This window comes from Capricornis sumatraensis, chromosome 3 (assembly GCF_032405125.1).
Source record: "Capricornis sumatraensis isolate serow.1 chromosome 3, serow.2, whole genome shotgun sequence".
Taxonomy (NCBI): domain Eukaryota; kingdom Metazoa; phylum Chordata; class Mammalia; order Artiodactyla; family Bovidae; genus Capricornis; species Capricornis sumatraensis.
The window spans coordinates 109,256,291-109,833,006 of record NC_091071.1 but is presented as its reverse complement, the minus strand read 5'-3'; the positions used below and the strand labels follow the sequence as shown (position 1 = coordinate 109,833,006).

The window sequence follows — 576,716 nt, the reverse complement described above, 5'->3', positions numbered from 1 at the left end:
AGGGTTAGGAGTGAAAGAGCATAACTTCCCCCAGGGGTTCTGAGTCCTTGAGACTGTGTGGGGAAGGGGAAGCTCCCCCCTCCCAACCCCAGGCCTTCCAGCTTAAAGCCTTTGAATTGCCTTTGGTCAGGCCTGAAATGTCACAAACAGGTTTTGAATCAGGAGAGGGACTCCTTACTAACATTGTAGACAATAAATAGAATAAGCAAGTAAAATATATGCTGTATTAGATAGTGATAAGTGCTGACAAAAAAAATTAAATAATAAAGCAGGGAGGATGACTCAGGACTCTCTCTCTCTGAGCCTGCCCATGTGTCCACAGGTACTATACTCTTTTTTCCTTCTAATAAATACTTGTTTCACTAAAAAAAAAAAATTTTTTTTTTAATAAAGCAGGGAGGTAGAGAGGGAGTCAGTGAGAATTTGCAGGTAAGTGTATGACAGCAATTTTATTTATTTTTTTAAATTAATTTTAAATTTTTTTATTTACTTATTTTTTTTTGCTGCACTGTGCACAAGTTTAGTTGTCCCATGGCATATGGGATCTTCCCAGACCAGTAATCAAACCCGTGTCCCCTGCATTGGCAGGCAAGTTCTTAACCACTGGACCACTAGGGAAGTCACTTAAAATAATTTTTATGAGAGTAGAGTTGATTTACAGTGTTGTGTGAGTTACTGCTATACAGCAAAGTGAATCAGTTATATATATGCAGTCTTTTTAATGTTTATTTATTTTAAAAATTATACATGTTTATTTATTTGGCTGGGTCAATTGTCAGTTGTGACATGTAGGATCTTTCCTTGAAGCATTCCAGCTTCTCTAGGTGTGGCACTGGAGGGCTCTAAATTGCCCAGGCTCAGTAACTGAGGTGCAGGGCTTAGTTGCCCCGAGGCACGTGGGCTCTTAGTTCCCTGACCAGGGATCAAACCCACATCCCCTGCATTGGCAGACAGATTCTTAATCACTGGAACACCAGGAAAGTGCCAATCCACTCTTTTTTAGATACTGTTCCCACATAGGTCATTAGAGTGTTGAATAGAGTTTCCTGTGCTATACAGTAAGTTCTTACTAGTTATTTATTTTATATATAGTAGTGTGTATATGTTTGGTTGCTAAGTTGTGTCTGACTCTAAGTTGTGACCCTATGAACTGTAGTCCACCAGACTCCTCTGTCTATGGGACTTCCCAAGCAAGAATACTGGAATGGGTTGCCAATCCTTCTCCAGGGGATTTTCCCAACCCAGGGATCGAACCCATGTCTCCTGCATTGGCAGCAGATTTTTACCACTGACCCACCAGGGAGGCCCATACTTCCCAGTCTTCCAGTTTATCCCTTCCCTACCAAAACAATATCAGACAAAGGAAGATAAAGGAGGCCTCCCTGAAAAGGTGATGTTGGTGAAAGACTTTATCAGTTGAGCCTTGAAGATACCTGGAAGAAGAGTGGGTCTTGCAGAGGGATCAGGAAGTACAAGTTGCCTGAGGTGGCAGTGGAGGTGTTGGAGGATACCCGTTTCTCTGGAGGGAGAGGAACAGGAGATAGGGTCACGTAACCTGAACTAATGCAGAGTCCTAGTAGCCTCCATAAGGATTTGATTTTTTGTCTGAGTGGAACAAGAAGCCACTAGGGATTGTGAACAGAGGAATGACATGATTTGACTCTCTTGAGGATAAATTTAAGAGGAGAGGAGGGGACATTAAGGGCAAAACTAGTGAAACCTGTTAGGTGGCTACTATAATAATTTAGGGAAGAGATGATGAACTGGAAAGAGAGAGAAGTGGTTGGATTTTGTATTTAACCCAGAGCTCCCATTTTATCAACTCTAAACACACCAGTTCTTCTTCACATTTTAATATATCTGAAATCAGAATGCATCTGATCCTGGGGTGGCATATTATGATTGCTACTAGCCAGCTGGCAGTTACAATATCATTGTCAGTTAGCCAAAAACTCTCCAGTGACACTGTCTGATAATTGTCAGCATCAGTTCACAGATACAAGTATGTTGTGACAAATTCTGACTTTAGGTAAGGAAGTTTTGAAGTTTAAGGTCTTTGCTCAGAAGCATATCATAAATGTGGCTGCTCTACTTAACAATACCTTATTTGTGGTCCTCATCCTTTTGTACCTGGACATTAACTGGGTCCAAGCTTCTCCAAGCTTTGAGGGTGTCGCCTCCCATGAGCACAGCAGGCTGGTGTCCATTATCTTCCCTAAAATTGAAACTGACCATTTCATTCAGTGCATGTAAGTTTCTGATGCTATGGTGGTTACAGAATCCATTCCACACTCTTCAGCTTCACGCAAGACCCTAATAATCTGCCTCCCATCTAAGTTTCCCAGCTTTATTTCTCACAGTCCCTAGTTAGTACTTCCTCCCCAAGCTATATTTCACTCTCAGTTTTCTGTGTGATCAGAACCTTGTGCCAGCTGCACACCTCTACTCATGTTTCCTCTGCCTTTTATCCAACAGATGTTTATTCTACAAGCTCATGTCACCTCCTTTCCAAAACTTTTACAATTTACAGTACTGTAAACTTACAGTAGTATAAATTTACAGTAGTATATTGCATTTTATCACATTGACTTTGCCTCACAAGAGTCTATTCATGTCCAGTCTGCTCTCGGTCATGAGAAGTGCAATATCCAATTACTTATTCAGTGTCTTTTAAAATATGGAAATAGCAAATTTATAAAATTGGTTAAGTCACTAGAACAGACATCACTCAGACTCTGTTAATTCTGACACTCCAGCAAACTTAATTATTCATCTTTCACAAAGCATGCTGCATTAAAATGCAGGCTATCTGTTTACTCATTTGTCTTTTCTGGAAGGCTATGAGTTGGGCGTATTATTCATTTTTGTTGTTGTTGTTGTTCAGTCACTAAGTCATGTCTGACTCTTCATGACCCCATGGACTGCAGCATGCCTGGCTTACCTGTCCTTCACTGTCTCCTGACTGGCTCAAACTCTTGTCAATGGAGTCGGTGATGCCATCCAACCATCTCATAATCTGTCCCCTCCATCTTCTCCTGCCCTCAATCTTTCCCAGCATCAGGGTCTTTTCCAGTGAGTCAGCTTTTCGCATCAGGTGGCGAAAGTATTAGAGCTTCAGCTTCAGCATCAGTCCTTCCAATGAATATTCAGGGTTACTTTCCTTTCAATTCAGTTCAGTTCACTCACTCAGTAGTGTCCAACTCTTTGAAACCCCATGGACTGCAGCACGCCAGGCCTCCCTGTCCATCACAAACTCCCGGAGTTTACTCAAACTCGTGTCCGTTGAATCGGTGATGCCATCCAAATCTCATCCTCTGCCATCCCCTTCTCCCACCTTCTAGCTTTCCCAGCATCAGGATCTTTTCAGATGAGTCAGTTCTTTGCATCAGGTGGCCAAAGTATTGGAGTTTCAGCTTCAACACCAGTCCTTCCAATGAATATTCAGGACTGATTTCCTTTAGGATGGACTGGTTGATCTCCTTGCAGTCCAAGGGTCTCTCAAGAGTCTTCTCCAACACCACAGTTCAAAAGCATCGATTCTTCAGCACTCAGCTTTCTTTACAGTCCAACTCTCACATCCATACATGACTACTGGAAAAACCATAGCTTTGACTAGACAAACCTTTGTTGGCAAAGGAATGTCTCTGCTTTTCAATATGCTGTCTAGGTTGGTCATAACTTTCCTTCCAAGGAGTAAGCGTCTTTTAATTTCAAGGCTTCAATCACCATCTGCAGTAATTTTGGAGCCCCCAAAAATAGTCTGCCACTGTTTCCACTGTTTCCCCATCTATTTGCCATGAAGTGATGGGACTGGATGCCATGATCTTAGTTTTCTGAATGTTGAGCTTTAAGCCAACTTTTTCACTCACCTCTTTAACTTTCATCAAGAAGCTCTTTAGTTCTTCTTCACTTTCTGCCATAAGGGTGGTGTCATCTTTATGTCTAAGATTATTGATATTTCTCCAGGCAATCTTGATTCCATCTAGAGCTTCACCCAGCCCAGTGTTTCTCATGATGTACTCTGCATGTAAGTTAAGTAAGCAGGGTGACAATATACAGCCTTGATGTACTCCTTTTCTTATTTGCAACCAGTCTGTTGTTCCATGTCCAGTTCTAACTGTCGTTTCCTGACCTGCATACAGGTTTCTCAAGAGGCAGGTCAGGCAGTCTTGTTTTCCCATCTAAGAATTTTCCAGTTTGTTGTGATCCACACAGTCAAAGGCTTTGGCATAGTTAATAAAGCTGAAGTAGATGTTTTTCTGGAACTCTCTTGCTTTTTCCATGATCCAGCTGATGTTGGCAATTTGATCTCTGTTTCCTCTGCCTTTTCTAAAACCAGCTTGAACATCTGGAAGTTTACAATTCATGTATTGCTGAAGCCTGGCTTGGAGAATTTTGAGCATTACTTTACTAGCATGTGAGATGAGCGCAATTGTATGGTAGTTTGAGCATTCTTTTGCATTGCCTTTCTTCGAGATTGGAACGAAACTTACCTTTTCCAGTCCTGTGGCCATTGCTGAGTTTTCTAAATTTGCTGGCATATTGAATGCAGCACTTTCACAGCATCATCTTTTAGAACTTGAAACAGCTCAACTGGAATTCTATCACCTCCACTAGCTTTGTTCATAGTGATGCTTCCTAAGGCCCATTGACTGCACATTCCAAAATGTCTGTCTCTAGGTGAGTGATCACACCACTGTGATGATCTGGATCGTGAAGATCGTTTTTGTACAATTCTTCTATGTATTCTTGCCACCTGTTCTTAATATCTTCTTCTTCTGTTAGGTCCATATCATTTCTGTCCTTTATTGTGCCCATCTTTGCATGAAATGTTCCCTTGGTATTTCTAATTTTCTTGAAGAGATCTCTAGTCATTCCTATTCTATTTTTTCATCTATTTCTTTGCATTGATCACTGAGAAAAGCTTGCTTATCTCTCCTTGCTATTCTTTGGAACTCTGCATGCAAATGGGTATATCTTTCCTTTTCTCCTTTGCTTTTCACTTCTCTTCTTTTCACAGCTATTTGTAAGGCCTCCTCAGACAGCCATTTTGCTTTTTTGCATTTCTTTCTTGGGGATGGTCTTGCTCCCCATCTCCCTGTGAATGTAAAGAGAGGTACAATGCATATAAGTTAAAGTACAGGGAGGTACAATGTCATGAACCTCTGTCCATAGTTCATTAGGCACTCTATCAGATCTAGTCCCTTAAATCTTTTTTTTTCTTTTTTTTTCCTTCAAAACCAACTTTTTATTGTGTTAAATAAACACAAAATTTTCCATCAACCATTTTAAAGTGTATGATGTAGTTATTGTTAATTACATGCACATTGTTGTATAACAGAGCTAGGATTTTTTTTTCTTCTTGTAAAACTGAAACTCTTTTTCTTAAAACTTTTAAATTTGTTTATTCATTTTTGGCTGTACTGGGTCTTTCTTCTGTGAGGGCTTTCTCTAGTTGTGGTGAGTAGGGGCTATTCTTCCTTGCAGTGTGGACGCTTCTAATTGCAGTGGCTTCTCTTGTTTTGGAGGGCAGGCTCTAGGTACGCAGGCTTCTATAGTTTTGTGTCATGGGCTCTGTAGTTGTGATGCATGGGCTTGGTTGCTCCACGGCATACATGTGGGATCTTCTTGGACCTGGACCAGGGATCAAACTCATGCCCCCTACATTGGCAGGTGGATTTTTTTTTTTAATTGGAGGCTAATTACTTTACAATATCGTAGTGGTTTTTGCCATAAATTCACATGAAACAGCCATGGATATACATGTGTTCTTCAACCTGAACCCCGCTCCCTCCTCCCTCCCCATCCCATCCCTCAGGGTCATCCCAGTGCACCAGCCCTGAGCACCTTGTCTCATGCATCAAACCTGGACTGGTGATCTGTTTCACATATGATAATATACATGTTTCAATGCCATTTTCTCAAATCATCCCACCCCTGCCTTCTCCCACAGAGTCCATAAGACTGTTCTATACATTTGTGTCTGTTTTGCTGTCTCTCATATAGGGTCATTGTTACCATCTTTTTAAATTCAATATATATGTGTTAATATACTCTATTGGTGTTTTTCTTTCTGACTTACCATACTCTGTATAACAGGCTCCAGTTTCATCCACCTCATTAGAACCAATCCAAGCATATTCTTTTTATTGGCTGAGTAATATTCCATTGTGTATATTTACCACAGCTCTCTTATCCATTCATCTGCCATTGGACATCTAGGTTGCTTCCATCTCCTGGCTATTATAAACAGTGCTGCGATGAACATTGGGTTACACATATCTCGTTCAATTCTGGTTTCCTTGGTGTGTATCCAAAGCAGTGGGATTGCTGGGTCGTATGGCAGTTCTATTTCCAGTTTTTTAAGGACTCTCCACACTGTTCTCCATAGTGGCTGTACTAGTTTGCATTCCCACCAACAGTATAAGAGGGTTCCCTATTCTTCTGACCCTGTCCACCATTTATTGTTTGTAGACTTTTGGATAGCAGCCATTGTGACCGGTGTGAGATGGTACCTCGCTGTGGTTTTGATTTGCATTTATCTGATAATGAGTGATGTTGAGCATCTTTTTGTGTGTTTGTTAGCCATCTATATGTCTTCTTTGGAGAAATGTCTTTTTAGTTCTTTGGCCCATTTTTTGATTGGGTCATTTATTTTTCTGGAATTGAGCTGCAGGAGCTGCTTGTATATTTTTGAGATTAATTCTTTGTCAGTTGCTTATTTGTTATTATTTTCTCCCATTTGTTATTATTTTCTCCTGTTTGTTATTATTTTCTCCCATTCTGAAGGCTATATTTTCACCTTGCCTATAGTTGCCTTCGTTGTGCAAAAGCTTTTAAGTTTAATTAGGTCCCATTTGTTTATTTTTGCTTTTATTCCCATTACTCTGGGAGGTGGGTCATAGAGGATCCTGCTGTGATTTATGTCAGAGAGTGTTTTGCCTATGTTTACCTCCAGGAGTTTTATAGTTTCTGGTCTTATGTTTAGATTTTTAATCCATTTTGAGTTTATTTTTGTTATGGTGTTAGAAAGTGTTCTAGTTTCATTCTTTTACAAGTGGTTGACCAGTTTCCCCAGCACCACTTGTGAAAGAGATTGGTTTTTCTCCATTGTATATTCTTGCCTCCTTTGTCAAATATAAGGTGTCCATATATGCATGGATTTATCTTTGAACTTTCTATTTTGTTCCATTGATCTATATGTCTGTCTTTGTGCCAGTACCATACTGTCTTGATGACTGTAGCTTTGTAGTATAGCCTGCAGGCAGGTTGATTCCTCCAGTTCCATTCTTCTTTCTCAAGACTGCTTTGACTAGTCAACGTTTTTTATATTTCCATACAAATTGTGAAATTATTTGTTCTAGTTCTCTGAAAAATACTATTGGTAGCTTGATAGGGATTGCATTGAATCTGTAGATTGCTTTGGGTAGTATGCTCATTTTCGCTATATTGATTCTTCCAATCCATGAACATGGTATATTTCTGCACCTATTTGTGTCCTCTTTGATTTCTTTCATCAGTGTTTTATAGTTACATATATATAGGTCTTTTGTTTCTTTAGGTAGATTTATTCCTACATATTTTATTCTTTTCATTGCAGTGGTGAATGGAATTGTTTCCTTAATTTCTCTTTCTGTTTTCTCATTGTTACTGTATAGAAATGCAAGGAATTTCTCTATGTTAATTTTATATCCTGCAACTTTACTATATTCATTGATTAGCTCTAGTAATTTTCTGGTGGAGTCTTTAGGGTTTTCTATGTAGAGGATCATGTCATCTGCAAACAGTGAGAGTTTTACTTCTTCTTTTCCAATTTGGATTCCTTTTATTTCTTTTTCTGCTCTGATTGCTGTGGCCAGAACTTCCAAAACTATGTCAAATAGTAGTGATGCGAGTGGGCACCCTTGTCTTGTTCCTGACTTTAGGGGAAATGCTTTCAATTTTTCACCATTGAGGATAATGTTTGCTGTGTGTTTGTCATATATAGCTTTTATTATGTTGAGGTATGTTCCTTCTATTCCTGCTTTCTGGAGGGTTTTTATCATAAATGGATGTTGAATTTTGTCAAAGGTTTTCTTTGCATCTATTGAGATAATCATATGGTTTTTATCATTCAGTTTGTTAATGTGGTGTGTTACATTGATTGATTTGTAAACATTAAAGAATACTTTCATCCCTGGGATAAAAGACACTTGGTCACGATGTATGATCTTTTTAATATGTTGTTGGATTCTGTTTGCTAAGATTTTGTTAAGGATTTTTGCTTCTATGTTCATCAGTGATATTGGCTGGTAATTTTCTTTTTTTGTGGCATCTTTGTCTAGTTTTGGTATGAGGGTGATGGTGGCCTCATAGAATGAGTTTGGAAGTTTACCTTTCTCTGCAATTTTCTGGAAGAGTTTGAGTAGGATAGGTGTTAGCTCTTTGCAAAATTTTTGGTAGAATTCAGCTGTGAAGCCGTCTGGTCCTGGGCTTTTGTTTGCTGGAAGATTTCTGATTACAGTTTTGATTTCTGTGCTTGTTATGGGTCTGTTAAGATTTTCTATTTCTTCCTGGTTCAATTTTGGAAATTACACTTTTCAAAGAATTTTTCCATTTCTTCCAACTTGCCCATTTTATTGGCATATAGTTGCTGATAGTAGTCTCTTATGATCCTTTGTATTTCTGTGTTATCTGTTGTGATTTCTCCATTTTCATTTCTAATTTTTCTCCATTTTCATTTCTAATTTTGATCATTTGATTCTTCTCCTTTTGTTTCTTGATGAGTCTGGCTAATGATTTGTCTATTTTATTTATCTTTTTAAAGAATCAGCTTTTAGCTTTGTTGATTTTTGCTATGGTCTCCTTTGTTTCTTTTTCATTTATTTCTGCCTTAATTTTTATGATTTATTTCCTTCTACTGACCATGGGGTTCTTCATTTCTTCCTTTTCTAGTTGCTTTAGGTATAGAGTTAGGTTATTTATTTGACTTCTCTCTTGTTTCTTGACGTAAGCTTGTATTGCTGTGAACCTTCCCCTTAGCACTGCTTTTACAATGTCCCATAGGTTTTGGGTGGTTGTGTTTTCATTTTCATTCATTTCTATGCATATTTTTATTTCTTTTTTGATTTCTTCTGTGATTTGTTGGTTATTCAGAAGCTTGTTGTTTAACCTCTATATGTTGGAACTTTTAATAGTTTTTTTTTTTTTTTTTTCCTGTAGTTGACATCTAATCTTACAGCATTGTGATCAGAAAAGATGCTTGGAATGATTTCAACTTTTTTTAATTTACCAAAGCTAGATTTATGGCCCAGGATGTGATCTATCCTGGAGAAGGTTCTGTGTGCACTTGAGAAAAAGGTGAAATTCATTGTTTTGGGGTGAAATGTCTTATAGATATCAATTAGGTCTAACTGGTCCATTGCATCATTTAAAGTTTGTGTTTCCTTGCTGATTTTAGGTGTGAGTGATGTATCAAAGTCTCCCACTATTGTTATGTTATTGTTAATTTCTCCTTTCATCAGTTCAGTTCAGTTCAGTCGCTCAGTCATGTCCGACTCTTTGCGACCCCATGAACCGCTGAACGCCAGGCCTCCCTGTCCATCACCATCTCCCAGAGTTCACTCAAACTCATGTCCATCGAGTCCATGATGCCATCCAGCCATCTCATCCTCGGTCGTCCCCTTCTCCTCCTGCCCCCAATCCCTCCCAGCATCACAGTCTTTTCCAATGAGTCAACTCTTCGCATGAGGTGGCCAAAGTACTGGAGCTTCAGCTTTAGCATCATTCCTTCCAAAGAAATCCCAGGGCTGATCTCCTTCAGAAAGGACTGGTTGGATCTCTTGGCAGTCCAAGGGACTCTCCAGAGTCTTCTCCAACACCACAGTTCAAAAGCATCAATTCTTTGGCGCTCAGCCTTCTTCACAGTCCAACTCTCACATCCATACATGACCACAGGAAAAACATAGCCTTGACTAGATGGACCTTAGTCAGCAAAGTAATGTCTCTGCTTTTGAATATACTATCTAGGTTGGTCATAACTTTTCTTCCAAGGAGTAAGCGTCTTTTAATTTCATGGCTGAAGTCACCATCTGCAGTGATTTTGGAGCCCCCAAAAATAAAGTCTGACACTGTTTCCCCATCTATTTGCCATGAAGTGATGGGACCAGATACCATGATCTTCGTTTTCTGAATGTGGAGCTTTAAGCCAACTTTTTCACTCTCCTCTTTCACTTTCATCAAGAGGCTTTTTAGTTCCTCTTCACTTTCTGCCATAAGGGTGGTGTCATCTGCATATCTGAGGTTATTGATATTTCTCCCTGCAAGCTTGATTCCACCTTGTGTTTCTTCCAGTCCAGCGGTTCTCATGATGTGTTTCCTTGTACTCTGCATAGAAGTTAAATAAGCAGGGTGACAATATACAGCGTTGACGTCCTCCTTTTCCTATTTGGAACCAGTCTGTCGTTCCATGTCCTGTTCTAACTGTTGCTTCCTGACCTGCATACAGATTTCTCAAGAGGCAGGTTAGGTGGTCTGGTATTCCCATCTCTTTCAGAATTTTCCAGAGTCTATTGTGATCCACACAGTCAAAGGCTTTGGCATAGTCAATAAAGCAGAAATAGATGTCTTCCTGGAACTCTCTTGCTTTTTCAATGATCCAGAGGATGTTGGCAATTTGATCTCTGTTTCCTCGGCCTTTTCTAAAACCAGCTTGAACATCAGGGAGTTCACGGTTCATGTATTGCTGAAGCCTGCCTTGGAGAATTTTGAGCGTTACTTTACTAGCATGTGAGATGAGTGCAATTGTGTGGTAGTTTGAGCATTCTTTGGCATTGCCTTTCTTTGGGATTGGAATGAAAACTGACCTTTTCCAGTCCTGTGGCCCTTGCTGAGTTTTCCAAAAATGCTGGCATATTGAGTGTAGCACTTTCACAGCATCATCTTTCAGGATTTGAAACAGCTCAACTGGAATTCCATCACCTCCACTCGCTTTGTTCATAGTGATGCTTTCTAAGGCCCACTTGACTTCACATTCCAAGATGTCTGGCTCTAGATTAGTGATCACATCTTCATGATTATCTGGGTCATGAAGATCTGTTTTGTACAGTTCTTCCATTTAGTCCTCCCACCTCTTCTTAATATCTTCTGCTTCTGTTAGGTCCATACCATTTCTGTCCTTTATCGAGCCCATCTTTGCATGAAACGTTCCCTTGGTATCTCTAATTTTCATGAAGAGATCTCTAGTCTTTCCCATTCTGTTGTTTTCCTCTATTTCTTTGCAGTGATTGCTGAAGAAGGCTTTCTTATCTCTTGTTGCTATTCTTTGGAACTCTGCATTAAGATGCTTATATCTTTCCTTTTCTCCTTTGCTTTTCACCTATCTTCTTTTTTTAGCATTTGCCTTGTAAGGCAGTGCTCCTACGTTGAGTGCCTATATATTTATAATTGTTGTATCTTCTTCTTGGATTGATCCTTTGATCATTGTGTACTGTCCTTCTTTGTCTCTTTTCATAGCCTTTATTTCAAAGTCTATTTTATCTGATATGAGTATTGCTACTCCTGCTTTCTTTTGGTCTCCATTTGTATGAAATATCTTTTTCCAGCCCTTCATTTTCAGTCTGTATGTGTCCCTTGTTTTGAGGCGGGTCTCTTGTAAACAGCATATATAGGGGTCTTGTTTTTGTATCCATTCAGCCTGTCTTTGTCTTTTGGTTGGGGCATTCCATCCATTTACATTTAAGGTAATTATTGTTAAGTATGATCCTGTTGCCATTTACTTTGTTGTTTTGGATTCGAGATTATACACCTTTTCTATGTTTCCTGTCTAGAGGAGATCCTTTAGCATTTGTTGAAGAGCTGGTTTGGTGGTGCTGAATTCTCTCAGCTTTTGCTTGTCTGTAAAGCTTTTGATTTCTCCTTCATATTTGAATGAGATCCTTGCTGGGTACAGTAATCTGGGTTGTAGGTTTTTCTCTTCCACCACTTTAAGTATGTCCTGCCATTCCATTCTGGCCTCAAGAGTTTCTATTGAAAGATCAGCTGTTATCCTTTTGGGAATCCCATTGCTGTTTTCCCTGTGCTGCTTTTAATATTTGTTCTTTGTGTTTGATCTTTATTAATTTCATTAATGTGTGTCATGGGATGTTTTGCCTTGGGTTCATCCTGTTTGGGACTCTCTGGGTTTCTTGGACTTGGGTGATTATTTCCTTCCCCATTTTAGGGAAGTTTTCAACTATCATCTCCTCAAGTATTTTCTCATGGCCTTTCTTTTTGTCTTCTTCCAGGACTCCTATGATTTGAATGTTGGAGTGTGTGACATTGTCCCAGAGGTCTCTGAGGTTGTCCTCATTTCTTTTAATTCTTTTTTCTTTTTTCCTCTCTGCTTCATTTATTTCCACCATTCTATCTTCTACCTCATTTGTCCTACTTCTGCCTCAGTTATTCTATTTGTTCCCTCCAGAGTGTTTTTTATCTCATTTATTGCATTATTCATTATTGATTGACTCTTTTTTATTTCTTCTAGGTCCTTGTTAAACATTTCTTGCATCTTCTCAATCCTTGTCTCCAGACTATTTATCTGTAACTCCATTTTGTTTTCAAGATTTTGGATCATTTTTACTATCATTATTGTAAATTCTTTTTCAGGCAGACTCCCTATCTCCTCCTTTTTTGTTTGGTTTAGTGGGCATTTATCATGTTCCTTTACCTGCTGAATATTTTCTGCCTTTTCATCTTGTTTAGATTGCTGTGTTTGGGGTGGCCTTTCTGTATTCTGGCAGTTTGTGGTTCCTCTTTATTGTGGAGGTTCCTCCCTGTAGGTGGGGTTGGAAGAGTGGCTTGTCAAGGTATCCTAGTTAGGGAAGCTTGCGTTGGTGTTCTGGTGTGTGGAGCTGGATCTCTTCTCTCCGGAGTGCAATGAAGTGTCCAGTAGTAACTTTTGAGATGTCTTTGGGTTTGGTGTGACTTTGGGCACCCTGTATATTAAAGTTCAGGGCTATGTTCCTGCATTGCTGGAAAATTTGCATGCTATGTCTTGCTCTGTAACTTCTGTTGGCTCTTGGATGCAGGTTGGTTTTAGTGTAAGTATGGAGGCTTTTGGATGAACTCTTGTCAAATAATGTTCCCTGAAGTCAGGAGTTTTCTGGTTTTCTCAAGTTTTGGACTTAAGCCTCCTGCCTCTGGTTTTCAGTCTTATTTTTACAGTAGCCTCAAGACTTCTCCATCCATACAGCACCGATGATAAAACATCTCAGTTAATAAAGAATAGATTCTCCACAATGAGGGATACCCAGAAAGATTTGCAGAGTTATATGGAGAAGAGAAGAGGAAGGAGGGAGATAGAAGTGACCAGGAGGAGAAGAGGGGGAGTCAAAAGGAAAGAGACAGATCTAGCCAGTAATCCATTCCCTAAGTGTTCTCCACAGCCCAGAATACCCAAAGAGATTCCCAGAGTTGTATAGAGAATATAAGGGTGAGGAAGGAGATAGAGTTGACCTACGGGAGAAAAAGTAGAGTCAAAAGGGGGAGATGGCAATCAAGCCAGTAATTACACTCCTAAGTAAAAATGGGTATCGAAGACTGGATTCTGCAAGGTACAAAATTGATAACAAATACCAAAAAGCAAAGATTAAAAATCTAGAGTAGAGGTGAGACTCAAAAATACAGTATTAAAACAACAAAACAAAATCACAAAAATTATAAAAAATGTATATGCAGTTTGCTTTAAAAATAGGGTCTTTTTTTTACAAGTTAATAGTAGGTTATAAAAATGAAAATTAAAGGAGTAATAGCAGACCTTAAAATTAAAAAAATTTTTTTAAATTAAAAAAATGGTAATAGTGAAAATATATCTAGGAGTTTCTCTGGAGTTGTTGTGGGCAGTGTGGGATCAGTTCAGTTTCAGATAGTTCCTTGTTCCAGCTTATAATTTTCAAGATCTATAGGCCCCTTTTAATGTAGTCGGTACTAACTACAGGGTTTTAATCTGTTGCACCTGTCATTTCCAAAGCGGTTCCCTCTATTTTGGCTTCTTCTGTTTGCAAGTCTCTTCAGTGTCTAATTTATGCCCTGACACAAGGTGTTGAAAGTGGCCACTTATTTAGGCTCACTTGTTCAGTCGTGCTGTGGGGAGGGAGGAAAACAGCAAACAAATATCACTGGCATGTGTTGGGAGTGCTTGCAGTGTCTTGGCCACACTGGATCTGCCCCTGCTCATGGCATGTGTGCTTTCCCAGTCTACACTGCTCAAGCTCCAGGTTGCTCTGCAGGGGAACTATCTATAGTAGGCCCTGGGTTGTGGGGTTCAGGTTCTTGGATACTCCACAAAGGCACAGACTCAGTGGGTCCTGTGTTTTGTGCCCTTCCTAGGTCCAAGCAGCTCACGTGACCAGGTGCTTAACAAGCACACACTCCCCAGGTGTGGTGCACCTTATTGCCTCCCGCTTCCCAGCCACTTAATTTCCTGGGTGTGCAGCAGGAGCGCCATCTCAGGTATGCAGTGTGTCTCTCTGGGGAGCTGATCTCTGGCTGCAACCCTCCTAGTGGATGTCAACTGTCCAGGACCCAGTAAGACTTGGTTAACAACTGGGAGCCTGCTTGCAATTTGGTAGAGGATGCTGTCTCTGAGACCGAGATTGCCCCTTTCTGGCTCTGGCTGTTGCCTGCCTGCCTCCCTGCCTCCCTGCCTCCCTGCCTCCGGCAAGGGATGGGCCAGTCTGCAGCCGGCTATCTCTCCTCTGGTATTTGCTCAGTCCTTTGTTCTATGAGCAGGCCTGGCAGTGCCTTGCTGCTGCTGCTAAGTCACTTCAGTCGTGTCCGACTCTGTGCGACCCCATAGATGGCAGCCCGCCAGGCTCCCCCGTCCCTGGGACTCTCCAGACAAGAACACTGGAGTGGGTTGCCATTTCCTTCTCCAATGCAGGAAAGTGAAAAGTCAAAGTGAAGTCACTCAGTCATGTTCAACACTAAGCGACCCCATGGACTGCAGCCCACCAGGCTCCTCCATCCATGGGATTTGCCAGGCAAGAATACTGGAGTGGGGTGCCATTGCCTGCCTTAGGTTAGGGCTTTTCACAGGAAAGTTCTCTCTCTCTCTCTCTCTTTTTTTTTTTTTCTCTCTCTCTCTGGTTATCCCACAGTTTGGGTTGCTATCTCACCTTAGCTCCCTCAGATTGCCCTCAGGGCATTCAGGCCCCGTCCTTACCCTTAGCAATGCAGCCCGTGCCTCCCTGTTTAGCCCCTGCTTACTGGTGGTGGACCTAGCATCTGGGCTACTTCTCTGCTGGGAGTTGCCATTAGGCACGTGGGTTTTGTTTATTTATTTATTTATTTATCCTCCCAGTTATGTTGAGGTTCCAACACTGAGGTTCCACTCTGAGATTCCAACACTCCCCACAGATCCACTGGTGAGAGGGTTTCCTTGTGTTTGGAAACTTCTTCTCTTTTACGACTCCCTCGTGGGATGGGTCTCCATTCCTAACTCTTTTGTCTCTCTTTTTACCTTTTATATTTTGTCCTACCTCCTTTTGAAGACAATGGGCTGCCTTTCTGGGTGCCTGGTGTCCTCTGCCAGCGTTCAGAATTTGTTTTGTGGAATTTGCTCAGCGTTCAAGTGTTCTTTAGATGAATCTGTGGGGGAGAAAGTGGTCTCCCCATCCTATTCCTCTGCCATCTTAGGACTGCCCCTAGTCCTTTAAATCTATTTCTCACTTCCTGTGTATAATTGTAAGGGATTTGATTTAGTTCATACCTGAATGGTCTAGTGGTTTTCCCTACTTTCTTCCATTTAAGTCTTAATTTGGCAATAAGGAATTCATGATCTGAGCCACAGTCAGCTCCTGGTCTTGTTTTTGCTGAAAGAATAGCGTTTCTTCATCTTCAGCTACAAAGAATATAAACAATCTGATTTCAGTATTGACCATCTGGTGATGTCCATGTGTAGAATCTTCTTGTATGTTATTGGAAGAGGTTGTTTGCTATGACCATTGCGTTCTCTTGGCAAAACTCTGTTAGCCTTTGCCCTGCTTCATTCTGTACTCCAAGGCTAAATTTGCCTGTTACTCCAGGTGTTTCTTGACTTCCTACTTTTGCATTCCAGTTCCCTATAATGAAAAGAACATCTTTTATGGGTGTTAGTTCTAGAAGGTCTTGTAGGTCTTCATAGAACCATTCAACTTCAGCTTCTTCAGCATTACTGGTCGAGGCATAGACTTGGATTACTGTGATATTGAATGGTTTGCCTTGGAAATGAACAGAGATCATTCTGTCATTTTTGAGATTGCATCCAAATACTGCATTTTGGACTCTTTGTTTGCCTGTGATGGCTATTCCATTTTCTCTAAGGGATTCTTGCCCACAGTAGTAGATATAATGGTCATCTGAGTTAAATTCACCCATTCCAGTCCATTTTAGTTCGCTGACTCCTAAAATGTCAACATCCACTCTGGCCATCTCCTGTTTGACCACTTCCAATTTGCCTTGATTCATGGACCTAACATTCCAAATTCCTATGCAATATTGCTCTTTACAGCATTGGACATTGCTTCCATCACCAGTTACATCCACAACTGGGTGTTGTTTTTGCTTTGACTCCGTTTCTTCATTCTTTCTGGAGTTATTTCTCTTCTGATCTCCAGTAGCATATTGGGTACCTACTGACCTGGGGAGTTCATCTTTCAGTATCCTATCATTTTGCCTTTTCATACTGTTCATGGGGTTCTCAAGGCAAGAATACTGAAGTGGTTTGCCATTCCCTTTTCCAGTGGACCACGTTTTGTCAGAACTCTCCACCATGACCCGTCTGTCTTGGGTGGCCTTACACTCCATGGATCATAATTTCATTGAGTTTAACAAGGCTGTGGTCCATGTGATTAGATTGGTTAGTTTTCTGTGCTTGTGGTTTTCAGTCTGTCTGCCCTGTAATGGAGAAGGATAAGAAGCTTATGGAAGCTTCCTGATGGGAGAGTCTGACTGAGGGGAAAACTGGGTCTTGTTCTGATGGGCCTATCATGCTCAGTAAATTTTGAATCCAATTTTCTGTTGATGAGTGGAGCTGTGTTCCCTCCCTGTTATTTAAGTGGCACCAAACTATGGTGGAGGTGATGAAGATAATGGTGACCTCCTTCAAGCATGTACTGCTACACTCAGGGCCCCCAACCCTGCAGCAGACCACCACTGACCCACTCCTCAGCTGGAGACTCCCTGGACACTTACAGGCAAGTCTGAGTCAGTCTCTTCTGGTGTTACTGCTCCTTTCTCCTGGGTCCTGGTGCACAAGGTTCTGTTTGTGTCCTCCAAGAGTTTATTTCCCAGTTCTGTGTAAGTTCTGGCAGCTCTGTGTTGGGGTTAATGGTAACCTCCCCCTCCTAATTTCCTTTACGATTGACTTGTTTGATCTGCTTGCAGTTCAAGGGACTCTCAAGAGTTTTCTCCAGCACCACAGTTCGAAAGAATCAATTCTTCGGCACTGGGCCTTCTTTTTTTACTGTACAAAATCTCCTGAATGCAGTAATATACTTGACATGGAAGAGATATACAATATTTGTAACAGTGTATCTTAGTACACTGGATTAGATGAACCAAGTTTCTGTCTTTTGCAAAGTGTAGGTAGTAATAGAAGCTACCTCATAAAGGTGTTTTAGGAGTTTTGAAGTTTATGTAAGATAATACATATACCAGGTACAAAGAACAGTGCTTGGTACCTAAGTCCTCAATGAATGGTTGCTCTTTAAAAATTTGTATTACAATGTAATGTTACTATTACATGTTAAATTGTCATAATGTATTTTTAATTTCATGTGAAAATTGTAACATCTGTTTTTAAGATTTAGAATGGGATCTGTCCCATCACAAATTTTTCAGTGTGTTCAACAAGAAAGAAAACCAACGAAAAGGTGATGTAACCCCATTCTATGTCTCCCTTGTTGACAAAGTGCTGAGATCTATGATTATTTGAAGATTCTAAATATAGGGCATTGATGACCCAAAAGTTCTTCTCAGATTTCATTTTTTCTAATAGCTTCTGAAAAAATACTCCCAGGAGTGTCAACTCTTAGTGTCAAGTTAGCTAATTTTGCATTTACAGTAGTGTATTGCATTTTATCACATTGACTTTATCTCACGAGTCTATTCATGTCCAGTCTGCCTTGGTCATAAGAAAGGTGTTATCCAATTACTTATTCAGTCTCTTTGCTAATATGGAAATAAGCAATTTACTTCATTGGCTAAGTCACTGAAACAGACATCATTGTGTGTGCATGCATCGCTTTAGTCATGTCCAACTCTGTGTGACTCCATGGACTGTATCTTGCCAGGCTCCTCTGTCCATGGGATTCTTCAGCAAGAATGCTGGAGTGGGTTGCTGTGCTCTCCTTCCAGGGACCCAGGGATCAAACCCACATTTCTTACATCTCTTGCATTGGCAGGGAGGTTCTTTACCATTAGCACCACCTGGGAAGCCCATCACTGGGTCTCTGTTAATTCTGGCTAAGATGCAGAACTGAACAATACTTTCATGTGTACTCCCTTCTATGACTTCAGAATTTTCCTGTTGCTGAATTGACACTGATGAATTTTAATATATGATTATAAAACTCCTTTAAGGTTTTTAAATAAAATTCCTCAATAAATCCATCTTGATTTTTACACTGTTGTTCTTGGGACTGAGCCTATTCACTTTTTTCTTGTTTGAGATCTTGAGAAACTTCAAAGTTTATTGGGTAGGTGAGAGTCTATATGTGCATTAATTTTCAGATTAGCAGGATCAACATGAGATGTATAGTATACTCAGAGAACCTGTTCTAATTTCCCCCTTCCTTCTTTCCCTTCTTACTGGTGGATTTGATTCATGCTTCATGAGAAATAGAAGTAAATGGACACTTTCTCATTTTCCTTTCACTGTGTCTCTGCAGCCTCTTGAATCAGCACCCAGTGTCTTTCATCCGCTATCATAGGAGGAAACATACCTGTTCCTAGATAAAGCCAACCCTTTCCTTGTGTTCTGTACCTCATCCCCTTTCACTTTCTCAAAGACTTTACTCCCACAAATAGACGTCTCTCTCCTGAATGATCAGTTTCCCTCTTTCTAGGGGGTTGTGTCCTTCAGCCAACAAACCTGCTCTGGACCTCCCATTCCTGTCTAGTTGCTACCCCATTTTCCTGCTCTCTCACAGAAAAACTTCTCAAATGCATGCCTTTCCCCACTGCATCACCTATTTTCAGTCCATTTCATATAGGCCTTTGTCCTCCCCACTACATCTGAACCTTCTAAAAGATTCATCAGTGACCTCCATGTTACCACTCAGTGGTCACATTTGGCCTTCATCTATGTAACAACTCAGTGGCTTTTCTCCCAAGTGACCATGATCTCCTCGAAACTTTTCTTGGCTTCTGTGATACCCTGCATGCATGTGTACGTGCTAAGTCATGGTATGTTTCTTCAGTCATGTTCAACTCTTTGCCACTCTATGGACGGTAGCCCTCCAGGCTCCTCTGTCCATGGGTTTCTCTAAGCAAGAATACTGAAATGAGTTGCCATGGCCTCCTCCAGGGGATCTTCCCCACCTAGGGATCAAACCCATGTCTCTTATGACTCCTGCATTGGCAGGCAGGTTCTTTACCACTAGCACCATGTGGGAAGCCACTTTGTGATACCCTACTCCCCTGATTTTCCTATATCACTGCCTAGTGACTACTATAGACTGGTAACTTCAAAGTATATATATCCAGATCTAACTTTCCCCAGGATCCCAACTTGTATATCTAAATGCAATTCAGCATCTCCACTTAGATGTCTCATGAGCATCTCATATCCATTTATTATGATCATCTTTACATGTAAATAAATATATATTTAGAATCCTTTTGCTCTTCACTCTGCTTAGTGCTCTCTTCCCTCATCTTTTCTCTTTATTTCCTTCTCCTTCTCCTAAATCAGTCCCCAATAGTTTAGATCCCGTGGTGATTCCATAGCACCCAGTAGTTTTCCTTTGTGTTAATTAGCACACTTACAGTCAATTAGTCAAATATATGATTATCTGTTTAATGTCAATCTTGTGCCTTTAGCCTTTAAAATTTCTGAGACCACAGGTTTTCCATGTTGTCCACTATCTCTTCAGGGCTCAACTCAGTGCTTGAGCATATTAGGGCCACTATAAATATACTTATTTCTTATCTTTGTACATCTAGGTTGTTCCTATTTTTCACCACTACAAGCAGTTCTACAATGAACTTTCATGTAGCTAAATCTTTGACACATCTTTAATCATGTGTTTTTAAAAATCCCTAGAAATAGAATCATTGGTTTTATAATGAGATGCACATTTTCAAGGTTTTTGGCTAAGTGTGATAGTCTGAAAAATAGCCATCATTAACTTCTCCTCTCCCTGTACAAGCAATGCCACTCATCCGTCAATAAGTGGTGTCTCTAAAGGACAGACTTATGGTTGCCAAGGAGGAGAAAGGATGAGGGGGGAATGGAGTGGGAGGCTGGGGTTAGCAGATGCAAGCTGTTATATACAGAATGGATAATCAACAAGGTCCTACAGGATAGCATGAGGATCTGTATTCAATGCCATGTAATAAGCCATTATGGAAAAGAACATAAAAAAGACTGTATGTATGTGTGTAACTGAATCACTTTGCTGTACAGCAGAAATTAATACAACATTGTACATAAACTATACTTCAATAATAAATAAATTAAAAATTTTAAAAGTGATGTCTCAGGACTTCCCTCATCATCCAGTGGTTAAGAAACCACCTTTCAATGCAGGGGATGTGGGTTCAATCCCTGGTCATGGAACTAAGATCCCATAAGCCTCAAAGCAGTCAAACTCATGTGCTGCAACTACTGAAGCGTGCTTGCTCTGCAGCCCATGTGCCACAATGAGAGAGCCCACGCTGCAACGAAAGATCCCACATGATGCAACTAAGACATGACACAACAAAAAAAAGTGATGTCTCCCTTCCTTATCCTTGAGTGACTTACTTTGACCTTCTGAATGTGGTGAAAATAGAATTGCCAGGTAAAATGCAAAATGCTCAGTAAAATTAGAATATCAAACAAACAGAAAAATGGGACATACTTATACTAAAATATTATTTGTGACTTATCTGACATTCAGATTTAACTGGGTATTCTGTACCATTTTATTGATGTATAGCTGATTTATAAGATATGATCTTCATGTGTACAGCATAATGACTCAATATTTTTGCATATTATGCTCAATTGTAAGTTATTACAAGATAATGGCTATAATTCCCTGTGCTATACAATATATTTTTGTTGCTTATCTATTTTATACACAGTAGTTTGTACATGTTAATCCCATATTCCTAATTTGTCTCTCCCCCTCTACCTCCCCCCTTTGGTAACCACAAGTTTGTTTTCTGTATCTGTTTGTGTTTCTGTTTAGCATATACATTAATTTGTATTATTTTTTAGATTCCACATGTAAATGATATCCTATAGTATTTATCTTTCCCTGTCTGATTTATGTCACTAACATAACATATTCTCCAGGTCCATCCACATTGCTACAAATGGCAGAATTTCATTCTTCTTATGACTGAGTCAATCTTCTTAATCCATTTGTCTGTTGATGGACACCTGGGTTGCATCCATGTCCTGGCTGCTATAAATAGTGTTCAATGAACATTGGGGTGCCTGTATATTTTGAATTAATATTTTCATGTTTTAGAGATATATACTCAAGAGTAGAATTGCTGGATCATATGGTAGTCCTATTTTTGGGTTTTTGAGGATGCTCCATACTGTTTTCCACAGTAGCTGCACCAATTTACTTTCCCACCAATAGTTTACAAAGGTTCCCATTTTCCCATTTCCTTACTAATATGTCATTTGTAGACTTTTTGATGATAGCCATTCTGACAGGTGTAGAGTTATATCCCATTGTGATTTGCTTTTAAGAATCAGTGATGTTGAGCATCTTTTCATGAGGCACTTGGTATTTTTATTTGCTAAATATAGAAACACTAGTATGAAGACACTATTGCAGAAGGAACATACCTCAACATAATAAAAGCTATATATGACAAACCCACAGCAAACATTATCCTCAATGGTGAAAAATTGAAAGCATTTCCCCTAAAGTCAGGAACAAGACAAGGGTGCCCACTCTCACCACTACTATTCAACATAGTTCTGGAAGTTTTGGCCACAGCAATCAGAGCAGAAAAAGAAATAAAAGGAATCCAAATTGGAAAAGAAGAAGTAAAACTCTCACTGTTTGCAGATGACATGATCCTCTACATAGAAAACCCTAAAGACTCCGCCAGAAAATTACTAGAGCTAATCAATGAATATAGTAAAGTTGCAGGATATAAAATCAACACACAGAAATCCCTTGCATTCCTATACAATAATAATGAGAAAGTAGAAAAAGAAATTAAGGAAATAATTCCATTCACCATTGCAACGAAAAGAATAAAATACTTAGGAATATATCTACCTAAAGAAACTAAAGACCTATATATAGAAAACTATAAAACACTGATGAAAGAAATCAAAGAGGACACTAATAGATGGAGAAATATACCATGTTCATGGATCGGAAGAATCAATATAGTGAAAATGAGTATACTACCCAAAGCAATTTACAAATTCAATGCAATCCCTATCAAGCTACCAGCCATATTTTTCACAGAACTAGAACAAATAATTTCAAGATTTGTATGGAAATACAAAAAACCTCGAATAGCCAAAGCAATCTTGAGAAAGAAGAATGGAACCAACTTGCTTGACTTCAGGCTCTACTACAAAGCCACAGTCATCAAGACAGTATGGTACTGGCACAAAGACAGACATATAGATCAATGGAACAAAATAGAAAGTCCAGAGATAAATCCACACACATATGGACACCTTATCTTTGACAAAGGAGGCAAGAATATACAATGGAGTAAAGACAATCTCTTTAACAAGTGGTGCTGGGAAAACTGGTCAACCATTTGTAAAAGAATGAAACTAGATCACTTTCTAACACCTCACAGGAAAATAAACTCAAAATGGATTAAAGATCTAAATGTAAGACCAGAAACTATAAAATCCTAGAGGAGAATATAGGCAAAACACTCTCCGACATAAATCACAGCAGGATCCTCTATGATCCACCACCCAGAATTCTGGAAATAAAAGCAAAAATAAACAAATGGGATCTAATTAAAATTAAAAGCTTCTGCACAACAAAGGAAAATATAAGCAAGGTGAAAAGACAGCCTTCTGAATGGGAGAAAATAATAGCAAATGAAGCAACTGACAAACAACTAATCTCAAAAATATACAAGCAACTTATGCAGCTCAATTCCAGAAAAATAAACGACCCAATCAAAAAATGGGCCAAAGAACTAAATAGACATTTCTCCAAAGAAGACATATGGATGGCTAACAAACACATGAAAAGATGCTCAACATCACTCATTATTAGAGAAATGCAAATCAAAACCACAATGAGGTACCACTTCACACCAGTCAGAATGGCTGCGATCCAAAAATCTGCAAGCAATAAATGCTGGAGAGGGTGTGGAGAAAAGGGAACCCTCTTACACTGTTGGTGGGAATGCAAACTAGTACAGCCAGTATGGAGAACAGTGTGGAGATTCCTTAAAAGATTGCAAATAGAACTACCTTATGACCCAGCAATCCCACTGCTGGGCATACACACCGAGGAAACCAGAATTGAAAGAGACACATATACCCCAGTGTTCATCGCAGCACTGTTTATAATAGCCAGGACATGGAAACAACCTAGATGTCCATCAGCAGATGAATGGATAAGAAAGCTGTGGTACATATACACAATGGAGTATTACTCAGCCATTAAAAAGAATTCATTTGAATCAGTTCTGATGAGAGGGATGAAACTGGAGCCAATTATACAGAGTGAAGTAAGCCAGAAAGAAAAATGCCAATACAGTATACTAACACATATATATGGAATTTAGAAAGATGGCAATGACGACCCTGTATGCAAGACAGCAAAAAAGACACAGATGTGTATAACGGACTTTTGGACTCAGAGGGAGAGGGAGAGGGTGGGATGATTTGGGAGAATGGCATTCTAACATGTATACTATCATGTAAGAATCAAATCGCCAGTCTATGTCTGACGCAGGATGCAGCATGCTTGGGGCTGGTGCATGGGGGTGACCCAGAGACATGTTATGGGGATGGAGGTGGGAGGGGGGTTCATGTTTGGGAACGCATGTAAGAATTAAAGATTTTAAAATTAAAAAAAAAAGGACACTATTGCTATTCCAGGCCTAGCCTTTTTTAAAAAATTATTTTTTAATTGGAGGAAAATTGCCTTACAGTGTTGTGTTGGTTTTTGCTATACAACAATGTTAATCAGCAGACCTAGCCTTTGAGAGACATAGCAGTTTCTCCTGTCGCTCTCTAGAAACCAGCTAGCATTCTGTAAAGAACTTTGCCATAGACTCCTGAATGAATAGAGGTCAGCTAGAGAAGCCAGGGGGATGAGAAGTCACTTGACATATTTCAGCCCTAGCAGAGCTCCCAGGCCCAGAGCTGGGGGGTGGGGTATAGAGGATTTCTCATCTAATATCCAGGCAAATTTCAGAATTGCTATAAACCTGTTCTCTGTGTTGTTGAATCGGAGCATCCATGGTGACTTTCCTGTCCAGTTCTCACCACTGAACGCCTGGTAGGGGTGGAAGAGTGGAGGCAAGTTGGGAAAGTTCACGGTTCACAGCTTTCTAGACCCAGAAGAGCTGTAGTCACATCTTAGCATGATTCAGGTCATGAAATGTTGAGATTTTTAAAAATTTAATTCCAAAGTGGGTATTTATTTTATTATTTAAAACATTTTTAAATTTTTTTAATTTTATACCAGGGTATAGTTGATTATGGGGCTTTGCAGGTGATTCAGTGGTAAAGAATCTACCTGCCAAGCAGGAGACACAGGTTTGATCCTTGGGTAGGGAAGATCCCCTGGAGAAGGAAACAGAAACCCACTCCAGTATTCTTGCCTGAGAAGTCCCATGGGCAGAGGGGCCTGGCAGTCTACAGTCCATGGGGTCACAAAGTCAGATACAACTTAGGGACTAAACAACAACAATAGTTGATTAATAATGTTGTGTTAACTTTAGATGTACAGCAAAATGATTCAGATATACATATACACCTGTCTATTCTGTTTCAAATGCTTTTTTCCCATTTAGGTTGTTGGAGAATATTGAGCAGAATTCCCTGGGCTATATAGTAGGTTTTTGTTAGTTAGAAATATTGAACTTTGAGGCTGATGCTTTCTTGGAATGAGACTTTGAGGTGTCTTGGGAGGTGGTCTGTTTTGTTTTGTTTTGCATGAGAAAGAATATAAATAATTTGTGGCCAGAGAGAAGACTCTGTTGGATTAAATATGGTCACAAATTCTTTGTCATTCCTCAGATCAAGAGGTAAAATTTGTTTCTTCTCCCACAGGAACTCTCGGCTGGATTTGTGACTTGCTTGAAGAAACAGAATGTGATGGATGTGAAGCTGTGTGACTTTCAGCTTTTTGAAAAATAATTAAAAGTCCTGATTTAGAGCATTTGCCAATTTCTAAGAATCCACCTGAAATGCAGAAGACACGGGAGATGTAGGTTTGATCCGTAGGACAGGAAGATCCCCTGTAGAGAAAATGGCAACACACTCCAGTGTGCCTGCCTGAAAAATCCTGTGGACAAAGGAGCCTGGTGGGCTATGGTCCAAAGGGTTGCAAAGAGTTGGACATGACTGAATAACTGAGCACGTGGTGTAAGTGCTGCCAGCATGACTGATTTCAAGCTACCAATGTGGTATCACAGAGCATGTGGTTGGAAAGAGATAGCATATATGACCAATGGGCTCCAGCATACCACTGCTTCCAGACTTACTCCTTAAGAGATCTGTCAGCTTCCATATTTGCTTTCTTGGAAACCAGTTGACATGAAGGATCCTTGGGCTAGGCTCTTGAATGATGAGAGGCCAAATGGAGAGAAAGGCCATATGGAAAAGAAACAAAGCCTTAGGTGATCCATCCCTGGCTGGGCTCCCAGCTGAGTGCAGCTGCATGCGTGGCCTCAGCCAACATTTCATGACATGAAAGACCACACAGCCAACTCACAGAAATGTGAGACATAATACATTGTTGTAGATTTAAGCCACTACATTTTGGAATATTTTAATTAGTCAGCAATAGGTAATTGGAAACATGTATTGCCAAGCCATTGTAAAACAATTTTCACATTTTACTCCTATATTAGCAATGTGGCTCAGCTGGTAAAGAATCCATCTGCAATGTGGGAGACCTGGGATCAGTCCCTGGGTTGGGAAGATCCCCTGGAGAAGGGAAAGGCTACTCACTCCAGTATTTTGGCCTGGAGAATTCCATGGACTGTATAGTCTGTGGGGTCTCACAGAGTCAGACATGTCTAAGCAACTTTCATTTTCACTAGCAATGTACAAGCGTACATTGTTCTTTGCACATTAGCCTGCACTTTGCATTATCGTCACCAGGTTGATAAGTTAAAAAATGTACTTTGCAGTTTAGCTTGTATTCTTTGAAAATGAACTTGAACAGTTTTTCAGATGCTTATTGGCTGTAAATTGTCTGTGCTCTCTGTCCGTTTTTCCCTTGATTTGTAAGGGCTCTTTATATTTTAATAGGGCTTCTCAGGTGGCTCAATGGTAAATTATCTGCCTGCAGTGTGGAAGACACAGGTTTGATACCTGGGTCAGGAATATCCCCTGGAGAAGGAAATGGCAACCCACTATAGTATTGTTGCCTGGGAAATTGCAAGGCAGAGGAGCCTGTCAGGCTGTAGCCCATGGGATCACAAACGAATCAGACATGACTTAGCAAGTAAACAAAAACAATATAGTTGGTTAACAATTTTGTGTATAGTAAAAACAAATGGACAATATTTTGCAATGTATGTGGCTACCTAGTTTGCTTGTATGCTCTTCGCAGTAAAAAGCTTAAACTATTTGTATGAAAAAATGATGCCTATGGCAATTTTCTGCAAGTTTCTTATAACATGATCATTTTCAATTTTGGCTTATTAGTTTTTTTAATATATCTCACTATATTCTAATATTTCCCCTGGATTTCTTATTAGTGATTTTATTCAAACCCAGTACAAAATACACTCTGTCCATTCCACTCCTCATTCCAATTTGAACAACACTGGCTTAGGCCACTGCAGTAGGTTAATTCTTCAGCCATCCTTGTATTAAACACTATGGAAAACCTTTGCATAAACAGCGTGCCAATTTTAATTTCATAAATTTGAAGGTGTGATTTTAAAATGTTATCAGTTTATACAAATTTTGAATAATATGAATCTTTCAAAACTAAAAAGTATTTAAAATTGTATTGGATTCTGGAACAAAAATAGGAGCATAATGGGAAAATTAATGAAATCTGAGTAAAATCTTAAATTCAGTGAATGTTACCCATGTTAGTTTATTAGTTTTGACAAATGTACTATAGTAATTTTAGGTGTTAATGATAGGGAAAACTGGGTAAGGGATATAAGGAAAGTCAATACTATCTTTGCAAAACTTTTCTACAAATCTAAAATTATTTCCAAAGAAAAAGTTTAGTTTTGAAAAAAAAAACACTAAAAATTTACTCTAAGAAATGCTCTGTAGTATTGTAGGATTATTTATTTATTATTATTATTCTGAGAATACTATTTCTTACATTATATTATTCTTTGAGTGGGATAATCTGTATAGAATTATGCAATTTTTGAATTATGTGATCTTTTTAAGATCTTTATCCCATGGATATAATTCACTGCCATATGAACTGTATAGTTAAATCCCATTTTGAAAATTGAAATAGGAAAAATTGAAGATGTAAGCCTTCAGTTTTTAAACTAAAAGAACTTCCTTCTCCCAATTAAGAGTCAAAAACAGAACTAAAACTCTCTCTCTTCCAGTTTCTATCATTAGAATTGTGGCAGCAAAACCTTATCATTCTATGTGATCTCTGGACAAGTATGTGATTAAAGACATGATTTTAAGTGTGGAATCTGGAAGCTAGGTCATCAGGTAAGGCTTGATCTATACTCTGAGGCAGAAATGTAAGCATGGAAATCCAAACCTTACAGGCACAGTTTTTATTAAAAGTTTGGCTTTTGTCCATGCAATTGGTAGGATTTCCCACCTCCTCCCTCCCACATTTCTGTGTTCTCTTCCATCAGAGCAAGTGTCTTGGGAGTGGAGTGTTTTAGTTTGTCATCATTTCACACTCTTTTTTAGGTTTCTTTGCAGATTAAAAAAAAAAAAGTACCTTTTTATAGGTTTCACAGTTGTAAAAGAAATTCCAACAATTAAATTCTAGATGTTGCAGGATTTACATTTCCTATATAATACTCTATATTTAAAGTATATCCCTTGAAATCCTTTATACACTCCCCTGCGCCTCATTTTTTATAATACCCTCTCTCTGATACTGAATGGCCTTTGGATAAACAGTGTGTTTATATTTCACACTGATATGAATTAGCAAATTTGAAACAGTGAGCAGTGAAAAATATTATTAAGGTCTCACTTTATGCATATACATTGAAATAATTTTAATTCCCCTCACTAGAAATTGTTGATTGTGCATTAAACAGTAAGTTGGATGTAAGAAATGTATTTCATTTGCCTAGGTTTACATGCACTCAGACTATTATTTCCCTCATTACATTTATTCTTAAGGGAAAAATCTCTTTATGTCTTATGCATGTTTTGAGTTACATGAGGTTTTCAGGAGTTGTTCCCACAGTGACTCTCCAGTGACTTAGATGATCCAGCTCCTCTGCTGTGAATCTGTTTATTATTTTTGCTGATTGTTAATGATAAAAGTTGTTGATTGCTTAATCCTGTACTAGGGACTATGTTGATTATCTGTGTACTCAACAATGTGTATTACTCCATTATCTAAGAAGCAGATATCATTATATCATCTCTATTTTGTAAATGAAAATTTTCATGCTTGGAAAATTTAAGTAACTTGCCTTAAGGGAATATCTTTGGATTCCAAAAGTCTGGAATAAGATTTCTTTGTCAATGCCAAGATTTTTGCTAACCACTTTAGTATGAACTATTTGCCACACTTCCCTCTGTTATTTCCGTCCTGTAGAAAGGTAGGTAGATTTTGTTTCTGTGATCATGGTCTTTCAACTTTTTTAAAAACTAAGTAATTTATTCATTTCTAGCTGCACTGGATCTTCATTGCTGTGGGCGGGCTTTCTCTAGTTGTGGTATTCAGGCTTCTCATTGCAGTGGCTTCTCTTGTTGAGGTACATGGACTACCGGCATGCAGGCTTCAGCAGTTGTGGTACACAGGATCAGTAGTTATGCACAGGCTTAGTTGCCTCCTGGCATATGTAATCTTCCCTGACCAAGGATTGAACCAGTGTCCCCTGCATTGCCAGGATGATTCTTATCCACTGCACCACCAGGGAAGTCCATTAAAAAACGTTTTTTTAATTCAATTTTTTTTTTTTTTTTTTTTTTTGGCTACAAAAACGTGGAATTTTAGTTCCCCAAACTGGGATCGAGCCACTGCCGACTGCATCAGAAGAATGGAGTCCCAACAACTAGACCACCAGAGAGTCCCTGAAATTTTTTAAATGACTGTTTTCTAATCCCAAAAGGAGCACTGTGCTCCCAGGTTCTTGAAGATTATTATCAGTAGCAGTTATAGACATATAAAGTATCAGTTCAGTTCAGTTCAGTTGCTCAGTCGTGTCTGACTCTTTGAAACCCCATGAGCTGCAGCACACCAGGCCTCCCTGTCCATCACCAACTCCCAGAGTTCACTCAAACTCATGTCCATCGAGTCAGTGATGCCATCCAGCCATCTCATCCTCTGTTGTCCCCTTCTCCTCCTGCCCCCAGTCCCTCCCAACACCAGGGTCTTTTCCAATGAGTCAACTCTTCGTGTGAAGTGGCCAAAGTACTGGAGTTTCAGCTTTGGCATCATTCCTTCCAAAGAACATCCAGGACTGATCTCCTTCAGAATGGACTGATTGGATCTCCTTGCAGTCCAAGGGACTCTCAAGAGTCTTCTCCAACACCACAGTTCAAAAGCATCGGTTCTTCAGTGTTCAGCCTTCTTCACAGTCCAACTCTCACATCCATACATGACCACTGGAAAAACCATAGCCTTGACTAGAGGGACCTTTGTTGGCAAAATAATGTCTCTGCTTTTGAATATGCTATCTAGGTTGGTCATAACTTTCCTTCAAAGGAGTAAGTGTCTTTTAATTTCATGGCTGCAGTCACCATCTGCAGTGATCTTGGAGCCCAAAAAAATAAAGTCTGACACTGTTTCCACTGTTTCCCCATCTATTTCCCATGAAGTGATGGGACCAGATGCCATGATCTTAGTTTTCTGAATGTTGAGCTTTAAGTCAACCTTTTCACTCTCCTCTTTCACTTTAATCAAGAGGCTTTTTAGTTCCTCTTCACTTTCTGCCATAAGGGTGGTGTCATCTGCATATCTGAGGTTATTGATATAAAGTATAAGACATATAAAATGACTCATTCTGGTTTTGTGGAAAGAGGCAACCACAAATCACTGGTATTTTTCAAAATTATTTTGCAAGTTTTGTGTTTCAAAATGAAACCTACATTTATTGCCTTTAGATAAGAGTTATATTAAGGAAAGGGCTTCCCTAATGGCTCAGATGGTAAAGAATCTGCCTGCAATATGGGAGACTTGGGTTCGGTCCCTGGGTTGGGAAGATCCCCTGGACGAGGGCATGGCAACCCACTCCGGTATTGCTACCTGAAGAATCCCCATGGACAGAGGAGCCTGGCAGGCTACAGTCCATGTGGTTGCAGTCAGATATGACTGAGAGACTAAGCACAACACATATTATGAAAGACCAACTAAAATTTTGCATGGGAAGAACTACCATTCTTATGCAGAAAATGTTAGATATCTGAGTCTTTTCCTGTGGTTCAAAGTGTGGCGAAAATCTTCAAAAAGGGCAGGTATCTAAGTGGGTGTGGGTAGCACCTATATACATATATATACCACATCTTCTTTATCCATTCATCTGTTGATGGACATTTAGGTGGTTGCCATGTTTTGACTATTATGAACAGTGCTGCTATGAACATAGAAGTGCATCTATGTCTTTTAATTATAATTTTGTCTGGCTATATGCTCGGGAGTGGGATTGCAAGATCATATAGTAACTAGAAGAATTAAGGTGTCTGTTCTCATTACCATCACTATTATCTGGACCAAGTGACTACATACCTGTTGGTCAGGTCACTGTCCCCAACACAGCATTTTATGGGCTCAGGAATTATTCCTGATCTATATTACTGTTCTTCCTGATGTTGCTCCAGCCTTTCCACCACTATTCTTTCTCTTTAAAAATTTTTTTTATTGACGTATAGTTGATTTACAGTGTTGTGTTAATTTCTGCCGTACAGAAAAGTGACTCAGCTATACATATACATACTTTTTAAAAAATATTATTTTCCATTATGGTTTATCTCAAGATGTTGAATATAGTTCCCTATGCTATGCAATAGGACTGTGTTTTTTATCTATCCTATATATAATAATTTACATCTGCAATCTCAAACTTCCAATCCTTCTCTCCCCTACCCACCCTCCTTAGCAACCACAAGTCTGTTCTCTATGTCTGTGAGTCTGCTTCTGCGTCATAAATTGGTTTATTTGTGCCATATTTTAGATTCCATATATATAAGTGATATCATAAGGTGTTTGTCTTTCTCTTTCTGATTTATTTCACTTGGTATCACAATCTCTAGTTGTATCCATATTGCTGGAAATGGCATTTTCATTCTTCTTTATGGCCAAGTAGTATTCAATTACATATATATACCACATCTTCTTTATCCATTCATCTGTTGATGGACATTTAGGTGGTTTCCATGTCTTGATTATTATGAACAGTGCTGCTATGAACATAGAGGTGCATCTATGTCTTTTAATTATAATTTTGTCTGGCTATATGCTCAGGAGTGGGATTGCAAGATCATATAGTAATTCTATTTTTAGTTTTATGAGGAACCTCCATACTGTTTCCCATAGTGGCTGCACCAACCTACATTCCTGCCAACAGTGCAGGAGGGTTTTCTTTTCACTACACCCTCTCCAGCATTTGTTATCTGTAAACTTTTTAATGTTATTTGTAAACATTCTGACTCATGTGGGGTGATAACATTGCAGCTTTGATTTGTACTTCTCTAATAGTTAGAAACATTGAGCATCTTTTAATATGCCTGTTGACCATCTGTATGTCTTCTTTGGAGAAACGTCTATATAAGTCGTCTGCCCATTTTTCAGTTGTGTGTGTGGTTTTTTGTTGTTGTTGTTGTTTTTGCCCAGTACTGTCCTTTTTGTACTTACACACTAGGAACAAGAATACTGGTTTCAGAATTTGCCATTTATTAAGTAATAATAATAATATAGCAGCTAACTATCAGGTTTTCACCTATGCAAACCTCCTTATAAGCCTTATCTCATGCAGCCCTAGTAACTCATGAAGTAGGTGCAATTATTTTAATGTAATACTCACATTTTAGGAAACTGAAGTATAGACCTTGATCTTTGGTGAAATTTTTACCTTTCATTTTTTTCTTCTGTAAAATGGAGATTATATCTATTATTCATTTACTTTCCATAAGTGAAGAAATGTAGTTGCATTGGATAAATAACCTTTTGCTGTAACCTTGATACACATGATGGAACTACTTTTCAGATGGATAAAAATAGTTTCCTTTCTAGGCTTCCAAGAATTTATCTTTTCATTGCTTACTTTATTCATTATTCACCCTGATTGCTTCCAAAAGGGCTTCTCTGCAATATTTTTTTCTTCTCATTGAAAGGAAAATTGTCATCAAGGAGAGCTCAGAGGACTTCTGTAGAATGAAATTACACCTAAACACACAAGTTATTTGACTTTGAGGAAACAAAAGAAGGGCTTCCCTGTTGGCTCAGACTGTAAAGAATATGCCTGCAATGCAGGAGACCTGGGTTCAATCCCTGGGTCAGGAAGATCCCCTGGAGAAGGGAATGGCTACTCACTCCAGTATTCTTGCCTGGCGAATTCCATGGACAGAGGAGCCTGGCAAGCAGGCTATAGTCCATGGGGTCACAAAGCAGACACAGCTAGGCGACTAACAACACTGAGCAACACATATAACCAAAAGAAACCCATTGCTACCAGGATTTCTGAATCCCTAAATCCTACCGTTTCTTCCCATTGGTGTCACACAGATGACATTTATACATAAGAATGCTAGATTTTTTTTTTTAAGTGGTGGCCAGAAGAAGATAAAAATGAGAAAAGACTGGACAAGAACTTCAGTGACACTAAACCTCACTAGAAGGGGAAGCCCATAGGCCAGCTCCCCAGGGTCAGAGTGGCTCAGGTTCCTAGTCTCCAGACCCACAATGGCAGGTGTGGGTGGGAGGGACTCTATGGTTGATGCAAAGGCATGTATACTAAGGCCCCTTTAATGAAAATATGAGTGGCTGTCCATACAGGTCCCTGCCCACGTTTGAACATCAGTAGCCAGACATCCTAAATGATTCATTTTCCTGAAGTTTACCAAGAAGGAAACTCCTCTTTCCCAGGTTTGTTCTTAATAGATACTGCCGAGGAAGTTTGATTATGGGAATGTAATTGATAGATTTGGATAGTTGTCATTTTTCTCACTAATAAAGTGTTGGGAAGACAAGAGGGGAATTAACCTAGAAGTAATATTTTTAAAATATTAATAACTATACAAAAAGAAAGAAAAAAGAAAGGGAAAGGAAGTAAGGTAAAGAAAGAGGGAGGAATAAAAGAAGAGAAAAAGGAAGAACAAGAGGAAAATCCCTAGGCATTCATACAACTCTCTCAGGGTCCTTGATTGGGGACTAGATATTTTTTAGGTCTGGAACAGAGGCACAGGGAGAAAACCTTGAGTGAAGTTCAAGACCTATCTCTGGTGGTAATTCATTCCCACAAAATCTCTGTGTGTTGGAGAAGGTGAGAACCATGGTTCAATTATTTCACTGAAGAAAGGGAAGGACAAGTGCCAACACATGCCAGTAACTTTCTCAAGATCACAGGTCCAAAATTTAAAAGAAGCTAGGCTTAGGGACCTCCCTAGTCCGGTGGCTAAGATTCCACACTCCTAATGGAGGGGATCTGGGCTCCATTCCTGGTCAGGGAACTATATTCCACATGCTACAACTAAAGATCCCACTCAAGATTCTGCATGCCACAACTAAAGGATCTCTGATGAAGACTGAAGATCCCACACGCTGCATCTGGTACAGCCAAATAAATAAAGAGGAAAGATAAACAAACAAAACAAGCTAGGCTTAGAAGTGTCCAAATCTTAAATGTCAGGAAAATTTTAGGCTTTGGGTGGTTAAGTATTGTTACAAAACGAGAAAGTATAAATAGAAGGACAAAGAAGCAGGAAGAAGGAGAGTGATGCTAAAAATACAAAGTGTATGTTTGCTTTGATGAGCTTTGCTCTTGGACAGGCATAAGTCTTGCAGTGTTGGGAAACAGGGATTAGGGTGGATATAGCACATGTGGATGTTAGGCCAGAATCACTGCATGAGTACCATGGGGATTCACTAATTTAAAAAAAAAATTGTAATAATTTACACGTTTCAATGCCATTCTCCCATATTATCCTGCCCTCGCCCTCTCCCACAGAGTCCAAAAGACTGTTCTGTACATCTGTGTCTCTTTCACTGTCTCGCATACAGGGTTATCATTACCATCTTTCTAAATTCCATATATATGCATTAGTATACTGTATTGGTGTTTTTCTTTCTGGCTTACTTCACTCTGTATAATTGGCTCCAGTTTCATCCACCTCATTAGAACTGATTCAAATGCATTCTTTTTAATGGCTGAGTAATATTCCATTGTGTATATGTACCACAGCTTTCTTATCCATTCATCTGCTGATGGACATCTAGGTTGTTTCCATGTCCTGGCTATTATAAACAGTGCTGCAGTGAACATTGGGGTACATGTGTCTCTTTCAATTCTGGTTTCCTTGGTGTGTATGCCCACCAGTGGGATTGCTGGGTCATATGGCAGTTCTATTTCCAGTTTTTTAAGGACTCTCCACACTGTTCTCCAAAGTGGCTGCACTAGTTTGCATTCCCACCAACAATGTAACAAGGTTCCCTTTTCTCCACACCCTCTCCAGCATTTATTGCTTGGTTTGATGCATGATACAGGGTGCTCGGGGCTGGTGCACTGGGATGACTCACAGGGATGGGATGGGGAGGGAGGTGGGAGTGGGGGGTTCAGGATGGAGAACACCTGTACACCCATGCCAGATTCATGTCAATGTATGGCAAAACCAATACAATATTGTAAAGTAAAATAAATAAATAAATAAAACTGAGATTAAAAAATAATAAATTTTTTTAAAAAATGTTTTTAATTTAAAAATTGTAGTATAAAATACTCAGAATTTTAGTGCCCTCTGCAGTTCTTTTAAGGATCAACTTAATATGGAATGATTTCTTCTGATGTGCCTTTCCTCATCTTCATGTCCTCAATGAACAACTTTTTCCTACATTTCTTTACCATCATCAGAGACCTCATTTTGTACTCTTGGGAAAAGCCTGTTCTGCAGCAAGATTACCTCTCTCCCTTCCTTCCAATTATATATATACACACATAATACATGTATGTGTGTGTGTGGATATATATACAATTTATAACAAAAATGTGTATCCACTGAAAAATATTCCGAAAATACAGAAATAAAAACAACAATTTAAAATCACATTTAGTTCCACTGTTGCTGTTGTTTAGTTGCTAAGTCATGTCCAGCTCTTTGCAACCCTGTGGACTGCAGCACATCACACTTCACTGTCCTTCACTATCTCCTGCAGTTTGCTCAAACTCATGTCCTTTGAGTCAGTGATGCTATCCAGCCATCTCATCCTCTGTCTCCCCCTTCTCCTCCTGCCCTCAATCTTTCCCAGCATCAGGGTCTTTTCCAACGAATTGTCTCAGCTTCAGGTGGCCAAAGTATTGGAGCTTCAGCTTCAGTATCACTTCTTCCAATGAGTATTCAGGGTTGATTTCCTTTAGGACTGACTGGTTTGATCTCCTTGCTGTCCAAGGGACTCTCAAGAGTCTTCTCCAACACCACAGACTGAAAGCATCAGTTCTTTGGTGCTCAACCTCCTTTATGGCCCAATTCTCACATCTGTACATGACTACTGGAAAAACCACAGATTTTACCATCTGGACCTTTGTCAGCAAAGTGATGTCTCTGCTTTTTAATATGCTGTCTAGGTTGGTCATAGCTTTTTTTCCAAGGAGTAAGCGTCTTTTAATTTCGAAGTCACAGTGATTTTGGAATCAAAGAAAATAAAGTCTTTCACTGTTTCCATCGTTTCCCCATCTGCTTGCCATGAAGTGATGAGACCAGATGCCATGATCTTAGTTTTTTGAATACTGAGTTTTAAGTCAGTTTTTTCACTCTCCTCTTTCACCCTCATCAAGAGGCTCTTTGGTTCCTCTTTGCTTTCTTCCATAAGGGTGGTATCATCTGCATATCTGAGTTTATTAATATTTCTCCTGGCAGTCTTGATTCCAGCTTGAGCTCATCTAGCCTGGCGTTTCACATGATGTCCTCTAAATATAAGTTAAATAAGCAGAGTGACGGTATACTGCCTTGACATACTTCTTTCCCAATTTGAAACAAGTCTGTTGTTCCATGTCCAGTTCTAACTGTTGCTGACTGTAGCTTCTTGACCTGAATACAGGTTTCTCAGGAGGCAAATAAGATGGTCTGGTTTTCCCATCTCTTGAAGAATTTTCCACAGTTTGTTGTAATCCACACAGTCAAAGGCTTTAGCATAGTCAATGAAGCAGAAATAGATGTTTCTCTGGATTTCTCTTGCTTTTTCTATGACCCAGCAGATGTTGGCAATTTGATCTCTGGTTCCACTGCCTTTCCTAAATCCAGCTTGTACCTCTGGAAGTTCTCTGTTCACATAGTGTTGAAGCCTAGCTTAAAGGATTTTTGTAACCATAAATTTGTTTTCTATGTCTGGAAGTCTGTTTATGTTTTGAAATAAGTTCATATGAATCATATTTTTAGACTCCACATGTAAGTGATACCATATGATATTTTTATCTTTCTGAGTTGCTTCACTTAGTATGATAATCTCTAGGTAATTAATATTTTAGTTGTCTAAAATATTGATTGTCTAAAGTGCCACAATTTATTTAAATCATTTATTAGTATGGATTTTCTATGGCTACAGATTTTTGCCAATATAAAAAAATACCACACAATATCATTGAAACTAAATTTTTGCATACTATTTATTCAGGATAAGTGAAGTGAAGTGAAGTCACTCAGTTGTGTCCGACTCTTTGCAACCCCATGGACTGTAGCCTACAAGGCTCCTCTCTCCATGGAATTTTCCATGCAAGAGTACTGGAGTGGGTCACCATTTCCTTCTCCAGGTTTAAGCTTCACCGTATTCTGGTTACGCAAGAAGATATATGAGTACGATCCCAAGAGACAAACATCAGTTCCTTTCCTAACAATTCTCTTGCTTTCTTGGTTATGCCATTTTGTCTCCCAGTATTAAACTGCAGGAAGACAGCTTAGTCTTCTTTCAAACCTTTAAGTGTGTCAAAGAGAAGGAGCTACATAAGTTCAAAGCATGATTCTGAGTTATTTTATAGCAAATCATAGCTCCCCTGGTGGCTCAGATGGTAAAGCATCTGCCTGCAATGCAGGTGACCTGGGTTCAATCCCTGGCTTGGGAAGATCCCTGGGAGGGGGGCATGGTAACCCACTCTAGTATTCTCGCCTGGAGAATCCCACGGACAGAGGAGCCTGCCAGGCTACAGTCCATAGTGTTGCCAAGAGTCGGACACAACTAAAGCAACTTAGCACTCATGCCATAATCTAAACAGTTTAAAGAGCATGCTGTTCATTGAGTAGGTTGTTAAACACTTTTTCATTAATTGTTTCTGTGCAACAACACTCTTTTATAGAAGGTGCAAAACAGACAGTGAAATATGCATTCATACTTACTTCATTGAGAGCAAAAGAAGCCCTGATAAGAAAATTTAAATAGAATTACTTCCTAAGCATTAAACAAGAGCTAAAAACAAAAGTTGACCCCATTTGGGAAACATGGAGCTGATATTAAAATATTACTAATGGAGCAAGAGAAAAATCACTGTTTTCAGATCTCCAACTAATATGCTGGGGCAGTCATGGACCAACAAACTCAATAAATATAAATAGATAGCGATCAGAATAAAGAAAATAAAGATAAATGGAAATGAGGTGAAATAGAATACACTCAAATACTTTAATGTAGTTTAAGATAAATAAAATTGGCACTCAGTCATTTCTGACTCTGTGACCTCATGGACAGTAGCCTGCCAAGCTCTTCTGTCTATAGAACTCTGCAGGCAAGATACTGGAGTGGGTAGCCATTCCCCTTTCCAGGGAATCTTCCCAACCCAAGGATCGAATCCAGGTCCCCTGAATTTCGGGTAAGATTTCTTTGCCACCTGAGCCCCCAGGGAAGACAAATAAAGAGATTAAAAAATAAAAAACCCTACCCCAAAAAGTACATGCCAAGACTTCGAAGAAACAAAACTAAATAAAACACATTTCAGGCTTCCCTGGTGGTCCAGTGGTTAAGAATCTATCTGCCAATGGAGGGACACAAGTTCAATACCTGGTCCGGGAAGATCCCACATGCTAAGGGGCAGCTAAGCCCGTGTGCCACAGCTATCGAGCCCATGTTCTAGAGCCTATGCTCTGCAACAAGAGAAGCCACTGCAATAAGAAGCTCTGCATGGTGATGAAGAGTAGCCCCCACTCGCCACAGCTAGGGCAAGCCCACACGCAGCAAGGAAGACCCAGTGCAGCCAAGAGCAAGCAAACTAATAATTAATTAAAAACAAACAAACAAATAAACCTCTTGTCATCTTGCCCTGGTTGCCAGTCTCTGATTCTTTCCCCTTCAAACAATGTTTTATTTCTAGCTCTTCAAATCGAAGAAGCTTATGATACACATAAGTTGCTCACTTTACATATTTTGCAGAAAATACCACCTCTAGTCAAATCCTGGCTGTTGTTAATTCAGTGTTATCCTCTGATAGGCATCTGACTAAATTCTTTTGCAAAGATTGTGTTTTGGCTACTCAGCAGGATTCCTGAAGGTGCAAACTTCCACCTGGACTTATCTTGAATGTTACTTGGGATAGGATAAACTTTTAGATTAAAATGCTTATAGTCTTTCAATGATTATTAATGAGTAATCACATAGGGAACAAACATATGACTACCAAGGGAGAATGGGGAGGTGTGGGATACATTGAGAGACTAGGATTAACTTATACACACTACTATGTATAAACATATATATATATATACACACACACATACACACATATACACTAGTATGTATACTATGTCACAAAGAGTCAGACACAACTTAGCAACTGAACAACAACAAAAAATGTATGAAATAGATAGCTAATGAGAACCTACTGTATAGCACAGGGAACTCTTCTTGGTGCTCTGTGGTGACCTAAAAAGGAAGGAAACCCAAAAGAGGGGATATATGTATAAATATGTCTGATTCACTTCATTGTACAGCAGAAACTGACACAGCAGCAACTATACTCCTATTTTTTAAAAAGTAATCACACAGTGAGGTGAAATGTGTAACAAAGGCACATTAAAACTGTAAAATCCTTCAGCTTTGTGTTGAGCTTTTTGATTTCTTAAATTAGTTTTACAATTTGTGTAGGATCACATCTCATGCTTGTGATTTTGAAAGATGCCCTGAAGCTCCTTGGCTTGGCATTTGTGGTGTTCAGCCTTTCTTATCTTTTCAGTCTTTCCTTGTTCTCCTACAAACTGTAATTCTGCATCTCTCTCTTTGGTTTAATTTTCTGGACCAGAGCTGGAAGATAATACCTTCCAAACTATCTGTTATTACTCTCTTCAAGGCACACTTTGAGTCTCATATCCTCAGTCTAACCCCATGACTTCATGACGATCCTTTGCTGAATTTTCATTTCCTTCCTTCCTTCATTCAAGAAATATTTGCTGAATGCCTACCATGGGACAGACACTGTTCTCAGCCTTGGGGATACACCACGGAACAAAACAAATCCCTGTTCTCAGGGAGGCTACATCTGAGCATGGGAGTACAGATAGTAAACAACCAATTAAATATATAACCTATAGGTTGTTATGTAGGTCAATGAGGGAAAATAAAGCAGGGAAATGGAGACCAGTCATGGCATCATAGGGGGAAAGGGAGCTGTTTTTACACTGGGGGTCAGAGAAGACTTTCTTGCAAGGAGATGTTAGAGCACTATTAATGGAGTGTAGGAGACATGTAGGAATTTCGAGGTCAAGTATTCTGGGGAAAGCATGTCAAGACCTGTACTAGCTATCTATTGCTACAAAACAAGTTATCCCAAAACGTAGCTGCTTAAAATAGCAATAGATATTATCTCATAGTTTCTGTGGGCCAGATTTGAAAGTGACTTAACTGGGTGGTTCTGGCTTAGAGTCTCATAAGAGGTTTCAGTCAAGATGTTAGACAGGGATATAGTCTCTGAAGGCTTGACAGAGGCTGGAGGATCCAGTTCCAAAATGAGTTCTCTCACTTGGTGCTGATTGTTGGCAGGAGGCCTCGGTGTCTGCCAACATGGACCCCTCCATAGATTGCTTGAGTGTCTTCATGATACACTGGCTGGCTTCTCCCACAGCAAAAAGTCCAAAATGGGGCAAGAGAGAAGCCACATCTTTTTTTTTTTTTTTTTTGGCTGCTCCAGTCTTAGTTGTGACCTGCAGGATCTTTTACTGACGTCATGTGAGATCTAGTTGCCTGACCAGGGATTGAACTTTGGCCCCTTGCACTGGGAGTGCAGAGTGTTAGCCAATGGACCATCAGGGAAGTCCCAGAAGCCTTATGTCTTCTATGATCCAGCTCAGAAGATACACATCATCATCTCTGCAAAACCTGATTGTTTCACAGATAAACCCATCCAGCGTAGGTAGGGACTATGTAAGTGAAACCAAGTGAAACTGTGTAACCTAGATTGGAGCTTGAATCCACAGTCTTTTAACTGAGATCACACACTTGGCCACAGGACTTACTGAAGTTCAAGTTTTTGATATCACATCACAGAAAGAATTCAGTGAGAGAAAAAATGATAGGTAAGAAGTGAACTTATTTAGAAGTAAACACTGCACAGACATCTCAGAAGGTGAGAGGTCCTGAAATATGGGGTGGATAGTTTTTATGGACTGTATCATTTCATAGGCTAATGACCAGGGGGATTATTCCAACTATTTTGGGGAAGGGGCAGAGATATTCAGGAATTAGGCCACCACCCACTTTTTGATCATTGATGGTTGGAACTGTCCTGGAGCTGGTGGGTGTGTCACTTAGCTGTTCAAGGTCACTGGAAGTCAACTCTTCCACCATCTTGGACCTAGTTGGTTCTAACCAATTTTTGTAATGTCCTATGTCTAAGTCACTCTTTCAAAGTTTGTGCCCTGCCCCCTTTCCTCATGTTTCATAAGGACATGAAAATCATGAGATGAGGATCATTGAGGATCATCCTTGAGGCTGGCTGCCACAGAGCTCTGAGGAGGAAAGAGGTTAACAAGTTCAAGGAGCATAAAGTACAGTGTGAATACAGTGGAATTACGAGAGAGGGCAACAGAGGATAAGGGAGTGCAAAGAAAGAGCCAGGGTGCAAGAGGGAGCAGGAGGTAAATTCATGCTGGACTTTTTAGGTCACAGTAAGTTAGGGACTTCCAGTTGTTTGCTCAGTGAGAGGGAAAGCCATTGGAAAATAGCAAGATAATTTACTGAATTACTAAATTCTGTTTGTTCGTCCATGATTTTCCCTCCCCGCTCATTGTCATCAGGCTTGGCCATTCTATGCCTTAGGGCTTATGACTAGGCTGAAAGCAGAAACAGCCTAAATCCAAGGGATTCTGTTCAGTTCAGTCTCTCAGTCATGTCCAACTCTGCGACCCCATGGACTGCAGCATGCCAGGCTTCCCTGTCCATCAGCAACTCTTGGAGCTTGCTCAAACTCATGTCCATCAAGTCAGTGATGCCATTGAACCATCTCATCCTCTGTCGTCCTCACCTCTTCCGGCCTTCAATCTTTCTCAGCATCAGGGTATTGTCCAATGAGTCAATTCTTTGCATCAGGTGGCCAAAGTATTGGAGTTTCAGCTTCAGCATCAGTCCTTCCAATAAATGTTCAAAACTGATTTCCTTTAGAATTGACTGGTTTCATCTCCTTGCAGTCCAAGGGACTCTCAAGAGTCTTCTCAAACAACACAGTTCAAAAGCATCAATTTTTTGGCACTCAGCTTTCTTCGGTCCAACTCTCACATCCATGCATGACTACTGGAAAAACCATAGCCTTGACTAGATGGATTTTTGTTGGCACTAGGTTGGTCACAGCTTTTCTTCCAAGGAGCAGGCATCTTTTAATTTCATGGCTGCAATCACCATCTGCAGTGATTTTGGAGCCCAAGAAAATAAAGTCCATCACTGTTTACACTGTTTTCCCCATCTATTTACCATGAAGTGATGGGACCGGATGCCATGATCTTAGTTTTTTGAATGTTGAGTTTAATCCAGCTTTTCACTGTCCTCTTTCACTTTCATCCAGAGGCTCTTTAATTCCTCTTCACTTTCTGCCATAAGGGTGGTATCATCTGTGTATCTGAGGTTACTGATATTTCTCCCAACAATCTTGATTCCAGCTTATGCTTCATCCAGCCTGGCATTTAGCATGATGTATGCTGAATATAAGTTAAATAAGCAAGGTGACAATATATAGCCTTGACGTACTCCTTTCCCAGTTTGGAAGCAATCTGTTGTTTCATGTCCGATTCTAACTGTTGCTTCTTGACCTGCATACAGGTTTCTCAGGAGGCAGATAAGGTGGTCTGGTATTCCCATCTCTTTCAGAATTTTCCACAGTTTGTTGTGATCCACACAGTCAAAGGTGTTAGCATAGTCAAGGAAGAAGAAGTAGATATTTTTCTGGAATTCTCTTGCTTCTTCTATGATCCACCAGATATTGGCAATTTGATCTCTGGTTCCTCTGCCTTTTCTAAATCCAGCTTGAACATCTGAAAGTTCACGGTTCTAGTACTGTTGAAGCTTGGTTTGGAGAATTTTGAACATTACTTTGCTAGTGTGTGAGATGAGTGCAACTGTGTAATAGTTTGAGCATTCTTTAGCATTGCCTTTCTTTAGGATTAGAATGAAAACTGACCTTTTGCAGTCATGTGGCCACTGCTGAGTTTTCCAAATTTGCTGGCATATTGAGTGCAGCATTTTCACGGCATCATCTTTCAGGATTTGAAATAGCTCAACTAGAATTCCATCCCCTCCACTAGGTCATGTGTCTGGCTCTAGGTGAGTGATCACACCATTGTAGTTATCTGGGTCATGAAGATCTTTTTTGTACAGTTCTTCTGTGTATTCTTGCCACCTCTTCTTAATATCTTCTGCTTCTGCTATGTCCATACCATTTCTGTCCTTTATTGTGCCTGTCTTTGCATGAAATGTTCCCTTATCTCTAATTGTCTTGAAGAGATCTCTAGTTTTCCCATTCCATTGTTTTCCTCTGTTTCTTTGCATTGATCACTGAGGCAGGCTTACTTATTTCTCCTTACTATTCTTTGGAACTCTGCATTCAGACAGATATATTTTTCCTTTTCCCCTTTGCCTTTTGCTTCTCTTCTTTTCACAGCTATTTGTAAGGCCTCCTCATACAACCATTTTTGCCTTTTTGCATTTCTTTTTCTTGGGGATGGTCTTGATCACTGCCTCCTGTACAGTGTCATGAACCTCTGTCCATAGTTCTTCAGACACTCTGTCTATCAGATATAATCCATTGAATCTATTTGTCACTTATACTGTATAATCATAAGACATTTGATTTAGGTCATACCTGAATGGTCTAGTGGTTTTCCCCACTTTCTTCAAGTTAAGACTCAATTTGGCAATAAGGAGTTCATGATCTGAACCACAGTCAGCTCCTGGTCTTGTTTTTGCTGACTCCATCTTCAGCTGCAAAGAATGTAAGAGGTATAAATGGATCCTGTAGGATTGGACTTTCCTGGCTTTCAGACAGTGAATACTCTGCCTGCAATGCAGGGCAACTGGGTTTGATCCCGGTGTCGGAAAGGTATAAATGGATCCTGTAGGATTGGACTTTCCTGGCTTTCAGACAGTGAATACTCTGCCTGCAATGCACGGCAACTGGGTTTGATCCCGGTGTCGGAAAGGTCCCCTGGAGAAGGAAATGGCAACCCACTTCAGTATTCTTCCCTGGGAAATCCCATGGACAGCGGAACCTGGTGGAGTCCATGGGGTCACAAAGAGTCAGACACAACTTAGCAACTGACACTTAACACTTTCTGCTGGGTTTCTTTGGGATGCCCCAAGGCTGAGAGGAAAAGTCTCCTGAGGCACTGAAATGTATTTGCAATCTGGGCCAGTGGATACCCTGGCATTGCTCTACTGCAGGGACCCTGGGTGAGCACAGAAACAGCTTTGTGGGTACTAGGGTAGGAAGGATTGAAACAGAGGAACCACAGAACATGAGTGTGGTTTTGAGGCAAATGAAGCAACAGCAAGTTGTATTTCCCTGTGTCAGCCCCAGGACCTTTGTACAACTCTCCTTGAAAGATTGGCCCTGAAGGTCATTGAAGTTGCGTTTTTGGAGGGAGGTTCATAGTGATAAAGTTCATTTAACTGAAATATTAAGACTTCCCTGATGGTCCAGTGGTTAAGAATCTGCCTGCCAATGCAGGGCAGGTTTTTTCACTGGTCTAGGAAGATTCCACATGCTGCAGGGCAACTAAGCTCTTGCACCACAACTACTGAGTCTGCAAGCCCCAGAGCCCATGGTCTGCAACATGAGAAGCCACTACAATGTGAAGACCATCCACCAAAACTAGAGAGTAGCCTGTGCACAGCAGTGAAGACCCAGTACAGCCAAAACTAAGTAAATAAATGAAATTTTAAAACATAACAAACAACAAAAAGAAATGTTATATTTCTTAGACACATTATTTTGTGCTCCAGTATTCAAAACACACAGTCAATGTGTTTTACTTAATTCCATCACTGTTAATGTTTGCTGGTCAGGACTGAGATAAAATTCTTGACTTACCTATAAATATATGTCATTGGCACAGACATTTTGCCACTGTACCACCAAGCAAGTCCTGGTATAGAAATTTTGGAGGCAGCTAGATATCTACAAAGTAGCTTATCTGCGTGGTCATAATGAGATGGTCAGTCTGCCACCCTTAGGCTGTAGCAGCTGAGTATCTCTAGCTTGAGCTTTTGCTACATGGACATCTCCCTGAAGATGACAATTGAAATAGCCTGAAACAAAAGACAGAACTCTGCCTCACATAAAGCCGTGTGTGTGTGCTGAGTCCCTTTAGTTGTGTCCAAATCTGTGCGACACTATGGACCATAGCCTGCCAGGCTCCTCTGTCCATGTGATTCTCCAGGCAAGAATACTGGAGTGGGTTTCCATTTCCTCCTCCAGGGCATACTCCTGACCCAGGGATCGAACCCATGTCTCTTGTGTCTCTTGCATTGGCAGGTGGGTTCTTTACCACTAGTGCTACCTGGGAAGACTGTCTTTTCTAAGACATCCTGTTTGATGGCTGTACCCACTCTAGGAAAGCATCCTTCGATTTGTGGACTGGAGCATTGGTTTCTATGCCTTGCTACAGTTATATCGTCTCTGTCTCTATTTGGCCAGGGATAGTTGAGGCTCAGGTGTACCCTGGCAAAGGCAGCTGAGAAGATGGTGGCTGTTCCATGGTTGTACTGGTAGACGTTTTTGAGTCTGAGCTGGCTGCACTCACTAGTGCTGATGATTGATTTGCGTTTGGGAAGAGGAGCTTGATAGCTATTAATTTAAACCTGGTAGGAACTTTTAGAGATTTGGTTGAAGGATGACAGAAAGACAACCTGCTTATTTTATTTGGCATAAGAACCAGTATATCTACTTAACGTTATGTTCCAAGAGGAATAGACATACGTCACGAATAGTTTATCATGGGGAAGAGGGGAGTGCTGTTAATATCAATACCCCAATATCAATGGGGGAGTGAAGAGGCAGAAGGAAAAGATGAATTGCTATCCAGTCACAACAGAGGGCTCAACTGATAGCTTGTGGAGCTCTGGACCTATGAATTGTCCTGATGGAGATAAGGGTGTCTTCATTTTCATCCTCCTCCCATCCCATGTTTAGATGAGGGTTACCTCCAAGGCAGTGACCTTGGGCGAGGCAATCCTCTGGTGATTCAGCTGAGAGACATCAGCCTTCAATATGCTGGTAGCTAGAGAAGTGAAGGCTGTATTCCTGAAAAGATGATGCCAGAGGAGGGGAGAGTTAACCTTTCAACATATGACCACATCCACCACAATCTGTTTCATGTTGGAAGGAACAAATGTGTCCCAGATAAGAGATGTTTGTAATTAGTTTATAAAATTAGGCAACACAGGCAACAAAGGAGAACTCTTGGCAGTTTGCCTATGACCGCATGTATCAGTACAACCGTCATTCAGCATTCAACAATAATTGTGTTGCCCAGTGAGCTCATGGCCACCTCAGAAGCAGGCACATTGTTCCTACTCTTGCTTTCAACTCCAGAATGATTGCAATTTAGCTCTTCTCTCTGAACATGTCTTCCTCTGATCTTTTCTACTGTCTTATCTTTCCACATCTTCCAACTGCTCTTTCTTTTGCATTTGTATCTTCCAAAAAGAGGCTATATTGGGGTTCATTAGTCACCCTCTAATATAGATTGTCCCAGTTAAGTTGATTTTGAGGCAAGACCACCCCAACCTATGTAAACTGGTTGCCTTTGGTCAGTGAACCCATTTTTATTTCATTTCAGCTATCATCTTGTGATACTAAGCAAGTCAAGATATATTTAAGGAACCGCCCAGAATCCCTCTGCTCAGAAGGAACCAGCATCCTGGCATGTAGTCAGTGTCTGAATGCTTGTTACACAGTGGCTTCCAACTTTTCTGAAGTTTAATACTGACATATGACTTTTTGTGAATAGCAGCAGAAGTAGCAAAGGCTGAGATGTTTAGAATAGTATAGAGATCATCCTTCCTTTAAGAAAAACAACAGGGCTCTGCCCCTACCTCCCCACTCTTCATTCCGTGCTTATAATCTTTTGGCTATTTCTTTTATTTGTTACAGTTCATATTGCTGTTTCTTTATCAGTTTTAGACATTGTCACATTTTTATTATAGTATATGGGAATTGAGTTATCTTAGCCTTTCTTTGGATTGGAAAATTATACTAAATTCAACTGTCCTTAAAGAATTTTCAACACTAAATTACTATAAGCCATTAATATTTAATATGAAAGAACCCTTCAAGTTTTTCCCCATTTGATGGGTAGCTTAGAGCACTTTGGAGGAAGTTTAGTGTTTACACAGGAAAATAAATCCAACTGAGAGACACAGAATGAAGAAAAAGATGAAGGATGAATTCTACTCTTTTAGCTGTTGGTTTTGATGTTTGCTTCTGAACCCCTAAATAACCTGTCACTATATTCGGCATAGTGACAAGATCACAACTAGCTGTAATATGGGACAGGAAATACAATATTTTAGCTGGGCACTTGGTCACAGTGAATAAAATCTGGGTTCTATCGGAATAGAAGAAGGAGAGAGGTGACCAGTGACCACTTCCATGTCAATTAATTTAAAATATTTTTCCTAGTCTTAAAAATGATGGCATCTGATTCTCTAATGGAAAAAAGTGGTGGGGAATGCTAAAAGAATTGGAAACAAAAATTTCTTTTTGAATAAAATAGCTCTAGATTTCCTTTAAAAAAAAAAAAACATTTTTCATGTAGGTAGAATGGTACTAATTCCAGCAATTCTTGCTATTACAGAAAGCTCTAAGGTTTCAAAGTTGTTTCAGAGAACATTGTGGCCACTGATGGTCCTCATAGTCCTGCATGGTAGATGAGACAGAAATTGTCATCTTTATCATACAGATGATGAAAGCGAGGCACAGAAAGAATATGTCTTCCCCAGGGTCCCATGGCTGTAAGTTCTAAATCATTCTTTAATTTTCCCACTTCAGCATCAGGTGGGAGCGTTGCAAAAAGGAGAATCTTCCATGAAGGGCCTTGGTAGTGTTGGGAAAGGGAAGGAAGTTGGTTCATGCAAACATAGCTGTCAATGTCAAAAATATTTGTCTTTTCCTCAAGCATTTCTTCTGCAGAATCATTGCATACTTCTCAAATAAGGCTGGATGCCCCCTATCTGCTGCTTAGGACTCTCACTCATGGTAGTGAAACAATAAATTTTAGCATCAGATCTTGTACAGATACTGGATAGATTTGGGATCCTCTGTAAGGCACAATACCAACTTGGTAGTCATAGACATTTAGCTATATAGTAATATAAATGTTAGTCGCCTGGCCTCTGTATTTTTATTCATAGAGATCAATATAGAAATCTGGTTATTAAGGATTGCAGATTGTTCAAAAATAGACCTAGTAATATGAAAATAATTCAGAATTTGGGAAACAAAAAAATCCAAGGTACATTTTACGCACTCAGATTTCATGCAATTCCTGTTGTTTTCTAGCTATTCATTGAGCTGTGCTTGCATTAGAGACTTCACAAATGATAGATCTAAATAAAAGGAAAAAATGCAGTCATAGTGTTATGCCTAAAGGGAAAAAATGTGTTTAAAGCAGGTAAAATTTTAACTGAAAAATAGTTGAGTTTCCTGGAAGGATTTTACCACTATAACTATTTAAAAGTAAACTTTTAAAACCACATAATCAAGCAGTCAGTTGAGGTTTGTGCTGTACTAGGTATTGAAAGCACTTTACACACCATTAAAATTATTGACAAAATTTCAAATACAAGATATTTGTAAATTCATATCATATATACAATTGTACACCAGTAATCTAAGGAAATAAAATTTTCTCCTTCAAATTCCAAATACCTAAGTTCTTAGCCATAAAAGTAATTTACTGCGGTTTTCTCAATATTTAATATCAGTAAAGATACACCAAATGCATCATACAGAAATGTTTCTAGTGATCTTTTCTTTCTTTAGCTATTGCATAGCTTTCAGATAAAAGAAAACTTGAACTTTTAAAAATAACTTTTTTTGTGAAATTCCCTGGCAGTCCAGTGGTTAGGACTGTGTGCTTTCAATGCTGAGGACTCAGGTTCAGTATCTGGCTGGGCAAATAAGATCCCACAAAGCCACAGGGTGTGGCCAAAAAAAAAAAAAAATTAAAAACTGGAGCTTCTGTGGTGGTCCAGTGGTTAAGAATCTGCTTTGCAATGCAAGGGACACCGGTTCAATCCCTGGTCCCAGAAGGTCCCACTTGCCTTGGAACAACTAAGCCCAGGCTCCTCGCTACTGACGCCTGCATTCCTGGAGCCCATGCTCCACAACAAGAGAAGCCACTGCAATGAGAAGCCTGCACACTGCAACTAAGAGTAGCCTGGCAACTAGGGAAAGCCTTTGTGCAGCAACGAAAACCCACCACAGCCAGATAAATAAATAAATCTTAAAAAAATTTTATTTAAAAAATGCTGTTAAAAAACGTTCTTTTATGGGAAATTTCAAACATATATGAAAATAGAATAATACAGTGAACCCCACATAGCTATCATCCAGCTCCAGTAATATTCATGACATCCTGTTTCATCAACACCCTTATCCCCTCCTCACCCCAATCATTTTGAAGTAAAGCTCAGGCAGCATACTTTTCATCTGTAAACCCTTTGATATATATGTCTAAAAATAAAGCTTATTTTTTTGAAAACATAACTTCTATGGTAGATTATAGATGATCCCACATTTTTACCACTCCCTCCATTGAGAGGTGGAATCTAACTCCCTGCACCTTGCATTTAAGCCATAGTGACTAGCTTGACCAGATGAATATGGCAGAAATATCGGATTGGCATTTTCAAGGTTAGGCGTTATCTAGATCTCTTGGGGAGTGAGCTGCCAAGTAAAGTCTGACAACTTTGAAACTACCACACCAAACAGGTCACACATAGGTGCTCTGGTCAGAAGTTTCAAGAATCCAGTCTTTCTTTTTTGAAAATTAAAAAAAATTGGCCCACCACACAGCATGCAGGATCTTAGTTCCTTGACCATGCCCCCTGCAGTGGACCACCTGGGAATTACCAACTTAATTTTTAATATATCTGGAATTTGTTTATAGTTGAGGGATTAAGTGCTTTTGTTACCAGGATGAGTTACATAAAAATCATGCTTTAAATGTTTGTATTACTTAATATGGGTTTCCCAGGTGGTGCAGTGGTAAAATGGTTAAGAATTTGTCTACCAATGCAGGAGAGGCAGGAGGCACGGGTTCCATCCCTGGATCAGGAAGATCCCCTGGAGGAGGAAATGGCAACCCTCTCCAGTTTTCTTGCCTGGAGAATCCCATGGACAAAGGAGCCTGGCGGGCTAGAGTCCATTGGGTCGCAAACAGGTGGACACGACTGAGCATGCATGCAATTACATAATATGGTGATGAGATTGTTATCCCTATATTTCAGAAAAAGAAGCCAAGCTATATTTGGTGAGGACCAACTTCAGGAGAATAAGGTAGGAAGAGCACCATCATGTCTTATGTAGCTTCATCCTCTCTTCTGTCTTGAAACAGGGACCTAAGATGGGACGTCTTGCTTATTATTAATGCCAAGACCTGGAACTTACCTTTGGCTTTATCCAAACTGTTTTAGAGAGCAGGTATATTTCTCCTGTCACAAACGTATTTAATTCATACTCAGTGTAATTCAGCAAGTACTAATTGATCTCTAATATTATGCAAAAGCAACCAGCTGGGCTCTATGTGAAATTTAGAGGAAATACAGAAGAAAAATAAAATATATTCCCTGCTCATACAATCAAACTGGAGAGACAAAATAAATTGCAGGAAGATTATGTTCCAGGGTAATATGTAATTTTGTGTTCAAACAAGTGGTACCAACACTTATTATTACTATATTTCAGAGGCAAGCGAGATTAATTAACTTAGTGTGGTCTGAGATGTTCTTTGATCCAAACCCTGAAGAATGAGTGTTATTTCCACAGGCTAAGAAGGCAGGGGGTAGAGGAACAAATAAGCAATTATAAAAGTGAGAATAAAAATGACACAGAGGACATGGGAAGGCCAGCCACCTCACTATGGAGGGAAGGTGGGCGGGCATTAATACATTTGGAACACATGGGCCAGAATAAGTTATCTGGCAAGTCTGAGTGGCAGGCTGAAGAGATTAGATTCAGAAAACTGTCTGTGCCCTTCATTCCAGATGCCAAGGTCTTTGCTGTTAACTAGCATATTTATTTCTGGAAAAAATCCAGGTGTATAATTAAAATTGGAAAAGAACTATCAGAGTTTGAACTGGTAGAAGAAAGACATGCATAATAGATACTTAAGTGCATGGCAAAGAAAACGAGGTGGTAAACTCAAGGAGGAAAGTCTGTATTTATCCAACAAATATTTATTGAATACATACACATGCAAGTCATGTGCTAGGCACAGAGGACAGAGAAGAACATTAGTCATTAAGAATTTGTTTGTTGTCTGAAAAATTGAAGAAGAATCAGCGCTTTGATGTTGATGACTTGATAATTTAATCCTTAACAGTAGAATTTCAGGGTATATAATACTCCAGTAAAGAAGGTATTTTTTGTCACAGTTGCTGTTTCTATCACCTCAGTAGATGAGCATCTATCTACTCTACCACCAATGTGTAATGTCAAACTTGAAAAGTAAATGAATCTTTTCCAAATTGTTACTCTCTTTTTTCCCTCTTCTTGAACCCGTAGCCTCTATGAGCTCCAAGGATTGTAAATCAATCATACTCGAATAAACAACAACAACAACAACCAGTTCCCAGGAGAGCAAGTGAACAGTTTGCAAGAGTTCTGAGAACAGTGGTTCTAAAAACATTAACTGTAGGCTAACTACTCTGGAGCAGAGAGCTTTTTTTAGAAACTTTGTCAGAAAGCATTAGTCATGAATTAATTCCATCAGTCAATATTAATTTAGCTCCTTATATGCCTAAGGCCCTCATCTAGAGGTGGGGCATGCAGTGGTGAACAAAACAGAAAAAGTTCCTGCCCTCCTGGAATTGATATTCTGATGGAAAACAAACAAATGCATAAATATATACTGTATTTCCAGTTGGTGATAATTGCTATGAAAAAAAAGTATATAACAGAGTAGGAAAATGAAAAGTGATGATGGTGTGTGGTTGGGTGGGGGGAATAACTGTAGATTGCATGGGTTGTGGAAAATCTCTGAGGAGATGACCTGGAACACTTCAGGAGTGGTGTTGCAGGGGAAAGCAATGGCCAGTGCAAAGGCCCTATGGCAGGAAGGGCTAGGGGTGATGGAAGATCATCATAGAAGGTAATGTGGTTGGAATCTTGTGAATTAGGTGATAAATGATAGGAGAGATAGTAGGAATGCCTTTGGTTGTCAAAATGAGAGATGATAGTGGTTTGGATGAGGGTGTGAGAAGTAGCTGGACTTAAAATGTGTTTTGAAAGTGGAGCTGGTAGAACTTGACGTCCTTAGGATGAAAAAAAGAGGTGAACAAGATTAACACTGTTCCAAAGAGAATGGTAGCCCCATTTTCTGAGATGGTGAGAGGCTGGGAGAGGAGGAGGTTTGGCACTCAAATATTTGTTGAATGATCCAATAACTCAATCAATGATGTTCCAAACTTATGGTGATGAGGATGAGAAGTTGTTTACTTCTTTGCTGTCAGGAGATGTAAGAGTACATAATTGTCTGGAATCACTCTAGATTGTGTTAGAGTTTGGGGAGTTTCAGGTATTGAGGTTATAGAAATCTTTGAAGAAATACAGAGTATTTAGAAATGCCATGACAGAAAAAAATTAAACTAGTAGTCTAAAAGAATTAGCCCTGCACTGGAGTCAGAATATTTTCAGTGCTTGAGGTGAGGGTTGAAAAAAAAAAAGAAACAGGCCTCTAATTAGTTTTACCATGCATGCATGCTAAGTCACTTCAGTTGTATCCGACTCTTTGCAAGCCCATGGTGTACCCTCTCAGCCTCCTCTGTCCATGGGATTCTCCAGGCAAGAATACTGGAGTGGGTTGCCGTTTCCGCCTCCAGGGTACTTTGACCATGTTCTTCCACTAATCTACCATTTTAGAGGCTGAAGGAGGAATACAAAAACACATTTTTTTTTTCTTGAGAGTATAGGAATAAGCATTTGGACACTGCCCTTTCAGCTGGAATAGGGAACTATAGAGTCTCTCCATCCAAATTTTATAGGCTCTTGTCCAGCTGTAGATTTGGCAGATGTCACCTAATCAGAAAAGCATGACACTTCCTAATTGGCTAAATTCCATCTCACACTTGAACCTTGCTGTTTCCACTGTAGCCACATAAGTAATTCATGCTTATAGCAGATGGCAAAGGTGTAACTTTCAGGAAAGTATCTTCAATCTTCTTTGCTCTATGGCATTCAGGCAACTACCAAGCCCAAGTTAATATTTCTCACAATATTATACATATGTAGATTGTAAGTCTTTATTTTGAAAACATTTTAGGACAATTGCAAAGCAGAATACAATAAATAGTCATACACTCTTCCTCTAGAGTCTCTAATTGTTAACATTCCACCATATTTGCTTTATCATCAACTTTTTATATCTATCCGCACATACGAGTGCACATATACGTGTATTATTATTACTACTATTTGTGTTGTTGAATCTTTTAATAGTAAGCTGTAGATATCTTAACCCTTTACCCTTTCCTAACATGTCTCCTATGAACAAGAACATTCTCACACATAACCACAGGATGATGACCAAATGTGGTCAGTTTAACTTTGACACCATAATACTATCTAATGGTCAATCTGTATTCAAATTGTACCAGCTGGCCCAATAATAGTCTTTCTAGGATTTTCCCTTTCTGATCCACTGCACTGTGCTTAGTTGTCATCTTATGACATATTGGATACTCTCCTTCTGCTCCTATCTCTGTATTTGGAGCTTTTATGAGTCTTTCTTCGTCTATTTAAGTCATTAAGCACCAATTGTTTAGCACTTGTTAAATGGTTAGCATTACATTAGGCCAAAGGAGGACCAAAAGAAGATGAGATGAAATTTCATATTGTATCATCTCTTGGAAAGACAATATTTCCATTCATAAAATGATTAGACTATAGCTTCTAAGCTTTATATGTAAAGTGTGAAGTAGATTGTACCTAACTGCTCAAGGAATTTAGAGGAGAAAGAAAGAAAGAAAAAAAAGGAAAGAAAGAAAGTTTAAATATCCCTATAAGGTTTACTGAACTGTCTCCGCTACAGTTTTTCCCTGCGGGTAGGATCTGAGATAGCCCTCAACTCTGTGTTAGGTTTCACATTTCCCTACTGTATACCTAGTAGAGGTGCAAACTGGTCACCAGAAGTTTTTAAAACTCTTTGGAATTCTACAGCAGTCCTTAGGTTGAGAATCATTGTACTAGAATCGGAAAACATCACAGTGAGCTAAACCTCCTATATGTTCTTGTACCTTCTTCTGATGTTGGCTGGACTTATTTCTGTTTGCAGGTTTGAGATGTCAATATAAATCCCAAACACTTCATTCTAAGTGATGATTTCCTGCTGGGAATCCTCCACAGAGGATTTAGTTGACTGTTCAGTAAATCTGCAATGTATTTCCATTCATTAGACCAAAGCCTCTCAACCTCAGCACTATTGATGTTTGGGGCAGTGGCTATTTGGGGGCACCATTTGCATTATTATGGAGCTGTCCTGTGTATTAGAGGTGTTGAGAAGCCTTTCTTGCCTCTACCTACTAGAGGTTAGTAGTGACTTTCCTGTTGTAACAACCAAAAATTGTGTCCAGATGTTGCCAGATATTCTTTGTGGGGGGATAAAATTAGCCCTTTGAGAACAAGCACATTAGATGGAGCTCTGCAAGAATGGGGCCCATTGCTGGTTCATTTACTATTATGTGGCAAGCACCACACCTGGCACAAAGTAAGTACAGGATAAAGAGCAAGCTAATGAATCAAAGCACTAGATTCCTGCTAATTTGTTTAATTAATCCCACTGTGTTTGTACTGAATTGTCTCCACAACAGTTTGTTGTTTTTTTTTTCCAAGAACTGTGTGAGAAAGGGTTGGGTCGAATCCAAGTAATCTTTCTCTTTTCATTTTACTAATTTTTTTATTGGAGTATAGTTGCTTTACAATGTTGTGTTAGTTTTTGCTGTATGGCAAAGTGAATCAGCTATATGTGTATCCACTTTTTAAATTTCCTTCCCATTTAGGTCACCACAGAGAACTGAGTAGGGTTCCCTGTGCTATATAGTAAGTTCTCATTAGTTATCTATTTTACACATAGTAGTATATTCACTCAGTCATGTCCGACTCTTTGCGACCCCATGGACTGCAGCCCACCAGGCTCCTCTGTCCATGGGATTCTCCAGGCAAGAATACTGGAGTGGGTTGCCATCTCCTTCTCCAGGGGATCTTCCCAACCCAGGGATCGAACCCAGGTCTCCTGCATTTCAGGCAGATGCTCTAACCTCTGAGCCACCAGGGAAATCCTAATATATGTCAATCCCCATCTCCTAATTCAGTCCACCACCCCTTCTCCCCCTTGGTTTCCATACATTTATTTCTCTACATCTGTGTCTCAGTTTCTGCTTTGCAAATAAATTAATCTGTACCATTTTTCTAGATTCCATATATAAATGATGTCATACAATCTATGTTTTCCTCTTTCTGAATTACTTTACCCTGTATGATGGTACATTTTGATTAAAGTTCAAGGCATTAGTTGACCAATAAGGCACAGGCAGATACATCCAGCATGGTATGTGATTCGTTTCAAAAAATGTATTCCTTTCACTTACCTAAGGAGAAAAGATCATTGACAATGTAAGTCTGGCTGAGAAGGTGGGGGAATGAAGGCAGCTGATACATCCTACTGATAACAGGATAGTCTGTGAAATAGCATAGGAGCTGCTTTGAGTGACCAAGGGGCAGTGATCGACTTGGTCTATGAGGAAAATTGAAGGGTCATCATGATGAGATATCAGAGACTTACCTTAGCTGCAATAAATGCATGTTGTGAAAAACAAATCTTCACTTGTTTATCTTTGTCAGACAAGAAAGGCATGGAAAATTGTGTTCATGTAGAATTTAAAATACTGTTGATCTGTTTAGGGATGTTGGTAGAGGGGAGAATTTGAGTGGAAGGATTGCAGAGAAATTCTTTGTACTTTCTACTTAATCTGATTGTGAAAATAAAATTGCTCTAAAAAAGTAAAAAAAATAACCTTTGCTAAGATGTTAATGCTAAGTTTAGTGGACTCTAACCACATTTTTCAAATTTTCCTAGTTTATGTGTCTTTCTCATACCTAATGACCTCAAAAGTCTATTTCAGTGACAACAGCTGCTTCAAGGAGCCATTAATGAAGCAAATTCCTGGCAGGGGGAGAATCTGAAGTTAAGGTCATTCTAAGATGAGGATTTTCTGAGAATTTTGGCTGCCTGGTCTTCTCACCACCCACAAATTCTTGATTTTAAAAGTAACTATTTTATATCTTAGTGCTTAACTGAACTGCAATTAACACTTCTGGAAATCACAATACGGAGGACTTGGGAAGGTGAAACAGGACTGTGGGTAATTTAGATTTTGCAAGGTTTAGCTTTTAAAATCTAACCTAACAATATCCATGAAAGCAAATTGCTCAGTGCATAAAAAATTTCAACCTAGAGATTCTTTTAGGAGGCAAATTAAGGACATTTTCTATAGGATTTACATTCCCTACCTTTTGCAAGACATGTCTTGGTTGCTGTGTATGTGTGCCCTCAGTCACTCAGTTGTGTCCGACTCTTTGTGACCTGGAAATTTTCCAGGCAAGAATGCTGGAGTGGGTTGCCACTTCCTCTTCCATGGGATCTTCCTGACCCAGAGATCGAAACCGTGTCTCCTGTGTCTCTGTATTGTAGGAGGATTCTTTACCCAATGAGCCACAGGGACTTCTTATCAAATCCAAGACTGTCATCTCCCTCAGCACTCCAAAAATAATCTTTTAATTTCTCCCTTTTCCCTGTATCCACCCTCCTATTCATTCTTCATATGGCAGCCAGAGTTTTGTTTTTTGTTTTTAATTTTGTGTTGGCCATTGCTTACCAGTTAACCCATCTTATTGCCCACTTCTTGCCCACTGAGGCCTCAGCCACACCTGGTCTTACTTCTTAAACTATCTGTTATTTCCTCCATTGGTTGCTCTCCCCACAGCTATTCACATTTATGGTTCAATCTCACTCTTCTGAATACAAGTCACCTCTTTAGACTGGCCTTCCCTAACAGAGCCACTGGAAACTGTTCTCTTCTACTTACTATCACATCTTCATCTTTATTTTCTTCAGAGCACTTATCACAGTCTGTGTTTACTTGTTTTTGATTTTGTTTATTTATTGTCTACTCCCCACCTCTAGAAAATAAATTCCAGAATATAAAGGCTTTAATTATTTATGTATTTTTAAATATTTATTTATTGATGACTTGACTGATTTGGCTGTGCTGCTTTTAGTAGGGCCATGTGGGATCTACTTCTCTGACCAGGGACTGAACCTGGGCCCTTGGTATTGTAAGCACAGAGTCCTAGCCACTGTAGTACCAGGGAAGTCCCAGGGCTTTATTTATTTTATTTACTGTTATATCTCCAGTACTTTGAAGTTAAGGTCATTTTCAGATAGTCTATTGTCTTGAATAGAGGGTGGAACATAACAAGCTCTCAAGAAATATTTGTGAGTCAATGAATATATTCCCCACATTGTCTAGCAATGGTCATACGAGAGAGCATCAGTAAATAATTTTTGATCAATGGCCATATGAGGACCTATGATAAGAAACAATATCTTTTCAGACCTACAATATGTTTTAAGTTATAATTCTAGAATATTTTATTCCTCAGAATTACCAAGAATTATAGTGTTATGAACTTATGGTATAAAATATTCAGTGTAGTAAATATTATATATACATACATTTGTACATACTTGTATTGCACACTTTCTAAAGGATGTCCTGTGCATAAAAAAGGTACTTTTAAATATTTAAAAATGTTAAAAATTTAAAAATCAAACCCCTTCATGGATCACAGCCTTGTCATGGTGAAGGGGTTTGTGTAACTGAATGAAGCAATGAGCCATGTTGTGCAGGGCCACCCAAGATGGATGGATCATGGTGGAAAGTTCTGACAAAACATAGTCCACTGGAGGAGAGAATGGTAAAACCACTTAAGTATTCTTGCCACAACAACTCCATGAAGAGTTCAGTTCAGTTCAGTTCAGTTCAGTCGCTCAGTCGTGTCCGACTCTTTGCGACCCCATGAATCGCTGCACACCAGGCCTCCCTGTCCATCACCAACTCCCGGAGTTCACTCAAACTCATGTCCATTGAGTCAGTGATGCCACCCAGCCATCTCATCCTCAGTTGTCCCCTTCTCCTCCTGCCCCCAATCCCTCCCAGCATCAGAGTCTTTTCCAATGAGTCAACTCTTTGCATGAGGTGGCCAAAGTACTGGAGTTTCAGCTTTAGCATCATTCCTTCCAAAGAAATCCCAGGGTTGATCTCCTTCAGAATGGACTGGTTGGATCTCCTTGCAGTCCAAGGGACTCTCCAGAGTCTTCTCCAACACTACAGTTCAAAAGTATCAATTCTTCGGTGCTCAGCCTTCTTCACAGTCCAATTCTCACATCCATACATGACCACTGGAAAAACCATAGCCTTGACTAGACGGATCTTAGTCGGCAAAGTAATGTCTCTGCTTTTGAATATACTATCTAGGTTGGTCATAGCTTTTCTTCCAAAGAGTAAGCATCTTTTAATTTCATGGCTGCAATCACCATCTGCAGTGATTTTGGAGCCAAGAAAAAGAAAGTCTGACACTGTTTTCACTGTTTCCCTATCTATTTGCCATGAAGTGATGGGACCGGATGCCATGATCTTCGTTTTCTGAATGTTGAGCTTTAAGTCAACTTTTTCACTCTCCTCTTTCACTTTCATCAAAAGGCTTTTCAGTTCCTCTTCACTTTCTGCCATAAGGGTGGTGTCATCTGCATATCTGAGGTTATTGATATTTCTCCCGGCAAGCTTGATTCCAGCTTGTGCTTCATCCAGCCCAGCGTTTCTCATGATGTACTCTGCATATAAGTTAAATAAGCAGGGTGACAATATACAGCCTTGACGTACTCCTTTTCCTATTTGGAACCGGTCTGTTGTTCCATGTCCAGTTCTAACTGTTGCTTCCTGATTTCTCGAGAGGCAGGTCAGGTGGTCTGGTATTCCCATCTCTTTCAGAATTTTCCACAGTTTATTGTGATCCACACAGTCAAAGGCTTTGGCATAGTCAATAAAGCAGAAATAGATGTTTTTCTGGAACTCTCTTGCTTTTTCAATGATCCAGCAGATGCTGGCAATTTGATCTCTGGTTCCTCTGCCTTTTCGAAAACCAGCTTGAACATCAGGAAGTTCATGGTTCACATATTGCTGAAGGCTGGCTTGGAGAATTTTGAGCACTACTTTACTAGCATGTGAGATGAGTGCAATTGTGCAGTAGTTTGAGCATTCTTTGGCATTGCCTTTCTTTGTGATTGGAATGAAAACTGACCTTTTCCAGTCCTGTGGCTACTGCTGAGTGTTCCAAATTTGCTGGCATATTGAGTGCAGCAACTTTCACAGCATCATCTTTCAGGATTTGAAAAAGCTCAACTGGAATTCCATCACCTCCACTAGCTTTGTTCATAGTTATGCTTTCTAAGGCCCACTTGACTTCACATTCCAGGATGTCTGGCTCTAGATTAGTGATCACACACAGCTGTGGATGTGACTGGTGATAGAAACAAGGTCTGATGCTGTAAAGACCAATATTGCATAGGAACCTGGAATGTCAGGTCCATGAATCAAGGCAAATTGGAAGTGGTCCAACAAGAGATGACAAGAGTGAATGTCAACATTCTAGGAATCAGCGAACTAAAATGGACTGGAATGGGTGAATTTAACTCAGATGACCATTATATCTACTATTGTGGGCAGGAATCCCTCAGAAGAAATGGAGTAGCCATCATGGTCAACAAGAGTCTATAATGCAGTACTTGGATGCAATCTCAAAAACGACAGAATGACCTCTGTTCGTCTCCAAGGCAAACCATTCAATATCACAGTTATCCAAGTCTATGCCCCAACCAGTAACGCTGAAGAAGCTGAAGTTGAATGGTTTTATGAAGACCTACAAGACCTTTTAGAACTAACACCCAAAAAAGATGTCCTTTTCATTATAGAGGACTGGAATGCAAAAGTAGGAAGTCAAGAAATACCTGGAGCAACCAGGCAAATTTGGCCTTGGAATGTGGAATGAAGCAGGGCAAAGACTAATAGTTTTGCCAAGAAAATGCACTGGTCTTAGCAAACACCCTCTTCCAACAACACAAGAGAAGACTCTACGCATGGACATCACCAGATGGTCAACACCGAAATCAGATTGATTATATTCTTTGCAGCCAAAGATGGAGAAGCTCTATACAGTCAACAAAAACAAGACCAGGAGCTGACTGTGGCTCAGATCATGAACTCCTTATTACCAAATTCAGATTCAAATTGAAGAAAGTAGGGAAAACCGCGAGACCATTCAGGTATGACCTAAATCAAATCCCTTATGATTATACCGTAGAAGTGAGGAATAGATTTAAGGGACTAGGTCTGATAGATAGAGTGCCTGATGAACTATGGACAGAGGTTCGTGACATTGTACAGGAGACAAGGATCAAGACCATCCCCATAGGAAAGAAATGCAAAAAAGCAAAATGGCTGTCTGGGGAGGCCTTACAAATAGCTGTGAAAAGAAGAGAAGCGAAAAGCAAAGGAGAAAAGGAAAGATATAAGCATCTGAATGCAGAGTTCCAAAGAATAGCAAGAAGAGATAAGAAAGCCTTCTTCAGCGATCAATGCAAAGAAATAGAGGGAAAAAAACAGAATGGGAAACACTAGAGATCTCGTCAAGAAAATTGGAGATACCAAGGGAACATTTCATGCAAAGATGGGCTCGATAAAGGACAGAAATGGTATGGACCTAACAGAAGCAGAAGATATTAAGAAGAGGTGGCAAGAATACACAGAAGAACTGTACAAAAAGGATCTTCATGACCCAGATAATCATGATGGTGTGATCACTAATCTAGAGCCATGAACAGTATGAAGAGGCAAAAAGATATGACACCAGAAGATGAAGCCCTCAGGTCGGAAGGTGTCCAATATGCTACTGGAAAAGAGCATATTACTAATAGCAATTAGCGCCAGAGAGAATGAGGCAGCTGGGCCAAAGCAGAAACAGCCCTCAGTTGTGGATGCATCTGGTGGTGAAAGTCCGATGCTGTAAAGAACAATATTGCATATTAACCTGGAATGTTAAATACATGAATCAAGGTAAACTGTATGTGGTCAAGCAGGAGATAGCAAGAGTGTAACACTGACATTTTAGGAATCTGCGACCTAAAATGGGCGGGAATGGGCAAATTTAATTCAGATGACCATTATATCCTACTGTGAGCAAGAATCCCTTAATAAAAATGGAATAGCCCTCATAGTTAACAAAAGAGTCCTGCAATGCAGTACTTGGGTGAAATCTCAAAAACAATAGAATGATCTCAAATAACTGACTGGTTCCAAATTGGGAAGGGAGTACAGCAAGGCTGTATATTGTCATCCTGTTTCTGAAGCCTCCATGGATAAAGGACAAGGAAGGGACAGAAAAGGTCTTGGCTGTAATATGACATCTGTGACTTCTGAAAATAGTACAGTGGCGCATGCTGAAGTTTGCCTAAGTCATCCCTCAAGCACTCATTGTTCAATTATTAGGAATTTTGTGTGGTTGTTAAATCCAGTCATCATTAAAAACGAAATTTGGACTTCCCTGGTTTTTCAGTGGTTAAGAATCCACCTGCCAATGCAGGAGACATGGGTTTTATCCTTGGTTCAGGAGGATTCCACATGCCATGGTGCACTTAAGCCCACGCACCACAGCTATTGAGCCTGCACTCTAGAGACTATGAGCCACAACTACTGAAGCCGCTACAATGAGAAGCCTCTGCACAACAATTAGAGAGTAATCCCTGCTTGCTGCAACTAGAGAAAGCCTGTGTTCAGCATCGAAGACTCAGCACAGCCAACAATAAATAAAATAAAAGACTTAAAAAAAATAAATTATATATAATGTGCTTAGTCGTTCAGTCATGTCCAACTCTTTGTGACCCCATGGACTGTAGCCTGTCAGGCTCCTCTGTCCATGGGATTTTCCAGTCAAGAATTCTGGAGTGGACTGCCATTTCCTACTCCATTTATATATATATATATATATGCTTACAGTTAAATAATTTTTTACAAATCAGGGATAATATAGTTTCTAGCTACTTGATTACATTTTTCTATTATGTCTGGGGCTTCTCCAGTGGCTTAGTGATAAACAGTCTGCCTGCGATGTCGAAGATGCAAGTTCAATCCCTAGGTCAGGAAGATCCCTTGGAGGATGGCTTGGCAACCCACTCCTGTATTCTTGCCTGGACAATGCCATGGACAGAGGAGCCTAGCAGGCTACAGTTCATGTGGTCGCAAAGAGCTAGACATGACTGAGCAACTGAGCACACACTTTATCTTTGTTCTTGTCTTGAGTTTATTTCATCTACTGTATCTGCATGGTAAAAACACTTTATAATGGTGTCCTACCGTGGATCTTTCCCATATAAGTTGGCTGTGGCAGGAGGCAGGAGCCAAGCAATCACACCACGGAAGACAGAAATGCTGCAAATCTGGACTCTTCCTGGAAATCAGGTGGTAAACCTTTACTGGAACACCACTGGCATGGTATATTCCAAATGTGGATCTTGATCTCATGGAATGCTTCTGCTGGGAAATATTTTCCTGTAGTTCCCTTGGCACAGTCCTGTTTCATTTACTCGACCACTTACAATTCCCCCCACCCCTCAAGTAGTTCTCTGTTACAGACTTCATCTCTCTAGGCAGACCTAGTTGGTAGAGTCACTCTTAAGAAGCCCAGTATGCAATAAAACCTCATTTCCTGTTGTCGATAATATAAAAAAAAATAAGGTAAATAAGCAATAGGGATGTGATGTAACAAGATAAATGTAATTAACACTGCTGAATGTTATATATGAAAGTTGTTGAGAGCAAATCCTTAGTCGTCATCACAAGGAAGAAACTGTTTTTCTGTTTCTTTAATATTCTTTCTATGTGAGATAACGGATGTCCACAAAACTTATTGTGGTAATAATTTTATGATGTATGTAAGTCAAATCATTATGCTTAAACTTATACAGTGCCATATGTCAATTATATGCCAATAAAACTGAAAGAAAAAGAGAAGAAAAAGAAAGAAACCCAGTAGCCTTCCTTCCTTTGTGGTCCACTTTTGGCCCAGGAGTTCTTCTTAACTTTTGTGCCTGGAAATATAGGCCATTCCCATCAGAATTCTCTTTCCTTGTCCTGCAGACCGAGCAGCAAGGCTCGTATACACCCTAGTTACATCCTCTTGCCCCTGAACTTGGGCACCATACTCTGTGTTCCTTAAATTAAGAGAACGTGTGCCAAGACTGTGGAATACTCTCTTGAAGTGCCTGCCTCCTCCCTTGCTTGTCTTGAAATGGGGAGAAACCCACCTCCCAAATACAGGGATGTATACAGGGAATGCTGATGGGGATATTCAGATCATGTGGCAACCCTCTAGAAACAAATGCATATTTTCCCATCTTTAGATCCTTCTCTTGGAATTCATAGTCTACATTTACAGCCTGGATACAAGCGGTGTGCTGACAGTAAAAATGGGTTAGGACACCCTCTTTGCAGTCTAATACCTCACCTTAGAACATGACTGTCTTTGCTACTTATTTTTATTCTATGTTTTGGGGCCTCTGCTCAAAGCAGGAGACAATACAAAGAGTCACATCTAAAACCTATTATATATATCAGAGCCTCGGTTTGCTTTTTGTAAATTTTCTCATTTGGACATTGAGGCAACCTGGGCTATTTAGGGGCCACATGGGCTGTGAAGTGTTCCAGGTACTGTGAGGCACAGGCTGTGTTGTTTGCCTATGACCTGGCAGCAGATGGGAGTGCAGGTGTTGGTGAAATGATAAGAAAGACCCAAGGTTATACCGGGAAAGTGATATCGGATATCAAGTTATTGATATCAAATATCAGGATCAGAGCATAAGACCAAAATGGGAGAAGAACAGAGAAGCTGAGGAGGTCAGGATCATGTTGGGAAGTGGATGCGGCTGTCAACGAGCTGCTTATGCTCTAACCTGCTGGTGAGGCTTCCCTGGTGGCTCAGATGGTAAAGAATCTGCCTGCAGTGAAGGAGACTCAGGTTCAATCTCTGCTTTGGGAAGACCCCCTGGAGAAGGGAATGGCTACCTACTCCAGTATTCTTGGAATTCCATGGACCGAGGAGCCTGGTGGGCCACAGTCCATGGGGTCACAAAGAGTCAGGCATGACTGAGTGACTAACAACCACAACAACAACCTGCTGCCATGGGTGACTCAGTTGGCAGGAAGCTGATCAGCTGGCTGAAAGCACAGGGTGACCATGCACAGCGCCACATTAGATTCCTCAGCACCAATTAGATGGGGCCCTTATTTCCTTATCTAATTCCTTACCAAGTATGCCTTCAACAGTAAGATATAAAATGAAGTCATACTCAAGTGAGACCATTTTCAAAAAAGAGCATCAGTGTCAATCTGGTGTCTGGCATAGTGCAGAGTGCTAAGTCCAAACTTCCTGAATTAGTTTCTGCAGCTAGTAGAACCTTGCCATGATATCTGCAACCTTGACAGAATTTTAATTCCTGTTGCTTCTCTACATACATGCTATGTTCTGTCAAGTGTTTTAGTTTTTATTTGGCTGTGCCAGGTCTTTGTGTGTGTGTGTGTGTGTGCCAGGTCTTAATTGTGGCAAGTGAGATCCTTAGTTGCAGATGTGAACTTGCAGTTGTGGCATGTGGGATCTAGTTCCCTTCAGTTCACTTCAGTTCAGTTGCTCAGTCGTGTCCAACTCTTTGCGACCCCATGAATCGCTGCACGCCAGGCCTCCCTGTCCATCACCAACTCCCGGAGTTCACTCAGACTCACGTCCATCGAGTCAGTGATGCCATCCAGCCATCTCATCCTCTGTCATCCCCTTCTCTTCCTGTCCCCAATCCCTCCCAGCATCAGAGTCTTTTCCAATGAGTCAACTCTTCGCATGAGGTGGCCAAAGTACTGGAGTTTCAGCTTCAGCATCATTCTCTCCAAAGAAATCCCAGGGTTGATCTCCTTCAGAATGGACTGGTTGGATCTCCTTGCAGTCCAAGGGACTCTCCAGAGTCTTCTCTAATACTACAGTTCAAAAGCATCAATTCTTCGGCGCTCAGCTTTCTTCACAGTCCAATTCTCACATCCATACATGACCACTGGAAAAACCATAACCTTGACTAGATGGACCTTTACCAGGGATCAAACTGGGGCCGCCGGTGTTGTGAGTGCAGAGTCTTAGCCACTGGCCCACCAGGCAAGTTCCCTGCCAAGTGTTTTATAAGTTGCCTCTGGACATGTCTTTTTCTCTTGCTCATGTTGAGGATGAGAATATGTCACTTTGGCATAAGGACTATTTTAAGTTGGAGGCAAATGAAAATCAATAGATGAGGACTAAGTTCCTGACTAAAAGCAGAAACTTCTGAAAAGGACTGCCATACATACATTCCCTTTCCTTGGTAAGTTTTTTTAAAAAAATTATTATTTTTTTTGCTGTGGTGGGTTTTCATTGCTGCTCAAGAGGGCTTTCCCTAGCTGCAGCGAGTGGGGGCTACTTTCTAGTTGTGGTACACGGGTTTCTCATTGTGGTGGTTTCTCTTGTTGTGGACATAGGCTCCAGGCGTGCGGGCTTCAGTAGTTGTGGCTCATGGGCTCTAGAGTGCAACCTCAGCAGTTATGGCACATGGGCTTAGTTGCTCCACAGGACATGGGATCTTCCCATACCAGGGATTGAATGGGGGAAGCCCTCCTTAGGAAGTTTTACAGCCAGGAAGATGACAGAAAGCCAAGACGGAGCTGCACAAACAAACCTTATTCTATTAGCAGCCCCACATATTAATATTTACCTTCCCATGGTTTGCCACTCCTGAAAGTCTGAAACTCTTTTCCTTTATCACATGTCTATGAATTATTCTTGTTTTGTTAAAGATGCTACATTAGCCCACCTTCTAACCACCAATTTGAGTTACTCTTCATTTAGTTTCCTCCCCAATGATATGCTCTATATGTGTTAATAAACTGCTTGTTTTTCCCATGTTCAAGAGGCTTTTGTCAGTCTAATTTTATAGGACCCCAGCTGGAAAACCAGGAGGGTAAAAGGAAAAAAGAACTTTTCCTCCCCTATGCTCATATTCTGTTATTTTTAGAAAAAAAAAATAATTCCTCTAGTCCATCCCTGTCAATTCTAACCATTATTAAAATGAAGTTCAGATCCACCTGTTTTATACAGCTTTCTTTATATTTACCTGAAGAGATCATGCCTGCAGAACTCTGTCCATACCCTCAAGAGCATGGCAATCAGTGGCCATTAGTCAAGCATTGTCTTAAGATGCCTATTTTCTGGGTGTTTAGAACTTTTATTCAATTCTCTGTTGATATTTTGCTCCTCCAAACTGCCTGTAAACCCTTTAAAATGTAGGACTTGACTGTACACAATAAACCCTTAGGACCTTAGATCTAAATCTCAGAACTTCCCAAGGTTCTGACTTACCCAGTAAAATGCAGTAATTCAAATTCAAAAGCAGTCTCCTGTGTACAGTAATGAAAACTAAATCATGAACGCCAATCCATTAGACCATGTGTTAGATAAAAATCAAATCAATTATTTATTGAGCTTTTGTGCCCAGCATTCTAGTAGAAAATATGATAAATACAAGCGACAAGAGTAGTCTGTTGGTCAGCACTTGATCAATAACTGCCAGCTTCCTAAGTTTTTGTCTTGTTTCCAAATTAGAACCAGAGAAAGGTAAATATGTATCCCTCCAACCACAAAGGATGCCTTGTTTCTGGTTAGCTTTCCTTGTTTCCCCACGCCAACCATCAGGGTATACCCGAAGCCTTTCCCTGTTTCTACTGGAAAGCTTTTACACTTCCCTGTCTTTGAATCTCTGCCAAATGCAAGGGATGTGGGCTGACTGCCTTGCTATAGCAAGCTCTGAATAAATGTCTTCTGCTTGTTCTCATTTGAGTGTTCTTTATTTCCACGCTTGGAATTCACAGAACTATTATAAGTGGTTTCAACTATTAACTAGGAGCTTCAAAGACTCATGACATAGCCATTTGTAATTTTACTAAGGCTTGGATTTGAAATGTAATCTTTGATACTGGTGTACAGGAGTGAATTACTGACTGCCCTGTACACTCACACATGATCTTACCTTCATATTCATATTGTGACACATGTAATTACTGAAGAAATTATATTCTCTATATTTCAGGTAACTTTTTTTAAAGATTTTGGACTTAATAACATGAATTTTAAGGGTCTACTACTGAGAGATTTCAAAAGGACTTAAAGAGTGATCAACTTTGAAGAGTTAAAAGGAAATTAATAAACATGAAAAATCAATCTTTTAAGACTGTGAGACTACAAAAATAGTGGTACCAACAAAAATGAAGATATGAGGAAGAAAATAGGCTTCAAAATGTCAAGAGACAGCGAGATGTTCCAGTTCATTCAAAACACTGACCACACTTCTGTGTTAGGCCCTAGTCTAGATGCTGAGGGTATAGTGGAGAATAATAAAGGCAAAAATTCTTGTTCTTGTGGAATTTATATTTGAAAATGTAAACAGTTGGGATTTTGTAGGGAGGGAAATGTAAAGTTCTTGCTTCTAAGAATTAATCACACGGAAATAAGAGTTAAAGTTATACCAGAAAGCAGCTTTCTAAGACTTCAAAGTTACTAAGGACTTGGCTTTGGACAAGACGTGGGGACACAAGAAAGAAATGCCTGAGTTCAGGATGCCACAGCACAGAAATCACACCAGTGTCTGTTGACTCAGAGTAGTCCAGTGGAATTTTCCTCAGAGTGTGCTGGGAAAACATGTTAATGGAAGATTAACCTAGGACTAGAGGCACTGTCCTTTAGCAGATGCTCTGGAAATAAGCGGTAATAATGGTAATTTATCGGAGAAGTTAATGGCAACCCACTCCAGTACCCTTGCCTGGCAAATCCCATGGGCAAGGAGCCTGGTAGGCTGCAGTCCATGGGGTCCCTAGGAGTCAGACACTGCTTCACTTTCACTTTCACTTTTCACTTTCATGCATTGGAGAAGGAAATGGCAACCCACTCCAGTGTTCTTGCCTGGAGAATCTCAGGGACAGGGGAGCTTGGTGGGCTGCTGTCTGTGGGGTCCCACAGAGTTGGACAGGACTGAAGCGACTTAGCAGCAACAAAGTATTTACATTTGCATTATTTATTTAAGAAATAGGTAACAGTATCAGCATATTTCTAATGAATTGAGGTAGAGAGAATAACAGTCCTCAAGATCACAGAATAAAGTGTGGTCAGATTAAGAAGTACAACCTAATTTTCCTAATTCTTAGATCCTGGAAGGTATTCATAATGCTACTATTTTTTTTCAGTCTACTATGGGCCTGCCACTCTAAAGAAACAAGAATAAAGCATCTACTGGAATAATTTGATCAATGTCTGCAAACAAATTTCCCCTAAGTAATTTAAATGGTTATGATTTTTCATTCTGCATGATATCTTTCTGAATATTTATTATTAGAGGAGCTTAATGCTGATGCTGCTGCTAAGTCACTTGAGCCGTGTCCAACTCTGTGCGACCCCATAGACGGCAGCCCACCAGGCTCCCTCGTCCCTGGGATTCTGCAGGCAGGAACACTGGAGTGGGTTGCCATTTCCTTCTCCAATGCATGAAAATGAAAAGTGAAAGTGATGTCGCTCAGTCGTGTCCGACTCTTAGCGACCCCATGAACTGCAGCCTACCAGGCTCCTCCATCCATGGGACATTCCAGGCAAGAGTACTGGAGTGGGGTGCCATTGCCTTCTCTGTTAATGCTGATAGTTTATTAGAAATTGACTGGGTCAACACAAAAAATGTTCAATGGTATTGCTTTACTAGTTAACGGAACAAATTTAATATATTCAATTTCAATAAAACAGGAGCAATTTAGAAGATAAGAAATGTACTACATTGTGACAGAAAAAAACTTAAATTTCTTCACACCACCTCATAAAGATGTTACAAATGTGCTGGTAGTAGACAACTCCAGTGAAGAAACTTCTGGTCTCATTTTCGTTTTCTAAATACATATCAGGACGCTGGTCAAGGCTTTTTCTTATGGGATATTCAAAAGCTAATTTAAAAAATCTGTACAATTTAATAATTATTAACATTTGTGTTCTACCTGCATGAATTATCTAAACCCTTCACATGTGTATGCTCAAGTAATCCTAGCATATATACAAATCAATAGACGAGGCAGGTACTATTATTATGCCTACTTTTCAGTAATCTGAGGGCCAGGGAGGTGAAATAGTTTGCCCTTACTGACAGAACTTCTAATTCCCGAACCTGGGATCTATTTTACATACACGAGTTTCCAGAAAGCGAAAGTTCTCCCAGGCCAGTCTGCTCTCCAGAACGCAAAAGTTCTCCCAAGCCATTCTACTCTTCCGTCCTCTTCTCGAGGAAGAACTATTGAGAGTTTCCTGACCGAATTTTGTAACAAATGCAGTTGTTAGCTGTTGTTTTGGTGCGGGGCATCTGGAGGCTCGAGCACTTCCCTGGTCCTTCGCTCCATTTCAACCACCCACGCCTTCTTCCCTCTTCTCATTCCACCGCGCCCAGCTTCCCTTCTTCCCATCTCCTCTCTTGCCGTCCCAGCGGCGTCTTCTCGCTCTGTGCCCAGCGCCAGTCAATAGACAAACTACCCTAGAGGTACACCCTCCCGCGGCCTGCAGTCGCGCAGTCGTGACGAAACCCGTGCGCCACAGTCCTTGGGCCGGGGAGAGGGGCGGGGCCGCAGGCCGGGCTGGCAGGCTGGCCGGCCGGGGGCGGGGCCGGGGCCAGGGTCCAGCTCCGGGCCTCCGCGGCCATCGCTGCCTGCGCGGTTCCTTACCTTCGCCCGCCCCTAGCCCTCCCGAACCGAGTGGAGCCGGTTGGCATCGGCAGCGTCGCCCCGAGGGCCACCGCGGCTTCTGGGGCTGGGCCTGCGCGTAGCGCAATGACAGGCGGTGAGAGAGCTCTCTGAGTCTGAGGCCGCGGCCGTGGCCCTGGGCGGCGGCGGGTCCAGGCCGGGTCCGCTCATGGTGCCGCCACGACACCATCCCGGGGCAGGAAGGCCAGGTAAGTAGGCACAGGAGGGCCGCGAAATCACTCGGAACCGAAGCCGGGGACCGAGAGCCCTGAACAGCCCCGCTCTTCAGCCTCTGGTAGCAGCCGAGGTGCTCTGACCGAAATGGCCACAGTGTCTGGGGACCTATTGAGGGGGAGGCTGACAGGGGCGCGCGAGCCCAGTTTAGACTCTGGTAGTTGAGGAAGCTGCCCGGCGCCGCCGCCTCAGGGCTTTAATCTTCTCCGGGGAGACGTCACTGCCTTAACTTTTTTTTTTTTTTTTTTTTCCTTCCTGGAAAAAAGTAAGATTCCCTTGAACAGCTGTTACCCCACCCACCTCGTGAATGACTATTTCAGATCGAAATCGTAGACACAGTGACAGGGGTGGGTGGGGGAAGCGTGGAGGATCCTTTCCCTTGACCATGTGAGGTGCTTGGAAACATGCCCTCAATACTCAAAACAAATCACTTCCTCTCAAATCTGCCAAGATCACTCAAGATCTGGGACGGAGAAGACACTTAGAAACAGGCGAGTGTCTAGACACTGTCCCGGGGTTGGGTACCTCTGGAGAGTAGCAACAGCGGCGAATCCAGTTCTCTTTATGAAACTATTATGAAGCTGTTCTTCACTAGTTAAGTATTCTTAAATATGCTGTTTGTTGAATTTTGCTTTTTTTCTTTGTACCGTGTTCTTTGAGTATAATTTGAAATGTATAGTAGATAACATAAGTGTAGAGAAAAATGTCAGTTATATTTCACATACTTTGATATTCTTTCATTTGCTTTCATTTTAAAGGTGAAGAGTGAAAAAGAGCTTATGAGTCTTATTTTGAGTGGTTGATGTTTTCACAAGCATTATTCTGTGGTGATTTTTAGGTGCGCTGAGTTCTTCACCTCCGTTTAGACTCAGATCTGCTAAGTTTTCAGGCATTGCTCTTCAAGATCTCAGAAAGGCCTTTAAAATAAGGTAAATTCAACACTTTACAAAAACTACATGACTTTGAACATTAGCTTACAAATGTCATACTTCTGTTGTACTTATATTCTCATTTTTATATGGTTATTTTTTAAAGATCCTTTCTAATGTGATCTGTGTTTTTCTAAAAACAGACTGCAAATGGTGTGTGTGTTTATCATGAACCGAATGAATTCCCAGAGCAGTGGTTTCACTCAGCGAAAGCGAATGGCTCTTGGGATTGTTATTCTCCTACTTGTTGATGTGATATGGGTTGCATCCTCAGAACTTACTTCGGTATGTAAGCCTTATCTAGGAATGTTGCTGTGTTATTGAAATATCATTATATCTCTAGCCATTACTGTCTCTCATGCCCACTTAAGCGGTATTTTGAATATTGTTAAATTTTCTTTTATAACGAACTAGTATCAATTCAAGTTGAAGCTGAAAGGATACTGTTTTTATTGTTTCATGCAGTTTTCTTAAATCCCTAAAAGGAGGTTATTTAGAAAATGAGATACATGCCTATTTTCTTAATATTTGTGGGTTTTTTGTGTTTTTTTTTTTTTCCCCTAAATTTATTTCTTTTTTTATAAATACTATTTTCTAGTGGAACAACCATCCAGGAGTTACCATTTAGTAGAAAGTGAAAATACTTTTGGACAATTGAGTGAAAGTGATCCGAGTTTTCATGTATGGTCACTATTGTACACATACATTGGTGCATGGACATTTATGTGCTTGCTGATTTAAACGTTCCTGTGAAGTACATGTATAGAGTGATTGCCTGTAATTAAATTTTATTGTGTTTTTATTGATGACCTATTGGTAGTAATGTGGTATTTTGAGTTCACAAGATAGTTTTTCTTTCAACTTGTATAGGTACTTTATTCACTTTAGTTAATCATCTCTGCAAAAATTTATTTTCGGGAATTACTGTGTTTCAAATTACATGTTGCTATCTTAAGGCAAAAGGAAGACTAGCATTTATAAAATGAACTTAAATGTCAAAGGAAGCAGTGTGATACTGCTGGTCATCCCATGTGGTAGCTAAGTAAATAGTTGACATTGACATTGTATCTGATGAATAAAGTTTTAGCCTTTTTGGAATTAGACTCTGGAATACATTAGACCATTGATTTTTCACTCTTCTACAAACTTTTGTTTTTTTTTTCAAGATTAGCATTCTGTAGTTTAACTACAAAGAAATCTGTTTAATGTTGATAAGGAAATAAATTTATCTTTAAAATTTTATTTTAGTTTTAAATAGTTTAGTTTTTTTGTGTGTGTTGGTTACTTCCTTTGACATCACAACATGAGGCCGGTAATGGCTACAAGTCTTACTTTGAATGATGCCAATTTGAGCACTGTAAGTTCCTCATCAGTCTTTAGGTAGTTGTTGAATATCCATATGATTATTGTCCAGATAGAGTATTTCACTAGAGGTTATAAAATGTTGATTTTTCTAAGGATCATTCCTTCTGCATTTATTAGTTGGAATTCTTTAAGGAGAACTTTTCTGCAACTACTATTTGGCTGTCCTGAAACATGGTTCATATAGGAAAGTTTGGATAAATCTTTATTCCTTTTCTTTATTCATTTTAAATTAATGTTACCTGGCAACTTCCAGAAATAACCATTGAGCATTTTTTGTATATGATTATGCATTTATGGATTTTTGTATGTTTGATGTGTTTTAAACAATTGTGGTTATTAATTACTATATGTAAAATTAGATAGCCAATGGAAATTGGCTGTATTTGCTCTATGACACAGGGAGCTCAAATTCACTGCTCTGTGGCAACTTAATGGATTGGATGGGGTGAGAGGTGGGGAGGCTCAAGGGGGCAGGGACATACATATATACCTATGGCTGATTCATGTTGATATATGGCAGAAACCATTACAATATTGTAAAGCAATTATCCTCCAAATAAAAGTAAATAAATTTAAATTAAAAAAAAGAAATAGGATTGTGTTTATTATCCCTTTGATGCTTAAACTGCCCTATCTTTGGCCAGTGAGAACACCTTTAAATTGTCTCTAGTGTCCTTTTTCAGTAGGACCCCATCCTGTTTGCCTTCTGACACAAAATGTCCTAGACTTATGTCATATATTCCTGCCTTGGATTTGACCCTTTCTTCAAGGATCAGTGGTTTTTTTGCTTTCAAAATGGTACAGATTATCATCTGGATTCTTGTGGTGCTCATTTCTTATGGGTTATTTTTTTCTAGGGCTTTCAATGCACATAACTAGGATTTTTTTTTTTAATAAAAATTATGAGTTCTTTCTGATATTTTCAATTTAAATGATGATTACAAGGATATCCTATGTAGCACAGAGAACTGTATTCAATACCATGTAATAACTTATAATGGAAAAGAATCTGAAAAAGAATATGTATTTTATATATATATATACACATAAACCTGAATCATCTTGCTGTACACCTAAAACTAACACAGCATTGTAAATCAACTATACTTTTAAAAAAATCAAACAAAGATGATAATTTCAGGGTGTTTTTTTTAATAACTTCCTAATAACTGTAAACTTCATGCAGTTTTCTTATTAGCCCATACTTTTCCATTGGCTTTCTTTGTGCTATTTCCTCTGTTTGGACTATTATTTAGCCTTTCAGATATGGATCAAGAATAGCTTCTTTTGAAAACTTCTATAACCTTCAAAATGATCTTTCTTTGGTATTCCCATGGTACCCTGTACCCCACTGTCATGGTATTAGCATATTACACTGTGTATTCTTTGTATCTATATCTATCTGTATATATAAAATCTGTATCTTGATATCTCCTCTCAGGAAAGCCTGTCTTATTTTGCCTTAGTCCCTAATATAGATGCTGTTGCATAGTAGGTTTTCACTGCAAACTGAAAACTTTTTTTTGCAAGTTGTTTAGAAATATTATGCTTTGCATGTAAGAAAAAGACAATATTCAGAAATGAATTAAAAATAATTTTGTAATCTCTTTTGATCTTTCCAAATGAGCATTTAGAGTTAAAAATCATGTAATAATCTTATTTTATTGGAAATGAGTAACTAGGTTTGTCTCATAGTTTGTGTAACTGTTTTCCTCCACAGTATGTTTTTACTCAGTACAACAAACCATTCTTCAGCACCTTTGCAAAAACATCTATGTTTGTTCTATACCTTTTGGGCTTTATAGTTTGGAAGCCTTGGAGACAACAGTGTACAAAAGAATTTCGAGGAAAGCATGCTACTTTTGTAAGTTTTAAATTTCAAGTGTTTGTTGAAGAGGGGGTTTTCAGCTTTTCAAAGTACTAGTTTCTTGAAAGATGTCAGATTTTAAGTTGTTAATGAATGAAAATAGCATGATATAAGAAAAACTTACTTTTGTCGATACTTTAAATTTTTTCTAATCAGCTTGGCATCAGAATATTTTGTGAAAGATCAAAGGTACATAATCAGTAACAACTCATGATATCCTCTGAGTTGTTAAATATTATTTCAGTTTAGTTCAGTTCAGAACATGTGGAGAAAATGATGGAAGAGAAGGGATAAGAAGAGTATCTAGAGTTTTGGTCATTTGCTGACCAGATGAATATCATCTAATTAGTTGATTATAGAAGAAAAATAATTGAAAGTTTGTATGTTAAAATGAAAATAACATATTTCAGGGCATTTTTCAGATGTTTGGCTAATCAAATTATATTCTTTCATTAATGTGACATACATGCTTGTTTTTAAGTGTTGGAAAATATGACAGTTTATATAGTGATACATCTTCCTTGTAGTGGAAACTCAATTTTTGATAATGAAGAATATAAAACTATCTCTTACATTAATTCTTTTCTTTTTCTTTTTTTTTAGATTCTCTATCCCTCTCTTTCTTTTTAAAATTTTGGTAACATATACATAACATCAAATTTACCATTTTAATCATTTTGTTCTTTTATCCTATTTTTATTGTAATCAAATATATATAAAACATAAAATTTACTATTTTAACCATTTTAAAATGTGTAGTTCAGTGGAATTAAGTACACTTATTTTGCTGTGTAACCATTACCACTATCCATCTCCAGAACTTTTTTGTCATCCCAAGCAGAAACTCTGCTTGAATGCCCACTCTTTCCTTCCCCCAGCTTCTGGTAACCTGTGTTTTATTTTCTATTTCCATAAATCCTTTTCTTTTATGTGTACTACTTTTTGTGAATTAAAATAATATTATTTCTTGTCTTAGCTAATGAATGCATGCTTGAGAAATGAACTTTTTAGGTTTTTATCAGGCTTTTCAGTAATTTTTGAGGTAAAGACTAGAAATTATACTCCTGCGCACAAAAACTTACCAAAATTATGAATGTGTGTAGTTTTTACTTTGTAAAAGTTAAGATGTATACATTATAGAAATGCACGTTCATTGTAGTATTACATATAGGAATATGTTACATGTGTATTAATACATGTACATTGTTGAAAATTTTAAAGATATAGAGGAACAAAACAAAATAATGAATTCTACCATTCAAAGAATAATCACTGACAGTATTTTGGCATATATACTGTCACTCTTTTACATGTGTGTACTTTTGTTTCACTTTTTATAAAAATGAAATTGTACTGTTACATCCTGTTTTATTACTTGCTTTTTGTGCTTGATCGTATATCATGAACAACTTTTTTATGAAACTGAACATTGCTGAAACATTTTCCAGTGTTAAGTATTTTATAATTGCAGTAGTAATAAAGTTCATTGTTGGAGACAAATTATGTTAACAGGAAGAATAAGAATAATCTATTTGTACTCTTGCCATTCTAAGACCACAATAAATATTTGATACTATCCATAGATACCTATTTATATATATATATATATATATATTTAAAAAGATTTGTAGCAGAAATAGGTTTGGTGTATATATATTGCTTTCTAACCTGACTTGATTTTTCATTTACTATATCATGAATACTTTTCCAGACAAATAAACATTTGTTATCATTGTTTCCTATTTTATTTAACTAACAATTTTTAGAGTGTTTTCACTTTCTCTTTTGTTATAAATAAATAGGAATGCCTTTGTATTCATATGTAGTTATTTACTTAGGCTGAATTCCTAAAAGCATAATTGCTGGGTAAAACACCTAGTGATTTTATAGCTTTTGATTCCTTTCACTAAATTAGTATCTATAGTAGTTTCATCTGATTCATGTCTCTTAGCAGTATATAAGATTGAACTGTTAGCAAAACCCTAATGATTTGCCAGTAGGATAGGTAGGCAGTGATATCTTGTTTAATTTGCATGTTTTTGGTTATTTTTTTCATGATTTGTTGCATAGTAGAATTCTTCTGTGAGTTGTCCATATCTTGTCCATTTTTCTATATTGACTCTTCCTTACTGATTTGAGCTGTGACTCACATCAGTTCTACTTTGTAACATGAGTTTAATCAAATTTTATGTCTCATAATTTGTAGTTTGCAGATGCTGAAGGGTACTTTGCTGCTTGCACAACAGATACAACTATGAATAGTTCTTTGGTAAGTGTGTCTTTTCTCGTCAGGGAGAGACTGGGTGGAGTTGACCATAGCGGGAAAGACTGAAATAACTTTGATAGCACCACGGCTATGTTAAGATAGTTATATCTCCATGTTAGGTGCTCTCCACAAGAGTTGTAATTTGGTACTTTCTCTTTTTTGGTACGTTCTTTCCTTAGAGATACCTGGGGCCTAGAAGCAAGCAATTCAGCCACCTCTAAGGGGAGAAGGGAAGAAGAAATTAGTTAAGGAGTGAAAAGAGAAAAGGAAGTCCTTTGTTTCTTACTTTGTCACATCATGTTTGTTATATTTTATCACTTAGAAGCAAATGCATTTACTTGAAACAGACTCTGTAAGCAGATTGTGTATTCATTTCACAAATTTTTAAGAGCACTTAATATATTAAACAGTTCTTCTAGATTCTTGAAGTATAGCTTATGCTCCAGTGTGTGTTTGAGGAAGGGAGAGAGACAGATAATAAACAAGCTTACAAAGGAATTAACATAGTAACTCTATTTAAGCTTTTGTAATTTTGTTGGAGACAGTATGTAAAAATACTTTTTTTAGATCATTACTAAGTTATCTATTTAAAATGTATCATTCCAAGTATGTTATTCTATTTGAGAAAGATTTTAAAGTTACTCTAAAATTTAGTACCAATTTATGAAGTACTAGCTTGGTGACCTTATTGACAGTACTATCTTTTAGTTCATCTGGCTCTTAGAACTATGGTTGCTTGCAAGATAGGTTATTTGGTGCAGTGTAGGGTTTGTTAACAGAGAAGGCAATGGCACCCCACTCTAGTACTCTTGCCTGGAAAATCCCATGGATGGAGGAGCCTGGAAGGCTGCAGTCCATGGGGTTGCTGAGGGTCAGACACGACTGAGCGACTTCTCTTTCACTTTTCACTTTCATGTATTGGAGAAGGAAATGGCAACCCACTCCAGTGTTCTTGCCTAGAGAATCCCAGGGACGGGGGAGCCTGGTGGGCTGCTGTCTATGGGGTCGCACAGAGTCGGACATGACTGAAGTGACTTAGCAGTAGCAGGGTTTGTTAAACTTAGAGAAAGTGTCATTCCTTTTCTCTCTCCGATCTTTAGTGTCAACAAGACTAATAATTGGGAATTCCCTGATGGTCGAATGGTTAGGATCCTGTGCTTTTACTACTGAACATATGTGTTTGATCCATGATCAGGGAACTAAGATATTACAAAGCTGCGCAGCGCAGCAAAAAAACAAAACAAAACAAAAACAAAACCCACAATAACAACAGCAAAAAGAAAACTAGGGGTAGAAAACACAAGACTAATATCAGTTGTCTCTGTCAGTGTAGAAGACAAGAGTTGAAATGGCAACCTACTCTTCTACTGCTGCTGTGCTGTGCTCAGTCATGTCTGACTCTTGGGACCCCATGAACTATACGACCTCATGAACTGTAGAGCCCTCCAGGCTCCTCTGTCCGTGGGATTTTCCAGGCAAGAACACTGGAGTGGATTGGTCTTCCTGACCCAGGGATCAAACCCTATCTCTTGCGTCTTTTGCATTGCAATATTGCAGATGTTTCTTCACCACTGTGCCACCTGGGAAGGCCTACTATTTTGCTAAGTTTTGCCATTATCTGTAAGATGGACATGTCAAATTGTTTTAGGTCAAATGCTGTAATGCAATAAAGAGACTCTATTTCCAAATCCTGTTATCTCTTCATTTACTGAATATTTTCAATTGACAGAGTCTGTATCAGGAGTTAAATAAAAATAAAAAATATTTTTTGTTGATTTAAGAAACAGTGTCTTTGGAGAATTGTACCTTGAATACAGAGCATCTGAGAAACATTTGCAAGAACAGTTGAGGCATTTAGAACCACTTAAAAATGTAGAAAGAAAGCTGAGTGCTGAAGAATTGATGCTTTTGAACTGTGGTGTTGGAGAGGACTCTTGAGAGTCCCTTGTACTGCAAGGAGACCCAACAACTCCATCCTAAAGGAGATCAGTCCTGGGTGTTCATTGGAAGGATTGATATTGAAGCTGAGACTCCAATCCTTTGGCCACCTCATGCGAAGAGCTGACTCATTTGAAAAGACCCTGATGCTGGGAAAGATTGAGTCCAGGAGGAGAAGGGGACGACAGAGGATGAGATGGTTGGATGGCATCACCAACTCAATGGACATGAGTTTGGGTGAACTCTGGGAGTTGGTGATAGACAGGGAGGCCTGGTGTGCTGTGATTCATGGGGTCGCAAAGAGTCGGACACGACTGAGCGACTGAACTGAACTGAACTGAAAAATGTAGATCTTTAGAGCATGGTTAGACAAACCTGATTTTAATTCTGTTGTCTGCCACTCAATTATTTTATATCTCAACTTCTAGAAAAGTTCCTTTAAAATTCCATTTTATAAAGTTGTGAGGACTAATGAGAAATGTAAGTTTACCTGCTCTGGACATGAGAAGTAAGAACTGATAAGAGGAAGCTATTTTTCTATCTATTAATCTAGTTAAGATTTTTAGGAATTTTTGGTTTTAGGTGACTCAAGTAGTAAGGGGAAGCAATTTGGCAAATTTGTATATATATTATACATGTGATTATCTGTTCATTTTCTGCCTTCCCCATTAGACTGACTGATCATTGAGAACAGATTTTGTTTCTATTCACTGTTTTATCCCCAGGACCTAGAACAGTACCTGACACAGTAGGAGCTCAATATATATATCTTAAAAGAATGAATGAACAGGAATGGGAGATAATCTATTAGCTGAGAGAGGTCTGCTTTTATGATATTTAAATGTTGAATATCATAATGTGCCAGTGCTGTCCGATTACATTTCTAAGCTTTAAACTTATTCTTTCTGTCTTTGTACCTGAGTGGATCATTTGAGTTTCCTTTTTAAGTCTTGAAAATGCATTTTGGGAAAATTATGCTGTATAAGCATGGTGGTGAAAGGCTCTGTTTTGGGTGGTATCTGTGTCTATAAACCATTCACTTAAATTTAGCCAGTGTATCAGATATTATACTTGCTGTTTATATTTGTTTCTGTTTTTGCTGCATTCCAGAGTGAGCCTCTATATGTTCCTGTGAAATTTCATGATCTTCCGAGTGAAAAACCTGAGAACACAAGCATTGATACTGAAAAAAGTAAGCAAAACTTCAAATTGTATAACTTAGAAATGGATGAAAATTTTAGCTTTTCATTCAAGCCATTCTAAAACTTAGTGGTTCTGTGGGTTGCCTGAGATCACCTGGCAGGTCTTCTGTTCCATGTGATATTGGTTCAACCTATAGTTGTCTGGTAGTTTGACTGGAAGTTTTCATTAATTCAGTGGAAATAGCTTCCAAATACCAGAAATCTCTATGGTGTTATTATAAACAGAGATTTATTTTTTAATGAACAATATTTTCTCTAACCAGGCCATCAAAGATGTCGATAGTGAATTACAGGAGTTTTCCTAGTTGTGAATGTGATAAGGAAAGCCAGCTTCTGTGTAAGGTGCAGAACTTATCCATGATATTCTCTTGCAAGTAATGAAACTGTAGAAGAATGTTCTGCATGCTTGACTAGGAAAATAATTCTGATAAATTGAATATCTATGAGGAAAAATCCAAATAAGCTTTTACTATAAATGCCGGGCTGGATGAGTTATAAGCTGAAATCAAGATTGCCAGGAGAAATAACAACCTCAGATATGCAGATGATACCACTCCAATGGCAGAAAGTGAAGAGGAACTACAGAACCTCTTGGTGAGGGTGAAATAGGAGAGTGGAAAAGCTGGTTTAAAACTCAGTATTAAAAAAGTTAAGATCATGGCATCTTGTCCCATCACTTCATGGCAAATACAAGGGGAAAAGATGGAAGCAGTGACAGATTTCCTTTTTTTGAGCTCTAAAATCATTACTTTACTGACAAAGTTCCTAGCCAAAGCTATGTTTTTTCCAGTAGTCATGTATGGATGTGAGAGTTGGACCAAAAAGAAGGCTGAGTGTGAAAGAATTGAAGCTTTTGAACTGTGGTGTTGGAGAAGACTCTTGAGAATCCTTTGGACTGCAAGGAGATCAAACCAGTTAATCCTAAAGGGAATCAGTCTTGAGTATTCATTGGAAGGACTGGTGCTGAAGCTGAAACTCCAATACTTTGGCCACCTGATGCGAAGAACCAGCTCATTGGAAAAGACCTTGATGCTGGGCAAGGTTGAAGGCAGAAGGAGGGGAGGGCCACAGAGGACAAGATGGTTGGATGGCATCACCGATTCACTGGACATGAACTTGAGCAAACTCTGGGAGATGGTGAGGGACAGGGAGGCCTGGCATGCTGCAGTCCATGGGGTTGCAAAGAGTTGGACATGACTTTGTGACTGAACAACATAGATGCTAAAATAATATTCATACAATATCCTGAATCAGTCAGTTGTGTGTGTATACAGTTGAAGAAACTTTATTTGAATATTGGTCTCATTTTAAAATCTTCAAAATGTTTTATAAATGGAAACATTTTTCCTGCAAACTCTTTTGAATAAGCAGAGCTGTCCCATATAATAATGTAACTTTTTTTTTTACTGTTCAAATGTGATCATAGATTTATTAAATTATATGCATTTATCATTATATTAAAACTTGTAACTTTTGTTGGGTGTGAGGGGAAATGTTTAATGATTTTGTACTATATTTTTCCTTTTAAGTTCCCAAAAAGTCTCGTGTAAGATTTAGTAATATTATGGAGATTCGACAACTTCCATCAAGCCATGCATTGGAAGCTAAGTTGTCGCGCATGTCATATCCTACTGTGAAAGAACAAGAATCCTTACTTAAAACTGTGGGGAAACTTACGGCAACTCAAGTAGCAAAAATTAGCTTTTTTTTTTGCTTTGTGGTAAGTCTTCTCTGTATTATATATTTGGAATTTGAATTTTAAGACAGTATACATACCAACAATATACTATGGAAGTGTAAGACAATTTAGGTTGCTTACTCATGACTCTAAACTCTGCTATCTGTCATCAGAGGGAAATTAGAGTATTAAAGTTAATAATTACTAGTCATATGTGAAAGAATGTAATAAATACTGTGCACTACAACTACTCATATATATTTAGAATTTGAATAATAAATAGTTATTTTATACTATGATATATATTAATACAAATGCTAGTAAATATCCAGGTAAGAGTTTGCATTGACTGCATTGATTTCTTCAAATAATTGCTTTTTTAGTTTTACTTTAAATTCGTATGTGTGCTGTCGCTTCAGTTGTGTCTGATTCTTTGAGAACTTATGGACTATAGCCCACCAGGCTCCTCTGTCCATGGGATTCTCCAGGCAAGAATACTGGAGTGGGTTGCCATTTCCTCCTCCAGAGGATCTTCCCAACCCAGGATTGAGCCCCAGTCTTTCATGTCTACCGCAGTGACAGGCAGGTTCTTTACCACTAGTGCCACCTGGGAAGCCATATAAATGTGGTCAAAATTTTACAAGTATTCATAGTAAACATTTTTTCAGAATATTTTATTGTATTATAGCTTCTCAATTATTTTGATATAGAAACCAAAAAATATGCTTAATGTTTCACATAAAAAATTCATTTAGCAAATAAAATATTATTTTAGGCTAATCTTGGATTAGACAACTTGTCTGAGTTAGTAAAAACTCTGATTTACAGTTTAAAAATGAATTTTAGTACTCAGCCTATTCCAAGGTTGTTTTGTATGAACCTTTAGGATTTAAATATATACTGAGCATTTTAAAAAAACTAGGTAATGATGCAGTGCTAATGTCAATATTATTAGCCTGATTATTAGATTTTTTTTTTTTACATTACAGTTTTACTTCATATATACTGCATAGCCAATTTTTCACCATCCTCTGCCTGAACAACCTCTGTTTTAGTGATACCTTGATTAATATTTTCAGGAATGAAAATCAAAGAATCTTTGGGAGTTGTAATATGGTAACTACATATGTAATAAGGTTAACTTAAAGGCTTATGTATTTAGATTATACTATTATGATTTCCATTTCTTTGTTTTAAATGTAAGCCAAGACTAAAATTAATTAATTTTATCTCTTAACTTTTAAAGGAGACATGAGGTGAAACACAAAGAATCTATATAGTAAAAGTTTAAAAGGAGGAGGGAGATAAGAACCAGATTAAACAGAGAATGTCTGTATAGGGGGCAAACTGATGGTGGAATGGGTTGATTATGTCAGGAACTTCCACTAAAAGAAAGCACACAATTTATCTCTAGGCAGTTTGACAGGAAGGAAAGAAGGAAACCTTTCTGATTTACATAGTTTGTTGTCTATTAAAAAGAAGTACTTCTCTTTATTGATAAAGTTAACTTTTTCCCAACTCAAAACTGAGAGAATAAATTTCATAGGCAGCAAGACATTGTTCTGTATAGCAGATTTACAGGTAGATATGCGCAGATAATAACCTTTTAGAAAGATTGAAGTAAAATATATATATCACAAGGCTTACTATTTTAATTATTTTTAAGTGTACATCTCAGTGGCATTAAATACATTCACACTGTTCTGCAAACATCTCCAGTGCCTGTCAGGAGAACTTTTTCATCTTGCAAAACTGAAACTCTATACCCATTAAATGATAATTTCCCTTTCCCACCTCCCTTAGCTGCTGACAGCTACCATTTTATTTTTTGTCTCTATAAGCTTAACTGCTCTGAGTACCTCATTTAAATAGAATTATACAACATTTTTCCTCTTGTGACTGGCTTATTTCACTTCATAGTTTAATAAATTATTCTTATTCTTCAAGGTTTATATTTGTAACATGTGTCAGAATATTTTTCTTATTAAGGCTGTATAACAGTCCATTCTGTGTATATACCACATTTTATTTGTTCATCCATTGATATACAGTTGGATTGCTTCCACTTTTAATAGTCTTTTTTGAAAAATCAACCTTAAGTAAATTAATATAAGAGCAGGGAGCTATGTTAATCTTTAGTAAAGGCATTTCTGTAGAAAGTCAGAGTAGTACAGTCCAGGAATTCAACTTTTTAGAAACCTGACTCAATAGAGTGATAAGCTTAGTTGAGGTCTAGAGCAGTGCTATTCAGTAGAAATATAATGTGAGCCTCAAATATAGGTCATATATGTATTTTTAAATTTTCTAGTAGCCACATTAAAAAAAGAGAAAGTTATTTTTTTTCTTATATCCTTATTTGAGAATTATTTGAAAATTTAGATGTTTTAGAATTTTGCCAACCATAAATGAGTTTTTGTATTCCATCAACTGCAGGGCTCATAATGAGGCTTTGTACTTAGTATACTGTCTTTCATCTTTGGCCTTTGTAACGCGTTATGGGCCTTAATTAATTCTTTGTTTTTCTTTTATTGGCGTATAATTACTTTACAACGTTGTGTTAGTTTCTGCTGTGCAAAGTGAATCAGCTATATGTATACATATATCCCTTCTCTCTTGAGCCTCCCTCCCACCCACTCCATCCCACTCCTTTAGGTCATCACAGAGCACTGAGCTGACATCCCTGTGCTGTATAGCAACTTTCCACTAGCTATGTTTTGCACATGGTAGTGTATGTATGTCAATCCTCACCTCCCAGTTCGTCCCACTCTCCCCTCCCCAGCTGTGTCCACAGGTCCTCTCTCTAAGTCTGCATCTCAGTTTCTACCCTGCAGATAGCCTCATTGGTACCATTTTTCTAGATTCCATATATATTTATTAATATATACTTGTTTTTCTCTTTGTGAGTTACTTCACTCTGTGTGACAGACTCTAGGTCCATCCATACCACATAAGTAAAGTTAATTTTAATACTATATTTTTATTTAATCCGCTGTATGTATATAAAACACTTGAACATACTATTGATATAAAGATGGATAAGATGGTTTGCATTCTTTTTTTTGTACTAAAATCTTCTAAACATTTCAATTTTAAAATATTTCTTTCTGTTTCATTTCAATTTCTGTTTTTATTTCAATTTCTAAACATTTCAATTCAAGCTAGCCATATTTCATTTGCTTAATAGTGACATGTGGCTAGTGGCTACTGTATTGGACATTGCAGTTCAAAAGTAGTTAATTACTGTATTTGCCAGCCCTCCTTTAATTATTTTGTCTCATTAGGGCTTATGGTGTTATAGTTTTTTTTCTGTAAAAGACAATTTAGGTCTCACAAGCTTTTATGCTAATTTTAAAATTAATTACCACTCATGAAATAATGAAGTATTATATAAATTATTTGTGATAGCTCAATTATTAGTAAGTGGTTGTCCTCAACTCTGAAATAATGAAGAGAAACATTGTAAAAATAATTTTTACTGGAGGGTAATTGAGATGGTCTTCCTTTGTGATGAGGCTGTCTTGAGTTTGAGAGCCAGAGAATGGAGTTTGGGGAGAACTAGAGAATGGGAAGATTTTTCTGGAAAGAGTTCATAGCTAATGATGAGTAGTTAGAATCTTTGCATTCCTACCATCTAAATGTTTTTATTTTATTTCTTTATCTTGCATTAGCAGAGAGCAGTGAGATTGTTTGGAAAGTGAGCACAGTATTTAAGTATTAAAATGGTAAGGAAAGTAGGTCAAGAAAGCTAATTATCATCTGATAAGCATTACCTATTCTTGCAGAAAATCTCCAAAAGATAATTAAAGGGCAGAATCTTGTGCTTCTTGTTTAGTGCATCAACTGCAAGCAACTGTGGCTCCTATTGCCATATATATTTGATATTACGCATCTTACCAGTTGCTAACCTCATTTTTTATTTAGATAGTCAAGTGAAATTAGGATGTCAGAGTCTCTGCTGTGCTTTCAGTCTGGCTTTAGCTTAGAGTACAGTGTAGACTGAATGGAGACTTCTAGGCTCTCAACCATCTGCTGCCTCCTAGCAGTGTGCTAAGATCATGTGTCTATACTGCTTCTTTGAAATATAAATGCTGATAATAATACCACTCACTTAACTAAAAGTTCTGAAAGAGATCAGGAGATGTCCCTCCCTTAACAGAGACAAATCATTCTCCAGCAGAACATGATTATCCAGTCCATCTGTTTAAGCAACAGAAAACAGGTAGACAAGCAGTTAATTTACTTAGACCACCAATCTGCTTCTTAATGTATGTTACATTAGGGACACTCATGCACATGTGTCCCAGGAGGCATATGCTAGAATGTTCTTTGTAGCATTTTTTGGAATAGTCAAAAAATGTCCACCAACAGAAAATGGATAAGTTGTAAATTGCATTAGAATATCTGATGGCAGTGAAAATAACTTTGTATGCACATACACACAAACATCAGGCTTCATCAAAAGAGGCCTTATTTCTTATTCTCTAAATCAAAGTGGGCCCAGGGTTGGGAATATAAGGATACCCTAGCCTAGATGAGCAAAAGGGAAGAAAGAAGGGGGAAAAAAATTCCCATAACTTGAAAACCTCCAGCTATGAGAACTTTTGGTATTACGTCTCAAAACTGAGAATCAGAGAACAATCACAGTTAGCCAGTAAATTCACAGTATTCTTGGACATTCTAAAATTTCCAAAGTGAATACAGCCTTTTGTCTGTATCAGTCTGGCCAGTTCTACCTCCTTAAGCATCACCTGTTCAATTGATTTCTCTTAAATTTGACTTAGATAAATTTAATACTATCAGTGCTTAGAAAAATCAGATTTCAATGTTGATTTGATATTAAATTTATCCTAATTTTAAAAGAAGCCTGAAGAGTGCTAATTTTTAACCAATTTGTTCATTTCTTAAGGAAAATTGGATAGCAAAGATTTTTGGTCTGATATAAATGTGTGTCTTCTTTTTAGGCCTGTGATTTTTCAATGCAAAACAAAATTTAAAACTTCTTATAATAGTATTTAGCGGGAGAAAAGAAGGAGGGGACTATAAATTATAATGACAAATACAAATAAGTCATTTATTAGGTTTCATTATTTTCTGTTTCTTCAGTGGTTTTTGGCAAATTTATCATATCAAGAAGCACTTTCAGACACACAAGTTGCTATAGTTAATATTTTGTCCTCAACCTCTGGTAAGAAATTTGTCTTATATGTATTATAACTCGAGGCCTATTTCTGATATATATGTGTACATATAAATATTTTTATCTTGTTATAAATTATTTCATTCTTTTTAACATATATTAATGTATTATAACTACTACTTAATCTTTAAGTTTATACCATAGCCTTGTACTGTTTATATTCCTTCTAATACTTTACAGTATTTTCTATGCAATAAAAATACATTGTATATAAAGTTTTATAGGCTGACCCTTTGTATTGTAGCTGACTTTCCTTTCACATATTCTTTCTAAGGATATTTTTTTCAACCCTTTGGCTAAATGTGGTTGCTTATTTCAGATCTATAATTTGCCCTATGAAAGGTGTTTTATTTTTAAAATTAAATCAACTTCCAGGTCTAGAAGATAAAAAAAGTATTTTTGAGCTGTAAAAATAACTTCAGCACACATACTTGATTATGATGAGGTCAGAATATTACTGTGAATGCTGAGTTTAACTCTCTTAGTAGTTTTAAAATAAATAGGACTGTACTTGATCTGTATTGGTGAGATAAACATAGTTTAATATGGAGGCTGTTTCCATGTATGGTCTTTGAACATTTCAGCCTAGGTCATAGTCGTATTCTTAGTCATTTAAAAATGACAAGATTTAAAAGTTAGGTAATAAGTAATTTACTTATTTAAACAATCAAGTTGGCAATAAATAATTTTGACAGTATTTATTTAAGCAAATGTATCTTTTTAAAAATCTTTTTCTTTCCACAGGACTTTTTACCTTAATCCTTGCTGCAATGTTTCCAAGTAACAGTGGAGATAGATTCACTCTTTCTAAACTTTTAGCTGTAATCTTAAGGTAAGAATATAGTATAATAGCTAGTTTGTTCTTAAAAATGCAGTGTTTAAAGCATTTCTGGTAGTGATAGAGGAGGGAAGTTTATATTATAATATAATATATAGGCAGAGAAAATGAAGATAAAAGAAGGTTTTAAATGAACATCAGCTCTGCATCACATCCTTGGCTAGTTTTAGTTTTCAAAACCTTCCTAGGGAGCATAACTGAGGGGAGGATCTTTGGTTCCCATTCATGAGACTGAACTTAACTAAGTATTGTACTGACATTTATGCTTAACTGCATGTTATTACCCTCATAACCTCCCAAGTTTCTGTTTCCTTTTCTTGAAGCAAACTTCTCTTTTTGTTTAGCTTTTAGTTTTTACTTCTCCCATTTATAGAAATCTAACATGCAGTCTTCTCTGATTGTCTCAGCCTTAATCTTTTAGTTATTTTCTGTGTAAGCCATCTGGCAATTTTGTATTACTATTTGCAATACAATACATAAGTACCATTAGTAACTAATTTAAATCTTTTATTTTTATTTAGCTTTGTATTTATTTGTCTTGTCTTCCCTAGGAGATTTTAAACCATTGAAGGCTAAATCCTTGTTTTCTGCTTCTTTGTGTTATCAAAGGCCTAGCATAGGGCTTTGCTTACAGTCAGTACTCAAATAGATATATTGATTTGATGAAACTCTTGTTTTTGTAAGAGAAAATCAGAAATCAGAGAAAGTACCAGAATAATTTACCAGAAAGATTAGTGTTTTTGAGCTATCAGAGCTGGCTTTGAATCAGAGCTCTGTTTGCCCCTGGCCACTTCCCCTTAACTCTCTGAGAGGATTTCCCTGATGACAAAATGATGATAGTATCATCTAATTTATAGTTTTGTTTTGAAGTTTGGAAGGATGTATATAAAAAGTGATTATAATAGAGACTGGTTCTTGGCAGTCACATAAGTGGTATTTCTCTCTTTTAGATACAAGGGTAAATTGACAGTGGTAGTTTTCATGGGCAGTCTGGTTGAGCCAACTGATTTACCATTTAGACTTCATGGATGCTAGAAATTTATTCTTTTACATGACTGGCCCATGATTTAGCCAGACAAATTTTTACACTAGGAAAATACAGTATATTTATATTAGGGAAGTAATGAGGTTTATCCAGCTTTGTTCACAATTCATGCCTATTTCTAACTTTTCTTTGCATTGTTTTAATAAAAGTAGAAAGATGCACAGAAATAGAAAGACAATATAAGGCTCCGTGAGGACGGGAATCACATCTCTCTTGTTCCTTGCTTAACCCAAACTATTGCTCAGTAAGCAACAGTTGAATGAAGAAATAACATCTGATTTCTCTGCCTCCTTTATTTGTTCTTATTTTATCCATTAAAATGATGGAATTGTTTATTTAAATATTTAAGAATAATTTTACTGTTAATTTTGATTTTACCTGGTGGCTTAGTGATAAAGACCCCACCTGCCAATGCAGGAGATGCAGGTTTGATCCCTGGGTCAGGAAGATCCCCTAGAGTAAAAAATGGCAACCCATTCCAATATTCTTGCCTGGGAAATACCATGGACAGAGGAGCCTGGTAGGCTGCAATCCATGGGGCTGTACAGTCAGACAACTTAGTGACTAAACAAGCATAACAATAGCAAGAGTTATTACTATTACTAGGTTTATATGGGTTTAATACATGTACATTCAAAAAAAAAAGATTGAAGGAGAGATGACAAATTGACTTTTTCCTAATTGAAAGGCAGAAGATAAGCATAGCAAGTTAAGAACACTAGACTACGGAAGTAGACTGCCTGCGTTTCAATTCCAGCTATGTGATTTTGGTCAAGTTACTTCATTTTTTTGTACGTTAGTTTTCTCAAGTGTAAAATGGGAATGGTAATGATAATAATACCTTTCTTATAAGGTAATGCCAGTCATTTTATGTGGATTAAATGAATTAATACAAGAACAGCACTTATAGTATACGGATATTATTCAGTATTAATTAAATCATCAATTCTTTGATGGTTTGACCTAAAGTTAAGATTAGTCTTTATTACTTGTAAATAACTTTGATCTTTATGATTAGTCTTTTAAAGGAATTTATTATGTTACTCATCAGTAATGACGGTTATTTCTCATAGCATTGGAGGTGTTGTGCTGGTAAATCTGTCAGGATCTGAAAAATCTCCTGGAAGAAACACAATAGGTAAGTATCTGACTCTGAATTCTTCCTGTTAGAGTATACAAGAAAGACCTGTGCATATCATTGTGCGTGTGCACATACACACACGTGCATGCATATGCACACGTGTGCACACACATACATACACACAGAGGGTGGGCACTAATAAGGCTTTTATTTTAAAAGCTTTTCCTTTGGAAATAATGTAAGAAAATTAAAAAATAGAACACAAAACTCTCATATAACCTTCACCCAGATTCTCTTAACTGTTTATAACATACAGTTATAGTACACAGAGAAGGCAATGGCACCCCACTCCAGTACTCTTGCCTGGAAAATCCCGTGGATGGAGGAGCCTGGTAGGCTGCAGTCCATGGGGTCGCCAAGAGTCGGACACGATTGAGTGACTTCACTTTCACTTTTCACTTTCATGCATTGGAGAAGGAAATGGCAACCCACTCCAGTGTTCTTGCCTGGAGAATCCCAGGGACGGGGGAGCCTGGTGGGCTGCCGTCTATGGGGTCGCACAGAGTCGGACACGACTGAAGTGACTTAGCAGCAGCAGCTATAGTACAGGTTTAAAAATCAGGAATTAACAGCGATTACAGTCATTTTTATTTAGTCTGTAGGTTCTTTTCAAATTTCACCATTTTTTCCCACTAATGTTCTTCTTCTGGTCCAAGATCATTCGTTGCGTTTAGATATCATGTCTCCTTGGTTTCCTTTAATCTGTGACCATCCCACTGCCATTTTTTGTCTTTATAACTTTAATATTTTTGGAGAATACTGTCCACTTTTTTTGTAGAATGTCCTTCAATTTATTTTTCTGGTATTTCTTTATGGTTAAATGTGTATTGTTCAGTTTTGGCAAGAATACCAGGGTAGTGATACTGTGTCCTGACAAATCCATCATATCAAGAAGGCTCATGATATTTATTTGTTCTGTTACTAATGACATTAATTTTAAAGTGATGTCTGTCAGGTTGCTCTGATGTAGCTCCTAGTTTTTCCCTTTGTAAGTAATAAGCATCTTGTTAGAGATATGGAGACAATACATATATCCTGCCCATCATGCTTGCAGCCACTAATTTTGTCATTCTCTTCTGATTCTTACCTGAAACACTACTATGGTAAGCACTTAGTTTTTGATCCATTGTTTAGATTTAACAGAAGAATCCAGCTTCCTTGGTTTCCTGTATACTTTCTTTAGATATTTAAAGTCCATTGAATAGAATAATGTTTTCTAAACTTCCTGGATAGTGCCCAGGGAGCTGTGTCTCTTGAACTGTCTTAGCTCTTTCTCATCTAGAGCAGCTCTGTATGTTTAAAACAATACTTGTGTTTTGTGTATGAGATTTTGTTGACAGGCTGTTCTTTAATAGCAATAAAAAATAAATGAAATGTTGAACTTTAGGATAATTGATTTAAAACACTGAATGTGGTCACTTGGCAAATAACACCTTATTATAGCTGTTTTTAAAGGCTTACTTAAATGTTTTTGAGAGTGAGTTAATATATTAAAGAGAATCAATATTCATTACATAGGAAGGAACTGCTAGTGCTACATTATGTTAGATATTTTAGAACATTAAAAATATAAATTATGTGTTTGTAGTTGTCAAGAAGTTTTTTCTTTTAATCAATATGTATGATTGACAAAATGAAACCCCTAGAGAATAAAATCATACTAGATTCAACTGTAGTAAGTATTAAATTATCTAAAATAGAAGAAAAGTAGGATGGAAGTTTAGTGGAGTAGAAAGAGGATGCTTGGTGACAGTGTGGGACTTTAAAAGAGTCTTGAAGAAGGTGGTAGAATGTGTATTAAAATGATACATGGCAGTGGGGAGAACAATATAAATAGCCTAGAGTGGGAAGAAAACATTGTTAAGTTGGCTGTGTCAGGTTTCAAAATTGTTTATGTACAGGAAGATAGGAAGTATGCACTTAAAAATTAAATACCAAAGTGTTGGTATTACATGTATAACTGATTGGTTAAATCATCAAGGTGAATGATTTTGTATTTGTTGGTTTATACTTTTAAAGTCCTTCCTGTGTTCCTGGAGGACATGGATAAGGTAGGTTATACTTTATCTTTTCATATTTGAATAGTACTCATTTCTTGAAATAGGACCTGACTGTGTCAGATTTTAATTAAGTATGTGTTGAATGAGTTCGTGAACAAATACTTTATTATATTGACTTTTACAGGTTCCATTTGGTCTCTTGTTGGAGCCATGCTCTATGCTGTTTATATTGTTATGATTAAGAGAAAAGTAGACAGAGAAGATAAGTTGGATATTCCAATGTTCTTTGGTAAGAATATGTTTAACTTGTTGAGACTATGTACTCTGAATAATTAACTTAGAGTTTTGTTTTTGTTTTTTGGAGGGAATAGGGAAGGTTCCCTTCCCACTCCCCCATGTAATTCTTTAAAACCATTAGACTTTAAAGGTTATGAAGTCCACTCTCAGTGTTTTTCTCTTATCTTGTTCTGCATAATTGTGGACCTGGAGGAAATGTTCACTCTCCCAATGTGAGGTAAAAGAAATTCTAACGTACCTTTTTCAAGTTAATATCTTTAACCTGTAAATCAGATATTTTCCTCATTGATATCACAGGTTATGCTGTTATAAGCATGTGAGGGTTCACCTGTTGTATTGTACATTTTGCCATTTTTGAATTGTTAGAAGCATAGGATTGGGGAAACTGCCCCAAAATGATGTCTAATACTATTTCTGTCTATGAGCTAATTTTTACTAAAAATTGTTCATCATTTGCACTTTAAGACTCAGACTCTTTTATGACATAGATTTTTTAATTACTCAATTACAGTTTCAGGCATCAATTCTTAATTTTGGTAAATGCCTAATAAAATTTATAAATTCTTACTTGCCTGAAATGAGCTCAGTAAAGAAGTCTGATATCTAGAATTACAAAAGAAGAGTACATTGACATGTCCCAAACAATATCTGAATATCAATAGATAATGGAGCCTAGGGTTGAGAATTCCAAGTACAGCTTATAGGAAACCAGGAGACTTGAACTCTAGCTGTTGTAACTTCTTTTATCTCATACTCATCTGAAAATGAGGAGATTAGACTAGGTTAGTAGCTGATTTATGAAGGATCCTGGGAAGATTGGAAGGAAGTGGAGTTGCATGTGTGAGTCTGGTTTCCAGACTGCTCTGCTGCTTCTACTGAAGTGACTCTGCTTTGTTGTTTTTTTTTAGCATTATAAATTAATTTGTAGAAATGATTTTTCTACTAAAAGTACTTTGAATATCTGTACCTAATGATTAACAAAAATAAAATATTTGAAAACCCACCAGACTGGGTGATCACTCAAGTTGCTTTCAAGTAGAGAATTCCTAAGTATACCTTAAATATGAAGATAATTTTAATGACATCTTATTTTGAAGTCATAGAAAAGTCCATCTGGAATGGATTGAAATGTTAATATTTTGCAATTTTTTTTTTTAAGATTGGCAGCTTTGAAGAAAAATTGCTTGTTTACTCTTATTGGAGAGTATGTGTAGACATATGCCATGATATGTAAAGCAAAATGAATTTGAACTGGGCTTTAGAATAAACAGAATTAGAGAAGAAGTAGTTAGAATTGGGATGTGGAAAGTTCTTTGGGCATCACAGTGTGAGCAGAGCATAGCAGGAAATAGTGAGTAGATCCAGTGTGCTGGAACATTCAATTGAGGAAAGAGGAGAAGCATATGAGGCGTATGAGAATCTGCAGAACCCGTGAAGTGATTTGGACCTTTCATCTCTAGATCCAAAGGTTGTCACTTCATGCGGAAATTCACAGGGTTCAAGTTCAGGGAACAAAAAGAGATCTGCTTCTTGATAACGCCAAAGTGAAAATGAAGTCGCTCAGTCGTGTCCAACTCTTTGCGACCCCGTGGACTGTAGCCTACAAGGCTCCTCCATCCATGGGATTCTCCAGGCAAGAATACTGGAGTGGGTTGCCATTTCCTTCTCCAGGGGACCTTCCCAACCCAGGGATCAAACTCAAGTCTCCCGCATTGCAGGCAGATGCTTTACCCCAAAGTTTGGTGTTTAACTACAATGATTTTTTAATGTTATACAAGCCTTGGGTGTGTGTGTTGTTTATGTTTATTTTTATCACTAGGTATCTTAAGTTGGTTTTCCTAGAAGCAGGATATGAGACAGTAATTTGATGTGGGAGATTCATTAAAGGGGTGCTCTACAGGAAACACTGACAAGGGAGTGAGATAAGCAGAATAGAGAAGGGGCAAGAACCATGTGATCTCTGGTGCAGCTGAGGCTTGGCCACCTTGTTATAGGTCCCTGGGCAGGGAGCATAGGGGGAGCAGAGGCAGTCCTCAGAACTGTCCTAGCCTAGAGCCGTTAGGATTTGGCTGCAGAGGGTGTGGAGTGGGGAGAGGGTGGGATCTTTTTGGGAAAGACAGACTTGGTCGCTCGCTCTCCAAGACAGTTCTTCAGGGAAGGCAGGTACTGTAAGTTTTAGTGGCATATAGAGAGTGGGCATTCCCTCCCTATTACAATTTAACTAGGCATCCTAAATACAAGTTTATTATTTAGCAGCAAATATAAAATATATATCTACTGTAATTTAATTTTCTTTTAGGAAAGCTCTATAATTACCTTTGGATCTCACAGTGAAATTGTGATGTTAAACTGTGTAAAATGTCCAATAAAAACTACTATAAAATTATAACATTTGTGTCTTTACATTTTCATGTGTGTAGTCATATATAAGCTCATCTTTCTATATTTAAAATAATAGCATTTGTTAACTGTTTACTCATGCCATGTACTGTGTTGTATTTTTGTTTAATCTTCCTAGTAACCTAATTAAATATTATTTTATACTTACAGATTGGAAAACCGAGGTTTGCAAGAGGTTAGCATGTTGCCTAAAGATTACAGTAGTAGTGAATGGTAGAGTGGGATTGGATCCCAGGGCAGTCACGCAGAGCATGCACTTAACCACTAAATGTTATACCCTTCCTTTACATATAGTCCATGCTTAGTTCATACTTATATAGCTATTTGTGTATGTATGTAATCTCACAGACTAGCTTATGAGCTCTAGGAAGGCAGGAAACAAGAATTTTATCTTTTTTTGGAACCTTCCTCCATTATCCCTAGCATAGCATGGGTGCTTTAAACATAAATACAGATTGAATCAGAGAGTAAACAGTGTATGTAGTTCCTCGTAATAATTTACGCTGAACGCATGCACACACAGATATGCACAAGTTATTCCTTTTAAGTTCCAGGACACTATATTATCATAATCTACGGTTGACAGCCAGTCTTTCTGAATCGTTGTAAATGTTTTTTCTTCAGTAGTTGCTCCATGCAGTAAGAGATAGTTGAACCTTGAAGACTCCGTGATCCCTAGTCGCTTGATAAAGTTTTCGCTTGTGTTCATCTCTCCATAGGACTTACTTAAAAACAAAAGTAATAGAACTTTCAGTTAAGGAAACCTAATGAAGCTCATTATGGGAAACCTAATGTTTTCTGATTGTAGAGTTGCAGTTTTGAAAGATTGAAATAAATCAGAGTTACTAACTTTTTGTCTCTTTTGTATGTGTTTAGGTTTTGTAGGTCTCTTTAATCTGCTGCTCTTATGGCCAGGTTTCTTTTTACTTCATTATACTGGATTTGAGGACTTTGAGTTCCCCAATAAAGTAGTGTTAATGTGCATTGTCATTAATGGCCTTATTGGAACAGTGCTCTCAGAGTTCCTGTGGTTGTGGTATGTACTGTTTATTACCCTGTGATTTATTAGTTATGAATTTATTGACTTTTGGCTAGTTTAAGCATTTCTATTTTTTCTGTCTTCTGGTGGCCCTTCCTATGTACTTTTTTCACCTTATACACTTACAACTTAATACAGTAACTCCATTAGAGCAGGAACTGTTTATTTTTTTTTTAATTTCTGTGTTCCCATTGCATAGTGTAGTGGCTTGCATATAGAAGCTCATAAATCTTTGTTGAATGATTAGATGAATATGAATGACCTATATTTATACAACTGTTTTATAAAGTAGAGTGTTATGCAGATTAAAGGCATCATTTTCTAATGGACACTCACCCTTAGGAGATGTGTATCCCAGGTATGCATATGTGAGTTCTAAGTGAGAATCTGGGAACTTTGCTTATTCAGGAGTATTTGAAATGTCTGTTTGATTGTTCAGATTTTTGTTTTGTTTATTCTCAGGACTTTTCAGATGAGTGAGGCAGATATATAAACCCTAAGCTTTAGGGTTTGATTAATTTGAGGTTTTAACATACTTTGATGTAATATCGACTGTGTTGATATGTGATAATAATCTTAAAGTAGTTTGAAGACAATATCATATATAGTGTTTAAGAATACCTTCAAATATAGAGCTTAACACTTAGTTCTATTTCCATCTAATAGAAACTTAGAAACACAAATTGTACTTAAGCTCCTGAATGAATTTTATTGCATGCCATTTAAACTACTGATTAGTTTTCCCTTGCAAAAAACTGCAACAGAAATAGCATTTTCCATGAAGTCTTGCTTAATGCTCTGCCTGCAACTTGTCTCCCCTCTCCAATTAAGGAAGTATCTCTTTCCTTGATGTCCTCCACTCTCACTCCCTTTTATGTAGTACTTAAAGGTTTAGTTTATATTGTAGTAATTCATGTAGTTGAGTTTTCCTGGTAGCTCAGACAATAAAGAATCTGTCTGCAGTGCAGGAGACCCGAGTTCAATTCCAGGGTCAGGAAGATCCCCTGGAGAAGGGAGTGGATACCCAGTCCATTAGTCTTGCCTGGAGAATTCCAGAGACAAAGGAGCCTGGCAGGATGCAGTCCGTGGGGTTGCCAAGACTGAGCATGAGGTCGTTAGACTGAGTAATACACACGCACACAATGTATGTAATTATCTTAAATTCCTTTGTTGATCTAGAACCCTTTGGTATCAAAATCTATTTCCTCATTTTGTATAAATTATTTTAGGTGCTCATTTTTTTTTTAACCAAAAGGACTTACTTTTTTAATGTATTAATATGTATCATATGTCTTGATCTTTTAGCCTATCACTTCTTTTGTTATATCATTTCTCTTGCTTCCTTCCACTCTTGGTTCTAGGCTGATGAAACTACTTACTGGTGATGTTTTGAGTGTACTCGGTTGAACCATAAAGAATTGTTGATCTTCAACCATTTTTGATGGCTGTTTGAGAGGGTTCAACTCAGTGAACCCTATGCTTTAAATGATTATTCATTCACTGTATTTTAATAGAAGTTTATATTCTGTACTATTCTAAGTTTAGTTTAAATTAGAAAATTTCAAAGCAGAGTTCTTACATATTTGAAAGAAATAATTTAAAAAATTTTGGATATTAGACTAGAGAAAGGTTTAGTATGGTTCATATTACATTAAGACTTATAGTAAACATGGACAGTGCCACTTTCAAAAGTTAAAATACTCATTCCTTATTGAGAGTTTTATTTTTAATAAATATATTGACTAGAGTTTCATTATGCCAGCAGATTTTAATGTAGGCTTTGAGGATGAATAAATACAAGTTGTGACATATGTAAGCTCTCTTATATGAGCATTCTAAGTTTGCACCCTTGGAAAATTTTACTCTTAAATAACAAAATAACATGTTTTGAAGTATTCTTTTTTATATTTAACTTTTTTAAAATTTAAGAGAGTAATAAATTTTTTAAAATGTACAAAGTAGATTATAATGAAAAGATAATCTTTCTCTTCTACCCCAAGTTTTCATTTCTTTTTCTCAAAGGCAACCACTGTTAATTTCTTAGCCTTCTACAATGCAAAATTATCTGTACATACAGAAGTGTGTATCAATCTCTTGATCCTCCCCCCTCCAATTTGTTTTATTTTTAACATGCAAACTATGGATATCATTCTATACTTTTCTTTGTTCCCATAAATTGTTGTCTTGTAAATCCTTACATATCAGCCACTAGATTCATTTTTTTAAAGCTTGTGTAGTATTCTAATCTGCTATGGTCCAATCCATTATGTAACAGTGCATAGAACATAATGTGTTTTACCAGTTCCTTCTTGAGAGATGTTTTTGTTTATAGTCTCTTGCTTTGAAAGTAATATGGTATTAAGCATCCTTATATATGTTTTTGCATGTATACATAATTATTCTATAGGATAAATATTGAAAAAACTGAATCAAACACATGGACTTGATTCTGATAGAGAGTTACAAAATATTCTCCACAGAAGGAACACAGTTTATATTCCCAACTGTGTATTTGAATCTTTGTTGTTGAAAAAACTAGACACTCAAAGTCATATATTATGATCAAAGCTACCTGGGATGGATTTTTCAGGAGTTCAAAAAAGTTATATTTTTCAGATATACTTCTATACTCAAGCACTTAAGAGTACTTTTAGTACCAAGTCAATAGCAATAAGTTAATCTGTAATGGAACAAATTTCATGTCCCTTAAATTCTAGGTGTTATTGTAACTCAAAACAATTATAAGAAGCATATCTATATGTTTTATATCATTTTATATCTTAAAAAATAATTAAATCAGAAGTCATAATCTACATTTATGATGATTTCTTTCTTTTTAGGAAGGCAAGATTATCACGTTAACTATAAATAGACAACTAACTTTAGCATATATAATCATGTACTGAGTAGCATACTAAAGATTTAAAAGTACAGTTGTAAATTTTATTGGAAATTAGAGATGTGTACTTGTCACTCATTGTTTATTTAAAAAATGTTTTTCAAATGCACCATTAACTCCATATACTGTACTGCTAGTGTAGATATGAGGTTATCCACCTAGTCCTCCGTCTCAGCATTTCCTGAAGTGTACTGAATGGATAATAGATCAAATGAATTCAGCCATCGGCTAAATTGGGAAACCTGCTATAAGTCAAATAGGTTTTTTAATACTTCATCTCAGACTCGGTCTGATGTTACTTTGCATTATGAATCTAAGAACAAATGTATTTTAAAAACCCAGGATTTCCCTGGTGGTCCAACGGTTAAGAATCTACCTTCCAATGCAGGCAGTGACCAGGTAGGATCCCTGCTTAGGGAACTAAGATCCCAAATGTTGTGGGGCAACTAACCCGACATGCCACATCTAAAGAGCAGCCCACGTGCCACAACGAAGAGGCTTCGAGCCACAAAGAAATATCCCACATGCCCACAGCTAAGACCTGACACAACCAAATAAATAATTTAAAAAAAAAAAAAAAAGGCTCAGGGAATTCTCTGGTGATACAGTGGCTAGAACTCAGTGCTTTCACTGCCAGTCCCAGGCCTTGGTTCTGGTCAGGGAACTAAGATGCTCTAAGTTGTGCAGCCAGAAAAGAAAAGACCAATAATAATTTTTTAAACCCAATATTTGATCCCCAAATACTCTTTTCACAGAGAAGCTTATGAATTGTGGGCTATCCCTTGAATTCTCTTTATCACATCAATAAGAACTAATTGTGCAACCTCTGTTGAACACTTAAAGTGACACACTTTATCAAGAGTTAGCCTCTTTTATTTCAGGACAGTATTGTTAACCCTAACAGCTAGAATTTACTTACCTATAATTTCCATAGTTCTGTAGTCCTAACTATATATATTATAGCTTTATAATTAATTTTTATACACTCAATATCTATTCAATACAATGCTTTTCTTTATTTTTTTATTCAGTTATATAAAATTATATGCAGTTGGTATGTCAGAATTTGATACTAACATTGATAATTCAAAGTGAAAATAAAATGAAGAGCTTATGTTTTGGTTACATCAGTTACTAGAAAAATGAAAAACAGTAAGGAAATATCCTGAAAAAATACTCAGTTTTTTTTTTTAGATACTAAGCCAAACCAAAAGAGCAACAAACATCTAAAGGCCACTTAATTTTTAATGAGGGCAAGATATTTTTGCTTTAATGACAGACTCACCTGTTGGTTATCACTTTCTTACTGTGTTATAAGTTATTGTCCTGAACTTTTACTATAGCTATTTCCTTTGTTATCTAAGTGTCATTATCACAAAACTAAGAATTCTTCTGACAGTTTTATAAAAAATGTTAACAAAATATAAGTTATACATCCAAAGTTGAATATCATCTGTAAGCAGATTAGAAAATAGTATAAAATCTGTTGAAATTTGTATATTTATATATTAGATTTTTAATATTTGAAGACGAATTTTGAGAATTATCTTAGTAACTTTACTTTTTATTATGTTAGTCCATCCTAAGCTTCTATTGTGATCTCTCTTGCCTATATGGTAGGATAATTTTTATTTTTTAAGATATTTTGGATGCGAACTATTTTTGAAATCTTTATTGAATTTGTTACAATATTGCTTGTTTTATGTTTTGGATTTTTGGTCACAAGGCATGTGGGATTTTAGCTCCCCAACCAGAAATCAAACCTGCACCGCTTGCATTGGAAGGTGAAGTCTTAACCACTGGACCATCAGGGAAGTCCCCCTAGGATAGATAATTTTTGGTCATTGTTTTTTGTTGGTTCTTTTGTTGTTTTGGTATGGTAACGTATATTTTCTTTCTTTCTTTTGTTTTTTTAGGGGCTGCTTTCTTACCTCATCATTGATAGGCACACTTGCACTAAGCCTTACAATACCTCTTTCCATAATAGCTGACATGTGTATGCAAAAGGTAAGGCAAACTATTTACTAGATATTTTAAGTATATTATTAAATCAGAGCTAATAGTGAAAGTTAAGGTATGTGACTAAATTATAAAGATGACCATGAATAATACTTGGTGCCTTCTCTTCCAAGCTGTTTTACTACATAGAGATATAAAAAGTACCAAAGAAATAGTCATCTTTGTAATTTAGTCACATTTAGTTTTTTATTTAAAAAACAATTCTTTGTTATTTAATTTTGTTTTCTGATTCAGTATATTATTTATTTGCTGTGGTTAAGAATGGAAATCTCTGTAATTGAGAATTAATTATTCTACATATATCATGATTTTAAAAGAATGTGAATATTGTAAAATATATATAACACTAAAATCATACATCATATAATATCCAGGCCTTTCCACATCTTCAGGTCATAATCTTGAATATCAACCAAAATCAGTCAAACTAGGGAAATGATACTTATCAAAGGATTTTGGTAGCTGCTGTGTAAATGAACTTTACCATACTGATATTTTGAAAAATCAGCTTTTTTGCAGATTTGAAAAATAAAAATTGAAGGTTAATTTTATTTTTGAATTTTTAAGAAGACCTGTAATAGCGAATTTAATTTTAGTAAACGATACTGTAATTTGTTCAAATATTTTAAGATGGAGGCAAAACAGAAGGGAAAATATATGTATATATATTTGATTAGAAAAACACACCGACAGTCATTTCTTGATTGCACATCAGGCATTTAGTTAAATGAGTAGGCTGGGCCTTTGGTGGGAATTGAAGGCAGAAGATACATTCTGGAAAAAGTAGCAGGGTGTGTCCCAGAGCTGCAATAGGAACAAGGTGGGAGTAGCTTACTTTCTTAGTTTTTTTTTTATTCTAATAGTCAAGCGTATTTATATATATCAATAGTTTCTGCAATTTTTGCATTCATTAACTTTATTTATTGTGCTTAAGATACATCTTTTTTTAACTTAATTGATATTTGGTATAATAGGAAGCATTCCTGATTGCATCCAGACTTATATTCAGATATATTCAGAAATTAGACTTTTTTTGTTTACTTGGGCAGTTTTCATTGTTAATAAATGTCTTCATTTTTAAAAAAAAAATTTGTCCTCATAGCATGCTGGAAATCAAATTAGAAGTGTTTTATTATTTGGCAACATAAAAAGAATTGCATTATTAAAAGTGAACTTTGCCTGTAAAAGTCATCTAGAGTTTTACCTACCTTTATGAAGTTTGTTTTTTTCAGTAGCATTTTTTTAGTTGAATAGTCATGATATCATTCTGTCAACTATATTTGTGTTTTTAATTCTCATTACTACTACTACTACTACTAAGTCGCTTCAGTCGTGTCCGACTCTGTGCGACCCCATAGATGGCAGCCCACCAGGCTCCGCTGTCCCTGGGATTCTCCAGGCAAGAATACTGGAGTGGGTTGCCATTTCCTTCTCCAGTGCATGAAAGTGAAAAGTCAAAGTGAAGTCGCTCAGTCGTCTCCGACTCTTAGCGACCCATGGACTGTAGCCCACCAGGCTCCTCCGTCTGGGATTTTCCAGGCAAGAGTACAGGAGTGGGGTGCCATTGCCTTCTCCATAACTCTTATTGGTAATAAGTTTTTTTATGCTGTTTTTTTTCTATTCTTGGGTCATTTAAATTCATCATGTTTTTTCTAGATTATTAAATATCTTGCAAATATTCCAAGAATGTTATACCAATAGTTTGATAACAGTGTGAAGACTTTTTAGTACTGACCGCTGGGTGTTCTTAGGCTGACTCAGCCTGTGTATATGTACCGTATGAGAAGAATGTGCATGCTGAAATTTATCAATGGTTTTCCTTGTGTTGTGCATTATGAAAGTGAAAGTGAAAGTGAAGTCGCTCAGTTGTGTCCAACTCTTTGCGACCCCATGGACTGTAGCCTACCAGGCTCCTCCATCCATGGGATTCTCCAGGCAAGAATACTGGAGTGGGTTGCCATTTCCTTCTCCAGGGGATCTTCTCAATCCAGGGATCGAACCCTAGTCTCCCACATTGCAGGCAAACGCTTTAACCTCTCAGTCACCAGGGAAGCCCCTATGCATTATGAGTCCTTCATAAATAAATAATTATTTTCACAAAACTCCTTTACTCTGACTAAAGCTAATATGAAATGGAATAGTATATGTTTCCCACAAGAGGGAGTCTTGCCTTTGATTCTAAACCTCATTTCTTTAATACTTAGAAAGGGTAAGCAGTTTTTCTTCCCTATTTTAAAGTTAGGAGTTACTGTTTTCATCATTATTTTGAAAGCAAACTACCAGTGTGTTGCAGCTGAGTCTCAATAGTTAACCAGTGTGGATTTTTTGGCAATTGTTTTTGATCCTAAGTTGAATCTAGGTGGTAAAGGAAATAATTTTTTTTTTTTTTGGTAACTTTATGGGATCTCATTATTTCTAATTTTCTTGATGACCCAGGTAAAATGATGGTTTGGAGGGTCAGGATTAGCAATCAGAGCTCCTCACCACTGAGGCTTTGCCTGTCTCCTGTGGCTCACATTTCCTAGTAAAAATATTTCTCTTTATAGTCTTTATTTTACTTAGTCATGATTTCCTTTGGAATCTTTTTCTTTTCAAGTTATATTTCATTAGTAAATTGTTTGCCAAAGTTTAACTTAAAAGAGTTTCATCTGTTTTCAGTACTGTCATAAGAAAAGACCCATAACATAACACAACATCACAGCTATAGCATAACTTAGTTTTTTATAAATGGGAATTTTTAAAAAAAAGACTTCAGAAACTAGAGGGGAAGAATCAACTTGAGAATAGTCAGTAATCAGTAAAGAACAAATGGGCAGTGTGATGTGTAAGACAGGTGCTTAAAAATTCACAATTCTATTTCTGATGTATTCTGCCTAATAACTGAAAAGCACGGTTTCCTGCCTTTCCTTTAGGATATTTTCTAAGTAAGAAGTATTTTTGTTGGTAATTGAAGCAAGTGATTAGTATAAGTAAATCCTTGTATTTAATAATAACATTCTCAATATATTGTCAGTGCTTAGTATTATTTTCTTGGTGTTTTATTTGTCCAAGTTATCACAAATATAAAAGTTGTGTTTAAGGGAAAATTGTCTTAATGATAATTGTGGGTATTTTTTTTTTCTTTTGTCCTATCTCTTATTTTTAGGTGCAGTTTTCTTGGTTATTTTTTGCAGGCGCTATCCCTGTATTTTTTTCATTTTTTATTGCAACTCTCCTGTGCCATTACAATAATTGGGATCCTGTGATGGTGGGAATCAGAAGAATTTTTGCCTTTATATGCAGAAAACATCGAATTCAGAAGTAGGTTCAGTTCCAGTATAAATTTTTCAAATTTTTGCTAAGTATGGAAATCATACCATGCTGACCTAGCTTTTAGAGAGTCTGTGAAGAATTTTTAAAAGATTATAATATATGTACAATGCCAGATAAAAGAATTTGTTCAGATCTATGGGTGATAGGATAGTTTCTTCAAAACTGCTGTTTTTTAAAAAATGTTTTAATTCACAGGTGAAATCAAAGTGCTTACAGTTTTTCTGTAACAAATTTAAATGTAGAAAAAATTTATTGATGTGAACAAAATTCATAATAAAATATGGTAACATTGCCTCATTTTCTTTTTCATTTTTTTTTAAGAGAGAAAGCATTTTATATTCTCTAAAACATTACATTACAGAATGTAAAGAACTTCTTACATTCTATAAAGAACTTGGGACAGTTTGTTGAGCAGTCTTGCTCTAGTCTTAGGTCTGACCTCAGGCATTGGCCAGTGGAACAGATCATTTGTAAAAGTTCCTTTCAGGTCTAAAGCTTTCCTAACTATTGTCTTTTTTTTTAAGGGCTCCAGAAGACAGTGAACAGTGTGAGAGTCTCATTCCTATGCATGGTGTTTCTCAGGAGGATGGAGCTAGTTAGCTATAGTCCAGGTTTGTATGTTAGTGGACATTAGTATTGAATAAGCTCCTTATTCTTTTAAAAATTTTATTTATTTTTATTTTTGGCTGTGCTGGGTCTTCGTTGCTGTGCGGGCTTTTCTTTAGTTGTGAGTGGGGGCTACTTGGTTGCAGTACACAGGATTCTCATCACAGTGGTTTCTCTTGGTGCACGACACAGGCTCTAGAGCACATAGGCTTCAGTAGTTGCAGCATCTGGGCTTATTAGTTTCACCACCTGAGCTCTAGAGCACAGTCTCAATAGTTGTGGCACACAGGCTTAGTTGCTCACAGCATGTGGGATCTTCCCAGATAAGGAACCGAACTTGTGTCCCCTGCATTGACAGGCAGATTCTTTACCACTGAACCACTAGGGAAGCCCAGGTTCTTATTCTTGTATTGCTCAAATACAGAATCAATTTCCTATAATTAATTTTTTTGAGAGTTGATACAGCTTAGAGGCTGAGAAAGTCCGACTCTAGAGTCAAACTTTCTGGGATCCAATTCCAGCTTCTGTGTGTACTAGCTGTGTGACCTTATGCAAGGTTCGTGACCTCATTGTGCCTTAGTTTTCTTCTCTGTGAAGTGGTGTTGCAGAAGAACCTCTCTCACAAAGTTGTTAGAAGTATTAAATACTTGGTAAGTTTAAAACAGGAAATATGGTACCTGACCCAAATAAGTGATTCCCAAGTATATCCAGTCCTTTCTCTATGCATGTGTGTGTTTACTATAACTGGCACGATACATCCAACATATCCTGATTCTCTGACTATGCTTTTCACTTAACAGTATTTCGAGAACATTTTTTTTTTAATTTTAAGAAATAGTATCTTTTATATTTCTTACATGACAGAAAGAGTTTTGTTGTGTTTTGGCTGCTGGGTCTTCATTGTTATGTGTGGGCTTTCTCTAGTAGCCTCAAGTCGGGGCTACTCTCTAGTTGCGATGCATGGGCTTCTTGTTGTGGTGGCTTCTCTTGTTATGGAGCACAGAACTCTCGGGCCTGTGGGTTTAGTAGTTGTGACACATGGGCTTAGTTGTTCTATGGTGTGTGGGATCTTTTGAGACCAGGGATCAAACCTGTGTCCCTTGCATTGGCAGGCGGATTCCTAACCACTGGACCACCAGGGAACCCCTGATTGGTCCCTTTTTCTTCTAGTTTTTACTCTTAGGATGGCTATGCATGCAATAGTGTGAAAAGTTAGAGTTCTACAAGACTTCTTGTTCAGTGTAGCTGTCTCCTGCCCTGCTTATACTGCTCTCAATTTTTTTTCCCACCCTGAGGAGTCCCTTTAAACTGCTCATTGATTCTTTCTGTATTTTCCTCTCCATCTAAGTACATGCTTATACTTCTATTTCTTGATTTTTCAGTTTCAGGCATCTTCAGTTGATTTTCCCACCATGGCAGTATAAGATAGGTTACTTTCAGCTTCCCCCTCCTCTGCTCCCACTCCACTTGCCTGCCTTCCAACCCTATATCCTTCCTTCCTCCTCATCATCCAGGATAGTTACCGTGTGGTTTGGATAGATGTGTTATCAGTGTTTACCAAGTTATGACCATATAAATGTTATTTTTCCTGAACTATGTAGGATTGTGCCTGGCATTTAACCAGTCCAAGACCCTTTCTTCCTACCGTTTTTGGAGAATTAACCTCAGATCTTCTCCTGGGATAGAGAAGAGGCACTTGACTAGCTGTGAAAAGTGAGGGGAGGGCATCTGAGTATCTAATTGCCTTTTTCTATAAACTTTGTACCAATTTTAGTACGTTTTTAGTTGTACATTTTTTTAGTTTTTTAGTTGTACATTTTTAGTCTGCCTATTTTTGGTTGTTTCTTTACCTCTCCCTACAGAGATACCTGATTGTATTTCTTCATTCTAACTAAGAATTAGCTGCTATATTCTTGTCTCTGTTCTTTGTCCATGTGGTTTAAACCTTAAAAAAAAATCCCTTTATTGTCTTTCTCCTGAGGTTTTGGAGACAGTAGAACTAAATATGTATTTTGCCATATTTAAATTTTTTAAAAACTGCAAATAGTTATTTAAAGCTTGTTTAGAAAATATTTTATTTATTTATTTCACTATGTTGGGTCTTAGTTGCTACACATGGAATCTATCACTGAGACATGTGTGCTTCTCTCTAGATATGGTGCATGGGCTCTAGAGTGCACAGGCTGTCTAGTTGCAGGGCACAGGCTTAGTTGCCCCACAGCATGTGGGATCTTAGTTCCTTGACCACGAATTGAACCTGCATCCCCTACATTGGAAGGTGGATTCTTAACCACTGAACCATCAGGGAAGTCCCTCTTTAAATCTTTTTAATGCTTTTTTTTATGCATTTTCCCTCCCTGGTATGCTATGCATCATTTTCATATTCACATTCTTACCGACTCTCAGCCAGAAATTTTTGGAACTGAGAGTGGGATAAAGGGAAGATAGTGAAGACTAAAGAAGATAGACTACAATAGAGTAGAATAAGGTAGGCTGGGTTAGGCAGGAGTCTTTATCTCCACAGGGATAACGGTAGGATGTATTATGAATAAAACTATTATTTTATGATCTTAAAATAGCCATTAGATGTCAGTCAACATGTAGAACTCACTTACATCAGTTCTTAGTACTCATCTGAAGTTCTAGTATCCAGTTATTAAGTATATAAACTGTGTTTGATATATATTTCAATGTTAACATAATTTGCTTTTTAAAACATAAATTAGAAAATTAAAGCTGACAGTTGTAATCTAATGATGATTATGTGTTTGTTTTTATTTTTAGCTTGATGATGGAGTAGTATACAGCGAAGAGACAATCTCTGGCAAGTTTTTGTAGAAAAATGTTTCAGTGCCTAGTCTGAAAAATAACAGTTTCAGTTCTTTGGAACTCTAAAACATATTTTCCTCATATCTTTTGTCTTCATTTTCATAATGAAGTACTTTGCTATGTAGCTGTGTACATACCACTACAGTTATAGGAAGTTTCGGTCTACAGTCCATCTAAAGGACCAACCTGCCTTATACATCTCAAGGAATTCAACTGATGAAATAATTTGAACTAATCAAAGGATAAAATTTTAATGTTCTGCAAACTTTATTTTCACTTATTATTTGTTAAATGCTGGACTATATTAGGAAAATGTTTTCAGAAATCAAGTATATAGATCAGTGTTTCCTACAGGTAAAATGCTAAAATAAGCTGCCTATAATAGGTACGAATTATATTTTTGAGTTTTGTAGAATATTACAAATTAACAAAACAAAAAATGTTTAATTTATGCAACAAATATGTTCAAACAAATATGGTAGGACTTTAAAAAGAATCAATGTTTGACAGAAGATCTGTTTCATTTACACTGCATATACTGTATTATCCTTTCATAGCATTAGGTGCCTTGTACTTTAAATCTGTGACAAACCATGGTGAATTTTTAAAGGGGAAGTATTACTGTAAAATGAAGAATTATGTATTTCTAAAGGCTGTAATGCTGTAAATTTAATTGATAAAGCTCTGCTTATTTAGAGTTTTGAAGAAATATCCTCTCTTCAATTAAACATTTTCATAATGGAATGATATAAATTGAAGTGATAAAGTATTATTAAAATAAAATGTTTATATATATGTGTGTGTGTGTGTATTAGAGATCTACCAATTGGTTTCTGATTTTTTCATATATAAATACATGAAATTGTTCTAGAACTGGATGCCTCTTTTAAAAATAATTTTAGTTTTCCTAAATTTTTATGGTTAAAAAGCAAAGAAGGGAGGCAAGAAGAAATTCTACTTTAAAAATTACAGTTGAACTTTTCCTCTACCAAGATTAAATTAAATATAAAATACTTCTGATTTAACTCTTAGACTTACATCCTTATTGGGCAGCTGCTCCTGGACTTTACTCACTGTAGACCTCAGAGGATGAATGTATGTCCCAGGATCCATTCAGTCTTTTGATTAATCAGAACCCATTTCCTTCTCAAGTTTTGTGAGACTAGTTCATTTCTCTTTAAAACTTCTTAAGAATTGAATTATGATTCAATTCAAAGAATTATCATTTTTAAGAATTCCCTTTGTAATGGTTAGCTTCAGTTTTTCTTATTCACAATCTTAAAATTGCTTTGGTGTCACTATAAGTCTAAAGTGAAGTTTAGCTTGTCCTGAGAACTTTTAGATTACATTAATTTAAAAGATTGTTTCTTGCTAACATTAAATTTTTAAAAGAAAGTCTATTTTTTTATTGGTGCCACCAATAAATCTTATGCTGAAAATCATAATTGATTTTGTTAGCTTGACACAGGTTAAAGGCATGTAAAAAATGTGGACCTCTAAGAAATTTTATCCTGGAAAGAACTACTGAAATAACATTTCAGTTACTCAAAGACTAAGTTTTGTTGAAATTTATTGTCGGTATACCTCTCTACTTTCTATTTTTGCTGCTTTGACAGTTTGCCAGTGCCTCTTGGCAATTATAGGATGAAATAGTTGAAACAGTGATGGTGAAATTAAAACTTTAAATTATCCTCTAATTATGGTAGGAAAAGAAGTTGAAGTCAAAAGTTTTTAGTTGTCCATGTGCTCTGTGTTCATATGCCATACAGATCATGTGTTGTCACTCAGGATTCCAGAAATAGTAAGCCTTGTTAACATATTGGAAAAATCTTGAGGAAGTCTTCTTCCACTTGGCTATTATGCTTTTTACCAATGAACAGCCTCTTTAGAAGGAAGCAGTATTATTGTTTACCTGAAAGTATGAATTACTACTGCTTTGCAGTATTATCTTCTCTCCTGGTTATATCTATCTTAATGATTTTTATATTTGAATACTGTAACCATGGCAGATGAGCAGTTGAAGACTTCCTGCATCTCTGTAGTTGAGGGTTCATCTTCTCAAGAAATAGTTATGGTAGATTACTTCCATGCTGTGATTACCTAGAAATCTAGGTATCAGGGCTCTGTCACAGTGTGACAGCAGTCACATTGTGGACCTTTGGAAATATTGGGAGAGGCTACATTGAAATATTTGCTAATGTCCTTCATCTCTGTTGGAACAGTGTTGGCCTGTGATTATATTTTTCTGAATCCAAAGACACAAATAGAGATTTCTAATACCTTGTTTCAGTCTTCTACTTTTCGTCCCATACATAATTTAAATCCCATTATTGTATAATGTTTCAAATTATGACCTTGATGAAAGGGAGTCTGCTGTTTTGTCAGACTTTCTGTTAAATGAACATCAGAATCTCTACTAAAAACCGAAAAATGAGGCAGCCTTAAAAGCTTAGGTGAACACTTTTGAAACTTAAAAAAGCCATTAAGGGGTACATAGTTCAGTTCATTTCAGTTGCTCAGTTGTGTCCAACTCTTTGCGACCCCATGAATCACAGCACACCAGGCCTCCCTATCCATCACACTCCCAGAGTTCACTCAGACTCAAATCCATCGAGTCAGTGATGCCATCCAGCCATCTCATCCTCTGTCGTCCCCTTCTCCTCCTGCCCCCAATCCCTCTCAGCATCAGAGTCTTTTCCAATGAGTCAACTCTTCACATGAGGTGGCCAAAGTACTGGAGTTTCAGCCTCAGCATCATACCTTCCAAAGAAATCCCAGGGCTGATCTCCTTCAGAATGGACTGGTTGGACCTCCTTGCGGTCCAAGGGACTCTCAAGAGTCTTCTCCAACACCACAGTTCAAAAGCATCAATTCTTCAGTGCTCAGCCTTCTTCACAGTCCCAACTCTCACATCCATACATGACTACTGGAAAAACCATAGCCTTGACTAGATGGACCTTAGTCAGCAAAGTAATGTCTCTGCTTTTGAATATGCTCTCTAGGTTGGTCATAACTTTTCTTCCAAAGAGTAAGCGTCTTTTAATTTCATGGCTGCAGTCACCATCTGCATTGATTTTAGAGCCCCGCAAAATAAAGTCTGACACTGTTTCCACTGTTTCCCCATCTATTTCCCATGAAGTGATGGGACCAGATGCCATGATCTTCGTTTTCTGAATGTGGAGCTTTAAGCCAACTTTTTCACTCTCCTCTTTCACTTTCATCAAGAGGCTTTTTAGTTCCTCTTCACTTTCTGCCATAAGGGTGGTGTCATCTGCATTTCTGAGATTATTCATTCCAGTCCCAAAGAAAGGCAATGCCAAAGAATGCTCAAACTACCGCACAATTGCACTCATCTCACATGCTAGTAAAGTAATGCTCAAAATTCTCCAAGCCAGGCTTCAGCAATACGAGAACCATGAACTTCCTGATGTTCAAGCTGGTTTTAGAAAAGGCAGAGGAACCAGAGATCAAATTGCCAACATCTGCTGGATCATGGAAAAAGCAAGAGAGTTCCAGAAAAACATCTATTTCTGCTTTATTGACTATGCCAAAGCCTTTGACTGTTTGGATCACAATAAACTGTGGAAAATTTTGAAAGAGATGGGAATACCAGACCACCTGACCTGCCTCTGGAGAATCCTGTATGCAGGTCAGGAAGCAACAGTTAGAACTGGACATGGAACCACAGACTGGTTCCAAATAGGAAAAGGAGTATGTCAAGGCTGTATATTGTCACCCTGCTTATTTAACTTCTATGCAGAGTACATCATGAGAAACGCTGGACTGGAAGAAACACAAGGGGTGCATAAGACACCTATAATTATTCCTGTAAATAAATTTTGATTTTTTTAATAGTTTTTTTATTGACTCCTATCAGCATGATTAACCCCTTAAACTGATTTTTCCACTGGCAGGGAATGAATAAAATTCATTGCTTCTCTAGAAGTGAGCTCACAAGGTAAAATGAATGTTCTCAGAGTTATACAGTCATATTTCAAGAAGAATGGTAATGCTGCTTTATAGTCAATCGTGCAGAGCCAATTTGGGGTTGCAAGGTATGACTTCTATGGAATCCAAGGTGTTTTGTCAGGCACTTAGGTCAGATCTATAACACTAATTCTCAGTGTGCTGGTTGAAGAAGAAAAATGTCCTTACAGAAGGATAAAGTAGGAATTAATTTTAACATATATTTCCCAGAATCATATTAGCAAATAAGTGAAATGTTATTTTTATATCAAGCAATTCTAGTTGTTGTAATCCTGCATCATTTCTGCCTACTTTCTTTTTGAAATAGTTATTGCTAAATAATAATAGAAGAAGAGAAAAAAAAACCTAAGAAATCACTGTTACCTGTGACATCTGCAGATTTAACTTATATGGCTAACGTAATTGTGTGCTGACTTTTCTTCAGTAGTGACGAGGCATACATGCAGAATTTGAAGGTAGGGTTCTACTTTAGTATGTCATGTACCAAAGAATCCATTTAGATAAATTGAGGTACTTTTTTTACATAGACTCGCAATGTTTAGGCCCACGTCATTTCTTTTTTTATACTATTAGTTTCATTCATCTGTGGAAAAACTAATAAGTATTTCATAGTTCATACTCTATATGTACTCTATAGGAAATTTCCTTTTAAATATTGGGAACCTTTAAAAAACTGGAGATAGAAAAACGGTTCATTATAAAGTTGAACCAAACAATGACCACTGAGGATTTATTGTTAAAGTAACATGAAACTTTTTTCTTTTGGCCATCAGGCACTGAGATTACATGATAATTTAAATCTCTTTCAATTTTAACTCATTTTAGTGATTACCTTATTTTCATTGTGATTTCTTTGTTTTCTAAGAAAAAATTGTGCTTTATGTATCTTAGAAACTAAGCATCTTTTAATGTCATTGCATTTATAAAACAATTTTCCTATAAAATTTCCTATATGAACTATACATGTTAGAATGACAGCTAATAAAATCATTGACATATATTTAAGGGAAAATTGCATATGAAAAGAAATCAGTATTCTCTGGTTAGGCATATTTGCCAAAATGCTAAAATGAAATGGCAAAATCTCCAATGAGAACATTATGAATTTTTGTAACATAAATGATTTTATTTTTCATATGGGGGTTTGGAGTAGAGAAGTACTCAGATGATGACACGATTTCCTTCATGATACTAATATTTTAAAGGTGGAAAAGAAAACCCTCCAAATTGAAACTTTGCACAAGGTAATTCACTAAATTCCTACTTGGTTTTCCTATACCTAGTTTTAATTATGGCAAGTAATAATAAAGTCAGGCACTGGTATTTGTTAACTTCAGTGGATCTTTGTAAGACAGGCAGAGATTTTTGTTTCAAGAATCTTATTTATTTTGGATATAAGGTGAAAACAGCCTCAGAATCTTACTGCCAGTATTTGTTTATTCAGAATAGCTCTCAATTTTCTTTTTTTCTCAACAAAAATATTCAGTGTCAATCAGTTAGATCATGTAACATCCAAAGCAAAATTTTGTGGAAGGCTATCTGTGTCATGATATTCTGGTATAAAGGGTAATACACTAAGTTCTTTTGCCCTCTGCAGTAGTTTAGTGTAAAATTGTATGTATTTTAATATACGTGTTCCAAGTAGAGTTTTTGAGAGACAACGTACTAAAAGAGCAGTGGCTCTAAAACTTGAGGATTTCACCAGCATCTCTTGCAGGGCTTGCTGGTCCCCACTCCACAGTTTCTGATTGAGAAGTGTTAGAGAAGTCCTGGGAATTTGCATGCCTAACAGTTTCCAGGTAATTCTCCTGCTGCAGGTCCTAGGAATCATTTGTGAATCATTACCCAGAGGAAACAGTCTTGTTCTGATGGGTGGGGCCATGCTCAGTAAATCTTTAATACAATTTTCTGTCTCCCATGGATGGGGCTGTGTTCCTTCCCTGTTGTTTGACCTGAACCAATGAAGTAATGAAGTAATGAAGATAATGGCAACCTGCTTCAAACAGAGTATTAAAAATTTACTGAGCATGGTCTCTTCTGCCAAGAGAATGCACTGGTCATAGCAAACACCCTCTTCCAACAACATAAGAAAAGACTCTACACTTGGACATCACTAGATGGTCAATAACAAAATCAGATGGATTATATCCCTTGCAGCCAAAGATGGAGAAGCTCTATAGAGTCAGCAAAAACAGGAAGGAGCTGACTGTGGCTCAGATCATGAAATCCTTATTGCCAAATTCAGACTTAAATTGAAGAAAGTAGGGAAAACCACTAGACCATTCAGGTATGACCTCAAGCTGAAATCAAGATTGCCGGGAGAAATGTCAATAAACTCAGATATGCAGATGACACCACCCGTATGGCAGAAGGTGAAGAGGAACTAAAAAGCATCTTGATGAAAGTGAAAGAGGAGAGTGAAAAAGTTGGCTTAAAGCTCCACATTCAGAAAACGAAGATCATGGCATCTGGTCCCATCACTTCATGGGAAATAGATGGGGAAACAGTGGAAACAGTGTCAGACTTTAATTTTGGGGGCTCCAAAATCACTGCAGATGGTGACTGCAGCTATGAAATTAAAAGACACTTACTCCTTGGAAGAAAAGTTATGACCAACCTAGAGAGCATATTCAAAAGCACAGGCATTACTTTGCCAACAAAAGTCTGTTTAGTCAAGGCTATGGTTTCTCCAGTGGTCATGTATGGATGTGAGAGTTGGACTGTGAAGAAAGCTGAGCGCCGAAGAATTGATGCTTTTGAACTGTGGTGTTGAAGAAGACTCTTGAGAGTCCCTTGGACTGCAAGGAGATCCAACCAGTCCATTCTAAAGGAGATTGGTCCTGGGTGTTCTTTGGAAGGAATGATGTGCTGAAGCTGAAACTCCAATACTTTGGCCACCTCATGCGAAGAGGTGACTCATTGAAAAAGACTCTGATGCTGGGAGGGATTGGGGGCAGGAGGAGAAGGGGATGACAGAGGATGAGATGGCTGGATGGCATCACTGACTCAATGACATGAGTTTGAGTGAACTCCGGGAGTTGGTGATGGACAAGGAGGCCTGGCATGCTGCACTTCATGGGATCGCAAAGAGTAGGACATGACTGAGTGAACTGAACTGAACATTTACACAGTGGAAGTGAGAAATAGATTTAAGGGACTAGATCTGATAAACAGAGTGCCTGAAGAACTATGAGGAGAGGTTCTTGACATTGTACAGAAGACAGGGATCAAGACCATCCCCAAGAAAAAGAAACGCGAAAAGGCAAAATGGTTGTCTGAGGAGGCCTCTCAAATAGCTGTGAAAAGAAGAGAAGGCAAAAGCAAAGGAGAAAAGGAAAGATATACCCATTTGAATGCAGAGTTCCAAAGAATAGCAAGGAGAGATAAGAAAGCCTTCCTCAGTGATCAGTGCAAAGAAATAGAGGGAAACAATAGAATGGGAAAAACTAGAGATCTCTTAAAGAAATTAGATTTACCAAGGGAACATTTCATGCAAAGATGGGCTCAATAAAGGACAGAAATGGTATGGACCTACCATTTGGTCCAGAAGTCATTAAGAAGATGTGGCAAGAATACACAGAAGAGCTATCCAAAAAAGATCTTCATGACCCAGATAAGCACGTAGGTGTGATCACTCACCTAGAGCCAGACATCCTGAAATGTGAAGTCAAGTGGGCCTTAGGAGGCATCATTAGGAACAAAGCTAGTGAATGTGATGAAATTCCAGTTGAGCCATTTCAAATCCTAAAAGATGATGCTATTAAAGTGCTGCACTCAGTATTCCAGCAAATTTGGAAAATTCAGCAGTGGCCACAGGACTGGAAAAGGTCAGTTTTCATTGCAATCCCTAAGAAAGACAATGCCAAAGAATGCTTAAACTACTGTACAATTGCACTCATCTCACACACTAGCAAAGTAATGCTCAAAATTCTCCAAGCCAGGCTTCAACACTATGTGAACCGTGAACTTCCAGATGTTCAAGCTGGTTTTAGAAAAGGCAGAGGAACCAGAGATCAAATTGCCAACATCTGCTGGATCATAGAAAAAGCAAGAGAGTTCTAGAATAAAACATCTATTTCTGCTTTATTGACTATGCCAAAGCCTTTGACTGTGTGGATCACAAAAAAACTGTGGAAAATTCTGAAAGAGATGGGAATACCAGACCACCTGACCTGCCTCTTGAGAAATCTGTATGCAGGTCAGGAAGCAACAGTTAGAACTGGACATGAAACAACAGCCTGATTCTAAATAGGAAAAGGAGCACACCAAGGCTGTATATTGTCACCATGCTTATTTAACTTACATGCAGAGTACATCATGAGACATGCTGGGCTGGAAGAAGCACAAGCTGGAATCAAGATTGCTGGGAGAAATATCAATAACCTCAGATAGGCAGATAACACCACCCTTATGGCAGAAAATGAGGAAGAGCTAAAGAACCTCTTGATGAAAGTGAAAGCAGAGACTGAAAAAGTTTGCTTAAAGCTCAACATTGAGAAAACTAAGATCATGGCATCTGGTCCCATCACATCATGGGAAATAGATGGGGAGACAGTGAAAACAGTGTCAGACTTTATTTTTGTGGGCTCCAAAATCACTGCAGATGGTGACTGCAGCAATGAAATAAAAAGACACTTACTCCTTGGAAGAAAAGTTATGACCAACCTAGACAGCATATTAAAAAGAGAGACATTACTTTACCAACAAAGGTCTATTTAGTCAAGGCTGTGGTTTTTCCAGTAGTCATGTTAGATGAGAAATTTGGACTATAAAGAAAGTTGAGCACCGAAGAATTGAAGCCTTTTAACTGTGGTGTTGGAGACAACTCTTGAGAGTCCCTTGGATGGCAAGGACATCCAACCAGTCCATCCTAAAGGAAATCAGTGCTGAATGTTCATGGAAGGACTGATGTTGAAGCTGAAACTCAATACTTTGCTCACTTGATGCTAAGAACTGAGTCATTTGAAAAGACCCTGATGCTAGGAAAGATTGAAGGCAGGAGGAGAAGGGAATGACAGAGGATGAGATAGTTGGATGGCATCACCAACTCAATTGACATGAGTCTGAGTAAACTCCAGGAGTTGGTGATGGACAGGGAGGCCTGGCGTGCTGTAGTCCATGGGGTCACAAAGAGCTGGACACGAATAAGTGATTGAAGTGAACTGAACTGAGCTTTGCCAAGGACCCAGAGATCCCTCAGAGACTGAGACATAATTGTGTTTGAGTGTCTCCTATGGAGGTATGGGTCAGTGGTGGTCTGCTTCAGGGGAAGGGGGTCTGGGTGCAGTAGACCAGTGTGTAGCATAAGCCCTCTTGGAGGACGTTGTCATTAATTCCACCATAGAGCTGCCAGAATGTACACAGGACTGGGGAAACAGACTCTTGGTGGTTATAAACAAAACATTGTGTGCACCAGGACCCAGGAGAAAGGAGCAGTGACCCCACAAGAGACTGACCCTGACTTGCCCAGGAGTGTCCAGGAGTCTCTGGCAGAGTGTGGGTTGGCAGTGGCCTGGTGCAATATTAGGGGCACTGAATGCAGCAGTGCCTGTATGGTGCCTTTTAAAGAAGGTCACAATTATCTTTATTACCTCCCCCATACTTTGGCCCCAGGTAAATAACAGGGAAGGAACACAGCACCACCCATCAACAGAAAATTAGACTCAAGATTTACTGGACATGGCCCCGCCCATCAGAACAAGACCAAGTTTCCCCATCAGAAACCTTCCATAAGCTTCTTATCCTTCTCCATCAGAGGGCCGACAAACTGATAACCACAATCACAGAAAACTAACCAATCTGCTCACATGGACCACAGCCTTGTCCAATTCAATGAAACTATGAGCCATGCCATGTAGGCCCACCCAAGACAGACGGGTCATGGCGGAGAGTTCTGATAAAATATGTTCCACTGGAGAAGGGAATGGCAAATGACCAGTTTTTTCGCCTGAGAGCCCCATGAACAGTATGAAACGGCAAAAAGATAGGACACTGAAAGATGAACTCCCCAGGTCGGTAGGTACCCAATATGCTACTGGAGATCAGTGGAGAAATAACCAGAAATAATGAAGAGATGGAGCCAAAGCAAAAACAATACAAAAAAAAAAAAAAACAGTTGTGAATGTGACTGGTGATGGAAGTAAAGTCTGATGCTGTAAAGAGCAATGTAGCATAGGAATCTGGAATGTTAGGTCCATGAATCAAGGCAAATTGGAAATGGTCAAACAGGAAATGGCAAGAGTGAACATCGACATGCTAGGAATCAGCAAACTAAAATGGACTGGAATGGGTGAATTTAACTCAGATGAACATTATATCTACTACTGTGGGGAGGAATCCCTTAGAAGAAATAGAGTAGCCCTCATAGTAAACAAAAGAGTCCAAAATGCAGTACTTGGATGCAATCTCAAAAATTACAGAATGATCTTTGCTAGTTTCCAAGGCAAACCATTCAGTATCACAGTAATCCAAGTCTATGCCCTGACCAGTAATGCTGAAGAAGCTGAAGTTGAATGGTTCTATGAAGACCTACAAAGCTTTCTAGAACTAACACCCAAAAAAGATGTCCTTTTCATTATAGTGGACTGGGATGCAAAACTAGGAAGACAAGAAATACCTGGAGTAACAGGAAAATTTGGCCTTGGAGTACAGCATGAAGCAGGGCAAAGGCTAATAGAGTTTTTCCAAGAGAATTCACTGGTTATAGCAGACACCCTCTTCCAACAACGCAAGAAAAGACCCTACTACACATGGACATCACCAGATGGTCAATACCAAAATCAGATGAATTATACTCTTTGCAGCCAAAGATGGAGAAGCTCTATACAGTCAGCAAAAACAAGACCTGGAGCTGACTGTGGCTCAAATCATGAACTCCTTATTGCCAAATTCAGACTTAAATTGAAGAAAGTACAGAAAGACTTAAACTGAAGAAAGCTAGACCATTCAGGTATGACCTAAATCACAGTGGAAGTGACAAATAGATTCAGGGGATTAGATCTGATAGAGTGCCTGGAGAACTATGGGCAGAGGTTTGTGACATAGTACAGGAGGCAGCAATCAAGACCATCCCCAAGAAAAAGAAATGCAAAAAGGCAAATTGGTTGTCTGAGGAGGGCTTAGAAATAGCTGAGAAAAGAAGAGAAGTGAAAGGGAAAGGTAAAAAGGAAAGATACACCCATTTGAATGCAGAGTTCCAAAGAATATCAAGGAGAGATAAGAAAGCCTTCCTCAGTGATCATTGCAAAGAAATAGAGGAAAACAATGGAATGGGAAAGACTAGATATCTCTTCAAGAAAATTAGAGATACCAAGGGAACAGTTCTTGCAAAAATGGGCACAATTTATTGTGGGCAGAAATGGTATGGACCTAAGAGAAGCAGAAGACATTAAGAAGAGGTGACAAGAATACACAAAAGAATTATACAAAAGTTCTTCGTGTATAAAAGAACTCCAAGACCCACATAACCACAATGGTGTGATCACTCACCTAGAGCCAGATATCCTGGAATGTGAAGTCAAGTGAACCTTCGGAAGCATCACTATGAACAAAGCTAGTGGAAGTGATGAAATTCCAGTTGAGCTATTTCAAACCCTAAAAGATGATGCTGTGAAAGCACTGCACTCAGTATTCCAGCAAATTTGGAAAACTCAGCAGTGGCCACAGGACTGGAAAAGGTCAGTTTTCATTGCAATCCCTAAGAAAGGCAATGCCAAAGAATGCTTAAACTACTGTACAATTGCACTCATCTCACACACTAGCAAAGTAATGCTTAAAATTCTCCAAGCCAGGCTTCAACACTATGTGAACCATGAACTACCAGATGTTCAAGCTGGATTTAGAAAAGTCAGAGGAACCAGAGATCAAATTGCCAAAATCCACTGGATCATGGAAAAAGCAAGAGAATTCCAGAAAAACATCTACTTCTGCTTTATTGACTATGTCAAAGCCTTTGACTGTGTGGATCACAAAAAAACTGTGGAAAATTCTGAAAGAGATGGGAATACCAGACCACCTAACCTGCCTGTTGAGAAATCTGTTTGCAGGTCAGGAAGCAACAGTTAGAACTGGACATGGAACAACAGACTGGTTCCAAATAGAAAAAGTAGTACGTCAAGGCTGTATATTGTCACCCTGCTTATTTAACTTATATGCAGAGTACATCATGAGACATGCTGGGCTGGAAGAAGCACAAGCTGGAATCAAGATTGCCAGGAGAAATATCAATAACCTCAGATATGCAGATGACACCACCGTTATGGCAGAAAGTAAAGAGGAACTAAAAAGCCTCTTAATGAAAGTGAAAGAGGAGAGTGAAAAAGTTGGCTTAAAGCTCCACATTCAGAAAACGAAGATCATGGCATCCGGTCCCATCACTTCATGGGAAATAGATGGGGAAACAGTGGAAACAGTGAGAGACTTTATTTTTGTGGGCTCCAAAATCACTGCAGATGGTGAGTGCAGCCATGAAATTAAAAGACACTTACTCCTTGGAAGGAAAGTTATGACCAACCTAGATAGCATATTCAAAAACAGAGATATTACTTTGCCATCAAAGGTCTGTCTAGACAAGGCTATGGTTTTTCCAGTGGTCATGCATGGATGTAAGAGTTGGACTGTTAAGAAAGCTGAGCGCTGAAGAATTGATGCTTTTGAGCTGTGGTGTTGGAGAAGACCCTTGAGAGTCCCTACCACTCTTATGGCTGCAAAATCACTGCAGAATGTAACTACAGCCATGCAATTAAAAGACACTTGCCCCTTAGAAGAAAAGCTATGACCAATCCAGATAGCATATTAAAAAGCAGAGACACTCGCCCTATCCTGGCGGTGGCCCGAAGCACAGCACTGCTCCCCAGCCCCCCACCCCCTTGTATGTGACTGGAGCTTGAGGCACAGGGCTGGAGACATCGCGGACCAGGAACCTGAGCAGCTCAGAGGCAGTGAATAATAGCTCTTCAAGTCTGCAATAAAAAATGGCCTCCAATATAACTACACTGCAAAAAATGGGAAAGAAGCAAAATGGAAAGAGTAAAAAAGTTGAAGAGGCAGAACCTGAATAATTTGTAGTAGAAAAAGTACTGGACTGCCATGTAGTGAATGGGAAGGTGGAGTATTTCCTGAAGTGGGAGGGATTTACAGATGCAGAGAGTACTTCGGAACCTGAAGAAAATTTAGATTGTCCAGAGTTAATTGAAGCATTTCTTAATTCTCAAAAAGCTGGTAAAGAAAAAGATGGAACAGAAAGAAAATCTTTGTCTGACAGTGAATATGATGATAGCAAATCAAAGAAGAGAAGAGATGCTGCTGACAAACCGAGAGGTTTTGCCAGAGGTCTTGATCCAGAACCAACAATTGGTGCCACAGACAGCAATGGAGAATTAATGTTCCTCATGAAATGGAAAGATTCCAATGAGGCGGACTTGGTACTGGCAAAAGAGGCAAATATGAAGTGTCCTCAAATTGTAATTGCTCTTCATGAAGAGAGACTAACTTGGCATTCTTGTCTGGAAGATGAGCCTCAATAATTGTTTGCATTGCCTTATATATATATATTTATATATATATATTTATATATATATAAAATGTAGGTCTTGGTTTTTTGATTTATTAGTGTGAAGAAATAACTACATTCTAATGAAAATCAGGTTTGATATGTTTGTTTTGAAGTAGTAATGGGGAAGTTAACACTGGGTTTTTTGTTTTTGGTTTTTTTTTTCCACCTGTAGCACTGGTTACTTTGAACGAATAAAAGCTTTCTGTAGTTGCCTCCTTTAGTAGGAAAGAATTTGATACCATGGTGTATTATTTCCTAAGCATTAGAGAACAGTTTTTCTAAATGTTGGAGGAAATCTCCATAGTCATTACTCAATCAGAATTTAGAATTTGCATTTTTCAATGGCACCCCACTCCAGTACTCTTGCCTGGGAAATCCCATGGATGGAGGAGCCTGGTAGGCTGCAGTCCATGGGGTCACTAAGAGTCGGACACGACTGAGCGACTTCAATTTCACATTTCACTTTCACTTTCCACTTTCACTTTCACTTTTCACTTTTCACTTTCATGCATTGGAGAAGGAAATGGCAACCCACTCCAGTGTTCTTGCCTGGAGAATCCCAGGGACAGGGAAGCCTGGTGGGCTGCTGTCTATGGGGTCGCACAGAGTATGATACGACTGATGCGACTTAGCAGCAGCAGCATATATGCCTGAGGACCATTCTAAGTTTTTTATATGTGAATACATAAAAGACATATGTAAATGGCTTGGGAGTTAATTTTTTGTTGTGGTTTTTGTTTTTGTAAATATATTTAAACAACAGCCTTTCATAACCATGGATAAGCCCATGTTCTGGAATTATGTCATTTTGAGCAATATAAGAAGTAACTTCAACTTAGATTGAAAATTTGTCTTAACCTTTCAAATTAAATAATTTTTTAATTAATTAGACAAATTAAGGAGTTTAAATTGGGTAATTTTTTTAAAGCATCCCTATCAGAATCTGCATCCATATCTGCATGTAAATGCAGTTTTATATGCAGAAACCCTGGAAGGAAAATTTTTATCACTATCAACAACCTTCCCAACCAAATGAAAAAAGTAGAAAAATTCTGGTATGTTTTAATATAGCAAAGCAAAACTTAGTTAAATGGACACTTGATGGTTCATTTTGGTGAACCAAGTTTTACAAGAAATTGAAGTCTCTGTGCTATATTTAGGAAAGGTTGTGATACATGGGGTGTCTCAGATTTGTTCACAGAAACCTAATCAGATAGTTTTAAAATATTGGCAGTTTACAATCTACAGGAATAAATGAGTGAACAAACTTTTCTAATCTACGCTTGACCTACATGTTTTTTCAGACTTGACTCCAATCCATTCCTTACATGAAGGCTCAATTTTCTCAGTATTTTGGGTTACTAGTTCAGCAGAAGCCAAGAAAAACAATAACTTTGTAGTAATCAGAATGTTATTCAACTGTATATTGTTTGCTGCTAAGTCACTTCAGTCGTGTCCGACTCTGTGCAACCCTGCAGAGAGCAGCCCACCAGCTTCCCCATCCCTGGGATTTTCCAGGCAAGAGTACTGGAGTGGGGTGCCATCGCCCTCTCCAGTATGTTGTTTACTTTATTGTAAATACTGGTGAATGGTGCTCAATAAATAGTTTTATATTCCTTAAAAAAAAAAGGCAGGGACATTACTTTTCCAACAAAGGTCCATCTAGTCAAGGCTATGGTTTTTCCAATAGTCATGTATGGATGTGAGAGTTGGACTATAAAGAAATCTGAGCTCAAAATAATTGATGCATTTGAACTGTGGTGTTTGTGAAGACTCTTAAGAGTCCCTTGGACTGCAAGGAGATCCCACCAGTCCACCCTAAAGAAAATCGTCCTGAATATTCATCGGAAGGACTGACGCTGAAGCTGAAACTCCAATACTTGGCCCACCTGATATGAAGAACTGATTCACTGGAAAAGACCATGATGCTGGGAAAGACTGAAGGCAGGAGAAGAAGGGGACAACAGAGGATGAGATGGTTTGATGGAATCACCAACTTGATGGACTTGAGCTGTTGGTGTTGGTGATGGACAGGGAAGCCTGGTGTGCTTCAGTCCTTGGTGTTGCAAAGAGTTGGACACGGCTGAACTGAACTGAACTGACCCTGAGGAAAGAGCAGTAAATTTCAAGATAAAATCCCCTTGTTCTCCATTAGTGGATTTATTGGGGGGCATTTAATCCAGATAGGTCTACATTTCCTTAGCTGTAAAGTGGAGGTTAATAGTACTTACCTGGGACTGTAGGAAATGAGATAGCCAAGTTGGAAATGCCCTGTCCGACATGCCTGAGACTCGATAAGTGCTGATTCCTTTGGTTGATTCTTCCCTTCCTATTCTCAGGTGGAAAGTAAGGAACTAAACTTAGTATCTTCTAAGCTCCTCTCAACTCTCATATTATATGTGTCTGAAAGTTCTCTAGTTTAAGAGACAATACCAAACAGTGTTTTGGTGCCTTATAGAGTGATGTGGTGGTAACATTGCATAGACCATAGTTTTGTTTTTTGCTTTTGTTACAGCTTAGCATAGACTCTTAAAGTTTTCAGTCAGATTTAAGCATTGAATTTAAGCATTGAAAAGCAGCATTGAAGAAGTTGTATCTGAACTTGTGATGATTTCTGGATGCTGAGGGTATCAGATAAATGGGTACACTTTTCTAAGTAACTGGCCTTGTTAGAGTCTCCACTATGTTGCCTCCTCTAAGGCACTCTCAAATATATAGTTTTCATTGCCTTCTTTATTTTCAGACAATGTTAAATAAGCTACAAAACAAATTCAAGCTAAAATTGTAAGCATATAATTTTTACAGCATGAAATTGTTCAGTGTTTTAAAAATAATCACTAGTGTATTATTCACTGTTGTGAATTTATAATCTGAAAACTTGGGGATGCTCAAAGCACTGGGCTAAAATACTATTAGATGTGTTGTGCTGTTTAATTCCACCTTAATAAAGACAATAATCACAGCTAGGGTCCTTTTGCCTCCGCTCTCGCCCACCATCTAAATCTATAGAGTAAATATGGGGATAAGTACATATAACACAACAAAAAGCATATGCGGCTAATTGGTTGGAGTTTGGAGACATATGTGGAACTTGAATAAAGCATTTGCATCCACCCAGAATGGTCTCCTTAAACTGCACACTGCTGGGGGCCTGCAAGATGAACATTGGAGACTTGGGTGGGGGAATTTTCCCCTTATGTTGTAGGCTCTGACTGCATTTGAAATACTATTTTTAAAAACCTGAGCAGAAAGAGGCTAGTAAGAATGCAGGTAGGACATTGAGAATGCTAATTCCCTTGGTTAGTATAACATGAAATATCTGATAGTGGCAAAACAACAAAAAAAGTCAAATGTCAGGATGCAGTGTAAGGTAAAACTTCGTCTAGTATAATCTAAATATATAGATCTAGTATAAATAATATTCAGATTAGTGTTAAAATATTAGGAGCAGTATTTTTGTGGGACCAGGAATATGTATTTATTTTGCATTTCTTTGTAGTCATCCTGGCACATGCTTGTGAAAGTTTGTTTTGCACCCAAGATATTTTCTATGAGTTGACTCTTGAACAGTATAGGGTTCATCTGAGTATAATTTATCATTGCCTTCTGTATCCATGGTCCCACCACATCTGTATATTCACCCAACCACAGACCTTATAGTCCTGTGTTGTGCTGTGCTTAGTTGCTTCAGTCGTGTCTGACTCTGCGACCCTATGGACCGTAGCCTGCCAGACTCCTCTGTCCATGAGATTCTCCTGGAAATAATACTGGAATGGGTTGCTATTTCCCCCTCCAGAGTATCTTCCCAACCCAGGGATAGAACCCATCTCTTAAGAACCACCATCTCTTAAGTCTCTTGCATTGGTAGAAGGGTTCTTTACCACTAGCACCACTGGGAAGCCCTTATAATCCTGTAGTACTTACTGTTAAACAAAATCCATGTATTAGTGAAGCTATCCAGTTCAGACCTGAACAGTTGCTCAAGAGTCAACTGTATTAAAATCTTATAGTATATTCTTAATCCCCTTTGGCTAGGAAACTAAAGCTGAAATTATCATGTGTCAACAAACTATGATTTGTATTTTTACATTAGACAAGAATGCATCATTCTGATCAAGTTGCCACGTTTTAATTTTATCTGATAGTTCTGTATTGAGTGATTAACAGCTAAGTGCAAATACTCCCATCCCTGTAGTAGAGATTATTTTACATAAAAGTCACCTTGATTACTAGACCCAGAAGGCCAGAGGTAATGAAAAGTGCTTTAGAAAGATGAAATGTTAATGATAAATTAAAGGGAGTACTCTTAGATAGATTTTCTTAAGTGTAATTTAATGCAGATTTTTGTCTCAGATTTGTTATTAAACTTGATAATTTTATTTTTCTGTTTAATAAAATGAATATTTTCAGATTTTCAGAACTTGGCATATTTAAATTTTTAATATAATTATAAAAATTAATTCTAATTATTATGTTATAAATTCTATTCTAATACAAGGTCAGAATTATCCCAGTTTTGGAGGCAGTTTGAAAGTGCTTATTTTTAATACTATATGATTTGGGAAAGATTATTTTATAGACTGAATAACCTAATGTAAAATATGTATGATTTATTTTAATGCATTTGTGTAAAATTATTTGTATATTCTTACAGTTTGTAGTTTCTGTTTCAGTAAAAATATGTGAAAAGTTCAGAACGATATATCCTTGTGCAAACCACTATTTGATTTCTAGTTTCCTTTCATGGAAACATTTGCACTTATTCTTTCATGCCTGAATCTCTAAGATAGATCTCCTGTGATAAAGTAGATCTTCCTGTAGAACAATGTGGTTCAGCTTTAAGAGACCAAACATTAAGCACGATGAGTTGCATATTATACTTGTCAAGGTCTAAACCCTGGTGGCGCAGATGGTGAAGAATCTGCCTGCAGATTCTTGTGGGATACGTAGGTTCGATCCCTGGGTTGGGAAGATGCCCTGAAGGAGGGCTTGGCAACCCACCTCAGTATGGAGAATCCCATAGACAGAGGAGTCTGGTGGCCTACAGTCCATGGGGTTGCAAAGAGTTGAATACAACTGAAGTGACTAATGGAGAAGGCAGTGGCACCCCACTCCAGTACTCTTGCCTGGAAAATCCCATGGACGGAGGAGCCTGGACGGCTGCAGTCCATGGGGTCGCTAAGAGTTGGACTTGACTGGGCAACTTCACTTTCACTTTTCAGTTTCATGCATTGGAGAAGGAAATGGCAACCCACTCCAGTGTTCTTGCCTGGAGAATCCCAGGGACGGGGAAGCCTGGTGGGCTGCCGTCTATGTGGTCGCACAGAGTTGGACATGACTGAAGCGACTTAGCAGCAGCAGAAGTGACCAAGCACAGCACAGCACAAAGCCCACTCACAAGGTGACGTTTTTGAATAATTACTCTTGGGAAGGTTCCCTGTAGGAGAACCACATTCTATCTCACAGTAAGGCCCTTCCAGTGAGTTTTCCTCCAGACTTGGAACAACTCACTATTTTACTGAGTATTATAACAAGCATCTCCACCCAGAAAACAAAAGCTACTCAATTATTTTAAACAGGGAATTTAAAACAGGATTGATGCTCTTGTGTTAAAAGAGCTGAGAGAACCAGTAAAAGACTGAAGCAGCTTGCAAATAAGCATCAGAAGGAAGCCAATCCTCTCTCTAGATTGGTGGGACAAAGCCCACAGCCAGGTCTGCAGGAGAAAGGTGAACCTCAGCAGAGAAGAGCAGGAGCTGTTCATGTGATACAGCTAGAAACAAGACAAAGACTCTGCTTTCCCTTTTCTTTCTGCCACTGACTCCCACTGCAGGACTTGCCTGGGGGCCAGCTGCCACAAGAGCTTGGAAATTGGAGCCTTTGGATGTCAACTTGCCTGAGTTAGAGAGCAGAGGTCACGCAGGCCAGAGTTGGCACAGGCACTAAGTAGCTGGCTTGCACTTGGAGGCCCAATTGTGTGGAAAACATATATGTTTAAAAAACAGAACAACAGTATGTGAAGATGTCATGTACTGTGACAAGAGCACAAGAAACATTCCGAAACCAGGATTGGTTTTGTTCATCTCAAGTCCACTCCAAAAAGAAGAATTGGGGGAAAATGCCTGCCCTGGACATCTGTCATCACTCCCATCCCTCCTCCTCCACTTCTCACTGCCATCCTTTCCTCTCTTCCTCAAAAAAATGGCTGCTTTAAAACCAAACATAAATATAGAACATGAAAAACATTTTTTAGTGACTGAGAGTTTAAGAACTAGAGCATTCAGGATAATGTATTCATGGAATTGTTAGAAAGAGGAACTAAAACAATTTCTTAATTTCTTGAAAGACTCTTGAAAGATTGAAAATAGAATCTTAAGGAGATAGTGTTTTCAAAACTTCACTCTATTTAAAACTCTTTATCTTAATTTTTTTTGAAAAGCCATTAAGCATTTGTCAATTCTCACCATTAGAGATAAATATTTTAAACTGGTTTGCTAACCATAGGATCATTGTTTTATAGTTGGAAGTTTCTCTACAGAATATCTAGTGATAGAATTGGGATGACCATATATCCCAGTTTGTAGAGGACAGTCCTGGTTTATATCTGTTGTCCTAGTATAATCATTAAGAAGGCTCCAATGAAGAATATAATTTATATTCAAGTAATGATATGCTGGGCTTCCCTGGTGGCTCAGTGGTAAAGAATCTACCCGTCAATGCAGGAAACACAGGTTTTATCCCTGAGCTGGGAAGATCCCCTGGAGAAGGAAATGGCAACCCATTCTAGTATTCTTGCCTGGGAAATTCCATTGACAGAGAAAGCTGGTGGACTGCAGTTCATGGGGTCAAGAAAGAGTTAGACACAACTTAGCGACTAGACAACAACAACAACAATTATATGGCTGCCCTAATGTACTCTGTTTCCTGACAAGTAGTCTACTGACAGATTTCACATTCTCTGACTCCCAATCTAGTGTTTGTTACTCTAGATCTGTGTGCTTGCATGAAAGAATTGCATATTGATCAACAATCTTGGGTCTTTTGATCAGGAAGGTAACTCCTGTCTCGAAGCAGTTTTCCTCTTTGAGAAGAATGCTAGGATACTTCATGGAGGTAAGTGAAGCACCTGATTATCTGCTTGCTCTATTGGCCCAAATTGTTCTTTCTAGGGCCATAAACCAGTTATTAAACAAATTAACAAGCAAATTTTTATTTTTCAAGTTTATTGAGGTATAATTGAAAAACTAAGTTGTAGTATGTTTAAAGTATGAGGATTTGATCCGTGTATACATTGTGAAAGGATTTCTACTATAAAGTTAATTAACACATCTGTTACCTCACATAGTTATTTATTTTTTGGTGAGAAAGCTCAAGATCTACTCTCAGCAAATTTCAGTTATACCGTAAAGTGTTATCAACCAGAGTCACCATGCAATACATTAGATTCTTAGAACTTAACTCATTTTATAACTGAAAGTTCATACCCTTTACCAACTTCACCCCATCTCCCCCAACTCCCAGCCCTTGGAAACTACTGTTCTACTCTTTGTTGTTATTTTCTTTTTAGATTCTACACACGAGTGATACCATGCAGTATCTGTCTTTCTTCTGTCTGGATTATTTCAATGTCTTCCAGGTTCATCTGTGTTGCAAAGGGTAAGATTTCCTTCTTGTTGAGGTCTGAATAATATTGCATGTATATATTATACACACACATATATATACACAGACATTTGAGTTTACCTTGGCTATTGTGAATAATGCTGGAACGAACATGGGAATACAGATATTTCTTTGAGTTAGTGATTTTGTTTTCTTAGGATATATATCTAGAAGTGGAATTCTTGGGTCATATGGTAGTTCTGTTTTTTAATTTATTAGGAAACTACTTTAATATTTTCCATAGTGGCTGTTGTACCATTTTACATTTCTGCTAGCAGTGTACAAAGGTTTCCTTTTTTCTGTATATTTACCAACTTCTGTTATCGTGTCTTTTTTTATAAAAGCCATCAGGCTGTGAGGTGATACCTTATTGTGGTTTTGATTTGTATTTCTCTGATGATTAGTGATGCTGAGTTTCTTTCCATATACCAATTGAACACTTGTATGTCTTCTTTGGAGAAATGTCTATTCAGGGCCTTCGCCCATTTTAAAATTAAATCATTTGATTTCTTTTGCTATTGAGCTGTATGAGTTCCTTTTATGTTTTGGATATTTAAAAAGCCATTTTTGACAACCCCACAGCTGACTGCATGCTCAACAGTGAAAAGCTAAAGGTTTTTCTTCTAAAATAAGGATGCATATTCTTACCACTTCTTTTTAACATAATACCGGAAATCCTAGTCAAGAGCAATTAGGGAAGAAAGAGAAATGGCATCCAAATCAGAAAAGAGAGAATTAAAATTGCCTCTGTTTGCAGATGACATGGTCTCATATATTGAAAAAATCCCTAAATATTCTATAAATCTGTTAGAATTGATAAATGTTTTAGTAAACCTATTGGGTACAAAAATTTATATGTAAAAATCAATGTTACTAATTAGCATCCTTTTGTTTCAGCTTGAAGAACTCCCTTAAACATTTCTTGTAAGGCCAATCTAGTGATAATAAGCTCCTTCAGCTTTTGTCTCCGAAATCTTTTTCTCTTCTTTAATTCTAAGGGATCAGTTTGTTGGGTAGAATATTCTTGGTTGGCAGCATTTTCGATATGTCATCCCAGTCTCTCCTGGTCTACAAAGTTTCTGCTGAAAAATCCAATGATAGTTGTATGGAGGCTTTTTACCTCCTTGATACTCCTGATGTGTGTAGGCTAACTGAAAGTCTGACCTTCAGGCAGCAGCTAGAAAAATTAGGACTTTAGCTATGCAGTCTAGGCCCTATCAGGAAAAAAACCAAGAGCTGCCTGGCTTTCCTTACTCTGTGCTAAGTCAGATGGAAAAGTCACTGAAAGAGCTTGTGCACCCATATAGAACTGCCTACTTATTTTGTGTGGTCTTGGGGACCTGATGAATACTGAGCCCTGTCAGTTCCCCGAACCAGGTGACTTGGGAGCCAGTTCCTCAAGCAGTCATAACAACTGGATGCTAGATGTGTGGACAAACTCCTTCCTGGAAGAAGCTAGAGACTTGGTTTTACTGGGGAATGAGCCAGGGGAGATGGTGTGGGAGGTACCTGCTGCTCTCTCAGACTCCTGGGAGGATCCTAGTTGACTTCATGCAGGCTGAATAGAAGAAGCTGGATCCTCAGACAGCATGTGGCTGGGAAAGTATGCAGTCAAATTCATTTCAAGGAGACACTGAAAGATGAGTATTCTTGTCTGCTCCCTCCATACTGAGCCTGAAGGGGATAACTGGAAAATGCTTGCTGCGCATTCAAAAACTGCTGTTTTGTTTTGTTTTATATAGTCCTGTGAGACTCATGGATGATGAGTTCCACTGACTTTCAGAGCTAGATGATTTGAGGCGCCATCTCTCAGCAGCCGTAAAAAAAGTTGTAGCTCTAGATGTATGTACAAGCTCCTTCCAGGGAGAAGCTGGCAACATGGTTTTATTGTCTGAGCAAGTCAGAGGGAGAAGTGTGTGTGTGTGGGAAGTGTCCCCTGGCACTGATAGGCTCCTGGGAGGATGCCAGCCAGCACCCAGGTGTAGCAGCAGCTGGAATAGCATGCAGTCAGGCTCCTTCCATGGAGAGAGTGGGAGATGGGCATTTTTGCCTGACCTCTCTGTATTAAGTCTGGAGGTCTAGCCACCAGAAGTGCTCACATGCCTATATAAAACTGCTGCTTTGTTTACCATGGTCCTGTGGGACTTGTGAATGCCATGTTTGGTCAGCTTTTAGAAATAGGTGATTTAAGGACCTGTCCCAGTGTGGCAGCTGTAAAAGTCGGGGCACTAGATATGGGTCCAAACCCTTCTCTCTTTATGGAGAAGCTGGTAGTTGAGGGTCCTCTCCTGATGGTAAGGCATTGTGCCAGGGGTGGGCTTTATGGCAAGAGTGTGTTTCAACCTTTCCTGCCCATTTTGTTGTATTAGTCTCCCAGTGTGTTGCAGTCACTCACCTAGTTTCTGCATTTCTCTTGGGGGGAATTAATCCATGTGTAGCTCTATGTTTGTTGCATCCATGGGAGGAGGGAAAGTTAGCCTCTTACGTAGCCTTCTTGGGGATGTCCACAATGTGACATTCTTATGGGGCTTTTGGGCTGCTCAGACATTCCTCTTGTCTGAGCATCTCCACTTGAATCTTGCCACACACGTTTGGTTTTAAATTGGCTTTGAGGAGAAACATCTAGAATGAAATTTAACTACATAGACCCAAATCACCCCAAGAACTGAAGGAATCTAAAACATACAACAAGTACTGCTTTCATAAAGAGTAAGAGAGAGAAAGAAAAAAAGCCTTAACAAGTAAGTAACAACTCTCAAACAAAAAGCAGGTAATCATACTTTTGTTAAATGATAGACTACGACATCATCTCTAAGTGTCTTACAGTATTCCAGAATGACCTAGACCATAATCCAGGTGGTGAGTTCTTAAAGTATATATATGACTTTGGTGAGTGCATTTAAAACTTGCTTTAATAAGGGAGCCATTATCATTTTTTAGACCAGGAGACATTTCTGGTATATACCCCCAAAGAATGCAGATAGTTAAGCCTGATACAGAATGACAAACTCCATGAGCCTATGTAGGCTTAGAGTCTTACAAGTAATGTATTTCATGAACAGTGTGGAGAATGTGATCAGGTACTTTAAAAAACATCAGTTATTAAACTTCTATAAATATGACACAGAAAAAAAGAGACTGGTCTTGACCATGAGCATTAGTCTGAGCTGTACTAAACCCAATCTGAGAAAATCCCAGAAGTTTAGTCAAGAATGTATTGAAATATTTCAACAATCAAATTAAGGATACAACTATGAGACCTTTTCTTTTGGGTACATTTAATTCAGAACTATTAACCCTATTTTTCTGGATAGTGTTGAGAAACCACTCAATCTTAGATGTGCTTGTATAACCTGAATTTCCAACTCAGATCTTTTTCTTTCTTGACACTTTAGATGGATTACTTAAACATACCCGCATGCATTTCTTAGCTCAAGTCCTACTGAATACCAGTGTCCCATGAGATTAATTCAGTGAGTCTTCTGAAACAAAACAAAGCATAAAATCAAAAGCTGATTCCATGGTTGAATAAACTGGGAAACATGCCTACATGTTCCTGCCTCACTGCAGGATCATATGAAAGATTTAACATCCTATGTAAATAAAGACTTCCTGAAGGAGTTGAGGTCCAATCTGCAGTTTTCTTCAAACTTATTTGATCACTGATTTCCCCCCCCCACCCCATAAACACTTGCTCTTTTTAGCTAAACATCTACCCCTTCATGCAGAGATACTTCCTTTCTACAGAATATGGTTTAGAAATTGCTGATACTGAAGAGAGCAAATGACTGACAGCAAATGTCAGGAATCTTTATGTATTTTTGTGTTGTTTGAGTTTTCGGTAGAAGAAATGTTTTCCTCCTGCGTTAATGAAGGGACTGAATGCACAGCATGTTTTCCTAGCACAGATGCCCAATTTGAGGTGCTCCTGCAAACAACTTTGTGTCCCTAATAAGCACAAAGTATTTGTACCCTCAGCTTATAGTAAAACTTCACACAGCATGAAATTGATAAGCAGTTCAAAAATAATGTCTCCTAGCCTTTTAAAATTAGATTCATAAAAACCCGAGGAACCATTGCAATTACTGCCAAAATGTTTCAGAGGGCACTAGGTTAATAGAAGCTGGAGAGAAGTGGAAAGGAGATAGATGCTCGTCACCAAGGATAGGACTCTATTTGCTACGAGGATTTATAGGGGCAACATTTTGTTATTGGGTATTCATTTTGAAATTGGAATTGTATTTGTTGAATTTTAATCATAAGCAGGAAAATACATCTTCCTGAATGTAAGAAAACACATTAGCTAATTTGGGCCATAAATGTAAAAGTTGCCCTTAGCATGTGGCATGCAATCATAGGAACACTAACTTTATGATACATTATTTTTCTTTGGTGAGATTTTGCTTTAAAACCTCTTGGATTTAGCAAGAGACAGGAAGGGGATGAAGGTCAAGACCTGGTCATTTCGCAGATGATTACAAGACACACATATACAAATGTGCACACCGATTCATTAAACTTTAACCTTAACATTCAGCAGGAATGTTTGCTGTTAGAAATAATTTTACTTGCATCTTGATCTTGCTTCCTCAATGAGTATGTTAAGTGTTTTGAAAGTTTACCTTTAAAAACATCATAAATATATTAAACAGCAATTCTGTAGTTGAAAGCGCTCATTTAATTCAATGAATACTTGGGTGGATTCCTACTGTTGGCAAAGCTTCAGTGAACACATTATGAATATCATCTTTAATCCCAAGGAATTTATGATGATAAGAAAAGTACCAACAGCAACAAAACAGGTTACAGTAGTAGTTTATGTAGGATTGAAAGGAAGCCCATCAAGCGATAAGAAAAAGCTTTACACAGAAAGTGGCTCTTGAGATGGACATTAAAGGTTGAAGTCAGACCTTGAGAGGTATGGTTGGTAGGCAGAAAACATATGGTGCATAGAACTGGAATAATTTGTGAATGAGGAAAAACCAGTCACCAAGTTTAGCAAGCATTGCATGGAATAAGTATTGAAGAGTAATGGGAAATAGAGCCAGGAAAGCAAACTGTAAAGTATTTGTATCAGTCAGCTTGTGTGTGTGTGTGTGCTCAGTCGTGTCCGACTCTTTGCAACCTCATGGACTGTAGCCCACCCGGCTCTGTCTGTAGGATTTTCCAGGCAAGAATACTGGAGTGGGTTGCCATTTCCTACTCCAGAGGATCTTCCCAATTCAGGGATTGAACCTGTGTTTCTTGCACCTCCTGCATTGGGAGGTGGATTCTTTATCAGTCAGCTTAGCAGTTAGACTGTGGTAACAAAGGACTCCAAATCACAGCAATGAAGCAAGGTTATTTTTCATTTACATCAGTCTTCCATTGTGGGTTGCCCATAGCCCTGCTCCTTGCATCTTTGTGCTGGGTCCTAGCTGAGAAAGCAGCCCTTATATGGAGTATATTGGTTCTAGCTGAAGAAAAGAGAATACATGGCAGAACTCTGCAACCATGCTCCCAGTGTCTGCCTGAAAGAGGCGTGTGTTACTTCATATGTTCATTGGCCAAAGCACAGCATATGGCTAAGCCTGCCATCACTGGGGCAGGGACATATAATCCACTTACAGGAAGAGATAGCAGATATTTTGAACAATTTACCAAAGGCTTAAAAGTCAAGAATGGGTTTTTTAGACTTAATTCTTTAAATGTTTAGGAGGTCTGGGAAGTTTCTGGATAAGAGTGTATAGTTTCGTTTTAAAAAAATCAGGGCATTTTTTGTATTGCTCCCACATGAATGTGTGTGCGTGTGTGTGTGTGTGTACCCATAAAAATTCATTCTCTGGGTACTTGCTTGTTATAAATGTGGGTTCCAGGATTCCAGAAGGTCTGATTCAGAGGGCCAGTAATCTGCATTTCTCATTAATCTTTTATTTATTATTATTATTTTTAAATTTTTGATTGGAGAAGACTCTTGAGAGTCTCCTGGACATCAAGGAGATCAAACAAGTCAATCCTAAAGGAAAGCAACCCTGAATATTCACTGGAAGGACTGATGCTGAAGCTTTAATACTTTGGCCACCTGATGCGAAGAGCCAACTCACTGGTAAAGACCCTGATGCTGGGAAAGATTGAGGGCAGGAGGAGAAGGGGACGACAGAGGATGAGACGGTTGGATGGCATCACTGACTCAACGGACATGAGTTTGAGCAACCTCCAGGAGATAGTGCCATTCCCAGGACAAGGAAGCCTGGTGTGCTGCAGTCCATGGGGTTGCAAACTATCAGATGCAACTGAACAACAATAGTTGCTTTACAAGGTTGTGTCAGTTTCTGTTGCACAGCAAAGTGAATCAGTTATACATATACATATATCCCTGCTTTTTTGCATTTCCTTCCCATTTAGATCATCATGGAGCATTGTGTAGAGTGGAGTAGGGTTTCCTGTGCTATACAGTAAATTCTCATTGTGTGCGTGCTCAGTTGTGTCCAACTCTTTGCTACCTCAGGAACTATAGCCCACCAGCCTCCTCTGTCCATGGAGTTTTCCAGGCAAGAATACTGGAGTTGGTTGCCATTTCCTACTCCAGGGGATCTTCCTGGCCCAATGATTGAACCTTTATTTCCTGTGTCTCCTGCATTGGCAGGTGAATTCTTTACCACTGAGCCACCTGGGAAGCCCCCAGTTTCTCTTTAGTTATCTATTTTGTACATATTAGTGTATATCCCATGGATGGAGGAGCCTGGTGGGCTGCAGTCCATGGGGTCGCTAAGAGTCGGACACTACTGAGTGACTTCACTTTTAATTTTCACTTTCATGCATTGGAGAAGGGAATGGCAACCCACTCCTGTGTTCTTGCCTGGAGAATCCCAGGGATGGGGGTGCCTGATGGGCTGCTGTCTATGGGGTCGCACAGAGTCGGACACGACTGAAGCGACTTAGCAGCAGCAGTTTATACGTGTCAGTCCCACTTGCCCGATTCATCCCACCTTCCCTTTTCCCTCTTGTTATTCTTATGTTTATTCTCTACATCTGTGTCTCTATTCTGCTGTATAAATAAGATCATCTATATCAATTTTTTCAGATTCCACACAACCATCTGAGCCACCATGGAAGCAGCTACATGCATTAATATATAGTATTTGTTTTTCTCTTTCTGACTTACTTCACTCTGAAAGTCTCCAGGAATCTGTATTTTAAGCAAGTTATCTTGGAAATAGTACGTAGATGGACTATGGACCACCTTGTAAGAAACCTGGGATTGAGAAATGAGTGGGGTGAGCACAAGTGCAGACGAGGTGGGTCGGTGAGCGAGAGGATACCAGGTTGTCTGTGGTGCAAGGCCATGATCAGTTGTGGTACACACAGCAAGCGGCCAGTACAGAGGCAGACAGACTCACTAAAAGAACTAGAACTAGAACTACCCACGAGGAAATAGGAAAGAGTCATGGAAGGAACAAGTCTCCTTAGGAAGTGAGATATCAAGGGATTTCGCTCTTTGCTGAGAAAAAGTGAAGCCCGTCTGATGCAAGAAAGAGTTGCAGGCTAGAGGAAGGCAGAGGGAATAATCTGGGAGTCACAGGAAATGTGATGTTTTTAAAGAAGCTGTTGAAGACAAATGTCTACTAAAACCTTCCACATAAATTTGTTTCTTGCATTGGGCCAGCAGGGGTCACTATGGTAGCACATTTGCTGATATTAATAGTTGGGCTCAGCTTTCTAAACTCCCCCTCCCCTCCCCACCTCCTCGCAACACCAGTTCTTACTGAATAGGATTCTTTTTTAATTTCTTTTTATTTGAGCTTTTTATTTTATATTAGGGTATAGCCGATTAACAGTGTTGTGCTAGTTTCTGGTGACAGCGAAGGGATTCAGTCATACATATACATGTTTCCATTCTCCCCTTAGTTCCCCTTCCCTTGAATAAGATTCTTAGCCCGACCTATAGTGCAGTCTTTTGGGAGCTTCATTTATTACTTTTATAGCTATGAACCTTCATAGAAGGAACTTTTAAAGTTTCTCTTTAATTGTTAAGGCATCTAGGGTTTTTTTTTTTTTTTAAGCTGCCAATTCTCATAGTCAAAAAGATAATTCTGTGGAGCTTAAGGGAATTATTACCCATTTATTGACTTCACTTGAGGCATAGAGTGGAGATTAGAAGAGAGAGGAGAAAAGACAAAGGAAAGAGAAAAGCACATTTGTAGCATGACTCCTAGAAGGGGAATCTTTGGGTTACAGGATTCTTTATACTTTTTGTTAGATGGTGTCTGATTGCCTTCCAGGGACTGTGCCAATTAATTTTTTTCACTAATAGTGCAAGGATCTTATTTCTTAATATCTCTGAAAACCTGCTGTATGAATAAGCTTTTTTAATATTTGCCACTCTGACAGAGGAAATATGAAGTATGGGGGTAGTTTTAAGATATATTTTTCTTTTGTGGGAGGAGAGATTTTCCACATTTTAATCCTATTTTTACATTTTTTAAATGCACTGTATTTTCATGTCTTGTCCTCCAGTGTATTACTGTTCTTCCACTTATTGATTTGTAGAAACTCTTTTTATGAGATAAAAAGATTTAGTTGACAGTAAAATAAATAGTGCTTTTCCATAAATAATGATGAATGATTTTCAAAGCATTCCCTGCCCCTGCCTGCTCACTTGATTCACTAATCACGTAACTTGTTAACAAAACAAATTGTGTGTCGAAGACTACTGTGTTTTTGTTTGTTTGTTTGTTTTTAAATTTCTGGCTGCATCATACAGGCAGGCCCTCAGTAGTGAAAGCATGGAGTACTAACCACTGGACTGCTGGGGAGTCCTAAAACTACTGTTTTAAAGCGCCTTTGGGTAAGTCTGTAGAATTGTTTTCCTAGAGACCGGCCCATTTCTTTCATTTTATAGTTCATTTTAATATGGAGAAAAGCCAAGAGTTAAATGGTGACAAATCAGATGAAAATGCTGGTTGGCACATTTTTGCTGATTGAACATTTCGCAGTGGCTGGTGGTGCTCTCAGATTCCCAGTGCTTCAAATGGAGTGTTTTCAGGAAATGTCTTGGATGTGCTGGACCCACGGTGATGACTGTCAAGGTTCCGCAGGCCCTCCAGTAGATCATCATGAAAGCCTGGCTTTTGCTATTCTGCCATGTTAGGTAACTAGATTCCTTTGTAATTAAATTATGTTATTTTATAGCAGCTTGAGATATAATTCATATGCCACCCAATCTACTCATTTGAGGTTCACAATTCTGTAGTTTTTATTCACAGAGTTGTGCGACCATCACCATAGTCAATTTTAGAATTTTTCATCCATCCCTTTGATGTTACCCTCCCATTCCCCTCACCTCCCTACCCTAATCAATCACAAATCTACTTTCTATCTTTATATGTTTGCCTATTCAGGGCATTTCATAAAAATGGAATCATAATATGTGGTGGGACTGGCTTCTTTCACTTAAAACAATGTTTTCAAGATTCATCTCTGTCTTGATGTGTATCTGTACTTCATTTCTTTCTTTGGTCAAATGACATTCCATTGTATAGAAATGCTACAGTGGGTTTATCTGTTAAGCAATTGATGGACATTTGGGTTGTTTTCATCTTTTGGTTATTATGAATAACACTACTATGAATATTCGTGCATAAGTTTTAGTGTGGACATAGGTTTTCATTTCTCTTGGGAATATTCCTAAAAAGTAGAATTGTTGAGTCAAGTGGTAAATCTGTGTTTAATGTTTGAGGACCTGCCTGACTATTTTCTACTGTGGCTGCACCATTTTACATTTTGACCAGTAATGTGTAAGTGTTTCAATTTCTCCACATCCTCAACAACACTTATTTTCCTTCCTTCCTCCCCTCCTCCCCATTATAGCCATGTTACTAGGTTGAACTGCTATCTTATTGTGAGACGTTTTTGTTGTTTTTAGGGTTTATGCTTTAATTTTGTGTGTGTGTGTGTGGCAAAACATACATAAGATAAAATTTACCATTGCAACCATTTTCAGTGTACATTTCAGGACCATAAAGTGTATTCAGTTATTGTGCATGATTGTGAATTTGATCTGCATTTCCCTAATGACAAATGATGTTGAGCATCTTTCCTTGTGCTTGTCGGTCATTTGTATATTTTCTTCAGAGAACTACGTATATAAGTTTTTTACTCATTCTTAAATTGTGTTATTTGTTTTGTTGCTGAATTGTAACTATTCTTTATATATTTTGCATAATGGATTTTTAGCAGATATGAGTGCTAAGTTGCTTCAGTCATGTCCTACTCTGTGACCCCATGGACTGTAGTCAGCCAGGCTCCTCTGTCCATGGGATTTCCCAGGCAAGGTTATGGGAGTGGGTTGCCATTTCCTTCTCCAGAGGATCTTCCCAACCCATGGATCCAACCCACCTCTCTTACATCTCCTGCATTGGCAGGTGGGTTCTTCACCACTACCGCCACCTGGGAAGCCCCCCAAGTGGTTGGCAAATATTGTCTCTCATTCTGTGAGTCTTCTTGTAACCTGTTTGATAGTTTTCCCTGATGCAGAAGAGTTTTAAATTTTGATGAAGTTTGATTCATCTATTTTTTTTCTTTTGTGGCTTGTGTTTATAGCATCATATCTAGGAATTCACTGCCAAATCTAAGGTCATGAAGATTTACCCCATGTATTCTTCTAAGAGTTCTATAGTTTGGTTGTTATGTTCAGGTCTTTATTACATTTTGAGTTAATTTTTTTAAAAGATTTATTTCTTTATGGCTGTGCTGGTCTTCTTTGCTGAGCCCTGGCTTTCTCTAGTTGTGGTGAGCAGGGGTTACTCTTTGTTGCATGTGAAGGCTTCTTATTGTGGTGGTTTCTCTTGTTGCAGAGCACAGGCTCTAACATTTGAGTTAATTTTTTTTTTTGTACAGTGTGGTGTAAGGGCATATACTTTTTAAAAATTCCATGTTATATATTAAAGAAATAAGGCTGCTGCTGCTAAGTCCCTTTAGTCGTGTCCGACTCTGTGCGACCCCATAGACGGCAGCCCACCAGGCTCCCCCGTCCCTGGGATTCTCCAGGCAAGAACACTGGAGTGGGTTGCCATTTCCTTCTCCAATGCATGAAAGTGAAAAGTCAAAGTGAAGTTGCTCAGTCATGTCCAACTCTTCACAACCCCATGGATTGCAGCCCACCAAGCTCCTCTATCCATGGGATTTTCCAGGCAAGAGTACTAGAGTGGGCTGCCATTGTCTTCTCCAAAAGAAATAAGGCAATTCCTATGAAAAGCAATTTGGCAATGTCTATTACAAATGCATATCCTTCCCAGTTCTACTTCTAGGAATTTATCTTAGAGAAACACCTGAAGGATATATGTATAAGGTTTTTCACTGAACCTTTTTTAAAAAATGCAAAGCCTCATGACTAACCCAAATGTCCAACAACAGAGACTGTTATATAAATCATGGAACAAATAGAATATTATGAGGTCATGAAAGAGAATGAAGGAAGCTCTTTATTGACAATTTGGAAGGTTCTCTGAAAAAATAGTATTCATTGAGAAAAGGCAAGGTTTAGAACAGAATATCTTGTGTGTGTAAAAAATTGGGATAAATATCTATATGCATATTCCTAATATACATAGAAACTCTGAAAGTTTTTATAAAAATAAAAAATAGTACATTCCTGCAGTCAAGGTGGACATTGGGTCCATAGGCAAGTGAGAGAGACTTATTCCTATTACATTGGATTTACTGTTGAAAAATGGAAATGTATTGCCAAGCAATTGGATAAATATAAGTAAATATATGTTTATTTACATATAAGTGTATAGAAAGCACCTTCTGAAGAAAAAGGAGATGGGGTGAGAAAGCCACATTGTCATAAGTATTAATATAGTTTCTTGCAGTTGAAACTAAGGCATTTTATAACCTGTTTATTTTTTGTGACTACTTACATATTAAATACAGTCAAACTGTTGCTGATTAAGGTAAGAGTTGTGGTCTGTGGCCATGAAATGAGCAGCATACTGGTCCCCAAGATGCTGAACTAAAAACTCTGACCTCATTCACCCAGTAATGAGCCAACATCACAGAAAAGGTTTGCACATCGACAATTCCAAAGAGAAAAGCTGTCTGGAACCTCTGTCACTGAAAGAACACAAACCTATATGAATACACAGCATCACTGTTTTAGCAGTAAGGACCTTGATGCTAAACTACTTACATTCATGTCACCAGGCAATGGGTGGTTGGTGCCCTTGAAAAGCATAACCCTCCCTACCACATTCATGTCTGTCCTTTAGCCTGGAGAAATCAGAGATAAAAACCTCATCCCTGAAGTTCCAGCCATAAAATTAAAAGACCATTGCTCCTTGGAAAAAATGCTATGGCCAACCTAGACAGCATATTAAAAACAGAAACATTACTTTGCCAACAAAGGTCTGTCTAGTCAAGGCTATGGTTTTTCCAGTAGTCATGTATGGATGTGAGAGTTGGCCTATAGAGAAAACTGAGCGCTGAAGAGATGATGCTTTTGAACTGTGGTGTTGGAGAAGACTCTTAAGAGTCCCTTGGCCTGCAAGAAGACGAAACCAGTCAATCCTAAAGGGAATCAGTCCTGAATATTCATTGGAAGGACTGATGCTGAAGCTGAAACTCCAGTACTTTGGCCACCAGATGTGAAGAACTGACTCATGGAAAAGACCCTGATGCTGGGAAAGAATGAAGGCAGGAGAAGAAGGAGACGACAGAGGATGAGATGGTTGGATGGCATCACCGACTCAATGGACATGAGTTTGAGCAAGCTCCAGGAATTGGTGATGGACAGGGAAGCCTGGCGTGCTGCAGTCCATGGGGTCACAAAGAGTTGGACATGACTGAGAGACTGAACTGAACTGAACTGAGGTTCTACCCAGATTGATTCTAAGTGGCAATTTTGAAAGACTTGCTCTTTAAAAAAAAAAATTATTTTGTATTGGGGTATACCTGATTACCAAAGAAGGCAATGGCACCACACTCCAGTACTCTTGCCTGGAAAATCCCATGGACGGAGGAGGCTGGTAGGCTGCAGTCCATGAGGTTGCTAAGAGTCGGACACAACTGAGCAACTTCACTTTGACTTTTCACTTTCATGCACTGGAGAAGGAAAGGGCAACCCACTCCAGTGTTCTTGCCTGGAGAATCCCAGGGAAGGGGAGCCTGATAGGCTGCCATCTATGGGGTCGCACAGAGTCGGACATGACTGAAGCAACTTAGCAGCAGCAGTAGCATACCTAATTACCTGATAAACAAACAATGTTGTGACAATGTCAGGTGAACAGTGAAGGGATACAGACGTTTATACACGTGTATCCATTCTTCCCCAAACTCCCCTTCCATCCAGGCCACCACGCAACACTGAGCAGAACTCTATGTGCTGAACAATAAGTCCTTGTTGGTTATACCTTCTAAACATAGCAGTGTGTATATGTTATGTATATGTATATGTTTGTATATCCCAAACTCCCCGACTATCTCTCCCCGCCCCCCCCTCCAGCAACCATAAATTCATTGGAGAGCTTGCTCTTGTCTTTAAACATTTCTAAAATTGTCTCCTGGCAACTTTTTTTCAGCTCTTTGAAAAACAGTTGTGGTCATATTCTATTTTTGCTGAGAGTGCTCTCCTCTTCAATGTGGAATTCTCCATTGAAAATACATTTCCTCTTTGTGACTCTTGTGGATAGTACTGCAACAGGAGCAAAACTGGTCTCAGACACATGAACTTGAGGAAGGAAACCTCAGAACACACAGTGGTGCCCGTGTGCCTTTTAATGCTTTCAATGTGTAGTAGACCAGACGGCCTGTGGTCTCATGTGATTGTGAAAGATTCTGAAAACTGGATTGGCATTCTGGGAACAGATGTCATACAGGCAAAAGTTGGAGGTGCATAGTATAAGGAAGGGGTGAGCCAAATTCCTTCCATTTTTATTCTCCTTTGAGTATGAACCAAAAATATCAACTTTGTAAGTGGGAAATGATGAAAAATCATAGTCCTCAGAGAAGTGGTTGGGGAAAAGCGGGGCAGATGTGTAAAATAAAATCAAACTTAAGAAAGCAAAATAACTCCAGCAAAATGAAATAAACTGATCTAAGAGATATAATAAAAATATACTATAAATATAAAATATTATATTTATAATAAAATACCACACAGTTCTGTTCTAACTCTGGATAGAGAGACATCTTTAAAGAAACAAACTCCAGAATAAACCTGAGTCATCAGAAAAGCTCTCAACAAATGAATGGCTTCTTTCAAAAACCTAGGATGAGTGAGCTCAACTGTAACCAGCAACTGAGAAGAAAGCTGTCTAGCTAAGTGCAAAGATGCAGACCTTTTCATGCTGGAAGTTCTAGGTACTGTTCATCCCTGCTCAGGTGGCAGCGAGGTGAAAGGACTAGTGGGCGACTTTGAAGTCTTGGCTTGCTATTACTAGAAGTCCCTTTTCCTTTCCAATGTTGCAGGAACTATGAAGAGAAAGAGACTCGCTGTGAGACAGCTGGCAGTTGGGAGGTCCCATCTGAAAATCAGAAGTGAGCTTTGGATGGAAATGAGGCATGTAACCCTACTGTGTTGTTCCCATCTTATGGTTGACTTAAGACCCCACAGGCATCATTTGTACTTCAACTGGACATACAGTTGGACTTTTACTTTATTGTTTAAAAAAGGGTCATTCATTATACTTTCAGATTGGTGTCACTTACTAACTGCATTTCAACCTCTGTGTTTGAAACTTGGAGGCAGTTGAAAACATTTTGTCACCTCCTATCTCCATGTGTGTGTGCTTAGTCACTCAGTCATGTCTGACTCTGTGACCCCATGGACTGTAGCCCACCAGGGTTCTCCGTCCATGGATTTCCTAGATAAGAATACTGGAGTGGGTTGCCATTTCCTCCTCCAGGGGATCTTCCTAACCCAGGGACTGAAACTATATCTCCTGTGTCTCTTGCATTGCTGGTGTATTCTTTACCCTCTGAGCCACTGGGTAAGCCCCTATCTCCATAAGTCACTAAAATGTAGCCAGTTTTATCTTGGTGGAGTTAGACTTTTATTTTTATATTTGCAGAGGGCTTAAGAGGGAAATGGAAGGACTCTTGTTTAACCTGCTCAGTGCAGGCTTCTTCTTATCTTTCATAAGTAAACCACCAGTCTCTTTCTAAAAATCTCCAGAGATGTGAGCTCACCTCTGCCAAAGGAAGTCCAATTCATTGTTGGGTAATTCTCTGGTTCAATGCATTTTCTTGCATTTCACTGATACTTGCTTCCTTGGTGTTGCCCCACTGAGCAAGGCCAGTTCCTTCTTCTCATGATGGCCCTCAGATAGGAAAGACAGTTTTCATCTTTGGAACACCCTGTGAGCTATTTATAGCCTAGGCAAGTGGTCCTTTTCCTGAGACTGTGGCCCCATCTGCCATGCTGGTCTTCAAGTTGTCAGTCTTATCTGCAGTTAAAGTCTTGCACTTTGCTTCTGGGCTTCCCTGGCAGCTCAGCTGGTAAAGAATCCACTTACTTCTAGATTTATCCAAAAGCAGCTTTACTTTTATCAATCACTTGTTGAAAAATAAGCACAGGGTCCCTGTTCTATTAAAACCAATTTCAAGCCAAGGTTTTTTTTTTTCCCAGCCAGCCCTCATTTGTCTATAAAACCTCATGACTCTGTCTCTCAACAAGGTTATTCTGCTCTGGTGAGGCCAGCCTGAGCAGTGGTTCCCCAACTCTGCCATCTGTGCTTCTGACCTGAGGCTTCCTGTTGGTTCGTTATCCAGTAAGCTTCAAATTGGCTTCTCCCAGATAAGCAACTGAACTGAACTGAGATCATAATACTGTGTGGCCTTAAGGTTTTACCTTTTCCATAAACCCCATCCTGGACAACACTGGTTTACAACAATTGTGACATGTATTTTGAATTCTTTCTTGTAAGTGAACATCTCAGATAAGGTCCTGTGGGAAACAAACTTTGAAATGGAGATTTGTGTATAGGAAGTTTATGGGGAATATTCTCAGACTGGGAGGAAGTAAGGGAAGAAAGATCAGACAGAGGGAAAATTTGAACTGGGATGCAGTGTCAACAGAGGCTTCAGCCAAATCATGGAGCTGGTGTGGACCTGCCCCCCTTCCAAGGCATGGGCAGCCTTTTTTTTCCTGTCTGGACAAGTTAGTGAATGTAAACTGTCCCAGGAAGAATCATAAGCCAAGCAGATAGCTTCATTCTGCTGAGAACAATTTCTGGGAAGTGATTTCTGAGTCCTCAAGAAGCAACACTCCAGGAACTGGGAAATGAGTGCCCCAGCCCTGAGGCAGAATTTAGGTGACAATCCATAGCATCTCTGCAATGTACAAATAATAACATCCGAGTTTGCACTTGCCCAGATACACGTGAGTTGAGGTGATTGCAAAATACCCCCTGGTAAGAACCACTGTTTAGGTCTTTGGAGGTGGCTCTTGGGGCCTAGGATTGGGATGTTCATTATAACTTAACATAGCAGCACCTACTGAGAGAGGACTGGCGGATATGGGTCATAATATCTAAAGAGAGTTAAAAATGTCATTAATATTGTATGCAGTGTGGATGAACTTTTTGCCTTAAAAATTAGGAAATTTCTATAACTTGATTGTAAGAAAAAAAATATGTGAATAAAATAATAGATTCCAGACTTTGGAGAGTTAATTCATTTAATTTTATTGATAGTAGTACTGTGTATATTTATTGACAAGCTACATACAGAAAAATACACAGATCCTAAGGGCACAGCTTGATAAACTTGAGTGAATGCACTCCTCTCTCCACTCCAGTATTCTTGCCTGGGAAATTCCACAGACAGAGGAGCCTGGTGAATGACAGTCCGGGCGTGCATGTTAAGTCGCTTCAGTTGTGTCCGACTCTTTTCAACCCTTTAGACTGTACTGTGCCAGGCTCCTCTGTCCATAGATTCTCCAGGTAAGAATACTGGAGTGGGTTCCCAGCCCTCCTCCAGGGGATCTTCCTGACCCAGGGATCAAACCTGTGTCTCCTGTGGCTCTTGCATAGCAGGCAGAATCTTTGCCACAGAGCCACCAGGGAAGCCCAAACCACAGTCCATGGGGTCACAAAAAAGAGCTGGACGTGACTTAGCAGCTACACAATCCAGTACCGTATCAGGAAAGACACGTTCACCATCGCCCAGAAGCCCCAAGTGACCCTGCAGTCCCCATCCACTGAGAAGGAGGACCGCTATCAACCTCACCATGGTTAGTAAGCTTGCTCCTGATGCTTTTATAAATGGACTGTATAGCCTGTAATCTTCAGTGGCTGGCTTTGTTTTCTCTATGTTATGTTTGTGAGAGTCATCTGTGTAGTTGAGATCCATTCATTCTTACTATTGTCCATTCATTCTTACTATTGTATAGTACTCCATTATAAATATACCACAGTTTGTTACCAACCAGGGTTCTTGGACTCTTTAATCAATAGGAATTGATAAGAAGCCAGACAAAAAATTTAGGCCAGGCTTTACTGGAACTGGTGCTGAACCAGAGGGGAGGAAATACAAGTAACGGTTACCCTTGTTCACTCCCTGAGTTGGGGAAAGAGGTCAGCTGGTCCCTTACATGGGACGTGGGTAGGGGTGTGTTCAGGGATTGGGCTAGAGGGGTGGCTTGGGTGGTTCACTCACCCCTTTGGTGGTGGTGTATGCAGGGGGCATGTGCAGTACCCTGCTTTTGCTCCTGACTCCTTAGAAGTAGCAATTGGAGTTTTGGTCTTTCTTATAGCTTGTTCATAATTTGCCCCAGCTGGGCATGCATGCGGTTGTTTTTGTCCTTTACAGTCTCTTCATATTCTGGTATTCGAGGAGATGTTTGTAAAGGTGGCAGCACTGCAGCAATGGGTCCCAGGTCCCAGTCTGTCTCACATCCATTCTACAATACCTGGACATTTGGTTGTTTCCAGTCTGGGGTTCTTTTGAATAATGAAGCTATGCACATTCTTGTACCTATGTTTCAATGAAGAAGTACATACACTTTTGTTGGCCCTTTATCTAGGGATAGAACTGCTGAACTCTAGGTATACATATGATTGGTTCTCATAGATATTGCCAGTTGTCCAAAGTGGTTGTGTCAATTTGTAACCGACCAGCAGTGTATGTGAGTTCTAATTGCTTCACATCCTTGCCACCATGTACTTCTATCCGTTTCTTTCATTGTGGTTATTCTGATGGGTGGTCATGGTTTTAATTCAAATTTTCCTGATAACTAATGAAGCTGAAGCATTCCTTTAATGTTTATTGGGCATTGCACCCAAAAGATTGCTGAAGTCTTCTGCCCTCTTTTTTATTGGGTTGTCTGGACAAAGGATTCTTTGTGGTGTGACATCGAGAATATATACTTATTAACCTGTAAAGATGCCCATGATAGAGTAAGAGGAAAGCAAGGGTTATAATGGTTATAATGCAACTGATTTAGTAAATCATACTTTTAATTTGGGCTTCTCAGGTGGCACAGTGGTAAAGACCCACCGGCTAATACAGGAGATGCAGGAAACATGGGTTCAATCCCTGGGTTGGGAAGAGCCCCTGGAGGAGGAAATAGCAGCCTACTCCAGTACTCTTGCTGAGGAAATCCCATGGACAGAGGAGAATATTGAACTACAGTCCATGGGTTGCAAAAAGTTGGACATGACAGCATTACACACATTTTAAACATAATTATATAGACTTGAAGGACAATACACTAAATTATAAACCACAGCTCACTCTGGTTGGGAAGATTATAGACAATTTTAACTTTCTACAGCTACCCTTATTTGTTATTGTCTAAATTTGTTTCAATAACAAACATGGATTACTTGTATTATCTGGGAAAAACAACAAAGCTATTTTCATTGGGAAACAATCAAACCGAAAGAGGAAACAAAAGATTGTCAGCATGTGCTGGTTGGCTTAGCCATCAAACCTCTTTCCATCTGGGACATTTAGAAGCACTGAGGGAAAGTGTCCTTTCTGAGCATGCTTTGCAAGTTTGGGTTAGAAGAAGAGAGTGCAAAAGTGAAGGATAGTTTTCCCTGCCTAATAGCCATGTGCTCCCTGGCCCCCGCTGAGCCCAGGAGATGATCCTGCCATAAAGACTGGCTAATTACTTAAATTGCCTTTCTTAGTGGGAGTGAACCTTCCCAGCACCAGTGACTAAACGTATTTGGTCTGATTGCTGGAGTCCCTGCTGTTAGCTGGGATGAGGAAAGCACATCATTACACAGTTTAAGGGTAATGTCTTTGTTTACATTTTCCAAGGCAAACAGGGTTACTTCCAGTCTTTCCATCCAGAGTTCTACAAAAACCAGGGACGGAAACAAGTGATTCTGCCTCCCTCCCTGTCTTGTCCATTTCATTATGTTTGGCCCTACTAACCCATAAACCACAAATTTAATGTCAAACCAACCCACCCACTAGTACACAGCTTTAAAAATTTTTGAAGCAGTTTCAAATTTATGAAAAAGCTACAGGACTTCCCTGGTGGTCCAGTGGTTGAGCATCTGCCTTCCAATGCAGGGGATGTGGGTTCAGTCCCTGATGGGGGAACTATGATCCCACATCCCATGGAGCAACGAAGCCCATGTATCACAACTAGAGAAAGCCTTCATGCCACCACAAAGACCTAGCAAAGCTAACAACAACAACAAACTGCAAGTATAGTACAAAAATTTTTTTCATTTTTTCCTCTCAACAATTTGAGAATAAGTCGCCCACAAGATTCTCCATCATTCCAAATATTTTGGTGAATGCCGAGAAGGGCCTCCTCCCACATAACCATGATACACACATTAAAACTGGGAAATTGACACTGACATGTTACCACCATCCAAATTCAGGTTTTTTCAGTTGTTCCAATAATGTCCTTTATAGCCCAAAGCTGTGGTTAGAGAAGTACACGTTACATTTATCACTGGGTTTCTGAGGACTATGTTGAAAACCTGCACCTCTTTAAGAGCTGAGCAACTATTGGCCAGGTCTCTCTCCCCTTCCCCTGTCGCCCACCCCTCTCCCCTCCTCCCAGGAGGGAGGCCACAGGCTAAACACTGGGCGCTTGCTCTGGAGGGGTGAAGATACAAGAAGAGGAGCATGTTGCTGTCCCAGCAAACAAGGTCAGGCTCTGCATGGAAACTGGGGTCGAGACAGGGGTGAGGTGTCAGGGAATCCTCTTGGGGCAGGGACAACATCCAGCGAATATCAGCTTGCTGCTGCTGTTGCTGTTAAGTCGCTTCAGTCAGCTTAGCCCCACGTAAAACTCATCTCCACTGCTTTCTCTTCTCTATACACTGTGCTGCTGCTACTGCTAAGCCGCTTCAGTCGTGTCCGACTCTGCGATCCCATAGACGGCGGCCCACCAGGCTCCCCCGACCCTGGGATTCTCCAGGCAAGAACACTGGAGTGGGTTGCCATTTCCTTCTCCAATGCATGAAAGTGAAAAGTGAAAGTGAAGTCGCTCAGTCGTGTCCGACTCCTAGCGACCCCATGGACTACAGCCCACCAGGCTCCTCCGTCCGTGGGATTTTCCAGGCAAGAGCACTGGAGTGGGGTGCCAGTGCCTTCTGTACACTGTAGCTCCCCCTTATCCACAGGAGATAGTTCTAAGACCCCCACTGGCTGCTGGAAACCACGGATAGGGCTGAACCCTACACATGCTATGTTTTTTCCTATAGTAACAGGCAGGTAGCGTTTACACCCTCTGTTCGTGGGACAAAAGCTCACCTCCAGCTGGGATACCACAGGACTGTAGGAGACTTCAGTATGTTACTCAGAAGAGCGCCATACTTTAAAACCTCTGGATTGTTTGTTTCTGGAAGTTTCTATGTAATGTTGACTGCAGGTAACTGAAACTGCAGAAAGCTTAACCGCAGATGAGGATAGACTACCAGCTTCTACTGTTGTCTCTCCTTCCCCGACCCCTACTTGGTTCACCCCCTGCTTTTTATTTTTATAGACTTTCCCACCATTTTACTAAATTCCTCTGTTTCTTTGAAACTTTCTTCCCTAAGAAAACCAGGGAACTCTTAGAAGTTGTCTATGGAAAGGTGGGAAGGTGAGGAACAAAGTTTGCTCTCTATGGCTTTTTAAAATATAGTCTTTATTTTTCAAAGTTATATTAAAGTCTTGCCTGCATGCTCAGTCACTCCATCATGTCTGACTCTTTGTGACCCGTGAACTGTAGCATTCTAGGTTCCTCTGTCCATGGGATTCTCCAGGCAAGAATACTGGAGTGGGTTGCCATTTCCTTCTCCAGGAGATCTTCCTGACCCCGGGATCAAATCTGTATCTCCTGCATTGGCAGGTGGATTCTTTACCACTGAACCACCTGGGAATCCCAATTAATATAAGACAATATATAATAACAGCCAAACTAGACTAAAACCAGACACCCTACCTGTTAATAAGCCTACTTTAAGGAGTGAGTAAAAAGGGAAAAATCTATCATGTTTTCTATCTTTATTTTATAAAAATACTGCAGTGTTGATGGATTTGTTGCCTGGGTTTCTTTGAGAGTTGACCACCACTGCATCTTTCTGGGAAGAAGGCAGTGGCAACCCACTCCAATACTCTTGCCTGGAAAATCCCATGGACTTAGGAGCCTGGTAGGCTGTAGTCCATGGGGTTGTGAAGAGTTGGACATGACTGAGCGACTTCACTTTCACTTTTCACTTTCATGCATTGGAGAAGGAAATGGCAACCCACTCCAGTGTTTTTGCCTGGAAAGTCCCAGGGATGGAGGAGCCTGGTGGGCTGCTGTCTATGGGGTTGCACAGAATCAGACATTACTGAAGTGACTTAGCAGCAGCAGCAGCATCTTTCTGGCAGGTTAGTCTCATGAAGACATAGAAAAGGTTTTTCTCTCTCTTTTTTCAAACTGTGCCAGGCAGCATGTGGTATCTTAGCTCCCCGATCGGGATGGAACCCATGTCCTCTGCTTTGGAAGCACAGAGTCTTAACCACTGGACCACCAGAAAAATCCCCTATTTTTTTCTTTTAAATTCCTTCTAACTTTTCCTCTTCAGGCTCCTTGGGGATGGGTGTTCTATACAAAGGTCTGTCCTGTCCCATTGCTGTTAATTTTCTTATGATCTCTTTCAATCCCATGACTTCAACCCTGTTCATGATTTCCAAATCTATATCCTTAAAACTGACGTCTCCCTGAGCTCAGGGTTACACTTCTAATTGCCTGTCAAACTCAACCAAACTTCCTAGTGATGTTTTATACCCTGAGAACAACTCAGCCTACCAACTTCTGATATGTTATTTTTATCTTTCTACAATAATTCCCACATCACTTCTTTCTTCAGCATTTAATAAACATATATTACCTCTTCTGTTTCTATCCTAGTGCATTTAAAAAATTTTTTAATTCATTGTAAGATTTTCTTGAGGTACAGTTCACATGCAAAAAATTCAACCAGGTATACTGTTCAATTATTTTTGCAAATGGAGAGAGTCATGCAACTATCTAGTTTTAGGACATTTCCATCAACTCAGAAAGTTGCCTTGTATCCATTTGCAGTTTTTTCTCACTCTAACCTCAGACTCAGGCAAGCAGTGATCTGCTTTAGTTGTATAGATTTGCCTTTTCTAGAAATGTCATATAAATGGAACCATACAATATGTTGTCTTTTGGGTCTGGCTGTTTCCATTTAGGACAATGACTTTGAGGTTAATCCATGTTGCAGTATCAGTAGATTGTTCTTTTTTAGTGCTAACTAGCATTTCACTCAGAGAGGGCAATGGCACCCTACTCCAGTACTCTTGCCTGGAAAATCCCATGGATGGAGGAGCCTGGACGGCTGCAGTCCCTGGGGTCACTGAGGGTCGGACACGACTGAGCGACTTCACTTTGACTTTTCACTTTCATGCATTGGAGAAGAAAATGGCAACCCACTCCAGTGTTCTTGCCTGGAGAATCCTAGGGACGGGAGAGCCTGGTGGGTTGCCGTCTATGGGGTCGCACAGAGTCGGACACGACTGAAGCAACTTAGCAGCAGCAGCAGCAGCAGCATTTCACTATACAGATAGACCACACTTAGTGTATCTATTTGCCAGTTGATGGACATTTGGGTTATTTCCAGTTTTTGCTTGTTATGAATAATGCTATTTTGAATAGTCACATGTAAGTCTTCCTGTAGACATATGCCTGCCTTTGTTCCTTTTCAGTAGATATTTAGAAATACAATTGCTCTATTATTTATAAAGTGTATCTTCAACTTTTTAAAAACTTTTCCAACCATTCCCCTAAATGTACCATTTTAGAATCTTGCCAACACTTGATGTTGTCACTCTCTTGACTGTAGTTGTTGTCATAAGTGGGTAGAAGTAGTATCTTATTGTGATTTTAATTTGCATTTTCCTAATGAGTAACGATATTGAGCCATTCATATGTTTTCTTGGGTGATACGTCTACTGAAGTCACTTGCATATTTTAAAATTGCCTTCTAATTATTGAACTGTAAGAATTTTTTGCTTGATCTGGATACAGATCTTTATCAGATACATGATTTACAGGTATACTTCCCGTGGTTTATCTTTGTTTTCTTGTTGATATCTTTTGAAGAGTGAAAGCTCTAAATTTTGTTGAAGTGCAATTTGTCAGTATTTTCTTTTGTGAATCATGTTTTGGTGTCAATTCTAAGAGTTTTATGCATAACCCAAGACCACAAAAATTTTATCCTGTGCTTTCTTTTAGACATTTTATGCTTTGACCTCTACACTGAAGCCCATGATCTGTCTATTAATTCTTGTGTCCCCTGTGAGGTAAGGACTAAATGTATTATTTATAATTGCACATGCCTATGCATTATTTAGCATTGTTTGTTGAGAAAAGCTATCTCTTCTACAGCAAATTGTCTTGGCATCTTTCTTTTTTGAAACTAAATTGTAGGGTGATATTTCTGTACTCTTTATTCTGTTTCATTGATTAATATATCCATCTTTATACCAATACTATTTGATTAGTAATTTCATAATAAGTTTTGATATGAGGTAATATGAATCTTTTAATTTTGCTTTTCTTATTCAAACTTCTATTGGCATGTCTAGATCCTTGTACTTTCATATACAGTTTAGGATTGATTTACTAGTTTCTATAAAAACAGCCCTGGTCTATTTGGATAAGGATTGCATTTGAACATACAAATCAGTTTGGGCAGAACTGCCATCTTAAAAATACTGTTTTCCAACCTGTGAATATGATATGTGTCTCCATTTATTGAAATCTTTTAAAAGCATTGTTTTGAAGTTCTCAGTGTATGGGTCTTACCCTTATTTTGTTAGTCTTTTGCTTATTATTAGTATTTTTTGCTTATTTGTTAGTATTATTTCTGGCTCAAACCTACTCCTGGGTAAAGGCTTCAGTAGCTTTTTAAATAGAAGTGGTAAGAACAGACATCCTTGTCTTGTTCCTGATCTTGTTGGGGGGGGGGGGCGGTGGCAGGAAGACTTCACTCTTTCACCATTAACTAGAACACAGTAGTAGGATTTTTTAGAAGCTCTTTGTCAGGTTTAAGAAGTTCTGAAATCTGTCTACTTTGTGGAAATTTCTTTTGTTTGCTTGTATTTTAATCATGAATGGGTGTTGAATTTTGCCAAATGTTTTTCCTATAGCTGCTGAGATGATCATGTGCTTTTATTTTTTTTGTCCTTCAATTCTATTAATCTGCTATATAATATTAGTTGATTTTTAGATGTTAAACCAACCTTATTCTCCTGAGGTAATTCCCACTTGGTCATGTGTATAATTAAAATATATGTATTTATGTATTTAGTTTCCTAATACTCTTTTTATAACTTTTGTATCAATTTTCATGAGGGATTTTGGTCTTTCATTTTCTCTGCTTCTGATATCTTTGTGTTTGATATCTTGATGATAACACTGGACTCATAGAATGAGTTGTGAAGTGTTCGTTCTTCATTCATGGCTATAGGTTGAGTGTGTCCCTTCCTCAAATTCATGTGCTGAAGTACCAATCACTAATACTTCAGATTATGACCTGATTTGGAGATAGGGTCTTCACAGAGGTAATCAGTGAGATTATTAGAAAGAAGGTGTGTTAGTCCCTCAGTCTTGTCTGACTCTTTGCAACCCTGTGGACTGTAGCCCACCAGACTCCTCAGTCCATGGCATTCTCTAGGCAAGAATACTGGAGATTATTAGTGTGGACACTAATCTAATATGATTGGTGTCCTTATAAGACGGGGAAATTTGAACAGAGGGAAGACAGATGGTGACTCCTGCCATGAAATGAAAAGACACTTACTCCTTGGAAGAAAAGTTATGACCAACTAGATAGCATATTAAAAAACAGAGACATTACTTTGCCAACAAAGGTCCATCTAGTCAAAGCTATGGTTTCTCCAGTCATGTATGGACGTGAGAATTGGACTGTAAAGAAAGCTGAGCGCCAAAGAATTGATGCTTTTGAACTGTGGTGTTGGAGAAGACTCTTGAGAGTCCCTTGGACTGCAAGGAGATCCAACCAGTCCATCCTAAAGCAGATCAGTCCTGAATATTCATTGGGAGGACTGATGCTGAAGCTGAAACTCCAACACTTTGGCCACCTGATGCGAAGAGCTGACTCATTGGAAAAGACCCTGATGCTGGGAAAGATTGAGGGCAGGAGGTGAAGGGGACGACAGAGGATGAGATGGTTGGATGGCATCACTGTCTCAATAGACATGAGTTTGAATAAACTCCAGGAGTTGGTGATGGACAGGGAGTCCTGGCGTGCTGCCGTCCATGGGGTCGTGAAGAGTTGAACACGACTGAGCGACTGAACTGAACTGAAGACAGTGTGAAGACATGGGCTGTAAGCCAGCCATGTGAAAGCTAAGGAGAGAGGCTGGGAACAGACTCTTCACTCAAGCCTCAAAAGGAATGAGCCTTTGCTGGTGCCTTGATCTTAGACTTCCAGTCTCCAGACTGTGAAACAAGATATTTCTGTTGTTTAAGCCATTCAGTTTGGGATACTTTGTTATAGCAGCCCTAGCAAATTAACATATATATATTTTCTGAAAGAGTCTGTGTAGGGTTGGTATTATTTCTTCTTTGAAGATGTGATAAAATTTACCAGTAATATCACCCAATCCTGGGCTTTTCTTGTGGGAGGATTTTAAATTACTAATTCATTTTTAATTTGTCATTGATATTTTCATATTTTTAGTTTCTTATTGGGTCAATTTTGGTAATTTTGTCTTTCTAGGAGTTTATCCATTTCATTGAAATTGTGCAATTTGCTGGCATTCAGATGTTCATAATATTCTCTGATAATTCTTTTAATTTCTGTTAATCAGAAGTTATATGCCTCTTTGAGCCTTGATTTTAGTAATATGTATTTTATCTTTTTTCTTTGTCAGTCTAGTGAAAGTTTTCACTTTTATTCAGTTTTCAAAGAATCAACTTGATTTTGTTTTTCTTTTTTATTTTATTTATTTCTATTCTGATCTTATTGTTTCCTTCCATGCAATTACTTTAGGTTTGATATACTCTTCTGTTTGCACCTTAGATTATTGATTATAGATCTTCTAATTTAAGCATTCAATGCTATAAATTTTCTTCTAAACATTGCATTGGCTGCACTCATGCATTTTAGTATGTTTGGTTTTCTTTGAAATATTTCCTAATTAATCTTGTGATTTCCTCTCTGATTCATGAGTTATTTAGAAATACACTTTTCAAAGTTCTGAAGGTTTCCCAAATTTCTGTTGCTGATTTTTAAGTTAGCTGTCTCATGGTTGAAGAATGTATTTTATATGATTTTAATCCTTTTAAGTTTCTTGAGATTTTATAATTTAACATATAATTTACCCTAAAAAATGTTCTATGTGGATTGAAACCATTGTGTAATCTTCTATATTTATACTTGGGTACAGTTGGATGATAGTTATTTACATCTTCTATATCTTTACTCATTTTATTTCTAGTTTAATTGCCGAGAAAAAAGATTTGATATCTCTAACTATAATTAACAAATTATTTATTTATGTTCTGTCAATATTTGTTTCACGTATTCAGCACCCTTATTAGGTATCTATATGTTTAGAATTCTTACAGATTCCTGGTGATTTGATCCTTTTCTCATTATGTTATATACCTCTTTATCTCTAGTAGTATTTTTTGTCTTTAATTCTATTTTTTCTGATATTAATGTTGGTATTTGCAATAACTTTGCATAGTATATATGTTTTTCCCATTCTTTTTCTTTCAATCTATTTGTGTCTTTGAATCTAAAGCTCTTGAAGACAGTGTGCAGTTGGAACTTGCTTTTTTAAAGCCATGTTGATGATGATTGCCTTTTGGTTAAAAATGTTCAATTCATGCACACTTAATATAATTTTTGATACACTCAGATTTATATATCCTATTTTGCTTTCTGTTTGTCATGTATATTTTGTTCTTCTGTTCCTCTTTGGCTGCCTTCTTCTGTGTTCAGTTCAGTCGCTCAGTTGTGTCCGACTCTTTGCGACTCCATGAATCGCAGCACGCCAGGCCTCCCTGTCCATCACCAACTCTCGGAGTTCACTCAGACTCATGTCCGTTGAGTTGGTGATGCCATCCAGCCATCTCATCCTCTGTCGTACCCTTCTCCTCCTGCCCGCAATCCCTCCCAGCATCAGGGTCTTTTGAGTCAACTCTTGGCATCAGGTGGCCAAAGCATTGGAGTTTTAGCTTCAACATCAGTCCTTCCAATGAACACCCAGGACTGATTTCCTTTAGGATGGACTGCTTGGATCTCCTTGCAGTCCAAGGGACTCTCAAGAGTCTTCTCCAACACCACAGTTCAAAAGCATCAATTCTTTGGCACTCAGCTTTCTTCACAGTCAAACTCTCATATCCATATATGGCCACTGGAAAAACCATAGCCTTGACTAGACGGACCTTAGTCAGCAAAGTAATGTCTCTGCTTTTGAATATGCTATCTAGGTTGGTCATAACTTTTCATTCAAGGAGTGTCTTTTAATTTCATGGCTGCAATCACTATCTGCAGTGATTTTGGAGCCCACAAAAATAAAGTCTGACACTGTTTCCACTGTTTCCCCATCTATTTCCCATGAAGTGATGGGACCAGATGCCATGATCTTTGTTTTCCTAATGCTGAGCTTTAAGCCAACTTTTTCACTCTTCACTTTCACTTTCATCAAGAGGTTTTTTAGTTCCTCTTCACTTTCTGCCATAAGGATGGTGTCATCTCCGTATCTGAGGTGATTGATATTTCTTCTGGCAATCTTGATTCCAGCCTGTGCTTCTTCCAGCCCAGCGTTTCTCATTATGTACTCTGCATATAAGTTAAATCAGCAGGGTGACAACATACAGCCTTGATGTTCTCCTTTTCCTATTTGGAACCAATCTGTTGTTCCATGTCCAGTTCTAACTGTTGCTTCCTGACCTGCATACAGATTTCTCAAGAGATAGGTCAGGTGGTCTGGTATTCCAATCTCTTTCAGAATTTTCCACAGTCTATTGTGATCCACACAGTCAAAGGCTTTGGCATAGTCAATAAAGCAGAAGTAGATGTTTTCCTGGAACTCTCTTGCTTTTTTGATGATCCAACAGATGCTGGCAATTTGATCTCTGGTTCCTCTGCCTTTTCTAAAACCAGCTTGATCATCAGGAGGTTCACGGTTCACGTATTGCTGAAGCCTGGCTTGGAGAATTTTGAGCATTATTCTACTAGCAAGTGAGATGAGTGCAATTGTGCGGCAGTTTGAGCATTCTTTGGCATTGCCTTTCTTTGGGATTGGAATGAAAACTGACCTTTTCTAGTCCTGTGGCCACTGCTGAGTTTTCCAAATTTGCTGGCATATTGAGTGAAGCACTTTCACAGCATCATCTTTCAGGATTTGAAATAGCTCCACTGGAATTCCATCACCTCCACTAGCTTTGTTCATAGTGATGCTTTCTAAGTCCCATTTGACTTCACATTCCAGAACGTCTGGCTCTAGATGAGTGATCACACCATCATGATTATCTGGGTCGTGAAGATCTTTTTTTTACAGTTCTTCTGTGTATTCTTGCCACCTCTTCTTAATATCTTCTGCCTCTGTTAGGTCCATACCATTTCTGTCCTTTACCGAGCCCATCTTTGCAGAAAATGTTCCCTTAGTATCTCTAATTTTCTTGAAGAGATCTCTAGTCTTTCCCATTCTGTTCTTTTCCTCTATTTCTTTGCATTGATCACTGAAGAAGGCTTTCTTATCTCTTCTTGCTATTCTTTGGAACTCTGCATTCAGATGCTTATATCTTTCCTTTTCTTCTTTGCTTTTTGCTTCTTTTCTTTTCACAGCTATTTGTAAGGCCTCCCCAGACAGCCATTTTGCTTTTTTTGCATTTCTTTTTCATGGGGATGGTCTTGATCCCTGTCTCCTGTACAATGTCAGGAACATCATTCCATAGTTCATCAGGCAGTCTATCAGATATCTTCTGTATTAAACAAATATTTTTAGCATGTCATTTTAACTCCTGTGTTTTATTAACCATTTTTTAAATTAATTTTCTTAGTGGTGCTCTAGGTTACAATATGTATGTAAATGTATTACAACCTGTTTCAGTTTAATGACCATTTTGGTACGACACAACAACCTGGTTCCAATATAACTCTAGTTCGTTATCCCTCTTTTGTGCTATTATTGCCAGGTATATTATATCTATATATGATACATACATATATATATATATATAAAAACCCAGCAGTACAGAATTATAATTATTGCTTTATACAATCACTTTTTAAAGGAAATTCAGGGAGAGAAAATAATACCTTTATATAGTCTTTTATGTTTATGCAATATTTATAATTTTAAATTCTCTTCATTTCTGTGAATTCAAGTTACAATCTGACATCATTTTTTTTTTTAAGTCTGAAAATCTTCCTTTAGTATTTCTTAGGAGAAAGTTCTGATAGCTATAAATTCTCAGTTTTTGTTTATCTTTGAGTGACTTTATTTTGCCTTTAATTTTGACAGATAGTTTTGCTGGGTATATTAGTTAAGAGTCTTTCTTTCAGCATCTTGAATATGTCATGCTACTGCCTTGTGGCTTCCATTTTTTCTGATGAAAACTCAGCTGATGTAGATGTTGTTCTCCTATATGTGATAGTCATTTTTCTCTTACTGAACTCAAGATTTTCTCATTGTCTTTGGCTTTCAGCTATTTGACTATAATGTGGGAATCTCTGTGTTTATCTTACTTAGGTTTGTTGGATTCCTTGAACCTGTCAATCAATGATTTTCAGCAAGTTTGGGAAGTTTTCAAGAATTATTACTTTAAATTACTTTTTACCTCTTTTTCTCTCTTCTCTCTTTTAGGACTCCTAATTCGTATATGTTGGAGTTCTTTCTGTTGTCCTAAGGATTTTTATGCTGCTGCTGCTGCTGGTAAATCACTTCAGTCATGTTCGACTCTTAGCAACTCCATGGACTACAGCCTACCTGGCTCCTCCGTCCATGGGAGTTTCCAGGCAAGAGTACTGGTGTGGGTTGCCATTGCCTTCTTCGAGGGTTTTCATGAGTCTGTTCACTTTCCTTCAATCTTTCTTCTCTGTGTTGTTCTCAGGATAATTTCTATTAACCTGTCTTAAAATTTAGGAGTTTCTCCTTTTGTCATCTCACATCTACTCTCAAGCTCATTTTTCACTTTGTTAAACTTTTCAACTCTTAATTTTCATTTGGTTCTTTTTATAGTTTATATTTCTCTTTTAAGATTTTCTATTATCAGTTGTTATAATTATATTTCCCTTTAATTCTTTTAACATAATTCTTTTCCCTTTAATTCTTTGTGCATAGTTTTAATACCTGCTTTGATGTCTTTGCCTGGTATTTTTAATATCTGGGCACAGTCAGAATTAATTTGTATTGACTGCTTTTATTCCTGACCATGATCACACTTTTCTATTACTGTGTTTCATAATTTTTGTTGAGATCTGACATCTTAGGTAATACATTGATTTTACCCCTGAGGTTTCTGATTATAACCCACAAGATTCTCTTTTCTTTCTTTTTTTCATACTTTTCCTGTAAATGGTAGTCTGTCTCTTTGTGGAATGTGGCCACTAATGTCTTTTTTTTAATTTAATTTTTTTGGCCCGACTTCCTTGGGGTCACCACAGTGTCTGCTTAGTGATCAACCAAAGATTTAGGCAGAAGTTGTGCTCACCTATCTTGAGTCTGGAAATATTCTATCTCTGCTAATCAATCTGTTTGTGGTTTGGAGAGTACATTCAAAGTTAAGCCAGTTTTCAAGTCTGTCTTGCCTTTCACTTTACATCAAGCTCTCTCAAGTCTCACCTGCTCACGTGTAGTTCCGTAGTTAGTCAAAGATATGTGGAGCATTTACTTAGCCCTCTCAAAGCGTTCTCATTTCTAGGATCTTCTGATAAACTCTTTGGCTGGCCTGCCACTTGCCCTAAATGAAACCACAACTGCAGACTAGCAGATCTGTAAGTTTTCTCCATTCTGTCTTTCTTTTTCTTTTTCTTATTGTTTCACTACTTTAGCTAACAATACTACTAGTGAGGAGGCATCTCCAAGGACTCAGCAGGTAAAGAAGTGTGAATGGGAAAGTGAAAGTGTTAGTCCTTCAGTCCTGTCCAACTCTTTGTGATCCCATGAACTGTAGCCCGCCAGGCTCCTCTGTCCATTGAATTCTCCACACAAGAATACTGGAGTGGGTAGACATACCCTTCTTCAGGGGACCTTCCCAGCCTAGGAATCGAGCCCAGGTCTCCTACATTTGAGACAGATTTTTTACTGTATGAGCCACCAGGAAGCCCACAGGTAAAGAATCCACCTGCAGTTCAGGAGATACCATTTCCATTCCTGGATTGGGAAGATCCCCTGGAGAAGGAAATGGCAGCCTACTCCAGTATTCTTGCCTGAAAAATCCCTTGGACAGAAGAGCCTAGTGGGCTACAGTCTTTGGGGTCTCAAAGAGTTGGGACAATTGAGAACTAAGTATACACTACTAGTGAGAGTTTTTACTCTCTGCCCCAAATCAAGTCTGCCTGCCTACAGCAAAGCTGTAGACTTTCTCACCCAACATGGCCCTGGTAGTAAAACCTACTGTTACTGCCAAGTGAGCTCAGTAGAGGATCAGAGCTCCTCCAGCAAGAAGCCTCAGATTCCTGCTATTACTATCTATGTTTGAGTAGGTTTTCATGAATAAACACTTTTCAGTTTCAAACTTTCCAGGCCACATAGCTAGATGTATCATCTGTAGTATGTTTATAGTTTTTTTTTTTGTTGTTTAAATCCTTAATCCTCCTGGAATTTTAATTTTGTTTATAGCTTGAGACAGAGGTCTTAGTTCATTGTTTCCCCCCAGATGAATAGACAATTTTCCAAACAACTTTTGGTGATTAAAACCAGACCCACTCTCACTTGGTTTGTATATAATTTTTGAATGAGACTAATGTTTTTTGAGTTTGTGTATGTTGGTGTAGTTGTGGAAGAAAATGGCATGTAAGTCCTCAAAATGAGTCAACTCCATATGTAAAAGATAAAAGAATCTGTATACGATAAATGAAAGTAATCTGCAGAAAACTTCCCAGAAATTACTACTGTTTAGACTAGATTTGGAGCTGTGTCATGTCTGAATTTGGTCCATTTATGACTCTACTGATTTGGCCTTTACACGTTGTCTATGTCTTTTCCGGCATAAAACTTCCGTTTAACATTTTGACTTGAGCTTTTCTATTATCTGGGTATACTTTTGACAACAATGCAGTGTCCTTAACATGAGAATCCAGCAGCTCCTTCTCAGCTATCTAGCTATGAGTTATTGGCTCAAGAAAAGGAATGAGATGGAGTCTATTTTTTTTTTTAATTTATTGAAGAGCATGGTTGATTTGCATTGTTGTGTTAATTTGTCTTGTACAGCAAAGTGATTCAGTTATACGTATACATTTTTTTCACACAATGCGAAACAATGTGATCCATGGTTTATCACTGGATATTGACTGTAGTTCCCTGTGATATACAGTAGGAACTGTATGGTTGTTTATTCATTTTATATATAATAGTTTACATCTGCTAAACTCAAACTCCCAATCTGTCCTCCCCTATCTCCCCATCCTTCTTAGCAATCACAAGTCTGTTCTCTATGTCTGTGAGCCTGTTTCTGTTTTGTAGATAAGTGCATTTGTTCATATTTTAGGTTCCCCATATAAGGATATCACATGATACTTATCTTTTTCTTTCTGACTTACTTCACTTAGTGTGATAATCTCTAGGTCCATCTATGTTGCTACAAATGGCATCATTCTTTTTAATGGCTGAGTAGTATAGTAGTCCATTGTGTATACATATATCACATCTTTATCCATTCATCTGTCAGTGGACATATAAGTTGTTTCCATGTTTTGGATTTTGTAAATAGTGTTGCACTGAATATTGGGGTGCATGTATCTTTTAAAGCTACAATTTTTTTCTGGATATATGCCTGGGAGTGGGATTGCAGAATCATACAGTATTTCTATTTTTAGTTTTCTGAGGAACCTCCAGACTGTTTTCCATAACAGCTGTACAAGTTTACAATCCCACCAACAGGGTGGGAGGGTGATGAAACCTATTCCTCATGCTCATTAATCTTCTTTTTGGTCATCATGTTAAATGTCTCCATGTATATATTAATAGGAAATATTTCAATAGAGCCAGTACTTGGAAAAATTTTTTTCTCTTGAGGGGATAGGAAGATGGACTTACACTGGAGGCTTCAGTCTCCTTTATTTAGCCATCTTTTAGAACCAATAGTTTCTGCTTGATTCCTTGCAAATTCTTATGGTCATGAACTTGCCTTACAGAGAGATCCAGAAGAGATCAAAGGCTGAAAAAGAGTGGGTAGCTTTGGAGACACTTCCAAATAAGTTCCTGTCTCTAATACTTTGAATGAGGTTGGTCTTAGTTGCTGTTGTGAATAAAATTGAGATATTAGTGCTACTGTATAGTAAGATGGGATGTATCTCTCTTGACCTAACACAGTTTCATTCCAAAAATACCATAACAGGGGCTTTCCTGGAGGTCTAGTGGTTGGGAGTCCACTTGCCAATGCAGGGGACACAGGTTCCATCCCTGATTGGGGAGGAGCTAACATGCTGCAGAGCATCTGGTCCTGTGCACCGCAACTGCTGAAGCTCTTGGGCCCCAGAGCCTGTGCTCTGCAACAAAAGAAGCAATGGCGATGAGAAGCCTTCATACTGCAATGAAAAGTAGCCCCTGTGCAGCAACAAAGAGAAAGCCCCTTGTGCAGCAACAAAGATCTAGCACAGTTAAAAATGAATAAAATAAATTTTAAAAGAAATACCAGGACAAAATAATTGTCAAAATCAAGTCCCAGTAGAAGACTGCCTAACTGCTTAACTCTTTCCAGGAGTTACACATATTGTGATGAGATTTGCAAAAATGTTGCTGCAGATGACACAGACAAATTTCTCAAAATCTTACTAGATTATTACCTTAGACATCATAATATACATTTTTGTCATTAAATGTATTAATGACGTCTATTGTAATTATTTAGACTTAGTCAATAAGTTCCAGAAAAACATTTATTTCTGCTTTATTGACTATGCCAAAGCCCTTGACTGTGTGGATCAAAATAAACTGTGGAAAATTCTAAAAGAGATGGGAATACCAGACCACCTTACCTGCCTCTTCACAAACCTATATGCAGGTCAGGAAGCAACGGTTAGACCTGAACATGGAACAACAGACTGGTTCCAAATAGGAAAAGGAGTATGTCAAGGCTGTATATTGTTGCCCTGCTTATTTAACTTATATGCAGAGTACATCATGAGAAACGCTAGGCTGGAAGAAGCACAAGCTGGAATCAAGATTGCCAGGAGAAATATCAATAACCTCAGATATGCAGATGATACCACCCTTATGGCTGAAAGTGAAGAGGAACTAAAAAGCCTCTTGATGAAAGTGAAAGTGGAGAGTGAAAAAGCTGGCTTAAAGCTCAACATTCAGAAAACTAAGATCATGCATCTGGTCCCATCACTTCATGGGAAGTAGATGGGGAAACAGTGGAAACAGTGTCAGACTTTATTTTTGTGGGCTCCAAAATCACTGCAGATGGTGATTGCAGCCATGAAATTAAAAGACACTTACTCCTTGGAAGGAAAGTTACAACCAACCTACATAGCATAATAAAAAGCAGAGACATTCCTTTGCCAACAAAGCTCCATCTAGTCAAGGCTATGGTTTTTCCAGTAGTCATGTATGGATGTGAGAGGTGAACTGTGAAGAAAGCTGAACACCGAAGAATTGATGCTTTTGAACTGTGGTGTTGGAGAAGACTCCTGAGAGTCCCGTGGACTGCAAGGAGATCCAACCAGTCCATCCTAAAGGATATCAGTCCTGGGTGTTCTTTGAAAGGATTGATGCTGAAGCTGAAACTCCAGTACTTTGGCCACCTCATGAGAAGAGTTGACTCGCTGGAAAAGACTCTGATGCTGGGAGGGATTGGGGGCAGGAGGATGAGATGAGACAGAGGATGAGATGGCTGGATGGCATGAGTCTGAGTGAACTCCAGGAGCTGGTGATGGACAGGGAGGCCTGGCGTGCTGCGATTCATGGGGTCGCAAATAGTCGGACACGACTGAGCAACTGAACTGAACTAAGTCAATATTTCAGTACTGATTATCATATCACTGCTGGCGACGGAATGAAACACCAACACTGCAGAGTGGTTTGAATCTTTATATTTTAACACTTGCTTCTTACAGCTGCTTTATTTTATATCCCTTGCACAACAACCTACAGGGCAAGCTGCCAAGCACTATGATTCAGAGACTATACAGTGCGCAGGCGCAGGGCGAGATAACCTTTACCTTGACTTATTTACTGCAGTTAAGACTTTGTTTGGGGGAACTTCCTTATCAACTTTGAATCCGTTTTGTCCCAGGGTCTGTTCCTTTTGAGGAATCAGAGAAACATCCTTGTGTGCAAGAAATGTTCTTTTCCCACGGGAACAAACAGGATTCTTAGCTGAACATCTCGTTTGCAAGAATGTTCAGCTCAGGTTGAGAGTCTCGTTTGCAAGCACTTCTCAACCTTCCTTAAACCTAGTTCCCTACACTGGGCAGAACATCTCCTTTGCAAGAATGTTCAGCCCTGGTTGAGAGTCTCGTTTGCAAGCACTTCTCAACCTTCTTTATACCTTGTTCCCTACATATCACCAGTTCTGATTTTAGACTAAGCTTGTCAAATTCTTATAAATTTTTTAAAAGATTTATTTACTTTTGTCCGTGCTGGGTCTTCGCTGTCCATGTGGGCTTTCTCTAGTTGTGCAAGTGGGGGCTACTCTGTAGCTGTGGTGCACGGGCTCTCATTGTAGCATGTAGGCTCAGTATTTGTGGCTCACGGGTTCTAGAACATGGACTCAGTAGTTGGGCACATGGTCTTAGTCGCTCCTCGGCACGTGGGATCTTCAGGACCAGGGATCGAACCCATGTCCTCTGTATTGGCAGGCAGATTCTTAGCCAGTGGACCACCAGGGAATCTCTTTATATTAATACTTATGTAAGGAAAAATCAACTTTTGGCAATGATCTTTCATTAAAGACCCTCCCCTCCTTCTGTGACAATTCTTTGTTCATATTTATAAGGATACGCTTAAGCACCATGACTCAACATGAGAATGTGTCCTGGGGATGGAAATGGGGTTTGTTTCTTATGCAGATAATTCTATCTCCATCATAATTAGGGGCAATTGACCTTTTTTTAAATTTTTGTTTAGTCACTCAGTTGTGTTTGACTCTCTTGTGATACCAGGTGCTGTAGCAGGCCAGGCTCCTCTGTTCATGAGATTTCCCAGGCAAGAATACTGGAGTGGGTTGCCATTTCCTTCTGCAGGGTATCTTCCTGACCCAGGGATCAAAGCTGTGTCTCCTGCGTTGATAGGCAGATTTTTTACCACTGAGCCTACAGGGAAGCCTGACAGTGAGAGGAAGCATATCATATATAACATATACTCAGTAAATGATGTTATCAATATTATTGTCATAATAATTATTATCTGATTATTATTTTGTGATGTCACTAATGTGAATTTGCTTCAAGGACACAAGCCACCCGTAAATGAAATGGTAGGGTCAGGCTTTTGATTTTGTCAGCTAAGGCCCAGGTAGACCCTAATACAAGGTCACCTCATGTGGCACCACTACACTGGAGTGCTTGGCCCCTACTTGGAAGACCCAGCCAACTTGACTAGTTGCACTGTTATTGTAGTCAAGTACCTAATGCTGAGAGATGTTGTGTGGGCCTTTCAGGGGGAGATTTACATCCAGCGCCATGAGTTCCTAGCTTTGTGAACTTAGCAATTAGCTTCATCTCTCAGAGAAACAAGTCTCATCTGTAAAACAGGGATGATGATACTTTGCAGAATTTTTGTTAAAATCTGAGATAATATATAGGAAGTACTTGGTTTACTGTAAGTGCTACATACTGGCATTATTTAAACACTTTAGTTTAATGACCCCTACCTTGGCAGTTTTATGGGAGGATTTAAAGAAAAATATAATTGTAAAGTATTTGGTACATAATATACCCTTAACAGGGCTTTCTCGGTGGCTCAGCAGTAAAGAATTTTCCTGTGGTACAGAAGACACAGCAGATGTGAGTTGGTCCCCTGAGTCAGGAAGATGCCCTGGAGGAGAACATGGCAACCCACTCCAGTATTCTTGGAGAATCTCATGGACAGAGGAGACTTGAAGGCTACAGTCCATAGCGTCACAGAGTCAGACACGACTGAAGCAACTGAGCATGCACAGACCCTTAACAATAGGTAGACTCTTCTGTAAATTACAAGGAATACAATTATTTAATGGGCTCCTTTAAGTGCAACTCAGTTTGGAGTTAAGAGACTTGTTTTAGTCTTGGCACTAGGACTCATTCAGTCAGTCAGTTCAGTCTCTCAGTTGTGTCTGACTTTTTGCGACCCCATGAATCACAGCACACCAGGCCTCCCTGTCCAGCACCAACTCCCAGAGTTCACTCAAACTTATGTCCATCGAGTTGGTGATGCCATCCAACCATCTCATCCTCTGTCATCCCCTTCTCCTCCTGCCCCCTATCCCTCCCAGGTCTTTTCCAATGAGTCAGCTCTTCGCATCAGGTGGCCAAAGTATTGGAGTTTCAGCTTCAGCATCAGTCCTTCCAATGAATATTCAGGACTGATCTGCTTTAGGATGGACTGGTTGGATCTCCTCGCAGTCCAAGGGACTCTCAAGAGTCTTCTCCAACACCACAGTTCAAAAGCATCAATTCTTCGGCGCTCAGCTTTCTTCACAGTCCAACTCTCTCATCCATACATGACCACTGGAAAAACCATAGCCTTGACTAGACGGGCCTTTGTTGGCAAAGTAATATCTCTGCTTTCGAGTATGCCATCTAGGTTGGTCATAACTTTCCTTCCAAGGAGTAAGCGTCTTTTAATTTCATGGCTGCAATCACCATCTGCAGTGATTTTGGAGCCCACAAAAATAAAGTCTGACACTGTTTCCACTGTTTAGCTGTGTGCTTTTGAGCGAAACACTCTGGGCCTCAGTTTCCTCACTCAAAAATGAGATACTTGGGTAAATAAGAAACTAAAATGTCCCTTTTTATACTAAAAAGGATACTTTCTAATGCCTTATAAGGAAGGAGCTTTGGGATCCTGGGGAATGTTCCAGAAGCCCAGCTAACACTAACAGGTTAGGGTCATTAACTTTGCCAAATGAATGAATTTGTTACAAATGAAAGTGGAAGCAAAATGGTTTATGCTCAGCCAGGTTAATTCACTGAGATATATTTTATGTGCTCTTGAGTCCTGGAAAAAATTTCACTCGGCTCTTCTGAGCTCTTCCAAAAGAGATTTTTAATGGAGTATTACAAGTTTTGCTTCCTTCTCACATCAAAACATTCAGCATACTTTAAATTTAGAAGCAGCCTTTCTTCCTGGTGTTAAGAAAGCGGTGAACACATCACCTCAATCTTCTTTCTATCTATGAAAGAGCAGTCTGAACCCACCTGCTGTTTTCATTTAAAAAAAATATATTTATGGAAAACACCTTTTTGCTGGTCAGAAGATAGAGTTTACCTTGAAAGAATCTTTCCTTTTAATTAAAAAGCTGATAATGACATGCTCTTCAAAGTATTTCTTTGAATTAAATACCAGTTGAAATGAGTTGGTGGTGAATGAGAAAGGTTTTCAGTTTTGGGAATTTTGAAATAAATGCTATTAATGGATTATTCAGATGCCTTAGCTGACAGAGTCATTTTTTATGATTAACTTATTTGTTTTGGTATGCTCAGTGCCTGGCACTTAGTAGCTCTTGAAATGTTTGTTGATCAAGTAAAGGAATAAAATATCTTCTCATGATCTCCAGTGAGAATGCATAAACTGTCCTCAGTGTGTTAATGGTAGATTCTGTTTTTGATACAAATTAACTAGGCAGACCACCTGGCTTTGGGAAATTGGGTGTGGAGGTAGTTAGGTTTGGGATGACACTGGCTTGATCTCTGCATAGGCCTCTTCCTTCAGAAGGAAAACAGGATGGGATAGTGTGGAGGAGAGCTTATCAACCCATTGTTGTGGAATTTAGCATTAAGTTTTCAGTCCAACTAAGGCCTGTTGGTCACTTCTCTCAGTGGTTTGGTACTAGGTGGTTACGTTTGGTATTAGGTTTGGTTATGGGAGCTGGGATTGGCTGAAGTATTGGAAAGAAGTGGAAGTCACAAAAGGGAAAAAAATATGAGATTGAAAATGCTTCTATATGTGGGATGGAGCAAGTGAATGATCCTTGACCTCTTATTTGGAACTTGATGATGCTCTTTGTACTGGTCACTTTTCCTCTTGAAGATGCCCCTTTGTTACTGAGTCCAAGCATGTATTGCTCGCCATACAACAAGCCAATAAATCAAAAGGCGAGGTGAGATGTTGGGGCAAGGAAGAGCGACTTTATTCAGAAAGCCCACAGACTGACAAGATGGTGGGCTAGTGTCCTAAAGAACCATCTTACTCGTGTTAAAATTCAGGCTTCTTTTATACTAAAAGGGAGGGGGTGTGGCTAGGGTTTGCAAACTTCTTGGTCCCTGAATCCTTTGTTCTTACAGCTGCCCACCTAAGTCCAGTCACAATGTTTCTGTAAACCTCCAAATAAGACAGATGTTAGCCTCTGCTCTGCAACTTTTTGTCTCTATATGAGTAAAATAGAATACCTTTTATGGTCAGAGCCTCGAGTGTGGACTGCCTTGTATATTTCATGCTGCAGGCCACATTCTTTAACAAGAGGCACAGAACCAGCATGACTAAGCACAGGCAATAGAGAACAAGGGTTAGAGCCAAAGAACAGATCCAGTATGGAGTCAGGTTTGTTTTCTTGTTGGAGAAGATTCTTGAGAGTCCCTTGGACTGCAAGGAGATCCAACCAGTCCATCCTAAAGGAGATCAGTCCTGGGTGTTCATTGGAAGGACTGATACTGAAGCTGAAACTCCAATACTTTGGCCACCTGATGTGAAGAACTGACTCATTGGAAAAGACCCTGATGCTGGGAAAGATTGAGGGCAGGAGGAGAAGGGGATGACAGAGGATGAGATGGTTGGATGGTATCACTGACTCAATGGACATGAGTTTGGATAAACTCTGGGAGTTGATGATGGACAGGGAGGCCTGGCGTAATGCGGTTCATGGGGTCTCAAAGAGTTGGACACAACTGAGCAACTGAACTGACTGACTGACTTGTTTTCCTGTTATACCTTCTATTCTAGAAGATTGAGAACGTCACTTTATCCTTAGCAGTGGGTATTGCTCTTGGTAGCACGAGGGAACCAGGGTCTGGATGGTATGAAGTAGAAGGAAGAGTATTAAACTAGAAGTCATGGCTCAACTGGGAAGCTGTGTGGCTTTGGGAAAATTGTTTAACCTCTCTGGGTCTCTGTGACAACATCTGTAAGGAGAGCAGTTTGAGTAGGTTATCTTTTTTATTTATCAGCATATACTCTTCTGGGTGCCAGGCACTAGGCCAGCATGGGATCCCAAGTTGAATCAAACACATTCCTGGCTCTCATTCTTGCTGCTAAGGGCTGTAAGTAGCGTTGATAAAAAATACCAACAGGTAAAGAGAAGGAAATGACTACTTCTGTTTGCTAAGGCTAGGCAGATGACATTTTAAGAGTAGAAATTCCTAGGACATTTATTAATTCTATCATCATTGATTTATTCCAGAAATGTTGACTGGGTGCCTACTGTATACAAGAAATTGGGAAACAGCCTTTAAAAAAGCAAATAAGCTCTTAACCTCATTCAGCTTAATCTTAAACTGGGGGTAGTATGGGCGGTTGGGAAGAAGGACTAATCATAACTAACATTTAGTGAACATTTTGTATTGTCTCGTTTAACGCTTCCCAGCATACCCACAGTGTAGCTTGTATCCCTGTCATACAGTGAGAAAACTGAGGCCTACAGGAATGAAACCATTTGCCAAGCTCACACTAATAAAGACTCAAAACCCATCTCCATCTGTCTTCAGAGTTCCAGCACTTAACTGTGATACAATTTTGAGGGAGGGGAGCCTTTGCTGGCCACAAAGTGGTCACTTGTTTTGCAAGCACAGGATACTTCTTTGAGTAACAGCTGATATCTTTTTAGGAGATCTAAGCCCACCCATTGTCAGCCCATGCATTTACTGTACAGTCCATATCCCTCCCACCATGGGCTTCAGGGAGGAGGTCCTGACTCAGATGTGGGCTATCAGAGCATGTGTCCTGGGTGAAGTGATTGGCTTAGGGACTGGTTTGTAACCAACCTGCACCAACTGGAATCAGTGCCTGGGCTTTTGCTAAAAATGCTTTTTTTTTTTTTTTAAGTTCTTGCTATTTTCCTTGGGATCCTTAGACTGTGGACTGTAAGCCCAGAGCAAGAAGGCGAAGGCCCGCTTCACCACCAACGTGGGAGGGTGCCTGCCAGAGAACACAGTGGGCAGACAGGAAAGCAGGGCAGAGCAGCATTTCCAGACAATATCATTTGAACCCTTGGGTCTCGTTTTGCTTGAAATGGGAACTATTCCTGTACTTTTCAGTTCTTTGAATTAAGAAGCTCCTTTTCTCCTCAGATCATCTGGGTTACTGTTAGGTGCAACCATGACTCTTGAATAATATAGCTTCCCAGAGTATGTGGAGAACATTTCTTTCTTTCTCTTTTTCTCTACCAACCTCACCTAAACTTGTTCCTGAGGGTTAAGAGAGTGTACTGTTTCCACTGAGTCTTTTGCGGGATGCTGTGTCTCAGAAGTCTCTCCCCAGGATCATATATTCCTACACACTAAGTGATGCCAAGCTTCACACACCTGAAGATGGGCAGCTTCTCTGTTGAGCATAACCCAACATCTTTCTCTTTGTTCACCCCAGGACCTCTACTTCTCAGCTCTGGTCCTTTTTCTCATCATGCTGGGACCCTGAACACAGCTCCTCCTGACCTTGGGGTTTCATTGAGAGTCTCTATAATCTCACTGTTGGTAGCAGTGAAGATGGAGGTTGAAGATGACCAGGAGGAATAGCTTCTTCTCTAGTTGTAGTATCCAGGCTCTGAATCCCAGATCCCCACCCCCAGAGAGCCTGCCTAAAGCAGCCCTGGTCATTGGAGCCTGAAGGTCCGAGAAGGAGTCCTTCCTGCCTTCACCAGCACAGCTTGGACAGGGGTCTCAGCTGTGAAAGATACATTATTCTTACACTTGTTAAAATGGTAATATTCAAGATTATTGCAGTGGAGTTCAACTCTGTTGTAATGGAAAAGAAAGACTGAGCTCAAGTCCAAACACAACAAGGACAAGTGGGTTTTAGAGTCAACAAGCAGAGTGAAAGTGCCGGTGGATGGGCAGTTGCTAAGAGGAGACATAAAGGGTAGGGAAATTCTTACTAATCTGAACTATCAGGATTCTTGCTAAAGACCGGCCAAGAATGTAGACACAAAAGTAGTTGATGAGAAACTTCATCAAATATTAAGGATGATCAGATACCAAGGGTGCAGGGATGACTTAGCATGATTCTTTGCCAGGGCTGCCAAGGACAGGGCTCAATAACTAGACTTTGTGGAAAAGAGGGTTCAGAGGAGCCTAACTAAAATTCCGTCAAGGAGAGGGTCTTTGTCACAGCCTCGGCCTTGGATAGTTTGGTATCCTTCTTGCCATCACAAGGTCTCTCCCTCTTCCACTAGACTCAGGGTTGGAATTATAGCCAGCGCTTCATAATGGGATGCTCAGAATGGTCTGTTGGAGGCTCCTGTGTCTAGAGGTTTCTGTAACAGAGTCACCAGCTGCATCAAAGACTTTGAACTCTACCTCTGTACATCTGAATTGTGCAGCTCTGTGGTTCTCAGCACTCAGCAGATGCCTCTGGATATCTCAGGCATTCAGTCCCCATCCACAAAGCCCCATTTAACTTGAGACCATTAGCGAGCCCACACAGTGATCCTCTGATACTCTCTCCATCTTTCTGCCTTGGTCCCCACCTCCCTTGCAGTATGTGTTATGGTAGCCCAGCCAGAGGTGAAAGCCTTTCCATTTTTATGAAAGGAAACCCAGAGACGAGTCTCAGTTTTTGTCATGAAGGAGCTTCACAAAGCCTCATTGATCACTACTCCACTGTCTACCAGACGATGTGAGTCTGAGCTCTGCGGGCATCCACTGTAGCATTTGGGTTGGACCAAAACCTCCAATAAAGTCACTCTAGACGCCTGACATCCTTTTCTAGAAATGAAGCCATCCTTTACAGAAATAGTCTGTAAAGTCTAGCTTGCAGGTCAACATCCATGATGTCTGAGAGAAAGCTCTGATGGAAGCCCAGATTTAGGGAGGGTGGGTGAGTCCTGGGAAGAAGGAACATAGCATGGCAAACCCTATTCCAAGGATAGCACCCTGAGAGTCACCCTGAAACTAGCTATGGATGGAGAGCTACATGTGTCCTGAAGGTCCCATCATGTTGAACCCCACAATGTTTAGAGTGCTCTGCACCCTTCCTAAGTGATTTAGAAAAGATATGATCACTGGGGCAGGTTTTCCCTCCCAACAGGCCCAGCTGAACTCTTCCAGTGACTGGCAGCTTCCCTGTGGGGAGGGAAAGAGCTGCAGAGGATGGATTGCTCAGGGACACAGGCTCATTGTGGAAATACCAGACTCACTCATTGCATGTGTAAGATACACCTTAGGGGTTTCCAGGAATGTGTCAAGCAGGAGAGGAAAATTCTACAAGAACTGAAATTCTTGACTGTGCAACTTTTCCTTAAAGTTTAGGGAGATTCAGTGCTAGCTAATGGTAATATGATCACATCAGGGTTACCCTGGGGTGGCTGCCAAGCCTAGGTCACCCTGTGGCTTGGGAGAGGGGCACTGGGGGTGTCCTGAGATATGTATTCATTCTTGACACAGTGAGTCTAAGATGCAAATTGTTTCTCTCCATGCCCTTCTCCTTTACATGTTTTCCATGCACTAGATCACTGAATGATGGTGCCGGCATTGCAAGAGGACTGGGCTGAGCTGCGGTGCTCTTGGGAGGGGTGGAGGTAGTCACCTCCATATAACTCCATATCCGGACCCTTAAGAGGAGGTGGCCAGTGTGCAGGTATGCCTGCAGGGGGCACCACACAAAATGGTGAGGAAAGTGTTCAGAGCCACAGGTGACAAATGTCTTCTCCTGGAAATCTTTGAGAGCAGAACATGAATGGGACCAGTGAGGAAGACCCTGGTCTTGTAAATGTCAAGAGTGTCCTAATTTATCTTTCTCACTGGTCTCTCAGGAAACCCCAGAACTTCTCCACCAACGCCTAAAAGACTTCTATTAAAAGGCAAGTGAGATTTGATGAGGACTTCCCAATTAGCCCTTACCAACAATTGGCTGCCCCTTGGCTGCCCTTCCTGTCCGAGGAGGGAATTAGCACTCTGAGAAGGGGATGGAGGCAGCTAGATTTGAATGGCAGCAGATGAGAAAATGGTCTCTGCCTGGGTGAAGCTGGGCATGTGGATAAGTTAGGGAAGCCAAAAGAAAATGGCATGGGTGAATTTTTAGGGTCATAGAAGAGAGATGAAGAGAGAACTCAGACCAATTTAACCAGTTTTTGGATTCACTTGAGGTGAAACTATTTGTGTTACTTAGCACCAGCCTTTCTGGACATGGTCTGATGCAATCTGAAGTCAGTTTCCCTTCAGAAACACGGATTTTCGGGAGCCTCGGGAGTCCAAGTTACACAAAGTGTAGTGTCCACAGCCCCCCTTCCTGCCCCGCATCATCTGTCTTCTGGCCCTTTCTGATTAACAAGCTTTGTTCAGATGCATCCAAAGATGTATTCTGGCTGACCCAGCCAGTCTCCCTAACTGCATGATTGTAGCCTTGAACAGAAGGTTGTCTTTTTTTTTTTTTTAATTTATTTGACTGTACTCAGTCTCAGTTGCAGCATGCAGGATCTTTAGTTGCAGCATATAAATGCTTGGCTGAAGCATGTGGAGTCTAGTTCCTTGACCAGGGATGGAACCTGGGCCCCCTACATTGGGAGCACAGAGTCTTAGCCACTGGACTACCAGAGAAGTCCCTGAACAGAGGTCATCTGAAGACCACTCATATAGAATCTCTGGCCTGCTAGCCAACTGCAGTAGGCCCTGTATTATAGACAAACCTTACTTTATAAACAAGTAATATGTGAAGTGTTGATATTTCCACCAGCAATTATTTTCAGAATCAAACTCAAACTCAAATTACATTTTTAAATTTAGACTTCCTTTTGAGTTTTCTGAGCAACCCCCCACCCCCTAGTGTTTTTCAGGAAGGTACAAATAACACACACACACACACACACACACACACACACACACACACACACCACCTAGTGCTAAGAAGTGAAACTGCAGGGTGTATTTTTGAAAACACTACTGTGTCATGTATGGATGTGAGAGTTGGACTGTGAAGAAGGCTGAGCACCGAAGAATTGATGCTTTTGAACTGTGGTGTTGGAGAAGACTCTTGAGAGTCCCTTGGACTGCAAGGAGATCCAACCAGTCCATTGTGAAGGAGGTCAGCCCTGGGATTTCTTTGGAAGGATGATGCTGAAGCTGAAACTCCAGTACTTGGGCCACCTCATGCGAAGAGTTGACTCATTGGAAAAGACACTGATGCTGGGAGGGATTGGGGGCAGGAGGAGAAGGGGACGACAGAGGATGAGATGCCTGGATGGCATCACGGACTCGATGGACGTGAGTCTGAGTGAACTCCGGGAGATGGTGATGGACAGGGAGGCCTGGCGTGCTGCGATTCATGGGCTCGCAAAGAGTTGGACACAACTGAGCGACTGAAGTGACTGAACTGACTGTGTCAGTGGTGTTGGTTTTGTGAGTATCTGGTCTGGACAGTTATGAAAGAAAAAGTAAGGTATGTTTTGAACATTCTAAACTGAATTTTCCCCCTAGTTTCAGGACATCTAAATTGATCCTCCAATTGATTCTTAATTCTGCAAAGACAAATCAAATATTTAATGCTTAAAGTTGCGTATATGTTTTATATCAAATTTACAACAGAGTTGTTATACTCTACAGCATTTTATAGAACATTGGAGCCCTTTGGATAGTCAATATGTTGTGTTCATTTATGATAGATTTATAAGGATAGAAGCTTAATTTTGATTTTTAAATATAGACACTTATAGTTATTTCATTATATATTGCTGATTATATATAAAATTTAGTTGATATCAATTTCTTGGCAAGGATGATACCCTCCGGCTCTCTCTCCTCCATATCAGACTCTCCTCCATCTAGCTAAATTCTATTTTCTAGTGTTAGTGTTATATGAAATCAAGGACTTCTTAGATGATCAGCCCAAATTGGGATCCCTTGAAATACACGAGAAGTAGTGGATTTTGAACAACAAAAACCAAGAAACTGATATTTCTGAGACATTCTTAATATCACCAAAAATGAACAAATTCTTAAAATCCATCTCTCATGAATTCCAAGGGCTCTCAGCCTTTGGAATCCATCCTTACTGCCCAGAGTCTCAGGCCGGGAGCAAGCTGTGGCTATTTGGAGTGCCACCTTTGGGCATCTCCTGCCTTGCGGTCCCTAGGTTTCTTGCTTTTGATTTCTTTGGCTTGGCTTCCTCTATTGTTTTCCAAAGTACCTGGTGGGTGCATGCTTGCAAGAAAGAGAAAATAAGCAGGCTTGGCAAAAACCTTAAAATTGAAATGAACCCACCCATGAATGTGGGCTGTTTTGTGTGTGGTCACCTTTGAGCTTTGCTTCTGTTAATACCTCAGTGGGGATCCATGTCATAAGATGAGGGCAGTTAGAATTCTTTGTTCATCCCAGAGACAGGTAGGTCTTGAGGATCCCTGGAAACATGGATGTCATCATGTAACATGTTAGTCTTGAGGAATAAGGGCAGCTGTTGATAGATCTGAAATGGTGGAACCCTCTAGAGACTAAATTAGTGGCTGGTATTTAGCAGTGCAGAATAATACCAAAACATTCTTTTTTCCTTTGAAGATTGGTTTGAAGTGGGGGAGATTTTTATAGGGATAGAAACCACATGCTAGGCTGTAATTGAGCATAATTATTGCCCTGCATGCAGCAAAGTGCTGGACTTGAGACATCCTACAGAATCCCATTAATTTCTTGATTGAGCTCTACAAAACAGTGCCCCCAACAAGGCCAGAAAGAGCTGCATTTAATCTGCCTGATCTTTAAATGAAGAAATCACTGGCTGTCCAGTTGGTTGATGTTATTTCCACCTAACTCTGGGGCCTTGATCTGTAATCCAGGGCGGCATTGCCAACACACTTTATTAGTGTGTTTATCTGTGGTGGTATCTTCTTTGCTTTGGAATGATTCCACACAAGAAAACTGAAGTAGACAATGAAAGAATTCATAGGAATGAGTCAAACAAACACCCTAAATGCTGCCAGAATACAAAATACGTCTTTTGTAATTATCTGGTTATTTCAGGTGAGAGGTGTGGAAACAGCTTAAATTATTTGGGCAACTACTTTCCCCTTTTTATTCAACATGTATAACGGCCCAGAGTTCAGAAACTATCTGAAAGGCTCTCATGCATCCAGGACTCTGCTTTATATGGAAGAATGTGGGAATATGATCATTCACTCCTAAATATCACCCTCAAAGTTTAAGTATATTTCCCAAAGATAACTTAATCATGTCAAAGTGTTCCAAATATTAACGTTAAAAATCTTTCCAAAATATTTATGTCTGGTGTTCTGCCAACATATATATAATCCATGGGACAGAAGCTAATGTTTGCTGATTAAGTTTGTCCAAACTTCCAGGGTCATTGCCTTGATCATTATATTTCACAGTTCAGGCTATCACCGTGAATAGGAGTGGAAACTGGGATGTATGTATACTGTCTGCAAGATTTTGCTGGAAGAGGTACTTTTTAAGCAATCAAGCCTACATATTAGCTTTTGTTTTCTACTAGGTCTCTTTTGCGTAGAAGGTGATGGCACCCCACTCCAGTACTCTTGCCTGGAAAATCCCATGGATAAAAGAGCCTGGTGGGCTGCAGTCCATGGGGTTGCGAAGAGTCAGACATGACTGAGTGACTTCACTTTGACTTTTCACTTTCATGCATTGGAGAAGGAAATGGCAACCCACTCCAGTGTTCTTGCCTGGAGAATCCCAGGGATGGGGCAGCCTGGTGGGCTGCCGTCTATGGGGTCGCACAGAGTCGGACACGACTGAAGTGATTTAGCAGCAGCAGCAGCAGATCTCTTTTGGGCTTCCCTGGTGGCTCAGACAGTAAAGAATTCACCTGCAATACAGGAGACCTGGGTTCGATCACTGGGTTGGGAAGATCCCCTGGAGGAGGGCATGGTAACCCACTCCAGTATTCTTGCCTGGAGGATCCCCATGAACAGAGGAGCCTGGTGGGATACAGTCCATGTGGTCACAAAGAGTCGGACATGGCTGAGTGACTAAGCACAGCACAGATCTCTTTCTCTTCTGAATAGAAACAATGCCAAATCTCTGGTTAACTGAGGATCCCATATCAGGTACATTTCAGAGAATTTCAGTGTTACTTAATTGTAGGCAGTCCAGAAAAGTCAAATGGCTATGTAGCTCCAATGTCTCATCCTGTTACCAAACCAAACTTGGGTCTTCTGGTCCGTGTGCATCACAGAGCCAATCTACTGACACCAGGTTGTGGTGAAGGAAAGTGCAGCATTTATTGCAGGTGCCAAGCTGGGAGTACAGGAGGATAATGGTCAAAAGTCCCAAACCCCTTGTTTAGTTTTGCATGTATTAGTTTTCTATTGATGTATAATTAATTACCATCAACATAGTAGATTTAAAGAAAATAGATTTATAGATGGAAAAAACAAATGGTCACCAGTGGAGAGAGGGGAAGGGGTGGGGACACAACAGAGAAAGGAAATTAAGAGGTACAAACTGCTTATTGGGGTTGGCCAAAAAGTTCATTCAGATTCTCCCATAACATCTTACAGAAAAGTCCAAATGAACTTTTTGACCAATCCAATATATATAGAATAAACAAACTATAAGGGTACATTGCACAGCATAAGAACATAGTCAATATTTTATAATAATGGTAAATGGGCTCTAAACTTTTTTCATATTTTTTCCATTATGGTTAATTACAGGATATTGAATATAGATCCCTGTACTATACAGTAGGACCTTGTTGTTTATCCATCCCATATATAATAGTTTGTAACCCAGGTAGTTCAGTGGTAAAGAATCCACCTGCAGGAGACACAGGAGATGTGGGTTTGATCCCTGGGTCAAGAATATCCCCTGGAGTAGAAAATGGCAACCCACTCCAGTGGTCTTGCCTGGAAAATCCCATAGACAGAGGAGCCTATTGGGCTACACTCCCAGGAGTGGAAAAGAGTCAGACATGACTTTGCATGCATGCTGGTAATATAATAGTTTGGATCTGCTAATCCCAAGTTCCCAATCCATCAACTATACCTCTATAAAAAATAATAAAGAACATTAATTTATTATTCAGCTTCCCTGGATTAGACTCCAAGCAAAGCTTAGCTGGGCCCTCTGCTCAGGGTTTTATAGGATTGCAACCCTGGTTTCTAGGGTCTCATCTGAAGCTTAGCATCCTCTACTTGGCTCCCATGGCAGAGTTCATTTTCTTGCAGCTGTGGAACTCATGATGGCCTGCTTCTTCAAGGCCGACAGAATAATCTCTCGGACTTCAGGTCTCTGCCCTCTAGATTCACTTCTTGAGGTAGACCTGATTAGATCAGGCCCACCAGGCTCATTTCCATTTTGATGAACTCAGAGTCATTGATTTGTGTCCTCAATTATATCTTCAAAAATCCCTTTGCCTTTACCGCTTAATATAAACTCATCAAAGGAGTGACATACATTATATTCACAGATTCCACTCACACTCAAGGGGGGTACATTATACAGGGTTTGTATACTAGCAGCAGGAATCTTAAATGTTGTCTTAGCATTCTACTCGGAGAAGGCAATGGCATCCCATTCCAGTACTCTAGCCTGGAAAATCCCATGGACAGAGGAGCCTGGTAGGCTGCAGTCCATGGGGTCGCTGAGGGTCGGACACGACTGAGCGACTTCATTTTCACTTTTCACTTTCATGCATTGGAGAAGGAAATGGCAACCCACTCCAGTGTTCTTGCCTGGAGAATCCCAGGGAGGGGGGAGCCTGGTGGGCTGCCGTCTCTGGGGTCTCACAGAGTCAGACACGACCAAAGTGATCAAGCAGCAGCAGCAGCATTCTACTACACTGTATTTTTCTAGCTGTTGAGAGAATGCTTAGAGTTTAAATCATTTGTATATGGTAGTAAGTAGGAACAAGAATTTCTATTACAACACACAATTTTCCTGAAGACCCTCATATTCTGCAAAATCATAAACTAAAAATAAAAGGGACCATGGCGGGGGGGAAATAAAGTCAAGGGACGACCACTCAAAACCTATGCTACTTTTTTTTACCAGAGCACTAAAAAGACAATAGGAATCCTAGTAAAGCTGGCCTAGGTTAAAAGGCAGTTCAAATGCCCAATAAATGATGATATATTACAACAAATATAGAACTCTATCAAACAAAAAAAAATGAGCATCATCTAATAGAGGAGCAAGAAATGTTGGAGGTTGCTAAGTACAGCAGTAATGGAAGGTGTGCAAAGACTGGAGAACCCTCACAACAGGCATGTTACTAGATTAAGCCAAGAAGGAAATATGAACTGAACTCTGTGTACACAATTATCTTCCTTTGCACTGAGCTCTTTTAGCCTATTTTGCAGTCAGCTACTATTCTTACACTGCAAAAACTTGATCTTGCTGGGAAACATTCCCAGTAAAAATGGCTTCCACATTATAGTGACCTGATGTATGTATTTACCAATACTGTTCGACCTAATTCATTTCAGTTCAGTTCAGTCACTCAGTTGTGTCCGACTCTTTGCGACCCCTTGCACTGCAGCACACCAGGCCTCCCTGTCCATCAGCAATTCCTGGAGTTTACTCAAATTCACAACCACCAAGTTGGTGATGCTATCCAACCATCTCATCCTCTGTCGTCCCCTTCTCCTCCAGCCTTCAATCTTTCCCAGCATCAGGGGCTTTTCCAAGGAGTCAGTTCTTCACATCAGGTGGCCAAAGTATTGAAGTTTCAGCTTTAGCATCACTCCTTCCAATGAATATTCAGGACTGATTTCCTTTAGGTTGGACTGGTTGGATCTCCTTGTAGTCCAAGGGACTCTCAAGAGTGTTCTCCAACACCACAGTTCAAAAACATCAATACTTTGGTGCTCAGCTTTCTTTATAGTTCAATTCTCATATCCATACGTAACTACTGGAAAAACCATAGATTGACTAGATGGACCTTTGTTGGCAAATTAATGTCCCTGGCTTTTTAATATGCTGTCTAGGTTGGCCATAGCTTTTCTTCCAAGGAGCAAGTACCTTTTAATTTCATGGCTGCAATCACCATCTGCAGTAATTTTGGAGCCCCCAAAAATAAAGTCTCCAGCTGTTTCCATTGTTTCTCCATCTATTTGCCATGAAGTGATGGGACCGGATACCATGATCTTAGTTTTCTGAATGTTGAGCTTTCAGCCAACTTTTTCACTCTCCTCTTTCACTTTCATCAAGAGGCTCTTTAGTTCTTCACTTTCTGCCATAAGGGTGTATCATCTGCATATCTGAGGTTATTGATATTTCTCCCGGCAATCTTGATTTCAGCTTGTGCTTCTTCCAGCCCAGAATTTTGCATGATGTACTCTGCATATAAGTTAAATAAGCATGGTGACAATAAACAGCCTTGATGTAATCCTTTCCTAATTTGGAACAAGTCTGTTCTTCCATGTTCAGTTCTAACTGTTGCTTCTTGACTTGCATAGAGATTTCTCAGGACGCAGGTCAGGTGGTCTGGTATTCCCATCTCATGAAGAATTTTCCAGTTTGTTGTGATTCACAAATCAAAGGCTTTGGCATAGTCAATAAAGCAAAAATAGATGTTTTTCTGAAACTTTCTTGCTTTTTTGATGATCCAGTGGATGTTGGCAATGTGACCTCTGGTTCCTCTGCCTTTTCTAAATCCAGCTTGATCATCTGGTAGTTCACAGTTCACGTACTGTTGAAGCCTGGTTTGGAGAATTTTGAGCATTAGCTTGCTAGCTTGTGAGATGAGTGCAATTGTGTGGTAGTTTGAACATTCCTTGGCATTGCCTTTCTTTGAGTTTTCCAAATTTGCTGGCATATTGAGTGCAGCACTTTCACAGCATCATATTTGAGGATTTGAAATAGCTCAATTGGCATTCCAAAACTTGCACTAGCTTTGTTCGTGTTGATGCTTCCTAAGGTCCACTTGACTTCACATTCCAGGATGTCTGGCTCTAGGTGAGTGATCACACCACCATAGTTATCTGAGTCATGAAGATCTTTTATGTATAATTCTTCTGTGTATTGTTGCCACCTCTTCTTAACATCTTCTGCTTCTGTTAGGTCCATACCATTTCTGTCCTTTATTGTGCCCACGTTTGCATGAAATGTTCCCTTGGTGTCTCTAATTTTCTTCAGGAGATCTCTAGTCTTTCCCATTCTATTGTTTTCCTCTATTTCTTTGCATTGATCACTGAGGAAGGCTTTCTTATTTCTCCGTGCTATTCTTTGGAACTCTGCATTTAAATGGGTATATCTTTCCTTTTCTCCTTTGCCGTTCACTTCTCTTCTTTGCTCAGATATTTCTAAGGCCTCCTCAGACAACCATTTTGCCTATTTGCATTTCTTTTTCTTGGGGTTAGTCTTGATCACTGCCTCCTGTACAATGTCATGAACCTCCGTCCATCGTTCTTCAGGCACTCTGTTTATCAGATATAATCCCTTGAATCTAGTATAACTATAAGGGATTTGATTTAGGTCATACCTGAATGGTCTAGTGGTTTCCCCTACTTTCTTCAAATGAAGTCTCAGTTTGGCAATAAAGAGTTCATGATCAGAGCCACAGTAAGCTCCCAGTCTTGTTTTTGCTGTCTATATAGAGCTTCTCCATCTTCAGCTGCAAAGAATATAATCAATCTGATTTTGGTATTGACCATTGGGTGATGCCCATGTGTAGCATCTTCTCTTGTGTTGTTAGAAGAGCGTGTTTGCTGTGACCAGTGTGTTCTCTTGGAAAAAGTCTGTTAGCCTTAGCCCTGCTTCATTCTATACTCCACGGCCAAATTTGCCTGCTACTCCAGGTATCTCTTGACTTCCTACTTTTGCATTCCAGTCCCCTATAATGAAAAGGGTATCTTTTGGGGTGTTAGTTCTAAAATGTCTTGAAGTTCTTAGAACCATTCAACTTCAGCTTCTTCATCATTATTGGCCGGGGCATAGACTTGGATTACTGTAATATTGAATGGTTTGCCTTGGAAATGAACAGAGATCTCTCTGTCATTTTTGAGATTGAATCCAAGTACTGCTTTTCAGACTCTTTTGCTGACTTTGGAGATTCCTCCATTTCCTCTAAGGGATTCTTGCCCACAGTAGTAGATATAATGGTCATCTGAGTAAATTCACCCATTCCAATTCATTTTAGTTCACTGATTCCTAAAATGTTGATATTCACTCTTGCCATTTCCTGTTTGACAAACTCCAATTTACATTGATTCATGACCTAATATTCTGGTTCCTGTTCAGTATTGTTCTTAACAGCATTGGACTTTACTTCCATCCCCAGTCACATCCACAGCTGGGTGTTTTTGCTTTAGTCCATCTCTTATTGTTTCTGGAGTTATTTCTACACTGTTCTCCAGTAACATATTGGGCACCTACTGTCCTGAGGAGCTCATCTTTCAGTCTCCTATCTTTTTGCCTTTTCATACTGTTCATTTTATCTGCTACTGTGGACAAGAAGCCCTTAGAAGAAATGCAGTAGCCATCATAGTCAACAAAAGAGTCCAAAATGCAGCACTTGGATGCAATCTCAAAAATGACGGAATGATCCCTCTTCCTTTCCAAGGCAAACCATTCAATATCACAGTAATCCAAGTCTATTCCCCAACCAGTAATGCTGAAGAAGATGAAGCTGAATGGTTCTATGAGGTCTACAAGACCTTCTAGAACTAACATCCATAAAAGATATCCTTTTCATTATAGGGGACTGGAATGCAAAAGTAGGAAGTCAAGAGATATGTGGAGTAACAGGCAAATTTGACCTTGGAATACAGAATGAAGCAGGGCAAAGTCTAACAGAGTTTTTCCAAGAGAACTCACTGGTCATAGCAAACACACTTTTCCAACAACACAGGAGAAGACTCTACACATAGACATCACCAGATGGTCAATACCCAAATCAGATTGATTATATTCTTTGTAGCCAAAGATGGACAACCTCTACACAGTCAGCAAAAACAAGACTGGGAGCTGACTGTAGCTCAGATCATGAACTCCATATTGCCAAAATCAGACTTAAATGGAAGAAAGTAGGGGAAATCACTAGACCATTCAGTTCAGTTCAGTCCAGTTATTTTCAGTTGCTCAGTTGGGTATGACTCTTTGCAACGCCATGAACTGTAGCACTCCAGGCCTCCCTGTCCATTACCAACTCCCAGAGTTTACACAAATTCATGTTCATTGAATCGGTGATGCTATCCAACCATCTCATCATCATCCCCTTCTCCTCCAGCCTTCAATTTTTCCTAGCATCAGGGTCTTTTCAAATGAGTCAGCTCTTCGCATCAGGTGGCCAAAGTATTGGAGTTTCAACTTCAACATCATTCCTTCCAATGAATGTTCAGGAGTGATTTCCTTTAGGATGGACTGGTTGGATCTCCTTGTAGTCCTACGGTCTCTCAAGAGACTTCTCCAACACCACAGTTCAAAAGCATCAATTCTTTGGTGCTTAGCTTTCTTTATAGTCCAACTGTCACATCCATACATGACTACTGGGAAAACTATAGCTTTGACTAGATGGACCTTTGTTGGCAAAGTAATGTCTCTGCTTTTTAATATGCTGTCTATGTTGGTCATAATTTTACTTCCAAGGAGTAAGTGTCTTTTAATTTCATGGTTGCAGTCACCATCTGCAGTGATTTTGAAGCCCCCCAAAATAAAGTCTGACACTGTTTCCACTGTTTCCCCATCTATTTCCCATGAAGTAATGGCATCAGATGCCATGATCTTAGTTTTCTGAATGTTGAGCTTTAAGCCAGCTTTTTCACTCTCCTCTTTCACTTTCATCAAGAGGCTCTTTAGTTCTTCACTTTCCGCCATAAGGGTGAAATCATCTGCATATCTGAGGTTACTGATATTTCTCCCGGCAATCTTGATTCCAGCTTGTGCTTCACTCAGGCCAGAGTTTCTCATGATGTACTCTACACATAAGTTAAATAAGCAGGGTGACAATATACAGCCTTGACGTACTCCTTTTCCTATTTGGAGCCTGTCTGTTCTATTTCCAGTTCTAACTGTTGCTTCCTGACCTGCATACAGATTTCTCAAGAGGCAGGTCAGGTGGTCTGGTATTCCCATCTCTTTCAGAATTTTCCACAGTTTATTGTGATCCACACAGTCAAAAGTTTTGGCATAGACAATAAAGCAGATATAGAAGTTTTTCTGGAACTTTCTTGCTTTTTCAGTGATCCAGCAGATGTTGGCAATTTGGTCTCTGGTTCCTCTGCCTTTTCTAAAAGCAGCTTGTACATCTGGAAGTTCACGGTTCATGTATTGCTGAAGCCTGGTTTGGAGAATTTTGAGCATTACTTTACTAGTGTGTGAGATGAGTGCAATTTTGCAGTAGTTTGAGCATTCTTTGGCATTGCCTTTCTTAGGAACTGGAATGAAAACTGACCTTTTCCAGTCTTGTGGCCACTGCTGAGTTTTCCATATTTGCTGGCATGTTGAGTGCAGCACTTTCACACCATCATCTTTGAGGATTTGAAATAGCTCAATTGGAATTCCATCACCTCTACTAGCTTTGTTCATAGTGATGCTTCCTAAGGCCCATTTGACTTCATATTCCAGAATATCTGACTCTAAGTGAGTGATCACACCATTGTGATGATCTGGGTCGTGAGGATCTTTTTTGTACAGTTTTCCTCTTTATTCTTGCCACCTCTTCTTTATATCTTCTGCTTGTATTAGATCCATACTGTTTCTGTCCTTTATTGAGCCCATCTTTTCATGAAATGTTCCCTCAGTATCTCTAATTTTCTTGAAGAAATCTCTACTCTTTCCCATTCTATTGTTTTCCTCGATTTCTTTGCATTGATTGTTGAGGAAGGCTTTCTTATCTCTTCTTGTTATTCTTTGGAATTCTGCATTCAAATGGGTATATCTTGCTTTTTCTCATTTGCTTTTCACTTTTCTCGGTTATTTCTAAGGCCTCCCCAGACAGCCATTTTGCTTTTTTGCATTTCTTTTTCTTGGAGATGGTCTTGATCCCTGTCTCCTGTACAATGTCACGAACCTCCATCCATAGTTCATCAGGCACTCTCTCTATCAGATCTAGTCCCTTAAATCTATTTGTCACTTCCACTGTATAATCATAAGGGATTTGACTTAGGTCATACATAAATGGTCTAGTGGTTTTCCCCACTTTCTTCAATTTAAGTCTGAATTTGGCAATATGAATTCATGATCTGAGCCATGGTCATCTCCCAGTCTTGTTTTTGCTGACTGTATAGAGTTTCTCCATCTTCGGCTGCAAAGAATATGATCAGTCTGGTTTCGGTGTTGGGCATCTGGTGATCTCCATGTATAGAGTCTTCTCTTGTGTTGTTGGAAGTCAAGAAACACCTGGAGTAACAGTCAAATTTAGCCTTGGAGTACAGAATGAAGCAGGGAAAGGCTAATAGAGTTTTGCCAAGGGAATGCACTGGTCATAGCAAGCACCCACTTCCAAAAACACAAGACCATTCAGGTATGACCTAAATCAAATCCCTTATAGTTATACTAGATTCAAGGGATTATATCTGATAAACAGAGTGCCTGAAGAACGATGGACGGAGGTTCATGACATTGTACAGGAGGCAGTGATCAAGACTAACCCCAAGAAAAAGAAATGCAAATAGGCAAAATGGTTGTCTGAGGAGGCCTTAGAAATATCTGAGCAAAGAAGAGAAGTGAACGGCAAAGGAGAAAAGGAAAGATATACCCATTTAAATGCAGAGTTCCAAAGAATAGCACGGAGAAATAAGAAAGCCTTCCTCAGTGATCAATGCAAAGAAATAGAGGAAAACAATAGAATGGGAAAGACTAGAGATCTCCTGAAGAAAATTAGAGACACCAAGGGAACATTTCATGCAAACGTGGGCACAATAAAGGACAGAAATGGTATGGACCTAACAGAAGCAGAAGATGTTAAGAAGAGGTGGCAACAATACACAGAAGAATTATACATAAAAGATCTTCATGACTCAGATAACTATGGTGGTGTGATCACTCACCTAGAGCCAGACATCCTGGAATGTGAAGTCAAGTGGACCTTAGGAAGCATCAACACGAACAAAGCTAGTGCAAGTTTTGGAATGCCAATTGAGCTATTTCAAATCCTCAAATATGATGCTGTGAAAGTGCTGCACTCAATATGCCAGCAAATTTGGAAAACTCAAAGAAAGGCAATGCCAAGGAATGTTCAAACTACCACACAATTGCACTCATCTCACAAGCTAGCAAGCTAATGCTCAAAATTCTCCAAACCAGGCTTCAACAGTACGTGAACTGTGAACTACCAGATGATCAAGCTGGATTTAGAAAAGGCAGAGGAACCAGAGGTCACATTGCCAACATCCACTGGATCATCAAAAAAGCAAGAAAGTTTCAGAAAAACATCTATTTTTGCTTTATTGACTATGCCAAAGCCTTTGATTTGTGAATCACAACAAACTGGAAAATTCTTCATGAGATGGGAATACCAGACCACCTGACCTGCGTCCTGAGAAATCTCTATGCAAGTCAAGAAGCAACAGTTAGAACTGAACATGGAAGAACAGACTTGTTCCAAATCAGGAAAGGATTACATCAAGTCTGTTTATTGTCACCATGCTTATTTAACTTATATGCAGAGTACATCATGAGAATCTCTGGCCTGAATGAATCACAAGCTGAAATCAAGATTGCTGGGAGAAATATCACTAACCTCAGATACGTAGATGACACCACCTTATGGCAGAAAGTGAAGAAGAACTAAAGATCCTCTTAATAAAAGTGAAAGAGGAGAGTGAAAAAGTTGGCTTAAAACTCAACATTCAGAAACTAAGATTATGGCATCCGGTCCTGTCACTTCATGGCAAATAGTTGGGGAAACAGTGGAAACGCTGTCTGACTCTATTTTTTTGGGCTCCAAAATCACTGCAGATGGTAACTGTAGCCATGAAATTAAAAGATGCTTGCTCCTGGAAGAAAAGTTATCACCAACCTAGACAGCATATTAAAAAGCCAGGGACATTACTTTGCCAACAAAGGTCTGTCTAGTCAAAGCTATGGTTTTTCCAGTAGTCATGTATGGATGTGAGAGTTGGACTATAAAGAAAGCTGAGCTCTGAGAAATTAATGCTTTTGAACTGTGGTATTAGAGAGGACTCTTGAGAGTTCCTTGGACTGCAAGGAGATCCAAGCAGTCCATCCTAATGGAAATCAGTGCTGAATATTCTCTGGAAGGAGTGATGCTGAAGCTGAAACTCCAATACCTTGATCACCTGATGCAAAGAGCTGACTCATTTGAAAAGACCCTGATGCTGGGAAAGATTGAAGGCTGGAGGAGAAGGGGACAGCAGAGGATGAGGTGGTTGGATGGTATCACCAACTCAGTGGACATGAGTTTGAGTAAGCTCCAGGAGTTGGTGATGGACAGGGAAGCTGGCGTGCTGCCGTCCATGGGGTCACAAAGATTTGGACACGATTTAGCAACTGAACTGAACTTTTCATGGTGTTCTCAAGGCAAGAGTGCTGAAGTGATATGCCATTCCCTTCACCAGTGGACCCCATTTTGTCAGAACTCTCCAGCATGACCCATCCATGATGGGGGGCCCTGCATGGCATGGCTCATAGTTTCCTTTAGACACGGCTGTGGTCCATGCGATCAGGTTGATTAGTTTTATGTGATTGTGGTTTTAATTCTGTTGACCTCTGATTTATTCGGGTAAGAAGCTTATGGATGTTTCCTGATGGGAGAGACTGACTGAGGGGAAATTGGGTCTTGTTCTGATGGGGGAGCCATGCTCAGTAAATCTTTAATCCAATTTTCTGTTGATGAGCAGGGCTGTATTCCCTCTTTGTTGTTTGACATGAGGCCAAACTATGGTGAAGGTAATGAAGATGATGGCAACCTAATGGAGCTAATTGGTGTTATGGGAATCTTTGCTGCTGCAGCAGAGGCTGTAAATAATTTATATTTCTCCTCTATTGTTCAGTTCAGTGGCTTAGTCGTTACACTATTTATTTAATAGTCTCTCATTTCTCAAGTTATTTTTAAAAGTTTGGTGTTATTTTATCAAAATATACATGCACATCTGTCAAACAGTTTGTCTTGCTGTAAAAAATAGCGACCCTTTGTGTATCTGCCACCATTTCCTGCTACTCGAGCAAATATTTCAACTGTTGTTGATTCTTTTGGTATCTACTGATGTATCTCTAAGTAACATGCTTATATTACTTTCTTGATTTTTTTTTCCTTTCAGTTGTAGCCATTGTTGACTTCTTGTTAGATAAGATAAAGTTTTAGCTTATGATCATTTTTCTGCCTTGTCCCACTCACACAAAACACCACCATCCCTTTTTCCTCCTGATATGATTCTTTTGTGATTCATGTTTAAGCTGCATGCAGGATTTCCATTGGTACAACTATGTAATTGCTAATCATATCCAAATCATGTAGTAACTTGTGATTATTTTTCCTCTTTGCCCAACATCTTGTATTTCCTAGACCAAATAACTGACTTTAAAAAATTAGCATAATTTTATGAAAATATTAATACAACCCTAAACATTCCCCCAGGTGTGTAAATCTCTTTCCATGCGTTCAAACACATTAGACATTCTGTTAATTTAATTTTCTTTCAGAATCAGAATCTTTCCTACTTTGTTCTGGATTGGCTACTCTCTAGCTTTGGTTGCCATCTCTTAAGCTGCTCTCTTGAAGCTTCTCTTCATCATCTTTGTTCTGTATATTTGAAAATGTTTCTTTTACCCACTTAACTGAGAATTTTACCATTTGTACAGTGTTAGGTTGGAAATAGTTTTTTCTTTGAATTGTGAAAACTTTGACCCATTGTGTGCTTAGCCATTCAGTTGTGTCCAACTCTTTACAACCCTTTGGACTACAGCCCACCAGGCTTTTCTGCCCATGGAATTCTCCAGGCAAGAATATTGGAGTGGGTTGCTGTTTCCTCCTCCAGAGGATCTTCCCAACCAAGGGATTGAACCCAGGTCTCTCCTGAGTCTCCTGCATTGACAGGCAGGTTCTTTACCACCACTGAGCCATCAGGAAGCCTTTGACCCATAATCTTTTCACTTTCAACAATGCTGTTGAGAAATCCAAAGCCATTCTGAGTCTCATGTCCAAATAATTTTATGAAACTAGTTTTTGAAATTTTCTTTCTGGAAACTTGCAGGATCTCTCTTTTGTCCCTGGTGTTTCAGAATTTTATGATGCTAGTATCTTGCAGTGGTACCATTTTCAATCTTTATGCTTAGCATTTGCTAAGTCCCTTTGATATAGAAAGACATATCTTTCACTTGTTAGAAATCTTCTGGAATTAATTCTTAAATAATTTCCTTCTCTCTATTTTCTTTTTTCATTCTGGGAATTCCTGATATTCAAATGTTGGATCTGCTAGACTGGTCTTGTCTCTCTGCTCTCTTTTGGGATTTTACTTTTCACTCCAAACTTCTGTTTGTTTCTCTGTAACTGGTAATGTAGTAAATGTCTGGCTTTTCTCTTCAAAACTCCGTTCCTCTTCCGTCATTTGTGTAGTGGCACAGATCATCTCCTGTGGTGGTCATTGGTGCTGTTTCCAGGTATTTCTGGTTCTTCCTCCTTCTGGGCACATGGTGGTTGGGTAGGTAGTATGATCAGTCCTGAAGAATATGTTATGAATGGATATGGTGTGTGTTATGTCCAGGCTGGAGAATTGAGTTGCCAGCACTTGACTCTACAGAACTCTCTCTCTTACAGTGATCAGCAGTGCTCCAGAGGGTGGTTGCTTCTACACTCTGAGTCCTGCAGTGTGGGTGCTATTGAGCAGAGCCCTCTGTGGACCATAATGGACAAGAGCAAAGCATGGCTATGTTGGGACTGTCTCTTATTGAAGCAAACCCAACACATTCTGAAATCACCTGGGTTCCGGAAGAACCTGCAATTTCCATCCCTCTTGCTGGTAATTTGTTCAGGAATATGGACCTACGAAAACCACCTATTTTTCTAAATTGGCTCTTTTAGACTAAAGGAACAGAGTTTGTTTGATGGGTGGGGAAGAAGGACTCTTCTCTCTCTGTCTTTCTCCATCTGTATTCTATCTATTGAGAACACAGATTCTATAAATCATAGAATGCTATGAATTTTAAGGGGGATCACCCTTAAAATAAAAAATTCAGCCTATGTTTTAGAAGACAGAGCTAAGAATCCTTGGGATCCTTGAGGAGACTGTAGAGGACCTGGATCAGTGACCCCTGGGGTCTGCCTGGTGTTTTACCTTCTGGTTGTGAAGGGAGCCATGTCTTTATTGCTTGAGCCACTTTGAAGTTGGCCTTTTGTTACTTAAAGTCCTTCACATCCCCCTCAAAGTTGGAGAGAGCGCTCTAATTAAGACAAAATGCATATGATAAGAGTTATTTCTTTATCCTCTGCTTCATGTGTTTAAAATTAGCCTTGTCCATTAAAATCATTAAAGGGGAGGAGCTTTAGATTAAAGTTAGCAAATGACATCACCGTTTGCACATCTAGTTCCCGTAAATGGTTAGGTGTGATTTTTGCACTGTTCTTCTGTTTATTTAATTACACTCACCTTGTTCCAATAAGGATCTGAGGTAGCTTGTTATTTGGTTCTCACAGCCTTAGAGTTTGGAAGGATTTGTCTAAAGTAAAATCACAGAGAAGTCACCAGAGTAGTAACTAGAGTAAATATTAAAATTCCTAGGGTGCTGGGAACTTAACTTAAGGCTGCCTTCCATTTCCCTGCTTCCCTTTCTGTGTTGCTTTTAAATCCATTTCTGTAACAGAGAGAGGAGAAATGTTTGCTGAAGTTCACAAATTAGATGAAAATACGGTACAATGATGAAGAGCAAGGGTTGGCAAGCTCTAGCTCATAGGCCAGATACAGTTGGTCACCTGATTTGGTACTGCCAGAGAACTAAGAGTGATTTCCACATTTTTAAATAATTACAAACAAACAAAGACACAGGTTATATGTGGTCACAAAGCCAAAGGTAGGTACTCTTCAGCCATTTATATGTATACATATATATATATAAATGTCGGCCAGAAAAGACAAAAACTTTAATTTAAAAAGATACATGCACCCCTGTATTCATAGCAGTGCTATTCACAATAGCCATGGAAGCAACCTTAGTGTTCGCTGACAGATGAATATATAAAGATTTGGTGTATATACGCAATGGGATACTACTCAGCCATAAAAAAAAATGAAATAATGTCATTTGCAACAACATGGATGGACCTAAAGATTGTCATACTGAGTGAAGTTAAGTCAGATAGAGAAAGAGAAATATCCTATGATATCACTTTATGTAGAATCCAAAATATAATACAAATGAACTTATTTATAAAACAGAAACAGACTCACAGACATAGAAAACAAACTAATGGTCAGCAAAGGGGACAGTAAAGGAGAGATAAATTAGGAGTTTGGGACTGACAGATACGTACTATGGTGTATGAAGTAGATAAGCAAGAAGAACCTACTGTATAGCACAGGAAACTATATTCAATATCTTGTAGTAACCCTATAATGGAAAAGGATCTGAAAAAGAATATACATATAAAGCTGAATCACTTTCCTGTGCAACTGAAACTAATATAGCATTATAAGTCAATTACAATTTTTTTTTAAAAAAGGTGCAATGAACCCCAGTACATACAAAAAAAAATTTTTTTTATCAACTATTAGTTAAGAGCCCAAGCTCTAGAACCAGAGTTTGAATCCTAGTAAGACCCCACTTCACATCTCTGAGCCTAAATTTCCTTATCTATAAAATGAGGATAATGCTTCCAGGCATGATGAATGAAACTGGGTTGGCAGGGCCCTCCTCAAACAACTAATATAGAAGCTTACTTCTATGATTTTTTTTTTTTCTTTTTTGCTGTGCTGAGTCTTCACTGTGGTACGTGGATGCTCTGGTTGCAGCCTGTGAGCTTGTCAGCCGAGGTGCATGGACTTAGTTGCTCTGTGGCATGTGGTATGTTAGTTCCCTGACCAGGGATTGAACCTGCATCCCCTGTCTTCTAAGGCATATTCTTAACCACTGGACCACCAGGGAAATCCCACTTATTTCCATGATTTTATTTATGCAAAGGCATCTAGTACCTCCTGGAGCAGGCTTTGCCCATCCACACTGGAGCTGCACAGGGATCGTTATTTCCTGTGTGTTGATGGTCCCATGGCCTGTCTCCTCACTCTGATCTCAGCTATAATCAGGCAATCACTTTTGCCCTTGCATCTGATCAAACAATTTTGCCACTTCACATTCTCAGACACTCCGTATTTTTCAGACTATTTGTGAAACCCGTATATTTTCATTAAGAGTTGATGATAAACTCTCACAACGAAAGTTTTTTCCAAGTTCATGATTGATGACAGTGCAATAGAGAGCTGAATGGCTCTCGTTGCCAGCTCAGACAGGAATCTGCTTGGGGCAATCACGGGGCCTCTCAACAGCACCTTCCAACACCTATCTTCACCACCTGCCCAGAGCCATCTGGAGACAGCCTCCTCCTCCTCTGGGAACCACTGCAGAGGAAGCAGCCTGGGTTTGGGATGGTTCTCTCTCTACTCTAGAAGTGGAGCATCCTGGCAGAAGGCAAGTTGTGATAATTCATAGTGTCTAGGAATTCAGTCCCCTTATTTTTACCCAGTTCTGTGGTAGGAAAGGATGAAAATCATGTATAGGTTCGTTCTTCTGTTTTTTTGTTTATCTCTTCTTAAAAATTTGGCTCACATTCTGGAATCCGAATGTCTTGCACCCTTGAAGACAGGGCAGAGAGCGCCCCTCTGGGGGTCTAGTCCTGGAGCTGAGATGTGACGCAAGCTGGGAGAAGCTGGTGGGGCCAGGATCCCACCTCTGAACAAGGAAATCTTGTGGGAAGGGGCAGCTGTTACCCTGTCACAGTGACCCAGGCAACCTAGTGGAAGCAGCATATGGCCTTACCTGTGAACTCTGGCTCCACTTACTTCTGGTAAGAACGCCTTACACTGGATCCTCCATGCTCCTGGGAGTGTGCCCGGCCTCTGCCAAGGCAGGAAAGACCTGGGAACTCTTTAGGGGGCTCTTCATTCTGAAGCGGGAGACAGTCATTTTGACAGGAAGTAGGAGGCAAGAGGGAGAAGGCAATGGCAACCCAATCCAGTACTCTTGCCTGGAAAATCCCATGGATGGAGAAGCCTGGTAGGCTGCAGTCCAGGGGGTCACGAAGAGTAGGACACGACTGAGCGACTTCACTTTCACTTTTCACTTTCATGCATTGGAGAAGGAAATGGCAACCCACTCCAATGTTCTTGCCTGGAGAATCCCAGGGTCGGGGGAGCCTGGTGGGCTCCCGTCCATGGGGTCGCACAGAGTCGGACATGACTGAAGTGATTTAGCAGCAACAGCAGTAGCAGGAGGCAAGAGGGAGTGAGTGGCACCAAGAATGTCATGACCACACACATTTGATCCAGCAACAATGATGGTAAAGGTGGCAATTTCTGCCCATGTGTGCACAGTAAAGTCTCCGAGAAGCTTTGAGAGGTGGAGAGCTTGACCATCTGGAGCAGAGGAGACTAGAGTCCGTGAGTGTGTAGGCTGTCCAGATCTGATTTTGGAGGAGACAGTTTTATTGGGGGAGGAGTGCTTGTTCCCATGACACCTCATTGGTCGGGCTTGTGTCATGGAGCCCCTCCTCTCCTCCATGAAAGGGATTCCTTGATCACCTTTGCTGTTCAGTTGCTAAATCATTTCTGACTCTTTGTGACCCCATGAACTGCAGCACGCCATGCTTCCCTGTCCTTCACTATCTCCCTTAGTTTTCTCATACCCATGTCCATCAAGTTGGTGATGCCATCCAACCATTTCATCCTTTGTCTTCCCCTTCTCCTTCTGCCCTCTATCTTTCCCAGCATCAGGGTCTTCTGCAGTGAGTCAGATCTTTGAATCAGGTGGCCAAAGTATTGGAGTTTCAGCTACAGCATCAGTCCTTCCAATGAATATTCAGGGTTGCTTTCCTTTAAGATTGACTGGTTTGAACTCCTTGCTCTCCAAGGGACTCTCCAGAGTCTTCTCCAGCACCACAATTCAAATGTATCAATGAAAAGGACCCTTAAGGGGTCCACCCCGGTTAGCTCAGCTGTGGGAATGTATGTCTGGCATTGGCCTTTGCTAACTGGTTAAAGTTCGGTCTGCAGTCAGCCCAAGGGCATTTAGGTGTGGCGGAAACAGGCTGGAAGTTGGGAGTCAATCAGAGGTGTCCTCTTTTATTCTTAAACTTATGTTATTTTTCAAAGAGGCATTTCAAACGTATTGTTTTCCTGTTTACAATCAGATTGCTATTCATTTGTGTGCCAGGTTACCTGGCAATAAGTGGATTCCAACCTGCCAAACAGCCATCTACCCTTGCCGTTGTTTTCCACACGTTCGAAGAGCAGGCTGAGAATGTACCTTCTGGTCTCCATAGCACAGTGCTGGCGCTGCTCCCAGGAAGGAAGGCAGTGAACAGAATGAGAATGGGAGCTTCTTACTGTTCCATTCAGAAAGGGCATCACAGACAACAGGTATAGGGGATGGTCCTGGTAGAAGGCAGCAAAGCCCCCAAACCAGTGTTATGTCAGAGAGCGCTGCCATTTTGCTGTGGGGAATCCTGACTGGGTTTCCCTCCCTCCGAGAGTCTAAGACCCTAAGGTAGACCTCACCTTTGTTTTGCTTGCCTGTTAGGCTCCCCTGGGTTACCCTTCCAATGCCCCCTCAACTGAGGGATTGAGAACTGTTGAATAGAAGGGAAGGAGTTTAAAAAGTGAATTTCTTCAACTTCAGAATCAAACAATCCCTCCCAGTCTTCCACATTCTTTTCACAGCCCCTTGGAAGAATATCATGCTTTTTCTTGATGTACTCGCTGAGATTATTTAAATTTCTACCATCAGGGAGAAGGTATGTTTAATTTTCTCTAAAATGTAAGTGACTGATAGTCCTGCTTTTGAAGCTTTGAACAGAGAGAAAGATGTTTAGAACTGTTCTCCCAAGGTGTTGGAATTCCTGGAGCTGCTCCTGTTTTGTAGAACAGTCATATTGGAATAAACTGAGAGAATTGCTGGACTCCTTTGCTGCCAAACAGCCTTATCACTTCCTTCTGTTAAATTTAATTCTATTCAACTTTTTGATGAAGAGTTAGTATATGCTAAAACATAGAGCATCACAAATCAAAGATGCTTTCATAGAAAGAGTGGTTGTTGTTGTATAGTCACCAAGTTGTGTCTGACTCTTTGTGACCCCATGGACTGTAGCCTGCCAGGCTTCTCTGTGCATAGGATTTTCCAGGCAAGAATCCTGAATGGGTTGCCATTTCCTTCTCCAACAAGGAATGGAGTGGATTACAATTCTTACACTCTTTTCTTGTGGTTCTCAAATGCATTAAAATGGATCTCAAGTCATCCACAAGGCTAATTAAAAGAAAGATTGCTGAGGCCCAAGGATTTGCATTTCTAGCAGATTCCCAGGCCTTGCTGATGCTATGATTCACGGATCACACTTTGAGAACAAGAGCATTCAAAAGATTGTAAGTTCCTCTCAATTTCTTTTCTCAACAAAACGCATCAAGTGTTTTGTTTTCCTAAGGGCTTCTGAAAACATTCCCCAAGGGCATATCTTTTCCTTTCATTAACATAAAAATAATGTTAATATATTAAACATCATGGACTTCCCAGGTAGCGCTAGTAGTAAAGAACTCATGTGCCAATGTAGGAGGCATAAAAGATGTGAGTTTGATCCCTGGATTGGGAAGATCCCCTAAAGGAGGGTATGGCAGCTCATTCCAGTATTTCTGCCTGAAGAATCCCATGGACAGAAGAACCTGGTGAGCTACAGTACCTAGGGTCACAAAGATTTGGACACGATTGAAGCAACTTAGCACACATTAAACATCTGCATGACTGCTTGCCAAGATGTGGCTGCCCTGAGCTTGCCTGGTTTGGGGACATGGCTGACAAATAGACCTCACTAGCAGGACAACACTAGAAGCCTAAGGAAGGGATGGTGCACTTGTTCTCTTCCCAGCCATTACTGGCACATCCTGAGAATCCTGACATTTTCTGCTTGCCATGCCCAAAGCATCTTCTTTTTCTGGCTCTAGTTTTAGGGAAGGTAAGGGAAGCATGAAGGGAATGAAGATTCAGTTTCAGCCCCAAAGGTTCTGGTGTGAAATGTTTCTATCCTAACCACTTGCTTTCAGGTTTCTCTTCTACAGAGTTCAAACTATTTATTCCTAACCAAAAAGGAAAATACATCGGCTTAGGTAACTGGAAAGACCAGAGGTCTTTCAGCGAGCTCTTTTCAGATGAGATCTCTAACTATGTCTGTCCCTATTGGCACCCTCACCTGTCACCCAAGTGCCTGCTGTGAGGAAAGAACTGTGGGCGCTGGGGAAGGGATCCCATTTCCATTCCAAAGGAAACTGGAGAGAAAAAGGAAAGATAATGGCTTAACTTTTGTATGTTTATTCCCTCATTGAAACTGTTTTTCCTTCCTAATTCCTAAGAAAGCCTGTAAGTCATTCATCGCCCATATTCCATGAAGACTCTGACGCCCCAGCAAGAAGTAAGGTCCTTTTCTCCAAATGCTACCAGCACTTCACTGGGAGGCAGTGTAGTTATGTTAAACCCCTGGGCTTGGCTGGGTACAGCCTGGACCCTCTGTTTTCCTTGAGCAATTTACTTTAGCAATCTGTGCCTTAGTTTCTTCATCATAATATGAACAGAATGTGTCCACCTCCTGCAGTTGTGAAAGGAATAAAATTAAGAATATTAAAAGTGCTCAAATGGTGTATGGCCCAGAGAAAGCCCTCAGCAAATGTTTTCATTTAGTAATTTACTTTCCTTCTGTACACTGCTCATTTTCTACTCTGTTTTACTATTTTTGGCAAGAGAACCCCTGCATCGCTCTTTTTATAGGCTTGGCCCCCTTGGTTACGGAAAATGTTGTCATTGTTCAATGTGCGACTCTTTGCAACCTCATGGACTGCAGGGCTTCCCTGGTAGTTCAGCTGGTAAAGAATCCACCTCCAATGCAGAAGAGCTTGGTTTGATCCCTGAGTTGGGAAGATCCCCTGTAGAAGGGATAGGCTACCCACTCCAGTGTTCATGGGCTTCCCTGGTGGCTCAGATGGTAAAGAATCTGCCTGCAATGCAGGAGACTTGGGTTCAGTCCCTGAGTTGGGAAGATCCCCTGCAGGAAGGGATGGCAACCCACTCCAGTATTCTTGCCTGGAGAATCCCCATGGACAGAAGAGCCTGGTGAGCTACAGTCCATGGGGTTGAAAAGAGTCGGACACAACTGAGTGACTGAGCATGGCATGGACTGCAGCATGCCAGGCTTTTCTGTCCACTCTCTTGAAGTTTGCTCAAAGTCATGTCCATTGAGTCAGTGATGCTATCTAACCATCTCATCCTTTGTTGACCCCTTCTCCTTTTCCCTTCTATCTTTCCCAACATCAAGGTCTTTTCCAATGTGTTGGCTCTTTGCATCAGGTGACCAAAGTATTGGAGCTTCAGCTTCAGCAACAGTCCATCCAATGAATATTCAAGGTTGATTTCTTGGACAGAAAACAACCTGACCTACAAGCTGTAGATTTTGTTGATGTCATGGTGTCTAATGACACCAGACGCTGATGCAGGCTTGGTTAGAGAAACATTTGTTGACGGGCACTGCCAACTTGTATCCCACCTTCTCCAATCTCCTCCAACACCACAATTTCCTTCCATAACCTGCTAATGAAGAGCATCTAGACTGTTTAAAAAAGACATCTTAGGTTGGCCTTTTCAGGGTTCATTTTTCTCTACCAAGACTTCTTGATATGTCATTATATTTACTGCCAACAATTAAGATTTTAAAATCCTTGAGGAAGCCAAGCATTCTAGTTTTCTTGGTACCTTTTAAAAATGCTTCCAACTTCCTATATCCATATGCCAAAATGTGAATTTTTCTATTACATTTCACATTGGACTAAAGAAAGACAGATACCTCCTCAAGAATTCATACACAATGTGGAGAAATTGAGGCCATTGTGCACTCTTGGTAGAAATGTAAAATGGTACGGATGCTGTGAAAAACAGCATGGTGAATCCTTGAAAAATTAAACATAGTTTTACCACATGAACCTGCAATTTCACTTCTGGGTATATACCCCCAAAGAGTTGAAAGCAAGATCTCCAAAAGATATTTGTACACTCGTGTTCATGGTAGCATTATTCCCAGTAGTCAAAATGTGGAAGCAACCCGAAAATCCATCAACAAATGAATGGACGAAAAACATGAGTATATACGTACAATGAGATGTTATTCAGCCTTAAAAAGGAAAGAAATTCTAACACATGCTACAAGGTGGAAGAACCTTGAGGACATTATACTGAGTTAAATAAGACAGTCACTAAAGCACAAATACTGAGTCCACTTACGTAAGATACTGAGAGTAGTAGTTGCCAGGGGATGGAAGGAGGGGCAGTGGAGATTTGTTTAATGGGTACAGACTTTCAGTTTTGCAAAATGAAAAACTGCCACCAAGAGAAAATGCAGATTGCAGTGGGGAGAATTCCAAAGCATTTTCTGAAGAAAACGAAACCAGAGCAAGCAGTTATGATATGAAAGGGGTAGTTATGGGCTGTTAGCATTAGAGACAATTATGGGCTCAACCTGAAAGTCCTATTTTAGAACACAGAAAAAAAGGGACAGAATTGAAAACATTCTTCCATGAGCATCATTCTCTCCAAGCTTGCGTGATCCTGAATTTCCATACAGTGGATTTTAAGCCTCTCGGACATATCCATAATTTTTGTACACCTCTTGTTTTCCCATATAGACAATACTCTTGGGGACTGGATCCGCATCTGATTGAAACCAGACAAGGCTCTTCCTTTTATTCTTTTTAGGTAATACATTGTGATTTCAAAGCTATGTCAGCATTACATAGAGTCAAAGATTCTTTCCACAATGTGTGTATCAGATAGAACCTGAGGAGCAAAGACAGAAAAGATAGAAAAAGGAGATATGTGTGAAAGACTTGGCAGAAAGAAGGATGTTAGTGCTAGAGGCTTCTTTGAGGAACGGTATCTAGGAACAAGGAAGAAAGTATTTATTTGGCAAAGTGAGTTGTATAAACATGCTTTTGCAGAGGCAATCCAGAGTATTTTTCATCCAAAATTCCTTAAAAGGCTAGGCTTTCCTTAAAGTGCAGGCCACAAACAGGATTGCCAACATGGAATCTGTTATGTTCTCTCTTCTTGGTCAGTAGGATTCAGTGTTTCCCAGGTTCCTGGTATATCAGGAAACTGGGGGTCCCTAGTGTAGTCTGGCTTCTGTACCTGTTCTGAGGTGTCTTTGACACTGCTCACACCAGAGTCCTGGCGTACTTCTAATAGTAAAATCCTGTGGCCATTCTTTTTTAAAAAATATATTTATTTGGCTGCACTGGGTATTAGTTGTGACATGGAGGATCTTCGATCTTCATTTCAGCATGCAATGTCTTCAGTTGCTACATGAGAACTCTTAGTTGCAACATGTGGTATCCAGTCCAAGACCAGGGATTGAACCTGGCCCTCTGTATTGGAAGCACAGAGTCATAGCCACTAGACCACCTGAGACCACCAGGGAGGTCCCCTTATGGACATTCTTATCGCCTTAGCCCAGGGATTGGCAAACTTCTTCCATAAAGGGCCAGAGAGTAAATATTCTATCTATGCTTGTGGGTCCTATGGTTTCTGTTGCATCTCCTCAACTCTGCCGTTATACTGTGAAAGTAACCACAGTGGATATGTAACTAAATGAGCATGGCTGTGTTCCAATAAAACTTTATTTATGGACACTGCAATTTGCATTTCATATAATTTTCAGATGTTTAAAATAATCTTTTAACATTTTCAAAGCATTTAAAAATGTGAACACCTTTCTTAGTTTGTGGGCCATACAGAAACAGGTGGTGGGCTGGATTTGGCTTTGGATTTTCAGGTCACAGTTCAGTGACCCCTGTTTTAAAGCGCCCCAGCTCATTCTGTGTGCAGGCAAGGTTGAGAACCCCTAGCTTATAACTTTCAGTTTCTCGAACCACCATCCTAATTCATCATTGTATCACTATATGGTATGCAGGTGGTTGATGAAGTTTGAATGAGTTTATCTTTTCTAGGTCTTTGGTTCAAGAAACTCAAAGAATAAGCTAGAAATTCTCAACTTTGGCTGCACATAGAATGATGCCCTGCATCGCCTTGCTGATGGGTGTTTATTAAAATGGTTAGTAAATAAGACAACTAGGGAGCAGGGCAGGTTATGCTTGGTAGAGTTGAGGGACAGAGCAGCAATCTGGGATTCATGGCAGGCGGGGGTGTTGGGGGGTGTTGATGGCCGTGGAAGTGCACCATTCTCACCTCCGTTCCAGAGAAGCTTCTGTGGGGAGGGTAGATGGTAGATAGTTACCAGCTGATGTACTTTCAGATTTCATGCTAAAGCCATGTTCTCCACAGGCTACTCCTGTCAACTGAAAAATAGAGGAGCATGACCAAAAAGTCGGGAGTTATGTTTTATTTGGAGAACAAAACTGAGAACTTAAACCCAGAACAGTGCATCCCAGAGAACTCTGAGTGACTGCTCCAAAGAGGCAAGCTGGGAGCCAGGATATAGGAGTTTTTGCAGCAAAAATTCAGGTAGTTGGCACATCAAAGATTACTGTTAATCGAATAAAACCAGATATCTAAAGTTAATGAGGGACGTTCCTATAGCTCAGATGGTAAAGAATCTGCCTGCCATGCAGGAGACCTGGGTTCGATCCCTGGGTCAGGAAGATCCCTTGGAGAAGGAAATGGTAATCCACTCCAGTATCCTTTCCTGGAAAATCCCCATGGACAGAGGAGCCTGGCAGGCTATAGCCCATGGATCACACATAGAGTCGGACATGACTAAGCGACTAACACACACAAAGTTAATGAGCTTAGCACTTTTCTATGTATGGGAAGATGCAAGCATCTGGGCTCATTGGAATCATTCCTTTGACATGTGCCTCAGCTCTCTGGGGCTGGTATCCTGTGCTTTCCTCATCCTGAGTCTCCTTAGGGTGCATATCCAGGGTGGCCGCAGTGACTGACTGCTAGATGGCGGGCATCCTGTTTCCACCCTGGTTCCCTCAGGGCTTGCTGTCTGCTGGGGCAGCTGTTATGTGGCCACTTGATGGCCATAACATCCTTTGTTTACTGACATGACAGGTAATATTTTAGTTCACATTCCCAGTCAGTATTGAGCACGACAGGGGCCCCAGAGCTGGGCTATTCCTTCCCAGTACAGGACCCTTCTGGTGGGAGTGTTTTCCCCTGGGCCTCCTCATCAGCCTGGATGAGGTTTCCTGAGGACTGCACCACATTGCCCTGCTCCTTTCACCCCATCCTGTCTTCCCTCTGGCTGTTTACAGGTGTCAGACCTGCAAGAAGGTCTGGAAGCACCCCTAGCTATACCTGATCCCTCTCTTCTTTATCTTTCATAAGCTTTTCCTCCAATAAATCTCTTCACAGAGGGCCTGGACTGATGTCAGGGAGGAGACTCTGTGAGAAGTAGATATAGCTCATTTTACTCCAAGTTTGGGATTTCTTTTTTTTCTTTTCCTATCTATCCTCTCCTTATTTATCTGAGGGTAGAATCAACAGGGTTGGCAAATGGCTATGCTGATTTTAATGGAATTGATAACAGAATTGCAGTCAAGTGTGAAATTTCTTCCTGAGCTGGCAGGTATTCTTGGCTAGAGGCAGCTAATTCCTTAGGGAACTTTGATATTGAACTCATAGTTTCAAATCAAAATTAATTCTCGTTCCATTCATTTGTGCTGAAAGGCCATATGCTTGAGGGAGGTGGGAGGCCTGGGAGCTGTACTAGGTGTGGCTGTCTCAGGACTGACTCCAGCCAGGATTGGTGACCAGGAGTATGAGAAGCAGGATGGGCCAGGCAGAGAGAAATGGCCCCAGCTTTTGTCTGTTTTCCTTGTCATTCTGTAGAACCTACTGAAAAAATAGATACTAGATTTAAAATTTTTCTCTGAGGGAAACTGATGGACAGAAACCAGATGAAAGCATCAGAACTCTGCCAGGCACCTGAGGTCTGGTACTAGACTTCATTCTCAAAGGGCACTCATGGGGGACACTGGGTCAGTGGAGAAAGGTGGCCTCACACACTTGGTGAAAATGAGAGACCCCCTTCCCTTCCCCTCCCCAGGAACATTTACTTAGTTTTGGAGCAATGACCTGTTCCAGCTTCTACTCCCTAGTGAGTTGTGGGCCCCTAGAATGACTCTTACCAGTTAAGGCTCTGCGCGGGTGCAGCTTATAGGTGCCACTGTTTTCTTTTGTTTGTTGGTTTTAAGAATTATTATGTTTTTTATTGAAGTATAGTTGAGTTACAGTGTGTTCCTTTCTGCTGTACAGCAAAGTGATTCAGATATACATGTATACATTCTTTTTTAATATTCTTTTCCATTATGGTTTATAATAGGGTACTGAATATAGTACTCTGTGCTAGACTTTGTTGTTGATCCATTCCATACATATTAGATTACACCTGCTGACTCCAACCTTGCACCCTCCCTCCCTCCCTCAACTCCCTTCTCCTTGGCAACCTCAAGTCTGTTCTCCGTGTCTGAGAGTTTGTTTCTGTTTTGCACATAAGTTCACTTGTGTACAGACCCCATTGTTGCAATGAATAGGGAGGGTGATAGGAGTGGCACTTGGCCATCGGATTGGCAGAGCTGGACGGGTCAAGAGCCACCCCCAAGCTTCTGGCTTACGTGACGCGCATCCCTCGAAATGCCAGGAGATGAGTACCTCTTCTCTGACAGTTTCACTCTGAGTCCGAGGAACGGTGTTGATTGACTGGGTCTGAATCCTGTGCTCGCAGCTGTGTTAGACACCATGGGTGGAAGGGACTTTTTAGCAAGGAAGTGGGGGTAAGGTTTTCAGGATGGGATGGAGGGTGGACAAAGCTACCACTCTTCTCTTCCTGTAAAAGGCACAAGTCAAAGGCTGAGCCTTCAAATGAGATCAGAAAGCACGTAAATTTGGAAGGTGGGTATCCAAAGTTCAGGTAAATAGGAAAGAAAAAACCTGTAGGGAGAGGAGGACAGGAGAGGAGCTCATATTAGGGTCATGATGGAGAGCCCATACTGAGTGCTGTGTCTACCAGGACCCTTTCACTTAACCAAGAAATCTTAGCAAGTTTAAACAATAGAAAGGCTGAAGGTAGAAAGGCTCCAGGCTGCTTCCTGCTGGAGTCTTCCAGAACCAGGGTCTGTCTGCCTCCCAGCCTCTCACTTTGCTATCTGGGCGTTTTGCTCTGTCCAGGCACTGCCCCTGCCCCATCCCCACCGGGTCACAGGGTGACTGCAGTCGCTGTATCAATGCTGGCTTCTTGTTGGGTCCCTCCCCTTTTGAAAGTCGTGGTAAAATGCATATAATATAAAATTTACATTCTGAACCATTTTGGGGGGGAGGTAGTATTTTTTTTTAATTGAATTGTAGTTGATTTATAATGATGTGTTAGTTTCAAATGTATAGCATGGTGATTCAGCTATATATATATATGTGTATAGCTGAATATATATATCTATATATCTATCTATATATATATAATTTTTCTTTTTCAGATTCTTTCCCCCTTTTACCTTATTACAAATATTGAGTAGCATCCTCTGTTCTATAACATTAGGTTCTTGTTGGTTACCTATTTTGTACAGAATCTGCCAGCAATGCAGGGGCCACAGGAGATGCGGGTTCGACCTCTGGGTCAGGGAGATACCCTGGAGGAGGACATGACAACCCACTCCAGTATTCTTGCCTGGAGAAATCTCATGGACAGGAGAACCTGGTGGGCTATAGTCCATGGGGTCGCAAAGAGTCAGACACAACTGGAGCAACTTAGCACACACGCACACACACACACACACGTGTGTATAGGAACCATTTATAAGTGCACAGTTCAGTGGCATTAAGTGCATTTACACTGTTGTACAACCATGACTACCATCCATCTCCAGAACTGTCTTAATCTTGTAACTGTGAAACTCTGTCCCCTACTAAACGATAATGCTCCACCACCCTTCCCCCAGCCCTGGCATCCACCCCTCTACTTTCTGTCTGCTTTCACAAAAGAGTGATTTTAACTCTTCTAGGTGCTCATATTAAGTGGAATAATACAGTGTTTGTCTTTGTTTCACCTGTTTTTGTTATGACCCATGAATTAAGAATGCCTTCAACATTTGTAAATGGTTACATTTTAAATGTTCTATAAGTACCTATATAACATCATCAATTTATATTTATATAATATCCTCCTGGCTTACAAAGCCTAGAATAGCTCCTAGCTACTCTTCACAGAAAACTCTCCAATCCCTGGGGCTAGACCGTTGGTTTGCCAATGATTTTCTGGTGCAAACGCATCTCCCCAGCCTTCCTCCTAACTCCAGTGTTGCCAGAGGGTCTGCTCTGCTTTGCGTAGTGGCATCCACATCAGCTTCACTAGAGACAGTGGTCTCAGCCAGAACCTTGGAAAACCTCTGAGCTAGACATTTTATAATACCAAGTTCCTCACAGATTTAGCCTCCCAAAGTCCTCTCTTTCCAGCAAATTCAACACTGAGAATGAGAATCAAAGTTCATGTGAAGACTTTTTTTTTTGTTTTTTAGTAATTTGATGTTAAAAGAAATTGGAAGTGATATACAAAATGGAGCAAATATTAATTCTGCAAAAATAGGGAAAGAAATCTTTTTAAAGTGAAAAGGATTGGAAGATGCCACCCCCAAAATACTTCTCAAGAGAATTTTTCTGAGCTGAAGGCATTTGAGTTCCTGAAATCCCTTATCTGCCTAGAAGCAGAGCCTCCCAAAAGAACTCAGTTGTCATAAATCCCTCCCCCAGGAAGCAGCTCTAATCTTTTCTCAGTGAAAAGTGGCCACCACATCGGACAGACATTTGTCACAAAATTATCAAATCTCCCAACTGTTCTCCTAAGGACCCATTGATCTTAAAAAAAAAAAAAAGCAAAAGTAAACCATATGTGTTTCCATAAGTGTGCTTTCCCCTTACCACTTCTTAGAAGTCATTTGTTCTCCCAGAAGTACCCCTCTGTCCCTCCCCATTCTCTTTCTAGATGCCTTTGTAGAGGAGGAAAGTATCTTTTTACTCTACCCTCCTTAATTCTCAGCCAGAGCCCCTGTAATGAGAGACAGATCTGTTATGAGAAAAGCCTCCAGAGTTGTCATTTTTTAATTAATTTATTTTTATTCCTGGCTGTGCTGGGTCTTCAGTCCTGAGTGGGCTTGTCTGCAGTTGTGGTGAGTGGGGGCTACTCTCCAGCTGTGGCACGCAGGCTTCTCCATGTGGTGGCTTCTCCTGTTGCAGAGCGCAGGCTCTGGAGTGCACGGACGCTGCACCAGTTGCTGTACATGGGCTTAGTACTTGTGCCTCCCAGGCTCTAGAGCACGGGCTTAATAGTTGCAGCACACAGGCTTAGTTGCTCCCTACATGTGGGATCTTCTTGTACCAGGGATCGAACCTGTGTCTCCTGCACGGGCAGGCAGATTCTTTACCACTGAGCCACCAGGGACAACTTCCAATGTTATTTAACCCAAGGTTTACATGGCGAGGGACACCTCATAAGGAAATGGGCCAATAAAATGGTTAAACTTGAGCATTTCTGGATTTGGTAGGGACTGGAATGTTGTGGGGAAATGTGATAGACCCACAAAGGGTATGAGCTATGTGTAGTAAACTGGGGGAAATGGCAAGCCCTGTTCATTCAGGTTCCAGGGTCTTAGAGACAAGGTTGCTCCTTTACTCTGTATGGGGAGGACACCTCACACCTCACAGCTTTATGACCTACTCTAGAGGGAGGTCAGAAAGTCTTCCCACACATGCCTTTTCTCAGATTTCTTTAGCTTAAAATATTCAATATGCCAAGGTGCCATATTTTGGGGTAGCATGCCTGAACCTTACCAGTTTATAAACTCAAATCTCATCATTCATTTGGGTATTCATTTCCTTCTGGAATGTCCCTATGCATTTAAAATCAGTAAATTTATATGTGTTTGGTACCAGTTTAGGGCTTCCCTTGTATCAATTTAACTTCTTTGATGTCAGTTTAAATCACAGGCCCTCAGTGAACGAATGTAAAGAGAGTAGAGGAAAAGTTTTCTGTTCCTTACAAAAGCAAAGCATGTTCCAAAATATTCTCCTTGGATATTTTACTTTAAAAACATAGGTTGGAGGTGTTTTGAAAAACTTATGGCATAAATAACATTTTGAGGAAAATCTTGACAATCACAAAGTATTTTTGAAGAGGATTATACCGTAGAGGAAAGTTGTGTAGATCCACATGCCATGCCCCACAACCATGGCTTGGCTGGGCTGGTGGGAAGGGCTGGCAGAGTTCAGAAAAGTGGGATTAAGGTTGTCAGAGTTTTTAACTTCCTCCCTGTTAAGAGGTGGAAAAGTTTCATTTTTGAAAAGAAAATGGATTTTCAGATCCCAAGTATTTCCCCCCCCCCCTTTAAGGGTGAAACAGTCACCTGACTGAATCTCTTTCATTTTATTTATTAATTTACTTTCCTGAAATTTCTGAGTCCTTTAGTAGACTGATGAAGCCCACCACCATTCACATTCAACTAAACTGCATAACAGTCTCATTTATAATTGATGAATGCACCAAGGGAGCTGTCTTGGGCGGTCCTCTTGACTTCTGTCTGGAATGGAGCCCATTCGTGAGTTGCCTCGTAACAAAAGGGCTGAAGGGAGTCCTCTTGTTTGTAAAACCCAGGCTTTCAAACACTTGAATGGCAGCAGTTGGACTGTCTTATCTGAACAGCAGCATTATTCCAGAAGCTCCTCACAATAAACTTTTGTACCAAATTAATTAAAGTCTTGATAATTCCATTCCAGCACATTCCAATGAAACTAATTTCAGATACATAATGCACAATGGGCTTCTCCACTTAAATTCCAAATGAAACATTCAGGATATTTAGTACCATTCACATAAATCAGCAAAACCATCAGAACCTCAGGCAAAAGAGGCTGACTTTGCCAGGAAGATGGAAAGAAGATCTGTGTGCAACATGGTGGTCATTAGACTATTCAGATCAGAGACTAGAAGCTGCAGGCCCACTCACCATCCTCTGGAAAAAGGAGCACACTTTTAGAAAAGAATATGGTAGAAGTTGCTGTAAATGAAGACTTATTCACTAGACACTTTGGAAAAAACTTTTAGTCATTGTAATGAGTCAACTCTGTTGCAATAGGGGGAGAGAAATGAACCAGGGATTTGTAGCCAATGAGCAGAATCCTGAGGGCATCAGTGGATGGAAAATTACTAAATAGGCACATCAAGGGTAGGGGGCATTCTTGCTAAACTGACCTCACAGGATTCTTACTGAAGACTCGGGCACCAAGTATGGAGATGGAGAACCTGATCGGGTATCAAGTGTTGAGAGATGACTCAACAAGATTCTTGTTAAAACTGGACTCTCCAAGGAAGGACACAAAGCCAAGGTCAAGGCCTAGTGGTGAAGAGGACTCAGAAGAGCCTACAGAAGTTTGTTCAGAAAGAGTCTTTGTCATGAGACAGCATGGATGAATCTCAAAAACATTATGCTGAGTGAATGAAGTCAGAGACAAAAGACTAAATACCATAACATTCTACTTATATTACATTCTGGAAAAGGCAAAACTATTGGGATAGAAAACAAAAACAGTGGTGGACTGAGGATGGGGGTCTGGGGTGTGATTGATCCCAAAGGGGAATAAAGGAACTTTATAGGGGAAAAAGTTTTGTCATTGCTTTTCAGCTATTTTTTGTGATGTGTTCTTGGTTAATCTGAGGCTCTTGCTTCATCTCAAAAGAATTCAAAGACAAAGTGATAGATAAGAAGTGGATTTATTAGCCATCCGTATGTCTTCTTTGGAGAAATGTCTATTTAGTTCTTTGGCCCATTTTTTGATTGGGTCATTTATTTTTCTGGAATTGAGCTGCATAAGTTGCTTGTATATTTTTGAGATTAGTTGTTTGTCAGTTGCTTCATTTGCTATTATTTTATCCCTTTCTGAAGGCTGTCTTTTCACCTTGCTTATAGTTTCCTTTGTTGTGCAGAAGCTTTTAATTTTAATTAGGTCCCATTTGTTTATTTTTGCTTTTATTTCCAGTATTCTGGGAGGTGGATCATAGAGGATCCTGCTGTGATTTATGTCGGAGAGTGTTTTGCCTATATTCTCCTCTAGGAGTTTTATAGTTTATGGTCTTACATTTAGATCTTTAATTCATTTTGAGTTTATTTTTGTGTGCGGTGTTAGAAAGTGATCTAGTTTCATTCTTTTACAAGTGGTTGACCAGTTTTCCCAGCACCACTTGTTAAAGAGATTGTCTTTACTCCATTGTATATTCTTGCCTCCTTTGTCAAAGATAAGGTGTCCATATGTGTGTGGACTAATCTCTGGGCTTTCTATTTTGTCCCATTGATCTATATTTCTGTCTTTGTGCCAGTACCATACTGTCTTGATGACTGTGGCTTTGTAGTAGAGCCTGAAGTCAGGCAAGTTGATTCCTCCAGTTCCATTCTTCTTTCTCAAGATTGCTTTGGCTATTCGAGGTTTTTTGTATTTCCATACAAATCTTGAAATTATTTGTTCTAGTTCTGTGAAAAATATGGCTGGTAGCTTGCTAGGGATTGCATTGAATTTGTAAATTGCTTTGGGTAGTATACTCATTTTCACTATATTGATTCTTCTGATCCATGAACATGGTATATTTCTCTATCTAATAGTGTCCTCTTTGATTTATTTCATCAGTGTTTTATAGTTTTCTATATATAGGTCTTTAGTTTCTTTAGGTAGATATAGAACTAAATAGACATTTCTCCAAAGAAGACATACGGATGGCTAACAAACACATGAAAAGATGGTCAACATCACTCATTATTAGAGAAATATAAATCAAAACCACAATGAGGTACCACTTCACACCAGTCAGAATGTCTGTGATCCAAAAATCTGCAAGCAATAAATGCTGGAGAGGGTGTGGAGAAAAGGGAACCCTCCTACACTGTTGGTGGGAATGCAAACTAGTACAGCCACTTTGGAGAACAGTGTGGAGATTCCTTAAAAAATTGCAAATAGAACTACCTTATGACCCAGCAATCCCACTGCTGGGCATATACACCGAGGAAACCAGAATTGAAAGAGACACATGTACCCCAGTGTTCATCGCAGCACTGTTTATAATAGCCAGGACATGGAAACAACCTAGATGTCCATCAGCAGATGAATGGATAAGAAAGCTGTGGTACATATACACAATGGAGTATTACTCAGCCGTTAAAAAGAATACATTTGAATCAGTTCTGATGAGATGGATGAAACTGGAGCTGATTATACAGAGTGAAGTAAGCCAGAAAGAAAAACACCAATACAGTATACTAACACATATATATGGAATTTAGAAAGATGACAATGACGACCCTGTATGCAAGACAGCAAAAAAGACACAGCTGTGTATAACGGACTTTTGGACTCAGAGGGAGAGGGAGAGGGTGGGATGATTTGGGAGAATGGCATTCTAACATGTATACTATCATGTAAGAATCGAATCGCCAGTCTATGTCTGACGCAGGATACAGCATGCTTGGGGCTGGTGCCCGGTGATGACCCAGAGAGATGTTATGGGGAGGGAGGTGGGAGGGGGGTTCATGTTTGGGAACACATGTACACCCATGGTGGAGTCATGTCAATGTATGGCAAAACCAATACAGTATTGTAAAGTAAAATAAAGTAAAAATTAAAATTAAAAAAAATAATAAATAAAAAAAAAGAAGTGGATTTATTTAGAGAGAAACACACTCCACAGGCAGAGTGTGGCCTTTCTCAGAAAATGAGAGCTTTGAAATATGGCGTGGTTAGTTTTTATGGGCTGGGTAATTTCATAGGCTAACGAGTGGAAGGATTAATCCAGTTATCTTGGGGGAAAGGGTAGAGATTTCCAGGAATTGGGCCACCGCCCACTTTTTGGCCTTTTATGGTCAGCCTCAGAACTGTCATGGCACTGGTGAATGAGTCAGTTTGCTTGGTAATGTAATAATGTAATTAATTTTATTATTAATACAATGAGCATATAATGAGGCTCAAGTTCTATTGGAAGTCAGATCTTCTGCCATCTTGGATCTAGTTAATGCTAATCATCTTTTTGTCATGTCCTAAAGCCATTCACTCTTTAAAGGCTGTGCCCTGTTTCTCTCCCTCCTGTTTCAGTGGAGTAATGAAAAGTGGAGTCAAGAAGAAATTGGAAGGTGAAAGTCTTGAGAAGAATTTTCAGTAAAGGTCATTATGTGTGAGAAGAAAGGAACTAAGGAGACCACAGAAGCTTTACTCTTCTGGACAGTCTATTGCACTTGAGAGCCTCCTCTGCTTGTGTAGACTATTGTGGCCTTGTCTACAGATGTCTGAGCTCTCACATCCCAACAGACCTGGGCTCAGTGTTCTGGTCACATACATATGATCAGGCATTGTCTGCCAGAAGCTGTGTTACTTTGTTCACCATAGGAGTTGGCTGGCTGGGCTGCCCTAGGTTGCCATGCAAGCTGGAGGCAAATAAAAGCTCCAAGGAATGACAGGGCCTCACCCCAGGTTTTCCTAACACAAGCATCTCACAGCAGTGCCTCCCCTTGTCTGGCCCTGTCCTCTCTTCCATTTTGCAAATCTCCTCTTCCCTGTTTTCTCTGCCATTTATCCAACTACCTAGTTATTTCTTCCTGAGTCTAGCTTATTCCATTTATCTTTGTGGTCCAGTATCAGACTGCCAATACTTTTGTAAATATGTGTCTGAAGCCCCTGTAAACTCTAAAAATCTGATGTATTTCCTTTCAGAAACCCGAAGGTGCCCTCTGTCCTCTTCTTACAATTCCCTCATCAATAAGGCACAGGCAGGGCACTAAGTGATGAATCTGCCCGGCTGAAATTAGATTCTGACTTGGAGAGATGCTACAGAGGACACATAAAGTTAAGTGGAAGGCAAGTGAAGTCACCTCTTTAACCTGGCTCTGAGAACCTGGGACCCAGAGCTTTGGGGTCAGGGACTCTGCCATCAAGTGAGGCTATTGAGATGTGTTATTAATATGCTAAGGGTCAGGCTAAAAACCAACATTGGAAACAGGCCTGATTTGCTTCTCACCGATGTTCAAGTTGCCTCCAGCAAGAATAGTGGGGAACTGAGAGCAACAGATGCTCTAGCATCTCCAGAGCAGCTCTTGGCTCCCTGAATCCACCAGGGAAGACCTATGCCCAATTTTGGGAATATGTATATGTGTGTTTGTGTATGCTCAGTTGCTCAGTCGTGTCCGACTCTTTGTGACCCCATGGATTGTAGCCTGCTAGGCTCCTCTGTTCATGGAATTTTTCAGGCAAGAATACTGGTGTGGATAGCCATTCCCTTCTCCAGGGGATCTTCCTGAAGCCCGTGCACAGTTTTGGAACAATGCTTACTAGCCCTGCCCTTTTCTTCTTCCAGTAGGTCCTGCCTTTAGCTCACCTACCTACTTCTGACCCCTGACCTGGGCCTGACCTTCAGGAAGATGTGCTCCAGACCACACACATGGTTTCAAGCTTCAGGTTTCTGTTGGCTGCTGTCCTCTCCCTCCGTTTTCAGGTTCCTTTGTGCCTGTCATGTATCTCTAATATCAGAGGATGGATGAGTCTTCAGAGCTCTCTAGACCTCTGGCTTGGAATTTTCCTGGTAAAGATGAATTTCCCTTTCTGTTTAGGAATTTCATTATTCAACACTCTGGTCTTTCTCCTCACTCCCCTGTCAGCCTGAACCTTTCAGAGAACAGTGGTTCTCTGAAAGAGGGTGGTTCTTCCTGGGAGAAAGTGTGGCAGCTGCTTCAGCCTAGATCTGGGGGCAGCTCTAGCTCATTTGGCTCCTTCTGTTTCCTGCAGTTTTGACTTGATGCCACTGAAGGGGGAGCGTGGTGCTGAGGAGGCTGGAGGGGGAGCAACCTTCCGGCCTGAGCTGCTGCTTGTCAGTAAACTTTCATGACCATATCTAATCAATTGATTCTACAAAAAGCTTTGGTTCACCCCATCTTGCTTCCTTCTAATTTTCTTATTCCAGTGCTGGCAGAATGTTCCAGTCATTCATGAAATTAACTTCCAACATGGCACCTCTCATATCCTCTGGCTTGAGTACTTGGCATTTATGTTAATTCCAACTACCACGTCCTTCAGCTTCTCTGGTAAGATCAGTTTATTGTTGTTTTTTTTTTTTTCAAAGTAGTGATCACAGGGCCATCTTTTACCCTCTTTCTCTATCTTTCAACTTCTCCATCATGATTGGAATGGACATCCCTACTGGGTGCACAAATTTGCTGTGTAATAATGTTAAACTTTCCCCATCAGCAATGAATTCATGTCCATTGTTGTGAGTGTAACATAAAGATATGTGGTATTGTAATAAGGAATTGGGCCTAGATGACTACAGTGTCAACTCTTGGTGTCTTCACATAGGAGAGTGTGGTGAGATGTGCACAGGACACATTTGTGGTCACACTTCAGTCCAGAGTGAGATGCAGACTGAGAAATGGGTTGAGGCTGGGGATGCTTGGGGAAGGGGTCCTCAGAAAATACTCTCACTTATCAGCAACTTCAGAGGTGAAGAAGATGCAGAATTCAAGGCTCTTAGCTGCTAATTTCTTCCCAAACTAGGGCAAGAGTTCAAACATTGGTATCTAGGAGCATCTCTATCAACAAACACTTGTAATGGATCCTAGAGGTTAGCCTAAGTGGTATATCTGTTGCAAATTTAGAAATGCATAGATACATTTGGAAAGTCCAGTGTTTTTTGGGTTTTTTTGGCAAAGAAGATGGAAGGGCTTTATAGGAGAGAACTTATCCTAAGGAGAGAGAGGACAAGGAGTCAAACAGGGACTAAGGACAATGGGTTAAAGAAGAAGGGGAGGTATATATACATATATACATATATATATATATATGTATATATATATATATATATATTGGTAACAGCTTTCAGTTCAGTTCAGTTCAGTTGCTCAGTCGTGTCCGACTCTTTGCGACCCCATGAATTGCAGCACGCCAGGCCTCCCTGTCCATCACCAACTCCAGGAGTTCACTCAGATTCACGTCCATCAAGTCATTGATGCCATCCAGCCATCTCATCCTCTGTCGTCCCCTTCTCCTCCTGCCCCTAATCCCTCCCAGCATCAGAGTCTTTTCCAATGAGTCAACTCTTCACATGAGGTGGCCAAAGTACTGGAGTTTCAGCTTTAGCATCATTCCTTCCAAAGAAATTCCAGGACTGATCTCCTTCAGAATGGACTGGCTGGATCTCCTTGCAGTCCAAGAGACTCTCAAGAGTCTTCTCCAACACCACAGGTCAAAAGCATCAATTCTTCAGTGCTCAGCTTTCTTCACAGTCCAACTCTCACATCCATACATGACCACCGGAAAAACCATAGCCTTGACTAGACGGACCTTAGTTGGCAAAGTAATGTCTCTGCTTTTGAATATAATATCTAGGTTGGTCATAACTTTTCTTCCAAGGAGTAAGTGTCTTTTAATTTCATGGCTGCAGTCACCATCTGTCTGTGGCTGTCCTTCGAGCCACTCCTGGCATCTCCATTTCCTGCTCACCCACTGCTGGCCTCCTATGGTTCCATACTTCCCGGCTGCCTCTCTGGAGTAAACTGGCCTGACACGCTGTATAAGCAATTACTGTGTGTCTTTTGCTCACATTTCTTCCAGTGCTGGAGGTCTTCATCTACTTCTTCGTGTTTCAGTCCTTTCCAGTCAGTGACTTTCACTAGGGAAACAAGTCCATGGCTCATGACACCTGTGCCCACCACGGCTTGAGGGATTGCAACACCATGATTTTCTGTTTCCTTTTATTTGACATTCCTCTTTGTGGGTTTCAGCATGAATCTAACATAGGGGAGTCAGAGAATAATCTGAGAGGCATGTACCAGGCTCTACCCAAAATTCTTCCTCCTGGTTAATATATGACCCCAAGGTTCCTCTCCTAAGTATATACCAAGAAAAATAAAAACACATACACACAAATCTAAAAGAAATCATATAAACAAACTTACTCACCAAACAGAAAAAGATGCAGATTCCTGAATGAGTCTATGGTTGCCAGAGGAGGATGGGGAGACGGATAGTTAGGGAGTTTGGAATGGACATGTGCACACTGCTGTATTTAAAATGGATAACTAACAAGGACTTACTGTATAACACAGGTATCTCTGCTCAATGTTATGTGGCAGCCTGGATGAGAGGGGAGTTTGGGGGGGAATGGGTGCATATATGTATGGCTGAGTCCCTTTGCTGTTCACCTGAAAGTGTCACAACATTGTTTATTAGCTATACCCAAGTGCAAAATTAAAAGTTGAAAAAGAACACATGTGCACAAAAATTTGTACATGAATGTTTATAGTGGCTTATTCATAAAGCCAAAAAAGTTTAAAAAACCCTCAAAAACCAAAATGATGACCCAATCCACTGATGAATGGATGAATGAATTGTGGGATATATCACTTTCCATCTCCACACCCCATTTATGTTTTGACAGTTTGTAAATTTCTGAAACCTTGACACCTTTCTATTAATAGCTTTGGGCAGAGTCTTCAGAATGACTGAGGCAGAATTTACTACTAGTCTTGCAGGATGGTAATTAGGGATAGAATTTGTTGGCTTATAGAAAATGAGAAGATTCTCACACTTTTGAGTTTATGAACTGAGATGCCCATTGGCTACTGATTTAAAGGAGGAAATATGAGTGATGTGTTCCCAGTATTAAATAAATCTGCTGTTACCGGAGTGGAGTGTTCACAGAGGAAAAGAAAGGGATTGAGGATGTAAAAATATATAAGACATTGATAGTGAAGGGCTTTGGATGCTATGAAAGTGTTTAAACTTTATTCAGTAGTGTGGACAGTCATTTGAACCTTTGTCCTGGGCAGGACCAGACAGACAGGCTCTTCTGTCCAAGAGATGGTAACTGCCAGAGCTTCTATGTTCTCAAGAAGATTCAGGACAGTGAGATGACCTTTTTTTTTGGAATTCAAGTATTATGGCCAAAAAAGAACATGAAAAAAATTCTCAAGATCATTAGCCATCAGGGAAGGAAATACATATCAAAACCACAGTGAGTTACCATTATCCACCCACTAGGATGACTGTACTAAAAAAAGACAGAAGATAACAAATGGAGATATGGAGAAATTGGAACCATCATACACTGGAAGTGGGCTGTAACATGTTGCAGCTGCTTTGGAAAAGTTTGGTGGTTCCTCAAAAAATTAAACATAGAGTTACTCAGCAATTTCATTCCTAGAGGATCACTTAAGAGAAATGGAAACATATGGCCACCTGAAAATTATACATGAAATAGAAGCACAGTTCATAGTAGCTAAAAAGTAGAAGCAACCTGAAGGTCCATCAAGTGATGAGTTAATAAACCAAATGTGATATATGCACAAAAATGAATGGAGTATTTACTGATGCATGCTACAACATGGATGAAGCTGAAATTATTATACTAAGTGCAAGATGCCAGACACAAAAGACCACATATTGATGCCATTTATGTGAAATGTTCAGAGTTAGCAAGTTCATAGAGATAGAAAGTAGATTTGTGGGTGACAAGAGCTGAGGGGAGGGGAGAATTGGAAATGACTGCTAATGAATTCTTCCTGGGGTGATGGAATTGTTCTAGAATTAGTTGTGATAATTGCACCGCCATGTGAGTGTACTAAAAGTCATTGAATTGCACACCAATTAGAAATTTTAGGAACAATGTTATGGCTAGCAGGGACTTCCCTACCCTTATGGTTAAGATGTGTGATAGACCAATTTTCCCATTTTGTTTGGGACTGTGGAAGTTCCTGGGATGTGAGACTATCACTGCTAAAACTGAGAAAGTCCCAGTCAAACTATAACCAAAAGTTGGGTCTGTCTGCTCACTGCTCAAAAGCTAATGAAGAGGCCAGGTTGGTGGAAAGGAAAGTTTGCTTTATTTCATCTGCTGGCAACTTCGGATGAAGGTGGATGCCTGTTCAAAGGCTGACTCCCACATCCCCATCCCCCAAACTGACAAGGAGTGGGCAAGAGCTTTTATAGGTTGAGGGAAGGGGCTACTTGCAGAAACAACACAGTCAGCTCTGTCATCTTGAAATAAGTCATCAGTGGTCTGACCAGCATCATCTTGATTATTTTAGGTTTGGTGGTGGACAGCGAGGCCTGGCGAGCTGCGATTCATGGGGTCACAGAGAGTTGGACACAATTGAGCGACTGAACTGAACTGAACTGAACTGAATCTTCAGTTCCAGGACTGGTTTATTTCCATTTCCTTGAGGCCAATTTTCGGAATTATGGCTGCTTAGGTGATTGCAGCCATGAAATTAAAAGACGCTTACTCCTTGGAAGGAAAGTTATGACCAACCTAGATAGCATATTAAAAAGCAGAGACATTACTTTGTCAACAAAGGTCAGTCTAGTCAAGGCTATGGTGTTTCCAGTAGTCATGTATGGATGTGAGACTTGGACTATAAAGAAAGCTGAGTGCCAAAGAATTGGTGCTTTTGAACTGTGGTGTTGGAGAAGACTCTTGAGAGTCCCTTGGACTGCAAGGAGATCCAACCAGTCCATGATAAAGGAGATCAGTCCTGGGTGTTCATTAGAAGGACTGATGCTGAAGCTGAAACTCCAATACTTTGGCCACCTGATGTGAAGAGTTGACTTATTTGAAAAGACCCTGATGCTAGGAAAGATTGAGGGCAGGAGGAGAAGGGGATGGCAGTGGATGAGATGGCTGGATGGCATCACTGACTCAATGGACATGGGTTTGGGTGGACTCCGGGAGTTGGTGATGGACAGGGAGGCCTGGTGTGCTGCAGTTCATGGAGTGGCAAAGAGTCAGACACGACTGAGTGACTGAACTAAACTGAGGTCACGGCTACAGTCTGGTCATTACATAGTTAACTTCTTCACTCTGGTAGGGGTTTCAGTCTTATCTATAAGACAGCTTACAGAATATGGCTCAGAATACTGAGCCCTTGAGTATTCCATAGCCCTTGAGAAGGAACTAAAGGTCCTTGACTATGCTTAATGGCTATGCAAATTATTATTTGGTCTCCTTTGACAATTTTCCCTTGTTTCTGGATGTTCTGACTTCTCTGTTTAAACTTATTCTTTGGCTAAAGTTTTTTCAGAGACAGAAGGCAGGCAGAGGACCTGGAAAGAAAGGACCATAGGGTCCTGCTCTCTTTCAAAACTGGATGACCTGGTCACCCTAGTGTGTGCTGAGACAGTGCTCAGGAATGCCAGTGAAGAGAGGCCAAGTTAATATTTATGACCGCACAATTTCTTATGCACAATGTGTTTGGCGTAAACTCACACCCTATGAACTAGCCAAGGCAGGTTTTACTTATCTCCTATTTATAGACAAAGAATTGAGGCTCTTATAGGCATAGAGGTTTGCTTAAGCCTCTATGGAAAATAAGTGACTGAACTAGAAGCCAAGGCTGACCCCTAGTTTCCAAGTCCAGGCTCTTTCCTATAAGTGGGTAATAGTTTGTATGTATTGGTGGTTCTGGTAAGCAAGGGCCTCACTTGTTTGGCTGGCTTTCTGGCTTCTGACTTCAAGGGTGTCTCTTTCCTCTCTCTCATCCTCCCCACTCCTGGAGGCTACATCCTGTGGGATCTCTCCTAGACAATGATGCACTTAGCATCCTCCTCAAGTCCATCTTCCTTGGTCTTCTGAAATCTCTAGAGGCAGGTGCTGGGTCTTGGCCATCTCTATTCTTGGCTTTTACTGGCATGTCCGGTAGAAGTTAGTGCTCAATAACCCTCTTCTGAAGGAAGCCTGGCTTTTTCTGTTCCAAAGAACAAACGGGGATGAACATACCAGATCAGAAAAGCTACTGTACCCATCTCTGCTCCCCAACTACGGTCACCATCTCTTTAGGCTGAACTGTTCTCCCTCTAGGTCTTTCTTAGGCTTTGTTTTCTGATTCACTCATTGGTGGAGCTGGCACATTCTGTCTGCTGCTTTTCAGAATGTGTTCTAAGCACACTCCAAAGGTCAAGCCAAGATTTCTGTGGTGATTTTGCATGGTGTGGCTTGTCTTGCAGGTAGTTATCTGGGACAAATTGCAGTTGAGCCCAAACTGAGTGGGTAAGAAAGGGACAGCTTTCTTGGCCTTTAGTAATTCCATGGATATTAAGACAAAGGACTTCATTCATACAAGGCCTGGGGCTCCAGCAAGTTCTCACAGGAAGGTTAGTAAAGCAGGAAGCACCAGCCTTCCATCCTGGCCTGTCTTCTGGGAGGTCATATAAAGTTCGTGGGCCTCAGAGGGTTTCCTTAACCTTTCAGGTCAGATAATTACAGTTTCTTTACTTCCTTCTTAGGCTTTTATGTATTTTAGATTAGATAATGGTTAGATAGTTTCTCACCTGAATTTCATAGAGGGTTAAGATTCTATAGAGATTGCTCAGGAAGAGGGATATATTTCCCTCTGTTTATTTACTTTCCATATTGAGGTGTTGTGTGAATTATTTCTCAAAAATAGTTGCTACCCTTTCCTGGAGAAGATTCTAATTCCCTGCCATGGATATGCCAGGTTTGGTCATGAGATTACTTTTGGCCAATGAAATGAGAATAGGAAGGATGTGTATTGTTTCTGGGAGCTTTAACAGCCAAGGTATGGGTTTTTATATTCTCATCTATAGTCTCTTTTTACTCTATAGTGAGACAAGCAGTGTTCCAGATAGAGGTAGATATGTCAGCTTTGGTTCTGAAATAAAGAGGATATGAAGCAGATCCACAAAGGGCATGGAGCATGAATGAGAATAAACCTTTGTTGTAAGGCACTGGAATGTTGGTTTCATATGTTATTGTGGCATAACCAGGACTATCCTAACTGATCCAGATGCCAAGTAAGATTATTATTTGAAAATATTTTATTTTGTTGCTGAAAAAAGGTTCAAAAATCACCAGAATATATGCTGGCTGACTAAACTCCTTGATAAGAAAGACTTTGTCTTAATATCCTATGGTTCTTTGTTTTTTCCATGCCTAATCTGGTGCCTGATACAGTGTCTAGGTTTTAGCAGATATTTGGTAATTTGTTGAATGAATTAAATGAAAATGGTTTTGAAAAAATAAAAGGTATTATTGTTATCATTGTCTGTTGTACCTGTTTTTTTTCCTTTAAAAGTCTTGGAAAATGCATTGGTCAAAAATCAATATAATCTACTCTATAGTATCATTTTAATAATTATTATTTTCTTTAACAGGAAATTTTTAATTCTATATCAAACATTCCAATGTTGAACATGCAACTGATAAATAGGAGGCAAACAGATGTGACTCAGCCTATACAATGTTCTTCTTGGTTTCAGTTCCCTATGGTACTATTTTGAATCAGAACTAGTTAGTCTGGTTAATGGCACTGGGCCATAACAGCTAGGAAAGGGTGGACAGGGAACTTGAACCAATCATTAGAGTTGGTGCAAGCTAGGGAGATAGGCTAAGCTACAATGTCCAGCATAAGGCTGGGATGCACAACAATCCTGCAGACAGACAGTTATAGGCAATGAGTGATACAGCTCATGCAGAAAGGACTTGGAGCTGCACAGAAGCTGTGCCATGAGGCAGGCAGGCATCCCACAAGGCGGCAGGCAACCACTTCAGGATGCCAAGGGAGGCAATACTGGAAAGTCCAGACAAATGTTAAATATCAGGGAAATCTATCATCAGCCTTGTTAATTGAATGGATTCCAGTTTGCAAATTGGTGGGTAGGGTGAGGGGGATGCTTCCAAAAGTAAAAGAGGATTCCAGGACAGACAAAGTGCTAGAAAGAGTGCAAAATGGGGTTCAAGGTTTCACGGCAAACATAAGGGTTGAGAATTAGATTGACAACAAGGGTGACTTAATGTCAAACACTGGAGTATGGAATTACAAAACTGAGACTACAGGTGGGGCTCCAGCGGCCCAGGGATCCTAACTATGGAGGCAGGTATGTAGAAACAGTGAACCAGGAAGAGCCTGGCATAGATTATCCATAGGAAATGGAGTCATTAGTCTGTGCAAACCAATGATGTAGCTAATGCAATGCAGTGGATCTCTCTCCCTCAAAGGAATGTTGTAAGTGTTGCTTTGAGAAACGTGCTGTAAGCACACAGGGACACGTGCACACACAGAGAGAAGAATCCAGAAGATTTACATGAAGTTTGTTTCATTTGTACCCACTGAACAATAGTGAAAGTGAGTGAAGTTGCTCAGTCATGTCCGACTCTTTGCAACCCTGTGGACTAGCCTACCAGGCTCCTCCGTCCATTGGATTCTCCAGGCAAGAATACTGGAGTGCGTTGCCATTTCCTTCTCCAGGGGATCTTCCCAACCCAGGGATCAAACCCAGGTCTCCCACATTGCCGGCAGACACTTTACCCTCTTAGCCACCATGGAAGCCCACTACTGATACCAGATACCAAATGTAGGTTCCCTCAGATAGCCCTCAAGATGGCCATTTCTCCCAGGGTTTATTAAGCGGTGACTGTCTTGAGATGAGTAATTTTTTTCTCTTCTTCTTCTTTTAAAAAATGTTTTGGAAAGTTCAAAAGGCAGTAGGTTGTCAGTCAATCCCAACATGTACCCAGGAAGGGAGAAAGTTTAAGAGGCAAATCAAAGGCTCTTGCAGCCTGGACAGTCCTTCTCAATGACAGTTTTGCTGTGCTGGGCTAAATCGCTTCAGTCGTGTCTGACTCTGTGTGACCCTATGGACCATAGCCTGCCAGGCTCTTCTGTCCATGGGATTCTCCAGACAAGAATACTGGAGTGGGTTGCCGTGCCTTTCAGCAAGGAATCTTCCCAACCCAGGGATCAAACCTGCATCTCTTATGTCTCCTGCATTGGCAGGGGGGTTCTTTACCAATAGCACCACATGGGAAGCTCCCTCATGGATGGTTACCCAGGTTTTATCCTTTTTTTTTTAATAAAGATCTTGTTCACAAAGTCATTGGATGTCCTATTTCCTGCCTTTGGCATCACCCTGCAGTGGAATGTTACCTTTGACCTTGATCCTAACACGCACTCCTCGTTAGTGCCATTTTCCTCTGGTATAGTCATGACTTAACACTAATTACTTCCACCACAAAGTTCTGTTTTGCCTAATCAGATCATGTCACAGAAATGACATGTGCATTTTCCCTCCTAATTTAAAAACTATCCATGAAAACCATTTAGCTCTGGGCTGAGGACTTCCCTGGTGGCTCAGATGGTAAAACATCTGCCTGCAATTTGGGAGACCCAGGTTCGATCCCTGGGTTGGGAAGATCCTCTGGAGAAGGAAATGGCATCCCACTCCAGTACTCTTGCCTGGAAAATCTCATGGATGGATGGATGAGACTGATAGGCTACATACAGCCCATGGGGTCACAAGGAGTTGGACACGACTGAGTGACTTCACTTTCACTTATAAGACTCCTTCAGTTCAGTTCAGTTCAGTTCAGTCACTCAGTCATGTCCAACTCTTTGTGACCCCATGAATTGCAGCATGCCAGGCCTCCCTGTCCATTACCAACTCCCAGAGATCACTCAAGCTCACGTCCATCGAGTCGGTGATACCATCCAGCCATCTCATCCTCTGTCGTCCCCTTCTCCTCCTGCCCCCAATCCCTCCCAGCATCAGGGTCTTTTCAAATGAGTCAACTCTTCACATCAGGTGGCCAAAATATTGGAGTTTCAGCTTCAGCATCAGTCCTTCCAATGAACACCCAGGACTGATCTTCTTTAGGATGGACTGGTTGGATCTCCTTGCAGTCCAAGGGACTCTCAAGAGTCTTCTTCAACACCACAGTTCAAAAGCATCAATTCTTCGGTGCTCAGCTATCTTCACAGTCTAACTCTCACATCCATACATGACTACTGGAAAAACCATAGCCTTGACTAGATGGACCTTTGTTGGAAAAGTAGTATCTCTGCTTTTCAATATGCTATCTATGTTGGTCATAACTTTCCTTCCAAGGAGTAAGCGTCTTTTAATTTCATGGCTGCAGTCACCATCTGCAGTGATTTTGGAGCCCAAAAAAAATAAAGTCTGACACTGTTTCCACTGTTTCCCCATCTATTTCCCATGACGTGATGGGACCAGATGCTATGACCTTAGTTTTCTGAATGTTGAAACTCCTTAGAACCTGGGAAATCTTGGGGCTGGTGCTCCTGTTTCTTGAAGGTAAAGGCTCTCACACATTATAACTGAGTTGACAAAGACACTATAGACTGTTCCCAAGCTGCAGAACTATCGTGTTGGCAGAGCATGAAAAACTAAGAATTCTAGCTCTTTCTGAAAAAAATATTGGTCACAGTCAGCTGGACCTGAGTGCCAGCTGCCCCTTTTTGACCGATGCAAGTTTTTACAGCCTCCACCTCTCTCTAGTGCCTCTTGCCAGCCTCATCATTTGGTTCTCTCCACCTGCCTGGGCCCTGGAGGCATCTCAGCTTCTGAGTTGATGAAATAGGCATTGAGCTGAACTGCTTGATGGATGGTAGAAAAATCAGTAGATCAGTAGATTAAAAAAAAATCCCATTTGAAAAATCTAAACAAGGGTCACCATAACTCTTCTCTACCCTGCCCTTTTCAGCTCTCTTGTGCTGCTTCTGTATTTTCTGGATTCTTCTTCCTATGACTGATGAATCCCCACCTTTACACGTTGAACCCCTGCTCTTTTCTTTGGGTCCTCTCTTTGAGCTAGCCCATGTGCTCCTGTGGTCCATCAAAAGCTTGATTTTTTTTTTTTTTAAGAATTGAAGTCTAGTGGATTTACAAGGCTGTATTACATGAACTTGAGTAAACTCCAGGAGATGGTGAGGGACAGGGAAGCCTGGTGTGCTGTAGTCCATGGGGTCACGAAGAGTTGGACATGACTTTGTGACTGAACAACAGTATATATATATACACACACATACATATATGGGAAGGGTACAAGACAGGACTCAGGACACAAGGTTTCAAGATATATACATATATATATATATATATACACACACATATATTCTTTTCCAAATTATTTTCCATTATAGGTAATTACTGAATATAGTTCCCTGGACCACTTGATTCTTATCTGATGAGTCTCAAATCCCTCTGCAGCCTCTCTTCTCTCAGGTCCCATTCTATTATTAAATAGACATTTTACTGGGAGGCAGCACTGAATCAAATCCTGGGTCAGTAGGGTGACCTTGGACAAATATTGAGCATCATGGATCTGCCACACCCATGAAATTAGTACGGGGTAAGTTCTTAGGGCCATTGAGAGTACTGAAGAAAATTTGCACAAGTGCTTGGCAGCTTTGTCCTAAGCCCAGGACCATTGGGTGTCAATACCTAGTTCTCCCCATGCTGTCACACTACCTCAATCCCTTGTTTTCAAAAGTGACTTCTTACATGGAGTGTCAGCTGGGAGAGGCCCACACAGGCCTTGGGGATGGACGAGCAGGCCGCCCACCCTGAGTAATGGGACAAGGTAGGATCTGCTGACGAGACAGATTATAGCAGAGCTTTGTGGGAATCTGGGTAAGAATGGCAAACTTGCCCAGCGGCATTCTGCAATCCTGCCACATCAAATTGGAGCCATTTATTTCTATCATTAGCAGTAGAGTAAGCAAATGAATGCTCTGAAGCTTCCTTATTGACAATTATGACCAGCAGATAAACAAAGGCAGGGGAGCGGAGAGTGTCAATGGTGACCCGGGGCTTCCTCTGCCCGCTTTTACATTGCTTCCCAAAGCACAGTTTTTCTCCTAATTATAGCTGACAAACACTTTTGGGAAAGTTTTATTTTATGTTTTGATGTAGTCTTATACTTTTTTTTCTAGAAGCTTCCCCAAACTGGGAGAATGTTAGTGCAAGGAAGGAAGAGAAAGAAAAGTAAGATTTGGTATACTGACACTGGGCTTGGTGCAATGCATTCATTATTTCATGTTCCACTGTCTGGGTTTGCCTTGATAAGACCCTAGAATGGGCTTGATTGTAGAAATATCAAGTCATAAAATTCTGTACCTCAGCTGATCTAATCTTTTCATTTAAAGTGAGAGTAAAGTCCCACAGCTAGTTTGTGATAAAAACAAGTACCAGACCTCACTGCCCTCCCACCATACTCCCTAGGCTGAGATCCAGGGACATTTAGGTAGTGCCAGAAGGTCAGGGGACATTGGTGAAGATAACCATGCAAGAGAAAAACATTCTCTTTCTTGTGTAAGGAAAGAAAATTCCATCTTCTTTGTATATGAGCCACTCTGTTTCTCTGAACAGAGTGAAATATGCAGAGGTATTAGAACCTTTACTAAAATCTGGACTCTTTCTTTTTCCCCCCTTTGACTTTTATTGAGATTTAATTGACAAACAACACTATATATTTTTAAGGTGTACTGCATAATGGTTTGACTTCTGAATGTCATGAGCCAATTCCCACAGTGTTTAATGAACAGCCATCATCTCATATAGATACAAGAGACATGAAAAAAGTATTTTTTCCTTCTGATGAGAATTCTTAGGATTTACTCTCTTAACCACTTTCATATATAACACACAACAGTTGTAATTTTATTTATCATGGTGTACATTACATCCCTTATATTTATTTGTCTTATAACTGGAATTTGTACCTTTTGATCACCTTCATCCAATTATCCTTCCCCCACCCCTCTCTGTGGTAGCCACAGATCTGATCTTTTTTTCTGTGAGTCTGTTTATCTGTTTGGGCTTTTTCTTTTTGAAGTATAATTGACCTACATCACTATGTTAGTGCCTGGTGCTCAACATAGAGATTTCATATTTCTACACATTCCAAAATGATCACCACTGGAATAATTCCCTTTTTATAAAAAGGATACATGAGAGGAAACTGCATCTTTTCTTCTGCTTGCTGGATACTGTCATATCTGTGCCAGGTATCTGGAACAGAGACAGCCAGGTATGGTCATTAGGGAGGCAAAGTCAGCACTCACAGATAGCAACATAGAAAGATAAAAAAGTCCAGGTTCCAAAGATGAATGCAAGGAGAGATATTAAGTAGTCTTAGAAGTGAGATCCCTCTAGATTTATTTTTATGTGAGTTTTTCCCCTTATTTTTAAAACAATGCAGTTGTTCTAACAATGAAGGCATTCCATGGAGAGTCTTTGAATCTCTGACACACCATCTGCTCAAGGAAAATAATAATAATGGAGTGTTGGAGCCCGCTCATACCAGCCCACTGTTAGTATCTCTTCCTAACTCTGTGTGCCATGACATCATAGTGGTGGTTTCTGTAACCTGATGTTGTGATTTGAAACAAATCATACTGGGAATATTTACACCATAGAAATTGGCAAATGATATGAATGAGGGCTTTTTTATTTTTGAGAGTTGATTTACCAGCATACCACTGGTAACAACAAAAAAGGTTACAATATAAACACACGTAATTTCCTGGCACAGACCAGCATGCGATGGGTGTCGGGACTGCTTTCCAAAGTCTGGAACAAAATTAGTTCAGTTCTTTGATGGGTTAGACTTTTGTTATCCAGAACGTTCTACTTTTGACTGTGGACAAACACTGAAAAGCTATGGTGTTAGATTTAGGCTCAAGGTATGGTGAGCCAGCCAGAGCACATGCCTGAAAGAGAAGCTGGGTGTCATAATGTTATTATGTCACTGGGGTCATAAGGCTGGACAGGAGTCATGGCTCCGCTCCTCTAAGAAGACGATGGTTGTTTCCTGCAACAGGATAGGTGGGTGTTTTATTTTGGGTTTCCTAGAAAACTCACTGCAATGAAGATCTGTATGAGGAACAAGACTTGTGGGGAAAGAGGAAGCCAACTTGCGCAGGGGAGCAGCTGAACTCTGATGCAGTGACATCAGAGGCCTCATCTGGTCCCATAGAGAGCTCTGCAGCTGGAAGAGTCCTTTAGAGCTATTCCCAAATAAGACAAGGAGCAATCATTGGATGGGACCTGTCCCTGGGGAGGAGGGTTTACCACGTGTGTGGAAGCTCCCTTTGACTGAGGTGAATCCCAGAGAGGAGGCATCTGTTGTCAGTCCTTCAGCAGTCAACATTCTTGGTAGCTGAGGAAATGAATGCCTTGTTTCTGAGGGGAATCTTGGTAGTATACCACAGCATCCACTACAGTAGGATTGAGGTAAAGTTTCCCAGAATAATATGTCTTTGCTTGATCTTTTCTGTGTCTCAGACTAAGCATCACTAATCAGCTAGACCATCATCTTCATTTAGTAGACTTAAAATTTAAAAGCAGGAAACCCAGCTAAAATCCTATCTCTCTTTAATATCTTCTGTAATAAGCCAGCCAGACTGTTTGTTTTCCTTGCAACAAATATCAAAGATCTTGGTTGCAAGCAACAGAAACCAACTATGAATAATTTAGGCATATTAGGAAGAATTTATGAAGAAGGCAATGGCAGCCCACTCCAGTATTCTTGCCTGGACAATCCCATGGACAGAGGAGCCTGGTAGGCTGCAGTCCATGGGGTCAAAAAGAGTTGGACATGACTGAGTGACTTCACGTTGACTTTTCACTTTCATGCATTGGAGAAGGAAATGGCAACCCACTCCAGTGTTCTTGCCTGGAGAATCCTAGGAATGGGGGAGCCTGGTAGGCTGCCGTCTATGGGGTCGCACAGAGTCAGACAGGACTGAAGCGACTTAGCAGCAGCAGCAGCAGGAAGAATTTATGGTAAGGAAGGCTGGTAGTTCATAGAATCAACAGAAAGCTAGGAGAAAGCCAAGGGAAGAAGGTAGCAGCAGAAACAGTCCTTATGGGAAACTGTGCAGTTGTACACGTTAGTGATCTTCCACTACCCACCATAAGCCTGCTGCTCCTGAACACAGCACCCTCTGTAACCTCCCCTGTAGCACTCAGTTTATTTAACTCTCATGTTGCATATGGTGCCCACTGCACATCTAATGCAGTGGTATCTTTTAATGTGTCAGTCACTTGAGCTTCAGAAAACTTCTGTGAGCTTCCAGTTGTCTAAGCAGAGGCCCTGTGCCCACACCTTCAATGCCAGGGAGTAGGGAGAAAGGTGATTCACAATATATGGCCGGGTGTCCAAGAACTAGGAAGAAGGCTCACATGCTGAGTCAGAATAAACCTGATAAACATCCACTGCCCAGTGCCTCTGTACCAAGTGAATCCTATCCTTGCTCTATTGATGTTTTCTATAAGTGATGTTTTAAGAGGTTCCAGGTCTTTTCACTCATTCATCTCTGCAGATACTTGGTGACTGCTCAGTTTGAAATGTGCACCTATTTCTCTCAAGTAGAAGAGCACACTCCATTTCCTGACAATCAGGTCTATTACTGAACAAATGTAAAAAATTCCTTGATTCCAAGAAATAGATTCATTCAACCCAAATGAGGGAAAGAGCTTATGGGTAGGAAACACTTGGGCTGCTCCTGGACCTGAGAAATTAGGCAAAAACATGTGTGTGGGGGGGGGGAGGGGGTGGGGGATGGGGGGGGCGGGGTGCTCCAGCAATGGCATCTGCCTTCTAGGGTAGATTCATCTTTCCCTGGTGGCTCACTTGGTCACTGTTACTTGTCATTCCTACTTTTCCCTGGGTGGCTCATTTCCTGCTCCAGAGATCTGGTTCAAATTCTGAAGGAACTGATCTCATTGATTGGCTCATTATTATTCCTCTACTGGGCAGAGACCCTCATGGATCTTCAGCCAGACTAAGGGGTGAATTTGGTACCCACACAGTTTATTCAGTGACCATGCCCCGCGCCCCACCAGGCTCAAACAATAACCTAGACCTACTTTCCTGAACACCTCAATTATGAGATGTTGAGGGCAATAGATTCCCTGTCCACCATATTTTAGAGTCCTGTAAGAGAAACTCCCCTCCCAGTTCTTAAGAAGTCATTATCACTTTTTCAGGAAAAAAAAAGGAACTATGAGTTAGTATGTGCTATACTTTCATGCCTCCTATTATGTATTATATGCCTCATCTCGTTGAATCCTTATATCATTTCTGAGTTAGGTTTTATTCCGATTTTATATCTGATAAAATTTCAGATCACAATGGTTATGAACCCAAGATAAGATGGTAGAGCTTATTTCACATGCAGAGTAGTCTTGCTCCAAACCTGTTTTTTTTTTTTTTTTTCCCTACCCAGGATACCTCCACATTCATGATAAGGCCAAAACATTCCTATTCTACTTATCAATGGCTCTTTGAAGAAAGCTTCCAATTAGGGGCTTTTCTAGTAGGGGGCAGAGAAGGCAAAGGCAACCCAGTACTCTTGCTTGGAAAATCCCATGGACAGAGGAGCCCAGTAGGCTATAGTCCATGGGGTCGGGAAGAGTTGGATGCAACTGAGCAACTTCGCTTTCACTTTCATGCATTGGAGAAGGAAATGGCAACCCACTCCAGTGTTCTTGCCTGGAGAATCCCAGGGAAGGGGGAGCCTGGTCGGCTGCCGTCTATGGGGTCGCACAGAGTCAGACACAACTGAAGCGACTTAGCAGCAGCAGCAGCAGCTAGTAGGGAGTAGTTCCAAAGTAGAGTATGTTAGGTGGGACAAGATAAAGAACTGGATACAGAGGTGTCACATGCTGAGCACAGGCTGCTGTAGAAAAGCAGGCTTCTTCTCCAGCCGGCCCTTGAGATGGCCAGAAAATAGCTTCCTCATCAAGCAGTGGGTTTCCCTCCTGAGTAATGAAGAGAGACTATCTTTATGCAGCCCAAGGTGGGCACTCCCCATGAGTTCCTTGCCTTGTTTGTCCAAAACCATTTCACAGCCAATTATAGCTATTGGGAGCCTCCAAAAAAAATGTCCCAGCATCTGTAAGATAAGAAGTAATCCTTTTAAAGGCAGAAATTTAAGCACTTTGCTATAATGGCTTCGCAGAAAGTAAAATTAGACCTGCCAGGAAAATGCAGTTAATTAGTGTTGAGCTGTTCTTCATCCGTCCATGGGCTCTGGAAGGGCATAATATTGTAGAACCTAGAAGGTTGTTGGAAAGGCAACTGGGAATATGTACTTGCACTTAGCATCTCCTGTAATGTTGGTTCCTTCCCAGCTCTTTCTTCTTCAGCCTTCAATGCCCATCATAACTTGTAGTGTCTCCAAGGAATCCTCTTTGATTAAACAAGCCTGAAATGGATGATTCTTCTTCTTTTCCTTCTATATCTCCATCTTTTACAAACACTGTGCCTTGTGTGAAGATCTGACAGGAAAAGAATGGGCTGAAAGAAAAATTTAAATAAAGACAGGTGTCTTGCTGTCATACATATGTTGAAACCCGACTTTGTTATTCTAACATCCCCAGTGCTGAGACTATGTGCTTTTTCTTGGTCCAAGCAGTTTCAGGCACTTTTAAGAATATAGAACAAGGTACAGCTGGTCAGTTGGGGAATGTAGCATCTAAACCCTCGTCCTTGGGGCTTCTTCATTCAAGTTCCAGTCCTTCTATTGCATTTTCCCTAACTTTAAGCTCCCCTCCCCCATCTCTAGAATTTCACATTGCTATAGAGCTCCACATTGCTAAGGAAATATTTTTCTTTTGCTCTTGACTATTTTATCCAACAGTGAAATTTATTAAATTATATTACTCCTCTATTCTCATTTATCTTGTAGCATATTCTTGAATTTATTTTAAGTTTTACTGGAAAACTTCCTCTAATTATTATTATTATTGGCCATGCGGCATCTGGGATCCTAGTTCCCTGACCAGGGATCAAACCTGCACCCCCTGCATTGGAAGGGTGGAGTCTTAACCATAGACCACCATGGAAGTCCTCCCTAAGAGTCTTTTTAAAGAGTATAGTTTTATGTAAATCTATTGAGGCTGAAAATGTCTAAAAATATCTTTACTGTGTCTTTAATATACATGATGTTTTAACTATTAATAGACATAAAATTTTAGATCCAATTAGAAAACAGTCAAAAGACATGATGAAACATTACACCAAAGATTATATGTGGATGGCAAATAAGCACATGAAAAGATGTTCAACACCAAACCATTAGGGAAATGTAAATTAAGATCATAATAAGATACCACTACACAACTATTAGAGTGTGTGCTAAGTCACGTTAGTCATGTCTGACTCTTTGCAACCCTATGGACTGCAGCTCTCTAGGCTCCTCTATCCCTGGGATTCTCCAGGCAAGAATACTGGAGTGGGTTGCCATGCCCTCCAGGGGATCGTCCCAACCCAGGAATCAAACTTGCGTCTCTTATGTCTCCTGTATTGGCATGTGGGTTCTTTACCACTAGCGCCATAATAAGATAACACTACACACCATTAGAGTAGCTGAAATAAAACATGAGGGTAATACCAGACATTAGTGAGGATACAAAGAAACTCGATCTTTCAGATAAATATATGTCTACATAAAATCTTGTATGTGAATGTTCTTAGCAACTTTATTTGTAATAGAAAAAAACTGGGGCCAAATGAAATGTGAGTGATTAACCAAACCATCTTACATCTATGCCACGGATGACTACTCAGCAATTAAAAGGGACAAACTATTGATACACTCAGCAACTGAGATCTCAGGGGCATTATATTGCATGAAAAAAAATGTGCTAAAGATTACAAATTTGATTCCATGTATATAACATTCTCAAAATGTCAAAATTACAGAGATGAAGAAAAGATTCATGCTGCCCAGGTATTTGGAATGGTGAAGGGTAAGAGGGTGGGTATGACCATAAAGGGGTAGCATGAGAAAGATCTTTATGGTGATAAAAATAGTTCTGCATCAAGAAAACAGCAATATTCACAAGGGTCAGCATGGCCATCATCAAAACATCTACAAATATTAAATGCTCGAGAGGGTGTGGAGAAAAGGAATCCATCTGCACTGTTGATGGGAATGTAAATTGGTACAGTCACTGTGAAAAATAGTATAGAGGTTTCTCATAAGACTGAAAATAGAGCTACCATACGATGCAGCAATTCCACTCCTGGGTACATGTCTGAAAAAAATGAAAATACAAATTTGAAAAGATACATGTACCCCAGTGTTCATGGCAGCACTATTTACAGTGGCCAAAACATGGAAACAACCTGTGTCCTCAAGAGATGAATGGATAAAGACTACATTAATGAATATATTAATATATTCATATAATATATTAATATATTACTACAATGGAATATTGCTCATCCATAAAAAGAATGAAATTATGCCATTTGCAGAAACATGGATGGACCTAGAGGTTATCATACTAAATGAAGCATGTCAGATGGAGAATGGCAAATGCTATATGATATCACCTATATGTGGAATATAAAAATGATACAAATGAGCTTATTTACACAATAGAAACAGACCTCATGGACATAGAAAACAAACTTATAGTTACCACAGGGGAAAGTAGAGGAAGAAAGGATAAATTAAGAGTATGGGATTAACAGATACACACTACTACTATATATAGAATAGATAAACAACAAGGATTTATTATGTGCAACAGGAAACTACACTCAATATCTTGTAATCTATAATGGAAAGCAATCTGGAAAAAAATATATGTATGGGGGCTTACCTGATGGCTCAGTGGGTAAAGAATTTGCCTGAAATGCAGGAGACACAGGAAACGTGGGTTCAATCCCTGGGTCAAGAAGATCCCTTGGAGAAGGAAATGACAACCCACTCCTGTATTCTTGCCTAGGAAATCCCATGGACAAAAGAGCCAGGGAACTATAGTTTGTGCGGTTGCAAAGAGTCAGACACAACTGAGCAACTAAGCATGGATATATATGTATATAAAACTGAATCACTGCACTGTATAACTGACAATAACACATATTGTAAATCAACTATACTTCAATTAAAAAAAAAAAAAAGATAGCAGTGGTGTTCCATGAATTTGCATGTGATAAAGTGGAGACCAGTCCTGGGTGTTCGTTGCAAGGGCTGATGCTGAAGCTGAAACTCCAATACTTTGGCCACCTCATGCGAAGAGTTGACTCATTGGAAAAGACCCTGATGCTGCATGGGATTGGGGGCAGGAGGAGAAGGGGACAACAAAGGATGAGATGGCTGGATAGCATCACTGACTCAATGCACTTGAGTTTGGGTGAACTCCAGGAGTTGGTGATGGACAGGGAGGCCTGGCGTGCTGTGATTCATGGAGTCGCAAAGAGTTGGACATGACTGAGTTATTGAACTGAACTGAAAGTGGCACAGAACTATTTTTTAAAATGATCTGAGTAACTAAGTTACTTTCTTTCCACATTTTGAAAATACTCAGAAGACTTCTTTTCTCCAGCAGTATTGATGAGAAGTGTGATTTCAAGTGATTTTTGTAGGTAATCAGCTCCTTTTTAAATCAGGAATTTATCTCTCATTTAGGTACTGAATAATTTATTTTGTCTTTTCTTAGTTTCCTGGCATGAACTTCTTAAATTCTTGGAATTTCTTGAGTGGTAGGAAATAGTGGACTGCTATACAGGGGTCAGAATGGGAGCTGGTCACCAGAAATACCAACCATAATTTTAGAACATTTGGATTTTGGGCCCAGCCTGACCTCCAGAGAGGGAAGGAGCAGCTGGAGATTGAGTTCAACCCTGTGGTTAAAGATTTAATCAATCAGGCCCTAAGTAATGAAACCTCAATAAAAACTCTGGATTCTGGGCACAGTGGAACCTCCTTGTCAATGGATGAATCAATGAACCAGTAGGTGTGATGCACCCTGATTCTGTAGGGAGAGGGCACAGAAGCTCTGTTTTTAGGACCCTCCCAGAACTCATCCTCTGTGTCTCTTTATTTGGCTCTTCCTGACTCATACCCTTTATCATAAAACTATCATTGTAAGAATAGCGCTTCCTTGAATCCTGTGAGTCACTTCAGCAAATGATTGAACCTGATGTTGTGGAACCCTGACATTTGTAGCCAGTCAGTCAGAAATATGGGTGACCTGAGGACCTCCTGAACTTGCAGCTGGTATCCACAGTGAGGAAAATCTTGTGGAAGATGGAACTCTGAGGTCTGCACTTCATTCCAGGAGATTTGCCAGAACTGAACTGCATTCCCCTCAGTTGGTGTTACATAGCAAAGATTTTCTCTCATCTTTTGTGCTATTTACTTGTGTCTGTCATTCTAATGATTTCCTACCTATTATACTGGGATATTCTTGTTAGTTTTTCAAATATTTCCTGTCTTTTATTTTCCTGCTCCTGCTGAGACTCCTAGGCAGTGGGAGCCATGTGTGAGATTTATTTAGGAAGTGTTTTGGGGTCAATACCTGGTGGGAAATGAAGAAGGCAGAATTGGGCAAGGAGAAGTTGAGCTATGATGCAATCACACCAAAGACTCAGAGGATCTCACTGAGAGTATGGATTGTCTTTTAGAATTGTCCTCAATGAAGGGAGGGAGGTTGGGCTTGTGTGCCACCATATGTACCAATCACTGAGTCTAGGCTGCCACTAGAAGGGAGTATGACCTTGGATGAAGCAGCTCCCTTCTTCTGAGGACAGTTCATAGAAAGGGACTCAACTGAGAGCTATATTGGGGGAAGTATTGAGGAAATGTGGACTTGTTACTTAAGGGGGGATTTGGGTCAGGAGCTAGAAAGCTGTCCTTTTTAAAAAATCTGGACCATTTTTAAAGTCTTTTTGAGTTTGCTACAATATGGCTTCTGTTTTATATTTTTTACTTTGGCCATGAAGCACGTGGGATCTTAGCTCCCCAACCAGGGTTCAAACTCACACCTCCTGCTTTGGAAGGTGAAGTCTTAACAACCAGACCTCCAGGGAAGTCCCTCCACTGTCTGTTTTTGCAACCAAAGTTTATAAGGGGTTCTCCCTCTGCATCTGTCTTCACACGCTCTTCCCTCTGTCTGCATTTGCCTCTGTGTCTCTTCTCTTCTTATAAGGACACCAGTCACACTGGATTAGTATCCAGTTCCATGGAAATTGGTTATACCTGCAAAGACTGTAGCCGGATAAGGTCCCATTCACAGGTCCTGGAGATTAGGACTTCAGCATATTGGGGAGGGGGCACGATTCCACTCAGAAACAACCAGAAAATATTATCATTTACCATTTAATGAAACTTCTACAAGATAAAACCTGAAGTCCATGTTTAAGGTGCAGTGGGGAAGCTGTTCTTTCCCATTGGCAGGTGTGAGAATTGAGCAGGCAAGTGCTGACAGATGATTCTCTTGTCCATTACCTTAGTGACCAACAGCAAAGAAACAGCAAATGGGTTTCTCCCAAGTGCCTGACTGCTGAAGCCCCTCAAGTTGCTTGAGCTTATCTAATAGCCACCTTGACAGGCTTGTAAAAGTTTTGCAACATCCTTATTTAGAAAAAGAAAAAAATATCCAAAGTCAGTAAGCTGTCCATGGTAGAGATAGTTGACTTGCTGCCAGCAGTGCCCTATGTGTGTGAGAAAGTCTTATCTGTCTGTCTACCTGCTGCCTTTGAAAAATAAAATTTGCTTTTGTTATTGTTGTTCAGTCGCTCACTAAAGTGAAAGTGAAAATGCTAGTCACTCAATCACGTTCGACTCTTTGTGATCCCATGGCCAGGCTCCTCCATCCATGAAATTCTCCACTCAAAAATACTGGAGTGGGCTCCCATTTCCTTCTCCAGGGGATCTGCCCGACCTGGGTCTCCTGCATTGCAGGCAGTGTCTTTACCATTTGAGCCACAGTTCAGTTCAGTTCAGTTCAGTTGCTCAGTCGTGTCTGACTCTTTGTGACCCCATTAACCACAGCACACCAGGCCTTCCTGTCCATCACCAACTCCCGGAGTCTACCCAAACCCATTTCCATTTAGTCGGTGATGCCCTCCAACCATCTCATCCTCTGTCGTCCCCTTCTCCTCCTGCCCTCAATCTTTCCCAGCATCAGGGTCTTTTCAAATGAGTCAACTCTTCACATCAGGTGGCCAAAGTATTGGAGATTCAGCTTCAATATCAGTCCTTTCAATGAACACCCAGGACTGATCTGCTTTAGGATGGACTGGTTGGATCTCCTTGCAGTCCAAGGGACCTCAAGGGTCTTCTCTAATACCACAGTTCAAAAACATAAATTCTTCTGTGCTCAGCTTCTTCACAGTCTAACTCTCACATCCATACATGACTACTGGAAAAGCCATAGCCTTGACTAGACGGACCTTTGTGGACAAACTAACGTCTCAGATGTTTAATGTGCTGTCTAGGTTGGTCATAACTTTCCTTCCAAGGAGTAAGCATCTTTTAATTTCATGGCTGCAGGCACCATCTGCAGTGATTTTAGAGCCTCAAAAAATAAAGTCAGCCACTGTTTCCCCAACTATTTGCCATGAAGTGAAGGGACCAGATGCCATTCGTTTTCTGAATGTTGAGCTTTAAGCCAACTTTTTCACTCTCCTCTTTCACTTTCATCAAGAGACTCTTTAGTTCTTCTTCAATTTTTGCCATAAGGGTGATATCATCTGCATATCCTGGCAATCTTGATTCCAGCTTGTGCTTCCTCCAGCCCAGCATTTCTCATGATGTACTCTTCATATAAGTTAAACACACAGGGTGACAATATACAGCCTTGACGTATTCCTTTTCCTATTTGGAACCAGTCTGTTGTTCCATATCCAGTTCTAACTGTTGCTTCCTGACCTGCAGGTTTCTCAAGAGGCAGGTCAGATGGTCTGGTATTACCATCTCCTTCAGAATTTTCCACAGCTTATTGTGATCCACATAGTCAAAGGCTTTGGCATAGTCAATAAAGCAGAAGTAGATGTTTTTCTGAAACTCTTGCTTTTTTGATGATCCAGTGGATGTTGGCAATTTGATCTCTGGTTCCTCTACCTTTTCTAAAACCAGCTTGAACATCTGGATGTTCATGGTTTACATATTGCTGAAGCCTGGCTTGGAGAATTTTGAGCATTACTCTACTAGCGTGTGAGATGAGTGCAATTGTGCAATAGTTTAAGCATTCTTTGGCATTGCCTTTCTTTGGGATTGGAATGAAAACTGACCTTTTCCAGTCCCGTGGCCACCTGAGTCACAGGGAAGCCCTGAGTTCAGTTGCTAAGTCATGTCCAACTCTTTGTGACCCTGTGGACTGCAGCATGTGGTCTTCCCTGTCCTTCACTAGCTCCTGGAGTTTGCTCAAACTCATATTCATTGCTGCCATCCAACTACCTCATCCTCTGTCTCCTATACAGAGTTAATATAATTTTGGAAAGTTAGATGAATGCAGGTCTTGAATATCATTATAAGAGCTTGTCCTTTCCCACTGAGGGTGCCAGTCACATACTGGTCCCTGACAATCCTCCAGAGTTTCCATGTGTACATTGATCATTCACAGTAAGCCTGTGAGACCGACAGGCAGCAGTCATGGTGTCTTATGTATCCTTTGAAAAAGATTTTTCGAAACTATCAGGGCTTTGCATTTGATGGCTTCTCAGTCCATGAAACCCCAGCGCCTGCCCAAGAGAGCAATGATGACAAATCAGACCAGTCTGGACATGCTTCTTGTCTGTCCCTCAACTGGCATGCACCCACCTGTTCTAGCACACTTGAGCTGGTGATAAGAGGGGGCCCATATGGGACATCCTGGTGACAACAGTGAATGTCAGAATTGCCAGAGCACATATCCATGGACTCTGGGCTAACTGCCCAACAGCTCAAAGAAGAGGCCAGACCTACAGTGTTGATTCTTGCAGAAAATACAACAGCTCATGCCAACTCCATCTGCTGAGGAGTCCTGGATTCTGGCCCAGTGCAATTTTCATAGTCGTAGACACCAAGCCACTAGTTGTTTCCATGCAAAACCTTGGTCTCTCTCTGAACAGTATACATCCAGTGTGTTTGAAGGGCAAGAGATGAGGACATGCTTGGCTTTGTTTGTTCTCTCGGAGGCAGAGAGGCAGAGGACCTGCTGCTTGAGTTTTGGGTGAAAGCCATCCCTCCCTGTTTTCCATTCTTTTTTGACTTCTCTGTTTGCAACAATGGGAAACATATTTATTGTTGGAACATAGTCATCAGAAGGATTCAAGAGAGAGTTTTTTCTTCCTCATATTTGTCAAACCACAGACATTTCACAATGGAGAAAAGATGATATTAAGAATGGTGGAAAGATATTAATAATGCAAGTCTTTCTTTTTTTTACTCCCAACTTAAAATGGGTTGTGGTCAAAAGTTTGGAACCAAGAACAAACATTATCTCATAGACTAACAATGCTGGCTGAATCCACAAATGCATATTTCATCCATACTGTGAGCTGAGGGAGAAAGGTAAACATCTCCCAGCTGACAGGTTAGTCCAGCTTCAGTGCTTAAAGCTGCCTTTAGCTGGCCTTGCCTTCTACAGCTTTTTTTTTTTTTTCATTTCTGTACCTTTGAACTCAACCAGCCCATTCTGTATACACTGTAAGCTCTAAAGACAAAGGCAATGAGGGTGTGACCTCTGGGTGGTCAGAACTACATAGACTAAGTACAGTCATTGGTAGGACAGGGTCTGTCAGCATTTTTTTTGGGGGGGGGTCTCCATTTTTAAAGATAAGAAACTGGATTTGAGTGGCTGATTTTAGTTCAGGAAGTTGGTGTGTTTTCTGTGTGTTTGGTTGCTTGTTTGTTTATTAATTCACCAAAGGGTTTTTCACAAGGCAGCCTGCATTTAAACAGGGAGTGGGCCAGGGGTGCCACTTGTCCTAAAGTCTGTCAAACAGGCTGATGAACCCACCAGCACACGAGGGATGTTAATGAAACTGTGGTCACACTTGCCATCCCTCTGAGAGTAGGCATTTCTTTGAGCCTTAGAAAAAGTACCATAAGGCCACAGAATATGTCTCCATGCTGGCCGATTGCCGCTTAATAGCCACATGTCTCTAAGCCACTCAAAGCTCATATTTAGTGACGATAAAGTTAGAGGGTATAGAGTTCAGTTGTTTAGTCAGTTCTCTGTGTTGTGTGGTCTGCTTGAAAATAGTGAGTTCTGCTGAATGAAATATCTGGTTATTATGAAGATTCCCTGCATGTCATATATGCATCCCCAGTTTTCAGAGGCTAGGAATCTTGCCTTGCCTGTGAAGACAAATACCACTTTAAAGTATCTGTAGCACTTACTGCTGCCACCATTAACTTGCCAGTGACTGCCTTACAATATCTCACAATTTATGTGCCCCTGACTTGACTTCCTACAGAGGTGTGACTGTCTTACTGCTTCCCCATGGTGCTTTCCAAAAAGAATACTCTGAACCTCTTATCTGTTAATATAATTTGAGTGGAATTCAGGGAGATGTACTTAGCACTGAATCCTAGCTCACACCATAATGGTACCCAGGGTATTTAGAATGTGCGTTAGGACCTTGCAGAGCCACAGTTCCAGCAGTAAGAGCTAATGGACTGTGGACATGACATTAATGGCAGTCAACCCCAATCTAGCACTTTCCTTGTGGCTGGTATTGTTCTATGTGTTTTACTTGTACTATGCCATTTGGTTCTGCAAACCACATTTTGAGGTGGGTACTGTTATTTAAGCTGAAATTGAAAGATGAGGAACTGGGGGCCCAGAGAGAGAAGAATGGTGCCCAAGGTTGCACAACTGGAGGGCAATAGATTCCAATCCAAGCAGTTTGGCTGCAGAGTCTGTGCTTGGACCCACTGAATGATAGCATCTCTTTCACAAGAGCTAATACATATATGGATATGGATCATATGCCAGACACTTTTAATGCAAATTCACTAATAATAGTAAGAGGTGGTGGACAATAGAGTGTTTTATAAGATGCCACTGAAATTTCCATCAAGCCTAAAAAAACACCATGTTCTTGAACAGTCACTGGGGCTCGGGCTATGTGCGGTTTCTTCCTAAGTGGGTTGGGACAGCAGTGCCAGGCAAGAAAAGATAGTTTGTTCTTTCCTTGGAAAATTTTATGATCAGGAGATCAAGGCTCAGGGATACTTTTTAAAAAATAAAGTTATTTACTTTTAATTGGAGGATAATTGCTTTACAATATTATATTAGTTTCTGCCATAGATCAACATGAATCAGCCATAAGTATACATATGTCCCCTCTCTCTTGAACCTTCCTCCTACCTCCCACCCCGGGCTGGATGTGGTAGAAGCACAGAAAGTCAAGGCACTGCTGTTTTCCTCTGCTCTGAGCAAGCAATGTGCAAGCCACGCAGTGGGGGAGCAGCCCAGGTGGTAGGTATTTTTTGCCCACTGGCTTGCAGCAACTTCACAGAGACAGAGGGTGGGGAGATGCTGGGGTGAGTGTTTTTTTGTTGTCTCCCTCAGAGTGCCCTAGACTGAATGGCCACTCTACTTTCAGGGGCTGTCTGTCTCTCTTGGATAGAGAGCTTAATAGGTAGCAGAGAGACTCCCCTACAAATGAGGAGTCTGTTATTTCAGTGAGCACAAAATATCCAAGTTAAAGGAAGAAAAAAAGATGAGAGCCAAACTAAAACCATAACTCAGTGGTTTACCCAAACCAAAAAGAACCTTTTTCTTTTCTTAGTCACTTTTTCTCAATGGGGAAAGAAAGGGAACATAACACTAAGAAGTGTTAAAGGATGGAGGTCACCTCCTGTGGGCGGGTGGAGGTGTGTGACCTAGAAAGGACCCATGAGATGGAGGTGGGGTCTTCTGGGTCCTGACAATATTCTATTTCTTTACCTAGGTAGTAGTTGTTCAGTCCCTAAGTCATGTCCAACTCTTTGTGACCCCTATGGACTACATCATGCCAGGTTCCTCTCTAGTTGTTACATGACAGTAACTACATGATACTTTGCTTTGTGATTTTTAATATTCAGTTTTTTATACCTTATGGGCTATGTGCATTTGTATATCATAACACTGTAAAACAAAACATTTAAAGAGTGTGAAAACCCACTTAGCCTGTTGGATTGTGGGATGACAGTGCTGCAGCCAGATCACTCATGGCAACAACAGTGGTAACAACTCCCATTATTAATACCTGTTTCCTACAAGAAATCGGGGACCTCTTGGCGAAGCCTAAGAATGCAGCTGGCACAGCATTCCATCAGATCCATGCACCGAGTCTTCACAAAGCATGCCATTTTCCATGAGGCCTCCCCAGCCTTGTTCTTGGGACCCAGGGGGTGCTGGATCCTCAGGCAGTTTGCCAGATGGCGTTCCAGGGGTGAAGGAAAAAGGAAGGAAGTCCCCAGGGTACATGTTAATGATTCCTTGGGGTCCAACTTGTCATTGATCCTATGCTCATCTAGATAGTGAGCACTGCAAGGAATGTGGACGGGCTCCCGGGTAGACTGGCGAGGAGGCATTTGATGTGTGATTTTTAGACATGCAAATAGGAATAATCACCCTTAACTTTCAGGGCTGTTTTGAACATTGAACAAGCCTGGGCACAATAGGTATTTAATAATGGGAACTGTTATCACTGTTTTCGGAGCTTCCCAGGTGGTGCAGTGGTAAAGAATCCGCTTGCTGATTCAGGAGACACTGGTTTAATCCCTCGGTCAGGAAGATCTCATTCCAGTATTCTTGCCTGAAGAATTTCACGGATAGAGGAGCCGGGTGGGCTCTAGTCCATGGAGTAGCAAACAGTCAGACATGACTGGGCACATGTGCAACAGTCACACCACTGTTGTCACTGTGACAGTGATCTGGCGGCACGACCGTCATATCACTGGGTGAACGGCAGGACTGACTCAGCTAACCCAGGTGGCTTACGTGGGTGTTTCCCTCTTTAAAAAGTTTTGTTTTACAGTATTGTGATATATAAATGCACAAGGTCCGTAAGCCATAAATAACTGAACATTAAAAGTCATAAAGCAAAACATCAGGTAATTATTGTCATGTAACAACTACTCTGTGGATAGTGACTGCAACCATGAAATCAGATTAGAAATGACCGATTCTTAGCAGGAAAGCTATGACAAACCTTGACAGTGTGTTGAAAAGCAGAGACATTATTCTGTCAACAAAGGTCCACATAGTCAAGTCTATGGTCTTCCCAGTGGTCACGTACGGTTGTGAGAGATGGACCGTAAAGAAGGCAGAGCGCCAAAGCATTGATGCCTTCAAACTGAGTTGCTGGAGAAGGCTCCTGACAGTCACTTGGACATCAAGGAGATCAAACCAGTCAATCCTAAAGAAAATCAACCCTGAATGCTCATTGGAAGGACTGATGTTGAAGCTGAAGCTCCAGTATTCCAATGAGCTGACTCATTGGAAAAGACTCTGATGCTGGGAAAGACTGAGGGCATAAGAAGACAACATCAGAGGATGAGATGGCTGGATGGCATCACCGATGCAATGGACATGAACTTGGGCAAACTTCGGGAGATGGTGAGGGACAGGGAGGCCTGGTGTGCTGCAGTCCATGGGGTCACAAAGAGTCAGACACAACTGGGTAACTGAACAGCAACTCAGGTAAATAAATCAAATATTGTCAGCACCCAGAAGACTCCACCTCCATCCCATGGGACTCCATCCACCCACAGGAGGTGACTTCCTTCTTATCTTTATAAATAAATGAACAGTTTTATTCTATATATCCCCATATTTCATTGTTGTTCAGTTGCTAAGTCGTGTCTGCTACCCCACGGACTACAGCATGCCAGACCTCCCCGTCCTTCACTATCTCCCGGAGTTTGCTCAGATTCATGTCAGTTGAGTCCGTGATGCTATTTATCTCATCCTCTGCTGCCTTCTGTACCTCATTTTATTTCTCATTTATTTCTATATCTCATTTTATTACACTTCACTTAATTGTGCTTCACAGATGTTGCTTTTTTTTTTTCAAACTGAAGGTTTGTGGCAGGCATGCATTGAGCAAGCCTATCAGCACCATTTTCCCAACAGCATTTGGTCACTGTGTCTCTGTGTCACATTTTGGTAATTCTCACTAAATTCCAGACTTTTTCATTATTATATTTGTTACGGTGATCTGTGATCACTGATCTTTGATGTTAACTGTGCCATCAAGATTATGACTCACTGAAGCTCAGATGACTAGCAGTTTTTTAGGAATAAAGTATTTTTTAACTAAGGTATGTACATTGCTTTTTGGACATAATGCCACTGCACACATAATAGACCATGGTATAGTGTAAACATAACTTTCATATATACCGGGAAACCAAGAAATTCCTGTGACTCATTTTATTGAGCTATTTGCTTTATTACAGTAGTCTGGAATGAAACTCATAATATCTCTGAGGCTATATAAATGTATAAACATCCCCCCATATTATTGTTTTATCTGTATTTAAATGTTATATAAATTGACTCATCTATTCTTTTGAGTCTTCCTCCTTCATCCATCCTTATGGTTGTAAGATTCAATCACATTGTTTTCGTAGAGGCAGTCTTTTCAGGAATATATGGTAGTTCTTTCTACAAATATGCTATATTTTGTTATTTATCTTCCTATAGATGGATTTTTTTTTTTTAGGTTGGGGTAATTACTGATAATGTTGCCATATACATTCTTATTTATGCATTGTGTTGACATGAGCTGTAGATATATACCTAGGAGAGGAATTGCTGGGTCACAAGATATGTTATATCTAACTGTAGCTGATGCTGCCAAACTCTTTTCCAAAGTGGTGGTACCAACTTATTCTATCATCTGCAGTTTACAAGAGTCACCATTACTCCAGAGCTTTAGGGACAGACGGTATCCATTGTCCTTAAATGTTAGGCAGTCTGGCAGGTGTGTGATTGTGTTTGTGTTTGTAGTTTGTATTTCCCCAACTATTGAAGAAGTTTATTGTTTATTGTACATCTGGACTTTTCTTTTGTGATTTTTTCTTTGGTTCATATTTAAATTGGGTCATCTTCTTGCTTGATGAATGTTATCCAAATGGATACTTGACCATACAAAGTAGCATTTACTGAGAAGAGTGGTGTCTTGGAACTCATCAGAGTAGATGGTTAAAACCACAGAAGTTTTGTGAGTAGATTGTTAAAGTGGGTGTAGCTTGAAATCAGCCATGATGGGAGTTTTATACCATGGATACTGGCAAGTGCTACAAGTCAAGGCAGTCATCTACCACAGCAATGGAAAAGAACATCTCTTCTATTCTGACCCTCAGGGCCACCTCTGTCAAAAACCCTGTCCAGACAAATGTGGGTTCATTTCCATGCTATCCCTTCTGTATCTTTCTTTTATTTTTATACCTATCCTAGTGTCAAAGCCATACTGCCTTATGAAGTATGGCTTTATAATAACTCTTCATATATGGTATAGCCAAGTCCTCTCATCTCAGAGTATCTTGATTTGGGTCTCTTAAATTTTTTAATTTTAGAATTAACTTACCAAGTTTATAAAGAAAAAATTGTTTGAAATTTGAGGGGGTAGGAGAAGGCAATGGCACCCCACTCCAGTACTCTTGCCTGGAAAATCCCATGGATGGAGGAGCCTGGTAGGCTGCAGTCCATGGGGTCGCTAAGAGTCAGACACGACTGAGCGACCTCACTTTGACTTTTCACTTTCATGCATTGGAGAAGGAAATGGCAACCCACTCCAGTATTCTTGCCTAGAGAATCCCAGGGATGGAGGAGCCTGGTGGGCTGCCATCTATGGGGTCGCATAGAGTCGGACACGACTGAAGCAACTTAGTAGCAGAAGCGACTTAGCAGCAGTAGCAGCAGCACATTGATTCTGTAGATCAACTTTGGGAAAAATGCACATTTTTTTGCTTCCCTGATGGCTCAGTGGTAAAGAATCCACCTGCAGTGCAGGAGACTCAGGTTTGATCCCTGGGTTGGGAAGATCCCCTGGAGGAGGAAATGGTAACCCACTCCAATGTTCTTGCCTAGAAAATCTCATGGACAGAGCAGCCTGGCGTGCTGCAGTCTGTAGGGTCACGAAGAGTTGGACGCAACTGAGAGACAGCATGCATGTATATTTTTATATGCTTTGGGTCATTGTGGAAATTACTTATTATTGTGTAACATCAGTTGCATATATTTTCTGTAGGTTTGTTATTTGTCATTTAAATTTGGCTACAGTGTTTCTTCCCTTGTGGAGCTTTACTTTTATTAAAGTTTATCAACCTTTTTCTTCATAGCTTCTAGCATTTATGTCATAAGATTAAAAATTTAAATATTCATATTCTCTGGTGTTTTATTCTGTCCTTTAATGATTTTCTTAATGATTACAGTCCAAAGATTTTAATCTTTGATCTACTTGGAGTTTATATTACATAAAATTATATTGTGATAAAGATTTTTAAAGTCCTATTTTTAAAAATCTATTGTCCCAATACCAGTTCCTGAACAATCTATCCCTACTGATTTGAAATGTTACTGTTATCATAAATGAAATTTCTATAAGTATTTGGATTTTTTTCTTGGATTTTGTCTTTTGTTTCATTATATGCTTCTGTTTATAGTATCACAGTTCCATAGGTATCATGTGAGCCACAAATACAAGCCACATGAAATTTAAAATATTCTTGTGGTGGTGGTGGCGGTTTAGTCACTAAGTTGTATTGACTCTTGTGACCCCATGGACTGTAGCCAGCCAGGCTCCTCTGTCCTTGGGATTTCCCAGGCAAGAATACTGGAGTGGGTTGCCATTTTCTTCTTCTGGGCGTCACCCAACACATCAGTTCAATTCAGTTCAGTTGCTCAGTGGTGTCTGACTCTCTGCGACCCCACGGACTGCAGTATGACAGGCCTCCCTGTCCATCACCAACTCCTGGAGTTTACCCAAACCCATGTCCATTGAGTTGGTGATGCCATCCAGCCATCTCAACCTCTGTCATCCCCTTCTCCTCCTGCCTTCAATCTTTCCCAGCATCAGGGTCTTTCCAAATCAGTCAGTTCTTCACATCAGGTGGCCAGAGTATTGGAGTTTCAGCTTCAGCATCAGTCCTTCCAATGAATATTCAGGACTGATTTCCTTTAAGATTGACTGGTTGGATCTCCTTGCAGTCCAAGAAACTTTCAAGTCTTTTCCAACACCACAGTTCAAAAGCATCAGTTCTTTGGTGCTTGGCTTTCTTTATAGTCCAACTCTCACATTCATACATGACTACTGGAAAAACCATAGCTTTGACTAGATGGACCTTGGTCAGCAAAGTAATGTCTATGCTTTTTAATATGCTGTCTAGGTTGGCCATAGCTTTTCTTCCAAGGAGCAAGCGTCTTTTAATTTCATGGCTGCAGTCACCATCTGCAGTGATTTTGGAGCCCCCCAAAATAAAGTCCCTCACTGTTTCCATTGTTTCCCCATCTATTTGCCATGAAGTGATGGGACCAGATGCCATGATCTTCGTTTTCTGAATGTTGAGCTTTAAACCAACTTTTTTACTCTCCTCTTTCACTTTCATCAAGAGGCTCTTTAGCTCTTCTTTGCTTTCTGCCATAAGGGTAGTGTCATCTACGTATCTGAGGTTATTGATATTTCTCCTGGAAATCTTGATTCCAGTTTGTGCTTCATCCGGCCTGGCATTTCATATGATGTACTCTGCATATAAGTTAAATAAGCAGGGTGACGGTATACAGCCTTGACATATTCCTTTCCCAATTTGGAACCAGTCTGTTGTTCCAGGTCCGGTTCTAACTGTTGTTTCTTGACCTGCATACAGATTTCTCAGGAGGCAGATCAGGTGGTCTGGTATTCCCATCTCTTGAAGAATTTTCCACAGTTTGTTGTGATCCACACAGTCAAAGGTTTTGGCATAGTCAATAAAGCAGAAGTAGACGTTTTCCTGGAACTCTTGCTTTTTCAATGATCCAACAGATGTTGGCAATTTGATCTCTGGTTCCTCTGCCTTTTCTAAATCCAGCTTGAACATCTGGAAGTTCACAGTCCATGTACTGTTGAAGCCTGGCTTGGAGAATTGTGAGCATTGCTTTGCTGCCATGTGAGATAAGTACAATTGTGGGGTAGTTTGAACATTCTTTAGCTTTGACTTTCTTTGGGATTGAAATGAAAACTGACCTTTTCCAGTCCTGTGGCCACTGCTGAGTGTTCCAAATTTGCTGGCATATTGAGTGCAGCACTTTAACAGCATCATGTTTTAGGATTTGAAATAACTCCACTTGAATTCAATTACCTCCACTAGCTTTGTTCATAGTGATGCTTTGTAGGGCCCACTTGACTTCACACTCCAGGATGTCTGGCTCTAGGTGAGTAATCAAACCATCGTAGTTATCTGGGTCATGAAGATCTTTTTTGTACTGTTCTTCTGTGTATTCTTGCTACCTCTTCTTAATATCTTTTTCTTCTGTTAGGTCCATACCATTTCTGCCCTTTATTGTGCCCATATTTGCATACTAACCCATAGGTATCATGTGAACCACAAATGTAAGCCACATCAAATTTAAAATATTCTAATAGCCACATTAAAAAGTAACAAAAGAGGTGAAATTACTTACTTTTATTATTTTTAAAATTGAAGTATTGTTGATGTGTATAGTATTATATAAAATACATGTGTACAATAGTGTTTCACAATTTTTCAAGATCATATTCCATTCATAGTTATTATAAAATATTAGTTATATCCTCCATGTAGCACAGTATATCCTTGTAGCTTATTTTCTACCTAATAGTTTGTACCTTTTAATCCCCTACCCCTATATTGCCTGTCCCCTCTTCCCTCTCCCCACTGGCAACCACTCGTTTGTTTTCTATATCTGTGAGTCTGTTTCTTTTTTGTTATATTCAATAGTTGGCTGTATTTTGTAGAATCCACATATATGTGATATCATGCAGCTTTTGTCTTTCTCAGTCTGACCTATTTCACTTAGCCTGATGCCAAGTCCACCCATATTGCTCCAAATGGCAAAATTGTAGTCTTTTTAATGGCTGAGTAGGAATCCATTGTCTCTGTGTGTATGTGTGCATATGTGTGCGTGTGTGTGTGTGTGTGTGTGTGTGTGTGTATCTATCTCACATCTTCCTTCTCTGTTCATCTGTTGATGGATACTCAGGTTGCTTCTATAACTTGGCAATTGTAAATAATGCTGCTATGAACATTGGGCAATGACACCCCGCTCCAGTACTCTTGCCTGGAAAATCCCATGTGGAGGAGCCTGGTGGGCTGCAGTCCATGGGGTCACTAAGAGTCGGACTCAACTGAGTGACTTCACTTTCACTTTTCACTTTCATGCATTGGAGAAGGAAATGGCAAGCCACTCCAGTGTTCTTGCCTGGAGAATCCCAGGGACTGCAGAGCCTGGTGGGCTGCCGTCTATGGGGTCGCACAGAGTCGGACACAACTGAAGCGACTTAGCAGCAGCAGCAGCAGCATGAACATTGGGATGCATGTCTCTGCACCAATGTCTGCAACTCTTTGTATGTCCCTCAGTCCTTTCAGTGGTGTGCTCTATGAAGTCTAGCAGCCTCTGGCTCCACTGTGCTCTGCGTGGAATCCCTTCTTGCCCAATGGTTTGCAAAGTTCCTCAGGCAACAAGTTTGAGTGATCCTAGGGTTCCCCTCATTTCTCCTCTCTGAGGGTCACACCTGTGCTATGGGAGTGGGAGATGCAGGCTGCCAGACTGATACTAGCCATTCTTGATGATTAGTCCTACTTAAAAAATTGTGGGGGGATTATTTTACTATTTGGTTCTTCCACATTTCCTTTGATTTTTATTAACTCCTTATTTCCTTTAATTTTATTCTTTTGATAACCTCTTTTATTTTTATGCTTTCCTGTTTACTAGAATAACTAGCTAGGGGTATAAATTTTTCTCTGAGAGCTCCTATAGCTATTTTCTCCAGGTTATGATAGGCAAGTCTCTTTGTGGTCATTGTTCTCTCGATACTTTACAATTTTGGTTTTGGCTTTCTTTTGAGATGGTGGAATTTTCTGGTTCTGTTATGTCATTTTAGTTGTACTGCATTCTTAATAAAGCTATCTACACCGTTTATAAGTTTTGGAAATTATTGAAGTTCTCTTTATAGCTTAATGTATAGTCACTGTGATTTTACCATGAACCTTTGTAAACAAAGTGTTATTCATTTTTGGGGGTATAAGTTATTGATTGATTTTACATGAGTAAATGTTAATTTGAGTATACAAAATAAATTTAAATTTACAAAAATAAATATATATGTATATATAAGTGTATTTTTTTAAACTTTGGTTGCCAATGTAAGATTTTATATAAAAATTAGAGCTTAAAGTGTGAAAGCCATTCAACTAAGTGACCCGAAAGGTCACTTGGAAAGTGTAAAATGTGAATACAAGTTAGTGTAGACCCAGAATGACCCTGGAGTAGAGCTGATATCAAAGGGTACCTAACGTATTCTTTCCTCTCTCTTTTCATTATTTTTCTTCTATTTCCCCTCTATACAATATGCTAATAAGAAATCTAGATTACACAGAACCAGGCCAGGTGTTATACCAGTCTTTTATCAACAAATGAGAGCACATTATACAGTTTTTAATTGGTCTTAGGAAAAGCAAAGGTGAAATGGAAATTCAATTCTCCTGGACCTTTGTTCAAAATGCAATTTTCCATCTCTACTGTAAGGAACGAATTTTAATTAGCTTGATTCTAACCATTTGGCCATGCATTTGTAATCCTTGTTCACACTTTGTGAAAGAAAAAATTGATGAAAGAAATTGAACAATAATGGAAATCTTGTCTGAGCAGAACAAATTGGAATTATCAAATACATTGCAGGATGACTGGCATGCTGGAGCTGGGGAGAGGAGAAGTGCCTAGTGACTTAGAAAAAGCTCCTCTCCCCAAAATGCCACTATTCAGCTTGACACGGTTTTGTCCTGCACAGAGAGCCTTCCAGAGTAGGGAGGGCTGTGGTGCCAGGCAGACCTGGGTTGGAAGCCTGCCTCCAGTCTTTAATGGTTGGTCACTTAATTTTCCCGATCTTCAATTTCTTCATCTGTAAAATAGGGTAATAACGTCTACCTAGTAGCCTTGTGAGGATTGAAAGAAATGAATCATGGAAAGTGCCAGACACATAACAGGAGCTCAAAGAACGACCAAGAGGAACTTTTCAAAGGCAGGATCAGTAGCAGGACTGAGGAACTGTGAGGTTCCTGACTTGTTTTCTCTTGAGAAGAAAGCAGTGAGTATGTTTGTACGCTCTGCTGGTGGTACCAGTGGTTGGAGGGTGAGGTTCTTCCAGACCTTCCTCTCAGTCACTCTGGGACACCAAAAAACCAGGGCCTTTTGCAGAGGAGTCCATTCAGGATTCTAATCTGTAGTTACCGAAGCTCCAAGAGTCCATTCTTGCTCAGTGTGTGAGCTTTGTGGAACAGCTGTAAGGCCACGAAGGTCATGTTCACCAAGCACAGCTCACCAATGAGGAAATGAGATAAGAGTTTCTGGGCCAGCAAGTAGGTCAAATAGCATAAATCATAGAGGGAAAAGGGGTCAGCAAAACATACCATTTAGGGCTTTGTGGAGAGGTGTCAGAGAGGGAAAAGGTATAGTTCATGGTCTCAGAGCTTGTAATATAACAGAGAAGGGAAACAAAACAAAACTCTAGCCATATAAGGTGCTAACTGTAAAGATCCAACGTCCATACAACTTTTTTCTTTTCTCTGAGACAATGTCAAAATCAAATACTCCTTGAGGTTTTCAGCCCACCTGCCCAGGTTTGAGTTCAGAAAATAAAGTCCCTGTTTCTCTATATGTATTGTTCCCAACTCAGTTTCTGAGCACCTCTGTACTCCCAGAATTCCCTCCCTGTTAGGACTATAGGTCTGGCTCAGGGTTTGATAGATCTGGGTTCATTTTCAACTCCCTTACTTACTCTCTTATGGCCTTGGGGGGAAGCATCTATTCCTCTGGACACCTGTTTCTTCATCTTTAAAATGGTCACATCATAGGGTGGTGGTTATGATAATTTTGTTGCTCAGTCACTAAGTTGTGTCCAACTCTTTGCAACCCCATAGACTGTATCACACTAGGCTTCCATGTCCTTCACCATCTCCTGGAGTTTGCTCAAACTCATGTCCATTGAATTGGTGATGCCATCCAACCATCTTATCCTCTGTTGCCCTCCTCTCTTGCCCTCAATCTTTCCTAGCATCAGGGTCTTTTCCACTGAGTCAGCTCTTTGCATCAGGTGGCCAAAAGTATTGGAGCTTCAGCTTCAGCATCAGTCCTTCCAATGAGTATTCAGGGTTGATTTCCTTTAGGATTGACTGGTTTGATTTCCTTGTTGTCCAAGGGACTCTCAAGAGTCTTCTCCAGCACCACAGTTTGGAAGAATCATTTCTTCTGTGCTCAGCCTTCTTTATGGTCCAACTCTCACCTCCATAAATGACTACTGGAAAAAAAATAGCTTTGTCAGCAAAGTGATGTCTTTGCTTTTTAATACGCTGCCAAGGTTTGTCATAACTTTCATGGCAGCACTCACAGTCCAGACTGATTTTGGAGCCCAAGAAAATAAAATCTGTGGTAATTTAAGAATTCCCTTTTGGATAGGCCTATGCTAGGCCCTCAGGATGAACAGATAGAGAGGATCTGTTTTCTTCCTTCAAGGCAGTGGCTCTCCACCTGGGCCAGTTCTGCTTCCTCAGAGGACAGCTGGCAACATCTGGAGAAGTCCTGGCTGTCCTTGTTGGGTGATGGTTGGGTGTGCGGGTGCAGGAGACCTGGGGATGCTAAATATTCTACAGTGCATAGGACAGCCTGCCCCCAACACCAGACACCCCTACCTCCTCACCCCACCCCCGCGCGCGGCAGCGTTCCTTCGGATTTTAGAATTAGAAGAGGGAGATGGGCCCATTAGAGGTCTTCCTCTCCGAGAAGAGGGAAAACGTCATGATTCTAATTGTCATATTTACCCCTCCTGCTGCTCTAGATGTCCCGGTCGCAGCTCCCTAGGAGGAAGACTGAGGACGCGCCTCCTACCAGAAGCGCCCGGGTGGATGGCGCCATCCTTATGCATCTACACGTCCCGTTAGAGATCCCCGCCGCCGCTGCCTGGGGAGGGGCCTGGGCAGCCGAGTGAAACTGAAAGGAAGGAGCCTGGCGCTCCTTCCTCCGGTCTCGCGAAGCAGGCCCTGTGCAGACGCCGCCGAGAGGCTTTGCGGGAAAGGCAGGGCTTCTATGGCGACCTTATTAGACTTCCTGGGGCAGCAGCTCCAGCCAGGCATAGCCTGACCGTTCACTGTCAGCACACCCCAGGGCTCGACGGCTGGGCACCAAAGAGGGTGCGCTTGCTGGCTGCTCCGGGGGCCCCCGCCACCTGAAGGGCGCCTGGGTCCAGCCCCCCAAACTGGTGGTGGCGGCCCAACCTTTGAAGGGGATCCCAAGGCAGGAGGGGACAGCTGGTCTTTCCGGGCCTTAGCCGGGGACTCCAAGTCCAGGAGCGCACTCCAGCTTCCCCCCGGGCTGCGCCTTCCGCGGCCGGGATGCGCGTGCGCCCGGAAGGCAAAGCTAACTCTGTGGTGGCCGCGTGGGCGGCGGGGAAGGTGGGGCCACCCGTCACCCCGTGCTCCCGAGCCAAGATCCGGATTTGGGACAGTGCCTGGGTGCTGAGTCAAACCCCCGCTGGGCTGGATCTGCGGGGCCGGGAGCGCAGGCGGCGGTAGTTAATGATTAATCGCTTACCACCCGGCCTCCAGCCTCTCTGCACGGGAAACCGTGCTCCCGGAGGGTGGGTTGGACCAGTAAAGGCCAGGTGCCTTGGAGGGGAGCCGGAGAGAAGCCGAACAAAGCGCCAAGGACCTGCAGGGGAACGGCCTGCGAGCTGGGGGCTGTGGGCTGACTGGCTGCAGCGAGTTTGGAACCTCCTTCCTCTGAGCTCACCACGCCTCTCCCAGTCACCACCCCCTCAAACCCCACCCCTAAGCGCCTCCGGTTCGGCTAGGTTGGGCTGCCCCAGGAAGTTTCCATTAAAGCACCTGAAATCCCAAATCACCTTTTCCAGGTGAGCTCGAGAAAGCCCTGCGCCCACTCCGGTGAGTTGCAGCCGAGAACTTTGGGCTCTGCAGGGAGGAGGAAGGGAAGCTGAGAAGGTCTTTGGACCCGGTTGCCTGGCTGGCTGTCTTCCTCATGGCTTCCCCAAGCCACCCCAGCAGGGACTGCTCCCAGGTCATTGATCACAGCCACGTTCCCGAATTCGAGGTGGCCACCTGGATCAAAATCACCCTCATCCTGGTGTACCTGGTTATCTTCGCGGTGGGCATCCTGGGGAACAGTGTCACCATTCGGGTCACCCAGGTGCTCCAGAAGAAAGGCTACCTGCAGAAGGAGGTGACAGATCACATGGTCAGCCTGGCTTGCTCCGACATCCTGGTCTTCCTCATCGGCATGCCCATGGAGTTCTACAGCATCATCTGGAACCCGCTGACCACACCCAGCTACACCGTGTCCTGCAAGGTGCACACGTTCCTCTTTGAGGCTTGCAGCTATGCCACGCTGCTGCACGTGCTGACCCTCAGCTTCGAGCGCTACATCGCCATCTGCCACCCCTTCAGGTATAAGGCCATGTCGGGGCCCTGGCAGGTGAGACTGCTGATTGGCTTCGTCTGGGTCACCTCCGCCCTAGTGGCACTGCCTTTGCTTTTTGCCATGGGAGTTGAGTACCCCTTGGTGAACGTGCCCAGTCACCGGGGACTCACTTGCAACCACTCCCGCACACGCCACCAGGAGCAACCGGAGAGCTCCAACATGTCTATCTGTACCAACCTGTCCAGCCGCTGGACCGTGTTCCAGTCCAGCATCTTCGGTGCCTTTGTGGTCTACCTTGTGGTCCTGGTCTCCGTGGCCTTCATGTGTTGGAGCATGATGCAGGTGCTTAGGAGGAGTAAGCAGGGCACCCTGGCTGCCCGGGGGCAGCAGCTGCAGCTGAGGAAGTTGGAGAGCCAGGACAGCAGGAGCGCCCGCAGGCAGACCATCATCTTCCTGAGTGAGTACGGGGTGCAGGGCCTCCTGGGAGCAGACCTCACCCCCACCCCACCACTGCCCCCAAGGTCCTCTTAATCCAAGCCTTGCCTTACAAGTGTGAACCTAAGTTCATTGAGGTTGAAGAGGCAGGGACATAAGCCTCTGGATGTTTCTTCTCTCTGTTTTGGAAACTGGGGTTATGATCAGAAGAGCACTTGACCAGAGGTCAGAAAGTCTAGGTACGTTCACCAGTGGCAGCTCTGTGACTGCTGGCCAAGTCACAGCTGGCTGACAGGTTAGGTAAAATGGCGATGATAATACTGAGAAATGTGAGGGTCGAGCTAGGTAACTCAGGACAGGTGAAAGTCCTCTGAGACGGACCAAGTTCTGCAGGGCTGGAAGGGAGCATCCTTATCTAGCCTATCTTAACCCCGGGCAACCTTTCTCAGGCAGTTAGACTGTGTTCCCATTTTTGTCCTCCTTAGCAGAAACAAGGCTGTCAGGAATACACTCTCCACCCTGCAACTTTGTTCTCCCAAAGTGGTTTCCTATCCAAGTCTTAAGAAAGTGGAGCTCTCAGACACCCACTTCTCTGGGTAGTGCTTGAGTGTTCATCGCGGTGGGTCTGTTTGTTGTCAGAGCATAGAAACGTAGCAGGAGTGGGCTGGCTTGTTTGTCTGAATCAGGAAATCTGGCTTTCCTGCAACTTGATTGATACCCAATTTCCATGCAGAGAACTTGGTTTGTTTCCCAAACTTTTGTTGCGATGCAACTATTTTGAGGCAGATCCTTCTGTGTGCCAGGAAGGGAAGGGGCCCATGATCAGTAGCCCCCCAAGACCTTAGAAGAGAGTCCTGGTGGCCACCCTTTGAGAGGCTGGGCTTTCCCAGAAACACACAAAGTGTACGCAGCAAAGGGTCTTTCAAAATATTTTTTAGCAGAAAAGAGAAAAAGATATCCTTGTGAGTTTGTGAGTGTGAGTCAAGGGGGAGTTGATGGAACACGTTTCCCTTTCTCCCCAGTCCCCTCTCCAGTGAGGCATCGAGGAGGAATAAATCATGGTGCTGTTTGTTTTGGTGTGGAAGACCTGAGAAACAGGTTCCATGGTGAAAGTTAGACAAGAGAGAAAGATGCAAGGCACTTGAAGAGGGATGGCAAGAACCAGGTTTTGGCCCAGCCCTACCCCTGGCTTCCAGTGTGTCTGTACAGTGGGCCTGACCTTATTGTATCTGTGCAAAATGAGAGAAGGGAGTTTGCTGGTTGAGGATGCCTGATTCTGCATCAGGGGCTGTGCTTTTGACATTTCCATTTCATAGAAGAGGAATTTCAGGCTTAGAGAGAACCTAGTTCAAATGCACTTAAGTGCAGCTCCCAGATTTTAACCTTGTTTCTCTGGGGTGTTTCGGAGTTGCCTATCACTTACCACATGACAGGCCAATAAATTGAGAGACAAGTTGTTGGGACAAGGAATAGCAACTCTATTTGGAAAGCCAGCAGACTGAGCAGATGGTGGACTAGCGTCCCATAGAAACATCTTACCTGAGTTAGAATTCAAGCTTCTTTGTTAAAAGGGAAGGGATATGGTTGGTTGTTGCAAGCTTCTCTGTTTAATAATCCTTTGTTTTTGCAGCTGTATGTACAGGTAAGTTTGGTAAGATTATGATTTTCCTATAAACCTGCAATAAGACGAATGTTATTCTGTTCTTCAACTCTTTATATGAATGGGAAAACGTTTTGTCTTTAAACATTAGAGCCTGGAGAGTGGTCCATCCTGTATATTTCATGCTATAGGCAACATTCTTGTAGCAAAAATGATAGAATACATATGTTAAAGTGAAAGAAGCAGATCCAATAAAGAGTCAAGATTTGTTTCTCTGTTATTACAAGGGCAGGGAAATAAGTGGTTGCCTGTGGCTTTTTCATAGGCTCAAGGGGAAGGGAAAATGAAATAAAGCAGGACTTTGATAAGATGTTGCAACCTTTCTGGAAACTGGAGTAAGGTATCTGTATCAGGTGACATTGTCCAGGGACTTAGTCAGGGCACCCAACCCAACTCAATCTCTCTTACCCACTGGCTTCTGCCCAAAATATTCCAGGAAGAAACAAAACATTGGATTTGTTTGAACGTCTACTGAAAGACTAGTTCTTTCTTCCCCATATACCTTTATAGGCATGTCTTCAACTGCTAGCAGCAATTCATACTTCAGTGTGAAGAAATTCCCTTTTTTCCTTTTTTGAGTACAGGACATTACCTCCCGCTCTAATTTGGGAAGTAAGACTCCATTTGACCAAGAACAAAAATAATTGATTTCTCTTTGTTCTCTATCGTACCAATCTCTTTTTATTAATATTTAAAAAAATTTCTCTCAGTAGATGTCTGTTCTTCTCCTAGTGGGTATTGTTCCAAGTCAAAGTCAGTCTCCAAGTTCTGTCTCCATTCAGACATGAAATCAGAATGTCCCAGACTTTTCAGTTTAGTTCAGTCGCATCCAACTCTTTGCGACCCCATGAATTGCAGCACGCCAGGCCTCCAGAGACAAATAGGAACTTGGAGATCATCTCATCCAGTTACTAATTGCTGAGGATGAGTCTGTTCTCTCAGCTGCCCTCATTCTTTTCTTCTCCTTGTCTCCCCACTCTTGTAACAGCTCTGTATTAATCACCCACTGTGTTCCCTGCATAGATTGTTGAATGGCAATCAGGTGCTCAATGTGTGGTAATGTCTTGGGGGAATTTACCATTTGTATTTAGCCCATTGCCTCTGCAGTAGGTTTGCAGAGCAATTCTTGCAAATGTCCCCTTCTCCCAATGAATTTCAAAGAGCTTTTGAAAATAGGATCCTCACTAATTAACTCAAGTTAGGAAATAAATTAATGGAATGAAGAGGAAGGAATCATGGTCTACATCCATCAGATTGATACAATGCAATTTACTTTGTGGGTTTCATAAAACGTATGTTTTGGGGGCATTTTTAACCCAGAACAAATGAAAATATAAATTGCTTACAAATCGCTGAATTTAATATAGTGATTTAGCTGTCTTTTTAGCACTTCAGTTAACAGATGTATCAAATTAAAACAAATATTTGCTCATTTTAAACATCTTTTGCATTTAATGTGAAATGTAAATGACAACACAGCGCAAGATGGTTTTGGAGCTCTGGAGGCAATAAAAAAAAACCATTAAGGATTTTCTCCTCTCGTTGTTAAAAAATGCTAACTTCTGCATAACAGAAGGGAAATTCATAAATCTACTCAAGATGAGAAAGTCTATGTAGAAAATATTAATTTTTCCTTTCTGCATCCTTTGCTATTGTGCCTCAGTCTAGCTGAGGTTCTTGGCTGGTGGATAATGAAAACAAATTGGGAAATCCGAATAAGAAAGAGATGCTGAGACACTTCCTAGCTCTCAAGCAATTTGCAGGAGAGAACAATAATAATGTGAAAGGGCACATTTCTGGACACATGAGTGTCCCTTCTTGCCTCCTGTCAGCTAAGTAAGAAATCAGTACTAGACATATTTCTGTATGGTCACTGCTAATATAACTTGTCCCACGCCAAGACAGCAAGGAGCTGGTATATTTGTCTCTCTATACCTTAGATGTTGAGAATATGCAAAATGAGCCTTCCTTTCACGAGGATTTCCCAGACCTTCCATCTTGTCTTTCTGAACCCTCACTTGGGGTTCTTTGCAATGTCTGGTCCACAGACGTTCATATTTGTGTTCATTGTACATGTGCTTGCTGTCAGATGTCACTTATTTCAAAAGAAGGGTTGTAATTGGTAGCTTCCAAGAGCATAAAGTGATTGGGGCTTGGTTACAGCTGCTTTTTAAGGATCTATAAGGTTGTGATTGTTTTTCAAAGATAGTTATGAATTTTTTTAACAGATAATTATGAAATTAAAAAATTAAACATCATGGAGGCTTGTGTTGTTAGTTGCTCAGTTGTGTCTGACTCTTTGTGATACCATGGACTGTGGCCTGCCAGACTCTTTGTCCATGGAATTCTCCAGGCAAGAATACTAGAGTAGGTAGCCATTCCCTTCTCCAGGGCATCTTCCCAACCCAGGGACTGAACCTTCGTCTCCTGCATTGTAGGTGGATTCTTTACAGTCTTAGCCACCAGGACTCTATAATAAGTACAGTTTATTTATTTATTTTGTTAAATTCTGGTTTGCTCTCCCGAGTCAGAGGGAAAGGGAAGGAGCTGCAGAGAGTGATGAAAATTTGCACATCAGTTTGGGTTGATGGTGGAGGATATGTTGAATACGGACTTTGTCCATCATGTGTATTGGATAGAAAAAAATTGAGAGTTGCCGTTGTACTGAACTATTCTGAAAAATAAATTGATGCGTGTCTGAGTATTTGTGGGGTGGGTCAGAGAGAAGCAGGGAGGAGATCAGAATCATATCCTCTGAGTCTTAAGACCCAAGATATGAGGTCAAAGTCATGTGATCATAGGAGAGATGGAGGAAGCCGAGATGTTGACAACAGCTGGAGTCCAGAGGGAAGGAGGCTCGGGGCGGTGTGTGGGAGATATATATATATATTTTTTTTTTTTTAATTAAAATAAAATAATTATATATATAATTATGACTTATTTGCATTGTACAGCACAAACCAACAGAACGTTGCAAAGTGATTATCATCCAATTAAAAAAATAAATAAAATGGAGTCCAAAATTTCCCATGAAAAGAGGTTTTATTGGGACGTCATTGTGAAAAACAGCAGTGAAAATTATGAAATTAGTCATATTTTATCATATGTAGCTTCTAATCATATGTGAATTCTTATAATAACTTTTCTTTCCAGAATGAAACAAATGCTTTTTGGAGGATGTAATTTTTCTGACAGAAGAGGTCTGATAGCCATTGTGTTTGATTTTCTAAAACAGGAAGCTTATAAAGAAAGCTTTCTCCCAAGAGCTTCTCTTAATTCTTTGCTGTTTAATTCACCCTCATTGAAGCTCCTGTCCTAGCATCATCTTTGTCAATTTTCCCTCCTTTTAGGATCAACTGGTCTAATTCGGCTAGACCTTCGTTTGTCAGTGGCTTGTCATTTGATTCCTGTGTTTCTGCAGCTTTCCTTTTATTGACTTCATGAAATTCTGCACCCTATGTGCAGACCATATGCAGAAATGTAATTAATTGAAAGATCAATCTCTATAGCCTTGTGTGTATCAACTGATTACATGGAAATGAATGCCTTAAAATACTCTGAAGTGTCCAAAGAATATTTAAATAGTTGTTTCTTGACTAGTTTAAATTCTGGTCTTACAATCATGTTCGTGTTATTAATTTTCTTAGCAGACTTTTTCTCTGATGTATAAAGGGCTGTGCCAACTCAATCTCTCAGGGAAATATCACCAAAATTAAATTAGTGACATTTTTAATGTGAGAGATTATTTTGACTCAAATGTTTGGATATTTCAAGAAAAAAAGAGTTTTCCCTCAAGAATTCAGATTCCTACCTCCTCCCTTTACTGGGGTGGGTGTGGCTGTAATAAACGGTGTTTCATGTTTATTTTTCTATTTGTGATGTCTGTCATAAATTCCAAGTGTTCTGCGATCACCCTGGCAGACAGACATACTGATGCTGTTTCAGTTTTATAATCAGGCTGCCTCAATGATTAGCAAGTCTGTTCATCTGTCTTAGTTGCATACTTCTTGGGGGCAAAGTGTAATAAGACAGTGGAGGCCTTCACTGAGCAGTGCATTCAGCTTATTAATGCTAAAACCACTCAGAATCAAAGGCTTTTTGCGTGTACAGACAGCACAGAGCAAGTATATTGAATTGGGTGTCAAGGAGCCCTGTCTCGCCCCCCTAGGCAAGTTCCTCTGACCCATCGCTTGGATGACACTGTTATCTCTCTCCACCTTTTCCTTCTATCCACCTCCCCTGCTGATCTGCAACCCTGGGATGACCCAGCTGATTCTCTGCTTCTACTCCTTGGGTGCATACTGAACACTGGAGATAAGGCTGGTCACCTGCCACTGGGAGTTCTTGTAAATCGATGTGCTCAGCCTCACCTGGGCCCTTCTTGCTGCTGCCTATGCAAGGGCCCTTCGTTTGCAGGGACCTTGAAAGAGCTTGAGCTCCTGAAGTCTGTTTTCCATTTTGAGGGGCCTTGACTGGGTGTGTCACCACTGGAGGAGCGTCTGCGTCTACCCTTGGCTAGGGAGACCCTCCTGCAGCCGCTGGGTCCCACTGATGCCCCCGTTCCTAGCCACATATGTTCAGCTTCCTTAGTGGCTTCCCATGGCTCCGAGGTCACAGATCAAAATCCTTAACACAAGGACCTCATGGTCAGCTGCCCCTCCAGCTTCACGGGGTGTGTTTCTCTGGTTGTGTTAGTCAGCTGGAGTGTCATGACAAAATACCACAGGTGGCGTGGCTTAAACAGCAGACATTTATTTTCTCATAGTTCTGGAAGCTAGAAATTGGAGAGCCAGGAGATGGCAGGGATGGTTTCTGGTGAGCCTACTTCTTCGGTTTGTAAATAGCAGCCTTCTCACGGAGTCCTCACGGGCCCTTGCTCTGGTATGGTTTCCTTTTCTGATAGGGAAGCTAGTCTAACTGGATTAGAGCCCAGCACGTCTGATCTCGTTTAACCTTAATTACTTCCCTAAAGGCTCTGTCTCCAGACATTGTCACATTGTGGGGTTAGGGCTTCACCCCATGAATTTGGGGGGCACAGTTCAGTCCATAACACCACTTAATTGCTCTGCCCCATGCCCCCTCCTCCAGCTCTTCAGTGGACCATGGCCAGGCTCACTCACTGTCACCATCTGGTCTTAGCATGTGTTGTTTCCTTTGCCTGAAATGCTTTTCTGCCTTGCTCCATGCTCTGCCTCACCCTGCCAGCCCCTTCACCAAATTAGCATCTTCAGATCTCTCCTGGGAAGCATGGCCATCCTCCTTGACTTGATTAAACCTCCCTTGAAACAAGACTCAACAGTTATAATTTTACATTTAGTGGTGAAATCATTTGATTGATGCTTGCTTTCCCTCTTATTCCTCGAAGGCAGGAGTGGTTCTTTACTTTCCACTGTCCTTCATCCATCGTGTAATGCCTGGCACACAGTAGAAGAAGTGAAGTGAAGTCGCTCAGTCGTGTCCAACTCTTTGCGACCCCACGGACTGCAGCCTACCAGGCTCCTCTGTCCATGGGATTTTCCAGGCAAGAGTACTGGAGTAGGTTGCCATTTCCTTCTCCAGACACAGCAGATGTTCAATGGAAAATTGTTGACTGAATAAATATTTAAATGCCCCTGAGCTTGGGATTGGAGATGGTGTTCTGTTTACCCTTGGGCATGCATTCCTCTGGAAATTTATCATTCCTCACAATTTTGGGGATTAGTCCAAACCTAAATGTGCTCTTTTTTTTTTTTAAAGACTCATTTTTCTTTAAAAACTTTTTTAAAATTTAATTTTGACTGTGCTGGGTCTTTGTTGCTGTGTGGGTTTTCCTCTAGTTGCAGAGAGTAGCAGCTGCTCTTCATTGTGGTGTGGTGGCTTCTCATTGCAGTGGCTTCTCTTGTCACAGAGCATGGGCTTTAGGGCTTGCAGCCTTCAGTAGTTGTGGTTCTCTGGCTCTAGAGCATGGGCTCAATAGTTTTGATACATGGGCTTAGTTACTGTAAGGCACGTGGGATCTTCTCGGACCAGGAATTGAACCTGTGTCTCCTGCATTGGCAGGGTGATTCTCTTCCACTGAAACACCAGGGAATCCCAAGATGCTCTCTTGAAAGGGATCTGATTTGGCCCAGGCCTCTGAAAAGTGAAGACATTGTGGAGGACATTAAAGATTTTCTCTCTCTCTTGAGCCAAGGAACAGTCTGTGTTAATCAGCCCTTAAATGTCAGCGTTCACCGTATGTACCTGCCAAGAGTTACCTTACAGTGAAAGTGATTAGGGTGCTGTTTAACAGTCCTTGTTACACTCTGTTTAACCGGATGATAATGGAATAAGACACCTTGAAAAATTACTTCTTAGCAGGCCCTTTCACCACTTGTTGGTAAGAGGGTCCTCAGGGTAATGGAAAGAGGATGAATTGGGGGAAATATTTTAAAAGTATTCAGTCAATGTGTTTTTTTAAAACAAATATTTGTTTATTTTTTAGCTGGGTCAGATCTTAGTTGGAGCACACGGGTCGCTTTTGAATGTGGGATCTTTCATTGTGGTGTGTGGGTTTCTGTTGTTGTGGCAAGCAGGCTTAGGCTCAGCAGTCACAGTGTGGGCTTAGTTTCTCTGTGGATGTGGGATCTTAGTTCCCCGGACAGGACTCAAACTCACATCCCCTGCACTGGAAGGCGGATTCTTAACTACTGGACCACCAGGGAAGTTGCTAACCAATGTTTTTATTTTCCCCTTAAATTGTATTTGTTTGTAGCCATCTCCCACAAGTCTTAACCAGAAGGCTTGCCACCCCCAGGGAAGTCAAGAAGCAAGTGCTGCCCTGTCCAAAGGTATTGTTTTCAGTTTTGAGCCCAGAAGCTGGCCTTCTTAACCTTTTGATGAGGCAGTTGTCTTTTAAGCCTTCAGGAGGGTGCAGAAGGACTGCTAAACTCTGTAACGCTCCCTTCGCCATGTAACCAGCCCAGTCTGGTACATGAGATCTACCACCATGCAGCTTGTTCCAGATAAGACCATAGCTAAGGGGTTTGCCATGTCTCCTTGGAAGTCAGTGAAGGGCTTGAAGGGGTGAAGATGCGTAAAGATGTGCTGCCGCTCCTAGGGTGATAGCATTTGTCACACGGCAGATGAAGTTAACATACAGGCCTGGTTGTGTTCCCAGAGTAGAAAAGAGACAATCCTTCGTGGGGACACAGTCCTGGAAGAGCAGCTGATGCCAGTTAGTTCTTCTTGCCATTATCCATGTCCCTGGCTCTTGGCTTGTCCAAGTCTTGCTGTCACTGCAGCCTTCTATGGCCAGAGAATGACTCTGCTTCCATTCAGCTCCTTGTGTGTCCCCAGCATGGCAGCCCCAACTGCCCACATATCACATAGGCTCTGGTTAGGAGCTGGCTCGGTCATAGTCACTCTGACTCAGTGGTCCCCAAGCTGTTTGGCACCAAGTACCAGTTTCATAGAAGACATTTTTTCCATGGACCTATGGGGGGATGGTTTCAGGGTGATTCAAGTGCATTCCATTTATTGTGTACTTTATTTCTATTATTATTACATCAGCTTCTCCTCAGATCAGCAGGCATTGGATCCTGGAGGTTGGGAACCTGTGCTCCAACTTATCTCCATTGTGTAGTGGTCATTCTTCAGTGTAATCATTTTTCAGTGACAATTTAAAGTCCCCACTTCTTCCTTGAAGCCTTCCTACACTGACCTTCCTATGAATAATGAGCCATCTGAGGCCCCATTTCTCAGATAGCATCACAGGTGTTGTCATCCAACTATTCTTGGGGCTACCTGAGATCAGGGACTTGGCATACCCATATTTTTTCAAACTTCTCTACTGGTCTGGGTACACAGTGGCTGTGAGTGGCTTCATGTTGTTGTTTAGGGAAGCATACTGGAGTGGGTTGCCACGTCCTCCTCCAGGGGATCTTTCCTACACAGGGATCGAACCCATGTCTCCTGCATTGACAGATTCTTTACCGCTGAGCCACCTAGGAGGAGCTGCTTCGAAAGTGAAGTAATTGAAATTCACCTACGTTGGCTGCTGCCCTTGGGTAGGAGGGAGATTGCACAAACTGTGATACTCAGGAAGTCACTTTGGCTCTACCTGCCTTTTCCCCCATGCCTTGCAGGAAGCAGAAATCTGAGATGGCTCCTGGAATTCCTGACCCCCTGTGTACATACACCTGCTCCCACTTATTCAGTCAAACACTAATCAAGGCATTGCTGTGAAGGGAGTTTGCAGAAGTAATTAAGTTCCCAAATCGGTTGACCTTAAAATAGGGAGATTTTCTGCATGGGCTTAATCAAGTCACAAGACCCTTTAAATCTAGGTCTAGGAGTCAGATACAGGGCATGTCAGAGATCAGATCACAAGATGGGTGGGAGGTAAGAGAACTTTTCCACTGCTGGCTTTGCAGATGTGTGGAACCACTGGCAGGGAATGTAGGTGGTCCTGAGGAGCTGAGACCCAGCAAAGAAATGGGGATCTGAATGAACTGAGAGGTGCATTTCCCCCCAGAGCTTCCAGAAATAACTCAGCTTGGCTGACTCCATGAGACCCAGAGCAGAGGTTCCAGCTATACTGGCTCTGGAGTTGTGATCCACACAACTATGAGATAATAATTCAGACACTAATTTATATTCATTTGTTATGTGACAATAGAAAACATACATTCTCTGAACTCTGATAAGGGGGCTCCAAGATAGACACTTGTGCTGCCTTAGTTATAGCTTCCACACCTAATTTCTAGAGACTTCTCTGTGAAGAGTCCCACCTTCTAAGACCTTTACCCAAGGTCCAGCCATTCCTGAATTTACCCACCATTTATTAACATCTGCTAAGGCTCAGGGATTAGGAAATTTACCATGATCCAGGGCACCATGGAATTTTCTCTGGAGTTTTCTGGAATTTTCTCTTGTTTGAGGAGTTCAAAATTTGCAGGTTTGAGCCCCATCAGCTAGAATTTTGAACCCCTAGATCCTTTGGTTGTCAAAGAGGAGGACTGTAGTGAGTTCATCTTTTAATGATCATTTTTCAAGTAGCTCTTTTTTTCTCAGAGCCTGGCACTTAGAAGGTGCTGAATAAATGTTTGGTGAATCAGTGAATGTCTGGGCAGCTTTGCTGCTCACCAGGGCAGATTGCTTACATTCTTCATCATTTATTAATAGCTTCAAATAAAAAAAAAAAAAACAGGGGCAGACAGTGGGAACCAACCACAGTGATGAAAGCAAGTCTGAGAAAGAGATGTCTCGCTTAAGATTTCTGCCAATTGAGAAACCTGACAAAATTTCCTATTTGCACTTACTGTGTGTAAGAGCCATTCTGGCAGACAGGAACCTGCCAGACATCTCATCACGCTGCTTTACACATCTCAAGGGTGGCTGGGTGGCTGGAGAGCCGCGGTGCTACCATAGTCTGGGGATCAGGAGGCTGCAGCATCAAATTGCTATTGTACTTGTTAAATGTCTAACTGGCTATGAAACCAAAAGCATGCAGACATGGGAGTCAAGCCCAGTTGGGAGGGATGAAGTTCACTGAATTTGGAGAGAAAATCCATCCTCTTTCTCTAGTGGAGTGGAAAAATCCAGCTTACCTTAGAAATAAGACACTGCACACAGGGTGTTGGGGTAGAACCAAGGTCATTTGTTCTCTGGCTTTTATATATTATTACTTTTCGGAAGACATGATATACTCAGCAGACACAAAGCTTTCTGAGAAATTTATGGGTCAACTTTCTATGTGCTTCAATTCTGAAGGACTAAATATCATGTTGAACTGACGGCTGCATATTTTATTTATTTAGAGGACAGTGGATGTATTGTCATTGTTTTTTAAGCTCAAGTTTGTCTTGACAGGGGAGGCAAGTGAAGTGGTGATTGAAAACTGCTTTCTGGAGGGTGAAAAACTTACATAGAAGTAGCCTATTCTCCTTCTTGGATCTGGAGTTTTTCTGTATCTCCTGAAGGTCTCTTCCTCCAGGAAACCCTCGTGGACTGGCTTTACACTACTCTAAATTGTCCAGCAGGTCTTCATGTTTCATTTTAGTGCTTCATTCATCAAGTATTTACAAAAGCCTAAAATGTGCATGGTGTCATTAAGACTTTAGAGATCAGAGTGCTGGTTCTTCTCTTTGAGGAGCTCAATATTTCTTTAGTTAAGGCCTCAAAGTATAGAGATGAAGAGTTGTAGAAAGAATCCTAAAAATACCCTTGATGAAGAGTTGGGGAGTATTGGCTGCTTATGAAATAGACTGGTTCTTGGCACCAGAATTTTTAATAGGGTGATTAATTAGACATCACCCACTCCAGAGATGTCCTCTACAGTCTTGATATTCACAATGTGGCCCATGGATCAGAAGTATCAACATAACCTGGGAAACTGCAAAATACAGAGTCTTTGGCCATACTCCATACCTACTGAATTAGAACTGCATTGCAAGCAAGTCTCTGTGGTTGCCACATATTAAAAGTGTGCGAAGCACCCATGTGCAACATGTAGAGTGGATTCTTTTAACTCAAAAAGAATAAAAAAAGGATCAACTTAGAATGACTGAACTCACCATACATAGTAAGAACTAATTAGAGTTGTAATAAGAGCTCTATATAGTGATGACAAGTGGAAATTTGCTCTATGACATGTAGTCACAAGAAACTTCACATTATTTTGAAAAAGAAACTTAAATCAGGTTCCAAAACCTTCTTTTGCAAGGTGGTAAAAATTCAGTCTCAATGAAGTTTGGAGGAAAGTGAAAGAGTTAGTCACTCAGTTGTGTCCAACTCTTTGCAATCCCATGGACTGTAGCCTGCCAGGCTCCTCTGTCCATGGAATTCTCCTGGAAAGAATACTGGAGTGGGTTGCCATTCCATTCAGGGGGTCTTCCTGCCCCAGGGACTGAACCCGGGTCTCCTGCATTCCAGGCAGATTCTTTACCATCTGAGCCATCTGCTTCCTCATGTATTAAAATTCAAGGGTGCTTATGAGCTGTCCAGAAAATGGAACTTTTGGCTCTTCTTTCAAAGTAAGTGTTTTGTTCAAAGGACTTCCTATTGTTTCTTCTTCTCTAGCATTCTGCTGCCAATGCTGATCAGAGTGCCCAGATGGGTCAGCCAAGGGGCTGGCCTTTATATTTCCTCTCTATTCCTTTCAGCGTCACCATCCTGAGGGTAGAATTATCCTTGCTTTTCGGAATTGCCCAAGGTCATCACCCATGGCAATTTGAACTGTGGTCTCACTCCAGGGTCCACATTCTATGTGTCTTCTTTGGAAAAATGTCTACTCAGGTCCTCTGAGCTTTTAAAAATTAGGTTGTTTGCATTTTTGATGTTGAGTTGTAAGAATTCTTTGCATATTTTGGATATTACTCCTTATCAGATACTTCATTTCCGAGTATCTTCCCCTATTCAGTCAGTGACCTTTTTATTTTGTTGTTAGTTTCTTTCTCTGTACAATACTTTTTAGTTGGATGTAGTCTCACTTGTTTACTTTTGTTTCTCTTGCCTGAAGACAGATTCAGAAAATATTAAGGCTAATGTCAAAAAGCATACTGCCTATGTTTTCTTCTATAAGTTTTATGGCTTTTGGTATTACATTTAAGTCTTTCATCCATTTTGAGTTTATGTTTAGATGTGGTATGAGAAAGTAGTCCAGTTTAATTCTTTCACCTATAGTTGTCCAGCTTTTAAAATATCATTTATTAACAGTCTTTTTCCCATTGTATATTTGTGCCTCTTTTGTCATAGATTCAGTTCAGTTCAGTCGCTCAGTAGCGTCCGACTCTTTGCGAACCCATGAATCGCAGCACGCCAGGCCTCCCTGTCCATCACCAACTCCCGGAGTTCACCCAGACTCATGTCCATTGAGTCGCTGATGCCATCCAGGCATCTCCTCCTCTGTCGTCCCCTTCTCCTCCTGCCCCCAATCCCTCCCAGCATCAGGGTCTTTGTCATAGATTAATTACCCATAAAAGAGTGGGTTTATTTCTGGTCTCTCTATTCTCTTTCATTGATCTATGTGTCTATTTGTGTACCAGTACCATACTATTGTGATTACTGTAGCTTTGTAGTTTAGTTTGAAATCAGAGAACATGATACTTCCTTCCAGCTTTGTTCTTCTCAAGATTGTTTTTCCTATTCAGGATCTTTTGTGTTTCAATAGAAATTTTGAAATTATCTGTTTTAGTTATATGGAAAATGCCATGGTGTTTTGGTAAGGATTTCACTGAATATGTAGACTGCCTTAGATAGCATGGTCATTTTAACAATACTAATCCTTCTAATCCATGAGCCACCTGTTTCTGTCATCTTCGGTTCCTTTCATCAGTGTCTTATGTTGAGTAGAGGTCTTTTACCTTCTTAGATTCACTCCTAGGTATTGTAGATGTTTGATTCAAATGCAGATGGGATTGTCTTTTTCATTTCTAATCGTTTGTTGTTTGTATATAGAAACGCAACAGGTACTGTGTTTTAATTTTGTATCTTGTAATGTTATGAAATTTATTGATGAGTTCTACTAGTTGTTTGGTGACATCTTTAGGATTTTCTATGTTTAATACCATGTCACCTGCAAACAGTGATAGTTTTATTTCTTCCTTTCCAATTTGGATTCCACTATTTTTTTTTTTTTTTGAATGATTGCTGTGACTAGGGCTTCCAATACTATTTTGAATAAAAGTGGCAAGAGTGGGCATCTTGTCTGGTTCCTGATTTTAGAGAAAATGCTTTCAGCTTTTCACTGTTGACTATGATGTTAATTGTGGACTTGTCATATATGGTCTTTATTATGTTGAAGTATATTCCCTCTATGCCCACATTTTGGAGAGTTCTATTTTTTACTTCATAAATGAATGTTGAATTTTGTCAAAAGCTTTTTATGTATCTGTTGAGATGATCATGTGGTCCTTATTCCTTAGGTTGTTAATAGAGTGTATCACAGTGATTGATTTGTGGATATTGACCCATTTTTGTATCCCTGGGATAAACCCCATTTGGTCATTGCATGTGATTATTTTTATATAATGTTGAATTTAGTTTGCTAATATTTTCTTGACAATTTTAGCATCTATGTTCATCAGTGATATTGACCTCAAATTTGTGTGTGTGATTTTTTTTTTCCTGGTTTTGTTAATCAGGGTAAAGCTTGCCTCATAGAATGAGTTCAAAATCGTTCCTTCCTCTTCCATTTTGGCAATAATTTGAGAAGTAGTGGTTGTAACTCTACTTAAACATTTGATAGAATTAACCTGTGAAGCTATCTGGTCCTGGATTTTGTTTGTTTCCCACTCCACCCATCCCCTCTGTGCTGCCCCCTGCCTACCCTGCTACTGATTCAGTGTCTTTACTGAAACTCGTGTGTTCATGTTTGTTTTCTATTTCTTCCTGGTTCAGTCCTGGGAGATTGTACATTTCTAGGAATTTGTCCATATCTTCTAGGTTGTCCATTTTATTGGCATATAGTTATTTACAATAATCTCTTATGATTCTATGTATTTCTGTGTGTTCACTTGTACTTTCTCCTTTTTTTATTTCTGATTTTATTGATTTTGGTCTTTTTTTTTCTTTGTTGAGTCTGGCTAAAGGTTTTTAAATTTTGTTCATTTTTTTAAAAAGAATTAACTGTTAGTTTCTTTACCCTTTTTGGTTGTTATTTAGTCTCTATTTCACTTATTTATGCTCTGATTTTTTAAATTATTTCTTTCCTTCTACTCATTTTGGGTTTTGTTTGTTCTTGTTCTAGTTCCTTTAGGTATACAAGTAGGTTGTTTAATTGACATTTTTCTAGTGTCCTGAGGTAGGCTTGTATTACTATAAAATTCCTTCTTAGAACTGTTTTCTGTGTCCCATAGATTTTGAATTGTTGTGTTTTCATTTATCTTCAAGTTTTGTTTTTTTTTTTCTCTTTGATTTCTTCAATGACTCTTTGGTTGTTCAGTATCATTTTGTTTAGCCTCGATGTGTTTGTGTTTTTCCTTCTTTTCTTGTAGTTAAGTTACAGTCTCATAGCCCCACAGTCAGAAAAAATGCTTGATATGATTACAGCCTGCTGACACTTGTTTTGTGGACAGGCATGAATCTATCCTGGAGAATGTTCCATGCACAATTGAAAGAAATGTGTATTCTGCTGCTTTTGAATGGTGTGTTCTATACATATCTATTAGTGTAATGTGTCATTTAAGGCCAGGTTTTCTTATTGGTTTTCGGTCTGGATGATTGTCCATTGAGGTAAGTGGGGTGTGAAAGTCCCCTACTATTATTGTGTTGGTGTCAGTTTCTTCCTTTGTGTGTTAATCTTTCCTGTATGTATTTAGGTGCTCCTATGTTGAGTGCATATATATTTGTAATTGTTCTGTCTTCTTAGATTGGTCTGTTGATCGTTCTGTAGTATCCTTCTTTGTCTCTTGCTACCATCTTTGTTTTAGTCTATTTTGTCTGATATAAGCATTGTCACCTTGGTTCTCTTTTTGTTTCCATTTGTGTGGAATACCTTTTGCCATCTCTCATTTTTAGTCTGTGTCTCTTTAGGTCTGAAGTGAGTCTTGCAGGCAGCATATATATGAGACTCGTATTTATTTAGCCACTCTGTCTTTTGAGTGGAGAATTTTGTCTATTCACATTTAAAATACTTATTCATAGGTATGTATTATTGCCATTTTGTTAATTTGGGGGTTGTTTTTATAGTTCTTTTCTGTTTCTCCTTTTTTTTCTCTCTCTCTTCTCTTGTGCTTTGATGATTATCTTTAGGGTTTTGTTCAAATTACTTTCTCTAATTTTGTGTGTATCTACCATAGATTTTTGGTTTGTGGTTACTATGAAGTTTATATACAGTATTCTATCTACCTATCTTTGTGATTATTTTAAGTTGCTGATCTCTTTGAGTTTGAATATATTTAGCAACCCTATTTTGTATCCCTCTGTGTTTACACTTTTGACATCATATTTTACATATACAGTAACTACTTACTGTAGATATAGACAGTTTTATTATGTTTATCTTTTAACCTTCATATTAGCTTTATAAGTGATTAATTTTCTACTTTTGCTCTATATTTGCCTTTACTAATAAGATTTTTTATTTCATAATTTTCATATTTCTAATTGTGAAACTAATTAGAATTAGTTTCTACTTCTGCTTGAGAATTCCCTTTAAAACTGGTTTCATAGTGCTGAAGTATTTTAGCTTTTGCTTATCTGTAAAGCTTTTGATCTCCATCCAATCTGAATCTCACCTTTTTTGGTAGAAAATTCTTGTTTGTAGATTTCCCCCTTTCATCACTTTAAATATATTGTGCTGCTCCCTTCTGGCCTGCAAAGTTTCTGCTTAAAAGTTAGCTGATAGGCTCTAGGAATTCCTCTGTATATAGCTTGTTGTTTTTTCCTTGATTCTTTTATATTCTTTCTTTGGCATTTTAATTTCAGTGTGTCTTGGTGTGGTCCTCCTTGGGTTGACTCTGACTTGGTTGTCTGTTTCCTTTCCCAAGTTAGAGAAGTTCTTAGCTATTATGTCTTCAAATATGTTATCTGCTTCTTTCTCTCTCTCTCCTCCTTCTGAAACCCCTTATAAAGCAAATGTTAGTAAGCTTGATGTTGTCCCAGAGATCTCTTAAACTGTCCTCATTTTCTAAAATTCTTTTTAAATTTTCTGTTGAATTTGAGTGCTATCTAGTACTGTCTTTCAGTTCATTGATCCCTTCCTCTCTATTATCTAATCTGTTATTGTTACCTCCTAGTGTTATATTTTTATATGTTATTTTATTCTTCAGCTCTTTTGGTTCTTCTTTATATTTTATAAACTCCTTGTTAAATTTGTCACTGTCTTCATTCATTCTTCTCTTGAGTTCTTTGAGTATCTTTACATTTAATACCTTGGGCTCTTTATCAGGTAAATTGCATATCTCCACTCCATTTAGTTCTTCTTCTGGGGTTTTATCTTCATTTGGAAAATATTTCTTTGTTGCCCTGTTTTGCCTAGTTTGCTGGTTTTATTTCTGTGTATTTGATAGTTTGGTTACATCTACTGATCTGAGAGAAGTGGCCTTATGTAGGAGATGTCTCATGAGGTCCCATAGTGCAGTCCTTTCTGGTCACCAGAGCTATTTGCACTAGAGTGTCTGCTATGCAGGCTGCATGGGTCCTTCTGTTATTGTAGGCTGATTACTGTGGGTGGTCTGAGAGGTGGCCCTTGGTCTGGTTGGTTGCCAGGCCCTGCCTTGAGTGGAGGCTGCTGGCCTATTGGTGGGTAGGAACCCTTGGGAATCCCGGAGCTAGTGCTGGCCCACTTGTGGGTGGAGCTGGGATGAAGTGACTGGCTGCAGGGGCTGGGGGTACAGAGGTAGTTTTCGTTTGCTGGTGGGCAGGGTTATGGTAGGTAGGTGGTCATGGTCCTAGGTTGCTACTGGCCTCCTAGTAGCTAGGCCTCTTCTTGACTCTGCTTTTGCAGGGTGGTTCTGGGATGGGGTGGTTCTGGGACTTGTGTCCACCTGCTGGTGGCAAGGCTAGGGCCCAGGGGTCTTCATTCTGGTGCTTGCTCACTCATGGCTGATGCTGTGTCCTAGGGCTAGTGCCAGCCCACTGGTAGGTGGGGCCAGGACCTGACCCTCTGGCAGGTGAGGTCAGGTCATGGAATAAATGGGAGAGAATGAGGTCCTATGGCCTCCAGCCTGCTGGTGAACGGGTCTCTGTCTCCACCCAGCTCTGTCTCCACTTGACCTCGGGTATCCCAAGACTGGTGCTGACTGGCAGGTGGATGGGGCCAGGTCCCAGCACTAATAAACCAGGGGGAGGGTTCCAAAAGGAGCTTGCCAGCACCAATGTCCTCATGATAAGATGAACTTCCCCAAATGGTTGATGCTAGCATGTATAGCCCTAAAGTGATTCCCAGCTGCCTTCAAGATAAACAAGTGGGCCTGGCCCAGTCTTTCAGATTATTGCTTTAGAGCATGTGAGATTTTATGTGTATCCTTTAAGAGTAGAATCTCTGTTTCCCACAGACTGTGGTTCTCCCCAGAATAAGACTCCTGGCCTTCAAAGCCAAACATTTTGGGGGCTTGTCTTCCTATTGCAGACCCCTGGGCTGGGCAGTCCAGTGTGGAGCTTGGACCCCTTGATCCTTGGGAGAACCTCTGCACTTGTAATTTTCCTTTTTTGTGGGTCATGTACCTGGAAGTGTGGGTCTTGACTGTATTGTTTCTCTGCTCCTCCTACCTTTCCTGTCTCATTGCGGTTCCTTCTTTATGTCTTTAGGTGTAAAAGGTCTCTTCTATTAAGTCTTCAGGTCCTTTCATCAAGTTGTTCTGTAAATACTTGTACTTTTGGTGTGCCCATGGGAGGAGGAGGTGAACTCAGGGTCTCCTTACTCTGCCATCTTGGCCGTTCCTCCTCAGGACTTTCTTTCTCTTTGAGTCCTGCTTCCCCAAAACCATGATCAGAAACTTGCTCTCCCAGAATCCCTTGTGGCTAGGGTGGTGCATGTGACCTGGGCTTTAGCACTCATCTGCCCTGGCATGGGATTCTCATTTGGAAGAGAGTGATGGGAAGGAGCAGCAGCCATATAGAGTCTCCTTGGGGACAGGGCCATTGTGTGATAAGATGGCCTTGAGAGAGAGCAACAACAGGAGAACTAAGGGTTGTGTCCTTGGCCAGGTGTTTGCAGGGGCTCAGTAGGGTCTATCCCAGACCTTGAGACAGTAGGGTCTCCACTGGCACAACCTGGTGGGATAATCTTATGTGAATCTGGGTTGCATACTCAGCTCTCTAGCCCTTTCAAGTATTATGTGAAAAAAACAATAGCCTGCCTTCTGGTTTAAACTGAAATGGGCATTGTTGTTTGTATTAAGAACTCTGCGTGTCCAGAGAAGAGGTAATAGAACAGGTGGACTAAAGTTGGACCCAGAGGGAAACAGTGAATAGTGACTCTGTATTGGAAAGTTGTTGTTTAGTTGCTAAGTTGTATCTGACTCTTTTGGGAATCCATGGACTGTAGCCCACCAGGCTCCTCTGTCCATGAGATTTCCCACGCAAGCATACTGGAGTGGGTTGCCATTTCCTTCTTCAGGGTATCTTCTTGACCCAAGGACTCAACCTGCATCTTGACCTGCATTAGCAGGCAGATTCTTTACCACTGAGCCACCTGGGAAGCCCAGACTGGAAAATATATTGGGTCAAATATGGAGGAAGTTGATAGATAGTCTAAAGGATTTGGACTACATATCGATAGCGATGGGGAGCCATGGAAGGTGTTTGAGGAGTGGCAAGAAGGCAAGCATGAAGACTAGTGTGGCCCCGGTGTGTGGTGCAGGCAGTGGAGGTAATGTGGGGAGCACAAGTATGGATGGTGCTGGTACCATACGATCTGACGACGGTGAATAGACAGGTTTCACCACAAGTGGTCGTGAGGAGTAGTTGTCAGTGCTGCTACATATCAGAATCACCGATGGATCATTCAGCAATGCCCTGCTTCATTCATACCAGATCTCTGGGGTGGGGTTCGATATCAGTATTACTTAAGTTCTGCAGATAATTCCAGTGTGGGGCCCTGGCTGACACTGGGGAAGAGGGACTTGGAAAGGCAGTCTGAATCTGGCCTTGGAGACCTTGAGCTTGGTGGCTATGCCAAGGTTCTTTGACTGCAAGTCTCAAAATCTGATCCTGACTTATTAAGGAGGAAACAGGAATTTTCTGGAAAGATAAGGTATAGCCCTCAGATTCAAACAGAAAGCTAAAGAACCAGATTGTTCAGAGATCTAGGGGATGATCTTCGTGGACACCTGGCTTGGGCTCCACCATAGAGGGGTCACATCAGCTTCAGGCAATTTCCCATCTTTGTTGTCACCACGCAGGGCTGAGACTGTTCCTGGGATAATTGAGGTGGCAGTGACAAAGAGAGGTGTGGTCCCCAAAGGATTGTGTCCAGGAAAATTGTGATAGAGACAGAAACAGAGACAAGAGGCCTCCCCTTCCCTGAAGGGTCTTATCCAGCTTGATGACAAGTGCCATTGTGGCTGAGTTTCTTTTGTTTTTAGATTTATTAATTTACTTTTGACTGCGCCGAGTCTTCATTGCTGCTCACGGGCTTTTTCTCGTTGTGGCGAGTGGGGGTTACTCTTTGCTGTGGTGCCTGGGCTTCTCATTGCCATGGCTTCTCTTGTTGTGGAACATGGGCTTCAGTAGTTGCAGCAGGTGGGCTGCAACAGTTGTGGTGCACAGGCTTAGCTGCTCCATGGCGTGTGGATTGTTCCTGGGCCAGGGATCAAACCTGTGTCCCTTGCACTGGCAGGCAGATTCCTCTCCACTGTAGGCTTCCCTGGTGGCTCAGACTGTAAAGCATCTGCCTGCAATGCAGGAGATCTGGGTTCAATCTCTGGGTTGGGAAGATCCCCTGGAGAAGGAAATGGCAACCCACTCCAGTACTCTTGCCTGGAAAATTCCATGGATGGAGGAGGCTGGTAGGCTACAGTCCATGGGGTTGCAAAGAGTTGGACACAACTGAGCAACTTCACTCACTGTACCACCAGGGAAGTTCATGGCTGAGTTTCCACAAGCAGGCTTCCCCTACTCTGTTCCTGTGTGGTCTTCTTTCTGTATTCTGTTCTTTTTCTTGCCAAGGTTCCCTTGGTGATATTTCCCAGTGGTCAAGTTATCTTAGTGTGTGAGTCAGTTAGAGGGACTGTGAAGGAGGGACCAGCAGCAGAGCCACTCCCTTCTGAAATGCAGCTGTTGGGAGAGAGGCTAGTTAATGCCAAATCCACAGGACATATTTCCTACCTGGGAGTGTGACTCATTCATGCAGGTCACTGACCAGGTATTCCACTGTGGCTTTTCATCACCATGAAATCAGCTTCTGATGGCTCCTTGGCATGGAGGGCAAAAGTCTTCAGCCATGCCTGGGGTCAGATGTACCTCCCATTCCTTGGGCATTTTCCAGTTGTCTCTGTATGATATTGGCCTCAAGCCAGGCCTTCTTGTTCCAAATGTAGACACTACCTTTGATGTCAAGGATGTTTACTGTGTAAAGCAGGGAATAAATAAGGTGTGTTCACTGCCTTCTGGAAGTTCAAAAAGTTATTTAAGAAAGAAAAAACCCAGCAATTTGTGAAGGATTTTGTTTAGAAATTGGTTTGGGCAGTCCTGGGTGTTCATTGGAAGGACTGATGCTGAAGCTGAAGCTCCAATACTTTGGCCACTTGATGCGAAGAGCAGACTCATTTGAAAAGATCCTGATACTGAGAAAGATTGAGGGCAGGAGGAGAAGGGGACAACAGAGGGTGAGAAGATTAGATGGCATCACCAACTCAATGGACATGAGTTTGGATAAACTCCAGGAGTTGGTGATGGACAGGGAGGCCTGGCGTGCTGTGTTTCATGGGGTTACAAAGAGTCGGATACGACTGAGTGACTGAACTGAACTGAACTTGTTGAGACACTGATGAAGCTTTTATTTTATTTTTTGGCTGTGTTGGGTCTCAGTTGCAGCTTGTGAGATCTTTCGTTGAGGCACAGAGATTCTCTAGTTGCGGCTTGAGGACTGTAGAGCACAGGCTCATTAGTTGTGGCACGGGTTCAGTTGCTCCTTGGCATGTGGGATCTTAGTTCCCCAAGCAGGGATCAAACCCATGTCCCCTGCATTGCAAGGTGGATCCTTTTTTTTTTTTTAATTGAGGGGTAATTGCTTTACAGAATTTTGTGGTTTTCTGTTATACGTCAATAAGAATCAGCCATAGGTACACCCATGTCCCCTCCCTCCCATCTCCCTCCCCATTCCACCCTTCAGCCTGCCACAGTGTTCTTGTTTGAGTTCCCTGAGTCATACAGCAAAAGAGAGAAACGTAGAAATTTATAATACCATATGTAAAATAGGTTCAGTTCAGTTCAGTTGCTCAGTTGTGTCCAACTCTTTGCAACCCCATGAGTCGTAGCACACCAGGCCTCCCTGTCCATCACCAACTCCTGGAGTTCACTCAGTGTCGCGTCCATCGAGTCAGTGTAAAATAGGTAGCCAGTGGGAATTTGCTGTATGACTCAAGGTCAGTTCTTAACTACTGAACAGTCAGGGAAGTCCTGAAGCTTTGATTTTTAGATCAGCTGGTTCTATCACTCGGGTGGTTACAGTTCCTCCTTCCTGCAAGTTGAGAAGCACAGAGGCTGCTTTGCAAAGCAGTTAATCATAGTCACTTCTCTTGGTGGTGATTCCTTGGTGAGAGTTCCGTATGCCACTAGGCCTTACCTATGAAAGCTGATGGGAGCTGTGTGTACTGAGAGCAGGGGAGAGAGTTGGACATGTGGACTTTATAGTTAGTGAATGGGTCGGAATTAGCTAAGTACTCTGTCTTAAGTGGCGTGATGATGGTCAGAGTAGTGTGTTCATTTCCTGTGGCTGCTATGGCAGATTGCCATGACCTTGGTGGCTCTCACAGATCTGGAGGCCAGAAGTCCATGATCAGTTTCATTGGGCCAAATATCAAGGTGACCACAGGGCTGCACAACCTCAGGAGGCTCTGGGGGAGAACCTCTCCCTTGACTCTTGCAGTTCCTGGCAGCTGCTGATATTCCTTGGCTTGTGATCACATCATTTCTGTCTCTAAGGCCAGCATCTTTAAATCTCTCTCTCTGATGTAGTTTCACATCGTCTTCTCTGTCGGTATCAAATCTCCCTTGCCTCCTTCTTATATGGATACATCAGATGGAATTTAGGGCCCGTGCTGTTAATTCAGGATAATCTCTTCATTTCAAGGTTTTTGGTCTAATCATATGTGCAAGGACCCTTTTTCCATATAAGGCAGAAGATTCTAGGGATTAGGACCTAATTAGAGGGGCAGGTATTTTTGAGCGTAATATTGGCTACTTAGCCAATATAGCCTATATTTGCTATATAGCAAAGGGATGCCAGTAAACCAGTGAAGTTGCTCAGTTGTGTCCGACTCTTTGTGGCCCCATGGACTAGCCTACCAGGCTCCTTCATCCATGGAATTTTCCAGACAAGAGTACTGTAGTGGGTTGCCATTTCCTTCTCCAGGGGATCTTCCCAACCCAGGGATCAAACCCAGGTCTCCTGCATTGCAGGCAGATGCTTTACTGTCTGAGCCACCAGGGAAGCCCAAAGGGATGCCAGGAAGTATAAATGGAATGGCTGTGTGAGCATAGTCCCCTGATTTTCAAAACCATGCTGTGAAACAGTACAGAAGGCAAAGGTTCCAATCCCCCTTCCATCACTTACATGTGTGTGAGACCTCGGATAGATTCCTCAGCAGCTCAGAATGTCTGTTTCTTTCTCTCTGCGTTGGACATACTTTGGCTACAAAGGATGTTTTGAACTTCAATGGAAAGTACATGGAGGCCTTCCGGCAGTGTCTGGCATGAAGCAGGTCCTCATAAAAAGGTGACCTTGTCATATTACCTGAATGGTCTAGCAGTTTTCCCTACTTTCTTCAATTTAAATCTGAATTTGGTAATAAGGAGTTCATGATCTGAGCCACAGTCAGCTCCTGGTCTTGTTTTTGTTGGCTGTATAGAGCTTCTCCATCTTTGGCTGCAAAGAATATAATCAATCTGATTTTGGTGTTGACCATCTGGAGATGTCCATGTGTAGAGTCTTCTCTTGTGTTGTTGGAAGAGGATGTTTGCTATGACCAGTGCATTATCTTGGCAAAACTCTACTAGTCTTTGCCCTGCTTCATTTCACATTCCAAGGCCAAATTTGCCTGTGACTCCAGGTGTTTCTTGACTTCCTACTTTTGCATTCCAGTCCCCTATAATGAAAAGGACATCTTTTCTGGGTGTTAGTTCTAAAAGGTCTTGTAGGTCTTCATAAAACCATTCAACTTCAGCTTCTTCAGCGTTACTGGTTGGGGCATAGACTTGGATAACTGTGATATTGAATGGTTTGCCTTGAACAGAGATCATTCTGTCGTTTTTGAGATTGCATCCAAGTACTGCATTTTGGATTCTTTTGTTGACCGTGATGGCTACTCCATTTCTTCTGAGGGATTCCTGCCCGCAGTAGTAGATATAATGGTCATCTACTGCAGATGGTGATTGCAGCCATGAAATTAAAAGATGCTTGCTCCTTGGAAGAAAAGTTATGACCAACCTAGAGAGCATATTCAAAAGCAGAGACATTACTTTGCCAACTAAGGTCTGTCTAGTCAAGGCTATGGTTTTTCCTGTGGTCATGTATGGATGTGAGTGTTGAACTGTGAAGCAGGCAGAGTGCCAAAGAATTGATGCTTTTGAACTGTGGTGTTGGAGAAGACTCTTGAGAGTCCCTTGGACTGCAAGGAGATCCAACCAGTCCATTCTGAAGGAGATCAGCCCTGGGATTTCTTTGGAAGGAATGATGCTAAAGCTGAAACTCCAGTACTTTGGCCACCTCATGAGAAGAGTTGACTCATTGGAAAAAGACTCTGATGCTGGGAGGGATTGGGGGCAGGAGGAGAAGGGGACGACAGAGGATGAGATGGCTGGATGGCATCATGGACTCGATGAACATGAATCTGAGTGAACTCCGGGAGGTGGTGATGGACAGGGAGGCCTGGCGTGCGGCGATTCATGGGGTCGCAAATAGTCGGACATGATTGAGTGACTGAACTCAACTGTCATATTACAGAATTCTGGTTGAGGCCTCAAGAGACTTTTGTTCTCATCCTTGCTAGGCCACTGACTTGGATCATCTTGAGCCAATGAACTTCCTCTGTTACCTACACAAATGGTGTGAACTTGAGGAATTATTTCAAAGTCTTCATAGGAGTAACACAAAAAGTGGTTAAAGTCTTGAACAATCCATGAAGTAGACTGTCTGTGAATTCTCCATCTTTTTATTGTAGAGATGCATGGACATTTGTATTTCATTGCCATTGCCAGATGCAGTATAAGGATGCTTTAAGTTGCTTTTCATAGAGTCAAAGTAGGAGCCCAAGAGAGATGATCCTTAATAGTTTTGAGGAGCCCCACTTGTTTGCAGGTACTTCTGTGGTGGCTCAGCAGTAAAGAATCCACTTGCCAATACAGGAGATACAGGTTCAATCTCTAGACTGGGAAGATTCCCTGGAGAAGGAAATGGCAACCCATTCCAGTATTCTTGCTGGGATAAGCCCATGGACAGAGGAGCCTGATGGGGCTATAGTCCATGGGGTCACAAAGAGTTGGCTATGACTTAGTAATTAAACACCAGCAACTGTGTGTACTCATTCTTGATGGAGAGGTTTAGACCCAGAAGCTCTCTGAAGTCTCCATCCCTCCAAAACCGTTGGCTTTGACTATTTATTTTTAGTTTTTTTATAATGTTAAAATGTAGTAAGTCTATTTTAATTAAAATTTTAGATATTAGTACAATCTAAAAAGTTACTTTCCATTTACAGTTATCAGAAAATATTAGCTATATTTGTTGTGCTATACAATACATCTTTGAGCCTATCTTACCTGTAGTAGTTTGTACCTTTGACCTTTATTTTGTGAAAAGTTACTGGATGAGCAAGAACAGCTCCAAGCCCTGGAAGCCTACTCTGGGTAGGAGCTTTTGATAAATGAACACTTTGATGTTTTCTTTGTGTACCTGTAAGGCCAGGGCATATATGGAAATCAATATATCAAAATGAATTTTGGGAAGTGTCATCAAGCTAAGCTTTACTTCTAAAAATACAAAAAACTCTGCCACCAAGTGGGGGAAGGAAGACTTTCACCGTGAAATAAACAAAGTTGATGGCTTAGACATCACTTAAGTCGCTCGAGTGGATCTGAGATGCAGGTGCCGTGGTAACTGATCGTTCCCAGAATCCACATTCCCAGCACCCATTAAAACCTGCAGTGCTGAAATCGTGTTCTCTTCATTTTGCCCATTTTAATAATTAGAATAAAAACATTAAAATGACATTGTGAATTTATATTGTGCTTGTCTGAAATGTGCTCTAAGCACTTTACAGACAGTGTCTCATCAGTCCTCATCACCAAGCTGTGAGATGCTGGTAACAGGTAATATTTGTAATTGTATTCAGCTTAGTGAAGCGCCCCCAGGCTGGAAGGGACTTCAGTGATGTGGGAGAGTGCAGCCCTGTGGGTAGAGAAGAGGTGGAAACTCTGGGTTTTGGTTCTGCTCTCTGTTGTGTCCATCTCTTTTTGCCTCCATTTTCATCAATTAAAAGGGATAATAGCATCCATGTCCCCTCATATTGCAGCAGTGTTATGTGAATGACTGTGGGTACCAATCTTACTAGCTTTTTGGTTTCTTGAGTACTTGCTACATGCCAGGCATTTTCAGAGCCTTTTGTATATTCACTCATTGAATACCCCCCAAATCCCTGTGAGGTGAGAAAAGTTACTAATACTACAAATAAGCAAATTGAAATACAGAGAGTTTAAGGAACCTACCTACGGTAACACAGCAATTAAATGGTAGACATGGATTTGACTCCAGGCAGATGGACTCCAGAGCTTGTGGTATTACCATTTCATTTGAACTTTTTTTTTTTTTTTTAATTATTTATTTTTGGCTGTGTTGGGGCTTTGTTGCTGCTCAGGCATTTTCTCTAAGTGTGATAAGTGGGGGCTACTCTGTAGTTGTGGCATCCGGGCTTCACGTTGCCATGGCTTCTCTTACGGCAGACCATGGGCTCTAGGCGCGCAGTCTTCAGTTGTTGCCGTTCCTGGCTCTAGAGCACCACCTCACTAGCTGTGGTGCACAGGTTTAATTGCTCCATGGCATGTGAGATCTTCCTGGAGCAGGGATCAAACCTGTGTCTCCTGCATTGGCAGACGGATTTCTTTTTTTTTTTAACCACTGAGCCACCAGGGAAGCCTGAGTTGTTTGAGCTTTTATGTTACAAAAAAATACACACTCATGTGTACACAGACACTCGTAGGCACAGCAAACAAAAATTTCACTGAAAAATATTTATCCAAACTTACCTCAGAATGTGAAATGCGTTTTGGTCTCTTCATTAATAAAAATGCTGGTCATGAGCCACTAAATTGGTTTTATGGTCACGAATAAGTCTTGACCCCAGTTTGAAAAGCTCTGTGGTACTTGGATGCTCATGAGGATGAGTCTGGGAAGAGAGATGCAGGCAGTGTGTGTGATGGGCGGGCCTAAGAGTGTTGGAGGACATCGGAAAGTGTGAGGTGTGGCCCCTGGCTCTGCAACCACAGTGCCACTTCCTGGGGTGACTGTTGTGTGTCTGGGCCTGTGGATGAGGGTGAGCCATGGCTGCCTCACTCTCCCCTCCCTACCTGCAGTGTGATGCTCTTTGATATCTCTCAGCCTGGCCACCTGGGCTTCCCTTCAAGTGCAACCCAGGTACTTACTGAGCAGCCATTCAGTGCTGGGTCCAGAGTGATCAGACTTGGTCTGAGAGGACTACAGGGAAGCATAAGGCCTGGCATTTAACTTCAAGGAAATCACAAGCCCGCTAGGAAGAAAGGCAGACAGATGAAAGGAGAACTGGGGTGGTTGAGTGATATAAGGAGCTATACAGCCTTAGAATCAAGTCTTGTTTGCCTCTTCCCAGTACTGTGGTTTTGGACAACACACTTGACCCTGTTAGAGCCTTTCTTTTCTGACTGCAATTAAAGCTTAAGTGAGATAATGATGGTGGAAGTGTTTGTTGAAACATAAAGTGTAGGAGGAGGTGAGTAGCTATTGTCATAAGCAGTATTGCCATACATTGAGAGCCTGGTGTACCAGAGGTGTTGGAGGTTCAGGGAATGGATGGGTGTGCCTCAGGAGTCAGGGAAGACTTCCTGGAGGAGGCAGCATTTGAGTTTAGTCTGAAGGGGCGCTGTCAGTTCCTGACTGGAAAGATCATGGTTTCATTCAAGGGGTAGAGACACAGATACACAGGATACAATATGCCTGTTGTGTAGAATCCATGCTTATGTATAATCAAGTCAGAGTTCTGACCCAAACAGGACGATCTTGAGCCACCTTTCGTGAATTTTACGTGTCCTGTTGGTGCGAGGTCACCAGCAGACAACCACTTAATTTGCTTAGGCCAAGGCTCAGCAAACCACACACAGGCCAAGCCTGTTTCTGTATAGCACGTGGTACCTGTGGATGGAAGAGTGGTTTTTACTTTATTAAAGACTTGTAGGAAAAAAGAATAGAATATGTGACAGTGACTATGCAACCTAAAATATTTACCCTCTGGCCTGTTAAAGAAAACAGAGGCTTCCCTGGTAGTCCAGTGGTTAAGACATTGGATGTAGGGGGCATGAGTTCAATCCTTGGATGGGAACCTAAGATTTTACATGCCATGTGGCTTGGCCAAAAGATTGAAAAAAAAAAGAAAGAAAAAATGGCAGCCTCTGTGTTATGCCCTGAAGTGTGTGATCACTGGTTTGTGTTGAAGGCCTTCGTTGGTTCTGATCAACCTTGCGTCACTGTCCCTGCCTTTCTGTCCTGTCCTGAGAGCAGTCAGTGCCAACACAGTCACCCTTGAGTCACTGTCCCTGCCTTTCTGTCCTGTCCTGAGAGCAGTCAGTGCCAACACCCTTGAGGGAGGGTAAACATGCAGCGGTTGCTCATTTCCTCACTGTGTGGCTATCAGGAATTCCTTGCTTTCCCCTCATAGCACATTTCTGTGTAGCTCTGAGCAGGTACCGTGTTTTTTTGACATGAGGCCCATCAGCAATTAGAGTCAAATGCCCAAATTCTGGGCTCTAGCCTTGGTGCTGTTCATAATAACATTCATAAGTGATGTATATTTCCATTTTTCCAACATAAATAACATGGGAGACCAAATGTGATTTCTCTGTGCTCCACCCAGCCATTTGTAGTGAGCTGCAAGGTGAAATTTGATCAAAATAAGCAGTTAAACTGAGAAAATTGCAGTGTAGTTAAGGCCATCATTTCTTTTAAAAATCAAGAGAAAACCAAAGGTGAGTGGCTACATTTTAAGTAACAGTATCTTGATGACAAGCTAACATACAGCTCAAAATCAAGGTACTGTAGGTAGAAATCACCTTTTTCAGACATCGCCGAGGCAATATGCCAAGAGACTGCTGGCAAATGGCTTTGAAGAAGGACAGATTACTTTAACAGCTCTGTTGGAAATACAGCCATATCCTGTGCAGGAGACTCTGACATGGCTCTACTTGACAGTGGTGGGTCTTGAACTGCAGGGAAACTAGATGCTTTTGGACAGGTTTGAGATGGTCCTTGACCTTTTTCCCTATAGCAGAATTCTACCACTTACAAAGAGGACAGAAAGTTGAAGGAAGATCTGATGGAATGCCTTCTAGAAAAATGGTAGTTTGGTAAAAACACTCATTTGCTTCCGATGATTGCTTGCAGGCTCATTCCTGAAGTGGTTCTGTTCTGATATAGTCTTGGCTGGCTCTGAAGAGAGAAGTGGTTTTTCTTCTAAATCCTAGGGCTGTAGAACATTCATCCATTGTCCTGAGTCTTCAACCAGATCTCATGACACACAGCCTAGACACTGGAGGTAGCCAGGCTAACTTTCGTTTGCTTAGCCTGATGTTCATTTTTCAGACGTGTGAGTACCACTAGAATAACCTACTCACTTTCCAGTTTGCCGCGGGAGTCCCACCGGGCTATTTTCATACCTTTGTCTACAAAGGAAGTGGAGTTCAAGATGCATCATCAGGGCTTGTGGCCTGCTGCCAAGCATGGCGCCTGCTTATCCCCTTCATACCCCATCATTTTGTGACTGCAGAACTCAGGTGGACAGCGGGCGACATGCACCCCACACCCCCTTCCTGAAGCTCAGCCCTGCTTCTAGAGAAACCTCTGCCAGTGCTCCTGTGATGACTGTGGGTCACAGACCCCAATCTTCTCTCCAGGACTGCTGGGTGAGTGACAGACATCTGACAGTGGTTAACTGCAGTGAGTATTGTGGCAGAAAGTTCTGAGAAATCCCTCCACCCCCTGCCTGCCCACGCACCAGCCCCGTAGCATCCTGAGCTGTGGATCTTGGCTAGACTGGACCAAGTGGTGCTAAGGGCAGAGCGTGGGCTCTGGAGGTGGACTGCTGGCTGCCAATTTTTGTTTGCTCCTTCCTGGGGGTGTGTGATCATTCACCTAGAGCCTGGCATCCTGGAATGTGAAGTCAAGTGGGCCTTAGAAACCATCACTACAAACAAAGCTAGTGGAGGTGATGGAATTCCAGTTGAGCTATTTCAAATCCTGAAAGATGATGGTAGCTATTTCAAATCCTGAAAGATGATGCTGTGAAAGTGCTGCACTCAATATGCCAGCAAATTTAGAAAACTCAGCAGTGGCCACAGGACTGGAAAAGGTCAGTTTTCATTCCAATTCCAAAGAAAGGCACTGCCAAAGAATGCTCAAACTACCGCCCAATTGTACTCATCTCACACGCTAGTAAAGTAATACTCAAAATTCTCCAAGCCAGGCTTCAGCAATATGTGAACCGTGAACTTCCAGATGTTCAAGCTGGTTTTAGAAAAGGCAGAGGAACCAGAGATCAAATTGCCAACATCCACTGGATAATCAAATAAGCAAGAGAGTTCCAGAAAAACATCTATTTCTGCTTTATTGACTATGCCAAAGCCTTTGACTGTGTGGATCACAGGAAACTGGAAAATTCTGAAAGAGATGGGACTACCAGACCACCTGACATGCCTCTTGAGAAACCTATATGCAGGTCAGCAAGCAACAGTTAGAACTGGACATGGAACAACAGCCTGGTTCCAAATACGAAAAGGAGTACATCAAGGCTGTATATTGTCACCCTGTTTATTTAACTTATATGCAGAATACATCATGAGAAATGCTGGGCTGGAAGAATTATAAGCTGGAATCAAGATTGCCAGGAGAAATATCAATAACCCAGATATGCAGATGACACCACCCTTATGGCACAAAGTGAAGAGGAGCTAAAGAGCCTCTTGATGAAAGTGAAAGAGGAGAGTGAAAAGGTTGGCTTAAAGCTCAACATTCAGAAAACTAAGATCATGGCATCTGGTCCCATCACTTCATTGGAAATAGATGGGGAAACAGTGGAAACAGTGTCAGACTTTATTTTGGGGGGCTCCAAAATCATTGCAGATGGTGACTGCAGTCATGAAATTAAAAGACACTTACTCCTTGGAAGGAAAGTTATGACCAACCTAGATAGCATATTCAAAAGCAGTGACATTACTTTTCCAGCAAAGGTCTGTCTAGTCAAGGCTGTGGTTTTTCCAGTGGTCATGTATGGATGTGAGAGTTGGACTGTGAAGAAGGCTGAGTGCTGAAGAATTGATGCTTTTGAACTGTGGTGTTGGAGAAGACTCTTGAAAGTCCCTTGGACTGCAAGGAGATCCAACCAGTCCATCCTAAAGGAAATCAGTCCTGGGTGTTCATTGTAAGGACTGGTGTTGAAGCTGAAACTCCAATACTTTGGCCACCTCATGCAAAGAGATGACTCATTGGAAAAGACCCTGATGCTGGGAGGGATTGGGGGCAGAGGAGAAGGGGACGACAGAGGATGAGATGGCTGGATGGCATCACCAACTCGATGGACATGAGTTTGGATGAACTCCGGGAGTTGGTGATGGACAGGGAGGCCTGGCATGCTACAATTCATGGGTCACAAAGAGTCGGACATGACTGAGCGGCTGAACTGAACTGGGGATGTGAACTGAGAGGCCTGGATAGCTTCTTAGAGGTGGGGCATGGTGAGCTGGGGGACTAGCCGCTGGAGATGCCCTTGTCGTTTAATTCGAGTTTCAGGAATGGGCAAGTAAATACCAGCCCTGTGCTTCGATTAATGACTTGATTAATGAATGCAAGAAAAAATCTACCAGTTAACAGAGTGTAATAACTACTGACGTCAGGGTTGATGGGAAGGAAGGAATTCATGCAGCTAAAGCACTTTCAACCATATTCTGCTTTGAGACATTTTCCAGTTATTGGGATTTTAAAAAAATTAATGGTAGGATTGTCATTAAAAAAAAAGAAGCTAAAGTTGCTCAGTGGCAGCTGGTACCAGGATAGAGATGAGAGACGCAGGTGCCTGAGAAGGGCAGACTTTAAGCAACTCCAGGGGTAGGAACATTCCAGAATGATGTTCCATCTGGCTTGCCATCCTCTGTCCTCCTGAGGGACACTCTGTTCCCTGCTTTTGTCTATGTGAGTGAAGTGAAGTGAAGTGAAGTGAAGTTGCTCAGTCGTGTCCAACTCTTTGCAACCCAATGGACTGTAGCCTACCAGGCTCTTCCCTCCATGGGATTCTCCAGGCAAGAGTACTGGAGTGAGTTTGCCATTTCCTTCTCCAGGGGATCTTCCCGACCCAGGAATCGAACCCGGGTCTCCTGCGTTCCAGGCAGACGCTTTAACCTCTGAGCCACCCTAAGCAAACAGAAATGACTATTTAAATCAAAAGCCCAGACAGGCTGAACTAAAACTCATAAGAAGCTGCCATGAGTGACTTCATTCCTTGATTCTTTCTAAAAACAAGTATGGTGGTCCTTGCTAGTCTCTCTTCCTGGCCCAAAGCCAGGGGATACCCCCACCTCTGTCTTCCCTGGAAGCTGCTGGAATAGGAAATGAGACATGAATAAGTAACTGGGAGGCAAATCTCTGTGGCATATGGTGGTCGGGGCAGGTCAGAGCATTAACAACTGTGTTGCATTCCAAAAGTGAGTTTACAAACTCTTGGTTTCTAAACTGGATTCACTTTCCAGCAGTGTTTCTTTTTGTGCTCGCATGCATTTTTTTCAGATAATAAATATTTATTGAGTGCCTACCATAGAAGGAACGAAGACAACTGGGAAGAATAAACCGACTTTCCTTCAAGTTGGGGAGACATCTGTGCTTAACAAACCCATGCAATGAAATAGTGGGGTTGATGCTACATTTTGCAGGGATAATGTAGGGGTAAGGAGTGGAGTAATCAATACCCCTGAATTACTTCTTTTTCTCCCTCTTCTCCATCAGCTCCAAGCTTCCATTTCCTCTTGTGCTGCATATTAGGAGGAAAGCAACTGGTTTAAATTTACATGAGACTAGGTCTGATGGGAGTGAGGGGTTGTCAATAACTTTCTGAAAGGAGATTTTCTGTCTTAAGATTCAGATTCTCCAAGATCTGGCCCTGCAGGGAGATTCCTCAGCGGAGGAACATCTTATGATGTACTCAACTCAGGCTGAGGAATTCCACCTGTTTCTTAAGCTTCTTACGCCTCCTTCCCTAGCACACCCACTCTCGGGTTTTTCTTTTTCATGGTGGAAATATCTTTGACTCAGAGACTAGGTTCTAAAGTTAGTATAAAGGCAAAAGCCTGTATAGTCATAACTGCCCTTGAAAGTCAGAAAGACGCCACATTGAAGACCAAATGAGCCTTTCAGCAAAGTTCACCCCAACTACTCTTTCCTTCTTTGTTGGAACAGATCATGGGATTGTTCAGTTGGAAAGCAAGTAAAATAGATGGGTAGAAGAAGTAGAAAAATATGAATCTTGAAACACAAACACTGCACCGAGAGTGGTGATGAGTCAGGCTGTTTAAGGCATGGCTGGGACTTCTAGAGACAAGTGGAGAGTCCTAGGTCCCATCTCAGACTCACTTCATGCCTCTGTGGGACAGAGGTTCTGCAGTGTGGTCCTTAGGTCTGGACTTGAGGGGCTCCAGCCATGGGTCTCTGCTTTAGAAGACCTTGCAACTCACACAGAAGCTCAATAAACCTATAGACACCCTGCCACTGGGAATCTGGTTCATGACCCACCACTTGAAACATCCGCTCTCTTGTTTATATCAACACTGCTCAGGCCCAGAGAACTGTTACCCACATCCCCCATTTCCTGTGCTGTCTCCTTGAAATAAAAGGTGCTTGCCTCTGATTGCTAGGAAGGTTTATGGGTTACGCTGCTGCAAAAGGCAGAGTTAGACTCTGCTTTGAAGGGCAAGAAGATGTGAGTGGCAGAAGTGCTTAGGTAAGAGGAAAAAAACAAGTTATCTTGTCAAATTCTTCTCTCAGATGGTAGAGATGCCATAGATTCTTGTATAATGAATCCCGTTTTCCCCAGTGGTGCTGAGCACTAATTTTCTTGCTTCTCTTTTTGTTCCAATTTGTGATTCCAGAGATTCTCATGGAATCCCAACAGTTGCATATGGTGACTAAAGAACCATTTTCAGTATTAAACATTTCATGTCACTCTGAACTCTGAATAGTGTGAGGTGATAATTGACTCTTTTCATCTTTGAAAATGTTGATAGCTTTATTTTAAAGTTTATTTTGTTCATGTTTGAAAGAATAAATGCAAATATGCAGTGTATTTGGAAAAATCTAGAAAGTTACAAAAATACATAACAAGTAGAAAATCTCACAGTCAGACGCAAATGTATTTACAAGAATACAACATTCTTGATTTCTCTACCACTGAAATGCACTTAGCTTTTAACTTACATTGCAACTTTCTGCAATAAACCTAGTCTTAAATATAAGATAACTTAAAGATTTCTGATTTCACACTCAGTCCTTTATGAATCTCCTCACTCAACTCTTCCTTCTTCCAAATTATAATTTCCTTTGGGTGTGAGTGTCAGCCCTTTATTCTTACCGCCCTCCACTGAGATGTATATCGCTTGTCTAGCGTGGTCTTAGGTACCAGCTTATCTTCATTCAGGGCCAGTGTGCTTACTTGTGTAATGCCCTTGATACGGGCAATGCTAGGTAATGGTTGGGAGGTAGGATGAGTGGGGAATGGGAAGCCTGGCTGTAATCTCAGACTGACTGAACCCTCTTTACAGCTGTACAGACAAGTTGAGTTGCTGAGACTCAGTCAAGTTCAGTAGCTTCAGTCTTTGGCTGTCCCATCTGCATCTTATTACTCAGTTCCTTTTCCCTGTACTATGAAGACACCCTGGCAGACTTACCATTTCTCAGTTCTTAGTCACTTTCCTTGCTCCATTCAGTTTAGTTCAGTCGCTCAGTCATGTCTGACTCTTTGAGACCCCATGGACTGCAGCATGCTAGGCTTCCTTGTCCATCACCAGCTCCTAGAGCCTGCTCAAACTCATGTGCATCTAATCGGTGATGCCATTCACCCATCTCATTCTTTGTCATCCCTTCTCCTGCCTTCAATCTTTCCCAGCATCAGGATCTTTTCCAGCGAGTCAGTTCTTCGTATCAGGTGGCCAAGAGTTTCAGCTTCAGCATCACTCCTTCCAATGAAATCAGGACTGATTTCCTTTAGGATTGATTGGTTTGATCTCCTTGCAGTCCAGTGGACTCTCAAGAGTCTACTCTAACACCACAGTTCAAAAGCATCAATTCATTGGCGCTCAGCTTTCTTTACAGTCCAACTCTCACATCCATACATGACTACTGGAAAAACTATGGCTTTGGCTAGATGGACCTTGGTTGGCAAGGTAATGTCTCTGCTTGTTAATATGCTGTCTAGGTTGGTCATAGCTTTTCTTCAAAGGAGCTGATGTCTTTTAATTTCATGGCTGCAGTCACCATCTGCAGTGATTTTGGAGCCCCCCAAAATAAATTCTCTCACTGTTTCTATTGTTTCCCCATCTATTTGCCATGAAGTGATGGAACTGGATGCCATGATCTTAGTTTTTTCAATGCTGAATTTTAAGCCAATTCTTTTACTCTCCTCTTTCACTTTCATCAAGAGGCTCTTTAGTTTCTCTTCTCTTTCTGACATAAGGGTGGTGTCATCTGTGAACCTGAGGTTATTGATATTTCTCCTGGCAATCTTGATTCCAGATTGTGGTTCATTCAGCTCAGCATTTTGCATGATCTACTCTGCATATAAGTTAAGTAAGCAGGGTGACATATATATACAGCCTTGATGTACTCCTTTCCCAATTTGGAACCAGTCTGTTGTTCCATGTCTAACTGTTGCTTCTTGACCTGCATACAGATTTCTCAGGAGGCAGGTCAGGTGGTCTGGTATTCCCATCTCTTTCAGAATTTTCCACAGTTTGTTGTGATCCACACAGTCAAAGGCTTTGGCGTAGTCAATAAAGCAGAAGTAGATGTTTTTCTGGAACTGTCTTGCTTTTTTTGATGATCCAACTGATGTTGGCAATTTGATCTCTGGTTCCTCTGCCTTTTCTAAATCCAGCTTGAACATTTGGAAGTTCACAGTTCACGTGCTGTTGAAGCCTGGCTTGGAGACTTTTTGAGCATTACTTTGCTGCTGTGTGAGATAAGTGCAATTGTGTGGTAGTTTGAACATTCTTTGTCTTTGACTTTCTTTGGGATTGGAATGAAAACTGACCTTTTCCAGCCTGAGTTTTCCAAATTTGCTGGCATGTTGAGTGCAGCACTTTAACAGCATCATCTTATAAAATTTGAAATAGCTCAACTGGAATTCCATCACCTCTGCTAGCTTTGTTCATAGTGATGCTTCCTAAGGCCCACTTGACTTCACATTCCAGGATGTCTGGTGAGTGATCACACCATCGTGGTTATCTGGTTCATGAAGATTTTTTTGTATAGTTCTTCTGTGTATTCTTGCCACCTCTTCTTAATATCTTCTGCTTCTGTTAGATCCATACCGTTTCTGTCCTTTATGGTGCCCATCTTGGCATGAAATGTTCCCTCAGTATGTATCTCTATTTTTATTGAAGAGATCTCTAGTTTTTCCCATTCTATTGTTTTCCTGTATTTCCTTGCACTGATCACTGAGGAAGGCTTTCTTATTTCTCCTTGCTATTCTTTGCATTCAAATGGGTATATCTATCCTTTTCTCCCTTGCCTTTAGCTTCTCTTCTTTTCTCAGCTATTTGTGAGGCCTCCTCAAACAACCATTTTGCCTTTTTGGATTTCTTTTTCTTGGGGATCATCTTGATTACTGCTTCCTGTACAATGTCGTGAACCTCTGTCTATAATTCTTCAGGCACTGTATCAGATCTAATCCCTGGATTCTGTATGTAACTTCCACTATATAATCATAAGGGATTTGATTTAGGTCATACCTGAATGGTCTAGTGGTTTTCCCAACTTTCTTCAACTTAAGTCTGAATTTTGCAATAAGGAGTTCATGGTCTGGGCCACAGTCAGCTCCAGGTCTTGTTTTTTCTAACTGTATAGAGCTTCTCCCTCTTTGTCCACAAAGAATATAATCAATCTGATTTCAGCATTGACCATCTGGTGATGTCCATGTGTAGAGTCATCTCTTGTGTTGTTGGAAGAGGATGTTTGCTATGACCAGTGCATTCTCTTGGCAAAACTCTGTTAGCCTTTGCCCTGCTTCGTTTTGTGCTCCAAAGGCAAATTTGCCTGTTCATGCAGGTATCTGTTGACTTCCTACTTTTGCATTCCAGAGAAGGAGATGATCGAGGATAAGATGGCTGGATGGCATCACGGACTCGATGGACGTGAGTCTGAGTGAACTCCGGGAGATGGTGATGGACAGGGAGGCCTGGCGTGCTGTGATTCATGGGGTCGCAAAAAGTCAGACACGACTGAGCAACTGAACTATGAACTGTGATAAAAAGGACATCTTTTGGGGTGTTGGTTCTAGAAAGGTCTTGTAGATCTTCATAGAACCATTCAACTTCACTTTCTTCAGCATTACTGATTGGGGCATAGACTTGGATTACTGTGATATTGAATGGTTTGCCTCGGAAATGAACAGAGATCATTCTGTCATTTTTGAGATTGCACCTAAGTACTGCATTTCAGACTCTCTTGTTAACTATGAGGGCTACTCCATTTTTTCTAAGGGATTCTTGCCCACAGGAGTAGATATAATGGACATCTGAATTAAAGATGCTCCATTAGACACATAGAAACCTTTTATGTTTCCTACACATAACCTTGGAGGCCATGGGAGATTTAGGTAGAAGTGGTAATATGTGAAATTCCTCTCTTCCTAAACATGCTACACTGCCAGATAATTGATGCTTCACATCAGCAACTGGAAAGGCATGTGAAAGTCAGTCAGTCGTGTCCAGTAAGTCCATGGAATTCTTCAGCCCAGACTACTGGAGTAGTTAGCCGTTCCCTTCTCCAGGGGATCTTCCCAACCCAAGGATCAAATCCAGGCCTCCCACATTGCAGGCAAATTCTTTACCAGCTGAGCCATCAGGGAAGCCCTGGAATACTGGAGTGGGTAGCTTATCACTTCTCCAGCGGGTCTTCCTGACCCAGGAATTGAACCGTGGTCTCCTGCATTGCAGGTGGATTCTGTACCAACTGATCTATCTATCAGGAAAGCCCTGGAAAGGCATGATCTGCTATAATTAGGAATGTCTTATTTTAAATATTTAATTGGATTGAATTTAGATGAAAAAATATAGGTTAGAACCAGTTTTATTTAAATAACCTGTTTTAAATTGTTGGTACATTTTCAATATCATTATCATTTTTTTTTTTTGCCTTTTAATTTTAGTAGAAAATTTGAATTTTTGTCATTTAAAGTTTTGATGGGAAGTATATTCTAGTTTTATACACTGACTACAATCACATTTTAATTTTAATCATTTAGAACACTGTTGTCAGTGGAATACACATCATTTTGAAAACATGATTTTTATTGAGGTAATTAGCACTTTTGCCAAAATGAAGGGAAGCTAAATAAATTTTATGAAACAAATATATAATAATTTATGAATTATTTATGCTTTTATTGTATCACTCATTCATCATTGTTGGTGTATTAACAGAACACATAGATATGTAATGGTGAGCAAATTTGTTCATCTTTGATTTTTTGCAAATTTGGTCATATAAAAAGCATAACTTAAAACCTATTTTAATATTTTGTCATTATGAAGGTGTATTTGTAAGGATGGAGGATAGAATACATTTTATTGAATAATTTGACAGCTTGATCTGAAACTTTTAAGTTTTATATGGGCCTTCATTGGTGCTCTTAGACTGACACCAAGTCAGAATCACCCAAACTGTTTAATTGCTCTGTAGTCTTATCAGCACATAGTTGAGTTCTATTAGTCACTAGGGCATAGCGTTATGAGATTCCATCAAATTAGGCTTCAGAGCCCCCACTTGCTGGTTTCTGAATTATATCCACTTGTGGAATTCAAAGAGAGGGTATTTTGCAGCTGTTTTTGAAAACTTGTTAGGCCTGGTAATTGTTTCAAAGCTCACTATTGATGAAACGCCCAGACTTATCAGCCCATCGGGCTGTGAAGGAGGAGAGAATGGCTTAACATCCCCAGTTTCTTTTGGCTTTGCTGTAATTTAGTCCAGAATAGAAGAGGCCCATCCAGATTAGAATAAACTGAGAACATCGTGAAGGACCTAGTGAACAAATGTTGAGTCAATCCTTATTAAAGGAAAAAAACAAAAACAAAGAACAACTTTGAGTAGGTGACATCATACCCCATTTCCCTGGAACCAGGTGATACACAGCTCTCCTGTCCATCTTGAAAGTCTAGCAACCCTGCTCCCCCATCTCCCTTTTTAAAATCTTTCTAAAACATTGAAGTATAGTTGATTTACAGTGGTGTGTTAATTTCATGTGTGCCGCAAAGTGATTCAGTTATGTATATTTTTTAAGACGCTTTTCCTTTATAGGTTATTACAAAATACTGAGTGTAGTTCCTTGTGCTAAACAGTAAATTCTAGTTGGTTATCTATTTTATATATAGTAGTCTGTTTATGTTAATCCTAAACTACTGATTTATCCCCATCCCCTGGTTTTCCTCTTTGGTACCTTGTTTGTTTTCTGTATCTGTGGATCTATTTTTATTTTGTATATAAGGTTCACTTATAACAGTCTTTTTTTTCTTTTTAATTCCACATATAGGTGATATCACGTGGTCTTTGGCTTACTTCGCTAGGTCCATCCATGTTGTTGCAAATGGCATTATTTCATTCTTCCTTATGGCTGAGTAATATTCCATTGTATGTGTGTACCACATCTTTATTCATTCACCTGTCAGTGGACATTTAGGTTGCTTCCATGTCTTGGCTATTGTGAATAGTGCTGCAGTGAAGAGAGGGTGCATGTATCTTTTCAAATTATGGTTTCTCTGGATATACGCCCAGGAGTGGGCTTGCAGGATTACACAATAGTTCTATTTTTAGTTTGTTTTTTTTTTAAGAAACTTTCACACTGTTCCCCATAGTGGCTGCATAAATTTACATTCCCACTAAAAGTGTGGGAGGGTTCCATTTTCTCCACACTCTGTCCGGCATTTATTGTTTGTAGACTTTTTAATGTTGGCCATTCTGACCAGTGTGAGATAATACTTTCATTGTAGTTTTGATTTGCATTTCTCTAATGATAAGTGAGGTTGAGAAGACTCTACACATGGACATCACCAGATGGTCAACACCAAAATCAGATTGATTACATTCTTTGCAGCCAAAGATGGAGAAGCTCTATACAGTCAACAAAAACAAGACTGGGAGCTGACTGTGGCTCAGATTATGAACTCCTTATTGCCAAATTCAGACTTAAATTGAAGAAAGTAGGGAAAACCACTTGACCATTCAGGTATGACCTAAATCAAATCCCTTATGATTATACAGTGGAAGTGAGAAATAGATTTAAGGGCCTAGATCTGATAGATAGAGTGCCTGATGAACTATGGAATGAGGTTCATGATATTGTCCAGGAGACAGGGATCAAGACCATCCCCATGAAAAAGAAATGCAAAAAATCAAAATGGCTGTCTGGGGAGGCCTTACAAATAGCTGTGAAAAGAAGAGAAGTGAAAAGCAAAGGAGAAAAGGAAAGATATAAGCATCTGAATGCAGAGTTCCAAAGAATAGCAAGAAGAGATAAGAAAGCCTTCCTCAGTGATCAATGCAAAGAAATAGAGGAAAACAACAGAATGGGAAAGACTAGAGATCTCTTCAAGAAAATTAGAGACACCAAGGGAACATTTCATGCAAAGATGGGCTCGATAAAAGACAGAAATGGTATGGACCTAACAGAAGCAGAAGATATTAAGAAGAGATGGGAAGAATACACAGAAGAACTGTACAAAAAAGATCTTCATGACCCAGATAATCACGATAGTGTGATCACTGACCTAGAGCCAGACATCCTGGAATGTGAAGTCAAGTGGGCCTTAGAAAGCATCACTACAAACAAAGCTAGTGGAGGTGATGGAATTCCAGTTGAGCTATTTCAAATCCTGAAAGATGATGCTGTGAAAGTGCTGCACTCAATATGCCAGCAAATTTGGAAAACTCAGGAATGGCCACAGGACCAGAAAAGGTCAGTTTTCATTCCAATCCCAAAGAAAGGCAATGCCAAAGAATGCTCAAACTACTGCACAATTGCACTCATCTCACACGCTAGTAAAATGATGCTCAAAATTTTCCAAGCCAGGCTTCAGCAATACGTGAACCGTGAACTTCCAGATGCTCAAGCTGGTTTTAGAAAAGGCAGAGGAACCAGACATCAAATTGCCAACATCTGCTGGATCATGGAAAAAGCAAGAGAGTTCCAGAAAAACATCTATTTCTGCTTTATTGACTATGCCAAAGCCTTTGACTGTGTGGATCGCAGGAAACTGTGGAAAATTCTGAAAGAGATGGAAATACCAGACTACCTGACCTGTCTCTTGAGAAATCTGTATGCAGGTCAGGAAGCAACAGTTCGAACTGGACATGGAACAACAGACTGGTTCCAAATAGGAAAAGGAGTACGTCAAGGCTGCATATTGTCACCCTGCTTATTTAACTTCTATGCAGAGTACATCATGAGAAACGCTGAACTGGAAGAAACACAAGCTGGAATCAAGATTGCCGGGAGAAATATCAATAACCTCAGAGATGCAGATGACACCACCCTTATGGCGAAAAGTGAAAAGGAACTAAAAAGCCTTTTAATGAAAGTGAAAGAGGAGAGTGAAAAAGTTGGCTTAAAGCTCAACATTCAGAAAATGAAGATCATGGCATCTGGTCCCATCACTTCATGGGAAATAGATGGGGAAACAGTGGAAACAATGTCAGACTATTTTTGGGGGCTCCAAAATCACTGCAGATGGTGACTGCAGCCATGAAATTAAAAGACGCTTACTCCTTGGAAGAAAAGTTATGACCAACGTAGATAGCATATTGAAAAGCAGAGACATTAGTTTTCCAACAAAGGTCCATCTAGTCGATGCTATTGTTTTTCCAGTGGTCAAGTATGGATGTGAGAGTTGGACTGTGAAGAAGGCTGAGCACCAAAGAATCGATGCTTTTGAACTCTGGTTTTGGAGAAGATTCTTGAGAGTCCCTTGGACTGCAGGAAATCCAACCAGTCCATTCTGAAGGAGATCAGCCCTGGGATTTCTTTGGAAGGAATGATGCTAAAGCTGAAACTCCAGTACTTTGGCCACCTCATGTGAAGAGTTGACTCATTGGAAAAGACTGATGCTGGGAAGGATTGGGGGCAGGGGGAGAAGGGGACGACAGAGGATAAGATGACTGGATGGCATCACTGCCTCAATGGACGTGAGTCTGAGTGAACTCCGGGAGATGGTGATGGACAGGGAGGCCTGGCGTGCTGCGATTCATGGGTTCGCAAAGAGTCGGACATGACTGAGCGACTGAACTGAACTGAACTGATGTCTGTTAAGCTCTTATGCCCATTTGTTGATTGGTTTTCTTTCTTTCCTTTTTTTTTTAATATTGAGCTGCATGAGCTATTTGCATATTTTGGAGATTCATCCCTTGTTGGCTGCAACATTTGCAAGTATTTTCTCCCACCCAGGCCCATTTCCATATCAGGTATCACTCTTAAAATTTTCTAACATGATAAAATAGTCATTTAAAATGATTCATGAGTCATCGTCCTGATACACTGTTTTCAATGTGACATATAAAGTCATACACACAGTTGCATTATTGCAGTCATCATGTGTGTATTATTTTCTCCTTTTTCCTTTTCAGATTATGTCATATATATTTTTCCTCATATTCTCCAAAATTTCCATTTTTAGAATCTTCGTAATATAGTGGAATGATTTTAAGTGCTTTTTTTGTTAGGTTGAAATTTGAGAGCAACTGAAGGAACTGGTTTATACCCCTTAAAGAGCATCATGTTTTTACTAGTCCTGTGGCATCCAAATCACTCCTTAAAACTCCTGCTGATTTCAACTTAGCAAGAAAACTGATTTGGTATTCAAAAGTTTAACTAATGAATGCCCACAATGGTGTTAGTATGTTTATATTAGATCAAATTTTATAATATAATTGACTTAACCTTGGTGTATGAAGCTGTGGACTTAAAAAATGTTCACAACTCAAAAGGTGAGAATTATGTTTTATTTGGTGGGAATTTTTAGGACCTTAAGCCCAGGAGACAGAATCTCAAGTAACCCTGAGAGAACTGCTCCCAGGAGGCAAGATGGGGAGCCAGGTTATACAGAAATATTGCAACAAAGCACAGGTAGTTAGAACATAAAAAGACGACTGTTAATTAAAGAAACCCAGATATCCCAAGTTAAGGAATTTAGTGCTTTCCTATGTATGGGAAGATGCAAGAGTCTGGGCTGTCTGAAATTATTCCTTTGATATGTACCTCATCTGTCTGGGGACAGCATCCTGTATTTTCACACCCTGAGTTTCCTCAGGCTCACCATTGGAGTGGCTTCAGTTTGATGGCTGCTTGATGGCAGATACTCTTTTCCTTTCTGAGTTTCCTCAGGCTCATCAGCTCATGTTGGAGGGCTGCAATCACTGATGACTGTGACATCCTTGTTCACTGATATGGCAGGAAATATTTCTCAAAGCCTTCATACAATTGACGTGTATAGGATGCCTGGCAAATCCCATGGACGGAGGAGCCTAGTAGGCTGCAGACCATGGGGTCGCTAGGAGTTGGACACAACTGAGCGACTTCACTTTGACTTTTCACTTTCATGCATTGGAGAAGGAAATGGCAACCCACTCCAGTGTTCTTGCCTGGAGAATCCCAGGACGGGGGAGCCTGGTGGGCTGCCGTCTCTGGGGTTGCAGAGTCGGACACGACTGAAGCGACTTAGCAGCAGCAGCAGCAGCAGGATGTTTAGACCTATTTTCCAGGTCTTTTCTTTCATTGTTTTATGAGGCCTTTAATCCACATACAGAGATATATTGTTGTATCTTTGCTTCTCTGACAAATTGTTGGTCAAACCTATGGTTTACTTTTCACTACTTTGTTCTTCTAGAACAATCTTGAAATGTAACTTTCCAATATACTACTTACCCTGTGGGAAAAAGTTTTGCTGTCTGATGGTCTGCCTTCTAGAAACTTTTAGATTAAAAAGTAGCCACTGCTGGCATTTGAACTGGTCAAGGGCAGGCCCCCAGTACGGATAAAAGACAAAAGTCAGTGGTCAAGGGGAGCCTTAGAAGGGAACAGGGACTGTCTGGCGTACCCACTACCATAAACCATTCAGCAGCAGGTATCAGCACAGGAAAGCACAGGGGAGGGAGAGCCAGGCAGGGGAGGGAGGGGCTGTTTTGACGAAAGGGAAGTGCAGAGCTATGACTCATCAGAGAGGCATGAGGGCAAAGTCTCAAAATAATAGGGAAAGCACAGTTAGTGGATTAAAGCTAATTGTTAAATCACACTTTCAAAATTCTCTTCATTGGTATAGAGCAGGGGTTAAGAACCGGCTGCACAGCAGCAACAGAGAAGGAAATGGCAACCCACTCCAGTATTCTTGCCTGGAGAGTCCTGTGCACAGAGGAGCCTGGTGGGCTGCTGTCCATTGGGTCGCACAGAGTCAGACACGACTGAAGCGACTTAGCAGCAGCAGCAGCAACACAGCCAAAGGTGAGCAGCTGGTGAGTAGCTTCATCTGTATTTGTGGCTGTTACCCATCGCTCACATTAACACCTGAGCTCCACCTCCTGTCAGTTCAGCAGTGGCATTAGATTCTCATAGCGTAAACCCTACTGTGAACTGCATGCAAGGGATCTAGGCTGCACACTCCTTATGAGAATCTGATGCCTGATGATCTGATTCTACATTATAGTGAGTTGTATGATTACTTAATTATATATCACATGTAATAATAATAGAAATAAAGTGCACAATAAATGTAATGTGCTTGAATCATCCTGAAACTATCCCCCCCTTCCTCAGCCATCCATGAAAAAACTCTCTTCCATGAAACCAGCCGCTGGTGCCAAAAAGCCTGGGGACCACTGGTGTCGAGACCTCTAGACTAGAGTGGTACATCCACGTATTGGGAATCTGTAACAGTTACCCAGAACAAGGCTGACATACCATGGTCCCCCTCTCTTTTCTTCATCCACTGATGAGTGTCCTCTACATGCTGGGTGTGTGCTGGGCCTCAGGGGCACAAATCCACTAAGCAGTGGCCTTTACCTTCTGTTTTCTTCTAGTGTAATGGGATAGGCACACAGATACACAAATCAGATGCTGTAATTCAGAACAAAAGATGCTAAAACAGAGTCATGGTGAGGTGTTGTGGAAGCATTCATTCACTCAGCAGGTCTGTGGGGCTTCTGTGCTGCGCCTTGTACTGGTTGGCGGTAGGTACTCAGGATACAGGGGAGAGCAAAGTGGGTGAGCATCCTTGTATTGTGGTGCTTATAGCCCCATGGTGCTGTAATTTCCCCAGGAAGAATTCTGTTGCTTCTACCTGGGTTTTGGAAGCTTTCCTGGAGGAGATGGTGCCAAGGCCAATTTAAAGGGAAGTAAGACTGGAGAAGGAGGGAGGAAGGTGGAGTGGGAGGGCCAGATATGGAAGAGGGGAGGGATGGGGTAGAATGGAGCTAGTAATAGAGGTGGGATGGGGGCAGAGGAGGAAGAGTGGAGTAGAGAGGAGGGAGGCAGGTGAGGTGTGGGCTGGGAGGGAGGGGGATGTTGGCGGAGCAGGTGTTTTTCTAGTACAGAGCAGGTGCTGAGATATTGAAGCAACATGATTGAGCCTGAACATATGTTCCATTTGTAAGAAAAGAGATGAACTGATCCTGGTCCCAAGGGGTGTTTGATGGTGTTGGGCAGACAAGGTGAATACATGAAATGGTACTGTGCAGCCTGGTTGAAGGAGATGCTGAATTTTGCAGCTCTGGTTGTAAATTGTTTATCAGCAGAATCTGAGTAGCCAGCCTGTTGCATAACTTCAACCTGCTCTCTGGTCCTTAGTCGTCCATTAAATGTTTATGAGCACCTCTGAGGTCCTGGATAGAGTAGATTCTGCCAATACAAAGGTAAAAACTTAAGGACAAAGCCTGTTGTTCTAGGGCCTCATAGCTATTAAGAGACAAAGGTAAGCTTCTATAATACCAAGAAGTGATGAGTTTTTCCAGGAACAGGAAACAAATCTGAGTGGGGCACAAAGGAGCAGGCTGACATTTTCTGTGGGGCTTTGTTATTGCAGGTGTCATTTCGATTTTCTTAATTGTTCAACTATTTCCTTCATACTCGACTGTCATTTTTGCTGAAGCCTGCCTCCCACTTTCTTATTTATGGAAATCCTTAGCTGCTGGCATGACTGCAGTTCAGGCTCACAGTTCTCTCAAAAGGCTTGTATTAAAATAATTAACTGAATAGTGTCCTAGCTTCTCTGGTGGCTCAGGCAGTAAAGAGTCTGCTTGCAATGCAGGAGATGTGGGTTTGATCTCTGGGTCAGAAAGATCCCCTGCAGAAGGGAACGGCAACCCACTCCAGTATTCTTGCCTGGGAAATCCTATGGTCAGAGAAGCCTAGCAGGATACAGTCCATGGGGTCGCAAAGAGTCGACTACAGCTGAGCAACTAACGCTTGCACTTTCAGCCTGCAAGCTGCTTGAGAACAGGAGACATCTTTCAGAGCCTTAACTGAGCACAATGCATGTGTTCCAATATAATTTTGTACATTTGGAGTCATCAGAGAATATGTCATGAAAAAAATACCTCTAGAAGGTCAGTGAAAAGAGTATGACTTGGCTTTTTGATAAATCTATTAACCCTTTGATTCCTTTTGTTGAATGCCAGCTCTCCACATGCCACCAACACAACTCAGTCTGTTGAAAGGACAAAGCTGAGTTTCTTATTTGTGCAGCAGGAAAGAAAAATACCTTGACAGCTTGGGTGTTATCAAAGAGGGGGAATTTGCTGAGAGTTGGAAGTTTGGTCTAAGGCAGATCGAGGTCTTTCAATGTGGGGTTCTTGATTAGGTGGGGCAAGGATCCTGGTAGTACTGTTTCGGATTTGAGGAAACAGCAAGGCAAAGATCTTTGATCCAAGTGCTCCAAAGAATTCTAGGGCATAAACAGTCTGTTGATGACTGATTTGTGTAGAAGAGTTGATGGATATTTCAGAAAGTTCATTTAAAGCACAGTCAAATTATTTGCCTTAGCAAGAGTCTGCTGGAATAGTAAAGTCCTAATAACCAAGACAATGAAATAGTAAATTCATGCTAATGTAGACAGTAAGCTATATGTAGGATAGATAGCTTTGGATCTCACTTGTAAGCCAGTGCAGTGCTCAGTTGTGTCTCAGTGACTCTTTTGTGACCCCATAGGCTGTAACCCACCTGGCTCCTCTGTCCATGGGATTCTCCATTCAAAAATACTGGAGTGGGGTGCCATTCCCTTCTCCAGGGGATCTTTTTGACACAAAGATTGAACCCATGTCTCTTGCATCTCCTACATTGGCAGGTGAATTCTTTACCACTGCACCACTTGGGAAGCCCAACTTGTAAGCCAGGGAAGAGGTAACTGATGGCAGGGAAACAAAAAGACAGGGAAAGTCTTCCCTAAACATTTATCTGGGAGTCTGGATTTTTGCTTAGGCACATGCACTAGCAAAGGAAGCCTTCTGTTCATGAAAATGGGCTTCATGAGTGAGATGTGATCTGTTGACAAGTTGTTGGTTGCTAACCCAGGGGACTTGTCCCATGCCTACAGTACCCTGGCTTTCTGTCCTTGCTCATAACTGACACCAGGCTGGCTACAGTAGTGATGCAGTGAATTTCTCTCTTCACTTGTTGCTATATCACAGCTTTCTGTTGTCATTTATCCACCTAGAGGATGTTTACTAACATGGAAGAAGGAAACTCTAGCTCACCAGGCTCCTCTATCCATGAAGTTTTCCAGGCAAGAATATTGGAGTGGTTAGTCATTCCAGTCTCCTGGGGATCTTCCTGACCCAGGGGTCAAACCCACTTTTGCATTGCAGGCAGATTCTTTACCATCTGAGCCGCTAAGGAAGCCCTTACTAATGCAGAGACCCACCCAATGACAATGTTTCAGGATCTCAGGATACTTTGTTTGCTATTTCATTAGGTCAGAGAACTGCAATGCTTCCCCCATTTCATGCTCAGTATATGTGAGAATCGTTTCTTCTTTTAAGCATGTTGCAGAATCTCACCTGAAAAATCTGATTTTTCTCCTCTTCTGTCCAGACAGTGTGGTCCAAGACACTGTTTTGGTGCCCTCCATGGTGAAATGGGAGGCTAGGCCCTTGTTATATGGGGTGATGCAAATTTCAGGAACATTATGTCTCTCAGCTAGCTGTCTGCAAGCCCCTTGCAGACTGCTTGCAAGCAGCAGCTTTTCGAATACCACCGCAGGTGGTATTCAACCCTCTGCTTGTGGTCCTAGTTAAGCACTGAGTAGTAAGAGTCAGACACGACTGAGCGACTTCACTTTCACTTTTCACTTTCATGCATTGGAGAAGGAAATGGCAACTCACTCCAGTGTTCTTGCCTGGAGAATCCCAGGGACGGAGGAGCCTGTTGGGCCGCCGTCTGTGGGGTCGCACAGAGCAGGACACGACTGAAGCCACTTAGCAGCAGCAGCAGTCAATTAAGCAACTGAGTTTCTGAGTATTAGCAGGTGGGCAGTGACTGTGGCCAAAGCTGTCACTCTCACACGCAAGGTTCCTGCAAACCTCCTTCACCCTCAACAGAAGTGTGGCCCCTGCGCTCCCTTTCTTAATGGAGCTATTTGAATGTCCATTTGGTTATCTTGGGTTCAAGGACTTTTTATCAGCCCTTCTTGGTTATTTTTTCATTTCAAAAACATACCACTTCACGCCTCCTCATCTTTGTTTCTCAGTGGCACCGAAAGAAAGCAAGTGTGGTTTCAATGAAGTGCTGATGCTTCTTTTTTTTTTTTAAGTGTTTTTCAGCAGGCCTGGATAATTGGCATTCATTATCATTTTTCTGTCTGTTTTCTGCCTGGAATATAAAGGAACCTTGGAGTTCTTTTCTCTCTTCTCCCAGAGGCCCAGTGTGGTCTCACTTCTTTTCCTCTATCTCCCCCAATATCCCCTACCTCTCTTCTTTCCCTAAAACTTCTAGCATCCCCTGATATAATCCTATTGAGGCCCTCCAGAATCTTTAGGGGGAAGTGGCTGGACTGACTCAGATAGTTGGCAAAGAAAGAAGGCCCAGGCTGACAAACGCTATGGCAGAACTTGGTCTGTGAACCTGTAGCTGGTGGCCGCAGCAGCTCAGAACTGTGAGGGTTCCCATTGCCCTTCGTCTGTTTCAGTATTCTCCAGTATGGCCCAGGCCCTAGAGTGGTTAAGGAGGCCTGATGGGGCCCCTCTGGCTGAGACTGCAGGAATGTGCTGGAATCAGAGCTATCAGACCAGTATCTGGATGGCACTCTTTTTTTTTTTTTTTTTTTTTAATTTGTCTGCACTGGGTCTTGGCTGTGGCATGCCGGGTCTAGTTCCCTGATCAGGGATCAAACCTGGCCCCCTGGACTGGGAGTGCAGAGCCTTAGCCACTGGATTACTAGGAAAGTCCCCAGATGGAGCTCTTTAATCCCTAGGTTGTAACCATCCCTACTAAAACCTCCACCTCTGATCAACATTGTTTTTTTGCTCTCATTCTCTCACGGTGTGTTTCACAAAATTCCAAAGTAAATGGGGGTCATCTTGCAGGCACCCAGTTTGTAACTGGCATTTGGTCATAAAAACTCAGCAGTAAGGTTTTTATATTTTTTTAATATGTTGACCTTTACACATCTGTTTTTCTTACCTGCATGCTATAAGCACCTGTGCCTGAGTTTTGTGAAAGTTCAGCAGGAAAGCGTGTATAGAGAAGCTGGCATAGTGCCACGCACCTGGCAGCCTCTCCAAAGCTGTTTCCCCTTTCCTCCTGGCTTCCTTGGCCTACACCCTCTGGCCCCAGCCAGGCTGCAGAGTGCAAGTAGGTGTCTAGGGAATAGATGGCAAATTGAGAGTCTCACTGAAGAGACAAGAAAAAGTGCGTTGTGTTTGAACTTCTTCCCTCTCCTCTGGCAGCCACCTGAGCCAACTAAGATCAATAACAGTCAACCATTTCCTTTTAATTGGGATCTCCAATTCAGTGCCTTCAAACAGCTCCAGCAGACGGCAGGGTTTTATTTTTAGTTTGCTTATAAAATACTCTGGAACCACTTGGTGAAAGGTGTCTAGGTTTTCCTTAACAAGCTGACTCTGTTTGACAGAGGTGCCTGGTTTTCTCTGATTTTCTGCCTAGATTCCAGCCTCCAGTGCTTGAAGGTAAAGGCCAAAGGAAAAGGGCTGGTGAGACCATGAGCTGTCCTGGGAAGCTTCAACAGAGAGGCTGAGGGCTGAGACAAAGGGACCAAGAGGCTGTTTCTCAGAGTAGGGCTGTGGAAGCATTGGAGACAGGCTGAGAGCAGATTGCCACTGTGGAGTGTATGGGTATGTTCGTGTGTGTGTCTGAGTGTGTGCATGTGTGCTAAGTCGTGTCTAACTCTTTGCGAACCTATGAGCCATAGCCTGCCAGTCTCCTCTGTCTATGGAATTCTCCAGGCAAGAATACTACAGTGGGTAGTCATCCCCTCGTCCAAGGGATCTTCCCAACCCGGTGACTGAACTCCTGTCCCTTACATCTCCTGCATTGGCAGGCGGGTTCTTTACCTCTAGCACTACCTGGGAAGTCCATATGTCTGAATGGGAGGACTCAAATGTCTGGAGGTAAGACACTCCCCAGTTTATTATTTTTTAATCTAAGTCTTAATTTTATATTGGATTACAGCTGATTTACAATGTTGTATTAGTTTCAGGTGTAGAGCAAGGTGATTTACTTATAAATATATGTCCCCATCCTTTTTCAGATTCTTTTGCCATCTAGGTTATTACAGAACATTGAATAGAGTTCCCTGTGCTGTACAGTAGGTCCTTGTTGATGATCTATTTTATATATTATAGTGTATATACATTAATCCCAAACCCCTAATTTGTCCTTCCTCACCACGTTTCCCCCTTGGGTAACCACAAGTTTGTTTACAAAGTCTGTGACTCTGTTTTGTAAATAAGTTCATTTGTATCTATTTTTTTGTTTTAGATTCTACATGTAAGTGGTATCATATAATAAATTTTTCTTTCTGTCTTACTTCACTTAGTATGAAAATCTCTAGCTTCATCCACGTTACTGCAGATGACATTGTATTCTTTTTTATGGCCAAGTACTATTCCATTGTGTGTGTGTGTATGTGTATACACCACTCCTTCTTTACTCATTCATCTGTCGATGGACATTTAGGTTGTTTCCATATCTTGGTTATTGTAAACAGTGCTGCCGTGAACACTGGACACTCCCTAATTATGGAGAGAAGCCAGGCTACCTAAACTCAGGACCTGATCAGTTCTGGCATTGGCTGGGTTCTTATCTGCTTCTGGACCTTTGCCCTTGATGTTCCATCTTTGTGGCATGCTTTGCCCTTTGATATTCATAAGGCTTCCCCATCCTATCTTTCTGGCCTCTGATACCTTCTTACCACCACCCTGCCTTTATTCTCTGTCCCTACTCAGCTTTATTTTTTTCCACAGGGCCCATGGCTAGTTGGCATTATATTGCATAGCTATTTGTTTATAATGTGTCTCCTTCCATTAAATATCTGTAAGCTCCTCGAGGCCAGGAACCTTGTCCATTTTGCTCACTTCCCTATTCTCAGCCCTGGCACATATTAGGTATTTAGAATATTATGAATGCTTGTGGAATGAATAAATGAGTACTACCTGGGACAACAAGTAGCAAGGTGAGAGGTTATTATATGACATGGGTTTGACAGCAAATGAGGAGGAAAGCTATTAGATTAACTTTCACTTAGTATATTCTTTCCTGCCCTCCCCCACTCTACTTGCAGTGGTTGTATTGTCTTCCTTAGGATTTACCTTTGACTGTTAATAAATGTTTATCAACTCTTAATGTTATCCTTTTACTCCCAGCTCTAAAAGATAATGAATATGTAGCTTCTTCTTCCTTCCTCCTCTGTGAGTTATATCAGATTTACCCTGCCAGGGATTGCACTGATAGATTTACATTTACAACCTGGTTTTAAATCATAAATCCCAACTTGTTGTATTCTTATTTCTACATTTAAGTAAATTTGCTGTTCTTTCCTGGGTTTTCCAGGTGACTCAGTGGTAAAGACTCTGCCTGCCAATGCAGGAGACCCAGAAGACTTGAGTTTCATCCCTAGACCTGAAAGATCCCCTGGAAGAGAAAATGGCAACCCACTCCAGTATTCTTGTCTGGAAAAGCCCATGGACAGAGGAGCCTGATGGGCTACAGTTCATAGCGTTGCAAAGAGTCAGACACAAGTAAGCATGCATGCCATGTTCTTTCTTAGGCCTTTGTTATTGTTTTCCTTCATTTCTTGGGAGGCTGCAAAGCACCTCCTCTGATAGTTTCTTCAGGATAGGCTCATGGAAACAAAATGCCTTAAATTCTTGCATGTTCAAAAATTTTGGTTTATTACCACTACAATGAATGATAGTTTTCTGGGTATAAAACTCTTGAGTGACAATTTGTTTCCTGTGGACTAACTGCAAAGGTATCCTCCTACTGTCTTCTAATAGAAAATGATGCAGTGTTAATGTTTGAGGTCAATTTCATTTTACCTCCATCATATGTGAGAGGTACCTGGCTGCCCGAAGATTCTTTGTGTTTGAAGTCTTACAAATATACCAGATCATGTTTTTCAACTTTTTCCTGGATACTCTGTGACCTTCAATATATCTAAGTCTTCTATTTCTAGGATGATTTATTGAATGATATCTTCAAATATTCTTTCATGTCCTCTGCCAAACTTCTTCTCTGTCATTTCCTCTTAAATCCTTTTAAACTCTTCATTTATTTCCTTACTAAGTGTCTGACTTACTTTTTTCTTTTTTTCCTTCATTCTTCCTGTCATTGTCCTTTCCTTTCTATTCTTTTTTGTATTCTTAAGAATGTCTTGTTTCCCTTGTTCTGTTTTCAATTTTGTCTGTATTTCTATAATTTCTATAATGGTTTTCTTTTTTTTTTAATTTCACTTCTTTCCAGATTTCTGCTGTCTATGCTTCAGATTCTTGTTTACAACATTTCCCATGAATTCTTACGTATCTGCTTGATTGTGTGTATGTGTGTGTGTTTGCTTCACTATGTTTTTAAAAATTCATGGCCAAGTACTTAGTCATGTTTGTTTTGTATCTGCTGCCTGGCAGATTGGAGTGGGAAATGGCCACCCACCCTAGTATTCTTGCCTGAAACATTCCGTGGACACAGGAGCCTCGCAGGCTGCAGTCTGTGGGGTCACAGAAAGTCAGACACCACTGAGCACACATGCAGATGCATCCTTTGTGTCATTTTTCTTGTTCCTTTCCTTATTTCCCTTGTCATATTTTTATAGAGCCTCTACTAGTCTTTTCTTGATTACTTAGTTTTGAATTAGGTAAATATTTTTCCCCAGACCAGCTATTTATAAAATTTGTAGGAGGTTTGTATAAAGAAGAAATTGGTGTTCAAGGAGGAATTTTCCTTCATTCCAGGGTTTTGTGTTGTGAAAGCTCCACTGAGCCTTCCCTTCTGTCTAGCCAATGAAGACCAGTGAATCTGTTCACAGTGCCAAGTCTCTCTCCTCTCATCGTGTGAAATGACTGCTTTTTGCATACAATGAAATGTCTGTGTGGCTCCTTATTCCGCCTAGCCTCATCTGCTTCTAGAAACAAAACCTGATCCAGAAAGGTTCAAGCTGACAGCATTTTGCAACCTGTTTCCATTGTGTTGTTCAAAATGAGGGACTGCGATTCTGTACCTCTCAGCGTGCTCCTCATCTTAGCGGGTATCTTTTGTGCTCCCTCTGAGATGGCAGCCTAGGGGTACCATTTCTCTGCTCCAGCCCTCCATTCTTTTATGTTCATAGTTCCATGTCTCCTGGGCTCATCAAAGGTAGAATTTGTGTTTGGGTCTTGGTTCAAGGTTATTGTTGAAAAAGGAAAGAATGGATGTCAACTGTGCACCATGTTCAAAGGAGATGACCTCAGCCCTCTTTGAGCAATCGCTCTCTCTGTTAATACAAAGGGTCTGTTTTCCCACACTCTGGTTCCCCAGGAAGCTACTGTTTTCTTCTCCCTTTCTAGCCCTCTCTGCATTTGAGTGAGATCAGATTCTTTGTTTGCAGACTGTTTTACCCTGACCTGTCTCTGAATCCCCACTGTGCTGATAGTCCATAGTGGGCATATCATCTACTGCCTTGTATTGCACTATCTTTTTATATGTGTGTACACTTTGTTAACTAAATTGTCGACATCTGAGGGCATAATACGGGGCATGAATGTTCTACGCCCTTTGCAGTGCTACTAGCACAAGAGAGAAGCAACATCGTGTTTATGGGTTATTCCCTGATTGTTAGGATTTGCTATGGTATTTGAAATACTTTCATTGTGCCTCATGAATTCTGAGTTTGTGTGTTTTGTTCCTGGGCTGCCCTCTTACTGAATTAGATAGCCATGTATTTGGCGTGTGTTATATATGCTATATACATGTTCATGAAGATTTTACAGACACTGCCACTGTTAAAAAAACTATGAGTAAGTATTCTCCTTGATTTTATATGATACCCGTCAATGTTATCAGGAATAACTTTTAGTGTCTCAAGGAGTAGGTAGGCTAGTGCTCCTTTTAAAGACATGCTCCCTAGGCCTTTGTCATCATGTGATGATGTTCTTGCAGACTTCATCCTATAAACAATAGTCACATTCCAGAGGGTCAGACCTATAAGTGAAAGGGTCACCAGGCCAGTGATTCTCACAGGGGCTCTGAACTCTCCTTAAGTAGAGGCATTTCAAAATCCAGGATTACAAATTAATAGTTTGAAAATCAAACAGAAGTCCTCCATGTGCTAAAACCTCCAAGGAATATATCTCCCCATATCCACCCCTACTCTCAGATTTAGTCCAATGCCTGTGCTTTTTCTTAGGAAGCAGGCACAGGGAAGGATGGGACTTGTTCAAAGTGATATATTTCTTGGGCAGTTTCTCCCGACCTCCTTTGCTACTCTTGCCCTTCATATGATAATCCAGAAGCCACAAAAGGACACTTCCTCTGGATTTGATGTGTCTGAAGGTCAGCTCTTGCTGAAGTAAGGCATGGTGCCTGGGCTGGGCTGAGTGGAAGGACAAAACACTATTTTAGGAAAAAATATGAGCCATTGGAGCAGACTGGAAAATGTGCATTTGACACCAATCAATGAGCCTGTGCTCAGGCTGAGATGTCCAGATATGATAAAGAGCTAGAGAAGCTAAACGGCAATTTAAACTAGAGTAACCTCTTTGACCTCAACCAGTTGGAGACTCAATGGAATAAACCATTGCTTCTTCAAATGAGAAAAAAAAAGGAAGGAAAGGTTAATTTACAATTTCTTGGAAAGAATGCCTAAAACATGATGGATTTGAAAATTCTCTTTCTCTTTTTCTTCCCTTACTTTCAACGTCTCTAATGCTGAAATAATAATCTTTAAAATTTCATTTCATATCGATAAGGCAACTATTACTGTAACCCCCGGTGGGAAAGAATGCCTAACTACAGAGTAGTACAGCAGATCTGAACTGGGGCTTGGTCTGGGTTGAGATTTTGGGTAGGTAGGTGAGCAAAGCCAAAGCGGGCTGCCATGGACATCCTGGAACTCATTAGCATAGCCCGAGTCTAGCTGATGCGGAAGTCAACAGAAGCGAGGGATGGAGCATATGAAACCGTGGGCTTTGGGGATGAAAAGTGGGGTGTACAAGAAACAGAATGAGCGCTGATCCTGCCAACACAGATCCCAAACCACGTGACTCCTTTGATGACTCTTGCCTTAGAATAATGATGTAGGGCCCTTGTGGGCATTATTCTCATTGTATAGATGAAGGAAATGAGATGCTAATAAATGAAGTGGCTTGCTTGTACTTCGAAAGTACCTCTGACAGAGCTCTACATAAAGCCCTTAACTCTGGGCTCTCTCCTTACAATGCTTCCATAGCACATCACTGCATTCTCGCTTTCTCTGTGTTCTCGCCAGCAGACACTTCCTAAGTACTTGCTAAATGCCTAGCATCCTGCTGGAGGTACTGCTATAAAAAGTTGTTACATGAATTCCAGCCAAAGAGGAGCTTATTTTAACATATTATTGGGTACATTTTCAGCTTTGAAAGTGACATGTCACATTTCAGCAGATTTGGAAAATAGAAAGAATAAGAAATATTTAAAATAATCACAGCCTGTGAACCCTACTGTTATAGTCATTTGGATCTATGTCCTTCTGGTCATTTTCCTTATACATTTAGCTTTTTAAAAAATCTAATGAAAATTATATTACACCTTCAATTTTATTTCTTGCTGTTCTTACATAGCTCTTTGTTGTAATTTCCCCCATAACCACTTTTGTGGCAGTAAAATATTTGCAAAGAGCTTAATCACAAGCAATTACTAACCATAATATTAAAGTGTTTTATTGTATTAATTCAGTAAATGTCCATTAAGTGCCCTGTGCCCAAGCTCTCCATTGCCCTGGTTGTATTTACCTTGACGTGGGTCCAGGGATTGGAATGGCCAGAGCCATATTGGTGGGAGCCCTGCACATGTTAGCAGCACTCTGGGATTTTTTCCTAGCACTTCCTCTGTTAGAGGGCCACCTATAGTACAAACTACATTCAGCCTGGCTGGGGACAAGTTCCAGGCAGTAAGATCATCATAGATTCATCTCCCATTTCTTTTTCTAATTCTTCCTCATGACTCTTTTAATCATCTCCTACTCATCCCTTTGGGGAGGGACTTGCTCCCACACAAGGTTTATGAGGATGGCCAAACACACTCTGACGCTGGACAGGTGAGCTGAACAACAGTTTATGGTCCCGTGTACTCACTGCCTTGGGGAAGAGGACATTGCACTGCACTCAGGGCCACGTGGGGGCTACCCTCAGGAGCAGAGGGACTAGCCTGGGGCTGCGGAAGGCAGTCTTCATATTAGCAGAGAGTGGGGTGGCCCCTGGTTCCTACAGGAAGGTGTGTTGGATGGCTCAAAGCTGAAACCTAGACTCAGCAATGAACAGGAACTGCACTTGGTCTGTTTGATAAAGAGGACTGTTTGGTAAGAGAAAGCATCTAATACTGAGCCTTAATTTTAAATTTCACATCCCAGTGACAAAAACTGCTTCCCCTCTCTCTTGGCCCCTCTGTTTTCTCCAACATTTCCCTCTTCATGTTTTTCTGTTTGTTGTTTCAGTACTCTTGTGCTTTGGGCTCATCTTTTAAGAGGCTGATGATATGGTGGTTCACAGACTCTAAGACAGACACCCTGTGCTCAGGTTCAGGCTTGGCCATACCAGCTGAGTTGCATTAAACAGATCACTTCCCCTCTCTGTGCCTTGGTTTTCTAATTTGTGAAATGGAGATGGCTGTAATAAGACTGCTTACCTTAGAAGGTTGTCGTAAGGAGTAAAAGTTAATATATGTAGAGCTTTTAGAACAGTGCCTGATGTGTGCTGTGTTAATACTAATGATATTCTTATCTTTACTTGGATTCAGTTTATAAGTTTAGTTGTATTAAGGGAATAATAATAGTAATATTCTGTTCTTTTCAACTTTTTCTCCATACTTTGTCTCCTGGGGTATAGTTAGTTATAGTCATTTATTTGTAAATTCATCTGTTTTTCTGTTCAGTCAAGAGGCTCTGCTGTGTACTAGGCGCTGTTCCAAGTGATATAATCCATGAAAGAACAAGACAGCTTAAACCTGTCAGGAGCTGAGGCTTACCACCCATGATGAGGTAGCCGGTGGCAGAAAATGGGCAAGTAAATGAATAGAAAGGTAACTATGGCTGGTGTTGAGAGCTCTGAAGGAAGAAAGGGACATGAAGAGAAGGCCATCAGAATGACACTTGAGTTCCCTTGTGCAAGGCAGCTGGGAAAAGGCAGGGCTTTTTTTGTTTTTTTTTCTAATTTGGAGAGAATTCTATTTTATCATGGGCTTCCCAAGTGCCACAGTGCTAAAGAATTTGCCTGAAGTGAAGGAGACATGGGTTCACATGGGTTCGATCCCTGAGTCTGGAAGATCTCCTGGAGAAGGAAATGGCTACCCACTCCAGTATTCCCACCAGGAAAGTCCCATGGACAGAGGAGCCTGGTGTGCTTTAGTCCATGGGATTGCAAGAGGTGGACATGAGTTAAACACTAAACCACCGCCACCGCCTCTTTTATTATGAGGGTGGTCCAAGATCCCCAGAGGGCCATCAGTTTTCTTTTTCTTTTCTTTGGTGATAGTCACAAGATTCATGAATATTGTCTTGCAAAGAGGGTATATGTTTTCTTTGTCTTCTCTGATATCTTTCTCCACACCCTGCCAAGGAGGGGCTTGTTGTCTTAACCAAGTTTAGGCGTCAATTTTGGTCTAGAATCAGGAAAGTGGACAGAGAAAGATAGACAGAGAGATGTAAGAAGAGATGGAGAAAGATTTACTTTGTAAAGTTAAACTCAGAGGATAAAATGAGCTTTGCGTGAGTGCAGAGACTCAGAAGAAACAAAAGCCCCACTTTTACTTATCAGTTATTTGTTGATACATAACAAGCCACTTCAAAATTTACTAGCTTGAAATGGCAATGATTTCTTGTTCCTCATGATCATGTGGATTGTTAGTTGGTTATTTCCTCTGCAGGTTTTCTGAAGGCTCCCTCATCCAGCTGCATGAGGGGGAGGGTTGGAAGGTCCCAACTGGGTTCACTTACATGTCCAGAAGTGGATGCTGGCAGCATCCTGGGCACCTTTGCTCTCCTATACCAAAAGGCTGGACCAGCTTCCTATATTGGCAGCATTTAAAGGGCAGTGAAGGTAGAAACTGCTCGCCCACCAGGCTCCTCAGTCCAAGGGATTCTCTAAGCAAGAATACTGGAGTGGGTTGCTATTTCCTCCTTCAGGGTATCTTCCCAACCCAGAGACTGAACTCTCTTACATCTCCTGCTTTACCAGGTGGGTTCTTTATCACTAGCACCACTTGGAAAACCCACTGGATCCTAGGCTCTGGAACCCATACAATGTCATCTCTGCCACATTCTGTTGGCCAAAGGAATTCACACCAGCCCAGATTCTAGCTGGTGAGACGGATGTTAAATTAAAAAAAGAAAGAAAATCCCCTAGTTCTTTCACTGAAGCAGTGATAAGAAAGCTGCACAAGTGCTATTTGAGCACATCTATGAGGAGTGACAGGGCTTCCCAGGTGGCGCAGTGGTAAAGAATCCACCTACCAATGCTGGAGATGCAAGAGACATGGGTTTGATCCCTGGGTCAGGAAGATCCCCTGGAGTAGAAAATGGCAACCCACTCCAGTATCCTTGTCTGGAGAATTCCATGGACAGATTAGCCTGGTGGGCTACAGTCCATGGGGACACAAAAGAGTTGGACATGCCTGAGTGCATATTCTGCTCAGTCGTGTGACAGGAGTGACATAGAGGCACCAAATCGTCAGTTGGGTTGATTTTCCTCTTCTTGGATGGGATGACATATGTGCAGACAAGGCTTTTGGTGTTCAATTGTGCAGAAAAAGTTGAACACAGCAGACCTGCTGCTGCCATCCTTGGACAGGCCTGCTTGCAAGTGGGTCCTTGGTTAATGTCTGGGAACTTAGATTTTAGGAGGGATCCCACTGTCCCTGCCTGTTGAGGATGGTTTACTGTGTCTAAACTATTTGTGTAAACAAGGTAGCTTATGCTAAACCCCTGTTTTCCTTATGGGAGTCTAGAATTTTAGTATCTGTTAGGCAGAGGGAACCCTTGTGACTTGTCCTCAATACAAATCTTGGGCACTAGATACCTAATTAGCTTTCCCAGGCAAAAGAGGGCACATGTGTTGCTGTATTGTGTTGCTGAATGTAGACTGGGCTCTGTGTGTCCCCTCCTGGGAGGGAAAGAGCAGAAGGAAGCTTTTGCATTAATTCCTCCAGACAGTGTGTCTTTTTCCCTTCTATTTGACTGCATGTCCTTTGTACATCCCTGTAACAAATCATGTGCTCAATAGCTCACTCCTGTCCAACTCGTTGCGACCCCATGGCCTATAGTCCTCCAGGCTCCATGTCCATGTAATTTTCCAGGCAAGAATATAGGAGTGGGTTTCCATTTCCTCTGCCAGGGGATCTTCCTGACCCAGGGGTTGAACCCGTGTCTCCTGCATTGGCAGGCGGATTCCTTACCACTAAGCTACCTGGGAAGCCTGTAATAAAATCATTGCTATCAATAAAACCATATGGTGAGATCCATGAGTCTTTCTAGCAAATCTCTCCATGAAGGAATGGGCTTGAGGAGCCCACCACTCTACTCTTATTCTCTTCTAGTTTTGTCTTCAAAGAAAATGGGAGCCCATTCCCAGGTGTCACAGGGCAATACCAGAACATCACCTGGGGGACTTTTATACCTGTGCAGGGAGTAATGGCACGTTTCCTCGCAGTCAAGAAGTCCTAGTAGCAGGTTTGGTGGTTCTCGAGCAGTGCTTTGAAATGGTGGTTTTTGACTTGCTGAGGAGCAGAATTTGTTTGGATTTGTGAGTGTAATTTAGTTAATTGGTAATAAGTAGGTGGTAATTTAGAATATATGGAAATGATTGGTTCCCTCTGTACAGACACTTTCACTAAAGAAGAAGGTACTGATTGAGACAAAAGTGAAACCTGAAAGAAGCCACTTTGACCTGGTGAGAGCTGGAAAATCACCTGGAGCAAATCTGTAAGGACAGCTTATTGGGAGTGTCTCCAAAGAGGTCCTCTTTGTCCCCTGCTTCTAAGCCAGGTTCTGGGCACCACTGAACCCATCAGAGCCCAGTGGCTGCTGGGACATGTAACTCTGATGGAGGGAAAGTCAGGCCCTGCCACCCTGTACCGTCCCTAGCCCGCTGTTCTGGTGATGCTGGCAGCGAAGGTGATCGTGAGAGTGGGATCACTCTGGCCAGCAGCAGGGCTGTGTTCCACCATTGCTGTTTCCTGGGGAGTCCCTGGGTGGCAGAGAACCTGGCGACCAAGGAAAATGCATATGTATCTCCCTCAGCAGGTTTAAGGTGGAGTTCACCCAGTGTGTGAGGACTGTCACAGCTTTTGAAGGAGCATTTATTTCTTGATATTTGAGAATGGAAGGAAGAGTCTATAAAACAGCTTAAAATTTAACACAAATGCATTCATTTTCTTACCCTGCCACTTAACAGCTATGTGACCTCAGGTAGATTAATTAACCTCTCTGGCCCATAATGTCATAAACTGAGCAGTTATACAAGAAGCATGGGGTAGTGTGTATAATGCATCTAAATACCTAGTATAAGATAACTTAAATTTGAGTCCCTTTCAGATGATAAGAATCTAAAAGAAAAGTTTTTCTTTTGTTTATACATATCAGTTCAGTTCAGTCACTCAGTTGTGTCCGACTCTTTGTAACCCCATGGACTGCAGCACGCCAGGCCTCCCTGTCCATCACCAACTCGCGGAGTTTACTCAAACTCATGTCCATTGAGTCAGTGATACCATCCAACCATCTCATCTTCTGTCGTCCCCTTCTCCTCCTGCCTTCAATTTTTCCTAGCGTCAGAGTCTTTTCAAATGAGTCAGTTCCTCGCATGAGGTGGCCAAAGATTTGGAGTTTCAGCTTCAACATCAGTCCTTCCAATGAAAATTCAAGACTGATTTCCTTTAGGATTGACTGGTTGGATCTCCTTGCAGTTCAAGGGACTCTCAAGAGTCTCTTCCAATACCACAGTTCAAAAGCATCAATTCTTTGACGTTCAGCTTTATAGTCCAACTCTCACATCCATACATGACTGTTGGAAAAACCATAGTTTTGATTAGATGGACTTTTGTTGGCACAGGAATGTCTCTGCTTTTTAATATGCTGTCTAAGTTGGCCATAACTTTTCTTCCAAGGAGCAAGTATCTTTTAATTTCATGGCTGCAGTCACCATCTGTAGTGATTTTGGAGCGCCCCAAAACAGCCCCGACTGTTTCCACTGTTTCTCCATCTATTTGCCATGAAGTGATGGGACCAAATGCCATGAACCTAGTTTTCTGAATGTTGAGTTTTAAGCCAATGTTTTCACTCTCCTCTTACACTTTCATCAAGAGGCTCTTTAATTCTTCTTTGCTTTCTGCCATAAGGGTGGTGTCATTTGCATATCTGAGGTTATTGATATTTCTCCCAGCAATTTTGATCCCAGCTTGTGCTTCATCCAGCCCAGCGTTTCTCTTGATGTACTCTGCACATAAGTTAAATAAGCAGGGTGACAATATGCAGCCTTGACGTACTCCTTTCCCGATTTGGAACCAGTCTGTTGTTCCATGTCTGGTTCTAACTGTTGCTTCCTGACCTGCATACAGGATTTCTCGAGTTAATAGTGGCCAAATTTTTCTGTAATGAAGAAGCATTTTCTTTGTAATGAGAAAAAGAGAATTAGAAAAAGCTTAAGAGTTCAAAACCCATTTCTTGCCATGCCTCACATGGTTTTTTCTTGAGGTGGGTCTTTTCTGGGTCACCCATGCTCTGACTTTGGGTCTCTGCGAGCACTTACTGTTCATTTACATCAATAGGGGCTTGGAAGGATCCATTTCTTAACTGAGTGACTGAAGAACTATCTGTCACTGGCATAGGCAGAGTACCTAAATTATTTTCTCTATTTTTTCAGTAATTATAATTTGAATTTTTTTTCATCTAGAATCATTTTCTCTTGGCAGGTTCTACTACCAGGATATTAAAAAGAGAGAGAAAAAAGAATCCTATTCTCTCTGTAAGGATTGTCCTTTTTTCTCCCAACTTTATTTTCCTTGTGATTTCATTTTTGTTTCCCTTCCAGCTAGTAATGAAATGCACTTTGCAGGAGAGGTCAGGAGGGCTTCAGTAAGTTCTCTAGCACTAAGGACCATTCATGGGGCCAGGGTCAGCTGAGTTCTGTGGGGTGTGCTAAGAAAACCTCTGGGGTGCCTGCCTTCTATGCTGCTCTCTTGAAGGGCAAGTACAAAGAAGGCAGCATAACCCCCTGGCTGGTAGGTCTGAACCTTTTTAGGAAAACTCCACACATAGGCAGAGTGAGCTGAGTAAGAACTACTGTGTGTAAATTAGTTGCCAGGTCTCCTCTGGTGGTCTCTTCAAACCTGCAAAACTACATGGATGGAGAAGGACTGTGGATTTCAGAGCTGTATTTTTCCTGGAAAACTTGCAGGGAGCAGAGAATTGTCTCCGCGTTCTAACCACACCTGCCCCAGACAGTTGCCTGAGTCTGCTCCCCCTGACTTGCTCTGTTGTTATACTTATGTTTGTAGAAATTCCCCTCCCATGCTAGACTATGACCTCACTCTTCCTGCATGGCAAGGCCGCTCTCCATTGTCATGTTTCATATTTTTTAATGTGCTGAAAAATATCTGTCAAAAAATGGTGCTTGAGTATGTTCACTAATTGACAGAGATGCCCTGGGAGAGAAAGAAACGTTAAACAGCAAACATCACAAGAAATTCCTTCCAGCCCATTTTAGAGCCACATGGACCCATCATAGTATCTGTCTTTATAGGAAGCTCAAAAGTTGAGAGTAAGTCCATAGGCAGGGATTGAGCACAACTCATGCCTAGCTGAGTACTGGCCATTAGGGACCATTCAGAAGCTTCAGATATAATCTATAGGCAAGTTGATAAGCTATTATGGTACTGCTCATGGAACTCCAGTGGATACTACAGACAACATAAAATCTAGGGCTAATACTACTATATGTAAAATAGATAACTAATGAGAACCTGGGACTTCTCAGGTGGCATTGGGTAAAGACCCTGGCTGCCAATGTAGGAGACATAAGCGATGCAGGTTCACTCCCTGGGTCAGGAAGATCCCACGGAGGAGGGCATGGCAACTCACTCCAGCATTCTTGCTTGGAGAATCCCATGGACAGAGGAGCCTGGTGGGCTACAGTCCACGGCGTCACAAAGAGTCAGACACAACTGAAGTGACTGAGAACACACGCCCGCAGTGAGAACCTACTGTATAGCAGAAGGAACGCCACTGAGCATTCTGATGCCCTAACTGGGAAGGAAATCGAAAACAAGAGGGGATATATGTCTATGTACAGCTGATTCCTTTGCTGTGCAGCAGAAGCTAATACAGCATTGTAAAGCAACTATACGCCAATAAAAGCTGGAAAAAAAAAAAAGGCTCTATAGTACTGATGTCAGCTAAGGCAGGGAACCTAGTGGCCCAGAACAGTTGGAAGGGTCCCTTTCAGGAGGCTAGAATGAAACTGGGATCCAAGGGTTAGGCAATGTCCACATGGTTTTAACTTTTTATACCTCTTTAGAGTGAATCAGCTGCCACATCTCTTAAGCCTTGAAGAGTTTCCCAGGAGTGATCAGAAGATTTCTCAAGTAGCCCTGAGCTAATAAATTCTAGTGTAACTCCATCTCTTTCTCACCCTGCGCCAGGCATCCTGTAGGATGCCTCCCCTTTCTCAAAGCCTCAGCACTTTAGAAGTCCCCTCCGCAGTGATCGGTCTAATGCTTGGCATAGTGGGAGATTCTTTTCTCGGCTAAGTAAAGCTGATCCTTGTGCCAGCCCCACAAAAATACACAATCTTCAAAATTAAATTCTACCCAACCAACATTTATCAAGTGTCTCTGGTTTCTCTCTGTGTCTATAACCCAGACACAACAGTGAAGTTTCCCACCCTCAAAAGAGTTTACCCTCTAGACTAGGAGAAAATATAACTACCTTGCAACATAGAATAAGAGAGAAACTATAACAAGGAAGGATGAGATGAATCCTAGATGAACTTCATGGAAGCAGCAGGCTTGGGGTTAGTCCAAAAGGAAGACATGGCACGGAATTTACAAATATGGAATTATGGGTTGGGGCAGAAGTGGGTTGGGCATATCATGTGGAGGGCATGGTGTGAATGGACATGCAGAGGTGACAGGCGTAGGGTGCGGTCCAGGTTTGGGTTTGGCCCAGGCTAGGATGCGAATGGGGGTCATGGCAGTTAAGACTGGGATGATCAGTGGAGTTTGGAACGTGAGGCTGAGAGATGGGGCCCTATCCTTGGGGCAGGGAAGATGCTAGCAGAATTTTGAGCAGATAAAAGCTATGAACTTCAAGCTGACTTTTTCAGGCATGTGTTAGGCATGTGTTTGGAATGGAAGGGGTGGGTTGTGAACTCAGAGTGGGAGGTGACTGGCTTGGGAGGGACAGGTCAGGGTTCCTTCTGTCTGGCAGTCATCTGGGCAGGCGACAATGAAGGCTGTGAGTAGAGTAGGGCAGTGGTCCTGGAAGGGAGGGGACAGATGAGAGAGAGAAGATGGGACATTTTGCTGGTCTTTTCTCCTCCCCAGGTGAGCTCATGCTGTCACTTAGCAGTTGTTTTAGGATTGCAGCAATCTGCAATGCTTTTGCCTACAAAGAGAACACTGCTTTGGAGATGTGACATTGAGAGCTAGAGTCTGCCTGGCTGGGGAGTCGGTTTGTTGGAACCCCTTGGGCGGCATCTCTGGGACTGGGTATCTTAGTTTCTCGCGGGCGGTTCCCGTTCTCCCCGCGTTCTCCTGTAGGTGGCGCCACGCCCTCGCTACCGCCTCGTGTGTGCCGCCGGCGCCCCGCCTTCCTCCTGGCTGGCAGTCTCTGCGGAGGCCAGGGAAGAGGAGTCTCCCATTTTAATCTTGCAGCACTTTGCAGCCCCCACTGACAGATCCTATTCGAGTTGAAATGAGTGGCTGGGGGCAACTCATACATAATTTCCCTCTATTTAGTGACTTCCTCCACCATGGGGTCTGCATGATTTCTGTTCATTTAATTAAAGGTTATATTGGCAAATTGTTATCCCCGGGAGTGTGGGTGTGCAGGGAGCATTTCTGGAATGCATGGCAGGGTAATTCCCTTTGCCCTTTATTGCCTCTGCAGGCCATGCGAAATTGAATCGCAAATAGCACATTTTAGAAAAGGGCTAAGAGACTGAGGCCTGTGCTTCCTTTGGCTTTAATGAGAGACTGAGAGTGTGTCTGTAAAGAACCCCCTGGTTCTGCAGGCAGAGCTGAATAGCTAGTGGGAGTATCTCCTCCCCGCCTCCACCCCTTTCCCTAGTCCTGAGTTCAGCAGGCTTCAATCCTGCCAGGAGCTCTGAATCCACTAGCTGGTTCTGTCCTTGAAACGCCCAGAGGGCCCATTACTGTTAAAGGAGCCTCTTCCAAGCACCAGCTAGAGACAAGCCCCACTCACACTCAGACTGGATCAAAATCAGGAGGTGATAGGTCTCTGGGGTGCCTGCAACTCCCAAAGTTCTTGTGCGTGAGGGAGGTACCAACAGGCAGACCCTGTTCTAACCAGAGCAGATGACAAAAACCTGTAAAGTTCAGAGGGTACAAAGGTCCTTAAACAGCGTATTGAGAAGTGATGGGATGGGTGTGGGCTGAAGCCGCAGGAACCACAGAAGAGGGTGTGGTTTCCTAGAACACTCACCTCCACTTGGGCAAAGACAGTGATCTGGAGTAGTTATGGCTGCCTCTAGTTTGGGAAGTGACTGAGGTTAAGGGATTGGGATAATACCTTTTCCCTTGGCAATATCCTCACAGTGAGGTGAGCATTTCCACAGAGCAGGGGTGTGGGGCTGCCATCTTGTGAGCAGTGGGGAGTTGGGGATGCTGTGAAGCGAAGGGATGAGAGTGGGCGAGTGTTCCTATTAAGCTGTGTAGTGGGTAGACTCTCTGAGAATGTGACGTGGAAGCAAAGTCTGGAGGAGGTGAGGGAGTTAGTGGGGAAGATGTCCAGGGAAAGACTGTTCCAGGCAAAACATACATGGAGAGGGGAGTGTAGAGACGGCACTCCCTAGGGCAGGAGTGGGCCCAGGGGATGGCCGACTAGAAAGTGGGACTGCAGCAGAGTGGGCAGGGAGGAGAGGCCAGAGAGGAAGTGCTGTGTTGGCTGCCGTAAGGAGGTTGGCTTCTACTGTGAGCATAATTGGGAGCCTTTGGTCTGAGATGTTGTTAATGGATGGCCATCAGCAGACCAGGCATTTTATAAGCGCTTGCTCTGGATTTCTGGCAGACGTATTGCAAGCAGACTGGCAAACTCCTATCTGCAGAGTGGCTGTATCTCCGTGAGGATGAACTGATGCACCTTCAGATGTGAAAAGGGCTGAGTGACATCAACCGGCCAGCAGGCTGGTCTTTCCAAGCCATCGTGCCCTCTTGAGAACTCAGCATCTATCTGTGCTGCTGACAGATGGGGCATTCAGCGGTGGCAGGAGTCGGTGCTGGTCCGCCCATGAGAAGCTGGCTCATAATGTCCACTGACATCGTCTTGTCCAGCTTGGGTCTTGAAAACTTTCTCAGGAATGGATTCTTTTTCATGGGCATTCATAGAAAACAAAGCTTTTGAGCACATCTATCAGTCCATCTACACCTCCTTCTTAACTTCCAGGTTTGTTCCTCCCAGCTGCTGAGCTATTAGCCAAGTTGCTTACCACTTCCAGAAGGTCATGTCTAGACTATAGGCCACTTCTGCTTTCACTTAAAGTGACGGCACACTGTACGCTACCCCTTTGCCTCCAGGTGAATGGGTTGCAGTGCTGCAGCAGTCCATGTCCGTTGCCAGGATTTCCTAAAACTCACCTGTGATCCAGGCTGTTTATTCTTCCTCCATCAGTTAGTCATAGAGAATCCCCTGTGTAGCCAGTGATATGCATTGACAAAAGGTGTTGGTACTGTGTAAGTAAGTGACATGGTAGTCACTTAACCATGAATTTATCTTTTCATTCAATTTACTTCTGCTTGTTAGATCTGCTGAAGTCTGCTACCAAACATGCTACTTTAACCATACAGTGAATTGCTCCAACACCAGCCTGGCTCTGTAACTCTATGAATATACTAATATGAACACTCAGTTCTTGATGGACAGCTCAAGTCATATAGTCACTAGATGTTCCAAGTTCAGATGTCCATTTCATTGGGGACCCAGTAACTCACAAGGAGCTATTTTTCAAACAAGGTAGTTCTTGGTGCAAAGGACATAGTTTTGCTTAAGAACTCTCCAGCTCTTCACCACAGATCTCATAAGGAACTGGCCCAGCATCTTTAACCTCTATGGGTTCTTCCTGCACCATCCAACTTTCTGTACTGTGCAGTTCAAGCGATGACATTAGTTGTGGGCTCCATTCTGTGGCCTTGGGGCAGGACTCAACAAAGTTATGCTGATTTTTCCTATTCTTTAAAGGGAAGTCCAGGAATGCCCCAAACCTCTGCAAGCTCTAGGAATGTCACAGATTTGTGGGGTCCAAGTATTTGTGAGGTTTATATCTCATCCACCAGAAGGTATGTATCCTCTTATTAAAGAATGTGAAGTACTTACCACTTCCTGTTCTCTGGTACAATTAGTATGATGTCATCAAAATAAGAGACCAGTGTTTTACCTCAGAATGTCACAACATTCTGCAGAATGTCAAATTCCCTGAGCTCTAGATTATGACAGGAGAATTAACAGAGCCCTAACAGGGATCAAGACCATCCCCATGGAAAAGAAATGCAAAAAAGCAAAATGGCTGTCTGGGGAGGCCTTACAAATAACTGTGAAAAGAAGAGAGGTGAAAAGCAAAGGAGAAAAGGAAAGATATAAGCATCTGAATGCAGAGTTCCAAAGAATTGCAAGAAGAGATAAGAAAGCCTTCTTCAGCAATCATTGCAAAGAAATAGAAGAAAACAACAGAATGGGAAAGATTAGAGATCTCTTCAAGAAAATTAGAGATACCAAGGGAACATTTCATGCAAAGATGGGCTCGATAAAGGACAGAAATGGTGTGGACCTAACAGAAGCAGAAGATATTAAGAAGAGGTGGCAAGAATACATGGAAGAAGTGTACAAAAAAGATCTTCACAGCCCAGATAGTCATGATGATGTGATCACTAATCTAGAGCCAGACATCTTGGAATGTGAAGTCAACTGGGCCTTAGAAAGCATCACTACAAACAAAGCTAGTGGAGGTGATGGAATTCCAGTTAAGCTGTTTCAAATCCTGAAAGATGATGCTGTGAAAGTGCTGCACTCAATATGCCAGCAAATTTGGAAAACTCAGCAGTGGCCACAGGAATGGAAAAGGGCAGTTTTCATTCCAATCCCAAAGAAAGGCAATGCCAAAGAATGCTCAAACTACTGCACAATTGCACTCATCTCACATGCTAGTGAAGTAATGCTCAAAATTCTCCAAGCCAGGCTTCAGCAATACATGAACCATGAACTTCCTGATGTTCAAGCTGGTTTTAGAAAAGGCAGAGGAACCAGAGATCAAATTGCCAACATCCGCTGGATCATGGAAGAAGCAAGAGAGTTCCAGAAAAACATCTATTTCTGCTTTATTGACTATGCCAAAGCCTTTGACTGTGTGGATCACAATAAACTGTGGAAAATTCTGAAAGAGATGGGAATACCAGACCACCTGACCTGCCTCTTGAGAAATCTGTATGCAGGTCAGGAAGCAACAGTTAGAACTGGACATGGAACAACAGACTGGTTCCAAATAGGAAAAGGAGTACGTCAAGGCTGCATATTGTCACCCTGCTTATTTAACTTTCATGCAGAGTACATCATGAGAAATGCTGGACTGGAAGAAGCACAAGCTGGAATCAAGATTGCCGGGAGAAATATCAATAACCTCAGATATGCAGATGACACCACCCTTATGTCAGATCGTGAAGAAGAACTAAAAAGCCTCTTGATGAAAGTGAAAGAGGAAAGCGAAAAAGTTGGCTTAAAGCTCAACATTCAGAAAATGAAGATCATGGCATCCGATCCCATCACTTCATGGGAAATAGATGGGGAAACAGTGGAAACAGTGTCAGACTTTATTTTTGGGGGATCCAAAATCACTGCAGATGGTGACTGCAGCCATGAAATTAAAAGACGCTTACTCCTTGGAAGAAAAGTTATGACCAACCTAGACAGTATATTCAAAAGCAGAGACATTACTTTGCTGACTAAGGTCCGTCTAGTGAAGGCTATGGTTTTTCCAGTGGTCATGTATGGATGTGAGAGTTGGACTGTGAGGAAGGCTGAGCACCGAAGAATTGATGCTTTTGAACTGTGGTGTTGGAGAAGACTCTTGAGAGTCCCTTGGACTGCAAGGAGATCCAACCTGTCCATTCTGAAGAAGATCAGCCCTGGGATTTTTTTGGAAGGAATGATGTTAAAGCTGAAACTCCAGTACTTTGGGCACCTCATGCAAAGAGTTGACTCATTGGGAAAGACTCTGATGCTGGGAGGGATTGGGGGCAGGAGGAGAAGGGGACGACAGAGGTTGAGATGGCTGGATGGCATCACGGACTCGATGGACGTGAGTCTGAGTGAACTCTGGGAGTTGGTGATGGACAGGGAGGCCTGGCGTGCTGCGATTCATGGGGTCGCAAAGAGTTGGACACGACTCAGTGACTGAACTGAAAGCTATTCTGGTGGAGGTGTATTGTAGTCAGAGTTACTTTTGATTCCAGATATTGAAAGAAAAAAAAAAAAAGCATTCATCAACTCAGTGGTAACATACTAAGTACTGGAGTCCACGTTGACCTGCTTGAAGAGGCAAAGCTATTGCATATAGTCCATCAGTTGACGTTGAGGCTGATGCTTGGTTAATTTCACAGTAACTTATCATCGCCTAACATGGTCCATCTGGGTTCTGCAGAGGCCAGCTGGGGGCTTTGGCAGATATGATGTGGACTACTCTTTCTGCCTCTTTCAAATCTTTGGTTTGTGGCATCAGTTTCTCTGGTTCTTTCAGGCATGAAGAATGGCTTCCATTCATTATCTTGGCGGAAAGGAGATGGTTTCAGGGACTGTATTTGGATTTATTACTATAATGGCTCTTACTCCACAAGGCACAGAGCAGATGTAGGGTCTTGCTTGCTACTATGTCTGTCTATGCTGATTACACATTTAGTGACGGGAGAAGTAGTTGCACTGGGGGTCAGTGGCCTCATCAGGCCCACTGTGACTCAGGCTAAAACTGTACTTGTCACATGGCTTCAGTAAGCCCTCCCTCTGGCCAGACAAGCATGGTGACATGTTTTAGGTCCCTTGTTGTTAGTGATAGCTCAGACCCTGTATTTAATGGCTTTTGAAATTTCTGGATTTCCCCAGAAAATGGTCACAAGTATTTTTCACATAGAGTTGCACTCATATTGCAGAATCTTTCCTCAGGGAGACCTGGCCTTCAATCTGCCTCCCCCCTACCATTCATGACCTCCAGACCATTAACCCATGCTGGGACATACCACAGGGTGAACAGAGCTAAAAAGGCCCTGTTCTGGTTTTAGTAGACTGCACCAAAAGAATTCTAGGATTTTGTAAATGTATAGTTTGGGTATGGAGCTTTAGGCCTGTGAATGGACTTAAATCTGGAAAATAGAAGAAAGGATTGTATTTTTCTATCACAGTTGATGTCAGCCTTGTGCTCACCAGCTCTTGTGTGTATCACTGTATATGTTTATAACTGCCCATCCATCTTGCTCCTTGGGACACAATGATATATTATTACCCATCACCGTAGACTACTGTCAGTCAAGGTACCTACGTGCTACTCAACCTTGCTGCACAGTATAGTAACTGTATCCAACTTGCTTCTGGTTGGCAAGTGCTGCTTTCCTGCCTTGACCATCTGGGACCCCCTTTAGATTAGGGGGTCTTGGTTCCATGGCAGCAGATTCACGGCAACTCCTGCTTACAAGGGCTGCCTCCAGAAAACATCTCAGTGATTCTTGGACCCACTTCATCGTACATTTCCTATTGAAGGAAGTATTCTTTGAGTTCTCCACAATTCATAGAGAATTAAATCACGTGGGGAGGCTCAGGTTTTATGTAGCCAGTTCATTCTGACAAGTGTATGTCTCCAAACCTTCTGATCAAGGAAGTTCCACTATCTTCATGCATGCCTTTTCTGTAGGCCATCACTGTGCCTGTGTTTCTGGGACTTATCCCAGCCTTGTGTCAGGACTGGTTCTGGGTATTCTTATCAGCTCACTGAAACCTGAGTCTGAGGTGAGTGCTCCCCTGTTGACCACCATCCCCTATCTGTCTTTTTAACTCTGCCCTGTGGTCTGCTGCCTTTAAGATTCACTCTTGCACATATGTAAAGTCCTACAGTTCCTCTGGTATACAGTCTGTTATTTCCCAGAATAAGCCTTGGATATCCCTGCCTGCATGGTGGCAGGCCTTGGCACTGGTGAGTGGTACTGGGGCCATGAGTAGTAGTGGAGGACAGATCCTGAGAATGAATGCCATTTGCCATGTACCCATTTCAGATAAGCTCAGTACATGATCTCTAGACAACCTGGTAGGAGGGGGAGAGGACTAGTTCCCTCTGTCAGTCAAGAAAAACTATGTCTGCTGGCCCAGAAGGTCCATGACTCTTAGGCTTAAACTTAGCACAGATTGTCTCCACCTCAACTTTCCCAGGAGGGCTCTGACTTGGACACAGGAGACAGGTTGAAGCTGTACATTTAATCTCTGCCAGTCTAACACATGTAAAAATCATGTCCTGGGCCTGATTTTCAACACAGTCTGCTTTGCAGTTGCAGGTGACGAGAGTCTCTTTTAAAATGATACAGAGCCCTGACACTCTTGGAACATGCCTGAAGCTGGCAATTAGCTGCCCTGATTTAATTTATTTTTGGCAAGGTTTCAGATGCCTTCCAAAATCACCATTTCACCCAACCACCTTTGTAGGTATCATTGTCCCCATCCATCAGATGATGCCACCATTTGACCTTCCAATGTCCTATACTTTACGAGCACCTCATCTCAATCAACTGTAGATGAAAGCCTTACTAATTGTGATGTCAATGTCTGCCAGGGATTAGTACCATCCCAATTATCACTAGTAATGGAGTCCTTCTTGTTTCAGACAGATGCATTCAAGAACTGTGAAGAGTAAGATTATACTCTAGTTGCAAGCCAACAACTTAGCCTGCCAGTTTCCTGGATGCTGGCTGAAGACAAAGGCCTTTATCTGTGACCCAGCAGGACCACTTTGTTCTCAGGAATCCAATGGAGAACTGTCTTCCATAAGTGGGCATTCCATTTCCCAAGTCTTAAACTGAAGGTCTCTTGGCTCCCAAATTTTCTCACTTGAGGTCTCTAGAAAACAAAGCTAGAGGCAAAGTTTATGTCTATTTTTTTTCCTAAGAAATATAATTCCTCTGAAAATGTGAGGGGCAACGAAGTGAGGAAGGAATGGAAGAAAAGCAGATGATGCTTTAGCAAGTTGGCCACCGTATCACAAACCAAACCACACACAGTAAAGTCATCACTTTTTCAGTTGTGTAGGACAGGGCTTTAGAACTTAGAACCATCATTGGTGGGGAGGAAGGGGAGGCTGAATCTGCCATTTCCCTCCCACAGAGGTGTCTCTTACCTACCCTTCCCAGCTAGCCTCTTGAGCAGCCTCTGGGGAAGCAAGACTCCCCACCTACATCTGATTCTGGGTTTGGTGGGAAGAACCGCAGCCTCTGTGTTACCTTCTTTTCCTGTTCCTCTGTCTCTGATTCTTAGGACTTTAGTTTCTCATGGACCTAGTGGGAATAATAATACCTGCATCACCTATTTTGAGAGATTGTTGTGAGAGAAGAAACTTTGAAAAAGTGTAAGTGCAATAGAAAAATTAGCTATAATTTACTTGAAGATTTCTTAAACTTGAATCAGAAGAGGACAAGGTAAGCAACTTCCCTGGTGGTTTAGTGATTAAGACTCTATGCTTTCAATGCAAGGGGCACAGGTTTGATCCCTGCTCAGGGAACTAAGATCCCATGTGTTGGGAAGCATGGCCAAAGGGGAGAAAAAGAAGAGGATGAGGTAAGACTTGAATGTGATTTTGCAGCGTAGATAACAGATACATAGATGAGACATGTGAGAGGGTCCTCAGGGAGTGCTTTTAGCAGGAGCAAAGGACAGATGTGACATGGTAAGAAACAGGGGTTGGCAAACTATGGTCCACAGACCAGATCTGGCCCTCCACCTCTTTTTGTAGGAAAGTGTTACTAGAATGTAGGCCTAGCCACACTTCTATATACTATATACTTCTTTATACTAAGATAGCAGAATTGACTAGTTGCAACAAGAGACCATATAGCTTATAAAGCCTGAAACATTCACTCTCTGGCCTTTTCCACACCCCTGACATAAAATCAAATACCAGAAACAGTACAATGTAGTTATTATTTTCAATATTTTTTGTAACTTTTTTTTGGCTGCACCATGTAGTGCATGAGATCTTAGTTCCCTGACCAGGGATTGAACCCATATCCCCTGCATTGGGAGTGTGAGGTCTTAACCATGGGACCACCAGGGAAGTCCCCAATGTAGGTAATTAACAGAGGGGAATTGCCTTTCTCCTTCATCTTCCTTCTTTGACTCACAAAGAATTGACTGTATAAAGGCTACTGATTAGCTGTCTCACTCTTTAGAAAGGTATTTGATACCGTGATTTATCAAATATAGAGTTAATCCCAATGGATTTACGAATTTAAAATTATGACTGTAACCTACAAAGAATGGCAGACAGTTTGTTCTGTTCCCTTCGCACTCACTATGTTAATAATTGAGACACTGTCTCATACATAATTGGGTACAAGACCAATTGTTGAAATATGACTCTTCTAGACAGTCTGGATTAACTTAGACTCAACTTTACAGTGACTCCTAAAAAACCACAAACTGCTGAGCATGAAGACTGTATTTCCACAGACACCAGGCTCAAGTCTGAAACATTTGCTTGAAGAGAGGAATCAATTCTTCTATAACTTGGAATCCCCAGTCCCTGGCCAAATACCTGGCAAATAGAAGGGATTAAATAAAAGCCTGCTGAATAAATGAAGTGTCTATAATAGTGCCTGGCACAGGGTAGGTTTTGGTAAATGTTTGTTGAATCATCCAGCAAAATCATCCATTTATTCAAATGAATGAGAAATTTCAAGCCACAGAACAGAAACCATGACTCAGGTACACACAAATAATTGAAAGTCTACAATACTTCTACTTTATTTGTCAGAGTGTTGGATAACCATTGGTTGGCCCCTAATACTGAGTGAGCTAGCTACCCAATCAATGTTATCCAACAAGCATACCTACTTGGTGAAGATGGAGAACTCACTTTGGAGGGCTCTCATGGCTATGCTGTTTTAAGGCCAATTAACTGGTGCCTGACATCTTCCAGTAAATCTAAGTGAAGTGCGTCCTTGTGAATTCTAATTTCAAGTGAGTTTAATTGAACTTGAGAGAGAAGATACCATTGAGTGAATAAAATGAAAATGAAATAATTGAATATTTTCCCAGAATTGTATTTGAAATCTGCTCCAACAATAGGTGGCTTGGAACCCAAGCTGCTTGTGGTTAATATTTAGAGAAGGAGGAGGAGGATTTAAATGTCAGTTTGTAGCCACCAGGATGGTAAATGCAGCAGCCAACTGTTCAATTACTGGATGTCAGCTCTACTTGGTCTTCAAAATCTTTTTTTAAGTTGGAAGTTAAACAATGTGGTCAAGAGAATTAGGATGAGTCTGGATGACTGACTAAACAACAACAAAAAAAATCTCTCCTTATTCCCCTCACTCTTGCAACACACACAAAAAGAGAGCAGTTCTGTTGATTTGAGACTGTGGATATTTTGAGGGGCTAAATTAACTGGATTACACATTAAAATGTTGAGTCCTTTATTAAATGGCTATACACTGAAGGCTTGCCATTTCTAGGCACCGTGGGAGGTAGATGATTGAACAAGATTCAGTCTGTGGCCTTAAGGAACTTAATGTTCAGTAAGTGAGATGAGACCAGAGAATAAATGTGGATAGAAAAAGTAAATGTGATACACACTGCTAGAGCAACCCCAAGTGCTGAGAAATGTGAAGTTCTGATTGAAAGCAAAGATCTCCTCTTAGAGGGGATGGTATTTGGGCTTTAAATATGTACAGGGGAAAAGAAAGCAAGGAACCTGTTTGGAAGATGATGAAGTATTAACGGGGCTGATGTAGAAGATTTGTGGAATGAGATCATGTGAAATAAGGTAGATGTCATTCAGTTATAGATGCTTTGAATGGGTTTGTACTTCATTCATTAGGCAGCCTCCCTTGACCAAATAGGGAGGATGAGGATGAATATAAATGTAATGCTCAGCATCGCTAGTCATCAGAGAAAGGGAAATAAAAACCACAATGACACACCACCTTAAACCCATGTTCAGTTCAGTTCAGTCGCTCAATCATGTCCGACTCTTTAAGACGCCATGAACTGCAGCACGGCAGGCCTCCCTGTCCATCACCAACTCCCAGAGTCCACCCAAACCCATGTCCATTGAGTCGACAATGCCATCCAACGATCTCATCCTCTGTTGTCACCTCTCGTGCCCTCAGTCTTACTCAGCATCAGCATCTTTTCCAATGAGTCGGCTCTTTGAATCAAGTAGCCAAAGTATTTGAGCTTCAGTGTCAGTCCTTCTAATGAATATTCAGGGTTGATTTCCTTTAGGATTGACTGGTTTGATCTCCTTGTCATCCAAGGGACTCTCAAGACTCTCCTCCAGCATCACAGTTGGAAAGCATCAATTCTTCAGTATACCATATGATTCTACTAATCTGAGATATCTAAAGTAGTCAGATTTGTAAAAACAGGATATGGAGGCGTAGAGTGGTAGTGCGAGGGCCTGAGGGGAGGAGGAAGTGGGGAGCAGCTATTAATGAGTATAGAGTTTTCAGGTTTTCAAGAAGAAAAATTTCTGGAGGTCTGCTTCACGTTAATGTGAGTGTATTTAACACTGTGGAACTGTAGGATGGTTAATTTTATATTTTGTATTTTTTCTTACCACAATAAAAAAAATACAGATGTAGCAGGTGGTGAGAGTTGCATTGGGGAGAGGAAATAGGAAATCACTGTAGAGGTGTTTGTCCAAGGCCCCATGAAAGGGACAAGGGCAGGAAGGGGAAGAAGGGAGAGGAGCAATCAAGGAGGAATTAGCAGGATTTAGCATCTACTGGACACTGGATTGAGGGAGCAGGAGTCAGAGATTCCCAACCTGTGCTAATAAGAAAATGATGGCACCTTTCCCAGAACTAGTGACTTATACGGGTAGATAAGGCATTTGGTTTGGGATTAATTCTAACTGCAACTTGGGGTTGATTGTGCTGGAGCTGGTCTGATGAGATTGTGCTCTAAGGGCTCCTGCAAGCTCATTTTTTGTTTGTTTGCTTTCTGTTCTCTCTCACTTTTCCACGTCTTTGACCTTCAGTTCTCCATTGTCCTTGCTTGATGCTTTCTTCTGAACTCTCTGAAATAAGGATGAGTTGCAGATTGTATGTGGACCTCGGATGAATTTTTTCACCGTGTCCTTCAGTGTGAGGTTGAATGTTTTGTTGGAGTTGTTGTGAAAGTGAGGAAGCTGTGAGCCTTCTTTTACTCGAAAGTACCATTTTTCTCTCTCAAAACCTTTTTCCATCTCTCATTAGAGACTTTATTTCCAAGCTGGTTAGATGAACACAATGGCTTTACCTTTTCTTCCTGTGACATCTCACTCATCTAAGCTGGAAGCGGTCTCAGAGGTGTGAGCTTCGTTCTTTCCTGTAGGCATTGCACAGGGACCAGAGGTTTACAAATGTATTCATGTCAGTGCTTTATAGGGTCACCACCTCCAGATTCCCAGAGTGGTGGCAGTAGCCAATTTGTAATTCCAAATCTATGTGTTTGTGGTCAAGAGAATTCTGTTGAGGATAGAAAAGGAGAGTAATGAAATAGCCTGGTTCTGCCTTGACATGGATTGGTCTACAAAGATAATCACCTCTTGGAGTACTGCAAAGGGTCTTTTTAATGCTTGTGGTACCAGGAGGTAAAAAGAACCATTTGGGGATATTTTCAAAGGCCAGAATCTGGGATTATAATGAGATGTAATTTTACAGGCTTTATTGTGTCATGTATGTCAGAAAGAATTTGTATACTGATATTTGTGGGTAGATGGTCGTGAGTGCTGGAGTGAGGTTGAGCTTTGTTTACCAAGTTACATATATACATATATATATATGGCCTGATATATATATATTTCAGGCCTTAAAAGGCTCAAATTCCTATAAAATTCACCTTAGGCTTTGGAGAACAGGTTACCTTCTGAAACAAGAGTTTTAAAGACAATATTTTACTAAAAGAAATTGTAAATAACTTTTTTCAATGAAATTGCAAATGTAATACACTTTCATTATAGAAATTTTAGAAAATGTAGATGGGTAGAAATGGTGCTAGTTCCCACCACTCAGCAGTACTTCCTGTTAGCACTGTGTCATCTGTCTTTCTTGTATTGTGGGGAGTGTGGGTCTATGCTTGCAAATGTATGTGTTTTTAATGTGACCATACTATGTGTTTTAGTTTGCAGTCTGATTTTTTTTTCCCATTAATGTATTATGTACATCTTTCCGTATGGCAGAATTTTCTTTTAATCTTTTTCAAAAAATGTTACATGGTTATTTTACTGATCCTCCATGCTGGACATCTTTTTTCAATTTATTTTAATTGGAGGCTAATTACTTTACAATATTGTAGTGGTTTTTGTCATACATTGACATGAATCAGCCACGGGTGTGCGTGTGTTCCCCATCCTGAATCTCCCTTCCACATCCCTCCCCATCCCATCGCTCTGGGTCATCCCAGTGCTCCAGCCCTGAGCACCTAGTCTCATGCATCACACCTGGACTGGCGATCTGTTTCACATATGATAATATACATGTTTCAGTGCTATTCTCTCAGATCATCCCACCCTCACCTTCTCCCACAGAGTCCAAAAGACTGTTCCATACATCTGTGTCTCTTTTGCTGTCTCACATATATGGTTATCGGTACCATCTTTCTAAATTCCATGTATATGCATCAGTATACTGTATTGGTGTTTTTCTTTCTGACTTACTTCACTCTGTATAATAGGCTCCAGTTTCATCCACCTCATTCAGTTCAGTCCAGTCGCTCAGTCGTGTCCGACTCTTTGTGACCCCGTGAATCGCAGCACGCCAGGCCTCCCTGTCCATCAACAATTCCCGGAGTTCACTCAAACTCACGTCCATCAAGTCCGTGATGCCATCCAGCCATCTCATCCTCTGTCGTCCCCTTCTCCTCCTGCCCCCAATCCCTCCCAGCATCAGAGTCTTCCCCAATGAGTCAACTCTTCGCATGAGGTGGCCAAAGTACTGGAGTTTCAGCTTTAGAATCATTCCTTCCAAAGAAATCCCAGGGCTGATCTCCTTTAGAATGAACTGGTTGGATCTCCTTGCAGTCCAAGGGACTCTCAAGAGTCTTCTCCAACACCACAGTTCGGCGCTCAGCCTTCTTCACAGTCCAACTCTCACACCTCATTAGAACTGATATAAATGTGTTCTTTTTAATGGCTGAGTAATATTCCATTGTGCACATGTACCACAGCTTTCTTATCCATTTGTCTGCCGATGGACATCTGGGTTGCTTCCATGTCCTGGCTATTATAAACAGTGCTGCGATGAACATTGGGGTACATGTGTCTCTTTCTATTCTGGTTTCTTTGGTGTGTATGCCCAGCAGTGGGATTGCTGGGTCATAAGGCAGTTCTATTTGCAGTTTTTTAAGGAATCTCCACACTGTTCTCCACAGTGGCTGTACTAGTTTGCATTCCCACCAACAGTGTAAGAGGGTTCCCTTTTCTCCACACCCTCTCCAGCATTTATTGTTTGTAGACTTTTGGATAGCAACCATTCTGACTGGCGTGAGATGGTACCCTCATTGTGGTTTTGATTTGCATTTCTCTGATAATGAGTGATGTTGAGCATCTTTTCATGTGTTTGTTAGCCATCTGTATGTCTTCTTTGGAGAAATGTCTGTTTAGTTCTTTGGCCCATTTTTCGATTGGGTCATTTATTTTTCTGGACTTGAGCTGCAGGAGCTGCTTGCCTATTTTTGAGATTAATTATTTGTCCATTGCTTCATTTGCTATTATTTTCTCCCATTCTGAAGGCTTTCTTTTCACCTTGCTTATAATTTCATTCATTGTGCAAAAGCTTTAAATTTTAATTAGGCCCCATTTGTTTATTTTGCTTTTATTCCCATTATTCTGGGAGGTGGGTCATAGAGTATTCTGCTGTGATATATGTCAGAGAGTGTTTTGTCTATGTTTTCCTCTGGGAGTTTTATAGTTTCTGGTCTTATGCTTAGATCTTTACTCCATTTTGAGTTTATTTCTGTGTATGGTGTTAGAAAGTGTTCTAGTTTCATTCTTTTACAAGTGGTTGACCAGTTTTCCCAGAACCACTTGTTAAAGAGATTGTCTTTAATCCATTGTATATTTTTGCCTCCTTTGTCAAAGATAAGGTGTCCATAGGTGCATGGATTTATCTCTGGGCTTTCTATTTTGTTCCTTTGATCTATATTTCTGTCTTTGTGCCAGTACCATACTGTCTTGATGACTGTAGCTTTGTAGTATATCCTGAAGTCAGGCAGGTTGATTCCTTCAGTTACATTTCTTTCTCAAGATTGTTTTGGCTATTCGAGGTTTTTTGTATTTCCATATAAATTGTAAAATTATTTGTTCTAGTTCTGTGAAAAATACTGTTGGTAGCTTGATAGGGATTGCATTGAATCTATAGATTGCTTTGGGTAGTATACTCATTTTCACTATATTGATTTTGCCAATCCATGGTATATTTCTCCATCTATTTGTGTCCTCTTTAATTTCTTTCACCAGTGTTTTATAGTTTTCTATATATAGGTCTTTTGTTTCTTTACATAGATATATTCCTAAGTATTTTATTCTTTTCATTGCAGTGGTGAATAGAATTGTTTCCTTAATTTCTATTTCTGTTTTCTCATTGTTTGTGTATAGGCATGCAAGGGATTTCTGTGTGTTAATTGTATATCTTGCAACTTTACTATATTCACTGATTAGCTCTAGTAATTTTCTGGTGGAGTTTTAGGGTTTTCTGTGTAGAGGATCATGTCATCTGCAAACAGTGAGAGTTTTACTTCTTCTTTTCCAATTTGGATTCCTTTTATTTCTTTTTCTGCTCTGATTGCTGTGGCTAAAACTTCCAAAACTATGTTGAATAGTAGTGGTGAGAGTGGGCACCCTTGTAGTATTCCTGACTTTAGGGGAAATGCTTTCAATTTTTCACCATTGAGGATAATGTTTGCTGTGGGTTTGTTATATATAGCTTTTATTATGTTGAGGTATGTTCATTCTATTCCTGCTTTCTGGAGGGTTTTTTTTTTTATCATAAATGGATGTTGAATTTTGTCAAAGGCTTTCTCTGAATCTTTTGAGATAATCATATGATTTTTATCTTTCAATTTGTTAATGTGGTGTATTACATTGATTGATTTGCAGATATTAAAGAATCCTTGCATCCCTGGGATAAACCCCACTTGGTCATGATGTATGATCTTTTTAATATGTTGTTGGATTCTGTTTGCTAGGATTTTGTTAAGGATTTTTGCATCTATCTTCATCAGTGATATTGGCCTGTAGTTTTCTTTTTTTGTGGCATCTTTGTCAGGTTTTGGTATTAGGGTGATCATGGCCTCATAGAATGAGTTTGGAAGTTTACCTTCCTCTGCAATTTTCTGGAAGAGTTTGAGTAAGACAGATGTTAGCTCTTCTCTAAATTTTTGGTAGAATTCAGCTGTGAAGCCATCTGGTCCTGGGCTTTTGTTTGCTGGAAGATTTCTGATTACAGTTTCAATTTCCATGCTTGTGATGGGTCTGTTAAGATTTTCTATTTCTTTCTGGTTCAGTTTTGGAAAGTTGTGCTTTTCTAAGAATTTGTCCTTTTCTTTCACGTTGTCCATTTTATTGGCATATAGTTGCTGATAGGAGACTCTTATGATCCTTTGTATTTCTGTGTTGTCTATTATGATTTCTCCATTTTCATTTCTAGTTTTGTTGATTTGATTCTTCTCCCTTTGTTTCTTGATGAGTCTGGCTAATAGTTTGTCAATTTTATTTATCTTCTCAAAGAACCAGCTTTTAGCTTTGTTGATTTTTGCTATGGTCTCTTTTGTTTCTTTTTCATTTATTTCTGCCCTAATTTTTAAGATTTCTTTCCTTCTACCAACCCTGGGGTTCTTCGTTTCTTCCTTTTCTAGTTGCTTTAGGTGTAGAGTTAGGTTATTTATTTGACTTTTTTCTTATTTCTTGAGGTAAGCCTGTATTTCTATGAACCTTCCCCTTAGCACTGCTTTTACAATGTCCCATAGGTTTTGGGTTGTTTTGTTTTCATTTTCATTAGTTTCTATGCATATTTTGATTTCTTTTTTGATTTCTTCTGTGATTTGTTGGTTATTCAGCAGCATGTTGTTTAGGCTCCATATGTTGCAATTTTTAATAGTATTCTCCTGTAATTGACATCTAGTCTTATTGCATTGTGGTCTAAAAGATGCTTGGAATGATTTCAATTTTTTTTTGAATTTACCAAGGCTAGATTTATGGCCCAGGATGTGATCTATCCAGGAGAAGGTTTCATGTGCACCTGAGAAAAAGTTGAAATTCATTGTTTTGGGCTGGAATGTCCTATAAATATCCATTAGGTATAACCGGCCCATTGTATCATGTAAAGTTTGTGTTTCCTTGTTAATTTTCTGTTTAGTTGATCTATCCATAGGTGTAAGTGGGGTATTAACATCTCGCATTATTATTGTGCTATTGTTAATTTCCTCTTTCACACTTGTTAGCATTTGCCTCACGTATTGCGGTGCTCCTATGTTGGATGCATATATATTTATAATTGTATATCTTCTTCTTGGATTGATCTTTTGATCATTATGTAGTGTCCTTCTTTGTCTCTTTTCACAGCCTTTGTTTTAAAGTCTATTTTATCTGATATGAGTATTGCTACTCCTGCTTTCTTTTGGTCTCCATTTGCGTGAAGTATCTTTTTCCAGCCCTTCACTTTCAGTCTGTATGTGTCCCTAGGTTTGACGTGGGTCTCTTGTAGACAACATATATAGGGGTCTTGTTTTTGTATCTATTCAGCCTGTCTTTGTCTTTTGGTTGGGGCATTCAACCCATTTACATTTAAGGTAATTATTGATAAGTATGATCCCGTTGCCATTTATTTTGTTGTTTTGGGTTCGAGTTTATACACCCTTTCTGTATTTCCTGTCTAGAGAAGATCCTTTAGCTTTTGTTGAAGAGCTGGTTTGGTGGTGCTGAATTCTCTCAGCTTTTGCTTGTCTGTAAAGCTTTTGATTTCTCCTTCATATTTGAATGAGATCCTGGGTACAGTAATCTGGGTTGTAGTTTTTTCTCTTTCATCACTTTAAATATATCCTTCCATTCCCTTCTGGCCTGAAGAGTTTCTATTGAAAGATCAGCTGTTATCCTTATGGGAATCCCCTTGTGTATTATTTGTTGTTTTTCCCTTGCTGCTTTTAATATTTGTTCTTTGTGTTTGATCTTTGTTAATTTGATTAATATGTGTTTTGGGGTGTTTCACCTTGGGTTTGTCCTATTTGGGACTCTCTGGGTTTCTTGGACTTGGGTGACTATTTCCTTCCCCGTTTTAGGGAAGTTTTCAACTATTATCTCCCCAAGTATTTTGTCATGGTCTTTCTTTTTGTCTTCTTCTTCTGGGATGCCTATGATTCAAATGTTGGGGTGTTTAACATTGTCCCAGAGGTCCCTGAGGTTGTCCTCATTTCTTTTAATTTTTTTTCTTTTTTCCTCTCTGCTTCATTTATTTCTACCATTCTATCTTCTACTTCACTTATCTTCTATCTTCTACCGCACTTACCATTCTATCTTCTACCTCACTATCTTCTGCCTCCATTATTCTACTGTTGGTTCCCTCCAGAGTGTTTTTGATCTCATTTATTGCATTATTCATTATTCATTGACTCTTTTGTATTTCTTCTAGGTCCTTGTTAAACATTTCTTGCATCTTCTCAATCCTTGTCTCCAGGCTATTTATCTGTAACTCCATTTTGTTTTCAAGATTTTGGATCATTCTTACTATCATTATTATGAATTCTTTTTCAGGTAGACTCCCTATCTCCTCCTCTTTTTTTGGTTTGATGGACATTTATCCTGTTCCTTTACCTGCTGAGTATTTCTCTGCCTTTTCATCTTGTTTAGATTGCTGTGTTTGGGGTGGCCTTTCTGTATTCTGGCAGTTTGTGGTTATTCTTTATTGTGGAGGTTCCTCCCTGTGGGTGGGGTTGGACTAGTGGCTTGTCAAGGTTTCCTGGTTAGGGAAGCTTGCATCGGTGTTCTGGTGGGTGGAGCTGGATTTCTTCTCTCTGGAGTGCAAAGAAGTGTCCAGTAGTGAGTTTTGAGATGTCTATGGGTTTGGTGTGACTTTGAGCAGACTGTATATTGAAGCTCAGGGCCATGTTGCTGCATTGCTGGAGAATTTGCATGATATGTCTTGCTCTGAAACTTGTTGGCTCTTTGGTGGTGCTTGGTTTTAGTGTAGGTATAGAGGCTTTTGGATGAGCTCTTATCGATTAATGTTCCTTGGAGTCGGGAGTTATCTGGTGTTCTTGGGTTTGGGGCTTAAGTCTCCTGCCTCTGGTTTTCAGTCTTATTCTTACAGTAGCCTCAAGACTTCTCCATCCATACAGTGCCAATGATAAAACATCTAGGTTAATCGTGAAAAGATTCTCCACAGTGAGGGACACCCAGAGAGGTTCACAGTTACATGAAGAAAAGAAGAGGGAGGAAGGAGATAGAGGTGACCGGGAGGAGAAAAGGGTGGCTCAAATGGAGAGAGACAGATCGAAGCAGTAATCAGTTTCCTAAGTGTTCTCCTCAGCCCAGAACACACACACAGATTCACAGAGTTGGGTAGAGAAGAGAAGGAGGAGGGAGGAGATAGAGGTGACCTGGGGGAGAAAAAGGAGAGTCAAAGGGGGAGAGAGTAATCAAGCCAGTAATCACACTCCTAAGTAAAAATGGGTACTGAAGATTGGGTTCTTAAAGGTACAAAATTGATAACAAATACCAAAAAGCAAAGGTTAAAAATCTAGAGTAGAGATCAGATTCTCAAAAATACAATATTAAAAAAAAAAGTCACGAAAATTATAAAAAATATATATGAAGTTTGTTTTAAAAATGCAAGGTAATAGTAGGTTATAAAAATGAAAATTAAAGGAGTAATAGAGGACTTTAAAAAAACTTAAAAAAATTATAATAGGAAAAATATACCTAGGAATTACTCTGGAGCTGTTGTGGGCAGTGTGGGGTCAGTTCAGTTTCAGATAGTTCCTTGTTCCAGCTTATGCTTTTCAAGATCTGTAGGCCCTTTCCAGTGTAAAAGTGAAGCTGCTTAGTCGTGTCCGACTTTTTGCAACCCCATGAACTGTAGCCTACCAGGCTCCTCTGTCCATGGGATTTTCCAGGCAATAGTACTGGAGTGGATTGCCATTTCCTTCTCCAGGGGATCTTCCTGACCCAGGGATTGAACCCAGGTCTCCCGCATTGTAGACAGACGCTTTACCATCTGAGCCACCGGGGAAGTCCAGTGTAGTCAGTGCTAGCTACAAGGTTTTAATCTGTTGCACCTGTCACTTTCAAAGCGGTTCCCTCTGTTTATTTTGGCTTCTTCTATTTACAGGTCTCTGACACAATTTCCACCCTGACACAAAGGGGCAAAAGTGGTCACTTATTTAGGCTCACTTGTTCAGTCGTGGTGTGGGGAGGGAGGAACACTGCAAACAAATATCACTGGCATGTGCAGGGAGTGCTCGCAGTCTTGGTCACACTGGGTTTGCCCATACTCATGGTGTGTGTGCTTTCCCAGTCTACATCGCTCAGGTTCCAGGTTGCTCTGCATGTGAACTGTCTAAAGCGGGCCCTGGCTTGCGTGCACTTCCCAGGTCTAAGCCGCTCAGGTTCAGGTTCTCGGGTACTCCCCAAAGGCGCAGACTCGGTTGGGCCTGTGTTTTGTGCCCTTCCCAGGTCCGAGCAGCTCAAGCGACCAGGTGCTTGGCGAGCGCACTCTCCTGAGGTGGTGCGTGCATCTTATCACCTCCCTGGTCCCAGCCACTCCGTTTCCTGGGTGGCAGCGGGTGTGTCTCTTTTGGGGAGCTGATCGCTGGCTGTGGCCCTCCCGGCAGATGTCAACTGTCCAGAATCCCAGGAAGTCTTAGTTAGCGACCAGAAGCCTGCTCCCAGTTTGGTAGAGAATGCCGTCTCCTGGCCCCTTTGTGGCTCTGGTTGCTGCCTGCCTGCTTCCCTGCCTCTGGCGGGGGATGGGCCGGTCCGAAGCCGGCTAGCTCTCCTCTGGTATTGCCTCAGTCCTTTATTCTGTGAGCAGGCCCAGCAGTGCCTTTGGTTAGGGCTTTTCCAGCGATGGTTCTCTCTCTCTCTCTTTTTTCCTCTCTCTCTCTGGCTATCACACAGTTTAGGCTGCTGTCTCACGTTAGCTCCCTCAGATTCCCCTCGGGGCATTCAGGCCCGGTCCTTACCCTAAGCAATGAAGCCGGAGCCTCCCTGTTCAGCCCCCACTTGCTGGTGGCTGACAGGAATGTCTGGGCTACTTCTCTGCTGGGAGTTACCATTAGGCGTGTTATCTGTGGGTTTCATTTATTTATTTATTTATTTTCCTCTCCTGGTTATGTTGCCCTCTGAGATTCCAAAACTCCCCACAGACCCACCGGTGAGAGGGTCTCCTGGTGTTTGGAAACTTCGTTTTAAAGGCTCCCTTCCTGGGACGGGCCTCTGTCCCTACCTCTTTTGTCTCTTTTTATCTTTTATATTTTGTCCTACCTCCTTTTGAAGACAATGGGCTGCCTTTCTGGGTGCCTGATGTTGTCTGCCCTCATTCAGAAGTTGTTTTGTGGAATTTTCTCAGCATTCAAATGTTCTTTTGATGAATTTGTGGGGGAGAAAGTGGTCTCCCCTTCCTATTCCTCTGCCATCTTAGGACCGCCCCCCATGCTGGACATTTAGATTACTTGTATTTGGTACTTTGGATTTACACCTCTCATCCTCGGGCTTAATGATTAATAGCATTTATTTTTTTATCTCAAAAGTGACCAGATTTGGGCAATAAAGAATATGGTCACCTTAATCATTAAGAATAAATGTGAAAACAATCTTATAACTTAATTTTTATGCATGCCATTAATGTTTCCTTAGGATACACCTCTTTTTTAAAATTAATTAATTAATTTTAATTGAAGGATAATTACTTTACAGTATTGTGGTTTCTGCTGTACATTGGCATGAATCGGCCATGGGTGCACATGTGTCCCCCCCATCCTGAACCCCCCTCCCACTTGCCTCCCCACCTCATCCCTCTGAGTTGTCCCAGAGCACCAGCTTTGAGTACCCTGCTTCACTCACGTCAAAGTGAAATGAGTGAAATATACCTTTTAAAAATAGAATGTCTGACATATAAACCTGTGTGCCAACTTCACTCTGGTAAACAAAAATAAATTTGTGACTACCAGAATTTGGTGCTAAGAAGCTTCCATCACCTTTTTCTCCTCAAATAATTGGAGTTTCGAAAACCTTGAACACTATTATACACGCAGATATATAATATACATGGTTTTCTGTATGAATAGAAGTTTCTAGTATCTACTACTTCAGATAGGCGTTGAAGCTTGTGTATTCCTCTCTTAGAGAATAATTAATGTACTCAATATTAGTGATCCAAGAGTAATTTTTTGATTGAATTATGTTTATTAAACATATTTTGGGGGCTTCCAGCGACTCAGTGGTAAAGAATCTGCCTGCAGTGCCAGAGACACAGGAGACGTGAATTCAGTCCCTGGATTGGGAAGATCTCCTGGAGGGAGGGCATGGCAACCCACTCTAGGATTCTTGGTGGGAAAATCCCATGGACAAAGGAGCCTGGCAGTCTGCAGTCCATGGGGTCACAAAGAGTTGGACATGAGTGAAGCGACTGAGCATGCAGACATGTATTTTGGAAATTTTTAATTTTGAAAAGTGTTTAATTTTTGGAAGCAGGTTGTTTCAGCTATTAAAAATGGTATCTCATCCTCCTCCATCCTCCCCAAGATAGAATGTCTATGTCAGACAGCGTATGGTTGTAAGGTATTTGATGCATGTCGACAGATACCCTTCAGAAATGTTATAAGGAGCCTGTAAGTTTGGCTGTGACTAATCTACCCACTAAGTATGTTTCTAAATATATACTTTCTGTTGACTTTGTTCAAAGTCATTTTGATATTTCACGAGTAGGAAAATAAGCCTAGATATTGTAGAGCACGAGCTGTTAGGGAGCTGAGGGAGGAAAGGAGAAAATATAGAAAACTTTGCAGGTACATGGAGAATAGAGACGTTATAACCCTACACCTCTTTGGTGGTCAACCAACATGGCCTTGATGTCCATCACTGTTATCACAATAATGGTAGCTCCATTTACTGGGGGATGAACACTTTGAATAAAGTCTTTACTTATTCAAAGCAATTCTGCTGGAGAGAGAATTGAAGCTCAGAGATTTGATAGTAAGTACACACAGCTGGTGAGCTGCAGAGCTGGAATTTGAACCCAGGTGTGACTGCCTCTGACACCCAGTTTCCTTTCATTTGGCTGTACTTTTTCTTTTGGTTTTCTTATCTTGCTTACATTCTGGAATCCCACATTTTTTGCCATCAAACATTAAAGATGAAGGAGAGAGGTAGATAAAGGATGCTCAGGGTCCCCAACTCCCTCTGCTGGCAGCCTTCTGTCTATAGTCCTTTCTAGGCAAACTCGGGAAACCCACTTTATTCCAAGTGCTACCTGTATTTTCTTGTGGACGGCCAGCAGACAACAACTTTTTAAATTAATTTTTTAATAGTCCAACAAAGAGGCAGGATCATAGGAAGAGAATGTGTGGAGGTCATTCTTTGGCCCCCTTCATTGAACAGCTCAGTTTTTCACTTGTTAGATAAGGACAAAGTGAGATTCTCTGTTCTTTTGAGAATCGGAATATTAGAAAATAATGATAGAGCAGACAGAACAGATGTCATAGAAATAAAAAAAATCAGATATGCCCTTGACAATTGCAAGCAAGCCATTTTTAGACTCACACTTAACAACAGGTTGACGATTTGGAGCAGAGCATCAATTAGGTAGTGGAAATGGATTGATGTGAGGAGTAATATAACATTGACTTATTTCATTGCATTTTGATGGAATATCTCCCATGGAAAATTATCCTTCACTTACAGTCATTATCAAGTTAAATATTGTGTTAAAAAGGAGCTGCAGAGTTATCATGTGCAGAAAATGGGTGAAATGGGACCCTGAAATGGGGCAAAGTCGAAGGGAGGCACTACAATGAAAGTCAGGTTATCTTTGAACACAATTCCTATCCAACTTCATTCCACTGCTCAACCTGACATAAGAATACAATACTCACAGCAGTATCCCATCCTTGCTGTCCCAGGCTTTCCTCGTTACCTCATCAGGAAGTGCCTCCTCCCTGTAGGTTAAAGCTGGAGTGACAGCATCCAGGTCAAGGGAGACTGCCTGATGTAACCCCGTGAAAATGACACACAGAGCAACTCGGCCATGGCAAGGGCGAGCTGGACATCTTTCTATACTGGATACTGATTCTTCTCTCAGTATTGGTTTTCTGTAAACAATGGATCTGCACTCATCTCCAGCAGTGTCACACTTAGTGGTCAGTGCTCACTCCCTTTCCCTGCCCATCTGCCTCGCTTTGGCTGGTTAGTTGCTAGGTCATGTCTGACTTTTTGCAACCCCATGGACTGTAGCCTGCCAGGCTCCTCTGTCCATGGGATTTCCCTGGCAAGAATACTGGTGTGGGTTTCCATTTCCTCTTCCAGGGGATCTTCCTGACCCAGGGTTTGAACCTACAGGTAGTCTCTTGCATTGCAGGCTGATTCTCTACCAACTGAGCCACCAGGGAAGCCCAGCCTGGCAATTCACTAAGTCCAGGTTTTAGTATTGACTTATGTCCTTTTCTCTCTCTCAGCCTTGTGAACTCAAGGATTTTTTCTTCACTCCTCTTGTCCTACTACAAGGACAAGAGGCACTAAAAGGAAAGTCAGGTTATCTTTGAACCTGTCCTAGTAATCACAGGTTTTCACACTCAGTGTGTGTCTGATGCCCATAAATGTTTCATTAACAAGATGTTTCTGGCATGCTTTTCTCTCTGAGATCCAGAATCACAGATCAGTCCTTATTTTCAGAAGTCATTGTTTTTCTTTCATGAAAGAGAGACTGGAGCCCAGACCTAGGATAGCACAGGTACATGGTGGCGTCTGGGGACAGGCAGGGAGCTCCAGAGACAGCAAGACTTAGTTCTAGAATGGAACAGGATCTTTTATGCCAGGCATTCATTGTTAAAAATATTGATTATTATTTAGTTGGCTGCTCAGCTTCTTAGTTGTGGTGTGCAGGCCTCTCTGTAGTTGCAGTGTACAGGCTTAGTAGTCATAGCACACGGGTTTAATTGCCCCACTGCATGTGGAATCTTAGTTCTCTGACCAGGGATTGAAGTCCCGTCCCCTGCATTGGAAGCATGGGGTCTTAACCAGTGAGTCACCAGGGAAGTCCTCATTTCTACATTTTTGATATGGTGACCATTTTACGAAGTTCCTTATCCAGATCTAAACCAAGAGCACCTCAGTTTTTGTTCTCCTACCTTTATTTGAGCTGCCAGGTTTCTTCTGTTGCTTTTTACATACAATATGCCTCCAGCAGATTTGATAAGCTATACTATATATTGTCACACTAATCTATGTATTTTGGTTATCTATTACTATGTAACAGACCACCCTGAAACTCAGGGCCTTAAGACAAGCATATTTCTTATTTCTCATAGTTTCTCTGTATTATATTGCTGAAGGAGATGTTTGTCCAGGTGCATGCAAGCACTGCAGCAAAGGGTCACAGGTTTCGGGTCCCAGCCTGTCCCAGTTTTACTCCAGGACCAGGTTGCCCTTCAGTATTTGGCCCCTTGCAGCAAAAGATGTCATCAAAGGCTCCAAACTGTCACTGAGAATTCTAGCCCTGCATTCTTTCCCTGGGCATTGGACTCACAAGCCTCAGAAAGGCCTGTGGTCCCTGGAGACCTGCTGCCTGAAACAAGAATAACAACTTTCCTGGTTTACTTTGCATAGAGGTGACTGTCAAGTTCTCCCACTGAATATACTGTCTGAGGAATCCAAATATGAATAGTATATCAGCTGACATTTTGTTAGTTGAAGGGCCGGAGTGTAGGAGCTTTTCCTGACCTTGATAGAAATGTCTCCACTCAGCCTCATACACTTAACCCGGAGGAACTGAAGATGTAAGGGAGGCCCTGTATCCTGCCTGGGTTAATGGCCCATTTTCATTCCCTTAGGCAGCTCTCTAAAGCTAAAAGTGTACTTTTTAATACAGTTTCCCCTTCACCCATGATCACTGGCGTGTTGCACCAGCTATAGGCGTGTGGCCGGCTCTAGAGGCCAGTATTCCAGTGAATAAGCCTCTGGCCAATTGCAGGATGTTAACACCTCCCTGGGGCTGCATGGTAAAGAGAATTCTGTGTCTTCCTTATCCAGCTGTTTAGCCGACTAGAAACCCTGACGATAGCTTTCCTGCATAAGAGTAAAAAATACTGGCTAAACCACTTACAAATATTTCAAAAAGCATTGATGAGCTGGCAGAACATAGAAACCACAGACGAAATGAAAGTGGGTATCACAGAGGTGTTGTGACCCCTTGCAGGCATTTGTTGGACTGGGTGAACTTGCATTGGTTTGTGTAGCTATGGGAGAAAGACAGAAAAGCCCCAAATGCAAAATCCAATTAATATGTTCAAAATGGAAATCTTATTGAAGGTTCTGACTCCCCCCAACATACATTATGTTAGGATCTCATATAGCTATACCCTCAGAGTAAGGATGAAGTGGGAAAAAGCCCCAGGGAATGGCAAAGGACATTGGCTGTCTTCATTCCTAATTCTGAATGGAAAGGAAATATTCTCACATAAGAGTGCATATGCCCAAATACCCTCATAAAGCTTATGGCCTGAAATCACATTGTATGGGTGGTTTGAAAAATTCAAAAGGTGGAAAATTCAGTTTTAAGTTGAAGTCTAGGTTCGTTGTGTCCTAGGGATGTGGCAACAGGAAACAGATCTTCTCTGCAGGAACTTACCTGTAATCCAGGCTTCAAGAAATTCTCCCAGATAATATTCTGGGATGGAGAGGTGGGGAGGAATTAATTTACACTTTGGAAAAAAAAAAAAGATAAAACCACATATGGAAACAAAGCAATGAGAGAGCCTGAAAAGTGACAGATAGCTAAAGCATATCCACAGTGATTTCAGACATTGGCATATAAGACACAGATTATAAAATAATGAGCTTTAAGTAACAAACAAAGTGACACAGAAGATAAGAAAGGGACATGTGATTTTAAAGGATCAAGCAGATTTGGCAAAGAACCAAATAAAAATTTTTGAGGTGAAAGCGATTATAGTCAAAACTTCATTATTGTATTTAGCAGATTTAACAGTCAATTAGGCATAGCTGAAAAGAAGATAAGTCAGTTGAAATAAATTTAGAGAAATTATCCATAATATAGTCCTGAGAGGCAGAGAAATGGAAGCATGGGAAATTAAGAGCCATGGAGAAGAGGGTGAGAACTTTCAAGAGAGTATCAGGAAAAAGGCAATATTGAAAGAGGTAATAGCTGAGATGTTCCCCAAACTGATGAAATTAAACAGATTCAGAAAACTCATTTGGTCCAGGGATCAAACCCAAGTCTCCTGCACCACAGGCAGATTCTTTACCATCTGAGGGAAGCCCCTGTTAAATCTCAAGAAGGTCAAATAAAAAAATCCACACCTCAACACCAGTGAAAATGTAACACCAAAGACAAATACAATACAAATACTGTTTGCTTTCCATTTTAACCAGCAAGGAAACTGAATGGTCAGAAGATAAATTATTCCCCTCTTATGGATTCCTTGGTGGTGCTGGTTTTGTCACTCAGTTGTATCCAACTCTTCACGACTGTATGGACTGTAGCCTGCCAGGCTTCTCTGTCCATGGGCTTTTCCAGGCAAGAATACTGGAGTGGGTTGCTATTTCCTTCTCCAGGGGATCTTCCCAACCCAGGGACTGAACCCACGTCTCCTGCACTGCACATGGACTATTATTTAACACTGAACTACCAGGGCAGCCCTATGAATTTCCTTGACTGTGTGGTTATATTCTTAATTTCCCCAAGGACTTTTAGATGGACATTTTAGAGAGTTCTGTAGACTTCCTTTAGGATTGTTACTGTGGCATTGACTGGTTGAGGGACACAATTCAATGTGCAGATGGACAGGAAGGAGAGAGAGGGGCACTTTTATTTGATCAATAATCATAAAATAAGAGGGTTATTGGCAGGTGGATCAAATCTTTGTTCCAATTCTTGTCATCCTTTTCTTGTATATGTGTACTACAGTGCAAGCCATTTTACCATGTTCAGTTCAGTTCAGTTCAGTCGTGTCTGACTCTTTGCGACCCCATGAACCGTAGCACGCCCGGCCTCCCTGTCCATCACCAACTCCCAGAGTCTACCTAAACCCATGTCCATACCATGTTAGGAGTGCTATTTATTTTGTCAGTGTTTAATATAAATGTAAACTAAATATGTAACTGGAAGCTGGAAAGTTACTTCAGAAGGTAGAAGAAGCAGAGACATAAATCCTTCTGGACACAGGCCCAGAGCTTGGAGGCAGAGGGGTCGCTTTGCTAAGACTCCAAGGGAGTGTCTGTGGTGAGTCAGAGCTGCAAAGGCTTTCCGTTCAGCTGAGAAGAGGCAGTGGATCTCATCCTCTCAAAGAAAGGAGAGACATGCAGACAAATGGAAGGTTGGAGGAGGAGGAGGCAGCCTGTGAATGCATACATACGTTACCGAACCAAACTTGTGTCTGCTCCCCTTCTGCAGTAAAGCCAGTCTACTGACACCAGGTCGTGGTGAAGAAAGTGCAGCATTTATTACAGGGCATCAAGCAAGGAGAACAGGCAGCTCATGCTCCAAAGATCCACATTCCCAATTGGCTTTCAGGGAGGAGGATTAAAAGGCCAATGTGAGGGAGGGGGCTGCAGGGTGTGGAATCAGCTCGTGCACAATTCTCAGATTGGCTGGCATCAAGGTGAAGTTTCAAGCATCATCAACCTTCTGGTTTCAACCAGTCTAGGGTCTGTGTTCCTGTGGTCATCAGTTTTCATCTGGAAGGGATCTGCTTCCTGTAAAAACAGCTTAAGAATATGTGTCAGGCCTTTAGTTATGTGTGTCAAGGAACCGTGAATTTGGAAATACTGCTGTGTGGTAGAGTTTTAGTCTAAATTGTTACCAGCCCCCCAGCCCAGGAGCTATTCTCTGTTTCTACATCTTCACGTTTTGCAATCATTAATGATTCAGCCTTTTGGGACTCAAAGGAGGCCTGGAGACTTTCGCTCCAAATTACAGGGACATAGGGCCTTGTATACACTTTCATATAGTTTTCTTTGCTTTACCCTAGCATTGGAGGCAAACAGATGATGCACAGGAAGGAGGAAAGAGGATATTATAAGGGAAAACACACTAGCAATGAGGTATTCTTCATACTATGTGAAATACATAGTATTATTTCAGTCCAATACATAGTTTTTAGTCCAAATCCTGCTTCTCCTTGGAAATCGCTTATCATAAACTACATTTTGACTGAGGGGGTTTATTTGATATTTAACATATGTTTAATAGGTTTCTATTATACTCCAGGTACTATTACAGACAGCATTGGATATAATAGTAAAAAAGATGGACAAAAATCCCTCCCTCACAGAGGAGAACCAGAGCACAGGCCAGTGGTATATAGAGACGGTCAGTGGCTGGTAGGTGCAATGGAAAAGAATGAAGTAGGGAAAAGAGACTTGAGTGGGAAGTGAAAGGAGGGATGGGGGGCTGTTTTTAGGATGTTCAGGAAGGCCTCAGAGGCAAGGTGAAAGGAGCAAAGGACGGCAAGAGGTGGGGGAGCCCCAGTCTCAAGGAAGTAGGTGGGTTTAGTTCATGTCAGCCTACATAGCCAGTCTCTCCTTTGCCAAGAAGAAGCTGCCTGATGGTCAGCCTCCAGATGTGTTGTGCTGGGGACCCCTTAAACATCCCATCCCAGGGATAAACTGTGAGGCTGGAGGCTGGAAAGGCTCCATGGAGGGCCATGGCCAGGGAAACCAGGCCTGTGAGCCGAATTCATAATTGGGTGTCAGCTCAAGTGTAAACCACGGCTGCAAGGAACTCAAATTTGCGAACCTTGAACCAGGCTGAGCCCCAAATTAATCTTTTTTCCCCCCCGATAAGCTGAGCACTGAACCAAGGAATTTTCAAAACAGCAACACCTAGTGAGCCAGTTTGAACCAGAACCAAGCCTATTCATTTTCTAAAAGTATTGAACTGGAACAATATGGGAATATTAAAGTATCTTTCAAACAAAACCAGAATTGAGCTGATCGTTCACAAGTGCCAGCTCAAGATGGAAAAAAATATCTTCTTGGAGACAATTCTGCTTACATTGAACGTCTGGCTTGAAAGTGTGCCCGCCTCACTGCTAAATTATCCTGTCCTGTGACTTTTTTCAATGGTAATCTTGGGCTTAATTCATATGCTTAACTTTTCATCTGTACACTTTGTTACCTACTTATTCCACATTTTCTTGATATTGAGAGCCACATTTTGCATTGCCCAGAGATCTTAATACAGTTCCTGGTGTGTGATAGGTGTGTGGGTGTGGATGTATGTAGTAGAGGAGGCAAGGTGGGCTCCTTCAAACCAAGAGTTTGAAGTTTATTTTGTAAGCCAGAGGAAACTGTGGAATGATTTTAAACACAGGGTGGTGAGCTCAGATTTGAGTTTTTGGTGGCTTATGTTGTGGGACAGTGGTGTGGAGAAGGGGGCAAAAATGGAGGCAGGGGGATGGGTTAGGAAGTGACTGCAGTCATCTTGGTGAGATGTGATAAACAGCAGTGGTGGGCAGGGCTTGACAACAGTAAACAATTTTCATTAGTGGGGGTGGAGAACAAGTCATAAATAGGAGACATGTATGGATGGTAGAATCAACCTGATTGGATATAGGGAATGCTGCTGCTAAGTCACTTCAGTCGTGTCCGACTCTGTGGAACCCCTTAGACGGCAGCCCACCAGGCTCCCCCGTCCCTGGGATTCTCCAGGCAAGAACACTGGAGTGGGTTGCCATTTCCTTCTCCAATGGATATAGGGAATAGTGAGGAGTTAATGATGAGTCCCAGTACTCTTACCTGGAGAATCCCATGGACAGAGAAGTCTGGTAGGCTGCAGTCCATGGGGTTGCTAGAAGTCGGACACGACTGAGCGAATTCACTTTCACTTTTCACTTTCATGTGTTGGAGAAGGAAATGGCAACCCACTCCAGTGTTCTTGCCTGGAGAATCCCAGGGATGGGGGAACCTGGTAGGCTGCCGTCTCTGGGGTTGCACAGAGTCAGACACGACTGAAGTGACTTAGCAGCAGCAAGGATGAGTCTGAGGTTTCTAGTTTGAGCAGTTAAGTGGATGGTGGCCACATGCCTGCAGGGAATTTGGGAAAAGAAGGAGGTTGGAAAGGCAAAATTTGAACGTGATGAGTGGAGCATGCCTTTACCTCATAGGTCTAAATGTCATCAGAGCGGTACAGGATGTAACTAGACACACAGACCTGGGAGTCACTTGCGGAGATCTTGGTTGTGTCAGATTTTCTAGGGTGAGGAAGTAAAGTGAGAAGACAATATCTAAGGGCAGGTTGATATTTAAGAAGTTAATTTAAGAAGAGGAGACTACAGAACTGATAACCTAAAGAGGTGGGAGGGAAACCAGGAACAAATAGAGATCACAGAGGCTCAAGTCGGGGAGGGGTGTGTGGTGGTATTCCAAGGGCAGAATGATCGACAGTAACAGATACACCACACACTCCTAATCAAATAAAGTGTTTCTGGTGGCAATATGGTTACATTGGCCCCATGACTAGTGTGATTTCTCTTAAGGGAAAAGGATGACAGCAGGTTACAGAAGGCTGAGGAACTGCTGGGAGTTGGCGGAGTGGAGAGAGTATGGGTGGGCCACTGTTTCAAGAATCTTGATCCTGATGAGGTAGGGCAGGATGCAGGCCCTCAGGGAGTTGCTTTCTCTGATTCAGTTTTTGGTTCTCTGGGTTTGGCCAGACTAGGGGACGTTACAGAAATGGTCCAAACCTTTACCTGGCCGATGCCTCATATCTTTCTAAAGGAGATCTTCTCTAGAGCATCCTATCTCAATACCCCTCCCAGTTTTTCTGTTGAACCAAGATGGCATAAACATGTTTATTGTCTCTCTTTTCTAGTAAAACCCAAGGTCCACAAAGGCTGGCATCTTTCCTATCTGTTCTCTTCTGATTCCCCTCATTAAGTTGTGCCAGGCATTATGTTGGCATTAACTCCTATTCCTCACTCTATTCCTCCATCACACAGGTCCCCACAGTGAGGGGACCCAGAGGAGAATGTCGCTCAGGCCTGAAGTCCAGGCATGATTTTCCCGGAGCAGTGGAATTGTTTCCATCACCTAGATACTATTGTTTTGTAATTCCTTTTGGTGATGTCCCTGTCTTTGGTCACCAGAAAACCAAGTCAAATTTGCATCCCATTTGAGCAGATGATAGAACATTCAGGCATATCCTTTCGTGTGAATTCATTCAGCACATCTCTAGCTTCAGCTTCTTTTTCCTCACTTTACTTTCTATTTCCCTGATTTCCTTCTTTCCTGATACTTTCTCACCCTGAGTGCATTTTTCCATGTTGCCTCAAATACTTTTTGAAACAAAGTGAGTGTAAACATCAATAATGGAGAAGATGGGATGGTAACTAGAAGAGGCTGTGCAGGATGAATTTTTGAGAGTGAATAGTGTGATGGGGAAGAGGCTGGGAGTACAGGTAATGGGAGGGGATATGATCCACAGCTCTAATGAGTTTCCAGGAGATTTCAGCCTTGTTGGAGACAAGTCCAAAACACTAAGAAGAGAATAATAATATACCAAAGCCATGAAGAAGATGTCACCATGAATGGTTCTGGTGAGAAGGTACAGGGCTATCAGAAAGGAGCGGTCACCATCTGTGGATGGGATATTCTGGAAGACTTCATGGAAGACTTGGGACAAATTCAGCCTTGAAGAAGAAATAGAATCTATTGATAAATAGTGCAAATAAACCTCACGTTTGTTGAGAGAGTTGAGGATAGCAGGAACCGTTAAGCCAGGTGGCTGGACGTCTGAATCAACCCGTGCCAGGAAGAGGGCACCAGCTAGGTGGGGACTGCAGTGGCCTGCAGAGGTCATGACCTCTATTTGGAACCCCTCCCCCTTGGAGTGGCTGGGGGGGTCCCTGCCAAGGTCAGAACAGGACAGGACCTCTCTTGCTTGGCTGCTTGACCTGCCTCTCCTGGTCAAGCTTTTTAAATCAGCCTGTGCCTTCCTGCCCATTCCAGTCTGCTTGCTTGGCTGACCTCGGTGTCAGCAGAGAGGCCTGGCTGGATTAAAATTCTACTTAAGTTGCACAGAGCACACCATCCTTGCCGACTCGTCAGCCAGCAGTAAATGGAACGTCTTGACAAGTTTTAAATTTCCTGCCAGGAAGCAGGTGGTGAGTTCCTCTGGAGAAGCAGTCTTGGAGAAGTTTTATCAGCATCTGGCTACAGTATGCGTTTCCTCTCTCTCCTCCTCGCGGCTTGTTCTTCCCTTACCATCCTCACCTCTCCCCTTCCCTCCCGCTTTGCACCTCTTCCATCCCTACTCACTGAAAATTAATTTAGGGACCAGGCGAGCCTTTCTCTGCATAGCCTGCTGAGTTACTCATTACTGCCTTTAAGATTCAAAGAGCAAACCTCTTTTTCAAGGTTCTTTTAATGAACCATTTCAGCCTCAGACTTTCAATTTTCACCTCTGCCAGACAACAGCCATCGGGAAAGCCTGGGAAACTGGACTCGCTTGCCGAGACTCTCGGCCATTGGGCAGTGGAAGCAATGTAATTATTCCCCATTAGTGCTCTGTGAAGGCACAGATGGCGTTCTGATGCCATTTTGCCTGTCTCTTTCCCTTGCAGTGAAACATTCTGGTTTATGTCACTTCATTTCAGAAAAGAAGGGTTAAAGCCTGGCTCAGCATGCCTACCCATCTCTCCCACCGGACAGGCTCATGTCAGAGTCCAGGGTTGTAAATTTCCTGTACGGAGTCCATAATTACTTGTTATTTACCCGGGCATATGAAGATATGTGTTAGCCTCCAGCAGGACAATCTGTGTAATCAGAACTCCCTTTGCTGCTGCAGGATACAGGAAAGGAAAAAAAAAAAAAAGAGGAAAGAAAAAAATGGGTTACCATAAAACAAAGGCAGTATCCTGAAAAATAACCCTGTGGTCATTTTATTAGCGATTATCAGCAAAGCAATTAAAACAGAAGGGCAGATGTCATCTAGGGAGTAGACTTTGGATCTTTGCCAGGCTCAGTCATCCTCTCTAACAAACCTTTTTTGCCTTCTCTCCACTGGTCCCGTCTGTTTGAGATTAGAAGTATTTCTGACATGCTGTGCAAATATATGCAAATTTGATATGAGTTCTCATCAACTCCACTTTGCCAGGTGTGGCCAGGCTGCCAGCCTCCTGGAATCTCGGCAGTATGGTCTGTACTCTGGTCCCAGGAGCCATTAGGGGCCCTGATGAATCGAATTAGGGTGCCCTGACAGCTCCATGGGGGCCAGAGTCATTCCTGGGCTCCTAGGGTGTGGAATAGCACAAGGGAACATCAGAGACAGGAGGAAACGGGCTGACTTCCACTGGCTTTTAAGACATCTGTTGGTTTCTGAGTTTTACTTTCATTTTTCTGCAGGCACTGTGGAAATTTGCTGTCCTGACAGGAACAATTATTTGATGATGTACTTATTCATGTATCTCTTTCAGAGCTGGTCTTACAAGCCAGTGATCACTGCTGAGATGTTCTAGAGGAACCCATCCTGATATGTGTGGTTGGATGGAGAGAGGCCTGAGTGTATGTGTGTATACATGTATATATACACACATACCCACACATTCAAAGTGTTATCATCACAAGATCAATGTCTCATTCACATATGAATTCCAAGTAACCAGTATTTGGCTGCTAAAATGGCCATCCTCAGGCAGTTGAACATTTTCCATGGTTTTCTTGAGCTTGTCATGGGTCTCCTTCCCCTCCTTTCCTCTGAGGTCTGTCTCTTCTCTCACCACGCTCGCCTGTTCTCCGTAGGCTGAATGTGAGAGGAAGAGGGGCTGTAGTTATGTGCGAGAGGAAAAAAGGTGGGAAAACCAGGAGGAGAATGTTGAAAACTTCTGTGACTACTACCGCCTTCAAACACAACTCTTCTTTTAAAAAAAGGTTTTTAATTTTTGTTCAATGGTAAAGGTTACTTTTGCTTGATAGTTATTATAAAAATTGGCTATAACCCACCTGCTGCACAGTATATCCTTATAGTTTATGTGTAATAGTTTGTACCTGTTATTTCCTATCCTACTGTGTCCCTCCCCACTGGTAACCACTAGTTTGTCCTGTGAGTCTGCTGCTTCTCATTACATTCACTAGTTTGCTGTATTTCTTAGATCTTACATATAAGCGATATCATACCATGTTTCTCTGACTTATTTCACTGAGCATAATGCCCTCTGAGTATCCATCCATGTTGCTGCAGATGGCAAAATTTCATTCACTTTATGACTGAGCAGTGAGTAGTCATGCACACAGAGTGTTCCATATGTGTCATTTTATATATATATACATACACACACATATATATGTAAAATCCTTATATACATATATAATCATTATATATTTATAAAATCATTATATATATATATATAATCACATCTTGTTCATCCTTTCATCTGTTGACAGACACTTAGGTTGCTTCCATATCTTGCCTATTGTAAATAATGCTGCTATGATCTTTGGGGTGCATGTATCTTTGGGAATTAACGGGGTTTTTTTCCCAGATATATAGTAGTGAAATTGCTGTATCATATGGAAGCTCTATTTTTAATTTTTTGAGAAACTTCTGTCAGGGGAGTGGAATCCCCTCAGTTCCGTCTCGTCTCAACAAAAATTAGAAGTGACGGACGTTAAAGCCCTCGATGCGTCACACTCTCAGAGTGTGTTACAGCTCTCGGGTCTTGAACAGACTGTGTTATAGCTCTTGGACAGATTAGTGGTACAGCTCTGTGTTACAGCTCAGTTTTATTTAGAAAATAACGGGAAAATACATCCTCGAGATGTGAGGGCATGCCGACCCAAAGACGTGAAGAGAAGAGAGAGCCCGGCCCTTTGGCTCCTCTTTTTATGTGTTTTCCCTACCCCGGGCCTGCCCTGTGTAAACTGGGCTAGCCAGGAGTGCTGTTTGTCTCACCTGAGGTCCCCACTCCGGTCCTCAGACCTTACTTTGTTCTATGCTCGCGGGCTTTTCCCTTCCTTGCCTTTTAGCCACCGCCATTCTGGCTCCTTTTCCCTATTCTGCCTGCCCATCAGTTCCGTACTGTTTCCCACAGCGGCTGCACCAGCTTACGTCCCCACCAACAGGATACGAAGGTTCCCTTGGGTCTACACCCTCCCCAGTATTTGTTATTTGTAGACTTTTTGGTGATGGCCATTCTGACAGGTGAAACACAGCTCTTCTTAAATCGGCCCCAGTCGAGAGTAGAAAGGATCCTTTACTAGAATCTGAATCTTACCTTTCTTGCTCGTACATCATTAAGCAAACAGTAAAAAGATGGATGTTGGGCTTTTTTAGGATGTTTATGTATTTGTCATAAGTAATCAAGAGTCATAATTATTTCCCATTTGGAACAAGGCTCTAACATTCTACTGAGTATGCCACGATCTGGAGTGTATATGAATAAATTTCCCATCGCTACTCATACTGAAGCTGCTCAGGTAAGAAGCAGCTCAAACAAACTATAACCCCTGCATTTGAAGTGTCTACCCTAATGACTAATGACTAATGGTTGTTGAGAAATAGATACCTCTTAAGTGTCTGACACAGAAGGGAATGGCTTGAAGGGCTTCTTGGTATCCAGGGACTATATTAATAAAGATCCCTTTAAACCACACTCTGAGGGCTTCCCAGGTGGCTCAGTGGTAAAGAATCCACCTGCAATGCAGGAGTCATGGGGGTCTGGGATTGATCCCTGGGTTGGGAAGATCCCCTGAAGGAGAAAATGGCAACCCACTCCAGTACTCTTGCCTAGGAGATCCTTTGGGCAGAGGAGCCTGACGGGCTCCAGTCCACGGGGCTGCGAGGAGTCGGACACAACTCAGTGACTAAGCAACAATGCCACTCCCTGTTGAGATGCATAGCTGGTGCACGGATAACAGAATCCTGGGTCCTGAAATAGACTTCAGCCCGACTTTATCATCGGAGCTCCTTCTCTTAGGCTCACTCTTCAATTGTAGGTGACAATTTTTAACATCAGACTGATGTGTGATTCTTTAGCCACAGAGAGTTTAAAACCATAATTTGTTTCCTTTACTGTGGTATCTAAATGTGCACTTCATGTGCTTCCTGATTGGCAACAAAGTGTCCCTCGGTGGAACTTTGGTTTGGGGTTTTCATTACTTGTGAAAGAAAGAGCAAGTCACTCCCAGCTGTTGGGCCCTTGGCCTCTCAAACTCTGCAGGACTCTTGAAGCCCAGGGTGGCAACTGCTGGTCTTTCAGGGACTCAAATTCTCCTTGGGCTTGAAACCTCAAGAGAGATCAGTTATCTCCACTAGCTGTGAAATGCTCTTCCTGTGGGTGCTCTTAGAAGACCCCATTTCTGCCAATTGACTTGACACAGGTTCCCCTCAGTCTAACTTTGAGATTGTCTCACCCTTCTCAGTTTTGGCTCTGATAAGGCCATTTTGTGTGGCATATTTTTTGTGTGTTTCCAGGCAAAAACCACCACAATATTGTAAAGTAATTTGCCTCCAAGTAAAATAAATTAAATAATAAAAGAATTAAACCAATGACTTAAAAGAATTAATTATTTGGTGACTCCCTATGATAGTCATTAAGTTCTAGCACAATTTTAAATATATATGTTTATATATTTATATTGAATTCATGTTGAAATGTTTTTAAAAAGTTTTCTTGGTATAAAAGGTAAACAATTGCAGTGCTCCAAGGTCCCCAACCCAAACTTTTTGTACACTACCTAGCCTGTATTTGGAGTGATATCACATTAAATCACCTCTCCAAATTTGGTGAAATACTGTCCAGATGTTACCATGTGTTATACTGATAAATCAGTATGTAAATAACAAATTTTATTTATATATAGACCTGAGATGTGAACAAGTCACTAAGGAATATATTAGGCAGCAGTCAGCAAAATGTGAAAAAGTGCAGAGCAGACCAGAGCATTTTTGTATTGGGTAAGACCTTAAAAGAGATAGAAGAGGTCTTTAGCAAGAGAAAAATAAGTCCCTGTCATGCTCCCTGGCAAGGTGTAGGTCTCAGTGATGATAGACAATGTTTATTGGTGCTTCTGGGCTTCCCAAGTGGTGCAAGTGGTAAAGAATATACCTGCCAATGGAGATGCAAGATATGTGAGTTTGATCCTTGGATTGGAAAGATTCCCTGGAGTAAGAAATGCCAATCCGCTTTAGTATTCTTGCCTGGAAAACCCCATGGACAGAGGAACCTGGAGGGCTACAGTCTATGGACTGTATTGAAAAGAATAGTAGATGGCACAGCTGGAAAGCCCCAGGGTTAGGGTTTGAACCCCAACAGCCTACAGTGCAGTTCTGATACTGACTACCTGGAATTAATTAGGTCACATTGCACAGGTTAAGAGCATAGTTTCCCACACACTTGCTCTCACTTTAGATACAAGCTACAAGCTTAGAGGGTCCCCTGGCCATCTGTATCTCTGACCAACTGGCTACAAGTTTGGGCATTTTCATGACTCCCTTAGAATCCATAAATTGCAGAGCAGTTCACAAAACTCAAGAAAGCACTCAGGAAAACTTACAATCTAATATAAAGGATACAAATCAAACCAGAGTAAAGAAGAACTGCATAGGGTGAGGTCCAAGAGAGTCCCCAACACAAGGCTTTTTGTCACCTTCCAGCAGAGTTAACCAGGAGGCTCTGATTAACTCTGAGGTCCAGTGGCCTCAGCCTGCGGCAGCTTGGAGGGGGCTTTGGCTCCCAGCCAGAGATTGAGGTTGGGCCTCAGAGGCAAGAGTACTGGACCCTCGCCACTAGACCGGTGGTCGGTGACAAGCTGGTTATTCAGCTTTGCAGAAAAGAACTCCCACAAAGACAGAAAGTAGTGAAACAAATGAAGTATTTGTTAAGAAAAAGAGTACAGTATGTGTGGACAGACACTTGAGCAGACTCGGAGGGAGAGTCCCTGAGTCGCACCTTTGTAGGAGTTTGAGTTACCTTTATGCAGCATTTTCTTCTGGGTTTCCTTTGGCCAGTCATTTCGATCTCCCTGGTTCAGAGTCCATGTTTGACTTACCTCAGGATCCTTCCTTGTGTGTGCATACATCTCTTAGCCAAGATGGATTCTTCCGAAGAGGCCTGTGGGTAGCTTGGCATCATGTATCACTCCCCTTTGACCTCCAAGGAGCCTTTCTATGTCTGCATAGTCAGGGAAGTCTCTTGACCTTGAGAATGAGAAATATGTGGTCTCTTCTCTTCTATCTGGGCAGGGCCCAGCCTTCTCCTACAATTGTCCTGCTATTCTCGTCTGGAGTACCCTGGGCGTCCCATCTACCTTTTGTCTCAGCTCCATTGAGCTTTGGTGTCCAGTGTTTTTGTTGGGGTTTCATTATGTAACCATGATTAGTTGAGTCATTGTCCACATAACTTTAATTCAGTCTCTAGCACCTTCCAGACTGATACCACTCAGCTCTAAGTCTCTAATCATGTAGTTGATTTTTCTGACTTGGCCAGCTCCATCCTGAAACTACCTGGGAGCCCACCAGGAGCCGTCTTGTTAGCATAAACTCAGGTGTGGTCTGAGGGACCCACCTGCAATAATGAAGACCCTACTGTTTACTCTGGGAAATTCCAAGGCTTTTGAGGCTCTCAGGGGCAAAGGCCAGCCAAGTTCTTTATCATCCAACACAGTCTAACTCCAGAGGCTCATCATACACTGCTTAAGATTCTCAGGTCTTTTCTTTCCCTGGCCTGTAGATCCAGCCTCCAAACAGTGTCTCCTGGCTAAACACAGGCTTTGGCTTCTGAGATCTTTCCTGAGTCAGGGTCAGGTGGGTCAGTAGAAGGATTGCCCTCTGAAAATCAGAGCCTGAATGTTCAGTGTTCTAGCAAGTCACCTAACGAGAAGATGCAAATTTCCCCTGCGAAGACAGGAAGCCACCTGTTTGGACTGCAAATGTATCTACACATTTAATGGAATCCAGAAACCACAGGGGTCTTTCCCAGAAACCAAGGTCAGCATCTTGTTAAGTGTAGTAAAAATATCTATATGCCACTGAGGGTGATGAGTGTATGTGGGACTCTCACTTCCTATCAATAGCTGGAATCCAGGAGATGCCCAATTCACCATTTTATAGACATACATGTTGATGGAGGAGGATGGGGTCACAGCAGCCTGGGACAGAGAAGTGCTCACACTGTTTGCCAGTCTGTACACCTTGGGCCAGGGAACCCAGAGCTTCTAGGATGCAGGGTTTGGGGTGTATGGATTACACATTAAATTCATAAGCTCCTCACTTTTCCAGGAGAGGGAAGGTGGACATGGAGGGAGGAGCTTTCCAGAAATGTATGATCTGGCTGTGCGGGGAGGGGCCTGGAATCAGAACTGCTGGTGAGGGTCAGAGATGGGAAGCCAGAAGGAACTGCTTCCCCAGTCTTCCCAGATCACCCCATCTTCTCCCAGTGTGATTGGTGGCCCTCTTACCACCCAGCCTCCACCTGACAGCCCAGGAGGAGGCTGTTTTTGTCCTTGCTGTTTTGAAGAGTAGGTAATAAGCAATTTAATATATGTTGCTTAGATTTACCCCTCCAAAAACCCTAGACTTTCTCTTTTTGAGAATATGTATTTCCTTATTTGGCTGTGTTGGGTCTTAGCTGCAGCACCAGGATCTCTGTGCGGCATGTGGGGTCTTTCGTTGTCACGAGCAGGCTCAGTATTATGGCAAGTAAACTTCGTTGCCCTGAGTCATGTGGGATCTTAGTTCCCCAACCAGGGATCAAAAACAGGTATCCTGTATTGGAAGGTAAATTCTTAACCACTGGACAACCAGGGAATTCCCTCCCACCCCCAACTTTCTGGTTGTTAAAATAATATATGAGCATTAGGGAGAAAGTGGAAAGATGTACAGAGCAGAAAAATTCCTAAATGCTGACTCTTCTAGAACTCTAGAAGATGCCATGTAGAGCTCAGAGGAGAGAGGCCTGTATGTGGCTGGTGGGAAAGGCTCCCAGGAGACTGCTGTGAGCACAAGGCAGGGCCCCAGGAAGGACAGGAGAGAGGTATTTTCTAAGCAGTAACTTCACATATTAAAAATCTCTATGTTCCTCAACTGTAATGGAGAGGCCTCGAGGGGGCCATTGGTGTGGATCAAACTAATGGGCTCACGGTTGAGCAGGCTGGTCGTGCCATGTGTACTTACAATCGTGACAGGTTCCTTGGATTCTGACATCTTGCAGGTTAGCTGCTGTGGAGGCTTTGACTGTCCTATAGCATCAAGCTCTTTTTGTTCTTGGTTTTCTTTTCTTTACTACCACAACAGATTTGATAAAATGGATAAGGAACATTGATACTGAAATATGTGAAATGGATGAGGGGCATAAATATGACAGTGACTCTTCCTTAGGCGAGGATGGTTTTATCTGATCACATATTAAGTTCATTTGCTCACCAGGTGTACCCAGTGTATCAGGGTAGCTCCTGAACTCCAAAAAGCATTGTTAAAAAGAGAAAATAGAGTGACGATTACACCCAGTTTGACTTTTCATGGGTTATTTGTAGAAATGCTTTAAAGAAATCCCCAAATAAGCCTGCCTTATCTCATCATCAAAAAGCGAAATACAAAAAAATTATAAAAATTAGTGAGCTCATTTTTAAGGTACGTGTTGTTAAGAATTCCCTTCATCCCATCTTGAAAGCAGAGCTTATTTCAGATGTGGTATCCTGCGTCCTGTGTGTGCATGCTCAGCCATCTCTAGCTGTTTGTGGCCCCATGGACTGTCGCCCGCCAGGCTCCTCTGTCCACGCTATTACCAGGCAAGAATACTGGAGTGGGTTGCCATTTCCTCCTCCAGGGGATTCCCCCCCATCCAAGGATTGAACCCACCTCTCCAGTGTCTCCTGCATTGGCAGAAAGATTCTTTACCACTGAGCCACCTCAGACGTGGCAGCCAAACTTGATTATTATAACATTTTGGGATTTATTGTCAGCAAATCAGATTTTTCTTACATAATTAATTTAGAGTAAATTAAATGGTATGCATCACTTGGTAAATGGAAATAAGTACAAATTTGACTACATGTTATGAATATTATTAAATCCAGTTAAAGATATAATTTATAATGCACTCTTTAACACTATATTGATCTGAATGAGATATTTTAAACTTAAAATCAGTTCTGTGTGATATTCTATACAAAAATGATGAAATGGTTTTTAATATTCTGGAGACAATTGGCAAGATTCCACATTACTGTAGGCAGAATTCATGAGTCACAATAGGAAGTGCTGAAGGAGTGCTCTGATAACCTTGCTGACCAACCAGAGCAGTGTTATATGTCGGGACTGATGGTGATTAATTTTTCCTGCAGTGCTCATGCTAGGATCAGAGTCCATTTGCAAATAATTGCAAACAATTATTTAGTGCCTTCTATGTGCCAGGGATCATTAACTAATCATTTCTTAGTATCAGCTGTTTAATCCTCCCAAACACTTTATGAGGCAGGTACCATTACTAATATCATTCCCATTTTAAAGATGAGGAAATTGAGATAGAGCAGTGCAAGCAAACGTGATTCAAACCCAAGCTGTCTGCATCCAGATTCCATACACTGAAATAGTGTGCTATATGCTTACTACAAAGCACATGAACTCATGATTGACGTCTTGTGATGTGTGGCTAATCGTTTTTCCTTATCGTTAACCTTTAGCCGTCATAATTCCAACCCTCTGTCCTGGGCCAGGTGTAAGAAGCTAGTCCTGCAACCGCCTGGGCGCCATCTTTCCTCTCCTGAGGGAATTAAGCTGTAACTTGGCTCGTTGTCTGTCGAGGGCTAAGTGGGCAACTCAGGGGTAATTATATATTTGTTCATTCTTGCCTCTGTGGTTTTGCACAAGTAAGCTTTGCAGGAGCTGCTAAGCTGAAGGAAACCTAAAGCATATAGGTTAAGATAAATAGTGAACTCGTCTAGTCAAGGCTATGGTTTTTCCAGTAGCATGTATGGATGTGAGAGTTGGACTGTGAAGAAAGCTGAGCACCGAAGAATTGATGCTTTTGAACTGTGGTGTTGGAGAAGACTCTTGAGAGTCCCTTGGACTGCAAGGAGATCCAACCAGTCCATTCTGAAGGAGATCAGTCCTGGGATTTCTTTGGAAGGAATGATGCTAAAGCTGAAACTCCAGTACTTTGGCCACCTCATACGAAGAGTTGACTCATTGGAAAAAGACTCTGATGCTGGGAGGGATTGGGGGCAGGAGGAGAAGGGGACGACAGAGGATGAGTTGGTTGGATGGCATCACTGACTTGATGGACGTGAGTTTGAGTGAACTCCGGGAGTTGGTGATGGACAAGGAGGCCTGGCGTGCTGCAATTCATGGGGTCGCAAAGAGTCAGACATGACCGAGCGACTGAACTGAACTCTTTGTTGGGAAAATAGACTGAGGTTAACTGGGGCTTGCATACTCCCGCAGCCCAGCAGTGGAGAAGTTGAAGACAGTGGAAGAGATATTCCAGGGTACCCAAAAGGAGGAGGGTGGGGCATGACCCCCTTTTCCTGGCATTCTCCAATGGCCTCTCAACCCCCTCTTCCTCTGCACATGAATGTGTTCTGGCTGCCCTTGGTGGTTATGGTTTGTCTGTGGAACAACCTCAGACAGAACAGAGACTGAGGTCTCCAGCTAAGGAGTCAGGCTGGAATCTCAGCTCTGGTCTTTATCAGCTGTGTGACCTTGGGTAAGTAACCTGACCTCTAGGCTTTGTGACCGCCAGGACTAACAATAGTTTTCGCCTAACAGGGTTTCTGTAAAGATTGAGTGAAGTTATGATTATAAAGTACCAACTAGTGCCTGGCCCCAAGTAACTGCAAACCGCATCATCATACACTAATGTACACTGCACTGAAGTGCTTGCTGTCTCTCCATAACATACACACACACACACACGTATACATACATGTATGATGCATGCATATATTTCTTATTTTTTATTCCTCTGGGTGCCTAGGAAACTTAGACTTGCCAACTGACATTTTCATTATTCATTGCTATGTTACAAACCACCTCAAATCACAATGGCTTAAAACAACCAGCGTTTTGTTCTCTCTCATGATGCTCGGGGTTGACTGGGCTCAGCTGGGCAGTTCCTCTGCTCCATGTGAAGTCAGCTGGGGCTGCACTCATTAGGGGGTCCAGTGGGGCTTGTTCTGTCCAAGATGGCTCAGTGACCTGTCTGCACCTGTATGTGGCCTCCATGTGGCTTGTGGCTGGGTTCCAAGAAGCAATATCCCATGAGTGAGAGTTGCTTAAGTCCCAAGTGGAAGCTGCAAGAGTCCTCGTGACTCAGTCTCAGAAGTCAGGCAGTTCTTTTTTTTAAAATTATTTATACATTTTTGGCTGCTCTCAGTCTTTGTTGGAGTGTGTGGGCTTTCTCTGGTTGTGATGAGTGGGGGCTATTCTTCGCTGTGGTGCTCAGGGTTTTCTTGTGGCAGCTTCTGTTGCAGCTCTTGGGCCCTTGAGCCCTCAGGTTTCAGTAGTCGTGGTGCGTGGACTTACTTGCTCCCCTGCATGTGGGGTCTTCTTGGACCAGGGATTGAACCTGAGTCCCCTGCATTGGCAGGCAGATTCATAACCACCAGGGAAGTCTCAGAAGTCAGGCAGTTCTGGCTGAAAGTCACTGAAAGCCCTAGATGCAAAAGGACCAGCTCTTTGTACCTCTCTCTTTGGCGGAGGTTTTCTCACTGCATGTCTAGAGAAAGGGACAGAGTGCGTGGATGCAGACATCCCCACGTGGAGCTGAATTTGCCTATATCCCTGTTTGAGGTGTGGCTCCAGGTGTTGGATTCCCACCTGGTTTCTTCCCTCTCTCTCTGCCCTCCTCTGCCTCTCACAGGCTCCCACAGCATTTGCCTCTGTCTCATAGCACCTCTGTTCAGACCCTAGCAGACATGGTAATAGGGAATCTTCTCTGTACTGAGAAGAGACCAAGATCTCATTAATGTCACTGAAACTTAGAAAATCTTTGTTTATCGACTATAACTGGCAGTCAAGATTAATGACTCGACTAGAAAAAACAAAAATCCCATTTTGTTGACAAAAAAACCAAACAAGTTTTTCTTTCTCTTAGAATTCTTGCTGTAACAATTTTCATACTCCAGCTTTATTACCCATGGCTCTCGGTTCCCCTAACCCCACAGGGCATTACAGCTGCCTCTGGCTACCTGGAAGAGAGTTCTTTCAAGAAAATGCAGAGTGAAAAGTACAGTGCCCTGAAAACATCATCCATAAATAGTAGCTATGATTGTGGTGGTGATTATCCCACATCAAGATCATGCATTCACTTCTTGGTGGCTGGGACTAGCTGAGGTTACTCTGGATATTAACCTGGACCTTTGGCAAGCTGCCAGTGTGAGACTGTTCTGTTTGGGTCTTCACTGCATCTCCAAGGCCCCTTCCAGCCTGCTGTTTCTTCTTATTCTCTGATGTCAGCTGGCCACAGTGACTGCCTGTGAGCAGTGAATGGGCAAGAGGGAACTGCTAACCCATCCACACTTAACAGAGCTCTTCATTTACTTATTTATTAGCTGGCCATCTCTCTAACTTGAATGTAACTTCCCCAGGGCTAGGACTGTCACTGCTGAATCCCCAACAGCTAAAACGGTGCCTGAAACATAGTGTACACTCAGTAAACATTTATTGAATATTGATTGAATTTTGACTCCCTCCCTGATCGTCCCCAGGCATCTGTCTCATGTGCGCCATTGTTTCTGTTTCCTGGGGCCGGGTCAGCCCAGAGGGGCTCACTCCTGTGTCCACCTTTTGCTCACCAGGCTTTTGCAGGGAGTCAAGTTCTCAGTGTCATTGTCATTGGCCGCTCTTTAGAGGGTTTCTGAGTGAGGGTGTGCCTTGCGGATGTAGAGGTGGGGCCTCAAAGGAAGGGGGCATATTCTCTGGCTAACAAAGCATCTCGGCAGATGGCCCGTCTCAGAAATAAGGGCTCTACTCAGACTTTGTTAGCAGGAGGATGCCACCAGTGGTTCAGAATTTGGAATACTGCCTCAGGCTGCTAGAGAAGGCCTTGGGTCTCCAATAGAGAGCAGGAAACCACCTAGAAATGCTAGAAGGTATTTGAGGGGATGGGGGCACAGATGACTGACATTTCCTGTTCTGAATATTGTCCCACCAGGAGTACAGAACATAGATCGTCAGTTCTGGGGGCTCATCCAAGGCCAAGTAGACTGGAAGTTCCCCCAATTTTGTATTTGGCCACTACTCTGGAGACCTTCAGACTGAGGGTTCTCTCATTAATACCTACAATGACTTCCTAGAAAAACTGAGTGTGAATGGGGGTGATTTGCTGTTCATCTCACATGTGCTCTGTTCCCCTTTATCCATTGGCTGGTGATGGGCCAATGTGATGTGACCTTCAGCACTCCTTGGGGGACCTTAGTGCAGTATCGGGTCCAGGTACACACTCAGTGAATGTTTATCTAATGAAAGAGTGAATGAGAAAAATTCAAGGGAGGGAGGAAGGAAGGAGAATTACTTCATGGAGATGATGTCAGTGATACCTTTGAAGTCTCTAAATTTTTATAATAGCAAAAAATTAAACTCAAATGCCCATCTGTAGGGGCCTGGTTAGTTCACTACATAATGAGATACAATGGATCAACTTAAAAATGCAGATATTCTCTATATACTAATAAGAAGACATTTCCAAGATAATATAAAAAGCCAAGTCACTTTGGTGTGTGTGTGTAGCAAACTACTTTTGTGGAAACACAAAGATAGAAAAATAAGATGATTTATGTTCATGTGTCATCTAATGAAAAAAAAAAAACCTTTGAAAGAATGCATAAGACCTTCTTTAGTAAAAATAGTTAACCTTTTGGGGTAGGAGGAGGCTGGTGTGGGGAAGAGATGAGACAGGAAAGGAAATTTTTTCATGATATTTATAGGTATATTTTTGCCTTTTATAATTTTTGTACCTGGCAAATGCCTCACTCTTTCCACAAAATGTCTTTAAGTCCCAGAAGTCAGGGAGCATCCTGGGTTGAATTTCCTTTATCTAGTGCATGTGACTGGAGCACTCCCTCAATCATGACAGAACTGATTTCATAATAGAATCTGATCCTTCTCATTCTAGCCAAATCTATCTCATCTGAATTGTTGCCCTCCAGTTATAAGAAAGAGAAAATGGCTTGGCTTGAAATAAATGCTTAGATATTGATACATCTTTTTACTTCACAATTGGGGTGAATTATGTTATTGATCTCTAAATTTGTGGGCAGTTTTTACCTCAACAAACATTCAGCTTTACCAGTAAATATTTTTAACTATCAAAAAATTGGTAAGTTTCAGGTATGGATACCACTGGCCACAATTTATGCAAAGAAGGCCAGTCAGAAACCAACCTGTGTCCATGCCTTTTCTGTCTCTCTCTCCTTTATGTCTCTTTTTTTGAACATGTTCAACATCTTTTATGGGTAAACTACAGATTAAAAAAAACCTCAGAGACATATATGGATATGTGGAAACCATATTATGTCTACAGGAGATTTTTTAGGGGGTTCTGTTTGTGGAGGAACAGTAAATTATTGCACTATAAACATATTGGTGTAAGTGGCTTATAGTCTTAACTTTAATACCAATTGGTAATTGCCTAACTCATTATAACCAGACTTTAACATATTAACTCAGCAAAGAATTGATCAATGTCTTCCCTGAGAAAATATGTTACAACCTAGCACATTCCCATCTATTATAATATTCTTGGTCAATAAACATAATTTTTGTTGTAATTATGGAGAGCTGGCTTCCCTTCTCATGCCGAGCATGGTAAATGCAGAAGTATGAGATTGTGCAGGATCAAGGTGCCATCTGTAATAGCACATTCAGCTAGATTTATGTCCCTCTCCAATTAGGAAACAATCAAGCTCAAATTAATTTAGCTCACAGCTACTAATGAGCAACAGCAAAAGCAGCTCACTATAAAAATTGTTATTGAATTTTATTTCCTTCAACTTGATGTACCTTGGTGCCCTGGGAAGAAATGCTAGCTTGAGGTCTGTGGTAAGGGACCTTGAGGTTGTCTCATCCACTCTGTCCCTGGTTTTGGTGACAGCCCCATCCCCTGGCAGACCAACATCTAATGAGTTGTTAGAGCTCCATAGGGATGGACCGCCTCAGCCACCTTATCCTTCATGGCTGCCTTCTGAGTGAATTCTGTGCTCTAGGCCGGTCCGATATAATTCCAGCCACATCTGTAACTTAAAATCTTTCAAGAGCCACGTTTAAAAAAGTGAAATTAATTTTGAAGTATTTTATTTGACTCCATATATGCAAAATATTATTTCAGTGTGTAAAAGAATTGTAAAAAGATTAGTGAGGTAGTCACTTTCTTTTTTTGTGCTATTTAACAACAGATGTGTATCTCATATGTACAGCATTTCTCAATTCAGTCGAATCTCAGTTCAAATGAGCACTGGCCCTGTGTGACTTGCGGCTGCCGTGTTGGACAGAACAGGTCTGGACTGAATTCCTTCTACTGGAATAAGGTCTTAACTTCCCTCTTTGGGGTTTGCAGGCTGTGGGTAGGTGGGCATTGGCTTTGGGGGCTTAGTGGCAATAAAGAACATATAAAACCTACAAACATGAAAAGGCACTACATTTTCATTTCCCCTGTTAGTGTTGCCTGCCATTGGCATATTTACAGTCTCTGTGAATTGGCTTACAGCTCCTGCCACCATCCACCTTCCACACTAATAAAGGCAGAATGGATCTTCATAAATAACCCGTTTCCTCATTATCAGAGCTTGGCTTCACCAATTATGGCCTCATAAAAAAGGGTTTTTTCCACATTATTATTATTTGTTGCCATGAAAAGAATGCACATTTTTTGGAAACCTAACTCTAGGGCAATTGCTTTGATATCAAACAGAGCACAAAGCATATTGCCAAATATCTATTTGGGGAGTAAGGAAACCATTGGGTATTTTATCTCACTGAAGAAAGCACAGACCGAAATTTAGGAGAATATTTTAATTGTTTAATACTATAAAAGTTTAATAGGAATTCCAAGGTGTAAGGCAAGGACATCGTTTGTCACTGAGCTTGATGACTGCAAACTGGGATGTGGTGTAGTGTAAGCCTGGGGCTCTGCTGTTTCCATCGTGTAGAGACCTTACCCTCTAATGAAAGAGGGAGGGAGGAGAAGGGCCACCAATGTAGCTGCTCTGGTGGACGTTTATAGCCAGGGATTAGGCTCCCTGCCAGCATAGGAGGCCCTCTGATGCCGCTCTGACAGGCATCAATCTGGCACAATCTCATCACTGCTGTTCCCACCCTCTTTCCTCTTGAACTGAGCAGGTAGCACGTGAAGAGCTTAGGAGTTTAACTTCCACCTTGATGACAGTGGGAGCCCCTGACACATTTTTAGCAGGGCATGGATGGCCAGGCCTACTGGACCGCGGCTTTTAGCACCCACTCTCACCTCCTGTGAGTATCTGTGCCAGTATCTGATGGTGGGGGCCGGGGTGCAGAGGACAAGGCCAGAGATAGGGACTTGTATCAGCTAAGAATTACATTCCATTACAAGGAAAAGCAAGCTGAGAGAACAGTGGCTGAAACAGAATGGGGCGTTCTGTTTCTCTCATCCAGCAAGAAGCCTGGAAATGGGCCAGGGCTGGCAGAGTCCACAGTGTTATTAGCATCTGTCCTCCTCCGCTGTCCTTGGCACAATGAGCTTTGTCCTCAAGTCACAGGATGGCTTTACCTTTCAAGCAGGAATGAAGGGGAAAGGTGAAGTTCAAAGGGCACAGAAATGCTGCCAAGTCTCTTTCCTGGTCGGCCACCCAGTGACCTCTCGTGGCTCCTCATTGCCTGGGTTGTATCCCATGGGCAATACTGCATGGGCATCACCAGTTTAAAGGAGTCAGGAACACCACCCCCCCTGCAAATTGGGGTGCTGTTAATAAAGAAATGAATGGACATTGGGTGGTAACTGGCCTTAACATTCTGACTTTCCAGCATCTTCTTGAGGTCCGTTTTATCTTCCTCATAGCATTTAACTGCCTCTGGAATTACCTTCTTATGTGTTTACTCATTTGTTGGCTGTGTCCACCAGTAGAATGCATGATGTGTGAAAAAAGGGGCCTTGTGACACCACAGAGGTGGTCTCCTGTGCCTCCATGCCTCCAGATCAAGAATAAAACCCTAAGCTCAGTTCCCCAGGCAGTATTCAGAAGCATGTTCCAAGGGCCAAGGCCTTTCTGACATTTTGCACACAAGTGATGTCACCAAGCTGGGAGCCTCCATAAGGGACAGGGACCTCTGCAGAAGACGTGATAAGGCTAGCGGGTAGAAGTTTGGCCTCTGGCACCACATACCCCCAGACGAGTCCCTCTGAGCTGCCGTTACTGTGCAAGATGCACGTGCCCTTTAGGTTCCTGGAGACAGAGTGGCGGGGTGTTATCACCTGGAATTTCACAGACCAGAAATTTCTTTAAAAAGAGAAAGGGCTGACATGAGTTCTTCACTCATTTATTTTGCGAAGTAAGGTGATTTTAAAAGGGACAGAGGGAAAGAAAAAGACCAACTCTTGCCACCATCATTTGATAGGAACATTTTAACTCCCTAAAATATAAATGGACTTAGAGAAAAAGTCCATTCAGTTGAGTTCAGATGGTTCACATAAAGAAAAACTCACATTGTCCTTGCTCTGTTCAATCCAGTTTGCACCTATGCAAATTCTATCAGCTATCATTGAGGGCCAGTTTTGGGGAACAAGTAAGGTAGGAAAGGGGGCTTCCTCAGTGGCTCAGTGGTAAAGAATCCACCTGCAGTGCAGGAGACACAGGAGATGCGGTTCAATCCCTGGGTTGAGGGACCCCCTGGAGGAGGAAATGGCAACTCACTCCAGTAACCTTGCCTGAAAAATCTCTCTGACAGGGGAGCCTACTGGACTACAGTCCATGAGGTTGCAAAGAGTCCGACACAACTAAGGGCACACATGTGCATGTGTGCACACACACACACACGAAAGGAGAAGCCCAGTTCTAGCCATGCTGCCCACCACTTGTGTGACCTTAGTCGATTTATCAATATTTAGCACCTTTGATCTTTAGTTTTCCCCTTTGTGAATTGGGGGCAGCTTTCCAGAGGTTTCATGAAACTTAAATGAGCCCTGTCGAGCACCTATTACCGGGGGAGGAGTTCGGACCTTGCTCAGAGATATTAGAGCCGTGATTCTCAGAGTGATCCTGACAGGCAGCACTAGCATCCCTGGGAACTTTCGAGAGATTCAGATTGTCGTTCCCACTCTAATCTGCTGCACCAGGAACTGTGGAGGTGAAGCCCATCAGTCTGGACCTTAAACCGCCCTCCTGATCATTGTGATGCCAGCTTAATTTGGAGAACCACCGTGGTAGAGAAGGCAGCCCTCTTTGTGAGGGTAGCTGGGCTCTGGCCTTGCTCCCAGAGCACCTGGGAAGAAGGGAGGGGCCCTTGGGTTTTCTTGTCCAGCTCAAGCTGCTTTACCCTTATCCATCCATCCCTCCTGGTTCCTGATGTGTTCACCATGGGTCACCTACCTGCCTGTCCCTGTTAGATTCTCACGGGTAAGCTCAGGACACTGGTGGCCACCTTCTAGCCCAGCAGTGGGGCGTTGCTCTGCAGAGTGGGAGCCCCTCCCCAGATCTGGCTGCCTCTGACTTCCATCTGCCAAGAGCTGGGCAAGCTCCATCCTGTGCTTTGTTGTTGGCTGGCACCTCTCAGTGGGTGTGGTTCTCAATTCCTTCATTGGATGAAGCACGTGGATGGCTGCTGTGTCTGCACGCTCCCTCTGCTCCAGTCTGGTGCCGCTGCATGCTGCCCTCAGAAACTTTGTCCCAAGGTACCACTTTAACTGGGTCATGCTCAGTCAGTGGGAAGGCTCAGAATGGCCTCTTCACAAGGCACCCACAGAATAAATCTCAAGTCTTTAGCTTGGAACACAAGATCTCCAAAATCTAATGACAGTGATCGGATTTCTTTCAAAATAAATGTTAAAGCTATAGAAAGCACAGAGAATAGTGTAATGTGTACTCAAAAGCACCACGTGTTCACATGTGCTCAGTCACGTAGTCATGTCTGACTCTTTGTGGCCCCATGGAATGTAGCCTGCCAGGGTCCTCTGTCCATGGAATCTTCCAGGCAAGAATACTGGAGCAGGCTGTCATTTCCTATTCCAGGAGATCAACCCACATCTTCTGTGTCTTCTGCTTTGGCAGGCGGATTCTTTATCATTAGTGCCACCTGGGAAACACCTGTTAATATATCACATTAAAAAATTTTTTTTTTTTTGGTGAAGAAATTATTTATAGATTAAAGCCTCCTTTCCCCTTATTCCTTCAAACCACCTTTAGGAATTTGCTTCTGCATCTCACTTTTGTACAACTTACACTTGAGCTTGACTGGACCTCTAGGAATTCATAGTAGAAGCTGGGGCTCCCCTGCCCACCTGCATTTGTGTATAGGGGACCCTAGCTGGAATGCCCAGTCTTGTCAACCTCCCATCAGCTGCCCCATCTAGTTCTTGCTAAAACTCTACTTGCCTTTCAAGTACCAGTCCAATGACACCCTTTCTATGAATTCCCCATATTTTCCCTCCCTCACCTCTCTCACTTCTCCAGCCCTCCCCACTTTCACCCTTGGCTGAGGATAACTTCTAAATCCCTGTGTTTAAAGCACAGAGTTAATTCAGAGCACAGTGTTGAAGGCACAACTTGGCGATCAACTAAATCTGGCATCTTTGACAGACTCAGTCTCCTCATCTGCAAAATGGGGTTTCAGTATAAAATGTTCATTCATTGTGTGAGGGGCAACCAGATGGGGAGAGCTGCTGGGGCTTTGTGGAGGAAGAAGGGGTGTGAGGTTAATGCTGCCAAAAAGCAGACTTCTAGCATCTCACAGCTTCTGGCTTAGAAATAGTCTATTCAAAGATATGGCCAATGGTCTTGGAGGAAAACTGCGCAAATATAAACCAAATAGGTCTGTGATCCAAGATCCCAAAAGTTCTGAAAACTGGAAATTTACCATAACTTATTTGGCAGTAAAACCTGGGCCAACTTGATATGAGGCTATTTACGGTATTTATCAAACTGTGAGAAATCATGCCTTTCGCTGTAGAAATGTGTGTGTGAGAGAGAGAGAGAGATTACAGGATTCTTTCCCAGAACCTGCAGGGGGTGTTTCATGACTCAGAATAAGTGCACTGTATCACTTTTCTAAAGTCTGGGCAATTCTGAATTCCTAACCACATCTGGCCCCCAGGGTTTTAGCCAAGACTTTTAGACTCGTACAGACCCCAGCAGTTGGAGAAGGAAATGGCAACCCACTCCAGTGTTCTGGCCTGGAGAATCCCAGGGACAGGGGAGCCTGGTGGGCTGCCATCTATGGGGTCACACAGAGTCGGACACGACTGAAGTGACTTAGCAGCAGCAGCAGCAGACCCCAGCAGGGGGCATCCTCCCCCTGTACCCCCTCCTGTCTCCAGCAAGTTCCCAGTCCTATAGGCTCCCAGGAAAATAGTTTTCTTCCACGTGGGAATCTTTGATGTGTACATAGGGTCTAGCTCAACCTGCAGCCAAAGCCCAGAGTGATCCTGTACTCATTACAGAGATGTATGTTTTTGTATTAGAAACACAGCATAGACTAACAAAGGGGGCTCACACCGCCTGCGGGATATTCTGGACCTTACTGGATGGCTGTACCACCCTGTAGGGGTTAATACCCCAGGCTGCTCACCCCACTCAGCACCCAAACACTCTGGGCTTTCTCTCTTGCCTCCCCATACAGTGGTGTGTAAGGAGAATGTTCCATTTTCTCAGGGCCCTACTAGGTCCTAAAGTCCTAAATTAATGGTGCTCAGGAATTAATGGGTGGCATAGGCTCTCAGATTTATTTCTCTAAAGGCCATTTACACTTTAGCAGGGTGTCTTGTGCTTCAACCCAGAGGGGTGACTAATTGAGGGTTTTCAAATAACATTCTAGACAATTAGGGAAGGAATTTGGGGCAGAGGAGTTGTTCTGATTACTGAGTGTTGCTTAATGAACTTCCCTCAAACCAAGTAATAGCTTAAGGCAACGGTTTTATTTTGCTCACAGTTTTGTAGGTCTGGGGAGTGCTCGGTTAAGTGTTTCCTCTCTGATCTGCATGAACTTAACTGAGGTGGCTGGAACATCAACTTCCATCTTATTCTGTCCATCAAAGTGGTCACCAGGCCTGCTCAGATTCAAGTGGGGAGGAACATACAGCCTCCTTCTGATGGCATGTGGTGTGAGAGCATGGCAGGGGAGGCCCCGGACCACTCTTGGAAAAATACAGTGGGCACAGGAGGCCTCATGGCAGATCAGATGCCCACGTGGAGGAATCTGGAATTCCAGTCCCAAGAGTTATGATGGAAGAAACTCGTAGTGCAGGGAAGCCGAAAGAAGATTGTTCCTCTTTACGTGTATATCGGCAGAGGAAAAGGACGTGTTGTTAGGAAGATCAAGGAGTTCCGGGTCCCTACACCTCACCTACATCCTGTCCACACCCACCCCCCACACTTTTCCTTATACCCCCGTTTCCCACACTTCGGGCACCCCCACCCCTCACACTTCTTTCTTGTACCTCCATCCTCAAGGTAGTGAAAATTCCTCTACCATGTAGAAAATTCCTTTTCCTCTGTGAAATATGCAAGTTAGAGTTAAGTACTGAGGGCTGGGAAAGCTAATAGCAGGGGCTTTCGGGGAGTTTGTTGTGAGACTAGGAATGCAGCGTGAGCCCCAAGGCCTGGAGAACTCAGGAAGCAGAGGAGGGTGGTCAGGTCGGAGAAGGCCCGCCCTCCCCGTGTCCCAGGGGCCTGGAGGAGTCCCGCTGGCCTGACTCCTACCCGCTCCTCGTGTCTCCTCCTCCGGCCACTGTTCCCACTGGACTTGTGCAGTGGACATCTCCCACGGGGGCAGAAACCTACAAGGAGCTTTTTGATTTCGGCATGTGTTGAAACAGCTCTGTCTGGCCACCTGGGCCACGCATCCATGCAAGTGTTCAATTGAAGGCAGTCTTGCTGCCGTCGCTGGAAAGCTGCCAAACGCCAGCCGAGAGCTGCCTGTCCTAGTTGGCCTGTGACTGGGCCCCACACCCTTTCACTCTAGAGTGTAGTGTGAAATCGAAATTGGGTTGGGCTGGATTCAGGAAAAGAATTGCGGTAAACTCCAGGTCTCACTTTAACCAGCAATGCTGCCTTGCAGGCAGCCGGCTCCCAGCCCACCCTATGGTTGGTTATCTCCTTGGTGGCATCCCCGGGGTGACCACCCGGCTGTGGCTGCCCCGCCTCTCCACGTGTTCTGGACCCCTCCTTTCCCTCTGAACTGCGGTCAACTCAGGAAACACAGGCTTTTTCTTTAAGGAGCCTGACCCTGAATTGAGATAATAGACATTTTGGAAAATTAAAATTTTATCCTATATTTACAGGGCCAAAGAAATATGTTTTGGGTGTTCCATGGTTTTCTCTTATCCACACTGCTATCTTCTTTACCAAGAAGAGGTAGTTGTGTAGACTGAAAACCCACGGACGAGGGAGGGGACAGGAGTGTGGGTAACCCCCGAAGATGGCTAGGCAGGGTGATTTGGGGTGGGGTGTGGGCAGAGGGCTTGAACTTTCAATCACATGGATTGCCACAGCCATCTGTGAAGGAGGCACAGGCAGCTGGACAGGGATTTTTGTTGTTTTTGTTTTATACTCTGGGTTTTGGTGTCTTCATCACCAAAACAGATATTAGGAATGTCTTCCTTAGAGGGTGGATTGGGAGATTCAATGTGACAATATGTGCAAAGCACCAAGAACAGTGCCTGGAACAAAGGAAATCATAAATGTTCACTGTTACTGCTACAATTTTTTTGTCTTTTTAAAATTTATTTTTAATTGGAGGATAATTTACATTGTTGTGTTGGTTTATGCCATATATCAACATGAGTCAGCCATAGATATACGCATGTCCTCTCCCTCTCGAATCTCCCTCCCACCTCCCTCCCCATCCCACTCCTCTAGGTTGTCACTGTTGCTACTACTTGATAGAAGAAGAAAAGTTGGCACAGTGAATTGAACGAGAGAGGGAACGTGGTAGAAGGGAAAGTTTACTAGGCCAGCTACACAGGGGAATCTTGGATCCTAATCCCAAATCCACCAGTTAGCAATCATATGACCTTGGCAAGTTCTTTAACCAACCTGAGCATCGGTTTCCCCACCCCACCCTGCAAACCAAGAAGACGGCAGATTCTGATCAGCAGGTTTAGGGCAAGTCCTGGGATCTTGGGTTTCTCGTAAGTTCCCAGGGGATGCAGGTGAGGCTGTTCTAGAACCACACTCTGCATGACCTGGGACAGTGATGTTCTGTGATGACTAGAGTCACCCAGGATGGAGGGCTCACACAGGAGAGAGGGAATGATAGTTTTCTTGGTCAGAGTCTTGAGGATTACCGGAAGCTTTCCCTAGAGATTTCATGTTCATCGAGGCATCTGAGGATGAAGAGCCCATCAGCATCAGTAATAGGTATGGAGGATGGTTGATCAGACTCCTTATGTTTTATCCCCATCAGCATTAAAGAGACATTTGGTTAGGAGTAGGTGTGTGGAGAAAACTAGACCTTGACAGCCACAGTTCTCAAACTTGAGTGAGCAAGCATCAGAATCTCCCCAAGGGCTTGTGAAATGCAGATTGCTGGGCCCTAATTTCTAAATCATCAAGCCTGGATTGAGGCCCAAGAGTTTGCCTTTATGACAACTTCCCAGAGAATTCTGAGAACCATTGGTTTTATAGCAAGAGGCTCCCCTAGGACACACAGGCTAGGAGGAGCTAGCTATGGTGGGAGTGATAACTGGGCACATGGAGGTGGGCAGAGAAATTCAGAGAAATATGGTGTGAGGGTCTGCTGGAAGGGGTTTTGTTAAGACTGGACCTGAGACTTGAGACTTGGCCAGCTTGGTTGCAGTGGACAAGATGATGATGACTGACCGCTGAAGTGTATGTTGCTTATCAACCTTTGGATTCCTAGCACCTAGCACAATGGAGACAAAGTCATCCCACTTGAAATTGCTTTCCTTCCTTCCCTCCATTCTTTCTGAAGCATACTGCCTTCCAGGAGGCTAGCTATGAAAATGAACTGGTCAGCCCCACCAGGCCTCAGTGGACTCTCACACGTTGAGGATCTGTTGGCAGTTCACAGGGCTCTGGAACTTAGGCAGAACCTCCATCTATAGAGGCATTGAGATGGATTGGTTTCCAGGGATGCAGCCGCCCCCTGCCCCCCGCCAACTAAGAGGGAGGCATCGTGTATAAATATCAAATGAAAGGGAGGGAGGCTCTGGCTGACATTTTGGCTGACCCTGGATCCTCTGAGAAGAAAAACCACTAGGGCTTGACTTAATGTTAATTCAATGGAATATTTTCATAAAGTGGTCCTTGGAGCAGAAAGATGGCGTGTTTCATATTTTCTGCTGCCTCCGGTAAGCCACCCTGATGCAGGGTCACTGGGGTTGCAGTAGGAGGATTCCCACTAATTGCATTATAAGGGATGTTTGCCCATTAGCTCAGATGGAACTGTCTCCTAACAGAGTCCTTGGGGAGAGTGCTATTGCAAGTGGGGGATGGGAGGAAGGAAATGAAAAAGTAATTTAGATTTACAAATAGCATTTCCTTGGGCCATGGACAAAATTGAGGTCCATTTGTCCAGCAGGGGGCAGCAGTGCACAAACAGTAATTCTGATCATGCAAATCCGGACCTAGGGGTTATCTCTGAAAATAGCTTAGCAGTGAGGATGGCTGAGACTGTTTATAGATGATTTTCAGAGCTGACAAAGCTGGGCCTGTCACACCCATCCTTTTCCCCACAAGCAAACCTTTGATTTTTCTCAGTATGCTGAGAAGTCAATAAATGTTTAGGTCTGCTGGGTTTTAATTCTGGGAGTTTTCTTTTCATCTTTTGGCTGCTTTGTGTAATTTAGAATTTCTGCAGCCTGACTGAAAATTGTAAGTAAAATAGGATTAAGAAGTCAGCTTTATTAATATAATAGTTCAGTTAATAGACGTTTAAAAATTGCAATGCAACCCATCTCCTTCTCGGGGTTGAAATTTTATTAGAGCTCCAATTACTACTTGATATTTGTTTTAAAGTTGGGGAAATAAGACTGACAAATGGGAGAAAACAAATCTCAAGGAATAGGCAGTTTTTCCTGATTTAGAGATATTAGTTCATCCATTCATAAAACGAAGAATGTGGTTCTACTGTATATTTTTAATATTTTCCCTTATATTTGTCAAGTTTGAAAATAGCTTTAATGGTAGATGGCTTTGCCTGCTTTGCTGGGCTGGAAAATTCTGCATTCCAGCATACTTCTCCTTCTGGAAGCTTCTCACATCTTGCAAAATATTTCTCTCCACCACCCTCTGCTGTTACCAACCCCTCCCCCCGCCCCCCGCTACCTCCAAGGTTAATTTAATCCTGTTGTTCTTAAATGAAACACCCTAAATCATCCTCCTCCCCTTCCCTGTCTTCCTTCTCTCTGTTTAAACCCTTCAAGGATGTAATAGTCTGGGAAATATTTCAATCATCATGTCTCCTTTTCAGCGGCCAGTTCCATTCTGCATGCTCTCTGTGGCTTGTGCTGAAGTGCAGTTTTTCACAGCATTGTTTTTAGTTTAAATAACATGCAGTGCACAATTGCTAAAGGTCTCTGGAACATTCCACTTGGGGTCTTGCCATTAAATAATATTTTGATGGAACATGAACCCAACTTTCCATAAGAGAAAATGCTATTGGCTCCCAGCCCTAATTGGCTATAAATTTATCTAAAGGTCCATCTGCCTTGGGAGTTAGACCATCTTCTCTAAGCTCAGAGTAGTGCCCTGGATTAGATGTTTAATGGATAGACTTGGTGAATAAATATGTATTTGTAAGTGCATCATTTAGAAAATTGTCAAGTGAAAGGAATTTAAGTCTGCTAAGCCAGCAAATGTAAGTTTTGTTTTCCTGTGCTATCTTGCTACATGTCAGCTTTTCAATTTAGCAGCTCTGTGACCTTGCATATATTATGTAACCTTGCTGAATCTCAGTTTCCTCCATTGCAAAATAGAGACTGTGAAGACCAGATAGAGATATGCAGTATTTAGCAGAACATAGCCGGTCCCCAAGGCATAGCACTGGCTTTTTGGTTCTGTCGTTCTGGGTGTTGCTCCTACTCCTGTCATGATGCAGCTTGATTCTCATGCCTGGGTGTCTTTCAAAGTCCACACTTGCCTGTACATTCTCATTTCTCAACAAACATGACTCAGAGCAGAGTTCTCTGACCACCCCCCAACCCTGCCACCTGCTGTCAAACTCATTCAGATGCCCCTGTGAGTCACTGTTGTTGTTACAGGTATCCTTCGAAGCATTCATCCCAACTACAGTTAGACAGTGGGTTGTACATATATTTGTACGTAAAGTATTGGTGATGTGCCAGTCTTAGGTTGGGTGACAGGTATCTAGACATTCAGTAAAAGTCTTACAAGTTGCATTTATGGATATTTTTGTATGTACCAAATATATATTTTTTCTTTTAATTATTTTTACTGAAATATAGTTGCTTTACAATGTTGTGTTAGTTCAGGTGTACAGCAAGATGGGTTAGTTAAATACAGAGATATATTTTTCAGATTCTTTTTCATTGTGGTTATTGCAAAATAGTTTGACTATTGTTGCTTGAACTTTATAGCAGTACCTTGTTGTTTCTCTGTTTTATATGTAGTAGTATATATCTGTCAATCCCAAACTCCTAATTTATTCCTCCCCTCAGAAAACAGTATATTTTAAAAGATAAAAGGAAAAATACACGCAGATTTTTGTAATCCTTTTCTGTCTCTATCCTCATTTAGAACATGAGCTTAAAGACGCCAGAGGCTGATTCAGTCTCATTTCAGTTCAGTTCAGTCGCTCAGTCGTGTCCGACTCTTTGTGACCCCATGAATCGCAGCACACCAGGCCTCCCTGTCCATCACCAACTCCCGGAGTTCACTCAAACTCACGTCCATCGAGTCGGTGATGCCATCCAGCAATCTCATCCTCTGTTGTCCCCTTCAGTTGTCCCTAAAGTAGCAGTGCCTGATCCTGCCACTAAAGTGACTGCATGAATGGGTGACTGGATGAATGAATGCACTTAATCCTTTCTTCTAGTCAGCTGGGTGCTTCACTTTCCCATGAGTGTGTCATGCTCAGCCTTTTTCCTGTATCATTACTGTCAGATCAAATGCTCTTTCTAAATCACCAAATCCTATCCATCCTTCAAGTCTTTAAGAAGTTAAAAATCGCTTCTTCTCTTCTGATGTCAAGTGTATCTGCATATCCCAGGCTAGACTAGGAGCATCTTGCAGGCAGGAATCAGAGCTTTCCCTCTCAGGGGAGCCTAGACTAACAAACAAAGAAACAGACACACAGAGAGGGTTGCAATATCTATATGAAGACTGTGAGACAGTAATATTTTTTTTTTATTAAAGTATAGTTGATTTACAGGGTTGTGTTAATTTTTACTCTATAGCAAAGTAATTCAGTTACATACACAGACACATATGTATATACACCTTTTTATATTCTTCTCCATTATAGGATATTGAATATAGCTCCCTGTGCTATACAGTAAGACTTTGTTGTTTGGCCATTCTGTATATAAAAGCTTACATTTGCTAACCCCAACTTCACTCCACCCCTCCCCCAACCCTCTCCACCTTGGCAATCGCCAGTTTGGTCTCTTTGGCATGATTCTGTTTCATAGATGGGTTCATTTGTGTCAGGTTCTCGTTTCCACGTGCAGGTGATATCATGTGGGATTAGTCTCTGACTGACTTCACTTAGTATGATAATCTCTGGCCCCATCCATATCGCTGCAAATGGCATTATTTCATTCTTTTTATGACTGGGTAATATGTGAAGGTTGGACTGTGAAGTAGGCTGAGCACCGAAGAATTGATGCTTTTGAACTGTGGTGTTGGAGAAGACTCTTGCAAGTCCCTTGGACTGCAAGGAGATCCAACCAGTCCATTCTAAAGGAGATCAGTCCTGGGTGTTCTTTGGAAGGACTGATGCTAAAGCTAAAACTCCAGTACTTTGGCCACCTCATGCGAAGAGTTGACTCATTGGAAAAGACTCTGATGCTGGGAGGGATTGGGGGCAGGAGGAGAAGGGGACGACAGAGGATGAGATGGCTGGATGGCATCACCGACTCGATGGACGTGAGTCTGAGTGAACTCCGGGAGATGGTGATGGACAGGGAGGCCTGGTGTGCTGCGATTCATGGGGTCACAAAGGGTTGGACATGACTGAGCGACTGAACTGAACGGAATATTCCATTGTATATATGTACCATGTCTTCTTCATCCATTCACTTCTCTGTGGACATTTAGGTTGTTTCCATGTCTTGACCACTGTGAATAGTGTTGCTATGAACATAGAGGTGCCTGTATCTTTTGAATTATAGTTTTATCTGGATATACACCCAGGAGCGGGATTGCTGCATCATATGAAAACTCTAGTTTTTTGAGAAACCTCCGTACTGTTTTCCATAGTGGCTGTACCAATTTATATTCCCACAAGCAGTGTAGGAGGATTCCCTTTTCTTTACAAACTCTCCAGCATTTGTTGTTTGTAGACTTTTAAGGATGATCATTCTGACCAGAGTGAAATGATACCTCATTGTAGTTTTAACTTGCATCTCTCTAATAATTAGTGATGTTGAACATCTTTTCATGTGCTGTTGGCCATCTGTATGTCTTCTTTGGAAATGTGTATATTTAGGTCTTCTTCCCATTTTTTGATTGGGTTGTTTGTTGTTGAGTTGTATGAGCTGTTTGTATATTTTAGAAATTAAGCCCATGTCAGTCACATCGTTTGAAGATGTTTTCTACCAGTCTGTAGGTTGTCTTTTCATTTTGTTGATGGTTTCCTTTGCTGTACAAAAGTGTGTAACTTTGATTGTGTCCCATTTGTTTAATTTTGCTTTATTTCTATTTTTTGGGAGACTGACATAAAAAAAAATTAGTACAGTTTTTGTCAGAGAATGGTTTGCCTATGTTCTTTTCTAGGAGTTTTATGGTATCATGTCTTATAGTCAAGGCTTTAAGCCATTTTGATTTTCTTTTTGTGTATGATGTGAGGGTGTGTACTAACTTCATTGGTTTACATGCGGCTGTCCAACTTTCCCAGCATCATTTGCAGAAGAGACTGTCTTTTTTTTTTTTCCCATTGTATATTCTTGGCTTCTTTGTCAAAGATTAGTTGACTGTAGGTGTGTGAGTTTATTTCTGGGCTCTCTATTCTATTCCATTGATTCATATGTCTTTTTGTGCCAGTACCGTGCTCTTTTGATTACTGTAGCTTTGTAGTATCAGACAGTGACATCTTTGATTCGGTACAAGGTCTTCATCTTTGCTCAGAGCATGTCCCACATGGAACCTGTACAGGTTAGACTTTCAGTGGAGGTTTATTCTGTTGATTACGTCTGTGTGTCTACTAAGCTTTGCTCTTCCATACATATAGAAGGAAGTTTCCTTAAGCGTCCCAGTGTCTATGTTACTATTTAACATGACTAAAAAACTGCAAAACCAAATCCCCACCTGGAGACTTCATTTCACTCTAATGGCAGACAGTTTCCTTGATTAAGAGCTTCACAATGACTTTCTAAGGTACTTGCCCTGAGAATCTCATTAACAAATGGCCCAGAACATGACTTCATTTTAGTTAACTCACCTTGATGCCAAGAGATCAGGCTGTGTCTTTTTGTGATGCTCGCAAACAACCTGTTTAACAGTCCATTTTACATTTTTAAGGAGGAATTAGGTCAAGATGAACTGCCAGAGTTTCTGGAAATCAGCCTTCCCCTATTTCTGCAACTAGCATATTTTCTCCACTCCCATCTCCTGGCTTCTCCAGGAGCTGGTGGGGTTACTAACAGATTCTCTGAAGTTTTTCCTGCAATATTTCTCCACATGTCAAATGTAATTTTGCTGATTCAACACTCAATCTTATTGCCATAAATTGATGGCTTCCTTCTATCTCCAGTCTTCATAAGGACTTCAGTTGTTTTCTGGCGTGCTAGCTTTACACACCTAGTTTGCAGACTCGTTGGCTAGGAGGGATAACAGCCCAGCTGGAAGCTGAACACTCTGTTTTGTGTTACCTATTTCATTTTGTCACACTTCCACTCATCAGTGAGTCTGTCCCTTTGTTCTCTTTGCTCAGTATCACTTTTAAAACCTTCTTTTGTTGTCATCTTTATTGTTCATAAACCTCAATGAATTTGCGATCTTTCTCTTGATGCAACGAATCCTACACGCATTTGACATATTTTTAAAAACTCATCCTGACTTGTGTGTCTCTCCTTCTATCCTTTGATTTTACCCTTTAAACCCCTGAACTGAAAAGAGAGGCCTCTGCAGAGCATTGTTTCTCCCTTTAGAGGTTTCCCCTCTCCCGCCGTTTCTTCCTTCCTGGCTCAGGAGTGGCTGTGTGGCCAGAATTATATTTTATAAGCAGGAAATTCTAATTACCGCACAGCGGCAGCTGAAGCAACCGTCGTCCTGGTCTCCAGAAGCAGCTGCTAAGAGGGTGATGATTGTGTAGGCAAACATGATATTAATATGCTCTCCAGGTGGGCTCGTGCGGGCAACAGAACAAATGAGGATGATTCTGTTTCCCCTGAAGGAGAAATACAGAAGGTGGCGTTCAAGAGCAGAGAAGCGGAGGAGCGAGGCCATAGCAGGTGCATGCCATGCTTTCGCTCCGAGCATCCGTTCCTCCTCGTGGCCGTGGATGGCAGCGGTGTTCCCGCTGGGCTTCCCTGCCAGCCTTCTTGAGGGCTGCTTGTAGCTGCTGGCAATGGCCAATCACTCTTCCCAGGAAGTGGAGTCAGGGAGGTTATTCAGATCTCCATTTGCAAGAGTCTCACCTGTTGCCCAGTGGGACTGTCAGAAGCGTGTGGATTTGAATTTTACTACCATAGTGATGCCTTGAGGTCTCCAAACTTCATTCAGATCCTTTCTCACATACTAGAGGTATTTTCTTGTCTTCTTCATTTTTCTGTCCTAGGTTCTGTGTATTCTATTTTTAACTCCCATCAGATCAGATGCTTCTCTGGGCTTAGTTATAGCCAGAAGGAGGGTTACTCAGAGTTGTAGACCTGCCTGATCCCAAGACCTATGGCTCCCAATATAAGAATCCTCCTCCTGTTCCCCATCTCAGGCACTTTTTTTTGTCTCTGCCTTTATTCCTACCCTCGTCTTCCAGACCAAGATATCTATTTTCAGCAGAAAGGTGTTCCTTCATTTCTGTATCAAGAACCACATCTATGGATGCATATTTTTGTATTATTTCTTCTTTTTTTTTTCTTTTTTTTTTTTATTAAATTTTAAAATCTTTAATTCTTACATGAGTTCCCAAACATGAAACCCCCTCCCACCTCCCTCCCCATAACATCTCTGTGGGTGATCCCCATGCACCAGCCCCAAGCATGCTGTATCCTGCATCAGACATAGACTGGCGATTCAATTCTTACATGATAGTATACATGATAGAATGCCATTCTCCCAAATCATCCCGCCCTCTCCCTCTCTCTCTGAGTCCAAAAGTCCGTTATACACAGCTGTGTCTTTTTTCCTGTCTTGCATACAGGGTCGTCATTGCCATCTTTCTAAATTCCATATATATGTGTTAGTATACTGTATTGGTGTTTTTCTTTCTGGCTTACTTCACTCTGTATAATCGGCTCCAGTTTCATCCATCTCATCAGAACTGATTCAAATGAATTCTTTTTAACGGCTGAGTAATACTCCATTGTGTACATGTACCAAAGCTTTCTTATCCATTCATCTGCTGATGGACATCTAGGTTGTTTCCATGTCCTGGCTATTATAAACAGTGCTGCGATGAACATTGGGGTACATGTGTCTCTTTCAATTCTGGTTTCCTCGGTGTGTATACCCAGCAGTGGGATTGCTGGGTCATAAGGTAGTTCTATTTGCAATTTTTTAAGGAATCTCCACACTGTTCTCCATAGTGGCTGTACTAGTTTGCATTCCCACCAACAGTGTAGGAGGGTTCCCTTTTCTCCACACCCTCTCCAGCATTTATTGCTTGCAGATTTTTGGATCGCAGCCATTCTGACTGGTGTGAAGCGGTACCTCATTGTGGTTTTGATTTGCATTTCTCTGATAATGAGTGATGTTGAGCATCTTTTCATGTGTTTGTTAGCCATCTGTATGTCTTCTTTGGAGAAATGTCTATTTAGTTCTTTGGCCCATTTTTTGATTGGGTCGTTTATTTTTCTGGAATTGAGCTGCATAAGTTGCTTGTATATTTTTGAGATTAGTTGTTTGTCAGTTGCTTCATTTGCTATTATTTTCTCCCATTCAGAAGGCTGTCTTTTCACCTTGCGTATATTTTCCTTTGTTGTGCAGAAGCTTTTAATTTTAATTAGATCCCATTTGTTTATTTTTGCTTTTATTTCCAGAATTCTGGGAGGTGGATCATAGAGGATCCTGCTGTGATTTATGTCTGAGAGTGTTTTGCCTATATTCTCCTCTAGGAGTTTTATAGTTTCTGGTCTTACATTTAGATCTTTAATCCATTTTGAGTTTATTTTTGTGTGCGGTGTTAGAAAGTGATCTAGTTCCATTCTTTTACAAGTGGTTGACCAGTTTTCCCAGCACCACTTGTTAAAGAGATTGTCTTTACTCCATTGTATATTCTTGCCTCCTTTGTCAAAGATAAGGTGTCCATATGTGTGTGGATTTATCTCTGGGCTTTCTATTTTGTTCCATTGATCTATATGTCTGTCTTTGTGCCAGTACCATACTGTTTTGATGACTGTGGCTTTGTAGTAGAGCCTGAAGTCAGGCAAGTTGATTCCTCCAGTTCCATTCTTCTTTCTCAAGATTGCTTTGGCTATTCGAGGTTTTTTGTATTTCCATACAAATCTTGAAATTATTTGTTCTAGTTCTGTGAAAAATATGGCTGGTAGCTTGATAGGGATTGCGTTGAATTTGTAAATTGCTTTGGGTAGTATACTCATTTTCACTATATTGATTCTTCCAATCCATGAACATGGTATATTTCTCCATCTATTAGTGTCCTCTTTGATTTCTTTCATCAGTGTTTTATAGTTTTCTATATATAGGTCTTTAGTTTCTTTGGGTAGATATATTCCTAAGTATTTTATTCTTTTTGTTGCAATGGTGAATGGAATTGTTTCCTTAATTTCTTTTCCTACTTTCTCATTATTAGTGTATAGGAATGCAAGGGATTTCTGTGTGTTGATTTTATATCCTGCAACTTTACTATATTCATTGATGAGCTCTAGTAATTTTCTGGTGGAGTCTTTAGGGTTTTCCATGTAGAGGATCATGTCATCTGCAAACAGTGAGAGTTTTACTTCTTCTTTTCCAATTTGGATTCCTTTTATTTCTTTTTCTGCTCTGATTGCTGTGGCCAAAACTTCCAGAACTATGTTGAATAGTAGCGGTGAAAGTGGACACCCTTGTCTTGTTCCTGACTTTAGGGGAAATGCTTTCAATTTTTCACCATTAAGGATAATGTTTGCTGTGGGTTTGTCATATATAGCTTTTATTATGTTGAGGTATGTTCCTTCTATTCCTGCTTTCTGGAGAGTTTTTATCATAAATGGATGTTGAATTTTGTCAAAGGCCTTCTCTGCATCTATTGAGATAATCATATGGTTTTTATTTTTCAATTTGTTAATGTGGTGGATTACATTGATTGATTTGCGGATATTGAAGAATCCTTGCATCCCTGGGATAAAGCCCACTTGGTCATGGTGTATGATCTTTTTAATATGTTGTTGGATTCTGATTGCTAGAATTTTGTTGAGGATTTTTGCATCTATGTTCATCAGTGATATTGGCCTGTAGTTTTCTTTTTTTGTGACATCTTTGTCAGGTTTTGGTATTAGGGTGATGGTGGCCTCATAGAATGAGTTTGGAAGTTTACCTTCCTCTGCAATTTTCTGGAAGAGTTTGAGTAGGATAGGTGTTAGCTCTTCTTGAAATTTTTGGTAGAATTCAGCTGTGAAGCCGTCTGGACCTGGGCTTTTGTTTGCTGGAAGATTTCTGATTACAGTTTCAATTTCCGTGCTGGTGATGGGTCTGTTAAGATTTTCTATTTCTTCCTGGTTCAGTTTTGGAAAATTGTACTTTTCTAAGAATTTGTCCATTTCTTCCACATTGTCCATTTTATTGGCATACAACTGCTGATAGTAGTCTCTTATGATCTTTTGTATTTCTGTGTTGTCTGTTGTGATCTCTCCATTTTCATTTCTAATTTTATTGATTTGATTTTTCTCTCTTTGCTTCTTGATGAGTCTGGCTAGTGGTTTGTCAATTTTATTTATCCTTTCAAAGAACCAGCTTTTGGCCTTGTTGATTTTTGCTATGGTCTCTTTTGTTTCTTTAGCATTTATTTCTGCCCTAATTTTTAAGATTTCTTTCCTTCTACTAACTCTGGGGTTCTCCAATTCTTCCTTTTCTAGTTGCTTTAGTTGTAGAGTTAGGTTATTTATTTGACTTTTTTCTTGTTTCTTGAGGTATGCCTGTATTGCTATGAACTTTCCTCTTAGCACTGCTTTTATAGTGTCCCACAGGTTTTGGGTTGTTGTGTTTTCATTTTCATTAGTTTCTATGCATATTTTGATTTCTTTTTTGATTTCTTCTGTGATTTGTTGGTTATTCAGAAGTGTGTTGTTCAACCTCCATATGTTGGAATTTTTAGTAGTTTTTCTCCTGTAATTGAGATCTAATCTTAATGCATTATGGTCAGAAAAGATGCTTGGAATGATTTCGATTTTTTTGAATTTATCAAGTTTAGATTTATGGCCCAGGATGTGATCTATCCTGGAGAAGGTTCCATGAGCACTTGAAAAAAAGGTGAAATTCATTGTTTTGGGGTGAAATGTCCTATAGATATCAATTAGGTCTAATTGATCTAATGTATCATTTAAAGTTTGCGTTTCTTTGTTAATTTTCTGTTTAGTTGATCTGTCTATAGGTGTGAGTGGGGTATTAAAGTCTCCCACTATTATTGTGTTATTGTTGATTTCCCCTTTCATACTTGTTAGCATTTGTCTTACATATTGCGGTGCTCCTATATTGGGTGCATATATATTTATAATTGTTATATCTTCTTCTTGGATTGATCCTTTGATCATTATGTAGTGGCCTTCTTTGTCTCTTTTCACAGCCTTTGTTTTAAAGTCTATTTTATCAGATATGAGTATTGCCACTCCTGCTTTCTTTTGGTCTCTATTTGCGTGGTATATCTTATTCCAGCCCTTCACTTTCAGTCTATATGTGTCCCTTGTTTTGAGGTGGGTCTCTTGTAAGCAGCATATAGAGGGGTCTTGTTTTTGTATCCATTCGGCCAGTCTTTGCCTTTTGGTTGGGGCGTTCAACCCATTTATGTTTAAGGTAATTATTGATAAGTATGATCCCGTTACCATTTACTTTATTGTTTTGGGTTCGGGTTTATACACCCTTTTCGGTTTCCTGTCTAGAGAATATCCTTTAGAATTTGTTGGAGAGCTGGTTTGGTGGTGCTGAATTCTCTCAGCTTTTGCTTGTCTGTAAAGCTTTTGATTTCTCCTTCGTATTTGAATGAGATCCTTGCTGGGTACAGTAATCTGGGCTGTAGGTTATTGTCTTTCATCACTTTAAGTATGTCTTGCCATTCCCTCCTGGCCTGAAGAGTTTCTATTGAAAGATCAGCTGTTATCCTTATGGGAATCCCCTTGTGTGTTATTTGTTGTTTTTCCCTTGCTGCTTTTAATATTTGTTCTTTGTGTTTGACCTTTGTTAATTTAATTAATATGTGTCTTGGGGTATTTCGCCTTGGGTTTATCCTATTTGGAACTCTCTGTGTTTCTTGGACTTGGGTGATTATTTCCTTCCCCATTTTAGGGAAGTTTTCAACTATTATCTCCTCAAGGATTTTCTCATGATCTTTCTTTCTGTCTTCTTCTTCTGGGACTCCTATAATTCGAATGTTGGAGCGTTTCATATTGTCCTGGAGGTCTCTGAGATTGTCCTCGTTTCTTTTAATTCGTATTTCTTGTTTCCTCTCTGATTCATTTATTTCTACCATTCTATCTTCTATTTCACTAATCCTATCTTCTGCCTCCGTTATTCTACTATTTGTTGCCTCCAGAGTGTTTCTGATCTCATTTATTGCATTATTCATTATATTTTGACTCTTTTTTATTTCTTCTAGGTCCTTGTTAAACCTTTCTTGCATCTTCTCAATCCTTGTCTCTAGGCTATTTATCTGTGATTCCATTTTGATTTCAAGATTTTGGATCATTTTCACTATCAATATTCGGAATTCCTTCTCAGGTAGATTCCCTACTTCTTCCTCTTTTGTTTGGTTTGGTGGGCAACTCTCCTGTTCCTTTACCTGCTGAGTATTCCTCTGTCTCTTCATCTTGGTTATATTGCTGCGTTTGGGGTGGTCTTTTTATATTCTGTTAATTTGTGGAGTTCTCTTTATTATGGAGCTTCCTCACTGTGGGAGGGGTTCTATCAGTGGCTTGTCAAGGTTTCCTGGTTAGGGAGGCTTGTGTTGGAGTTCTGGTGGGTGGAGCTGGGTTTCTTCTCTCTGGAGTGCAGTGGAGTGACCAGTGATGGGTTATGAGACATCAAAGGTTTTGGAATAATTTTGAGCTGCCTGTATATTCAAGCTCAGGGGAGTGTTCCTGTGTTGCTGGAGAATTTGAGTGATATGTCTTGTTTTGGAACTTGTTGGCCCTTGGGTGGGGCTTGGTTTCAGTGTAAGTATGAAGGCATTTGATGAGCTCCTATTGCTTAATGTTCCCTGAATTCAAGAGTTCTCTAATGTTTTCAGGCTTTGTATTTAAGCCTCCTGCTTCTGGTCTTCAGTTTTTACAGTAGCCTCTAGACTTCTCCATCTATACAGCACCGATGATAAAACATCTAGGTTAAAGATGAAAAGTTTCTCCACATTGAGGGACACTCAGAGAGGTTCACTGAGTTACAAGGAGAAGAGAAGATGGAGGGGGTAGTTAGAGGTAACTGGAATGAGATGCGGTGAGATCAAAAGAGGAGAGAGCAAGCTAGGCAGTAGTCACTTCCTTATGTGCGCTCTATAGTCTGGCCCGCTCAGGTATTTACTGAGTTATACAGGGAAGAGGAGAGGGAGGAAGTAGACAGAGGTGACCAGGAGGATAAGAGAGAGGAATGAGAAGGAGAGAGACAAATCCTGCCAGTAACCAGTTCCTTAGGTGTTCTCCACTGTCTGGAACACACAGAGATTCACAGAGTTGGATAGAGAAGAGATGGGGGAGAAAAGAGACAGAGGCCACCTGGTGGAGAAAAAGGAGAGTCCATAGGAGAAGAGAGTGGTCAAGCCAGTAATCTCGCTCTCAGGTAAACTTGGGTAGTGAAGTTTGGGTTTTTAAATGAACAAAATTGACAACAAAAACCTAAGAGCAAAGGTTAAAAATCTGTTTTTGAAGACAATGGTCTGCTTTTCTGGTTGCCTGCTGTCCTCTGCCAGCCTACAGAGGTTGTTTTGTGGAGTTTGCTCAGCGTTGAAATGTTCTTTTGAGGAATTTGTGAGGGAGAAAGTGGTCTTCCCGTCCTATTCCTCCGCCATCTTTATGCTCCTGTATTATTTCTTCTTTATTGAACCTAAAATATGTCGAGTAAGGAGGCAACCTGAAAATAAATGTCAAAAAATGTTAGAAAATTCCCATTTTTCAATCCCTGGTAAGATAATTGGTGGATGAGTTGATCATCAGTGGATGAAGCCATTAGAGGTTGATGGATATCTTTACATGGTACCTGTATTATATTTGATTGCATTTGGTGATTATGTCTCTGAGGCCTTAGGCCTTTATTGTTGCCGTGACATATGTAGAATGTCTTACATTCTGAATTTGTCAGCATGCCTCTTTGTGGTGTCATCTTTTTTGTTCCTCCATTCCCTGTATTTCTAGTCAGTGCAGCTTGATTAAATTCAGGGCATTCTGATTAAATTCGGAATGCCAGCTTTCCCCACACAAGCAGACTATTGAGGAAGAGAGAGCAGGTAGGAAAGTGGATCGAATAGAGAGAAGAGGACTGGGGGAAGTGGGGTTAAAAAAATCAGCAGCCATACCCTGTACTATCACAACTCACCAAATACAGGCTTCCACTGAGGGGGGAGGGTGGCGGCCCTGAATCTCCCCCCTCCGCACCGCCTCAGGGCTCCGTTGTTGCTGTTCAGTCGCTGAATCTTGTCTGATTCTTTGCGACGCCGCGGACTGCAGCACACCAGGCTTCCCTGTCCTTCATTCTCTCCCAGAATTTGCTCAAACTCATGTCCAGCTGAGTCAGTGATGCTATCCAAGCATCTCATTCTCTTCTGCCCTATTCTTGTTTTGCCTTCTATCTTTCCCAGCATCAGGGTCTTTTCCAATGAGTCAGCTCTTCACATCAGGTGGCTAAAGTATTGGAGCTTCAGCATCAGTCCTTCTAATGACTATTCAGAGTTGATTTCCTTTATAGTTGACTGATTAGATCTCCTTGCTGTGCAAGGGACTCTCAAGAGTCTTCTCCTGCACCACAGTTCAAAAGCATCAGTTCTTTGGCTCTCAGCCTTCTTTATGGTTCAACTCTCACATCCGTACATGACTGCTGAAAAAACTATACCTTTGACTAGATGAGGACTTTGGTCAGCAAAGTGATGTCTTTGCTTTTTAATGTGCTACCTGGGTTTGCCATAACTTCCTTCTAAGTAGCAAGCATCTTTTAATTTCATGGCTCCAGTCCCTGTCCGTGGTGATTTTTGGATTCCAAGAAAATAAAGTCTGTCTCTGCTTCCACTTCTTCCCCTTGTGTTAGGACTGGATGCCATGATCTTAGTTTTTTGATTGTTGAGTTTTAAGCCAACCTTTTCACTTTCCTCTTTCACCTTCATCCAGAGGCTCTAGTTCCTCTTCACTTTCTGCCTCAGGGCTTACGGTGCCATGTGCATGCTTCTGTGCATGCTTTTAATCCTTTAGGACAGTATACAGTGTGTGCATCTGTAGGCACTTGACTGTAGGCTCCTAAGATCAGCAGTTACCCTTTTGGTTTCTTATTCCGCAGCCTTCAAACTCTACCTGTAACAGCTCCTGCATCTCTGTACTGCTGCTTTGTCAGGCCTTGTGCATGTAGATGGATCTGTGTGAGTTGGTGAGGGAGATAAAAAGACTTCTGGGTATCCTCCTGAAACCCACCAAATTATTCAACCCAGTTGCCTCATTCAGAATTCACCACACAGCACACAACAAGCTAAATCATGGAACAATAACGCTGCAGCCTGGCCATTAATGAATATGAAAGCAACACATCACAGGGTGAAGCACTAAGAAAGACATCCATTGAAGAGAGTTTAATCTTACCCTGGTGAAAGATCAAGGGCAAAAGCACAAAAAGATTATATTAATTTTGAGAAAAGAAACTGGATAAGTAGCTAACATGCCATGGGTGAATATAGGGGAATGTTCAATCAGTGCATCCATGATCCAGCAGTTTTGGAAGATGGCAGACCTCAGTGTTTGGATACTGACAGACAGCACTGTATCATGGGAGGCACCTTCCTTTTGAAAGAAACACCTGGACTCTGTGTTGAACCTGTGGTTTGCATGGTTTGAGTTGCCTCCACTTTCATTCAAAGCACTTTGAAAAGACTGGACATATTTGTGACAAATGCAGGTGTATTTGTCCTTTTGGACTGATGCAAGGCATTAGAATATCAGCTACTGCAGCTGGAAAGGAGCCAGCAAATGAGGAAGCCACAGCAGAACTTCATGTGTTGTTTTTTTTTTAAAAAAGATAATTTATTTCAGTTCACAGTTCAAGCAGAATATCATATCTGAAGTGGACTCATGGGTTACCCAGTTTAACTCCTTCATTGCATAGATGAAAAATGAGGCCTATAGAAGAATAGAGACTTTCCTAAGATAATAATAATATTAGGAGTAATTAAGAGAACTTAGAGCTTGAATTGATGGCTTCTGATTCATGTATCAGTGATCATTCTATTATTATACCAAGCTACATTTCCATCCAGAATATTTTTATAATGCTGACGAAGCTGGCTTGTTTTGCTGAACTTTTCCAACATTTATCCTAGATTTCACCAAGTATAATTTTTAGAAATGCAGCTTTGTTAAAGCATTGAAAGATCTACTGTAGCAGTTTCTTCTGGTTTACATGGAGGAAGAGAGCTGGCTACACATTCAGTTTCAATAAGCTCGGTGAGTGTAGTATATTGCCATCAGTATTGTTATAGGAATGCTTTTGGCTGCAAAAAACAGAAAACCTAACAAAGGTGCTTGAAGAAATACAGTTTCATTTTTCTAATATAACAGAGAGTCTGGATGTAGGAAGCTTTGGCTTTGGTTCAGTGGTTCAGTGGTTCAGTGATGTTAGGAACTGATGTCTGAGTCTCTTGGCCTTTTCCTCATGGTCACAAGATGACTGCTGCAATTCCAGCCATCATGTTTGCATTTGATGTAGCAAGAAAGAGGAAGAGGTGGAGCCAACTTCATCTTCCTTATTACTAGGGGAGAAAACACTTTCCCAGGAATGCCCAAGAAGTCTTCTGCTGGAATCTCAGTCTAGAATTGGGCCATGACGCAAACAAGTTGTAAAAATGGAGAACAGGATGGCCTTAGCTGACTTAGACCAGGCATGATCCATTGCCTAGAGTTGGGCACATAATCAGAGCTTTCTAATACTATGGGAGATGGAAATAGCTGTAAATAGTTCATATCACCCTAAAACTCTCAAGGTCCCTCACATATATATACTTTCAGAGTACAAGCTTGATGTGAAGGCAGTGTTTTTTTTTAACGTCTGATTCTGTAATATTTTTATACCTTTAGTGGAAGATTACTTTTGTACCAAAGGCTTTTCTGAGGATAACAAAGCAATTCCGTTGCCAGACATTTATAGAGCTCAACCTGAGGAACAATAAATGTCTAGAAAACTTTGCACCTGACGTGTAGTTCAACTTCTAAACCTAGACTAAAGGAGAAATTTTATGAAGAGTTCATCACATGTAAATACTAGACAGGTTGTTACATTTCATGACATAAAAGACATAATTCTTAAATGACTGTGTCTAGAATTCTGTTAGGTCAAATGACAGTAACCTATCAATGACACTTGACAGTTTTCAGAACTCATTCAACAGGTACTTGAGCACAGCTACAGTTGGGTCTTGAACAGCATGGATTCAAACTGCATGGATCAACTGACATGCAGATTTTTTATTGCATGGAGGGTGGGCACCCCTAACCGTCATGCTGTTCAAGGTCAGCTGTGTGGGCCTGGCTCTCTTCTAGGCACCTCAATCAACATCAGTCAAAAAACAAGAAAAAATTTCTGGACAAGTGAAAAGATAAATTGTAGTGTATACATGCTGTGGAATACTATTCAGCCTTAAAAAAGAGAGAAATTCTACCCTATATGTAACAAACAAGGATGAAGGCTGAGGACTTTATACTATGTGAAACTGGCCACAGAAAGGCAAATACTGCATGATCCTGCTTACAAGAGATACTTACAACAGTCAGAGAATCAAAGAGTGGAATAGTTGGTGGTTTTAGGAGCTGAGGAAAAGGGGAAATGGGCAGTTACTAATCAACAGGCAAGATGGTTCAGTGAAGCAAAGATGAATTAGTCTAGTGATCCACTGTACATCATTGTCCCTGTGGTTCCCAATAATGGCTTGTACACATAAACATTTAGTAAGCAGGGAGATCTCATATCAACTGTTCTTATCACAGTGAAATAAAATTTAAAAAGAAACTGAAGAAAAAAATTTTGCCCCTGTGGAGTTTGCATTTAGGGGTGAAGGTCTTGGGAAACACACACACACACACACACACACACACACACACACACCCTGTTTCAAGGCTCAGGTGATTGTGGGGTACAGTGTGTCTGAAATCTGCAGGTACCTGGCAGGCTGGATACCTCTGCTGGGTTTTTGATGTAACAGCTCAAGTCTGAAGGGACCTGGAAGCAGAATTCCATCTCAGACTGAAAGACTTCAGTTTGCTTGTTCTTAAAGCTTTCAACTGATTGTATGAGGCCCACCCACGTTATAGGGGGGAATCTACTTTACTTGAAGTTTACTTATGGAAATGTTAACCTCATTTTTAATTGAAGTATAGTTGATTTACAATATGGTGTTAGTTTCAGGTATACAACAAAGTGATTCAGTTATATTTAACTACTTTTTCCAGATCATTTTCCATTATAGGTTTTTATAAGATATTAAATATAGTTCCTTGTGTTGTGAAGTAGATCCTTATTCCTTATCTATTTTATATATAAAATAAGTTTGTACCTATTAATACCATTTTCCTAACTTACCCTCCCTCTCTCATATTCCCTTTTGTTAAATTTAAGTTTGTTTTCTATGTGAGTCTGTTTCTGTTCTGTATATAAACGCATTAATGTTATTTCTTGAATTCCACAAATAAATGATATCATATGATATTTGTCTTTCTCTGCCTGACTTACTTCATTAGTATGATCATCTCTAGGTCCATCCACTGCCAATGGCAATATTTTTCATGGTCGAGTAATATTCCATCGTGTATATACACACCTTCTTATACCAATCAGTGGACACTTGGGTTGTTTCCATGTCTTGGCTATTATAAATAGTGCTGCTATGAATGTGAATCTCCTTTTTAAAATGTGTTCACAGTGACATGTGGATTGGAGTTTGTTTGACCAAATATCTGAGTACTGTGGCCTATCTAAGTGGACACACAAAATTGGCCATCAGAGAGAACTAGACAATAAACATAATCAATAGGTAAGGTTTGTAATAGCTTAGAAGACAGTTATAAATAATAGAGCAAGATAAGTTACAAGCTAAAATAAAGGAGTCATGGTCTTCAGAAGAATGTCAGAATGTATGTAGAAAGATTTTCAGAAGTCTTGAAGGAGCATTTGATACATGTCAGGTGCCCTGCAAAGGAGAGAAATGGGAAGAAACACAGAACCTGCCCTCAAGGAGTCCTTCCCCAATGGGTGACATGAATAAATAAGAAGACACTCACAGAGCTGAAGGGTGGGTCCCTGAGGAGCCCATGGGATACAGGGACAGGTGCAGATGTCCTCCTTGACTCAGTTGTCCCTCTAGGGTGAGCCCAGCAGGAGGCCCAGAGCGCTGGACTGGTGTTGCTCAAGCTTAGAGACCTGGAACATGAGTCCACGTTACCTGGCATACCTTTATTAAAAAATTTTATTTTAATTAATTTTTTACATTGATTTTTTTTGGGGTGGGGTGGGGGTTGCTGTGCCTCATGCTGTGTGGGATCTTAGTTCCCTGATCAGGGATCAAACCCATGTCCCCTGCAGTGGAAGCACAAAGTCCTAATCACTGGACCACCAGGCAAGTCCCCACCTGGTTTAAATTCCTGTGTTTTCTGATAAAAACCTGGCAGGCATTGATATAAACTCTGTCTGATACCCCTGAGCAGACTCTTGAGGCAGGGAGCATGAATCCCTTAGGCTGTATGAATAAAAGTGGCACTGGGCATGAAGGAGAGTCACCAACTGGTGACATCAGAAGCCTTGCTGCTGGCAGTGCATTGGCCTTGGAGAATGCTGGCTTGATGGAGCCAGAAGGCAGTCGTTGCCAGAGCAAATAGCATCCGATCCTGGAGGGTGAGGAAGCCTTTGGAGATGGGCTCATTCATGCTGGTGGAGGACAGCCTTTCTCTTGTGCCCACGGTTCTGACACTGCTCTGCTGTCCTCAGCCCCAGGGAGAGAGACGATCAAAATACACGCTAAATAGAACCTCTCTAGGTGGACACGTGAGGACCTAGTCACAGCAGTGGTCTCCAGGGAAGAAAACTGGAGGTTGGCTGAGGACCCTAACTTTTATACCTTAGGGATTTTGCACAGGGAACATGTGTTACCTCAAAATATTTTATTACACAAGCTGACGCCGTGTCAGACAGTAGTTTCAGGTCACTTATTAGCTGGATGACCTCACTTATCTGCTCCAAGCTGCAGTTTTTTCATTAGGAATATGTGACACTTATGAGTCTGTGGTGAGGAATGAATGAGGGGCTTTATGAAGACTCTAGAAACCGGAAGTTGGTCTTGTCTGTTAGTCTCCTGAGTATGCTGGAGGCAGCCACTGACATGCAGCTCTGGGTCCCTAGCTTTCTGCACTGACATCTAAATGACATCTTGTGTGCCCTGGTTTTCACAACAACCCCGTTGTGAAACAACCTCATCAATAACAATCACTTTGTATTTGCTCTGCTTAAAAAGTGGAGGAAGGATACAGTTTAATAAGAAAGGAGACAGATTAAAATGCTGTCCTGAGGCTTAAAGGGGGCTGGAAAAACTTAACTTTGCAGCATAACTCATTTTTCAAAGTATTGCATGTGCATTTTCCCCCTAGACTTATGATTTCTTAATAATAAGCTAAAAAATAAAAATTACTTTTAGTGCATATGTATCTCATCTCCCCCATAAGTACTGAGCTTCTTTTTGAGAAAGACCTTGTTTCATACAACTTTGTACCAGTCAAACCATCCCTGTGTGACTACTCTCAAGCACTTTTAGTACAGTGTGTATTAGTTATCTATAACTCTATAACAAATTACCCCAAAACTTAGTGCCTTAACATTCACAGTTTCTGTGGGTCAGGATTCGTGAGGGGCTGCTTGGTTGGGTGGTTTTGGCTCAGGTATCTCATGAGATTGCAGTTGTATTTCAGCTGGGGCTACAATCAAATGAAAATTTGTCTGGGCTGGATGGCCCACTGCCAGGGGGCTCGCTCACATAGCTGGCATTGGTACCAGCTCTCAGTGTCTATGCTTTTCTTATGGGCTTCTCCATCAGTTCAGTTCAGTTGCTCAGTAGTGTCCGACTCTTTGCGACCCCGTGAATCGCAGCATGCCGGGCCTCCCTGTCCATCACGAACTCCCGGAGTTCACTCAGACTCATGTCCATCGAGTCAGTGATGCCATCCAGCCATCTCATCCTCTGTTGTCCCCTTCTCCTCCTGCCCCCAATCCCTCCCAGCATCAGAGTCCTTTCCAATGAGTCAACTGTTCGCATGAGGTGGCCAAAGTACTGGAGTTTCAGCTTTAGCATCAGTCCTTCCAAAGAAGACCCAAGGCTGATCTCCTTTAGAATGGACTGGTTGGATCTCCTTGCAGTCCAAGGGACTCCCAAGAGTCTTCTCTAACACCACAGTTCAAAAGCATCAATTCTTCATCACTCAGCTTTCTTCACAGTCCAACTCTCGCATCCATCCATGACCACTGGAAAAACCATAGCCTTGACTAGAGGGACCTTGGTCTTCTCTACTGTCCTCAGAGCATGGTGACTGTCCTCATCAAAGCCATTCCTGGCCTCCCAAGACTCATTTCTTTAGAGTGGCTGGGTCTCCCCAGAGTATGTACCCAGGAGACCACAGTGAAAACTACACTTTTTGTGATCTGGCTTCCACAGTCACACATGAGAATTTCTGAGCACTTTGCTGGTCACACAGTCCCCTTATGATCCACTATGGGAGGAGACAAAATAAGGAGGTACCCTGGAAACCATCCCGAAGGCTGACTGTGACACAAGTGTTCTATAGCGCACATGGTGGTACTTAGCGGTTACCTGATAATTTGCTCATTGCACAGTGTAAGCCTGTACATTGTGCACACAATATATAAATGGTAAAAGCCAAAGGTTGGTTTTACTGTTTGGGGAGAGCACACTCTTGTTCAGTGGCTCAAACCTGAGTGTGCATTACAGTCGCCCGGAGGGCTTAATAAACTTGGGGCATCCCTAAGGATCCAGATTCAGTAGATCTGCAGTGAGGAGCAACAGTTTGCATTCTAACAAGTTCACAGATGCTCCCCATCCAGGGTCACACTTTGACAAGCACTGATCTAATTTGTCTAGAGATGCTAGTGACTCTTTAAGAAAAGAAACTAGGAAGCAAATACATCCTTGGTCTCTTAGAGCTAAATACCAAATGGTGAAATTCATTATGCATATCATTTTTTTAAAAAATGTTCATATAGAATTTTATTTATTTTTAAAATTTATTTATTTTATTTGGAGGCTAATTACTTTACAATATTGTAGTGGTTTTTGCCATACATTGACATGAATCAGCCGTGGATGTACATGTGTTCCCCATCCTGAACCCCCTTCCCACCTCCCTCCCCATCCCATCCCTCAGGGTCATCCCAGTGCACCAGCTCTGAACACCCTGTCTCATGCATCGAACCTGGACTGGTGATCTTACATATGATAATATACACATATGATAAGATACATATGATATTTCACATATGATAATATATGATTTCATATCATATGAAATCATAATACACATGATAATATATATTTCACATGTGATAATATACATGTTTCAGTGCTGGCATAGCGTCTTAACTTGAGGCTTGCTGAGTTAATGTCAGTATACAAATCAGAAAGGTGATGGAATATGGACAGCTCTAAGCAGTGGTGAGCTGGCAAATTCTCCACAAGAAAGAAGCAGCTTTGCTGTGTAACTTGCCAGTTTCTGTAGTGTAAATGCTCCTGTCATGGCTATCTCCTGAATGTTTCGCAGCTGACTCCCCCTCGCTGGGGCACGTCAACTCCAGTATATGCCTGGCGCTAAGCCAGTAGTCCCCGACCGTTTTGGGCACCAGAGATTGGTTTTGTGGAAGACAATTTTTCCACAGACTGAAGACGGAGATGGTTTTAGGATGACTCAAGTATATTACATTTATTGTGTACTTTATTTCTATTGTTATTACATCAGGCATTAGATGTAATAATAATAGATTATTGCACACTTGAGTAACATTATAGATTAAGGTAATAATAATAGATTATTATATAAGATTAATAATAATCTATTTTTAATGTATTATCTATTTAATAGATTTTATACTCCAGCACATCACTGGCTGTAAGCCAGTGGTCCCCAACCTTTTTGGCACCAGAGATCAGTTGTGTGGAAGACAATATTTCCACAGACCGGGAAGTGGGGGAAATTTTCAAAGATGATTCAAGCACTCTATACTTACTGTGCACTTTATTTCTACTATTTTCATATCGGCTCCACCTCAGATCACCAGACATTAGATCCTGGTGGTGGGGACCGCTGCTGTAAGCAAGGTCTTTCCTCTGTTTTATGTTTCTGAGAAACCTGTGGTCCAGGTGGGCTGGAAATGGCCAGAGGATTTTGACAGCCAGTCCTTTGTATGCTAAGGCTGTCAATGCCAGGCTTGATGTTCATCCTACTTAGCCTAAGGTTTTTTGAGGTAGCTAGAGTGACAGGATGTAATTGTATGGACAACTCTATGTGCAAAGGTAAATGCAAAATGAGACTCTTCAGAGTCTTCCCCTCTGCATACTGCCCCCAACTTGTACAGTCAGTTCTAATGACTGCTCCAGGCCTTCTGCTCTCATCAACCTCAGCCTCACAGAGACTCCTCATCAGAGCCCTTTCTGGCCTCCCAAGACTCGTTTCCTCAGGGTGGGTGACAGGAGTTGCTTTCGTGAAATTCATATTTTGAGCTGCCAGGATATCTGTTAAGCATTATTCATATAATGTCTGAGGGTCTACACACATTGCATAGAAAATTTATTTGGCACTTTACCCTCTGGGGGGCTAGTGACAATTATTTACCACACTGTACTGTTGTTTAGATCTAAAATTGCTATTTATTGTGTAAGCTTATTGAGGCTACAGAATTTCTTGTATGTTTGCTACAACACCTACCATAGTGCCTTGGGTAAAATACATGCTTAATTAGCATTTGTGAAGAGAAAGTGTTAGTCGCTCAGGTGTGTCTGATTCTTTGCGACCCCATGAGCTGTAGCCCGCCAGTCTCCTCTGTCCATGGAATTCTCCAGGCAAGAATAACTGGAGTGGGTAGCCATTCCCTTCTCCAGGGAATAAACATTTAATGAGTTCTAATTTGGAATTCTCTTCACTGCAGCAAACATTGTCATCCTAACAGAGAGTTTCAGTGGCCATAATCCCAATGAGTAAGTCATTTGGAAATTTCATTTACCATAAAAGATAAGTGAAATGAGATATTTCAGCAGGAAGTCCTTTGAGGGTATCCCATAATGCATTTTGTTGTTGTTGTTTTGTTATATAAAGGTCAGATTCTAAAAAAATAGGACTCATGCCAATTCAGTGCAATAAAAAAGGCATAACTTTTGAGGTAGGCATGTTAACCATGACCCCTATAGGAGCGCCATGTTGAATAGCCTTAGTAACTATCTTATTCTGGGTGGTTTTCTTAGCCTCTTTGCTCCTCAGTTGCCTGATCTATAAAATGAGACTAACAGTAGCCACTTGGCAGGTCTTTTGTGATGATGTAATGAGATAATCTGTTAAAAGTCCTAGGACAGAGCCTCATAGGCAGCAGACACATGTTAACCGCCACCACCACCTCCCCCCGCCCGCTAAGTCATTTCAGTCATGTCCGACTCTGTGCGACCCCAGAGATGACAGCCCACCAGGCTCCCCTGTCCCTGGGATTCTCCAGGCAAGAACACTGGAGTGGGTTGCCACTTTTTTCTCCAATGCATGAAAGTGAAACGTGAAAGTGAAGTCGCTCAGTCGAGTCCGACTCCTAGCGACCACATGGACTGCAGCCTACCAGGCCCCTCCATCCACGGGATTTTCCAGGCAAGAGTCCTGGAGTGGGGTGCCATCGCCACCCCCCCACCACTCCCTTACTTGGAGGAATCCACATACCAAAGATTCCATGACTCTGAATCTCTTAAATTCTCGTTTTTAATGGCATATGCTTTTCTTTTTTGCCATGAGCTTCTAAATTTTTGCAGTTTTGTAAGGCAGAATTAATGACACAAACAAAAGTCCTTTCCTACACAGTGTGACTGGCAGGTCTTAATGAGCTGGGGGTGGGGTGGGGATGGAAGCATCCTGAATGTTAGCATTTCTGGAAATGTTTAAGGACAAAAAAGTTATTTCTTCAGGGCCTAACTTGATTAATAAGATGATAGATCTGAAATTGTATGCGGGTGGATTTCACTGTTTTCTGTCTGCTTCCTGAGGCTCCTGGGTTCCCAGGTTATTTTAATAGCACAGGAATTAATAGTAGGAATTAATAGCAGGAATTAAGCAGTAACAGTCAGTCATAAATCCCAGGTTTGGAAAGGAAAATCTGAAAAGGTAGGGGCAGATCCGAAAACAGGAAAGAAACATTTAGCATGTGGCTCAGCAAGTTGCCACACAATTGATGTATTTCTTGGTTCAAGTTAGCTGTGAAAGGTAAAGCAGGGAAATAGGTCCTCTTCAATTGATCAGAAGCACATTTATTAAGCACCAACTATATGTCAGGCTCCAGAAGGGATGGAGAAAAGGGTATAAAAAAGAAAAAAGGGGAAGGGGATAGAAAAAAAAGGGATTTAAAAAGATCTGATTTTCATACCCAAGAACTAGGGTAGATTGAAAGGCTGTACATGTTTGTAACTTAGTTGACCTCCCTTGCTGTATTTGAAAATAGGCTTCCAACTCAGGGTTTCCACACGTGGAACATTAAGTAATGGGTGAACTCCTGAGGTTTTGAAATACTGCATTTCTTTATAGCCACTTGGGAAAAGAGCCTGCCCAAGGTTGGGACCTGAGACCTGAGCTTTATGTGGCATGTAATTTTTAAGAGTGAGATATGGCTTTTTACATTTTTATAGAAAACTGCAAACCCAGTGCTTTCCCAGGGTTTGGAGTCACAACAGATGAATGCATGGTGAGGAATTGGGGGCTTAATTTATAGTGCTATTTATTTTTTAAAACAGGCATGACTTTCCCTGTGCAGAAAACCATCGGGTGCATGGTTTGGGACATGGAGCTGGGAGTCGTATCCTTGGTTTCATTCAGTGAATACTCAGGCATCTTACAGAGCACTGACTTTGTACCAGGCACTGTGCTGGGTGCTGAGGATAAATGAGAGTAACATGTAGGCACGCAGATGAGGGCTTTGGAATTACATTTGAGGCAGCAAACAGCTCTTTCCAACAGGGCCTTGGGAAAAGTTAGAGAGAGGATAAGATTGACACAGAACCTTAAAGGAGGAAAATTATTGGCTGTAAAGCATGAGGGAGCAGTGTTCCAAGACAGGCACACGCATTGCATGGTGTATTCAGAAGGCAACAAGAACTATAGTTGGAAAAGACTAGGGCAGTTGTTCTCAAATGTATTGTGCGCTCCGGTCACCTGGGGATCTTGTTACAGGAGGTCTGGGGTGACACCTGAGATCAGGCTTTTCCAACAAGTTTCTGCCTGTTGCTCAGGATACTGACTTGAGCCCACACTTTGTGCAGGAAGGTGGTGAGTCTGGAACATAGGGGTAAAAATGGGGGTGGGATGGAGGAATGGATGAATGGTGAGGGCAGGGACCTGTCACCGCAGGCTGATTCCTGCACCCCAGTGTGTTTCTGCTTTCCCCGCCTTCAAACTAGTTCGAGCATCTCTGCCACTCCCAACCTCCACTTAGCTCCCAGCGCTGCCTGCAACCCTCAGCCAGCTCCCTCTCCCAGTCCCAACAGCAGTGATACTAAATATTTGCTACTCTCCTCACATCTCCCACCCACCACCTGTCATCATGGCCTCAGCAGAGTCCTGGCTTTTAATTCATAGAGGAAAGAGAGGTTATCAGATGGAATTTTTCTTAAGGTTGGCCTTTCTCCCCATCCAGAGCCCACCTACCTCTTCTCCTGCTTTTCCTTTCCCCCTCAACTGCTGGGCAGGGATGTTCCTCCCTCCGCCCAAGGCTGAGCCCTCCTCACTGGTGGAAGACATGCCCTCTTCCCTGTGGCCTCCCACAGGCCCTCCGTCCATTCATCACTCCCTCTGCCGTGTATCTCCCGCCCCTTCCTTCCCAGCTTTGTTTCTTCTACTGTAAACATGCTGGGGCTCTCCTTTCTCACCTCCACCCCTACCGAAAACATGGCCTTGACCCTGAACCCCTCTAGCTTCTGTCTGATCTCCCACTCTCCCCTCCCTGCCTGGTTTCTTCAAACAGCAAGTCAGTACTTACTGTTTCTCTTTCTCTGCTCTTCATCTATTCTCTGCAAATTGCCACCATCTGGGTTGGCCTTCCCCGCTCCACTGACATGGCCTGTCTGAAGTTAACCCCATCCAGGGATTTCAGTCCTGGTCCTGTTTGTTCTTCACAGCACGTTACAGTGCTGTAACAGTGTTGCTCACTGGTGCCTTGAAGCTGCATCTCCCCGGGGGCTCTCCAGATCCCATCTCCTGGGTTCATTTTGAGTCTCTCAGCTGCATTTATTGGAGAAGGCAATGGCACCCCACGCCAGTGCTCTTGCCTGGAAAGTCCCATGGATGGAGGAGTCTGGTGGGCCGCAGTCCATAGGGTCGCGAAGAGTCTGACGCCACTGAGCGACTTCGCTTTCACTTTTCACTTTCATGCATTGGAGAAGGAAATGGCAACCTACTCCAGTGTTCTTGCCTGGAGAATCCCAGGGACAGGGGAGCCTGGTGGGCTGCCGTCTGTGGGGTCGCACAGAGTCAGACACGACTGAAGCAACTTAGCAGCAGCAGCTGCATTTATTGGTTCCTCTTCCTGTGCTCCGTCTGCTGCTGCTAAGTCACTTTAGTCGTGTCCGACTCTGTGCGACCCCACAGACGGCAGCCTACCAGGCTCCCCCGTCCCTGGGATTCTCCAGGCAAGAACACTGGAGCGGGTTGCCACTGCCTTCTCCAATGCATGAAAGTGAAAAGTGAAAGTGAAGTCGCTCAGTCGTGTCCGACTCCTAGTGACCCCATGGACCGCAGCCTTCCAGGCTCCTCTGTCCATGGGATTTGCCAGGCAAGAGTACTTGAGTGGGGTGCTATTGCCTTACCAGTTAACATTTCCCAGGGTCCTGGTGGCAGCCTTATTCTCTTCTAGGCCTGAACATCCTTCACTGGCTTATCACCCATCCCTGGGATTTGAACAGCTCTTTCTATGCTGTTGACAGAAATCCAGCCCTTCAGCCCCATCTCTGTATTGGTTGTATCTTTATATGTGTCTCACATTTAAAATACTGATTCTTCCTAAATAAGGTCCTACTGATCTCAAGTGGCCTCAGCCTGCAGTGGCTTGGAGTGGGACTTGGGTTCCCAGCCAGAGACTGAGGCTAGGTCAGGGCAGTGAGAGCACCAGATCCTAGCCAGTAGACCACCTGGTCAGTGACAAGGCCCTGACCCTTTGGCTTTGCATGAAAGAATTTCCAGAAAGACCGAAGGTAGTGAAGCAAGTAAAGTATTTATTAAGAGGAAAGTGGGCAGACTCAGGGAGAGAGAGAGTCGCTGAGTCGCGCCCTTGTGGCAGTTTGAATGACTTTTATGGGGTATTTCTTCTGTGTTTCCTTTGGCCAATCATTTAGTTTTGCCTGGTTCTCAGTCCATACTTGGAATATCTCAGGATTCTCCCATGTGTGTGCATGCATCTCTTAGCAAAGGTAAATGTTGCCTAAAAGGCTTATGGTTAGGGCACATCCCTTAACATAGCTCCCCTTTGGCCTCCAAGGAGGAGGCCACATGTGTGGTTGGAGAGATCTCCTGCCTTCAGGAAAAGAAATATGTGGTCAGAGCAGGGCCCAGCCTCCTCCCTTAATTGCCCTCCTAGTCTCATCTTGGAGTTTTGATCCATAGAGAATGGATCTCTAATCACTTTGCCCTGGATAGTGGGGCATTTACCTCCTGCCTCACTGCTCTGTAGCACAGGGAACTGTCTATATTCAGTACTTTGTATCAGCAGTAACCTCTAATGAAAAAGAATGTGTACTATATATGTACAACGCATATGTAATATAAACTGAATCACTTTACTGTACACCAGAAACTAACACAACATTATAAATCAACTATACTGCAATAAAAAAGGGAAAAAAATGGATAAATTGCAGTTATTAAACAGTTATCTATATCTGTACCCATAGACCTGATACACTTTTTAAAATGGATACTTTCTCTTCTCTCCTAACACTGCTTTTCCTGCAGTTTCACTCTAGGTAAATCATACCTCTCCACTCCCCTTTGCTCAACCCCAGACTTGAGAGTCACGCCTGTCTCGTCTCCTTGCCTCCTGTGTCATCAGCGATAGTCTTGTCCTCTGCCCTCTTTAGCTGCTACCTTAGTATATGGAATACCGTCCTTCCACTACCCAGATCACTGCCTTTGCCTCCACCTGACCACTCTGCACACACCTGAGACTTTCAACCCCTACTGCATATCCAAATCCCTTGGAGAACTTTGAACAATTGTGATGCCTAGACACCCCCCAAACCAATTACATTAGAAGGTTATGCGGTGGGACCCAGGTCAAGAGACATGGCTTTCGTCTCTCCTCCCTCAAATCTATCCTCCACACCGCCATTAAAGTATGTTCTTTCAAACTCAAATTGGATTATGTTTGGTCCTCTGTTCACATATCCTTCAATGATGTTCCATTGCCTTTGGAAAAATTCTTTGGTGTGCTCTGCAAGTGTTTTGGGGGCATATTATAAGGAGACCTTTCATGATTGCGTGCATGCATGCTAAGTTGCTTCAGTCATGTATAACTTTTTATGGCTGTATGGACTGTAGCCCACCAGTCTCCTCTGTCCATGGGGTTCTCCAGGCAAGAATACTGGAGTGGGTTGCTATGCCCTCCTCCAGGGGATCATCCTGACTCAGGGACCAAACCCGAGTCTATCTCCTGCGCTGGCAGGATTCTTTACCTCTAGTGCCATCTGGGAAGCCCCTTCCATGATTGGCCCTGCCTAATTCTCCAGACTCATCTTGTGTGGGTCCATAAAAGGCCCTTTACCCAGGCCATTCTGATCCACCTCCCCAGGCATCTCCGAGGCGCTCTGCACGTACACAGATGTGGTCCTCTGTCCAGAATGCGAGCTGTCTCCCACTCTATCCCACCCCTACCCCACCTGGCCAACTTTTCTCTCTGTGCTTTGATAACCCTATTCAGGTGTCATCACTTACACAGAGCCTTCTGGGATCCCCTGACCAGGCTAGGAAAAATGTTCCTTTCTGAACTTCCTAATACCTGGCTGTCTCCACACCATTACCTTTCTCTGTCCCCACCAAGGGAGCCCCTTGATGGCAGGGACAATGTCCCATTTACATGGCACCAAAACCCAGCACATGGTAGGCACTCAGTGTGTGGAAAATGAATTCATTCATCCATCTTTAACTTCCTAACAAGCTTATGCAGTAAAACAGAAAAACAGAATTGAAAGCTCATTGCATTGTTCGGGCAAAAGACTTAAATCCAAAGTTTGTGTTGTTTGGACATTTCGCATCATTACACAGAAACATGAACATAACACAAGTGAAAAGTCTCCCTGATGAAGAAGCAGCGTCATTCCGTAAAGTCCTGGCAGAGTGTGTGCGGCCCCCAGAATGTGGTCCTGTCCTCTGACCCCACCGTTATTGAATGAATCCTGCCACACGAAGTGCCCATGATCTCTCTGAATCCAGAGATGAGGTTAAGATGAAGCTCGTTTCTAAAAGGTGAGTTTAGCCCATAGGATTGTAAACACAAACACAAAGAAGCTTCGCTAGCTCAGAACATGGAGTTTGAAAACAGGCCAAATGTTGAGAGTGGGTGACTATAAGTGGATTCTTCATTTCACTAAAGATTTATCTGCCACGGCAGCAGTTCCCAACCTTTTTGGCACCAGAAACCAGTTTCACAGAAGACAATTTTTCCACTGACCGGCCACAGCGGAGGGGGGATGGTTTGGGGATAATTCAAACATATTACATTTATTGTGCACTTTATCTCTATTATTATTACATTGTGATGTACAGTGAAATAATTATACAGTTCACCATAATGCAGACTCTGACAGGAGGCTGAGCAGTAATGTGAGTGATGGGAAGGAGCTGAAAATACAGATGAAGCTTCAATTGCTGGCCTGGGCACTCACCTCCTGCTGTGTGGCCTGGCTCCTAACAAGCCACCCTCCAGTAGCAGTCCATGGACTGGGTGCTATGAGGACCCCTGTGCTATGGTGTTCTTACAAATGGATGCTTCCCTTAGCACTGAAAATTAGCATCCAGCTTACAAAAGTTCAGGCCTGCAAAACTGCTCAGATGCACATGTCTCATAAAAAAGATCTGGCCAGACCCTGCACCCTCCTGCTGTGAACAAGGGTGTGAGAATCACCAGGAGTGCTCAGAAAGCAAGCAAGGTCCCAGGCTTATCAGAGAAAAGTCAGAGCCTGGACCCTCTTCCAACTCTGATCTGTGCCAGGATACAGTGATGGTGACCACCGTGTAGCTGTGATCAACCACCACCCTCCAGTTGTGCTTCTCGACTCTTCTGCTGGGTAGAATCCTATCTGTGGGACTTTCAAAAATCCTGACACTCAGGTCTTACCCCAGGCCAGGTAGATGAGTGTCTCTGGGTGGGGGACTTTTACACTGGTAACTTCAAAAGCTCCCAGGGGCTTCTAAACATAGCCCGGGGGGGTTGAGGATCACACCCCTGGCTTGCTTGGATTGGATTATTTAGTTGCTAAATCCTGTCTCTTTGCGACTCATTGGCTGAGGCCCACCAGGCTCCTCTGTCTATGAGATTTCCCAGGCAAGAATACTGGAGGGGGTTGCCACTTCCATCTCCAGGGGATCTTCCCAACCCAGGGACTGAATCCACATCTCCTGCCTTACCCATGGACTATTATTTAACTCTAGCCACCAGAAAAGCCGCCCCTAGCTTGCAGCTTCTCAAACGTGGCTGTACATTGAAATCACCTGGGGGGCTTCAACAAGTACCCTGGACCTGGCTTTCACCTCCAGAGATCCTGCTGTACTTGGTATGGGATGCAGCCTGGTGTCCACATCAGGATTTATAAAAGCTCCCTAGCAATTCTGACATCAAGTGTCAGATCCCTGACTGCAGCTCATCCTCCCGCAGTCCCTAAAACCCTTTTTACTTTGGCAGGAAAACCCATTGCCATGAGAAGATGGGAAACTCGACCCCTCATGAAGCTTTTTATCCTCCCAGCTGACCCAAAGTGACTGGAGCAGGAATCCCCACCGCCACCCCCCGCCCCAGGATGAAAGTGATCTCTCTATGCTGGAGAGAAAGGAGCACATTTTAAAAGTTTACAAATTAAACTTCTAGACAATGAGGGCCCAGCTACCTTTGCCACCAAATAAATGTCCCCAAGTTCCCCAGCTGCCTGAGTGACCCTCAACTGGCCCTAAAGGTGGCCATCCCTTACCTGGAAACATGCAAAGTGGCATTATACATAATAAATGGATACAACTAATGGGCTCAATTACTGTAAATTTCTGGGTCATTGATAATGGCATTTCCCTCCCTTCTTGCAGTCTGTGTTCAAATTTTTTTCCTCTCTATGCTACACTATTAACAGATGTCAAAGCTGAATTAGTGTCTGTCATGGTTAGGTCAGCTACAGATGCCCTCCTCCACCTCATCGCTTCTCTGTGGCTTATGTCAAGTTGGAGGCTATCAACATCATTTTGAAAAAAGGCATCTTGCATTGTCCAAAAAAGGTGCAGGTGGTACCACTCCCCATCCAGTCTTACAAATTTAATGCTTCAGGAGATAAATTCTCCAACAACTACATCATTCACTGATGGCGATTCTCATATGAAACTTTTTTTTTTAATGAAAATACTCAGATCAAGTTTTCTTGGATCTTGAACATAGGATAGGGGTTCTCAAGTTTGGCTACACATTGGAATTGTTTGAGGAGCTTTAAAAACTATTGATGCCTATGATTGTTCCTTCACTTCAGTTCAGTCATTCAGTGATATCTGACTCTTAGTGACCACATAGACTGTGGCATGCCAGGCTTCCTTGCCCATCACCAACTCCTGGAGCTTGCTCAAACTTACAGTGATGCATTCCAACTGTCTCATCCTCTCTCATCCCCTTCTCCTCCCGCCTTTAATCTTTCCCAGCATCAGGGTCTTTTCAAATGAGTCAGTTCTTCGCATCAGGTAGCTGAAGTTTTGGAGCTCCAGCTTCAGCATCAGTACTTCCAATGAATATTCAGGACTGATTTCTTTTAGGATGGACTGGTTGGATATCCTTGCAGTCCAAGGGACTCTCAAGAGTCTTCTCCAACACCACAATTCAATCGTATCAGTTCTTCAGCACTCAGCTTTTTTGTAGTCCAACTCTCACATCCACGCATGACTACTGGAAAAACCATAGCTTTGACCAAACAGACCTTTGTCAGCAAAGTAATGTCTCTGCTTTTTAATATGCTGTCTAGGTTGGTCAGCTTAGCAGCAGCAGCAGGTTGGTCATAGCTTTTCTTCCAAGGGGCAAAAGCCTTTTAATTTCGTGGCTCTAGTCACCATCTGCAGTGATTTTGAAGCCCAAGAAAATAAAGTCTCTCACTGTTTCCATTGTTTCCCCATCTATTTGTCATGAAGTGATGGGACCAGATGCCATGATCTTAGTTTTTTGAATATTAGTTTTAAACAAGCTTTTTCAGTCTCTTCTTTCACTTTCATCAAGAGGCTCTTTAGTTCCTCTACACTTTCTGCCATATGGGTAGTGTCATCTGCCTATCTGAGGTTATTGATATTTCTCCCGGCAATCTTGATCCCAGCTTGTCCTTCATCTAGCCTGCATTTCACATGATGTACCCTGCATATAAGTGAAATAAGCAAGGCGACAATATACAGCCTTGATGTACTCCTTTCTCAATTTGGAACCAGTCCATTGTTCCATATTTGGTTTCCTTAGAGATTCTGATTTCATGGTCTGAGTACTGGTGGGGGCAATGGGATATTTTAGACTCTTCCCAGATTCCAGTGTTCAGACAGAGTTGCTACCACTGATATTTGTCAATAAGACATATTGAGAGAAGAAAGGTCAAAGGATACCCATAGAGAAACATTGGAGAAGGCAATGGCACCCCACTCCAGTACTCTTGCCTGGAAAATGCCATGGACAGAGGAGCCTCATGGGCTGCAGTCCATGGGGTTGCTAAGAGTCAGACTCGACTGAGTGACTTCACTTTCACTTTTCACTTTCATGCATTGGAGAAGGAAATGGCAACCCACTCCAGTGTTCTTGCCTGGAGAATCCCAAGGGCGGGGGAGCCTGGTGGGCTGTCGTCTGTGAGGTCGCACAGAGTTGGATACGACTGAAGCGACTTAGCAGCAGCAGCACCAGCATAGAGAGACACCTCCCAAGTTACAGTCTTCTTAAGGACTCTCCTTGTGAATCAACAGAAGCATTTGTCCCATTTAAAGTCTTTATGAGCACGTTCAGTTGGATGAGTTTCCTAGGAGACCAGAGGTAAAGTTAGACCATAGAAAAATCTCCAAACCAGGAGTGTTTCTTTCAGTGATCTTTTATTTGTCATTAAGAGAAAGCTGTATCCGAAAGTTCTCACTACCATCCCCCATAGCTCATCATCTTTTTTGCAGTGCTAACGTACCATGGATGGAGGGAAAAAAAACTCAGCACTATGCTGAGGCTGAGCCTGAGGAGTGGATGATACACAGGATTACCGTGTGGTGTGAGATCCTAAAGGAGCTTAGGATAAATGTCGGGTCCCCACATACTCTGCTACCCTCCCAGGTAGACACTGCCTGATCATGTATGTTTTTTTTCCTCCGTCAGCATTCCCTCAAATCCCCTTTCCTGTCTGTGAACATCTTCCTGTTCTGTGTTTTGTATCTTCTGAGTCTTGCTAAAGGGACTGACTGCAACCCACGCAGCATCCATCTCCATCTTCTTTGCTGCTGGCAGAACCCAGAATTTCCTCAGGCCTCTGGCCCAGCAGCAGGTGGTAATGTGTGATTAGTTCAAACAGTGATTATCTACCCTGGCTGCTCATTAAAATCTCCCGAGGAATTCTTCAAACAATGCTGACACTTGGGTTACACTCCCAGACACTCTGATTTAATTGGTCTGGAGTGGGTCTTAAAAACTCCCATATGATTAAAATGTGCATCCAAGATTGAGGTTTGTTGTTCTAAGGATCCTCTGGAGATCTAATATAATCATAGTATTTCAGTTCTTGCTAGTGGTTTATTTACATTCAGGCAAACCATCCATTTTGGCCAATGAAACAGGAGAACTCAGGGATGGGGGTGGGAGAGATTTAGAAAAAAGTCTCCTCTTCCTTTAAGAAGGGCAGTTCTCCTTTCTCCTTCCTAGTGTTTGGAGTTGCTGGGTGAGGATACAGATGCCTGGAGCCATACAACTGTCTAACTGAGTAACCAGGTCCTGAGCATGTTGTTATTTTTCAGTTGCTAAGTCGTGTCCAACTTTTTGTGATCCCGTGGACTGCAGCACGCTGGGCTTCCCTGTCCTTCACCATCTCCCAGAATTTGCTCAAACTCAAGTCCATTGAGTCGCTGGTGCCATCCAATAGTCTCATACTCTGTCATCCTCTTCTCCTCCTGCCTTCAGTCTTTCCCAGCATCAGGGTCTTTTCCAGTGAGTTGTCTGCTCAAGTCAGGTGGCCAAAATATCTCTTTGATAATTACAAAGTACAATGTTACAAGGAATCTAGGTCTTTAAAGTTCTTTTATTAATTTTGGCTGTGCTGAGTCTTTGTTGCTGCCTGAGCTTTTCTCTAGTTGCAGTGAAAGTGGGGGTGGGGGCTACTCTCTAGTTGCAGCATGTGAGCTTCTCACCACAGTGGCTTCTCATGTTGCAGAGCTTGGGCTCTAGGGCATGCGGGCTTCAGCAGTTGTGGTGTGTAGGCTTAGTTGCACCTCAGCATGTGGGATCTTCTGGACCAGGGATTGAACCTGTGTCTCCTGCATTGGCAGGTGGAGTCTTTACCACTAAACCACAAGGTCTTAACAATGTCATGGAACTGCTAAATCTGTCAATCGAGAAGGCCCTGTTGTCTAGGCTTCTTGCTTTGCAAGGCTGCATGTTCCACCCAGCCTTCTAGCAGGCCTAGACCAGAAGCAGACCATGATCCCAGACCCAAGTTGTCCAGAGAGGCCTTTGAGACGATGCCTTGCCTGAGACACACAGCACCTCCATGAGTGTGAAGCACTGCCAGCTCTGATGAAGCCACCCACCCAGCTCTGAGGCACCTCAAAATGACCTTGCTGGACAGACTTCCTGGGGAAGGTATGTCTATTGCTGAGTACTTAGTGCAGTGGATGCTGACCATGGAAGTCTGGCTGGAGTCAGGCTAATTCAGGCTTGAGTCCTCATTACTGATTTTGTGATTGGCATCAGTCACACTGTGTGCCTTGGTTTTACCATCTGTGCAATGGGAATAGCATCCACCTGGAAAAGTTGTTGCTGTGATTATTTTAATGGATTTAGCACAGCATCTTGCATATTGTAAGTTTTTGGTATTTGTAAGTGACAGTTTTGACTATTTCTTGATAGATTCCCTCTCTTTATGATGCAGTGAGCAAGAAGTGAGGTAATTAAAGAGTGAGAAGACAGACGATTAGTTTCTGTAGTGGAAAAAGACTGGAGTTTTTCCTGTAGTTTTCTCCTCCTGGAATCTATCAAAATAATTTGAGTGATTTGCCAAGTCAGCACCAGTGCCAGGGCCGGTGTAACTGAGCCCAGGTTCCCGCTCAGCCAGCTGCTGACTTGACGGGTGCACTGCTGCCTACTTGCTGCTGGTATGCCAAGGCCATGGCTGAGCCATGGTGTCACACTTTCCCAGAGGCTGCACCCCACTGGGGATGGTAACTCTGGTGGGAGAGGGGCCTGGAGGGATGGCCTGTCAGGGACAGGGCCCTCTGGCTTTGAGGGCTGAGCCCCGAAATCCAGTGTGGCCTCAGTTCAGAGTGCTGAGCACCCTGGAGCCAGTCCTCCTCTGGGACTAGTTCTCCATACCTAGACAGAGCCTTGGGCTTCAGAGCAGGACTGGGCATGTGGGTATCAGACTGTTGTCTCCAGTTGGTTCTAAGGGGCTTCACTGAGACTCCCTGGGAGCCTGCCTGCCCTGTCTCTATGCACCCCCCTCCCCCCAGCATTTTCTTCCTTCTCCTGGAAGGAAGGAGTTCCATCTACATGCCCTACTCCCTTCTCCTGGCTTCTCCTTGACTCAGTGAGGCTCTTGAACATTCTCTTCTCCAGCATCATCCAGGCCCTGACAGCCCTACTCCATCTATGTCCCTTCTGTCTTCTGTCCCTGTTGGGGTTCTGTCTTCTCCCGGAAGCCTGATTCTGGCACATCCATGAGCACCTAGCTTGCTTCTCAAACTCTAAAAATGTTGCCCCACCCCCACTGCCCACTGGCATCCCTGGGACCTAATCCTCTATATTTAGGCTTCATCTCTGCTCCTCTGTAGTTTCTCCACCTTCACATCCTCCCCTTCCCCAACAGTGCTGTCTGCTTGTTTGTTTTCATCATTTCCTTTTAAAAAGTATTTATTTATTTGGCTGTGCAGCATGCAGGGTCTTTGTTGCAGCACATGGGATCTAGTTCCTGGACCGGGGTAGAACCCGGGCCCCCTGCATTGGGAGCATTGAGTCCTAGCCACAGAACCACCAGAGAACTCCCTGTTTTCATCACTCTGTGTGTGTGTGTGTGTGTCTGCATTTTTTAAATTGGAATATAATTGCTTTACAATATTGTGTTGGTTTCTACTGTACAACATCGTGAATCAGCCATGTGTATATATATATCCCCTCCCGTAGCATTGAAATATACACTCTACCATGTGCAAAACAGCCAGCTGAAAGCTGTGACTGCACCGCACAGGAAGCTCAGCCTGGTGCCCTGAGATGACCCAGACGGGTGGGATGGGGTAATTCCTGGTTCTTAAACCGAATGAATACCTGATTGCCTGCTGTGCAGCCTAGAACAGCTCCAGGTATGACCGCTGTCTTACCCAAAGGGAGGCTCTTTATTTCATTCTTATGTTCCCTCTAATGTCTCTACTTCTGGTCCACTATTATGTTTTTTCTTTTTTAAATTAATTAAGTTGAAGGAGAGCTGAATTACAATGCTGTGTTAGCTTCCAGTGTACAGTACAGCGATTCAGTTATACATATATATTTCTATATTCTTTCTAAGATTCTTTCCCTTTATAGGCTATTATGAAATACTGAATATAGTTCCTTGTGCTATACAGTAGGTCCTTGTTGGTTATCTGTTTTACAGAGTAGTGTGCAGTGCTGGTCCCAAACTCCCAGTTTATTCCTCCAGCACCCCACCCATCAGCTTTGGTAACCATAGGTTTGTTTTCTATGACTGTTGGGTCTATTTCTGTTTCATCAATAAGTTTGTATCTTTTTTTCATTTTAGTTCTAATATTTTTTTCATCCTGCCTTTGTGGGGATTTTGTAGTATCACTTTATCAACTATCCTTTCTTCTCACAATTTTGAGGTTATTTCTCACTAATTCTTTTCTCACTAATGTTCAGGTTTCTTCTGTGTTAAAGGAAAATGAAAGAAAAGACATCCTTCCTCCACTGGTGTTCTTGCGCTGCTCTAACTGGGCGTCTTTGCTCCTCCATGCAGAGAGTCGTCCAGACTCACGTCTCCTCTTCCACACGCCTCCTCCTCTCCCTCCATAGTAGTATGGCTTCACCTTTCCATAATTCTGAAATGCTCTCCCCAAGGGCTCAGTGAACCCTTGGGTTTATAGCCAGAATCTTCCTTATGTCTATTTCAGGCAGTAATCTATTCAGGACTCCTGCTGTAGAAAGGAGAGCGAAAACAAGTAACAAGTTCACTTGTTTGCTTGCTCCCCAAGGTTCCTTATATGGTTCCTTATATGGGGTGAGGATAAGGGTGGGTAGAGGGGTCGGGCCAGAGGAGTGGCTTAGGTGGTCTCCGCACCCCTTTGGCGGGATTGTGTTCAGGGGACATGCAACGTACCCAGCTTTTGCTCTCAACATCTTGCTTTTTCTCCTGGCTCCTTAGAAGTGGCAGTTGGGTTTTTTGGGTCTTTTTGTCTCTTGTTGTCCATAATTTGCCCCAACTGGGGATGCATTCTTACACAGTTATTTTTAGTCCCTTATAGTTTCTTTGGTTTTTTGTTTTTGTTTTTTGCTCAGTTAGACATTTGTCCAGGTGCAGGCATTGTAGCAAAGGGTCCTAGGTCCCAGCCTATCTCTTAGCAGACCTTTTACTCAATGGATACTGTGTGCTTTGTGAGTGACAGCTCCAAAATGTTTGCTGAATAAATTTTGTCCACATAGTCTTAAGTGGGTACTTTAAATTCCCACTATCCCACCTGCCCTGTTCCATTCTCTACATTCCCCTTTATTTTCTCAGTTAGGAATGATTAAAGAAAGGCTGTCTTCCTAGTGTCCAAACCTGAGCTAACTTCTGAATTGACATCTTGAACAGACAATTGGAATCTACCCTATGACTGAGCAGAAGAGGTCCCTTTGGAGTACCTGTTATTCGAGTCACATCTTGGTATTTAAATTCAGGATGGCTTACCATCACTCTGTCATGAAAACTTGTTACATTCTGGTTGTGGTCAGGTTAAAAAGATTAAAAAAAAAAAAACAAAAACTCTATAACCCAAGCGCTTTCTGCAGTTTGTGAGAGGAGAAAATCAGGAGTTAAAAAAAAAATCCATCTTACATTCCTAGAATAAAGATCTTTGGGAAGAAAAACTGTAGAGAAAGAGAAGCAGATAGACTGAATGGGTAATTAAAGTCAGCCAGTTGGGCATCTTTAATTGAAGTTTCATTACCCTTGTCCTTGGATGTAAATGACTACAAATGTGGCTAGGACCTGAGGAATGGGCTCTCAATCCATGGATGCTAGGGGTTGCGGGGCATCTACAAGAGCATGGCTGGGGTTGGAGTGTAGGCAGCACCTTAGCAATGGCAACAGAGGCCTGGCTTTCAATCAACTTTCAGTCTCTTTTTGAAAAGATGAAACTAACCCTATAAAGAGTAGAGCATTTGATGCAAGTCAGTATAATTAAGTACTAAATCATGGCACAGATGCTAAATGCCAGCAGAGCCCACATGGGAAGATCTATGAGTCCTAGAAGAGCCTGCAAACTCCTAGGGAGGATGAAGGATTGGAGCCAAGTCTTGAGGGCTGGGAAGTTCCTATGGCTCAGGGCTGGACAAGTTGAGGGATGGTGGGCAGGTATGTTAGAATCATAAACACTAAATCCTCCCCCAGCTTCTCCTCAGCCAGAACTCAGTCTACAGATCCTTGGGAGGAGCTCATGTGTGTTTCTGACCTTCAGCTTTCCTGGCTACCCTGGTGTACCTTCCTCTCCTCCCCTGCCTTCCACAGTGCCCAGTATGAGCTGCTCTGGTGACCTCAGATCTTTCAACCCAGATGGACTCACATGAGTGGACCTTTCTGCTGTTTCCTCCAGTTGTCTCCAACCCATGCCAGCCACCTAACAGCAGTTCTTTCTTTGTACCCCTGGTGATGAGAAGTCCCTTTTCTGTGGGACTCTAAGACAGGTCCCCAGGGGGGCTCGATGTATGAAGGAGAATCAACACCAGCTTCTGGATTTGCTGTTCCCTCTGATTCCCAGCCTGACTCTCCAGATCAAACTGGGACACTACAGTGGCCTCATAGGTTTGTTGTTTTTCCCGAGAACTCTTATTAGTCACATCTCTTTGGGTTGGAAAAGAGAAAGAGGCTCATTCTGAGCCAGATTTGAAATAGAAGTTCATGTATGGCTGATCCAAAGATCCCTGGTGTCTATAGGAGGCTGCTTTCCACCAGACACAGTTCTCTCAGGCTGTTTGCTCAAGTGGTATCAAGGATGGCCACCACTAGCAGCAAGCTTGGACTCTGCCAGCTAGCCATCCTGCCTAAATGGCCTTTTCCCCATAGTCTTGGAGATGAAACCATAGAAATGATTGTTTGTGTTTCTTGGGTCATCTATCCAGCCCTGAATCATTTGGGTTAAAGAAATGAGATCTAATCATTGACCAGGACTGTGTGACATGCCCAGTGGAGATGGACTCTGGTCAAGGGGTTTCTGTAAGTAGAAGATGTGGGTTCTATCACCAGAAGAAAGACTGTTGGTCAGCCCCAAACTGGCATCCACTGTGGAAGTGAAATGGTGGCCCTTTCTCCCACCAGTCCAAGAGATGGCTGTTAGCCCCAGTCATTGGTCCCCTACTGCCCACATGTAAGGATATAGCTCCACCTCTTACATTTCCTCTTCAGAGATGCTCAGAGGTTGGTCTAAGGCTTCTGATAAGAGGTATACTCTAGTTGAGGCACAGAGACAGATTATTTGGGGAAATTTGGAAAATGAAGTTATTTTCCCAGATTTGGAGGAGCTTCAAAAGCCTCCCAGAGAAGGCAATGGCAATCCACTCCAGTACTCTTGCCTGGAAAATCCCGTAGATAGAGGAGCCTGGTAGGCTGCAGTCCATGGGGTTTCGAATAGTCGGACACGACTGACAAACTTCACTTTCACATTTCACTGTCATGCACTGGAGAAGAAAATGGCAACCCACTCCAATGTTCTTGCCTGGAGAATCCCAAGGACGGGGGAGCCTGGTGGGCTGCCATCTATGGGGTTGCGCAGAGTCAGACATGACTGAAGAGGCTTAGCAGCAGCAGCAAGAGCCTCCGTCCCCTCCTGTTTCCTCTGTCCCCAACTCTGGTCAGCAGTGGCTGACCATGGAAGCTTCTGTGATCATTGCTGGTTTCTCATTTTGTTGAGTGATACTTTGGATTCCCAAATAAAAAAAGCAATCAAGAAGGTTTCAGGGTGATGTAGAAAGAGAGGGAAGGGGAGAGGGCCAGGCATTTCCAAGCAGAACATTTATACAAGGAGAGTGCCAAGCTCCTAGCAGGGTTGGCAGACAGGGCCTCCGGCAGGCAGAATGACAAGAAGGTAGTCAGAACCACTTGCCACTTTCCATTGAAGTGGACATGGGAGCCAAAATGGAAGCAGAGCCTGGATGTTAAATTGTTCTTGGCTCTTCCTTTGAATTTCAAGATAAATCCCCCTGGGTTCCTCTCCTCTGATGGATTGACTGACAGACTCAATGGGCAAGGAGAGGATTCCATATCCCAGAATCTGAGCTGTGTTAGGGGATACCCTGTAGCTAATTGAATGCGAATGTCAGCTGCCACTGATAGAGGGAACAGGGGAAGAAAAGAACTGACTTTAATGAGAAAATTTTCAGGAGCTGAGAGACAAACCAAAGGGTAAGTGAAGCCTCTTGAATTTCAATCCAGCATCTTTGGAGCCCCAGCAAAAGCCAGTGAAACAGACCAGGTTTTCATTATTTTTCAAAGTACATTGCTTTTCTGTAATCAAGAAATTCAAAACTAGAGAACTATAAAATTTTAATTGGCAAAATGTGGGTATTTTACATGCTGATATTTTATCATGAAAGATGTATGCCAATGCCATTTTTCAAAGTCATCACAAATGGCTATCTCATATTCCAAGATAAGGATATGCCATCTTGCTTTCAACATTTCTCTCTCTGATCATTTAAGTGGTTTCAAATGTCTTTCTACAAAGTCCTAGCCCAGGTTGTTACAGCAGTGGAGAGCTCTGTTTATTCATTCTTGCCATCATCAAATATTATTTTTTTCTTAGAAAATGATATTTTATTTGATTTTTAAATTTATTTATTTTACTTTACAATATTGTATTGGTTTTGCCATACATTGACTTGAATCTGCCATCAGTGTACATGTGTTCCCCATCTTGAACCCCGCTCCCACCTCCCTTCCCATCCCATCCTTCTGGGTCATCCCAGTGCACCAGCCCCCAACACCCTATATCATGCATCAAACCTGGACTGGCGATTCATTTCACATATGATATTTTACATGTTTCAATGCCATTCTCCCAAATCATCCCACCCTCACCCTCTCCCAAGAATCCAAAAGACTGTTCAATACATCTGTGTCTCTTTTGCTGTCTCGCATACAGCGTTATCGTTACCTTCTTTCTAAATTCCATATATATGCGTTAGTATACTGTATTGGTGTTTTTCTTTCTGACTTACTTCACTCTGTATAATCAGCTCCAGTTTCATCCACCTTATTAGAACTGATTCAAATGTATTCTTTTTAATGGCTGAGAAATACTCCATTGTGCATATGTACCACAGCTTTCTTATCCATTCATCTGCTGATGGACGTCTAGGTTGCTTCCATGTCCTGGCTATTATAAACAGTGCTGTGATGAACATTGGGGTACACGTGTCTCTTTCGATTTTGGTTTCCTCGGTGTGTATGCCCAGCAGTGGGATTGCTGGGTCATAAGACAGTTCTATTTCCAGTTTTTTAAGGAATCTCCACACTGTTCTCCATCGTGGCTGTACTAGTTTGCATTCCCACCCACAGTGTAAGAGGGTTCCCTTTTCTCCACACCCTCTCCAGCATTTATTGCTTGTAGGCTTTTGGATAGCAACCATTCTGACTGGCGTGAAATGGTACCTCATTGTGGTTTTGATTTGCATTTCTCTGATAATGAGTGATGTTGAGCATCTTTTCATGTGTTTGTTAGCCATCTGTATGTCTTCTTTGGAGAAATGTCTGTTTAGTTCTTTGGCCCACTTTTGATTGGGTCATTTATTTTTCTGGAATTGAGCTGCAGGAGTTGCTTGTATATTTTTGAGATTAGTTGTTTGTCAGTTACTTCATTTGCTATTATTTTCTCCCATTCTGAAGGCTGTCTTTTCACCTTGCTTATAGTTTCCTTTGCTGTGCAGAAGCTTTTAATTTTAATTAGATCCCATTTGTTTATTTTTGCTTTTATTTCCAATATTCTGGGAGGCAGGTCATAGAGGATCCTGCTGTGATTTATGTCAGAGAGTGTTTTGCCTATGTTTTCCTCTGGGAGTTTTATAGTTTCTGGTCTTACATTTAGATCTTTAATCCATTTGAGTTTATTTTTCTGTATGGTGTTAGAAAGTGTTCTAGTTTCATTCTTTTACAAGTGGTTGACCAGTTTTCCCAGCACCACTTGTTAAAGAGATTGTCTTTAATCCATTGTATACTCTTGCCTCCTTTGTCAAAGGTAAGGTGTCCATATATGCGTGGATTTATCTCTGGGCTTTCTGTTTTGTTCCATGGATCTATATTTCTGTTTTTGTGTCAGTACCATACTGTCTTGATGCCTGTGGCTTTGTAGTAGAGACTGAAGTCAGGCAGGTTGATTCCTCCAGTTCCATTCTTCTTTCTCAAAATGGCTTTGGCTATTTGAGGTTTTTTGTATTTCCATACCAATTATGAAATTATTTGTTCTAGTTCTGTGAAAAGTACTGCTGGTAGCTTGATAGGGATTGCATTGAATCTATAGATTGCTTTGGGTAATATACTCATTTTCACTATATTGATTCTTCCAAACCTTGAACATATTTCTCCATCTATTTGTGTCCTCTTTGACTTCTTTCACCAGTGTTTTATAGTTTTCTATATATACGTCTTTTGTTTCTTTAGGTAGATATATTCCTAAGTATTTTATTCTTTTTGTTGCAATGGTGAATGGAATTGTTTCCTTAATTTCTCTTTCTGTTTTCTCATAGTTAGTGTATAGGAATGCAAGGGATTTCTGTGTGTTGATTTTACATCCTATAACTTTACTATATTCATTGATTAGCTCTAGTAATTTTCTGGTGGAGTCTTTAGGGTTTTCTATGTATAGGATCATGTCATCTGCAAACAGTGAGACTTTTCTTCTTTTCCAATCTGGACTCCTTTTATTTCTTTTTCTGCTCTGATTGCTGTGGCCAAAACTTCCAAAACTATGTTGAATAGTAGTGGTGAGAGTGGGCACCCTTGTCTTGTTCCTGACTTTAGGGGAAATGCTTTCAATTTTTCACCATTGAGGATAATGTTTGCTGTGTGTTTGTCATATATAGCTTTTATTATGTTGAGGTATGTTCCTTCTATTCCTGTTTTCTGGAGGGTTGTTTTTTTTTTGTCATAAATGGATGTTGAATTTTGTCAAAGGCTTTTTCTGCATCTATTGAGATAATCATATGGCTTTTATTTTTCAATTTGTTAATGTGGTGTATCATGTTGATTGATTTGCAGATTGAAGAATCCTTGCATCCCTGGAATAAAGCCCACTTGGTCATGATGTATGATCTTTTTAATGTGTTGTTGGATTTTGATTGCTAGAATTTTGTTAAGGACTTTTGCATCTATGTTCATCAGTGATATTGGCCTGTTGTGTTCTTTTTTTTGTAGCATCTTTGTCAGGTTTTGGTATTAAGGTGATGATGGCCTCATAGAATGAGTTTGGAAGTTTACCTTCTGCAATTTTCTGGAAGAGTTTGAGTAGCGTAGGTGTTAGCTCTTCTCTAAATTTTTGGTAGAATTCAGCTGTGAATCTGTCTGGACCTGGGCTTTTGTTTGCTGGAAGATTTCTGATTACAGTTTCAATTTCTGTGCGTGTGATGGGTCTGTTAAGATTTTCTATTTCTTCCTGGTTCAGTTTTGGAAAGTTGTACTTTTCAAAGAATTTGTCCATTTCTTCCAAGTTGTCCATTTTATTTGCATATAGTTGCTGATAATAGTCTCTTATGATCCTTTGTATTTCTGTGTTGTCTGTTGTGATCTCTCCATTTTCCTTTGTAATTTTGTTGATTTGATTTTTCTCCCTTTGTTTCTTGATGAGTCTGGCTAATGATTTGTCAATTTTATTTATCTTCTCAAAGAACCAGCTTTTGGTTTTGTTGATTTTTTGCTATGGTCTCTTTTGTTTCTTTTGCATTTATTTCTGCCCTAATTTTTAAGATTTCTTTCCTTCTACTAACCCTGGGGTTCATAATTTCTTCCTTTTCAAGTTGCTTTAGGTGTAGAGTTAGGTTATTTATTTGACTTTTTTCTTGTTTCTTGAGGTAAGCATATATTGCTATGAACCTTCCCCTTAGTATTGCTTTTACAATGTCCCATAGGTTTGAGGTTGTTGTATTTTCATTTTCATTCATTTCTATGCATATTTTGATTTCTTTTCTGATGTCTTCTGTGATTTGTTGGTTATTCAGCGGCGTGTTTTTCAGCCTCCATATGTTGGGATTTTTAATGTATTTTACCAATCTGTTGCCAACTGGATAGCCAAAATGGCCTCTCTTTCATTCACATATCTTTGGTTACTAATCAGGATAAATATTGTTTTGTATTTTTGTTAGTCATTTGTATTTCGACTTCTGAAAATCAGCTTTATGCTCTTTGTTGTACTTATCTTAATGGTTAACAGGATATTTATAAAGATTTTACATATATTTATATATGATGAATATTACAGTATCCTTTTTTAGATTTGTTGCTAACATTTTATTCTTTTAAAACCTTTGTTTTAAAGATGTAACTTTGTATTTTCTGTTTAATAATTGATTTATTTTTTGGAGAGTAGTATGTTCCTGTGGTTCAAGACTTGACAATACTAAAGGGCATTCAGTGGAGTGTCTCTTCTCCAGATGCATCCTCCTGTCACGTCCTGAAATCACTTATTGTTACCAACACCTAGACTTTTTTCTATACACATTTATACAATTCTATATTCTTTTTATACAAATGATAATCGGTACTCTTTTCCAAAACTTTTTTATTTTCCCTCTTAGATTTTGAAGTTCATTTTCTATCAGTACATAAAGAGATTCCTTATTTTTATGACAACCCAGTGTTTCATTGAATTATTTATTGAGATAGCTTGTTAAAAATTTATCATACAGTTTTTAAAGGTTATACTCCATTTACAGTTTTTGCAAAATATTGGCTATATTCCTTGTGTTGTACAATACATGTTTGTAGCCTGTCTTACGGAGAAAGCAATGACACCCCACTCCAGTACTCTTGCCTGGAAAATCCCATGGATGGAGGAGCCTGGAAGGCTGCAGTCCATGGGGTTGTTGAGGGTCAGACACGACTGAGCGACTTCACTTTCACTTTTCACTTTCGTCCATTGGAGAAGGGAATGGCAACCCACTTCAGTGTTCTTGCCTGGAGAATCCCAGGGACGGGGGAGCCTGGTGGGCTGTGGTCTCTGGGGTCACACAGAGTCGGACACGACTGAAGCGACTTAGCAGCAGCAGCAGCAGCAGCCTGTCTTAATACCCAATAGTTTATACCTCCCACCCCCTACCCTTATATTGCCCCCAACTGGTAACCTCTATCTATCTCCTCCTCTTTTGTTATATTCATTAGTTTGTTGTATTTTTTTAGATTTGCTTTGGAAAATATTGCCATCAATTTTTGACCAACCAAAGTCTTGAAGGATTTTACAGCCAGATCCATCAACCTTTTCATTTATAATTTTATCCATTTTTTAAGGTTTAAAATTTCTGTTGTACTCAGCAATCATTTAAACATTCATCTGTGTTTTCTTCCTATGTGGTTTTAAATTAGACTTTTTACTTTAACATAAATGTAGATTCACATGCAATTATAGACGAGAGTACAGAGAGATCTCTCATACTCTGTACCCAGTTTTTCTCAGTGGTAGCACGTTGCCAAACTATGATAAAATGTCACAACTAGGATACTGATATGGGTAATTAAGACAGCAGTTGTATCACCTTAAGAATTTCTCATGTTATTCTAATAGAGCCGCAGCTACTTCATCTCATGCTCCCTATATTTAATACCTGACAGCTATTACTCTCTTCTCCATCCTGTAGTGTTATCATTTTGAGTGTTATATAAATGGAATGATACCATAAGTGATCTTTTGAGATTAGATTTTTTTTCACTCAGCATACCTCTCTGGAGATTCATCCAAGTTACCATGTGTATTAATGTTATGCTTCCTTTTATTTCTGAATATATTCCATTGTACAGCTGTACCACAGTTTGGTTAACCATGCACCCATCAGAAGACATTTGATTTCTTTCCAGTTTGGGCTATAACGAATGAGGCTGCTAGAAACATTTATTTACATGTTTTTGTGTAAACATATGTTTTCCTTTTTCTGAGATAAGTGCCCAAGAGTATCACTGCTATGTTGTATTGGAGTTGCATGTTTAGTTTTTAGAAAGCTGTCAAGCTGTTTCCCAGAATGAATGTATCATTTTTACATCCCAACCAGCAGCACATAATGATCCAGCTTCCTATGTCTTCACTAGCATTTGTCATCGTCATAGTTTTTAGGCCTTCTGACAGATATGTAGTGATATTTCATCATGATTTTAATTTGCATTTCTGTGAAGGTTAATGATATTAAGCTTCTTTCATGTGCTTGTTTGCCTTGTGTATATCCTCTTCAAGTCCTTTGCCCATTTTCTAATTGGATTGTTTAGTTTTTTTAATATTGAGTTCCAAGAGTAAACTCTTAGAACTGAAGTTTACTTTTTAACCATCTAAATAGATGATTAGTCCTTTGTTGGATTTCTGGTTTGAAAATATTTTCTCTCTGTCTGTAGATTGTCTTTTCATTCTCACAACAGTATCTTTCAAAGAGCAAAAGTTTTTAATTTTGATGAAGTGTCATTTATCAGTTTTTCTTTTTGTGGATTGTGATTTTGGTGCCAAAACTAAGCCCTGTCCTAGCTCTTACAGATTTTTTTTTTTCTAAAAGTTTTGCAGTTTTACATTTAAACCTCTGATCCATTTTGAGTTAATTATATAAGATGTGAGGTATAGGCCAGAATGTTTTCTTTTTTGTTTGCCTACGATGTCCAATTGCTTCAGCACTATTTGTCAAAAAGATTATCTTTCTCTGTTGAGTTGTTCTTGCACCTTTGCCAAAAATCAGTTGGGTATATTTGGATGAGTCTATTTCTGTTTCTTCTAATCTATCCCATTGATCTGTGTGACTGTACTTCTGCCAATGCCGCACAGGCTTAATTATTGTAACTATTTGAGTCTTGAGATCAGACAAATCCTCCCACATTCTTGTTTTTCAAAATTGTTTTTGGATATTCTATAGTTGCTTTGCCTCTTCATAAAAATATTCTAATTATTTCGTTTATATTTTGAAGAGATTTTGAGAAGAATTGCATTGACTCTGTTTGTCATTTTGAGGAGAATTGGTATCCGTACAACTGGAATCTTCCAATTCATAAGCACAGTGTGTCTCTCCATTTATTTAGCTCTTTGATTTCTTAGTTGTGTAGTTTATTTCTTGATTGCATAGTTTTCAGCATACAAGTCTTATACGTGTTTTGTTAAATTTACATCAAAGTATTCAGTGTCTTAAGTGGTTGGAAGTGGTATTGTTTTTTACGTTTCAGTTTCCAAATGTTCATTATTAGTATGCAGAAATGTAACTGATTTGTGTGTGTACATGTATGTGTTTTGCACTTGCATCCTGTGACCTAGTTCTAGATCATTTTTTTAGATTTCTTGAAATTTTTTACATAAGCAATCATGTCATTTGGCAATAGGAGCAGTTTTATATTTTCATTTCCAATCTGTATGCCTTTTACTTCCTTGCTTTGCATTCTTGTGGTCAGAGCTCCCAGCACTATGTGAAGTAAGAATGGTGAGAACAGACATTCTTGTCTTGTTTCCCATTGCAGAAGGAAGGCATTCAGTCTTTCACCGTCAATGATAACTATAGAGCTTTTGGGGGGTTTTGTTGTTGTTGTTGTTGTTTTCTTTAAATATTTTCTTAATTAAGTTGGAGTAACTCTGCTCTATTTCAATTTATCTAACTTAAAAAAAATCATGAACGGGTATTGGATTTTGTCAAATGCCTTTTCTGCATCAAAGGATATGATTCTGTGATTTTCCATCTTTAACCTGTGGAGATGCTGGATCATACTAATTGATTTCAAATATTCAACCAGCCATGCATCCCTGGAATAAAACTTAGTGGTCATGGTGTATAATTTAAGTACATTGCTGAATTCTATTTGCTAATAATATTGTTTAAAATATGTCTGTATTTACATGAGTAATATTGGACTTTAGGTTTTGTTTCTTTTGTGCTGGTTTTGTCTCATTTTGGTATCAGGGTGATAATATCACAAAAGGAATTGGGAGCTGTTCCATCCTCTTTTCTTTGGAAAAGATTTTGTATAATTGTTAATTCCTTAAACATTTAGTGAAATTCTCCAGTGAAATCATGTTGGCACGTAGATTTCCTTTCTGGAAAGTTTTTAAAATTACAAATTTAATTTCCTTGAAAGTTATCAGACTACTAAATAATCTGTTGCACTGTGGATGAGTTATGGTAATTTGTGTTTCCTGTTTCATCTAAATCGTTAAATGTATTATGTGGAGTTGCTGGCAGTATTCTTTTAATTTCCATTTGATGCCTGCAAAGTCTGTAATAATATCCACATTTTCATTCCTGATGTTGGTAATTTGTGTTTTCCAATTTTTCTTTTGCTTGTCTTGCTAGACGTTTTTCAATTTTATTGATATTTTCACAGAGCCGGCAATGCTTCTCTTTATTCATTTCTTCTTTCTGCTTGCTTTGCGTTTATCTTGTTCTCTCTTTTTTTTTAAGTTCTTGAGGTAGAAGCTTATTAATAGGTTAGATGAGATTTTGCCTCTTTTCTAATGCATGCTTTTAACAGTGTATATTTTCTTCTCAGCATTGCTTTAGCTGTGTCCCTCCAATTTTGATGTGTTGTATTTTCAGTTCAGTCAATTTATTTTTTTAATTCCTCTTAAGACTTCCTCTTTGCCTGTGAATTATTTAGAAGTGTGTTGTTTAGTTTCCAATATGTGGAGAATTTTCTTTTATCTTTCTGTTATTGATTTCTAGTTTGATTTCATTGTGGTTAGAGAAACTCTGTATAATTTGTTATTTTAAATTTGTTGAGGATTTTTTTTGGGGGGGAGGGCCCAGGATATGGGTTATTTTTGTTATATTTGGTGGGAACCTGAAAAGAAAGTATATTCAGCTGTCATTAGGTGGAGTGTTCTATATATTTGGACTAGATCCTGTTGTTTGATGGTGGTGTTGAATTATTCATTTCCTTGATAATTTTCTCAATAGTTCTATTAATTATTGAGATACAGGTATTGAAGACTCATCTATAATTTTGGATTTGTATGTATCTCCTTTTAGTTTTATCAGCTTTTGCTTCACATATTTTACTGTTAGCTGCCAGTCTTTGGAGAAGGCAATGGTACCCCACTCCAGTACTCTTGCCTGGAAAATCCCATGGACAGAGGAGCCTGGAAGGTTGCAGTCCATGGGGTCACTAATAGTCGGGCATGACTGAGTGACTTCACTTTCATGCATTGGAGAAGGAAATGGCAATCCACTCCAACGTTCTTGCCTGGAGAATCCCAGAGACAGGGAAGCCTGGTGGGCTGACGTCTATGGGGTTTCACAGAGTTGGACACAACTGAAGCGACTTAACATCAGCAGCCGGTCTTTTGTATTAGGAGGTAGTTTGCTAGACTTCTTGTTGTTGTTCACTCACCCAATCATGTCCAACACTTTGCTACTACATGGGCTATAGCACGCCAGGCCTCCCTGTCTCTCACCATCTCTAGGAGTTTTTCCAAATTCATGTTCATTACATCGGTGATGTCGTCCAGCCATCTCATCTTCTGATGCCCTTTTCTTCTTCTGCCCTCAATCTTTCACAGCATCAGGGACTTTTCCAATGAGTCATTTGTTTGCATCAGATGATCAAAATACTGGAGCTTCAGCTTTAGCATCAGTCCTTACAGTGAACGTTCAGGGTTGATCGTTCTAAGATTGACTGGTTTGATTTTCTTGCTATCCAAGGGACTTTCAGGAGTCTTCTCCACCTCCATAGTGCAAAGGTGTCAATTTTTTGGTGTTTTGCCTTCTTTACCTTCCAGTTCTCACAACTGTTCGTGACCACTGGGAAGACCATAGCCTTTACTATACGGACCTTTGTCGGCAGAGTGATGTCTCTGCTTTTCAACATACCATCTAGGTTTGTCATCACTTTCCTGCTAAGAAGCAACTGTCTTCTGATTTCATGGCTGCAGTCACCATCTACAGTGATTTTGAAGCCCAAGAAGAGGAAATCTGTCACTACTTCCACCTTTTCCCCTTCTGTTTGCCATGAAGGCAATGGCACCCCACTCCAGTACTCTTGCCTGGAAATCCCATGGATGGAGGAGCCTAGTGGGCTGCAGTCCGTGAGTTCGCTGAGAGTTGGACATGACTCAGTGACTTCACTTTCAGTTTTCACTTTCATGCATTGGAGAAGGAAATGGCAACCCACTCCAGTGTTCTTGCCTGGAGAATCCCAGGGATGGCGGAGCCTGGTGGGCTGCCGCCTGTGGGGTCACACAGAGTCGGACATGACTGAAGCGACTTAGCAGTAGCAGTAGCAATGGGGCTGAATGCCATGATCTTAGTCTTTTTTAATATTTATAATCTTAAGCTGACTCTTTCACTCTCCTCCTTCACCCTCATCAAGTATTTCTTTAGTTCCTCTTCCTTTTCTTCTATTAGAGTGGTATTATCCACATATCTGAGGATGTTTGATATCTCTCCTGCCTATCTTAATTCCAGCTTGTAACTCATCCAGCCCAGCATTTCTTATGACGTGCTCAGCATATAGGTTAAACAGAGTGACAGCACACAGCCCTGTTGTACTCCTTTCTCAATCTTGAACCAGTCCATTGTTCCATACAGGGTTCTAACTGTTGCTTCTTGACCCACTTACAGATTTCTCAGGAGACAAGTAAGAGAGCTTTCTACAGTTTGTCATGATCTAACAGTCAAAGGCTTTAGCATAGTTGAGAATAGAGATAGATGTTTTTCTGAAATTCCCTTGCTTTCTTTATAATCCAATGAATGTTGGCATTTTGATGTCTAGTTCCATTTCTAAACCCAGCCTGAACATCTGGAAATTCTTGGTTCACATAATGCTGAAGCCTTCCATGCACGATTTTAAGCATAACCTTACTACCATGGGAGATGAGTACAACTGTCCAGTGGTTAGCACATTCTTTAGTACTACCTTTCTTGGGAATTGGGATAAGGATTGACCTTTTCTAGTTCTGTGGCCATTGCTGGGTCTTCCAGATATGCTGACATAATGAAAGCAAAACCTATGGGGATATTGGTAATTCTTCTCTGCTCTTCCCCAGTAGCATTGGACGTCTTCAGACCTGGGGGACTCGTCTTTTGGTGTCATATCTTTTTGGCCTTTTATAAAATTCATGAGGTTCTTATGGCAAGTATAATAGGGTGATTTGCCATTCCCTCTTCCCGTGGATCACTTTTTATCAGAACTCTCTGCTATGACCCGTCCATCTTGGGTGACCTTGCACGGCATGCCTCATAGCTTCATTGATTTACTCAAGTCCCTTCACCAGGACAAGGCAGTGATCCATGAAGGGGCTATTAGACTTAGTTGGCCAAAAATTGAATTTTCATTGTATTGCAAAATCTTTTTGAAATCCATCCAGAAATTATATGATTTCCCCCCTCCAATTTAGCCTAAAATAAAGCCTGCTTTAGCAAAAAGCACATTTATTTCTTAATTGTTCTTGGATGTTGATATTCAAAGTTCCAAGAGGGGAATGAAGTGGCTGAGTTCTCTGTGATAAGACCTAAGAGTTATGTGATATTGGGGTAATTGGCTGTAAAATACCTACAGTTTCTGCTACTAAAACATTAGCGTCATTTCTTTTAGGTAAAAATAAATAATAAATAAGCTTCTGTTGATACAAAGCTTTTGGAAATTGTGAGTTTTACAAAGAATGTTAGCAAAATGATTAAAAACATGGGATTTAGTGGCAAAGTTTGGGCTTTGATCCCTCTTACCTGTGCAGCTATAGAACAGTTGTGTCAAGTATCTAGTAGTGTCATTACCTATGAATTGGAAGTGAATCCTTTCAGGATCGTTTAAAGGATCCAGTGAGCAACCTAGTGCCTACCCCTCACTAAATGTTTTTATTGCTTTGGTTTGTAAAAGGAACAGCACTAATGAGTTTGGAACTGGCTTTATTTCCAGTCCTAAAAAGTTTCCCACTATAGGCACTGTTTCCTTTCAGTTTACATGGATTCATTCTGTTTCTTCCAAGACTTTGAGAAGGAAAGTGTGGTGGCTGGGACATAGTCAGCTTCACCAGTTCATGTTTCTTTGTGGATCAGAAACATCCTCTTTAGAAAGTGAAACCATTTTCATAGAAAGTGTATCACATGTTTCCTCACACTAACTGGCCATGGTGCAGATAGTCTGCCCATTTCATTGGGTACACCCTAATCATTGAGACTTTGAACCATGTCCCATGCCAGGTAGTAGAACCAAATGCCATGTAGGTTATCCAAATTCAGCTTTGTAATTATTGCTACTGATCAGGCATGTTGAAAATTAGGGGCAAAACTGATTTCTCCTTTAAAGTAGAATGAAGAATTTTTTAAAAACCCAACAATCGTAATGGTTGGGAAAGCCTCGGAGGCAGAGCCATTTTTATGAAGACTCACTGAGTATCTTAGTTTTGTAGTGACTTTCTCTCTGTGGGTTTCGTTTTGTTAATTCACCTTGATTTAAACAGAGACAAGGAGACAAGAGAAAAGCCAGTTGGCAGGAAACTTCTAAATCCTCTATTAGGTATTTGTTTCCATTTGACACAATACTCAGTTGGGAGTCTTCACAGTGTTATCAGGATGTTTTTTAAGGGAAGAAAGATCTTGGTTTAATTTGGCAAAACACTGAATAGGTCCAGGGGTTCCAGAAGCTTTGTGATGGCTTTTCAAGGCCTTACAAATATTTTAAAATATTACTTGGGGACCAAAACACACCCTTGGCTGATGACCTCATTATCTTTACTGATACCCCTTTACTTTTATCTCTCTCTATTGCTCTCTGTATCAAAGCTCAAGAACCTAAAATTAGATGTCTGAGGCAGACACTTACCCCTCAGCCCCCTCAGGACCTGACTCCTAGGACTCATAGGGAAATGTGTTTTGTTTTGTTTTGTTTTTGTAAATTGAGTATAGTTGGTTCATAATATATTAGTTTCAGATGTATAGCATTGTGATTCAGTATTTTTGCAGATTATAGTCTATTATAAGTTATTATAAGATAATAGCTATAATGCCCTAGGCCATACAATATATCCTTATTGACTATCTAGTTTGTGTCTGTTAATCCTATATCCCTCATTTGTCCTTCTCCCCTGTGGTAATCCCATGTTTGTTTTCTATATCTGAATCTGTTTCTGTTTTGCATATATGTTCATTTGTGTTATCTTTCAGATTCCACGTATGAGTGATATACAGTATTTTGTCTTTCTCTCATTTCACGAAGCATAATATTCTCTAGATTCATTCACTTTGCTGCAAATGGCAGAATTTTATTTTAATAGCTGAATAGTTTTCTGTCTGGGCTTCTCTTATTTCTCAGCTGGTAAAGAATCCACTTGCAATGCTGGAGACCTGGGTTCAATCCCCAAGTTGGGAAGATCCCCTGGAGAAGGGAAAGGCTACCCAGTCCAGTATTCTGGCCTGGACAATTCCATGGACTGTATAGTCCATGGGGTCACAAAGAGTCAGATGCAACTGAGTGACTTTCACATACACAGAATGTGTGTGAATGCCACATCTTTGTCAGTTGATGGGCACTTAAGTTGTTTCTATGTCTTGACTGTAGTACATAGTGCTGTTATGAACACTGGGGTGCATGTATGTTTTCAAATTAGTGTTTTCATTTTTTTTCCAGAGATATACCCAGGAGTGGACTTACTGGATCATTTGGTAGTCCCCTATTTTTAGTTTTTTGAGGAACCTTCATGACTGATTTCCATAGCAGCTGCACCAATTGTATTCCTACCAACAGTGTACAAGGGCTCCCTTTTCTACACATCCTTGCCAACATTTGTTATCTGTAGACTTTGTTGATGGCCATTCTGACAGGTGTGAGGTGATATCTCATTGTTTGGATTTGCATTTCTGGTGATTAGTGATGTTCATCCTCTTTTCATGTGTCTATTAGCCATCTGTATGTCTTCTTTGGAAAAACATCTAGTCAGGTCTTCTGCAGGGAAATGCAATTTGGATCACTAGGTAGTGAGGCCCATGGGCAAGAGAAATTGATTCCCCAACAAACTGGAGGGAGGCAATCGTATTTTGAAAATAGCAAATGGCTTTCGAAGGTACCTTCTTCAGGGAAGGAGTTATCCCCATCAGGAAGCTTTTATTAAGTGACTAATGGAGTCTGATGCTCCCAGGACCCTCTTCCTGTGGAAACAATTCATTTTCTTTAACTGCTTATCCCAATAAGAAGGTGTGTGGCCTGAACTTCAACTCTACTGAGCTCTTATATGACTGTGGCATTATTTACTGTAGGTATTTCAAGACACAAAAGGATTCCAACAATTAACACAGATGATGGCACAGTGGTTAGGAGACAAACTGCTGATTGGCTTCACCTGCTGGCTTTGGGCGTCCCCTGGCAATCAACTAAGCAGGTGATTAAATGACAGGTGTGCTGAGGACGGGGCCAGCCCTCTGTCCACAGGGTCAGTTATTCATTATCTGCAGGTGGTCATGCCTGAGTGAGTCAAAGTTACAGGTCATGGGTGGGGGCATGGGGGGGGGGTTGGGAGGTGAGAGTGACTTCCTACAGTCACCTTTGAGAGCCTGTGCTGCTTGGGGGAGGGGGAACCTGCAACAAAGAGCCTGTGCTATAGATTGGAATAAAACCACATTCTTGCCTGAGCAGTAAATAGACTTCAGTGTTAAAGATCCTAGCAAGCGAAGGGATTTCAAGTCACAATTCTGAGGTGGAAGAAATTGCACAATATAATTCTTAAGTGATTTACAATTTGCCTTTCAGGTAGGTTTTATTTCAGTTCTGCATGAAGCTGAGTCTCAGAGCTGCTCTTGGGAGCCACGGAGTCTTTGCTGGCTCCGTTCTCCAGCTCCAGCCAGGTCTGGAGGAGGACCAAGTAGACCAAGTGGCAGGACCTGGACAGCCCACCTTGGGGCCTCACGGAGCCAATGAAATCATCTACAGTGCTTAATGTCAAGTTAGCCAAGCGTCTTGAGGCCTGGGAGCCCAGTTGGCTGGGACTCCCAGCAGGAGTGATACGGCTGGTTTGACAGTGCCTCCCTAGCGATACCTAGTTCCTGCACTCTCTCTGACCTCCTTACTTAGAGTCGTATTTTCCCAACTGTGGGTTACGACCCAGTGGTGAGTTGTGAAATTGATTGAGTGGTTTACAATAAATATTGCAAAAAAGTGAAATTGGTGAAAGGGTCAGGATTCTTCACAAGTATTACAGACTGTTTCCTGAATGCCAGGTGTTTGTTTACTGGGTAACAAGATAAAATAGATCCCTTTACTTTGGGTCAAAAGTTCAAAGTTACTGGACTTTTCTTCCAGCAATGGCTTGTTCCTCTAGAAGATGCCTACAACATACACCCCTCAGAAAGAAGGGTTGCCAGTCCCCCAAATTTGGGCACATTTCATCTACCTTTAAAGGAAAGAGACTAGTGAGAACACTAGTCAACCTGTCAGTTTAAGGTTAATGTCCTTCTGATGTCCTTTGAATTCAAAAGGGCTGAAGGTTTCTGAGCAAGAGAATGATGGAAACAGGGTTTGGGAACATCTCAGTTGTTACTGCTGTACAGACAGGAAGAGTTGTTACAAACCACCCCAACACTTAGTGGCTAATTAAGTTGGGCCCATTTTATTTTGCTGAGGAATTAGATGAGTTAAGAATCAGGACAGAGCACAGCAGTCATGGCTTGTCTCCATTCCTTAATGTCAACCTTGGGCAGGAAGACTTGATGGCTGGAGGTAACCTGACCTCTGGGGGTTGGAATCACCTAGAGGGTCTTCATTTAAACATCTGTTACCCAACCAGACTTGGTGAAGGAATGTACAATGTCTATTACAGGGCACCAAACAAGGAGTCCAGGTCAGTTAGTGCTCAAAACAACAGATCTCCCAGAAGGGTTTCAGAAAAGGGTTTTTTTTTTTAAGGCAAGGTGGGGGGATGGGGCACAGGGACTGTGATCAGCTAGAGCACAATTCTGATTGGTTGATGATGAGGTAATGGGGTGGTGTCATAGGATTTGATATCATCCAGTAGATCTGGACTACATGCTCATGATGATCAAGTAGTTAATTTCTTCCAGTTGCTGGGGGTTTTAGCATCTGTAAAAAAAAAAAAAACCCAGAAAATGTGCCTCAGATGCTATTTATTATCTAAGTGCTTTAGGAAGAAGTTAAAGCAGAGGATATGGGAGAGGAGTCTATCCCTGGAAGGCCCCATAGGGTCCTAGCTCTGCTCAGTTACACATCAAGCGATTAATGTTCCCTGTCAGTGAAACCTCAGCTGAAGCTGTTAACCAGAGCAGTGCACAGCAAACAGACTCTCAGAAAGCATTTAGCTAATTATTAGACAAAACAATGAAGAACATCACTGCTGAAGGCCTCCCCTTGTGCAAGCCACTGAATAGTCCCTACAAACAGGAAGATTCTGAAGCAAGAGATGGTGTCGACTTTACTCCCTTCCAGAAAAGATCTACCCAGGCAGGGAACGGTGGCACTCAGGGGGAGGGGAAGGGAGCAGAAGTAAAATGATTATGTTTCAAAATGGAAGATAAAAGAGTTGGGGGACTTGGCCAGCTAATAAGAAAGGATATCCGGTTTTGAGAAACAGACAGGCTGTCATGCAAATGAGGCTTTCAGAGACAATTTGGTAGGAAATGGGATCTTATTACAAGATTACCAAACAGTGTTCACTCTCCCAGACTGGAATAATCCTCTTAATCTAGCTGCATTCATTTGGATAATCTGCAAAATCATGTTTGTGGACTTTTAACAATGGCAGAGACAATTCCTGGAGACTCTGATGTTGACAGATCTCTAAAGCTAGTCATTAACTTGAGCTGGCCAGAGTGGTGGCCACTAATAGCTAGGAATGTCTTGGGTCCTGCTGCCAGGTAGAGTGGAGGGGAAGGGGCAGAAGGCCATTTGTAGACTCTCTGAGAGGACTGGACACAAAATACACCAGTATTTTTGCACTGTTTTGGTATCTTGACACATAGGGACCTTCTATGTAACTAAGTCAGTAATACTTCAGGGACTCTCTCAACCTTCCTGAGGTGTTACACCCCTTTCCCCAGCTACTTCTGTGCTCCCCTTGGGCCCCGGTAGAGGCATCACATTGCCTACTCTATCCCCAGTGAGGATCACTGGGCTGCCTCTACCCTGGCCTTCCCCTAACCCTCCATTTCCTCCTTTTGATCTCAGGTGGCCTTGGCCTGCAGAGGCTTGAAGCAGGATTTTGGTTCTGTAGTCAGATGATGAAGTCAAGCCAGCAGGGAGAGTTCTGAATCCTAGCCACTAGACCTCTAGGGACCAGTGGCCAGTGACAAGATCCTGGGCTATCAACTCTGTAGAAATGAATTCTCACAAAGGAATGGAAAGCAGTGAAACAAGTAAAGTATTTTTTAGGAGGAAAAGTGTAGAGGTGGATAGACACAGGGTGAACTCAGAGAGAATCGCACCCTTGTGGAAGTTTGAATCACTTATACGGGGCATTTCCTCTGGGTTTCCTTTGGCTAATCATCTTACTTTGCCTGGTTCTGAATTTATCTCAGGGTCCTCCCCTGTGTTCACGTGTCAAGATGGATTCTAGAGAAGAGGCCTCTAGGCAGGTTAACAGCAATTACTATGAGATGATGCCACCTCCTTTTTGACCTTGGAGGAGCCTTTCCGCGCATGTATAGTCAAGAAGGTCTCCTTGACTTCAGGAATGAGGAATATGTAGTCTCTTACTTGGGCAGGCTCAGCTTCTCCTTCCTGTGATTGTCTTCTCCTTGGAGTATCTGTCCATAGGAGACAAACTCCAGCTGCTCAGCCTGGAGCCCATCTAACTCCGGCCTCACTTTTTCCTTCAGGAACTTTCTGGCTCTCCTATGGCCCCTGGAGAGAAGTCACCCCACTTGCAGGAGTCCCTGCACCTCGTGAAGCAGCCCCTATGTGGCTAAGGCAGAGCTGGTGGCCAAGGCCACAGAAATCAAAGCGCAGGGATTTATTCCTTCCACGCCTTCTGGTAATTGATGTGAGCTGCACTCACACAAACTTCCTAAAGTTGCTGATTTGCATCTAAGGACCTGGCGGGCGGTGCCAGGCTGCATCCCTGGACACCACCACAAGTGCCGTCCATGCTCCAGCGGGGGCCCTCTCCCCCTCCCCCTCTCCCTGTTCTCTTTCCCTTCTCCCTCCTGTGTAAAATACCAACTGATGGTCCTGGGGTAGGGTGTCAGGGGTCAGGGCACACAGAACAGCGGCTGGAGCAGTATGACAGGACACACGGGGCAAGTGTGGAGCCCTTTGCCAGGGTCCACAGAGGCCTGGATTTGACAATGCATTTCAGGGCACAATCAAGCCACAACCTCTTTGTCCTCCTGAGTCCCACCAGATGGGGGCTCCAGAGTTGGACTTACTTTAGTTGCTTTTATTTTGGGGTGGAGGAGAGGGCAGAAGAGCAAAATCTGGCTCCTCAGTGGGTTGTTTTTTCTTTTAACGACCATCTCAGAGGGACCAATTCCACTGCGAATCTTCATTAACACACCCATGAGTGCTCTCTGATTCATGGCTGCTGCCACTGTTGGGAAACCATAACCTCCGCTGTGAGAGCAGATCAGCTCCAGTAAATGCATATGTTAATATCGTTGATGGAGCGTTGCATGTTCCTCTAAGAAAGACGGTAACATATCAGTGCTGTCTGTGTCAATGCTTAAAAAAAAATAGAGTGGAAAGAACAACAAAAAACAAAGCCTTTCATTTGCATCATTTATAGTCAGTATTTAATAGATGGGAGCAGTTGGTTGGTCATTCCAGCCTTGCCACCTGGACCCCTGTGTCCTGTGTTATTCAGTGAGCTCCTTGGCAGAATCTTCTAGTGTGGAGACAGACTAGGGCGTCTGAGTTTGGAAGGGCATGCTGGCTTCCTGAAGGGGTGCTCTTGGCCTGTCATTTCCTCTTTAGGACAAACTTGATATGCCATCTACTGTCTGCCATGTTGGTGGCACTCCCGAGGAATTACCCAGTTAAGACACCCTGTAGGGGCTCCCTGGAAGTTTTGCATGGCATCAAACAATTCAGCAACTTTAGCCCTTGCCCTCTTGGATAGAAATCAATCAGTTTGTTTCCCCAGCAAAGCTGCTGGAATTGGCCTGACAAGCATCACATTCCATATTTAACCTACAGGGTGATCACTTTCAAGCTTATTCTAGAGGAATTAATTGAGACCTCTGTTGCATGGTACACAGAATGCTGGGTCTTGGAATGAATGTGGTACCAATGGAAAGTGTAGATTTGTGACCACTATATGAGATTTCTTGATTCATTTCTTCTCCCTGGCTTAAGCTGACTTGAGGCAGTATTTCTATCTTCTTCAGGAAAAAGTGGTTAGTTTAGTTCTTTAAACTTTAAGTTACTGCCCATCAGGAGGACAGGAAACATCTTTGGCATGATTAACTGGTTGCAGTGGAAAATGAGACTTTAAAAAAATTTGGGCATCTTTCATCTGATTTTCTGGTGTTTGCAGTGCTAAATAGCAATTCAGCTGAGTGAATTTAAAGACCTGATTGGCTTTGTTAAAGACTGTGAATCAGGCAGCATCTCTTTCAGCAACAGAGAGGAGCTTTGCTGAGCTGTAGAAAAGGAAAGGTTTTAAAGATAGAAAGGAGACAGAAAAAGGAAATTATTATCAAAGAATGCATTGTTTCAGGCAAGGTCACCCTAAGGGGAATGGAAGGGCCATCAGCAGATTGCCTCACTAGTGCTGACCAGGTAATTCCAGATTGACTGGTTAAAGGTTATATCCTGGAATGGGAAGTGAGACTTCAATTAGATTAGGTATTAAGTCTTAGTTTGCTGACATGGGGCTTAGCACAAGTGACTCCATTTTGGCCCTATTTCTTTTTAACAGTTACCCCTTTGGATCAGACTCTCAGCTTAACCGAGAGATGTGACCAGAATTTAAGTCATTAGCAGCACTCTCAGCTATTATGCTGTAGTTTTGCAGCTTTTACTGATCCTCTGTGTGACATTCACAGATCATGAGGTTTTTTGCCGAGTCTCTGATATTCACAGGGTCATGACTTTGGGTCTATAATTTTTTTAAGTCAGTCTTTCTCTTCATTCCTTTACTGATGTTCCATTCTTAGGGAGGTCATTTGTTGCTGGTTAGTGGCTATGGAGACACATTTAAAGCTTTTTGAGAGAATAGAATGTACCAAGGAGACCACTATTATTATTAGCAGGATAATTTCCAGTATCTGCACTTTGGAGCCATGGTCCCCAAGACCCAAGTTAAAATCAAGTAAGTCAAACAAAGACCCCACTGAAGGGGTCACGTTTTAAGCCAAGGGGCTTTTCAGTGATCTTACGCAGCTGAGTTTCAACTTCCCTAGAAGTGTTATCCAAGGTACAATAAGTAGTGTTGGTCACAGCACAAATTCCTCCTTGCTCAGTGTAAAGGTCTGTCATATTATCAAGAATAGCTTGGGCCAGAGAGTTGACGGATTTTTGTAGGGAGTTACTGCCTTTTAGCAGATTTCACAACACTTTCAAGAGTTAAGGGGAGACTCATGGTCATAGCCTTGTGTACATTAACTCCTACCTGGGGCTGAAGGAACTTGTTAGAAGAAGCAAATCAGAATTGTGAATGCTTCCTAGTAGTTCATTTGAATCTGCAAGTTAGGACTGGAAAGGTGATAGCCATAGAGGCCAGTTAAATCTTAAAGGTCTGTAGGCCACACAGACAGTTTTATTCTGATTACCCACCCTCCTTTGTGTCCCTTTGTGTGTGTGTGTAGAGCTTAGATGCAAAGTTCCCCAGGTTTGGGATTATTAACCAGAGATGGGACCAATCAGAGTTTTTGAGTGGAAGTTTGAAAGGTGACCCCCCACCTTTTCCTTAGCAATAAACTAAAAAAAAAAAAAAAAAATTATAAACCCAAATTTATAAAACTAAAAAATAATTATAAACCCAATTTCCTGGGAGATAGGGATAATGGTATTATCTTTTTAGGCTGATGCCAGAGTAAAGGAAAGAGAAGAGGAAAGGGTTTCATAGTTAAAGTATGAAGTCTTCATCTGATGTCTTGGGAGGGAAATAATCTACCTCAATGTCAACTACTTTCCTTCCTGGTCAGTTTGGTTTGGAGGTCTCCAGCACCTGCACAGGACCAGGTGTCAGGTGGAACCATCTTCAGCTGTGATGTGTGTCCCTGAAGTTTCACTGCCATCTGGGTAGTGAGGAGGACCTGAGATAGTCCCTTCCAAAGAGATTCAAGGGCAATCTTTGCATTTAGTGATTCCAAATCAGAAGAGTGGGAGAAAATTGGAAGCATGAGTTTGGAGAGTTGTAGCCAGATAATTTGGAGAAGGCAATGGTACCCCACTCCAGTACTCTTGCCTGGAAAATCCCATGGACGGAGGAGCCTGGTAGGCTGCAGTCCATGGGGTTGCTAGGAGTAGGACATGACTGAGCGACTTCACTTTGACTTTTCACTTTCATGCATTGGAGAAGAAAATGGCAACCCACTCCAGTATTCTTGCCTAGAGAATCCCAGGGATGGGGGAGCCTGGTGGGCTGCCATCTATGGGGTTGCACAGAGTCAGACACGACTGAAGCTACTTAGCAGCAGCAGCAGCAGCCAGATAATTGAGGATATTAGAAGAATTCAGGATCCAGTCTAGTTGACAGATATATGACAACACCTCAAAGGTAATTAACAGAATCAGAATCTATAAAAGTGCCAACATAATTATTATCTCTATAATCATCCCCATTTTTCCAAGGATAATCACTGTAAAACAAATTTGTTTGCATGAAACTTGACTTGATTATTTATTTTTTTAATATAAATGTATTTATTTTAATTGGAGGTTAATTACTTTACAATATTGTATTGGTTTTGCCATACATTGACTTGAATCTGCCACAGGTATACATGTGTTCCCCATCCTAAACCCCCCTCCCTCCTCCCTCCCTGTACCATCTCTCTGGGTCGTCCAAGTGCACCAGCCCCAAGCATCCAGTATCATGCATCGAACCTGGACTGGCGATTCATTTCATATGTGATATTATACATGTTTCAATGCCATTCTCCTATATCATCCCACCCTCTCCATCTCCCACAGAGTCCAGAAGACTGTTCTATACATATGTGTCTCTTTTGCTGTCTCGCATACAGGGTTATCGTTACCATCTTTCTAAATTCCATATATATGCATTAGTATACTATATTGGTGTTTTTCTTTCTGGCTTACTTCACTCTGTATAATTGGCTCCAGTTTCATCCACCTCATTAGAACTGATTTAAATGTACTCTTTTTAACGGCTGAGTAATACTCCATTGTGCATATGTACCACAGCTTTCTTATCCATTTGTCTGCCGATGAACATCTAGGTTGCTTCCATGTCCTGGCTAGTATAAACAGTGCTGTGATGAACATTGGGGTACATGTGTCTCTTTCAATTCTGGTTTGCTCAGTGTGTATGCCCAGCAGTGGGATTGCTGGGTCATAAGGCAGTTCTATTTGCAGTTTTTTAAGGAATCTCCACACTGTTCTCCATAGTGGCTGTACTAGTTTGCATTCCCACACACAAGTGTAAGAGGGTTCCCTTTTCTCCACACCCTCTCTAGCATTTATTGCTTGTAGACTTTTGGATCACAGCCATTCTGACTGGTGTGAAATGGTACCTCATTGTGGTTTTGATTTGCATTTCTCTGATAATGAGTGATGTTGAGCATCTTTTCATGTGTTTGTTAAACATCTATATGTCTCCTTTGGAGAAATGTCTGTTTAGTTCTTTGGCCCATTTTTTGATTGGGTCGTTTATTTTTCTGGAATTGAGCTGCAGGAGTTGCTTGTATATTTTTGAGATTAGTTGTTTGTCAGTTACTTCATTTGCTATTATTTTCTCCCATTCTGAGGGCTCTCTTTTCACCTTGCTTATAGTTTCCTTTGTTGTGTAGAAATTAAGCTTCATTAGGTCCCATTTGTTTATTTTTGCTTTTATTTCCAATATTCTGGGAGGTGGGTCATAGAGGATCCTGCTGTGATTTATATTGGAGAGTGTTTTGCCTATGTTCTCCTCTAGGAGTTTTATGGTTTCTGGTCTTACGTTTAGATCTTTAATCTATTTTGAGTTTATTTTTGTGTATGGTGTTAGAAAATGTTCTAGTTTCATTCTTTTACAAGTGATTTTCCCAGCACCACTTGTTAAAGAGATTGTCTTTAATCCATTGTATATTCTTGCCTTCTTTGTCAAAGATAAGGTGTCCATAGGTGAATGGATTTATCTCTGGGCTTTCTATTTTGTTCCATTGATCTATATTTCTGTCTTTGTGCCAGTACCATACTCTCTTGATGACTGTGGCTTTGTAGTAGAGCCTGAAGTCAGGCAGGTTGATTCTTCAAGTTCCATTCTTCTTTCTCAAGGTTGCTTTGGCTATTTGAGGTTTTTTGTGTTTCCATGCAAATTGTGAAATTATTGTTCTAGTTCTGTGAAAAATAACGTTGGTAGCTTAATAGGGATTGCATTGAATCTATAGATTGCTTTGGGTAGTATACTCATTTTCACTATATTGATTCTTCCAAACCTTGAACATGGTATATTTCTCAATCTATTTGTGTCCTCTTTGATTTCTTTCACCAGGGTTTTATAGTTTTCTATATACAGGTCTTTAGTTTCTTTAGGTAGATATATTCCTAAGTATTTTATTCTTTTCATTGCAGTGGTGAATGGAATTGTTTCCTTAATTTCTCTTTATATTTTCTCATTATTCAGTTCAGTTCAGTTCAGTTCATTTCAGTTCAGTAGCTCAGTCGTGTCTGACTCTTTGTGACCCCATGAATCGCAGCATGCCAGGCCTCCCTGTCTATCACCAACTCTCAGTTCACTCAGACTCACGTCCATCGAGTCAGTAATGCCATCCAGCCATCTCATCCTCGGTTGTCCCCTTCTTCTCCTGCCCCCATCCCTCCCAGCATCAAAGTCTTTTCCAATGAGTCAACTCTTCTCATGAGGTGGCCTAAGTACTGGAGTTTCAGCTTTAGCATCATTCCTTCCAAAGAAATTCCAGGGCTGATCTCCTTCAGAATGGACTGGTTGGATCTCCTGGTAGTCCAAGGGACTCTCAAGAGTCTTCTCCAACACCACAGTTCAAAAGCATCAATTCTTCAGCGCTCAGCCTTCTTCACAGTCCAACTCTCACATCCATACATGACTACTGGAAAAACCATAGCCTTGACTAGACGGACCTTAGTTGGCAAAGTAGTGTCTCTGCTTTTGAATATCCTATCTAGTTTGGTCATAACTTTTCTTCCAAGGAGTAAGCGTCTTTTAATTTCATGGCTGCAGTCACCATCTGCAGTGATTTTGGAGCCCAAAAAAATAAAGTCTGACACTGTGTCCACTGTTTCTCCATCTATTTCCCTTGGAGTGATGGGACCGGATGCCATGATCTTCGTTTTCTGAATGTTGAGCTTTAAGCCAACTTTTTCACTCTCCTCTTTCACTTTCATCAAGTGGCTTTTTAGTTCCTCTTCACTTTAGGAATACAAGGGATTTCTATGTGTTGATTTTATATCCTGCAACTTTACTATATTCATTGATTAGCTCTAGTAATTTTCTGGTGGAGTCTTTAGGGTTTTCTATGTAGAGGATCATGTCATCTGCAAACAGTGAGAGTTTTACTTCTTCTTTTCCAATTTGGATTCCTTTTATTTCTTTTTCTGCTCTGATTGCTTTGGCCAAAACTTCCAAAACTGTTGAATAGTAATGGTGAGAGTGGGCACCCTTGTCTTATTCCTGACTTTAGGGGAAATGCTTCCAGTTTTTCACCATTGAGGATAATGTTTGCTGTGTGTTTGTCATATATAGCTTTTATTATGTTGAGGTATGTTCCTTCTATTCCTGCTTTCTGGAGAGTTTTTATCATAAATGGATGTTGAATTTTGTCAAAGGCTTTCTCTGCATCTATTGAGGTAATCATATGGTTTTTATTTTTCAATTTGCTAATGTGGTGTATTATGTTGATTAATTTGTGGATATTGAAGAATCCTTGCATCCCTGGGATAAAGCCCACTTGGTCATAATGTATGATCTTTTTCATACGTTGTTGGATTTTGATTGCTAGAATTTTGTTAAGGACTTTTGCATCTATGTTCATCAGTGATATTGGCCTGTGGTTTTCTTTTTTTGTGGCATCTTTGTCAGGTTTTGCTTTAGGGTGATGATGGCCTCATAGAATGAGTTTGGAAGTTTACCTTCCTCTGCAATTTTCTGGAAGAGTTTGAGTAGGATAGGTGTGAGCTCTTCTCTAAATTTTTGGTAGAATTCTGCTGTGAAGCTGTCTGGACCTGGGCTTTTGTTTGCTGGAAGATTTCTGATTACAGTTTCAATTTCTATGCGTGTGATGGGTCTGTTAAGATTTTCTATTTCTTCCTGGTTCAGTTTTGGAAAGTTGTACTTTTCAAAGAATTTGTCCATTTCTTCTACATTGTCCATTTTATTGGTATATAATTGTTAATAGTAGTCTCTTATGATCCTTTGTATTTCTGTGTTGCCTGTTGTGATCGCTCCATTTTCCTTTGCAATTTTGTTGATTTGATTCTTCTCCCTTTGTTTCTTGATGAGTCTGGCTAATAGTTTGTCAATTTTATTTATCCTTTCAAAGAACCAGCTTTTGGCTTTGTTGATTTTTGCTATGGTCTCTTTGTTTCTTTTGCATTTATTTCTGTCCTAATTTTTAAGATTTCTTTCCTTCTACTAACCCTGGGGTTCTTCATTTCTTCCTTTTCTGGTTGCTTTAGGTGTAGAGTTAGGTTATTTATTTGATTTATTTCTTATTTCTTGAGGTATTCCTGTATTGCTATGAACTTTCCCCTTAGCACTGTTTTCATAGTTTCCCACAGATTTTGGGTTGTTTTGTTTTCATTTTCATTCATTTCTATGCATATTTTGATTTCTTTTTTGATTTCTTCTGTGATTTGTTGGTTATTCAGCAGCGTGTTGTTCAGCCTCCATATGTTGAAATTTTTAATAGTTTTTCTCCTGTGATTGAGATCCAATCTTACTGCATTATGGTCAGAAAAGATGCTTGGGAAGATTTCAATTTTTTTGAATTTACCAAGGCTAGGTTTATGGCCCAGGATATGATCTATCCTGGAGAACATTGCATGTGCACTTGAGAAAAAGGTGAAATTCATTGTTTTGGGGTGAAATGTCCTATAGATATCAATTAGGTCTAACTGGCCTATTGTATCATTTAAAGTTTGTGTTTCCTTGTTAATTTTCTGTTTAGTTGATCTATCCATAGGTGTGAGTGGGGTATTAAAGTCTCCCACTATTATTGTGTTATTGTTAATTTCCCCTTTCATACTTGTTAGCATTTATCTTACATATTGCAGTGCTCCTATGTTGGGTGCATATATATTTATAATTGTTATATCTTCTTCTTGGATTGATCCTTTGATCATTATGTAGTGTCCTTCTTTGTCTCTTTTCACAGCCTTTGTTTTAAAATCTATTTTATCTCATACGAGTATTGCTACTCCTGCTTTCTCTTGGTCTCTATTTGCATGGGATATCTTTTTCCAGCCCTTCACTTTCAGTCTGTATGTGTCCGCTGTTTTGAGGTGGGTCTCTTGTAGACAGCATATATAGGGGTCTTGGTTTTGTATCCATTCAGCCAGTCTTTGTCTTTTGGTTGGGGCATTCAACCCATTTATGTTTAAGGTAATTATTGATAAGTATGATCCCATTGCCATTTACTTGATTGTTTTGGGTTCGAGTTATACACCCTTTTTGTGTTTCCTGTGTAGAGAATATCCTTTAGCATTTGTTGGAGAGCTGGTTTGGTCGTGCTGAATTCTCTCAGCTTTTGCTTGTCTGTAAAGCTTTTGATTTCTCCTTCATATTTGAATGAGATCCTTGCTGGGTACAGTAATCTGGGCTGTAGGTAATTTTCTTTCATCACTTTAAGTATGTCTTGCCATTCCCTTCTGGCCTGAAGAGTTTCTATTGAAAGATCAGCTGTTATCCTTATGGGAATCCCCTTGTGGGTTATTTGTTGTTTTTCCCTTGTTACTTTTAATATTTGTTCTTTGTGTTTGATCTTTGTTAATTTGATTAATATGTGTCTTGGGGTGTTTTGCCTTGGGTTTATCCTGTTTGGAACTCTCTGGGTTTCTTGGACTTGGGTGATTATATCCTTCCCCATTTTAGGGAAGTTTTCAACTATTATCCCTTCAAGTATTTTCTTGTGGTCTTTCTTTTTGTCTTCTTCTTCTGGGACTCCTATGATTCAAATGTTGGGGCGTTTAACACTGTCCTGAAAGTCTCTGAGATTGTTCTCATTTCTTTTAATTCGTTTTTCTTTTTTCCTCTCTGATTCATTTATTTCTACCATTCTATCTTTTACTTCACTAATCATATCTTCTGCCTCTGTTATTCTACTATTTGTTGCCTCCAGAGTGTTTTTTATCTCATTTATTGCATTATTCATTATATATTGACTCTTTTTTATTTCTTCTAGGTCCTTGTTAAACCTTTCTTGCATCTTCTCAGTCCTTGTCTCCAGGCTATTTACCTGTGATTCCATTTTGATTTCAAGATTTTGGATCATTTTCACTATCATTATTTGGAATTTTTTATCAGGTATATTCCCTATCTCTTCCTCTTTTGTTTGGTTTGGGGGGCATTTATCCTGTTCCTTTACCTGCTGGGTATTCCTCTGTCTCTTCATCTTGTTTATATTGCTGAGTTTGGGGTGGCCTTTCTGTATTCTGGCAGTTTGTAGAGTTCTCTTTATTGTGGAGTTTCCTCACTGTGGATGGGGTTGTACAGGTAGCTTGTCAAGGTTTCTTGGTTAGGGAAGCTTGTGTCCATGTTCTGGTGGGTAGAACTGGATTTCTTCTCTCTGGAGTGCAATGAAGTGTTCAGAAATGAGTTATGAGATGTCAGTGGTTTTGGAGTAACTTTGGGCAGTCTGTATATTGGAGCTCAGGGCTGTGTTCCTTTGTTGCTGGAGGATTTGCATGGTATGTCTTGCTCTGGAACTTGCTGGCCCTTGGGTGGTGCTTGGTTTCAGTGTAGATATGGAAGCATTTGATGAGCTCCTGTCAATTAATGTTCCCTGGAGTCAGGAGTTCTCTGGTATTCTCAGGGTTTGGACTTAAGCCTCCTGCTTTTGGTTTTCAGTCTTATTTTTACAGTAGTCTCAAGACTTCTTTTCCTATACAGCACCATTGATAAAACATTTAGGTTAAAGATGAAAAGTTTCTCCACAGTGAGGGACACCCAGAGAGGTTCACAGAGTTACATGGAGAAGAGAAGAGGGAGGAGGGAGTTAGAGGTGACCCGAATGAGATGAGGTGGAATCAATAGAGGAGAGAGCAAGCTAGCCAGTCATCACTTCCTTATGTCCACTCCACAACTGGACCTCTCAGAGATGTTCACGGAGTTATACAGAGAAGAGAAGAGGGAGGAAGGAGACAGAGGTGGCCAGGAGGATAAAAGTGGGGAATCAAAAGGAGAGAGACAGATCCAACCCGTAATCAGTTCCCTAAGTGTTCTCCACTGTCTGGAAAACACAGAGATTCACAGAGTTGGGTAGAGAAGGGAGGGGGTAGGGAGGAGACAGAGGCGACTCTGGTAGAGAAAAAGGAGAGTCCAAAGAGAGAGAGAGCAGTCAAGCCAGTAATCTCACTCCCAAGTAAAAATGGCTACTGAAGATTGGGTTCTTAAAGGTACAAAGTTGATAACAAACACCAAAAAGCAAAGATTAAACATCTAGAGTTTGGAATTTCAAAACTACAATGTTAAAGAAAAGAAGAAAAAAAAAGAGTGAAAAAAAAAAGTCACAAAAATTATAAAGAATATATATATGAAGTTTGCTTTAAAAAATAGGGTCTTTTTTTTGCAAAGTAATAGTAGGTTATAAAAGTGAAAATTAAAGGAGTAATAGAGGGCTTAAAAATTAAAAAAAAAAAAAGAATGATTGTAAAAATGGTAAAAATATATCTAGGAGTTTCTCTGGTGGTATTGTGGGTATTGTGGGGTCAGTTCATTTTCGGATAGTTCCTTGGTCTGGCTTATATTTCTCAAGATCTATAGGCCCCTTCCTATGTAGTCAGTACTAACAATAGGGTTTTAATCTATTGCACCTGTCACTTTCAAGGTGGTTCCCTCTGTTTTAGCTTCTTCTGTTTGCTGGTCTCTTCAGTGTCTGATTTCCACACTGACACAAAGGGGGCAGTGATGGACACTTTTTTTAGGCTCACTTGTTCAGTTGCACTGTGGGGAGGGAGGGACGCTGCAAACAAATAACACTGGCATGTGCTCGCAGTGCCTCAGCCACACTGGGCCTGCCCCCACTCATGGCACTGGTACCCTCCCTGCCCACACTGCTCAGGCTCTAGGTCGCTCCGCTGGGAACCGTCCGAGGCCGGCCCTGGGCTTCATGCACCTCCCAGGTCTAAGCCGCTCAGGTTCAGGCACTCAGGTAGTCCTCAGAGGCACAGACTCGGTTGGGCCTGCGTTTTGTGCCCTTCCCAGGTCCGAGTAGCTCAGGTGATGAGGTGTTTGGCAAGCGCAGTGGCTGTGACTTATTGCCTCCCCCGTCCCTGCCGCTCAGTTTTCTGGGTATACAACCGGCGCACCTTCTCAGGTGGATGTTGACTGTCCAGAACCCCAAGAAGTCTTAGTTAGCAAAGAAGCCTGTTTGCAGTTTGGAAGATAATGTCTCTCTGAGGCTGTGATTGCGCCCCTTCCAGCTCTGGCTGCCTGTCACCGGAGGGGGATGGTCTGCAGCCGGCTAGTTCTGTTCAGTCCTTTGTTCTGTGTGCGGGCCGGGCGGTGTCTTCGGGCTTTTCGCGAGGTAGCTATCCCACAGTCTGGTTTGCTAGCCCAAGTTAGTTTGCTCAGATTGCCCTCGGAGCATTCAGGTCAGATCCTTAGCACTGCAGCACGCGCCTCCCTGCCCAGCCCCCGCTTGCTAGTGGCGGGTGCAGGTGTCTGCGCTGCTTCTCCACTGGGGGAGTTACCGTTGGGCTCGTAATCTGTGGGCTTTAATTATTTATTTATTTTTCCTCCCTGTTATGTTGCCCTCTGTGCTTCCAAGGCTCGCCACAGACTCGGCAGTGAGAGTGTTTCCTGGTGTTTGGAAACTTTTCTCCTTTTAAGACTCCCTTCACGGGATGGTGCTCCATCCCTTCCTCTTTTGTCTCTTTTTTTGTCTTTTATATTTTTTCCTACCTCCTTTCCAAGACAATGGGCTGCTTTTCTGGGTGCCTGATGTCCTCTGCCGGCATTCAGAAGTTGTTCTGGGGAATTTACTCAGTGTTTAAATGTTCTTTTGATGAATTTGTGGGGGAGAAAGTGGTCTCCCCATCCTATTCCTCTGCCATCTTGGGACCGCCCCCTTGACTTGATTATTTACATGCAAGCAGTAAGATTGACCATTTAGTGATTGACCAAGCAGTGATTGACTATTTAGGTCCTTGTAAAGTCTGCTTTTAAAGAATCTACCTGCCAGTGCAGAAGACGTGGATTCACCTGGGTCAGGAAGATCCCCCAGAGAAGGAAATGGCAACCCACTCCAGTATTCTTGCCTGGGAAATCTCATGGAGAGAGGAGTCTGGCGGACTATAGTCCACGGCATTGCAAAAGTGTTGAACATGACTTAGTGACTGAACAACAACAAAGACTGCTTTGCTGACACCTTGTAAACAAGGTACCAGGTCAGTTTATCCAAGGAGCTTTATTGGCTCCATAAAGTCAACCTTAGATCTTTAAAACTGTCTGATCACATCTGGGTATATGCATATCTTTCTCAAACTTGACAAGTCAGTCAAACCTTTAGTAATGTAGCCAATGTTTCCAATTGTGTCTTATTACAAGGAAAACAGATTCCAACTGAGCTTGTGCACATAACTTACTATATTGTCATGAAAAAGACACTTAAGAGTTTCTGAATTCTGGAGATATCAAGTAGGAAGAAAAAGTAAAAGGTTCATCTTTGCTTACAAAGATAAACTTTGTACAAAGTATACTTTACCAATTGCTATAAGGCCTAGATAGGTTTCTTTTATAGCTTAGCTGGTAAAGAAAATGTGTGCAATGCGGGAGACCTGGGTACAATCCCTGGGTTGGGAAGATCCCCTGGAGAGGGGAAAGGCTACCCACTCCAGTATTCTGGCTTGGAGAATTCCATGGACTGTATAGTCCCTGGGGTTGCAAAGAGTCAGACATGACTGAGCGACTTTCACTTTCACTAGATAGTCTGAGAAAGGTTTCTTTAAATCAAGGCAGGGATGGGGTGGGGTGAGGGGGAAGCATTAAGGAACCAGGTAATGTTTTTAAGCAAAAGTCTAAAAATTATAATCATCTTCAGTTTATTCAGTCTCATGTTATTTATTTTTGTTCTGCTCAAGTCTAGTTTCTCTATTAGTTCTACAAATTCTTAGTCGGTTCAGTTTTATGATCTTGAAGTTATTGGAACCTTGCTCTTGTCCAAAGTCTTTTCCTTAAGTCTCCTTGAAGGTGGTGCACTTTTGCAGTAAAGCCTTTCTAAAACCATCAAAGTAAAACAGTAACTATCTGAAAATGACACAAGACTTTTTTTTTTTAATGTCCATTGGTAAAAGAGCTGATGATGAGAGTCACTATAATGGAAATTGACAAAATTATTTGTTTATTTCTATAACATGGATTTTAAGACAGTAACTAGAATTACAAGTGATAACATTATGCTTGTTGTTGTTTAGGAACTAAATTGTATCTGACTCTTTGTGACCCCATGGACTGTAGTCCACCAGGCTCCTCTGTCCATGGAATTCTCCAGACAAGAATACCAGAGTGGGTTGCCATTTTCTTCTCCAGGGGATCTTCCTGACACAGGGATTTAACCTGCATCTCCTGAATTGGCAGGTGAATTCTTTACCACTGAACCACTAGGGAAGCCTCAATAGTATACTAGGACATACAGTATTTCTAGGAATTTCATACAATTTCTGGAACACTTATTAATAATGTATATAAACCGAATAAAAATTTTAAAGGTTTAGCATCACTTATTTGACATTATTTCCTATGTAATTATTTATTATGTAATTAATATATTATCTTATTTGGAAATGATCTGGATAGTCAATGAATTTAACTTAGCTCATCATTTACCTTAGCAAAACTTTAAGGTTGCGAGTTACCAGAAAGGAAATGATTTAAATCAAGGAAATGATATAAAAAGTACACCTAAAAACTTTTTATCCTGCTTGCATCTGTTTATTTGTTCTTAACAATGACTACTCACAAAAATGTCTTCCCTGGTGGCTCTGACCGTAACTGCAATGCAGAAGACCCACGTTTGATCCCTGGGTCTGGAAGATCCCCTGGAGAAGGAAATGGCAACCCACTCCAGTACTCTTGCCAGGAGAATTCCATGGGTGGAGGAGCCTGGTAGGCTACAGTCCATGGGGTAGCAAAGAGTCAGACACAACTGACCAATTCCACTCACAAAAATGTCAAGGACATAAGACAATGTCAGTCTTTATCCTTAGTTATTTTCCTGGCTGACAAATTTTGTGATAGAGATAGCATGAACTTATTATAAAATACAAGTATTATATTTCATGCCAATAACTCTAAAGACATGCTTAAATTAAACCAACAAGCTTAAACTAGCTTTACTACCTAATATTTTCCCAGATTGTATGAACTTGGAATTCATTTGGGTTAGTTTCTATTATATTTCTGATAATTTATATTAATATAAACACTTAATTTTCTTTAAGCCAATTTGAGTTCTTTTACAAATTAATTGTTTTGCATTAATATCTAAAGGTAGAAACATACCATGTATTTACATTATATAGATAGACAAACATAAACATATAGACAGATGTAAACACTGATCTTAGAGCTTCTGTTTTACTAGTTTACAAAAGAATTTGAATCTAAGTGATTTTTCTGGTAGATGAAATAAATAAGTCAAAGTTACCTGCTTGGAAAGCTAAAGTAAAGTTTCAAATGATGCCCCACCCTCCACCCTTTTGTTTCCTGATAAGAATCACTTCTCTGAAGTTGGTATATTAAAATTTGCATCTCAGAGGCAGAAGGAAGAAACCCCAAAATCTTCCCCGTTAAGATAAATAGGGCAGGTTTCAGTTCAGTTCAGCCGCTTAGTCTGTTGGTAAGTTGGCAGCACGCCTGGCAGCATGCCAGGCTTCCCTGTCCCTCACTGTCCAGGGCAGATTTGGGGATTGGTAGAAAGGAATAGGTGAGCTTTGGTCAGGCCTCTAGAGCACATTTGTAGTTATGCAAATACTTTAAGATAAGGACAGTTGCTTTTAATTCAGTGAGGAATTAGGTTGTAACTTAAGTGATATCATGGGTTTTGTGCTCAGTCACTCAGTTGTGTCCTACTCTTTTCGACCCTGTGGATGGTAGCCCATCAAGTTCTTCTATCCCTGGAATTTTCCAGGCAACAATACTGGAACAGGTTGCCATTTCCTACTCCAAGGGATTTTCCTAACCCAGGGATTGAACCTGGATCTCTTGCATCTCTTGCATTGGCAGACGGATTCTTTACTGCTGTGCCACTGGGAAGCCCCCATGCTATACTTGATCTTAGCCGAAAGGCCAAGAAGCGATCATAGGTTGATTCACCCAAAAATCCTTTGCGAGGTATTTAGAACCCCTTCCATTCACCGCCCCCCCCACCCCCAACATACTGGGTACTTACTTTACTTTTACTTAGAAGAGAAGGCCTAAAGAATTCCTTTCAGGCTCTGAATATCAGCTTCCAATTTGGCCAAATTTTGGTTCATAAAATTTTATTGAATTATTTAAAACATCTTACCAATATTTAGCCAGGACATACTGCCAATAAATATTTCTGGCAGTATTAAGCAACCCTTGGATTTAAGAGGTGTCCCCAAGGTAAGTGCAAAAGATATTTTTCTCTCTCTGTGGGGAACCATAGACAGAGATCCAGGAGAACTGACTTTGGTAAGGATTCTTACCCTTAGCCAACTTTTGCCTGTTTTCCCAGCAACCCGTTTGTAGGTTCCAAATGGGATTTAAAATAATTTAGTTTTTTGTTTTTGTTTTTGTTTTTTTTTTTTGCTGTTTAAGGGAATAATGCAGCAGTTTACCAGAAAATTACTCAGAGATCCTTCAACTCCAGGAAGAGTCTGATTGAGGGGACTCTTACAGATAAGGGAGCATCAGTAAGGACATTAACTTGATATAAACTTGTTTATTGTCTTGAGGAATCTTCAAAGCAGAAAGACAATTCATACAGAGGGTTAGCAGAATGAATACTCAAGTGAAGGAGTATAGGTGGGAGCAGTGGGAATTAACATCAGCCCTGTAAGTCTTTCATTTTAGGTACCTCTCATAACTTTAATTTTTTTATATATATAATTTTTTGTAATGAATCTTTCAAGGCAGGTATTTTGGAATTTTGAAGCCTTTTGGAGGCTTTTGCATACCAATTAAAGTAGGTGTCCCTTGCTTTTAAGTGCTCTTTTTAAATTGTTTTATCTAATTAGAAAACTACCTCACTAGTCCCAACCAGGTAATTCCATGGTAACTGGTGAAAGGCCACACTTTTGGGGGAGGGGGTGGGTTGAGACTGCTGTGAGGTTAGGTATTTGGTCTTGCTTTGCTGACATGGGGCTTAGCACAAAAATGATTCCATTTGGGGTCTGTTATTTCTTTTTTAATAGCAGCATTAAAGGATTGAAGATGTGTTCCCACAGTTAAAAGCTTTAAAGTCCTCTAGTGGAAGCTGTGTTTTGGTTCAGAAGGGATTAGGATAGTCCCAGGCAATTGTGATCCAGCTTGATCACTGTGGCATCTCATCAGCGGTGTACCTGCTGAAAGTGGAAGCCATCACATGTTTCAGTGAAGCTATGCTATCTTAAAGAAAGGAAAAAGTGTCCAGTGTCTCCAGACACATAAAAGCATAGAAAACAAGGTTCTGTAGCACATTAGGAGATCTGTGGCTCTTTGGCCCTTTCTTCAGTTATTTGTAACTAACTCTGTCATAATTGACCAGGAACCAAGACACCATCCCAAAATACCTGCTTCTTGTAGCTGGGGCCGGTGTCTTTCATAAAAATATGCGTGTGTGTGTGTGTGTGTGTGTGTGTGTGTGTGTGTGTGTGTGTGTGTGTTATTTGGCCTTAAACTATAGTAAAATACTTGGGAAAATGGAAGCATCTTTGCTTTCCTGTCTGGGTTAGTCTTTAGCAAACATTAGAATAAGTTACTTTCCCCTGGCTATGTATATTCTGCTGATGGAAAATAGAGGGCAGGTTACTGTGAGCATAAAGAGATGTGACAAGCATAAAACCAGCCTTCTGAGGGTTCCTGTGTTTCATGCCAGTGCCAAGGTCTCTTGCCCAGGTCTTTAATTTGAGCATAGCTCATGAAGTATGGGGTCTTTGCATGCTGCTATAGACCTCAAGGTTTTGCCTAAGAATGTAGATCTGGTGGCTGGAGCAGCAGGGAGATGGGCAAGGAGTGGACAGCTGGAGTGGTTGTGATGAGGAATAGGGAGATTCTTTTAAGGAAGGGACTGGACTTTTGGGAACTGGCCTGGCTTCTTTCTGAACCCCTTTTATAGGGGAGTTTTTCTTTCTCTCATATCTTTTCCCTTATCAGTAGGCAGTGAGAGCTCTGTACCCTTAACTGGGAGGGAATAACAGGGGGAAAAAAAAGACTTTCTCTGCTCGCAGTACTCCTGACACCACGCACTTCCCTAGTTCTCTGTGGACACCAACAGAGTGACCTGCAACTCCATTCAATTCTGATGCTACTCAGACTTAGTACAGAGCCCTCAGGCTAAAGGCTCAGTCCCGCAAGACTGTCCCCCACTTCAGACACTAGTCATAAGTGGTGTGTTTGTTCCCAGATTACTCTCACTTCTGCCCAATTTGGTTACCAACCAGGGGTTCCCATGACTCCCTCCTCAAGTTAGATTATTTACTATAACAGTTCATAGAGCTCAGGAAAATACTTTGCTTACATTTGTCAGTTTGTTATAAAGGATGTTATCAAAGATACAAATGAACAGCAAGATGAAGAGGTACACAGGACAAGGTCTGGAAGGGTCCAGAGTTAAGAAGTTGCTGTCCCAGTGGAGTTGGGATAAACCTGCCTTCTAGCACCTGAGTGTGCTCACCACCCTAGAAGCTCTCAGATCCCTATTACTGATGTTTTTTATGGAGGTTCCATGACACAGACATGGTTGAGTAAAGCATTGGCCATTGGCGATTAAGTCCATCTTCATATACTCTAACCTTCCTAGGGGTCAGAGGTGGGGAGGGGGCTGAAAGTTTCCACCTTCTGATCATGTGACTTGTTCCTCTGGCTACCAGCCTTTATCCTCAAAGAGCTAGCTCATTAGCATAAACTCTGATATAGTTGAAAGGAGCTTATTAAGGGGAAAAAAAGACACTCTGCTCACCCATACACTCAGGAAATTCCAAGAGCTCTGTGTCAGGAACTGGGAATGAAGCCCAACAGATATTTTTTTAGTCACGATATCACAGTGGCCAAGAATCTTATTTCAGCTACTAGTGTTGTAGGACAAACTATCCTAAAATGTACTGGCTTAAGCTAATGACTGGTTTATTATGCTCATGGTTTCTGTGGGTCAGTTGGGACAGGGCACATGGGAATGTCTCTCTCTGCTTCCCCCTGATATCTGGGACCTCAGCTAGGAATGTGGAGGCTGGGGGCTAACTTGATGGCGAGGGGCAGGAATTGCCTGGAAGCTCCTATGCTTGCTTGTCTGGGGCCTGGGCTTCTGGGATGCCCAGAATGGAAGGACTGAGATTACTTGTTATTTGGCTTCCTCACAGCATGGTGGCATCTGGGGAGTTGGACTTAGTTAAGTCTTCTTACATTAGGGTTCGGGGTCCATGCTGCAATGTTCCAGTGAATAAGGCAAAAGCTGCTGATATTCCATGCAGCCTTGGATGTTCTACAGTGCCACTGCTGCTATACATTATTGGGAAAAGCAAACCCACCCATCGGAGAAGATTGGATTCCCCCTCTTGATGGGGGTTTTCAGCTTTAATGCGTATCTTCTGAAGATTCACACCTTCATTTTCTCTTTCTGTGTGGATATTTAAATCCAAGTCCCAAGGTCACCAAGACAGATATCTCAAGAGGCCTGTCAGCACCATCAGACAGACCTGCTGCTCAGCCTGTCTTCATTCCCAGCCCCTGGAGAGTCCCGTACTTTCTTGCAAATTCAGTTATGTATTAGAAAGCTGTTACTTTTTATTCAGAGATGTTAGAAGTTTAGTGGTAGAAGATTTTAGGGTTTGGGTTTGGGTCCAAATTTGAGACCAAATTACTGCTGGAAACAGATGTAAGATTGTTCTGTTTTTCTGAGCTTCAGATAAGTTCAAAAGCATACTTCAATTCAGCAAACATTTGCTGGTCACTTACTGTGGGGGCATGACAACATCACACTGAGGAAGAGTGTGTAGGCTGGGCAATATTGTTGCAGCAGCTTTTGGAAAATATAATCAGCCACAGATAGGGTGATAGAGGAATTGAGCAATCAAGATCCCAAGGGCAACCCTGGAATGTTCTTGCTCCTGCCTCAATTTAGAACAGCTCTGACTTGGAGTCTGTGTAGTGATGGAGCAACTGATTAGTCAAGTTAATTAAATTATTAAAAAATTAATCAGATGAGTCATTTGGAGTGGTGATGATGGTGGTGTTTTAGTCGCTAAATCTTATCCGACTCTTGTAACCCCATGGACTATAACCCTCCAGGCTCCTCTGTCCATCGGATTTTCCAGGCAAGAATACTGGAGTGGGTTGCCATTTCCTTCTCCAGGGGATCTTCCCATCTCAGGGACTGAACCCAGGTCTCAGTCTCCTGCACTGCAGACAGATACTTTCCTGCTGAGGCACCAGGGAAGCCCTATTACTTGGGGTGGTGTTAGCCAAAGACAAGTTGACTGACCAAGAGCTTGCTTTGACTTTGCTGTTACATAGGTCCACGTGGAGACTCAGGGGGCGCCAGTCTGCTACAAAAGCTTGGAGGCAGCATTCCTGGCAAGTGTATGCTCCCCCTCACCCCACCCCCTCCGCCTCCTGGATAACTAACTGGTTACCTGGCAACCAGCTTTCTCCAACATCATCTGCGGGGCCACCAGGCTCAGCCTCCCCTCCCCCAGCCCTTGAGTCTCCCATGGATCACTGGGGGGCCTGGGGAATGGGACACATAATGAGATTTTAATTGTCACATTGTCTCTGATCTTTTTTCTGTGTGCATATCTTCTAGGCAGAGATGTAATTTCAATTAATTTTGCTTATCTGATAAAAGTTTCATATCCTTTAGGCTAATTTCATTTGGACTAATCGGCACCACGTTCATCTTTGAGTTCCAGCCTGGATGTCTTTCCTTATCTGGAGCAGAGATCACCTCCCTCTGTCACATCAGAGTGTCTGGGCTGTGCAAGTAGGCCGAGCTGTGAGACGTGGCCTCTCAGCCGCACTGAGGTAGTTTGTGGGGCCTTTTGTTTTTCTCACTTGAAAAGCTTTACTAAAAGCTCATTTGGTTTTCCTATTTTTTCAGTTCAAGATATCAATATTTCCCAAACAAAAGGTCTCCCTTTGCTTTGTGTAGACCCAGAAAGATTAAAATTACACTGAACTTGGAGTGCGTACATGCTAAGTTACTTCAGTTGTGTCCGACTCTTTGCAACCCTATGGACTGTAGCCCTGCCAGGCTCCTCTGTCCATGGGATTCTCCAGGCAAGAATACTGGAGTGGGTTGCCGTGCCCTCCACCAGGGGATCTTCCCAACCCAGAAATCGAACCCGTGTCTCTTGCGTCTCCTGCATTGGCAAGTAGATTCTTTACCACTAGCACCACCTGGAGAGCCCTGTAGTTCTTCCTTTTCTCCCTGCTTCTGCAGGATATGGGGCAGCTATATCTCAGTGATGAATGTCAGTTTTTGCTTTATTAAGGGAAATGGGAAGATGAGGAAGCCATTGTAGTCTGTGGGGAGAATGGACTGAGGTCATTCTCATGAATCCCCATAGCTGTGCCAGCTCTTGTTAAGATTCATTTGAACCACAAATATGCCTTTCTCAATATGGAGCTACTTCTATTTTTTCCCCATATAATAGAACTAAACTACAAACTGAGTTTATCACTTATCCTTTGATGTGGTACTGAGTTTGGCCAAAACCAAGCAGCTGATTGAAGGTTTTCTTGAGGAAGAAAAGCCAAATGCCGAAAGGTAGTGCTTAAGCGGAGAAGGCAATGGCACCCCACTCCAGTACTGTTGCCTGGAAAATCCCATGGACAGAGGAGCCTGGTAGGCTGCAGTCTATGGGGTCGCTAGGAGTTGGACACGACTGAGCAACTGCACTTTCACTTTTCACTTTCATGCATTGGAGAAGGAACTGGCAACCCACTCCAGTGTTCTTACCTGGAGAATCCCAGGGACGGGGAGCCTGGTGGGCTGCCATCTATGGGATCGCACAGAGTCGGACACAACTGAAGTGGCTTAGCAGCAGCAGCAGCAGCAGTGCTTAAGCAAAGTGCCTATTGGCTGGTCTTTGGTTTTCACTGCTAGTGTTTTCTAGCTAGGAATTTTTATCTCTCTTCTATCAGACCAAGAATCATAATCTAAAATATAGGAGTGAAAAGGAAAGGGTTGGGCAGAAGGAGAAAACAGAACAAGTGAGGGGAAAGATAAACACACACACAGTGATGATGGTCTGGTCCCCAGAAAACCAGGCCTAGGGTCCTAGCCCAGATCACTACTAGTTAGCAGTATGATTTTAGAAAAGCATTCGGCCCCTATTCCTCCATGAGCAAGAATCAAGAGTGGATGGACCAGGACCCAGTGGAACCATGGCCCATTGGTGTCTACCTATCTTTGATTTCGAGCCACGTGAGTAGGTGTTGATTTGGGGCTGCAAGGGCAGATGCTGAGTTATGGACTTGCCAGAGGTCAAGAGGCTGTAGAAAGTAAAACTTGCTTTTGTGATGGTTCTCAAGTCCAAGCACTGCCCATCACTCTACTGCTGTCACAGTGAGAGTGGTTCCAACTCTTGGGGTTGGACTTGCACCAACCCCCTGGAAATTAGGTGTATAAAAATTTATGTGCCCATTTGATTATTTGTATTGCAAATGTAGAATGAGAAGTGTGTCTGTTATGTAGACTCTGGTGTTTATATCCGCAGATCATCACATCTGTGATGGATAAGCATGCTACAGGAAAAGCTAAATTGTACTCAGCCATTCACCTGTTGCAGGACTCTTGATTCTTTCCAGCTTAGAGCAATTATGAATAAAACTTTTACAAACATTTACTTGCAAGTATTTGCATGAACATAGCTGTTCAACTCATTGGGGTAAATGGCTAGGAGTGGGATTGCTGGGATGTATTATGGTGTTATGCCAGTGCCAATGTGTGATTGGTTTGCAGCCAAACTGTCTTCCAAAATAGCTGCACCATTTTGCATTCCCATCAGCAATGAATGAGAGTTTAAACTGTGCTCATAATATTACTTGCTGAACAGGAACTCAGTTATGTGTGCTATAGATATTTTGAGGGTTTTCTAAATGCCAAGGGTTGTTTTCAAGATTGAGAGCAAAATACACAAAAATTCTTTGTAATCATGGAGTTATTATCTATTTGAGGGAATAAGAAAACAAATATCATGCATGTTGTGTATCTAGCATACACAATGGTGATTGGTGCTAAAGAGGAAATTAAAACATGGGAATGCAATTTTAAATAGGGTGATCAGCAAGGGTTCACTTAGAGAGTGACATTTGAGCAAAAAACACGTGAAGGAGGTAAGGGAGGGAGCCGTGTGGGCATCTTGGGAAAGAGCATTGCAGGCAGAGGCACAGGAGCTGTGAAGCCTTAGGATGGGAGCATAGTTGATCTGTGCAAGTGGTTGAGCAGAGTCATGGAGGGGATAAGAAAACAAATATCACGCATGTTGAGTATCGAGTATACACAGTGGTGATTGGTGCTAAAGAGCAGGTCATAAGACATGAGCTTAGAGAGGAAAGTAGTGGTGAAGGAACCAGTTCCTGGGGCGCATGGTAGAGACTGGGTGTTTTTCTTGGTGTCGGATGAACAGGGAGGCCTGGCGTGCTGTGATTCATGGGGTCGCAAAGAGTCGGACACGACTGAGCAACTGAACTGAACTGGAGTGACATGATCTAAGGTTTTAGAAGGGTCACTCTGGGTGCCGTGTTGACAATAGCAGAGATTGAGGGGGGAGAGTAGAAGCAGGGAGGATGGCTAGGAAGCAGAGGCAGTGAACCCAGCGACAGACCTGTGGCTTAGGCCAGGATGGAAGCCATGAACACTGTGGCCAATGATTAGATTCTGGAGATATTTTGAAACTGGAACCAACAGGACTTCTTGGTAGATTGGATGGGGAATTTGAGGGAAAGCATGATATCAAGGTACCCAGACTGAGATCAAATTTCAGACTAAGGGCCCAGTCCTCGTAAGATAGTCCTTACCTCAGACACTGGGCTCCCCTGACGGCTCAGTGGTAGAGAATCCTCCTGCCAGTGCAAAAGATGCAGTCTTGATCTCTGGGTCTGGAAACTCCCTTAGAGAATGAAATGGCCACCCGCTCCAGTATTCTTGCCTGGGAAATCCCATGGACAGAGAAGCCAGGCGGCTGCAGGCCACGAGGTTGCAACAGAGTTGGACATGACTTAGCGATTAAAGAACAGCTACAACTTCAGACACCAGCTTAAAATTCAAGGGTGTTCAGGACTACCCTCACTTTTGACCATCTGGTTACAAATTTGGGAGTTGCTATGACCACTCGCAGGTTCCAAAATTCACTAAGAAGGCTCACAGAACTCACTGAAGGCTCTACACTTATGATTACAGTTTCTCATAGCCAAAGGATGCAAATTAGACAAGTTGTATAGGGTGAAGATTTTTTTGGATATCAGATGCAAAGCTTTCATCCCTAGGAACACATTGCCCTCTCAGCTCCCATTTGTGACTTGTATTGGAGGATTGCCAACCAGGGAAGCATACCCGAGCTTGGTGTCCAGAGTATTTATTGGGGTTTCATGATATAGACATGATTGATTGAATCACTCTCCACATGACCTATCTGTAGCTTCCCTCCCCTTTTCCCTGGAGATCAGGCTTATATCACATGGTTCAAAGTCCTAACCCTCTATTCACATGGTTGGTGTTTCTGGTGGGACTAAGCCTATCCTGAGTTATAAAGATAAGATAATTTCATCACTCCAGAAATTCCAAGGGTTTAACTCCCAGGAGCTGGAGATGAAGGCCAGCCAAATTCTTTATTACCCACAGGATAGCTGCTAAGGGTTTGATCCGGACAAGTGGAAGAACAGGATTTCCCTTCAGTGAGGTGAAGAGAACAGCCAGCTTGGAATTGAAGAGGTCAGGAGCTGTATGTGGACCTGTTATGTTTAATGTGATTTTTAGTCATCTAAGTGGAGGTGAAATTAGACTGTTGGATAACAGGTCTGGTGTTCAGGTTGAAAAATGAAAATCACAGGAGGCCGATGGATGTACAGTAGAGATATGCTTGAAACTTGGAAACCTGGGGTCTTGTGGCAGTGAAGTGTGGGCACTCTCCCCATCTGGCTCACTGGGCAGCCCGTTCTCTTCTCCAGTCCAACCATCCCCTTTGCCCAGAAAGTCATTTCCAGGACAGTCCGTCCAGCTCACCTTGACTCCTAAGTTACATCTTTATAGGTAGCCTCTGGGATGATTCTCAGAGGAATGGGGAATTATAACCAACATGAATTAATCTTACCAGTTTAGGAATCAGAGGGTAATCTCTGCATTTACTGCCATATCATGGGTTGTTGTTCAGTTGCTCAGTCTTGTTGAACTCTTTGCAACCCCATGGACAGCAGCATGCCAGACTTCCCTGTCCTTCACCATCCCCTGAAGCTTGCTCAAACTCACGTCCATTGAGTGCATGATGCCATCCAACCATCTCATCCTCTATTGTCCTCTTCTCCCCCATGCCTTCAGTCTTTCCCAGAATCAGGGTCTTTTCTAATGAGTCAGCTCTTCCCCTCGGGTGGCCAAAGTATTGGAGCTTCAGCTTCAGCATCATTCCTTCCAATGAATATTCACGACTGATTTCCTTTAGGATGGACTGGTTGGATCTCTTTGCAGCCCAAGGGACTCTTAAGAGTCTTCTCCAGCACCATAGTTCAAAGGCATCAGTTCTTCAGCACTCAGCCTTCTTTATGGCCCAACTCTCACATCTACACGTGACTGCTAGAAAAACTGTAGCTTTGACCATACGGACCTTTGTCAGCAAAGTAATGTCTCTGCTTTCTAATACACTGTCTAGGTTTTTCATAGCTTTTCTTCCAAGGAGCAAGTGTCATTTAATTTCATGGCTGCAGTCACTATCCACAGTGATTTTGGAGCCCAAGAAAATAAAATCTGTCAGTATTTCCATTGTTTCCCCATCTATGTGCCATGAAGTGATGGGACCGGATTCCATGATCTTAGTTCTCTGAATGTTGAGTTTTAAGCCAGCTTTTTCACTCTCCTCTTTCACTTTTGTCACGAGGCTCTTTACTTCTTCTTCGCTTTCTGCCATAAGGGTGCTGTCATCTGCGTCTCTGAAGTTATTGATATTTCTCCAGGCAACCTTGATTCCTGCTTATAATTCATCAGCCAGCATTTCACATGATGTACTCTGCATAGAAGTTAAATAATCAGGGTAACAATACACAGCCTTGACATACTCCTTTCCCATATTTGAACCAGTCTGTTGTTCCGTGGTGGTTTAATCGCTAAGTCATGCCCGAGTCTTACGACCCCATGGACTGTAGCCCATCAGATTCCTTGTCCATGGGATTCTCCAGGCAAGAAAACTGGAGTGAGTTGCATTTCCTTCTCCATGGGATCTTCCAGGCCCAGGAATTGAACCCAGGTCTCCTGCATTGCAGGCAGATTCTTTACCAGCAGAACTACAAGGGAATGTCTGATTCTAACTGTTGCTTTTTGACCTGCATGTAGGTTTCTCAGGAAGCAGGTCAGGTGGTCTGCTATTGCCATCTCTTTAAGAATGTTCCACAGTTCCTTATGACCTACACAGTCAGCAACTTTAGCGTAGTCAATGAAGCAGAAGTAGATGTTCTTCTGGAACTCTCTTGCTTTTTCTATGATCCAATGGATGTTGGCAATTTGATCTCTGGTTCCATTGCCTTTTCTAAATCCAGCTTGAACATCTGGAAGTTCTCAGTTCACATACTGTTGAAGCCTAGTTTGGAGGATTTTCAGCATTACCTTGCTAGTGTGTGAGATGAGTGCAATATCATGAGTAATATTTCATACTGTGTGCTACTTTCAAACTGTTCATATCAGGAGCAGAGGGATCAGGTGATCCCAGCAAGTCATTTCAAGGCTATTTAACACATTTTGTAAAATGGACATGTTGGATCTGATGACCCCCTAGGTCCCTTTTGGCTAAAATGATCTTTGAGTCTTATCTCAAGGCTCAGTTGCTGTTGGTAGTATGTCTGAGTCTGCCTGCGCCTATGTCTCCTGGCTTACCAACAGATGGTAACATTTTTTTATGGCAGGAGGGTTGAGATCCTGGAGCAGAATAGACCTAACTTTGGTTTCATTAAGTATTTCTTTCTTATCCCTCAGGCATAGAAATCACCACATAGTAAATGCTCACTTAATATGTAATAGTAGTGAATTTAAATCCTTCCCCCTGCCTACCATTCAAACCAATCCAAACACATTGGAATCTGGGTTCATAGTATTTCAGGTTCTGAGTAATTTGTTTAATAATATTAATTTTCACCTTATTTGATGTATGTATATATATAGAAATATATATATGTAATATGCACATACTATATATAATATTATAATTTGCATGAGAAACTTTTAAAGGCAGGACAGAAATGTGGATTCTGGAGTTGGAGTGTCTGGCTGGAGTTTAGCTCCAGCTCACCAGTCACTAACTGTCTTGCAGAAATTACTCTCACCACTCTCTGCTTCAATTTCCTCATCTGTAAACTGAATCGAATCAAAGTTTATATCACAGGCTTGAAATGAGGATTAAACAAGTTTCTATCCGTAAAGCCCTTAGCCTGCTGGGAATAGTGCATGGCCCACAGCAGTAGCTATGGAGCAGTGGTGGTTGTCAGAGGTGAACTGATTTTTCCTCTTAGTATGAATAGAGTCAGGACTGGCCAAGTGGACCATAATAACTGCAGCACGGACCTCCAGCGGTTAGTGCCCCAAGCTAAGATTCCTAAGGGCCTACGTTTGGTCCTTTCTTTTTTTTTATAAAGGAAAGTTTTATTATTTTTTAAATTATTTACTTTCTGACCTTGCTAGGCAGCATATAGGATCTTAGTTTCCTACCCAGGGATGGAACCCGGGACCCCCTCAATGGACACAGGGGAGTCTTAAACCCAGGACCACCAGGGAAGCCCCATTTGGTCCTTTTAAGTGGGAGTTGAGTTCCCTTTCTGTCTGGTCAGAGCTGCAGTGTGCAGTTTGCTGTCCTGAACCCTGGCGACCTCAGGTGAAGGTGTGCAGAAGACCCAGAGGACCAGCTCACTGCAAATTACTCAGAGTGCATCTGCTGCTCATAGTGGGTTCATATCATTTTCTTCGGGCACAAAGGTAGCTCCTTTCATTTGACACAGTTCTTTATGTGTGGGGGGAGTGGGAACTGGCTCAGTACCCAGAAGCATTTACCCCTCATTATGGCCCAATTATCACAACGTGCCATTTTTTGTTGTGATGAAAGCAGGTTTCTGCTCCTATAGAAACCCTGAGCCCTGAGCGGTGGCACCGCAGCTCCAGTTTTCCACCAAAACAGGCTTCTAATGAAAATGCAGAAGAAACTTTAATTATAACTGTGGTCTTGGGCTCCCTTGGCAGGCTCTTCTTTTTTGATTGTTTTCAGGAAAATAAAAGAAATGGAACTGCTGTTAAGAATTCGTGTGAGGAAGTCTTCATGAACTCGGAGCTTTTTAAAACCACCAACTGGTTCCCCTCCCTCAGGAAGCGGGTGCCCACGTGTGGGAGATGGTGGGAGCCAGGCTCAATCTCCCAGTGGGCCTGATCCCAACATGGAAGAACAACATCTCCCGGGTACTGGAGACTAATTGCATGTGGGATGGAATAGGACCAAGTCAGGCTTAATGAAAAACCTGAATTTATTGCCCCCATTGAGAGTTCATTAAATTGGTTACAAACTGCTGTTGATTGGGCTTTTGGAGACTGGCTGCACGTGTTTGCCAAATTTTCTTTGTTTTTGCTCTGAAAATCCCCTTCCTCTCCCTCTTTTCTCCGTTGCCAGTGTCTAGGGCTTCCTTCTTCTCTTCTCCCTGCCTCAAACCCCTTCTCTGTTTCGGAAAGCCTCCAGCACATAGTAAATTCTCGATAAATACTATTAGCTTTCATTCCCAGCCATCTGGGCTGTACGTCGTTTTCTCTTTCTTTCCGTTCTGTTACCCTTCATTCTCTCTCTCTCCCCTCAAACAGTTGGACTACGTCCATTAGTTTGGTCCCTCCTCCCCACCCCGTCCCTTCCCCCCCACTTCTAGGTGTCTCTATTCTCTGTTGCGCTTCATTTTAGTCTCAGTATCAGTCCGTCAGTCAGTCTCCTTTCAGTCTCTCCGCCACTCCTTCCAACTCTGCTTTTATTCTCTTCTCTCATGGTTTCTGCTTCTGCGTTTTCTGTGTCTTCTTGCCTCCTTGCTTCAGAACATTATAATCACTGAGAAACCTAAAGAAAAAAAAAAATCCTAATGACCAGGATGAACCTTCGACCAATTAAATCAGGGTTTATGGGAATGAAACTCGAGCATCAGTATCTTTTTAAAGCTCCCCAGTTGATTCACATGCATAGCCAGGCTGAGAAGCATTGCTTTGCTTCTGATTGGAACACATTTGTTGTGCAAAGCCAGCTTTATATCACTGTGGCTTATTCAAGATGTCTCCTGGTGGTTCACTTGATATGTTTCAATCTTGCATTTCATGAAATGCATTTCCTCTTGTGCTAGTTTCCAACATGGGTTCTGTGGTCTTTGTCCTTCTTCCAAGGTCATGAAAGCCCAGGACAGAAATGAAGGAGAGGTGAGGCTGGGCTTTGATCAGGATGGGAGAGGCATAGGGGCTTGGGATGGGGCCTGAGAAATGTACCCTTGCCTTATGTAATGCTAGGTCTAAATGCGGAGACACAGTAAAGGCACAACCACAGACTAGAGCCTTTAGTTTCTGGACACTTGAATAGATAGTTGGCTGGGATCAGGGTCAGGCTTCATGGGACAGGATAAATCCCCCTGTAGAATGTCAGCTGCCCCATCTGGGGGTGGGGGTTGCTGGGGGCACACAGAGTCCCTAACTAGCAGACTCTTCAGATGACAGAGAGTCAAGACATGTGCTTCACTGACATGATATGCCAGAAGAAACAAACATCTGCCTGGTGGACTCTGAAATCACTAGTACCGTCAGGTACAAGAGGGAGCAGCGGACCTAGGAAATCTCTTGAAAAGCCTTCCTGTGGGCTGATATTCTCGAGGTGTTAAAACCAGGCTGAGTGTGGACCTTGCTGAATTCTCAAAAGGGATATAGACCTTCATTCAGTGTTGTGTGGTTTTCCCCACTGGACATGTGTTCATGGACCATTTAGGAGTCAGTTGGAAATTATCTGGTGGCTATAGGGGAACTCAAGTAAAATAGGTGATATGAAAATGATCCTGGAACTCCCGCCACTAGGTCACAGGTGTGAAAGTGAAAGTGTAGTTCTTAGTAGTGTCTGACTCTTTGTGGCCCCACGGACTGTAGCCCACCAGGCTCCTCTGTCCTTGGAATTCTCCAGGCAAGAATACTGGAGTGGGTCTCCATTCCTTCTCCAGGGGATCTTCCTGACCCAGGGATCAAACCCGGATCTCCTGCATTGCAGACAGATTCTTTACTGAGCCACCAGGGAAGCCCATAGAAGTGGGGGCCCCAAACACTATGGCCCCACTAGGCAGGCATTTCCTCAGATTCAAAGTCCAGCAGAGCAAATCTGCCTGTCCCAGGTGGCTCCCACAGAAGGACCACCTTCCCATGCCTGAAGCCCAGCACCCTTGCCCAGGGGACAGTTTTGGCTTTTGCGACTTCCTTGTCTTATTGTGAGGGCACTGAACCAGTACAGCCCAGCTGAGCTCAGCTAATCTGCCAGCAACTTCAGTTCCTGAGACTGGCCTCCAGCACGCAGTGCAGGCTTCCCCAGGGCTTGGCAGCCTGCTCTGCTGCACGTTGACCTCCAGCTCAAAGGCCACGAAACGATGGGACTTCCCTGGCGGTCCAGTGGTTAAGACTCTGTGCTCTGAGGCAGGGGTGTGGGTTTGATCCCTGGCTGGGGAACTAAGATCCCACCTGCTGCAGAATGAAGCCAAAAATAAATGAATAAATAAAATTCATATAAAAAAGCAGGGTGAGTTGGTGTTAACCCCTTTAGGAGCTCAATATCCACTCTTCTTGCAGAATTTGATCTCATTAGGATCTAGGCATTGGCTTGTGATTCATATTGGTTAAATACCTGTATTACTTAAGACATTTATTTGCATGTAATTTAGGGCTTCCCTGGTGGCTCATATGGAAAAAGCCCGCCTGCCAATGCAGGCGACATAAGATACCCAGGTTCTGTCCCTTGGTTAGGAAGATCCCCTGGAGAAGGGAGTGGCTATCCATTGCAGTTTTCTTTCCTGGGAAATCCCATGAACAGGGGAGCCTGGCAGCCTTCAGTCCATGGGGTCGCAAAGAGTCAGACAGTACTGAGCAACTAACACTTTTACTTTCGGTCATTCAGTTATTTCTGTTTGAGGGTGACCTAGTGAAGTCTGTGCATTTGTGCTTAGTCATGTTCACCTCTGCGAAACCTAATGACTCTTAACTCAAGCTGCAAGTTAGAATTATCAAGGAAGGGTTAGGGGGCATTTGAAAAAAACAAACAATGCCCAGGCCGCAACCCCAAGGTTTCTGATTTTGTTGGTCTGGGGTGGATATTTTGTTTAACCAGTTGGTTGTGGTTGTTGTTTTAAGGCCTCTGATTCTAATATGAATGAGGGATGAGGGCACTGATATGGTAGAAATCACGGGAATGAACCCAGGACAGAGTTCCTGGTTCTAGAACTCAGGTTTGCCTCCCCCTAGTGGTGAAACTATGGAATGATCGGGCTGCTCCTCTACAGTGAGAGGTGGGCTGGGCAGAAATCTTCAGTGAGCATCAGAATTCACCAGAGAGCGTGGAAATTATGCAGAAGCTCTAGGTGGGATTAAGTTGTTTCTCATGGGTCTGGGGAGGGGCACATGGCTCCACAGGTGATGTTGACCAGCATTTGAAAGCCTTTGGATGGGCAGGCTCCAAAATCCCTGCGAGCTGGAAAGGCCTCTGCTAGGGCCTCTGTGATTGTGTGGAGGCAGAATCTTGCTTATGTGGGTGACCCAGGCATCTAGCAGGGTCCCTGTTCTCTTGTTGGCGCAAGTGGGGCTCATGGGGAGCATCTAGAAGATGATGTGTGAAATGACAAAAGCATAAGAGCAGTTAATAGGGAGGCAGGAGGGCTGAGAGGTGATCATGCCATCCTCACAAATGTGTGACAGTTTTTGTAGAGGAGGATGGCGTCTCCTTTTTCACCTAGAACTCTCACGAGACCTAATTGCAATGTGAATAGAGGAAGAGGCTCTTGGTGGGGCAGCTATAAGAATCTTGAGAAAACTGTAAAAACAGGCTTTTTAAGGAGCTTGTGGGTTTTCTTCCTCATGGGACCTTATAAATAATACTTTTTAGAAAGCATAGGAAATAATCTGTTTTTCCTTTATATGTCAAGAGTCTTTTGCTAACCCATTATTAGAAGAACATTATGAAACATTTATTTGGACATGTTTTTCCAGGAGAAGGGATGCCTGGGTTGTTTTTCCATCCTGTTCTGTCCCTTGTAATGGTCTGTCCTTGTAATGGTTTTTGTGACGCAACTGACAAGGCTAGAGGTGGTGTTGGCAGCTGGGAAGACAGTCTTTCTTGCCATGGAATGGAATCATTTCTGGACTGCTTGGATTTTGGTCTCAGCATCACAAACTAAACTGTAGGGTTATGGGAAAAATCACTGCACTCTTGAAGGTTTTGGTGTCCACATCTGGAGAAAGTGAGGGAGATGTTCTAGGTGGTTCCTGAAGTCCCTTCTGCCTCTGATGTGTCCTCACTCAGATCTAGATGAGCTAATTCCCTATAGGGAACAAAATCCAGAGACTCTGCCCTATAGTGGAATTAAACATGAAAGTAAGGTGTGGTAGTGGAGGCACTCTGGATTTCTCAGGACTGCAAGACCACCATGTCTGTGCTTATGTAACAGAGCCCAGGACTGGGCCCTGTGAAGGGCATGAGGTGAGGTGGGAATCTAGCTCCCTTGCTGAGTAGAGCAATCCACCAAAGAAATGATGTTTGAGGTCACAACTTTTTTTTTTTTAGAACTATGATTGATTTACAATGTTGTGTTCATTTCTGCTGTGCAACAAAGTGACTCAGTATATACATACACGCACATACATTTAAAAATATATTGCATTATGATTTATCACAGCATATTGAATATAGTTCTCTGTGCTATACCATAGGACCTTGTTTATCCATTCTATATATAATAGCTTACGTCTGCTATCCCCAGCCTCCCGCTCCATCCCTCCCCTAAGGTCCTCCCTCAACCCTATCCCCCTTGGCAACCCCCAGTCTGTTCTGTATGTCCGAGAGTCTGTTTTGTAGACAGGTTCATTTGTATCATATTTTAGGTTCTGCTTCTAAGTGATAGCCTATAGCATTTCTCTTTCTTGACTTAATTCTGACTCACTTATCTTTCTGACTAGTATGATAATCTCTAGTTCCATCCATGTTGCAATAAATGCCATTATTTTGCTCTTTTCTGTGACTGACTAGGACGCCATTGTATACGTGCATTGCATCTTTACCCATTCATCTGTCGATGGGCATTTAGGTGGTCTCCATGCCTTGGGTATTGTCAATAGTGCTGTGAGCATAGAGGTATATACATATTTTTGAATTAGAGTTTTGTCTGGGTATATGCTCAGGAGAGATTGCTGGATCACATGATAGCTCTATTTTTAGTTTTTTAGTTTTTTCTTTTTTATAATTTATTTATTTTAATTGGAGGCTCATTGCTTTACGATATTGTAGTGGTTTTGCCATACATTGGCATTAATCAGCCATGGGTGTACATGTGTCCCCCATCTTGAACCCCCCGCCCACCTCCCTCCCCATATCATCCCTCAGGGTTCCATATTGTTTTCCATAGTGGCCGCACCAGCTTATGTCCTCAACAGTGTACAAGGTTCCCTTTTCCAGCATTTTTTATTTGTAGAGTTTTTAATGATGACCATTTCATTGAGGTCACTCTTCATAACACCATACATCTATCCATGGATGAAGTATGGGTGAAAAGACCCTCGTTAGAGCCTGAGCTTTTCTGTCCATGAATGTTGTCCATCCGTATCAGCTCTCTGCTTCCGAACTGGGTCTCCCTGAACTGGAGACCATCTACACCTATCTGCACTTAGGAGGCTCCTGCCCTCCTGGCTGAGCAAAAGCCCTATCAAAAAAATAATTATAAGGCCTGTGCATTTGTTAGCATGCGTGCGTGCGTGCGTGCGTGTGTGTGTGTGTGTGTGTGTGTGTGTGTGTGTGTGTGTGTGTGTGAAATGAGTTCTGAAATCCACTGAAGTCAGGAGCTATTCATCAAAAGCTGGAAATGTTGACATTCTTTTCAACAAACTCTTTTTATGCCTACAGCCTTCCAAGTAAAGCCACCAATCCGTGCTAAGGACAGAGAAGACATCGATATTTCAGCCTGAATTTTAAACAGTGCATTATAGTGAGCAGAATGTCAGGTATGGGAGGGGAGTGATGAGAAAACTATGTACACACTGGTGACTGTGCACACATAAGTGTATGTGTTTGTGGTGAGTGTGTTGGTTCAAATATGTCTGCTTCAAGACTCAGCTTAGGCCTCGCCACCTCCCAGAATCTTACCTACCCAAGCTGTACTGAGTTTGCATCCGTCGTCTCCCTACTGAGTGACCTTTCTAGCGTGTGTGATTTTGAGTCTCTGCCCATTCCAGGTATGTGTGAAATAGCCTGTCACACATGAGAAGCTGAGGTCAGGGCACTGTCGTGTAGCTGTCAGTTCTGTGGCCCGGACAATTGGTCTCACGATTGTCACACTCCCTCCTTCTCTCTTTCCATGGTTGGCAACCTGGATCTGGACACTGACGTCCCATCATCCCTTGCCAGAATGATCTTTTTTAAAAAGACAAATTCTGTGCTTGAACCACTGAACTCTTAAGAACTGCCTGTCAGAAGGGCTGGTTGTCGAGAGCATTCATTATTACCAACAAAATCCTTAGAGGTCTGAGCTATAAAGACATCAAACACATTGGCCTTGGCATCACAAGAAGCTGGGTCAACAGTCCTGGGGAGAACACATATCCCAAATACAGAGGGTACCAATTAAATCCAACATACAGCTCTTAGCTTGGTGGTGCAGACATAAAGAATACGGTTTGTCTCTTGATGTGTCTACTGTTTGATGGCAGAGATGGATTTTTAGAAAACTAACCATAACACAGAAAGACAGTGCTTCTTATGTACAAGGTTATATATAAAGTTTTGTGAACCCACAGAAAAGGGATCAAGTTTATCTGGGCTGTTTGAGGAAGGCCTGGAGGGCTGTTTGAATTGGACTTTGCAGGATGACTAGGAGTATGCTAGGCAGAGAAGCAGTGAAAGACTATTTTAGGCAGTGAGAACTGAAAGCAAATAAGACCTGTAAAAATGCATGATGTTTGAAAAGGAGTGAGCAGCTTAATGTAGCCAAAACTGAAAGTACATGGTTGGGTGGAGTACAGAGGGAAAAATATGAAATTTCATGATGATAATATTTTTTATTACCAGCCCTTCTGACAGGCAGTTCTTAAGAGTTCAGTAGCTCAAGCAAAGAATTTGCCTTTTTTTAGATAAAATCTTTCTGGCAAGGGTTGATGGGACATCAGTGTCCAGATCCAGTAGACCTGGGCATAACATATGCCCTCTTGGAGGAGGTCACCGTTAACCCCAGAGCCTCCAGAACGTACACAAGACTGGCAAAACAGACTCTTGGAGGGCACAAACAAAGCCTTGTGCACACCAGGACCCAGGAAAAGGAGCAGTGACCCCACAAGATACTGACCCAGGCTTGCCCATGAGTGTCCAGGAGTCTCCATCAGAGGCATGGGTTGGTGGTGGCCTGCTTCAGGGTTGGGGGCAGCAGTGCCTGCATGGGACCTTTCGAAGGAGGTTGCCATTATCTTCATTACCTCCACCATAGTTTGGCCTCAGGTCAAATAACAGGGAACACAGCCACGCTCATCAACAGAAAATTGGATTAAATATTTACTGAGCATGGCCCCGCCCATCAGAACAAGACCCAGTTTCCCCCTCAGTCAGTCTCTCCCATCAGGAAGCTTCTATAAGCTTCTTATCCTTCTCCATCAAAGGACAGACAGAATGAAAACCACAAACACAGAAACCTAACCAATCTGATCACATGAACCACAGCCTTGTCTAACTCAATGAAACCATGAGCCATGCCATGTAGGGCCACCCAAGACAGACAGGTCATAGTGGGGAGTTCTGACAAAACGTGGTCCACTGGAAAAGGATATGGCAAACCACTTCAGTGCTCTTGCCTTGAGAACCCCAAGAACAATATGAAAAGCAAAAAGATAGGACACTGAAAGATGAACTCCCCAGGTTGGTAGGTGCCCGATATGCTACTGGAGATCAATGGAGAAATAACTCCAGAAAGAATAAAGAGATGGAGCCAAAGCAAAAACAACACCCAGCTGTGGATGTAACTGGTGATGGAAGTGAAGTCCGATGCTGTAAAGAGCAATCCTGCATAGGAACCTGGAATGTTATGTCCATAAATCAAGGCAAATTGGAAGTGGTCAGACAGGAGATGGCAAGAGTGAACATCAACATTTTAGGAATCAGCAAACTGTAATGGACTGGAAAGGGTGAATTTAACTCAGATGACCATTGTATCTTCTACTGTGGGCAAGAATCCCTTAGAAGAAATGGAGTAGCCCTCATAGTCAACAAAAGAGTCCAAAATGCAGTACTTGGATGTAATCTCAAAAACAATGGAATGATCTCTGTTCATTTCCAAGGCAAACCATTCAATATCAAAGTAATCCAAGTCTATACCCCGACCAATAATACTGAAGAAGGTGAGGTTGAACGGTTCTGTGAAGACCTACAAGAACTTCTAGAACTAACACCCAAAAAAGATGTCCTTTTCATCATAAGGGACTGGACTGAAAAAGTAGGAAGTCAAGAAACACCTGGAGTCACAGGCAAATTTGGCCTTGGAATACAGAATGAAGCAGGGCAAAGACTAATAGAGTTTTGCCAAGAGAGTGAACTGGTCATAGCAAATACCTTCTTCCAACAACACAAGAGACAACTCTACACATGGACATCACCAGATGGTCAATACCAAAATCAGATTGATTATATTCTTTGTAGTCAAAGATAGAGAGGCTCTATACAGTCAGCAAAAACAATACTGGGAGCTGACTGTGTCTCAGATCATGAAATCCTTATTGCCAAATTCAGACTTAAATTGAAGAACATAGGGAAAACCACTAGACCATTCAGTACGACCTAAATCAAATCCCTTACGATTATACAGTGGACATTTCAAATAGATTCAAGGGATCAGATCTGATAGATAGAGTGCCTAAAGAACTATGGACAGAGGTTTGTGACATTACATATAGGAGGCAGTGATCAAGACTATCCTCAAGAAAAAGAAATGCAAAAAGGCAAAATGGTTGTCTGAGGAGCCCTTTTATAAATAGCTGAAAAAAGAAGAGAAGCAAAAGGCAAAGGAGAAAAGGATAGATATACCCATTTGAATTCAGAGTTCCAAAGAATAGCAAGGAGAGATAAGAAAGCCTTCCTCAGTGATCAATGCAAAGAAATAAAGGAAAATAATAGAATGGGAAGGAATAGAGATCTCTTCAAGAAAATTGGAGATACCAAGGGGACATTTCATATAAAGACGGGCACAATAAAGGACAGAAATGGTATGGACCTAACTGAGCAGAAGAGTTTAAGAAGAGGTGGCAAGAATACACAGAAGAACTATACAAAAAAGATCTTCATGACCCAGATAACCACGATGGTGTGGTCACTCACTTAGAATGAGACATTCTGGAATGTGAAGTCAAGTGGGCCTTAGGAAGCATGACTACAAACAAAGCTAGTGGAGGTGATGGAATTCCAGTTGAGCTATTTCAAATCCTGAAAGATGATGCTTTGAAAGTGCTGCACTCAATATTCCAGCAAATTTGGAACACTCAGCAGTGGCCACAGGACTGGAAAAGGTCAGTCTTCATTCCAATCCCAAAGAAAGGCAACACCAAAGAATGCTCAAACTACTGCACAATTACACTCATCTGCCATGCTAGCAAAATAATGCTCAAAAATCTCCAAGCCAGGCTTCAACAATACGTGAACCATGAACTTCCAGATGTTCAAGCTAGATTTAGATAAAGGCAGAGGAACCAGAGATCAAATTGTCAATATCCTTTGGATCATCAGAAAAGCAAGAGTTCCAGGAAAAAACATCTACTTCTGCTTTATTGACTGTGCCAAAACCTTTGACTGTGTGGATCACAACAAACTGTGGAAAATTCTGAAAGAGATGGGATACCAGACCACCTGACCTACCTCCTGAGAACTCTGTATGCAGGTCAAGAAGCCACAGTTAGAACCGGACATGGAACAACAGACTGGTTCCAAATCAGGAAAGGAGTCTGTCAAGGCTGTGTATTGTCACCTTGCTTATTTAACTAATATGCAGAGTACATTGTGAGAAATGCTGGACTGGAAGAAGCACAAGCTGGAATCAAGATTGCCAGGAGAAATATCAATAACCTCAGATATGCAGATGACACCACCCTTATTGTAGAAAGTGAAGAAGTACTTAAGAACCTCTTGATGAAAGTGATAGAGGAGAGTGAAAAAGTTGGCTTAAAGCTCAACTTTCAGAAAACTAAGATCATGGCATCCGGTCCCATCCCTTCATGGGAAACAGATGAGGAAACAATGGAAACAGTAAGAGGCTTTATTGTGGGGGATTCCAAAATCACTGCAGATGGTGACCATAGCCATGAAATTAACAGATGCCTCTCCTTGGAAAATTATGACCAACCTAGACAGCATATTAAAAAGCAGAGACATTATTTTGTCAACAAAGATCCATATAGTCAAAGCTATGATTTTTCCAGTAGTCATGTACGGATGTGAGCATGGACTATAAAGAAAGCTGAGCACTGAAGAATTGATGCTTTTGATGCTTTTGAACTGTGGTGTTGGAAAAGACTCTTGAGAGTCCCTTGGACTGCAAAGAGATCTAACCAGTCCATCATAAAGGGAATCAGTCCTGCATATTCATTGGAAGGACTAATGCTGAAGCTGAAACTCCAATACTTTGGCCACCTGATGGGAAGAGCTGACTCATTAGAAAAGACCCTGATTCTGGGAAAGACTGAAGGCAGGAGGAGAAGGGGGTAACAGTGAATGAGTTGGTTGGATGGCATCACCAACTCGATGGACATGAGTTTGAGTAAGCTCTGGGAGTTGGTGATGGACAGGGAAGCCTGGCATGCTGCAGTCCATGGGGTCACAAAGAGTCAGATATGACTAAGTGACTGAACTGTAGTGAATAACATTTATTGAAGGTTTACTATGTATCAGGCATTATACTAAGCATTTTCAGTTATTCATTTATCCTTTAAAACATACATTTTATGTAGTTACTATTTGCCTCATTTTACTTTGGGGGAAATTTAGATACCGTAATTAAGTACTTAGGCAAAAAAAGTAAAATAAAAGGCTTTCCCAACATCATGCAATTATTAAATGATGGAGCTGGGAGGTGTTCCCAGGCAGCCTGACCCCAGACCTTTGTGCCCTTCCCCACTAGGCTGCTAGTGTGAGTATTGTAGATGTTCGGAGGTTTCCCCATGGACAGAACTAGGGAGACATATTTTCAGGGAGGAGAAAGCCTCAGAAAAGAGGTAAGTGAAGAAGAGTTGTGTGGGGATGGGAGAAGTAGGAAGCCACTCCAGGCAAGGAGGAAACCTCGTGTCAAAATACAAGTGCAGGAAGGAGAGTGTTCCAGAGACACTGGCCTGGCCCCTTGGTTGCATCAGTGGCTTGGTTTCTTCTTGGCAGAGCCCAAGTGACCATCTCATTGGAAGGCCTCAGGGCTTCTCTGCTCTATAGAAAGGTCCCAGAGCCAGCTCAGTTCCTCTCAGGGTCTAGTCTTCCTCCTCACTGGCCTAGGAAGAGATAGTAGGGCATCCAAAGTTTGATGATGTGTATAGGAAACACGTGGGGGAATCTTCCCTTCCCTGTTGCGTGTGGCTCTTTTACCAAGCGCTTCTGGGTGAGGACAGATGCTCTCTGGCAGTGGGATTTAATGAATCCAGCAGTGCCTTGCTTCCTCTTTTAAATCCCTGAGGGGTGTTGAGCCGACTGAGCAGTGGAAGGTGCCAGGTACACACATTTAAATAAGAGATACATCAGGGCTGGGTAGCAGAGGCCAAAGAGAGATGGCTGCCCAAGTGAAATTGAATTTGGTTGGAGTTAAATTGAGGTGCTGAGTTGTCTTTTTACAAACATATTCATTGGCTCAGCTGTCACTTTCATTTAGTGGGCTTGTCGCCTGAGCTGTGGCAGGCTGGCCGAGTCACAGCCTCCCCTGCAAAGCCTCAGCCTGGGGAGCTGGGAGCCAGGGTGAGGTGGGGATCATGTAAGGAGAATCGAGCCAGAAGACGGTCTTATCTTCAACCTGCTGTTTCCCCTGCTAGCTTCTTCTTCCCCATCCTGGCCAATGAACAGCAAAATCAAAATTCTGTCATGACACGAAAGATTAAGCATAACCACAAGTGAAGTCCTGGTTAAGGCCCATCAGTAGCCCTGGGTGACTTGTTGAGCCCATCCACACCACCCGGCACCCACCTCCCCCACCGTGCTTCATTTCCTCGCTTATAAAAAGGGCTTTAAAAATAGCACCAGTCTTCAGACTCCTGGTGAGAGTTGACTGAAATAAATTTGCCAAGTGCTTAACTCAATGCTCAGCTAGTACTAAGTCTTTATTAAAGGTACTTAAAAAAAAAAAAAAACTGAATGGTAAACAAGTCCAATGCCAGGAGGGCTCTTGTATTTCATGATACCTGTGTCCTGCTGTTTCTGAAATTTCACCCTTTGGAATACATTCTTCATCCTAGGGCAGTGCCTCTTTGAATCTTATTTTTAAAGTCACGTCTGCTTGGGAGGGAGACCTGAGTCAATAGCAGAATGAGGCAGAGGGAAATAGGTGAGCACGGCATGGAGGGGAAATGAGTGAGGGAAGGTGGGAGAGGTTGGTGCAGATGGGGAAGGGGGGACAAGGTGCTGAGTAGTAGTAATAAAAGGAGGTGGTGACAAGGTTAGGACAGAGAACAGGGCTGTTGGGGTTCTCTTGTCAGTTTATAAGGTTTCATGCAGAAAATGGCATTGAGGATTTGGTGATCTGAAGATACAGTTCTAACCCTTGAGGAAGTGTTGTCAGAAAAATGATGAGTTTTGGGATGGTCTGAGGAACAGATGTGGAAGAAAGAGGCAGTGTTTTTACTTGTAAGTGCTACTTTTTTTCCTCCCTAAGGTGACTGTTAATGGAACTGCTGCGCAAAGAATGACTTGTACAATGTCAAGGTGAAAAAGGCAGCTGGCAGAGGTGAGATCCTGGGAGTTGCTTCCAGATCATAGCCAAGAGGGTCAGGTCTAGAGAGTCCTCTTGATCCTTGCTTTGAGACCTTGGACAAGTGCCTTCTGCTCCCTGGACCTTTGCTCCCAAGTAATACAGGAAGTAAATGAGAACCAGGGCCATACCGATGACCAAGGACTTCAGAAGAGCCAGGAATTTCTGTCATTTCTGTTGCCTTGCTCCTCACCTTCCCTCAGGCATCGGGCCTGGGAAGACCCTTGAGTTTGTAACCCTGAAATAGACTGACCGGATGATGTCTGGGGTCCCTTTGTGCTCTGTTATGCCGGTATTCTAATGTCCAGATATAAGCACCTGCAGCTCTAAACTTGAGGGTTCTTAATCTGGAGTCCTCTGAGCCACAGGATTCGTGGAACAGAATTTAAGGGGTTCATGAACTTATATGGATTACAAAAAGTCCTATCTTTTTAAATAATAAACTTATAATTGAAATGTAGTTTTTCCCTTACTTAGGTTATAAACCACGGTCTTATTAGCATTGCCTGCCACTCTGTCACCTACAGAAATAGAATATGTTCATATCACAGTACTGGCTCCCAGGTTGTCTGTCCTTGTATAGCCCCTCCCCTACAAATCTGTGATGGGCTGGTAATGTGCTCTAACCAGGAGAACATAGCAGAAGTGTTCTATCTGTCTTGGACTTAGCCTTCAGATAGCCTGGAAGCTTTCACTTTTGTACTTTTGGGGAGCCCTGCAAAACCACATAAAACATCTGGCCAGACTGCTGGAGGTCACATGGATAGGCTTAACAGGGGGCTAAACTACATGGAAAAAGAAACCCCTAACATCTAAGGGCCCTGAGTTCAGCCTTGCAGGCATCCTCATGAAGAAGCAAGATACTAGAGGTAGCTTTCTGGAATGTTCCAGTGTGTTCCAGCTTCCAGATGAGTGGAGTCCCACCTGCCATCAGATGAAACAGGAGAACCACCCAGATAAACCCAGTTCATCCTCAGACTTGTGAGATATGTTAACACATTATTGATTGGAGGTATTGTTACCCTAACATTGACCATAGTTTTATCAATATGTTTTTAGAGAGTGATACAGTTGTCATCACCATGTGAAGTTGTTAGAGCTTAACGTTGATCAAGGGTTCATTATACAATTTATGATTATTGTATCATTCACATTTTTCTCTGTTAGGTTTTTGCTCCAACCTTGTATATATTATGAGGCTTCCTTGATAGCTCAGTTGGTAAAGAATCCGCCTGCAATGCAGGAGACCCTGGTTCAATTCCTGGGTCGGGAAGATCTGCTGGAGAAGGGATAGGCTACCCACTCCAGTATTCTTAGGCTTCCCTTGTGGCTCAGCTGGTAAAGAATCTGCCTGCAATACAGATTCAATCCCTGAATTGAATTCAATGCAATTCAGTTCAATCAGTTAAAACCCTGGGTTGGGAAGATCTCCTGGAGAAGGGAAAGGCTACCTACTTCAGTATTCTGGCCTGGAGAATTCCATGGACTGTACAGTCCATGGGGTCACATGGAGAGTCAGACATGACTGAGAAACTTTCACTTTCACTGTGTGTATTATAAATGTAAAATTTTCAAAAATGATGCATCAGGAAATTTTGAGTGAAGAATTTTTCAGTGAATTGTATGCAAATGCTTTCTCTGATTGTCTGAGTGACATATATACTAGTGTCTGAGAAGATGACAGTTCTTCAGAACATATTTCTGATTCAGACAATGTGAACATCCTTAGAGATTGATTCTGATTCAGACAATGTGAACATCCTTAGAGATTGATTCTGATACAGAAAGTGAAAATGAAACACAGTGCTGGAGAATGCCCCTTTGCATCTACAGAAGAGTGGGTTGAAGACTATTTCACGGAAACTAGAAGATATTACAGGTGTGTCAGGTGTAACTATTGAATGTAATGACTCTCAAAGTGTTAGTGAAATGACAGAATTAGTTTTTGACTGGCCGAAACAGAAATCACAAGCCACAGGCATTAGTTTCTGCAAAAATCCTGTAGGCAGTAATGAGTTAAAATGGTTTTCATGTTAAGCCATTAAATTTGGGACTGGTTTGCTCTGCAAAGTATAGTTGCTTTACACTGTTGTGAGCCTTATAGTTTTACTCAATAGAACTTGAGTCCCAAAGTGTCTGTATCCATTTGAACACTCGCCTTCATAGGTGTTCAGCATCCTTCATTTGCCAGCAGGGTACCTGTGTCCCGCTATTTTCAGGACTTCCCAAATGAAGACATGATAAAAGGTGCATGCATGATAAATAGTTGACAAGTATTCCTTAAACCAGCTTCCCAGGTGGCACTAGTGGTAAAGAACCTGCCTGCCACTGCAGGTGTCGTAAGAGACACAGGTTTGATACCTGGGTCAGGAAGAACCCCTGAAGGAGGGCATGGCAACCCACTCCAGTGTTCTTGCTTGGAGAAGCCCATGGTCAGAGGTGCCTGGCAGCATGCAGTCCATAGGGTCACACAGAGTCAGACACGACTGAAGCAACTTAGCATGCACACATGTCTTGCTGCCCAATGTGAGAAGTACCTGCACCTAGGATATGGATACTTAGACTTCGGTTCTAGAGAGTAATGTTGTATTTAGCCATGTGGGAGAAACCCAAAATAGGAAGTCCAGACAGAAGGTGTGACTGGAGCTCAATTAGGGGGCTTTACCCTGACCTCTACCAGGAAAGACCCTGACAGGAGTAGAGATGTGAGCTTGACTTTGAAGCAAGGGCAAGATTTGGAGTAGGTGGGAAAAGTGGGAAAGGTATTCATAGTAAGACAAGAGGTATGAGCAAATCCACAGATCAAGGCTGTGATGGTTAATTTTTTGTCTCAACATGTCTAGATTGCAGTGCTCATATTTGATAAAACATTATTCTGGATGTTTGCGAGGATGCTTTGGCAATGAGATTTACAAACAGTTGGCTTTGAGAAGAGTAGATTCCCCTCCCCAGTGTTTGGTCGGCCTTGTCTAATCAGGAGAGGGACTGAAGAGAACAGAAGCATGGCCTCCCCTGAGCAAGAGGGAATTCTCCAGCAGATGGCCTCCAGACTTTGTTTGCAACATCTGCTTTTCCTAATTCTTCCACAGGCTGCCTTTGGATTCAAAGTGTAACTCTTTGCTGAGTCCTCTAGTCTTCTTGTTTCTCTCCTGAGGTTTTAGGCTCACCACTCACCAATCCTCCACGATCACTTGAGCTAGTTCTTTAAAAATAAGTCTTTCTCTTATATATATATACAGATCCTTTTAGTTTTGTCTCTCTGGAGAACCTGAGTAACAGAGTAAAATGGATATTCACAGCAGGAGAAGAGCCCTGAGCACATTCACAAGCTTGTTCAGAGAGTTCTGGGGATTTGTCTTGGCCAATCGGGAGAGTTTCAAGGGAACTTAGAGATCTCGTGGCTCATCAACAGGGCTCTTGGGTCCAGGAATTTGAGGTTTTTCTTTTGGTAGGGGGAACAATGGAAGGTGTGAACAGTTCAAGTTTAATATAAATCCAGTGGATGCCCAATTTCCTCTCCATTTCTGGCCTTATGTTCCAGATCACTCTATCATTCCACCTTTCCTCTCTGGTCAGCCAAAATGATCATGTTTAACCATCAAGTCTTTCCTGGGATCCTGGAGCCCCAGTTTTTCCTTATGAAATTTCAGGATCACCTTAGGGGGAGGTGGATGAGGTGGGTGCAGTGAATGCGCAGAAGGTGGCCTCTCCCTTCCCAAGCCACGGTTTGCCTCCATCTAGGCAAGATAGTTCAGTAGGACCTTGCTCTGGTCTCGATGTGTATTTTCCCTACTAACTCCTTATTTGAAAAAGTTATTGAAAGGCTGGTCGTGGCGTTGATGAGAGCTTCCATGGTGAGAATGAAAAGGAAGCAGAGAGTATATGCATGAAAAAGTGATTTGGGTCTCATTTTATATCTTAAGCATTAGCTTGCTCTGGGCTGTAGATTTCAGTGGGTGACAGTAATTGCAAAATTTGCAAGATGTTAGTTTTATTTTGTTTTGCTTAGAAATTCTAGCTTGTCCTTTTCCTGTCCTTTGCGAAGTTTCTATATGTATTCCTTCTTTCATTTTTCGTGCATTCGCCCTAGATTGAATGAACCCCTGTGTAAAATTTATGTAGTTGGCGGGGGGGGCCATAACATCAGTCTCTTGCTCTGCTTTAACAGAGTAGGAAACCCAGAATTACAGGGAGAAGAGTTGCAGGCTTTATAGGAAAATGTTTGTGGGTTTTATTTCTAACGGCCTCAGGGGCCAGTCAGAGTAGGATTCACCCTTTTGAATCGATGCTTGTGTATAATTTAGAGAACCTGGGGGGAGGTTCTCTATTGCAGGTTGACGTTCTCCTTGAGGTCTGAGATCAGCAAGAGGTGAATTTTATCTGGAGAAACAAGCTACTCATCCAGAGGAGACAACAGCTGTGAGCAAAATTCCCCCAGTGCTGGTCCTGTTGACTTATGTTTCAAAGGAGAACAATTTCAACATAGAGCTGCACTTCCCCTTGAGCTACTGAGGCAATAAAATGGCTGTAAGCTGCAGAAATTCTTTCAATATGGCACATATTAAACCTTTCAGAGGTACTGCTTTGATTTTTAATTTTACGCTCTTGGCAGGCAATCAGAGTATTTAATAGTATGGAGGCCAGAGGGAGAATGTTTCAAAACAGTGAGGATCTTATCATCGTGTGCAATTAATGAATAATTATTAAAACCCAGAAATAGCTGGAAGAGAAGGCAAGAGGTGGCAGAGCAATTCTCTGGTCTGGGGCCTCTAATGAAACCTCCAGAGAGGAGAAATATGATATAAAGTTTCATGCAGTTACATCTTCCACTTTTTCCCCACTGGAAGATCAGTGATTTAAGGAGAGAGAGAGGAAAAAAAAAAAAAAAGCCCTTTCCTTAAAAAGAAAAGGTCATTGGCTGACAGGGATGCATTTGTTCAGTTTGATTTTCAGCATCTGCAGTGTCATTACACTTAAAATAATATAATAACAACAACAGTGACGACAGTGTAAAGCTTGATGCTTGAAATCAATTCCAATGCGAGTGGGCAGCAGAGACAGGGCTTGCCTGAGCCACCAGTCAGAACAGCTCGATTGTTGAACAAATTCATTGCATGGGCTGCAAATCCCCAGCTGTCATAGACAGCCCCCCACACACATCTTCTGATCACACACATCCCCTGGTTGCTATCATTTCCAGACCCAATTTTGTCCGCTCCTGGCTGTCAGGATCTCTCCTCTGTAGGTCTCCATCCCACTGTTTCCTTTTTGACTCAGCTCTAGAAAACCCTGTCATCTGTCAAATGGCTGTTTATAGTTCAAACACTGGCCTGCTGAGTGGGCCTGTCGCCGGCTGGCATTCAGCCTCGCGGGCCATCGCTAAGCAGGTACCGCTGGGCTGGCTGCCGCTCCTGCACATCCCTGCACCCTGAGAAACAGAGCGGTGGGTGCGTGGACTGCGAGACCACAGACCATGCGGGTGTTCATGTCTCGGCCACGTGGGCGTCTGGGGTCAGCTCACCTTTAAGCAACTGTTAGTTCCCTCCCGCTGTTAAGCTGGGCCCTGCTGGAGGCTAGCAGGTGAAATCCACCAGCGCTTGTGATGGCATTTTCCTGGCATGCGGTTGCTCATTACTGAGGACCTCGTGCAGGGCTGGGTTTTCATGATTGATCTCTCTCTCAGTGGTGTTTCAGGAGGCCAGCCAGCATCACAGGGGCCAAACAGATCTTCAAAATAAATAAATAGGTGGATAAACAAGTGAAAAAATAGAAGTGGTGGTGCTGTTGTTGGAGAGTGGCGAGAGATTTTCTCCACTGTGTGTCATTGTACTAAGGCGCCTGGGATGTTCTTTTTGAAATTCAGCTGTGGGAGTGGGAGGCATATGACAGCAGAGGATAGATGTGAGGTACCCAGGCCATGGGATTCATAGGTCATATGTGCTGTACTCAGTTCAGACAGTAGGTGTGAATTTGGAAGGGAGGAGGTAGATTTGGTTTTTCCTTTTTGTTGCCTGTACCTCCTGCCCCTCTAGTCAGGCCAGGCACTTTCCCTGATCACAATACCAAGAGCTGCTCTTTATTGAGCACTCACTATGTGCCAAGCTTTATGCCGTGTGCTTTGTGTGTGTGAGCTCATAGAAAACTTGGGGAAGGATGGCATTAGCTCAGTTGTTTCAGAAGGGAAAACTTAAAGGGATGAAGTCACTTGTATGCAGGGATGCAACTGGATTTAATACATCAGTTCAGTTCAGTTGCTCAATCATGTCTGACTTTTTTGACTTCCTTAACTGTAGCACCCCAGGCTTCCCTGTCCATCACCAACTCCTGGAGCTTGCTCAAACTCATGTCCATCAAGTTGGTGATGCCATCCAACCACCTCATCCTCTGTCATCAACTGCTCCTCCTGCATTTACTGCCATATCGTGGGTTGTCATTGTTGTTAAGTCGCTCAGTCATGTCAAACTCTTCACAACCCCATGGATGTTGCACACCAGACTTCCCTGTCCTTCACCATCCCCTGGAGCTTGCTCAAACTCATGTCCATTGAGTGCATGATGCCATCTAGCCATCTCACCCTCCGTTTCCCCCTCTTCTCCTGCCTTCAGTCTTTCCCAGCATCAGGCTCTTTTCTAATGAGTCAGCTCTTCCTATCAGGTGGCCAAAGTGTTGGAGTTCCCGCTTTTGCATCAGTCCTTCCAATGAATACTCAGGACTGATTTCCTTTAGGATGGACTGGTTGGATCTCCTTGCAGTCCAAGGGTCTCTGAAGAGTCTTCTCCAACACCACAGTTCAAAGGCATCAGTTCTTCAGTACTCGGCTCTCTTTATGGTCCAGCTCTCACATCTATATATGACTGTTGGAAAAACCGTAGCTTTGACCATACTGACCTTTGTCAGCAAAGTAATGTCTCTGCTTTTTAATATGCTCTCTAGGTTGGTCATAGCTTTTCTTCCAAGGAGCAGGCTATCTTTTAATTTCATGGCTACAGTCACCATCTGGAGTGATTTTGGAGCCCAAAAAATTAAAGACTCTCACTGTTTCCACTGTTTCCCCATCTATTTGCTATGAAGTGATGGGGCTGGATGCCATGATCTTCATTTTTTGAATGTTGAGTTTTAAGCCAACTTTTTCACTCTCCTCTTTCACTTTCATCAAGAGGCTTCTTAGTTCTTCTTTGTTTTCTGCCATAAGGGTGGTGTCATCTGCATATCTGAGGTTATTGATATTTCTCCTGGCAATCTTGACTCCAGCTTGTGCTTCATCCAGCCCAGCATTTCGCATGATGTACTCTGCATATAAGTTAAATAAGCAGGGTGACAGTATACAGCCTTGACGTACTCCGTTCCCAATTTGGAACCAATGTGTTGTTTCATGTCTGGTTCTAACTGCTGCTTCTTGACCTGCATACAGGTTTCTCAGGAGGTAGGTCAGGTGGCCTGGTATTTCCATCTCTTTCAGAATTTTCCATAGTTTGTTGTGATCCACACAGTCAAAGACTTTGGCATAGTCAATAAAGCAGATGTTTTCTGGAATTCTCTTGCATTTTTTATGGTCCAACAGATGTTGGCAGTTTGATCTCTATTCTGCCTTTTCTAAATCCAGCTTGAACATCTGGAAGTTCATGGTTTGTGTACTGTTGAAGCCTGGCTTGGATTTGGTATCTAGGTTTCGTATAATTTATAAACTGCCCCTTGCAGCCTCTCTCTGGTGGTGGGAGCCCCTGGTGCCCTGAATGCCAGAGTCCTTGAGCGCTCTCGGTGAGTTCAGCTCATCATCCCCTGTCAGAAGTACTGCAGTGCCCCTACTGCAGTGCCCCCTACTGGGGCCCCGTCACTACTGTCTGCCAAGATATCCTCTATTCTTGCTCTGCCACTGACACACTCATGTCTGTTGGGTTCCAGTCCTCCCTTCCTATCACCCTGACAAGAGGAAGGCTGTGCATTTCAGCTTGGTCTTAGGAGCACTTCTTTTGTGTCCTGGTTCTGGAGTCTCTCTCCAGAGGCACCTCTGGCTACACTAGCCAGCTTGACCTTCCAGCTCTTTAATTTAGTGCAAGCCCTGATTCTTGTTCTGTGATGCTGCACCCTTTTCCCTTACTCTACCTTCATCTCCACTTCTACTGCACAGATGTTCATTTCTGGGCCAAGTGGGCATCTGGGGTCAGCTCACCTGTAAGCAGCCATTAGCTCCCTCTGCTGCTAAGCTGGGCGGTGCTGGAGGTGAGCAGGTGGAATCCACCAGCACTTGTGATGGCATTTTCCTGGCATGTGATTGCTCATTACTGAGGGCCTTGTGCAGGGCTGGTATCTGCTTGTTCACACATCTGGGCTTGGTTTAAACACCCCTTGCCAGGAAAGCCTTTCCTGATTTTGGAAGACTCTACTAGCGATTCTATCATAACTCATTGCATTTCTGGTATCGATCTGATTATCAGCCTCCCCTAGTCTTACTGGACTGTTGAATAAATGGGAATACTTCCTCCTTTTGGTCACAGACCCTCTGGCGGGTCCATATAGAGACTAAATGCTTATCTGCTCCTTGTGGTTTGTTCTGTTCTTTTGTTCAGTTGCCAGCTGGTCCACAACGGACTTGGCTTCAATATCAAGCTGTCGAATTACCCAAGTGTTCAAGACATAGTCATCATGGAGGAACATTTTGGATCAGTTAAGATAACGTTAATGGCTATAAAAACTCCAAAAGGTATCATGTATGATGTCTCGATAGAAGTTTATTTCTCACTCATGAAAAATCTGAAGTAGATGTTCTTGTTGGTCAGGAGGCATCCCCAAGAGATGACTCATAAATCCAGAATCCTTCTTCCTTGGGGCTCTGGCATAGTCCAGTCAATGCATGGCTCCCAAGGTGCTGAGTTCATCTGAATCAGATGACGGAAGGAGGAAGATAGTAGTGGGTTTAGTAGAAGTAGTGCATGCATGTTGTCACTTCAGTCGTGTCTGACTCTGTGACCCAGTCCAGCCTGGACTGTTGCCTGCCAGGCTTATCTGTTCGTGGAATTTCCCAGGCAAGAATACTGGAGTGGGTTGCCATTTCCTTCTCTAGGGGATCTTCCCGGAGCAGGGACTGAACCCACATCTCTTACATCTCCTACATTGGCAGCAGGGAGGTTCTTTATCACCAGCACCACCTGGGAAGCCCAGTAGGACTAGTAGGTGTGGGAAACTTCTGGGGCCAGTACTGGAGGAGATGCAGTCGCTTCTGCTTTCATCGCATGGACTAGATCACATGGCTGTGCCTGTTCTCCAGGGAGGCTGAGAAATGTAGCTCCCTGTGGGCAGTTAGCCAGTCTGTGCCACACTATTTCTTTCACCATAGCACAGTCTGTGGGATCTTGAAGCACCCAGCTTCCTATGTTTCACATCTGGGCAAAGTGCCCCTTCTTAATTCCTTAAAGGAGAACACGGTGCAGGAAAATCTGTTGCTTCCAGCTTGCTTCACTGGCAGCTGCATCCCCTGATCTTTCTTTGTTCACAACCTAAAGGACTGCAGAAGAACTGTCTTCTAGATTTATCAGAGCTCTTTGCTTGGCTGTCAGAGATTCCCAGCCATTCCAGGGAGTGAAGATGGATGGCCAAGTTGGCAAGTTGAGAGTTAACTCAGGTAAAGCACTCTTTCCCATTGCTATCTTCTGAAAACAGTCTATCCCTTGATTTAGTTGTTTAACTTAAATGGCAGAGCAACTGAAAGTTTAGGTGAGATATCAGTAAGCCCCAGAACACTGGGGAGAGATGAAGCCATTTACAAATCTTGACTTAGTTAAGCTTTTCCATCCAACTCTTGGTTGTTATGACCAATTTTCTTCCATGAAATTGCTCCAAAAGCTGCTTGAAGACCTAGTATACCAATTTGTAAAAACAGGAGTTTCCTTCAAGACATGGCTCAAAGCATACCTTCTCTAAGAAACATTATCTAATAAAGCCTTTCTACCCTCAGAACACCCAGGCTCCTTGTGGCCTCAAGCGCTGAGTTATTGACATTGAACTTGCATTCATTCTAAGTAATGTCCTTCCTTGGGCATCTACAAGTAGCAAGTATCTTATACTGCTTTCCCTCAGGGGCAGTTAGTGAAGTGTTTAATTTAAGGCATCACATTTATCATGCTGAATCAACTGATGCCCCATGACCCAAACTGAGCTTCTCATCTACATACCATACTTATCTTGCAGAATTACCAGCCTGAAGGCACACTGAACTCAGCATCTCCCTTTGCCCAGAAGCTGATTCTGCTTGTGATTGCTCTAGCATCTCTCTCCATCCACCCAGTGTTGCAGTGCCCTGTACTGACTTTCCTAAATCACCATGGACAAGCTCTAGCCTGAACTTTAAAAAGTCAAGCCACACAATTTTTTTTGCTCCAGGAAGCAAGACTTAAACCTCATTTGCACCTTCCTTAGCATCCTTTCCTTCCTAGAGTTGAATTACTGTTTGCTCTGTCTCCAGCTCCTTTGATCCCCACACCAGTCTTGGTTTGATCCCCACACCAGTCCTGGTTGGTTTGTTCTTTGCTAACATGAGAGATGCATTTTTAATTTCCTGCCCTGTGGTTTTTGTTTTTGTTTTATATCAGTTTCTGTTCTAATTAGTTCCTGCAAGGAAATCATTGCTTACTCCAGGACATGAGGGTTCTCTTCTATGCTTACTTCTAAAAGCTATCTTTCACATTTAGATATGTAATTCTTCTGGAATTGATTTTTGTATATGTTTTCAGGTTAGGCACAAGATTTATTTTTGCCATTTGGAGATCATCAAAAATGTATTGAAAACTCCATTCTTCACCCACTTCTCCAAAATATCACTTTGTTATAAATCAGGTGACCCTTTACGTGTAAGTGTATTTCTGGATCCTCTTTTCTGCTTTGTGGGCTAGTTTCTGTCCTCGTGCTACAGCCACATGATCTTAAGTATTGAAACTTTATAAGAATAAGTCATGATATCTTATAGTATAAATCACTTATCTTTGCTCCTCATCTTCAAGATTATGTTGACTAATCTTAGCCCTTTGCATTTCTGTATAAGTTTTAGAATCAGCTTGTAAATATCTACAACACAGCTGCAGGGATTTTGATTGATCTTAAATTGATTTGAAGGGAATTTATATTGTATAACCTTGAGTTTCCTAATCTATGAATATGGTGTAGGCCTTTGTATTTAGGCTTTCTTTAATTTCTCTCCTTAATGTTTTATAATTTTTAAAACATTAAAAATGTTTAATGTGGTCTTGCTGTGTGGTCTTGCTGATTTTTTTTTAAGATTTATTCCTAACTATTGATTTTTTTAAAAAATTGCTATTGCAGATTATCCATTTAAAAATTGACTTTATATCCAGGGACTTTGCAAAATTCACTTATTAATTTGAATGGTTTCTCTGTAGAAGCTTTTGGTTTTTCTGTATATAGTCATGTAGTCTGTGAATAAGAGTTTTGTTTCTCCACTTCCTTTATTTTTCTTATCTTGTTGCATTTGCTACCTGCTCCAGCTTTGTCACATTCCAGATAGACACGTGCAAGGATAACAAACATGTCTACAAAACTTTTTTAAAACTCTTTTATTGTGTGAGATTTTCTAGGTGCTGCTGTACCCACCCAGCAGTGTGGGTACCTATCTGCATTTTGCTTAAGTAAAATTCATGCCCCCTTCATACATCAGCTTAAACTCCTCCTTCAGAAAATTTCATTGATCTCTCTGAGATCAGATGGAGAAAGTGGAAATTGCCTGTCATCTGAGGTAATTAAAAACAACCCTAGGACATAAGCTGAAATTGCTTATCTATGAGTTTGTCTCCTCTGTTGAACCTCAAAGGCAGAGACTCTCTCGTGTTCATTACTGTATCACCATCACTTTGCACAGGGTATGGCATATCATAAGCACTGCATAAATGTTAGTTTATCATCATCCTTGTTCTTATCCTAATCCTTGTTCTCTTCCTCCCATCCTTATCTAGATAGAGAAGCATGGCCCTCATCAGTATCAGGGTCCACTGAAGTCATTGAGTTACTTATCTTTCTCACTAGCCTGTGATGTCCTTAAGGTCAAATATCTTATCTTTTATATTTGTATCCCCAGAGTTTCATGCAGTGCCTACCTCTTAATAGACACCTAACAAAGGTATGAGAAAGTGAATGAGTGAAGTGTTCTTGCTATATGGAACAGGTCCTTACTGAATGACATTAGTAGCAACTGAAAGTGGGCTTCCCAAGTGGCGCTAGTGGTAAAGAACCTGCCTGCTGCCTGCCAATAGAGGGGAGAAGGCAATGGCACCCCACTCCAGTACTCTTGCCTGGAAAATCCCATGGGCGGAGGAGCCTGGTAGGCTGCAGTCCATGGGGTCGCTAAGAGTCGGACACAACTGAGCGACTTCACTTTCACTTTTCACTTTCATGCATTGGAGAAGGAAATGGCAACCCACTCCAGTGTTCTTGCCTGGAGAATCCCAGGGATGGGGGAGCCTGGTGGGCTGCCATCTATGGGGTCGCATAGAGTCGGACACGACTGAAGCGACTTAGCAGCAGCAGCCAATAGAGGAAACGTAAGAGATGTGGGTTTGATCTCTGCGTTGGGAAGATCCCCTGCTGGAGGGCATGGCAGCCCATTCCATTATTCTTGCCTGGAGATTCCCATGGACTGAAAAACCTGGTGGTCTACAGTCCATGGGGTTGCAAAGTATCAGACATGAGTGAAGGAACTTAGCATGCACGCAAACACGCACAGAAACTTATGGTACCTGTGCAGCAGAATTATGAGCCAAAAGCCCAAACTGATACCTTAGTTTAGCGTGTGAATTTCCCTTTGTCCAGAAGCTCCTTTTGCTGTCAATTCTTCTTAATCTCTCTTCATACATCTGAAGTCACAGTATCCAGTGTAGCTTTCTTAAATCATTGTCTTAAGCCCCAGGAGCTCCAGAAAACCCAGGATAGATACTTTTCTTTTTCCAAGAATCAAGACCATTTACCTTAATTTAAAAAACAAAATAAAACAACTTCTTTTGCATTCTTTTCTTTCTAGAATTTAAGTTTGCTTTCCATTTTGAGACCTCTTCTTGGACTCATGCATCACTTCCCTTCTGGATCTCCGCATTTTCCCCTTTCCCTACCCTAGCCCTGTTGTTTTGCTGTTTCAAAACTTGAGTGCCTTCTGAAGTCCTCAGGTATCCTCAGATATCATGGGTTTAATTTTATCTTCAGGAACCTGGAAAGAGCTTGGGAAAGACTCCTTTTTCATGATTTTTCATCAGGAACTATAATAACTCAGCCATGAGCTCATAACTCAGAGACCTACACTGCTCACATTTGAAAGCTGAATGAAATTCTGTACAGCATTTCCCCAGAATACCTCATCTCCAACAGGCAGGTGACTTTCCTTCCTTCAGCCTCACCTGAAGGCCTGCCCCTTCTTTGGTGCTATCTTCAACTTGTATGCCTTTCTCGGAGATCTGAAAACTCAGGTCCATCACACTGAGATGAGTCAGGTGGCGGGGCAGCTCCTAACAGAGCCTACTTTATTGAAGAACAATCCTGGGTTGAGGCCGATTAACCAGTCAGATCTGGCCCTTATAGATGCCAGCTGTTGCTCCAGGTCTGGTAAGTCCCTACTTGTAACTGCACTTCCTACTCCCTACTCCAAATAAACACATCTCCCAGCCAGGGCAGGGGTCACTTGCCTGTATCTCCCCCCAAACAGTATCTCTGCATAATTCAAATCTTGCTGCTAAGAGATTCATTTCTAAGCCACCGTTATTGGCCTGAACCACGACTAGAGTGAGGCAAGTGAAGCAGCTAGGATGGAAAATGGAAGGAGGCACTCTCTGATGCTGACTCTGCATTTGCCTGGCTCTGAGAGCCAGTGCCTCCTTATATTTTGGGCCCTAGGCACCTTCCTTGTCTCATCCTAGTCCCAGCCCTGGTTTTACCCCAGATGTTTAAAGCAGATGATCCTTTGACACATCAAATTGTCATGGTGGGATTCACAGGAATTCAGAAAGCCCTCTGCCTTCCAAACCCTTTTCTGGGGTCTTCCTACTGAACCCTGGTTTTGTCAGTCCATGTCTGCTGCCCCCTGACTTCTAGCCAGGGAAGAGTCACTATTTGCTGAGAGTTTGGTATATGTTGAGTTCTGAGCTAGGTCTGCCCTCAATTATTATTTATCATTCTTGCAATAAGCCTATGAGATTTGTGGTGTTATTCCAGTTTGCAGATGAGAAAATGAGCAAGAAGAAGTTGTTCTTGGCCCAACCAGAAAGGGGCCAGACCCAGGATTTGGCCCAGATATGCTCTATTCCCCAGCATTCTGTTCTTATCCAGCATCCTTACACCCAACGGGGTGTCTGTCACCACATGGTGAAGCCACTGAGGTTTGCAGTGGCAGGGTTTGAGTGTAGAAGAAGGCAAGGGGAAGAGAGAACTTGGGGGACCCAAGAAAGGAGTACAGAGAGGAGATTTTGGAGGGAAGGCCAAGGGAAAGGAAGGTCAGAGAAATCCCACCCTCCACTTTACCTTAGCGTGAGCCAGAGAGGATGGTGATGGACTAGGCTAGACTCCATGGGTTCCTTTGGCAGGGGCAGCCTTCCCTATGCTAAGTGACCCCGGTCTACCCCTCCCCTCCACCTGCAGCATCCTTGCTGTATAGTGAAAGCTGGGTAGGTGCTCTGATATTTGTAGCAGGGTCTGGACCAGGGAATGAGTATCCTCTTGACTTTGCTCAATGAAATGTCACTCTCTGTAGTTCAGTCCCTGGCTCCTGTCCTCCTCTCCTGGACTCCTCTTCATCCTTTTTAACCAGCAAAATCCTACTTCCTCCTCAAAGCCCATTGGGAGTATATCACCTCTAAGAAACTTTTTTCAGCTTTTCACTTTCCCCCTGACATTCTGAAGAATGCAGTGGTTCTCTCTGGCCATGGGTCTTCATTATTCTGTGTTTTTAGGATCCCCTATGGTAGGGTTGGAGAAGGCAATGGCACCCCACTCCAGTACTCTTGCCTGGAAAATCCCATGGTTGGAGGAGCCTGGTGGGCTGCAGTCCATGGGATTCCAAAGAGTCGGACATGAATGAGCAACTTCCCTTTCACTTTTCCCTTTCATATATTAGAGAAGGAAATGGCAACCCACTCCAGTGTTCATGCCTGGAGAATCCCAGGGAAGAGGGAACCTGGTGGGCTGCCGTCAATGGGGTCGCACAGAGTCGGACATGACTGAAGCGACTTAGCAGCAGCAGCAGCAGCAGCATGGTAGGGTTGTCTGTCTCTAAATGCAAGTCAGTTTTTGATCCAGTACCAGCTCCTTGAGGGCAAAGACTGGGTTTCTTCACTGCTTCTCTGCAGCATTTCAGTTTTCAGTTCAGCTCAGTCGCTCAGTCGTGTCCTACTCTTTGCGACCCCATGAACTCCAGCATGCCAGGCCTCCCTGTCCATCACTAACTCCTGGAGTTCACTCAGACTCACGTCCGTCGAGTCAGTGATACCATTCAACCATCTCATCCTCTATCGTCCCCTTTTCCTCCTGCCCCCAATCCCTCCCAGCATCATAGTCTTTTCCAATGAGTTAACTTTTCACATGAGGTGGCCAAAGTATTGGAGTTTCAGCTTTAGCATCAGTCCTTCCAATGAATACCCAGGGCTGATCTCCTTTAGAATGAACTGCTTGGATCTCCTTGCAGTCCAAGGGACTCTCAAGAGTCTTCTCCAACACCACAGTTCAAAAGCATCAATTCTTCGGCGCCCAGCTTTCTTCACAGTCCAACTTTCACATCCATACATGACTACTGGAAAAACCATAGCCTTGACTAGATGGACCTTTGTTGGCAAAGTAATGTCTCTGCTTTTGAATATGCTATCTAGGTTGGTCATAACTTTTCTTCCAAGGAGTAAGCGTCTTTTAATTTCATGGCTGCAATCATTTCAGTTCTACCATACATCAATCTAGAATTTCTTTTTACCACCTTCCCAGAGAATGTTCTATTTTTCCCAGTAACGTTGCTCTAAAGAATAAAGCACATAGGAGTATAGAAAGTGACAACTGAAGTTCCCTTCTCCTCTCCTAATTCTTCTATTATTGGTGTCCACTGTTGAGTCTCATGCCTCTTCTTCCAGAGGCTTCTCTGTACAAACACAAATTCACACCCATCCACAGACACATTTCTTTGATTTTTTTTTTTCTAATAGCACAAACTCTTGTTTTGTGGATTCCCTTTTTCTACTTCACAATGCAATGTAGTCTTGGGCCCATTTCATGAATACAGAATTGTCTCATTTGTTTAGCAGCCATGTGTGGATGTACCATAATTATTAAGAATCCTCTGTTGCTGGATATTTGGGTTGTAAGATTTTTTTCTGGCAGCAAAATTTCTTTTATTAAAGTACTTGCACATTTGAGTAAGTATTTTTGTGGCTTAGAATTCCTAAAGATCTCTTCCTAGAGATGGAGTTCCTAGGAAATAGCATATGCCTTGGAGAAGGCAATGGCAACCCACTCCAGTGCTCTTGCCTCGAGAATCCCATGGATGGAGGAGCCTGGTGGGCTATGGTCCATGGGGTCGCTGGGAGTCGGACGTGACTGAGGGACTTTGCTTTCACTTTTCACTTTCATGCTTTGGAGAAGGAAATGACAACCCACTCCAGTGTTCTTGCCTGGAGAATCCCAGGGACAGAGGAGCCTGTTGGGCTGACGTCTGTGGGGTCGCACAGAGTCGGACACAACTGATGCGACTTAGCAGCAGCACCAGCATATGCCTTTGGATTTAGAGGATTTTACAAAGTGGCCTCCAAGGGAAATTAAATAGATTTTCTCTTTCAACAGTGAATGGAAGTGAATTCTCCCCATTTTCATACTCCAGTTCAGTTCAGTTTCTCAGCCTTGTCTGACTCTTTGAGACCCCATGAACCACAGCACGCCAGGCCTCCCTGTCCATCACCAACTCCTGGAGTCCACCCAAACCCATGTCCATTGAGTCGGTGATGCCATCCAACCATCTCATCCTCTGTCGTCCCCTTCTCCTCCTGCCCTCAATCTTTCCCAGCATCAGGGTCTTTTCAAATGAGTCAGCTCTTCACATCAGGTGTCCCAAGTATTGGAGTTTCAGCTTCAACATCAGTCCTTCCAATGAACACCCAGGGCTGATCTCCTTTAGGATGGACTGGTTGGATCTCCTTGCAGTCCAAGGGACTCTCTAGAGTCTTCTCCAACACCACAGTTCAAAAGCATCAATTCTTTGGCACTCAGCTTTCTTCACAGTCCAACTTTCACATCCATACATGACCACTGGAAAAACCATAGCCTTGACTAGACAGACCTTTGTTAACAAAGTAAAATCTCTGCTTTTTAATATGCTTTCTAGGTTGGTCATAACTTTCCTTCCAAGGAGTAAGCGTCTTTTAATTTCATGGCTGCGGTCACCATCTGCAGTGATTTTGGAGCCCAGAAAAATAAACTCAGCCACTGTTTCCACTGTTTCCCCATCTATTTGCTATTTTCATACTGGAACCTCACTAATACTATATATTACCCAACCTTTCAAACCATTGTGAAGGGCAAAAATGAGATTTAATTATGGTTCTGATCTTTTATATGTATGTATGTGTGTGTGTGTGTGTGTGTGTGTATATATATATATATATATATGTGTGTAAAGTTCCATTAGTTTTTGGTATATTTACTGCCATTAATTTTGCCTATTTGTATCATTTGTCCACCTTTCTTTTGTACTACTGGTATTTTCCTATTGATTTCTAAGAGTTCTTTTTACACTGGGTATTGGCCTTCCCCAGTGGCTCAGCAGTAAAGACTGCCTGCAATGCAGGAGATACAAGAGATGTGTGTTCAATCCCCAGGTTGGGAAGATCCCTTGGAAGAGCAAATGACAACCCACCCCAGTATTCTTTATCTAGAGAATCCCATGGACAGAGGAGCCCATCAGGCTACAGTCCATAGGGTTGCAGAGAGTCCAACATGACTGAGCAAATGAACACACTCACACATATTGGGTGTTGTTTGCCAGATGTATAGATGTTTTCCCAGTTTATCTTTTTACTTGTTGTTTAGGTTATTATTATTACTTTTAAAGACACTTTATCTAACTGAAGACTTTCTAAAACTCCATATTTTCTCTATGGTAAAACGTGAGCATAGACTTTGAAATTCAGCATGAGTTCAAACCCAGGGCACACAAATTTTTCTGTGAACAGGGCCAAGACTTAACCTCTCTCAGCCCTGGGGTTCTCATCTGTTCTTAGAAGCAGTGCTGGGAATACATCAGACAAAAGCACGGAGTGAGCATTGACACAAATGGGTGGAATTAACAAAGAACCACCTCCGGAAGTAGGAAGCTGAAAGTAGGCTTGCTCTGGTTTGATGCTGCCCCACCCACCTCTAAGAACTATGGTTCTTTTCTCAAATTCTCTTCCTTGTTCAGGAGTAGGGGTTGGTTCCCCTGCAATGTGTCCCTCCCTCTCTCACCCTGGAAAAATCCAGGTGAGCAGATTTTGGCTGTCTCCTCCTTGAATAATCAGAAAGGTAGAAAAAGAAGGCATTCCTCAAGTTACATGTCTGTTCCACCAGCCAGACCATGGCCACCTGACAAAGGCCACCCAGCATTCTCCCAGTCAGCATCCCTGAAACTTACTAAGCCTCATCATTTCAGCCTTAGATCAATTTGCTAGATTTTCATTTTGTGTTCGAGTTGTTCATTCCCTCTTTCACACTGGCTTGTAATTTCAGGGGCTGTATTATAATTTCGAGGTGTTGCTTTAGCAGCATTACAAAACGTTAAAGTACATTTAAGCCTTGAATTGTCACTTAAGATTATTGCAGGAAATTAGGACTTTCTGGATCATAAATGTGACAATAGATTGAGAACACAGCTTCTATTATGGCTAAATGGGGACAAAGAGAAAAAAGTGTTAAGTACAATATAGCTGCTTCTTGTGTGGATGCCTGCTGTGTGGAGGCTGCTGCTGGAGGATGGGGTGAGGGGGCTGGTCCAGGCGAGGAACTTGGGAGGAGGACTGCACCATCCCCAAGCCAGGGGCACACAGAGCACCCTCCCTACCTGCGAAGCATACTGGGAGGGCTATGGGGGTTGGGGGCACAGACTCTGGGCGTGTCTGGATTTTCTGATCATCTCCCACCCAGCTCCGTCCTCTTCCATCTATCTTTAGCATCACCCTCGCCCAGCCTTTCATTGTGTTTAATGGCCAGCTTGACTTAATGGCAGGCTGTCTGCCCACACCACTGAGGTCCTCATGGAACCATGGGCTTCTAGAAGGTGGAGGGAGGTCAAGGGCACCAACAGCCCCTGGACCAGTAAGTGGGGGTTGCGGGGACCCTGTCCTGTGTGTCTCTTTGATTTGGGGTAGAAATCAGCTAAGAGTGCCCACCCAGCTTCCCAGGAGTCTGCAGGTGTTACTGCCAGAGGGCACCCCTTTGTGGTGCAGCAGCCACCCACTCTCCAGAGCACCCCTTGCAGGTGGTGGCCACAGTCTCCACGGTCCCTTGGGGAATGGCTGTATTTGCATCTATGATGTGATAAGTTGGCTACTGAGCCCCACCATGTACTTTTTCTGGGGTGCTGGATTTCCAGTGTGGGTTCTGCAGCCCAGCAGACATTCTCCTGAACCTGAGGTCAACTCAACCACACAGTAAGCCACCTTGGGGCACACACACAGACCATCTCCTACACAGGGCTCAGCACCTCCTTGCAACAGGATCAGGTTCTGTGTTTCCTCAGTGGCCAGCCACAAGTGGCAGCATTTTCAGGTGCTGGGCAGTATGGCTGAGAAAGCCAGTGAAAGGTCGGGCAAGCAGGAGCCCTGTTTCTGCAGCAGGCCGCTTCCGTGCTTGGCTGCAGTGAGAGTCTCCAGCCCTCTGCACCTCCAAGCTCCATCCTAGCAGGGAACTGACCTCCTGGCTTCCAGCCTCCAATGGCTGAACCCTTGTAGTAGACAGCATTAGCCCCATTTTACCGATGATGCACAGAGAGCTCAAGGAAACAGGACAGAGGGAGAAGAGCTCAATGTGGGCCTCAGGGCTCTGTCCCTTTAGGTGTCCCAGATGCTCAATCACCTGAGCATGCAGTGTCCTGCACACCCCATCTTGTTCCCACGTGAGACCAGGAGCCCTTAAGAATGGCTCGTGCCTTTCCTGGTGGGTTGGAAGGGAGGAGGCACACTCTCTCCTCTGTGCACACAATCTATAGCTGCCTTGTCATCATGTAATTCCCCTGGCATCCTTGTCCTCTGGTCCCTCCACTGTCTGATCATAAGATGCCCTGGGCCCCATCATTAATCTCTACTTGGGCCAGAGGCCCATGGCCCTGGTGGCACAGGGTCCAGGTCAGGCAGTGCCTGGCACCAGTGTGTTTTGACTGAATAAATGTCTGGATCATTCCTCATCATTTCAGCCCCTGTTTAGATTTAGACAGGTGCTTCACCCCCATCATCAGCTGACTGTCCTGCTGCCTGGTTGACTTCATGTATCCCTTTAGGGCAGGGACAAATTCTACTCGATAAGTACAACTCTGTTGGAGATAGTATCAGGGCTGGGGTGCTGCTCAAGGCCCTTCTGAGCTAGCCACAGTCTCATTCTGATCCTTAGAAACCCTTGAGCACTTGGTGCCTGGGGGAGCAGTTGTCCAGCTGGAGATTTCTCAAGAGGTTCCCAGGTACTTGGGAGTAAGTGGCCTGCTGTTATGTGCAGGACCCCTCCCCTGACATCACCGGTTCCTTCCTGAGCCCCAGAGTCCCAGCTCCAACACAGTTGGTCTCACGATGTTGGCAGTAGGGCCTCAGATGGCACAATCATGATAGGGACATTCTAGGGAGGGGCAGGGCTGCCACTACCCACTCAAGCACTTCCTCCCACCTTCCTCCCACCTTCCTCCCTTGCTCCATTGCATTTCCTGGGTTGGTGAAGCTCAGAGGCCCTACTGTCTCCAGGTTCTCTGCAAACGCTGTTCCCCACAGTGCCCATACCTCACCTCTTGGTGAAGCTCTGAACTCCTCCTTTTCCCACTGGATGGGATCAGTTCCTCTACTCCAGACAAGAAAGGCCCAGACTGGGTTGGGAGAGGTGAGGTTTCCTACTTCCGCCTGGAATCTTCCCTGCCCACCCTCCCATGTCTCTTGGGAACAAGTTTTCTTCACTTGCCCACACCCAGAGACTCCTCCTCACCCCTTTCCTTTCTCTCTTTCTTCCTCTGTTACCAGTGGGTCCTATTTAATTCCTCACACTACAGGTTTTGCATTTTTGATATGTCCACTCTCCATGGCAACCAAGAAAGGCTACTGTGCCTCTCTTCCTCTTCAGTGGGTTTCCTTTGGCCACAGCTCTCACATGGCCAGAGCCCAGCGCCTGAGCTCCTCTCTGAGCTGCCCCTGGAGGCATTCCAAGTTCCTACCTCGTGTCCAGAGCTGGCCGGCTGAGCTGGTCCCTGAGCTCAGGTGAATTTCCTTAGCTCATTACCGAAGTGTCTTTCAAAAAGCAGGTTTACAGGGTAAGAAAGGTGTCACTGGCGTGGCTGCAAATGTCCATGATTTAGAGCTGACAGCTCCCTGTGCCAGGGTCCAGAGCTGTCAGCACCCAAGGTCTGAGCAGACAGACAGAGACGGTCAGCCATCTGACCATTGTGATTGTGATGAGCACTGCTTTGTTTTCTAATTGAGTCATTCAAAGGAGGCTGTCTGCCATCACTGCTGCCAGCTCGTTGTGAGACACCCAGTGTCAGAAAGGTCTCTTATCACCTTCCATCATGGGCATGTGACCCATCTCCTCTAATACTTGCTAGGTCACTATTTTGAGATACACGTTGGGGCAGTTGGAGTATGGCAGAAGGGGTGAGGATGGTGGAGGCAGAGAGACCCAGGATCAAATCCTGGCCCAGCCCATCTAGCTGATGTCTTTGGACAGGTCAATGCTTTCTGTCTATTACATGGATTGAATGATACCCAACTTCCAAGGTTACCATGAGGACTGAATTTACGGGGCTTTACGCCCCAAACTGGGTCTTGGACAGGTCAGTCTATCTTGGTCTTTTGGCTACCTCATTTGAAATAAGGAAGTGGCTTGTTTGTTTCCAGCCCACCTGTGGGGTATCTGAGACGCTAGTGTTAGAGAAGTTCCATTACAGAGGTCAGGCTGAAGATGGAAAGAAGATGCATAGAAGGGGCTGCCTGTTTGTATCTCAGTGCCCAGAGTAAAAGGAGAGAATGGTGAGGATGGCTAAGTTAGTTAGGGCTGCCCTAACAACATACCACCAACTGTATGGCTTAAACAACAGCTTATTTTCTCATGGTTCTGGGGAGCAGAAGTCCAAGATCAAGAGGGCAGCAGGTTTGGTGTCTTCTGAAGCGTCTATTCCTGGCTTGCAGACGGCAGCCTTCTCACTGTGTCCTCATGTGGTCCTCCCTCTGTGTTGTATGTGGCCTAATTTCCTCTTATAAAGATACCTGGTCATTGGATTAGGGCCTACTGTCATCACTATCTCTTTAAAGACTGTCCCCAAATACAAACAGTCACATTCTGTGTTATTAGGGTCAATCAGTTCGGTAGCTCAGTCATGTCCAACTCTTTGCAGCCCCATGGATTGCAGCATGCCAGGCTTCCCTGTGCTTCACCAACTCCTGGAGCTTGCTCAAACTCATGTCCATTGAGTCTATGATGCCATCCAATCATCTCTTCCTCTGTCTTCCTCTTCTCCTCCTGCCTTCAATCTTTCCCAGCATCAGGGTCTTTTCAAATGAGTCAGGTCTTTGCATCAGGTGGCCAAAGTTTTGGAGCTTCAGCTTCAGCATCAATCCTTCCAATGAATATTCAGGACTGATTTCCTTTAGGATGGACTGGTTGGATCTCCTTGCAGTCCAAGGGACTCTCAAGAGTCTTCTCCAACACCACAGTTCAAAAGCATCAATTCTTCAGCACTTAGCTTTCTTTATAGTCCAACTCTCACATCCATACATGACCACTGGGAAAACCATAGCTTTGATTAGATGGACCTTTGTTGGCAAAGTAATATCTCTGCTTTTTAATATGCTGTCTAGTTTGGTCATAGCTTTTCTTCCAAGGAGCAAGCATCTTTTAATATCATGGCTACAGTCACCATCTGCAGTGATTTTGGAGGCCTCCCCAAATAAAGTCTCTCACTGTTTCCATTGTTTCTGAATCTATTTGCCATGAATTGATGGGACTGGATGCCATAATCTCAGTTTTTTGAAGGTTGAGTTTTAAGCCAGCTTTTTCACTTTCCTCTTTCACTTTCATCAAGAGGCTCTTTAGTTTTTCTTCACTTTCTACTTTTCTACCATAAGTGAAGGGTGGTGCCATCTGCGTATCTGAGGTTATTGATATTTCTCCCTGCAATCTTGATTCCAGCTTGTGCTGCATCCAGCCAGGCATTTCACATGATGTACTTTGCATATAAGTTAAATAAGCAGGGTGACAATATACAGCCTTGACATACTCCTTTCCCAATTTGGAACCAGCCTGTTGTTCCATATCCAGTTCTAACTGTTGCTTCCTGACCTGCATACAGATTTCTCAGGAGGTAGGTCAAGTGGTCTGATATTCCCATTTCTTGAAGAATTTTCCACAGTTTGTTGTGTTCTACTCAATCAAAGGGGCTTCCTTCGTAGCTCAGTCAGTAAAGTATCTGCCTGCAATGCAGGAGACCAGGGTTCGATCCCTGGGTTAGGAAGATTCCCTGGAGAAGGATGTAGCAACCCATTCCAGTATTCTTGCCTGGGAAATTCCATGGACAGAGGAGCCTGGCGGGTTACAGTCCCTGGGGTATCAAGAGTTGGACATGACTTAGCAAATAAACTACCACCACTGCCATACAAAGGCTTTGGTGTAGTCAATAAAGCAGAAGTAGATGTTTTTCTGGAACTCCCTTGCTTTTTTGATGATTCAACAGATGTTGGCAATTTGATCTCTGGTTCTTCTGCCTTTTCTAAATTCAGTTTGAGCATCTGAAAGTTCACAGTTCACATACTGTTGAAACCTGGCTTGGAGAATTTTAAGCATTAATTTGCTAGTGTATGAAATGAGTGCAATTGTGTGGTAGCTTGAACATTTTTTGGCATTGCCTTTCTTTGGGATTGGAATAAAAACTGATCTTTCCCAGGGCTGTGGCCACTGCTGAGTTTTCCAAATTTGCTGGCATATTGAGTGCAGCACTTTAACAGCATCATATTTTAGGATTTGAATTATTGAGGTAGAGCTTCAATATTTGAATTTTTGCAGAGACACAATTCAGCCCATAACAGGGTGTCACATTTATCATTCTTGCTGGAATACTTTTTAAAAAGTATTTTTGGACTTTTTATTGAAGTCTTATAAGTTTACAGTTTGAACACATTCACAGAACTCAGGAAAGAGAACACCACCAGTACCCACACAGCTCCTTTGTGCCCCCTTGTCTGATCTCCCAAGGATAACCAGTATCCTGACTTTGAACATCATACCCTTGCTTTCCTGTTTTATTTTTAATTTTTAATTAATTTGGTTTTGTTCTGGATCTTGGTTGTTGTCCACAGGCTATCTCTAGCTGCAGACGGCAGGAGCTACTCTCTAGCTGTGGTTTACAGGCTTCTCATTTTGTTTCAGACCACAGGTTCTAGGCAATTGGGCTTCAGTAATGGTGGCATGCGGGCTTAGTTGCCCCTTGGCATGTGGAGTCTTCCTGTATGGGATTGAACCTGTATCCCCTGCACTGGGAGGCAGATTCTTAACCACTGGACCACCAGGGAGGTCCTTGCTTTCCTTTTCTTGTGCTTTGTGTATGCAAAATCACAGAACATGTAGTTATCTGTCTGCCTTCTTCACTCAGCATTATGTTTGTGAGATTCACCCGTGTTGCAGGGTGTAGTTTATTCTGCAGATTCCTACTGCTTCCTGTAGTCTGTGATATCCCACTGTGCAAATATTCTATTCATCTACATGTTTTTAACCACTGGTGAGCTTTTGCATAGTTTTCACATAGAAAAGTTGCTATGAACATTTTAATCCGTGCCTTTAGGTGGACGTATCTTATGCATTTCTGATGGCATTTACCCGGGAGTGGATCTGCTGGGGCAGGGGACATGCAAATGTACAGCTTTAGTGGAGATTGCCAAATAGTTTTCCAAAACAGTTGTGGCAGCTGACATACCACCAGCAGTGTGTGAGCCTTCCAGTTGCTCCATATCCTTGCCTATACATGTTTTATTTTCCCATCATGTCCTTTTGCTTTAGCTATTCTGTTCATATGTGGTTATATCTAACTGGGGCTTTAATTTGCATTTCCCTGAAGATTATGATGTGGAATATCTTTGAATTTGTTGCTGGCCATTTGGATAGTCTACTTTGTGAAATTCCTGCTCAAATCATTTGCTCTTTTTTTTTCCTTTTCCCTACTGGATTATCTGTCTATACCTTATTCTGTAGGAATGCTTTATTTGTTCTCTATGAGTCCCTTGCTGATGCTGGAACAATTTTGATGATAAAAGAGGGAGGAGTCTATAAATAAGCTGGGACAAATGCTGTAAACCAAGATCATCCTCAGTAAATTGGGCAAACTCAAATGGTCAACACAGTGTGTTCCAGTTTTAAGATTTTAAAAGGCAAATCTGAAGGCATCAAGGGCTCATAGATGAAGGAAGAGGAAAGAGTCATGTTTGTAAGTACATGGCTTTGTAGGGGACTCAGTTTCCTCTCTTCCTGTGTCTTTCTGAAAAAAAGTTCACCTTCAGAGCCTCGTATTGGAATGAATTTTTATTCCCATGTGGGTCTGATGCAGCATTCAGCTTTTTCTTGGTCCGTGATCTGCCTTAGGTTGATTAAACTTCTGACATTTTATGATCCTCTTAGTCCAACCTCTAATTCTGTTAATGAAGAAACAGATTTTTTAAATGTATTTGACTGCACTGAGTTTTAATTGCAGCACATGTGAGTTTTCATCTTTCTTGCAGCATGTGGAATCTTTAGTTGCAGCATGCAAACTCATAGCTGCAGCCTGTGGCATCTAGTTCCCTGACTAGGGACCAAACCCAGGCCCCCTGTATTGGGAGATTAGAGTCTTAGCCAGTGGACCACCAGGAAAGTCCCTGAAGAAACAAATTTTTTATTGGTTAAATGACAAATTCAAGGTCACACAGATGGTGAGTGCAGAGCTGGGGCTAGAATTCCAGGCTGCAGGGCGTTCTTGGTAAGTACTGAATATTTTAATCAACCCATATACCTTTGATTGAGTGCAAGGTCATTGCAAGGCATTGATAGCTGCTGAAATCTTGAGGGGTGAGGGGAAGGCCTGGGGTCTGCCATCGATAGTGCTGGGCTCAGCTGTCACCCTGTTTTCTTATTGGTAAAATAATAGGGCTCCACTGGAACATGTCCTCAATATTCCTCAACTCTCAATTCTACATCCAAAAATACTTTGCATAAAGAAAGAGAAAGGGTAGCTGTTTTGTTTGTATGTTTGTTTTGGTAACAGGAAATGAATAAATAAGTATAGATTTCCTATGAAAGGTAAATATTGGATTGCTTTAGTCGATAAAGAGAAAAGAGAGAAACCAAGCTTTGCATAGTTAAAGTCGTAGTGATGTGAGTGGTAGAAAGCAGCCACTGGTCCTCTCCCTGTCTTTTGCTTCAGATGGGTGAAAGGAGGCATTCTGGTTATACCTGAAAGGCTGAGTGATGCTGCCTTAGGAGACTGAAGCATCACCTCTGTAGGTCACAAAATTAAAGAGCTTTATATAATTGGCATTGTTATGGCTTGAAGAGAAAACCATATTCAAACTGGCTTAAGCAAAAAGAAGTAAGGAAAAAGTACTTTTTAGTTCATGTAATTGAAAAAATGCATGGGTAGGTGTTATTTCAGGTCTGGTTGGATCCAGTTTCAAATAATGTTAGAGATCCTTGCCCGCCTCTCTCACTCTGTCTTTGTGTTGCTTTCCTTTGCATCGGCATCAGTTTCAGGGAAGGCTTTCCCATGTAGGGGCGGCCATAACCACAGGCTTGCAGGTTCCTGTTTACCTGGTTGGGCGACACACCCAGAGTGTTTCTTTCCCTGTGGTTCCAGCAAGTATCCCAAGGCTGGGTCTGAATGGCCTGACCCGGCCCTGTGTCCATCACTGAATGGGCCACTGTGACTCTGACTGCCCACTTCTTCAGCATCTATCCACTTTTGGGGACTGAGAGTAGAACTTCAAGGATTGAGTCAGGGACAGTGGTTCCCCAAAGGACCATTGGAGTGCTCTTCTTGAAGGAAGGGGGAATTAATTCTAGGCACATACCAAAACTGATATGCACTTTACCACCTGTGATATTGTGATTTATAATAAGAAATATATATGTGGTCTTTGTCCCCATTTCTGGCACAGGGCTCTTAAAACCTTTGGAACTGCCTAAATGAGGAGCGCAATGGAGATGTCTTTTGTTATGTGAATGAGGTGACTTTTGGAGGCACCTCTGGATGGGGCTAGTTGCCTGGAGAACCAACAATGTGGTTATCGGGTTAGACTTTTCAGTCCCACCCTGGACCTCCAGGGAGGGGAGAGGGGCAGGTTGGAGACTGTGTTCAGTTATCAATGGCTAATAATTTAATCAATCACACTTGCGTAATACAGCCTCCATTAAAACCTCAAAGTATGGGATTTGCAGTGTTTCCCAATGGGTGAACATGTCCCAGTTGGTGAACACTTGGAGATTTGGACAGAATGGTGCCCCAGAGAGAGAAGGAAAACTCCACAGGGTCCTTTCCCCATGTTTGCCCTGTGCATCTCTTTCTCTGGCTGCTCCTGACTTCAATCTTTTGATGATGAAGGGGCAATCTAGTAAGTAAAGTATTTCTCTGGTTTCTGGTTTAGTTGCCTTAGCGATTTAATCAAACCCAAGGTAGAGGTTTTTGGAACCTCAGATGTATAGCTGGTTGGTTGGAAGCATAGGTGATGACTAAAGCCTGCAGCTGGCATCTGAAGTGGGGGAGGGGAGTGGTTTTGTAGGACAGAGCCCTTACCCTATGGGATCTGACGCTGTTTTCAGGTAAATAGGGTCAGAATTGTGTTTATTTGTAGGACACCCTGCCACAATGTTAGTGCAACTGGAGTGCAGTGGTGTGCAGAATCTGTGCTGAAGGCAAGATCGTAGCAGAGAGGCTTCTTTATTTTTCCCTCAAATCCAGGATTCTAGGAAATATAGAGGGAAGGAAATAAAATTTACTATTGAGTAGCAATATGCCAAGTATTGACATACAGGTTCATTTTATATTCCAAATGTTACTGAATCCAAGTCCATGTGCCTGGCACAGTGAGGCCAAATGATACTCAAAAGTGGGAGTCTGGAGCAGAGAAAAGTTCACTGTAGGGCCGTGCAAGGGGAATGAGTGGCTCATGCTCAAAAAACCCCAAAATCTCCGAAGGGTTTGAACAAAACCTTTTTAAAGACAAGGTGAGGGAGAAGGGTCACAGGGTGTGTGGCCAGCTCCTGCGCAGTTCTATGACTAATTGATGGTGAGGTAACAGGGCAGTGTCACGGAGTTAACATGGTCAGTCCTTAGGGTCCATGTGCAGGCTACATGCTCATGATCAAGTGTCAATTTCTTCCATTTGGTGGTGGTTTTTTAGCATCAGTAAAACTCAGGAAATATACATGAGAGACTATGATCTGGGCACTTCAGAGGGGAGCTACAGTAGAGACTATGGGAAGGGGGACTGTCCCAGGAAGTCCTCATAGGGTCCTACTCAGTTACACAATCATTGCATTCGTTTTTTGTTCAATCACTCAGTTGTGTCCAGCTCTTTGTGACCCCATGGACTGCAGCATGCCAGGCTTCCCTGTCCTTCACCATCTCCCTAAGTTTGCTCAAACTCATGTCCGTTGAGTCAATGATGCCATCCAACCATCTCATCTTCTGTCGCCCTCTTCTCCTCCTGCCTTCAACCCCTCCCAACATCAGATTCTTTTCAAATAAGTTGGCTCTTCGCATCAGCTGGCCAAAATATTGGAGCTTCGGCTTCAGCATCAGTCCTTCCAATGAATATCCAGGGTTTATTTCCTTTAGGATTGACTGGTTTGATCTCCTTGCTGTCCAAGGTACTCTGAAGAGTCTTCTCCAACACCACAGTTCAAAAGCATCAGTTCTTTGGTGCTCAGCTTTTTTTTTATTGTATAAGGAAGATATTTGGCACCCCACTCCAGTACTCTTGTCTAGAAAATCCCATGGACAGAGGAGCCTGGTGAGCTGCCGTCTATGGGGTCACACAGAGTCAGACACGACTGAAGTAACTTAGCAGCAGCAAGGAAGATATTAATTTCCTAATTTTACTATCAAAGAAAATGATGGCAAGAATGTTAAGTACTTGCTTCCTAGGGGCACATTATTAGTTGGTGAAAGATCCCAGTTCTTAGTCAGTGGGTCCTGATGCTAAAACCACCCTCACACGTGTCTGCCTTCTAAACCTGGGCTTCACTCATAAACATCCAGTGAATGGAATCCTTGGCTATGGGAAAGGAGAAAGGGGTGTGGCTTGGGTCTTGCTCTTTCTCTGGAGCTGGCCAAATGACCTTGACCTAGTCTCTTGCCTGCTGTGAGCCTCCCTTTCCTCAGCTGTAGTTGGGTGGTAGTTGGAGCAATCTGTAAGGTGCTCCAAAGCCAAGTGTGATTATCTGTGAGTAGGTGAAAAAGGGCCCCTGGCTGTGCTGGGTCTGGGCTAGTCACACTTGGCTTCAGTACATCCGAAGGTGGCTCTCAAGTTATCCTTTGAGCTTCTGATCATGCTCAGTACCAGCATGCACCACGAGGGCAAGCTGGTCCCCCATGCCCACCCATTCTTCTCCTGGGGCTTTGTTTCTCTTCCCCACCTTAGATGCATCTAGTAGCCTGTATTCTCCCCTACCTGACACCTGGACCTTGCTCCTGCCCATGGCTGCCCCTAGTAGAGCCTTGTCCTGGCAAACACTTCTCCTCCGAGGAGTTCCAGAGTTCCCAGAGCTGATGCACAGAGGCCTGTCGCCCTCTGTGTCCTAGCCTGCCTGTCCTGGGTGGGACAACTTGCTCTAAGAGGCTACTCAGTCTCCTTCAACTTTCTCCATCCTGTCCTAAAGGTGTTGTCACATCAAGCCTGAGAGACCTGCACATTCTAGCTTGATCCCAGTCAGAGCTCTGGCAGGAAGGAGGAGTCCTGTTCTTCACCCATTCAAGGCCAGGGGGCAGCCTTCCTGGGGGAAAGGTGGCTGTCCCACTGCCGGCCTGCCCTTTGTTTCTCCTGGTTCTAGAACAACCCAAAGCCACTCTATTCTTTGCACATCTTTCTGGGGTGGGCTTGGGAAGGTGGTATCTGATTTGTCTCCTACAAGTCCAAAATATTTTTGAAGTACCATTATCCTAAACGATAAAGTCATGTGTGTGTATTTATAGATGTCAGTGCAGTAGGATTCCAGTTTTTTAGTCAGAAGTTCAGGACGGGACTCTGGTACATTTTTTATGGAATTAAAAATTTTTTTTTTCATGCATCCAGTGACCAAGTATTAAGGCCTTAAGAGGAGAGTGAAAAAGTTGGCTTAAAGCTCAACTTTCAGAAAACGAAGATCATGGCATCTGGTCCCTTCACTTCATGGGAAATAGATGGGGAAACAATGGAAACACTGTCAGACTTTATTTTGGGGGGCTCCAAAATCACTGCAGATGGTGACTGCAGCCATGAAATTTGAAGACGCTTACTCCGTGGAAGAAAAGTTATGAAAAACCTAGATAGCATATTCAAAAGCAGAGACATTACTTTGCCGACTAAGGTCCGTCTAGTCAAGGCTATGGTTTTTCCTGTGGTCATGTATGGATGTGAGAGTTGGACTGTGAAGAAGGCTGAGCGCCGAAGAATTGATGCTTTTGAACTGTGGTGTTGGAGAAGACTCTTGAGAGTCCCTTGGACTGCAAGGAGATCCAACCAGTCCATTTTGAAGGAGATCAGCCCTGGGATTTCTTTGGAAGGACTGATGCTAAAGCTGAAACTCCAGTACTTTGGCCACCTCATGCAAAGAGTTGACTCATTGGAAAAGACTCTGATGCTGGGAGGGATTGGGGGCAGGAGGGGAAGGGGATGACAGAGGATGAGATGGCTAGATGGCATCACTGACTCGATGGACGTGAGTCTGAGTGAACTCCGGGAGTTGGTGATGGACAGGGAGGCCTGGCGTGCTGTGATTCATGGGGTCACCAAGAGTCAGACACGACTGAGTGACTGAACTGAACTGAACTGTGCTGTACTTGGCATGCGTTGATGGTTGGGACATGGGCTTTGCGTCTCCAGGTGCTCTCAGTGAGCCAGATCTATATGGAAATTCATAGTTAAATTGATGTGGTTGAGCTGTCATGGAAGCAAGAACAAGGTCTGGGAAGATTCCTCCTTAGAATGATCAGGGAGCCCTTCGCAGAGGAGAGAATCCTTGAGCAGGTAAATTCCAGGACTTTCCTAGACTCTGTCTTGGGCAAAGACTTGGGATGTGCATGCTTAGTCATTCATTCATGTCTGCCTCTTTGGGACTCCATGGACTGTAGCCCACTAGACTCCTCTGTCCCTGGAATTTTCCAGGCAAGAGTACTTGAGTGGCTTGCTATATCCTTCTCCAGGGAATCTTCCCAACCCAGGGATAGAAGTCATGTCTCCTGTGACTCCTGCATTGGCAGGTAGAGTCTTTACTACTGAGCCACCTGGGAAACCCAAAGACCTGGTAGATCCTAGAAGTGTGAGTCATCTGGAAAAGCCTGGGGCTCAGGAAGGGAATGGCGGAAGACAGGCAGCAGATAGGTAGTTAAAGGTCTGGATGTGATGTGGAGAATTTGACCACTGGAGTGTGGACCAGGTGTCAGCTGGCCATCTTCTTAGAGTGTGGATTTTGACAAGCAGTTTGGAGGTGCAGCCTGAGAGTCTGGATTTTTAGCACGCTCTCAGATATGCTATGGGTCATACTCTGATAGCAAGTGTGAAGGACTTAGGCATCACTGAGGACTTTACATAGGGAATACTTATAATCTCTGGAATTTATATACCTGGAAATACTAAAAAGTGTATATATTGTCTAATTTAATTCATACAGTAACCTTGTGAAAGGTGACTCATATCACCCCAAATGTTTCTAATGAAAGTGCTTTATTTATTATTTTTGGCTGTGCTGAGTCTTCTCTATTTCATGGAACGGACTTTCTCCACTTGTGGCAAGTGGGGGCTACTCTCTAGTGCTGTGTGGGAGCTTCTCATTGTGGTGGCCTCTCTTACTGTAGAGCAGGGTATCTAGAGAGTTCTGGCTTCAGTAGTTGTGGCTGACTGGCTTAGTTGCCTCATGGCATGTGGGATCTTCCCAGACCAGAGATCAAGCCAGGATCCCCTGCATTGCAAGGTGGATTATTAACCACTGAACCATCAAGGAAGCCCTATATCACCCATAATTTTTACAGGAGGATCTGGGATTACAGGGAAGTTAAGACTCTTGAGAGTCCCTTGGACTGCAAGGAGATCCAACCAGTCCATTCGGAAGGAGATCAACTCTGGGATTTCTTTGGAAGGAATGATGCTAAAGCTGAATCTCCAGTACTTTGGCCACCTCATGTGAAGAGTTGACTCATTGGAAAAGGCTCTGATGCTGGGAGGGATTGGGGGCAGGAGGAGAAGGGGACGACCAAGGATGAGATGGCTGGATGGTATCACAGACTCAATGGACGTTGAGTCTGAGTGAACTCTGGGAGTTAGTGATGGACAGGGAGGCCTGGTGTGCAGCGATTCATGGCGCCGCAAAGAGTCGGACACGACTGAGCGACTGAACTGAACTGAACTGAAATTTACCAGGGTTTTGTTATTGGAAAGGGGCTCGGAAACGTGACAACCCCTAGTTTATAAGGTAACTCATCTGTGATCTCTAAGGTTTTTCTGCATCTGAAAATCCATGTTTCTGTGATTTGAATGTGTTGCTCATGATTATGCTGGTCCTTCAAGATGAAGGTTGAGTGAAAGGCTTCACTCCATTCTGGGACTTCCCATGCTTGTCTCCCTGTCTCAGCTAAACTCTAGGAGGGTGTAGGATTGGTCTCTGGATTATAAACATGGAGATGTGTGATGGAAGTGATGTAATTGAATTTGTGAACATCTTTGATTAGAAGATCCCAGGTTTTAAGCTTTCTGGCTTCCACTCATTTTCTTTGTAACCTGAACTAAATAGGTTCAGTGTAATGTATGCTAACCTTTTTATCAATAAAGAATAAGGCCAGCGGCCCCCACCCCATCTACCTCACTATATGGTTAGAACATCAGACTGGCAGGTCTTCCCACTTGTATTGTTCAACTACCATGTGCCAGATATTGTGCCAGACACTGCAGATGTAGAATGGGACAAACCCAGCCTCTAATCCCGTGGAGCTTTCATGGCTGAGAAGACAGGCATGAAAGACTGTTGTTCTAAGTTCAATGTCCAAATTACAGAGTGTGGCAAAGAAGCATGGGGTAATGGGAAATTACAGTATGGGGCTCAAACATGAGGTCTGGGATAATTTCGTGGAGGAAGTGGTCTTTCAGCAGAGAACTGAAAAATGGATAAGAATTTGCATGGTGAGGAGAAGGGAGCCTGGCTGTATAAGAGCCCGAGGCACGAGAGAGTTGGCTGGCTCCAGAAAATGAGAAGGGGTGAGGTGTTGGGGAGCAGACACAGCACGTGGAGTACAGGAGAGCCTGAAGGAATAAGTTAAGTCAGAGCCTATAGGGCTTGTTAGAGATTTGGAACTTTATTATAAGGTTACAGTTCTTCTAAGGTTTTAATAATAGGCCATTTAAATGTTATAAGCAAGAGGGTGACATGAACTTTTCAACTTAATGAGATGATCCTGGCTTGGGCAGGAGTGATTTTGAACCAAACCAGTGAGTGAGCTTGTGTCTCATCCAGGCATAAGATAAAGACAGCTCCAATTAGGGATCTTACAGTGGGGGGTGGAGAGAAGGGGACAAACTGGGGAGGGAAAGCTGACAGGCTTAGAGAAGGACTAGATTTGGAAAGGATGAGGGAGGAGGCAGAACAGGATGACTTGCAGGTTTCTAGCTAGAAAAATCAGTGAATGGTGGTAGAGCTTATTAAATTTGGGAGCGGAGGAGGGAGAGAAGATTTCAGCGGGTGGTTGGTCATTCAATTTGGACATGTCCCCATATAAGGTATGACGAGCTTTTCAAGCCATGATATTGAATAGGGTGATGGCTGTGGATGTCTCCTGACGCTGGCAGTGTTGATTTGGGAACTGCATATCCTTGGAGATGGTATCTCAAGTCAGAGGCATGGAGGAGGTACCCAGAGAGAGGAACTGAGATGTGTTTAGAGCTGGGACAGAGCTTGAAGGTGCAGTTACCCAGTCCAAGCTTGCACTACTCACTTCATGACAGGACAGTAAATCACAAGACCAGTTGTTGAGGCAAGGAATAGAGACTTTCTTTGGAAAGTCAGCAGACTGAGAAGATGGTAGACTAATATCCCAAAGACTCATCTTGCCTGAGTTAGCATTAAGGCTTCTTTCATGCTAAAAGTGGATGGAGTGTCACTGCAAACTTCTTGGCGCAGGAATCCTTTGTTCTTGCAGCTGTCTGTGTAGGTCAAGTCTGCATGTTTCTGTAAACCCCCAACAAGACAAATGTTATTCTCTGCTCTGTAACTTTCATCTCTATGTGAATGGAAAAGTGTTATACCTTTAAAGGTCAGAGCCTTGGGGCCGTCCTGTGTATTTCAGACTATAGACAACGTGCTTAACTTTTAGTAAAAGCAATAGAAAACAAAGGTTAAAGTAAAAGAAATAGATCCAGTATGAAGTCAGATTCGTTCTTCTCTATTACATTGGCCTTTGGTCAGCAGGTTGGGGAGACAGCAAATGAGGTAACAGATGCAGAATAGCTTTAAAAATTAAAGCAGGATTTTATTATTGTTGGACTGAACTGGACTTAATATGAATAATAATGTTCATGGCTGCCAATTAACTGCTGCACTTGGAGAGATGATACTTAATGTTCCCAAATCTGCAAGACTATTTCTTCACAGTTCTGTTTGTCCCTCTGAAAAGAAAACCCACCAGGAAGGATTTATTCTTATCATGTCATGCTACAGTAATTTCATTTTCAAATCATTAACAGGAAGGCATCCTCATCTGATCATTCTTGATACAAAACCCTATCTTAGAAGCCTGATACTGTCTCCTCTACTTTTCTGAGAGCTTTACTGATTTCAGTTAAGACCTTCAGGCTTAAATAAAACACAAATATAAGTTTGGCTCTTTCATAAACGTCTTTTGATATCTCTCCCATCAGCTCATTTTTTTTTTTTTTTGGCCTCCTGTTCTGGCATTTGGCTGTAGATTGTTCCAGGGATTTCATTGCTAAGTAACATGATATGAGCAGATAAAGGGAAGTGGAACTCATTTTCTAATTTACTTTGAAACTAAATTCTAGATTGTATTTATGGGGAGGGGAGCAGCCTATGATGAGAGAGAATAGTCTTCAACTCTGAATTTTTAAAATGGATTTTCATAGGAAGCATCCTTCCTCGAGCTTTTCATGTGCCTGAGAGTGTGGGTGGGGTAGAGGTTCTTGCTTCCCATCAAATAAATCTAATCAAAAGTAGATGTTCAGCAGGAGTCTAGCCTGTCAGGCTCCTATTCAAAGCTAGTTTGCTTCTTTGAATTTCATCAAGCTCCTCTTATAGTAACAGGAAAGTTTATCCTGTTCCCCTTACATGTAAAAAGGCCCCTTCAAGGCAATACCTTTCCTTATGATAGAGATGTGTTAGAGGGGATTTTTTATTTCTTGACGGTTGAGATTCTGTTATGTACCATGATACCCATCAAAAAAATCTATTTCTGAACTTGTGGCCATGTAAGTTGAAATACCTTTGAATTGGGGATTCGGAAAGCATTTGATCGTTAATCCTTCTCAGGGGCTCTCCAGCTGAGGGCAGGCTGCTGGGCAGCATTTTCAACAACATGGACTCTGGACCTTGTCAACTGTGTGTTTGGGCAGGTCATTTAACCAATTCATATCTCAACTTTCTTATCTGTGTATTAGCCAAGAAACGAAGTAGTGTCCATCTTGTGGGGCTTATTAAATAAGCAAGTGTCAGTTGAGTGCATAAAAGAGTGTCTGAAATACATGCACAGTAGATTAACTTTAGCTGGTATTACTTCTACCCTGGGGCGGCCAGTTGGATTGTATAGTAAGTGATACAAGTGGCCATTCACTGGCCGTTGCTATACTCTGTACTTTATATGCATGTATATCCTTTAGCTTTTCTTACCACAATTCCTTGAAGTAGATGCTGTCATTTTATCCATGTCGTGGAGATATAAGTCCATGGTCACATAGCTGGTAAATAGCGGGGCTGAGATTCAAAGCCAGGTCTGTCTGACTCCAAATCCCAGCCCTTCCCTTTTCCACCGTACCATAGCTCAGTCGGTGGACACACCCATGGGCACTGGCGGTGGGTGTGGGTGTGCTGAGGGTGGAGGAGCGGATGGAGGGAAGAAGCGAAGTTCAGGGTCATTTGGAGAGGCGGCCTTATTAGCCGAATTAACCAGATGACCAGATATTTATGGAGCATCCCTGCCACTTGTCATTCTTCCTGGAGAAGAATTATGTGGGGATAGGAAGTTAGGGAGGACTCGGGGTTCTTGTCTTCCTGGAATTTGAAAATTTTCCTTCTTCTTACAATCCTACCTTCTATCAATTTTCTTCTCTTATTACACCCTCCACTGCTTGCCTCTCTAGCTCCTTAACCACCCTGCCCTCCCACCCTGAGACCTATGTATGTGTGTGGAGGGAGAGAGAAATGAATCAGGGTCTCAGGGCAAAGCAGCAGGAGCCCCATTGCCAGGTGGTGGAAAGACGTGTGGCCTGGGATTGAGGAGACCTAAATCAGGATCCTCTCTCTGCTACTGAATAGCAGGAAAATCCTGGTAAGGTCACAGGATTTTCTGGGCCTTATTTTTGAGTTGAGGCTTGAAAGGTGGGGGACATGCTGTGGTTTTAATCAGCCTTCTGGGTCCCTTACCTCTGGGAGCTGTCCTGATGGCAGTGAGAATGCTAGTGGTGAGGTAGCGGTGGTGATAATAGGGGTGGAAGAGGAGGTCGAGACAGTGATGATGGTAAACGTGTGCCAGAGACGGCAGTGGGGGTGATGGTGGTGAAGATGGAGATGGCAGTGGAGGTCATGGTCGTGGTGCTGGTTTGGAGACGGTGGTGGTGGTGGGAGTGGTGGCAGAGGTGGAGGTGGAGGTCATGGCAGTGGAGGTACAGGTGAGCATGGAGGTGCTGATGACGAGTGTAAGCCCTTATCTAGCACCAGGCACTGCGCTTATTGGCACTTTATGGCCATTATCTCACCTAATCATCCAGCAGCTGTTGTCATCTCCATTTTGCATATAAGAAGCCGGCGCTTTAGAGAGAAAACGTGAACATCCCTTGGTAGGCGGAGTTGCCTAGGTCAGATGCAGGTGGAATTACAGGTGCCAGAATATATGTCATTGGAGATTTTATAACAGGCATAGAATGGGAGGACTGTTCATCTGGGGAGTTAGATATTTTCATGTTCTGCTCTCCCCAGACCCTCTCCCTCTATAACCAAGTTGTGCCCAGATGGAAATTTAGGGTCATAAGTGCAAGAGTTCTTCCTCCTGAGACCACAGAGTGTGTAATGTAGAAAATGTCTCCCTCCACTTTTATCAGATGCTTGTCTCAATAATTTCTCTTCTTTTCTCTGTGAGTTTTCCCCTTTGGTTCAAACCCTAACCCTTATGCTTTGGGTTTGTGGCTATAGCTTCTCTCATAAAGACTTGCAGCATATTCATGGGAGGCTGTGATTGATGGGGGTTCCTGAAGTGAAGTATTTTGAGGCAAAAGAAAGTCCTCCAACATGTGTCTTTTCTATATCCTATTTCTCCCAATGATCCTCACTTGTATTCTGTACCCCAGGAGGCCTTCTTAGAAACAGAAGAAACAGGTTTCTAGCACGGAGAACTCAGGACTGGGGAAACAGCACATGGACTGGGAGACGAGAGCTGCTCGTGTCTGAAGGCACGGTTCAGACCCCGACTCTCAGCCCCATTTGCACCTCCTCCTTGGGCCTGGAAGTTCTGACCTTGCTGGATTGAAAAGGTGGTCCCTTCCTCCAAGGCCTACTCTCTCCTCCTCCTTTCCTTAGGATGGGAATGGAAATAGTCCAGGCAGGGGCCCTGCATCAGGAGGCTTAGTACGGACCCCCTCTGTATGGAGAAGCTGGCTTCAGATGAATTCTATATACATGAAGTGAATGCATGTTAAATGTTCTCTTCTCCAGCCCCTCATCTAACCTCCAACACCCTCTCTCCCTCCTACAAATGTTTATCGAGCAATTACTTTGTAAAGATGTTCTGTTAGGTGTTGAGGACAGGAGAGTGAAGGTGGAACATCTTGACCTCATGGAGTTTACGGTTTAGTTGATCCTACAGTGTCCTGATGACAGGGGCTGTTGTTAAAGGTGCCGGTGATCTCATAGCAGGGAAACTGATAGAGCCTTGTGGAGACCAGGAAGGCTTCCTGGAGGCAGTGCCACTATGTGGAAACTTGTAGAATAAGAGCTGGATCCAGCATGGCAGTGGGGTGAGAGGAGTGGAGAGGGAGAGAGGAGGAAAAGAGGAGCGTGAGGACGACGTGGTCCAGGCACAGGGATCAGTGTGTGGGGGGCCCAGGGATGGGAAAGGACAGACTGGGCGGTTGCTTGCCCCACCTGGGCCTGGCCTGCCTCAGTCACAAGCACCCAATGCTGGTTCTCCCAGGGTCCCAGTGCCTCTGCACAGAGGGACCTCAGACAGCAACCAGGATCCACAGGCATGGTGGCACCTCTCTGCGCTCCTGAAATGCCTGTGTCGCCTCTGCTGTTTGGGCTTGGCTGAACCCTGCTCCATCCATGAGTAGCTGGGTTTCATGAGGTCTGAGGGGAGCTCATGTCCAGTGCAAACACCATGAGACTAGGAGGCCTGATGTTTGGACTCCTGGGCTGGGTGAACTGGGGCCTCTCTCGGCACTTCTCTAGGGCTGTTGCAGGCTCATCGGTAGATTCATGGCTGAGGTTTTTTTTTTTTCAGTGCTTGCATTCTGGGGTTTTAATTCTCTACCACTTGCAAAGAACTAAATCCTATTAGAAACTGCAGCTTTTCAGCCATGAAGCTGTGTTTATAAGTGGCACGGTCATCGCCACAGGGGTGGCATGAGTTGATGATCTGGAGAGGATGGCTGGTCAACACATGACCTGCTGCCTCCCCCACATGCTTACGGGGGGCAACACAGTCCCCATTACCACCACCCACTCCTGGGCTGTGCATTACTAGGGAGGAAGTGTTCAGCTTCACTCATGGACTTTGGTAGTGACCCCAGACCCAGGGACATCACTGTCAACTGATTCAGAACAGACACACAGAAACTCAGAAAGCCACAAAGCTGCATACAGTTGAGACCCACATAGAAAAATATTTATTTAACAGATTCCAGTTGATCACTGACCATGCATTCATAAAGGAACAGAGGCACTAAACCACGACGACGACCCTAAATGCTGCTTACTTGGAGTGCAAGTGGGTGTCCTGCAGCTCCCAGACAGGAGGGCTTGTTTTAGAAATATTTATGTTGTTACTGCGATTTATAGTTTGTCTTCTTATATTGAAGCTTGCAGAGCAGAGTGGGACGGATGTCATGCTTAGCAAATTGCAGGCCATCTGGAATCTGGGTCCCTGGCCTCTACATAGTGGATGGAGCCACCCTGGGGATGGGGGAACCATCTTTTCCTGGGCTTCATCAAACAGCTAGGGCAGGGACAGGACATCAGATCATCTGTCTTCATGGACAGAAGCAGCCATCTGTGGCCTCTACATTACTTTAAAGCTGTGACCTGCCTTCTTCTCTGAAAACCAAATCCCAACAGCTCTTCTAGCTTCTCCCAAAGACCGTTTCTCAATGGGAAGGAGAATAAGGTGGCAGAGCAGTTTTAAATGAAGGTCTTTAAGCTGACGCCTCATGGGAAATGTGACTGTGAGGTGTCCAGGCAAGTCCTGGCAGGGTCAGAGGGCACAGAACAGGGAGCAGCTCTTCACATGAGGGTGTCCAGTGCACAGCCATCACCTGTGTTCCTCACACCCCATCTGCTTCCAAAGCCTCCCCACTTTCCTTTGGCAAACAGCAATGAATGGTGACCGCCCTTCCAGGAAGCCACCTGTTAGCTGTTAAGGGACTTGCCTGCACGTGATGCAGTCCTGATCTCAAAACCATGGGAGAAAATGGAAGAGGTGTGTGCCAGTGACGTAAGCAAGGCTGTATATGGCTTAGTTACTGTGATCTTGGGGAAAGACGGAATGGGGAAGGGGGAAAGAAGCAGAGGGAAGAGAAAGGAGAGGTGCTTCTTACTGGAGACACATGTAAGTAAAGAGGGGGGAAAGGAAAGGAGTGAGGAGAAGAAAAAGGATGGGGAAGGAAGGGGAGGAACCAGAGGGAGGGATTTCTGAGCTACTGCCAGCTCAGAGTTCCACTCATTCAAATCTGATGCTTCAAAGGCAAGTCTGTACCAGCGATGGGGCCACACAAATGCCTACAATCCACATTCTGCTTCAATTTCTGCTTCTCTTAGGCCAGCGGTTCTCAAATTTGAGTATCAGCACCAACCAGCGGATTCTTGCCCCCAAGTCTCTGAATCAGCAGGTCTGGCTTGTAAGGTCCCGGGCAGTGCTGATGCTGCTGTTCTAGGAACCTCCTCTTTGAGAACTCTTGTCTTAGAATGTGAAAGTCGCTCAGTTGTGTCTGACTTTTTGTGACTGCATGGACTCTATAGTCCATGGAATTCTCCAGGCCAGAATACTGGAGTGGGTAGCCTTTCCCTTCTCCAGGGGATCTTCCCAAGCCAGGGATCGAACCCAGGTTTCCCGCATTGAGGGTGGATTCTTTACCAGCTTAGCCACAAGGGAGGCCCAAGAATATTGGAGTGGGTAGCCTATCCCTTCCCCAGTGGATCTTCCTGACCCAGGAGTCAAACCAGGGTCTCCTGCATTGCAGGCAGATTCTTTACCAACTGAGCTATGAGGGAAGCCCTCACAGCTTGTTTTAGAGGTTAGAGACTAAATCAACATTGGTACTGGTTTGGGCTCCTGGAATCAAAGTCAGCGAGTGAGATCCGTGTCTCAGCTGGCTGGCAGGAGCAGACTGGTAAACAAACACAAAGATTTAAATCAAGAAAACGCTAAAGCCTGTTATTGGATATACTTGTCTTTTCCTGGCTCTTCATTCAAATAGCCATATGCTTACTTTCCACTAGCAACTGTGGTTTAAATGTCAGCTGACAAGCAGATGTCCCCCACCTTTCTGTGTGTGAGTTAACTTACTGCCCACAAACCCTGATGCAGTGCTCTCTTGCCATCTCCACCCGCCCCTCTGTTCTGGCCACACTGAGCTGTGCAGCTCTCAGAAAGTGGCGTGGCCCTTGATTCCTCCATCCCCGCTTGTGCTGTGTTCTTGACCTGGCTGCCATTTTCCAGGAGAACTAACTATTGTTTAGTCACTAAATCATTTCTTACTCTTTTGGTACCACATGGTCTGTAGCCTGGCACGCTCCTGTATCCACGGATTTCCCAGGCACGAATACTAGAGTGGGTTACTGTTTCCTTTTCCAGTGGATCTTCCAGACCCAGGGATTGAACCTGTGTTGGCAGGCGAGCCACCAGGGAAGGCTGAACTGACCCACTCTTACTTTCCTTTGAATGTTCCCACCTGTGCGAAAGTCAGCCAGCATTGCTCATTGCTGCCATGATGTTCTAGCCAGGGTCTGCTCTTATGACCCTTTGTAAAAAGTCACCAGACTGTGGTTGCCTTGTCCTTCTCAGCTTTTTATCATCAGTGCCTTGGATAGGGGGTGTCTAATTCCTGCTTACTGTGGTTAGGGTCAGGGAGAAGTTAGAATATTGTAAGGCAGGAAGAGGATGGAGAACTCTACTAATCACAGAAATTCTAAATCATTCTCAACATTCCCCAAGGCTTCAATGATTCAATGAGATGGGTGGAAGAGTCAATCTTTGAGATTTCTTGAAATCACACAAAACACCTTTGGCTTGAGAAAAGATTAAATTTCCAGATCTTTTCAGCTTAGTAGAAGCTATGTATTCTTTTGCAGCACGTGCTTATGTAAGATATATTGGGGGCGGGGGGCAAATGGATGGATAGATGGATGATTAGATGGTGTCCTTATAGACTTGCTCATCAGGTCATCACCTGGAATCATATTTTGTTTTGCAAACATTCTTCAGCTCCTTTGGGGGGGGGGGTAATATATGTACTCCAGAGCTTTATCATGTGTCAGTTCTTGAGAAACTTGGTTTTAGAGCAGAATCCAGTGTCTGAAAGTGTCGTGCTGAGATGGACCTGCCTCTCACTGCATTCTGTGCTGTGAATGGTCAGCCCTTGAGTCAAAAAGAGAAAGACAAAACAATCCTACTACATTTAAAAATAATGAAAGCCTTCTTTGTCAGTCTCAGGTGGAATCCAGTGTTTGAGCAGTGTGGCAAGGTAGCAGGGGCCCTGCCACCCTGACCTGTGAGATCTTTTTAGGCGAATGACTTAGCCTCAGTTCTGTCTCGTGTAGGACAAGGGAATCTCTAACTGGTCTCCAGGTTCTCTTTCTGATGACTGTAAGATGAGCCATTTCTAAGAGACTCACAAATAGTTATGCTCACTTTAAAGATTTGAGGGGAGAAGAGACAGTGTCAGATGCACGATGCTGCCACGTCCCAGGCGGCATACTTAATGCACTTCTGAAGACTAAACCAGGCAGGCTGACTCGAATGCTGTTGAAATGTCAGGCTGCAGGGTGGGATGCTGTCGGACATCTGCATTACTTCTGTTTTTTAAACAACATTACTCTGCTGAGAATAACTCTGTGTCACCATCTAATGGCTCTTGTCAGTGTAGTGATCAAGGAGAAAAAATGGAAGTACTTTATGTGGAAAAACAGATAAGATATGAAGCTTTTCCTAAACCCAGAGTACAATACAGATCTATCAACAGTTCCCTTAGAACAGTTTACCTGCTTTTTGTGACTGACTTCAGTTCACTGATCGTCATTCAAGTTCACACTAAAGTCATTTATCTGCAGGCTACACATTATACCACACAGACCACAGGATTATAGATTTTTCCAAATATAATATACAAGTCCAAATTGATTGCAGCCCAACGTAAATTTAGTCAAATCTTTAATATACTCTATTAAGGCATGAATAAAATTTTAAAGCTTTGTCTCAGCTCTGGAGAAGCTGAGACTGGAGCTGAACCAGTTGTAAACAGCCAACATAAAACGTTACTGTTGGACATGGTGTTTATTCTCAGCAATGTGTCATCTAAAATAATGAACTTTTGTTTTCAAATGTAAACATGAGCAATTTACCTGTTAATATAAAACAACAATTTTATAAGGGGGCTGATTTGACTCCTTCCTCCTCACCAAGGCTAACCTGTGTATCACATTCTCTATGGGCATACACTTCATGTTGGCCATTGGCTGTACCTGTGTGTCCAGTGCTCCATTTTCCTAGCATAAAATCATCTTTCAAAGCACAAGAGGAAAGGTACCAGCTATTTTTCCCACCTCCAGTTGAGATAGGGAAGTTTATTCAAGCAGCTCTGTCAGGTGTTTGGCACAGTCTGTGTTATTCCAGAATGATTACGCAAGGCTTAGAATGTAAAATTGTGTGCTTTCAGAATTTAGGCTTTAAATAATTTGTCATCCCTTATAGGGAAGGCTTTATGGGAAAAGACTGGATGGACTTGGTCTATGCTATAGGTGAGAATGTGTAATGAGAAATATGATCCAGATTAAACCTTGGTTTACCTGCACTGTCAGAATCTTCTTAGGAGGATAAATACAGGCTGAGTGGGAGATTCCTTGGGGGTTTCCTTGGTTTGGTGGGACTCTCTGGGGATGTGGCTGGGTAGTGGGCAATGGTGGAACTGGGAAGAGGAAGAAATAAGGAGCCTTGCTGCTTTGTGGAGGGGGAATGAAGGATTACTTTAGCCACTAGCCACAGGGGGCTGGTCCCAACTGAAATATGCTGTAAAAGCTACACTGGGTTTCAAAGACTTAGTGAGAAAAAAATGTAAAATACTGTATAAATATTTTGATTGGTTAACACATTGAAACCATGTGTGAAATGATATTTGTGGCATACTGGATTAAAACTGATTTCACCTCTTTCTTTTTGAATGTGGTTGCGATTCTAAAATTACCATATATGGCACAGTTATGGTGAATAGTGCTACTTAATACCTGTTATGTATAGTGGGATTATGGTTTATGTTTACTTTCTTGCTTGTTTTATTTTTCATACTTAAAATGAGAGATAATATTGTGTCCAGGAAAAAAAAAACATAGCTTGTGGATTTTGAAGTCCAGTAAGCATGTGTCTTGGCTATAGCCCTTGGGTAACTAACCTCTGAGACTCAATATCCTCATCTATAAAATGAAGGTAAGAGCAGTTTTTATCTTAGCAGTCATGAGAAATGCACAGGAAATTAGCAGAGAGCACTAAGTATTGAAACTAACAGAGGGAAAACACAGTAAGCACTTAGCATCCTTCTTGCTTACATCTTATGACCTGTCCGATGCCTCATCTTTTAGACCTTGACCAGTTCTAACTAAGTTCCTTGTTTCACTTCTTCCCCAAATTTGTATTTTCTTGCATGTCTAAACTTTGCCTTTTTTTCTCATCAATGGAAAATCTCTAGTCTGGTTCCCCATCTTCTGCTACTTGTTCAAACAAGGACAGCGGTCCCTAATCTTTCTTGTACCAGGGACCGGTTTTGTGGAAGACCGTTGTTTCAAGGACAGAGGTTGGGGGGGGGGGGTGATTCAAGTGCATTACAGTTACTATGCATGTTATTTCTATTACATCAGTTCTACCTCAGATCATCAGGCATTAGATCCCAGAGGCTGGGGACCCCTGGACTGGACTAAGGTCCCCCCTACTTACTACTTTAACTGTTGAAGCAAGAATTCTATTCTGGCTAAAACTGTAAACCAGCCACAGTCCTTCATCTGCCCTGATCCCTTGCCTCCTACCCGGGACGCTGGGTCTTTCTTTTATGGAACTCTGCTTCATTTGATGGGATGGTCGTTCGAGGACAGTTGATACCAGGCAAAGGGGGTGAAGGTAATGGGAGAATGAGGGTCACGTAAACAAGAGATCAGGAGAAGCGAAATTGTAGAACGGCTCTCCTCTGCCCACACGGCTGCCTCCTCTTTCTCCTTGCTTTAGAAGCCGTACTAGGTTCAACCCACGGTAACTACCAGGTGGCTCTTTCTTGCCTCCCAAAATACAACTTTCCACAGTGCAGTATAGCAACACATCGAAAACCCTGTGTCCAGGTTTCATATTCTAAGAAATGAGACCTTATATGAAGATGCTTGTTACTTGTTTTCAGACATTCAGTGGCAAGGAAGAGGAAAAAACTGAAAACTTGGTAAAGAAAGATATGTGGCTTCCCTTAGGTAAAGTGAGCTACCTGGCTCCTTCACAATTAATGGGATGAACCTTTCAGTCAGAGCTACTTGAGATAAAAACAAGGAGACACAACAAAAGAACACGCTTGGAATAGTGCAGGTGGCTGGGTGCACCCATCCCACTTAGAGCAATGGAAAAAAAAGTCCTTGATTTACTATGCAGCTTTTTTTTTTTAATATAATCAGAAAAATGTTGATTTTTGTTCTCATCCAGCAGCTGTAACTAGGTATTTCAGAATATACTCTTAAGGTGATTTTTTTTTTTTTTGCCTTTCATCAGATCGATATGTTACTTTGCCTAGTTTATTTTTGGATTTACTGAGTGTTCTGAAGGTAGAAAAGGGTAGGAAACTCAAAGGAAAGAAGCAAATTGGTTTGTATTTCAAGTTCAGGCTGAATCTGGACAGGAGAAACCCTTAGAAATTAATAAGGGGAGCAGGTTTCCTGGGCCCTTTTTGCTGACAGCTGGGATAGTGGAAGGATTTACTGGTGGAGGGGACTGGGGAATTTCAGTGCCAGAGAATATAATCAGGGCCACTCTGCCACCCTGCAAGGGATGCTCACCTGTGTGTGTGGGGGGGGGGGGGGGGGAGGGCCAACCCCAGATGGGTAAAGAGGGTTCTTCCTGGAGCATGAATGAAATATTTACTATTGATCAGAGGCAAGGAGGGATCATTGCCAACAATCACTTCTCTGTAATTTCCTAGACGATCAGAGGGTTTGAAAATGTGAATGAATTTTTCTATTACTTAAATTTAGGAGAGGAAGAATTTCTTAAAAATCCAAAACACAGCTCTAAGGATATCAGCGGTTTACGTAGCAACTTACATTTGGTGTCTTGGCATGTACAGAGATGAGGGCATGTGCTCTGCAGGTGCCTGGTCTTTGTCTGCTGTTTTACTGATGCTTTTGGACACTGCGGATAAATACTGTGTGATAACAAGTATCACACAGCATCTTTTTCTCTGTCAAGGGTGGTACAAAGAGCAATGATGGGGTAATTCCAAATGCAAACACATGGGCATGCAAACGTCTGTCCATGTAGTCAACTTTTGATCCTCTTGGGGGCATCTTTTTAGGGCCTGATTTTTTTCTGGGCCACCACAGTGCAGCTTAGTGCAACAAAAAGTGAGCTAGTGAGTTATGAACCTGAAGTTAGGTATTTTCCATTATTTTTGGATAATTACCTTTTTCCCCCCTGTGAGGGTGGAAGATATGACATAGCTAAAAACATCTGAAAAGAAACAGAAATGCTATTGCAGATATGAACATTGTAATTTCAGGTGTGCATACCTACTAAATATATGTCCAAAACACACTCTCGGTGACTCCTGGTTTTGCCTCCCCTGAAATGGAATGCACAATTAATGTCACTAAGTATAATTCTCTGTTACCAAAAGAATGCCACTTCCCTTTTCTTCAAAATCCTAGAATTTTGGATCGCCTCTATACAAGCATTCTTTAAACTACAAATATTACTTCATCTGATATGGCTATACTGTATCCACCTATCTTTAAAGGACAAAACAAGTTTTATGGACTACATAAAATGTTTTCTAGATACACAACAATGAAAACACTTTTTAAATTAACAGGTATCAACAGGTATAAATAACTTGTCTAAAGCATTTAGTGGTCTTTAACACAGTTAACTCTCCTGGCCTTGAAAACAGTGTTGTTAAATTCTTTTTTGCCAGTGGCCAAAAAAAAAAGAAGCCCATCAAGTGCACCTTGAAAAATTGGTATCATTTCCCTGCCAGTAAGCACAGAACTGAGGGACTAAATATTTTATGGGTATTTTTTTCATTGGCCTTATGATTTCTCTCCTCTTTCTCCTTCCCTCTTGCCTGCTCAGGGCTGATTGTTGTGACCTTGGCCGTCTGCTGGATGCCCAACCAGATTCGGAGGATCATGGCCGCGGCTAAACCCAAGCACGACTGGACCAAGTCCTACTTCCGGGCATACATGATCCTCCTCCCCTTCTCAGACACCTTCTTCTACCTGAGCTCCGTCGTCAACCCGCTTCTGTACAACGTGTCCTCGCAGCAGTTTCGAAGCGTGTTCGGGCAGGTGCTGCGCTGCCACCTGTCGCTGCCGCACGCCAACCAGAAGCATCTGCGTGCCCACATGGCCTCCACCATGGACAGCGCCCGCTCTGCGCGCCACCCGCTCATCTTCCCGGCTTCCCGGCACAGCAGTTCCTCTGCAAGAGCTAACATGGTTTTCTTAAGCACTTTTCACAGCGAGGCCAAGCCCGAGTCTAAACCTCAGGAGCTGAGTTGTGAGTCACCAGAACCCAACTTGGAGAGGAAACCAGCCAACCCTGCCACCAGGAATGGTTTTCAGGAGCACGAAGTGTGACTGCTGAGGAAGGCAGGCTGGACTGCTAAGCAGCACTCCTTACACGAAAGCCATGTTACCTTCATGCAGCAGTGATATAAGAAACTGTGCTCCCATCAGGGACAGGAGTGGAAGACGGGCCTGGGAAGAAAGCAGACAGCCACTGAAGTGTCAGCTAAGGGCTGATTCTGCCAGCCTGGCCTCAACTCTGACTACAGATGGGGCCAACCTGCATTCTACCTCCTTCCTTCCTTTAAGGGCACACTGAAAATTCAAGCTCCATGTATTCAGAGCTCACAAAGATTTTTTTTTTTTTTTACACTGAGCTCTTTGTTTCCAAAGGAACTAAAAGAACAGATTCCCCTCCCCACCCAGAATAAAAGGACACCCAGAAGAATCTCGGGGAGCAGGGGGAGGGCAGGCCAGAAGAACAATGCAGGAGGGGCTGACATCTCCTTCCGCCTTCAGCAGTGTGCCAAGAAAAGGGCTATCTTGAGGAGCAAGATGGTGCTGGGGAGCCATGGCCGGAGGGCCGTGGCAGAACTGCTCCTTTTCTTGGGCCGGGGCCCATTGCAAAGAGGGGTGTTGCAGCAGCTGATGCACACCGAGTTCAGTTTCCCTGGGGAGCAGAAGGACTGGTACCCAGCCGAGGCGATGAGGCAGGCTGCCGACGATGCACACGACTTGCGGTACATGATTCCTGCAACACAGACCCAAAGGAGCGAGGTTAGCCTGCCTGTGCTGGCCAAAGGACAGCAGCCCCCCTGAGCCCAAAGCCCAGGGACAGCACTTCCTTACTCCTCCCACAGCCCAGAACCTTGGTGGGTCCGGGAAAATACTCAAGGTGGTTTCCTTGAGCATCCAAAATCCACAACCTATGCAGTGAAGAAGACAGGCCTCATTTCACTTGCTTTTGACAATTTTTCTCAAGGCTATTTGAGATGCCAATACCAGTGAATAAAGAGCTGTTACTATCAAAGTTCATTTTTGTTTAAAGTCGGAATTCACACTGTGTACTAGACAGAGCTTTTTATTTACTTTTTTTGGTTTAAACTGTCTCATGCCAGAGAGGACGACAAGCTGAGCCTTAAGATCTTATCTCTGTTATTACTTTATAAGCGCCACAGAGATGGTTCACAATGATGTGTTTATTAAATCCTGAATTTTCTCAATAAAGACCAAAGCCCAATGAGAATAAATGAGATCCCTCTGAAGAGGTCCTATGGGTCTGCTGAGCACTGCCTCAGTCCAAGGGAAGTTTTACCCTTAAAACATGGCCATTAGCCAAGTCAGCCCCACACAGCCAACACTTAATAACACATACTGTGTGGGCACATGGGTTTCTCAATAAAACTGGGGGCCCATCTTGAGCTCATGTATCATGTTCAAATTGTAGCCTACTTATCAAATTAGGGTGTCTTGGATAATCATTTGACTTTATAAAGATGGGCATTTACTCAAGTAATAGGTAAGCTTATTAAATACTTTCCTGGATGCCAGGCATTCTCCAGATGGCTATACTATCTCATTTACTACCTGCAACAACATTACAAGGGAGGCCCCTGAGATGATGCCCATTTAACAGATGGGGATAGCAAAGGAAATTTAATAACTTCTTCAAGTCACACTTCTAGAAAGCAGAGCAGTTGTGATCTGAACCAAAGATTCTGGTCCCATGCTGTCAAATCTGTAGCACTGTATATAGCAAAGTAGCCACCCATGTTAAACACAAAATGGTTTTGTTTTTCACAGCAGAGAAGACTATAGCTTTTGGTGTATGTGTGTGGCTATTTTGTATCAATGGCTTACTTTTCTTTTTGGACATATGATGTCATACTAAAGCTGGACCTCAAAGGAATGCCTTGTATCCCCCTCAGACACGCAGGGTAGCAAATGGGCTACACACAGTCCACCAGTAGCCAGGGGTCCCCATTCCCTGGGGTTCCCAGCAGGGATGTGTGTTTGCATCCCCCTTTGATTTGGGTCCCTCCCCCTTGAGAACTGCTACTCTGGATGCTAGAGAAACAGTACACAATTGAAGTGCCTAAAACTTCCAAGTGAGAGGTAAAGAAATACTTTAGATTTACATTAAAATATGTAATTTTATGTCATTTCTTTTCTATAACTACATGTTTCTAAGAGTTGATTTTCTTACACTGTTAGAAAAACCTGGAAGGTAGGTGGTCTGGTAAGATAAAGGCCCTGGACACAGGATGTGTGTGTGTGGCGGGGAGTACTGCTGATTTCTAAGGAACACGCTACAGGGTGTTTCCCATTTATAGATTTCCCAGTCTCCATATTTTCTAACCATTGCCCATTTTAGAAAGTTAAATTATTACTATGTTTTTATTCTTCAATATTAAAAGCACTAAGTGTCATTTGTCAGTTCAATAAACTTTTTCCCTTTAAGTAAATTTTAAAACTTAAACAAGTACTGAATACATCTTTCACTGTAAAGAAGTTCAGACAGATAACCTGAAAATGTTCCTTGACCTCTCACTCCAATCCTATGTCCTCCTAAGAGGTAAGCACTCTTACCAGTTTGTGATGCCTTCTTCCAGACCTACTGCTATGCACTTACATGGGTCCATGAGAAAAGGTGTGTGCACATGTCCTAACAGCATAACATCCTATATGCTGTATATATCTCCTATGTGCATTTTTACTTAGAACATGTCTGGGGATATATTTTTAAGTCTAACTGTATAGAACTAAGGGTAAGTGATGAGACTGGTTAGATAAGTAATGCAAGATGGCAGCCCTAATTTTTGTGACTGCTTCCCATCGGATATCTCCAAATCACTTGGCTCTGATGGCCAGTGGGGCCTACACTTGTGGCCCTGCAGAACTGTATATATCTGCATTCTTTAAATGTTGCTACCAGGGTGTCTGCCTGCTGATCAGCTTGAATCTAGGTGCTAAGATCCTATTCTTTGGGACACTAACTGACCTCAGCACACACTCAACTACTGGGAGCTATTAAAAACAAAACAGCCTGCTTAGAATTAAATATCATTTGCAGCAACATGGATGGGCCCAGAGATTGTCATGCTGAATGAAGTAAGTCAAACAGAGAAGGAGAAATACCATATGACATCCCTTATATGAGAAATCTAAAAAAAAAAAAAAAAGATGAACATTTTTATTAGACAGAGACAGACTCACAAACTTAGAGAATGAACTTATGGTTGCTGGGGGGAAAAGTTCGGAGGAAGGGATAGTTAGGGAATTTGGGATGGACATGTATACACTGCTATATTTAAAATGGATAACCAACAAGGACCTACTGTACAGCACAGGGAACTCTGCTCAGTGTTATGTGGCAGCCTGGATGGTTGTGGAATTTAGGGGAGAATGGATATATGAATACATATGCCTGAGTCCCCGTGCTGTCCACCTGAAACTATCACAACACTGTTAATTAGCTACAACCCAATTTAAAATGAAAGAGTTTTTAGAATAATAAAATAAGCTGTTTAGACAGTTGGAAAGGTTGAAGAGACAATCAAAAGCTGGGATAGGGTTGAATGATGAGGTACATCTCCTATACTAGGCCAACCTTTCAAGAGAGGTGGCTATTTCATCTAATGCATAGAAACCAATACAAGTTATCAAAATGAAAAGATGAATATGTTGCAAAAAAGAAAACTTCAGAAGAAAATTTTAATGAAAAACAGGTGATTTACCAGAGAAAGACTTCAAAGTAATGTTCTTAAACATGCTCATTGAACTAGGGAGAAGAATGGATGAGCACAGTGAGAATTTCATTGAAGAGAAAAAATATAAGAAAGTATTTAATAGAAGTCACAGAGTTGAAGAATACAACGGAATTGCAAGAAAAATGCTCTAGAGGAGTTCAGCAACACATTAGGTAAAGGAGAAGGAAGGATCGATGAACTTGGAAACAAGTCAGGTGAACTCACCCAATCAGAGCAGAAAAAACAAAAAGGTATCCAAAAAAACTGAAGATAGCTTAAGGGACTCATGAAACAATCTCAAGTGGGTTAATATTCACACCATTGGAATCACAGAAGAGGAGGGTAGAAGACTTATGTGAAGAAATATTGGCAACAGAGAAACAACTTGTTGGAACCCCCATAAGACAAACAGATTTTTCATGAGAAACTCCAGGCACAATACATAGGCATACCTCACTTTCTTTTTGTTTACTGTCCTTCACAGATACTGTGTTTTTTTTTCACAAACTGAAGGTTTATGGCAACCTGAGTTTACCAAGTATACTGGTGCCATTTTCCCAAAAGCAACTGCACACTTCATGTCTCTGTATCATGTTTTGGTAATTCTCACAGTATTTTAAACTTTTTCATTATTATGTTTCTTATGGTGATCTGTGATCGGTGGCGATTGATATTACCACTATAATTGTTTTTGCCTTGTATTTTTACTTACGGTATGCACTTTTTAAAAAGCCACTGCACACTTAATAGATTACAGTATAAACATAACTTTTATATGAATTGGAAAACAAAAACACGTGTGTGATTTTCTTTGTTGCAATATTTCCTTTATTTCGGTTGTCAGGAACTTAACCACCCACCACCCGCCCCTGCCCCCAGTATCTCTAGGTATGTCTGTATTCAAAGTGCTGAAAGAAAAAAACTCCCAAATAAGACTCTTCTACCTGGCTTAGTTGTAATTCAGAACTGAAAGAGAGATGTAGAGTTTTCCAGAGAAGCAAGAGTTAAAGGAGTCCATTACCTTTAAACCAATGTTATAAGAAATGTTAAAAGGGCTTATTTAAGCTGAACAGAAAGGGTGCTAACTAGTAACAAAACATATGAAAGTAAACATCTCACTGATAAAGGTAAATATCTAGTAAATGTAATAGAGTAGTCACTTATTAAACTTGTATGAAGATTAAAAGACAAAAGCAGTAAAAACAAGTAACTACAACAATTACTTGAGGGATACACAAGATGAAGGTAAAATCTGAGTGGAGACAAGATGGAGCAGCAGAAGGATGTAGGCTTACCTCTTCTTATGGAAACACCACAACATGGAATAGCTGCTACGGAGAACAGTATGGAGATTCCTTAAAGGACTAAAACTAGAGCTACCACATGACCCTACAATCCCAACCCCGAGCAGACATCCAGAGAAAAGACCTGATCTGAAAGGATACATGCACTTCAGTGTTCACTGGAGCACTGTTTACAATAGCCAAGACATGGACGCAACCTAAATGTCCATCAACAGCGGAATGGATAAAGAAGACATGGTGCATATTTACATTGGAATATGGCTCAGCCACTAACATGAAATGCCATGTGCAGCAACATGAATGGACCTAGAGGTTGTCATATCATGGGAAGTAAGAGAAAGAGAAATAATTGTATGACACCCCTTATATGAGGAATCTAGAAAGAAATGATACAGATTAATTTTTTTACAAATTAGAAATAGACTCACAGACTTAGAGAATGAACTTATGGTTGCCAGAGGGAAGGATGAAGGGAAGGGATGGTTAGGGAGTTTGGGATGGACAGGCACACACCGCTATATTTAAAATGGATAACCAACAAGGACCTACTGGATAGCACAGGGAACTCTGCTCAGTGTCACATGGCAGCCTGGATAGGAGGGGAGGTTGAGGGAGAATGTATACATGTGTATGTATGGCCGAGTCCCTGTGCTGTCCACCTGAAACTTAATCACAACATTGTTAATTGAAAAAATAGAAAAAATAGAAAGTTAAAAAAAAAAAAAGACACCAAAATCACAACTAACTGCTGAACAACCATTGACAAAAAAACATGCTGGAACCTACAAAATAGATATCCTACATCCAAAGACAAAGAAGCCACATCAAGACAGTAGGAAGGGTGTGATGGCAATAAAAACCAGATCCTGTACCCTCTGGGTAGGTGACCAACAAACTGGAAAATAAGTATATTGCATGCAGAAGTTCTCCCACAGGAGTGAAAGTGCTGAGTCCCACATCAGGCTCCCCAGCCTGGAGGTCTGGCAGTGGCAGGAGGAGCCACAAAGAATCTGGCTTTGAAGGCCATTGGAGTCTGACTGCAGGAATTCCACAGGCATTCCACTCTTGGAGGCACACAAAAGGTCTGGTAAGCATCAGGACCCAGGGGAAAAGCAGTGACCTCATAGGAGCCTGGACCAAACAGGGTCTCCTGTGGCAGGGGGGGCTGGCTGTGGCTCACTGCAGGGACAAAGACACTGGCAGCAGTAGTTCTGGGGAGTACTCATTGGCTTGAGACCTCCTGGAGGCTGCCACCAAAACCTGGCCCCTCCCAACAGTTACAGACTCCTGTGTATAGACTCCTGTGTTGGTTGTTTGGCTTCAACCCAAGCAACCAACAGGGTGGAAACACAGCCCCACCCATCAGATAGCCTGCTTAAAGTCAGCCTGAGCACAACCCTGCCCACCAGAAGAACAAGACCCACCTGCACTCACCAGTGGGCAGGAACCAAGCCCTCCCACAAGGACACTTGCACACATCTGTCAGACAGCGTCACCCACCAGAGGACAGAGAGCAAACAAGCAAGAAGAACTACAACCCTGCAGCCTGCAGAACAGAAGCCACAATCGCAAAGGTAGACAAGAGGAGACAGAGTATGTCCCACATGAAGGAGCGCAGTAAAGCCCCAGAAGAAGAAACGAGTGGAGATGGGCAATCTACCTGAAAAAGAATTCAGAGTAACGACAGTAAACATGATCCAAGATCTTGGAAAAAGAATGGAGGCACAGATTGAGAAGATACAAGAAATGTTCACCAAAGACCTAGAAGAACTAAAGAACAGAGATGAACAACATACTAACTGAAAAATATACTAGAAGGAATCAACAGCAGAATAATGAGGCAGAAGAACAGATAAGTGAGCCAGATGATGGAATGGTAATTACTGCCACAGAAAAATGTAAAAAGATTGAAAAGAAATGACAGTCTATAGCCCCTCGACATAAAATGCACCAACATTTGCATTGTAGGGGTCCCAGAAGCAGAAGAGAGGGAGAGAAGACCAGAAAATATTTGAAGAGATAATAGCTGAAAACTTCCCTAACGTGGGAAAAGAAATAGTCCCCCAAGTCCAAGAAGCATAGAGAATCCCAGGCAGGATAAACCTAAGGAGGAAAATGCCAAGACACATAATAATCAAGCTGACAAAAATTAAAAGACAAAGAAACAATATTTAAAGCAACAAGGGAAAAATCAATAAATAACATGTAAAGGAATTTCCATAAGGTCATCAGGTGATTTTTCAGCAGATACTCTGTAGAACAGAAGAATACTCTACTAAGCAAGGTTCTAATTCAGATTCAACTAAAAAATTAAAATTTTTACAAACAAGCAGAAGTTAAGAGTTAGCACCACTGGATCAGCTTTGCTACAAATGCTAAAGAACTTCTCTAGGCAGAAAAGAAAATTATCTTGTTCCACACTAGGAACAAGAAAATTATGAATGGAAAAACTCACTGGTAAAGGCAAACATACAGTAAAGTTAGGAAATCATCTGTACACAAATATGATATCAAAATCAGCAATCATGAGGAGAGTACAAATGCAGGATACTGGGCAACTTAAAACAATATTTTTTATACATAGGCTGCTCTAGCAAAACCTCATGGATACTGCAAATCAAAAATCTACAATAGATAAGAAAGAAAAAGAAATCCAAACACAACACTACGTTAGTCATCAAATCACAACAGAAGAGAACAAAAGAGGAAGTGAAGAAAAAAGACCTACAAACACAATTCCAAACTAATTTAATAAAATGGCAATAAGAATGTGTGTGTTAGTCACTCAGTCATGTCTGACTCTTTTGACTCATGGACTGTAATCTGCCAGGCTCCTATGTCCATGGAATTCTCCAGGCAAGAATACTGGAGTGGGTAGCCATTCACTTCTCCAGGGGACCTTCCATCACCTAAGGATCAAACCTGGGTCTCCTGCATTGCAGGCAGATTCTTTATCATCTGAGCCACCAGGGAATACATATTAATAATAATCTTCACCCTAAACAGATTAAATGCTCCAAGCAAAAGACACACACTGGCTGAGTGAACACAAGAACAAGACTTATATATATATGTATATGCTGCCTACAAGAGACCAACTTCAGATCTAGGGACACATAAAGACTGAAAGTGAGGGGATGGAAAAAGGTATTCCATGCAAACACAAATCAAAGGAAAGCTAGAGTACCAATACTCATATCGGTCAAAACGGACTTCAAAATAACATTACAAGAGACAATGAAGGACACTAATGATCAAGGGATCGATCAAAGAAGAAGATAAAACAATTTTAATTATATACGCAACCAACATAGGAGCATCTCAACATATGAGGCAAATACTAACATCCATAAAAGGCGTAACTGATAGTAACACACTAACAGTGGGGAACTTTAATACCCCACTTTCATTATTGCACAGATAATCCAGATAGACAATAAATAAGGAAAAACAGGGCTTAAACGACACATTAGAGCAGATGGACTTAATTGATATTTACAAAGCATTCCATCCAAAAGCAGCAGAATACACACTGCTTATAAGTGCACATGGAACATTCTCCAGGCTTGATCATATGCTAGGTCACAAAGTAAACCTTGGTAAATTGAAGAAAACTAAAATCATATCAAGTATCTTTCCCAACCACAATGCTATGAAATTAGAAAACAGCAACAGGGGAAAAAACTTAAAAAAAAACTCTACAAAACATGAAGGCTAAATAATATGCTATTAAACAATCAACCATTTAAGAAATCACAGAGGAAATTAAAAAATACCTACAGACAAATGAAAACAAAAGAATGACAATCAAAAACCTATGGAACACAGTAAAAGCAGTTCTAAGAGGGAAGTTTTATTTTGCAGCCAAACATGGAGAAGCTCTATGTAGTCAGTGAAAACAAGACCTGGGGCTGATCGTGACTCAGATCATTAGCTCCTTATTGCAAAATTCAGGCTCAAATGGAAGAAAGTAGGGAAAACCACTAGGCCATTCAGGTATGACCTAAATCAAATCCCTTATGATTATACAGTGGAGGTAATGAATAGATTCAAGGGACTAGATCTGGTAGACAGAATGCCTGAAGAGCTATGGATGGAGGTTTGTAACACTGTATAAGGAGTGAAGTCGCTCAGTTGTGTCTGACTCTCTATGACCCCATGAACTGTAGCCTGCAGGCTTCTCCATCCATGGGATTTTCCAGGCAAAAATACTAGAATGGGTTGCCACTGCCTTCTCCAGGGGATCTTCCCTACCCAGGGGTCGAATCTAGGTCTCCTGCACTGCAGGCAGACTCTTTACCATCTAAGCCACTAGGGAAGCCCAAACACTGTATAGGAGGCCACGACTAAAACTATCCCAAAGAAAAAGAAATGTAAGAAGGCAATGTGGTTGTCTGAGGATGCCTTACAAATAGCTGAGGAAAGAAGAAAAGTGAAAGGCAAAGAGAAAGGGAAAGATATACCCAACTGAATGCAGAGTTCCAGAGAATAGCAAGGAGAGATAAGAAAGCCTTTTTAAATGAACATGCAAAGGTAGAGGAAAACAATAAAATAGGAAAGACAAGAGATCTCTTCAAGAAAACTAAAGATACCAAGGCAACATTTCATACAAAGATAGGCAAGGACAAAGATAAAGGACAGAAATGACAAGGACCTAACAGAAGCAGAAGAAATTAAGAAAAGGTGGCAAGAATACACAGAAGAACTGTACAAAAAAGCTCCTAATGACCCAGATAACCACGATGATGTGGTCACTCACCTAGAGCCAGATATCCTAGAGTGTGAAGTCAAGTGGGCCTTAGGAAGGAAGCATTACTATGAATGAAGCTAGTGGAGGTGATGGAATTCCAGCTGAGCTATTTCAAATCTTGTAAGATGATGCTATTAAAGTGCTGCACTCATCATGCCAGCAAATTTGGAAAACTCGGTAGTGGCCACAGGACTGTAAAAGGTTTTTCATTCCAATCCCAAAGAATATTCAAATTACCATACAATTGCACTCATTTCACATGCCAGCAACATTATGCTCAAAATCCTTCAAGCTAGGCTTCAGCAGGACATGAAGTGAGAACTTCCAGACATATGAGGTGAATTCCGAAAAGGCAGAGGAATCCGAGATTGAATGGCTAACATATGCTGGATTATGGAAAAAGCAAGGGAATTAAAAAAAAAAAAAAAGGACTTCTGTTTCATTGGCTATGCTAAAGGCTTTGACTGTGTGGATCACAACAAACTGGAATATTCTTAATGAGACGGGGATACCAGACCACATTACCTGCCTCCTGAGAAACCTTTATGCACAACAAAAAGCAATTATTAAAATGGACATGGAACAATGGACTGGTTCAAAATTGGGAAAAGAGTACATCAAGGCTGTATATTGTCACCCTACGTACTTTACTTATATGCAGAGTACATCATGTGAAATGCTGGGCTGGATGAATCACAAACTGGCATCAAGACTGTGGGAGAAATATCAATAACCTCAGATACCCAGATGACACCACTTTAATGGCAGAAAGTGAGGAGGAACTAAAGGGCCTTTTGATGAAAGTGAAAGAGGAGAGTGAAAAAGCTGGCTTAAAATTCAACATTTAAAAAATGAAGATCATGTCATCTGGTCCTATCACTTCATCGCAAATAGATGGGAAACTGTGGAAACAGTGTCAGATTTTGTTTTCTTGGGCTCCAAAATCAATGCAGTGACTGCAGCCAAGAAATTAAGACACTTGCTCCTTGAAAGAAAAGCTATGACATACCTAGATAGCATATTAAAAAGCAGAGACATTACTTTGCCAACAAAGCTCCATATAGTAAAAACTATGGTTTTTTCCTGTAGTCATGTATGGATGTGAGTGTTGGACCATAAAGAAGGCTAAGCACTGAAGAACTTATGCTTTCAAACTGTCGTGCTGGAGAAAACTCTTGAGAGTACCTTGGACAGCAGGGAGATCAAACCAGTCAATCCTAGAGGAAATCAATCCTGAATATTCACTGGAAGGACTGAAGCGGAAGCTCCAGTACTTTGACCACCTGATGCAAAGAGCCTGACTCATTAGAAAAGACCCCGATGCTGGGAAAGATTGAATGCAGGAGGAGAAGGGGGATGACAGAGGACGAGATGGTTGGATGGCATCATTGACTCAATGGACATGAGTTTGATCTAGCTGCGGGAGATGGGGAAGGACAGGAAAGCCTGGTGTGCTGTAGTCCATGGGGGTCAGAGAGTCAGATGCGACTGAGTGCCTGAATAACAACAAAGGCTTCCCTGCTGGCTCAGGTGGGAAAGAATCTGCTGCAATGCAGGAGACCTGGGTTCTATCCCTGGGTCTGGAATATCCCCTGGAGAAGGCAATGGCACCCCGACTCCAGTATTTTTTGCCTGGAGAATTCCATGGATAGAGGAGCCTGACAGGCTACAGTCTGTGGGATCACAGAGTCAGACACGATTAAGCAACTAACACACATACACACAAAGGTAGAGTAATCAAAATAGTATGTGACTGGCATAAAAATAGACAAAAATAGATGAATGGAACAGAACAGAAAGCCCAGAATAAAAAGCCAAGCACATGTGGTCAATTAACTGACAACAAAGGAGGCAAGAATATACAATGGTGAAAGGACAGTCTCTTCAATACATGGTGTTGGAAAAACTTTAGTCACATGCTGAAGAGTGAATCTGGACCACAGTCTGACACCATCCATAAAAATTAACTCAAATTGATTAAAGACTCAAGTGGAAGTCCTGAAACAACAGAACTCCTAGAAGGAAAGATAGGCAGCGAGCTCCTGGACATCAGTCTTGGAGATGATTTTTTGGATCTAACCCCCAGAGAAAAGTAAATAAATGAGACTGCATCAAACTAAATAGCTTCTGCACAGCAAAGGAAACCATCAACAAAATGAAAAGGCAACCTACTGAATGGGAGAAAATATTGCAAATCATTTATCTGATGAGGGATTAATATCTAAAATTTATAAAGAAATCATACAACTTGATAGCAAAAAAAAAATTGCTTAAGGAATGGGCAGAAGACCTGAATATAGACATATTTACACAGAAAGCTATGCAGATAGACAACAGATATGAAAAAATGCTCATCACCAGTCATCAGGGAAATGCAAGTCAAAAACCACAGAAGATATCACCTCACACCTGTTAGGATACCTATTGTCAAAAAGACAAAAAAAAATAACACGTGTTGGCAAGGATGTGGACAAAAGAGAATGCTTGTGCACTGTTGGTGGGATTATATATCACTGCATTCATTATGGAAAACAGTATGGACGAGAGTTAAAATACAACTACCACATGATCCAGCAATTTCACTTCTGGGTATTTATCTAAAGGATATGAAAAGAGTACTTCCAAAAGGTATATGCACCCCCATATTCACTGCATTATTTACAACAGGTGAGATATGAAAGCAACCTAAGTGTCCATTGGTGGATAAATGGATATAGAAGATGTTCTACACACACACACACACAGGATACAATACAGGCATAAAAAGAATGAAACCTTGCCATTTGTGATAGCAAGGATGGACCTTGAGGCTATGACGCTAAGTGAAATAAGTCAGAGAGAAAGACAAATAGCATATGATCTCACTTACATATGAAATTTAAACAACAAACAAGCTCATAAATTCAGAGAACACATTGGTGATTGCCAAAAGCAGGGTTTTGGGGATAGGGAGAATTATGAAGGGGGTCATAAGCTACAAACTTCCAGTTATAAAATAATTAACTCATATTGACGTAAGGTACAGTATGGCAGATGCAGTTAGTAATACTCCCTTGCGTATTTGAAAGTTACTAAGAGTAGATCTAAAAAGCTCACATCACAAGAAAAAGTGCTGTATACAGTGGTGGATGTGAACTAGACTATGATCATTTTGCAATATTCAAATATTCAATATCAAATATTGAATAATAAAAAAGAACAGTATAGCTGGACAGTTTCTTTCATTTAAAAATGATTTAATAAATAAGCCCATGCTTTTCAACATATTCCAGGTAACAGTTTTAGACCTCTACGAATACTCATTTAATCTTTACAATAACTCTAGTGATAACCCATATTCTGCATAAGAGGAAACTAACGCAGACAGAGGTCAAATAATTTGATTGGGAGTCATGCAGATAAAATATGATAGAGCTGGGATTTGAACCCAGGAAGGCTGCGTTTATAATCATAACTACATTTCCCACAATGGTATCGTATGTTTCCATTGAGAAAGAAAATTTTTATAAACAAAAATTACACCTACTACATACATTTTACACTCATGTGCATAAAACGTTTTTGGAAAAAAACACGAAAGAGGAGCAGGATACTGCATTGCCATGGGACAGGGATGAAAAAAAAACCCTGTAGGTCCTTTTTAACCATTTGAAATCAGAACCATGCAAATATGTACCTGTTTTTTAACCTTCTAAAATAAACACCTCCTCTAAAGAATCATTTTACCCCATGCCTTCTTCCTTGTGCCAACAAAGGTCCATCTAGTCAAAGCTATGGTTTTTCTAGTAGTCATGTATGGATGTGCGAGTTGGACTATAAAGAAAGCTGAGTGCCGAAGAATTGATGCTTTTGAGCTGTGGTGTTGGAGAAGACTTAAGAGTCCCTTGGACTGCAAGGAGATCAACCAGTCTATCCTAAAGGAAATCAGTCCAGAATATTCATTGGAAGGACTGATGCTGAGGCTGAAACTCCAATATTTTGGCCACCTGATGCGAAGAACTGACTTATTTGAAGACCCTGATGCTGGGAAAGATTGAACACAGTAGGAGAAGGGGTCGACAGAGGATGAGATGGTTGTATGGCGTCACTGACTCAATGGACATGAGTTTGAGTAAACTCCAGGAGCTGCAATGGACAGGGAGGCCTGGCGTGCTGTAGTCCATGGGGGTCACAGAGTCGGACACAACTGAGCGACTGAACGAAACTGAACTAACTTCTTCCCAGTGCAGCAAAGTTCCTTCCCAGCTCTGTCCACCAGAGGGCGCCCAGGAATGCGCACTCCCTCTAGCAGACAGCCCCAAAGCCCAAGTTTAGGGTTCCAGGGAAGAAAATACTTGTGTCTGTCTTTCTGTTTTTCCTTTAACCCAGATCCCATGAACTCAGGTCTGGCTCCAAATAAGGAGGGGCTGCAAATAAACCAGAGAGGGGCACTCACAGCTGGCTGGTGGAGTATACATTGGCATAAGAACAATTTGGAAGCATCTACAATAATTTAAAATGTTCAGTTCCCACTGTTCCACTACTCAGCACTTACCCTTCAAAATAAAGCACACTTTCACACGTGCACATTCTTCATAGGAAAGCGGTACATTTGTACTATGGGGAGTTAAGGCACCATTGAAAGGAAACCACAGAGTCCTACATTGAACAGGCTCAATGTAGTGATTACTGAATTAGTCTCTATAGTGACCATGTTGGTTCTCAATAAGTGAGAAAAAGGAGTTCCAGAATGATATATAAATATACCTTCTACGTAAGAAAAAAAATACAAAGCAATAACAATATGTGTTTTTGGAGTAAGTTGATAGTGGTGTGCGCACATGCACGCATAGCTCAGTGTACACATTTACCTCTCCAAATAAAATCAGAGAGTTCCAGAAGGCTATACACTGAACAGCTGTGGTTCCTTTAGGGATGGCTAGTGGTCAGGAAGCACTTTTGATATATTTATGATATGTAAATGTTTTATGGTGAGAATACACCCACGTGGATTGCATCTGTAGTTACAAATGGACGGAACTGAGAAGTATAAATTGAGTGAGCCACCTCCTCGAGATTTGAGGCACATGGCGGCATATGGCAACTAGGTGGCAGACAGGCGTGTACACCATCCTGGACAGAATATACCCCAGCCTCATGGAATCAGGGCTCCTCTGGAACCTTAGACAGGTTCTGCCCAGGGCACCAAAGCTCTGGTTTCCCTGTAGCTTCAGAGCTTTCAGCAGCTGCCTGCTTCAGCAGAAGGCAACATGTCCAACAGCAGGATGGGGATGCATTTTGGGACTTCTCCAGACAGCTGAGGGAAGCACATTTCCTGCATGAATTCTTTCTTAATCTCTTCTAATACAATACATATTCCACTAATGTGTTTTATTAATGAAATATAGCTCCAGCACTTAGAACAGTGACTGGTGCATAAGGGCTCAATAAGAAAGAAATGGGGCTTCCCAGGTGCTTAACGGTAAAGAATTCACCTTTCAACACAGGAGACATAGGTTCGATCCCTGCATTGGGAAAATTCTCTGGATGAGGAAATGGCAACCTACACCAGTATTCTTGCCTGGAGAATCCCATGGACAGAGGAGTGAGGGAGAAAGGGAGAAAGAGTAAGAAAGAAAAAGGAAGGAAGGAAGGACGAAAAGGAGGAAAAATAGAAAAAAAGAGAGAATGTAAAGAGAAAGGGGAGAAGATAAAACAGAAGAGAGAAGGATCATTTGAAGGGGGCCTGGAGGTCCCATAATAGTGGGTGCTTTTCTGACTAGTTGAACCAAAATTTTATTTGGCTGGTGAGGTCTGGATAACAGCACTGAAAGCTAAAACTCACCTCTAGGCCTTGGTTGATACAGATACGGGGCTGTGAGAGGCTTATGACTTGGTAATGGGGAGTCAGACCCAGAGCTAGCGGGCTTGGCAGCTTGAAGAAGGCTGTCCATCAACCACGGCTTGGGTCAGCTCCCGGCTGCTCTATCCTGTGGGGGCACAGAGATGTTCTGCCAAAGTCAAGTCATTTCTCAAGCTCTAATCTGTGGACCAGGAGTGCAGAACACACCACCCACTGTCACCAGATTAATCAAGACACCCAGCGTTTAAATCTTTAATCCTCTTTTAAGTCTTTCAGAGAGGTGATGACCTCCCAGGGGCTCTTCGATTTAGATGGGTGGGTGGCCATGCTTCTTTTAAAAATAACATAAATTGTTCTGCCTGGGGAAGTCATTTGTATTAATCATATTTAAAACGTGAGTGAAAGGCAAGCCAGGGGATGAAGGCAAGAATAAATAAAATACTGAGGTTTCTCCTAGAAGAGTTTATTACACTGTAGCAATTGTACCTGTTCTCCTGGACTCATGAAACCCAACATTTAAGGAGATGATGCTTCCAAGAATTATGCTGAAAACATAAAACATGGAAATAAGGAACAAGGAATTAGACCCTCTGTACCCTACACACTGGAACTAAGTATTGTATATTTTGAGATTGAAATGCATTCAAATAGATGGTACCAAAACATTTGTTCCACAGTGGATTTTACAGACACTAGAAATGATCCTATTTAAGTGAACTATGTGTAAGGCACTTGGAGAAGCACCTGGCACAAAGTAGATACTATGCAAGCATTTGCATCTGCTATTATTACTGTTGTTGGTGTTGTTATTGTCTGTCTGTCTAGGGGGCATCTTCCGATTCACAGCCTTAATTCACCTAAGTAGCCACTTGTTGGATCTGTGACACTCTGGTGCATCATTCAAAGGGGATCCTGAGTTCAATTACTGCTTTGCTCTGACATTTAAAATAACTAGTGCCTCTTCTCTCTTATAGCTGCTCACACTCTATGCTGGCATCCTCTTTGACTCTATTTGGACCACATTTTAGCAGACATGTTCATTTTGCACTCAGATGGAGGAAAACCAAAGGCAAGGCAGAGGTACAACAGAAGGAGGGAGAGAGAAAGATAGACAGAAAAAAGTGTTAGAAGCTGGTGGATGGCCCTGTCGTCTTCTTTGCAGCAAGCACTTTGTCAGGAGTCAGGCTTGCTTTCCAGGGCTGAATTATTGATTACATGGGAAGAGCAAGAAAGATGGTGTTTGCTTTGTGTTTGAGACCAGCTCTTTCTGCCTGTTTCTAACACAGCTAGGTCACCCACAGATTGAGCGAGCAGAAAACAAGGCACCTGGAAGAACTCTGCTTGAAGTCAGTCCAGCCCAGCGGTGGTCTCAGCCATGGAATTCTATAGTACTGAGCCTTAGAACAATGTTCCCTGGCTGGCATTCTGACTCAGAAACCTCAACGCTGACCTGGCTGGTGGCACACAGGTACAAAAACTCTTTTGTGTACTGAACTGCTCATGTCGTGCCTTTGATTGGGGTTCTTCTTCATCAAGATTCGTCACTCAGGGGCTGGTCATAGAGATGCCCACCCCTGGGTAGGAACAATGCTAGCACCCCAGCAGGTGGGAACCGCTCACCCAATAGTTCTCAGACATTAAGGTGCGGAAGAATTACCTGGGCATGCCTTAAAAGCACGGATTCCCAGAACCGATCCCAGAGGATTCTGACACTGGTGTCTGAACTTCCCAGTTGCCACTTTGGGGAGGGAGACAGCACATGCAGACTCTCGGTGCACAATGCATCCTACCCATGGAGAAGTCTTTTCACTATCAGCAAAGATCTCATCCTGCCTCCCCCACCTGCTTCCGCTCTGCTCTGCAGCAAGGAAGCCTCCGACGCCCTGCGGATCCACAGCCACGGGGAGACAAGCTGGCTGCTTCTTCATTGCTTACCATGCTGTTCTGTGACACTCTCTCCCTTTCTACCCCACTGTCATGACTACTGACCTGTCGTATCAGCCTCACGAGAGGACAGGCTTCCCCCAAGGACTTAAACCACTGCAGGCAGGAATGTTCACTGTCAACCACTCAGCTTGTATGTGAGGTGACCCTGTTCAAAGGGTTTGGACATCCAGGACATTCCTGGAGGTGATCAGGCCAATGCTGGTTTGGCCACTGTCCACTAAGGCAGTTTCCTCCATTTGCCCTTTTCTATCTCATGGGGATGGTTTTTCCTGTTCAAAACCTATGCTGTGTACGGTAAGTTTCCTTGTTTTTTGGTCATGCTGCATGGCACATGGGATCTTAGTTCCTCAACCAGGGATCGATCCTGCACCTCCTGCAGTGGAACCACAGAGTCTTAATCATTAGAACCATCAGGGAAGTCCGTGTATATGGTAAGTTTCTATTCCAGAGGTTGGCACACTTTTCTTTAATGGGCTAGATAGTAAATATTTTGCCCTTTGCAGGTCAAATAATCTCAGTCACAATGACTCATTTCTGATATTCCATCACAGAAGCTGCCAGAGAGAGTAGTATGTGAACACACGGGTGTGGCTGTGCTCCCATAAAACTTCATTTATAGAAACGAGCTATATTACTCTGCTCGGTTGCCATAACAAAATGCCCCAGAATTCATAGCTTAAACAATAGAAATTTACTTTTTCACAATTCTGTGGCTGGAAGGTTAAGATCAAGGTGCAAGAAAATTAGATTTCTGGCAAGATCCCTCTTCCTGGCTTGAAGACAGCTCTGTCTTCATATGGCCCTTCCTCTGTGGGTGCACAGAGGGCATCTCTCTTATAAGGAGAGTAATCCCACCTGACCAGGGCCCTACCCCCATGATCTCATCTAATTCTAATTACCTCTCAAAGTCCCCACCTCCAAATGCCATCAATGTTGAGGCATAGAGTTTCAACACACAAATTGGCAAGGAGACAAAATTTACTTCATAACATGGGTGCTGGGTGAGATTTGGCCTGAAGGGATATAGTTTCAGACCTCTGTTCTATTCTACCAAAATTCAATGACTTTTACATTATTAAATCAATCTCTTGCACCCAATCTTTCCTCTTCAGGTATATGAGAGAAGCAAGCTACCAACAGTTTGGAACATATACTTTTTGAAGAATACCACAGGATCTCCCTGGTGGTCCAGTGGTTAAAAGTCTGCCTGCCAATGACGGGGACACTGGTTCGATCCCCTGGCCCAGGAAGATTCCACATGCCTTGGAGCGACTAATTCAGTGTGCTGCAACTACTGAGCCTGTGCAACCTAGAGCCCACGCTTCACAATAAGACCAGCTACCACAATGAGAAGCACATGCACCACAACTAAAGAAGGCTCACTGCAGCAACAGACACCCAGTGCAACTAAAAATAAACAAATGATATATAAAAAAGAAAGGTCTGTGGTAAAACGACATGTACTCATCTTCTCTTGCCAGAGCACCACAATTGCAACTAGCTGTTGAACAACCATCAACAGGAAGATACTGGAACCCATCGAAAAAAGATATGCCACGTCCAAGGACAAAGGAGAAGCCACAACAAAGTGGCAGGCACGGTTATGATAAAATCAAATCCTATACTCATCAGTGGAGAACAGTAATACCAAAGAAGTTCTCTCACTGTTGTGAAGGCTCTAGGCCCCACATCAGGCCTCCAGTCTGAGGATCTGGCCAAGGGACTGGGAATCCCTAGGGAATCTGACTTTGAAGGCTACCAGGGGCAAAGCAGAGACTCTTGGAAGGCACAGGCAAAATTTTGTGTGCATCACGACCCAGGGAAAAGGAGCAGTGACCCCACAGGAGACTGAGCCAGACTTACCTGTGAGTGAGTGAGCATCTCCTGCAGGGGCATGGGCTGGCAGTGGCCACAAGGAGAGGGGCACTGGGAGATGTGTGTTGGCATGAGTCCTCTTGGAGGTCAACAACAGCCCTACCATAGAACCTGTAGATTCCAGTACTGGGTGGCTTCAGGCCAAAGGACAAGAGGGAGTGCAGCCCCAGCCATCAGCAGATAATTGGATCAAAGTTTTACTGAGCGTAGCCCTGCCCATCAGAGCAAGACCCAGTTTTCCCCACAGCCAGTTTCTCCCAACAGGAAGCTTGTACAAGCCTCTTATCTTTATCTACCAGAGGGCAGACAGAAGAAATAAGTACTACAATCCCATCAGCCTCCAAAACTAATATCACCATCACAGAAAGCTACCCCAAATAAAAGAAACAGGATTATGTCCCAGATGAAGGACCAAGATAAAGTGAAAGTGAAGGCTCAGTCTGACCCTTTGGGATCCCATGGACTGTAGCCTACCAGGCTCCTCCATCCATGGGATTTTCCAGGCAAGAATACTGGAGTGGGTTGCCATTTCCTTCTCCAGGAGATCTTCCCAACCCAGGGATCGAATCCCAGTTCTCCCACATTGTAGGCAGAACTTTACCTTCTAAGCCACCAGGGAAGTCCAAAATAAAAGAAAAAGGATTATGTCCCAGATGAAGGAATAAGATAAATCCCCAGAAAAAACAACTAAATTAAGTGGAGCTAGGCAATCTCCCAGAAAAACAATTCAGGATAATGACAGTGAAAATTATCCAGGATCTTGGAAAATGAATGGAGAACCTGCAAGAAATGTTTACCAAAGACCAAGAAGAACTAAAGAACAAACAGATGAACAGTACCCTAGAAAGAATCCATAGTGAAATAACTGAGGCAGAAAGAATGGATAAGTGACCTGGAAGACAGAATGGTGGAAATCAATGCTACAAAACAGAATATAGAAAAAAGAATGACAAGAAATGAAGTCAGGACCTTTGCAACAACATTACACGCACCACTATTTGCATTATAGGGGTCTCAGAAGAAGACAACAGAGAGAAAGGACCTGAGAAAATATCTGAGGAGATAATAGCTAAAACTTCCCCAACATGGGAAAGGAAATAGTCAAACAAGTCCAGAAGGACAGAGAGTCCCAGGCAGGATAAACCCAAGGAGGAACACACTGAGACACATAGTTATCAAACTGATAAAAACTAAAGACAAAATTTTAAAAGCAACAAGGGAAAAAAGACAACATACAAGGGAAAACCCAAAAGGTTATCAGTTGATTTCTCAACACAAACTCTACAAGCCAGAAGGAATTGGCACGATATATTCCAAGTGATGAAAGGAAAGAACCTACAACTAAGAATATTCTACCCAGCAAGACTCTCATTCAGATTTGATGGAGAAATCAAAAGCTTTCCAGACAAGCAAAAGTTAAGAGAATTCAGGACCACTAAACCAGTTTTACAACAAATGCTAAAGAAACTTCTCTAGGCAGGACACAGAAAAGATCTACAAAAAAAAAAACCCAAAACAATTAACAAAATGGTAATAGGATTATATATATCAATAACTACCATAAATGTATTAAATGCACCAACCAAAAGACACAGACTGGTTGGGTGGATACAAAAACAAGACCCATATATAAGTTGTCTACAGGAGATCTACCTCAGACCTATGGACACTTACAGACTGAAAGTGAGGGAATGGGAAAGGGTATTTCATGCAAATGGAAACCATAAGAAACCTGGAGTAGCAATACTGATATTAGGCAAAATAGACTTTAAAACAAAGACTGTTATAAGAGACAAGGAAGGACACTACGCAATGATCAAGGATTCAGTCCAAAAAAAAGATATAACAAATATATATGCATCCAACATGGGAGTACCGCGACATTTAAGGCAAATACTTACAAACATAAAGGAAGAAACAGACAGTAGCACAATAATACTGAGGGACTTTAACACCCCACTTCCATCAGTGGGCAGATCATCCAGAGAGAAAATCAATAAGGAAAAACAGGCCTTAAATGACACTTTCGATGAGTTGGACTTAACTGATACTTATAGAGCATCCATCCAAAAGCAACAGACTACACATTTTTCTCAAGTACACATGGAACATTCTCCAGGATTGACCCCATGCTGGGCCACATGGTGGGCCTTGGTAAATTAAGAAAATTGAAATCATATCAAGCATCTTTTCTGATCATGATACTCCGAGATTAGAAATAAACCACAAGAAAAAAACTCTAAGAAACACAAACATATGGAGGCTAAACAACATGCTACTAAAGAACCACTGGATCCCTGAGGAAATCAAAGAAAAAAAAAAAAAATAACTAGAGACAAACGAAAGCACAACAGTCCAAAACTTACAGGATGCAGCAGAAGCAGTTTGAAGACGGATGTTTATAACAATGCAAGAAAAATCTCAAATAAACAACCTAACCTTACACCTAAAACAACTAGAGAAAGAACAAATAAAACCTAGAGTCAGCAGAAGGAAGGAAATCATAAAGATCAGAGCAGAAATAAATGAAGTAGAGACAAAGAAAACAATGGCAAAGATCAATGAAACTAAAAGCTGATTTTTTGAAAAGATAAATAAGATTGATAAACCTTTAGTCAAACTCATCAAGAAAAAAAGGGAGAGGACTCAAATCAGTAAAATTAGAAATGAAAAAGTTAAAACTGACTCCACAGAAATACCAAAGATCTTAAGAGACTACTACGAACAATTGTATGCCAATAAAATGGACAACCTGGAAGAAATGAACAACTTCTTAGAAAGGTACAGCCTCCCTAGACTGAACCAGGAAGAAATAGAAAATATGAATAGCCCAATCAGAAGCATTGAAATTGAAACTGTGAATAAAAACCCTCCAACAAACAAAAGTCCAGGACGTGGTGGCTTCACAGACAAATTTTATCTAACATTTAGAAAAGAGTTAAAACTTATCTTTCTAAAACTGTTTCCAAAAGTCACAGGGAAAGGAAAATGTCCCAACTCATTTTATGAGGCCACCATCATCCTGATACCAAAACCAGACAAAGAGATACCACCATAAAAGAAAATTTCAGGCCAATAATAATGATGAACAGAGATGCAAAAATCTTCAACAAAAAAACTAGCAATCCATATCCAACAGTTATTAAAAAAGATCATACACCATGATCAAGTGGGATTCATCCCAGGGATGCAAGGATTTTTCAACATCCACAAATCAATCAATGTGATATACCATATCAACAAAATGAAGAATAAAAACCAGATAATCATCTCAATAGATGCTGAAAAAGCTTTTGACAAAATTCAGCACCCATTTATGATAAAAACTCTCTAGAAAGTGGGCATAGAGGGTATATACCTCAACATAATAAAGGCCATATACGACAAACCTACAGCTAGCACTATACTCAATGGTGAAAAGATGAAAGCATTCCCTTTAAGATCAGGAACAAGACATGGATGTCCACTCCCACCACTTTCATTCAACATAGTTTTGGAAATCCTAGCTACATCAGTCAGAGAAGAAAAAGAAGTAAAGAGAATCCAAATCAGAAAGAAGTTAAAACTGTTGCTGTTTGCAGATGACATGACACTATACATAGAAGATCCTAAAGATGCCACCAGGAAACTACTAGCACTCAATGAATAGGGTCAAGTTGCAGGTTATAGAATTAATACACAGAAATATGTTGCATTTCTATAACAATGAAGGATCAGAAAGAGAAATTCAAGAAGCAATTCCATTTATAACTGCATCAAAGAGAATACCGAATAAACCAACCTGAGGAGACAAAAGATCTGTACTCTGTACGATGCTAATGAAAGAAATTGAAGAAAACATAAACAGATGGAAAGATGTACCATGTTCATGGACTGGAAGAATCAATACTGTCAAAATGACTGTATTACCCAAGGCAATCTACAGATTCAGTGCAATCCCTATCAAGTTACCAATGGCATTTTTCACAGAACTAGAACAAAAAATCTCAAAATTTGTATGGAGACACAAAAGACCCCAAATAGCCAAAGTAATCTTGAAAAAGAAAAACAGAGCTGGAGGAATCAGGCTCCCTGATTTCAGACTATACTACAAAGCTACAGTCAGCAAAACAGTGTGATATTGGCACAAAAACAGAAATATAGATCAATGGAACAGAATAGAAAACCCAGAAATAAGTCCATGCACCTATAGTCAATTAATCTAAGACAAAGGAGGCAAGACCACACAATGTTGGAAAGACAATCTCTTCAACAAATGGTGCTGGAAACACTGGACAGAACTGGACAGCCACAAGGAAAAAGTGAAATTAGATCATTCCTTAACTCTATACACAAAAATAAACTCAAAATGGATTAAAGACCTAAGTGGTAGACCAGACACTATAAAACTCTTACAAGAAAACATACGCAGAACACTCTCTGACATAAACCACATCAATATCATCTTCAATCCATCTCCCAGAATAATGGAAATAAAAGTAAAAATAAACAAAGTGGACCTACTTAAAACCCAAATGCTTTTGAACAGCAAAGGAAACAATAAACAAAACAAAAAGATAACCCACAGATGGGGAGAAAATATTTGCAAATGATATGACTGATAAGGATTAGCCTCCAAAATTTATAATCACCTTATGATAGTTAATAGCATCAAAACAAGCAACCCACTAAAAAAATGGGCAGAAGACCTGAATAGACATTTCTCTAAAGAGGACATACAGATGGCCAATAGGCACATGAAAAGATGTTCTATACTGCTAGTTATTAGAGAAGTGCAAGTCAAAACTACAATGAGATATCACCTCACACTGGTCAGAACAGCTATGATCAAAGAATCCATAGACAACAAATGTTGAAGAGGGTGTGGAGAGAAGGGAACCCTCCTGCACTGTTGGTGGCAATGTAAATTGGTACAGCCACTATGGAGTACAGTATGGAGGTTCCTTAAAAAATTAAAAATAGAGCTACCATATGACCCTGCAATCCTGCTCCTGGGCATATATCTAGAGAAAAGCATGGCCCCAAAAGATACATGCACCCTAGTGTTCGTTGCAGCACTGTTTACAGGAGCTAGGACATGGAAGTGAGGACATGTCTCCCGACAGAGGAATGAATGAACAAGATGTGGTACACCCATACATGAAATATTACTCAGCCATTAAAAAGAATGAAATAATACCTTTTGCAGCAACATGGATGGACCTAGACAGTGTCATACTGAGTGAAGTAAGTCAGACAGAGAAGAAGGAGGATAGTTAGGGACTCTGGGAAGGTCAGGTACACACTGCTGTATTTAAAATGGGATAACCAACAAAGACCTATTGTATAGCACATGGGCCTCTGCTCAATGTTATGTGCCAGTATGGATGAGAGGAGGGTTTTAGGGAGGGGGGAATGGATACATGTATATGTATGGCTGAGTCCTTTCACTGTTCACCTGAAACAATCACATTTTTAATCAACTATAGCCCAATACAAAATGCTTTTGTTTTAAAAAAAATTAAAATTATAGAAAGAAAGGTCTGCATGTCTTAAGAAAAACAGAAAGAATATCAAAATGAGCTCTCTGGGTTCCACGGGTGTCAAGGGTCCTTTACCAAAGATTCTGTTCGCTTTACAGGATTTGCAGAATCTTATCTATAATTTAAACACTTTTGAATTGAACTGTCTCTATAGAAAGTACATTTTTAACAGCATATACAAACTTTGCAGATGGCTTGGAATCTATGGGGGCGCGGACACAGCTTGAAGGGAAACTGAGAAAAGGTGAAGTTGGAGCCACTGCCTAAGTACTGTTTCTAGCGCAAGCAGGATGCAAGTTTGTTGAGCAGGACTTCCACTTAGTTAACCTATAGTTCTGTTCTATTTAAAGCCAAAACCCTGTCCCACGGTCCTTTCTTCAGCGTCTCCAATATAACCAGAAGTCACCTCAGTTGTGTAAGAAGCCACTTTAGTTTTAGTGGGTTATGTCTTCTGTAATATCCATATTTTAACGGTGGTGAATCGAGATAATTGCTTGGGCTTCATTGTTCTTACTTTCTGTTTTCAAGGGAACCTCTTAAGGTACAGTATAAATATTGATGTGGTAACTTGTTTCCCCTCTGAGCATAATTATAGTTTTCTAGATGTACTTTCAGGAATTTTCTGGTTTTCTAAGTCTTCTTAAAAACATCAAAGCTGAGAAGGAATAAGTTAATAATTTGGTTTTGTTCAGAAAATACCGTTTTGAAATGCATTTATATTGCCAAAGAGATAATGTGGGAGTTAAAGTGGCAACATCACTTACAAAGAAGATATTTGATAATATGAGGGGCTATTGTTCAGTTCTTTTTCTGATGCATTATTTTTTGACCTACCAAAATGTTCACTTAGGCTCAGAAATCCCATTCATGGTTGCTGGCAAACACAATGGGAAATATTTGATCATAAGCTAAGCAAAGGGAGTTTCAATAATAAAGTGAACTTGTTGGTCATTTTACCAATGAACATCATCTGGGAAGAATTATACTCATTGTAATGTAAAGAAATACTACTGGGCTAAGTGCCAGAGATCAGGGTATTGCATTAATTTTTCCCATCAAGTTCTGGGTCTTAAAGAAGGCTTGATCTTCTCATTTATAGACCCCAGTTCCTTGTCTCTGAAATGGGGTGGAGGAAGCTGATGTGAATAAAGTCCAAGTTTCATTTTGCTTCTGACACAATTCTGTATCCAGTGGAAAGAACATGAATGCTGGAATCCAACAGACCTAGACTGGAATGCTTGCTGGAGAAAACTGAACAATGCACTTAACATTTAATTTCTCTAAGCAATAGTTTATCCTCTTGAAAAGAGAAAACTAAACCATTAAAAAATATAAATATATTTTTATATAAAAAATGAGTTATTTCTCTAATTCATTATAAAATAACTCAGAGTTTAAAAAAATGAAGATTAAGAGGATGATGCATGCAAAGCACCTATGACCAAACTAGCCCACAGTATATGCCTAAGAAACATCAACTTCCTGGGCTTGAGGGTTTTTCTGTTTTTTGTCTATTTGTTAACTAAAAATGCATAGCTACAATGGAGAAGTTATAGAGAGAACTGGGAGATGGAAAATTCAAGATGACTTTGGACTATCTTATCTTGTAGTACTCCAAATAAGGAAGTGCTCAAAAAAGGATGGGGCATGTTGAAAGGACACAAAAATCAACCTTCCAGTGGACAGCTGGAGCAGTTTGAACAACAAAAGTAACAAAGGTACTATATATTAGAATCCATGGAATAAAGTGAATACCCATAAGCTCACTCTGATATAAATAATAAATAAATATTTCAAAGAGAAGGGTCAGCTCTTCCTTACAAAATAATTCCAAGTAATAAATGCAGAAGTAAGAGAGAAACAGAAATTAAGATTGCACTACTGCATGCTAGGGGCTTCCCAGGTGCCTCTAGTGGTAAAGAATCCGCCTGCCAATGCAGGAGACATAGAGATGCAGGTCTGATCCGTGGGTCAGGAAGATCCCCTGGAGGAGGGCATGGCAACCTACTGCAATATTCTTGCCTAGAGAATCCCATGGGCAGCGGAGCCTGGTGGGCTACAGCCCAAAAACGAAGATCATGGCAGCCCGTCCCATCACTTCATGGCAAATAGATGGGGAAAAAAATAGAAACAGGGATAGACTTTATTTTCATGGGCTCCAAAATCACTGCGGACAGTGACTGAAGCCATGAAATTAAAAGATGTTTATTCCTTGTAAAAAAAGCTATGACAAAGCTGCTGCTGCTGCTGGTAAGTCGCTTCAGTCGTGTCCAACTCTGTGCGACGCTATAGACGGCAGCCCACCAGGCTCCCCCGTCCCTGGGATCCTCCAGGCAAGAACCCTGGAGTGGGTTGCCATTTCCTTCTCCAGTGCATGAAAGTGAAAAGTGAAAGTGAAGTCGCTCAGTCGTGTCCGACTCTTAGCAACCCCATGGACTGCAGCCTACCAGGCTCCTCCATCCATGGGATTTTCCAGGCAAGAGTACTGGAGTGGGGTGCCATTGACAAACCTAGACAGCATATTAAAAAAAAGAGAGAGAGAGAGACATCCCTTTGCCAACAAAGGTCTGTATAGTCCAACTATGGTTTTTCCAGTAGTCATGTATGAATATGAGAGCTGGGCCATAAGGATGGCTGAGCGTTGAAGAACTGATGCTTTTCAACTGTGGTGACTCTAGAGAAGACTCTTGAGAGTCCCTTGGACTGCAAGGAGATCCAACCAGTCAATCCTAAAAGAAATCAGTCCTGAGTATTCACTGGAAGGACTGAAGCTGAAGCTCTAAATCTTTGGTCATCTGCTGCGAAGAACTGATTCATTTGAAAAGACCCTGATGCTGGGGAAGATTGAAGACAGGAGAACTGGGTAGCAGAGGATGAGATGGTTGGATGGCATCATCAACTCAATGGACATGAGTCTGAGAAAACTCTGGGAGATAGTGAAGGACAGGGAAGCCTGGCTTGCTGCAGTCCATGGGGTTGAAAAGAGTCAGACATGACTAAGCCACTGAACAACAACCCACTGGTAGATGCTAAAATTATTGAACAAAGTTTGAGGGCAAAGAGTTTCAAATTATCTTCTTTAAATAATGTATTAGTTAACAAAGGAGAAACAGTCATTTTACAGTGGAGAAGCCCAGAAAACCATTTAATTAAGTGGTTAAAGTTAACATCACCAGCAGCAAGACATACTGACATCACACATCCCTTGATGTGATGCACAGAGAAGCGATGGAACATCCCTTTTGAGTATTCTTGTTCCCTCATTCTGATCATAAAAAGACATCAGGCCAACCTAAATTGAGGGACAGTGTACAAAAAGCTGACCAATCCTCTTCAAAACAGTTATGACTCCAAAAGACACACGTACACCAATGTTCATAGCAGTATTATTCACAATGGCCAAGATATGAAACAACTCCACTGACATGAATGGATAAAGAAGATGTGGTATACATACTAGGGTACAAAATAAGTCTTGAAAATTTAAGAATATAGACATTATCTCAGACATCTTTTCTGACCACAACAGTATGAAACTAGAAATCAATCACAGTGAGGGGGGAGAGAAAAAATAATTACATGGAGACTAAAGAACGTTCTACTAAAAATACCACAATAGGTCAACAATGAAATCAAAGAGAAAATAAAAATACCTTGAGAAAAATGACAATGAAAACACAACCATAGAGCATCTATCAGAAGCTTATGGAAGTACTTCTTAGAGGGAAGTTCATAGCAATGCAGGCCTTCGTCAAAAAACAAGAAAATTTTCAAATAAACAACCTAACTTACCACTTAAAAGAATTAAAAAAGGAAGTACAAACAAAACCAAAAGTCAGTAGAAGGAAGAAAATAAAGCTCAGAGAGAAATTAAATAGATTAAAAAATGACAGGAAAAAATCCATAAAACCAAGAGCTGGTTTTTTGAAAGGATAAACAAGATTGACAAACCTCTGGCCAGGCTCACAAAGCAAAGAGAGAGAACTCGAATAAAGATAAGAAGTGAAAAAGGAGAAATCTCAACCAATCCTGCAGAAATACATAAAACCATAGGGAATATTGTGAATAATTTATATGTCAACAAATTTGACAACCTAGAAGAAATGGATAAGTTTCTAGAAACATACAGTCCACCAAAATTGAATCAAGAAGAAATAGATAATTTGAACAGACTGATCACTAGAAGTGAAATAGAATGAGTAATTTAAAAGCTCCCCACACACAAAAGTCTAGAACCAGATGGCGTCACAGGTGAGTTCCATCAGATAGAGAAGTGGTATCAATCCTTTTCAAAACACTGAAGATGAGGGGATACACCCAAAGACATTCTATGAAACCATTACCACCCTGATTCCAAAACTAGACAAGACTTCACTAAAAAATAAAAAATTACAGGCCCGTATCTTTGATGAATATAGATGCAAAAATTCTCAACAATAGCCAGCTAAACCAGCAATACATTAAAAAGATCATACACCATGACTGGGTGGGCTTCATCCCAAATTCATCAAGGATGGTTCAACATATGCAAATCAACGTGATGTGCTAGCGAAACAAAAGACAAAAACCACATCATCATCTCAATAGATGCAGAAAAAGCATCTGACATAATTCAACACCAATTCATGATAAAAACACCAAAGTTGGTCTAGACAGGACATATCTCTAAATCATAAAAACTACTTATGAAAAACCCACAACCAATACAATACTCTACAGTGAAAAGCTGAAAGCCTTCTTGTTAAAATCTGAAACAAGTCAAGGATGCCCACTCTCACCTCTTCTATTCGACATAGAATTGGAGGTCCTAGTCACAGCAATCAGACAAAAAAAAAAGAAATAAAAGGTATCCAAATTAGAAGAGAAGAAGTAAAACTGTCATTGTATGCAGATGATATGATATCATATAGAGAAAACCCTAAAGACTACAAACTATCAGAACCGATAAATTCAGAAAGGTGGCAGGATACAAGACTGACATACTGAAATTGGTTGCATTTATTTACACCAACAATGACATACCAGAAATGGAATTTAAAAATCAATACCTTTCAAAATCTAACTCTAAACAATAAAATACTTAGGAACAAAGCAGACCAAGGATGTGAAAGACTTACATGTTGAGAACTATAAAACATTAATAAACTGAAGATGATTCAAAGAAATAGAAAGGTATCCCATGTTCTCAAACTGGAAGAAGTAAGACAGTTAAAATTATATTATCTAAAGCAATTTACAGATTTAATGTGAATCCTATCAGATTACCCATGACATATTTGTTCTATTCATGAAGTATGTGTGGTCAGTCATGTCCCACTCTTTGCAATCCCATGAGCTGTAGCTGGCCAGGCTCCTCTGTTCATGGAATTTTCCAGACAGGAATACTGGAATGGGTTGCTATTTCCTTCTTCAGGGGATCTTCCCCACCAAGGGACTGAACTCACATCTCCTACATTGCAGGTGTATTCTTTACTGCTGAGCCACTGGGGAAGCCCTCTACTCATGGAACTAGAACAAATAACTCTAAAATTCATCACTTCAGTTGCTCAGTTGTGTGTGACTCTTTGCAACCCCCTGAACTGCAGCATGCCAGGTCTCCCTGTCCACCACCAACCCCCAGAGTCCACCCAAACCCATGTCCATTGTGTCGGTGATGCCATCCAACCATCTCATCCTCTGTTGTCCCCTTCTCCTCCTGCCATCAATCTTTCCCAGCATCAGGATCTTTTCAAATGAGTCAGCTTTCTGCATCAGGTGGCCAAAGTATTGGAGTGTCAGCTTCAACATCAGTCCCTCCAATGAACATCCAGGACTGATCTTTAGGATGGACTGTTTGGATCTCCTTGCAGTCCAAGGGACTCTCAAGAGTCTTCTCCAACACCACAGTTCAAAAGCATCAATTCTGCACTCAGCTTTCTTTATAGTCCAACTCTCACATCCATACATGACTACTGGAAAAACCATAGCCTTGACTAGACGGACCTTTGTTGGCAAAGTAATATCTCTGCTTTTTAATATGCTGTCTAGGTTGGTCATAGCTTTCCTTCCAAGGAGCAAGTGTCTTTTAATTTCATGGCTGCAATCACCATCTGCAGTGATTTTGGAGCCCAGAAAAATAAAGTCTGACACTGTTTCCACTGTTTCCCCATCTATTTGCCATCAAGTGATGAGACCAGATGCCATGATCTTCGTTTTCTGAACACTGAGCTTTAAGCCAACTTTTTCACTCTCCTCTTTCACTTTCATCATATGGGACCATAAAAGACCCAGAATTACTAAATCAATTCTGAGAAAATAAGAGCAAATCATGAGGCAGGTAATACTACAAAGCCACAGTAACCAAAACAGCATAATACTCGTACAAAACAGATATATGGATCAATGGAACAGAGCACCCAGAAATAAAGCAACAAACCTGTGGTCAATTAACCTTCAACAAAGGAGGCAAGAATATACATTGGGAAAAAGACAGTCTCTTCAGCAAGTGGTATTAGAAAAGTTGGACAGCCACATGTACATCAATGAAGTTAAAACACACCTTCGCACCATACACAAAAGTAAACTCACAATGGCTTAAAAACTTAAACATAAGATGTGGCATGATAGAACTCCTAGAAGAAAGCATAGGTAAAACATTCTCTGACATAAATCATACCAATGTTTTCCTAGGTCAGTCTCCCAAGGCAATAGAAATAAAGCAAAAATAAACAAATGTGACCTAATCAAACTTACAAGCTTTTATACAGCAAAAGAAACCATAAACAAAAAGACAACCTACAGACTGGTAGAAAATATCTGCAAATGATGTGACTAACAAGGGCTTAATTTCTAAAATATACAAACAGCTCATACAACTTGACGACAACAAAAACAAACCCATCAAAAATTCGGCTGCTGCTGCTACTGCTAAGTTGCTTCAGTCGTGTCCGACTCTGTGCAACCCCATAGATGGCAGCCCACCAGGCTCCCCCGTCCCTGGGATCCTCCAGGCAAGAACACTGGAGTGGGCTGCCATTTCCTTCCCAACGCAGGAAAGTGAAAAGTCAAAGTGAAGTCACTCAGTCGTGTCCGACTCTTCGCGACCCCATGGACTGCAGCCTACCAGGCTCCTCCATCTGTGGGATTTTCCAGGCAAGAGTACTGGGGTGGGGTGCCATTGCCTTCTCCAAAAAATGGGCAGAAGAGCTAAATAGATATTTCTCCAAAGAAGACATACAGATGGCCAACAGGCACATGAAAAGATGCCTAACACTGCTAATCATTAGAAAAATGCAAGTCAAAACTACAATGAGGTATTACCTCACTCTGGTTAGAATGGTTATCATTAAAAAGTCTACAAATAACAAATGCTGGAGAGGATGTGGAGAAAAGGGAACCTTCCTGCACTGTTGGTGGGAATGTAAACTGGTACAGCCACTATGAAAAACAGTATGGAGTTTCCTCAGAAAACTAAAAATAGAGTTACCTTATGATCGGCAATCCTACTCTTGTGTGCATATCCAGACAAAACTATAATTCAAAAAGATAAACACACCCCTATGTCATAGTAGCACTAGTTAGAATAGCCAAAATATAGAAACAACCTAGATGTCCATTCACAGATGAATGGATTAAGAAGATATGGTACAAACATACAATGGAATATTACTCAGCATGAAAATAATGAAATAATGCCATTGGCAGCAACGTGGATGGACCAGGAGATTATCAGACTAGTGAAATCAGAAAGAGACAAATACCATATGATATCACTTGTATCTAAAATATGACACAAATTGAACCTGTTAATGAAACAGACTCACAGACATAGAGAACAGGCTTGTGGCCAAAAGGGAGGAGGCTGGGGAATGGATGGAATGGGAAGTTGGGGTTAGCAGCTGTAAACCTTTATATACAGAATGGATGGATAAATAACAAAGTCCTACTGTATACCACAGAGAATTATATTCAATATCCTCCGATAAGCCATAGTGGAAAAGAATATTTAAAAAGGAATGTATATGTGTTTAAAAAAGAGAAGAGACAAACACAGAATGGAATATTACCAGCCATTAAAAAGAATGAAATAATACCATTTTTTGGCAGCATGGATGGACCTAGAGATTTGTCATACTAAGTGAAGTAAGTTATAAAGAGAGAGGCAAGTGCCATAATGACATTACTTACATGTGGAAATCTAAAAAACAGTACAAATGAACTTACTTACAAAACAGAAACAGACTCACAGACAGAAAACAAAGTTATGATTACCGCAGGGGAGAGGGATAAACTGGGAGCATGGGATTAACAGATGCGTCCTACTATATAAACAAGGATTTACTGCACAGCACAGGGAACTATATCAATATCTTGTAATAAAGTATAATGGAAAATAGCTGAAAAAAGAATACACACACACGTATATGTAACCAAATGACTTTGCTGTATTCCTGAAATTAACACAATCAACTGTACTTCAATGAAAAAGGAAACTGCTAAGATCACAAAAGACAAAGAAAGGATGAGGAACTGGTAACTGAGATAAGAGGAGAATATGGAGACAGGATCATGAAATGCAACGTGGGATCCTAGAGAGGATACTGGTACAGAAAAAGGAAAAATGAACGGAATCCAATACTAACCGTGGTTGAATTAATAGTGTGGCACCAATGTTAATTTCTTAGTTTTGATCATTGTACCATGGTGATGCTAGTTATTATTATTAGCAGAAACTGGATGAAGGGTATATGGAAACTCTCTACTACTTTGGCAGCCTTTCTGCAAGTCTCAAATTATTTCAAAATAGAAAGTTTTCATAGAAGATACTAGTATGGATGAGGGAGAAGTCTATGTCGTTTTTCTATGTTCTACCCAAACAAATGCTTCAGTGAAACATGACTGGCCACTGTTCATGCTGATAACCAGTCCAGTGAGTGTGTAGATCTATGTAGGTGAGAGACGTAGCCCCAAATATCTGTGTTCTTTGACTACTTCCTTCTCACCTCAAAGACCTTGATGGCTCCAGAAATGACTATTTTTCAGTGTGATGGGCTTGAGGGAAGGTTACTGGCAGGGGTGGAGGCGGGGTTGGGGGGGTGGTTTTCCTTCTATTCCAATGTTCCCTCAACTAGTGCAACTCCTGGCTTCCCTAGACCTCAAGTCCCTTTTCCCCAAAGGAGGCAGAGTGACATATCTGCCCGGTTAACTTAGGAAGAATAAACTGGGCACGTGTTGCCCAGCCTCTTCCTTGTCCCTCATAGCAAACAGGTGTTCTGCCCTGCTCCCCAGGGCAAACAACTTCCCTCCCTGGCTTTGTTTGACTGGGTAAACCAGCTAATTTGAAGAAGCTAATTTAGAAACCTGTTTGACTTTTGCCCCAAAGCTAGTCCGTCCAACCTAGTCTTTCTCAGTAACAATGGTGATGTTTTGGGCCTTCTCTGCCTAGTTCCTTTCTTTCTCAGTTTGCTCAGAACCTGGGTAAGAAAGAAGGCTGATAACCCTTGGGTGCCCTCTAAACCCCACCAGGTTCTATCTGACCCAGTTTACATAGTGTCCTAGAACTTAACTCTATGGTGATTCTCTGCAGGATGGGGAAGTACTTTCCAACTCATCTTCTGCTCCAAATAGCCTCTGGACCTTGAGAATCAGAAACAAAAACCACTTAACATTGCTTTTGTTGAGTGAGTCAAGCTGAATCAGGGCAGAAAAAGGACCTGGCATATTGTGTATTCCCTTCACCTCCACACACATACATTGATACATGCAACTTTGGGGAGTCCCAGAGAGTGTGGGACTACAGTTCTACTATGACCTACTTGCTATAAGCATGCTTTCCAACCACATAAGTTATTTTCCTAATTTTCTCACTTTAGTCTCTGCCCCAATGGAAAGCATGCATCTTCTCTTCTTTATGGACTATCATTCATGAATCTTTTCCTCTGCTCTCTTTGCTGGTACAGAGATGAAAATTCCTAAAGACAGCCTTTAATAGCCCATTACTTTTCACCCCATGTTATATAATTTAGTTTTAAAGTCAAACTTCAATGGCAAACTGCTTCTTGTGTGAATGCCCATCTGGGAGTAAGACTAATCTTCCCCTACTCGAAAAATAACCAACACTTACTGCACTGGAGTTATGATTACATTACAATAAATATTCCATGCAGGATTAGGAACAGCTCCTCAAAGAAAAATGCTTGGGAACGGGTAATTGGAATGAACTATATGCATTTTCAGTGAGTTTTGAAAGAAACTGGGAGAAAAAAGATCTTCGATTTGTTCTCAAGTATTTTTTTTTTTCTTAAAGAGCACTGTGCAAGAAATTTTGATAGTCTCTGCGTTCTAATGGGGACATCTTGGGAAGAAGATGCTCATTTATATGAACTTGTGCCTCGTTACTGCCACGATGGGCACCATTCATCAGACATAAAGGCAGGAGGAGACCTGGGAGGTAGACGTTTCCTGGACATCTGTGTTCTGACTCCTAAGTACTTTTCCTTTGCTGTGGATGTGAATATTTTTCTTTTCTTTTTTTTTTTTTTTATATTGTCACCTTGTTTATTTAATTTATTTTTTTTTTTAGTCTTTTTTTTTTTAAATCCAAAGAAGCCACCCTCCACTGGAGTTGCAGATTACCACAGGAACCAAATAAGAATGCTAACAGTCCATTTTTTAAAGGCCTAAGAAAAAGAGGAAGTGACAAAGTCTGCACAGTACATCTGTCCTGATGCCTGGCCATTGAGGGGAGCCCCAAAGCACCCCTCTGATCCCCTCCAAGAGTAAAAACAAACGTGTCTGTTTGAACAACAGCCACATCATCAAGAAAACAGACATGAAACAAGATAATGCAAGGACCTTCTTTTTCCACATAATAGGAATGTGTTAACTTCATTATTCAGAAGCCTTTGATTTTGTTGTTGAGTATAATTTTCAAGGCTGTTAACCACTGATGCCAACTTAATTATGGCACACAAGCAACCCACCCATAATGGATGATGCCAACTGTTAGTTTTACTTGAGTCTCACATTAGATGTGGACTTCTCTGCTCATTTATAACTTTCTGAGCCAGGAAGGCTTCTGTAGACACTTGCTTTTCCTCAGTTAGCGCCTCTGTTCCCCAGTTTGCCTGGGGGGTTGAGGGAACAGATCTTTATGACTCACTATCCTAGTGTCAACAGTGCCTTCAATGATTTATGAAACCAGCCTCTTGCATTTTTAACCTTGAAGTCCTTCTGATTATCATTCTCAAAGGGCAACATTACCATCAAGGGGCCCAAAGATTAATAATCAGTTCTGTGCATACAGATTTACCCAAACTAGGAACAACAGAGTCCTTGATGGCAAAATGGCTCTAGGTGCAATGATTCAAGAACATCGAAGCATTTAACCCAAGGCACCCTTGTAGTTTTCTCCATGAACCACCATTCTCTCCTGTGGAAATATCCTCACACTAAAATTTATACTCTTCTATCTCATCATTCAGTGAGCCAAAATTCCAAACTGTCACCCACAGCTTGAACAAAAAGTCAGGACATCATTTGCTAGCACATGTGCTCTTTTCCTTTCCCAAAATGTGACAGTTGGGGCCTTCCCCAGTGGTCCAGGAGTTAAGACTGTGTGCATCCGATGTAGGGGGCACAGGCTCGACCTTTGGCTTGGGAACGAAGATTCTGCATACCACAAGGTGTGGCCAAAAAAAAAGTGACAGTGATTCATGAATGGAGGTCCTCTGATAATGCATTTCAATGCTGGTTTTAGGCAAAAGAGTGAGTAACGTTAAGGAGAGTGCCTTCAGTGATTTATGAAGCCAGGCTCTTGCATTTTTACCCTTGAAGTCCTTCTGATTATTGTTCTCAAAGGGCAACATTAACGTCATGGGGCCCAAAGATCTCAGGCATACAGATTTACCTCGGTGGCAAAACGGCTCCGGTGGGGGGTGGGGTGGCACTGGAAGCACCGTGCTTGACTCTTTCCAATTTTGTGCAAGGATTCTTCAGAAAGTGATTTGGCAGACACTGACAGTTGTCCACCCCATAGTCACCCGCTGCTTTCTTCCTTTACAACAAATAATGGCCACAAGACAGCATTCAGATCAATGAAAGATCAAGAGAAGTATCTCCGAGGGAATGTGAAAAGAGAGATTTTGCTTTGTCGGTAAAAGGAAAAGCTGAAGATAAAAGCTCCTTGGTGCTATCCCTTTCCTTTAATTGAATACAAGCAGTCACTTTGTGACCAAGAGTCAATTAGCCTATGGACAGAAAACCAACGCTTAGGAAAATGGAGAAAATCTTTAATGTCTTTGATGACATCACTGAGTTGTGGAAACAACCCCAGGACAGCCTACTCCTGGACAATCTTGTTAGGCAAACAATACCTACTTTTATGGGGTTTATGTCTCTGTTATCTGACACTGAAGACATTCTTAAGTGGCACAGAAAGTGAGGTCCAGGTGGAGGTAAGAACTAAAGGAATCTGGCAACAGCAGTGGCTGATTAATGCTCTTTTGAAACTATGACCTATAGGCGAACAAGAGGAGTAGACCAAAATGCTTTCTCAGTGCATGAAGCTATTGCAGTCAGAACTTCTTCGAACTTCCACATAAGAATGGCATCCAGGTTTTATGACAATGATATTAATGATATTCAACAAACAGGGCAAGAACACAAACAATTAGTTCTTAGAGCCAAGTTAAATAATTTAAGTGCAGGACAGACCACAGGAGAGCAAAAACATAGTCGTCTTTTCCTGCTTCTCTCTGTGGTTTAATTTTCTGAAATTAAATGGTTTAGAAGTACATCCCCCAGCTGGAAGTCTGGATGACCTCTGCCTTGCGGGACATCTTCAGATGTATTTTCAATTTGCATCTCCTGTGTGGGAGAGGCCTGGTGGGAACAGAGGTTTGTTGAGGGAATATGACTACGCGGGAGGACTGGTTTTCTTCCTAAGGGAGTTCATAACCAAGGTGGATCTCGATGTACTGGAGTTCCACATAACTCATACCTCTAGCTGATGGAATTGGCTGGATGGTCACCTGTCCCCAACGGGCTTGACTACCAAGTTAGCTGAATGTTGTAGGAGTTGGGGTGTGTGGTTTCCAGAAAACATGCTTATTCAAAGCACGGCCAGATCAGACTTAAAAGCTGACACCCAAGAAAAACTGGGGTGCACTGCACTTCAGAGCTGTTTCTTATATGCCATTAATGGGCATGTAGACCATTTCAAGTGTAATGAGAAAGCCAATAGTATACTCAACTCTGTTCTTTTCTTCTTATGATAAGAGATTTAAGCCCCCTCGTTTTTTGTATAATACTTCTAAAATACCAATAGATAAATTATTTATTTTAGTTTGAAACTCGATTTTTCAAGCATACTTATTCAGCAAATATTTCTGGGGTGTCTACATAGCAGTGAGTGAGTGGAAGTGTCTGTGCATGAAAGGAGACAGGGAGAAGGTAGGGGGAGAAAGAGAGAGGCAGAGGGGAAGGAAGAGGTGGGTACTGTGCTCGGGAGCTCTGGGCGCAGGAATGAGCACCAGACATGGATGCTAGTGAATGAAGCTACAATCCAATTCCATTAGGAACAGATACTCTAAAATCCGAAAGGATCCATGCCGTGCAAACTGCTGGCTGGAGATCGTCAGAGCATCCCTCTGTCATCCTCTCATCACCAAGGTCAATACTAGAAGCGCAGGCACAGGTAGGCAGGGCCCCGTTGGCTTGTACACACAGACCCAGGTTTTACAACAAAGTTGGTTTAGTCTCTCTGGCTCTTAACCTGCTCTTATGTAAAACATCTGCTTCTGACTTGCTTGCTTCTTTTTCTCCCTTCCAACAGCCTGGGACAGGCTGAGAAGAATAATGTTCGGCCTTTATAAAGAAAGTCAGCGAACTCTTCCCTCTCTGGGTGTGGGCCCCACCTGCCCACAGCCTTTCCTTCTGAAGCTACAGAAATTCTCAAAAGAATCTCACAGCTGGCTTTGAAGCCAAGATCCATCTGGACGGCCTCATGGGGTGGATAACTAGTCAACCTGCTTGCCTCTTGCTATTTCTGTATTGGTTTTCTGAAGTTATGGGAAACCCAAGTGGTTTGCTAGCTTTTACATAAGTGACAAAACAGTACAGGATCCCCATCACCCAGCATCACTTTCAAGACACCTGCTCACACCGGTGCTCTTTGAAGCAGCCTCAGCGCACACTCAGGGCAAGTACAGTGTGCGTGGACCACAGTGCGCGGAGGGCCACACCGGGGACCACATGCCCCGGCACGCTTTCTACCAATCTTCCGCTCTCGCCAACAAGTCCAACAAACAGAAAAACATAAAAAGCTATTGTCCATGTCCACTGAAAAATGAAATGCACTGGACCAAGTATCACAACTTCTTTAAAATAATACAACACTTCATCATTTTCGCATCTGGATCTCCTGGTTTTTGTAAAGTCATAAAGCTCACAATCAACGTCATGAACCATCACTGCTTTATTCTACTAAAATATACTGTTGGGGCAGGGGGAAGCAATTGCTTACAAACTCTTTACGGTTTCACCTTATTGAAAGCACTTAATTCAGTTCATCTACTGCACTGCTTTGGACTGTTGCAAGCAATCAGAACACTGGAAGCCATTTATTAATAAGGGAACATGCAGTATAATTCTGGCTTGTGAAACAAGTTCCTGAATCACAATGTAGCCACGGCCCCAAATTTACCATGGATAGAAGGAATTAGGAACATATATCATAATTCTTTTGTTTACTGCAGCCTGACTCATCACAGATTTGATTGAAGATCCTATGTTCTAGATATGGCCTTTCATAAAATGCCCGGGGGAGGAGGAAACACATTGTCCTCTACCAGCAATTCTCTTAGCCCCGAAAGACAATCCCTGTACCACTAGGCAAAGACGTATTCAGCTTAGTCTCAGAGAAGGAAATAACAGAAGAAACTCACACCTTCTAAAGGGGTAAACAGTTATGCCTACATAAAGCTTTCATTAGTGATTTGGTATGGGGGAAAAATGGATAGACTTGCACATGTTTACGAAGTATGCATGGTAGATGATAAAACCACACCAGAACTGCATCTCCTTAGCCAAAATCTCTCCCCAGAATGCTTCTCCCCCTGCTCTACCCTCAGGCCTTCTCAAGGAAAGAACGAGGGGCTGGACTGACCAAACTGTTTAGGCAGGCCCTCAGAAAAGGAAACTTTCTGTGCCCAGGTAACCTCTTCTTTGCAATTATAAATGAAGATCTCTTCTAGCTTAAGTGATGCAGGATGCTTGAGGGCTGTGGTCTATGGAGGACGCCAGATGTTGGGATGGGCAGCTGAGATCACGGATAAGAGCTTCTAGTATCAGTCATAGCCCACCCAGATCCCTGAGGATTCTTGTGGCTAACAGCTAATTCAAGGCAAAAAGAGAAGAGGGTGGCAGAGAATGAGATGGCATCACCAACTCAATGGACATGAACCTGAGCACTATCCAGGAGATAGTGAAGGACAGGGAAGCCTGGTGTAGCGCCACAGAGAGTCGGACAAGGACACGACTGAGGACTGAACAACAGGGAAAAGTCAATTAACCCTTTAACAGACGGCAATGATGTGGAGGCAACGGATGGGGAGCCCAGTGCTGAGCACGGAACAGATTCTTGATGATTATGAATTGCCCTATGGCTTCCTGAGACAGCTTGCTCTTAGCACAGGTTTTCAGTTCAACGTAGCAATTTGGCTAATTAGCCCACGGAATTCCAGGTTCACAATCATGCCCTCTCCTACCCCATCTCACCCCACCCCATTCTATAGTTTAGAACTTGTCAAGCCGGAGTTTTCCTTTCGACCTCTGCAAAGCAAGAGGAAAACTGCACTTCAAAAGGGGGTGTGAAATGGATGCACCTTGAAAACATTCTTCTAAGTGAAAGAAGCAATCATAGAAAAACACAGATTGTGTGAATCCATTTATATGAAATGTCCAGGATAGGCAAATAAGAGAGACACAGAGTAGATTAGTAGCTCTCAGATTAGTGACAGCTAAAGGGTACAGGATTTCTTTTTGGGGTGAAAATGTTCTGGAATTAGACATATATCTGGTATTAGATTATTTTCACAACTCTGCAAATATACTAAAAACAATCAATTTTATGTGCTAAAACAGGGGTCCCCAATCTCTGGGATCTAATGTCTGATGTTCTATGGTGGAGCTAATATAATAATAATAGAAATAAAGTGCACAATAAAAGTAATGCCCTGGAATCATCCTGAAACCACCAACTCCCACCCTGGTCTGTGGAAAAGTTGTCTGCCACAAAATCAGTCCCCGATGCCAAAAAGGCTGGGGACTGCAGCTCTAAAAGGATGAATTTTATGATAAATTATATCTCAATAAAATTGTAATTAAAAATACAAAAAGAAAAACAAATGACATTAGAATGATTGAAAAAAAAATTCCCAGGGAAGGGAAGGACTTGAATTTCAGTCCCGCCTGCAGTGTGGTCCTTTGCAAACTGCTGAATCTCTCTGCATCTGAGATCCACCAACCATCAAGTGAATATATTATCTCACTGTGGACCTTCCAGGCTAATTGTGAGGATCCTATTTTAAGGAGTTAAGAGTTAAATGCAAGGACTCCGTCAGTCCGAGAAAGTGTGTAGAGTTAAGCCAGGTTATCTGGGCCAGCCTTCAGAGGCAGCTATGGAGAGTGAATGAAGCAACTCCTGGTGAGAATTCCTGCAGGTTTCCACCTTTAGAATTGGTACCTTAAGGTGACTAGACTGCCAGCATTCCTCACTGCCCTGCTGTATCTCATAAGACGACGGGTGACTTGTTTTGGCATATAACAGGGGAGGAAGCTAAGCCCCTGGGACGTGCAGTAACTGAGTAACCTCTTCAAAGTTCCTGGGAAGCCGGGCACGTGGCTGTTCGCTCCCTACCAGAGAGAGGTCCCCTTTTCCCACAACAGCTGACAACAGGGGTTGGGGTGTGGACTACTTCTGCACAGAGTGCTAATAAACCTTTGCGGGGTTTGAGCACTAGAATCTAAGTCCATCAGTCATTGGACAAGAACAAAAGAGAGAAAGGGACGGGGAGAGAACAGGGTAGGAGGAGGGAGAGGGGAAGGCGGGCAAGAAGGAAAGAAGGCAGGGAGGGGAGAAGGAGAAAGAAAACAGGCTGTAAATTCAGATCTTTTTATTTCAGGAATATAGAAGGGAAGCAGATCTCCTTTTCAGAGTTCAAAGCAAACAGTGTGTTTTGTTTTCATAGTGCGTTTCATTTTTCTCTTGGGAGAGAAAACCCAGCTTTGAAGCTTCTCTGTTTAAACTCATTAGGAAAACCATCAATGATGGAAGCTTTCATGAGATCATAGTGGGAGGAATTAGTGCCGTGGGAGAGCTGGATCCATCCTCAAATGTTTCATCTATGGAGATGGGAGGTCAGCCCTGGCTGCTTGTTCAGCTAGAAAGTTAACATAAACAAATGCTTACTTACTGGAGAGTCCAAGGGACTGAAGACATCTGATATTCACTCTCTGAAGACCTCCTCAGAAGTCTGCTATGCCTGCCACATGAAAGAGATGGATGCATCTCGAGAACTTAAGTGAACAACCAGATTGGCAAAGTGTTTTGCCTTGGAGAAAAAGGTGTTCTTTCAAGGTCCCGCTGGGAAAGAGGCAGTGATATTGACATTCACCATACAGAATCTTTCCCCACATAATTCATACCTTCATTGAGGTTGACATAGAAACCTTTTTAGCAGGGCCAATGTTAATGTACAAGGATATCTTTCTTGACATCTGAATCTTTTTTATTTTAAAGTTTTTTAACCTGTTGCAGTCTCCTCGGCAAAGTTAAAATACGGTGATTTTTTACATTTCTGTTCTCTACTCTTAGAGTGGATTCCATAACCATCTCAAAATGGATTTGAGAGTGAGAAAGTAAGGGCTGCAGGCGGGATGTTCAAAAGGGAGAGGATATGAGAGAATGAGTAAAAGAAAAAGATATGGAACAGACAGGGGCACTAGAAGATTGATAGACATCACTGGTACTTTGAACAAAGATGTTCTGGGGCGAAAAAATTAGAAAACACCTTTGTGCCTATAATATAACTCACGTTAAGCATTTATGACTTACACAGCTACAAAGAAGGAGGATATATATTTTCACCTCTTCTCACAAAAATTAGGATTCTGTGCAAAAATATATATATATGGGGAAATTTTTAGATATATGCATATACATATATATGCCATGTGTGTGCACCTTAAATAAAAGAATCCAGGTATAAAGGGACTGGGATATAATATTGGTTGGCAAAACTGACCCTTCCTTCCTGCCAAGCTCACTGTAGCCTGTCATTTTCAATCTTAGTGAAATTAAGCAGAGAACACAGACCATGGTTAACTTGCTACTTCTTTCTGCTAAGAGTGGATGACTGTTTCAGAGACCCCCAGGTCCTCCCTTGCTCATGAGAAAATAAGGCATTAAAGTAATCTATCTAAGGCATGAAGCCATGCTCGCCCAATTTAATGAGCAACTAACTAATCCAAAAGGAAAATAGTCATTACTTATACAGCCATAATGTAGATGCAACATGGCATGTAAATCAGTAACTCATGTATCGCAAAACAGACAAATAGATTAATGCCTGTTGCAAAGGATGGGTGAAGAGATCGATTAGGTTACTGATTCTGACCATGAACTTTCTCTCAATACACTGCATTTAACTTTTAAATAAGGTTTAGGAGAACCTGTAACATTTTGCTCACTGACAGAGCTATATTTTACGAAGGGCAGAAATTGGCTAGTCTATAAAAATTAAATTATACCCCTTTCACTGTATCTAGTCAAGAGGAAAAACTCTAATTACAAGATTGCACTGTCAAACAAATGCAAATTCCCATTCTTTATACTCTGGTTTCAAAATTCATGGGCGGGGGGCTTCTATTCTGAAGTGAAAATCAATATTTGAAATATTTTACGGAGTGCAGTGATAAGCCAGAGCAAGAGAAATGTCATTATCAAAGGTGGCGCCTTAAGTAGACACTAACTCATTAAGTGCAGAGCTGGAGAGAACAAGTCATTTATTATGCAAACATTTAAATATCAATTAGTAACGACAATGAAAGGAGCCTTCCCCTCCCCATAATCCACGCTTTATTTCTCGATAACTGGCCAAGGGGGAAAAAAGCAGAAAACTCTCTCAGCCCCCCATAGGAATGCCAGTCTGGGGAATGCTGCTGGTGCTAAGTCGCTTCAGTGTGACTCTGTGCGATGCCATAGACAGCAGCCCACCAGGCTTCTCTGTCCCCGGGATTCTCCAGGCAAGAATACTGGAGTGGGCTGCCATTTCCTTCTCCAATCTGGGGAATAGGTAAAGGTTAATTTTAAATGTACTTCACACTTGAAAATTCAATGTACCTGCCTGAAAATTCATAAGAGCTGAGTTTGCAGACTTAATTCAGAAAGGCCTATCTGAGGGCCTGGGCATATTGCATTACTTTTTTGTTTTGTTTTGTTTTTCAAAAAGAATGCCTTTCATTCCTACTTAAAATCAAACTTGCTTGCTGCATTAAAATCTTAGCCCATTTAAAACCCTGCTTTTTCTCTACCTATGGAAAATGCCATAACACTCAGACTTTACAAATCTCGAGTTCGTTTTCCTGTTCTTGCAAAATCCATTTTGTGGATCATCCACTCAACTCAGTTCACTAAGCCTATTAGGTGAACTTGGTGGACATGAGAATTGTCTAAGTCTTTAGCACTTTGCCTGAATTATCTTTGCAGGCAACCCTGGAGACATATTTTACTGTGTAAGGGGTTGGCTCGGGCTGTTACTGAGCAGATGCTGCTCAGTAACAACTGACTGACAGATATGGACCAGACATCTAATTTCCCAGATTCTTGTTTTACTCCTCTATTACAGAAAAAGGTTGGTCCAGACCAGCCGCTCTCAATTTAGGGGCTAACCCCTGGCCAGCTCCACCACAGACTTCCTGAAAGTGGCCTGTCCAAGGAGGGGCCCAGACGTAAATTTGAACAAAACTCTCAGATTCAGATGCGCACCGTTAACTATAAATCAACCACTTATGGTTTACTCCTATCAATATAATTCTATTATATTTACTTATAATCTTTATGCAAATGTAGATTAATTTTTGTGTATGTGCTACAAAAGTTGGTGGACTTTCTCCTTTTAAAGGAAAAATTTGGGAGGTTGTTGTAACAGATGGAATAGAAAGAAGATTGCTAGATCCCCCTTTTATGATTTTTCTAATAGATAAGTCAATGTAATTTTTAAAAAACAAAAACAACAAAAACCCTTTCAGTTCCAAAGCACTGAAATTCTTGAAACGATATGTATCACTGATTAAGCAGAAACAACTCTGATTTCCACACCTAATAGCATCATTGAACAGGTGGGGAGAAGTTGACCCTGCAGTGAAATGAAACGCCCGTGGGTGGTAGCCTGGGAAACAGGAGCCTCATAAGAGGACTCTCAGATTTCAAGTGATATCCCCACATAAGGCACGGAGAAAGAACCTGGTGCATGCAGTATACAACAGAAGTCAGCTGTTGCTGCACTGCTGAGTGTACTAAGCTGTGTTCGCTTAACAGTTTTCAGGTTGGCTCTCTCGCCCCGCCGACAAGGGTAGAGTTAATCACCACTTAAATAGATTGGTCTCTAATACCACAGAATGAAAATGGAAATGCCTTCAACATTTCAGTCCACTCCCTCTTCCGTGCCCACCCCACCTACAACTTCAAACACAGAAATGTGTGTTTGGCTGGTTTCTATTGAATTCAGGAGACTCCGTGCACAGAGCTTGCATCCTTCCCCTAACCAGTTCCTTTGAGCCCATCAACAGTGTCTGTGTCTCACACCTCACAATTGAGTTTGCCTTATTTCTCTCGTGTCTGTCACTCTCTAGCCTATGACATGTGGCCAGAGGAACCCGGTTTGAAGATACATAGCGCCCACTTTGAGCTAATAGCAACTTCAGGTCAGGCACTGACTGTGCTGAGTTTCCTGGGGGAGAAGCTAGGCATTATCATGCCAGTGATACCTTTTAAAAAAAAAACAAAAACAAAAACAAAACAAAAATCAGTGCGGGGTAGATGAGAGAGGGAAGCCAGATGAAAAGCTGAACACTTGAAAATTCCATTTTCAAAGTGCATCTTCAAAGTACACCTTGAAAAAGCAAGAAATATCTCTCAGAAAGCCACCTCTTCTGACTGCAATTTGGTTCACAGCTTTTCCTCTCCTCGTGACAATCATATCCCAGGTTATGAAACATGATCCCCAGGTAAGCAGTGACCTGGAGGATGATGAAGAAGTTCCATATCCCCATTTCTGTCGGCCTCTAAATTACTGCCAGGAAGAAAGCTACAGATATTTGAGAGTTGCAATAAAGTGTTCAGAGTGATTCTGATGAAAGTCACAGCAGTTCCTCTGGTGGAAGGGCAGTCCGTTTTTGCTCAGATTAAATTCTCAGGAATGAAATACAAGCAGACAAGAAACATCTCAGCAGAATCACCCATGTCAATCTTAGCTAAAGACCCATCACTAAGTTTTGTTTGGGTTTTTTAACAGCCTGCATCCAATATAACCGAACAATACATGTTGCTTTGAGAAGTTATTTTTGAGAGTGATTACGTTTCTGGTTTCCTAGAAGAATGATTCTGGTGGAAAGAATCCACACCTAAATGAACAGCCTTGAAATTCACACACTCACACCCCACCTCACAGTACAGTGACCAGCTAGTGCCTTCCCACGTAACTAAGTGGCAAGCCACAAGGTGCAGCCAGACCCTTCTCTAAGAAGAAAACAACATTCCCAAAGTTGTTTTTCCCCAAATGCTGGCTTTAAAACTTGAGCTTTTGCATTAATCTGCTACCGGATTAAAGGACTCACTTAACCCTTCCAGGCCCTTCACCAGGGTCCGTGGGCAGTGAGGTCCAGCCAGCTAAACAGAAGCTGGGCTTGAGTTCACTGAATATTATTCATCTATCATTTCAACATCTTTAAAATGACAAAAATCTATATTCGTCGATTTGACCTTGGAAATGAAACCCTAGTTCACCAATTTCCTCAAAGTTCCAGTTGTACTTTAAGGGGAGTTTTTGACTTCTGAAAAGACTCCTGAGAGGGGCCGGGAGCTCCTGCTCAGTGAGAAGACTGCAGGAAATGAGGGAGGTTTGCTGCTAGCAAGACCCACCTCCCCTTCTTTCTCCACCTGGCGGGTGCCCAGGCCCTGTCAGCCTGCCAGTAGCTAAGCCTCTGGGACTGGGAACTACATTCCTTTGAAAGATCTTGGCAATTTGTGCCTGGAATTTGATGCATTAGTTCTAAAATTAAATAAAGATCCTGTAGTGTTCCTCAAAGAAATATGGCGTGGCTCTCTGACAAAACACATTTTTCAAACGCTGACCTCTGGGAACTTCAACTAGCTTCATATTTCAGGCTGACACTGCTCACAGGCTACTGTCTAGTTGCCCAAGCAAGGCTGGTTATCCATATATTTTCCAGTCTCCCGATCAGGTTTTAGCAGAGGAAGGTGAGGGGAGTAAATAAAAAGAGGAGAGCCATTCATTTAAATGCACATCCCCCTCCCAGTTCCTTGGGGAGAAGCCCTGGTAAATTAACTCTAATGAGATTAAAGTAACTTGGAACTCTTCATCTTTCCAGCACTGTAAAAGTAAATTGGCGATAAACCAGTGTGTGCATAATATCCAAGTCAATCTTCTCCTGTAATGCAATGGCCCCTCACTTCCACCTAGGCGCAGGCTGGAGAGGGGAGGAGGAGGGCTGCCAGTCTCTTACCTGCGCTTTGCTCCATCACTTCTTTCTGACACATGTCTTGAACGTTCACCGTGCAATTCACGATGAACTCGGGGGACGAGCAGTCGTTATTCAGCTGGAATTCTTCACACTGGTAACACTGAATTTGCAACGCAAAGCCTGTGGGACAGACGCAGTCGGGTTCAGACCCAGCCTCACAGAGGCCACCCGGGAACCCACCGTCCTCCCACTGGCCCCAGCCGGCGTCGCTTCTGCGCTCGCGCCTGGGGCTCCCAGAAAGGCGACTGCGGCTGAAGCCAGTAGAGGGCGGCGTGGCCGCCGAAGGTCCTGCGGGATAAAGTGGAATTTTGCTCGCGACCCTTAGACCCTCGCTCCAGAAACAAAGACCACACCTGGCCATTCCGCATGGAAGTTGGAAGGAGGAACACGCAGCCCGAGAGCGGAGGAGCTCCAGAGACTTGCGTCAGCTCCAGTCTGCGCCGAAGATTTGCCTAATTGTTAATTGGTTACAAATGAGTTAATTGCTATTTTGGCACCAGTTGCGATTGCCTTTGCAGACGCCTTTTCGGTTTTCTTTGATTTTTGGCGTCGGCATTCCAGCGCTGTGGTTCGCAGGCTCCCTACGCTGAAGCTCTGGAGGAAGTGCCGCTGCGCCCCGAGTCCCCCACCTTTCTTCGGGACGGTTCCCCCGAAGCAGCAGGGGTGGCTGTGGCGTGGGAACGTACGTGCGTGCTTGTGTTTGTGTGGGCGTGCATCCCCGGCCAATTTCTGCCCCACTTTCGTGGCTGGTTTAGCTAGGGCTCCGGCTCGGGGTTCCAGCTCTGCAGAGCTGGGTTGGAAGTCGGTCTCGTACTGGAGGGAAGGAGTCAGACGTTTCGCACCTCTCTCCGCTCTAGCCTGACTGCTCTACTCGCATCTACGAGCTGCCTTCCAGACCCAATTCCCCCGGCTCAACCCCTCCCAGCCCCACAGCGGTCGCGCTCCGAGCGCAGCAACCCAACCCGGGCGCGCCCCGGCCACAGGCTGCCCCGCGTGCGGCTCACCTGTCGGCGGCGCCACTCCCACGGGTTGCTAGAGACGCCCGACGACTTGACAGGTTCGCTGTCTGTCGCCCCAGTTCCCTAGCCGAGATCCCACGCGGCTCGGACCCTCCCTCCTTCCTAGCCTAGCTTCTTTCTACCGCGCAGCCCAACCATCTGCAGCCAGAGTCCCACCAATCCGCCGCTCCCGCCTCTCCTGCAGCGCGGGATTTGGAGACCTTCCCATCTAGCGCCTCTGAACACCCTCGCCGCAGCCAAACTCCCGCTGGGCAAACCCAGAGCAGCACAGGACCGGTGGTGGGCGCCCAGGGAGGCAAAGGGGCCGGCGGGTGGATGGGGTGTGCGCGCCTGGCCGGACAGCTGGCCGCTTCGTCTTCTTACCTTGAAGCAAGAACAATCCGCAAAAAGTTGCTGCGACGCCGAGGACCCACATCCTCCCGGAGCCGCGGGGCCGGGAGCGAGCAGGCGCATCAGAAGCTGCGACCGCGGCGGAGGCTGTCCGGGCCGCAGCGGCTGTGGCTGCCGAGGCTGCTGGGCCCCGCTCTCCTGCCGCCGAGGCGACCGCCGCCGCCGAGAGGAGCCGCAGGTGCCGCCGGCGGCGCCCGCATCCCCCGAGCCGGGGCTCCGGGCTGAGGGGTCGCCGCTCCACTGACTGGAGCTCCCTGGCAGAGCACGGAGTCTGTGGAGTTGGCGACGGGGAATGAAGGAACTACTGGCGATCCCGAGCACCCAAAAAAGTCTCCTCTCTTCTCCCCACCTCCCACTCCAGGCACCACGTGATGGCTGCCGAGTTGGGGTGGGGGTGGTGAGCGGGGAAGGCTGGGACAGTCTTTTCACGTCCCACCCCCTTCCGCTCGCCCTCTCCTCCCGCCTCCGCGCGTCCCCGGGACTGGGACGCCTAGAGGGGTAGAGAGAGCGTGTAGTTTTCCGAGGCCCGGAGGCTGGAGACCAGGGAACCGCGGGAGGAGGGCGCAGCAGGTGCCGCGGGGATCCGCCGGGCGCAGTCTGCAGGACCTGGGAGGTGAGGTCGGAAGGCTGCGTGCCCATGGCCCTCTGCTTACAAGGGCGCACGCTCCCCCAACCCCTTCCCTGCGTCCCCGGGGCTGGTAGGCTCCTCCGCCGCAGGGTCTCTCCGGCCTGCGGGACTGGGGCTGCGGGGCCGCGAGGGGCGGGGCGCGCTCCAGTGCGTCTGGCAAAGTTGCACACCTGTAGGCCCTTTAGAGTGTCCCACGCAGCCGCGCCTTCTCTTCCTTCTAGAAGCCCTTCGGTCGTTGCCGGGATTGGATTCAACTGCGGCGGGGTGGGCTGGGTGTGGTGGGGTCCGTGACCAGGTCCGCGCGCTCTGCACTGGGTTTATCTGCCGCGCGCACCGCTGAAGGGTGCGGTGACACCGCCCTGGTAGTCTAGCCCAGGAGAGGGCCACCCCAGGGAAACCTAGATGAGCTCCCACTAGAAAGCGAATCGGGGTGAAGACGGGAGTTGCTCTACTCCATCCGGTTTCTCGAAAAGACCGGGCAGCTACCCCCAGCTTCCCTCTGAGCCACGGGTAATTAGCATATACACCCGAGTCCTCGCGTGTACCTTGCCTTCCCAGCCCAGGACTCAGTTGCTGGCTGAATCCCGCACCTCGATTCCTCCTTTCTCGACCGAGCGACCCACCTGGAGTACTCGCGGGACTACATTTGCCTTCCTGACCGCCGAGCCCTGCAGCAGGTGGTACCGGAGCCCGCTGGCCGGCAGCCGGGAGCGCCTTGGAGCCCCCGCCCCCAATCCCGCTCGTTCGCCCTCCCAAGCCCCCAGGGAGCATCCACTTCTGTGAAAAGGGCTTCATAAGCCTTGTCCCTCTCCACCTCGGGCCTCCTCTAGGAGGAAGCTCTCTCAGGCCGAAATGCTGATCGTTTGTTTGCCTGTCCTGCCAGCAGAGCGGGTCTGGAAATGCGCTTAAAGGGCTTTCTTGTAATTCCTCTGCAGAGATCGTTCCCTGTCTGCCTCGGGCCCCCTCTCTCCCTTTGCCCATCTCTTCCTCTCCTTTCTAGTTGGTTAACCCCTCAGGGAGATAAAACTGCTTTGACCATTACTGGCTAGTTTGCAGACTCCAATCTTACTACTGGCTGAAGTACTCTTTCTGGCGCTATAGGGCGTTTGCTTATTAGTCTGTTTCTTCTGGGAACTGTAGCTAGAGCACGAGTGAGATTCAAACAGCTAATTGGCTCAAAGGGTCCTTGAATAAGGTTTTTTAAGCTTTCAGTGGGTGCCATTGTGATATGACGTTTATTTAGCAATGAAACAAAAGAATCTTAAAAAGTTTGAAAGACACAATTTTAAGACAACAAAATTCAAATGTAACAAATTGCACAAATTAACCAAATAACACTGATCATACAATACTCTTTAAAGAAACAAATGTGTACTAAAGTATCCATAGATCCTAAAATATTTGTTATGCCTAGTTTACAAGCTCCTGTACAAAAGCAATTATAAATAGTTCACATCTAGAAAAAATACACAGTAACCTTTAAAATAGAATTTATCCTTACATATAAACAGACTTTGTAGAAAAAAAAGGATATTAAAAGTAAGAATTTTTCATAGCACCAATCATCTTATTTTTTACAAAGTGAACATTGCAAATAGGAAACTGCTTTTATTTATAGATTGATCAGATTTTAATCAAAAGAGCAGGAAGATAAAAATCAACAAATAATGTTGAGAATCACAGAGAACCACTAAATAGAAGGGGGTGTAAGGAAATGATTGGAGGGAAAATAGAACTACATTGTTTCTGATATATATCACTTCTGATCAGTGTCGCACT

At 41.7% G+C, this 576,716-nt stretch overlaps 3 protein-coding genes, 1 non-coding gene and 1 pseudogene across 4 annotated transcripts; 3 read left to right on the top strand and 2 right to left on the bottom strand.

The window, feature by feature from the left end:
• Positions 1-55,612: 55,612 nt before the first annotated feature.
• On the bottom strand, positions 55,613-55,684 carry TRNAF-GAA (transfer RNA phenylalanine (anticodon GAA)). Its single transcript has one exon. It is a non-coding gene; the product is annotated as a tRNA-Phe (tRNA).
• A 14,631-nt stretch (positions 55,685-70,315) lies between these two features.
• Positions 70,316-108,177, top strand: SLC35F5 (solute carrier family 35 member F5). Its single transcript, XM_068967665.1, has 16 exons — positions 70,316-70,558; positions 71,422-71,512; positions 71,656-71,797; positions 74,598-74,741; positions 76,951-77,013; positions 80,059-80,140; positions 81,680-81,870; positions 86,932-87,013; positions 87,770-87,857; positions 89,982-90,046; positions 92,234-92,338; positions 95,623-95,782; positions 100,601-100,691; positions 103,849-104,003; positions 104,540-104,626; positions 107,406-108,177. Exons 1-15 carry the CDS (start codon positions 70,519-70,521, stop codon positions 104,613-104,615), a joined length of 1,575 nt encoding a protein of 524 aa, XP_068823766.1. The 5' UTR covers positions 70,316-70,518; the 3' UTR covers positions 104,616-104,626; positions 107,406-108,177.
• A 12,232-nt stretch (positions 108,178-120,409) lies between these two features.
• On the top strand, positions 120,410-120,961 carry LOC138076857 (chromobox protein homolog 3 pseudogene; annotated as a pseudogene).
• A 131,464-nt stretch (positions 120,962-252,425) lies between these two features.
• On the top strand, positions 252,426-526,024 carry GPR39 (G protein-coupled receptor 39). The gene is made up of 2 exons (XM_068968612.1): positions 252,426-253,386; positions 524,675-526,024. Exons 1-2 carry the CDS (start codon positions 252,531-252,533, stop codon positions 525,178-525,180), a joined length of 1,362 nt encoding a protein of 453 aa, XP_068824713.1. The 5' UTR covers positions 252,426-252,530; the 3' UTR covers positions 525,181-526,024.
• Positions 525,312-574,509, bottom strand: LYPD1 (LY6/PLAUR domain containing 1). The gene is made up of 4 exons (XM_068968613.1): positions 574,449-574,509; positions 574,283-574,321; positions 572,883-573,020; positions 525,312-525,859 (listed from the first exon to the last, which is right to left on the bottom strand). The coding sequence occupies exons 1-4, from the start codon at positions 574,507-574,509 to the stop codon at positions 525,624-525,626; spliced, it is 474 nt and encodes a 157-aa protein (XP_068824714.1). The 3' UTR covers positions 525,312-525,623.
• Positions 574,510-576,716: the final 2,207 nt, after the last annotated feature.

Coding starts and splice junctions, on each gene's coding strand:
- SLC35F5 (XM_068967665.1), top strand. CDS start 70,519: ATGGTGCCGCCACGACACCATCCCGGGGCAGGAAGGCCAG. Junction 71,798..74,597: donor CATCCTCAGAACTTACTTCG/GTATGTAAGCCT, acceptor TTTCCTCCACAG/TATGTTTTTACTCAGTACAA. Junction 87,858..89,981: donor CTTTTAGCTGTAATCTTAAG/GTAAGAATATAG, acceptor TATTTCTCATAG/CATTGGAGGTGTTGTGCTGG.
- GPR39 (XM_068968612.1), top strand. CDS start 252,531: ATGGCTTCCCCAAGCCACCCCAGCAGGGACTGCTCCCAGGTCATTGAT. Junction 253,387..524,674: donor GCAGACCATCATCTTCCTGA/GTGAGTACGGGG, acceptor TTGCCTGCTCAG/GGCTGATTGTTGTGACCTTG.
- LYPD1 (XM_068968613.1), bottom strand. CDS start 574,509: ATGCGGGCGCCGCCGGCGGCACCTGCGGCTCCTCTCGGCGGCGGCGGT. Junction 574,322..574,448: donor CGGCGGTCGCCTCGGCGGCA/GGAGAGCGGGGC, acceptor TGTGGGTCCTCG/GCGTCGCAGCAACTTTTTGC. Junction 525,860..572,882: donor AGTGATGGAGCAAAGCGCAG/GTAAGAGACTGG, acceptor TCTGTGTTGCAG/GAATCATGTACCGCAAGTCG.